The sequence below is a fragment of the Melanostigma gelatinosum genome (genome assembly GCF_949748355.1).
Source record: "Melanostigma gelatinosum genome assembly, chromosome: 19".
Lineage (NCBI taxonomy): Eukaryota > Metazoa > Chordata > Actinopteri > Perciformes > Zoarcidae > Melanostigma > Melanostigma gelatinosum.
This window is the reverse complement of record NC_136652.1, coordinates 10727499-11304214: the sequence shown is the minus strand read 5'-3', so window position 1 is coordinate 11304214 and position 576716 is coordinate 10727499. Positions and strand designations below refer to the sequence as shown.

At 42.0% G+C, this 576716-nt stretch overlaps 26 protein-coding genes and 1 pseudogene across 44 annotated transcripts; 16 read left to right on the top strand and 11 right to left on the bottom strand.

The window, feature by feature from the left end:
- Window positions 1-48774: 48774 nt before the first annotated feature.
- Window positions 48775-49713, top strand: tmem121ab (transmembrane protein 121Ab; the record flags this gene model as incomplete). Its single annotated transcript, XM_079291333.1, has 1 exon — window positions 48775-49713. One exon carries the CDS (start codon window positions 48775-48777, stop codon window positions 49711-49713), a length of 939 nt encoding a protein of 312 aa, XP_079147459.1.
- Window positions 49714-60406: 10693 nt separating this feature from the next.
- On the bottom strand, window positions 60407-88047 carry slc24a4b (solute carrier family 24 member 4b; the record flags this gene model as incomplete). Of its 3 annotated transcripts, none has more annotated exons than XM_079290307.1 (17): window positions 60407-61173; window positions 62010-62075; window positions 62238-62350; window positions 62876-62990; window positions 63367-63533; window positions 63978-64119; window positions 64382-64551; window positions 67312-67406; window positions 69418-69471; window positions 70334-70359; window positions 70434-70508; window positions 70899-71002; window positions 71098-71182; window positions 71276-71350; window positions 73572-73648; window positions 81309-81413; window positions 87966-88047. In XM_079290307.1, the coding sequence occupies 17 exons, from the start codon at window positions 87997-87999 to the stop codon at window positions 61024-61026; spliced, it is 1653 nt and encodes a 550-aa protein (XP_079146433.1). In that variant the 3' UTR covers window positions 60407-61023. The 3 variants fall into 3 exon arrangements, with proteins under 3 accessions (XP_079146433.1, XP_079146431.1, XP_079146432.1); XM_079290305.1 differs by lacking the exon at window positions 87966-88047 and adding an exon at window positions 87292-87454; XM_079290306.1 differs by lacking the exon at window positions 87966-88047 and adding an exon at window positions 87292-87454 and having other exon boundaries at window positions 63978-64113.
- An 11023-nt stretch (window positions 88048-99070) lies between these two features.
- Window positions 99071-105872, bottom strand: cpsf2 (cleavage and polyadenylation specific factor 2). Its single transcript, XM_079291250.1, has 15 exons — window positions 105731-105872; window positions 105188-105354; window positions 104927-105086; window positions 104717-104822; window positions 104506-104635; window positions 104296-104411; window positions 103700-103887; window positions 103259-103549; window positions 103005-103105; window positions 102468-102668; window positions 102226-102378; window positions 101850-102072; window positions 101259-101573; window positions 100562-100696; window positions 99071-99316 (listed from the first exon to the last, which is right to left on the bottom strand). Exons 2-15 carry the CDS (start codon window positions 105334-105336, stop codon window positions 99224-99226), a joined length of 2361 nt encoding a protein of 786 aa, XP_079147376.1. The 5' UTR covers window positions 105337-105354; window positions 105731-105872; the 3' UTR covers window positions 99071-99223.
- A 201-nt stretch (window positions 105873-106073) lies between these two features.
- Window positions 106074-107815, top strand: ndufb1 (NADH:ubiquinone oxidoreductase subunit B1). The gene is made up of 3 exons (XM_079291058.1): window positions 106074-106157; window positions 107033-107177; window positions 107644-107815. Exons 2-3 carry the CDS (start codon window positions 107038-107040, stop codon window positions 107678-107680), a joined length of 177 nt encoding a protein of 58 aa, XP_079147184.1. The 5' UTR covers window positions 106074-106157; window positions 107033-107037; the 3' UTR covers window positions 107681-107815.
- Window positions 107816-107904: 89 nt separating this feature from the next.
- On the bottom strand, window positions 107905-112404 carry riox1 (ribosomal oxygenase 1). Its single transcript, XM_079291345.1, has 15 exons — window positions 112310-112404; window positions 111950-112096; window positions 111639-111778; window positions 111375-111474; window positions 110727-110840; window positions 110305-110411; window positions 110112-110219; window positions 109938-109972; window positions 109588-109766; window positions 109355-109459; window positions 109097-109238; window positions 108816-108936; window positions 108552-108651; window positions 108389-108475; window positions 107905-108118 (listed from the first exon to the last, which is right to left on the bottom strand). Exons 1-15 carry the CDS (start codon window positions 112391-112393, stop codon window positions 108059-108061), a joined length of 1629 nt encoding a protein of 542 aa, XP_079147471.1. The 5' UTR covers window positions 112394-112404; the 3' UTR covers window positions 107905-108058.
- Window positions 112405-113322: 918 nt separating this feature from the next.
- Window positions 113323-135606, top strand: extl3 (exostosin-like glycosyltransferase 3). 4 transcript variants are annotated; one of them, XM_079291373.1, is made up of 6 exons: window positions 113323-113471; window positions 127234-129842; window positions 130505-130632; window positions 131401-131545; window positions 131657-131785; window positions 132863-135606. In XM_079291373.1, the coding sequence occupies exons 2-6, from the start codon at window positions 127707-127709 to the stop codon at window positions 133070-133072; spliced, it is 2748 nt and encodes a 915-aa protein (XP_079147499.1). In that variant the 5' UTR covers window positions 113323-113471; window positions 127234-127706; the 3' UTR covers window positions 133073-135606. The 4 variants fall into 4 exon arrangements, with proteins under 4 accessions (XP_079147499.1, XP_079147501.1, XP_079147502.1 ...); XM_079291375.1 differs by lacking the exon at window positions 113323-113471 and adding an exon at window positions 113610-113705; XM_079291376.1 differs by lacking the exon at window positions 113323-113471 and adding an exon at window positions 115877-116008.
- A 1972-nt stretch (window positions 135607-137578) lies between these two features.
- LOC306792964 (synaptotagmin-14-like) lies at window positions 137579-143075 on the bottom strand (annotated as a pseudogene). The gene is made up of 7 exons: window positions 142221-143075; window positions 141865-142002; window positions 140792-141033; window positions 140200-140637; window positions 139273-139453; window positions 138865-138921; window positions 137579-138130 (listed from the first exon to the last, which is right to left on the bottom strand). The product of its transcript is annotated as a synaptotagmin-14-like (transcript).
- A 7916-nt stretch (window positions 143076-150991) lies between these two features.
- Window positions 150992-156238, top strand: LOC306793582 (cytosolic 5'-nucleotidase 1A-like). Its single transcript, XM_079291244.1, has 6 exons — window positions 150992-151181; window positions 151315-151482; window positions 153288-153417; window positions 153551-153673; window positions 153900-154084; window positions 154824-156238. The coding sequence occupies exons 1-6, from the start codon at window positions 151068-151070 to the stop codon at window positions 155187-155189; spliced, it is 1086 nt and encodes a 361-aa protein (XP_079147370.1). The 5' UTR covers window positions 150992-151067; the 3' UTR covers window positions 155190-156238.
- Window positions 156239-176298: 20060 nt separating this feature from the next.
- On the top strand, window positions 176299-186177 carry LOC306793221 (brain-enriched guanylate kinase-associated protein; the record flags this gene model as incomplete). Its single annotated transcript, XM_079290733.1, has 6 exons — window positions 176299-176396; window positions 178034-178195; window positions 179394-179460; window positions 180517-180624; window positions 181000-181080; window positions 184765-186177. 6 exons carry the CDS (start codon window positions 176299-176301, stop codon window positions 186175-186177), a joined length of 1929 nt encoding a protein of 642 aa, XP_079146859.1.
- Window positions 186178-189387: 3210 nt separating this feature from the next.
- On the bottom strand, window positions 189388-191666 carry rdh14b (retinol dehydrogenase 14b). The gene is made up of 2 exons (XM_079291005.1): window positions 191291-191666; window positions 189388-190215 (listed from the first exon to the last, which is right to left on the bottom strand). The coding sequence occupies exons 1-2, from the start codon at window positions 191642-191644 to the stop codon at window positions 189598-189600; spliced, it is 972 nt and encodes a 323-aa protein (XP_079147131.1). The 5' UTR covers window positions 191645-191666; the 3' UTR covers window positions 189388-189597.
- Window positions 191667-193970: 2304 nt separating this feature from the next.
- Window positions 193971-203351, top strand: LOC306793697 (interleukin-6 receptor subunit beta-like). The gene is made up of 16 exons (XM_079291419.1): window positions 193971-194088; window positions 194877-195146; window positions 195255-195384; window positions 195485-195654; window positions 195742-195854; window positions 196833-196859; window positions 196992-197148; window positions 197916-197998; window positions 198129-198351; window positions 198446-198610; window positions 199697-199792; window positions 199878-200018; window positions 200111-200251; window positions 201061-201145; window positions 201357-201438; window positions 201917-203351. Exons 1-16 carry the CDS (start codon window positions 194034-194036, stop codon window positions 202304-202306), a joined length of 2328 nt encoding a protein of 775 aa, XP_079147545.1. The 5' UTR covers window positions 193971-194033; the 3' UTR covers window positions 202307-203351.
- Window positions 203352-204015: 664 nt separating this feature from the next.
- Window positions 204016-276939, top strand: rngtt (RNA guanylyltransferase and 5'-phosphatase). Its single transcript, XM_079290803.1, has 16 exons — window positions 204016-204400; window positions 205553-205662; window positions 205759-205862; window positions 205971-206059; window positions 208560-208635; window positions 209796-210042; window positions 211774-211883; window positions 213470-213571; window positions 226246-226381; window positions 228752-228823; window positions 236941-237105; window positions 248053-248121; window positions 257760-257860; window positions 266481-266547; window positions 273396-273519; window positions 275326-276939. The coding sequence occupies exons 1-16, from the start codon at window positions 204337-204339 to the stop codon at window positions 275490-275492; spliced, it is 1803 nt and encodes a 600-aa protein (XP_079146929.1). The 5' UTR covers window positions 204016-204336; the 3' UTR covers window positions 275493-276939.
- ptprk (protein tyrosine phosphatase receptor type K) lies at window positions 272864-574170 on the bottom strand. 8 transcript variants are annotated; one of them, XR_013772872.1, is made up of 39 exons: window positions 573881-574170; window positions 533170-533292; window positions 526704-526864; window positions 525486-525537; window positions 525329-525387; window positions 521937-522018; window positions 520330-520445; window positions 519832-520006; window positions 513055-513167; window positions 512052-512232; window positions 505312-505494; window positions 504888-505007; window positions 504094-504203; window positions 503790-503988; window positions 503594-503699; window positions 502914-502986; window positions 502533-502655; window positions 501795-501869; window positions 501426-501462; window positions 496420-496555; window positions 493321-493350; window positions 490296-490456; window positions 487080-487267; window positions 486463-486562; window positions 486183-486259; window positions 484815-484832; window positions 484195-484231; window positions 484008-484105; window positions 483466-483582; window positions 483071-483225; window positions 482779-482914; window positions 481738-481887; window positions 481082-481255; window positions 479451-479582; window positions 478647-478772; window positions 478328-478491; window positions 477769-477904; window positions 474786-477661; window positions 272864-272897 (listed from the first exon to the last, which is right to left on the bottom strand). XR_013772872.1 is itself a non-coding variant. In XM_079290794.1 (38 exons), exons 1-38 carry the CDS (start codon window positions 573960-573962, stop codon window positions 477608-477610), a joined length of 4359 nt encoding a protein of 1452 aa, XP_079146920.1. In that variant the 5' UTR covers window positions 573963-574170; the 3' UTR covers window positions 474774-477607. The 8 variants fall into 8 exon arrangements, 7 of the variants coding, with proteins under 7 accessions (XP_079146920.1, XP_079146921.1, XP_079146922.1 ...); XM_079290794.1 differs by lacking the exon at window positions 272864-272897 and having other exon boundaries at window positions 474774-477661; XM_079290795.1 differs by lacking the exon at window positions 272864-272897 and having other exon boundaries at window positions 474774-477661; window positions 486463-486550.
- Window positions 305478-308879, top strand: cnr1 (cannabinoid receptor 1). 2 transcript variants are annotated; one of them, XM_079290472.1, is made up of 3 exons: window positions 305478-305578; window positions 305672-305753; window positions 306555-308879. In XM_079290472.1, the coding sequence occupies exon 3, from the start codon at window positions 306600-306602 to the stop codon at window positions 308007-308009; it is 1410 nt and encodes a 469-aa protein (XP_079146598.1). In that variant the 5' UTR covers window positions 305478-305578; window positions 305672-305753; window positions 306555-306599; the 3' UTR covers window positions 308010-308879. The 2 variants fall into 2 exon arrangements, with proteins under 2 accessions (XP_079146598.1, XP_079146597.1); XM_079290471.1 differs by having other exon boundaries at window positions 305479-305758.
- On the top strand, window positions 311276-314309 carry akirin2 (akirin 2). The gene is made up of 5 exons (XM_079290828.1): window positions 311276-311772; window positions 312140-312277; window positions 312853-313002; window positions 313106-313177; window positions 313695-314309. The coding sequence occupies exons 1-5, from the start codon at window positions 311601-311603 to the stop codon at window positions 313703-313705; spliced, it is 543 nt and encodes a 180-aa protein (XP_079146954.1). The 5' UTR covers window positions 311276-311600; the 3' UTR covers window positions 313706-314309.
- On the top strand, window positions 315150-322925 carry rars2 (arginyl-tRNA synthetase 2, mitochondrial). Its single transcript, XM_079290571.1, has 20 exons — window positions 315150-315280; window positions 315460-315533; window positions 315641-315743; window positions 316115-316198; window positions 316289-316389; window positions 316485-316540; window positions 316768-316851; window positions 316958-317034; window positions 317126-317284; window positions 317428-317534; window positions 318321-318416; window positions 318535-318595; window positions 319233-319309; window positions 320260-320384; window positions 320981-321048; window positions 321165-321274; window positions 321453-321548; window positions 321675-321749; window positions 321886-321949; window positions 322564-322925. Exons 1-20 carry the CDS (start codon window positions 315245-315247, stop codon window positions 322648-322650), a joined length of 1740 nt encoding a protein of 579 aa, XP_079146697.1. The 5' UTR covers window positions 315150-315244; the 3' UTR covers window positions 322651-322925.
- slc35a1 (solute carrier family 35 member A1) lies at window positions 323076-326937 on the bottom strand. The gene is made up of 8 exons (XM_079291039.1): window positions 326766-326937; window positions 326360-326537; window positions 325717-325876; window positions 324702-324854; window positions 324471-324537; window positions 324046-324222; window positions 323820-323954; window positions 323076-323688 (listed from the first exon to the last, which is right to left on the bottom strand). The coding sequence occupies exons 1-8, from the start codon at window positions 326773-326775 to the stop codon at window positions 323555-323557; spliced, it is 1014 nt and encodes a 337-aa protein (XP_079147165.1). The 5' UTR covers window positions 326776-326937; the 3' UTR covers window positions 323076-323554.
- LOC306793230 (protein yippee-like 5) lies at window positions 327278-333030 on the bottom strand. 2 transcript variants are annotated; one of them, XM_079290744.1, is made up of 3 exons: window positions 332868-333030; window positions 328582-328734; window positions 327278-328172 (listed from the first exon to the last, which is right to left on the bottom strand). In XM_079290744.1, the coding sequence occupies exons 2-3, from the start codon at window positions 328720-328722 to the stop codon at window positions 327951-327953; spliced, it is 363 nt and encodes a 120-aa protein (XP_079146870.1). In that variant the 5' UTR covers window positions 328723-328734; window positions 332868-333030; the 3' UTR covers window positions 327278-327950. The 2 variants fall into 2 exon arrangements, with proteins under 2 accessions (XP_079146870.1, XP_079146869.1); XM_079290743.1 differs by lacking the exon at window positions 332868-333030 and having other exon boundaries at window positions 328582-329161.
- On the top strand, window positions 329212-332288 carry LOC306793519 (uncharacterized protein). The gene is made up of 5 exons (XM_079291163.1): window positions 329212-329240; window positions 329387-330031; window positions 330090-331200; window positions 331329-331394; window positions 331507-332288. Exons 2-5 carry the CDS (start codon window positions 329387-329389, stop codon window positions 331584-331586), a joined length of 1902 nt encoding a protein of 633 aa, XP_079147289.1. The 5' UTR covers window positions 329212-329240; the 3' UTR covers window positions 331587-332288.
- On the top strand, window positions 337425-353156 carry LOC306793518 (phospholipase B1, membrane-associated-like; the record flags this gene model as incomplete). Its single annotated transcript, XM_079291162.1, has 42 exons — window positions 337425-337479; window positions 338005-338058; window positions 338418-338478; window positions 338590-338624; window positions 339945-340029; window positions 340118-340169; window positions 340274-340354; window positions 340576-340641; window positions 340732-340793; window positions 340941-341016; window positions 341112-341219; window positions 341760-341834; window positions 343499-343570; window positions 343707-343781; window positions 343881-343941; window positions 344520-344578; window positions 344860-344933; window positions 345089-345132; window positions 345217-345325; window positions 345499-345550; window positions 345673-345753; window positions 345843-345908; window positions 345999-346099; window positions 346206-346287; window positions 346377-346481; window positions 346865-346960; window positions 347171-347242; window positions 347441-347518; window positions 347889-347949; window positions 348921-348979; window positions 349338-349405; window positions 349492-349535; window positions 349950-350049; window positions 350155-350206; window positions 350293-350373; window positions 350476-350541; window positions 350631-350725; window positions 351383-351464; window positions 351554-351658; window positions 351751-351846; window positions 351945-352019; window positions 352893-353156. The coding sequence occupies 42 exons, from the start codon at window positions 337425-337427 to the stop codon at window positions 353154-353156; spliced, it is 3285 nt and encodes a 1094-aa protein (XP_079147288.1).
- Window positions 356704-363336, top strand: LOC306793196 (serine/threonine-protein phosphatase PP1-beta catalytic subunit-like). Its single transcript, XM_079290691.1, has 8 exons — window positions 356704-356790; window positions 358027-358158; window positions 358399-358629; window positions 358805-358909; window positions 359377-359448; window positions 360369-360520; window positions 361288-361422; window positions 361514-363336. Exons 1-8 carry the CDS (start codon window positions 356739-356741, stop codon window positions 361616-361618), a joined length of 984 nt encoding a protein of 327 aa, XP_079146817.1. The 5' UTR covers window positions 356704-356738; the 3' UTR covers window positions 361619-363336.
- Window positions 364944-369415, bottom strand: bpnt1 (bisphosphate nucleotidase 1). 3 transcript variants are annotated; one of them, XM_079290856.1, is made up of 10 exons: window positions 369287-369415; window positions 368589-368710; window positions 368337-368441; window positions 368102-368209; window positions 367888-367936; window positions 367421-367504; window positions 367119-367210; window positions 366844-367041; window positions 365896-366001; window positions 364944-365690 (listed from the first exon to the last, which is right to left on the bottom strand). In XM_079290856.1, the coding sequence occupies exons 1-10, from the start codon at window positions 369336-369338 to the stop codon at window positions 365539-365541; spliced, it is 1068 nt and encodes a 355-aa protein (XP_079146982.1). In that variant the 5' UTR covers window positions 369339-369415; the 3' UTR covers window positions 364944-365538. The 3 variants fall into 3 exon arrangements, with proteins under 3 accessions (XP_079146982.1, XP_079146983.1, XP_079146984.1); XM_079290857.1 differs by having other exon boundaries at window positions 369188-369348; XM_079290858.1 differs by lacking the exon at window positions 367421-367504.
- Window positions 370314-372353, bottom strand: LOC306793084 (SAYSvFN domain-containing protein 1-like). Its single transcript, XM_079290535.1, has 2 exons — window positions 371945-372353; window positions 370314-371086 (listed from the first exon to the last, which is right to left on the bottom strand). Exons 1-2 carry the CDS (start codon window positions 372146-372148, stop codon window positions 370763-370765), a joined length of 528 nt encoding a protein of 175 aa, XP_079146661.1. The 5' UTR covers window positions 372149-372353; the 3' UTR covers window positions 370314-370762.
- LOC306793085 (SAYSvFN domain-containing protein 1-like) lies at window positions 372564-374304 on the bottom strand. Its single transcript, XM_079290536.1, has 2 exons — window positions 374066-374304; window positions 372564-373272 (listed from the first exon to the last, which is right to left on the bottom strand). The coding sequence occupies exons 1-2, from the start codon at window positions 374120-374122 to the stop codon at window positions 372940-372942; spliced, it is 390 nt and encodes a 129-aa protein (XP_079146662.1). The 5' UTR covers window positions 374123-374304; the 3' UTR covers window positions 372564-372939.
- On the top strand, window positions 374368-376641 carry grcc10 (gene rich cluster, C10 gene). 2 transcript variants are annotated; one of them, XM_079290609.1, is made up of 4 exons: window positions 374368-374475; window positions 375153-375206; window positions 375571-375747; window positions 376130-376641. In XM_079290609.1, exons 2-4 carry the CDS (start codon window positions 375155-375157, stop codon window positions 376267-376269), a joined length of 369 nt encoding a protein of 122 aa, XP_079146735.1. In that variant the 5' UTR covers window positions 374368-374475; window positions 375153-375154; the 3' UTR covers window positions 376270-376641. The 2 variants fall into 2 exon arrangements, with proteins under 2 accessions (XP_079146735.1, XP_079146736.1); XM_079290610.1 differs by having other exon boundaries at window positions 374390-374413.
- On the top strand, window positions 429639-445918 carry dlgap2b (discs, large homolog-associated protein 2b; the record flags this gene model as incomplete). The annotated part of the gene is made up of 5 exons (XM_079291338.1): window positions 429639-430718; window positions 437430-437647; window positions 440032-440185; window positions 441477-441696; window positions 445107-445918. The coding sequence occupies 5 exons, from the start codon at window positions 429639-429641 to the stop codon at window positions 445916-445918; spliced, it is 2484 nt and encodes an 827-aa protein (XP_079147464.1).
- On the top strand, window positions 453304-465752 carry LOC306793516 (disks large-associated protein 2; the record flags this gene model as incomplete). The annotated part of the gene is made up of 8 exons (XM_079291157.1): window positions 453304-453328; window positions 455126-455182; window positions 458767-459134; window positions 460668-460753; window positions 460855-461261; window positions 461981-462072; window positions 463596-463754; window positions 465540-465752. 8 exons carry the CDS (start codon window positions 453304-453306, stop codon window positions 465750-465752), a joined length of 1407 nt encoding a protein of 468 aa, XP_079147283.1.
- Window positions 574171-576716: the final 2546 nt, after the last annotated feature.

Sequence of the window (576716 nt, the reverse complement as noted above, 5' to 3'; positions counted from 1 at the left end):
ATGATTATGTCGATTGAACAACCGTCAGGTAATTTGATTCATTTCATGTATAGCGCTATAATACAACGAAGAGAGTGTTCTCCTTTAAAGATAATTGAGAGTAATGTCGTTATTTTTTCATTAATATTACCACAAGAAGAGGGCTGAAATCGGTTTTTACAGAAACTGTAATAGATCGCAGTTACCAGCTTTCTTGTGAACAGATAAACAAAACCCTTTTCCATGCAGCCCTACCTGCCAACACCTATTTTGAACCGGATTGTTTTTTTCCCCCACAGCAGTGGCTAATTTCAGCAAACGAATGGTTGCACGCTGCCTTCATGACGCCTGGCCCCCTTCATCAAATTCTGGTGACAGGACTGTGAAAAGCCCAGACAGGATTATACAAAGAGTGGAGGTGTGACGAGGTGTCAGAGCAAAAATTAATAATGTGTCAGACGCCCACCAGCAATGATGCAACTACGAGTGTGCAGATACAAATGCATGTACACTAAATTCATACATATGACTGCTTTATTGTTGTGTAGGTCTGGTTTTGAGAGCATTTGAGGGCATCCGTGCATATGGGGTTATGTGAATGCCTCTTAGCCTGTGTATGTATCTGTGTGTGTGTGTGTGTGTGTGTGTGTGAGAGAGACAGTGATACATTTGGCGAGAGGGAGATGGCAGAGGAGAGTGATGGATCGTCTGTGTGCTGCAGGCGGAGTCTCTAGGGAGAGACACAGCTACATCCTACCAGGGAGGGACAACTTAGAGTAATTGGGTCACTGGTACCGGGATGAAAGTTTCCATCCAGCCTCGCTTTTAAGTGAGAGAGTGGCACAGAAGGTAAGGAGAAAGGAGAAGAGAACGAGGCTAAGCAGAGAGGTAGGTGATAGGGGCAGTGATAAATAATGAGAATATGGTCTACGTGAAAGAGAAAAGCAGAGGCAGAGGAAAGCAGAAATATCGAAGCAGAAAAATGGGAGCAATAAAAAACAGGAAGCAGAAGCACAGTTGGCAAGAAACACGCTGCTATTTTGTTTGTGATACCTCGTAGAAAAGCTGCCGTGATTACAGGCAGCCATGAATTTCAGCCTGCATGGCCTCCTACCAGGAAGTATGCAATATACCAAAAAAAAAAAAAAGTGGCTGAGCTGACTCTTACATGCATCCTCTTCTTCTGTACTTCTTCCAGTGGAGCTCAGCGGTTAAATGAGATCAAACTCTCCTTTAATGAAAGGAAGGAAGGAGTCTTCAAGCCGCTTATGGGTTCTGAAAGGAGACTCAAGAGGATGAGAAGAGAAAGGTCTGAGATTGAGTATTGTACAAATCTATCACTACAACGCCTGAAGGCAAATACAGGAGAGCTGGCTGCCAACCCGCCGCTACTGGCCCTGTCTCCTACTCTAGCTTAACCAGGTCAACTGTCTCTTTTTTATGTTTGTGACGATATACTGTAAATGTAAACCTCCCCATTTTGTTGAATTTGCATCTTTTGTCCAGATTTGCACATTTCATCTTCTGCTGCATCAGCCTCTTTTCAAGGTCCAAAACTTTACGTTTATGCTCGCCGTGTGTGAAGCCGGCTTGAGGCATGAGCGCCAGAAAATGACGTAATCACGGCCTGTGCGTTGTGCACGGAGGGTCTTGCGAGTGGTCGCGGCTTCTCGGTCGTGCACCACTGAAGTTTTGTAACTTGGCGCACACGGCCGTGACTCATACTGTACATATCTAGGGACTATACAACGGAGGCCAATTTGTCTTTAGAAATAAAAAGTCTTCATTTTGAGTATATATTTTCAGTCAAATCAAATAGTTTGCTGGACAGTCAACCTTTGTTTCTTTATAATAAACAAAGCTTGAGGGTCAGATGAATTTGTATCTCTAAATTGCAAAAAGGCGTGAATGCGTTTGGTTAAATGTGAAGCCTCAGTGCAGGATGGGAGAGGGTAAAGTTGCGTATGTCCAAGAATAGGAATTATTAAACCCAGTGATTGATATTTAGTGGAATATACTAGTTCGATTTTTCAATAAACACATAACACAAACAGACATTTTGGAAGGAGTCCCTCACATTATTCTTTACAGGGTTGTCCCTGCAGTACTGTACAGACTGAGTGGAACATTTTTCAGCTGAGTCATAAACTTGTCAAGTCTCTTGTGACACTTAATTACCGTACACACATTTTGGCATCTCTGTCTCGTTACTTCTCAGTTGACATACAATGATACCAACATGTCGGATCTCGAATAATAAGTTAATGTTGGCTGATGTATCGGCCCAGAGTATTTATCTGTCAGACATTTAGCCGGCGGCCCATTTTCCCCAGTTGTAGAGCAATGAAAGAGCCCGGTGGTGTAATTTAATCATTTTAAGTGCTCCTATTATTCATGTTGTAAATGCAAACAAACATTAGCTACATTTGAACCAAAATACCAATTGAAGAAAAATGATATGCATCATTGAATTCTGAGTTCATCATTCAATATGGGGCTGCAACTAATTAGGCATTTTCATTATTGATTGGTTGGTTTATGAAATATCCAATACAAATTTGAAAAATGTCCATCATAATTTCCCAAAACCCCAAGGTTGCTGAAATTGTCAAAAAACAACTTAAACAATTAATTGCTGATTAAAATAGTTGTCAATTAAAACAAACGTTAAATCTTTTTATGAAAGCAAGTTATTTGTTATGGTTAGTTCTTCTCTGCCAAAAAAAATGCATTTCATTTTTCCAGCAGGTACTTCATGTTGCAGTTATAGCCATCTTGGATAAACAGACTCAAGTAAACAGCACCGCCTATAGAAAATACAACTCCATCAATAGAAAAAGAGAAAAAAAGACAACTTCTGAGAGAAGCAGTGGAAAAATACCACTGCAGCAGAGATGGGACTAAATGCTTTAGACATTTTCTGCATCCCAACTTTTACAAATGGTGGATATATAATTGAAACAAAGTTACCCAGAGTGAGTGTGTGAAATTTAAAAGAGAGGAGAGACATGACATAAAGGTCAGAATCTTGAAACCACACGATGAAGCAAGTATGACCAGGAACTCTACACTCTTTTACTTCCACATCAACGTTCCCCATCTGCCATTTGCAGCTTATCTTGCACTGCTGTCCTTTATCTAGCCCTCACATCTTTGCTCCCATTCTTTATTGTCTTATAATGATTTCACCTGCAACACCTTCCATCATCTGTTCAACCAGCCCATTGGACCTTTGACACTATTTTAACTGCATCGATGCTCTTATAGGTGGAATTAATTCAGCAGCAACTTGTCTGAGCTCCTGTTCCGTGACTGGATTTGCATAATGAATGAAAAAAAAATGTTGAGAAGCAAAAAAACATATTGCTCTGATTAGCTGTTGTGGTTTACACATGCAATTAAATGAATTTTACACCACAAATTAGATGAAGCACAACAATTCATAAAGCGGGCAAGTTTAATTTAATTGGGCTGAGAACCATGACTTCTAAAGATTTCATTATTCCAAATAGCCCTTATTATAAGATGTCTTGGAAAAAAGGCTTTGGTGCAAGAACAAGGTTTTATTATCCTGGGTGTTAACATTACTTTAAGTTTCATGGGCAAATAAAATAAGAGACATTTAGGTAATTTTGCTGCTATCAAACTGTATGATTTATGATGAGCCAAGCAAATGTGAGCTGCAGAGTCAATACAATTCATTAATTCATGACTTCTGGACATGAATTGACTTTGCGTCTAAAATCAAAAGCTGCTGTCAAACTTAAGAGGCCCTGAGTTTATAAAACTCACAAATGAAGGGAGGAATCCAATGAAACAGACATTTATTAGGGTGTAATTCCTCTCGAATATGCAATAAGTCTCTGTTGATTTGCCTTCCTGATTTATGGGTTTGCAAGATCATAACATTAACTTTTTAGTATGCGAACATACTAACTTTGCTGTTGTTACTGCGAGCATGTTCGCATGCTGGTGTTAGGATTAAACTCAAAGCGATGCTGCAGTGCAGCCACACAGAGCTGCTGGCACTGCACACAGCAACATTCATTGCCACTGTCAGACTGAACGATGCACAGGATCGCTCCTCCTTCTCAGTATCATAGTTTGTTGTATAGTTGTTGATGGGACAGAGGATTGGGAGATGGCGGAGGTAGAGGGTGTTCTCCTGTTCGACAGTTTGCTCGTGCTCTTTCACTTTGGGCTTCAGCAGATCCGCTTCCACAGCAGGAAGACGCTCGCTTATCCATGATGCCATTTAAAGAGCAACGCGCCCTGTGAAGGCATGGCGGATGACAATCAGATTGGTTTAATTCATGTTACACCCAAAACACACCTTTGGTTAATTAGGAGAATAAATACTACCCCTTTGCCCTTTAAACCTCACTCTGTGCCCATTATGCACTGTTAAACTAGCAAAAGTGGAGTTGGACCTGAATGCCTTTGCGCCATGTGCAATAGCGTGTTTAAAGAGAGCCCAAAGACCGGTTACAAACGTTACTTGAATTCCAACTAACAACAAATGAAAGGCTGAATGACTTCACATTTATGTCCATGAATTAAGCATTAAGCCTAGCGAGTCACCACTTGTACATGTTAAACAACTCGGAGTTCAGTGCTGTGCTCAAGAGCCCCTCAGCAGTAATAAAAGAGACACACGAATTACATCTCGAGGCAAATTATTAATCAGCCTTTCTACCTCCAGGCGAACCTGCAATCTGAGTGTCAATCTAAAGAAACAGCATCAATCCAAGAGATGAAAGCCTGTTGCAAAAGCCACGAATTGGCTTTTGCAACAGGCTTTCATCTCTTGGATTGATGTTAGTAATGACAAGGGGACTGTGCGTTTGAGCTGTCTTACACAATGTTTCATCACTGCAAAGATATCATGGTCCGCTAAGAATGGGACAATCATATCAGCACGCTGCCTGCCTTTTGCTCGGGTCAGGTTTTTAGCCGGCTGCATCTTCACGCCACTGGAGGCTGATCGAACAAGTTGTCTGGGACTGTGTGTGTGAAGCTCCAGAGAATGTGAAGCAAAGGAATCCCATTAAAGAGAGAGAGAGAGAGAGAGAGAGAGAGAGAGAGAGAGAGAGAGAGAGACCAAAACCTCCAGACGGCTCTCGGTATGCAGCTTGCATTTATATGTGCGTTATATCCGTAAGTCCCTTTTTTTTGTCTACTAGCATAATACAAAAGCTTAAATTGAATTGATTACATATTTCAACCGTTGAGACTTGCTCTATGCCGATAGAAAACAAATAAGGGGCTTTGTGAGACACTTCTGTTGTAAACACAGGGCGGTCAGCACTCCTTTCAGCTCGCAAAGCTCTCCTAACCTCACATTTTCTGAGTAGAACTACTCTAGTCCTCCATCTGTTGTGCTAGAACGTACAGCTACAACAAATAACGCCTAACCCTTCTCTTTTCATGTACCTCCCTCCCAACCACACCCATGAAACCCGTTCCACACCATTCCATCAACATCCATCAACATCCCTGCAATCGGCTGCCCACCTCTCTCCTCAGCAACTTGTTTCAGAACTTGCTGATCCAAGTACAGGTAATGAGGCACAAGCTGACAATGGGTCACTGTAGTGATCGAGCTGTGGGAGGTGAAAAGCCTCACAGTCTCTAACAACCTGTCCCACTGATTGAACTGTGACCGGCCTGTTATAATCTCTGAAGGCTTCGGCTCACCTGGCAGAGCAATACTCTGCCCTCCACTAATCCCTCTCTCTTTCCCCCTACATTCACTTGCTCTAATCTCACTCCCTCAGTCTCACTCTCATCCCACACGTCCATTCAATTGCATCCCTGCAATTCAATTTCATTTTCTTTCTTAGCACAGTACAATAAATGCTTATCTTGCCCAAAAGCATGTATATAAGAAATAAATGGAAAAAAGCACAAAACAACAGGCCATAAATATGAATAAGGATTAACGTTGGTAAGCCGTCAAAGTTACTCGCAGCCAAAGCAGGTTTTGCAACAAAGGATTCATATTCATGAAGCCATATGTGCGAGAACAGCTAGATATTAGTCACTTGACAGTAATGAACAATGCTGCTTTTTACATTGAGCTTTATTACAATCAATATGCTAATTATATTTCAGGAAGCTAATTCTGCCAAAAACTCAACATGCTGATCGAAGTCTAGTTTTATCTTGGAACAGGCCCCCTGGCTCTCTGCAGAGTGTGACAGGCAGGCTTTTAATGCACTACCCCACACACACACACACACACACACACATCATTGTGCACACAAACACACACAATATGCTTCAAAGCCCTCAAGCTGGCTTCCAAATGCCAAATGCCTGCCGAGTAAATGCAAACACAAATGCAAACACACATAATGACATGCTGCCACATCCACGCATATTTCACTGAAATCCTCCCACATTTACGTTGACTACAAACAAGCCAAAGATACGACATGTCGGGCCGTGCGCTTGCTTAAACCCACCTCACTGTTTACCTGATGTACTGTATGGAGGATAATCCTTTATAGCAGCGGCCCCCACAACCACCGGGTCACAGAAAGAACAAATAACTTATATTATTTCCGAGTCTGAAAGATGTTTTATTTTGAAAAATGACCTGATTCTCTCCCAATTTCATCCACCTGTGCCTCTTGACACATGTCAAGACGCTTGTCTCGGTCACGTGATACATTACCTCAAAAGTTAAGCCCACAAACTAGCGAAAATGAGTAAAAAACTTTTGGAGAGCTTCTTTGCAAAGGGGAAAAGGCCACTAAAGAGACAGAAAAATAGCCTACAAATAAAAGAAAGCTTCATTTAATAGAAAATATCAGGATTCTAATTAAATATCAGAAGTAATTCCCATCGCGCCATGCCCGCTCTGCAGAATATGTGGCCACAGAGGAAGATCAGCTGCTGGAGATTGCAAATGACGGCAGCCTTAAAAGTGTGTTTGAGACAACAACTCTGCTGGTGTGTTGGATTAAAATCAAGGCTGAGTATCCTGAGATTACCACAAAAGCACTGAAAACCCTGCTTCCATTTCCAATATCCTATCTTTGTGAAGCGGGATGTTCTGCAGTGACGGCAATAAAAACAAAAGGAAGTGGAGTGGATATAAGGAACACACTTTGGGTGTCATTGTCTCCAATTACCCCCAGATGGGACAGTCTCGTTGCAGAGAAACAAGCTCAGGGCTCCCACTGATTCAGCGTTATTGTGAGTCGTATCATTTTATTTCGTCGTGTTTATCCGCCACACCTTGAATGCCGGTCCGTGAAAATATTGTGTTACATGAAACCGGTCCGTGGCGCAAAAAAGGGTTGGGGACCGCTTTATACGCTACGTCTAATTCTCTTTTACTTTGAATGTCGCTGTGCTTTCACTCTCGGTGCTTTATCATCCTTCATCCACTCCACACCCCGGGCCAAATCCCACCACCTGTGCGCTCAGGTCCAGTCCCACTGGCCTGACGCCGCTGCAGATGGGAGGCGAGAGAGGAGACGAAACAGGTATGAGCATTGAAATGGTAAGAAGCTCTGTTTATAGTGCAGGCCGAGGGGGAGGCGGGGGTGGCAGGAGGAGGTGTATATGGAAGGGGAAGGGAGGCAGCCTCGCCACTTTTACCTGGAATGATTTACCGTGTTTGCCACCTTCCTCTTATCTCTCGTCCTCTATCACTCATTTGATAAAAAAGACAATTAAAAAAAATAAAAAAAGACATGAAAGAAGTTCACACGGAGGTGAAGATGAGCGGTACAAAATGCATGGACATCCAAACAGGAATCTGTAAATGTCTATCTTCAGCACGCAGCTATATTCTCAACATTGTATACCTCCGTGATCATGATGCATGAGAGGGTGTACTTTGTGCATTGTGTTGCAAGAAGTGAGAAGCACAGCGCTGAAGCCTTCCTTCCACCGCATTGCCCAAAATCCCCATGGGGGTCATTAAAGTTCCAACTGTACCTTATTAGGTATCCTAAATAACAAGAGTGCTGTAGAAACATCAATCCGTGGTGATGTTGGTGTGCATATTGATTATAATGAGCCAAAAAGTAAAGCACCAGGACACTTTGAAGGGGGATTTCAAGGTTTTGTTTCTTTGTTTTATTAAATAGTTATTTGACTCTATTCTGATTTGGTTCAAATGTTCCCATGCGCAACACAAATAATTTAAGTTGTATATGTATTCAGAGTATTGGCTGTGAAAAGCATTCAAGTTCAACTGAATTCTTCAAAGGGTTATTAAGAATAAATCCCAACTCACCTGGTCCAGACAGCTGGGCTGGGCCGGCACCATGACATCAAAGCACTGCTCAGAGCAAACAGAGAAGGGAAGCTCCGGGAAAATAAAAGATTAACATGAGAAAAAGCCCGAAAGCGAGAAAAGGCAAGTTGTGTGTGTAGAAAACAGGAATAATGGAAAGCAAGTAGAAATCATGCAGATGAGAACAAATAGCAGATTCACACTAAGAGCTGCATGAAAACAGATACACAGAAGTGAAGAAGATGTTTGTGAATGTGGTGGCGCGCACACATACACGCGCATGAATGTGCACCAAACGGAGGAACCATCTCCTGATGTGTTTGACAGTAATGAGGCAGAGTGCCGGATTGCAGAGCCTGACAGGCAAGCAGAGCATGTCAAATCACCCTCATGTGGGACAAAATCATTATGTCACCGCAGACTAATCTGGCGGCCACGAACAAAATTGGTCTTTTGGCAAAACGAGGGTCAGTGGCAGATGGGTATAGAGGCTGGAATTGCTGTCCACACAAACACACTGACTGAAACACTAACCTTCTATTGACCTGTTTCTGTTGGGCTCCTGGGGGCTTGACCCAAGTTCTAAACCCAAGTAAATTTAGGCCAGGCCAGGGGAGACCATGGCTTCAATGCCTCTGGTCACTGGGAGGGGAGGGGGGGGGGGGGGGGGGGTCGCTTGCAGCTGTCAGTGTGTGCGTCAGGAGTAAAAATGTGCTGCAGCACTCAAGAATATTTAAAGCACGCCAGTGCAAGAAAAGCAGAGCCTACAGCTTCTTCACCGCTTTTTGTGTTGCAGAGACAGAAATGGAGGCAAAGAAAACAACCCGAAGGGAGAACTCGTGTTGGAAGCAGACTTGTGTTGTCCAACTGAAGTTATCATACGTCAGTAGAGAGCCAATAAACTTAATTCTTTAAGCAGTAAAATATCACCTCTTTCGGAATAAATGACGACTACTGTGAACAGACAAAAACGTTTTGGCGTTTTCAGAAGAAGGAAAAGTTTTGTAAACAGTGAAGATGTTTGACTAAACTGACTTTGGTTCCATGAAAATTACACATTTGCTGCCAAAAAAAAGACCAGTTCCGTTTCATTTCGTTAACGTTAAATCATTTTGTGTGCCAGTTAAAATGAATGAAGGACCATTTTAGCAGCAACATAAATGGATAAGTGAAATCAATAGATGTGTTAAGAAGTGGTTCCGCGTGACTGCGCTCAATTTTCAGTCTCGCAATCTAGAATTATAGTAAAGACGAAATTGATTTTGAGGAGTAAACTACTTTTTCAAACTAAGAGCTATGGATGACTTGTGTTTGAATTATTGAAATCAGACTGAATATTACTTGTATATGAATACTATCTCAGCTTGTTCACTCTGTAGTTCATCACTACATAACACTTAATGTGGCAAAAGGCTTGCATGTCTTCTAATTAATTGACGTTTTAAACTGCACGGTAAGGGAGCGAAAATCTAAATAAACTACTCAACTATAGTTGAGTAGCATCACTATAGTGATACTACTCAACTATAGTTGAGGATCACTATAGTGATCCTCAACTATAGTTGAGGATCACTATAGTGATACTTTGACTTTGAGACACAGAGACAGTAAATGTTTGCTGTTGCACAACTTAATGGGACTGTGGACAACCTTCTACAGTAAACTGAAATACATTATTATTGTCATTTAGTCGAACACTGCAATCATTTCTGATGATAAATGATGAAGACATTTCGCAATTATGTTTTCCTCTCAACATCATGGTGTGAATATTTTTTGTTTTGGTGGAATGTAGCACAGTGTAATTGGCCATTTATGTGCTTGAGTACAATTACGAGGCACTTTTCCTTCATTCAAGTGTTTCAGTTTGGTAGAAATGTGCTCTTTACTCAACAGCCAGAGTCCCAAGTTCACACAGCTAATCACTGGGCTACAAACATCGCATAGATGTAATCTGAAGACCAAACCCTTTTTTATGTACGCAGGTCCACAGACATTAGCCGCTGTGTCACTGTAAATTAAGGCAATATGTGCTAAATGTATCCACAGCTTTTGACTTTGTCTTTGCATGTGCTGATCCACTTGTATTTCTGTTCCACAAAGTCTGGACCCTAGATCCGGCGTTAACGTGGTTTCACAGTAATCTTAATCATGATTGTGAAATTGATGTGTTGTGTAGTCTGTAGCTAATCTCACTCTAGCTCTTACTTTATTGGCTATACTTGCATATTTGTTGTAAAACATTCCAGATAATGTTTTAGAAGGATAAAATAAATGTATTCTGGTGTACAGTAAATGGCCATAATAACTCTGTATCAGTCCATGCTGCCTAATTGAGACCAATGAGGAACCCAGAGATAAGTTCCCTCATAGGATCTTCCACCACGTGATACAGTAAATTAGTTAGCACACGGGAAGGTGTTGGAATTGTGTGAATACAAAGATTGATTTGGTAAGACGGTAAGTAAGATTTGTACTGTTGTACAACTGCTGCTTCCCTTTATTGAATGCTCAGTTAAGAACATGAACAATTTGTACTATTTTTAGTGGTTAATACAGTGCAACAGAAAAAAAGGTTACAGTGTTAACGTTGTGCCAAAGACGACAGAGATATTTTCTGAAATGAGAATGCTCAATGACCCGTCCATCAACCCCTCCCACCCAGCATGAGCAGGTTCTCTCTCTCTGGGCACTGACCAGGCGGCGGTATTTAGCAAGTTGGGAGTGAGACACAGGTCGGTCCAACATGAGAAGATGAAAGATAGGGCTTGTCAATCACGTTAAAAAGGTACAGGGTCTGTGTCTATTTCGATGGTTTGCTCATGAGATTAAATCCTAAACGACAGAAACGAAAGAATGACTTGCCCTTGCCGAATCAGCAAACCGGCACTGGGGTTTGTGCCGGCTGAATTTGGGTCCATCTCCCAGAGCCGGCACTTCTCCTGGCGGGTAGGTCTCCTGGCTCTCCCCGCGGCCATAGAGGAGACCCAAAATTGATCCAATAAAACTGACTATCAAAGCATACAAGGATGGCCAACGTAAACTGTAGGCTGACGCCAGAAGATTATAAGAAAGCAGTGTTATTGTGACTGGCTCTCTAAGTTTCATCAGCTTGGTTGAATTTTGTGTATTCTGTTGGTAGTTGACTTTTTTATTTGTATAACTGATGTCTATAAATCTAAACAATATGGACCCAGTAGTAGAGGTGACACGTTGCTCCGTATTTCTTTGGAGCAGGAGGCGTGATCTTAGTTCTCCTTTAAAACCTGCTTGAGTCACACAGGTAGCCTCAGTGGACTGTAGGGCCTCACCCCTGTATGATGAAAGCATGAATCACGTTGCCAACCTTCCCTCCTTGGCTGCCCGAGGACAATCTTTATCACACACACCCAAAAAAGGAGAAAACAAATCATTACATCACGTTCAAGCTGGAGCTAGAGATCTAACAGAGGGGGGTGATCCTCAATATTTAACACCTCTCATCATACATTCACTTTGACTCAGACAGAGAGGACTTACCTTCTGATCTCCCCCATCAAAGCTCACTCCGACAGTCACCTCACATCTCCCTCCATCTCCGAGTCTAATCGGCACTGATTGGCTTATGAAAACCCTAATCATTGAAAATTGCATTTAATGTGATACCATGTGTGGGTTCTGAATTGCTTTAAACTGACGAGCGAGTGCAGAAGGGTTTTTCTGTGCCTACTTGATTTGAAGTAGCTGGGCGCAGTCACTATAGATGTGGTTTTGAAAGCTAATGAGACAGAGCAGACTCCTCGCCTCCATGGGGAAGGGGGCTGCCAAATCCCTGATGCAAAACGTATTATAACCCAACAGAGTATATATATACATATATATATATATGTTACTTTGACCGGGACTCTACAGTTGGCTTGAGTGGGTTTTATTCACCTTCTTTGGCATCATATGTAGTAATCCCATACATATTTATACTGTGTCGATGTCAAGTGACCTTTTCCTTTTTAATTTTCATCCATTATTCCTATAATATTGCTATAAAATAGCCACTTATAATGCGTCCTTGCACTCAACCGTGAACTTATGTCCTTATCTTAGTTGATGGTATTTGGATGTTTTATGGTAGAATGTAATATAGATAATATATTTCAGCTATTCAACAGCGGGTTTCCTGAATCATGCATATGTTTAGGCACCCTATGCATGGCCCTATGGATGGCAAAGTCGGTCGGACAGTTGGCCCACCACTGTGGTCCAGACTGAAATATCTCAACAACTATTGGATGGATTACCACGAACCTTTTTACAGACATGCATGATCCCCAGAGGATGAAGCCTAATAACTTTGCTGATCCCCTGACTTTTGATCAAGCGCCACCATCAGGTCAATTTGTAAATACTTTTGTTGTAAGCCGATATAAGGGCATTATTAACTGTTTATTGATGTACAGTATTTGTCAACAGTTATTACTTCTCCTATGAGGACATCATTTATATCCCTTTATACACCAACCTTTACTCATACATGTCCAAAGTAGTTATAGTTATTAAGAAATAACATACAATCATATCTGTTTACAACTACAGTACGCTTTGTCGTGTTTCCACTTTCATCTCCTATTTCTGGAATACTGCTGTAGGACAGCCACTTCCTGTATAATGTGCCCATGATACTCCATTTTGATCTTATGACCTTTGTTTGCATGGGGGCAGATTCATAGTGACCTGACCCTATTAAAGGTGTTTTCTCCTATAACAGCACTAATTCCTCCAATGGTGTTATCCGGGCTATCCGGCTGTGATAAATTTTCAAATGAATTATGACATCGTTTTTGCGAGCAATCCCTGTTATTGACGATAACTTACCACTGAATATTATGTGGAAAACTGTTGCTCTGTTAAAAACAATTGACAAACTGAGGGCAAGGAGGAGCCCGAAACAGATGGCTGTTCCTTCTACATAAGCAAATTGCCCATAAATTCAATTCCGGTGTGTGTGTGCGTGTGTGTTTGGGGGGGGGGGGGCGTCGTGCCAGTAAGAGAGAGAGAGAAAATGTACATCTGCATTCATCTTATAATATGCAGCAGGGACACAAATTTTTTTTGGCACAGTGCAATTGCATTCATTTAGATTGAATGTTTCTTTATCACATCAATGCCAATAAAGCTAATTCGAAATGATTTCTGTTTAACTATTGGCAGTCATTTGCTGGTGTCTATTGTAGCTTACAGGACACTGGGCTATTGGTTTCCCTCTTGTCACTCCAAAATATTTGAATTGAATAGTGATTGATAGAGCCAGGAGAATATGGGCGGGAGAGAGGAAGGGGGGGAGGGAGAGAGAGCGAAAGAGAGAGAGAGAGAGAGAGAGAGAGAGAGAGAGAGAGAGAGAGAGAGAGAGAGAGAGAGAGAGAGAGAGAGAGAGAGAGAGAGAGAGAGAGAGAGAGAGAGAGAGAGAGAGAGAGAGAGAGAGAGCGAAAGAGAGAGAGCAACTAGCGAAGAAGGCTCAGTAACACTTGCCAAAGCGGCTCAGCCAGCGAGCTGCCCTTTTAAGATCCACCGTTTACATTTGAAGTCATAATTTTGAGCACGGTCGATCTATATCTCGCGCTGTCTGTGCTGTGTCGGACACGCGGCACCGGCATTTTCGACGCCTCTTCGCAGCGGATTTACAAAGCGTCTCCGGAGCCAGCAATGATAATCAGCACCCTGGACGCAGACTAAGCGTTTCAGCACCAGGGACAGCGACTAACCGGAGGTAAACCAGCTGAGTTTAACAGCAGCTTTTGTACCCCCCTTCATCTTCATGTTAGTCGGAAACAGCAGGCTAAGAAAAAAACACTCTTCCACAATTTGTTTAACGCGCTGCGACTTGTCTCGACGCTGCTTTGGAGCGAGGCAGGATAGATCTAGAAGGTAGACTTTAAAAATAGGAATAAGTGTAGGACGGATTCCCCAAAAAATAAACCAATTCAGCCTTTCTTAGCCTGTAAGTTTAAAGCAAACATGTCATCAATGCTGCCACTTAACGGTCTAGTTTGTGACTCTTCCCGCCGCTCATCTCCGTGTTAAACCACCACATGTTGGCATTTTGTCACCTACTATTCCACGTAGTTTGACGTGGCAAAGGAGCTAAAGTAATCACTTAACATTGTGATTAATGCCATTATCATCATCATTAGTTGTCTAGCCTATAAAGCCAGCTTCCGTTCACTCTCGTCAGTTTTATTTAAAGCAGCTGTTTATTTCGGAGGAGTCAGCGCGTGCCCAGGCAGCAGCGGCTCGTGCCTCCAGTCTGCGCGGAAAAAGCAGCCAATCCATGTCCTGAGGCCCACACCATACACACACACACACACACACACACACACACACACACACACACACACACACACACACACACACACACACGATCACACCACTCCCAGCGCAGGCAGCAGCTCGGAGTCACTCAGAAAATATAGCACCCTCACGACCCCCGCGTGCTTCCTCACCACACCAGTATTTCAGGCTGAATGTTTGATAATGAGCTCGAGACAGGCGCTCCTCCCCTTTAACCCATACATTTACATTGCATCGAATTTTTTTTTGCTATTAATCCAGCGTGATTTCCTGTGATGGGTATAGCCTGCACGGTTAAGTGTTTTTGCGCAAAGGCACTTCAACAGGAAACATGGCTGCTGCATGGATCCTCTTTATGACTTTTTGTGGCACCTTTGATGCGTTTAACCAAGTGAGTCCAAAAGATGATCCTGTAGGTTCATCCAGTATGTATGGAAGCATGGGTGTTACAAATATGTATTTGACAAGATATTTGATTGACCATCTTGGCAGTCATAAGGAGAGCTCAGGTGATTAGTCAGTTAATCGTTCCTTTTATCTTAAATTAATAGGCAACTATTTTGCAAATTGAATCATTGAGTAATTTTTCAAGCACAAATGCCATAGCTCCATATTATGAACTTTAAATATTTGCTGCCTTTCTTTGTATCATGTGATCGTTGCAGGACTAGAAATTGTAAAAGGCATTTTTCATAATTTTCTGATATTAAACACAGATACATAATCGATTAATCAAGAAAATAATCAGCATATTAGTCGATAATGAAAATAATAATAAGGCACATCAGTCATAACCCTGTGTTGGCAAAATACTGTCATGTTCAAGGATTGATCTGTTCGACACCCTTTTAATCCGAGCTGCGCATGAGCCGTTGCTGGGATTAAACATGTGACCGGACGGGACGATTGATGTGCCCTGCAGCTTCTGTTTCCTCGCTCGCTCCATGCATCCCTTGAACTGTCCGCTGCAGCTCTTTTGCACGAAGAAAAATCACTCTCGGAATGTAAAGGCATAAAAAAACGCCAGAGTCAGGCCTGCTTTGAATAAGAGGTGACCCCCATGCTTTTTGCCTGCGGCGCATTAACAGGCTCTGATAGCCCTTAACGCACACTCACACACGCACACACGCACACACGCTGACTGTGTAAACCCACAGAGATGTAAGCCTCGGCTTTTAAAGCCTTGATTTTAATGATGTTCATTAGGATTTTTGATTACACTGAATGTGTGATAACTCTCAGCATGGCGTTAACTGTGTCTGATATGTCAGCTCAGGCTGTGAGTGACAAGTATTTAGGCGGGAGGAAGCGAGACGTGTGAATCAGCGGAGATGTTGCCACAGGGCTCGACTCCAGTGTTCCCAGAAGAAAGGAAGCACTTTTTAATACGCCAGTTTTGCCTCTGAGTTATTAAGCTCTTGACGCTATAGAAATTGCTGCTCTATATCATGGGGATGATGAACTAAATGCTAATTCATCTTCCATGCTCAAATTATTATCCAATAAACAGACCGTGGATTTGAATTTGAAAAGTGACCCCACAGAGGGCAGGCCACACAATTGCTTGTTGCCTCTCTCTTTGTTACAAATGAAACTCCCAGGGTAAGACACTGCATTCATGGCATTTATCTGAAGTCACTTCTCATACAATTAAAAAAAAAGCCATTTGCCACCCAGAGGGTTATCTGATATATTTGATTGACCATCTTGGCCAACGTGTGCACTGTCAAACTGTGCCACATTGAAAAGCATGGCACAGCATACAACCTCGGCGGTTACAAGCCCTCATTGCCATCCAGGACACAGCAGGTTGAGCTCTGCTTTAGATTTTTACACGACACACATTGCAGACTTGTTTTTCATGAGGGTGCACTTTACATGTTCGTGGCACAGTGTTTCATGTTCTGCCATTTATGGGTCTCTTAAAAAAGCCAGGCCCCATGCTAGAAACGCAATTAAATTCAAGATTGCTATAAATACATGATGGGCTGGTCTGAAAGCCAGTGTGAGCTGGGCCGAGGCAGCGAACGCCTACTCACCCTTCTCACTCCCCAACCCCCCTCTCCCAATCATCCCAGGCCTCTGACCCCCCCCCCCCCTCATCCCACATCCCACCACATAGTGAATTGTGGTCAATTTCGATGATCAACCAAAGACAATCTGGGAGGCAACGGCTGTCATAGAAAATATTGGGCCGCAATGAGCCGAATCAATAAAAAAAATAAAAAAAACATGTGTGTCCGGAATAGTCAATGTGATTTTTCACTGTGTGTTTCTATAGCTCCCTTTTGGCACAGATATAAATGAGAGAAACGAGAGTGCTCTGCCTCTGCTGCGCTAGGCTCTACTCCGGGCAAGGTTGTGCCATGCTACGCTAAGCTGTATGCTTCTGTGCTGTGCATGTCCTCGATGTCATTAGCTGAAACACAGCTGCTCGTGTACCTGATGCAGTGAGCACTCAGCTCATCTCCTCGGGTCCTCGGTCACTGGTTTTCCACTTCAGAATCCCTGCGCTTCAGAGGGCTATAATCTCGCTGACATAATGGCGTCCACTACAATCAATGGCCAAATGGCAGAGCAAATCGATAGCTGCCGTACTGTACAATGATGTGGCCTGGGAGTGGCAGATGGGGAAAGCAGCCTGCAGCAATCATATGTTTAACTCTGGAAACTCTTTGAAAATATAGTCCTTGATTATGGATCAAAAATTCCAACCTTGTTAACGAGCCATGTATTATGCATTGCTGCATGATCTATGCAGCAATCTGCAGAAATGTTCTCCCCGCTGCCTTGTGACAAAGGAAATGTTTTTTCTTAGAGGTCGACTTGGATAAAAGCTTGATTAACGCTTACAAATACAATCTGTTTTCTGGCTTCCTCAAGGGAATCTTACAAACTGTTAATTGAATGGGTTAGATTTTTTAACACTATTTTCTTGCCTGGTTTAAAAAACCTCTGCTTTGTGCAGAAGTACATCAAGGAGAAGTCACGGAGGAGTATTTAAACAACTGTTTAAAATGTATACATGCTGTTCTCACCTAGAACGATTGTAACTGTTCTTGGACCAATCATCATCATGTACTGGCTTTATACTGTTAAGTATGTAAAGTTGTACATCTCAAGTTAGGCTTTATTCTGGAGCTTCTGGGTGCACACACACTGTGTCTGTGTTTGTATTTGCATGTGTAGTGATTAGAGAGAGAGGCCAGCAAAGTGGTGCCAGTTTTTTTTCTCTCCCCCAACTGCTGTGCCTACATGTGCCTGCATAGATCATGCAGCAATCCATAATACATGGCTTGTTAAATTATCGAGCTGATTGAAATGTCTGCAGCATCCTAACGTAATAGTATGCACAGCTAAAGCATAATGGCTTTGGCAAGAATACAAATTTGGAAAGGTAACTATAAGCAAGGGTCACAGCTCGAGCTCAGTCACTGCTGATATTCCTACTGAGACGCATATTGCTCTGAGTGGAAGATAAGACGCTTATCTTCCTGTCAGTACCAGACTCTTAACACAGTGCGAACCAATGTATGATTAGATCCGGCTTTAAAAAAAAAAATCACTACCACCTTAAATGGCAGTTTCTCTGCTCAGCACTGGACACACTGGACGTTTAGAAATCAGAAAAGTGTTGCGAGAGGAGAAAACTCATTCGTCCGCGTGGATTTTTGACCAATCGCTGCGAGTGTTGAGTTAGACGAGTAGGTGTTACAGTATTGTAACATTCTGCACCATCTGCAAGGTAGAGTTTTCCTCACCACTGTTTTGGCTTTGGGCGTGCTCTTGCTACTAGCTCAGTTTATCTGCTTCTGTGGTGGATTGTTGGAGACGTCTTGTCCTCGATACATGCAGAAATGTTTGGCATATCATTACCACGCATCATGCTGGTGCTGTTCCTCACACACACACACACACACACACACACACCTATCCTCACGTACACCTACATAGTTCCATTCACTCATATACCCACGCACCTACTTCCACACATCGGGAACGGTGCTTTGAACAGAGCGTGGCTGTGCGGGTATATAGCGGTGAAATATTGGAACCATTGCAGTCCTCCAGACATGCAGTTATCAGGGACACAGAACTGATGGGAAATCAATCAGCTCAAGTGGAGTGGCCTGGTCTGTGGTGAAGAGAGGAATCTCGTCTTTTCCAGATGCATGCCCTGATGTCTGCAGCTCGCTGTTCTAAACCACTGAACCCAAACAAATGTGCATTTACTGTGTGCATATTTGTATGCATGTATGCATGTAGGCATGCATGAATGTATGCACTCTCTGTTCCCACTTTTTACAATATCGACGCATTGCAATGATATAGCTCACATGAATCCACAAAATGAATTGTCTGTGACGTTCCTCACCTGAAAAAAAAGACTGCATTGGACGTTTGCTCAAATGCTTAATATGACACATGTGCATGTTTTCCTGAGAAGTAATCTCGAGAATGTCTGTCCTCTCTTGTGACAGAGGGGCTTGCAATGCAAGAACCAGAAAATGCAATTTGCATCCCATCGCCGACCAAGAGTCCTCGTTGGTTTGTTTTTTAACCGTGATCACAATATTTTTCTAACTTTAACCAATTATTGTTTTTTAACTATGGACTGGAGTGCAAAGGTTGCTGAACCAAAGACATGACCTCAGTGTCCTCATTGGGGGGCTACTGCCCAGTTTTAGCTGCGTAATCTTAACTTTTGAAGCTGAAGATCATAAAACAGTCAAAATAATTGCTTTCATAAAGGTCACATGGGAAGGGTATCTATCTATATATCTATCTATATGTCTATCTATTTGTGTGGTTGCTCAGCTCAGTGTGAAGCGGGCAGTGCAGCGTGAAGGCAAATAGAAATCAGATGTGTTACATCTCCTGTTGATCTCATATCTTATTCATGCATTTTATTGTTGCTCTGCCGCTGTGTATGTGCTACGGGGTTCGGTGGTAGCGGCTTTGGCCAACACCAAAATCACATTCAAGATTGAACAGGGCAACGTTATGTACTGTAGCTGGAGGCTCCAGGGGATTTAAGTGTCCATAAACATTAGATTGCCATATTATCCCACAGAGACGGTTTCCTTTATAATGATTTTAATTAGGAATGTAAACCGATTTCCATGCAGACTTCTCAATGGCTTCATGTTGGCGAGAGGCAGGGACAGGAAGCGTGTGCTCCGTTCACATTTTCACATTTTACAGGAAACTGCTTACAACAAGCGTAACCGTATACCGGCTTAAACGCCTGCTGTCAGCATGACAAGCATCCACAGTGTATCCACATGTGCGTTGGCCTGTGAATTCATATATGCGCATACATGCTTCCATGCATGAGGAAGGTGTCACAGTAGGCTATAGTGGTCATGTTTCTGGTCGTACTATTACAGAGGGAATAAATCATATGTGTTTCTCCCGGTTGCATGTGTTCACTTCTCATTTCCATCCTCTGGGCTCGTTAGTGCATGTGCACCTGTGCCAGATGGTAAGTGTGTGTCTTGTCTCTGTACGAGTGCATTTCTTCCTGTTTGTGAGGTTACAGTACATGAGCATATGTGTGTGTGTGTGTGTGTGTTTGCGCTTGGGTTTAACAGTGGGTGTTTGCAAGTGAGTGAGAAGCAACGTACCAGTGACAACGAGGTGTCATTTAACAGTCTCAGACTCTGAGAACCCTCAATCACTTAATGCATCAAATCTAGTCTAATTTGACATTATTATGGTGAGGAAAGTAATCTGAGCATTTCAGAGTGAAATCCACTTATTTGGCTCTGGAGTTCTGTTGGTCCACTTGTGAGAGATACAGATGGGTGACGAAGTAAAAGGTAAAACCGGAATAATGCAGATGCCTCCGTACACGGCTCAAGGGGTCACTGAATGGGTTTGTTTTCAGCTCTGTGACAATGCATTCCTCAGATAAGGGAACACTCAATCCTTCAATTCATCTGAAAACGTAAAAAGCATTAAAACTGGAGATGCATAAAGCAAAACCTGAGCGCCATTTTAAAAAGGCAGCCAACTCGAGCCTGCCGCTACACTCACAGGGCATTCTCCTCTCACTGCCGCATGGATCCAATGCAGCCTTTCAACCTCTGCGTTAAGCTGACAGCGCTCTGCTCACTCTTTGCTGCCATGCCTGCTGCCACACGGCTCACCTGAAAGCTATGCTATCACTTGCTGCTATTGTTGATGGCACTACTTCTGTTCATCTTAGGTTTCAAAAGCCCCATCGTGGAGAGCGAACAAGCACCTGTGCTCAGCTTGGCAGGGAGCGACAAGTTGAAAGCATACATTGTACATATTCTACATTAATTGATCATCTACTCCACATGACTTGACAAACTGAAATGTGTTGCATTGGACAGCGATGATAAGCGATAGACTGTTGCGGTCGTAAGATGTCAACCCCATTGAACAGATTTTGGAATAAGCGGTTAAACAGTACTTTCTTTTACTGTCATTAAAAATAAGTGAGGGGATATATTTTGAGGAGTGGTGTTCATCCCTCCATAAAGCTCCAATGACTTGTGGAAATTATGACAAAGCGCGTTAGACATGTACTGCAGGCTCACGGTCGACCAACAGTTTCGTAAGATCCTTGATGTGGCTTTTTCCTGTGATTTTTTTCACCGATCTGTAGTTTCAAACCTTTTGGTCACAATTCAGGGGATAAATCGCATTCCCAAAAGATGGGAGACGTCATAATTCACATTAAGACTTGTGACACGTTCCACATTTTATTTTTCTGTTCTGTTGCATGTAAGTGACAGCTAAATTCAGACCAGGGTCCTAGAGGGACAAGAGGGCCTCTGGGGGCCCCGAAGCAAGACGAGCCAGATTACGGTCCAGAAAGTTGGATAACAGTCTACATATGTGGCAAATTTCACCCAGCTAGAGGACATCACCATATGATTATGATGGCCACAACACATTGTGCTGACAGTATCCTGCTGCCCTGTTTATCTATTTACTAATGGACAAAAACAGCCAGAGCGAAGGTTGTATCAGCTGAAGCACTGTCCGATGCAGGCAGTAGATAATAAGGGCGCGTCATTGGGTCGTCCTCTAAGCATGCTTATTAGAGCAAGTTGAAACTGTTCCTGTAAAAAATACAGTTTGAACAACCTTTGTCCGAGCTGACTGTGCGATGCAGGTGTGGTTGTGTGTAATTACAGTATGTCTGTTTGCTTGTAATTAAACCAGGCCCACAGAGTCAGCAACCAAGCTCGTCTAAGCTCCGTGTGCAGTTTTCCAAAAACAGAGGTTCTCGTGATTTAATTACCACAAAAACATACAGACACATGCGCACACAGAGGGGGGGGGGGGGGGGGGGCTCTATCGATACAGGGCTCTTCCTCCCTCTTCTATTACTCCTTTCCTCTATCTCGCCTCCCTGTCTGTCTACCCTGCCTCTCTCCCTTCTTTCTCAGAAGCACTTAAACACCAGCACCAACAGGCAGAAGATAATGCAGGGACACACACACACACACACACACACACACACACACACACACAGCTTCATTTTCTGTGTGTGGGCTCCAATACAAAAGGCTAGTCCTTATCTTTGCCTGTTTTCTCTGTGCCCTTGTGTGTGTGTGTGTATGTTGATACACACCAGCATGCGTACGCTGAGAAGGAACGTACAAGAGAATTCTCATGGCTTGTGTTTTTTTTTTCTTGTTTTCAGCGATGAGCAGTTTTTTTTTTTTCCTCCCACCGGCCTGTCTCTCAACTCAGCACGGCACTAATAGGCATTCTGCAAGCCACTCTGCTCCGCAATTAGCCAAAACACCATGGGAAAAACATTGATAAACAAAGATAAAACAATTCACGCCTTACCCACCGCAAAGCCCTCAATCGAAGTCAAGCGCTATTATCATCCCGGCGATGCATTTCGGCAGGTGGACGCCCGCTCTGCCAAACAGACACTACTATGCCCTTGAATGGCATCAAACAAAAGCAGATGCAAGTGCCTGTTTGTTCAAACGCATATTAAAAGCCTATATAGGCCATTTATGTGGGTGTTGTTATTTGAACCGGAGCTAAAGCGACGGCGGGTGCTTCATCCTTGTCCACACAGTGCTCTGGCAGTGTGGGCCGGGGGGCTGCTGCCCACAGTTTCATGTCAGAGCCAAAGACAGGGACTGCAGCCCCCGCCGAGGCTGAAGAGCTCCATCATCCAGCAAATGTGCTCGTCTATCCTGAGCTGGCAGCAGAGCAAAAGAGACGGTTCGAGGAATTAAAAAACAAACAAACAAAACAAAACAGGAATTGTTCTCCCTTTCTTTTCTCGCTGGCTTTTTGTTTCTCTCCCTCATCTCCCATTCCCTAGATTTCTCTCATTTCAAGCTATTTCTTTCCTTGAAATGTTTACACTTAATGAAACCCGAGCAGCCTACTGCCTGAAGCCCGATGCCTTTGAACGTTACTCTTAGCCTCAACAGATCAATATCAACCACTTCCCCTGTCCGTCTGTTTGGAACTGCCTAAACTTTGTAATGAATGACTTTTTTTATCTAAACCTCATAAACTCTTGAGTTTTCTGACAAAACCGGCAGCATCTGGGTCCTCCAGTTGTTTTTTTCCTCTGAATGCCCAAAAATAAATCTCATATAGCTCTTAATCTCTCCCCAATAATTGAAGTGTAACACAAATCAAATGCTCACATTCCCATCACGGCAGTCGCTCACAGTGATGCAAGTTGACGGAAATCCAAAGTGCAGCCTGGGTATTGGACGAGGGGCCGAGTTGCATCGCAGCCCAAGACAGACAGCATATTGTATTGGTCAAACAAGTGCTGTGCTCTGGCACTCTGTTGACATCAGAGCCGGTCAACAGGAGCAGAGGAGGTGAATCGGAGGTTGACCGGTGCCTTGCTTCACTGGACTCACTGAGTTTTACAAGGTCTCTGTAAAATAGCCGTGACAAGCTACTAGCGACATGTCCGCCCTCTTGACAGCACCGGGGAACCTGTGAGTCTGTATGCTGAAGCTCAATGGGTAGAGCATAACACTAACAGTTCCTAGAAGGCCCCCGAGGGACTTCAGCTTACTGTATGTATTTGTTGAGGATGAAACTCACCCCAATGTGGAGGAGGCCAGACCACACGCGTGTCCAGCTGCTTCGTGCAGTTCACACGCTGCAATAATAACGCTACCAAAACTGGTTTACAGTTAAAAGGATTTAACCCCACTGATGCAAGCACGATTACAGTTAAACATTGGAGTACATACTCCTATGAAATATTACAATATCAACCCACTTTGGAAAAAACTACCTCTGGTCCCAGGACACAGCGGTCGCTGGGGCCCACACGCTAGAGAGAGGCAGAAAAACACTTTCTAACTCGCCCACATATTCGTTCGCGACTCCTCCCCTTCCGTCTATCTCAATTTCTATTGGCTAACTTCTCTATGCACTTCTGTAAACGCCTGTCTCCATGACTCTCTTTCCCTGAGTTTGTAACACATTCAATGACGGTCAGTTATTGTTTAATCCCTTCTATGATAGTCCTTCAGTATGAAAGTTAAACTTCTGCAACTTGGCAGAAGCTTCATGTCTTTTAGCTACTAATCCTAAAACACTTTATGTTCATCTTAATTATGCATTTCCAAAACCCTTATGTTTATGACTAATTATGAATTATGAATTATTAAACACTTATTATATCTACTAAACACACAGTTCTATGTTCAAATGTCTTACAATTGGCACAGTGACAAAGTACATCAGTGAAAAAGGTAATAAAGTGCAGGTAGAAGAGAAAATGCATGAATAAGGATTAATAACAAGGATTAAAATAGGCAAACTAGAAACGTCAGGGCATAACAAAAATGAAGAAAACATGAATCAAATAGGATTCTTATGTCACCTGAAGCGCACACAATACGATTCACCATTGCTACATTCATACTGGAGAGAAAAAGCAGTATTTCCTGAAAATGTCCAGAGATTGTTGGTGCTTTGTGCATCAAGACTTGTTGAAGAAAATGTAATTATGAAAAAAAATCACGATGCACTTAAGAGTCGAAACGATTCGTCAATTTTGCAGTTCGTCAGTCAACAGAATAACAATGATAAACAGTTTGTTTTATACTCAATCGTAAAGTCCTCTGATAAGCAAAGATCTCAAACGTTCCCTGGTTTGTGGATGTATGTGAAGATGGATCCCATTCATGTTCTATGGAGAGCAGGAGATGCGGCCGAGCGTTGCATGATGGATACAGCTCGGCGAGTTGACTGACTATTCGCCGGATCTGAATAATCACAATTCAACTTTATACAAATGATCTCAATTAATCGCAACGAACGGGGCTTGCTAACTTGCTAACTCAGATCAAACTGTCAGTGTTGATTAAGGATGACTCAACACCCAGCCACCATTTTGAAAACAGTCAAGCAAAAGCCAAGCACCCCCCCGATCGGCCTGAGCAAACCGGGAATAATTACAGCTTCTCGGCTGTGAGGATTTTCTGCTTTTGCTGCACTTTACTTGATAGTATTCAGACACATTTTTGCTTTGGTTGGAAAAATCGAGACGTCAGTTTAGGTTTTAAGAAGTTGGGATGGTCAATCTTCACAATGTGCAGACAGTTGGACAACACAGTGCTGGGTAACTGCCCCCCTTTCATGTGTTTTATTCTCATTTAAATGTTTAATAACTTAATGAGCCACACCACCTTGTTTTGGATCTTTTTTTCGTAATAAAAAGGTGACAGAAATGGAGGAAATGGGGTGGAGACAACATTCGAAACACCTCTCAATATAAAGCAGCGCAGTTCAGCACCACTTTATTATCTCGGTAAAACACCTATTGTATTGTATTGTATAACATTTACAGGTGTACCTGTTAAAATGGCACCAAGTGTATATTTTGTGTAAAAGTTTGTGCTTGAAGTTTAAACGGAATTCAATCAATTGAAATTCTGTAATTATGTCGAGAGAGAGTTCTCTCTTCCAGCGGCCTTGGAGTCCTTTGCGTCTGTATTAAAAAACTAGTTTGCACAGATAGCCACCTGATTCTTCATTCCAGAGCAGACTAACATGACTCATGGTTATTGTCCGACGGTTATTGTCCGACAACAACACTGCATCATGTTCCTCTCCCTCCTTATAACCCTGTCTCCACAGCCGTGGTTTCTGCCTTATCAATGTGTGTTCTTAGCCACTCCATCTCTTTCTAATTAAGATATTTCACTGTGTTCTCCTCGAGCATCTCACAGGAAAAGGTCAAGCTGACAATTCTGCAATTTAAGTCTCGGGAGTGTTCAAAAAAAAGGTCTTGTTCGCAACGACCATCCGGCCCCTGTATTTCCATGTGGTAACAAATGTCAGCAAATGATGACATTACAGGTTTCGGGAAGTGTGAGATGCTGACCCGGTGCCTCGCGCCAACCGGCTCCAACTCCATCTGCGCTCGCTGGCGTAATCACCTCGTGTTTCATCCGAGCTTATAAAACAAAAGGAAACTAATTAACCACCGGTGTCAAGATTTTAATGCTTTCAATTAGTCAACACTTTGGGGAATGTGCATTATTAAGAAAGATAGCGTGTCACTTCCAATCTGTAAATTCCACTTAGTTTGCAGCAGTCAAAACCAAATGTGTCCAACAGTTTTTCTTACAGCCCCAACTAGTACGGACTGTGACTAGTGTTGACTGAGTACACTGTATGAGAGCAGGGCATTCAGTCAGACTGACACCGTCACCCTACACCCACACACTCATCTCCACATGCCGCATCACCAAGGCTGATCCTGTTTTCATGCCAAAAAACAAAAAGGACGGCAGCTGAATATCCAGACAAATCTTTATTTTAGGCAAACATATTTTCTCTGTCTGCAAATTGGTTGTTTTCCTCTTAAGCGTTGCCCAATGCAACTCGCCGAAATTATGCCAACTGCGATTTAAACCGCGAATATTTCACCCTTAAACTTCGTATTACTTTTGGTTTCCCCCAACTTGCTATCAGAACTGAGGGTTGTGATTTAAATACACGTCTGCCAGCTGTTCCTGATTCGTTCCCAGATTGCATCCTTTGTTGTTTGTTTGGCACGTCTCCCTTTTCTGCGATGTTCTGACTCCAGACAGAGACAGTAACCAATCAGTTAGTAGCTTTTCCAGAGGTTGTGGAGGAAGCCAGAGCTGCTTTTCATAAATCCAATCATTTATTGTTACCTTTAAAAACATAGAGTACTCAACTGCAAGTGTAATAACACTCTGCATTCCATACAAGAGTCCACAGTCCTGCTAGCAGCTCGGTGAAGCTGCTGTGCTCATTGTAAGGACAATCATATAAACCAATGAATTGGACACATTCAGATTGTTCCCTTTTGATGACCCGATGAAAAGATGAGGGATCACCAAAAGTTAATAGAAAACATGAATTGCATGCAAATCCACCACACAGTTGTCAACACATTTTCCTCTGAACCACAAATGTTGACCTCGTAGCTGTGCAGAAAGAAAAGTAATGGGATCACCCAAGATATTAAGATCCCAGCTCTGGGGAGCATGAATGGCTATATCACAGTGTTTTCCAATCCATCTTGCAACTGTTAAGATATTGTGATAAATGAAAATGTTGCCTCGGTGATGGAATTAAATGAAAATACAGAGGATCACTAAAGTCAGTCGGATTTGTCATCTGGGGAACATGAACGTCTGTACAAAATGTATCCAAATCCATCAAATAATTGTTCAGCAGTAAACATAACAATAAAACAAACATACAATACAACACAAAGATCACATTGAGTTATTTAAAAGACCAACGGCAGCAGGGAGAAATGAGGTTTGAAGTCTATTGGTCCTGCATCTTGGCCGATTGTATCAGCAGCCAGAAAGCATCTTCAACTCCACAGACAAGATCAGCCGGGATTGACTGGGCCTTCTTCACACCTGGTCGTGGTGACCAATCAACCAACAGTCAATACCAATACTAATTCCACGAGTCTCGATACTCAATTCGATACCATGGTAAAAAAAACAACAAACACACACTTTGAGCTGGTGTTAGGAAGTTAAACAGGACAGAATTTCTCCATTTATATTGATAAACACCCTTTATGAACAAAGAGAGTCAGTTGGCCTCTGAGATCTGGGAATAGCCGGAGTATAGAGGATGCGATTGAGCCTTAATATCGATTGTCATGAAATATGTTCGCATATATCTGGTCTTAAAGGCTATAGGCCCCAGTTAGGACCCACACCTGGTGTACTTCTAACCAGTCCCCCCCCCCTTCTCTCTCACTGTGGCTTGTTTGAGCTTTACACTGCAGACAAGAGAGGTCAGATGAGGGCTCTGCCTCCCCCGCCCCCCAGCATGTCTACTTCAACTCGTATTCATGGTGAGGCGTGCCAACCTTCTGTGTCACGTAGGGATATTAAAGGTCGAGGTGCTGCTCCGACAACCTCACCGCCCATCCCAAAACCCTCCTGCCCCACCTACTTCTGCCTCCTCAACTAAAATGCCCTGAGGGAATAGAGGAAGGGCAGAGGAGACAGTGAGCGAGTGTGTGTGTGTGTGTGCGCAGATGATATGGTGAATGTGAGTGCATGTGTGAGACATATTCCCCGCCTGAGCCTGTGTGTAAGAACTTGTGTTTGTGTCTCCAAAGTGCTGACATGTTAGCATGCGAGCGGGAGACATGGCATGTCAGACTCAAGTAAAAACCGTCGAGAGATTTAAAAGCAGGCTGCCGCCGAAGAAGGTGTGCAGCTGCGTGTGAATGATAGAACGCTTGTGTCGCTCATCGTCTTTCTGCTCACGGCCGCGGTTAATTATTCACCGGGGTTGTGCTGCAGAGATGAACTAAGGGGCTCTGGGATAAAGGCACTGGAGGAGGAAGATGAAATTATAAAATCCTAATGACGGAACTCTGGCTGAATGGTAATTTCTTAAATTGATTTTGAAAGGGTGCCCAGACAGAACCTGCATGGAGAGACATTGAGATGGGGATAGGGAGAGGATTCCTCTCTACTCTCTCGCTCTCTCTCTTGACATGTTCAAGCCCTTTTTCACCTCTGGCCTCCGTCCTTCTTATCCCACACTTAAGCTTCATCGCCACGCATCTGTCCTTTTGTTTCAATACTCTTCTACTTAACCTCGACTCCTCACCTTCATCTGCTCGTGTTTTCTGTTCACATGCCTCTGCAATGTGCTTATCTCATGAATCTAATTAAGCATACAGGTGATACAACTTCAATTCTCAATCTTTGTTCAGGTTATAGGAACTGAAAATGTAATCAATGGAAATAAGTGCAGAAAATGAGCATGCGTTATAAGGAAATGGAGGTTGACGTCTGATGGCCGATGGATGAAAACAGAGGACGAAACTGTGGTGAGATTTTTATGATTAAAATATTTACTGAAGCAGTGTAAAAATACTTTGTGACAAGTAAAACCTATTCATTCAAAAGGTTCTCAGTAAAAGTAAAAAAAAGTATTCGCATTCAAATACACTGTGCAGAATGGCATGGTTAGGTCTAGATCACTGGATGCATTAATGTGTTCATCACTTTAATGCTGCAACTTGTAAAGGTGAAGCTAATTTAAAACTACTTTATATAATTAGGCTATATAATAACACATAATAGTGTGATTATAACTTTGTAAGGAGAATCTGAACCCACAAAGTAGCCGCACTATTAATATCCTTAAGTAAACGTAATGAATTTAAAAGTGCAATATTTCCCTCTGAGATGTAGTTGTAGTTGAGTCCACCAATGCTAGAGGACAAAATAGTTGCCAATAGAACCAGATTGATGCATTTTAAAAAAATCCACTAGTCTCCCAAAATCCTGAAGGGAAACACTATTGAATGGCAGAGTGCAGAGAAGTCCATCATGTACTGTATTATAAGTAGAATACCATTGTTTTTTTTTTTTAGATGAATGAATTCATTCATGTGGCTCAGTGGATAGAGCAGAGGATCGGAAGATCAGCAGTTTGATTCCCACTACCTCCAGTCTGCATGTTGAAGTGTCCTTCGACGAGATTCTGAACCGAAAATTGCTTCCGAAGACTGTGCCATCGGTGCGTGAATGAATATTTAGATTAAAGCCTGATGGGCATGTTGGCACCTTGTATGGCAGCCTCTGCCATCAGTGTATGAATGTGTGTGTGAATACGGGAATGTTGACACGTAACGTGCTTCGAGTGGTCGGAAAACTAGAAAGGCGCTTTATAAATGCAAGTGTATACTCCCCCACACCTTTTCTATTGGGGTTGGTAGATGCAGTACATCACGCACTATTGATAAATAGCTGCTTTATTGTAAATAATTACATTTATGAAGAGCCAGGTTAGCTGTTGCCCTTGCCCCCAGTCTGTATGCTTAGCCAAGATAACCACATCCATTGAGCAAAAAGCACTTTACCTCCAACTGCTCCAGTGGAGGAGCTTAGCGAATCTATGGATGGATCAGAAGAAGACATGTTCTCTTACACTCCACTTTGACACAACCTGCACAAGCACAGTGCATTCAAACTTCAGCACCAAGCAGAGGCATACAAACACACACCTCTTTCATCCCCCCCCTCCCAAATCTCCCCTCTGTCTTCTCCCTTTAGCGTTTCTCCCCGTCGATCTCAGTTTGTCGTCCTCTGTGACCACCGCGCCATCACCGGCCAGTCCCGTCGCCCCGTTATCCACGCGACGGGCCGCAGAGGAGAGCGAAAGGCACAGTGATTGACGGAGATAAGGCCTCTAATTAGAAGCAGTGATTGGGGGCTCTGGAGGGGGCTTAGCTTCCTGGCAGGCGGAGAGAGAGAGAGAGGAGACAGAGACGTATCCAGGGCGCCCAACCCCTCTGCAATTAGACACACATCTGCTATCAGCGATCAGCTCAGTGTCCCTGGAACGGGGAGACATTCTACAGCACGTTGCCCGTCAATGTCATTCATTGTGCCTTTTCCCTTCCCTTGTACAACCCGCCGCCACCCCACCCAGTGGATTGGGGGGGGGGGGGGGGGGGGGGATGCTGACACAGGCGCACATACAGTGCGAGTGAGCACGCATGTAGGACAGAGAGGCAAAATACACAGGCATGCAAATAGTCTATAGTGCACACACACACGTGTTCAATCATGGCCGAATGCACTCATCTCGTTAGCTGTCGTAAATGGTGCATGTGTAAATTAATGCACACGTGCAGATGTCACCAGAGGATGTGTTTAAGTTTATGGGATGAATGCATTGAGGCGAGAACAGACACACCCTCCTCCTACTGTATACGCAGACCTTGAACACATCATTAGCATGCACGAGCCTGACTCGGTACTCTTACTCCAGGCTTTGAATTTTCAGTGTGACAATTCAGGCTGCAGAGATTTTACAGCCCGGGCAAAATGTCACATCATCTCTGCACCAAGTTTTATGACTCTAATCTGGGTGGAAGACACAGGCGCAGCAGCCACTAGCATGTTCAAAATGGAATAATAGTACATTACGGCACACATCACGGGAGCTTTTTGCAGCTGCAGTGTGTTGTCGGATCGAGCTAATTTATGAGCAGATATGTCTACAGCCTAATTCCAAATATGAGGGAGCCGTCAATTGAATAATCTACACCGAAGGAGCGGAAGGCTAAGGGATATTTAATGTGATGAATAGGCCAGAGCCATACGTCTTGTGCTTTCTGCTAAGGCCTTAAATCTACAGTCCTCGGTTGAGAAAGTGCATGGAATAAGTCCATGTTGGTCCAAGGCTTTTAGAAAGAGAGAAAAGCCAGAAAGTCCAGTAGTGAGACACAGGGGGCCAGTCACACATAGTCTCCGACTAAAGAGATTTCTCAACAGACATCCGCTGAAAAGGCCAATTAGTCTCGGACCAGTGTGAAGGTTTTAAGTTTTATTTCATGCATTCAGTGTCTGTGAGATGGGGTTTGAGGAATGTGCTGGAGTGGGGGTGGTGTGAAAGTGGCAGGGAGAGGTGTGGAGTTTAGGACAATGGGGCATAGGCCCAGGTGGGGCTTGTTGGACTTCAGCCAATCAGTGAGCTGATCGATGAGCTGAGGAATGCAACTTTGAGGGGACAAAGGGTTTGAAACTCTGGGGGGGGGGGGGGGGGGTTTCAGATCTTCTGCTGGCCACCGAGGAGGCAGACCAGCCTTCTGGGTGGCTCGGATTGGATCTCACATTTGATTTTATATATAAGTTTGTTTTGTTAATAATTGTGTGAGTCGGTTTGTAACTGTTTGTATCTGTTTTTATGCTTCTTGGATAATAAATCCATTTGATTTGTACTTTAACCTGCTGTTGTGTTTTGGAGGCTCTGTTAAACACGCCATGGTGGTCAGCTCCTCGGTGGCCTTTGTGCATTGCCGTTTCAGGTCATTAAAAAAAAAGAAAAAAAGAATTGGATGTTGCGGAGGTTCAATTTTGATCTTCCTCCCTTGCTTTGTACACCTGGACATTGAATGAATGGACCTTGAGCGACTGCTCGGCAGAATAGAGAGCGGGAGAATGTTGTTCGCTCTGTGTGGGGTGAGGAGGGCAGAGTTGTATCCTCTTAGCGCAGGTCAAACAGACTGTGGCAGAAGGGACCAATCAACAAAGACATGGAGGCAGAGACGGAAGGATGGAGGGGGGGGGATCTGTGAGCTCACTCAAGGAGAGAAATGAGAGAATTGGAGCATTAACCCCTCGTGGACACACAACATTTATGACCAGACAGAGATAGGAAAAAAAAATAAAGAGAAGGAAGGAAAAATGTTTGTGTATTTTTTGTTTTTGTCACTCACATTACACTTTGCAGCTTTAGAGTTAGGCAGCAACCTTTCTTTCGCACTTCAGGCAAAATCTTTTCTCTCCAACTCTGTCCTGACACATGAGTCATCTTAGTCCAGGCGAGGGATAACACCACCACCGCGCATCCAAACCAACCATCTGGGAACGTACAAATACAGCTCGCAATTAATGCAAGCAGACTTTTTTTTTTATACCCGTTTGAATTTTCATAAGCAGCCAAAACACAATATAACTTTTCAAAACTGTGAAGTATAATACTGGCGGTATTTGTCAACAAGGTAAATACTTCCAACCCTATTGCAAAACAAGAAAGAAACATTTGTAATCATTCAGCCCCTTGAAGACGACATAATGAATACATGTGTTACATGTTCTAAACATAATTATGTCTATTCAGCCAATTGTAAATGATAGTGTATGCAGCAGGCTGCTATATGGACACTCAGCCTTGGAATTCAAATGCTGTTCTGCCGCATGTCAACTGAATATAGCAGCTGTGTGAATGTCTCATTATTATGATTGGAAAACTGGCATGTTCTGCTGTTAGTGGGCTACTTTTGGGCGGCCTCTTTCTGACTCCTACTCTTCCTCTCTTGTCAACATGCATTTCACGTTTTCATCTTTTGCCGATAAGTCCAATCGTTGCTTGTGTTATGCCGAGGCACTGGAGTCTCATGAAATCTGAGATTCTGTGAGGCAGAGTGAAGGCTCGAGTATTTATGAATGGCTTTAAACAGCGGGGGGAGAGATGAACTCCTGGATTTTCCCTGCTCGCATTTCTTCGCCTGCTCTCCCCTCCTCGCTTTTCTCTCAGCTGTTCAGCCCCCAAGTCCGCGTTTGGCATCCCATTGTGTGCGACGTTCAGCCTCAGTGTGAACAATCAGCAGATGGGTAAAGTTTGTGGTTCGTGTGCGTTTCTGCCTGTGTATGACGGAAGAGAGGGGGTGTTGTAGAGCTAAAGAGCAGGGAATAATTTATGACCACCGTGCCCTATAATTAGCAAAAAATTAATTGCATGTCATGTAGGAGGCAGTTAAATAGGGCTCCTCCTCTGTCAAAGGACATTATAAACCCCAAAAAAGAACTAAGTAGAAAGTGTGTTTCCACCGACTCCCTCTCTGAGCTGAAGGACAGGATTGCTGAAATAGGAGCCCATAGCCTGGATCATTTGGTGAGACCAAACCGCCAATCATTTTTTGATGAATTGCTAATTCTCAATTAATATTTGACTTTTAATCTGTTCATAAAGGCCTCGGCGGAGCCCGAAGGCAGAATCACATTTGAAAACAAAGACATTCGAAAAAAAAAAAAAAAAAAAAAAAGACAGCAAAGTGCATCTTTAATTCTTCCTTTATACACTCTGCTGCCTCTGAAGGGGCAGGCTAGCCTGAGGTACGTTAGTGTGCGCGTGCTAAACAACAAAGCACTTCCACAGACGGAGGCTGTTCTCATTCAAACAAGCGGTTTTACTGAATGATCAAATTGACTTTTTAGCGCTCAACGACCCCTCGAGATTCTTCTGAGACCTCGAGTAGGAATTGGACGGTTTTTTGCACTGTTCAAACATGCGACACATGAACCATTAGATGTAACATAAGATACAATTCAAACATACTTGACAAAACACAAAGCAGAGGCAAACAGGAAAAGGGGCAACAGCGGGAACGTACCAAGAATGTGCATATACCCCGGGCCGAACAGAGCACAGCAGATCAGGTAACGAGACAAGGGACACACAGGGTTTAAATACACTGGAAGGTGCAGGTGCAGGTGCAGGTGATGAGACACAGCAGGGTTCAATTAAGGGCGGGGCAGACAATCACAGAGGCGGGAAACAGACATGGGCAGGAAGTGAAGTGCACACAGGACACAAGAGGCAGGGAAAGTCAAAATAAAACGGAAGAACACCCAAACCTGTGACAATTATAGTTGATTTAAAATATTCCAACTTCCGATATAAATATCGTTAATATCCATTAAGAAAGCATAAAATACAACATCCAATCAGCACATCTCTTCAAAGACAATCAGATCCGGTTTGTGTCGAACTACTACTGTCACTCATGATAGTTATCCGCCAGTTATGCCTTCTTTTGTTTGCATCCTGCATGTTACATCCTTTTGGCTGGCATATCTGGAATGTGGCTGTTTTTCGACAGCTCTTCCTGCAAATTGTCATTCTTTTGTTTTGAGATTCACCCACTCAAGGCAACTTAAAAACGTGTCGAACTTGCAACTGAAAGGGGTATGCTGTTTGTTGATGTACCACATGCAACACTCCATATAAGCTTGTATCTATGATACATAATAAACACTCCATATCCAAGCTTTTATAAAGAGAAGGCCAATTCAATGCTTTAGAAACAGGTGGTCTGAAAAATCTTCATTTGAGTTTATATTTTGCCAGGCAAATCAAATTGTTTACATGAAATGCAAGCTTTGTTTCCTCATAATGCATGTGATACTTGACTTTTTACTGTACAGGGCTTGTACAAAGGCAATAAAGTAAGCCATGAATATGAGATATGAGTTTATAGATAATTACAATTCTTCCACGGCAGTGTGGAGGTTGGTTTATGGCTTTTTGCTGGTTACACCTACAGTCTCAATACCTATGGGTTACACTCGTTGTCTTTTTGATTCCTCACAGTTCATTTTGTTTGTACACCCTCTGGCGTTTTGGAAAATAATGCAGCGCATATTAACGCCTCCGCCTGCGGAGTCTCGCGCTACAAACAAAGCTTAAGTGTCCGATTATTAACATTTTTTTATATTCCCCTCGTTAACACACATCTCTGCATATCACACATCAAACAACTATTTCTTTTGAATTTTTGTGCAGCTGAGGAGTCTTTCAGCTGGCTAGCAGTAAAATAACAGTAACTTGACAGTAATGTAAACTAGGAGGTAGATGTATTCATGATTTAGATAAATAGCCTGTTGAATGCTCTCTGTGCAAACTGTGTCAAGAGTGGTGGAAGTGTAGGTAAACTACAGTTAATGATTATTTGACCATAAACTTTACGGTGTAATAAGCGACACATAAGTACTGCAGTGTGTTATTCCAGCCCCTTGATGCTCATAATCAAGCAACATATTCCGATAAAATGTTGACAACTGACATGTAACATACATCTTAAAAACAGGCTGCATTTCACCGTTAAAGTGTCCGCAGTCACATAATTAATACCTCAGATTTGCATTGCTTCTCCTAATGGCTCCTCTCCATTGCTGTTTGTAAATGACTGCATGGCATTGTTCGAAGAGCACGACATAGCAGAGGTTTATTAGTGTGCCCCATCTGCTTGGGGGCCTCTTTAGAGCTGTTTACATCAGACAACCTGGTGTTCACGTCATTTGAAGACGCGTGGCTTCAGATCTTCCAAATTGATAAGAAGAGGCCTGCATTAATAACACCAGAATAATGCTATTATCTTAAAGTGGATGTCAATGATGCTTGGTGTAATTGACAGAGCCCACTGGGTACACAGGTCTGAGGAGCACACTGGTTCTTGCGCACAACGGTACAGATTGTTATATTAATTAATTGCCCTACGGTAATGAATTCACGGTGCACGTAAATTATTTTATTGATTCTATAAAGTGGCACATTCCATAATCACCCATGTGACATGATTATCTTCTTTAATGTGCACATAATGTAATAAGTGACCTATAATTGAAAAAAAAGATCAATATCTTATAACACTGGCACCCTGAACGTGCTAAATACGAGACTGGGAGCATTTTGAGTCTCGTTTCTCAACATGGCGACGGCTCAGCTGGCGGCTCGCGGCAAACTGTGCTAACAGCGCAAACTACGACAAAAGTGCTGACAGAGCGAAAAGTGTTTACTTGAGAGGCTACCGAAGGGGGGTTTAAATACAGCTTCCTTTAAAGGCTCCGCACTCCCACACAGGTGTTTTTTTAAAGTTACTCCGGTAATTAGACCTCTACTCGGGTTGATGTTGGGTGGAGTGTGGATATATCACTTCAAGTCACGGGACTATTTCCCTTTACCCCCTGTACGACGCACTCTCAAGAGTTGACTCCAGTGAGCAGTGAATTCAGATTTAAAATGCGTAGTAACCATCATCACTTCATGTCGTCGCTCCAGTAGCGAGTGCTGCATCACTGTCATTTTTGCATCTATAAAATGTGACGCATTTTATTTTGGGAGCGTTTCTTTGTCCTGTTGTGGGAGGTTTTGAGTTCACTATATGTCGCATAAATGTCCCACTTAGAACGTGGACATCCAAATAACGGTAGTGTACAGGAAATATAGTGCACTGTCGTGAATAGGAAGTGATTTATGACACAACCCTTATTATAATAAACTGTACATGTTGTCCCTCCCTCACAGCAGCTGCAACAACACTGGAGATGTCAATCACACAGTTTCCACTTGCCCACACAGTCTTGAGAAGAGGTCGAGCAGGCAACATGAGTGAGAACACCTGTGTGGGTGTTAGTAAGGCTTTAAGCCTTACTAACCCATATGTCATGTTTGCACGTGCCCTATAGATCAGTGTTGGGCAGTAACGCTGTGCTTCTCAATATGTAAAATTAATGTAACCACTTTTTTTTCATGTTAATTTACAAATTATATTACAGATTCAAACCCCAGCCACTGCAGCAAGGACTCACACACAGTGGACTTTAGGAGTGCAGTCTCTGTGCGGTCATTAGGGAGGAATCAGTATTTCAATACATTTTCCAAGTAACTCGCCCAACACTGCGATAACTGCGTGTGTGAGAGCAGAACGGCTACTGCCTCACACTTGCATCATACAGACAAATCAACATGAATCAGCCATCAAAACCGCAGATTCACAACAACATGCCAAAAGCTACCAAAGTCTGTTCACCATGGCACGGCCCATGAATGCTTGTAAAACCTTAGTACAACACTCATTCTAAGGCCTGAGGGAAACGACTGGTCGTATGGAGAACATCAGCCATGGCCACTTAACAACATTTGTAAAATTACCACAGTTGTACAATTATTTCTGTTTTAGTTCCACTGAGTAAATGTAAATTGCATGACATTTGTCTTTTAGAGTTGCACAGCACTTCTGAACTTGAGGATCACAGCCAAACACACCTCAGTGGAAGCACTTGCCAGGAAATTTGACACTCCTCAGCGAGGCGAAACAATTGTTTAAACCTGAGAATAATATCGTTTTCCATTTCATTATCATACAAAGCAGGCGTCGCCTTCAGCAAACACCCTGCCTGTGTGAGACACATTCAAAGTTTTGCAAACATTTAGTCAAACACCTGCTTTCACTTCACAGATGTAAAATGCATGTCATCCTCTCTCTCTCTCTCTCTCTCTCTCTCTCTCGCTTTCTCGCTCTCTCTCCTGCCTTTCCTATCTGCCTCTCTTATAATCAAACACAGTAGAAATGCCCCAAACACCTCAACTTAAGGTAAATGATCTTGCCATCAGTCTTTAAAACCTATCATCCTTAAAATGGGAAACATTTCTCTCACCATCATTCGATTTTCTACACTTGCTTCATGGAAAATAAGTTTTTTATATGACTGAACGCAAGACTGAATAACTTGTTGAAAGGGATTTTTTATTTTTTTTTTTTGCTTCTTTCTGCCTGGTTTTCACTCCCATCCCTGAGTCCCTGACTGGTTACCGGTATATTTAAATCAGTTTCCTCTGCAAAGCTATCCGTTTTAACTCCCAGCTCATTAGCAGCACTTCAAAGTCTCCCTGTATCGCATCTCTTTTGCCTTTTATTCAATCATGTGGAGCAGCAAACCCTTGCTCTCTTGCATACTTCCCTCTCTCCCTCTCTCTCCATCTCATCTCCTTCCTCTGTTTACTTTCGCCATCTGAGGACAGTCATGAAGGTGACTGATGTCACCCTTTTACCTGCCAGTGCACCCATATGCTTTCTGGCAAACTGGCTGGAGCAGCGGAGTGAGTGGGTGTTTAATGGAGACGGAAGACAAAGTGAGCTTTAATGGTTATAGGCTAAACACCACCTGATAGAACCATAGAGGATTCTTTTGTGCAACTCTGCATTTTCAGCCACTGTTTGCTGCAGTAAAGCCAATACGGAGATGATAACACTGAAAGGACCTGTGAGGTTTTGATGTCTTTGGGAAGTAATTTTACCCTCAAGTGGAATGGAAAGCAAACAGAAAAGGAAGCGTGACTGGAATGAGGTATGGATGCCTCCTCCCTCAGGGTGGGCCAGATTAGAAATGGCGACAGTGAACACAGGAGGAGGAATTGCAAAGCATGGCAAAAAGAGGAGGGGAGAAAGGAAGACTGGGCAGGGAGGGGGAGGGGGGGCGGTTATTGACACAAAGATCAAATAGATCTCCCTGTAATACCGCTGGATAAAAATCACTTCTGTCCCTGGGTGATCACACACATCCAAAATATCATTAGAGAAATTAATATGAGAGCTGGGATTGCATGGGTGAATCGATATGCTTGTTAAACTCTTGCATGGGTGAATTAAAAGCTAGAGGAGTGCGTAATAGTGTTACAGCTTCAAGGCCATGCCAGAGATATTTGTCTGTGTGTGTGTGTGTGTGTGTGTGTGTGTGTGTGTGTGTGTGTGTGTGTGTGTGTGTGTGTGTGTGTGTGTGTGTGTGTGTGTGTGCGTGCGTGTGTGTAAAGATGAGGGTAATGGTAATCACTGCGGCACTTTATGCTCTTTTGTGGCCAACAATTTGAAAAATTTAAAGTGGCGTCTAAAAATCACTTGAAGGGCTAATCCAATTATCAGTGTGAGGGGTAGTTACAGTGTGGGCTTGAAGGTGTGTTTTATTTCCAACAGAAGGGATTAAAAGGAAGCCAGACTTAATTATTCAGTCAATTCCTAATTGTTGTTACTCGAGTTTAAGTCACAAAACCAAAAGGCAGAAACAATGCAGCTGGGATTTATATGTGTGGAACTTTTTTATGTCGAGAAAAGTGACTGAATATTTATAAAAGAAAGTGTATTTGATAAACACAGACAAACTCATTTAATATGCTGAGTCACTTCATCCAAATGGAGTAACTTCACTGGCTTTTTTTCCACTCCCACCAGTCACCTTCACCTTGTTTGCTGCCTCAGCAGGCAGATGTTGTGAGCAACAAACAGAGAAAGCTCCAACATACCCAATGTACGCTACTTGTGCAACGCAAAATAGCACACAGACACATTGAGCAGTTTGCTGGTGACCATAGTGGAGGTCGACTCGAGCAATTCGTCGAAGTAGACTACGTGTTAAAAAATACCTGGAATCGCATAAAGTGCATTGGCGTGTCACAAGAAGTGTCAAAGCGAGTCCCCTGGAGAACAAGCTGAAGCTAAAAAGATATTTCCCACAATCCTCTAGTCTAAAGTGTGGTAGTATTTTAGACAGCGACCCAACAAGGGTGCTCTGTAAACTCTGCAGATTGGAAATGGATTTTCCCAGCAATACTGCACTTGCACCTTCCTTTGTCAAGACGGCGGATGCTCCAATCCGACTTTGGGCTTTCAGTTGATACCAGCTGCCGATCCAATACCAGTGTTAAGTAATAACCTGTGAGCCTCACTGTGTGGAGGAGACTGGGATCCTTCTTTCATGTGTACACCATGCGTCATCCACCTTTGTTATTCAGACGTTTCATATTTTCTGTTTACTTTAACGGCCGTGAAAGAGTGAGAAAATGGCTTAGACTAACGTTAAAGACTTTTGTTATCAGCTGCTTTTTTATTTCCCTTATCTCACACTGGTGCAAAAACATATTTGCGTGTGATTATCTTAACTGCATTTGACTCCCGTAGTGAAACCATTTTAAAAGTAAAATTAAAGATTTTTCAGATCAAGGAAAGGGTTGCTGTGACATAAGAGATTAAATGAATCCATGTACCACATCAATCCTTGTGAATTAGAGGTAATATAATATAAAAATGTTAATCAGACAAGTTTTTGATATTTATTTCGGGTATATTATATGTTAAATGAGAGCGATTAAAGGTCTTACATTCTTAAGGTGGCCAGAAACAAAATAGCATCAATTTTAAATGAATGCTAATGTTGCTCACTGTCTGCTGGATGTGGGAAACACTTTTGTCATATCAACTCTATGAGGTCATAATATATCAAGCTCTAAGCAGCTTCAAATATATAATTAAAACTACTAATGCTCAGAAGATTTTTTTTTTAAATACAATAACTATTTTCAGATTTTTGTTTTGTTTTATGCAAATAACCACTAAAGATGAGAATGAAGTAAAAAAAAATAACAGTTTACATCGACTTTGGGATGATTAAAAATCTTTTTCAGGACAGTTCCAGAAAAAAAGTTAGACTGGAGCCTTGCTGCCATTTATAGTTTAATAATAATCATTGTTGAAATTGTTGTATTTCTAGTTTTATTCTTTTTTTTCATGGCTAACTTCTTTTTTTTTGGCCCTTTATGTTTGTTTCATAATAACTTCAAGTTTTGATTCATGCTTTCAACTGATGACTCATCTTTGCAGACACAGTGCTGTACAGAGGAGCCGAGGTGAAACCACTCTCAGATTGAGTGAAAACATATTCAAAGTCGCATTGACAGTTGTAATAACACAAATCACCCAAAATCCAGCCCTGGAGTAGAAGTCAGATAAAATCGAATGGGGACGATAGTTTTTATTGTTTACGTTTCAAGGGAGGCTCAGTGAATTAAGTGAAAAAATATCACATTTTGTGTCAAAAGAAGATCAGATAGAATAGCCTAAATGTGTGTGATTTGGTTAAAGAGATAGTTCAGAGATACCGTTTGTGGAATGTTACTGTCCCACTTCCCCAGAGTCGGAAACTAATACATGCCTTAGGACAGACCTTTTTCCATGTATTTGTTGTATATGTCACAGTAATATTAGGCTATCTTGGCATTTGTGTCTATGGGATCAAATACCAATCACTATCCCATAGGCATCCAGGCACTGAGCAAAACTAAACTAAGGGGGTTGAGGGGGCATCTTTTAACCAAGTTCTCTCTGAGGTTCGGCCCACAGTCTCAGACTTTGAGAACCAATGAGAAGCGTAACATGGTGGAAGCCAGGGTTCAATGAGAGATTGCATTGAGTTACAGAAGCTACTGGTGGAGTGGTAAGGGGCTCTCAGTGGTGTCAGGACTCTCTGTACAGTACAGTAACTCAATCTATTAACTTGATGATATCAGCCTTTTCCAAACTGCCTGTTGCGCAAAAAAAATGCAAACGATACGCTTTTTAAATTCACCATCTGGACAATTTTCTCTTGTCTGTTAAGTCCCTCTCTATCGCTGAATGAGGAAGCACAATGGTGACTGAGCCTATGGCGCACTGATAAAAGCCTTTGAATTTGCAGTGTTACGAACGAGGTGTCTGTGGCGACATTCCCGGGACAAAAGCGGCGCTCTCTGGGAAGTGAGATCCAAAAACACACCTGCAATTAACGCTCATCGTTTAGGAGAGCGAAACAGAGATCTTCCAGATGTTAACTTCAAACGAAAAAAGGTTCAACTTTTCACAGCCGTAGCCACATCAACAGCATCCTCTCTGGACAGTACTTCAAGGGTGGCTCGTCTCTTGTGTATGCGTTGGGCCACTACTAATCTAGATACTAAACTAAATACAGACAGACTCCTGCAACGAGTCCTTCTACTGCATCTGGTGCTATATCAATGTAAAAGTAGAAATCAAGTCAGTGACTAACTGCCGGGCTGGGATGTCAGAGGGCCGCTCTTCACATTGAAGATGACTCACTGTGTCATGGTGCCTTTGATCCTCTCCCCAGCTTTGTGAATAAAGAATACACTTTGATTGACGCTGCGCGCATTATGGCCGTTTGAGAGTTGGCAGGGGAGAAAAAGACACTGTCTGTCATGTTGAAAGGCCCCCGTCTCTGCCGCTGAGGACACAAGTTGCAGGAAAGCGCTCTGGAGCTGCTTTCTATAACTAACCCTATACAATGGCCATTATAGGAGCCCACCCTGCACAGCAGCTATCCATCCTTTGTCATGTGCAGCGCGTTTGATTTCGGCAGCGTTTGATCAACACCCACGGCTATTTAAAAGCACCGACAGCCCGAATACAGATTGGGTTAGTTACAGTTATGTGCTGAAACGAACCTTCAGTGCTTATCACACACACACACACACACACACAATGTGACATGGCAAAGTAGAGCGAGGATCAGCCTTAACCAACAATAATAGGTGCTAAAATGAGCTTAACCAATGCTACAAAACACGGCCCTCTTCTTGGTTTCAGATCCCCGTCAGCATTCTAACCCAGTGCAACCTCGTGAGCAATTACGCAGCGATAACAAGAAAACAAGAGAACGGGAATCTAAGAGCAGCATGTAACACACAGCCTGCGCGTTGTGTTTCGACTAATTGAGGGGTGTGTACAAAATAGGTGACCTGCCAAAAAATATTGCATAATAATAATGCATCACAGGCAAGGCTAAGCCCTGTTAGGGCAGCTGACGTTGGTGGTTTTAACATGTTAAGGAAATGTGCTGAGCGCCTGGGAGATGTCACACGCATTGGTCGGTGCAGCCGGGAGGGGATCAAGCTGACATCTTCAAAACACAGCCAGGTTGGTGATCGTAGACATGTGTTAACATGTATTCCAGGATTTGGGGATGTGATACCGTGCTGTGTTGTAATCCGTACAAGATGTACGAGATCAGTGTGTGGCTGTAGAACGTTATCGGGACGTGAAAGATGGGATAAAGACATGACCTGCAGATCGCACTCCTGTAATTAACCTTAAAGGCAAGGAAATTGTGTGTGTGTGTGTGTGTGTGTCAGAGCTTTCACACATGTGAGTGCATGTGTGTGTACACCGTTTCTGTATGTATACAAGCGTTTGCTCAGCCGAGCTGTGCTGAGCTGCACTCTGTGTGTTGGGTGAATTCAAAGCAATCTGCCAGCTATCCCAACAGCTAGCCGAGTGCCGACTGTAACACAAAGGACGGCGCAGAACAAATGCCGAGATGATGAAGATGGCTCGCAGCCAAGACGACATATGGGTCTCGTTCTGGTCCCTAATGAAGACAACCTGACATAAATATCGAACAAAACGGACCACTCTGGAGGCCTGCGCCGTCTCTCCTCAGCGTTGCCGACATTGACTCAAACATTTGATCATCCTCGGGGGTGTTGAGGCATTAGAAAGTGAGAGCAGAAGCGTGGAGCGAAAGCTGAGTTCGGGAGGTAATGAGATACATTTAATGCAGAACAGCAGCGGCTTCCCAAAAGCACTAGAATCCCAGTCTTCTTTGAAGCCGACAGGTAAAAGAGCATACCGTCCACATGTTGCAGGATGAAAAAGCCTGTGCCGCTGTAAACAAGTGCGAGCTCGCAGCCCTCGCAAGGTGTATGAAGTGTCAGAACACCTCAGGATTAAAAGAAAGGCTCCTTGAAGCTTGTAAGACTTTACTATCCTTAAGCTCTGAGCCCGAGTCAAAAAAGACAAACATCAAGAGCAAGAACACGGGCAATTAAGATAAGTCAGTGCTTGAAAGGAAACAGTTTTCGTGCAAAAGCAGCACTTTAACAACCTATACGCGTTTGATTGATTTTCTTTTCCACATTGTAGAGAATGAAAGGATTCTGTGCCAAAATACTGTTCTTCCTGTTGTTCTTGTTCTTTGACCCAAACAGACCTTTTGTAGGTTTTTGTTTTTTAAAACAACTGTAAAAACAACCCTCTCCGCTCCAGCCTTCGTCCTTGTTGCGATCCATGTGATAGCCTGGGGCCAGTACGGGAGGCTAACAGTTAATGCAACTGCCTGACAAGGAAACTCGGGCTGCTCGGAGAGATAACGGCCTTGACCTCAGCTATACAGCAATAGCCTTCCCCCTGCAAAGACATGTTGCGCTGCCGGTTCACAGCCCTCCATGTTGCCGTTTTAATGGTACACCATAAAGGAATATGCTGCAACAGAAGCTGGGGGGGGGGGGGGGGGACTCAAGGAAAGATGTGAAATGATCGACGTCACAGCTGTCAAGTCACAAATCAATGGCAATTTCTTTTCTTTCTTTTTTTCCTCCTATTTCTACGAGGCTAATCTTCAGCCTGGATTCATACATTTCAAATGCAGAGCACTTCTGTCGTCATGTCACACAGACAAAGGCCCTGTTCAATATGACAGAAAGGATTAGTGAACGTCTGTTACTGCCAAACTTCATCAGGCTCTTGTTTCGTGGGGCGCCCATTTAGCGCCAAATCATGCCGATGACATCTTGGGATCAATGTTTCGCAACATGTAGTCGTAATTCCTGGGAGGCTCAAACCATCCAATTTAGCACTCATATTATCACGCCGGCTGTAATCCGTTAATTAAGGAAACAATCTCAACGTCTTTTTTTAATGTAATTAATGGTATTTAAATAATGATGTGATGTACTGTATACGTGGGATCAGCCTTCCTCATAGCATGTTAATGATCCACAGCATTCGGCTAATCAGTCAATTAATCACCATCCTATGAATTTAATCTCTTACTAAGGCACTGTTGTACATAATGGGTTTTAAACATTCAAATCCATGCTCGGATTACAAATGAGGCTCGTGTCATGCTCTTCTTAATCTGGGTTTCCATTGACAGCCTTTGATTTGTGACGTTGTTCGCTGTAGCATGTTATTTTTGTTCTTCAACGCACATGGTTATGTCACAATGACACAGCACAATGCATCCATTCCAGCTCTGTGCTTTTTGTTTCCTGTGTATTCTTTCTGGGGGTACATACAGCTCGTGCTCTTCGAGGCTGGTGTTTTCTGATGAAAAAAATAACCTCGCCGCAATCTCTGGATCTCATTCAGAAACCACAAAAGCCCATTTTGCTTCGGTGATTCAGCCCAGCTGAAAACAAACTCATGTTTATTCATCACATGCTTACAACTCTCATATCAAGAGCTCGGTTCGTCAAAATGAGAGTGAAATAGAAGCCTTTGGTTTAAAAATGTAAACTCAGTGGGGGGGGGGGGGGGGGGGGGGGACCACTTGTAATGCATTTCTGGATTCACTTTTGAAAATGGATCCAATCAATATCACTAAAAGGTTAGAAAATATTGCTCTGAACTGATCTGTAAATGGCAAGAGCACAAATGTAAGCCGTGGCCTTCTGTTAATGTCAGAAACACCGTTGATCCGAAACATTAGCATTGCGGTTGATGGCGGTGGGGCACTCCCTGTTGCTCCGTCTCATGTGGGTCACATGTCTTTATGGGAGAGCAATAATAAGTCACTGGAGTACCCCATTGCAGATCAATATTTTATGGTTATACACACCGAAGGCTTTTGAAGTTGTCAGGTCATTTTTATCAAAGTGAGATAAGTTGAGAAACACTGAAATAAGCTGTGGCAAGCAAACAAGGCAGGTACAACCTGTGCAGAGAGTTAGACGAAACATGATTAATATCAGAGTCTGTAGGTCAACTATAATTCCCCTCATTGCACTTTTTGTGAAAATGGTGGAATATTTTGGAACATTTGAATGCTGGGTAGCTTCTTTTTTCTTTATATTCGCATGTTTATTTATTGTGTTTGAACCCAGTGTTTAGGAAGATTAAGCTCCACTTATATTATTATTATTATATTATTTGTATAATTGGATTCCGGTGGTGGCTGCGTAGGATTGTTTACGACTGGTGTGATCCAAACATTTCCAATAATTGTGTTGTAAAGACCAAAAGTCGACATTTATTGAAAAAAGATCAAATTTCAAAAATTATACCAAATATTCCGCTTCAATCCATATTTGTTGGTGTTTAGCCTTTCTAAAACAAAAGTTTCACTGCGCTCAAAGAACTGCCACTCAAAGGACTCCCACTTGCCGGACACACCTGTATTTTTTCCTTTTTTTTGGGGTGATGACCTCATAAAAGGACAGACGTTCAATGATTCATTTGAAAACCTCAGCAGAAGTAAGACTGAACCACTTGCTTCAAAGCTCTGAGCCTTGCCATGGTAATAAATGTCCAAATCAATGATCAAACGGATCAGGGTTTTTTGCTTTGTTTCCTATATATGTATTACCCCGAAAAAACCCAGAATAAATAGTGATTCCACAATATTCATTGTGCATCGACGTGGATTATGATGAGGTATTCTCAGATGGGCAGCCCTCGTTGTGTATAGAGGGGGAGTGACTGAAACACAGCGGCAGGGATCGATAAACTGACAAAGAGTCTCAACAAAGCCATGCATGTTATTTCGGGACTATATGTTGGCATAGACTATAGTATATTTACTTATTTATTTGTATCTGACTAACATGTTTCTCTCACTGACTGACAGAATGAAGGGTGAGAGGTGACTGATGCTCCTAAAGGAGGAGGATGCGTTGCGTTGCCTTCCAATATCGTCGAATACTTGCCACAGAAGCTACGAAGCCCAACGAATGTACATTCGGTACAGCCCTTATAGACAGTAGTTGCATGCTCCCATTTCTTTTAGCACAACAAGTTTGGTTATAGGATTCATATCTTGATTGGAAACGTACCTCAGCTGACAGAAACACAAATGTGATTTATTTGTGTTCTGCCTGAAGGATCCAGTGACAGGAGGAGCGGACAGAAATGAAATTTGAGTTTCTCCCGAAGCTCGTCAAACTCAAGGGAGATGGGTCTGCTCAATTAACGCACTTCACTTTCCAGTCGTGTTCGCCATCTATGCTCATAACTTAGACATGCTGGGTTATTTATGGACGAGGCCAGAGCGCACAAGGTGGGCTCCTGCTGGCGAGCTAAGTGCTCGGCATCGGCACAGTTTTCTTTTTTTAAAAGAGCCGTAAACGTCCGACTGGACTGTTGATGAGAGCCCCCCCCCCCTCCTCCCCCCTCCTCCCCCCTCCCTGACCCAACCCGTCACACAGGGAACACCTTGAAACATCATCCAGCCAAAATAGACTTGAATTGAAGGCCAAATAAAGCATGAGGAATGTCATTATCAATCTAGTTTGACATGTTTTAGACAGCTGAAATGTGGTCTCCATGGATACTCCATGAAAAACACTCCCTAATAATCCTCTGGGGAAATATCTACTGCATACATACTGCAATCGCAATATCCTAGTTTCAGTTTAGAAGTGTGTTCAGAGTGACTCAAAATGTGCCGTAAATGAACTCTTTGTCATCGTTTTCCCCATTTAATCAGAAGAAAATGTTTTGGCAAGTAATGCAGTAAAAAGAAAAAGAGGTGCCGAGCAGTTAGCTACAATATGAGACTACAAGTACTTGTAATAAATCCTCTATTCATCCAACTCCCAAAATTAAACTATGGTATTATGGTCCCAGATATGCTGACTATAATAACCATCGAAGCATATCAGCTCTGCATCCAGATGTCTTGCGACACATCACAGACAATAGAGAGGTAATGACAACCTGAAGCTGTCTTAGTCTCATACATGTGCAGTATACTCTGCCCTGTCGATAGTGAAACAGGCTACATTTAAGCCAAGCTGACACATTGCTTGGCTCCTCATATGTGGTGGCCCGTTGGCAATGAAAACCGTGTTATATGGCCCAGTAGTGCTGACAGGTTTCTTTCTACCTTTTCCTCTGCCCTCTTCTCCTCTTTATTTCTCCCCTCTTCTAGGCTGTGGAGAGGCTGGCACGTGGCAAGAGGAGGAGGGAAGGATGGATCTTCAAACCGATGTAAGAGCCTCCCGCCAGGGAAGCTGGCGTCGGACGCAAGGCCTCATGGGCCGTTGACCTACTGTCTCCGTGATTTATGGCGGCTGGGGGCCTGCGGCCACTGCAGACTCCTTTCCTCTCTCTCCTCCACTTCCCTTCACACACACTGCAGGATTGCAAGGAGCCACACACACTGCACCACCGTCTGCAGGAGTATCCGAAGAGGAATTCCTCGCACATGCTGAGCTGCAGCACGGGCGCGCATACAACTCCTGCTTCCTGCGCCGTCTCGTGCAGAAATAAAGCCCTCCATAAACATTTCTACACTGCGGCGCCGTGTCCCGCAATCCCATCGCATGTGCATTAGACCGAGCCGGCTCGAAAGAGTATTCTCCGTTTGACTGTGTGTGGATGACTATCAGTCATGGCGTGTCAGCCGCAGAGCCGTTGGTTCTAGCTGCGTGCTCGGGGGGGCCGAGGCGGATCAATGGAAGTGCGTTGAGTAACGAGGCGATGTTCCTGTTTTCACATGGTCTGAGAGCAATCAGCAGCCAGCATCTCTCCACTGACTCCACACACTGCTCTGCTTCTACATTGCAATAAGCGTCCTCCTCTATGGACTATTAGTGCAGCGACTTGTAGTGCTGTTCTAATATTAGACACACGAGTCAGACATTTGCTCCTCTGCACACCAGAGCTGTCAGACCACCTTCAATACGTTTCTTTTTTTCCTCCAGCCGTAAAGGTTTGGAGAGGACACGGTGCCGTGTTTACCTTCTGGACTATTTTTTTTTTGTTGCTTTTAAAAGCTGGGAACTGAGAGTGAGAGCCAGCAGGTGCCCTCACCATGGTGTTGCCACCCCCAGACAAACGCCACGTGTGCCTGACCACCATCGTCATCATGACCAGCATGGCCTTCATGGACGCCTACCTGGTGGAGCAGAACCAGGGTCCCAGAAAGATCGGTGTGTGTATTATAGTGCTGGTAGGGGACGTATGCTTCCTCATAGTGCTGCGATACGTGGCAGTGTGGGTCGGCGCCGAGGTGCGCACCGCCCGGCGAGGATACGCCATGATCCTCTGGTTTCTGTACATCTTTGTCCTGGAGATCAAGCTCTACTTTGTCTTCCAGAATTGCAAGGCAGACAGGAAGAGTTTGGAGACGGTGGCCCGGAAGGCTTTGACGTTGTTACTATCTGTATGTGTGCCAGGCTTATACTTGGTTCTCGTGGCTCTGGATAGTATGGAATACGTGAGAACTTTCCGGAAGAAGGAGGACATGAGGAGCCGTCTATTCTGGGTGGCTCTGGACCTGCTGGACCTGCTGGACATCCAAGCCAACCTGTGGGAGCCCCAGCGGACAGGCCTGCCCATCTGGGCCGAGGGCCTGATGTTCTTCTACTGCTACATCCTGCTGCTCATCCTGCCCTGCGTGTCGCTCAGCGAGATCAGCATGCAAGGGGAGCACATGTCGCCCCAGAAGATGATGCTGTACCCGGTTCTGAGCTTGGTCACCATAAACGTGGTGACCATCCTCATACGAGGCGTGAACATGGTGCTGTTTCAGGACAGCCGCGTCTCCACCATCTTCGTCGGAAAGAACGTGGTCGCGATCGCCACCAAGGCGTCCACCTTCCTGGAGTACCGCAGGCAGGTGAAGGAGTTCCCCCACCCGCAGAACGCCATGGCACTCGAGCTGCAGCAGAACAGCCACACGCAGCCGCTGCCCAACGCCACTAGTTTGCCACACGAACCTTCGCCGGTACAGGATGTCATTGACACATGACCAGCCAGCGGTGGACTGAGCGCCATTAGAGACCGACTGCTTTTTATGAAAGCTCCAGCAGCGAAGGTAGATGGAGAAATCAGCTGCATGACAGGATGCTGTTCGGCACTTGTCAAGCCCACATGAACTGCTGTGAAACCATATAAGAGATTTTCAGCATCACCTGCCTGTCAGAACATATACTGTAAACCTACGCTTGACTCCGAGTGCAGCGTGCAGACTTTGAAATCGAGTCAAAAAGGTTTTTATCGTGCCATTGTGTTTTTAATTGTTTCAGAAGTTTTAAAAGTTCAAACTTTTATGAGAGACAATCTCCACAGTGCAAAGCCCGGTGACATTATGTTGTGTAAAACGGACAGTTGGTCCCGCCTCGGTGAGCATCTTGTATTTTTTAAAGAGGTCACTTTTTTGTTTTTATTTCAACAGTGCATCTGTGGCATTTCCTTTCAATTCCAGCACCAAAGGACGGACCACTCAGCGTGAAGCTCTGATGGAGAGGAGATGCGGAGAGTGACGCGGGTCAGTCATGGGCGGCTTATCTGTGCTGCGCTAGAGCAAGGTCGGTGGCAGACGAACGCTTTCTCCTCCTGTGTTTGGTTCCGCTGAGAAAAGAGCTCTGTGGAAGCCGGTCAGTGTGACACTTTACGGCCAAAGGTCTGATTAAAGCACCAGAGCTCAGCACTATACCTCCCACTGCAGGCATCCGAGCGTGGGCACACGCACACCGGTCTACAGAGTATGTGTGCCCGGCAAGCGTACATGTCCATCTTCACCACAGGAGGTGCGGGTTATTTGAAATCGTTTTGGAACAGATGTGAGTGGTTGATGTGTGTGATGAATAGCAAATGAGACAAAATATGTAGTGATGTCAGAGAAAAAAAAGAAGTTATAATATGATGGGGGTAAGATATGTTTTGTTTTCCTGTACTGTACATTCCTCTAAAACTAGCTGAAGCCTTGAAGTCAGAGAATGCAGAGAGTCTACAGGGAGCGCCTCACTGAAGAATTGACAAAAGATAAAGCATAAATACTATAACATACAAACAGAAAAATACTTTTCTGATGTTGTTCAGTTACTTATTATTATTATTATGATTATTATGTACATTCTTTCCCTGTTGGAGGCCAATGATGTTTTAATAAAAGTATGTATAAAAGAATAATGATGAGAGCTTGGTTTCTTTTTCCAAATTGTTTCCAAACTCAATGTCTCCTTCAGTAGAGCAGGAAGTTACTTTCCTCTGCTTTGTTGAAAGCCACCCAAATGTGATAAAAAAATGTATAAACCTTTTTCTTTTCATAATTTCTCCCCACCACTCTTTATTGTTTCCATAGAGAGTTTCATCGACTGAAGTGTTGTGGTGGGAGATGGAGAAGGCAGCCACACGAGGCCAGCCTGTCACTTTACTGACGTGAGGTTAACTGCTGATCTCAGCTTACAGAGACACACTCCATCAGCGTTAACCGTCGGCTGCAGGGTGTTTTTGTTTTTTTTACTTTTCCAGCAAAATATCGGGCATTTTTTTAAAAGGTCATTCTGATTTCATTCATGGGTGTCAAGATAGTTCAAAGCTGTCTATTTGAACAATTTGGAGCAAAATCAGACTGACTGGACTGCAAAGACCAGAGCAAACGTCAGTCAAAATATGATTCACAAAGGTACAGGATATTACATGACTGCATGGCATTTTTACCATTAAAGCTGTTATTAATTTAAGCTCTCCTAATTTGCAGGGGTAACGCCACACTACAGACAGAGTAATGACATAAGTGCGTTTGCTCACTTCACCACCAATTATTCACAGCAAAGCAAAGACAGCTATTCCAACAGCTTAATATTATTGTAATTAAGCTCCTCAAACAAGCGGTCGTTTAAACTGACTGAGCAGGATCAGTTTGGGGCTTACAGTATCTGCACAAACTGCCAGTCTCCTCTCTTGGAATCTATATTGTAAAGAGATATAAAATGTTCTTGCTGGTGGTGCAGTGTCAAGTATTTCTGAGGCATGTCTCTCCGGGCTCACCATGAGGCCTAATAACTGACATATGAAATAACTAACAACAGCTGAGAGTGACACAACACAATAAATAGATTATTACTTCTCGATAATTCCTGAATTCGGGCGATTCAGGATCATTCCGGTTCACAGTTTTTGGCCGTGATTCCTGTCGGTAATCATACACATTGTACTCACCAAGTGATTTTTTTTGAGATCTGGCAACATCACTAAAAAGAGATCACAGCAAAAGAAAACATGTGGTCAGACGATCATGCAGCTTTCAAACTAAAGCCAAGAAAACGACGGCGAACGGTAAAAATATGTCTTTTAACGTCAGAAGTGCAACACTGAGCAATTTACATTGTTTCCAAGCTTGTACTGGTCTGATTTTATGCCAGGTTTTGTGGCAAAAGTTCAATTTAATTAAACTTTGACCCCAAATGTGCTGATCCGCATGTCCAGTGAAATTCTGGCGTGGACTTTATGACAAGAGATAATTCTACTGTTGAGAAGAATTAATTCTGTACATCTCTGAATTCCTGGAGAAGTTGAACTTTTCTCCGATCCTACCGGGACGTGAGGAAAAAGGAGGACGGGGATACCGGGAGAGAAATTTAACAAAGGGATTAATATTTACATACAGATGTAGTCCGTAGCATCCTATCTAGCTGCTGTGTAGGATTATGTGCTGCACTTCATTCTTCGCACTAGCTCATGTGAACTGTTCCCACTCTTACCCAGACAGTCCATTGTGTTAAACATCCATCACAGTCTACAGACCACTGGTTCAACCACACTAACCGTAGCACAAGCGCATGTTGTTTCCTGTGCAATGAAAGATTATTCCTGACATTTTGGTTGCAATCACTTTCAGTTTTTACCTCCAAATAAAGTGGTTCAGACTTTGTTTTTTGGCTTGTTTGCAACCAGCGTGATCGCCTGAAGACATTTGTTTCTTTTGTTGTGTTAATGTTGCCGTATTATCAGATATCAGCAATTACTTAAATGAGTATTTCTCATAACCAATAGAAACAATGGACAAAACTGCAACATAATCCTTGATTTGACAGAAGTGTATGGTCAGTCTCAAACCCATCACTGTTGCATCATTACATAATATGCTGTTGGAATACACATTGATATTGCATCACACTGTTTGCTGTCAATCATCCGCCACCCACCGGAAGTGATGTCATCAACTGTCCCCCATTAAATAATCCTTCAAAATCTTGTCACCTTGGCTTGCACACTTTGTTGTCATGTCCAGGTCTCTATATTTAGAGTAGACTTGTTCGCTAGGACAGCTGAAGTTAATGACACGTGCAACATAAACAAGTCGATTGTTTTTTAAAAAATCGAATTAGTTGACTGCAGCATTGCGAGGTGACAAAACGTCTGAGATAGTGGAGTTTAAGTATGGCCTGGTTGGCTCTCTGCTGCAACTCACATTATTAAATCTGTCGAAACAGTAGACTCAGCAAAATGTATATTTATAAAGAATGGGAATGGAGAACCAGTTTAATTTAAACTATTTCCCCAGTATGAATAAGAGCCACAGAACCAGACCGTGGTGCTGTTTAGAGCCTTTGTGTCCGTGACTCAGACCTAATCTTTGCTGTGGTCATTGCTAGGCTTTGAGCATAATGCCACCATTGTTTGAATAAATCTCGTCGGCGCAAGTGGTTGAAGGGGAGAAAGTAAATGGCAAACTTGGGACTAGAATAAATGACCTGAGGCTGCCTCTGGAACAGATCACCTTTCCAGAGACCCTCTGAGAGAGAGAGTCATCTATAAATCACCACGTGCATCAGGAATGTAATTGTGCTCTCTCCAGATGTAATAACTCGGTAAAGGCGGCTTTTTCTCTCCCGGCCTCTGATTTACTGTGTATCTATGACTTCCTGAAGCACTTAGTCTCTGCTAAATTAAATCAGAAGCAATCAGATGAGGGAGCCGTTTCCAGATTTAAAGACTCTCTCTTGACCACCTTTGGATTTGCTCACTTGTAGGCTTTTGTCCATTTAGCTGCTCTCTTTGCTTCACACAAGTTGGTTCTCACGCCTTAACAGTTTTATTGGCTACACACACAGCTTCAACCCGCACTACCCCCTGCTCACTGTAATCTATGTGAAAATAATGTTCTGACTGTGCCTCTATCATCAAACCGCAACACATTTATTGCCCAATGAAAGCTTGGTCAACGAACAACAAACGTCTTGCCGAAAGTTAGTAATGATGACATTTCTGCAGCCATCAATAGTCGCATATTCTAAGCTCTCCGTGACAATTGTGTGCAGTCTTACTCCAGGTCAGGGGTTTTAAAGTCTGACACTGTGGGTCAGCGTCTTTTTTCTGATTTGTAATCTGATTTATAGACTTTAATATTGATATGTATGTGTGTAACACTATTAATCACACCTAGTTCTTACTTAAAGCTAAAGTATATGCAAACAAAAACACAAGAAAAAAATTATAGTAGTATTCAAATGAGTGAAATATAATTAAATGAATACTGATTATGTTTGCCATACAGAAACATTTCCAAACGCGATCAACAATTTATCTGTCAAGAAAGAAAACGACATTGCAAAACACACCCACGATTAGGCCCAGGAAATAGTAATGATTTCATTTGAATCATCCTTTGACAGCTTTAGCTTTAAAATGTTATTCACTAATTGAGGAAACTTCCCATTTTAATTATGGATAACAATACAATGAATTATAATCCTGCTTTCCCCTGAATACCAAGCAATCTATCGGAGTCAGTTTAACTGTTTTAATTTAAAATTAGATTTGATTCTGAGTGTGAATCTATATTTCATGCTACAATAAATGCAAACCCTGGACTCTCTCCGACACACATTTGCTCTCGTAATGATGGATGTCTGTGGATTAGCCGAACAAAAGTCCACAGCACTCAGTGATCTGTGGCGCACACTATCCTAACGATAACCTTGATGAAAGGACTCGTTGCATGACTCACCATTACTTGAGTTTTCCAGATGGTCTTATCAAAACTATCAGTCTCCATTGCACACCGTTACCTTCAACGGGGCTGACTAGTACTTAATATTCATACATACCTAAGAAGGTATTGTGTTATCTTCATGAAGTGTACAGCGTGTGCAGAATGGATTAATCACTGAGCCACAATGCACACGGGAACAGGCTGTGGGGGGACTGCCATAAACAGATAAGCAGAAATGAAAGCTGAGCGGGCATCCTGGTCCAGCGTCCTGCTGTTAGATGTGAAAAAAAGCTGACTGTCCTCTGAGTTTATGACTTGATTTCTGTGCTATTTAAAAAAGTGGCTTCCTTATTGGCTGAAGAAAAAGAAAAAGGCCTACAACAGCCAGCGACCACGGGTTACAGCTCTGATAATGTCACTGTCCTCATCATTCAGTTTATTATAATTCTATCTTGTTATAAAGTTGGTTTAAATACCAGGGAAAGGTCACATGGTGGTAAATGGAGAAAGATGTGTGCCACTTACGGAGTATGGACTGTTAGCTTACGGATTTTAAATCGACTCAGCCAGTGGATTTTGAACTGAAAGAAGACAGGTGAGACACAGATTTGAAAAGAGTACCTGGGTGTCAAAAGAAATCCAATATAAAGAAGCAGCTTCACGAGATCATTACGGTTCACAAAATTGCCTTTAAAATGTTATTGATGTGCTGCGTCCGCCTGAATGCTGCACTTTGAAAAGCATCATGAACTAAATGCATTGCAACAATCTAAAAAGAAAGAGTAATTCTAGTTGTGGGTTCTGCTCCAGAGGAACTATCGAATTCAAAATCCCATTGACACTTGTAATAAAATGAATTCCTAAAAGTCCAGCCCAACAACATACCATCCACGGTTCTTCAAATTTGAATGTGAATCACTCATTTAGTCTTAAGAATTTTGACATTTCTGGAATCAGCGTTTTTTGATCATTAACTATTCGGTCAATTTACTTCTTAAATCACTCGGTGGTTGAACTGACCACCTTATACCGACAATTGCAATCTGTGATAAGAGTTGGCAAGGAGACGTTGCTTCATTTTTAAGGGGCTACAAGTCAAACAGGTTTGGGAACGTCTGCTTTTACAAACACTATTTCTCAGACCTTCGAGGCTTAGACGTCAGAAAGGGAGATAAAAAACTTTTTTAGGCGAGAGATTAGAGCCAGTCTAAAAAAAAAATCCAAAATACTTTCTGTCAACAGTTGTTAAGATTTTTTTTAAGTAAAAAATATTCACGTCGAGGTCTGTGGATTATCTTCAGCAACCGGGATATTGTTTCTGGGAAGAGATTTTTTTAAATGTTGTTTTTTTCATTCCTGTGAGGCCCACAATAAAATTCAATTTACTTCCATTGAATTTGTATGAGGCAGAATATATATGAGACAATATCTCAAAACGCAAACTGTCCCCATGGATAAACAAATAAACATAGTAAATGTTTGTCTTGTCGTTTGAACTAACTCGTTAAAACAAAAACAAAAAAGCACAGTCAGCGCTCACCATAGAAAGCCAAACAAACCAGTAGTTAAGAAAACAGGGGCGACCCACAGCACCTTGTGGTCCAGCAGCACAGGAAGCCTTCACGTGGGACTGCAGCAAGCAGCAGCAACCCAGTTTGTTCACCATCCATCATTGCAGCCCAGCAATTTACCCAAACTGCAGAGTGGAGTCAGAAAAATACTGGCAAGCACATCAGTGCACAAGATCACGGCTGACAGGGATGCTGGGTAACTGCAGCACGGTAGTCAAGGCGGTGGGTCATTAGGGAGACTTTGCCACGTTTCGATATTTGAAACTTCATCACAGACTGCCAGAGTCTTATTGACTTGGGTAAAGGAGCTCCATTTTTCATTTCATACTGAGCCAGTTACAAAGTTTCTCTGTGACATTGAATCCTGTTGCAACACTGCCCCCTGCTGGTGCTGAAAATACAAAAAAAACAAGATTGATGGAGACAAGATGCAATCAAAACATGAATTTTCCCATCACTCGCCTCTCAACGGACTCTTCACATGTTGCCTGCCGTCACCATAAATAACAAATTGTTTGCAATCACCCTGTCAGTGCTCTTCAACTTGATTATCACACGAGACAAGTTTTCAGTAAGGACCAATAAATTATTATTCATCATTCAGGGGAGAAATACAAGCTGTTGCAGGAGGACTCATTCATTCAGATATTCTTTTCAGGGGCGCTTCAACCAAACCGCCGGTGATTTATTTGCTATCTAATCTCACACATATCCCACAAATTAAAAGTATTGTTGCAATGTATTACTTCAAGCATTGACAGTGTGTGACTATTTGAGTGTGATTGGAAGATGTTGGAGTTTTAATTAAAAATCAGTGAGTTTTTGTACAGAACAGCCAGCAGCATGAAAAAAAAGAAAGGACGCAATCAAACCAGAGTGATATGTGGACAGAATATATATTAGAGTTTCTGAGGGGACATAAACTACTTTTCTTGGACTTCAATCTCTGCTGGTGCAACGGAGTAGCCGTAAGGAGTACATGGAACTCATTAACTTTACCTTAAGGGTCATTTTACCATGAAATATTACACATTACAAACTGCTCAGATCAAAACTGTGAAAGCTGCACCGTGTAATTTGGCGCCGAGTCAGCATATCTGAAGTTTTCCTCCAGTGTTGTGACTTTTAGTCAATTACAATAGATTACAGAAAAGACTGGTTTTTTAGTACATGTGTATTGTTGGGAGACAGTTCTAAAGGGAGGCTCCACCTTACATATTAAATTCAGTTTATACATCATGTGGAACACTTGACAGCTTATCCAAACAGTTGTATGAGGTATTCTGTGAATCTGGAAGGAGATTTCTAAAGTTGCATTATGGGAAATGTAGGATGGGTTGTTTTTGGACACAAAAACTAAAAGTCAGGGCATAAATTACACTTAAAGTACTCTAGTGTACTCACAGACCTCATGTTTTTTTAATTAAAAATCTGAGAAGTATCTGCTAACTTCAGCTGTGAAATACATTTAGGAGGGTAGACCATGTAGTGTACAAGTATCAAATATAAATACTCACAGTACTTCCTCTTTTGTCATCTAAAATATGGCGTAAAAATAGTCAGTGCCCTTCTAAACCTAAAACCTCAGTGCATGCTGGGAAAAACTGCAGATATGTACAAATGGCTTAATTTAATTTACGTATTTCACAAACAATCCAAGAACTTATGAGACAACCTTACATGAATTATTTTTGCCATTTTATTTTTTTTCGTCACATTATTGCTTTACAGTAAAATGCATTTGTTGGATATGTCCAGTATAGCAAGACAATACATTCATATAAGTTACACAGATGTCCTCAGTAATGTTTTACAGTAACTAACTTTACATTAAATATATTTTTTTAAATCATGTATTATTCTTGACAAACAAACTCCCACATCACATTGAGCTCACAGTGCATCAGGTCGCATTCAATCAAGAAATACATACCGGTCCTCTCTTGTGTTCAATTGCCATTTCTAAAGTGTGTGTTCTAAAGTGTGTGTTCTAAAGTATGCGCGCTTATTTTGTACACATGATTTCCATACAATCTGTATTCATGAAGAGTAATGACAAGTATGGCATTGGCATTTGATGTCAACACTCCCCCTCCTTCAAAGAGAACGACTTGTTAACAAAGATGCGGTGAGAACGCATGTCACGATGCTGTGTGTTACCGCTCAAATCTGGCAACCAGGACGTGACCACACAGAGCAACAAAAATACACAAACAAAAGAAAAACTAAAAAACCTCACCACTGCACATTCTGAATCAACTCGAGTACAGTACAGACGTGCCTTCCCCACAAAAAGCATCCAAAAAATTAGGCCCTGTATGTACAGAAGACTCACTGAAAGGATTTAGGGGGTAGGAAAGGAGGCGTACAAGGACGTCAGTGGGCCGTGTGGAGGAGTCTGTAGTGTGGTCACCTCCTGACCTTAAAGTCCTCCTTAAAGTCTGCTCCCATCCATGCTCTTTGAAAAGAGACCCCAGGGCGGTGGAGGCAAATCATCCATTCCCTGCTGCCCCTCAGCTCGGGTTGGTGGAGAGTTAATGCCTTTGTGCAAGTAGGAACAAGAGTGGAAAGAAAGGAGCGCATGTAGGACATCCCTCAAAGCCACCGTTCCAGAAAAGGTCCACCCTTCGGGCTCAGTTCTTCAGTCGTCAAACATACACAGACAAACACCTGTGAGCTCACACATCAAGTACTACGAGACAAACCACCATCAACATCTCCACGGGATCCCCGTCTTTATATGGCAGCCTTGCAGGGGCCTTCTGTCACATAGAATTCTTTAAATTGAGATTGCATATACAAGTGCCTGCTGCCAAAGCAGAGGAATATTTCTCCACACTTAAAAACACTCACCCCCCCCGCCCCCATGCACTTTTGTAAGTCTCTGCACCTCACTTGCGGCCTCCTCGCGGGCATTTTTGCACGATGTCAAAATGTCTGGATTGCAGTGTAGCTCGTAGCTGCCGATTTTTGTAAAGTGGGTCGGGCGGTTTTCCATGGAGACGCCCAGAAGCCCTCAGCCTTTCGCTGTGGAGTAGCTGCATTTAATGTCCTAGCATGCACTGCAGACAGAGGCGGGTGTGCTCATGATGTTAACGAGGTTCCAATCAAACTGTCGGAGAGTTGAGAGCCCAGTGTCGGAAACATAGCGTGGGCCCATACTGAGCGCACACACACACAAATTGTTCTCTCATACACACACAAATTGTTCTCTCTCACACACACACACTGAAAACACACGCGCACAGAAGGAAGCACTAGTTGATTCAGAATGAGAGGACTGCTGTTAAAGTGCAATATCTACATGTAACTCAAAATCAAGAGACCATCATCATCGCCATCTGCTGGAGTTGTCCATCTCCGAGTTTCCCTGATAACTGTCGGCTGTGGTTGGCACCCCCACCCTGGGTAGAGGGGCTGCGGTACCCCCTACTGGCCAGGGGGGTGTTATAGCAGACAGTCAGTGTTGAGAACCGTCTGGTTTCTTTGCATTTTCTTTAAAACAACCATCTCCATGCTGCTGCTGCCGCCGCCGCCGCCGCCGTCTAAAGACGACAACAAGTCACCTGACGATGACTAGAGCCAGTTTTTTTTCTAAAGTTGTGCAGAGGGAAAAGTGGACTGACCATCGCTGAAAGAAAAAGAACGCTGGAGTGGAGTCGCAACCACCAGCCAGATACCCCTCCGAGTGGCAAAATCTCCTTACAGCACAAAGAACGAACAGCATTTCCATGTGCAATTTGTTTCAGTGAAAAACAAAAAAAACAGGCAATGTCCTACATTTGCAACAAGCTCTCCTCTGTATTTCATACTCGACAAAACCTTAGCTTGAAAAAATGAGTAGAACAAAAAAAAATAGAAGAAAAAAAAAAAAAAAAAAAAAGTGTTGACATGTTTACATTGTGCAGTGCTGCATATGCAGAACACCCACGGTCATCTGATCTGGACCGTGGTACAACTCGACACACAAGTGTCCTGACAAAAACGTCTTTTTAGTTTAGTTTAGTTTTTTAAGAAAAACACAGCAGAATTGATCAAGCAGGTGAGGGTGGCGGAGGGTGAGTTCAGTGAAGAGCTAACAGTATCTGCTCCCTGATGCCAAAGGCCATGCTAGGGGAGTGGGGGGGGGGGGGGGGGGGGGGGGGGGGGGTCCAGGCTGGAGGAGGGGAGCTGCCAAGGACAAAGCCCTCCTCCATGGGGTTGAGGGAAAGGAGTGTATTTCTTTCTTTGGGTGCTGGAGGAACTGTAATTATTTTCAGGCGCGAGTTCACGGAGAGTTCTGTGTGTGGGGGTTTTGGTTGGAATCTATTTTTTATTTTTTCTCCCCCCCCCCCCCCCCCCCTTTTGGTTTGTGGAAAGGCTTTGGAAACGGAGCGGAAATCTATATGTGAAAACAGTGAAAACACACACCAACAATCAACGGGGGGCACTTATGATTCTGGGGGTCCCCAACATCTAAAGGCATGCTAAACGGGTGGAAAGTTAACAGGCACACAGAATAACTAAAGACTCTCCTGCAATAACAGGCAATGCCTGAAATAATTTGAATTAAGGACCGGCACCGTGTGACAAGAGGACACATTAGAGACATAGAATGTCGTCCACTCTTACAGCGTGTACTGCCTCTTGAGGAAATGAGATTCCTATTTGGGACGAAAAGGATCGTAAGAAAGAGCGCAAGAGAGGAGAAAAAGAGTCTGCAGAAAAAAGGTTTTGGGGTTGCAATGGGAGCGTTGAGGTTTTGGTATCGGAGGCATGCTGCTGCGCTCTAGTCCTCCATGCACATGGGCAGGTTGACAAAGGTGAAGACGTTGTACTCGATCATCACGGAGATGCAGACGAAGACGGCGTACAACACCAGGACGTAAATGCCCAGCTTCACGTCCAGCCTCCATTTATTCAGGTGGATCCCCAGCACCTGCACACATAACACGAACACATCAGAGCGGCATGCGCTGGACCTCGCATGTTCCACATGACATCTGAATGCGCAGTAGTTTGTAAGCGGGTGGTAGTTTAATGCACCCTGATCCGACTCAATAGCACGCAACTGGGCAGCATAAACGCATATTATGCAAATCTCATCCTAAAACTGTGGTCCACATGAGGCATTTTTGCTACAGCAGTGTGTCCATCGTGCTGTTGAAGCGAACAGATTTTATGTAGCTGGCTCATTACTCATTAGTGTGTTTGAGATGCTAAGGTTGAAAAAGCATGGATGAACTAAAATGACTGCAGAAATTGATACAAATTAAAAAAAAAAAAAAAATAGATCAAACGAAAATGTTTTTTTTTTATAGAAGTAACATTTGTTTACAAACTGTGTTGAAACTCATCTTTGTTTGACGTCGCATTGTGAAGTAAGAGTTGATTGCAATTCAGAGTTCTGGTCTGAAAGTCAGACATTTTTTGTTGGGTAATTTTGGTTTATTTATTTTTTCAGTAAGAGTTTCACATTCCACTTAATTATTGAATGCAGCGTGAACATCCACACCTCTGGTGCAAAGGAGGTAATTAATTAATTTATTATTAATTTATACAGAGGCTCTTTCATAGGAAGGACAACACTGAATGTTTTACATTTTGATGAACCAATTGCATAACTTGGTTCAGTCGCTATTTCATAACAGTGTTTGGCGACTATGTGAAAGCAGTGTGGATTTTTTACTTCATACACTTCAAAAAAACAAGTCGTCTTCCAGGGAGTGGTGAACATCTGGGACCACTGCAGCATAAACGTTAACTATTGCTCACCGTGAGGAACACGGAGCCCAGCAAAAGCACCACCGAGTACACCAGGCCACGACTGTTGATCATCACCTGCAACGCACAAGAGGGTGACAACAACGCCCCTGCAGCGCCTCAATCTTTCTCAAGTCGACATCAAAGAGGAGGAGGAACAGAATTTTGGTCTTTTCTTACGCCAACACGCAGAGTGATACGGACACGACAAGTTCGGGGAAGGTAAACAAAGCTCCTTACCACTGATCCATAGCTGACGCACATGGTCTGTATCGCCCAGGGAACCCCAAGTCCCACGAGAATATCAAACACATTACTGCCAATAGTGTTCGACACGGCCATGTCTCCCAAACCTGCAACAAAACCAAAGAGAAGCAATTTTATGACGGAAACTAACTTGAAGAAAGATTTTCATTGAGACTTTAAGGTTGAATAAACCGTTTTTATCAAATGTTTTTGCTGTTCTGTACTCCGATATTCTTCTCATTCAGCTGACGCAGGGCTACACTGAACCATTTCCTCTCGTTTATGTGCTTAGTTCCAACTTGTTCAACTCTTTTATTTGTATGTAGCAGACAGTATTCTAGGATTTGAAAATACCAACAAAGTTTGATCAATTATGCTAAAATGCATGATAATGCCATCTGCACTCAGTTTACAATAAATACTGAGATTTTAATATCTAGATACAGTTCTCTAGCCATGTTCTACTGCCTTAAGAAAAGGAACATCCCAGAAAGCAGAAGGTCCTGGAGGACTAGTGGTATAAAACATGTATCAACGTCTGGCTCTCCACCATGTTATTTATAGTAACGATACCAATAATAAAGAACAGAGGAAATTGCAATCTAAAACCGTTTCAGAAGGGAGCGGTCTACCTTGCCGAGCCACAATGAGGCTGGCTATGCAGTCTGGGACGCTGGTGCCTGCTGCCAGGAAAGTGATGCCCATGATGACATCGGGAATTCCCAGAGTGTAGCCAATTACAGTCACCTGAGAGGGATGTACAGCGTCAGAGCTCAAAAATACCATTTTCCGTTTGTGAACCAAATACCAAAGTTCAACGCTTCCCTACTTAGCTGCAAATGTGTAACGGTCCAATAACAGTTACGCCAACACTGTTGCATCCACCAGTGGATAATGTGTATTGCAATCATCTCGAGCCCTTGATGAAGTTTTTCCCCCTTTTTCTTTTACAACCAAAACGCCAAAGATATTCAATTTCCAATGATAGTTTTCAGAGAGTTGGAAAAAGAAAAACATCTGGATTAACAATTTCAGCACTACGCGACTCAAGTAAAAGTGGTGTCCTGGCAAATGCCTCACTCTGAAAACAGTTCTTGCTGTAAGTTCTTGCTGTCGCACTCACCATCCAGACCATGAAGTAGGAGAAGATGGCAATCCAGACGGTGGACAGGATGAAGGACAACATGAAGTATTTCTCCCAGCGAGGCTTTGCACAGTTCGGGACGGTGAAGAAGAGCAGCAAGAGCAGAGGCCACGAGATCAGCCACTTCAACTTGCTGCCAAGACCCCCTGCAGCAAGGACACACATTGGCACAAGCGATTAGCCTCTCGCTCTTTAGTAATGTGGTGGAAGTAAAGTTTATTGCCCACAAGAAAAGTACAATTTAAAACGCCATACCGTCAAATTTCATCATGATAACCTGTCGACCACATTTCCCACTTTATAATCTAATTTCCCCTCTTCGATTATGTGAATCTCTCTTTTACAGCAACTGGATCGCTAAAGTCATTGGAAGAAGATATTGTCCACCATCTGTTTAAGTGCCAACAACATGTGCATTTTTCTTTCACATTTGAGTTCCGTTTTGCTTTATTCAAGCGAGCAATACAAGACATGAAATAGTTTCATACGTCTGAAATGTCTAAGACGTTACAACATTGTTACCCAGTAAAGAATGCATCCATGTCTGCTCAACTGCACACATGCATCGTGTAAATACACAAATCACATACTTGGAATATGAAACGGCGAGATGGTTTCGTTTTCCGGCTCTTCGCTGGGTTTGTCCTCTGGCACGTTTCCATTCTCGATTTCAACCTTCCCGGCAATCACTTGCGTCTCCACTCCATTAGCTGCTTGGACCAACTTCTGGCGCTTTCAGAAAAAAAAAAAAACTAAGTCAAAGAGCACATGAGACAGACAGACATGCTGCTACTTTTGACTGCTGCGTCACTGCCATATCTTTTGTGCATTTTGTTTGAAATGAAAAACACAAATAAATGTAAACTGTCCCAGTGAGATAAGGACACACTTTGGGGCTTAAATTTGAAACTGAACTCAGAAACGCAAAGCTGCAAATAGAATACACTAGACACATCTAAATCCTCTTTTTTGGGGCAACGACGCCAGGCTGTACCTCCGTAATGATGAGGCGACTGGCCATGCGCAGACGGGTCTTGGGTCCAAAATGGCTGGTGACCATGACACGGAGGCCGGCTTCTGGGAACCTGTACTTTGAAGGGCTGGCGTTCATGATCTCGTCCACCATCACCACCGATCCACGGCTGTAAGCCTTGGTGGGCTTGACTGCGGTTTGGAGGAATATGATGCAAATATACAACAAAAAATAAAAATAAATCACAACTTAATGAATGAATTACCTGTGTATCAATCTAGCACACAAACACAGAGCACTGTTTTCATTCATTTATTTATACTCTATTTTATTGGTTTCATTTAAGTGCATCGTACTTCCCGACGGAACCGTTTTGGAAAAAGAGTCCCCGGTGGAGCATCTTTAAGACCAATTAAAACTTATGAGCCATCAAGAGACATGTACTGTACTATAAACATCTGTAGTGTCACTTTGTAGTCTGACGCACTACAGTGTCCCGGGATACTGAGGAATATTAATGAGCACTCAACCAGGGCTACTTTGTCACCATGTCGGAGCTTAAGCTGCACCAGGCAAGATTTTTATGTCAACACGCACCATTTACCATTACCCTATATCACAACGTGGACAGTTTTATACAGACAGAAATCAAAACTTCAGAGCAACAACGTCCCCTAAAAAAAAATGCAAATGTCTTGTCTGGACAAGTTTGGGTGTTTTCCAAAGCTCTGGAAATCACTCCTGTCACACAACTCCCTCATCTTTTACAAAGTGACCTGGGAATGGATGTTGGCACCTTTATGTTGCAAGTGGTCTCAGCAATAATTAGGGACGCGAGATGACGCCATGAACGAACACTTAATCATTCAGTCGACATGAAATATTGAGTGGCGACGTGGAAAAGATTCACACGTTAAGACTGCATAAACACACATATTTGCAGGCTGTAGCACGAGTATGCATGTAAACGTGAATAAGACTCACACAGAGCGGCAGAAAAACTTCTTTGCTGAAATACTAGGGGCTTTAGCCAATTCAGTTATGATTGGGCTACCTCAGTTATGATGGGGCTACCTAATGGAAAAAAAAAATCATCTAGTCTTGACGGAGTAGCAGATAACGGTCCCAAATGAGTTCTTCCTTCTCGATCCTCATATCATGGAGGTAAAAGGAGTTTAAAATCTTTGGCATCCCCCCCCCCTCACATCCATCTGGTATACACACACACACACACACACACACGCTGAGTAAACATGATTTCTGGGTACTGAACATCAAATAGCTTTCCCAAATTGCCTGGCGCAGCTTTGAAGTTGCCCAACAGTTGTGAATATTTATGATGGCATGAAAGACCAGTAACCTCTGGCATCTTTGATCAAACTCTCAAGTTGTTGCACAGGCATCAGACAAACACGTCAGTCCACATCAGTCAATTTGTGCTCCGACAATACTACACATCTTTAAATGTTTTATTGGGATCCTATAACTCCTCATTTTGCCCTGTGCGCACAATAAGACGCAGTGCATGGGGAATAAAAAAAAAAGGTTCTAAAGTAGACTTATTAGTTTAAGTCGGACTTATTATGCACGCAAGGATGCACATAAATTAAGTGTGTAAACAAACATTTCCTCTTGTGGAATTCATTACCACTTCAGGAGTGAGTGGGTCTACGCCCCAGAGACCGGCGGAAGAAAGTAGTACGCAAGCAGAAAGAAGTGGCACACAGCAGCACAACACTGTTGACAGTAAGCAAGAATAAGTTTAGTAAGGCTAAACAGACAGGCATGTTAAGACTACTGCAGCCAAAAGGGAAGGGTTAAATCTCTCAGAGGGGTTAAAAGTCACTGATTAGACACTTCTGAAAAAGGTCAAAATCAGGAAAGCAATTAGACGAAATCTCGCCCAAATGTGACATTAAAGATGGCATCTCGAATTTTGTCGAGAAGTTTTTTTAATAAGTTTGGAACCCAAGACAACAAAGTCCACTGACATTAAACTGCATTACCGAAGGAAGATAAAGAATATCTTCATTGTGCTGTTCCCATTTTAAACAAGAGCGTTTCATGCCCCCTGTATGCTCAGATAACCTTCAGTTGCTTACCACTCAGAAGAGGACTTAGCGGGCAGAGAAAATGAATGGCGGAACAAAGAGAACTTTAAAAATTACCACAGGGAAAAAGAAAAAAGGAAGCGGGAGACATTTGACGAACCGTCTCTCTTCAGGTAGTGCAGTTTGTGAGGTCAAAGGACTGAAGTTTTCTTGACCTTTCGGAAAGGGATTCTGCAGAATCACGTTTAAAAGGAATAGTTTGACGGTTTGGGAGATGCGTTCATTTGCAGTCCTGCAGAGAGTTGAGAAGTTTAATACCACTCATGTCTGTCTGCTAAATATAAAGCTACAGCCAGCAGCCGGTTAGCTTAGCACACTGTTGCACGAGAACAAACTGGTGTGAACAGGAAAACCTGCCGGTGACAAAATATGCCTACAAAGCTCAATATTAACATGAAATATCTTGTTTGTTAAATTCATGAAAAAACTGAAGCGTAAACAATAACTTGAGCTCCACAGCTGATAAGTGGCAGACTATTTCTTCCGTTACCTTTGGACAGAGCCAGGTGAGCTATCCGGTTCCAGTCTGTAGGCTAAACTATCAATCTCCTCATCCAACTGTTGGCAAGGAAGCAAATTAGCATATTTCCCAAAATGTTGAACTATTTTTATGTAAATTTCAGCAGAATGCCATAGAAGGTGAAAAAACTCAAGTTAGTTCAGCAGATTGGTTCAAGCCAGTCTTCCAGAAGTCAAATCGTCGATAGATCTCCATTTAAACATCCGATTCATGTTCTGACAGAATAACGTTGGGTTCCCAGCCTGTCTGATTAACCTTACCTGGTGAGATTAAAGGCAATGACGGGTTGTCATCCCAAACATAGTCATAACTAGTATTACCGTCCTCCATCTCACTGCTGGCTGCAGCGTTACCATTTGCCACATTCTTGTTCGACTTCGACCCCATGAACAATCTCTGCATGCTGGTGTTGAACCTAGTAACCAGATGGAACATAATCCCTGAATTAGAGATACTGAAAAAATTCAGCCCAGAGTCCAAAAGGGAAAGAAATAAACAAGATTGAGTGTCAATGTTCACATTTGCAGACAGTGTTTATGAGCTTCAGATGAAAGGCTCCAACAAATATATATTATGCATCATTACCCAAAATAACCTGTTTACTAGCCGTACCTGTATAGAGTGAATTTACAGTTAACGTGGCCTAATTTCTGAAAAACTGCATCAGCATAAATGGTGTGAAAAATGGCTGAAATATGCTGTTCTGCATAAGAATAGAAGGAAAAAAGTGTTCCCAGAGGCAAATCGCAGGGCTTTCATATGCAACAAGGGCCTTCAATAAGACCATTTGAGTGCCATTAAATAAAAAGGGATTACAAATTCACTTCTGCTGCCTTTGAACAAAATGTGTGCAAAGTAACAGTGACAACATCTAAGGAACAGCTCTATCCTTTCACAGGTTACACCTTCAAAAGCCAACATGAAACCTAATGTGTATTTTACAGTTTGCAGCACATTCTAATTCAACGTCGTCATCTTAATTCCACTTTAGTTTATGCCAAGTTTCTCCTCTGAATTGAGGATTTTTTAACTAGTGATTCTTTGTAGAGTTTCATGAAGCCCAGCACCGGCAAAAGGCTGTAAAAGATAAATACTATTTTACACTCTATACACAAACTGAGTTTACATTTTAAAAAGCGAAAAGGCTAGCTCTCAAGCTAGCTAGCTAGCTAGCTTGACTGAAAATGTCAGCTAAACACACAGAGAACCACAAACTATGAAGAATGAAGCAGGCTGGTTGTTTCTAATTACACTAGCTTTGTCCCAATTCAGTGGTCACAACCTTTGAAGGCTGCATTTGAAGACCATCACAGCAGCTCAGGTTTGGGCCCAAGTATTCTTGCCTAATGAGATCCAAAAACAAATGCGCATCTTTTTTTTACTCTTGGATTTTGTGTTACTCGTTTTCACAATTGGCAGCGTGTATGCCATTTGAGGAGCAAAAAAAGAATCACAGCAAAGCCCTGGAAGGTCACCTCGGCGCTCCGATCGAGCTATATAAAACCCACTTTACACCGTTTGGACTGGAACAGCCCAAAGTGGTCAGCGGATATTTTTGGGAGAGGGCAGACATATGACAGCACATACAGTAAGCACTTCTTTCCTCCAAATGAGAAAGGAGTGATCCGGTTAAGCCCGTGCTCTTAGCCACTGCAGAGGGAGAAAGATTAAAGTCTCATGGCAGGGAGAGAGCAGGCTGCTCCAGACTAACACAGATTACCAGCTGGACACAGACACAGGACGGCATTACGCAGTTTGGACTATGAAAGACACAAATGCGTCGCGATAGATGGAGTCTGTATTTTGCGCAAACAGTTTGCTCATACAAGCAGAACGGTAACAGATTAAATGACGGGGGACGAGATGTTTTTCGGGGGCGATTGTAACCGAATTATGTGAATGGATGCACACGCCCCAGACAATCGACGAAAAATAACCCCTACTCTGATTCCAATAATCAAAAGGTTCAGTGTCATGAGTCATAGTTTTATAAAATGCATAGGAAACTATTAAAGTTAATTATCTGGAGGATTCTATGTGCCGCATTTTTTTTCAATCAATTATATGAAATGAATACAAATTCTGACATCTAGCATACTTGTCAAAGATCATTAATAAGAAAATGTAAAATTGTGTCCTTACTGCGTGAAATTGTATTATAAAATAGTTTATACCAGAAGGCACCTGAGCTTAATCTTTCTCTAACATCTGGGATAAGGGGGCATGAATGAGACCCTCCCCTCCAGCTGGAAACACTCTTCTCCTCATGCTCCTTTTCAAAAATAATAACTAAATAAAAAAGTATTAGAGCGCAGAATTATAGCAACTCTCCCCACGTTTACACTCAGGTTGTTACAGTGGGGATGTGTTATCAGTCAGCTCGAACAACAACTGAAAAAAATATATATAAAACGTGCAGAACTCACTTCATGATCAGGATATATCCAACATACATGACCACCAGTATCAAACTCTCCCACCTGGTGAGGATAAAAATACAGGGTTAATTATGAAACGAAATTAATTCAGGTTCCCACACACTTGAAATGAATCGGTGTTTGATTTAGTAGCATTTAGCGGTGAGGTTGCAGATTGCAACCAACAGAATACCCCTCCGCTCACGCCGGCCTTACCGAGACTGCTTTAACGTGAGCCACAGAGTACAAAACCGTGGTAACGCCATGGTGTCTTTCAGACTACTTCGCCTACTTTCAGAGCAACGTAATTCAGAAGGTGGGCGGCAGTTGCACGCTTTGGACTCAGCAGCTCATGTTACCACAGGTATACAACTGAGGACTACGGTGGCCTTCAGGTAAAAATACAATAGGCTCTCTCTAGAGCCAGTGTTTGGTTTGTCTGTTCTACTGTAGAAACATGGCCGTGAAACATGGTGGACTCCATGAAGAGGACCTGCTCCATATGTAGATATGAAGGGCTCATTCCAATGGAAACATGAATATTCTTTGTTTCAGGTGATGAGACACTTATGAAAACAGTCAATATTTTTATTCAATTTCTGCGAAGAGATGCCCCGAAATCCTACACACGTGTCTTTTAAAGTCCGACTGTGTAACCTTTGCTGAACAATGACTTCTGTCACCACAAGTAACAATTACAGGACAACCGTAAACTGTAGTGTAACATTAAGTCTGAAGGTACTGTGAGGTGCAGCAATGTCCTAAAGTTCAACATAATCGAAGTAATCGAGTGTGAAGAAGTGATTCAGGGTGTTTTCTTGCTTATGAATTTAGCGTTCCAATCATAATGTTTTTCTTTTAAAAGTTACAGAGTCCCGTTCTAAAACATGGACACATTTAAAGCACAACTGGATGAATAACTTACCACTCTATCTTCCCATCGTAGATGAACTGAAAAAGAAAAACGTAGCTGTATCAAACTTGGGCGGATTTAAATTTTACAAAATGCACGGGGTCCAACTTACTGCAATTAAAGCCAAAACAGACAGGGTGTAGTAGAAGGAATCCCTGAAAACTGCCCACCATGTCAAAATCACCACCTGATTTAAAAAGGGAAACGTGCACAGTCATATTTTAGATCATTGTGTATTAGGGTTCTGTGAAGCATTTTGGTTCATACATATGGCGTGAACCAACAAACTTAATATGTGAATTTCACTTGGCAGAAAGAGACATTGATTTATGATTAATTTATGCCTCCAGAGTTTAGTTCTCCATTTCTACTAAAACCATTTTTGAGAAAGCCAACTAAAGCAGATGGCTTTGTTTCCCCTCAGCAAAAAAATAAATAAAAAAATAAATAATTACTTCTGCTCCACATGTGCTGCTCTGTCAGCTCTCAGCTCTCAGTCTATAAATAAATAGAAAGATGCAGCCGGAGCAGTAAGCCACTCCCTCTAGCGCATGCACACACACACACACACACACACCTGTCCAGCAAAGATCCCGCAGACACCAATGATGCAGAGGATGTTGAAGACCGCCGAGCCAACGATGGTCCCCACCCCCACATCACCGTGGGTGATGAAGACACCTGCACACATGGAGAGGCAGCCAATCAGAGCCAGTGGTGACACCAACCATCTGGGAATGTATACTGTAGGGGTGTGTGTGTGTGTGTGTCACTACCAATAACTGAAGCAAAAAGCTCTGGCGCAGAGCTGCCAGCTGCCATGAAGGTGGCTCCTGCAACATCTTCACTCAGATCAAGTTTCTGCAGAAATTAAGCAAAGATGTCTGGTTTACACAAACAACGGCATCGTGTGAGGTTAACGCTGACAAATCAAAGACTGCAACTCCCAAGTACCTCACAGATCTTCTCCAGCGCCGTCACAAAGTATTCGTCGCACGTTATGGCGAGGGCCAGAAACATGTAGAGTGCCTATAGACAGAAACGGTAGAGTTACACTTTGTGTGTGTGTGTGTCAAGGGCAAGACAGCGCGTGTCTGTGTCCCTGTGTAGATACATCCTTAATCAGCAGAAATCAGCAAACTTAATGGCGCCTTGGCAGAGCAAGATGTTCTCCAGCTAAAGGACGGGTGAAGGGGAATCTCAAAGCACAGCATCAAATTATAATCATGCCCGCATTAAATTCAAATGTCAATTCAGCAACAAGCAGTCCTCTCTTGCAATTTGAAAAATCTACAGGATCCGTCAGGATAGATGTGAGAGAGGAGGGGGGGGGGGGCAGCATATTTCAGTAGCTGAGGAGAGATCTCTAAATTATAGATCAGCCGTGACATCATCATGGCCCGGCAGCCCGAGCAGCGGTGCTCTATGCTATCCACAGGGGGCAGTGCAGGACTGCAGTCTGATCAGACCCCCCCCCCCCCCCCACACACACACACTGTATTTTACTCCTCTCAGCAGTAACAATAAGAAGTAACATTTCAGTGTGGAGCATCCAGTTTGAGACACTTTAGTGTCAGAGCAGCATACTTAACTGCTCAAATCATACAAGACTTTATGTCCCGGTCATGAACGTCTCTAACCTTAGAAGGGAAACCAAACGTGGGCACACAAACCAGTGATCATGATAATGTTTTCATTAAGAACGCGCGAGAAGATGAGCACTCTCTAAAGTACCCTCGTAGGCGGGGATCTCCGCGCTAATGTAATCTGTGTGGTGAGAAGTGCTTAACCATGCCGTGAAGGCAAAGTACGACAGTTCTCACACCTCTGTTCTAACTGGCATCGATTAGTAGTCAGAGTTCGACAAATCCAGTAGGTATCTTCACATCGTCAGAGTCCTTTTCGTATACAATTCCCTGTGTTCCCTTGCCGAACTGCAGCGGAGGAATCGTAACAAAAAACGGGAATTTTCGACTATCATGTGACACACTTGTTCACACAGTGACCCTGTCCTTTAATCAAACAAAACAATACATGATTTAAAGTCTCAGCATTTCTACCCGTGTGGAGAAGGCTTTCATGCTGAGATATCAAATTTCCAGTCATGTCCAATTCATTCTGGTTTCTGGTCAACATTTTCTGAGTGGGATGGGGAATGTGTTACGAGGGGAGCCTCATGACCTCTGAAATGTCTCTAATCCTACAGCCCTGACTTGTGCATTTGACTAAAATACACTTTTTAAAGCCAGCATGAAGAGCATTACCTCCTGCTGAACAATACCCAAGAACTCCACAGGTCAAGTCAGTTGGAGCTTAGCGTGACTAAACAGTCAAGAATGGTTTTTCACGTGGAGAAGCAGCTCATTCAAGATAAACACATGTCCTGGAGAGGCAAATGTACATTATGTATAAAGACCTCAGCATTGTTTTAATGAATGTAATCAGTCTTAAAATTAAACTGACTAAAAATACTTCCAACGTCAGAGTTACACTATCATATTTATGAAGCCATCTACACACCCTCCTGAGTTGAAGCTCTCCTTTGAGAGACATCGCTTTACGACACTGTAAAATGAAGTCTTGTAGTTTTGCAGCTGTTCCGATGTGCATTCAATACATTCGAAAAACGACATTTGTTATATCCGCTGATTTTAAATCTAGTTCTACATTCCCGTACAGATTAGCTCCCCGTCCTTTTTTGTTTACTATATTATACACCCTGTCAAATGTGGTTGTGCTTTGGCTTTAATAATTTAAGATAAATGTCATGAAATATTGAAAGTGCAAATACTTGGCTATTCCCAGAGCTTTTTGTTTGTATCCCACGGCCTGTCTCAGAAAAGATCTGCATTACAGAGGACATGACTCTCCACACTCAAAGTGCTACTGAACTGTTCTACCCATTTGTCTTTCTTCTATATCTTCCTCTCATCTGTGTGCGAGTTTACATCTAGGAGTTTGATTTGCACAAAACAGGTAATGACTGTGTGTAAAATCATTTCACCATTAAAAAGCTCCTACGTGGCATCCGGACATTCAGGCTAAGCAAAAACTGCTACTATGCAACGACGCCAAACTTCCCTTTCTGGCTTTAAAAAGATAAAAACAAGCAATTAGTCTGCTGTGTAAAAAGTTTCTAAATCCACCTGAAACCAGCTGAGCTCTACTAAAAGTGTTGATTGGGGACAGATGTGATGGGAGATGCAGCAGCTTCTAAAAAATAAAATAAAAAAAATGAAAGTCCTCTTACCGCCGCGATGTGGAGCACAACGCCCCCGCTCTTACGTTCATCATTGGTGAAAATGTCATTGGGGAACTCGTGTATTGCTGAGGAGAGAGGAAATGTCACGGTCACCACACAGGAGCGGCATATCAGAGAGGTACATGTCCCCGACCCACCCAGAGGACCACATAACTGGCCTGGTGTGCCCCGTTGGTTCAGCTTGCTTACACTGAATTAGTTTGGTCATGGTATCGACTCTTCTTGTTCCATCTCGTCACACTTTATCATCGAATACAGCAATAAACTCTTGTATACTTAAAAACAGGGCACTGCAGCCTGAAAGGTTCAATTGCAAATTAAATAGCAGCCTGTGATCGTCAGCCAAAAAAATAAAAATAAAACGCAAACATCAAGGGCTTTGAATTTCCAGAGGACTGAAAACCAGCCTGCAGTGTGCCACACCCCTCGGCAACCAATGACTTCATACCTATTCATGGAAGGAAAAAACAAAAAACCTGATGTAAAAGCCTGGGTTATATTAGACGCTTGCAGTTATACAGAATTAAAGCAAGCGTAGGCAGCAAAAAAGAAAGAAAGAAAAAAAAAAAACACATCCATGCTGAGGTGATCAGGGTGCCACCATACGCCTACATCTCTGAGAGCTCAACCGCTCCTAGGGGTGTAACGGATCACAAACCTCACGGTTCGGTTCACGAGTCACGGTTCGGATAATTTTTCAGAGCAACAAAGAAAAGGGGGAGGAGACAAATATAACTTTGCTTTAACTGTTCTTGAAGTTCTTCAATTAATAAATGGAAAGCAAAGAACTTTGGGCTTTAGTCTCACATGAAAACAAAAATATTGAAGATGTCCAATTTGAAACAAAATTAAATAAATAATACATTCAAGAATTCTGTTACGTTTAAGTGCAACATGAGGTATGTTGATACCCTCGTCCTTTCATCAATACTGAAAGAAAGAAACAGCCAGTGCGCTAGCTTCCACTGTTTACACTGAACTGAACAGCTCTGCAACAACTTGGGTCTATGTTTACTTCCTGTCAGGTTATGCCATTCAAATACACAATAATGTTACATTGCTGTGACATTATTTTCAAAAAGATGAGAATATCTCCATTGTCTGGGGAGAGGGTCGACCTTTCTGTGGTGACTGGAATATTATTGGGCCTGTCTAGCTTCACTCTGATACTTCTGTCAGCACCTGCCCCAGGTGTGTGTCTGTGTGACTGTCAGAGGGGGCGTGTCTACAGCAAATGTCTTGTTGAGATATTTCAGTCTGGGTCAAAGTGGTGGACCTTGCTATCCCAACATTAAAATAATAAAGTAGATGGGACTGCTTTGCTGTGGCACTACTCTTCGAAAAATACAAATACCCAAGTGATGCAACAAACTGCTGTAGTCTGAGCCAGCAGAATAACGCTGTTTATAATTGACTTTGGGCCCTTGTCGCATATGGACTCGTGAAGTGGAACAGTGCTCACCTGAGACTTCTCACTGCATCTGTCCCATCCCCACCGTTGCCTGCATTTATGACATTCGGCGGAGTGTGCACACATGACTGAATCAGCACAGCATTTGGAACACTGCACATCAGACAATCCACAGTATGTGTTCCAAGCCCACTCAAACCAACCGATGCATTTCACTCATTTACGTCACATACATGGACATTATGTCATCTCAGACAGTCTTTGTGTCATGGCTCTCTGATCCGGCCTTGATTTGAGGTAAATGCAACAGATTAGAGGACAAAATAATAATCGTACGAGTAATGTCTTTATGAACGCAAATATGACAATCTGGAGAACACCACGCTGACACGGGGATCTGACAGCAACATTGACTATTGCAGGCGGCTTTAGATCATTTCACTTCTGACAGGTTTATGTGCCGAGTGAAACATGTCGCAAAGCCGCCGGCCTCGAGCACAGGCGCAATCAATTACAGGATTTGTCAGCTGTGCCCTCAGGTGACTGAAAACAAACTGATACAGTAGGCTAAAGTCCTGATACCGTAGGGACAAACACCCTCAATCAAACATTATTCTACCAGCTGAAGGTTGCTCGAATACTTCTGAACAACATAAAACCATGGGGACTGCATCAAGTTTGAACTTCCTGCCGTCACCTCCTGCTTCCATGTTCAGCCGCCAAACCTGCAGGTCCACCATTAATCAATAATTAAATGCCATTGCCAGCCATGTTCTTTGGTTACATGTTCAGCCCCCTGCCGCTGTGCACAATCAGGTCTGGCTGAGAGCGAGTTAAAAATAGGTGATCACAAAAGGTGTTTAAAGGGCGCCGGCACAGCAGAGCGAGGGCAGGCAGGGGTCACCTCCCCGTCTCTGTAACCACCCGGGCAGACAGCGTCTACAGGGTTCGTCTGTCTCCTCACTGCAGAGGCCAAACCAGACGCGAACATGCCTCCACAGCCATTTCCCCACACAAGGACAGGCCGTACACACAGGAGCAGGAAAACAGACGGCTTACTTAAGTCATGCATCTCAAATGAGGCCCATAAATAATATGGAGCTCAGTTGAATTGGGTATCATTTTTAATTTGAGTGTTAGCACACAAATAAGAAAGTTTTCAACTTTGTCTGACGGTGAATCGTTCAATCAATTACTTCAGCTCTAAAAAGAGTTTGCTTGCTGTTCACCATTTTTTGTAATCATTGCATGAACTGTTGCTTTAGACATATGCACAAGTTGTAGCCCACATCTATCATGAAATACGGCATTAAGGTACAGATTTGTAAAATGAATATCTGGCATTGCGAGCTAAACGGCATGTGCCAATTTGTTATTCATCACACTAGAAATTCAAAATCTTTCGGTAGATATCTTTAAGACGGCGCAGAGGAAGCTGCTATCAGAATGGAGCGTGTATTGCTGAACAAAAGGTTGTGCGATTATACAAATCGGAAACTAAAACTTGTATCTATGCTGCTGTTCTTGCATTTGCGTGGGGCTAAAAAAAGAATAAAAAATTTAAAAAAAAAAAAAAAAAAAGCCTATAAATAAACCTGGATTCTCTGTTTGGACACCAGAGTGTGCCACTTATGCAAGAAATGATTGGCAACAAGTGTTGAGAGGATTTGATGAGATGCAGCGCTACCATCTCTTTCTTAAGTGTGGACAGTTGGGACAGTATGAAGATGATTAGGGGTCAAAAAAGAGATCAGACGCCTTTTGGGGGGCAAGTAATTCAATCATTTTAGTTCAGCTCGACATGTTGGGCCCAGTTCACGCCGGTTGGTGGTAGTAATCTATTATTGTATCAGTTTATTGATTAAAAAAAAGTGACAATATTCACCCATTTGTAATATTTGCTACTAATTTGGCAAAAAGAGTGGCATGTTTGATTGGCAGTGGCGTTATTCCATTAAAACATTATAGTTTAAACTTTGTGCTTTGCCACTTTAGTTAGGATTGTAACAATAATATCAGTTAACCCAATTCAATATGCGAGATATTTGGGAAACTGTGTAACCATATACGGGGTTCAATAGAAAATAGTTGCATGCACTATAAACAAGAGTATACTTCCCTGGATTTGTTGTGGCACTGCTTTACTGCGAGTAAAGTTCAGTTATTTAAAGCACTGAATAAATTTTAAAATGTCAAGTCATACAAATATGGTCTCCACACAGGTCACAAGTCTCTCTGCATATACACAAATCTGCTCAGAGAACCTTCATTTATTGGCGTATTAAAGCCAGAGCCACTTGTTAAAAACAGCCGAATAAAACTATTATGATGCGAGCATGATGTTTTGGCGGAGGGCCCGGTGCTACCTTCTGTCACAACCCACAGCCCAGCCATTAACAGAATACAGTTGACACTCTAGTACAGCAGTCAAGAGACTCTTCAGAGGAGAACGATTCCTCGGGGGTCATTATTAGTCCATTCGATAATTCGCTTACTCCAGCAGACATCAGTGACGAGCATGAATCAACGGTAACCGACAGCCAGTCTTGTACACATGACAACATCACGAGCAGCCTGTCTGGCAAATCTGTCACACAGAAACAATAACTTCTTAAGAGCGCAGGGGCCGACACACGATTAGCCAGTCGTTAGGTCGATACTTTCACATGCTCAAACACCACATGTACAACTGCTCAAACACACGCAATTTCACCTGCATGAACACACTTGCATACCAATTGCACTTCCGCGTTTAGCATGAATTCCCCTCAGCCCTTAATGTGACCGCGTTCATGTAAGAGTGAGCGGTCGGGGTGCTGAAAAAGGGCCAAGCTGGTGGACCCAGAAGACACCTGGTCCAATAACCTCAAGGTGTGAGACGTGCGCATTCAGCAGTGTACAGGAGAAACAGGTACAGAGCTCGCTCAGGGGTGAGGTATGGATCTGCAACAATACAAGAGTAGAGCTGCCGCTCCTTTAAACCTAATGGCCCTTTTCTCGGTTTGCATCAGCCAAAAGCAGAACGGGATGGAAATTTATAAGGTCGCAAATCTGAAGCAGAACAGAATGTGACAGAGTGAAAGCATAAAAGAGGTCAGGCGCGTTTGAACTGGGCAGCGCGGAAAGTGCTCTGTGCAGGCGCTCGCGGCTGCGAGCCCCCTCTCCTCTGCATTGTTCCACCGTTGGCATGCGTGCGATGAGCAAAGAGAGGTCAGTTTCCATTTTGCACAGCAGCATAATCCCCGCTTGTGTAATTCCCTTTTAAAAAGCCTCCTTCTGGTGTTTCCCTGGAGTGGACGAACCTGCATTCCAACGGCAGACTGGCTGCCTCCCTGCTGGCAGAGTCACCCCTCGTGTTGCCACCACAGTTCCCGCCTACCCAAACCCAACCAATCGCACCCCAAGAAATGAAACTCAGGATTTTAGGCAAACAAGTGGCTGTTGTATGCTCCCTTTTGTTTTCGCCAGCAGCAGAACTCACTCCACTCGCCAGCAGACATTTACACCATAACACAGGAGGCTTTTTACAGGACGACAATTCCACTTTGGGCCACAGTCACCCAGTTCCTCCTCACCCACGCCACTTTTCATGTGCATCCCCTTGCCCGTGGGAGGATTAGAGCCATATCTAAAACCACTACAAATCAAATCCCGTCGGATTATTTCATCGTACAAACCCAGCCAGACTAAAACCATTGCTTTGTTGTTCAAGTCTACTTCTCGCGCCGCTGTCGTCGACTTCCACCAGGCCAATTAGGCCGCTCAAGGGGAGTTTTAAATGCATGGTATTAGCAGCATCTTCATTAAAAGCAAATTATTCCTCCCACAGAAACTTAGCCACGGTGCTCTGCCCCCCCTCCCCAATTTACTTTGCTCTACAGTTGGCATCAACAAATGGGGAATAGAATCTAATATTCTCTGTCCCCAAGTAAACCTCAAGTCAAACAGCAAAACACACAAATCACACTTCCTGTGCAGCCTTGAGGAAATCATAAAACATTTTGATTTGGACATAAAACTGCCAGTACTTTCAATCCACAGAGTTACTTGTTAAATTTAGGTGATACAAGGGAAAAATGCATCTAAAGTTCTGCACGTGACTGTTAAATAAGGTTGCATCAGCCCCTTCAAGCAGGAGCGCAACAAAAACAGTTTGGACAGCACCTTGTGCTTTCCAGGAGTTATTACTAAAAGACCAATAAAAAAATAAATAAAAATAGGCACTTATGATGAATGGCTGCCATAGCGGCACACGTTTCAGGACAAGGAAAACAACATTAGCACCCCGTGAACCCTGAGAAGGGCTCCCTCACTGATCACAGAAATAACGATGAGGGAAAGGCAGAGAGACCAAAGCTGGCCCAGTGTAATCTATGCAGCCCACAAACAGCGGCTTAATTAAACTGAGCTTCAGATGTTGCACACACACACTCAGCATAAAACGAAAAGCCTCCAATAATAATTCTCATCCAATCGAGCAGGGGCTCCAGCCACGGTTAGTGCTTGGCACGCCAGTGCCATCGTCCACTGCTGGATCATCAGGTCTGGACGAACGACTGCAGAGGGAATCGGGACAAACGCAACGATTTTTTATCACCAAACAATCAAAAAACAAACATTTTTCTCAGTTATTGTGAGAGTTGGAAACCAAGAACTCGATTCAGTTCTTGGCAAATGTGTTGATGGTAAACACGTTTGTCACACTAGAAAGACCATGAACAGCCATTTATATTCATGTTCTGTCCAGCTGATGATGGGAGACATGAGCAATAAATAGTCTTGACAAGTGCAACATGAACAATAACGTGACTGTCGGTCAGACTGAGCGAAAAGCATTTCAAGCGATCAATGTTGGATTACTTTAGAAATATTGCGTCGCGTTTCCTGAATCTCTACATAAGGAGTTTGAGTAAAAATAAAAAGAGCCGAGTAAATAAGAAGAAAAATATTTTGTACAATTGGCCTTATGTCATATTATTTTCCCCCAATTTAAGAGGATTTGGTCTAGAAGTCTGAATGACTTGGTAAAGTGCAGTGTAATATATCGTGAAGGTCAAATCAATGTAGTGAAAAAATGTGCATCTATATTGAAGCCTTGCCCGGTTACAGTCGGAGACATTCATACTGCAGTTACTGGTCATCCGAACTGCCTGAAGTTTATGACTGGATTCACAAAACCGTGACCCAAGACCAAAGAGTCACATGATCGCTCACAGTGATTGGGCAGAGCAGGATCAGAGGAAGGAGGACTAGAGCCGGTGAAAAATGTGTAGAATGTGAAGTACAGTGGTGCTGCCGTCGCGAAAAAAAAAAAAAAATCTAAAAAAAAAAAAAAAAAGTAATCCTTAAGGATTAGGAGGAAAATTTAAAGCACATAATCTTGTCATTTAGTGCTCATTTCAACAGGACCCCACTGATATTCAAAGGTCTCAATACTGAATAGTTCAAATCCAGCGGCGTAAAAAGGGATGTTTGTTTTTCCTCAATGGTGAGAGCAGGTAGTCCCTAAATCCTGTCTGCCAATAAATATCACCTCAAACCCAGCTGCTCGAATGCAGAGCTTTTCTTACTGAGTCATTGGAGGGGAAAAAAAATAAGATAAAAATCACAGGAAGATGTAATGAAACGATGTAGTAAAAACACAAGGCAATTCAATTGGCATCTTGCCATTGCTGCTGGTACATTTCAAGTCAATAATATCATGAACAACATAGCTTTAACCTTTTTCGTTGCCTGATGCAGATGTCAGCAGTGTCAGTGGAAGTGTCAGCATAGAGTCCGGGATAACTAATTATAGGAGAATGCTGCTTCCTTTAAGTGTACCAAAGAGTGTGCTGTAACATAATCAATACCCGACTAGCCCTTTCAGTGCTTATTGCAGCGCAAGTATTCTAAACAGAGTCAGAACAATAGAGGCCAAATAAAGTAGCATAGCAAACTCAAAAACTCAACTACTGGGTGCAATTTCATTGATGGTCCAGGAATAATGCATACCTATAGTCGTCAAGACTAGTGCATCTATGACCTTAGTCATGCCGCGTACATTCACTGGTGCATAAAGATAATCAAACCTTATCAAATATATCCAGAGAGAAACATCTGTCTCTTTAGCTTCTAAATGCTCCACTACGTTCACAAGATAGTCGCCAACTTTGTTTGTTTGCCATTTAGTGCCGAGCAGGAAGGGTGTAGCAGGCTGTTTTGCTGAAGAAAGAATTTTTTTTAAAGTTGCGGGCAGTGAAAACAAAACCGTGCACGAAAAGAGTCGAGTGACAATTCTCTGTTGGCGGATTAGTGGATCTTTAACAGCATACCTGGCGCTGAGCAGTTCTTCTCCGTTTGGTTGTCTGGTACTGAAGCCATTAGCCGCCTTCCCCAGTATTCAACGTCCGCATTTCCCTCCACGATCATCCCATGGCCTGCAGGACACAAAAACAGCTTTGCTTATCATCCAGTCAACATGAATTAAAACCATCTAAAAATTGCAGAAAGCAAGTTTGCTGAATGTGTTTGAGGTTAATACTTAAGATCTGCTGGAACGATTTAAAAGCCTTTTCTTTTGCCGCAGGGAAACCTTGAAATTCCATTTTGCACATTGTTAAAACAGCAAGGAAAACTAACATGGCTGCTCTTACACAAAAGTATGTTTTATGACCCAAAACATCCATGATCATGACCACGGTCATTAATCCAAAGAAGGTGGCTTTTCTTTAATCAGTTAAAAGTTCTCATTCGTGTAGAAATTGCATTTTCTTCCGGCAGCTGCTGTGCCATTATGTTTTTGGGGCGGGAGGAGGAGCGTACAACTTTCATTTTTCATTAAAATGCTCTTAAGCCTCCGTAATGAGGACATTAAAAAAAAAAAAAAACTGCCGTCCTAAATCTATTATGTAAAAATCGCCAACGACCTGAGCGCCATTTCAAAACTCACAAATTTTCATAACATGTGACCACACAAGCGCAATGTTGATTTGACACAGCGGTGACTTGCTGCAGGACGATTTCACAGTATTGCTGAATTCGGTTCGAAAACGGTTGTGTTGGTGAATCTGAGCAGCCAATTTACACGTCAAGCAGGAGTCGTGTTTCCGCCCACCGGATTAAAAAAACAAAAACGGTTGAGGCACCGGTTATCACTTTCTACTCTCCAACCTTTCACTTAATCTTTGTATAAAGTCATCTACCTGGACTGCATGGTATTGTTTGGGTGTACCAACACCAAAATGGGGTCATTAAATGGCTTTTATTCCGGTACAGTTCGACAGCCTGGCGATCAGCAGGCACTGGACAAAGACTGCACACAAGGCGAGTGCAGCTGCTGCCCACAGCTCTACAATACAAAAAACACCAAACCATCCAATCATCACTGCACACTGTTCCCCTTCACTAACCGGCTCAGTTTCACTCCCCCTTGTTGATGACCGGTATCCGCTCAAAATGCACACCAATGTAAGGCTAGGGGAGGGACTGAAGCATGTAGACACTGTGCCAAGAGATGATCACTTTGTCATTCTTGACAATAAGAGTCATGTGTAAAGCGCATGGGCTGTTTGATGTTTGGAAACAGTGGACCATTTACATGTTTTGGGAAAGTTTGCATGACAGTCCATCCAAATGCAATTTCTCCAGGCGGTTATGTGTAGAACCACTTGAACTAAACTATGAAATCTTGTGTTCTTAAAAGAATGAGTGTGTCGTTTCGTGGAAAACTACTGCATACATCTGTGTCCCTGTGCTTCCTGCCGAGCATCTGAAAATGAAAAACGATAAAGACTGATTTCTGTCGGGACTTCTAGGCAGGCTGGGGGTAGGATGAGGACTGCAGTATGTTGTGGGCATGACTCGCGTTGATTAATTGTCTTAGTCTCCATGTTGAATGGCCGCAGTGCTGGTGTAGTGAAGAGCTTGGAGGTTTTGATTGCCCCCGATTAACCCTCGTTAGTTTGTCAGCAGGAACTCTCAAAAACTTTGGACTTTCAGTGGAATTTGGTGGACAGGGAACTCGATCCAAGAATCTATTTTGTTGTAAATAAAGTAAAAAGTTACAGAACATTTTCTGACACCGGTGGTTGGCACACATGCTGCCAATTTCACAACTCGGCAACTGTGATTTAAAGAGTCTCTGGGGTAATCTAGTCCGGATTTGACCAGTCTAAGTATAGTGGTTATAGCCTAAAATGTCAAACATGCATCGGTCGCTCAGCAATAGAAGGTAAGTTTCCCTTAACTTCCGGATCGGCTGCTGCAATTAGGGCGCCAACTTCAGCGCCATCCTCATTTCTCTGCAATGCCCACTTTCAGGAGCATAGTTGACAAACTACGAGTCATCACACAAATACGTGGAAATGCTGCAAAGGCAGCCATCTTAGTTGGGGACTGTGTGCAATGACAATTGCAATGCATTTACGCAATGTGTGGACTGAGACTCGCTGCAACAGAATACTCAATAAACATTAAACTTACGTATCCGAGGCCTCGCCCCCAATAGCCAACTCTGATCATAATGTGCATTTAATTGAACCCCACAAGGCCTTAGTCAAAAGCAGTAAACTAGAAGTAAAAAAATAAATAAAAGCTGTCTGGGATAATGATGGCATTGAAAGTTGTACCAACTTTCACAGCTTCATCTTTGAGGACTATATTAAATTCTGCAGCGATAATGTCCTAACTCAGAAGATGACAACTATGGACCCAAACAAACTCTATTCCCAAAACCATTTAAAAAAAATAAATAAAAAATGCATAGTTTAAAAATTAATAGCATTTAGGAGCAGGGACCTTGTGGAATTTAAGGAATGGGGAGGCGACTAAAATGGTCCCAGCTTAACTAGGATGAGAAGGCCAATGAACTAAGTGACTTATGCAGCGCATGCTGTAAGGAAAACTGACTAGACTTGCTTTGACTTCTGTAGTTATGAAATAGTTTTAGAAAATCACCATCAATGTATTGAAACTAGAGGTCAGCTGTTCACTACGGCCGTTCAGTGTGCTTACAGGTGCAGTGAAAAAGGGACAGACGATGCTTCGGTCCCTGTGCAACTCAAGTCCAACTCGTGCAGACTTCATTGAAGTAAAAAGGTTCAGGACAGCTTCCATCCCTGCAGTCGACCTACCAAAAGGCTGTTCTAAAGGCAAGCCAAGAAAATAATAACCGACCCATCCCATGTGCGACACACAGAGCACCAGCTACCAGGTTTACAACATTGCAGACTGAATAGATTAAAAAAATAAAAGTCTTATCCCTCCTTCAATACAAAATCTAAACAGCAGCAGATTAAAAAAATAAAGATGAAATTGAGATGGAACCCAACAGTGCTTTGTTTCTGTTTATTTATTGATGAATTTGGAAGGTTTTTGTGGATGCCGCATTGGTGAAAGCCAGATCCAAATGTCCTACAATGTGGGACAACAAAGTTAATCTGGAGCTTAAGAATATAAATTCAAAGCCACCGCATCGTCATCTTCAAACATTGAACATTTTGGCTCATACTAAGAAATGTCAACAATTGGAAGTCACTTTGAGGTCTAAGAAGTTGGGATATACATTAGTTATTCATTTTGACATGTTGGTTTAAATTCAAACTATCATTATGACAATAAGGCGTCAGTAAACTAACATTTTTAGATTTTTGCTGGGGTCAAGAAGTGGCTGATGAGGTGCAACTGCAGAGGTGCACTATTTCAAAGTTGATTCATAGTTACCCCCCCCCCCCCCCCCTCCCTCCCTCCCTCCCTCCCTCCCTCAATCTAAAATGCCACATATTGTCTTGTCCCAGTGTCTTAAATGTGACTGTTATTAGTCCTCCATCTTTGAGTTTGGAACTGTTGGTCCAAAAACACAAAATAAAAAAAACATTTGAAGAAGTCGCCAGCAGATATTGGTGAAGGTTAACATGCTGTGTGCCTTAAAGTTGGGCTAATCTATAGATGAGCACATCTTAAATGTGGCAATAAGGCCAACCTGAAATCCTGACAACTGCAGTACATTAAAAGATACTAAAACTACTTGCTATTTTGGCACAGAACAAAGAACTGAGCCCAAATGGGATAAAAAGAAAACAATCTGAGCACATTTTGATTAAGACGAGCGAGGGACAGCAGTTGTTGTCCTCCAGCTCTTTCCAGTCAGCTCAGCAGGGCGATGGACCAAGAACAAGCATCCATTAATCTACCGTGCGATGAAGATGCTCACCTTCCTGTTGGACCCCCCCCCCCCCCCACACACCATCTGCAGAGTCGAGCCCCGCTTCTCATAAACACCTGTTCTAGTCCTCCCCATGCGCAGCTTCATCGCACGCAGCCCCATCAGCATGCACGACAGCATGTTGCGCACCACCCCTCTTTCACGGCGATACAACCCAGGAGTAGTACATCAAATCCCATCCATCTGGACCAGTCAGCACAGAAACACTCCTCCACACTACCATCAATCAAACGGGCAAACACATGGCACAGGTTTCACTGTGACATGAATGTGTGCATGACCCTGTTGTGATTGATGAAAGATGAGAAGGCCACGGCTGTTCAATTACACAGATCTGATCATGGCGAGCTCTGGGCCTCGTGGGTGCAGAGGGGATTTCTAGTCATCTCTTATCAAACACTTCTCTTGCACGTTACCTTGAAATCCCACCACCGCGTGGTCAAACGGGATGAGAGTCACAATAAACGCCTTCTGTCAAATACCCCCACATGACAATCATCGTGTGGGTCAGGAGAACTTGATTAAATGACGTAAAAAAATAAAATGGCAAGCCATTAGTGGCAGAGGGTGGCTTACTGTGGCTCCCAGTGTCTGCCTTTGGAGATAAGAGATTTGCACTTGCCTGCACGATATCATTCAGAATAATCTTTTAAGCCTCTTGTTGTTTTTAAATGTAATTAATAAAACTCCTGATACATCAGTTCAAGATCTACAGTCAGGCAGTAGTTTTGGGTAATTTACAGCCGCTTTCAGCTCCGGGGGCCTAAGTGGTTGCAGATGGACAGATCCCATGACAGGGCTTGTGCCTCAAGTTCAGGGTTAAGCACTTTGAGAAAAAGACAGACAAACACCAAACCCTCTTCTCTCCCATGCTCATATTGCAATAACTGTGAATTTAAAATAAAAAAGAAGCAGCAAGACTGCGAAATTCATGTTGGCACATTTGTATTGTTCCCTTCATATGAACTACACTGTGCTGGAGGGGGGGGGGTGTCTAGTTACCTCTGATCAAAGTAGCGTGTGTCAGATATCATTCACCTGCAAAATGGCAAGGTTGCTCGTTAGATTACATACCCTCATGTGAGACTGTGTGGGATGCTCTGCGTGGCAGCGTTGGCACTGGCCTGAGGTAAGAGTTTCGACGTGTGTGTGTGTCAGTGACTGCATAACATCACACGCATGATCAGCCATCTGACTTGTCTGCTCGGGGCACACGTCGAGAGTCAAGCTACAAACATTAAGCAAGTCACCGCATATCTTTAGATGAGCTACAGCGGTCTCTGCGTAAAATCAGGATCCCCTCGATGGCCATGCGGAACCTGGAAGCGTGATGACGCTCGAGCGTGATTGGTGTGTGTGTGTGTGGCCCCGGGGCAGACGCGATGATTCCAGCGCTAACCACCATCCTGAGCTCCAGTGTAGTGTGACCGAGGATATGCCTGGCACCAAACCAAAAAAAGAAGAAAAAAAAAGGCAGATTTGGGAGAAATAAGAAAGAGAAAAAAAAAGCAAACCGCAGACGAATCAAATTGTGCGCGTTCTGGGATCAGTTACTTGATCGCCGTGTGCATGTAGAGCGCGTGTGCCGTGATTATGAGCCATCCTATTTCAAATTAAAAAACGTGCCGCTGCCACCGCGCGCACACTGCGGCACATACGGGCAAACAGACGCATGTATCAAACACCGAGATAAAAGAAAAAGACAGTAACCTGACGATAACCTGTGAGTGGACTTTGTTTTTTGTGCTGGGCCAACAAAAAAAAACACCGACCGCATCCTGGGATATTTACAGCACAGTAATATAAACTACACACACTTCATCTAAACGGGTAGAAAACCACAATCGGAGCCATCGCGCACATATTTTATGGACCTGCGCCGATTTTAACAAGCCGGCGAACACAACGCTGTGATCCCCTGCCCTTGACATGAGAGCGTGTAGGCCTGTGTTGGGCTCGATGCGCTGAGATTACAATGAGCCGAACTATTAATGCGCGTGGGTACATGGTTTCACTGCAGATCCGCTCCGTCCAGAGCTCCCTCTGCCCCCCGTGCAGCTCAGCAGTCTCTCTCCCCCCCACCACCACCTCACCTGTCTTGGTCAACAACGCCGACATGCCCCACGCTGCTAAGAAGATACTGCAGACGAAGCACACCTGGACGAAAAGCATCTCCCTCCTCCTGCGAACTTTGAATAGCGTCGCAATTATAGTCTTTTTGGACGCGCTCCCGGTGTCGGTGTCGTCCCGCTCCATGCTTCCGGAGCCCGGCCGGCGTTCACTTCTTTGCGTCCTTGAGAGCCGAAGAAACTGCCGTCCCCCGCTTGCCTCTTCACACGGAACACTGTCGGGTTGTGATCCTCATGTCAAGCCGTTCAGGGTCGCAGATGGAGAGTAGTGAAGCGGACAGTTTGTTGTTGTTGTTTTTTTTATCTTCCCCCGCTCTTCTATTCCCCGCCGTTGAGAAGATGCCTCTAAGCTGCCGGGACCGTGACTGCTGTCCAATGACACGGCGGTCAAATTCCGGGTCTCCAAATCAAATCACTTCAGTAAAGCTCCTGAATTCGGCTTCTTGGATGGATATCGGACGGCTCCCTTTGCAACATGTATCCTGTCCCGTGACAACAACAAAAACCAACAACAACAACAAAAAAGAAACCATCAGCTGCAATATCCTTTCTCCGTGTGGTTTCAGTCTTAAATGCGTCAGCGTACGGCACATTAACGTGAACTCGCTCAGCTGCGCGGCATCGGGAACTCCACGCACCTGCGCCTGCTAAGTGAAAGCAATCTGTGTTCATCAAGGTTAATTGTCGAATCCAGCCCAGCAGTCGTGCAGCTCTCCTCGCTCGGGGCGCCTCCCCTTCACGTGGATCCCTCCTCAGTGCAGAAAAGCAGCGCTGACGCGAGAGAGCGGACCATCAGCTCCCTGTGCTCACAGCTGCTGCCCCTGCCACCTCCAGTGAGACCGGGCCCCTTTAACTTTCCCGAGGACTGCGTGTGCGAACGGCCAGTAAAAACATGCTTTCGCTGTCCACCTTCAAATTTTTCGATCACACCTCTGGACCCTTGCGGGGTGCGGAAACCTTTTCACGTTATTTGCGCGTCTCCGTGAAATCAAACACACAGGTTGGATGTGTGCGCGACGAGGCATGCCCTATCGCGCTGCTCCAAAACAACACGAGTCACGCGTATCCCACCACTGCTGTTATGAAACCAAAGCCAATATCTGTTTCTGGGTCCCGAACACAGTCCTCATTTCTTAATAACTCCAAAGTCACCTGCTATCCTCATTTTGATATCATGCAGAATAATTGAGGTTATAGATCTCCAGGCTCACGGGCATCTGCGTCTGCCCCCCCCCCCCCTTTTCAAATCTACAACCATGTAATAATTTCTCATTGCCTAAAGGTTTTTCTTTGTCCAACATTATAATGGTTCATACGTTTTTCCCTTCAGAATTGCTTCACACAAACAGAGCTGTTAGACCTGTGCATACTATAAATGAGTGTAATGGGGACCTTTATGTCTGTGGCAGTGGTGAATTAAATGTGGGTAAATATGTCCTGCAGTCAGTGATCTTAAGTCAAACAATTACCATTATAAGGGAGGAAAAAAAAAATCAATTCTGCTGTGTGTTGAGAAAAGCATTAATATCAACGAGTCTCACTTCACTTGTATGTGCCGTGAATGTTCCACAAGCGTATATGTCGCGTGAGTGGAATGCTGAGTGGAACTGGATTGAGCCTCCACTACACCCATAATTAGTGTTTGATAGTTGGCAGTCCTACAAATGTGTCACCCAAACAGGCCAAGGGAGGACTCTGTGCAGTCCTGGAGGCTCCAGGTGATTGGTGAAGCTCAGGTGTCGTTGCTCACCTATTATTTGGTGTTAGCTGTCACCTGGAGCTGGAACTTCATGTTACAGGAAATAATTGGACAGTTATGTTCCCTGGACGCCAAAAAAGTGGACGTTCTTTGGAGAGACTTGGATGCGAATGGGCGCTATACTTTGATACAAGTAGCCAGTTATTGATGATGGTGCTATTCGATGTTGTGGTTAGGAAAATGCACCACAAGCAGAAGGGATATTCCCAAGATATTATCTGTTTTATCCGTCGCTCTTGTATCGTGTCCTGCCTGAACAACACATAGGCGAGAGAGTCACACTTGTTTGAAAAGCACATTTGGCAGAAGTGTTCATAAGAAAAGCCCTGCTGTTTGCTCTAATGCAGAGCTCCTCTGTTATTACCAGCTGTATTTTTAGACTGCTACTGGAACAATTAACTTCCCACTGCTGCGCTTTTAATAGTTTAATAGATTGAAAGAAGTGGAAGCATCCACTTACAAGAACTTTAAAGAAATTGTTCCACATGTTGGGAAATACACTTCTTCGCTTTCGTTAGAGAGAGTTAGATGAGAAGATTGATACCACTCTCGTGTCTGTCGCTTTAAGTAGAAAACTACTTTCAGGAGTTAGCTTAGCTCAGCATAAAGACTGGAAATAGGGGGAAACAGCTAGCTTAGCTCTGTTTGAAGCTGACAAAATCTGCCTGCCAACACATCCAAATCGTATTTGTTTAATCCTTAGAAGGCGCAAGTATAAGAATTACATGTGCCGGACTATTTCTAGGTGTTTTTATAATATAACGTGTTTATTAGAGGTGCTTTTCAGAGACATGAGAGTGGTATCGATCATTTCATCTAATCCTCAGCAAGAGAGAAAATAAATATATATTTCCCAAAAGTGTCTCACTATTTCTTTAACACTCGAGTGCAGTGCTGTCTTAAGAATTACAAACAGCACACGCATGTGTTGGGGGAATTGTGAGGCTGCAGTGCAGAAGCTGGCTGCAGGCCTGCTGCGAGTCACCTTAACTGTCCATCTCCACACAACAGATTGAAGCAGCGTCTCAGCTGTTACATGCCCAACTTCAACTAAAAAAATGAGCAGCATGTAAGGGTCAAAGGGCTCACACTCCATTGCAATCTCCCGCGCTACCGAGGTTATGCAAGACCAGGGCTGTCCCTGTCGGTACAGTACGAGGCAGACCTCCAACAAACATTGGCCCTCATCTCTGAGGAGCATCCAAGACTTTGTGTGAAGGCTGCTCGTCAAGCATGGAAGGGGTTGCAGGTTATTCGACAGGGCTTTCTGAATCTGGCACCAGGTCTCATCTTCATCCTGCAGCTTGGGTCTTCTGCATGCACACACACACACACACACAGAGACATACACATCAACATGTGTGACCGATGGCCCTGCCAAGGGATTAGTCCCCTCCAGGCCCACACAGCAGGCAGGCAATTGGGGAGCAGAGCGAGGGCCTGCTTACAGAGATTTAGCTGGCCCGGTCAAACATACATACATGGCCTCCTTTGCCTCCTGCAGGACCCGGTGAACGGCCGCCGGTCTGCAGCGGAGACGATAACGTGTGTGAAAGGTGGTTTCAGCTGCCCGGGGAGACGGTGAGAGAATGGCTTTGTAGGAGTGTTTTAATGTGGGCAGATGTCGAAAGGAGCAGTCAGTGTAATGCGAATGTGTTGTTTCATATAAATGCCAAGCATGTGTCATGTCCTTGTACTGCGGATCACTAATGACTTGATGTCAAGGGTGTTAACAATGAACTGTGTGAGTGTTGCACAACGATTGAGTCAGCGCTGCTCATGTCAGCTTCCAACTCCATTCCTGCTGCGATGATTCATGTGGTTTGTTCACTGGTTTAATGCATTAGCATCCAGCAGGACCAGGGCACAGTTTACATTGTGTTTTGCATTGTCGGCTTTTGAATCAAGTGCTGACAGTATGTCCCACTTCAACAATGCACTGTGGATGGATTTTCAGAGGTTCAATGCTTATGCACCGACTGAAGATGAGTCTATGGCACCAGATAGTGAATGATTGTCAACCGCTATTTGCAAGAATAACACAAAGCTACAGCATGGTGGTGAGGTATACAATTTGAAATGCTGACTAAAAGACAGGAAAAAAACTCAAATTGTCCCATTTGGTTATTTCAGCAAGCTGATGCCGCAATTATTTAAATCCTGCGGTTGAGAAAACAGTCGCACCACATGGTCCATTTAGTCGTGGTAAATCTTGATATTTTGATCAGCTGATCTTCCATCAGCAAATAGATTTTTCCAAATATTTCCATTTTTTTCATGAGCATTTCAAAGGACTATGTGACATTTGACACCGCCTTCCTCGTACAAATGAGAAGTAAATATTTTATGCAATAAAATGCACTTTTTACGTCGGTGCACCGCAATCTTTTGCTACTCTAGCTTTACCTTAGCCTTTGGTCGCTAATGTTAGCGATGGCAAACTTTATGTCTTTATGACTCTTCTCAACTGTGTGACTGTTCCACATTATTTTAACGGTTCTATTTCAAAAGATAAACAGGAAGTTGTTGTCCCGTCGCTCTCATCTAGGTTGCCTGAAGATGATGTGTGACTCTTGAGTATCTTGGGGAAAGACAGCTGACGCAGACAAGTGAAGTCGTCGTATGCATTTTTGTTTGATTTTGAAGGACTAATTGGACCTGGTAATGAAATTGTTTTCTCAAGTCCTGTTTTTGTCTCTTTAACGTTCTGATAAAGATATTTTAAATCCAAGTTAAAGCCTTCAAATAATAACATACGTGATTAAAATAACATTGTGAAAACTCTGACATAACTCTGAATATAGCTTTACACTGTCTTTGTTTCTGTTCGTATGATACAAAGGGAGAAAAGGGCAACTGCAATACAGCATGTCCTTTCGTGGCGACACAATGCTGGGATATCCCACGTATAAGTGGGACTGATTCTGCTGAGTAGTGTTTGCGGTGGATAGAGGTGACACTCAGCCAAAAAAAAGAAAGCGTGACACCTTCAATTATTGCACTGCTGGCACTGTAACTAATATTTTACCATTTATCTGAAGCAAGTAAACAGATGGAGAAAGAAAGACCCCTATGAACCTCTTGTTTTTTTCTCTCAACCTGCCAACTATAGCAGAGCTCACTTCAGCCAATGGCTGGTACTAATAGTACAGTACAAGCTCCTCAGTCAGCTGCAGGGAAAAATGAAATATTAATCGTGAGTGTTGAGCATTCTGTGGCAGCACTGCAGGTTTATTTGTCTGCCTGCTCAGGTGTGAAGAGTAAACAGGGCCGAGAGGAGCAACAGAGAGTCTAATCTGTGTGTTCTAGAGGCAGCAGCCATCTCCTGCACTGCCCGCTTCATCTTCCAGGACATGAAAACTCACCCACACAGCTGTCGCCAACATGAGGCGGCTCAGCCAACCCAAGACGGCCGGCATCTGTACCAAACATTGTGATTCAGTGCCGTTTACGTGCAGGTGTGTATGGGCCAGAAAACAGCACATTTCTCATTTATGTGTGTGTGTTTCATGCCTTCTGGCTGTGATCTATCTCTCAAAAAAAAATCCTCAGTTTCATAACACGATGAGCATGGTAAGTGCCAGAGAGGTTCACAGTAGGTGCTTCAGTAGCTACACGAGGCGGACAAAATGGGACACTTGTTGTATGTTATGCAATCCAGTACAGTAGCCATGCGATATGCCACCTCATCTTCTTTTTTTGTTTTTCTTGTTGAGATGGTGTCAGAAATTGATCATTCACCTCTGTGGCTGCTTGTATCCGCTCAGGGTGAGTGTGAAATGTTGTCGAAAGCGCCAGAAAAAGCAAGTAAGTGGACCTTGATTCAACATTTTGCTGTCAAACTACTGATTCAAAGGCAAGAATGCTCTTTCACGTTCAATTTCAGGCTGTAGTTTGCGGTGTTTGCACGGACACTACAGGGTGTTCGTGTCATTTTGTCCACCCTCTTTTAATGACAAATGCTGAAATCGATATCTCCTCAACGCGCCTGATGAAATATCTCAACATGTCAGTCATTATTTTACCTTTATGTTCAGCTCTTTCTTATTTTTTTCATTATTCTGGTGACACACTCTATTAACAGTTTGTCCAAACCTGCTTACTTTCCATTGTTCTTATACTTCCCTCCACATCACCCTCATCCCCTGGACCTAAGACATCTATTTGACTTTTTAGAGTAGTTTTAATCATTTGAGCATGAGCATCACGACCGTGTGATTGGCTACATCGGAGCGCCTCAGCCGTCTGTAATTGAGCTGCACATAAATAACTTCATTATTCTTTTGTCTGCAGAGCAGAAAAGAAAGGTGTGACAGCCCGGCTCAGAGACTGGAACAAAATAGGGAGACAAAGAGCTTGCGGCCAAAAGTAGGGGTTTATTTGTCTCGCCATGAACACAATGTTAACAACATTTTCACAAATCACAGCAACAACTGAGGTGAGCCCATCGACAAAGGACGAAAGGAGGAGGGTCGTCACAAAGGGTACAGGCAGGCAAAGAGCCGCCTTTTCCCCTTGCAAGGAACAGTGGAGAGTCCCATTCATCCTGGGAAGATTGTGTCAGAGTTAGATGCGCAGGCTGCAAAGTCTACACAATGCGGCAAGCAGCAGTCTCCAAAAACAGAGGGCAAGTGAGGGTGCGTTCCTTCATTCACTTGGAGCCGGGGTGGAAGGGTGTGCAATAAAGTCAGTGAGCCAGTAGATTTCCCTGCTGTGTGATTTCCTCACCCTGCACACCTCCATGCTGGACACACAAGTTATAGGCACTGCGTAGCAGGAGGATGAGTAGGAGTTGTTAATGTCATCGTCGCATTATTCATAAGGAGGCACGGAGACTGCTACGTGCTTTTTGATAGAAGTTATCAAAAATGTTATTTAATAAAGTGCCATCGCGCCATTTTTACACATGAAGATGAGCTAGCCTTGTCATGAAGAGTACCGCTCAGGCTGTAAAAACAGCTGGATCCTCTCTGCTGTGGCTCTGAAGGGAGCTGACATCCAATTTTTTAAGTTGTATAATTCACTTCCTCTTTGACTCAGTTTTCACATCCCTCCACCCCAAACCCCTATTTGGCTTTTCTCACTTATCTCATTTGAATACTGGGAATTGAATAATTGCAAAAAGTTGTTTGGTAATACAGTATGCGGCACAAAAAGCACGACGCAAATCCATTAGGGTTGCGGTGACATCTGCATTGTTACATAATCTAGAGGCATCTCTTGCAGAGGGGATACTCATTTGAAATGTAGTTTTAAAGCCTTTATTAATCAGCTTATCTCATTTCCTTAATCAAATAACCACAAACTAACACGCACATGAGGGGTCAGTCGGGGCCCATAGCCCATTTTTGAGTGGAGCCTTGGTCTATGGGAGGGGAAGATCATATAGTCTTGGTTCTCAATTTTGCTGATGACTAAGAGGTGTATTCAAAGAAAGCTAATGGGTCGATCACTTTATCACACATACACTGGTCAAAATGGGATTTCCAGGCTCACGTGTTGACCGTGGCTTTACGTATTTGAGTTCTTCAAACCCATATGCCGAATGATAACATATTCATGGTCTTTTCCTTTTTCTTTTTACTGATTTTACCAGGTAAAAACTTGAGAGCTTTAATGTTTTTGCTCTCAGGTCTCAAGTCATGTTAAGTCTTTAGGCGATTAAGTCTCAAGTAACTCTCCCACCGGTCAGCCAAGTCAAGTTTTAAGTCACCGTTTTCTTGTGACTTAAACCGAGCTCAAGTCTCAAGTCTACAGCTCTGGCCCTTACTGTATCCGGCATGAGACGGCTAGAATTGGCCTCAAAAGAGAATGTGAGTGACAGAAAAGCATTAAATTCAGTTTGACTGAGGTCTGCTGGCCACGGCTCAGAGTGCTGGCATGACCACCGAACAGCACGAAGATAAAACAGTTGTAGTGCTGAGTCACTTCTCTGGATTCTCACTCCTCGGTCTCGGGCCTCTTCTCATTTTCACGTCGGCATCATTGACTGCAGATGATTCAGCCGTATTACGCTGCGTCGCGTGTCATGCCAGAGACTCATGCTGAGTTTAGGAGAGACGTCTGCAGGCGTGAACACAGGGAGCGAATCCTCGTCGTCTTCTCCAGAGCTTGAATTAATCATCGGCAGGGTCTCCTCATCGCTCTCAAGGTGGCGTCAGCGATGTCACATTGGATGAGGCCGGATCCCTCTGATGTGCTGAGCGGGAAGAGCAGGCCAGCCAGGTTGCATTCTGCTGACTGGCTGGAACCACATGTCAGCCTGAATGCAGTTTGCTCAGTGGCGGATGCTGCCCTCATCCAAGAACGTGTGTTCCTGATCCCATTGCCTGCGTGGCCTCAAGTTACAGACAACCACACTGGTCAGGTTTGTTTTTCTCTGGGGGGGGAGAAGAATGCGCTGTTTGTACACAAGCCAAGTAAAACAATCTCATGTGATCTGTCCTAAATATCCACACACACATGATCGCTAAGTCACCCAAATGCCTGTGCCAGGGGGAGCCAGCCGGGATGAGTCCCAAACCATGGATGCACCCAACAAAAAACCGCATTGTTTCATCAAAAAGGAATCATGGCAGCTGCAGTATTGTGGGCTGTGAATAATCTGGCAGCAAGAGCCTTCGTGGATTTGTGCTCGTGAGCTTCGCCGCTTTGTGGATGGGTGTGAAGAGCAGGTTGCATAAGAGGATCACCTCCGTAATGGTGTAATTCAGGATTCCTGCTCAACACAGCCTTTCTATGCGAGTCTTAAGGAGAGGGTGGGCAGGAGCGGTTCCTTTTACTGAAGGACGATTACCGAGAGGAAGATGCTGGCACATGAGGATTAGCCACAGAGGCAGGAATTATGGAAGAGATAGACGGGAAAAGCATGCGAGTGCCTCGAAGGGAATTATGATGTGTGGAGTGGGGAAGACAATGAATCGGCTGAAAACAGGAAAGGCAACTCCACCCAAACTGATTTTTAGAGAAATATCTGCCAGTTACAATTTAGATGCAGCTGTCAGCGATGGGGGCTTTGCAATCATTTACAGTTGTCAGTTCTGTAGTTTTTCACCAAGTGAGATATATTAGCTCTCAGAAATGACCGATACATCTCAGCCTCGAAATTCTAACGAAGGGACTTCACATGAATGTGGAAAATTTGAGCGTTAAAATATTGCACGGTGTTTTAATTTCATTATTTTGATATTATTATTTTCCGATGGTGAGATAAAAGCATAACAATGTGTGGAGGCAAGAGATGCAACACGTTTATTAAATATCGAGCAATTCTGTCAAAGGACTGCTTCGTATTCATTCACAACCTTTGCTTGTAAAACAACCAAAACAACGCTCCAGAGATTTCAACGTGATGTCCATTTGGGCAAATGACAAATTCCATTCTTTGGCGCTGGGTATCATGAGATTTTCGTGCCTTATGCTACGTTTGAATATTGTGAGGTTTCATAGAAATCCGTCCCCTTTTCACATTATTGCATTGATGTCATTGGCATTAAGTGGTCTGCTTATTGAGTTGACCGGTAATTTAAAAAGGGATTAAATCCATTCATCCTCCAGTCGACACCAGATGAATGGAAACACACACAACCAAGATTCTCCTTTCTGAGCGCCGCTTCGTGCCAATGAGTACGGTGTGAAGAGCAGAGGGGTCAATACGGAGCCAGGTTATGGATTTATGGATTGGACGTGGGCTGACAGATAGGCAGGGGGCACTTGTTGAGTTGAGAGCAGATCTCTCGCTGGCCTCCAGGGGGCAGAGCCTCAGTGCCCCAGGGAGACTCTGCCCTGTGCTCTGGGCTTAGCTGCTCGTTACATTAAAACAGGGGCTTCTGTGACAGAGTCAGCATGATGAAAGCTAAGAGGATTAGCTGATGGACATTTCTGGCGTTGCTGGTCAATTATCAAAATGAAAAGCAGTGACTGGGCAGGGCTGGCATGCTCTGTGGTAGAAAAGCTCCTCTCTCTCCTCCACTCGAGCTCTCTATCTCTCACTCAGCTTCTGCCTGTCACAGGTTGAGGTTTGGGGTGGGATGGGGAATAAAAGGCATCGTTGAAGCGTTTCTGCCTTTCTGAACATGAACGATTGTGTGTGTGTGTGTGTGTGTGTGTGTGTGTGTGTGTGTGTGTGTGTGTGTGTGTGTGTCTGTCTGTCTGTGAGCCACGGATTAAAAAAAAGAGCATTTCAATTTTAATGTTTCTAAAGTGCAAAACTGTATGCTGTGCAACTGTGTAAGAACAGGCCTGCACAGCCAGTGCTCAAGTGTAACTCCTCCAACCATGTGCATGATCACCCCCCACGCGCACACACACACACACTGCTTTCACTGCCCTACTAACGTGCGTGTGCCCCACAGTGATTGCTTAACAGGCTATCAGTGTAGGAGGAGTCTCCACCAATATGCTGCACATGTGATGTTGGGAGAGTTCTGGATGATGAAGAGTTGTTGGAGGATGATGGGGGGGGGGGTGGAGGTATATCCGTAAATGTGGCGTTCAACAGCTGCCCGTATTAAGGATCTTCCCCCGGGATTCACACAGCGCTGCAAACGTAATCGACCATGTCAATGTGCCAGCGCGGCTGCAGCGGACACATCTCTCCGGCAGTGACACCCTGCCTTCCCCTCCATCCTCAACGGCAGCAACATCCCTTCTTATCGCCCCGACTTTCTAATACGCTGGTTAGACCTCACTGGAGCACAGCAGAGGTGAGGCTGTATATCCATGTGTGTCTGAGAAAGATAAGAAAACAAACTGCTCAACCATTTCATTATTTTTTTTTTTTTTTACCCTGTCATGAACAGCCAGGGAGTTTTATTTATTTATTGGTAGTAGGCTGAATTATATTCAATCCCAGTTATCTCTTCAGGGACCATGTCATCTCTCCACTGTGTTACAGATGGTCCTGCCGCATGGGCAGGTTTGATATGGGTATTCAGGGGCCTGTTAGATGCAGCTGAAAAATGTCTCCATCTGGTGTTGCAGCGCTAACCAGTGGAACTAGTAGGCAGGAAATGTTGTGTGTTGATAGTTGCAGCTCAGGCAAAAAAAATTATCGAATAAGGACGGAGCAGGGGATCATTTGGGTACAGTTTCTGCATCGAAAATGATACATTTCAATTGATTAGTTTGAGGAATATTCATTTTTAATTGAGCAAATTCCGCCAATTTTACACATGAACATCAGTTTACTTGTCAGAGGAAATTTGTCAATTTTGAGGAAATTTAGTTAGTTTGGTTTGGTCGTGAGACATCAAATCAGAGAAAGTATCCTGCGTTACAAGCTGGAGGTTTGGGCTTTTATCAGACAGTAGTAGCTGAAACTCAGGATACCCGGGCCTCTGCTTCTCTCACTGGGCCCTTCATTTTATGGAAGTGCAACAACAAAAACACAGGAGCACCCTCTTCATGTGGCACGACCGGCCACACAAGAACGTATTTTCGATAAATTCTGTCTAAAATGACTAAAAATTCCTGTTAACCTGAATATATGATCAAAGTACTACAGAGTACTACACTAAGGCTTTACTGTTGGAGTGGAATAGTCGACCTATAGTATGTCTATCCTGTGATATTTGATCTGGAATCAAGTGTGAAATATATCCGCTACATAGTCTCAAGAATGAGTGAAGAGGACAGAGCTCAAGAATTGTGCCAAGAATTTGATGCTTTCCCATTTTACTCAAAAAGTAATGAGGTTCATTACCCAGCCCTAACTGTTGACATCTGAGACAAAGCATTTTGGAAAAAAAGAATTTAATGACAGAATAAGAGGGGAAACACATCCTTTAGTCCATCCAGTGCATCAGGATGTTACTGTACAGAGGGAGGAGTTGTATCTGTTCACACACACACACAGAGAGGTCAGTCCAGGGAAAGCATCTGCCTCTCGCTTTGTGGAGGTAAACTAACAATCATAAAAAAAAATTCATTATCTGGAAAAAAACAACTATAAAAAGGGAAAATGTACAACTGGGTTTGCAGGGAAACAGCTGGAGCTGCCCATGAGGCAGAGTGTGGTACACCGCTGTCCTCTGGGTAAAGTCCTCGTGAAGGATCATCTCTGTATTGCCGCTGTATGCTCTTCTGCAGTGTGTCGTCCTCCTCCTCCTCCTCCTCCTGCTGCTGCTGCTGCTGCTGCTATACCACGGCGTACTGCTGATACAGCAGCTCCCGGATCTTATAGTAGTCGTCACACAGGCAGCCTTCCAGGCCGATGCGCCCGGCCTCCGTCTGGACAAAGAAGCACAGGTCACATGGGTCCATTCATGAACACTTTGTACGACATGGTTCCCCCTTTTAAAACAGTGAAGTACACGCACTGCCGACCTCCAAAATAAATATCGGTCCAATTCATTCCCACAGACGTTCACAGACTTTCTAATGAAGCCATCCGCTCCAACTTTTCCCTCTTAAAAAGCACACGCGCCTTTAAGAGTCTCAGTTCTCTTTGATCTCATTTTCTGGGTTGTGTCTACTTTAAGTTCTTGTCAATTATGCATTTTGTTGTTGGTATCCTGGCTCACTCTCAACTTTTCTTTCAGTGACTTATTTTTTTGCGGGTTTCTTCTGAGGTGAGATGTATTCATATGCAACTAAATTGGAATCCTCCGTTAACAGGCTGCATTTGTTTCTCTTGTGTTTAATGTTCCACTTTTGGTTAGACACCGGTAATTTATCTCATCGGGTGGAAGTAGACAAACCTTAACCTCACATTTGATAGATACATCTGCTAGTGTTTATCTAGACTAGGTTGCTGTATTTACTGTACTATATCACTGTATAGACTGGGCTGCTGTATTTACTGTACTATATCACTGTATAGACTAAGCTGCTGTATTTACTGTACTATATCACTGTATAGACTAGGCTGCTGTATTTACTGTACTATATCACTGTATAGACTGGGCTGCTGTATTTACGCCATCTAAAACAACTTGCCCGACAGTCCATCAATGTGTCACAATGCAATTTTAGTGTATTTTTCAGCCGTACGGCTCTAAGACAATAAATACCCACAGCATTGGTAATGTATTTAATCTGTGCCTATTTGCTGCAGTCGTAAATAATGGTTGTGTGTTTCTGGGGCTTTGACGGGTACAATAAAAGTTGCTGAAGGTTACAGAGGAGATGTGAGAGGATATATTTTTTGTGACAAGCGAAAGGCCTTTTAGGGTCTTTAAATTTGTTGGGCAATTAATTATTTTAAGAGTTTTGTACAGGTCCTTTAATTCACATGCTTTTAATTTCATTACAACTGGCTATATATCAGCTATGCAACTTCTTTGCACAGAGACCTGAATATGAATACATTTGGAATTTTGGCTCAACATTTTTATTGCTTGGTTTTGGCAGTACAACAAGCCTACGTCTATGTCTGTGCGTGCAACTTTCCCTGTAGGGGGGGATAGTGGTGACGAGTGTGGCAGGGAGCTGACGGATAGCACACTCGCTGAGCCAGTGGGAAGGACAACTCACCCTGCGGACGGCCACCATGTTGTTGCATACCAGCACGCCTCCCACAAACTCGGCCTGGATGCCCTCTCTCAGCAGGACCTGCTTAAAGTCGGAGAGGCGAGGCTCGTTGATGAACACCGACTGATGTCCAGAAATCTGGAGGGAGAACAAGAAAAAAAAAAAAGAAGCGTCGGTTAGACTGAGGGCTGTCTGAATTGCTTATGTGTCCTTGTGAACGCATAACAGTGGAACTGCATTATAATGCCTTCTCAATCAGAGCCCAATGGGTGTCTGTTGACAGCTCACCTTGGGCTAACTGTCTCCCAACCTCTTTGCTGACAACATGGAATCTTTTTTTACATAGAGATTCAGTAGAATGACGTCTATCGAGAAGGCTGTTTGCACATTCATGTGCTGAAGGGGGAAAGTTTCTCCGTGCTCACCTTCTGAGTTTAATAGGCGTCTGTACGAGCATGATTTGTGACGGCACAACTAGTGAGGAAGATAATCATGGTCAAATAACACCAGTTTGTCATTCAAGTGAAGTGGGAGATTTATTATGACCGGCACTTAAACCTTTGCATATTCATATATTCTGGATTTGTTGATCAGGGAAAAGGAGATGATGTCATTCTAAGCATTTAGAAAAAATTGACATTTAATTGTCACACATTTCGCTAAACCCCATAACTCATATTCAGAAATAATGATGCCTCACCTCCTGTGGAGGCAGTGGCTCCAGCGTGGGAATGACGTCGCTCTCCTCAGACACCTCCTTCTCGTCCTCCCCAAACAGGTTCTTAATGGCTCGCTGTGCTGCCACCGCCGTGGCGTTTTGGTCGATGTCGAGCTCGGGGGCGACATCCATGGCCAGCTCGCCATCCTCCGTCTCCTCCTTCACACCCTCCTCCAGCATCACTCCCGTGTCCACCTTCACCACGCGCATGTCCAGCACGCCATCGATCCAGGCCAGCTCCGTGTCTTTGGCCTTGCAGAACTGCAGGGAGCTCACCAGGGAGTCTTTCAACCGCACCTTTACCGCGAGAAGATGAGACAAGATGAAGATGTTCGCCTGCCATGGAAGCTCTCGTCTGTGCTTTGCTAAAGAAATCAACCTCGTAGCAGTTCACTTTTTGCCTCACTTGTCAACCGACACCGTTTTATCAGGTTTTACTGTTTCACAGCAGAATATTTTAGCTGCATGAATCTATTAAACACATTTAAGGATACATGATAGACCTACGTACAACAATCCTGGATATCAAATCATCACAAAAATGGAACCCTGCAGGCTTTTACTGCGGCTGACCTGGTAGATGTGCGTTTCACTGGTGGCGTCGATGGTCTCCTGCAGTTTGGGCGTGTAGACCTTGATGTCCTTGGTGAAAGCCTTGCAGGACTCAGCCAGGTCCAGACTGGCTTCCGCCGGCCCACGAACGATCACCAGCTGTCTGGGCTTCATCTGATTAATGATCTTCTTGATGGAGTCGCCATCAGAGCGACCTTCGTAGTCTATGTACATTATCCTCGCTCTGGAAGAAGAGTGAAGTTAGCACAGAGCTTGTTAATTCAGCTGAATTATCAAACATTGTTGAGTATCCTCACAGATGACATTTCTTAAAAGACTTGAGACGACACATATTGGGAACTAAAACCTGCAGAGTTCTTGTTAAAGGATCACTGACCTGATTTCAAGATTTTCTACACTGGAGATGCATTTGGTGGGAACCACAGAGAGATCCTGGTCCATGGGCTCATCGCCGTTGGTCAACCCGGATTCCAGTTTGCTTTTCTCCTCCTCTGTGGCTTGCAGCTCAGGAACCAGGAAGTCTTCTAGCCTGCGAAAGAACAATAATGGCTTATTGACGATGTGTAAATTCTCTGTATGCATCTTTATGTAATCTGCCGCGTATTAAAGGTTTTGCACCTGATGATTTCCCCATACTCGTCCCATTTGATTCTCTCCTCGTGAGTGGGGAACATCGGATAAGACTTTTTGGCCTGTTTGAAGAAGCCTTTGCGGCTCCCCTCGCTCTTCATCATCAGGTCGTGGTGTTTTGTTTTCACTGGAACGGGCTGATCCAGGTCATCGTCCATATCGCTCTCGTCACTCGAGTCAACATCCACCCTGCAAGTGCATGAAATACACATTAACTGTACGCATACATGTTACATTTTCCCACAGACAGGCAACTGATTTTTCCTCAGTTGCAGAGTGGAAATGTTGCCTTAAAGTGTCATGACTCATCTCCCATTTACAGATTTCCATTTCAATAGACTTTTCAATTTGCAATCTGGAGCAGTATTTGCATTTCTGCTGGCTTTTTACATAATTTCCTGTTTGAGCTGTTAAAAGACAGTAAAATAAATGACAGGTTTTGTTACACCACCAGGCATGAAGCATCATGAAAAAGAGACATCCAACCCTCGAGCACCCAGTCGACCCACGTCTATTTCTACTTACTCTTTTTCTTGTTCCAGTTTTTTAGCTGCTTCTTTCTTCACTCTGTCCTTTTCAAGGTATTCCTCCAGCTCCTTGCCCTCGAGCTTCACTCTTTTCCTCACCTGTCATAACGAGAAGAGTGAAAGATGGATATGGAGCAAATGATGAGTCGGAATGTGAGATAACAGAGCTTCTCGTGGGGGAAAACGCAGCGTAGAGAGACAATCTGAAAACCCTCCGTCATGACAAATCAGCATTGTGACCGCCGGTCTCACCTCCAGATCCAACATCTTCTCTCCAGGATTGTCAATGAGGTAGCGGGCCAGAGTTCCAGGTGTAGTCCGGTACGTCAGGATGACAGAGTTCTTGGCGTCTTGGCACCACTGGATGAAGAGTTCCCTGGAAAAGCCAGACTCGAGGTCTGGCTGGCTGCAAAGCACCACTTTGGGACTGGGCACCCGCGCCAGGTCTGCCAGACTGTGGCACAGGGTCAAGTGGCGGAACTGGAAGGGGTTGTTCCTCTTGTCTTCAAAGCACCTCATGAGCTTGTCACTCATCCACTCCACCTTCAGAAACAAAGCGGATTAAGTTCATGTAATTGTGTACATTTGTTGTATGTGGCAAACAAAGTGATTCTGAATCTGAAGTATCCTGGTAAAGTCACAAGGAAGGAGTAGCACAATATCCTCTAAAGTGTAAAGATCGGTGATCGATACCTGGGACTTTGAGAACTCCACCACGTTATAGCTGACATTGTTCAGCAGAGCGAGTGGGTAGGCTCCCAGTCCAGCGTCTTTTGTCCTCCAAATCTGGTCCAAGAGCTGAGCCAGCTCCAACACGCGCCCAGCTGTGTCCACGGCAATAAGAACATTTCCGTCACCACGAAGGGTCTCCATTACATTGGCTGTGAGTGAAAAAAAAAAAAAATCATGAAAATATAATTGAAAACAAACAACATTGTTCTCCCATTGTATTCAATGAGTAGTTAGAGGAGGGCTGAGAAAAATCTGCAGTTTGCAAAATTCTGTTTCATCCCTGTTCAACAGAATTGCCACTACTTTGAGATGCAAAACACCAAACATCTGATATTTTTTACACAACATTAGACAAAACTAATACTGGACAGAAAGAGAGAACTTAAATGATAACTTGCTCATTTGAATTACATGCAGGATTACATGGTTGTTTTCTTACACCACAAGACATGTTATAATGTGATTGCAATACATCTTAAAATATAAGTAATCCAACTGAATAAATATGTTGTTAAATACAGACATTATTACTTTAAAGTATTGTGAAGATTACTTACTAAGGAGTAGCTCATCCCTCTGTTTGCGACGTGGCTGCACGTATGTGGCGTTGAAGGAGTCTGTGATAAGTAAAGACGGACGACTAATGCTCTCCAACGTGCAGCCGTTGAGGTGTCTAGAATAGAGGAACAGAGTTAAAACGGGCATGAGCTAACACGAGATTAAAAACTAAACAAATCCAATTTCATGTCAATGTTTTGTGCGCTCACATTTCTCTCTTGTGGTTGAAGTCAACGGCATAAACAATCTCCTCCTCGCCATCCTTCACAATTTTCCAAATAGTGCCTCCAATCATGTGACCGGCTGGAAGTGGAGTGATGGAAAGCCCATGTCCTTTCCCTGTCAGGTAAAAAGAAAGATGTGAACACTTAACTTAAGGTGACTCCTGTCCTGACCTAAACGGGTCTGCAACTAACTCACCTTTCAGATTGACAATCTGAGAGTATTTCAGCTGCTGGATTTTATCAAAAGCACAGTCCACATCATCGAGGGTGAACAGTGTGAAGTCTTCACTGTTGTTTCGAGACTAAGCGGAGAGAATGAAATGATTAAGAAATCATCGGTAAATATGCGATCAAGCTCTAATAAATAGCTTTACATGCAGTACTTTCCCCCACACCCCCTTCCTACCTGATATAGATCATACATGAACATCTGACCCATCTTGTAGACAGGGATTGTAGCATAGATGGTGCAGTTTAGACCCAGTTTCCCCACAGCGTATGGCAGGGCTCCCAGATGTATGGGGTCAGGGTGGGAGAGGAGCACGGCATCGACCTGATGAACATATCTGGAGGGAAAAGAGGACATCACACTTGTTTGAATTTGCAAAACAGACGGGGGGGGGGGGGGGGGGGAGTGATGGATTTCGAAGATTGATAGCACAAGTACCGTTTCATAGCATCGATGATGTCCATTGAGAAGCTTTCATCCCAGCCACAGTCCAGGAGGAAGCGGAATTCATCCACCTGCAGCAGGTAACAGAGGGCCGACTCCTCCTGCACCCCTGATATGGCTGTCAGTTTGATAATGGAGGTCATGTTTCCTCAGTTGTCACGCTGAAAGTAAAATTAAGTTAGCAGGAGGTTATGCTTACCACACAACAATTAAACAAAACTAAATCACCTAAGTTAAGTGGTGTGGCTCTGTGCAACTTTGATGACGACTGAGCACTCATTCAGTTCTATTAATGTAATCTACAAACATAGACACTTAACTGGTTGTTAAATATGTAGCGGGCTAATTAAGCTGTCAGTTAATTACAAGTAAGTAAGAAAAGTAAAGCAGTTTGATTGCTAGCCACAGCTAGTTCGCACTAGCAACGTTAACAAAGTAACCGTTAGCCGGCAGCCTGTCTATTTAGCATGCTAGCTACACTTAGCTGGTGGATGCAACGTTAAGTGACTTGGGTCGGCAATGGAAGGTGCATCTTACCACTAAATAGGAGATACTATAATTTATTCCCGTTGATATAGAAACACAATTGGTAAATCTTCTATAATTCCAACATTAAGACATTTTGGCTGGCGTTTACAGTGCACACTTGACTGGCAGACATGTTTACCGCTGCGTCATGTGTGAAAGGGCAAAAGAGCGTACCAAGTATGGCGGTGTTAATAAAAAACAATTTCCCGACTTAACACCAAATGCTCATTTTATCGTAGTACATTTTAATAACTGTGCTTAAATATCTTTAATTAATATGTTGTAACTGATATTATCACCCATGATAAGAGACATTACGGTAATACATTTTTGTTCTTGTTCAAATGACACCGTGGTATTGTCGTAGTTGGTAGAGTCCAATGTCCTCTGCCTACTGAGTGAAGCGCTAAAGGCCACTGCTTGGTGTAAACAGAAGGTAATATTTTACATATTAGTTGTGCGTCTTTGATATTTGAGTCATTGAACTGTAACATGTTGATTTTGCAAAACACATAATAATTGCTTTAACTGAGAAACCATTCTCAACGAAAACCTGACACACATTGCTAATATTAGCTAACTAGCCGATTAGCTAGCTAACCAGTAGCTGTGGTCCGCGTTGTTTGGTTATTAAATTACAATGTGCAATATTAAACGGTATTACATGACGTTTAGCGATTACCTTCACCTCACACTAATTATCTATAAGAGAGATCTGTCTGACAAACGTTAGCAACAATGAAATTACTCAATAACACGCTCCATTATGTTCTCAGTCCGAATAGTGTCCACGCAAATGAGGTAGTCCAAAGGCTAAAAACAATGTTTTAGAAGTTGTCATCACCTATCACGATTTGTCACATATAGTTTTAGTTGTGCAATCCAATCACTCCCCAATCAGAAATATATATGACCAGAATATCGGTCAGCTTTATTTTTGCAGTAGCTTTAGTGTAACACGTCTTGTTGAGCTCGTCTAAATATATGGCCTTCCTAAAACAATTGGTAGTTCCTCAGATGTGATGGGGGTTACCTATTAATTATTTCAACTAGATAGTGTGATGCCACTTTTTTCCAAAGAAGTATAGGCCATTTCCACTGACGACAGTAACTCTGGGCAAAGTCCTTTCGAAATGCATGGCATTTCATTTAGTGACTATTGGATATTGCATTGGGTTTTCATTAATGTGATAGCACATTTTGTAATAATGTTATGTCAAATGCAAATATTAGTATATCCGTTTTTGGATCAGGTTTTAAAATGTGCCACGGAATTTAGGTTACAATGTGTTTTTCTGCTTACTTCTGTAGGAACCATGGTCAACTTTGTAGCACTTGCCCGGGAGCATTGGGTGAACATACTGGTGCCCATGGGCTTTGTGATCGGATGGTACCTCGACAAACAACAGGACCAGAAGCTGACAGCTTTCAGGAACAAAAGTGTTTTGTATAGCAGGTAAGAATAAAATGTCCCGCTCTGTCTTAAAGCTAAACAGGTCCCCCTTTGGTTTTCAGTGGATTAAGGATCCAGTGACATTCATTTCAAAGTTGTGTGATGATGATTCTTGCTACTGCAAACCCACTCACCTCCACTTTGAACGCATTACTGGGAATATAAGTAAGCAGAATGCTCGGTGATTAAAGGAAAACATGTAGTTGGTGTTGCAACACTCAACTAACAGCTATCCAATATTCAGTTACTCGACCCAAATAAACATTGGAGATGGAACCCAAAAGCCTCTACCGGTAGTTGTGTTTTACCATGTATATTTACCAGTGCACTTATAACATGAAACGTGAGTACAATTAGCTTTTTAAATGTTTTGATAAGAAGCATTTCGAAAACTTGCCTGATATTAAGCCTGTCATCTAACAGCAGTGTTGCGCAGGGTAAAGGCATATCCAACTTTTGTTCTCTTTAGGGAGCTGAAGCCTGGTGAGGAGGTGACCTGGAAGTAGACTGCCCCTACCTGGATAATGTGTCCCGTCATCTGTGGTGTGAATGACTGATGGGTGTCCCTCAAATCAGAGTATTTAAGAAGACTAGCTATGTATTTCAGTTGTATCAACAGACAATAAACATGCCCTTTCTCATCAAAATAATGTGGTACTTGCTGGTGATTGATTGCATAACACATTACACCATTTCATTATTTTCAAAAACTGATTTATTTGATGCTAAACAGAGAGCAAAGTCATGAATGGGTTGTTCAGCGTGACTAGTTCAGTAGAGCTAATTAAGACAACTGGGGGGGGGGGGGAGAGAAGTGGTTTCGCATTAAATTGTACGGAGGCCATCTATTCCTACAGTCGGCATGACTGAAGAATCTGTGGCCACTACAGAGGTTCTGCAGTGTGGATAATCCCCCTCTCAAAGAGCAAGTCAGCCAAAGTGATCTGGGGATAAAAAAAAAGTATGAGGAACAACTCAAACAGCTGATTTCACAAAAACGGAGGCTTAAATAATAATAATTTATAATACATATCTATCTAAAATGGGACTTTTAATCAGTCTATTGATATTTAAGGAAGGGGTAGGAATGACAGACCTATTACCAGAAGTAATCAATTGTTAAATGCAAGACCCCCTCCTTCTAAATCCCGGCTGTACAGACATGCCCGAATGTGCAGTAGCTGCACAGACCGAATGCACTTAAAACAACATACCCTGTCCTCTGCAGAACCGCATGGGAAATTTCCTACGGTCACAAATTTGGGATACGAATGGATCAGAAACTCAATGGCATCTGTGTGCTGAAAAGGAAAACAATTGTTAATCAGTGAAGACATTAAATACGAAACAATGATCTACAAACATCTTCCTATCTACCTCTGCTTTTATTTCGAAACTCTTGAGCTCCTCTTTGTGGTAAACTCTGGCGTTTTCTGTTGTGTAGTAAAGATTAACAGCTTCTCCATCACTGCATAACCTGGGGAAAAAAAGTGACATTTACATTTCTGCTTTTAATGGATCATTGAATCAGGTGTTCTTGACAACATACAGTCAAAGACAATATCCTCGACATTTTGAATAGCCCATTCCAAACCTGCCTGGTGTGAACATTATCTGAAATGCAATAAAGTGTTGTATTACCTGGCACATCCAGCACGGACAACTCTGACTTTGGTCTGGGTAGTGATTTTTGCACCTACATCCATGACCTGCCCACACTCCCACCGAGCAGATGCTCCTTGCACACTGCTGGACAATTCCTCTGCGGGAGAAGGCATGAAACCGTTAGAATCAGAAGCATTACTGAACGCGTCTCAGGCTGTCCAACTCGATTTACAATCATTAACACTTACTACAATTTGTTCTGAATTAAGTGAACTGAAAGAGAGTTTCTTCCCAGAACTGACGTATGCATTACATACCCGGTGTGAGCATGGGAGGAAGGCAGTCATGGAGGAAGGCTCTGGCTTTCTGATCCACGGCAGCATCGACCGGGGAGTAAGTTGCTAGCTTCTTCATCAGACACTCAATTCGGGAAAAGAATTTTGTCCTGCGTGGGTCATCCTACAAACAAATGTGCATGAGGAGGACTTGGGTCATTAGTGGGTAGTTGGTAAAAAGCAAATTATGGTGACGGTGACAGGAAGTGGCAAAATAAGACGCAATAACTGATGAACTACCTTGTCAGAGTTCTGTACTCCCATGTACGTCAGGTAATCCAAAGGTAAGCCCTGTCTAAACTCCACATCCTCCTCCATTGCTATTTCCAATGCTGCTGGAGCCACCTGAAAAAAAAGTGTATTTTGATGAATTGTTGCTGTTGGTTATTGCACTATACCTGTGATGCGTAATCAGTAAAAGTGCCAATGTACGCTTGCACTGATGCTGCCCTTTGTAAAGATGTGAGTTTTACCTTCTGTAGCAGATCCCCCCAGCTGTTCTTCTGGTAGGAGGAGATGGTAACGTGGAGCGAGTGAGTATCCGGGAGGCAGTCGCCCTGGTGGATGAATCCCCGAGGAAAGTAAAGGAGATCTCCGGCTTCCAGCACCACTTCCAGGATCGGCTTCCCGATGTCTTTCTGATTGAGGTTTCCTGAAGTGAAACGCAAAGCAGTCCCGTCTGAGAAATGACAGCTGTCCGCTATATGGTTTATCAGCGCTGAAGAGATCGTGGGAGGGCAGCCTTCAGTACGACAACTTCATTCACCTTTGTGCAATTAGCTACCTTTCTGTGTGTAACCAATAACATACAGTTTTTACTCACCACTTGAAAGTGCAGGTAAGACCTCATCTTCTGTCCTATAAAAAAAAGTCAGAAAAAACAACTTCAGTGTTTGGTGGAATCATTCCGTCACTTATTTACTAACTTCATGTCTCAAAATGTTGAAATGATCCACCAGCTTCTGCTCTTTTAAAAAGGTTCCTTGCTGTATCTCACCTGGGGTTGTACACTCTCCAGTGTTTCTTCCCCTCCAGCTGAACCACAAACGCCTCGATGTCGTCGTAATGTGGAGCAAAGCCTTGTGTTCCAGGTGGTGTCAGGTATCTGGTTTAAAGAAAAAAAAAAAAACAGTTACTGATATAGCATCCAAAGTGAATATCCAAGACAATTACTGTCCAAAAATACTTACACGTTGGCTCCTGCCATGCTGCCAAACTGCTCTTGGAGGATGGACAGCACATTCCACACGGTGGAGGAGAAAGCCTGGGGATTCAGCATGCGGAGGGAGCAGCCGTTCTGGGAAATGGGCGATACGATGACATGCTGATGATGCAATGATACTTGAAATGCACTTAACGCAAAATCACTTTTAGCTTGCAGAATAGAAAACAATGTAATCAATATCATGCTGAATGCATAAACGTACATCCAATTGCTTTTTAATGAAGGTGGTCCTTGAAAATGTCAAAGTGAGAAGAAACTATAATGATCCCCCATAGAGACAGCCAACACGCTGCAAAGGGTCCAATTATGAGGAATGTAAAAATACAGAATCCTAGTAATAATCACATGCTGTATGCAAATCCGGTGCCTGCATCAGCGTGGCCTTACCCCATAGAAGTCCCACACAGTGAACGGCAGAGCTCTCCCCGCAGGATTGTGTGTCTCCCTTCTGCCATTACTGTAGCTCGTGACGTCCAGGTTCACTCCATACTGAACATCCTCCTTAAATCAGACAACGCAGACATTCAGTGAGACAGATCTTCATTATATATATATATCAAAGAGCATAATGCAACACTAAAGGTGCAAATAAAAAAAACATAATATACAACAAATGAGGCGGCTCATTTTCACATTGATAAGAATATATATTTCCGACTATGTCTCTTTCATTGTATGAATAAAAAAATGAGACCAAGTATATTACAACTCCCCATGATAATCTTTAGTCCGTGGGATTACAGAGTCATAAGAGCCAATGTCCCACATTAATGTTAAACATTCAGCAAAATATGTTTAAAGTTTTCCAAAAAAAAAAACATTCCCACAATAAATGAAGAGCAATACCTTCTTCATTTTTACAATAATAATAATAATAATAATAATAATAATAATAATAATAATAATAATAACTGTACAATTTTGTGGTGTGTCAAAAGGCGAGTCTTGATGATAACATAACCAACAAATTCCAACACCAGGTCTGGAAACTATGAATAAAGTAAGCATGGATGAGGTAATGTTTCAGATCCTTACCTGTCTTAATATGCGATCAAACTCTGCTGTGGAGAACAGTCCCTTGTAATAATCTGAATTCTTACGTTGAACAAGAATGGGCTTCTTTTCCCATGTTTCTCTTTGGAAAGAGGAAAAACATTGGTCGGCGAATTCTCCAAGACAAAGATGACACCTTGTGTTATGCAAAATGTCTGCTTTGTTGTAATATTGGGTTAAATATAGATATAAATCTATCTATAGTATGTGCATTGAGAGAGCCCCTGCCAAAACAATGATCCATACCTGAAGAAGGCCTTGACAGGAATGGGGTTGATGAGCCACTGGAACAGCTTGCTCGCTCTCTCCCTGCTGTTGTTGAGTTTTCCCAGGTCGGCCAGCAAAGCATCCAGAGCCTCACCATCTCCATTTACGCTCTCCTCGTCCTGCATCAGAAGCATAAAGACTCGATCAACCATAACTGAACAAAATAAATAATAATAACACTATAATAAACAATTAAGAATTGGAAAAAAAGAACGTTAACAGTCAGATTAACTTCTTGGATGTGAAAATAGCCCCCATGGCATCCATCTTTGCAGCACGTACAAACTTACTTTTTTAATTCCCTTAAGGCTCTCCTCTCTTTGTGGAGACTTAAGGAGCTTCTTTCGCATTTTCTTCCTTTCAGGCTTTAATTGAGCTTTTACTGTGTGGACCTTATTGGCCCCATTCTCCTTTTTCCTTTTCTTCTTATCTGCCACCTAGAACATCATACAAGTGACCATAAGGCTAAACACAGTGAACATAGATGCATGGTTAGCCTGGAGCAATGAAGAGCAGATAGCATGGTTTCAATAGCTCACTATCAGAGGGACTGTGCTAGTGTCAGCACTGCCCCTGCTGCAGCTGGGAGTCTATCACAGAGCACAGCACCAAGCACTGCGCCACAGTATTTCAATAATGTCCAACATTACCTGCCGAGAAGGCGTCGTAGCAGCAGGCACGTCTGTTGACAGCGTTTGATACAAAGCAAAGGCTGACATGTGTTTTCTCTCCATTTTACAGAAGCGCGTCATCAGCGTGCGACTGCTTGCGAGTCTTCTTTTACGGCTATTTGTGTACATTTGCTGTCTGACGGACTCACTACTGACGCCTACAGTGTTGCACTACAAGTTACAGCTCACTCGGGACCGAAAGGAGCTTTTTGGACGTTCTGTCATCAGAAATATTGTGTGCATTGAATGTTTGAAAGTAGTTCATCCAATACACACACACACACACACACAAGCGAGCAGCCAGAGAATAAGAACACATGGACACAGTAGGGTGAACATGACTGAAGTAAAAAGAAGAAACAATGATAATAATAATAATTTGCAAAAAGCAAACAAAGCACAAAAAATACATTTGGACATCAGTAAATATAGTCGAGTATTTTTCCTTATTTGTCCTTAAGACATTGCAAGATGAAGATGGTCTGTCAAGCTAGAGTTGTGGACTAATAACACATTTCTAACAGATAATAACTAAGTTATGTTTTGCTTAATATTAACAAACAGAAGATTGTTGTTTCTGTACTCTTACATTTGGACATTAGCACCTATTAGCAGATCCTGTATCTCACTTGGTCATTTATATTTTTCGATATATTCTGAGTGAGAATTACAAAATGTTCTGCCATTTAAAAAATAAAGGCTCCATTAGTTTCATACCACATGCCTTATGTTAAGTTCAAGTGCATTTCTTCAATATGATATTTCTGAGTTTCAGCAAGCTCTTCTGATACAATTTCCCACACACCTCATAATGATAAATACATCTATTTGTTTTTCACGTTGACCACTTGGTGGAGCATTTCCCCCAATAATTCATGTAATTGAGCGACACGTTTATTAAACACCGTTTCCCACAAGTCTTTGCGGCGCGCTGTCGGCGCTGTTTGTGCAGCCGTCGCTCCAACAATGCAGCTTTTAATGGTGCTGTGAGCGGTGCGAACCGAAAAACGCAGCAACACCGCAGGCTTGTCCGGTGACTGTAGTCGTTTAGATTCAGCACAGCAGGGTTTTTGACGGTTTGACAAACGTGCCACGCGGCTGTGACTCAGTTTTTTAGGGCGTCCTCGACTCTCCTGATGGGGTGAGTAGCGACCGAAGCTAACGCTGGTCTGCCAGTGTAGTTGAGAGCAAATGCATTTTGTGATGTTCGTGTGCTCGCTAGCAGGCTAGCTAATTGGCCAGATGAGACATATGGCCCCTTGTGTCTTTCCCCCTGCAACTCCCCGCCGGACCATAACCAACACAATAGTCGTGGTGTCCACTGTCCTCGTTGTGTTTTAAATGCGGGATATTCTAACAGGTGTGAATATAAAAGGTTGGTAGTTTGTATCAAGACTTTCGTGCAGTTGTGTCGTTCTCCCGGAGCCGCTGCAAGTCGTGAGTCTGTTTTGCTTTGATCACGGGCTGAGGCACACGTCAACCAAAGCGATGTTAACTTGCATGACACAGACCGACGTTATTTGTAGTCTGCATGTGACTGCCATACATGTTGGGAATCTAAACATATTCTTTAATGTGGGCCCCCCCCCCCACAACCCCCGTAACGTGCCGCTCTTTTATACCGAGTAAAATGTCACGCCTAACTCCATTCATAAAATTAAATGTCGACTTGATTATTGGCAAGCATAAATACTGGCATGATGATGTTAAACAATTAAGAAAACCACGATGAGCATCTTGTTGAGTCAACATGCTTCTTTTTTTTTTTATACACAGGCGATTGTTTTCTGTGACACATGGTGATACACGATCACTGTTAATACTGCGATTAATAATGACGACTCCATTATAAGGCTAAGAATTTGGAAATGGATGTTCTGTTTGCTGTGGTCGGACAAAGGTTAAGGTCTCTGAGAATGTGGAGAACACGTTTGACATTCTGCTCTGTCAGTCATGTTGTACCTTTGCCATTGAGCAAGGTAGCAATAACTGTAATAATGTATTTGATCTACTCTGCATAGAGGAGATCATCAGGTATTCCTGCTCTCTTTGACTTTGCTCATTCATACTGTGTTGATTCCGTATAATATAGTTTAAAATGTAAAAAGAATAAGTTGTATTTTGTCTTTTTTGTCCCTAATATAAATGAGAGTTGACTAAATATCAGAAACACCCAAAATTGGACCATTACAACCTACCTGAAGATATGATTTATTGCACGGCTGCGTCACAGCAATCCAGAGAATAAGAGATTAATGGCATGAGCCAGCCTCTTGTAGTTTTGGGAAATGCACCCCAGTAGCCTCTATTATGGCTTAATGCTTAGGCTCTTAGTGGGGACACTGAGGTTCCCTGTCAGGGGCATTGCTTTTATGACACGTTTCAGTAACCAGTAAATCACTACGATTTCTGAGCCCAAAGTCAATCACTTCACGGCGGTCACACCACAGCTGTGTGTTTGTGGCTGTGTGCGTCATCGGAGCATGATTTGTGCTTTTTTTTACTTGACAGGAGGATGCTTTTGTCAAATCACACAATAAATCACAGATAATGAGTTCAATATACGAGTCAATTTCATTGTATGTATTTATTATCTGCAACTTGGTGGGAACATAAAGTCGCTGAGCATGAACATATGTCCTGAATCTGATGATGTAGAGAAAACTAAGAAGGAACACAAAATATTCATCTGATGTCAAAGATGTCGAGATGAATCACTGTCTGGATCGCATGTTCTTTCCTCACTCCCGTTCTAACATTCATCATTTCTTTTAGTTCTCTTGTCAGCTATATTTCTCGTGCACTATTAGATCAGTGTCTGTGTTACCTCAGACAGTGGTGTGGATTGTAGTTTTTGTCGTAAAGTCAGTGCTGCGGTCTGTGAACGTATCGCAGCAGATGCTAGCCGTGGTTTGGTTTCAGATGGGTGTTTGTCGTTGGTGTATGTAATGCAGTTTGTAAACAGTGAACTAAGCAAAGGGGTTTTTTTTTTAGAGATATGATTTAACACAAACTCAGTTGATGTAGCTCTATCCAAAAGCCGTCGTATGTTTTTATAATTATCACCTTGTTAATACATAAACAAATGTATGATTTGAACCCCCCTGTTATGTTGGACCACAGCATGCATTAATATGACTTTATGAGTACAGTCAGTTAGTGCAGGTGTAAATGAAGTGCATCCATTATTAATGTCAGTAGTTGCACCTGAGACAGTGAGATATAAGGCCTCATCTGATAACGGTCCACAACAGGTGTGGGCGTGGCCTAAGATTCATCAATGAATCCTTCTACTCTTAATGGACATGGAACACATGTAGAATTGTCAAAGCACGAACAGCAGGGGTGTCAGGGATGGAGTATGCTTCTTTATTGCAGCCCTGATTTGTGATGTTATTCCGATAAAAGTTTCACTGTCCAGAGTGAGAAGAATTTGTCTGTGCTGTTGAACTTTGAGGCTCGGCCATTAATTGCCACGTCCTTGTAACGAGGGTCTGGATGAATCATCAACTCGAGCTGCCCGACTCTCGACTTGCATTCTGTCAAACGGTCCGACAGAGTGGTGAGGTTTAATTCCACTCGAACAGCCGAGTGTCCCCGAAGCTCCTCTTCTCTAATGAACATCTGCTTTGAGAGCCAGGAGGAGTTGGGCTGCATCAACCTCGGACAGATCGCTCTGTACGCTTATTGAATGACGGCAAGATGTTGTTTTTGTGATTGCGATACGCAGGAGAGAACTGAATGGCGTGAATGAACAGATGCGGCAGCGCAGAGCAGTCGGAGCAGAGAAACGCTGGGAAGAAGAGAGATGGCAGGACTAGTTTTACTTTTTGCACAGTAAGCAAACAGCAGCTCTGTCTGCCATGACTGCTAGTCGAGCAGTAGGATTTCTCAGCTAATTCATTTTCCAAGCAGCGATATATATTTCCTCAAATAGAAGCACCATTTGCCTCCCTCCAGTGGGCTTTAGTCAGTGCATGTCACTGTCAAGTTGAAGGTAAGTGACGGTAAAAATAAACTTAGCTGCAGGGCGAAGTGGATATTTAGATTGTCAGTACTTTCTTTTAAACAAATCACACACTTGCCACTTGTTGTTTGACACGTCGATTTCAAGCTCAGTGAATTTGTACGGTCGAATGGCCGCTAACAACACGACTGGAAGCCCTGCGCTGACTCTCAGGTGCAATGTCTTTTGGGGTGGTACATTGCAAATAATTCTCTGGTGTCAGGGGGGGCTAATCACCCTGGCTCCCCTCCCACAATCCATCAGTGTCTGGGGGACGACGCTCGTGGGGTTCTGGCAGCTGTTGTCGGGCTGAGTCGACGCCAGCATGCACTGGAGGGGGAGGAAGAGCTCTCAGAAGGACACGGCGAGCGAGGCTGCTGCCGCTGCTATGGAGAGATAACAAGAGGATTTATTTGTTAGGACGGCAGGATTTCAGCGTTTGTGTTAATTTAGCGGTTTTCTCTGGAAAGTGTGTGCAGGGGGAAGCCAGGTTGAAGGAGGAAGGATTTTATAACTACAATGTTTCAATGAAGCTTATGATCGTGGAGCCAAAACAATTTGCCGATAGATTAAAAAAAACACAGATCACCAACAATTTTGGTGATCGTCGATGAGCTTTTTAAGAATAGTTTGTCATCTTTTAAGGAAAAACTGAGGATTAGCTGGTTCTACCTGTGTTATGTTGTTTTAATATATTGTTATATAATTGAATAATAAAACTTTTTAAGACGTTTCACCTCTGATGGACATTTCTTCTCTGACATTTCATAGACTAAATATTAGAACGATTAATTGTGAAGCTAATCAGAGATTAATAAGATAATAAAAACCATAAAAAAATGAAATGGCAGAAACTATACTATTTAGTGCAATCTGCCAAAAATATCTAGAGCGTGTACTTCTCCATATGCCTCGCTCATGATGTCAATGTACTGTAAGTTATTCAGTTGTCATGTGTCAGCTGTGTCACTACTTTTCTTTTTTTAAACTCAAATAGTTCATCCTTTCAAAACAGTTTCGACAAAATAATTGCCCCTGACTTTTCAGATATTTATGCAAGCAGCATCAAAGTGAAATGTTTAAATCGGCCTTATTACCGAATGAGGACAGTCCTCGATGGATTTACTTACTTCTCAGAGTTACTCAGACGTAGGCTATTTTTTGATTATCGTGGATTACAAACTAGCCGTGTTGGATTAAACCAAATGGCTGATGTTGCGGGGCCGTAACAGAGCGGTTGTTAATGCTGGGAGAGGGGATTGGCAGAGACCTCCAGATTTAGAGTCAGTCGTCAAGGCAAATATTCGGAGTCTTTCTTCCATTTGCAGGCTGCTGAGAGCGCTCGGCGGACGTTTTTGAGGGCAGATGGAGGAGAAACGGCTCAGTAACTTATTTTTTGACATTTGTAGATGTAATACCACACTGAGAAAAAATAAGTGAGGGAGCGTTGCTGCCTGCAAACCAGCAGGTGTACTTGAGGACAAACTGGAGGGTGGGTGGGGGGGGAGGTCTGTTCTGAATAGGCTTTTTTCACAGTCGACTTTTGGACGAATTAGAGCAGGAAAAACACAAGTGTATGTCATAACACTAACGATGTCTCTCTTCCATTCACCTGTGCCTGTAAGCCATGTAAACGCTCAATGCCGGGGCCCTGAGATGTTATTTTTACATGTTCGTTTAATGTGGCAGACTTTTATCTGTGAGACAAGATGTTGAGTGAAGATGATAACAGGTGACAACAGCTGTTGGCCTCTCTCATATGTAGACGGTTGTTCACCACCACATAGTGATCCCGAGGTTGACGTTTGTTTTATTTGTCCCCAGTCTCCCCAATGTGCTCAGTCACATTAAGCCGGTTCATGGATGTACTGGGTATGTTACCCTTTAAAGTATGGTGTCTGTCGAGTTGTAATAATCAGGTAATCGTTAATGTTTAACCACTGTCATGATGACATATGTTCAATGCAAAATCAGAGACGGTTACATTAGGAGTCATGAGAACAGGAGGTAAACACCAAGTTGCTTGAATGATAAACTAAAAAACTCAAAATAATGACGATTGTGTTCTTCAGTGTTACTCAGCAAACGGAAACTTCAAGCTTTATTGGAGGATATTAATTAGATCAGACTAGATGTGTTGGACGTATTTAACAATTAACATTCAATCAAAATTGCTGTAGCCTTCAACAGTAAATACCTGTAATGTTATCAAATAAATGTAAACCAGGTTACCCCAGTCTGACTAGTTTTACTGTAGCTAACGTTAGCCTAGCTTCTGTACAGATGTTCCAGGGACAAACGATGACGTCGCTTTATGTGTCCATTTACTGCCACGGCTCAAATGCATTCATACCCAGCAGGAGTGTGTCGCTCACACAGTTGATCACTTTTGTTGTTTGTTGTTGTTGGAAGCGTGTGTAATATAGTCCTGCTATCTCAGACTCAGCCCGAGTTAAACGAGCAGCTGCTTCTGTTCAAGATGCTAGTTTAGCGTTAGCCTCGGATAGCTAAACTGTGCAGCCACCAAACAACAACAACTCTGTGGAATTTTCTCAACTGTGTGCCACGGAGTTCATCAACGGGAGGAACCTCAGTGAGCAGGGCGAGGCACGCTGCCACTCATTTCTTCTGCGGAGGGCATGGAGGTGCGTTTGATTTGTGAATCTTTACAAATCACAAAACAAAAAACTCAATCATTAAAGGGTAAGAAGCTCCACCTTGTGGCGCAACTGCACGCCACAGCAAATCTACACTTCATTTTCTGGCAGTCACACCTCCCGTCCCTCGTCTTCACGCCTCGTCTACATTATCAGTAAATATATCTTGAATCGGTTAAATTGTTAACGCAATTAACTGCTAATCGATTGTTCAACGACGTCCCTAGTGAGAGATTTTGCCACATAATTTATACCGTGGTATCCAAACCATTAACATCTCTCCTTGTTGGGCCACGGCAGGACTGCTTTGTGGCAGTATTGGATTCCTATCAGATTTTCACATCATTGTGGTGCACCTTGACTTCTCAGACATTCATTGCTGGTTATTTTACCCATGAACTGGTTCTCAAATGTGTATAAAACGCATTGAAGTAGTGACAACAATCCTTTCCTCTAAATCTCCACCTGAGAATTTAGTGCCAGTTTTATACTGGATCTTAACCACAGAGCTAATGCTCATTGAGTTTGCTTCAGGAAATAAAGAAAATAGAGATGAGGAGGTTCAGTTGCGTCTCTGATTTCCCATCCTCCGTGTGCTCTTCTAAACAGTTTGTGTATCCTACTTATACATAGAAAGACAGGATGTGGTGGATAGTGTGCCTTTTATTTGAATTTACCTTCGGTGTTGCTTCACCGAGAGAGAGGGAGAGAGAGAGAGGTTTCTTCAGATTCTCCGCTGCAGTGAACTTGATGTATTCAATCACCGACGCAGCTTAAAAAAGATACATGTACAACCAGACTGTGCAGGAATTGGAGATGCAAAGAAATGCTCGTCAAACGCTGCCTTTCCCACCGCGTTAGGAAGACTTAGTGGTGAATGTTTCCTGGAGTCCGCTCACTGAACTCATTGACATCTGCAGCTTCAGTCTGTAACTGAAACACATTCACGTCTCTTTATTTCCCTCTTCTGTGGACGAGCAGACTGCCATCCTGGGGCAAATGTAATTGTTTTTTTTAAACATTGAAATCTACAATTTTTTACTGCACTTTGGTTAAAATAGATTCGGTGCAACATTTTATTTGACTTTAAAAAAAAGAGGTAAAGCCATAATTAAATGAAAGAGCTTCAAGCTAACCCTGTCCTTTGTTTATAGGGAGGAGCAAAGTAACAACGCTAACGAACCAGTTTTGGGAAATCAAAAATAATAATTAAATTTTTGCCTATTGTGAGTTTCTGGCAAAGGACAAAGCAAGCAAGAATTAAAAATGTATCCCATTTAGAGGTTGTTTTTTTCAGCAGTTGGCGCTCATTGGCAAAGTGCGAGCTGTTGTGTGCTGAAAACGGAGGGAGTCCTGTGTGTCTGTACGTCTGCTCTGACTCTAATTGGCTGTCACACTCAGCTTTTCACCAACGCAGTGAGTCTCTGCTCGCCTCACCCCTGTGGCGGTGGGGGGGGCAGCTTGTTCCACAGCAGAGGCTTCAGTGACCCTCCCAGCTCTTACGAACACGGAGCCTCGTCTCTGAAGATGCTGACAGATCGGTCGACAGTTGTGATAAAGTTGCCCGAAGAATTATCCGGGTACATTTTGTTTCTCTTTTACCTTGGACTGGCTTTTAAAAGTCGAACCACCCCCCCCCCCCCCCCCCCCCCCGCAAGGACATGGACACCTTTTCTTTTTTTTTTTGTTGAATTGCTCTCCTGTGTAATCTTTGTCATATTGCAGGAGCTTTGGAGGTTGGGAGGCACCCAGGCCCATCTGTCATTATGAACTCATTCCTTCTCGCTCTCTCTCTTTATCTGGCTACCTCTCTTTGTCTCTGCCCTGCAAAATGGTATTCAGAAAAGTTCTAAATACACGGACGCGTCGTGTGATGTTTGTTTCCAGTGAAGGGTGCGTTCCCCGTCTGCCTCCGTGTGTCTTTGTCTTCTCTGAGAGATGAAGGTGAACACGCTCATATTTTTGCACCGAGCAGGAAGTGGTCCACGCGGACGGCGACTTTAATTGCTTTAATCGTGCGCCGTGTCATCACCGTACCAAATACTCCCGATGATCATAACCTCGCTGTCCTCTCTTCAGCCATATTGGATCATTAGAGGAGCAGCAGGAAGCAGCACCCTCCAGCATCACTGGGAAGCTTTCAGTGCTGATACAGGTTCAAGTTTAATGCCGTTATTTAAACTGTAATGAACTAAATCTCTTTAATTTGGCCTGTATGGCAAAGTGTTCAGTTCTCAAGAAAGCACATAAGGACAAATCTAAAACGTAATAAAAAGAATGAAGAATGCACACTGGTGAAACTGGTAACATTAACGATGGCTGAGTTCCATTAAGTGTCCCAACGAGCTAGTCAGTGAGCCGGCATGCACAATACCAGGGCCTCCTCTTGGTGGAATGTCGAGAAAATGTCATCATGAGGTTGCCATTGCAGACATCGATCATAAACCTGGTGGAGGTGTGTTTCAATCCGAGTATCAGTCATCGTGTTCAGGTTTCTCAACACTGGAATATCCATCTGCGGACCCTATGAACTCTAAAATGCAAGGGAATTGTTAAAAATGTGCAATCCCAATCTCCATAAACATCTGGCTCCCTCACTGCACCTGTTATCAATATAAGTGACAGAAGAAATAAATAAGTAAATCATCATAATGGTTGTAGATTTATTTGCATTCCAACTAATTGTTTCAGCACCAACTATCACATGTTTCGCTCTCTTAGATTCTTAGATCTAAAAAAAAAGACCCACATTCCCTGACTTTCCATTAACTCTTTGAGAACGACTCCACGGCCCTACAGGCACTTCTGTTACTCGTGAAATAAAATAATAAAGTCCTTGAGATGGCTCAGTCAGCCGTCTGCAGATAAGCTGTGATACGTGGCTGAAACAGCTGCTCCACTCACACAAACCCTATGACTCTGCTTCCCCCTGCAGCTGCTTCCACCCCCCCCTCCCCATCACCTCCATGGGGAGTGCCCTACCTCGATCCTCTCCATGAAATCACAATTAATTATTTGAAGGGTTGTCTGCGAAGCGCGATGAGCCAGAAGCCCCTGAAGGGGGGAAATGCATCAGGATAGCCTGGAGTCCCAGCAGCCGTGATGAGTTTCTGGAGTGCAGCAGCATCACCTCCAGAGGCCCGTGTGATCACTGCTGCAGTCAGCTACAGCGGTGTATGTTGTGGATTTAAAACATTCACATGCTTCGTTTATTTGTTACTGGTGTCTCTGTTCTACTTGGAGTAGAGCACAGGGCTGCAACTAATGAATATGTAAAAGGAAACGTCTGAGCCTGAAGCACAAGGTGAAGACGTCCTGTTTCTTGTTTTGTCCAAAGTTATTCAACTAACGCGGCACAGAGAGACCTTTTGTCTTTGGCAGCGTTCTTTTAGACCATGTGGTTCGGATGTACTGGTACTCGTGGCACATATGGGCTCAGCCATGTTGTGTCTCAGATCCATGAATGGAATGAGAGAACGTTAGCAGCAGTGTTCTGGATCGATGGCAATCGCTGTCATTCGGTCAGTCCACCACTTTGGTCCAGGCTGAAATATCTCAGCAACTGTTCAGTAAATTGCCATAATATATTGTTCATACATTCATGGTCCCCAGAGGATGAGTCCTGCTGAGCTCTAGTGGCATCACAAAGGTTCAAGTATTTGTTTTTCATTGAAATATCCAAATGTCCAAACACTTTTTGGGGATTTGTGCTTCCCAAAGACTCGATGAAGAGACAATTTGGGCTCAAAATGTTGCACTTTTTTGAAAACTTGAAGAGTAAAAACAGGATATTTAAACCTACAAAGTACAACATCATCAGGTCAAACTATCAGTTTGTCCAGTACTTAAATAAGATGTTAGCTTTGTCATTGTTAGCATGAGGAAACTAAGAAAAAGATTCAGTGTTTGCACTTAGGACGCCCAAACAGACTAATTGATTATGAAGGAGGCCGTCTAACAAATTACAGATTGCTTTATGACGGTTTGTCTTTGTTTGTTGTTCATTTTTCAGATTGATACAGCAGCGAGTCGTACGTTAAGCAGTGGAAGAGAGCATTCAGTGTGGGAAATCACTCTTAGAGCCAGTCTTATCATTAGAGGAAGATATTTCTTCTTGAGACATTAAAAGAAAATTTAAAGCTCCATCTTCTTAATATTTCATTCCTTGCGGTACCTTCCATCTTTGAGCCATGCTAGCCGGGGCCTTATTAAAAATACAAGCTGTGTGATCTCGCCGTCAGCCTTTTTAAATCCCTCACTTCATCTTACTATCTGTCAAAAGCTCAGTCAGATGCCTCACAGACACGTGGAAAAAAAACACCAAACGCCATCACTCTGTTTTGTGGCAAGATATGTCAGAAACTTTAATATTCACAAGCTGCTGCAGCCTTTCCCCGTCTTCCCCACACGAGATGCGACCCCTGGAATTGCGTTGATTGTTGTAAAAGCTCGTTTTATAGTTTGATGTCATTTCCGTTCTCGTTTCTTCAGCGAGGAATTTCAAGACTGCCCCAGAAAAGCCGGTGTGCAGAGAGACTGTTCAAACATTCATACAAGCGCTTGCCCTCAAATGTCTGGGAACTGGAACTTGGCGTCTCACTGCTTCATTCGGGGCTCTGAGCTCGGCACCTGCGACACGTTGTTCTTTTGACTTCGGGTGAAGATATTCTGCCCAAATCTTCTTGGTATTAATCCCAACACGATGCATCTCTGAGTGCCTGCAAACCGAACATTCTCTCACGCTCTCTGACTGAAGAACTTTATCTTTATTGAGACTAAAACCTGCGTTAAATGCAACTCGTCAGTTTCCATACCTCCTAAATCAAAGTAACAGGCCGCTGGACTAATACAGGCCGCTGGACTAATACAGGCCGCGTTATTCATAGGCCTCACCGGTAATTTGCTGACTAAGTCATTGCTTGCTCAGTGCTGCTGGGTCATCGGTGGTGCGGCTGTGCTTTAGCTTCGCCTACGGATCCCTTGATTTGAAGGTGTTGCAGGATTTAGCCGTGTGAAAAGGGGATTGATCGTACATCGTATGTGTATTCATTTTCAGTGTGAGCAATGGAATATTTACAGTGTGATAAACAGAGATTAGTCATCGTATGCAAGGATGTAATTCAATTTGGCAAAAACATTTACCAAGAACAATATAAAATGTGTTAATTGTTCCCTGCAGCCATACTAGAGTTGCTCTGGTACCAGTTGGAGCTTTTTGATACGTCCAGCACCTTCAATTAAGATGAAGCGCCTCATTTATGATATCAGAAATGCCTCCGACACAGCTGAAAATGCTGGATCGGGGTAAGCAGTTTTTTGTTTTTGATGCACTGGTATCCGATTGGTACTACCGGTACACTGAAGAAAATTTGGCATTGGAACATCTGTTTTTCCCCTGTGGCTTCATTTTAATATCGTTAATGCAGACTGTGTTGTGAAAGGTTAACAGCAAGGACGAGCGGGTCGCTCTCTCACTCTCTCACTCTCACTCTCACTCTCTCAGAGAGCATGGCGGCATCATCATTGATCCCTCACAAAGTAAATCCAGAGCGATCAATGCTTCCCTGTGTGTTTTCCATGCAGACAGCAGTCCGATTAAGCCGGCTGCAGCGGAGAGGAGACATTCTGCAGATTAGAAAGCTACAACCGAAGAGATTGAGATTTAGTTTCTATCAGTGTGTGTGTTGCGCCGTTTCCCAGAAGCAGAACTTTATAAACCAGCGTGTTGTTTGCTCCGGATTAGGCCCAGCAACAGCGTTTGCCAACATCTCTGTCTGCCATTACTCCTGTGACACTGCCAGTCATGCAGCAATTAATCAGACTGTTGCGATAGCCGCCACTCGGTCACTCTGCACCTCGGGCACATCACGAAGCAGCAGGACGAGGGTCAGCGTTCAGAGGGTCGCGTGTCCTGGGAGCTGTGACTACATGTTCCTGTCTAGCTCCACTAAAGACCCTCTGGCCTGTAGGTACTGTTCAGGGCCAGAGCATCTTATCTAATGTTAACCCGGGTCACTGTTTCTGGCAAAGCTGGCCTCTAGTCAGTAGCTTGTTAATGGTGTGGTAGTGTCTTTAAATTGCAGATGTATCCCGATAATCCAGAAGTATTCATGCTTAGTGCTGCTGGAAACACAACTGTAAAATGATTGAAGTTTCAGTTGTTGTTGTGTGGCGCTGAATCTGTGACCTTTTTAAATCAAACGTATACACTCGGGCTGAAATGATTAGTCGACGGCGAGGAAATCAATCAACAATTCATCAGCTGTAATAGATTCATCGTTAACGTCATTTGTCAAAGGAAAATGCCTCGCCCATGTGAGGATTTGCTGCTTTTTCTTTTTTTTACATCATGGTAAATTGAACATCTTTGGGTTTTGGACATTTGAAGACGGGACTTTGGGCTCTTGGAAATAGCGATGAGCATTCATATTTTTAAGACTGAAGGATTCACCATAAAAACTGAAAAATAATTTGATATTCGACTGTTCGTTTCTGTCAAGAAGAACATTATCAGATCTCAGCTTCTCAAATGTTTTATATCATTGGTTTTGTATTATTGTTTGAACAAAATAAAGAAGGTGACGACCTTGGGGGGGTCTGGTGAATTAATGTTTTTATTATTAACCGTCAAAATAGCGACTCCGTTAATTGAGAAAATAATCAGGAAATTCATGGAATGATGAAAAAAAAATAGTTTGTTTCAATCCTACTGCGAAAAAGAAACTGTAGGCAGAGGTGTGTTTTGAAAATGTTGCAAGTCATAAAAAGACACTGCGTTGTATTCGTGAGGTTTAACATCATGCAGCCGGATAGTATGGAAGGTTTAAGGTGCATTCAGACATGCAGCTACAAGGAGACAAGTAGCAGCAGGATGGCGGTCATTTTAGGCAAGAGGAAATCACGTGCCTGCCATGTGATTGGCCAGTACCTTTCCACATTCCTCTGCTTGACAGGCGTACACACACACACACACACACACACACACACACACACACACACACACACACACACACACGCCAGCTGTGTAGCAAGATGCTGTTTTTCAGGAGTCGGGGGAGAGAAAATAATCTCTAAACATCAGAAGTGCCCGTTCCCTGGAGGCAGCGTGGATAAATTATTACTTGACTGAGACAGAATGAGAGATGGCTTTTTTTCCCCCGCTACGTTTGTTTTAAAGATGGCATCTGTCTACATTTTGATCTAACCCGGCAGTAATGAAAACGTTACAACCGCAGAGGGTTTGAATCCACCAGTCGTGGGAATAAAATCCTTATCAAGAGGAGCTGTTATGTCTGCAAAAAGGTAAACACCACCTGCGTCCCTTTTTCGCCTCTGCGACCGTGTCGCTGAACGGCGCTGCTGCATCAAGGCTCACGCTCGGCGTTGTGGGGATAGCGCGGTGTTTGATAAGGGTTGTTTGGCACTTGGCCTGTCGAACATCCTCCGGGCTCTGATAAAGCTGTGGAGCTCAGAATGCAGGCTCCCTGCTGCTCGTGGAAAGGAACGATCTGTGCGGAAATTTTAATTATGCTCCCCGACGTAAGACTCTTTCTGTGACGTTCACGCCTGTTTAAGGGGACCTACGCCATGATATCATGAAAGCTCACCTCCGTTGGCCTTTTGGAGCATCTTGAAAACTTTGTAATGAAACTGGCAGCAGTGAAGTAGTCTGCATCAGAAGTTGTGGGTGGTTTCTTTTGTAAAAGCCTGAGCCACATCACTTTGTAAGATGGACAGTTATTGGGGATGCTCAGTAATTTGAAGCCTTTTAATGAGATTTGCTGGAGGTGATGGTGGTGTTTGCTCGCCTGCTGTGTGTGTAGAAAGAAAAAGATTCACCCTCTGGTATTCTGCAGCATACTGAGGATTTTTCCTAGACTAAGCAATCGTGCACATAATGCAGTGGATGAGCTGCAGAGCTTGTTTTACAAAGAAACATGTACGGTGGCTGACTATGGAAAGCCTGAGTATAAATAAACGCTGCTGTGGACCTCATCTCAGGGCCGTGTCGCATTTCAGAAGACGGTCCAACATCCAGGCCGTATCACAGGTTTGCTTCACTGAAAGTAGCTTGAAGGTTTGAGAGATGTTTTAGGACAAGAAATAAGACTGCTTTGTGGGTTCCACCTATTAAATCCAGCTCTTTCTTTCCTGTAGTTAATTAGCAGTCACTTTGATGTACAGATAATAATTTGCAAATTTTCTCTTTTTTTCCTGTTATTGTCTCCTATGTTTCCTAGATTTCAGAAGCCCCACCTCCAGAGGGATTCCTGACAAGGGGCCAGAAAAATGAGCACAACCCAAATAGAAGCAACTGTCCCAACCGGCTATCTCACTGCGCTGTGAGCAGCCATGCCCTCCCTTCATCAACCATCGAGGGGAACCCCTCTCGAGACGCGGGACTGTTTGCTGACATAGATTTGGAAGAATTGGAACCGTCGCAACAGAAATGGCATTGGTTTGTGTGGGCAGTAACGCATCAGAGTACATATTAGAATACAGGTGAGGCTGAACCTCTTGCCGATACCCACAGGACTCTTAACAGGAGGTAAAGAGCCTCGGATGACTTTCACGCAAGGACGGAGCCACAGCCCAGCTTTGATGATTTAGTATCCATTCCAGTACCTTGCTGACGAGGTGGTATCATGGCTGCTGCTGATCCCCATTGCAACGGTTCCTTGGCTGGGCGAGGAGCAGACTGAGAGAGTCAACAATGCAGCGTAACGGCGGTGGGGGGGGTGCCGGCGGCCAGCCGTGGGTGCTGCGGCGCGTGCGTCTCACCTGGCTCAGTTTCATGCTCTTCTTCATCCTGGTTTTCTTCCCGCTCATCGCCCACTACTACCTCACCACCATCGACGAAGCCGGGGGTCCGGACAAGCGCATCTTCGGGCCGCGGCCCGGCCGCGAGCTGTGCGAGGCCAAACACGTGCAGGACCTGTGCCGGATTCGCGAGTCCGTCAGCGAGGAGCTGCTGCAGCTGGAGGCCAAGAGGCAGGAGCTCAACGGGGAGATCGCCCGGCTCAACCTGCGCATCGAGGCCTGCAAGCGGAGCATCGACAGCGCCAAGCAGGATCTGCTGCAGCTGAAGAATGTTATCAGCCAGACGGAGCATTCCTATAAAGAACTGATGGCCCAGAACCAGCCCAAGTTATCACTACCGGTCAGGCTGCTGCCAGACAAGGAAGACCCGGGACTGCCGCCACCCAAGTCGTCCCGCTCCTGCCGCCTGCGCTCCTGCTTCGACTATGCGCGCTGCCCTCTTACTTCTGGGTTTCCCGTGTACGTCTATGACACAAGCTCCTATCCATGGGCGGATTATCTCGACCCGCTGGTGAAGCAGGCCTTTGCGGCATCGGTTAAGACCAACATTTATATAACCGATAACCCCAGCGTTGCGTGTCTGTATTTGGTGCTGGTAGGAGAGCTGCAAGAGTCCTCCGCCCCACCGCCGTCTCCTTCAGAGCTGGAGAAGCAGCTAAAAGCTCTCCCTCACTGGAGGTCCGATGGACACAATCATGTACTGGTGCATTTCTCTAGGAAGTCCATGACGCAGAACTTCCTGTACAATGTGAGCACAGGCCGGGCGGCGGTCGCTCAGTCCACCTTCCTGGAGCAGCAGTACCGCGAGGGCTTTGACTTGGTCGTCTCCCCGCTGGTTCACGCCCTCTCGGAGCCCAATTTTTTGGAAGTGCCCCCTCAAGTTCCCGTAAAGAGGAAGTACCTCTTCACCTTCCAGGGGGAGAGGGTGGAGTCACTGAGGAGCAGCTTACAGGAGGCGCCGCCTCAGTCTTTCGAGGAGGAAATGGAAGGAGACCCACCGGCCGACTACGACGATCGCATCGTCGGCACCTTAAAGGCGGTGCAGGACAGCCACTTGGATCAGGTGCTGGTGGAGTTCACCTGCAAGAACCCACAGCCGTGTTTGCCGACCGAGTGGGCTCTTTGTGGAGAGAGGGAGGACAGGCTTGAGGTCCTCAAGGCTTCCACTTTTGGCTTGGTTATTGCTCCAGGGGACGGACAGCTGGTGGCCTCAGCGGGCTGCGGGATGAGGCTCTTCGAGGCCCTTGAGGTAGGGACCATTCCGGTTGTGCTGGGGGACCACTCCAGACTACCATACCACCAGTTTATCCGCTGGAGTGAAGCAGCCATTATAGTCCCCAAGCCTCGCGTCACAGAGCTGCACTTCCTGCTCCGCAGCCTATCAGACAACGACATGTTGGCGATGAGACGTCAGGGCCGCTTTCTGTGGGAGACCTACTTCTCCACCACGGAGAATGTTCTGAACACCCTCCTGGCCAGCATCCGAACCAGCATCCAGGTTCCTGCTGCGCCCATCAAAGAAGAGCCCGCCCACGAGATCCCCCACAAAGCGGGGAAGATGGCAGGAACAGACGCCAACCTGGCCGACAATGGGGATCTGGATTTGGGTCCTGTCGAGACAGAGCCCCCCTACGCCTCTCCACGCTTCCTCCGCAACTTCACATACACGGCGGCAGAGACTTACAGAACGTGGAACCGGGCCCCGGGGCCTTTCCATCTGTTCCCTCACACTCCTCTGGACCCCGTGCTGCCCTCCGAAGCCAAATTCCTCGGCTCAGGTACTGGTTTTAGGCCTATCGGTGGAGGTACGGGAGGCTCGGGGAAGGAGTTTCAGGCAGCTCTCGGAGGAAATGTGCCCCGAGAACAATTCACCGTGGTGATGCTGACGTACGAGAGGGAGGAGGTTCTGATGAACTCTCTGGAGAGACTGAACGGCCTGCCGTACCTCAACAAGGTAGTGGTGGTGTGGAACTCGCCCAAGCCTCCGTCGGACGACCTGCTGTGGCCAGACATCGGCCTGCCGATTGTGGTGAGTTCAACAAATGTACACGCATTCATCGAAACGCTGTTTGTTTATTTTATAAGGGATGCATCTCTGTCACATCCCGTCTCTCTGAAGTGCTAAAAGAAAAAGTAACCTGAAGCGCATCACATCGGTGCCTCTTTGAAACTCTGCAGGAGTCCGCACCAATTACCAGCAGCTTTACTAAAAAGACGTGAAGGAGTCTGACACCCATGAATAATACAATTCGTGCTTTTTGAATTAAGCCCTGCAAAATAAAATATTCATGTGGTTCATATTCACACCATTAGTTTGTGATGGGGACATGTGGTGCGCTGTGAAAGAGGAGCTGAAGAAATGGATCCCGTGGAGAGTCTTTGGTGTTACCCGGCACTGAGCTTCTACAGCATATTAGCTGTTTCTGTAGGGCACGTGTAAACCTAGATTATATGACACCCTCAGAACACCTGTGTGCTAAGATGAGTCTTACTGAAGTCTCAGTTTAATTATGAGCAGTCACAAACAAGTTTAAAGCAGAGATCTGTTAGTGCAGTTGTGTAGATCATGTAGAAGTACAACTTGTGTGTCGTGTTTATCGAAATGTACTCAACTGCACTTGTATTTTTATTAAAGTCTCACTACTCACAAAAAATGTCTGACAGAAATGTTGTTGTGTTCTACGCCCGCAGGTCGTTCGCACAGAAAAGAACAGCCTCAACAACCGCTTCCTGCCCTGGGACGCCGTGGAGACCGAGGCCATCCTGTCGATTGACGACGACGCTCATCTCCGCCACGATGAGATCATGTTCGGGTTCAGGTCAGTGATGGTGACCGAATGCACGCGGCCCAAAGGATTCATATATATTCATATACAGTAAAATATAAGAGAACGCTTCGTCTCTCGTGAGACATCGAAACTAAACTAGATGAGTGACCCAACCGATTGAGACCGAACCACAGAAAATAAAAGGGAACCGTGTTTCCTTGTAGTCATGATTAATTTGCTTATGCTGTAGCTCGATAAGCTGAATGTTAAGGCCGTGTTCAAACCAATTAAAAGTGTGTGTGTGTGTGTCATTTGACATCAATTGTCTCAAACGCTCCCAGAATTCCTCGCCCAAAGAGGAAGCATTACGCAGCAGCTGACTCTCAGACTTTTCAGTGGTCTCACATTTGAGACGTTAGATTGCTTTTTGAAGTTTCATGCGTCGTCGGTGTCTGTTGAAGGAACTCCAAGTATCTAATTAACTGAAACACAGTGTTTCCTGCAGTTACTGGGCTCCATTATGTGTAAATATGAGCCAAGAGAGACCATTTGGTTTTAAATATACTCGTAGAAGACAACAGAATGGTTACTTAATTGCTCCCAAGAGGCAAATAGTTGTCACATTGCTTGTATACAGTAGATTACAAGTTTAAACAGATGGATGTGAACAGACAGACACTTGGAAACCAAACTAATCACCATTAAAGAAAAAAGGGACAAATACCAATAAAAGACTGATTAATTCTGCCCAGTCACGTCTTGATTACTGTGTTTGAAATCAGGCATTCTGCTGACTTTGTGTTCCGCGGTGTCTCGCAGAGTGTGGCGTGAGGCCAGAGATCGCATCGTGGGTTTCCCCGGGAGGTACCACGCATGGGACGTGAACCACCAGTCCTGGCTGTACAACTCCAACTACTCCTGTGAGCTCTCCATGGTGCTGACAGGAGCTGCTTTCTTTCATAAGGTCAGATCTTATACTCCTCACCACTCCAAAAACAAAAAAAGACATACAGCATTCACCTGAATTGATCTTTTGGGCCGTCTCATTCACTCGTTACCCCTACTGGTTTTGTAGTACTACGCCTACCTGTACTCCTACGTGATGCCCCAGGCCATCAGGGACATGGTGGACGACTACATAAACTGCGAGGACATCGCCATGAACTTCCTGGTCTCTCACATCACCCGCAAACCACCCATCAAGGTCAGTGACGGAGCCCACGCAGCCCCCCTCAGGGGCCTGTGTGTTTATGTTTTTGCCCACTTAGCCTTGCCATTACTCAAACTGACATATCTAATATTCCACACGAATGATAAATCAAAAACACAAGATCGAATCGGTGCTTTATGCCTGATTTGTCCACTGGATTTTTATCGGAAGGACATTTGTTCAGCTGAGCGTATTGGCTAGACAAATAATTATAGCAATCCAGCCATGGAAGCTGTTGGAGCAAGAAATGTTATTGCAGCCCTCAGTTTAAGTTATTTTTGATTTAGTTTAAGTATTCAGGGGTGTTTCAGAGGGGAATTAAGGTCTGCTTTGATGGAGTGTTGCATGACGGCAATTCGCTGTTAGGAATCAGCCTTGTGAATAATGAATTTGGGGCAAGTTTGAATGTGGAGGCCTGAATGCAGAGAGGGACTGTATTTCTCTTTTAGCCCAAATAAAACAGAAAATACATTGATTTTTATGCATCACTGGTGATGAATTACCAACAATCGAACTCTGCTTTTAGGGATATTTGTCTTTCTTCAACATTTATGTAGTTTTAAATGTTAACTTCAGTATTCTCCAACACTACAATTTATCAGCTGTGGCTGGAGAGCTTGGTGTTCAGCCAGAGTTGATTGTATCATGGAATAGACTGCACATCTTTTATATCACACTCTCACAGAGAGGACAGTATTAGTGTATGGCGTAGATCCTTGTCTGTCATACCAACAAGATCATCACGGGGTATGTCCTGGAAAATAACCTCTAGAAAAGAGTGGGAATTCTGAAACGGCATTGTTTTATTGTAGTGTAGAGCTAGTTATTGGTACGAGTAAAATAGAAGATCAGACTTTTTCACAGTATGTTCTCACTTTAACCATCGCAAGAAAAAAAAGCCTTTTAGGATGAGGACTAGACAACGTGTTTGGCAACCGTAACGCTATCTCTGATGACGAGTTTGGCAAAGGTTACTAATACTGCCAATAACCGACCAACTCTCTCTCTCTCTCTCTGTCTCTGTCTCTGTCTCTGTGTCTCTCTGTCTCTCTCTGTCTCTGGCCATGTTAGGTAACGTCGCGCTGGACTTTCCGCTGCCCCGGCTGCCCTCAGGCCCTGTCGCACGACGACTCTCATTTCCACGAACGCCACAAGTGCATCAACTTCTTCGTCAAGGTGTACGGCTACATGCCACTGCTGTACACACAGTTTCGCGTGGACTCTGTGCTGTTCAAGACTCGCTTGCCCCACGACAAGACCAAGTGCTTCAAGTTCATCTAGCAGCGGGCTGAGTGGCCCAGCAAAGAGCCAAAAAGCAGGTTGAAGGACTGGAAGTATTTATAAGACCAGCAGCTCCCACTGCGAGCAGTGATGAGAACGGATGGATAAACGCACCGAAGGAAAGTTTGGGGTGAGAAACAAGTTCATCTTTAAAAGCTGTTGGCTTGGTCGTCTAATCCACAACTCAACTGAAAAGTTGAGGAGTAGAAGCTGAAAGGAACTACTGCCTTTCCAGTGGATGTCCCTCCTCCGTTTTCATGTTCTTCAATCACGCTCGATCAGTAACCACTACAGATGTCATTTGCACCTCAACGGCCTGCGATAAACTCCACCTGACTGGAGCTATCAGTTACCCAATCACCGACAGACTGGTGTCAGGCAGCTTGTTGACGGTTTCAGTAAGTAGAGCAAACGTGGCAGCAGCACACGGTTGCTGCTGCTTCTTCTTTTTTCTCCGTTTTACAGTTACAAACTGTACTTCTTGTACGTGGACGTGATAGAAGCACTGATGGTCAGAAGTATTTTATTGAACAATCTTTTTCTTTAAAAAAAAAAATAATGTCTAAATGTATCAATCTCTGTCGAACGAACATTTTCCGGAACGTCTGTAAACGAGACGGGACCTTAAACTGAAGAGTCGGCCCAATCATGTTTAGGAGTGTTGCGTTCTCAAGAAGGAATTCTCTTCAGCGGTCACCATAATGCCTCAAATTTGTCATGAAAACCAGCCACCATCTTGTCATTTTGTTCTGCCGACAGGGTGCACTGTTCGAGGCCTGTTTTTGATGCTATGTCATGTTTCAATGTGATAATATTAACCAATCAACGGTTACAATGTCCCCTTACTGAAGTGCAACAAAGTCAACAATCACAGCTGCCAAAATCTGTTGTAATTATGAGGAAGATTAAATGTACTATTAGGAATATGGAGTTTAAAAAAAAAAAGTTGAAAGGGAATAGTTTGACATATTAGGAAATGTTGGCTTTCAGGCAGAGAGTTGGATGAGATTGTCTTCGCCTTCTCTGAAATCTGTCGTAAGTTTAATGTACAGACCGTGAAACAGGAACTAACAGCAACATCAGAACCGCTGAAGCTCACTAACATACATCCTGTTTGTGTTTCCAGATATTCTCCTCTAACTCTCCACCAGAGACCAAATAAGCTTGAACTATTGTCTTAAAAGAAGATTTGTCCCGCCATGGTTATGTCTCCTGTATAGACTTTTTTTTCCCAGCTCAGACAGAAACGTCACTTTACGGTGTCGCCGTGTTTGTTTCACTTTGGTTTGTTTTGTACCATTGCTTGATGAATGTTTTCTTTGCCAAATAGGTACGATGTCTGCTGCTTTACATTAGTCTGCAGGGTGCAGTCTGGTACATCCTCATCCACTCTGCATGGTACTTTTTTTAGGAGTCGAGCCTTTTCCCATCATGTTATACATCCGAAGTCTTTCATTTGACCGGACTTAATTCCTGTAATCTGAACAAAAAGATCGACCGAAAGAGTTCCCGTTAGAAAGAGATATTTGGATACGTTTCGTATTTTTATTGTTCTCCCGCCTCCAAAAAGGTTCCAACTGTGAGGATGCTTTTATGACACGGAAACTCCCATAAGTCCATGGTTCCTGTATATTTATTGAATATATTATTAAAAAAAAGATTTTTTTAAAAACTGATGACACATTCAATAAAATGACAAGACGTAGTTTATTCCTTATCGCAAAGAGGTTCCGACCCGACTGAGCTTATTTCTTCGCCAAGGAAAACTCGCTCGTGCCACTGAATGCTTGAGGAGGAACTTAACTGACCTGAGAGCGGCGCTCCAGCAGACCGATGTGTTTTATAGACGTCAAGATGACCCGATTGTTAGGAAGGTCGACCTGAAACAGAATATCGTTAACTGAGCTTCTGCAACAGTCAGTTGGCAAGCAGCGAAGTGTCTTTGAAGCCAAATGTCTACCTGCTCCAGGTGGCTGCTGCTGCTGCTCTCGGGCCTCTCCAGTGAAATATAACAATATTTGATTCGGCTTGTTTAGCTAAACAGGATGTATGAAGAGCAAAATTCCTAATTACACTGATGACAAATGGCCGTACAGCTCAAACTAATCCAGATTGACACTTCTGCTGCACCAGAGATGGAAAAAGAAACCCGGCCTGTTTCCAAAACCTCGTTACACCTGAAAACTTTTACTGAAGCGCTGGGGACCTCATAATTACCTGGCTGACTAAACCTGTCCTGGGGCGTAAATGGGGTCAGCTGGTATGTTGGAAGGCAAAGTCCTCCAGTCCTTGGTCCCCCCCCCCCCCCTCCAGGATCTGTGGCACAGCTGGTTTTCCGTGGCCCAGAGCAGGATCAAATCCCCTGGAAGGCCACAGTGGCCCTGCTCGGTGTTAGGAGCTGTGAAACGATGTGCTCCTGGGTCTGATCCACGACTGTGGGCGAGGCTCCAGCCACCTGCAACGCTGTGCCAGACTGATGTTGACTGATGATAGCGTCAAACATACCGTTGAAGGCCAGATTAATGGAAATAAAAACTCAACATTGTTAAAACTTTGACTTATGGCCTCATTCTTTTCTCCGACTTTGCAAAACACATTCCTGCCTTGTTCCTTTGTTTGTTTGTTTTCCTGTCGAGTTAACGCTGGTTGCTTGATAAGCTCGACACCACTTTCTGTGAGGCGAAGATGAAGCTACAGCTAGCAGCTTAGCATGAAGAATTGAAACGGCTAACTTAGTCTGCTTCCGTCTGAAGGAAATAAGATCGCCCACCAGCACCTCTAAAACCTATTAAGAAACCTGTTTATTCGATCCATATTGGGTCAGAAAAGCATGATCGCTTGCCTCATGCACAATGTGACCAGATGCAGTGGCACACCCTGGTATTTTTGGCATATTGTATGTGACACTGTATATTGGGACACACTTAATTCCATACCAACATACTAGTAAGAATGCTGAAACAGTAGGCCCATGTGAGATTTATATCTAGTCCGAAACCATAATAGTACAGAAATTGCATACTATTTATTTTAAAATATTACAATATGCAAACACTGGACACTACCCCTGCATAAATATCCCACAATGCAATGTGGTAGTGACGACAACATTCATAACAGACAATGGTGTACAGCTTTGTAACGTCAATCACGCCTCAGTTTAATGGTACGTATAAGATTCTTAGTAGTTCAGACTTCGTGATTCTTAGTTTACCAACCGGCAAAAGCCAATTGTTTATCTGGCAGCAATGCCAGACATCTGGTTTGTGTTCTTTTTTTTTTTTTTACAAGGAATACAACTTGACTTTGAAGAAATGTGTCCCTGACTGAGCGAGGTGTGGTTTGCAGCGCCCCAAACCCAGAGGAGGGGGTTCAGATGTGACATCACTGGGACGAGGAGAAGAAGAATGCATCCCACGCCCTCGAGCTCCAGCCAGCAGAGAGATGAGGGAGGTATTCGTACTTTGCACTGGGACATGGGGTGTGGCTGTGTAGCCTTCAGAAGTCTTTGGGGGGATTTTCTGACTCATTTTAATTTGCCTGATGACGGTTAAAGACTGGCTTAGTTCCAGATGATAACAGAAAACCAGAGTCCTCATACGTCTGGATAACGTTTTCATTATTATAACCTTTATTCAATAATCCATATTTTTTGCCACTCCAGCTCAATTCCCGGCCCTAGCGCCGCTGTTATCGGCGCTGCCTCGGTCCTCAGAGAGACGGCCAGGTTTATCGGAGGAGGAATTGGCTTCTGCATATTCCTCCTCAGCGGGAAGCACCGTGTTTCTACATGAATGAACATGGCTGAGTTGTCAGAAGGCTGAACGGTGAAACAGGCTCAATCCGTATTACACAAGCAAAGGAAGCTGCTCTTTGATACCGGTGGCGTGCGGCGCTGTGTCCAATTCTGTCAGAGACTCTCGGCGAGCACAAGACAGAATTTCATTCCTCTCGCTGAAAGTGGCGCCAGATGCATAGTGTACCGGGTTATGCAATACCACAACAACAAAAAGAAAGCTGTCTTTGTGCAGCACATACCCCAAAGAGACGCCCACAAATCCGGTAAACCATTTGACTGACAATTGAAAAAACACAAAAGGGGAAACCGATGAAAGGATCTTGCATAATGGCATGTGCATGTAAACAAACTGTACAAAGCATTGCTTGTAAGCATAGTTGCAGCATCTTATAGGCCCTTTAGTAACAGTCTTTTTTTTCCATTGCCTCTTCTGTCAATGGCTATGACTGATAGAGAAATGTCTGGTATGCTGGTGGCAGCTGAAGTCCAGAGAAGCCCAGCAGAGAAGGGGAGGAGTCTTGCTCGTCACGGACCGAGCTCTTTGGTCCAAGATTCAGAGACGGGAAATGTTTGGAAGTGTCTTCGCATTGTCCTGTAAACAGTTGGTGTACATGCAGATCTCGCTGTAGGCAGAATTACTGGGAAAAAACACCTCCTGTTCTTGGTATGTTAAGTAATTATAACGCAATTCATTTTCAGTCTGCCTCTGTGTGTCAAAAAAAAAAAAAAAAGGCTGGCGCTGGTGTTTACACCTCCACCAATAAAGTCAGTCGGATTAATGCATGACGGCCCTGGCAGTGAAGACCGGGGAACCCATGCCCGCTCTCACACCTGTATGCAGCACACGCACACACACACACATCTCACAAGACGCTTCCTGCTCCCCACAGACTCCGACCGTCCAGGGAATGTTGTCAATGTCAGTCTTCCTAAATCTTCCCCCTATGTGTCGGTAAGGCTGTGCCAGTGGCAGACCTGCTGTCCCTCCCCCGCTTTCATCTCTGTCCAGTGGCTCTGCTGCTCCTCGCCGGTGCTGTTGAGGCCCAGGGAGACCCAGCCCAGCCTCTCCCTGGGCCTCATGCTGCTTCGGCGGCAGAACACCGACAGCACCAGAGACACCTCGGACAGCTGGAAGAGCGCCACCTGGAACAAGAAGGTCTCCTTGTAGGTGGGGTTGGGCTGGCCGCGGCACACGGCCGTCTTGCACTTGGACATCTGTTTCCCCTTCGAGTCCAGCATGGTCAGCTTCACGTAGGTGTCTGCAAGGCGGTGTGGGAGAGAGCGATGAGAGAGTGCCATCAAGTGGTGGGATATCAGAGCTGCAACAAACTGTGCCGCAGAGGTTTTATTCAGGCGCACAGCGTTGATAATGACATTTTAGGGGTGACCTGGTGGATCAACGGGTAGAGCGAGCTACGTGTCATTAAGTGGCTCGGGTTCGGTTCCGGCCGAAAGGCCCTGTGCTGCATCTCATCCCCTCTCTCCCTCGCCTTTCATGTCGGTCTCTCAAATTCAAATATGCCGGACTGGCACGACTGTTCCATTTTTAAGTTTCACTTTTGCCAAAGCTGAATTATATATTATTAAATAATTACATTTAAGTTACACAAATATGAACATATATAGAGATGGGTTGGACTACAATGACAAAATAATACACACATAAGATGCAACTGAAACCTAAAATATATCTGTAAAGGGTGAATTGTTAAAAGACTAGTTCCGCATTTTGGAAAATGTCTTCTTGCCGAGATTCGATTTCAAAATCGATAAAACTCATTTGAGTAGAAGTAGCAAAAAAAAAAAAAGTGTTGCTCTGAAATTTGGATAAACTACCCAAATATTTTGAGGTTTCATCATGTATTGATATGCACATTACCAGAACTTAATCCAACGGAGCAAATACGTGATGTTTGGGGTCAAAACCTTCTAATCTACACGTGATTCAAAGATGAACACTGATTCGATGACTAATAATTCACTGCTGACTTACCTCTCATGACATAAAGCTGCCCCCCTACGAAGTGTTTTATACAACAGAACAGGCCGTCTGTGGCACACACACACACACCACGGCACACAAAGGTGGAAAGAAGAAAAACAGGAAGCAGTTTAAAGATTGTGAGACACACCAGGAGGTCAGCTTTCACGGGAACTCTGATAAGCAGCATTATGGCTTTAAATCGCTTCGGTTACTAAAAAGCTGTTGCCAATTCATATTTAACTGTCAGCTGCTGGGAGTGTTGCCCATCTGTTTTGCCAAGTCAATTGCTGAGTGTATATCAGCCCACTTTCCACAAAGGAAAAGAAAAGTTACATCGCCACTCAGCACCTCAAACCAAGCTGGACACAAACCCCAAGAATGAAAACGATTCAACATGGGTAGTACTTTTGTACGTACCGACGGGTTGGTCGGACGCCGTGGTTTTGAAGTGGCTTCCCTGGATGACCTCAGCTGATAACTGACCCGTGGCGGAGTTGTAGAGGAGACCCAGGAGGATCTCTGGCAGGGAAGAGTCTTCAGTAGAGCGACAGGACAGAGCTCCTGCACTGCGGGAAACGCTCACCACAGAGCCGCAACCCTGGCCAGAGGGAACACACAGGGAGTGAGTCAAACAAGTGCTGGATGGGCCATGAAATATAGCACAGACTTTTATTTCCCCGTCAGGATGAATAAGACATCTAGCTGTACTTTGACTGCATTTCTGTGCAAATCAGCAAATGTTTAGATGCTAAACTTTTAACCTGCTAAAGATTAGCATGTTAGCATTCAGTTCAAGTAGAGCCTCACAAAGTGTTTGACGAAGAGATTTCTTGGCTTCTTGTAATTTGATGTTCTAATCTGCCTGACGACCTGGCACTACTGTCTTTAATGCAACTATATATTAAGTACTGAAAGTAGAAGGTGCTGTGCTACGGTTGGTTTTTATACTTTATTCCGTCCGTCTACTGATCGATATCTTTTGACATTCTGTGTGAAGGTCTCACTGAAAAAGTGCATCTAATGATGCAGTGAAACTTCTTCCTTTAGCTCAATAATTGAATCTTGTTTGAACGCCAGCTAATTCGTCAATCATCAATCAACAGGAAATTAGCTATTTTGATAATCCCCACAAAAAAAGGACGAACGTTTGTGGTTCCAGCTCCTCAAATGTGATTTCTGTCTTTCATTGTGGTAAATTGAATATCATTTGGATTTGAAATTTCAAATTGAATAGAGGAAGTGGAGGTTTAATAGACCTAGAGAGGATTAATATATTTTGAAAAGTGTCCTGCTTCAGATATAACGATGCACAGTGCGAGACAGAAATTCACAAAGTGTTCTCACTGTGGGTTCAGAGCCCGGCTCCAGGGTGACAGGTAGAGCGATCTTTCCCTGCAGGTTGAGCTTAGTCAGGTAGAACACCTTCTCTCCCAGGACCTTCTCCTTTTTCATCCGCCTGATGCTGTACAGGCGGAAGCGAACAGCGTAGCCCCCCAGGGCCTCCTGTTCCACTCTGGAAAACTTAAATGTTTCCGTGAACACGGGACACGGACCCTTCTGCACGCCGGTCTTGGCCCGTTGCTTCTTGGTGGGCAGCAGGACCAGGTGGACCTGCCATGCAATGTTGCCCGTCTGCTTGAGAGCGGGGATGTCTGTCGCCGCAGTGACAGTCACTGCCAACCACTGCTCGCCGGAGTCGTACTCGAAGGCGACGTCCAGCGTGCCGTATTTGGCCAGTGGCTCTGGCTCGTAGGCAGTAGGGAGCTGAGGACCGGAGCCGTCCTGAGCGGAGGAAAGAGAGAATCAGAGTATGAAAGAGGAGGGAATCTGAAGTGTTAGAGGGACCTTCGTCAACTTACTCTTGTCACAACTAAATATAAATACATTTCGACTGTAAACTAAGAAATTAAAGAACATACAGCAGCTTTGATCTCACCTCAGGTCCCAGCACAGCGGTGCTGTCACTGGGTATGTCCTCCTCACAGCCTTTGTTGAGGTAGCTCTCGGTGTCCTGGTCTACACTGGGCTCGCTGGCCTCACTGGCACAGCGGGACGACCCCCTCCTGACCCCGCGGGAACGAGAGGACACGCGCGCCGCCGGGCCCTCGTCCTGGTACGGAGGAGGCTGGGGCTCGCTGACGGAGGCATTTTTCTTTATTCTCTGGATCCTGTTTGCTGCTTTCACGACAGCGACAGAGCGGGAATGTGATACGAAGAGGTGTGTTACTGGAGACTCGGCAGAAATATTCATTAAGCATGCAGCATACAGTCGACCGCGGAGTCAGGTTAACCTCTTAACCTGTAGCCGGACCCACAGGGGAGTCCATCCTGGTAAACTGAAAACAGCAGAGAGGTGTTCAAACTCTGTGTGATCAGCATGTATACAATGACAACGACAACTAAAGGAACACCCCGGCATTTTGGAAAATATGCTTGTATCAATCGTTTCAAATTTTAAGTTACTTCACTTAAATTGTGTTCATATGTATGTATTCTATTATATATTATTTTCATTGCTGCTACTTTTTAATTCTACTTCACTAAAATTCAGAGGGCAGCTTTAGTTACTTTGCAGATTCAGATTAACAAGCCAAAATAGAATCAACAAATAAATGATGTTTTATTGTGGATGAAGACTTGACTGCTTCCCAGCAGTTTCTATTCTAAAAGTAGCCCCACGTTTACCAGCTTCAACATCAAAGCAATTGAGGAATGATGTATATTTTGATGCGAACACATTTGTACTTTAACTTAAGTACGATTTTTCGTGCCTGACTTTTACTTGTATAAAGTATGTCTTTGCTGTAGTATTACTCCTTTCGCTAAAGTAGAATATCTGACGACTTCATCCACCACTGATTATTGTGATCAATCTCACGCTATCATTTCATGTTATGTGCTTTAATTATTTCCCTCACATTTGATCTCATTCATGAAAAAGTGCGTCTTGTATTTTGTAACCTTTGGTTTCTACCGTGCATGTGTTGCTCTCCTGGTGCACACTCTCACCCCGTTCGCTGGAGGCGTCGCTGCTGTAGCCTCCCTGCTCAGTGGACTGCTTGCATTGGTTGCTCCATGCAGAAGTTGCGTTCTGCTGGGCCACAGCCTCGGGGCCTTTGTCCTCCTCGCTGTCTGATAAAACTCCCCCTGGAGAGAACACACAGAGACTCTTGTTCAAACATTTCATTTATCTTATACAAAAAAAACATGTGTGCAGTGAGGCAAGAACAGAAGATGCAGATGCTGAAACTGGCACACAGCACTCTGGAGAGCTGAGTTTTTAGGGTAAGAACTTCAGGTTGTGATTCCAAAGAGTGAAGAGGAAGAGACCCAGAAGGTGAAATAAAAGCAGCACACCATCTAACCTTGTTTTCCTTTTTTCTTCTTCTTGCTTTTCTTCCCTTTCTTCTTCTTCTCCTCCTCCACATTTGAGGCCTCTTCCGATTTCTTCAAACTCTCCTTTGCTCCTTTCCTCTTCTTCTTGTCAGACTTTTTCTTTTTCACTGCTGAGGAGACCGCTCGGCCTCTTCCTCGTCGTCTCCCTCTCTCTCACGGCTGTCCGCCGCCTCTACCTTTTCTTCATCTTCCGGCCTTTTCTGCTTTGACAACCCGCTTTCAGTCTCAGGACCAGGTGATGGAGGTGGTTGAGCGGTGGAGCTGTCTCCGCTGACAACGTTGTCTTTTTTCTCTAAAGCGTCGTCTTCCTCCTCTTGCTCTCCATCTTGGGATTCCTCTTTGTTTTTCTGTGCCATGGCTTCTTTCTCCAGCTGCTTTTCCCTCCTTTCTTTTCTCCTTTGCTCCCTCTTCTCCTGCAGCTCCCTCTCCTCCTTCTTCTTCTTCTCTTCCTCTGCTAACTCGGCTTCTGTCCTTTTCACTCGCCAGCATCCGTCCCTCCATTCCCACTCCAGCTGGCTCGGATTGCTCTCGGCCTCGTGAGCGTCACCGGACCGCTTGGTCTTCGAGGCTGTGTTGCCGGCCTTTCTTCCTCCTTCCTGTGTCGTGGAAATCTGACCCGACTCCTGGCCACTGTTTTCGCCATCTTCCTCGTCTTGCACCTTGCCGATGATAGTGGTGACCTGCTCCGTCAGCTGGTCGCTGACAGCGTAGGTGACGTCGCTGACGGCGTTGGCCAGGTCATCCACGCGGCTGGTGACAGAGTCCAAGAGGGAGGAAATGTTGACAGATGGGAGGTTCTGCTGGAAGCTCTTGAAGAAGGCCATCTCTCAGCCGGGGATCCCGTCACCACGCTGGCCGCTAGATTACCTCATCAGAGGCGCTGACACGGACATGTGGTCGTTAGAAGGGTGTGGCGCGAGCATCACAGTGTGTGCTGAGATCAACACGTGCATAGAAACCAACATGGGCTTTGTAAAGATTATAATACATGTTTGGTAACAAGAGCTTTCTCACAGTGTCTGTAATAGTATAACAGTATAATAATAATAATAATAATAATAATAACAACAACATGTACATGAATCAATGCTGCACTGCAAAAAGAAAAGACAATATCAATTCTATGGTCTCAGTTTTGTCAGTAGTGAAGCCTCCACTCAACTCTGATTTTACACATTCATGACACATTCAGTGGTTTCCACAGTTCTCTGTTCACATTTCCGACTCCGGCTGCTTTGATTATGCTTCCTCCGCTCCTCGCTCCTCCGTCCTCATCAAGGTCAGCCATCATTGAGGAAGGAGGAGCGAGGAAGCACTCCTTTTGATTGTAGCGTTTATTAATTGGTGAGCTAATCTGACGGGACAGTGAAAGTAGCGACTGCTCTGTTATGGAAGCAGCTTGTAATATTAATAACATTGCATGACTGAGACTGGTGGCTGTAAAGTTATTGTTGTTTGTTCATAAAAACTGAGCTGAATTATGAATGATTCATACAAACATGTGCACTTTGGCTTATTCTGGAGACAATACACAGTCAGATACAGCTGCACAGTTGAGCATACAAACATACAATGAGCCCACTTATGGTGGAACAAATTGTGTATATTGTTGCGAGATATTATTTTGCGTTTGGGAACACTGCTGTCCCAGTTCAAGTGCGTAAATGCAGCCACTGTGGTAGATCGATATGTGTGTCGAGTACCTGGCTTGTTGTTCTTATAGCCACTGAGATGTGACAGATCTGCCGGACTCTCCACTGACAGCTTGTTGCTGAGGTAAAGAAAAAACAGAGCCATCAACGCCATGAAGGCTGCAATGGAAGACAGGACACCCAGAAGCTCAGGAGAGACTGAGGAGGAGGAGAAGAACAGGAATACAGACGGAGGGAAGGAGAGAGTTGCGGGGGGGGGGGGGGGGACAGACAGAAGACAAGAGAAAACAAAAAAACATAATACTGATTATTGAAGTCTTTTATTCTTAAGAAAAGACCATGCTATGAATAAAAACAAACACAGATGGCTGCACGCTGAAACAAAATGTTTTTAAGGCTGTAAACAACTTTACTTTGACGCCACAAATAAATCCATCTGATGATGCGCATTCTATTTGGTCATCAAACTCCTAAAATGTCGCCTCTTCTCTCTTATACGATTATAATGTCGCCTCTTCAGTTCTGAGGTCTTTGCACTGGCTTCCTGTCCAACAAAGAATTGACCTTAAAATCCTGCTGTTGGTTTACAAAGCACTGAATGGTTTCGGGCCAAACGTCAGCATTAGCTATTGTGCTTTTAAACAGTCAGAGCTTGTTCCACTTCAAAGGCATAACAGATACAATCTACAGCAGTGTATGTAGGCCAACCACACTTCATGTAACCATGCAGGCCCGCGCTGCTGATGTGCTATTTTTATGAGAGCCTCAAAGGGGCTGTATCTAACCGACACGTAGAACTCGGTATACCAGCCAAACCGCACTGGGCCTGCACTTAATACGCTACGACACAGTTTAGCTGGAGAAAACGGCAGGCATGAGCTGTCCTTCTTGAGCCACATAACAGTTTTTTGATCTGATAATTATGTGGACATATTCAACAATGAATCCCTCAGTGTTTCACGGGAGACACACGACACAGGTGTTTTATATTAACTGTTCGCTAAACCCCTCCCATGAGCGGCGATTGTCCAATCATAGCTTAGCAACCGTCGGCAAGCTGGGGACTTCTCCACATGTTGAGGTGGTGCGCACGGTGCTGTAGAGCAACACTTTGCATTTAAAGACATTGGAGTCTCCTTCCTTTCATAACCACAACAACCAAATTGTAAGGAATCGATTAAAGTGTGTGTTTGACTGATTCAATTGGTCAACAGTGTGAAAACATGGTGTTGGTACTGCAGAGCACGAATGCGAGAGGAGGAGAGAATAAAAGAGAGACATAGTTTCTCAACCCTCCTGACTACAGGCTGAACTTATGGATGGACTTGTTTCACCATGGCAACAGGCAGAGACCACTGCAGCCTGACAACTATGTGCTGCTGCCGACTGGCAAAGTAATCAATGCTAAATTCCCAAGAATGGCAAGAGAAGTGGGAGAGAGAGATAAGAGCTCCGACATGGCGGCAGAGGCTTACCTTCTCCAAACGGATGTCCTCTTTAAAGCCAGCTGTTCCCAAATAAAGCACTATCAGTATTTCTGCCGCTATAGATAGTAAACGATCTAAGAGAGGAAGAAACAAAGTTGACTCTGCTCTGAAGTAATCCGACATGTAATAAATCCCAGTCCCGGGCCAGCACTTGCCAGGCTTACGTATCAACTCTCACTGCAGGCAAGTTGCGTGTGTCGATTGTCCCAGAATGCACCTCTGCAGCCGGAATATACACAGCTCGTGGCCCTGTGCCCCGGGTGTGATAACGCTTCATACATGGCCCCCGCTCTGTAAATGTCAACGACGGCTGAATAATTTAGGCACCTGAGGTAACCGGAGGCCTCCGTCAATGTACACTGGAAAGTGGAGCGGCAGCAAGCCTTAGCAACAGCTCACCGTCGGTTGTTTTTTTTATATAACACCATCATTCTCAGGGAAAGCCTGATGTTCATCTTAACAGATTAAAGTGGATCCTCCGCAGCCTCTTCCCTTTCTCGTCGAGTGTGTGCATGTACGACTTGTGTGTCTGAAAAGAACACACAAGAAAATTAATCTGTATTTTTTTTTTTTACGGCGTATGAGCTGAGGCCGAACCCAGGACTCTGAAATGAGCCTCGGGATTCAATCAGCTTCTTTTTTTTTCTTCCTCGAGGTAATGACTCCAGTAAGCTGACTAATAAACATGACAACACAGCCACTGAACCATTCAATGTGCAAACAGCAAATTAATAACAACCTCGGAGGAAACGTGAGCTCATTTAGATCAAATGTTTTTGTGACATAAAAACCAGGGAAACAAATCCTTCTGTTGTGTTTCTACGTCGCCGTGATACAAAACATGTCAAACGTTCTCGTTGTGGACGTGAGCCGTCACTAATTCATTAATGTAATAACTTATCCCACTTTAAGTGGTTAGACCGGTGCATACCTAACCTGGCTCTACTTTGTCGGGCAATGCTTGTTTAAAAAGTAAGCAGGCGATGTGGAAATGTTGCTTACACATGGACTTCTGATACGAAACAAAACCTCCGCGCTGAATAAATCATGAACACGCAGCTGCCTTCTTTTGCTGAAGTACACCAAAACTTGATATGCCATGCATAATTCACACGCAGGCATTATGCTTTGTGAAGTCCATATTGAGACACTTTCTTTTCACCAAACTTCAGTGAAAATTCACAGGAATAGAGCTAAATCTTTGTGCTTTTAAAGCGATGTCGCGGCATACGGCCGAGCACGAACGCCATTATGCTCCAAATGAAAACAAACACAAAGAAAAATATGCTCTTTTGCAAAGTGAAACATGGCCTTACCTCGTCTGGCACAGATGAGCTCATGAACACCACAGTTCCTCCCCCCTCCTGAGAGAGAGAGAGAGAGAGAGAGAGAGAGAGAGAGAGAGAGAGAGAGAGAGAGAGAGAGAGAGAGAGAGAGAGAGAGAGAGAGAGGAGAGAGAGAGAGAAGAGAGAGAGAGAGAGAGAGAGAGAGAGAGAGAGAGAGAGAGAGAGAGAGAGAGAGAGAGAGAGAGAGAGAGAGAGAGAGAGAGAGAGAGAGAGAGAGAGAGAGAGAGAGAGAGAGAGAGAGAGATAGATAGATAGATAGATAGATAGATAGATAGATAGATAGATAGATAGATAGATAGATAGATAGATAGGAGTCAGAAGTTATAAATATGATTCCATGTAGGCTACGGTAGAAACATATGTTCATAGCCTCAGGTTTGGGAGGCTGGCAGATGGGTATGCCAACAACTATAAAACTGATGAGCTGGAACCAACAGAGAAAAAAAAGGTTCAATCTAATTAAATGGTTGATTCTGAACATCAAGTTGGGAGGTATTTGGAAAAAACCACTGTCAACCTGGAGCCGGTTAGCTTAGCTTATCTTTGCTCGAAGACTGGAAGAAAAGGAAACAGCTCACCACATACAGAAGCCAAAGTGTAAAAATCCCAAGTGTTTGTTTCATGGAGCGTTATGTTCAGGGCTTCTTTTTTTGGCTGTGTTAATTATTGAGCTTTAGAGATGCCCATAGGCATTTTTTTCACCTTTGGTAAGAGCCATAGCTGTTTCCTACTACTTCCAGTCTTTATGCTAAGCTAAGCTAACAGTCTCCTGGTTCCAGCTTCATACAGTATTTAATGGACAGATATGAACGTGGCATCAATCTTCTGATCGAACTCTCGGTGGGAAAGAGGGAGAAATAAGTGCTATTTTGAAAATGTCTCGGTATTCCTTTAAAATGTTGTGGACATTCAATACTAAAAACAAATGACATTTCTTTGTTTTTTAAAGTAGACTACACTGTCAGCTTATCTGTAACCATCTTACAGAACTCATGTTTCAATGGAATAAATCTCTCGGAATGGGTCATAACTGTGATGAAGGCCATTGATGTTACACATTATTCATATTAAATGCAGTGATCATTACGTCAATGCATATTTCATAAGAAGTAATAATTCAGGAATAATTGTGTTTCCTAACATGAAGGTCGAAATGTTCTCTGAATACTGAATTATTTATGTCTGTATTTATTAGTCTACAAGTAGCCAAATATAGTTATGAAAAGTCTAAAAATGGTGAAATCATTCTTTAAAATATTCTCAATGTGTTAAATTCCCAGATTGAAATAAAGTCATGACCTCCGAACTCAATGTCCCAAACGGTTTGGATATCATCAGTTAAAGTTATGTTTTATCACCAACTAATATGATCTCATTGCATTATCTGGAAATATATTACATTTTTACTATTATCACTCCATTATTTCCTTCACAATCCCACTGAGGCTTAACTTAATGAGGGACACTGACACTTGATTCACACACTATCTCTCTTGGCTCATCACCTCAGTATTTAATGATTCAGGTACCTACAGAGGCAGAGAAAGGCCGACTTGTGTTATGTCACACAGCAGACAGACACTCTCTGGACACTAAATGTTAGAGAATCTCTCTGTCGGCTATTCTTTCACAGACAAAAAGCTTGCCAAAATGTAGCAATCAGTGGTCACCGATATCCCTAAAATGCTTACAAGAGGGCTTTTACAGTATTAGATTTATTTTTGTTGAGTAGGCCAACTCTACTTGTATGAGTTTCAAATATCAAAGCATTGAACTGCTTGTTTGTGGTGACGGTGTTGTAATTGGTTAAACTAAAACCGCAAGCTTCAAGCTGCAAAAATAGCTCGGCCTGTTTTTTGAAGCCATCAAACTAATAAAATGAGTTCAGAGAGAAATCTATTCTCAGGTGATTCTTCCAACAAAGATTTCTGACACGTGAAGTCCAAGAAAGTGCAACATCAAAGTGCCATCTAGGTTAACTGTATTCACATTTAACCTTCATCCTACCAACACAATTACATACAAACCTAAACATTTTACGAAAGTTACAGTTTGCATATTGTGTAAAAGGAAAATATAAAGAGCCCATGAGGAAATCTGCGTCTGTCTCCTTTAAAATGACTAACACAGTGCTCTATCCCCTTGATATGTGTGATACATACTTTGAATTAGGACTCACAGAAAACATGTTATCTACCTATAAACTGCATAGGCTGCAATTAGGTGCTTTTGTACAATATTTTTTTTAAGCACTAACTAAGACAGAAACAATGATATGAAGTAATCAGGAGCAAATTGATTGATAAAGTCTTGAAAAATTGGAATGATAGAATGAAGCACCTGAGGGCTCTGGGGTCTATGAGCCCAGTGGATGATGGTTAAATACCTTTGAAGACATAGTCTGATTTGAATATTTTAAATGATAATATATATTCTAACTTTCAAGAATAAACCATTGCTGTGTGAATATATGGGCTAATTCAAGATTGAGTATTTATAGCAGATATATGTATTCCTTTACCACTGGTGAGTCACCGATATGTCTTTATAAAGCCCCCCCCCCCCCTCTCTTTCTCAGGTGACGTGTATCAACAAACACTGCTGCACGTATGGCTGCACGTGACATAATAAAGAACAGTGCCCATGACGGGACAGGGCAAGGCACGCGCCTATACTCTTCACACTGACTGCATCATTTTGTTTTCATCGCTGCTCGGTGTCATGTGTGTTCCGGTCACTTTCACTAAAACCTTGAGGAGATTGTAGCCTATACACATTACCCATGCAGCTTAGCGAGAATGTCAACAGCACGTGCATCCACGAAAAATAACGGTTATTTGACAACAGCGATTGCTTTTCTAACTCAAGCCGTGATTTTATTATCGATAACAATCCACCATATTCATCCGCCAGGTGATGTAGTTATTTTACAGTGGTAAAACAAAGTTGTCATGTGATGCTTAGTAGCAGCCTGCTGTGATTTTTCGGTTGAAGCCCAAAATAAATATTCATATTATTTAATATTTAATCTCTGTCACAGGCGTGTCTCAATCGAATATTTTTGCACACACGTGACTGGGTCAATCAAACGCTCCGGGACCGTCTTCATCCGTGTCCACTTTAGCATCACTTCACGCGGCTGAGAGAGCACGCGCGCATCCCACGAAGGGATCACAACATTCCTGCATCAGCGCGGGTGTCCGCACTTCACAGCATCAGCCTCGTGCCGCTAGCTGTCCCAGCTCCGGAGCACTGCGGCACGGCGTCATTTAAAGCAGAAACTGCTCTCAGCATAACAGACATTCTGAATAAAACATGATTGTTATTTATTTTTTTCCAAACATCATTCTCATTCCGTCCCGAGCAAAGTTTCACACGAGTCCCGCAGGACACCTGAGACCGAGTACTTACCGTCAATCGCCATGATGCACCGTCCCGGACTCTACCAAGTGTTGGGGGTGTGATATAGGAGGGAGGAGGAGGGAGATCATTCATGTGCCAGTGGACGGTGTGCGTGTGTGTGCATTTACTATTTCAATATCAGGGGCACATTATCAGGGGCACATTTTTCATATAGTGGATAAAAAGCATGAAATTAGCCTCTACTGATCCCCAGAGGCCAAAATTGAGTTGTTATTCTGCTACAATGCATCAGGATTAACAATTTAATGTGATATGTGATAATATATCATTTTACTGCACAATACTTTTAGTTTGATACTTTAACTACGTTTTACTGATACTATTTCTGCACTTTTTATCTAAGAATGATTATGAATAGAACTTTGACTTAAAACAGAGTGTTCTTTAGAACTTTAATTTAAGGATCTGAGAACCTGTTCCACCACTGGTTATAGTGTTGATTATATATTCTTATTTAGAGTTGTTTTGTTTGTTGTTACTTGATTACTATTATTTATGTCAGAAGAAAGAAGGGGAGACAAAACAGAGTATTTATTAGATATTTAGTTTTCTTACAATTAGAGAATATTTTTAAATCTGGGAATAAGGGAAGCGCACTAATTGCCAGATATAATAGTATGCTGTTGCATTGATTTGTGTTAATTGAAACCAAGGGGCAAACAAAATAAAAATAAAAAACAGCATCAAAACAAAAGTAACCTGAACCGTGTAGACAGGGGAGGTCCTGTTATCCCGTCTCCCCCTCACCAGCCAACCAAATGCCAGGGATCTGTCGACGTCACTACTCGTGTACACACCACCGTTTTTTTTTTCTAAACACATTTCCGCAAAGTTTACAAGCATCAGCTGCCTCACATTTAATCGGGTTTTTTTTTAATTAAGTTTTAAGACTTACAAAGTTTATAAAAATGAGTGAAATCAAACCAAACGATTCGGCTCCAACTGAAGACGGCGGAGAGGAGAAAGACTGGGCCGCGGCCAAAGCTGTCTTTGACAACCTCAAAACGAACAAACCGAGACCTGTGAGTATTTTTGCTGAAACGTTTTATTACCATGATCTTGTGTGTTAGCTGCACATACTTTCTTGCACGCAATTCTGTGACTTTATAAGTGCATACAAGGCTGCAATAGCACTTTTATTTTTGCGACTCGCAGCCCAAACCCCGGTATGCTGTCACCGTCGCAGTCTCGTCTCGCACCCTCTTCAACATGGTGGCAGAGAGGAAGATCTACGAGGACGAAGGATTGGAGAAGTACGTGGCTTATCAGGTGGAGCATGAAGAAGAGCCGCTGAAGCCAGGAGCTGCTTTCCCCTTCGTCAAGGTAGGTCTGGACCCCCCCCCCCACAGTAGTGTTAACCTGCGGTAAGGTCTCCGTTTGCAGGGCGTGGTGCCTGGATTGTAACGTTATTGCGTCACCTGAATGCACGTTGTTGCCTCAGGCCACACCAGGAAAAACTGGCTTTGTAAGAAAACTGCAGTGTTTCTTGTTCAGGGACAACATGAGTCAGTTTGAACCCCTGCATCCAGAAATAGAGTGGTTTGAAAGCCATGTTACACATCAGGCCACACCTCAATAAGTCAAGTAAAGGCATGCATTTGAATTTTGGCCACGTCAGATCCAGTACAATCATAAAACTGTAAAGTGTAAGCGAAAAATGTCTATTTAAGAAGGAAATGCGCAGTGCCAGGATAAAATCCCAATCAAAAACGATTTGCCTTCAAATCTGCTTAATTCTCCTTCAGTCATACAAGTCATTAATTCACACCATTCTTCAGCCAGACAATACAAACATTTTTAGGATCGAAGGAGACGAAAAACGACTGTACAACTTCCTGTAAAGGTTGATTGATGTTCACTTCCTGTGATTGTGCACTCTTGAACTTGTTCAGCAACTTTTTCACGGACGTGATCACCCTGGAATAGAAGAACATCAGGAGAGTGATTGTAAAATCAACTTGTGTTCCTACTCCAGTGACATACTTTCCTGCTACCACAGCTGGCAGCAGACACTGTGGGTTTAGTGCATCGTTTGGCTTTCTCCAAAACTAATCCTGCCTGTATGTTGGATATAAAGTGATCAATGAGTAATGCAGCAGTCCAGTTATGAATCCTATCTTCATGAAGGTTAGAATGTTCAGTTGATTCAATATGTTGGCCATTGTAGAGGCTTTTGAACTATATTGGGTTATAATGAAAGCTGTTTTCAATAATTAGCATACACTCATTGACATGATCATGGTGGACATGATTTATCAGAAGCCATCCTCAGTAAAATGGAATATTACACTCCAGCTTCCAAAATGAGCATGACATTTAAAGTTAAATCTCTTCAAAACAGTATTAAAAACTGAGCATTATAACCTTCGTGGAGGTATTCAAAGGTCTGGACCCAATAATAACCAACCGTTATGATTTAACGTTTATGATGTACTACATGCTTTGTCCTTTTTTAACAAGTATCTTGCGCGAGAGCTGTGTGTGTTTTCTATTTTTAGACGCCATGCGTTCGATGTGTCGATTCATATGTGATGTCAACAGTAAAGTCCGACCAATTATAACATTTGTAAGGCAGATAATTGATGGGTAAATATACAGTGAAATCTGATCATCTGAATCTGGCACATTTTTTACAAACATTTTGATTAAAGATCCTTCAAATCTTTTTTTTTTTTTTTAATAAGAGTGATGACAGGATATGTACAGATAACAGTTGGAAACATGAACTTTTCATTGCTCTCTGTGGACAAACTGTGTCAAGTCATCACAGCTTCCAAATATCCTCAAACATATGACTTTGTAACTGAACTGCAGACTGGTACCAGTTTATCTGTGGTGAGCTAACATGTGATTTGTCAGCCCGGACATTCAAGTCTGTCTGTATCCAGCTGTGTCGTGCATGTCCATACAAAGATGCACAAAACGCCCCGATGGAGGCGGTAATGCTTTGTAAAGCACATTTCTCTGTTGCAGTGCCGTTTTAATGGCGTTGACGTTCCTTTTTAAAAAGCTTAATTGAAAGAAAGCTGTGGCACAATCTTGTAATGTTGGTGTCGTAACCTCATGTTGAACGCTCTTGAAGCAACATCCTGGCTGTTTGATGCAAAGCGGTGCGCCCTCTCACGCAGGCGCTGATGGACGTCAACTGTCGACTGAGGAAGCTCTACCCGGACAGCGAGGAGCTGTTCGATATCATCTTAATGACCAACAACCACGCGCAGGTCGGAGTACGCCTCATAAACAGCATTAATCACTACGGTACGCTGCTCCTTAAGCCAGACATTGTTGATTGGTTAGCACGCTGCAGCAACAGGCACAGTCATTACTCAGTCTAGAACTTACCCACTATTTTTCTTTTTCACATATCTCCAACTTGCTTTTATACTTACAGATCTGACCATAGAGAGATTCTGTATGACCGGAGGGAAAAGTCCTATAGGCTACCTAAAGGCCTACATGACCAACCTCTACCTCTCCAAGGACTCGGATAATGTCGGACGGGCCATAGAGGAAGGTAAGTGATGCTGTTGGATTATATAACACTGATTTCTATCTCACGCAACCTTGTTTTGATGCATGAGTTGCTTTCAGCAGCCTCGAGATATGTTTGTACTTCACTGACAAGAAGGAGCTGGTTGGAGACGGCCGAGTGATTCACGGCTCTAAACTTTCTCCATCAAACATAGCGATGGATGCGCATCCCGAAGCATATTTCTGACCAACCCCCTCCCCTCCTTCAGGCATCGCTGCAGCCACGATGTTCACTCAAGATATGGATAGTGAGTTGAGCACCACCGAGCTGAGGGTGGCGTTCGATGGCGACGCCGTCCTCTTCTCCGACGAGTCCGAGATCATCGTGAAGCAACACGGCCTGGACTCCTTCTTTGAGCACGAGAAGGAGTTTGAGAACAAACCCCTCGCACAGGTAACTGATGCCTGTTTCTATGTACGTTAAGATCACTGGCACCTCATGGAGGGCCTGCACATCCAGAATATACTGATGCAAACACAGCCTCATACTGATCTTCACAATGAGCTTCCTTTAAATCATACAGATTTTTATTCTTTGTAGTTAATTCTTCGTGAATACTGTAGATTCAGTGTTTTACTCGGCCATTCACCTTCTTAAACAAATTCAAAAGAAGTTTCATTGGGCTGTGATGGCCGAATAATGTTTCAGAAGCTTTTCAGCATTGACAAGAATATACTCAAAATGCACAGACCACCATCATCGCTTTCCATCCAGATGTATCTGCCTTCAGTGGATAGAGTCCTAATAGAGTGCTCAGGGGGACTCGTCCAATGTAAACAGTTTAGTTTTTTAGTTTCGGATTATTTATTCACATTTATACATAAGCATAAAACCAGGAAACAGAAGTGACAGGAGAGATAAATAACATAATTCAGCAAAATACAAAGAAAGTAATGACAATAAGATGCAAACAAACTGAACAGATGAGTTATAAAATGTAATATCTGTGAGAACAGCAGCTGTATGGGGTGAAACAAGGCTCTGGAGAATGTCTGCAGGCTATGAATGAGTTTTAAAATCCTTTTTGCCCTCTTGTGTGTGCATTTAGTTTCTCTCCTCTTTTGTTCATCTGTCCCTGTGTTCCTTATTTTCCGAACATTTAAAATGAACTTGATTATTTGGTCTCTTTCAGGGTCCCTTAAAGTGCTTCCTGGAGGCTCTGGGGAAGCTGCAGAGAAAGTTTTACGCCAAGAACGAGCGCATGAACTGTCCCATCCGAACCTTCCTGGTGACGGCCCGCAGCGCGGCCAGCTCCGGGGCCCGCGTCCTGAAGACGCTCCGCAGCTGGGGCCTGGAGATCGACGAGGCTCTCTTCCTGGCCGGGGCTCCCAAAGGGCCCCTGCTGCAGAAAATCAAACCGCACATCTACTTCGACGACCAGATGTTCCACATTGAGGGGGCCAAAGAAATGGGAACTATATCGGCACACGTCCCGTACGGGATCGGACAGAAGTACCACAAGGGGAAACTCATTGAGCAGCCTGCGAAGAAACAGTAATAACCTGAAACTGGTTGAAATATTGAATATCCACTGCGCTCCAAAATACAATCTTGCATGTGTGAAAATTATCTGTGAGAAGAATACCAGCAATTTTAAAGGATTGAGGTAATTCATTGTTGATGCCGTCTACAAAGTTTCCTATTTTTTTTTTAAATTTTTATAAAATATCTTTAGGATAAGTTTTTATTGATGAGTGGGCAAATGTATTTTCAAATCATGAGTTACACCAGCTGCCACAAACTATTTCACTGAATATTGTTGTGGAGGAGAAACACCAGGTTTGAGATCACCTATCGAGGCCTTTTACCTGCACTTACTGTGTACCTGCTCACCTTTTCAGAGAGCTTTTGTTCTCATTTACGTTTGTCATTTTCTTTACAGTTTCATACAAATGTAATTTTATGTATCTTGGTTTTAGCTATTGGTCCTTTGCCTAATGAATACTACCAGGGTGGGAGAATATGTACGTATCTGCTGTAGTAGTTGTTTGCTCATTGATTGACTTAAAGATCATGAGCCAGGTAAAAACAGCCAATTTCAACTCAAAATATCTAACATTCTGCTATTAATTTTTCTCATTTGTTGGGGCATATCAGTGTCAACTGTTATTGTTAAAGGAGCTCTTATACGGGTAGAATGTCTTTGGCTTACAGGGAACACTGACGCTGTTTTTCTTTGCTACTGTCTTTGTTGTTGATGCACACAAACCATATAAAACTTAGACTTTACATTTAACACGTGTGCACTGTACCTCATTATCAGGTAGCACACTATAACTACACCTTTCTGTCACGTTATAGTGCTTTTATATAGAACATGTTTGCAAATTGAATTTGATGTATTTTGATATTGCAAAAATGTGTAAGTGTTTTCATAACTACATCATTGTGGCGCTCTACAGTTACACTTGTTTGTAAATGTCTGTATCGTGTGTGGTAATGTCGACAGATCATGTGGTGTTTTGAACTGATTGTAATCGTGTCCACGATAACATGATGTTTGTACAATTACACTTTAGTGCAGAGCAATAAAGGAATGTGGAGGAACCCCAATGGCTGTTTTTTGTCAATAGTGGAAAGTAATTAAGTACATTTACTCAAGTACTGAGCTACAATTTTGAGGCGCTTCTACTTTAATTGACTTTGTCCTTTTTATGACACTTTATACTTCTACTCCACCACATGTCACAGGGAAATATTGTGCTTTTAAACTCTACTACATTCATGTGAGTCTTGTTGGGGCTCCTTGTTATGTTTTAGGCTCTAAAAGGTAAAATGATCCAATATTTCCCCAAAAAAAAGCAAAGACTAGAGAAAAAGTCTCCCGCTTGGAAATCGCTGGACGAGATTACCAAACTGTAAATAAAGTAGTTAAAACGAGCTCCACCTCAACCAGCTACAATAATAAAACTCTACATGCATATTGAGGCATCAGCAAACAATTTAATAATGTAAGATATGATAATATATCAGTGACAACAGGCATTTATTGAAGAACAAGTACTTTTATTTTAATACATAATACATGTTTGCTGCTAATAGGCTACTCCTCTACATTTTAAATTTGAATGTTGGACTTTTACATTGTTGTTTTGATACTTTAACTTACATAAAGAATCTGAGTCGCCTTTTTCCACCAGTGTTCTTTGTACATCTCAGCAGTAGATGGTGCTGTTTAGCTGTCATTGATGCTTTAAAACACTGCTCGTTTGTGGCAAGTAAAGCAGCTGAGGTCAAACTTCAACAGCTCATCTTCGTCCATCTTCTCTCTCGTCATTAAACCTCAATGTTCCTCAGTGTCTGTTTAACCGCAGCAGACGGAGGTCGACTCTCATCTCACATGTCGGTGATCAATGAAGCCACAAGAGAGAGCTCCTGTAAGAGGAGCAACAACCAAAGAAACCCCACTTTTTGTGTAAACTTCTTTTGTGTGAAGCATTCAAATATTTCAAGAAAAATAAAAACTGACAAAAACAATGTTATAACTTGCACAATGTACAATACTTTGAGGTATATTTCCCCTTTTTTTTAAATAACTGAGCTCCCACTCGACCCACTTTTTTCCAGGAACCAACATATTACTGCAAAGCACAGCAAGAATAAAATGCAGATCACTCTGCTCTCTCTGTACTAACATCAGGCCTAATTGGAAGTTGATGAGCTGTCCTGAGTGTGGTCCCAGATATATTAATAATATCTGATGTTTATCCTTCTTGGACTGAAGAAACAGCAAATTGCATCAGGTATTTACAGCAAGTTAAGTAAGTAAGTATGTTGACTGTCAGATCCTTTGCTTAAAACTGGAGTCAGCTATTCTGAAAAAAGATTATTGATATTTGAACTCAACACCCAAACAAATAATAATAGATTTAACGCTCCCACTGCATTTCTCTTTATTTCTTTGTTCTTGCTTTGCCATTATATTTATTTATACATCCGCGGCTTTTCCCCCGTGTTGCGCACGAACTGTTGCTGATTGGCTGAAGTAGTATTGTGTGGCTTTGTTTGTTTCCCATTTACAGAGCCAGGGCTGTGTATAAACCATAGACTGTAGATAAACACCCAGGACTTAGAACTTGTCAAAACTTGGCACCTACATTACCCAGAATGCAACTCGACTTCCAACCGTTGGCTCGGGGATTCGGGTGTGTCTAAGCCTGTGGTCTAAACTAATAGCAGCTAGTTTAGCCTGGTAAACAATGCACTCATTGGTAACGTCAGTTTGATCTGTCACAATGTAACATATTTTATAAAATCTTTGAATATTTTTTAGTATTAATAAAATCCCAATCCTTTCAAGCAACTATTGTTAAGCAACTATACTTAAATGTAGCTTAATAGTGTCAAACATAAACTCTGAAATGTGGTGAAGGTACTTTTCTTGGGTACTTACGTTGTGCTACTTCAACACCACTACATGCTCGAGGAGAATATTGTAATTTTTTAGAATGTGGCATTTAGTATATTTTACATTGAAAGACTTATAATGAGCTTTTAAAATACTTTTAAGTCATGTTAAAAATGAAACAAGTGGTTCCCAAACTCAATGGCTTGTGACCTCGCACAAAATGCGTGTGTTGGAGTTCTTTGATAAGTTTAAAGTAACTACCGGTAAGTCATATATGATGTGGTGTCAAAAGTACAATATATGTGGTGGATTTGAAATATAAAATGATAAAATACCTCAAATTTGTATTTTAAGTATGGAGTTAAAACCAACCACGGCATTCTGGGTATCCAGGAAGAAGATATATTTTATTCATCATCTTTCTTTCTTTCACGAGGTGCAATGTTTGGATTCAGCAACAGGCATCTTTATTAATTCGGTCACCATGGTAATGGCAGCGGATATTGTTTCCTGCCTAGAGACTGTGAGGAGGAGAAGGTTGTGAGGCGCATGCTTTATTTTATTTGTATTATATTTCACTACAGTTGAGTTATTCATCTTGTCAGTGGAGCATTTTTGCAGCGAGGCATCGTGGTTTTATCAGGCAGCAGAGTGTGTGTGTGTGTGTGTGTGTGTGTGTGTGAGAGAGCCGGGACCAACCAGCTGTTGCCATGGATACTCGGTGCTGACACCACAAGAACTGTGTAGGCTTGTTCAAGATATAATTAATAACAAAGAATTAGAGGCAAAGGTAGCATGGGCCTCACTATGAGAAACGTCATCACACAGTTACTATAATTAGCACCCTTTCTTTGTGTGTGTGTGTGTGTGTGTGTGTGCGTGCGTGCTTGCGTGCGTGTGAGGACACCACAAGAAAAGTTACCAGAAAATAAGCGTGGAAACAGTACTCTCATACTCTGCTCCGACATTCGTCTTCTTGACAAGCAATTTGCTCTAAAAATGTTTTCTTGGTCGGTGGCCAGAAACATGTAGGTAGATCTTTTTTAAGTCATTTATTTGGGCCGACCTCACCTTGGTGGGTGCTTTGATGCCGGCTTAAAGTACATCTTGGGAATATGTATTGAACATAATTCGATTATTGATATCTATTTGATATACTGTAGCTTTTTACATTGATGTACAGAAGCTTTGTCGATTCAAGTTGTCAGCAATGCTATTGACTGTGTGGCGCTTTGATCCACTCAGACTAAAATATCTCACCAACTTGGTTGTGTCATCATAAAATGTTATAGGTACATTCGTGGTCCTCTGAGGATGAAGCCTGGTGACTTTTGTGATCTGCTGACTCTTTCTCTATCGCCTCCATAACATTTAGTTTTTAGTGAAATGTCTCAACAACTGAAATACAACAGATAGCCTATACATGGTCTCCAGAGGAGGATATGCTGTTCACATTTAATGGTTAGCCATGAAATTTGCTGCTGACATGCATGTTCTCCTCACGATGAATTCTAATACTTGTTATTTGTCCAATACTTTAGTTAATGACCTGCAAGTCTAATGGCATTCCCATCAACCTCGACTGTTCTTATGTTTAGTTCCAATCAGCAAATGTTTCATTTCTAACATGCTAACTTAGATGGTGAACATGGTAAACATACCAGCCAAACATCAGCGTGGTCATTCTGAGCATCATGGCAAGCTGACCTTAGCCCTTCAGGACAGTTGTATTAGACTGCATTAGTCTTAGCTAGGTGTACCAAATAAACTGGCAACTGAGTGCACGTTAGAAATGATTTCTTTATCGGTTCAACCATGAAGTCTGTCAACACACTCGTGATAACGACTCAGTGAATCTGCGGCACAATGCAACGATTGACAGGAAATCCATCTCTACGCCTCCACAATAAGGTGGTCCTTACACAATGCTACAGTGACCATTTGTTGTGTGACTGAGTTGGTGGAACACACACACACACACAGTGATATGACAGGCTCTGTTGACAGAAAACTGTGGTATGATAATGACATGTATTGAGGTCAGCTGGTCCCCCTCCCCATTAGCACGTCCTGATAGAAATATTATCCACAGTCGACTCCGAACCCACAAGAGTTAAAGCTATATTAAGACGTCCATGGTGTAGCAGAGGGGTTGGTTGATGCTTTGTAATGCTTAAACTGGTTCTGCCTGTGTTAACAGGCTTCCAGTTTGAAACAGATGCTCATCGCCCTTGCGGTATATGCATTATGTGCGATTGTAATTGCTGTCTGACTGATTTTATTGCACACCTTACTGTGTGTTCTGCAACGATTGCCAGGAAACCCATCTCTATGCCTCCACAATGAGGTGGTCCTGATTCAATTTAGTCCAATCTCATTTGATTGCACAGTGTGGTTCTCTGAAAGCGACCGCGCAGGTCCGGAGGCATTGACAAGCGTCTCTGCATGAGATGGATTACTGATGCTGCATCTGACGACACGCTGTTTCCTCATCTTGGCTTTTCGTATAAGTGCGCCTGTTAGCCACTATTGACAGGCTCGGCTATGGTACAAGACACAGCGAGTAAGCTTCATACACGAGCATCCAATATGCAGACCTAAAGATGGGAACAGGTTTAGTGATTCCCTGGAAATGATTCCAACAATCTGAAATCAAACGCTGCTTCGCGTGTTGCTTTGAAGGACGAGCAGGAGAGAGAGAGAGGCAGTGATTCTGTTGATAGCACATTGCTTTCTGGTCCTCTCATACAAGCTATTAATTCACTGACACATTTTATCACTTTGTAGGGCGAAAACATTAAATGATGCAGAGTGGAAATAGAAAATTACTTTTTCTTCCGGCGTTTTAGATGAATCTGCTCTGTGTGGAAGGTATTGGCCTGCTCTATGTCATTGCCATCTTTAATACATGTTCAATGCTGTTTTTTTGGTTATTGCTGTAATTTAGCCACAAGTAAAACTGACTTCTAAGAAGCATAAAACGGACCCCCTGTCCAGCCGGTGTTTAGCATGAGGCTGTGTGGACAGATGAGACAGATGATCTGCAGCCCGAGCAGAGTCAAAACACATTGCCATAGAAACAGCTGAGTGGCACGAGGCCATACTTCTTCTTCATGGCCAGAGCTGATCAGACGTGGCATTTAGTCTGGTCTGCAGGCTTAGTAAGGGACGCAGGAACTGTGGCCCCTGCAGAGGCTCAGCCCAGCCAGGCGGGCACACAACTAGCCGGCGAGGGAAAGCGCAGTACAACCACCGAGCAAGCAAGCAAGCGAGCATCGCCAATTATCTCCACCTCTGCGCTTGGAGCAAGAATCCATTTCAGCACCATTACCTTCCGGAAGCCATGGGCTGACTGTCTCTCCCGTCAGGGCGATAGTTCTAAATTGGCTCCCACCCCTCTCCTCCTCCTGAGATTGAAAAGAGATTATTACAGACATTCATCATAGAAGAGGCCCGAGCCTGCCTGGAAAGTCTGAAAATGGTGAGAAATGGCGCAGCACAATGGAGAGAGGGGCCTGAAGGAAGAGGGAAACAGGGTTGGACCGGAGAGAAAATGATATAGAGATATGTCCGTGAGCTGAAGGCTTGGAGCTTCTCCCTGGTACCAGACAGGGTGGTCCCCTGGGTGTCCTGTGAGCCGGCTGGGCTGTAGCAGCAGGCAGGTTGTGGGGCCCAAGTCATGGCTCAAACCCTACATATCAGATGCGGCGCTAATGATACCTCCGGGGACCGAAACAGTCTGGCTCCTGCATGACAAGATACACTGTACAGTATGTTATCCCGGTTGAAATGCTGGATGCTGCACTTGGTGGTTTCTCCTGTTGCATATTCTCGAAGACTAACGAGCCTTCGTTTCCAGTCCAGATTTCGTACACGCATTCATTTTTAACTTGTGCTTTAGTTTAGGGGCTTACATTAAGGATATATATCTCTGCCCTGCCCGGCTTGATATGTGACATTTCATGTCTGTCAAACTGCTGCCACTCACTCGCCAATCCCAATCGCTTTCACTCCTCCCATGTGCAGACTAACAGAGGTGTTATGGATGCAGTTATGTAACCACCTGAATACTGACGAACATTAGAGCTACGGGATGCCCATATGAATACATGCTTCAGTGCGTGTCTTCATAATACAGATCGCATGCATATCAGAAGATTGTTAAATTAAGAATGAGGAGAAGATCACGAAGCATAACAAAACGTGAAGCTGTGCATTTTACAGCAGCTATGGCCAATTAGGTTACACGTTTTGTAGTCCCGGATAAAAAGTGCGTGCATGACTGTGTGTTAATGCACAGATCTATGTACTCCATCATATGTGTACAGGAGGAATCAAAATATCGATTCTGTATGAAAGCAAATTCCATGTAAGTCTGTCATTCAAAAGAATAGTTTGCAATTTACACTGCAATGTACACTTTCTCATTGAGCGTTAGATCGAGAGGATCAACACCAAGAATGATTATTTGCTAGTATCGAACATGTAAACCGTTAGCTTAGCATAAGGACTGGAGACAGGGTGTCAGAGCTGTAGCTATTATTTTACAGAAGAATTATTTTCCATTTCAGACATACACCATGTCTTTTAATGCTTGCATGAGCACCACTGCTCTGTTAACGAGAGGTATTGATAAGATTATCGTATTCCATTACTCAACGAGCCTGTCCATTAGTCCGTGTGTCTGTGTGTCAGCTGTCGTGTGCTCTGTTGGATCAATGCTTTTCTACGACCACTGACCTGGAAAAAAGCTGCAAAAGCTTTGCTGCTCTGCTCTCAATAGACGGGCTAATTAAGAACAGCACCCTCGGAGTAAGCTCTGCCCGACTAGCAAAGACGCTTGCTGGGATTGTGTTAAAACTCCCTCTCATTATATCCAAACCTGAAGCTTCTGCAGAGTAACTGCAGAGGAGCTGTGAAATTCTCTGTCTTTGACTTTGGCCTCAGAATGAAGATAAGAGGATAATATGCTGTTTGTGGGTAAAATAAACAAAAAAACTTAAGTTCGTTAGACTGACCTAATAACATGTCTCCATAATTGTCTGCATTCAATTTCAAGTCAAGGATGTCCTCGCCTGACATAGCAGGGGGTGATTCTGGCACCAAAGGAAGCCATCTGTTCAGCCTAGAGTGAAATGTATTGGATCTCTTCTAGGTCAGGCTTGCACAATAATGAGACTGGGGTAGAACTCTTTAAATTTGGGTCTGTCTACTGGACCATGGATCATCTGCCAGCTGCAACAATTAGAGAAAGAACACATCCATGCAGTCAGGACTCATGACGATGGACGGGACAAGCAGCACAGCCTGCATCCTCTCCCAGAGAGGCAGAGCAAAGCCGGGCCAGCCATCGCTAAAATCTTGGGCGCCCTCCGGATCTCTCAGCGATCTCCTCCAGGTCTGGCTGGAGGAGGTGATAGGCCCCTTATATCACCAGTCCTCCCCCAGCCAGCCACGCTGCCCCAGTGCCCCCAGCAGCAGCCCAGGATGCAGCAGGGCACTGGCAGCCTGTACAGCTTGAGCTCAGGGGTCACCTACCTCCTGCACCGCTCTATCAAGAGGCAAAGCCAGGAAGCGTTTCAAACTCGACTGAGAGAGGAGAGAAGGTGGAGGAAGCTTGCTGGATGTCTCTTCAGAGGGCCTCATGGCAGAGCTCATCCACAGGCGGGGCAGGTCAGAGGCAGCAACCACAACAACATCCGCGCATCGCCAGCGAGGGGTGGGCTATGTCAGGGGAGGGGCAGTGTAAAATTACAATGTCTGCCGGAGGAAACGATCGTAGCCAAAGTGAAGTTTTCACAGTTCTTGGATGAGGTGACATCCAACGTGATTGCTCCAAACAGCCTGCAGGCATTTGGGAAACAAGTCTCTCCCTCCGGCTTCACCGCCACCAGTCCACCTGAGCCCGAAGACGAGATTCAAGCGGCGACACGGTGGTCCCCCAGGCCACCCTGCTCAATGGCCCAACAGCAGGACTCTTCACTCGAGCGGAAGCAGACTCCCCTTGACCCGGCAGAGAAAACCTATCTGGAGACGAACATTGACACAGTGGACCTGGAGGTAAAAGCCGAGATCCAGCTGGAGATAGGCGAGAACAACGTGATTCCACCTCCTCCACAGTTCTGTGAAAGGTTTAAGATGACGAGTCCCTTTCCGGAGTTTCATCCCGACTTCCCCACGTACCCCTACAGATCTGCCTCTCTGCCCAAGGGCATCAACATGGTGAGTGAAGAAAGTCATCCCAGACTTTAATCAAAGCCAGGCCTCGGAACATACCGGTATGTTATGATTGGAGCCGAAATTGTTTCTCACAGAGTGTGAAGGGATGCCTGAATAAATCAAGTGTTTGGAGGATTTGAGTGATTTTTCTAGGGCTTTTCTGTTTCATTATTCAGAGCGTAAAGAGGTACAGGAAGAAATGGGAAAGTCATAATGTTACAAGTGCTTTGTCTAATCCGGTCTATGGGGTTTTGTTTAATTCAAGATTTTAACAAAAGCATACAGGAAAGATCCACACAATAACATAGAATATTTCAAAACGTTTTAAAAGGAAGATATGTTCATCGAAGAACATATGAAAGAAACTCAGCCTTTATTGTCAATTTGTTTTCACAATCTGTTCATGTTCACGTCTCGCAAGACAAACGAATGCACGAAACAAATACGGTAAACACATTCAAGCCCTTACCCCCACATGTACACACTGTAAGAAAAGAAAAGAATATTTACTGTTTGAGTTTACCCTCTCTGATCTCAGTCGCAGCAGGGAGCTGTTTTTAGTGAAAACACTCTCAGAAACCCACTGTACACTACCTGCTCGTGAAGCATGTTCACTAAAACAGAGCTAGGAGAGAGAATATTGGACTTGTATTTGTCAGGTGGCTGGAAAAAACACTCCAAATGAATGCTTTTGTTGCTCCGTATCTGCTGGATGTGTAAACAGGCAACTGTTTGCTAATGGCTTCATCAAAGGGTGATAATATGTCAGTGTTATGATCACAGCTTGTTGCTTGTTTGCACTGCCGCTAAACGGCCAAAAAAAATCAGCAATTGCGGCGTTTAGGAAAAGTCTCGAGTTATTTTCGAAGAGAAAAAACAACGACTTTGGCGTAACATCATGAGGAGTATGAGTAATACCTGGTGGCAATCGGGGCCCCCCCCCCCTACCTAGTGTGCTATGCTGAGGTCTAACACAGGCTCAAAACCCAGATTTCATGGATGCAAGCCAAGGCTGTTAGCTAGGCTGTAGCCTACACACATCACCAAGGCTAACGTTAACAATAAGGCCAGTCACACAACAACTACACCCTGCAACAGAATGCACACAGCACACTCACCTCTCTCTCTCTCTCTCGTTCCCTCTCTAACCCAACACACAGACGTACGGCCTTATTCTTCATCCTGGCATCCAAGAACAAGAGACACGATGTTCTGCTTTGATCCAGGTTCTCACCAACGCTACTCCATCAAATTTGTCCAAAGGGAAGACGGGCTCTTTTTGTGCAAACCTTTGTCTGAAATCCTTTCTTGCGCTCACTACTAACATTTGTGAATAAATGTATTAAATTGTAATAATGAATACTGCTGGACATAGTAGCCTATTCATTTAAAATACATTTGAAGTGACAATTGCAAATGAGAAATATTGTTCAGGGGGTCAAGTTGTAACGGCTTATCAGCATTCTACCAATCAGCAGCTCCTCCACATAATCCAAACTGAACAATGCAGTCATTTACTGACTCAGGCCCCTCACCAGCATTTGTTGTGTGACATCCTTCATTTTCTCAGCTGGAGACACAACCTTGCTAAAATGGCTGTGGATGCAAAGAACCTGTTTCAACAACTGTTTGTCTTCAGGAATAGCAACCGGTGGTTTCCCCATATTTACCGCAACGCTGTGTATGTGTGTGTCACAGGAAGACATCCCTGGAGGCTCAATGAGCAATGACTGCATCAAAAGTGAGTGTATTTCTAGTCTCAGCATGACATTCACTTCAGTGGTAGATGATGATCCATCCGGCTATCCTGCTCTTATTTCAACATGTATTATTTCAGTGACTAAAAAGCATACAATTTCATTATTAAGCTCAAACATCACTGTCCTTCGCAACCCCTGGACGATCTCGGCAAGTCACGAAGAGTTTTAATTTGTCAGTCTGTAAGTATTTCTCTCTGAACCCTAAACATACTTAACAGATCTTCGAAAGTAGCACCAACGCTGCCATTCAACAATAAAGGAGAAGATCACATTGCCTTAATTTATTGTCTGATTAAAATTCAGCCTTTGCCGTCACCTTAGCAACTGCTTGAAAAAAAGGTGGGTGGCGTGGGTGCTGAGAGAGGCAGGCATGTGAGCCTGTTAGTGTTCATCTCGGTGTAGTATGTGTGTGTGTGTGTGTGTCGTTGCAAAGTTTCATCCCCTCACACGAGTCCTTGTGCACGTGCGAGCGCAATAACGTAACATTCTTCACAGGCACACGGCCTTCAGCTGTGCTCTCGCTGAAGATGCAAACTCGATTTGTTAAGCGTCCCCCCGGCTTAAAAGCGTGTTTCTGTTGGTACTCTGACTCAGTTATGTTTCCCACTAACCCTGGAGATCAAACAATGTCCTTCCAACGGTTGCTTCATTGACGACACTACTGGATATGCACGACTCCCTCCCCTCACTGAGGTAAACCTATTTCCCAGACTTCCCCAAATCATGAACCGTGATAACACGGCAGCGTGGACGCCACATCTGAATGAAGATGACAATCCTTGGGAATGATGCATAATTCATCGCCTTCAGGAAAAGGGCCAGCAGCAGACTTATACAAAACGTATTCTCCCTAACAGCCTGGGAATTGAGATGTAAGATTCAACAGATTGCACCACCTGTTCCCCCTCACCTTCCCCATTTCTCTCCCTCCATTCTGCATCTCTCTCCACACCTCCTCCTCTTCTCTCGCTCTCGCTCTCGCTCTGTCTCTGCTCTCGCTTTCTCCGATTCAGCACCTAGACGAGGACATTGAGTTGCTGCCAGTATCCCTCGTGGGGGGGCTTGCCATGTATCTGCAGTCTGGCTGCGATGGAGGTTTCCGCTCTCCCGCCGCACTCCCTCCCCTCCTCTCCTTTCTTCCTACCCCATCACTCTTTCTCACGCTCTCCTCTCACACTCTTGCGATATGATTGTTCTCTTCTCACCTCAAGTAAGCGCAGATGTAGACAGCCTGATGAGGGCTTCCTCACGAGCAGAGATGGAGTGGAGGGAGAGGAGCAAATGAGGGGGCAGGAAAGATGAGAGAGAGAGAGAGAGCGAGAGAGAGCGAGAGAGAGGGGACGAAATAAACAAAAACAGAGGGGGAAATGGAGAGCGTGCCTCCTGAATATGTATGATTTGGTTCTGGTCGCGATGCTCTACTTGGCAGCTCCATGGCCAGTTTCATGGGTCCCCTCCACTAACATGCTGTCATTTCCTTTAGGTGCCTGACGAAGAGATGATCAACATAGACGCTATCAGGTGAGCTTCAGGCTCTCCATCTCTTTCTCTTTCTCTCTCTGCACATATCTTTCAGCGCTACACCATCACGCCCCCGCGTTCCCCCTGTTGTCTTCCTTTAAGCTCCTTCCCTCCCACTCTTCTTCTCTGTCTTTCCACTCTCGCACAGTCTCTCTCTCTCCCTCACTCCCTCTGCCCCCCCCCCTCCCTGGCTCAGCTGCTGCTGCTGCTGCTGCTGCTGCTGTTGGACTGGTGTGGTGGTGGCGGCAGTGGTGGTGGGCTGGTGTGCATGTGGTGGGGTTTCTCTGAAGGGAGAGCTGGGTAAACCAATCCAGATAGCATAGAGAGAGGGGAGGGGGGGTTTTCTCCGTTTCCCCGGCGAGGCTCAGGCGGCAGGATTTTTATCTCTCGGTCTCCAGGATGAAGCTCTGCGTGAGCGGAAGGTACTGCTTCACTGTTCGCATCTTTGATTTGGATTACAATGCTGGCTTGGTTGTGTCTGTGTGAGTGTGTTTGAATGTGTGTGTGTGTGTGTGTATGTGTGTGTGTATACGTGCTCATCTGTATGTGATGTGGCTGCACTCACACTGTCAGTTCGTGCTCTCTGTGTATTGATGCAGTGCTGTTTGGCATTATCTGCTTTTCTGATAGTTTGTCAAAGATAACGGGGTGTTGTTTTTTTGCAGAACAAGGCTGGTGGTTGTATGCAGAGAATCTCTTGGCTTGAAAATTCACTGCACCGTATGTGGCGTTACTGTAAAAGCTTTTTTCTCTCAGGAATCAATCAAGAGTGTTGTTTAAAATGAGTCTTGAATGTGTAATGGTTGTAGAAATGTCCATCCTTGACTGTTGTACATTTGCTTCTGCATGATTTCAGTCAGTCACCTGTCGGAATGCACCTATAGCCACTGATTAATTACTCTGCATGGCAGCGCGGCTTTACCACCATGAACAACTGAGCAATTGTAGCTCTGATCAATGTTTTTTTTATGTTTTGAAGACAGTCTCAAATGTTCACCAAGGCCGAGGTAATAACTGAACTAATGCCTTCACATGCCGGCATAAACAGATTTTAATTAGCTCATTACAAAATTACAAGTGCTCACCCAATTTTCTGATTAAAGTTGCATTACAGGGGGAATTAAGGCAGCAAAGCAAACATGACGACGTGCCGGAAAGGATCTGCTTCTTTTTGCTTTGTCTCCCTCCTCTCCGTCTCTCTCCTTTTCACCTCACCGTCCTACAGTAGACGCGTTGTAATTGATACTATTACAAATGAACCATTATTAATCCGGCACAGATGGAAATAGATCCCGAGCTTTCCCTTTTGTGTTCGATTACCGATGGTGTTATTACTATTTCAGGCAGATTACAGTTTAAAAGCCGTTTACCCAGCCGATGAGGGGGTAATTAATCTGACAGGGTGTTTCTCCAATATCAGGCATCAGTTGTCCTCACCATTGTGTCACAGCTTTAATTGAATTTAAGCAGCTCTGCTGCGATAAGAGTCCTGTGTCTTTTCTCCTCGCGCTCTGCTGATTAGGAAACAAGGTCACCTGCGGCCTCTGAAGACGCTGTGATGAGTTTTAACAGGTTGCTCGATCTACTTGAGAGTCTGACACTACATCTACATCCCACCCAAACCTACCTCCACCTCCACCTCCACCCATTCATCTCATCTCCAAGACACCTTCCTCTCTAAGTGATGAAATGTCCTGAAATGTCCTATCCCTCTCTTGCTCTCTCTCTCTCTCTCTCTCTCTCTCTCTCTCTCTCTCTCTCTCCTTCTTAATTTCTGTCCCTCCTGTGGTGGAAGATGTACATTTTACATGGAGATACAGCACAGCAGGGAGCTCCAGAGCAGAGCCGAGGAGACCCTGGTTGGATGAACAGATTTTAAGCTGTTAAGAGTTTTTAAAAATGTTGTCAGTATATTCAAGCAAATGTCACAAAACAATCTTCTGCTGAAGTGTTTTATTTTAGAAATGAGATAGACACTACTTGGGGGAAAAGAAAAATGACAGCTCCTCTCCCTGACTGACAGCCCACAATTGAATGCAGCTTACGGAAAGAGTGATGATGAAATTACATCCTTCAGTGGCAAGAGAACAAAAGTTTGACATGGTATTAGGGATTTAAGAACCCGAATGAAAAGATTCAGGTAACGTAGCTGTACATTGAGAATGATAAAGTCAGTTTATCATTTAAACGACTCATTATACGGAGAGGAAGAGCAAAAAGTGTTTGTAGAGTATATCAGCAACATCTACGACTAAGCGCAGTGTCAAATGGCTTTGCCAGTAAATGTTTATAAAAGTGCAAATTGTTGAATATCACCAGTCATTGAGATCAGATTTGGATGGGGCGAAACAAGCATTCACTGAATTTGACAACCTCACGTCAAGATCAATTAAGCAGCTATTCTGGAGCTTTAGATCATGTCACATTCATTTCAGTTGATTTGAGATTTGGCGACGGAAGCCAAAGCACAGGATTCACATCATTTTTCATTGAACCATTCAGTGACCTTCTGCCTTGTATGGAAGCATCTGCATTTGTTGTCTCCCCATGCACTTATTCAAGTTTTTCCATTCTCATAAATTGTTTGGAATTTTTTGACATGTTGCCTATCCTTGCTGAGAGTAAGTTTAGACCATCAATACCGGCCAGGAGACGGTTAGCTTAGCATAACGATTGGAAATGTAGAAAATGCTGGCTGTGTCTGCGAAGAAAGAAATCTAGCCTCACCCTCATAATGTACACGTTATATCCGCTTTGTTTAATCCATGTGAAAAACTAAATGTAAAAACAACACGTTGCGCTGACTCCCTTGACTTTTGTTGTCCAGACAATGAGCTGAGACCCGAGGAAGTCCCCGGGAAATAAAACGGTAAAAAATCAAACAAACGATATCCATGTTAATTAGTGAGCTTTAGACATGCTGGCAGGCACATTTGTTACCTTTAAACTGAGCCAGGCTCGCTGCTACCTACCGTTTTCAGTCATTATGCTAAGCTATCTGGCTTAAGCTATCTGGCTGCCAGTTGAAGTCTTGACTGCTGATGCTTAACTCCGTAAACCAATTGTTGATTAATATCAATACCAGAAAGCTTAAACACTTTAGCAACTATATCATCCCATGATGAATTCGGCATCCATTGATTCACTTTTATTACAGATGAAGTGATGACACAGAGGAGCCATAGCAGACATTTGTGTAAAAGTGGTGTGGGAGAGAGGCTGGTCTGAAGAGAGGTGAGTTTTCATCTGCTTAAGTGGACATTGCTGGTCTAACAGACTAATGCTCTCCTCGATCCTCTGTGGTCTGAACCGTCCGCCTCTCTCTCCCACTCTGTGTCTATGGTCTCTCTCTCCTTCTGTGGCGGAGCACTGACAGCTCATCTGGGGTTATTAAGTGTCTCTTATCATCTTGACCCTATTATTCTTCCTCCCCTTTGCCCTCTTCAGCACCAGCGGTCAGATCGTACAGGTCCGATTTATTCCTCGTGACGGTGAAGCAGTCGGCCATGTTAAATGGCTTCACTGCATATAGCAGCTGCCCTATAGCTTTGCCAAGTCTTGGACTTGAATTGAACATTTACATCGTAATCTACAGTATGTGTTAAGTCCACTCCTTCCCGAATTCAGAGAACGTGACACTCAGTTAATGAGCAATTGTTGCAGCAGCAGACAATGATGCGAAATGCACTCAGCTAAAAAAATGCACGAATGTAATAGTGGCACAAGTGAAGAGTCAAAAAGTCATGCTGTGTATTTTGTGTTGTTGCTTATGAATTCCAGATAGCAAAATCAGTCTATCACATTATATCGTGTTTGTTTAATCCAGACAAACACTACGAACAAAAAATGTTCGTTCATGTCACTTGATTGAAGGAATAGTTTGTCATTGACAGAATTATGCTTTCCTGCAGAGAGAGCGATGAAAAGCTGCTCGTGTCTGCAAATATAAAGCGTTCACACATCGTTTCCTTTTCTGTTGCTTGTTTTTGCCTGTAATGATCCCAAACTCGAGGTCACAGATTTCATGTCTTTCTTTATATGCCACTTAATTATTGCCGTCGTGCTGGAAAGCTGTTAGCACTTTATTGCTTTCTCTATTCTCCCAGTATAGTCTCCCTTTTTGTTGTTGTAACAGCTCCATTCATGCATCCCCGAGTTGAAGCTTTTTAGGCCGCCTTTTAAGAGTTATGGATGGACGTGTAAGTACATCTGAGCCGCCCGCTATACAGTTGTGATGTATAAGAGGCAAATGCTCATGTACGCACACACACACACACACACACACACACACACACACATTCAGACTGACATACATGGCAACACAGAACACAGAGCGGTACACTGCAGGCTAGCAGATTCGCAGAGGTGGTTCCTTTGTTGTGTCTAATCACTACCTGTCCATTCGAGCGCCACTCGTAAACAATATGTTGTGATCGTGGGCGGTGTGTCTTGTAAGTGTGCGTGCGTGTGCACATGTGTGTGTTTGTGTCTGTTCTATTTTTAATGAGCTGAAGCCTTTTGAAAAGCTGCTTGTGCTTCTTCGTCCCATCTCCTCTTTGTTGGGGCTGAAAAAGATGGCAAACGCTGGCCTTATTTGTGTGTATGCCGCATTACATCTTAGTAACGTCTTTCATTACAGAAATGACTGTTCAACCACAAATTTGGAAGCCAAAGAAATGAATGAAACGGAGTGGATAGAATTGTGATTTCTTTACCATTTACATGATGGAAAAAATTGAAATGCTGAAGCAATTCAGACTCAGTGGTTTGGAACACACAATAATCACGAGGAAACTTGAGTCTCAAAGTGAGTGTGTGGAACGGAAGAAGACCAGGTCTCAGTGGCTTCGCTAGGACAGCTCTCAGTAGGATTTACTGGCACTGTAACATGATTTTCTTGTATCGAGGCAGACGCTGTTTTTTGTAGAACAGCATGTGCTTGTGTGTGTTAGTGCCCTTATAGCTTGGGGGTTTTCTTGCCTCTACTCTACTCCAACTTGTGTTTATTTTGACTTAAATTTCTTTTTTTAACTATTCCTTCAAAACAAACTCATTCCTGTGTACTAAAACTGACACATTTGCGTTTTCGGACCAAACCTTCATACCTCCAAAGGCTTTTTTTCTGATTGCATTTGCCACATAAGCCGACCGGCTCGCACACACATACATGCCACAATCATATAAGAGAATCAAAACAGCCATCACAATAAGTCTTTGTCTCAGTGGGTTAGCGTTCGTGCTACTGGGTTAGCTCGCCGAGCAGCAGCTCTCACTCGTTCTTTGGCTCATTGGGTGTGCTCTCATGAACGAGTTCACTAGGACTTCACTGTTAGTTTCCTTCCATTTTTTACCAGCAGTTGTTTGTGCTTTGCTTTGTCTGTTGTTTCCACGGCTAACAGGTTTTTGAAAATGGTGGTTGCTGGTGCTGCTTTGATAAATGATCGTTCCTAAATAATGGGGGCTCTTAGAACTATGTTCCTAAAACTATTCCGAAACTATAACGGAAAAGTTATTCCGTCCCGAAAACACCTAATTTACGATCTTATTCCTTTTTGGTACCTGTTGCAAAACCCATTTCGATTTTTTTAATGCAGAGCCATTTTCAGTCTAAACTACTACTTGCTCTGGTGTTGGACTCAATGGGTTCTCTGTGTTGACTTTTTGGGGGTTTCAGAAGAGCTACAGAGCTGTGTATATTTTTGTATTTGCATTTGGAGCTCAGCTGGCCTCCATCACCTCTTCCGCTCATCCTAAAATCCCCTCGGGATGGTGGTTGTGATTACACACTCCCCTTTGCCGGGTGCCATCAGCGGCACATGAAATCTGTTCAGCAGGTCATTATCCCCTGCTGCTGCTAATGATGTTGGTAGTTGGTGTGTAACTACTTAGTTTTCTGCTCCCGAGTTAATCAATGCTGGACAGAGAAACAGCAGAGACATAAACCCACACATTCCCAAAGAGCAGAACATATACTCTTAGTGCCCTAAGTTGAGAGTTGATTTTCTTTATTTTATTAGGTGGTTGAGTCATACTGTACATGTTGTTATTCTGAAGGGAGACGGGGCAGAAAGAGCGTCTTCTTTGCCTTCTTCCTCTGCTGCTACTGGATGAGTCAGCCGCACGGGTTCCCCCCACTCTAATGCTGAGGTCTGGGCCTCTTATCAGGGCTTTTCCTGAGATTCTATCTGCAAGGTGGATGCGATCAGCAAGGCAGGAAGGAAGAAACAGAACTGGCGGAGGAAAGGAGAGGAAGGAGAAAGACAAATTATGATTTCCAGCGGAGACTTCATACCCACTCTGTTTGCTTTTCCTCTCTAAATTAGTGATGGCTTCTCTCTCTTTCCTGTCTTTGACTAAATTGCGACTACGCTAGCTGCCCCCCCCCCCAAAAAAGGCTTCCTGCTTCTCCCTCTTCCCCATTCCTCAACTTTAATGTCCTCCTCCTCCTCCTCTACAGCCTCCCCTTCCTCTTCTTTTCAATGCTCTGAGTTCCTCTCAAATGTCAGCATGGCACGAGTGGGTGGCAGGCAGCGCCATCTGAACGAGCCCCATCTATGGTTTTGCTGCAGTGTGAGGATCGGGCTAAAGGAAGAAAAAGCCAGAGCGAGTGAATGAGCGAGGGAGGGAGAGTTGTTGCGTGCTGGTGGTTTGACAGCGGACACCTGACGTGGCCTGAGATATGTCGTCAACAGCTGTCATTTGTTTTGGCTTTCATGACAGCGAGTGTTGGTTTATTTCACTCCTTGAAATAGGGGATTGGATTTGGCTCAGCTGATGCCGCAGCACACAAACACACACCTACACGAAAACACATACAGATGCACAATTGGAGACGTATAGACGCATGCTTACTGCAGGTATATGCGCTTACATGAACACAAACCGACAGCCTCATGCATGCACAAAAACAAGCTCACACCCACCACATCTTACACACACACACACACACACACACACACACACACACACACACACACACACACACACACACACACCCATATCCAGAGCCGGTATGCTATGACTCAGAGGGGAGCAGCTGGAATGAAGGCTCCAGTGGCGGCGTTGAGCTTTCACCATCTGGAGGAGTACACGGCTCCCTGGCTGCCTCCTCAGCCAGCAGCATAAATCACCTACCAACAACTGGGTGTCAGTGGATCAACATGTTTCTCGACTGTATGTCATCAGGCTTTTGCTCATGCGTATGTACAGTATCCACGGATGCAACATCCCAAACGTGAGGCTTTCCTCGTCTGTACCCCCACTGCAGTCACGTGGACGGCACAGCGCTCGGATCAGAGCAGCTTTGATCGAGCTTTGACGCGCCGTCTCATCTAATAATCCGCACCTATTTGTCTGCAGGCTGACAGCCGCACCTGTGCTGTGGACGCCATGGAGACACACGGGATTGCGGGGACTGTAGAAATATTTGGAAAAGAAGCTTCGGTGCATAGGCCTTGTCAAACTCTTTTCATTCAAGACAGGGTGGATGTGTCAGTTCATGTCCCTTTTTGTTTGGATGTATAAGAGATGAAGTCTGCGAAAAGAGAAGAGAGGGGTGTTTGTTTTTACTGATATAAGTCTGCTTGTCACAAAGGCCTTTCATCAAGCACTAGTGATATGAAGCAGGGCTGTGTCCAGCAGTTTTGGTCATTTGCATGAGAGATTTCTGTCTCTGTGCTCTGGTTTAAAATAAGAAACATTTAAATGGATATGTGATGACAGGTATGGGGGTTGTTTCTGTTTGTTGCCAGAACATTGTTCAAATGTAATCAATAATGTTGACAGATTTTTTTTTTCCTGAACCGTTAACTTCTATCAAATCTGTGTAACAAATAGTATCATCCCAAAAAGTTGCTGCAGCAACTTACGGGACATAAGAATGGCCATCTTATACTTCCATCGTAATGCTCTCAGCCCTTCGACACTCGAAACTTTAAACATTTGAATTGGCGCTTAAACAAAAGACAATGTTGATTTCAGATGAACTAGAAAGACTTGACACATAGTGCTGCATCTCAAATTAATCTTCCCAGCTTTCAGATGATGTTCACCACTTTTATGGGGCGTATTTAGTTGAGCTGCTATCTCCCCTTGAAGAGGAGTAGAAGAGGTTAATACAAACCATCTCCCTCAAATGGGCCACATGGAGTTGAAAACATGGATATGAGGGAAAAAACTACAAATAAGTTGTAATATTTCATTTTAACCAACATGAATTGCGCAAACTGTGGCACACATACATCCTGCGTCTCCCTCTGCAGAGTTCTCCTCATTTGATTGTTGAACTTTGTTGCAAAACAGAAAGAAGCCGTTGCTCTTTATGTCTCAGGGACTGAGACCAAAGCTTGACATTTACCACTGATGTCTGAGATACTTTCATTTTCACAACATAGTGTGACACGTAAAAAAACACTAAAATCAGCCCAACAGCTACAACACCCTGCAGATTTTTACCTTTCAAGATTAAGAGCTGTTACTCTGAATTTAGTACAGTTTAAGGCTATTTGCGCATTCCTGTCAAGGACAAAACTGTGGGTAATTTTGCCATTAAACGACTATCACTGCAAAATATACATCAACTTTGTCCTTCAAACAGGATCCCTCGTTGATCTACTAATATTTGCAAATCTGTGTGTTTACTTTGTTTGGCAGGATCAACGCAGGTAGAGCACTCAGTAACTCTGCAGGCCACACTTAGCGGGTCTCCTTTGGGAAACTAACACATATGACGGCTCCCTGTGGTCAACCCCTATAAACACATGAGAGGGAAGGAACACAGACAAACCATGAAAAAGATATACATTGGCAAAACTGCCTTAAAAGTCCCCCGAAATGGCGGCAAACATCCGAAAAAGAGGTAAGAGAGTAACTCTCAGACGCCACCTTTCCATCAGTGCTCGTTTTTATCTGTTTGTCCGATCATCCGCCCACGAGGTGTCTTATCGTCGCCCGGTGATGCGAAAGCGGCCTCATCCCACCTCTCCAAGCCCAGGAGTCACCCTGCCTCGTCATCTCATCTCACCGGAATGAAAGCACTCATTATGTCTGACTCAGCTCCCGTTCACAGAGGAGGTCACCAATGGGGGATTTTTCATCCCCGGAGCTACTACACGTAAACTCATCCTCTATCAAACAACAAACACCTGTATTCCCCTGCTAATGCCTGCCAATCAAAGACAAGCAGGAGATGGGGGGCTGCACTGAAATGCCCTCCAGACAGTTGAGACACTCATTGAATCCCTTTGTAGGCAGGTATTGTTTTACTCACCGACCTCGTTGTAGATGCTGCAGCTTTCAGCGTAAACCGTGGCAACCACCTGAAAAATATACAACGTTCCAGATTGCGTGTGAAATTATCAATTCTAATTCACGTCTTTTATTCATCATGTAGCCTAGTATTTTATTTGTAGTGGTAAGAGGAGCTTTATTTGTACAAATATTTCGATATATTAACTTTAAAGGACAGAAAGTAAGAAAGAAAGAAACACAAGTTGGTTCCTCATGAAGCATCTTAGGGAGGAAGGGGGTGCCTTCAAAACCTGTGTCATTGATGCTGAAAGGCAAATGGTTTATAAGACAAAAAAATGTGACTAGAATTAAACAAGCCAAAATTACAACGAAATGGCTGAGATATTTAGTCTTATCAACTGTAGATCTTATCATGCATATCAATAAGATGGAAACTGGATGGTACCTCTACTTAGTGGCCTGAAAACATTGAAAAGAACCTGTCCCTGATATTTGCTCAATCTTCCTCAGCTCCCACCTCGTGTATCCATGATCTCGTTAAAAGAGAGACAAAGAGAGGAAGTGAAAAGAGCGCCCCACATCTCCAGCCACTCTCTGCTATCTGTTATCCGGCTGCAGATAGAGTCATTACCCTCCTCCCTCCATCTGTCCGTCAATACAGGGTCCATTAAGCCCAGCCGTGCACACTCATATCCATCACGGCAGCAGACGTTTCCTCTTTTCGCACTCACACTTGCCCTTTTATGAGATGAAGTCCAGGTAATGGGGGGGTTATCGCTGCTCTGTAAATCTGAGCCTTCACAGTCTATTTGTGTGATATATTCCAGTTCATTGGCTCATATTTCATCACAGATTACACCCTCTCTTTGTTTTTTCTCAGTGATGATTGGGTTTCTGTGATGATCTTTAATGCTGAGAAAAAGATCTGATGCCCAAAAGACATAAAAAAAAAATGCTCTGTGTCCTTTCTTACCCCTGCCTGGATTCTTAATTAGAGATCTGTGTTTTAGTCATGTTTTTCCTCACACAAAGCACTTTCTCACACAACTTGTCTGCTTTTATCACCCTCTCATGATGTTCTCATCACCGCTGCATGGCCGCTCAGGGGTGCATTAAAAAGATACATCGACCCTTATAAGTCCATTTAGATAAGCATATACCCAAGTTACAAGCTTGTTTCCTGCAACATATGCCCTGAGCACAATCATCTGCCGTGTGTGTGTGTGTGTGTGTGTGTCTGTGCAGCTCACTGCAGGAGCAGAAGGAGGACTTACGGAAGAGGCTTTCCTACACGACACACAAGCTGGAGCTGCTGCAGAGCGAGTTCGACTCCACGCGGCAGTACCTGGAGACGGAGCTGCGTCGAGCACAGGAGGAGCTGGACAAGTTTACTGACAAACTGCGCAGGTATAGGCGCGTACATACTGGACAACATGGTGGTAGAAGAAATGTGCAGATCCCCAACACATACAACATGCGCATGCACAAGGGCCTAAAAATGAGGAACTTTAATTTCGTGTTGATTTTGGCGATACCAGAGTCCCTTTAGAAAACCTCTCATTTCACTGCTGCAGGCTCTGACAATCTGCCCTTCTCAGTCCTGGTTCTGGTTTTAAGATTTGCGTTGTGAAAAGATTTTTTTATTCATAATTAGTAAAACTCATGAAATCGCAATAGTAAGAGGAATCTTAGTAGGCACAGAGGGAAACCATGGATAGACAGGGAACATGACAACAAAGATAGCCCAGTCACACATGTGAATACAAACAGGATCCAAAACAATCCTATCCAAAAATGCCCACAGTTAAAAGGTTACATTGATCCAGTGAGATGAGACATTAAAGCATACATCCTTTGTTTTTCACTAGTTATATACCATGAAGCGATGCAAACAAACAGTCAGATACAGTAGAATATTGTATTAACAAAGTACCTTTGACCCTATAGTCAAGTACTATTTACTGTTAGTTTATGCGTACAAGTAAGAGTAAGTATTGTTTCTTGGTTTTTGTGAATGAAACAAATGTCTTACCAGCATTTGGCACATGTCCAGGAGCCGTTTCTGAAAAATGTCAAAAGCAGATTGTAATCTTGACAATGCTTGAATTGTTGAATCTGTTTTTATTAATGTGCACTGTCCCGTTCAAATAAACCAATAAAAAAATAAAAAAATAATTGGAGCAGAGCCAAAATGCATTTAAGGCCATGTCTTCTGCTTGGAAATAGGCACAGCAAAAACAACAACAATAGCACTTGTAAAAAATCTAAATAATTATGGACCAAGAATTGCACCTTGCGGTACACCGTAAAAGCCTCCCACCCCAGGTTGAGATCCACTGGGCATAAGGAGTGAGTAATTCACCTCATTATCTTGCCTTAAACAGTATGCCCCTGCCTTCTGGGTCACATATAACAGAATAAAACATTCATTTAATCATCACATCAGCAGAGGGAGGTCAGTGAGTTTACTTCCAAGTAAACTGAAACCGTGGCATGCAATTTAGCTCTGACTTGTGTACTGCTGAGGATGCCGATTTGGAGTCTCCGGCTGATATGTACAAACTATTGTCTGCAAGTGAGCTATGTCGTTTATTGTGTCGTTTAGAATACAAAGCAGCTACTCGGCACTGCAGAGGATCAACCAGGATCTGGAGGAAAAGATCCAAAGGAATGTAAGTGTGTAAGCCTCCGTGTGTGTGTGTGTGTGTGTGTGTGTGTGTGATGCATCCAGTCACATGAATTCCCACGCTAATGCTAAAGTACCTGTAGAAGAAATAGAAGTCCCTCTGCAAGTCATGGGGTTCAGACATGGTGTAGTAGAACATTTGGAGCCACTTTGAATATGAATATGCCGTGCTGTTGGTACCGCTGGAGTTAATTATGGCCTATTACGATTGTCTGTCCTCCCAACGGCAGAGTGATAGCAAAGCCATTGTTCCTCAGTGCATCGCACCTGACTTCACTTGTCAGACGCTGCTTTTGCCGGTGGAAAGATACAATTAACGAGCCCGCCTGAGAACACCGTATGACAATCAGGCGTCTTTGCTGTTGGACAGCTGAAAACGCTCGGCGACGAGGTTTGTTACAGCACAAGATAATATTCATCGCTGCCCTTGGCGTGATTACAACGCTACAGCGGGTAGATACCACGTCAGTGAGGAGCTGAGGGTCACCCGGCTTTCTACGACAAGACAAATGGTCTTTTTTTTTTTTTTTTTTAAGGAAACGCCAACAGCTTTTTTCATTCTCTTGAAGCGTCCTCATCAGCTGCTATTCATTCATCGCACGTATTCCATTCTCAAGGGTGAGAGAGGTGCTGAGTAAGTCTCTCTGTAATTGTGAAACTTGTTTACTCCACAGGTGCCACAAACCCATCTGACCCCATGGCTCTGCACAACTAGAGGATGTAATTACAAGGCAGATAAACACAGTGATGTGCTTTGTGTGCGCTTGTATTCGCACAGCTACACGGTTCAAGAGAGAAAAGGCCTGAAGAGAGACAAAACCTTTGCAGACAAGGCCACTCTTTGTTATTGCAGCTCTCATGTCACACTTACCTCAAACACTGGTGGAGAATTAGCATGCAATGAATGAAGACTTCACACAAACCTGGACTCTGTCTTCGTCGGCCAGTTTACCGACGTCATGCTTTCTTGGTTACCCTAGTAACCCCGAAAATCAGCTACACAGTATATCTTGCTGCCGCTTATATACTCTCTCGTCATCAGTCTCAGCACCACGACGATGAGAAGCGAGCGCTGAGCAGAGAGATCATCGTCCTCAACAACCACCTGATGGAGGCAAAGCTCACCATCGAGAAGCTACAAGAAGACAACGTAAGAGCCTCGTGGTTTTTTCATCTTTAGTCGAATAAAATAAAGCATATTGATAGCGCCATCTTGTTTACCTGCCTTGAACAAAAAACGGCAAAACAAGATACTTTCACAACCTTTTTTTTTTGTCATGCTAAACGGCAAAACTGATCACACACGAGCATCGAGAGACGCTTTTGCTTCTATGAACCTTCATAATTCTGCATAAAAGCAAAGAGAATGTGATATTTGCAGCTATCGACAGTCAGACTTTCAGTTTTCGAGGCAAAGAAAGGTTCGGGGGTAGAATAATCAGTTGCTATGATGAAAATACTCGCCAACACTCGTGCATATTCATCCTTGAATGTTATTTCTCGTCTTCTGATTGTGTCTCCGTAGGACATGTACAGGAAGGACTGTAACCTGGCTGCTCAGCTTCTCCATTGCAACAAGTCTCTTTACAGGGCGCAGCTCTCCGAGGTGAGATCTACACTGACTGTTACGCGTCATTCAGGATTGTATCTTGTTTTTTTTGTCTTCTAAATATATGTTTTCACATGTTTCATCAATGTTATCAAGATCTTAGTCACGTCTAATCCCTAGAAGGTTCAGTCAATGAAACTCACAAGCAATTAGAGTTCAATTTCTGCCCTGAAATTTGCACAATTCAATTTGCACTGAATTTTTTAATAATACGGTAGCCAGGTAAAAGGAAAAGATTTTTCGAGAAACAGCTGTGATTTGTGAAGGAAGGAGGAGATGTGAGTGAGGGGTTTCTTGAGCAGCACTGAGACGAATTTTCAGCTCATGACATAAAGATGGACAAAAAAAAAAGTGCTGTCTTGACTATAGCGGAAGGTCATCTCGCCCTTTTGTGAGGCAGAGGAGATAAGAGACAAGACATGGTGGAGCGATGAGTGCTGCCTGTCACTGCAGGAAGGCCAGAGATCAGAGAAGTAAAGCTGGTCTTTGGCTAAAAAACCTTCAACTGAGGTTTGAAGCTAATTTAACACAGCTGAACATGATACTGGAGAATCTAGACACATAATCATTTACTTTAGAAACAGTACCGGTAATTATGCCGTGAAAGCCATGATTTATTTTGGTCATGGCTGAATGAAAAATCATAGTATTGTGATATTATGTTTACCATTCAAGTGTGAAAATGGTTTTGTTTATTTCTTTTCACTTAAACTGTTGAAGTTGTTAAAACGATATAACATGCAAATTGATCGAAATATTATCATACTAATAATTATCATTACATTTCCATTTCAATATATTGCAGAGACAAATCCAACAGTCACTTTACCTTTTTACCTCTTATACATTTGTCTATTTATTATATCAAACGATAAAAAATGTAGAAGTTGCAGATTTTTTTTTTTACAATGAGTACGATGAAATGAGTACATTTACTCAAGTACTGTACTTACATACAATTTTGAGGTACTTTGCTTCTATTTATGTGACTTTGTCCACTACATGTCTAAGGGAAACATATATTTTACTCTACTACATTTATTTGGCAAATTATTAATACGAAATATTATTAACATTTTAACTATGAATTATTATAGATTAAGCAACCCACCTTTACCAGCTGCAACATGACAGTGATGCTTAGACATGAATGCATCAATAATTCAAATACAATTATATAACATATATAACTCTGAAACGGTCCATTTTGCAGTAATGAGCACTTTTACTTTTTGTAACTTAAGTATATTTAGATGCTTTTGAAATGCATGACTTTTACTTGCAACAACGTATTTCTTCACTGTTCTACCTCTCCTTTCATTCTCATTAAAATGAACCCATATTACTGACAGGCTTTGATATGAAAAGCAACAGCAGCACAAATCGTGTGTTTGCACCGATCAGTGAAACAGGCGTCCTCTCAGGTCATTCTCCTCCTGTCACTCAACATGCAGCTAAGCCGGAGTGTAATTATACTGCACTGGGTTTAGTAATCATGTCATTTTATGACAATGATTAAGTCTGAAGCACAACTGAAACTACTCCAAGGCAATTTGTGCACACATGCGAGGGACAGTTAACTGTTCAAGGAGCTAAAACTGCAGCGCAGCCTCATCATGCTTATACCCCCGCTGCTGCTTGTGAAAAGATGCGTGTGGATATCGATGAGTGTTTTAACGCCGGGCCAGCTTGGTGCCACTTTCCGCTGCATCAGCCCCGTCCTTGTGCCTATGTGACAGGGGTGGCTTTTAAAGTTTCCAAGTTTCCATGCGGTTAAAGAATTCCTCCGCACGTTTTTTTGCCCATATGGCAAACTGCATTTGGTTGCGTATGGCTGATATGGCTGAGGTCAGAGGCGGTACATGCACGCTCTGTATGTCCACCTGTCTCCTGTGGGTGGGAGCTAATCGGAAGCATGTTGATGAATTGTGCTGCAGCAGTTTGAGGCGTGCAGTGGCTCTTCGGCGCCTACTGAAGTGCTCCAGCCGTTTGTTTTTTTTGCTGCAAAACAACCACAGCGAGGGTGTGAAACGATTAGGCTCGGATTTATGAAATGCCACATAGAAGCTAATTGTGATCCTGTTCAAAACAAGCCCAAGTGAAAAATGTGTGGTCGGGCTTTTAGTTTGGTTCAAGTTGTAGTAAAACTGTTTTGATACAAATGTCTTTTCGTGTTCGTCTTTCCTCTGTCTACAAAGTTAACATTAGCTCGCCTCGCATTGCTTATTAGGAACAACTGACTAGATTCCTGTTGCTGATGTGCTGCAGTTTGCTTCATGCTTGTTGCTATGGAGAGGCACATATAGTAGATGGAGGCTTTTTATTTTTTTCATTGAGAAATGCTCAGAATAGAACAACTTCTAGAGACTCAGTTCACCTTCGTTCTCACTTCTCTTTCTTACGGCTCTTGTCTCTTGAAAATGACAAGACAAAAAAAGACACAAACATATTTATTCCTGACAAATCAGGTAAATGCAGAGGTGTATGTGGTGGTGGCATACTCCCACCACTGTACTATGTGGCATACTGACACGCACACTGCACTGCACAGGGACGAGAAACTGCAATATGTTTAGTTAAGAAAGTAAACTGGAGTATGAGTTAGATATCTTACTACATGCAATGAGTATTCATGCAATAGAGCTCTGGCCCCTTTACAATGTGATATTTGGATTAATCCTAAAAGGTGGTCTTAGACCACATGGACTCTCGTCCACTGACCAAAGACAACCTTCTGCAAATTGCTGACATTGTCGGAAATTTAGGAACCATATTCTCACAATCTGACTGTTGCTACAACCAACATCTTCAAACCAACCAATCAGAATTCAACACAAAATGAAGGACAATACACATTTTTAAGCACCATTTTTAATACATTTTGGAAGAAAAAAACACTCCCAATGATGGGGGCGAAACTGAAAAACACTTTTTTTGCTCCAGCTTTTATTAATCAATGCAAGAAACAAACACAGAACAAAGGGAACAATAAAGAAACCAGGCACAAGACATAGACATACCGTTGAAATACGAGCAAGCCAAAAGTAAATAGGAATATCAGTATTCAAATATTTCGTTGTCTGTTCATCTTAGACATAAATTTGAGACTTTAAAAATAAATCTATCAACTAGAATGAAATAGAAAGAGGGATGTCTGTTGCACCACTCGCATATGTGAATTTGATATTTCCCCAGTAAAATAAGAAAATAAGATCCAGCAAGTGAGTAATGAAAAGGTTTGTGGGACTCCGGCAAAGACGAAAAGCTTGCAGCGATGCATTCTCACTATTTCCTATTTACATTGCAGTGCTTACAATTCGCCATGCATTCATAGCACAATCTGACACAGATTGGGAGCGAGCTTTCATTAGACCTGTCGCTCAGTGTGACATACAACAAACGTACACAATTGTCACACAGTCTGACGCACCTTTATATGTAACAGCCTGGTCGACCGTCTGATTATAGTAAATGTCCAAGGAGTCTTTTCAAGTCTTCAAAGTGTCCAAGAAACCATTTACACTGAAGAGAATTTCAAAGCCTGGAAATGTTGCTGTCTGCAAAACCCCCCACAAACAATCATCAGTAGAGAAAGTATGACAGTGCATCTCCATATGTTGGTACAGCAACACTTATGTCACATGTATTTTCCTTCCCTCCTCTTTTCTCTGACACTTGTAGCTGCCGGCTGATTTTCAGGAGCGACTGACCATGCACATGGAGGAGCCTCCTCTCTGCCACACTTACTCCGACTCCGTCCCGGCCTCTCTCATCGGCAAAGTGCTGGAGAAGCCAGACGAGGCCTGCAGCAGCTGCCAGGCCTCCCGCTCCCCCAGCCCCCAAACCCAGGACCATGCTTTTGTCTTGGAGAGCTTGGGACCAGGAGAGCGGCTGGGGCTCCGCGCAGCCTACAAATCTGACCTGTATAGCAGCGACACGGCGCTGTACTGCCCCGATGACCGGCACCGTGAGCGGAGGCCCAGCATGGATCTCCACGGTCAGAGGAAGCTTCTATACGGGCCCCAAATCTCTACCGACAGCAACCCAGAGGAGGGCTCTGTGGGCTTGAGGGTTGGCTTCTCCCAGGAGCACTTTGCTAAGTTCCCTGCCACACTGGGTGCAGGCTCCAGCTCCTACTCCAGTTTCAGTGGAGGGGGGTCCGAAGACAAAGGCAACGGTCCGCCCAGCAGTGCAGCTTCCTCCCCGCACCACCATTCCCTCTACATGGAGTGGAGAGATGCAGGGGACTATGAGAGAAAGAGTGACTCATCCTGGGAGAGGGACAGTCCAAGAGGCTTTGCCAACGCACATCCCTTCCAGCAGACGGAGCTGAGCCACCACCAGAACGGCAGCTCGCCTGTCTACAGCCGCACCATGTCCTCCTGTTTCAGCGAGCCGTATGAGCCGCTCCCTCCCTCTTCATCCCCGAGCGTCGCCTACGGAGACAGCCGTCGAGGCAGCACATTTGCCCCCGAGGAGGAGGAGCTGATTGGTCGATGGAGACAACTGAGCGTGGAGGACTTGAGTGCCCACACCTACCGCAGCCCGGGCCGGGCCTCCCCTTACAGCTTCTCAGAGCAGCACTTCTCCGTCCGGCCTTCCAAGATCCGACTCGGCCCGCTCTACAGCAGCTTCCAGGAGGGGGCTGACTGTTACCATCACGGAGGGGGTGTGGCGGACCCGGCGTGGGTAGCCACCAGCCCAAGCCCCGACTGCAGCCCAGGGCTGCGGCAGGCTCATAGCCCAGCCCACCTGTACCGAGCCGAGGACAGCCAGGGGTCGGAGCACAGCCTCTACCACTCAGGGAGCTCCAAAGACAGGGAGGGCAACGTGGCAGCTGGCGGCCAGAGCACGGATTATGTAGACCCCAGCCCCAACAGCTCTACCGAGTCTCTGAACCAGAGGTCCCTGGAGATGGCCGCAGAACTGCAGCACTACCAAGTGGAGATGCACAGCCTGCCTGCACAGGAGAGCCAGTCGCCACCACCGCCCCCACCCCCCCTTCCTCCGTACAACCAAACATTTGGCGCTTTGGGACTTTCCAGGAAGGACAGTCTGACCAAGGCCCAGCTCTATGGGACACTTCTGAACTGAAGACGCAAGGCCCCTGCTACGTCCGGCTCCACCTTCTGTTGAACATGTAACTATTGCTGAGTATTTAAAAAGCTTTGATCGTATTGCCAATGGATGGCAACAGTTTACACTACAATTGTCCTGAGCAAGTACTGTGAGTGACGTTAAAAGAGTTGGATGGTGAGAAGCTCAAGCAGCACGTACAATTTGTAAGAATGTGTATGTATTTAAATTACACATGTATAAATATATACTTATAACTAAAAATTGAGTGATATATTTTGTATGTAGCTGTTAGCAAGATATACATCCAAATCAATCCAACGAAATGCAAATCCTCTTGATAAACCTGGAACTTGTATATAGATTTAAAAACTGCCAATCCTAAATTCGAAAACTCAGAGAGGTAATTTAATTGATGCACATCGATTCAGTCCTTATTTTGAATGGACTGAATCAGTGCTGGCCTTGTGAGGCTTTAAGTGTTGATGTTGAACATATGAGGACAACAAAATCAATGAATCCCTTAAATGAGAAACATACGTTTAGTTTTTCTTCTGTTGATTGAATTTGACGGTATCGGTGGGTGTGTTGTGTTGTTATTGATGGAACATTTTGAGATCTGTCTTTGCGGTCAGTATTATTTTATCTTTGCTCTTATATATCCCCTGGAGAGGTTTTCCTGGCCCCCCATTCTACCTCAGATTCGGATGCCCACACCCCATCAAGCCACTGTAAACCTGTTTCTTTGACGACGATGCATGTTTATATATATTTTGGTTGTTTTGTTCGCCTAATAAAGCACAAGTTATACATATGCGCTCCCACGCCTTCCTTTTAATGTTGAAATGTTGCTTTGGGGGGGATTTGCACATATACATGTGATCGGTTGTTGTTTCAAGATAGTTACATGGCTGCTGATCCAAGTTGAGTGATTGAACCAAGAGGGAGACCCTTTGTTATTCAAACTCACATTGCTGCAGCCATGTGGTGCCTGCCTGCTGAGTCACTACCCAGCCCTGCTCTATCACTGTTGTGAATGTAAAATTAGGTTTGTAGAGGCGGATTGTTGTCAAGATCAGCAAGCTAAAAACAGAAAGAGGTTTATTTGTTTACTACATTACTACAAGGAAATGTTTGTTATGGTGTGAGTTATTGTCATATCAAACGCATTAAATAACACGTAATACTCAACATACAGAAGCAATTGCTCTTCTGCTGCATGGTACAAGTGTCATGATGGCACTAAATATACAGAGTGTGGACAAAATAAATAGAATACCTCACAATATATATCTAAAAATGATCCCTTCAGTTTGTGAAGTTTCAGACAGTATTGCTGAAACTGTGCTGTGATTGGTTTGCTGATTAAAGGAATACTTGACCCACAAAATAACTGTATGTCCATTAATCACCCCGTGTTACCTTGAATTCTCGCATGTCTCCAAGGTGAATGGAGAATGAAAAAACATGCAGTACAATCCTCCCGAAAGTCTCATCTATCCAGTCGTATACTCACTACTTCCCAAACATGCACCTTCGCCAGAACCTTACTGTTGAAAACACTTCTGCATCAACAGCCTCACGCTTGCACGGGCACTCTACTCGTCCGTGTGAGTCCGGACGAGTCCCAAGTGTTTAAAATAGTGAGGTTTTTGCGAAGATGCATGTGTTTCTTTGTTCACCGTGGATTCATGCGAGAAAAGCAGAATTTAGACGGGTGTGTAATTGACATACAAACGGTTATTTTGTGGGTGAAGTATTCCTTTAAACTCTTTTTAGATCGATACATTGCAATGAGGTGTCGAGCCAAAACAGTTAGTCATACATCTATTAGTGCGGACTGTTGGTTAATTAAACAAAGCAACACATCACCTCCCCTCGGAAGGATGATTAATCAATGAACAAAGAATTAAAGCAACTATTTTTCAAGAAAAAATGACAACATTTCTTAAGTTCCAGCTTCTCTGATGTAATAATTAGCTGCTCTTCTGTATCCTCTGTAATAGTAAACGGCATATATTTGGGTTTTGAAATATTTGTCAGACAGAACAAGACATTTTAAGACTTCCCATTAGTCTTTCGGTAATTGTGATTGTGGTTTTTCTGTTATCTATCAGACCAAATGACAACAATAATTGGCCGATTATTATTGTTGGGAGACATGAGGAAAATAATAGCTAATAGCAGGCGTAAATTTTGTCCAACCTCTAAATCCAGCATTCTCAGCAAACAGTTGTTTTATTATCCTGTATGCGACAGTGATTTCAGCAATCGTCTTGTATTCATACTTATGCATCTGAATATCACACTGTATGTCTTGCTGTACCTCTTTCCTGAGGTGAAAGAGGACTTACATGTGAGATTGAATCCTTCCACAGGAGGGAGTCATGGTGCAGCGGCGTCTCACTGATTTACATTGTCAACCCCCCCACCTCCTCTTTGTTTTTACACTGCATAATGCATAAAGCATGCACAAATGTAGCATTCAAGTACAATAACTGAAGTAGGAATGGATCTGCTCTTCTGAGGATTTGCACAGCATGACACATAATGTGACCTCACAATGGAGGTGACAACTCAGCTCGGACTTTGATGGATACCACGAGGAGATGAGCTTGATCTCGATGCGTGTGTGAATCTTGGTCACTGCTGCCATAAAGAAAGATCAAGGTTTTGTATTCATAAAACAGGACTGACCAGGTTTGCTGGACACAGCGAATGATTTCGTTTTAGTTCTTATTTCCACATCTGTTTGCACTGAAATGTTTCTGAATTTCCTTCACTGTGTGAAAGTAGTTTTGACAGTAAAATACTGTTCAGCATGTGTCCTCTTAGCATGTTCCCCGAGTGTCTTTCCAGGAAGCCAAACAGTCACAACTTCATGTGGATGCTCTTGTCGTCTTAACTAGCTGGGTTACATGTTTCTACAGAAAGCTGATTTCTTGAATGTCAAGTAATTAAACAAGAAACCCTTTTTCCATAAACAGGTTACAGGAAGATTTCCCCAGCTAAATAAATGTCTGCAGGAGAACACGGACTTCTTGTGCATGTATACAGGTACCGAGGTGTTTTTATTGGCTTTGTACATATATTCATGTTCATGATGAAGACTTTTTAAAGGGTTAGATATTGTGGTGCAGGTCAATAAAAAGCAGAAATCATTTCACACAGCGATGCATCTCTGATTGAACCATCTTTATTTACATTTTTTTTTTTATTCAAAGCTTTCTACATTTTGTGCTCAACACACTGCAACGCACACTTTTGCTCACAAATTCACACACTTCATTGGCACAATATGTCATTCAATTAATGATTTTATCCCCATGGTGGCAATCAGTCTTTTCAAAAGCCATCTCCTGCAGAGCAGTGTCTGTGGGGTTGCTTTTTATTAATTTTTTTTATAGAATACATACCATCCACATTACAGTACTCTGCTCAGTTAGGGAGTCCAACCATCCTGCTGCTTAAGTCCCACAGTTTCTTGGCTGCCTGCTCATCTGTAGCTTTGGCCATCAGCTCCTCCTCCTTACAGTTCGCGAAACACTTCCCCGACACTCCCTCCACCTCAGGGGAGCAGGCCAGATAGAGAGGAGTCTGGGCCCCCTCCAATGGACTCTTAAAAAAGACCTGCGAGGCGAGGTAGAACAGCGGCTTCGCCAGGAGAGGGATTTGAACATGCCTGCCCAGTCTGGTCCTCACGATGCCTGGGGTGAGAGCGTTGACCGTGACCCCCGTGCCCTCCAGCTCGCGAGCCAGTTCGAGCGTGAACAGCAAGTTGGCCAACTTGCTCTGACTGTAGCAGAAGGCCTTATCGTATTGGCTTTCGCTATTCAGGTCATCGAAGTTGATGTGGCCGCTCTTGTAAAGCTTCGAGGAAACCACGACGATGCGGCTGGGAGCCGAGGTCTTCAAGAGGTCCAGCAGGAGGCGGGTGAGGAGGAAGTGACCCAGGTGATTCACACCCAGCTGCATTTCAAAACCATCTTCTGTCTTTGTGTAGGGACACTGGTAGACTCCTGCGTTGTTGATGAGCACGTCAATCCTGGATTCCTCCTTAAGGGTCAGAGAAATTGAAATCATTTAAAACTGCTAAATTCAAACTTGATGACATCAACGACTAAAACACCTTTGCATATAAATGAAAGGAAATGTAAATATTTCTTCATTAATAAAGAATATGCTATAACAGTAACATAGAGCTGGATATAACTGGTTTGATAATTGATAAATAGTTTCAGTAATGTTTAATCAAATATTCGATGGTTCTAGGTTTTCAAATGTCACAACTTCCTGTTTTTCTTTGTTTTACAATATAGTAAATTGATTGGTTGGACAAAACAAGACATTTGAAGATGTTACATTGGGCTTTAGAGAATTGTGACGGACACTTTTTTGTGTGTTTTATTCACAAAAATTATCAATCGCTGGTTGCAGCCCTTATTTTTGTAATCTGACTTGTACTGAATGAAGAATCAAAAGGATGTTTGGCTCAGCTTAAGTGACTGTTGTCAGACTCTCATTATAGGTGATCACACTGACATCTATAATATTTATTAATTGTTTCTATTTCAACATAATTTTCACTCATTTATTGGCTTTGTATGTGTTGTTTGAGCCTCTGTGTTGCACGTCCTGTTAGTACTTGACAATGTAGTATAAGAGTGTCCTGAATGATGTTTCTACTTATCGTAATACTCCCTCTTCTTGCATTGTTTCTGCATGCTTTGTAAAGGGTAAATATTGCATAACTTTGTCAATTTAATGTTATATTCCGTTTTTAAGGTGACTTTGTAACAACTGCCCTGGGACTACAGATGACAAATAGCCTCTTGGTTAACTCTGGCGCATTTACAGGAATGTTTTATTAATGTGCACTGTCCCTTATCAAATAAATAAACAGTGGTAAGGATCAATACTGAAGTTCAGCACCATGGACAGTCCCCGTTGCAGCTAAAGTGCATGTAACGCTCTCCTTAGTATAGGACATGACAATGGCTGGAATGAACTAGACAGTCGGTCATTTAAAAAGCTAAACTGATTGGTATCTAGCAGCTAAACAAACTGTCAACTCAGCTGGAAAAAAAGCTAACTTATCCATCTATTCTAGTAGCCTATCATCTCATTTTACCTCTTGGATTTCCTCACAAAATTTCCGGACTGATGTAAGAGAAGCGAGGTCCAGGTGTTTGATGACCACCTCCCCCTGCTCTGGTCCCGCTTGTTTCTTGATGTCCTCCGCCGCCTCCTCGGCGCTCTGCTGGTCCCGACAGGCCATGATGACCCGGGCATGGAGCTTCAGCAGCTCCCCGGCCAGGGCCTTCCCGATCCCGCAGTTAGCCCCGGTCACGATGACCGTCTTTCCTCGCATCGTGTCGGCTGGATACCGGAGGAGCTGTGCAGCTTTCTGTCGTGGGAACAAACGGCGCAGGAAGAGCAGTATGCCACCACCGACAACAGCGGCTACTATCACCGCAGTGGACATGAACGCTGGGGCCGGGGGACAGGTCAGCGGGGAGTGTGACACAATCTCTCGGTGGCACGGTGTATCATGTGTTCAAAAGTTATAAAATCACCCCGGAAATGCTCCACACGCAAATATGTCAAGTTAACGAGCAGTGTTTCACTATATATTGTAGGTATTGTATTGTAAAAAAAATCGTTTACACAACCAACATTATGTTAAACAAGTGGGCTGAAATCAAACGGATCGACTAAAATTCTAACGGTAGCAAACCAGCAATGTAGCTAATGCTAGCATGCTAAATAAGCTACCAATGATAGCTACCGAAGCTAGGTGTTTCAGTTTATCAAGCAACCCTGTTAACTGGTGACTTTCAGACGAATGCGTCTGTTGGCATAGTTACGACTGCTGTTGAAAATAGGAAGAGAATATGTAGTTGTCCTCGTGAATGCCGTAATATATATATATATATATATAATATATATATATATAACTTTATTATTTCAAAGAAAGGGCAACTTTCTCCTTACTGTTTCAACACACACAAACAACAAGTGACGAATGAGAAAGTTCTGACACTAATGAAAAACTAAACAATGCGGCATTCACGAGGACAGCTACGTGTTCCCTTAAAGTCGCCAGTTAACAGCGTCGCTTGATAAACCGAAACACCGGATTCTACTTCCGGGGTATTTTGGTTACCGAACTATGTTGCACGTTATACAAAATACAGTTGTTTCAAAACGCTAAATAAGCTACCAATGATAGCTACCGAAGCTAGGTGTTTCAGTTTATCAAGCAACCCTGTTAACTGGTGACTTTCAGACGAATGCGTCTGTTGGCATAGTTACGACTGCTGTTGAAAATAGGAAGAGAATATGTAGTTGTCCTCGTGAATGCCGTAATATATATATATATATATATATAATATATATATATATATATATATATATATATATATATATATATATATATATATAACTTTATTATTTCAAAGAAAGGGCAACTTTCTCCTTACTGTTTCAACACACACAAACAACAAGTGACGAATGAGAAAGTTCTGACACTAATGAAAAACTAAACAATGCGGCATTCACGAGGACAGCTACGTGTTCCCTTAAAGTCGCCAGTTAACAGCGTCGCTTGATAAACCGAAACACCGGATTCTACTTCCGGGGTATTTTGGTTACCGAACTATGTTGCACGTTATACAAAATACAGTTGTTTCAAAACGCTCTGCTAATATCAATAACACTTAAATTATTATCGATCTCTCCAGAATGGTTTTAGTCTAATTTACCCATTACTACATCCAGTACGTTACAGTCTGCATTATGTACATTGAACACTAGGTGGAGCCCTGGTCATATGAGATTGTAGACTTGGACTGGAAGTGGCTGAGGCACCAGCTGATGGGGGTCATAATTACTAAATAAGGGGCTACAAATACAAGCCCTTGTGTTGTTACTCAGGTGAACTGCCCTGTCGACTTCTTCTCTGAACTGGTGACTCCATGGTTGAGGGGCTCTTGGCATGCGAGAGTGTCTGACATTCTCTTCCTCTTTTTACTGGCTTTGTATGCATTGCATCTATCGTGGTTTTGAGTCAATTGATCCACTTTGTATTGTGTGACAGCACATTAGTGATACAACGTGGGACCGAACTCCTGTCCTTGTAGAGTTGCTGGGGGTGGATTTCTGCTGCATATAACTTATGTGATGTAGCATATCAAATATCATATATATATATATATATATATATATATATATATATATATATATATATATATATATATATATATATATATATATATATATATATATATATATGTAGTCAACATCAATAAATTAAGTGTTTGCCTTTCGTCTTACATTAAATGTCTTGAATTGCTTTCGGTTTTTGTTTTTTTTCTTCATCTTCATCTAATCTCTCTTCTGAGAATCCATTAGTGCAGGATATGGTGCAGCCAAATATGCGCCAGGCCATTAAGGGGTTATTGTTTATCGGTAGCGTGTAATTCATAACTGAGTCATAGCAGTGTATTTCGGAGAGATGTATTGTCTTGACAAGTTACTCTCACGTGTCTCCGGGAACAGAAAGACATGATCGAAGTCTGAGAGGCTCTCGACCAGTTAGTTCACTTCCTCTTAGCTCGCGGTGTTTCCAGTTGGGTAACACCTCCCGTTTATTTCAGGGTTTGCTTCAGTTCCTGTTACTTGAAGGCTATACAATACAGAGTATTGAGGGGAAAAATGCGTTGCTGGTGGTACAGTCGGTGTTATCAGACATAATAAAGGCGATTTAAATTATTTCATCTCGCGCAACTGGACATCTCACTGCTCAAAAAGTGGTTTTGTCTTTTTTCTTCTTCTTTCTGGTAGTGGGATGAAATAAATAAAAGATAAAAGAAATGTTTTTATTTCTAGCCCTATTCATCCTGGCTGCAACCCGCTCCATGTGTAAAGGTAAGTAAACCTCTTATATTTGATATTTGACTTGCCAGAGACTGTACTTTCTGGGAAATGCTTGTTTTGGTTTCATAACATAATGTTGACTGAGGTATGGGTTTATCAGCACAAGTGTCGGACTGTAGCTCGAAACATGTTTCTAAAGTCACATAATGTAATTCCTTTCATCCAATCAGCATTTTATTATTATTATTTACAGTTACAGAATGGCCCTGAAGTCTGAGTCTGAGACTAAAAACTTAATTTACATCATAAGCTGAATTCAAATCTATATTATTTGATATACTGTTTGACCTTTTATGTACTATGTATGATTCTTATTTAAGACTATATTATTTAGAATAATCACAAATCTAACTTGGGATTGAGAAATATTTGTATGACATTTAAATATACAATAACAATGTATAATTTGTCCCTTGGTCCAAAACAACTGTGAAGTCAAATGACATGCTGTCTGTTGCCTGATAAAGCAGATCTTTTTAACCTGCATGGGAGTTTCTTTGCTTTTGGGGCTGTAATTAAGTAGCTTGCAATGTGCCAATGTTTGCACTCTGCATCTGAAAGCTTTGCACCAGCGTCTCTAAAACAAACGAACCTTGCTGTTTCCACCTGATTCCAGTCTTTGTGCTAAGCTAAGCTAACCTGTCAACAGACTTTAAAGTGGTATCAATCTTCTCATCTTACTCTCAGCAAGACAACAACCAAGTGTATTTCCTAAAGTGTCAAACTAGAATACATTTCCATTTTTTAAATATGAACATCAACATTCCCGTTTCCTGAAGGCCAGCATGACAACAACTGCAAAGTTGTCCCCGAAGATCCATACATTGAAGTGGGATCCGACACTGAGATAGTGTGCCAGACTTCATGCGTCTCTGGCAAAATCTTCTGGACACTGAACGGCAAACGCACCGATGAAAGCCAGTCAAGCGCTGTCAACTCCTCACACACCGTCCTCACGCTCAGGAACTTCACCCGTCAAAGAGCGACGCTGGAGTGCCGCAGTGCAAATACTCACCTCGTCCTTGGAGGCACCACGATCCAAACGTACTGTAAGAATTGTATTTTCGGTTCTTACATACACTTGATATGAATGACGCTTGCAATAACTTTAAATGCAATGCAGTAATGTTGCTGATGTGCTTTTTTTTTCTCCACAGTAAAACCCAGCAATATATCATGTGTCTTGGATCGTGAAGATCAGTCACGGGAATCTTCCCCAGACTGGTTCACATGCAACTGGCAGCATGAGATTGATCCTCCACAGAAGATCAACTACACTGTATTGTAGTGAGTGTCGTGTTTTCCTCATTTTTTTGGAAGTACTATTGTGGGACCAATTCTTTGTCTCGTTGATTTGTGTACTTAATATCAAACGTGTTCCTTTCAGTAACTCGCCACGCACGCACCCTGCTGAGATCTGCAAATCACAAATAACAAACTGTACCACCCCAGCTGGTAAAATACGGTGTTTTAGTAACATCACTATTACTGTGAGAGCTGAAGCTGACACTTGGAAAGCTGACTCTGACCCTCGTGAATTTCACCCATTTCACATATGTAAGTAACTTGTAAATTATATTTCTTTGTGTTTCAACATAGCACGTTTTTGCATTTGAATGAGCCGTCGTATCCATTTTCCCTCAGTGAAAATGATCCGTCCGCAGTTACTTGTAACTCCCTCCTCTGATCACGTGCTTGTTAAGTGGAACCGATCATCGCTTTCAAGAAAGTGTGGTTGTGAAGTCAAATACAGCAAGGTACGTCCCTCTTTGATCACCTGAATGCAGCATTTGACGTATTTCCCAGAAATAAAACACAACATTCAATGACGGCGATCACAAATCAGAACACGATGAACCAGTTGGACCAAAGATATAGAAATGAATCAGCTGCACCAGCTGAATTGAACTGGATTGAGAGTATCGACTAACCGTCATCCGTACGTTCTCCCTCATGCCAGGAAAACACCAAAGTGTGTGTTATTTCACACAATAAAACCGTAATCGATCGAGTAAACATACAGCCTACAGTTCATGTCTAAAAAGAGTCATCGACACGTGCGTAATATGTGCCGTGTGCAATCGATTCTCATGTTTGCGACATGCAAACGTTCATGTCATTTGACATTTCCAGGCGGTTGTAGGAATGCAGAGTTTATAGTAGGACGGTTAAAAAGCACTGACATTATAACGCTGTATCCTGTACGTTTGGATCAATGGACTGAAGTGAATCCATGTTTGTTTGGTTTTCAGGGATGAATATATCCGACCTTTCAGAAAAAATCTGAGGTTCTCTGAGGTTCTCTCGATGGTTTACTCAATGGAGAGCGGTGCATTGAGATTTCTGACGCCTATCATCATTTTGCGTCATCGCTGACATCTGTAGATTAGTGCAACTGTAATTCTCTTATCTATAAAATGCTATGCATAGTGGGATTGTTAGCAGAAGGTAAACAAGCCTGACATGGACACTCCCTTATGCGTTCAATTGGGGAATTTGTAGTTCAATTTGGTTATTTAGTGGTTAAATGTACACAATCAGAATCCTCCAATAAAATGGTGGAAATGGTGGAATCGCCATGTGTCACATAATGAGAGAAGAAGAAATAAAATAAAACAAATTCTACAATCTTATACGAGGCACATAAGATGCATACGAAGAAGGGTCAAGGTTGCAGGAAGCTGATTTTGATTCTGATGTTTTTTCATGACTAATTGATGCCGTTTCTTTTCCAGGCTGTTGATAAAGGAGCTCCTTCAGTGGTAAGAGAAACGGACGTTTTCGTTGCAGATCTGTCTTGGTGGTCTAATAATGCACTCAGCATTGGACCTTCTGGGACTTCTCAAGTATTTGAAAGTATGTTTCCAACAGAAATCTTTCTCCTTTTTTCCCAGTTGAGGCGCAAAAACCTTTCAGAGAACAGCAACGGGGAGGATACCATTGAAAAGTGGGATTCCTGCAGTAACTACACATTTTCAGTTCGCTGTGCTCTCGACAAAGCCCCCTGGAGCGACTGGAGCGAGAACAAGACCGTTCTCACCAAACTCAACAGTAAGAGCAATGTCCAAACAGCTTCCCTCCTGATAAAAGCAGTCGACTCAATCACCTTTGCACAAATAACGTGAAAACATCTTCCATTGATTTTGAGCTTTTGGATTTTATTTTCAGTAATAGTGAAAGGCCTGTAGAATATTAGTCCATTTTGGATTGATCACGTTAGTAGTATGTCTGTCGTAAAGGAAATCGAGCTGCCACTAAGGTACCAGGGCTTGAATAACTACAGTCAGATAGTTTCCTGCCACACAACAAGCTCCGTGGCTCTAAATGTTCCTGCGATTCTCATTGTTTTGTTGATATACGTGCAAATAAACGAAAGACACAGACCATGTCAGGAATATCGCAAATGAGATCCATTTTTTGAAGTATAGAAGTGTAGAAATGGTGTAAGGTTGACATTCAGTGAGTGAAAATAGATCTGACACATTTGGGTTGCAGGTTGGGACTTGATTGGGAATATTTAAAGAAACGACTCATATTTTAACACCATGTGTTGAAATGACAGCCTGGTGACACAGACGCAGGCGTTCACAGAGTTGAGGATTAATAGTTCACAAGTACAGATCTGCTTTGCATAGCGTGGCGCTATAATTATTGGTTGAAACCGAAAACACCCCACTGTTGTTTCCAGCGGTTACCATGAGCTCAAGTGTAAACACTGGTCCTGTTTTCTCTCGTTCAGACCAAAACGGTTCAATGCACTTTGTTATCGTGTTGCTGTGTCATCATATTTCTGTATGTGTGATTGTTTTGAACTACAGAGAGAGATTTCAAGCTGCGCCTGTGGCGAAAGGTGGCTGAACCAGAGGGGAATGGAGTTAGAAAAGTGCATGCCATGTGGACAGTAAGGAAGCCTTTAAAAATACACGTCCATCATTTCCAAACTCATAATTCAGCTTTACAACCTACATTTGCTAAGAGACACGCTCCTTGCGTTAGTTATTGATCTAAAGTGCTTCAAACTGTCCACGCAGGAGATTCCTTCAACGTGCCAAGACACATTTACCTACACGATCAAAGTGACTCCCTACACGGAAGCCATGGCGGGAGTAAACTACACGGATACTTCATGTGACAGCTCAACTTGTGATGTTTACGTGAACCAAGATGCACACAGGATGCGACTCGCAGTCCTCCGTAATGAAAGCCTGCTTGTGGAGGACTCTGTCTGTGTTCCGGCCGTTGGAGAGAGTGAGAGTGAGGCTAACCCACAACTGATGGATCAAATTGCTTCGTTTTAATGGGCTTTGCCCTGATGCATGGTTGTGATTTGCTTCATTTCACTTGGCAGGCCTCACTCAAGTTACCGACATCCAGACCTCAACACGCGAAGGCGTTCTTCTGGTGAGCTGGAAAGCTTCAACTGAGCCCGTCACTGGTTACATGATCGACTGGACACACGATGGAAATCAATACTATTGGAAGGAGAGCAACTGCACTAATACAACGCTGCCTGGTGGGTTAGAGAACGGACACTTTATGGTTGTAATATCAGTATCGGTACGATTACAGTGATCCACGGCGTGAGTCATCATCAAACCCATGCTGATTAATGGGCTGTGACTCCACCTGTTTCACCATCAGATCAATTTGTGTCTTATCTTTCATCGTCTGGGTGTGGCAAATAATGGTTTTGACTTTTGAAAGCTGGTCTGTAATGCATTTTACATTTTAAAATGTGGAGTTTCCAATAACTGTGACTCACCGCTCACAGAGATGGGTATACGCTACGGTCTTCTCCGTTGCTTTCCTGCTTCATTCTCTGAAATCGAACAGGACTAAAGCTACCACGAAGCGCTGGCAGAACTGCCCGTTGAACAGCTTCAGAAACCCTCGGCACCTTTGCGTCGTCGGATTTATAGACCAGCGGTGTGGAAGTGAGAGAGGAGCCAGGGCTTGAACTTCTCTCTCTCTCAAACTCTATTTTATAACAGCCATGTATGTACCATGTTGATGTTTAACAGGTATAATGTTGACCAAGCGTACCATTTTAGTTTAGCGTGTTAGCGGTTAGTTAGCGGTTAACACAAAATACATTTGCTGCTGATGGGGATGTCATACAAAACATTGGGACAAATCAACACTTTGACCAGATGATGATGCTAAATTCAAAGCATATATGGGTATCACCAGTTATTACAACACAGGATTGTATGATATTACATGTGTATTGCCTAGCACCTGCTTCCAAGAGATAGGGGTCAGCATTTCATCTCCATACGATCTAGATTTACAGGCATCAGTCTAACCCGTGTAACAGCAGCTGCTGAAGGCTCTGCTGCCGGTGAAACAGCCTCATTACAGACATTGCACCTTCAACGTCACACCAGTTTTATTCGAATGTTGTCGAGTGGTGGCACTACGGGGAAATCTTGGGGATCCTCAAAGCCAGTTGACATCCTCTGAGGACCATGAATGTCATTACAAAATGTCATGATATTACATGTCTTATTTCAGTCTGGTCCAAAGTGGTGGACCACCTGACCGGCCGGCACTTTAATGTGTTTTAACAATCACCTGCCGCTTTTCCCCTTCCTTACAGACCACAAGCAGCCATACAATATCACAGTCACTCCCCTCTTTGATGACGAGACAGGTCACGGCACACAAGCCCTTCAGATCTGCTCCAGAGTAGGAGGTGCGTCATTCCGATATCTTTTTAATGATTCTGAAAAGGTTTCTGTATTTTCATGACTGATTTTTAAAAAACGTGGTCCCCACAGATCCGGGAGATGTCACCATCCAGGTTCATCCAGACGCCAAAAGTGCCCTTGTGAGCTGGAATGTGAAATCCCAGGAGGCATGCAGTGGTGTTGTTGTCAACTACACCGTCTTCTATGGAATACAGAACGGACCACAGCTCAGTAAGTCCACCTCAGACTTGTTTTTAACTTTCCAAATGAGTTGAAGATTTCCTCTTGCTGTTCCTCCCTATGACATTTCGGGTTTCTTCTAGATGTTCCCGTAGATGGCACAGAGCAGTTCATTTCTTTGAAAAATCTGAATCCAGACACCTATTACAGCGTCCAAGTCAATGCCACAGCTCTTACTGGAACTGCCACAAGCCGTGAGACGCTCTTTCAAACCAAAAGGTTTGGTGAGTACTCCGTAAGGGCTAAGACAAACATTTTACACACATTTGAGCCCTCGTTCTATGAGCGCAGCTGCTGGATGTCCTAAGGAATTGCACTTAGGGGAGCTACAGTGTGGACCTTTAACCCTTCATTATCATGAGCCCAAGACTAGAACGTTGAGAGGCCTGCACTCGTAGAACTATAGGGGTACGATGTGCAACAATTGCACACAGTCGTCTCCCTCTGTTGGGTTATAGGTTGAGAGCAGCTCGGGCCAACACTGGCACCAACACAACATAGCAGTGCAAATGTCGTGAAGGCTCCACCACCTGACAGAACTGTCATGTTTAGAGGAATGGGCCCTCAGAAATTGATAAATTCTGCCGCGATGGCATCACTTCTGCGTATTATGAAGCGATTGGCAATTCTGGGGAAGTGTTTAAATGTGTTCACCTTCAGGAGTGGATTGTTCTTGCAAGTCTGGAAGAGCCTGGAGGTATTTGGTGGTTACCTTGGTTACCTTGGTGTTTTAACGCAAACAGATTCACCCTCGTGTTGCATGCAGGCTTTGGCACGTCGGTTGGAAGGGACAGCCTGCTGAGATTCTCACAGCAGCTGCCTTCCTTTGAAGAGATATATGTCCTGTACTGTCACCTGTGGCTACAGTAGCTGCTGTCCTGGAAAAGTTTCATCGTCTTTGCTTTAATCCAGCCCAGATCTGGCTCAGATGCAGTAATGCACCCACCGCAGGCATTATAGAGTTCTAGAGCAGTGAGTCATTTTTTCAGTTCAACAAACGAATATGTAAGATAATTTATTCTTTCTTCCGTAGATCCGCAGCTCATCACAGCAGTCGGTGTCTCCGGAAGCATCGTTATACTTCTTGTGTTATCCTTTGGAGTCTGCTGCGCTGTTCGGTGAGTTTCAATCTTTTATTGTCACTAATGATGTAATATGGATTGATTTCATAAGATTAAGCTGAACCAAGAACATTTCCATGTCAGCGGTAATAAAAGAGATATTGTACTGCATTTTGTGGTCATACAGGGAGTAAGCATCACATTTTGTCCAGAAAATCTTGAAAAATTGTGTCCTAATGCTGCTTTTAATCTTCCTTTTTTTTTTTAGATGGCATAAATTCAGGGAGAAGCCAGTGCCGAACCCGGCTTTCAGTTCATTGGCGCTGTGGCCAGCACCGAGTCATCAAGAGGTGAACTCAGCGAGGAGGGAATTACATCCGTTTTAAAGTGGCTGAGGGAGTGAGACGATCCAGTTCTAGCTCATTTGTGGTCCGGGAGGAAAATATGAACAGGTGGTCGTCATGAAAACGGATAGATGAATCCCAGTGGAGATTTTGACCAGACACCAAAAAAGTCTGCTCAAGATTCTATTGTCTCTAAATTAAGATTATACATTGATTCATTCAAAAAGTTATGTGGTGAATTATAATGGACATACAGTATTCCACTATTTTGTGTAATTGTTTATTTGAGAAAACAATGAAAATTATTGTTAGTTGCAGCTCTACTTCAAATTGTGATTCTCAACATGAAGATCCAAATCTAAATATATTGAGTCTGTAAATACTGGAATCAGCCTTTGTGTACATACAAATATGATTCTGTAACCAGGGTATTATCTCCTGAATAATCCACTTTCTGTGTGTTTTTGTGTGGATGTGTCCACAGGGAACGTGTCCCTTCCAGCCATTCAGCAATCCTACAGAAAGCGTCTGTGACAAGGTTTACACAGGGGAAACGCAGCGAACGCCCACCTCTCCACTCGCCACAGGCTGTGACGGTATCCCAGCCTGTGACCAGACAGGGGAATACGTCGACCCAGCCACGGGCCCTGCGCTAGTAGACCCAGTCGAACCTGTAGAAACACAGCATCTAGCTTCTCCTGATGACTCCACAGCCCTGCTTCCTTCAGAGAACAGCCCGTATCGAAGTCAGTCTTCTGCAGAAAACTCTGCCTCCAAGTTCAATAAACAATGTAAGCGTGTTCCAGTGAAACAGACAGAAAAGATAGCACCCGTGACGGTTTACGTCACTTTGGACATGTTACAACAAGGCTAGGCAAGGTGAGGGGAGTGAAAGCCAAACAATATCAACATTCCGAAAGCAAAGACAAGTCAATAAGCTCCAAATAAAGCAGATGTGGTTTAATCTTGCCAAAGGCTTCCATGATTGAGTGTGGCATCTTCCTGCCTGGCAACGTGTCCACTGTGGAGTGAGAGGAAAGAAGAATGATTGTACTCTTGTGTCAGACTTCATAAGCCAGGTCATAAATGCTGTTTTCTGTAAATAGAATTGTGCTACTGTGTATCCTTTATCGATACCAATATATAATATTTATAACTAAACAACGTGTGTAGCTGCTTTATTAAGTCAACTTAATGTCTTTTGCTGAGATAATTATGTAGACATAACTGTACCGGTATATCCCTTTGGCAACTTTTTTTGAGCTGAATTCATTCAAAGTTGATAAAAAGGATTAATTTTTGTCTTCATCTACGACATAATGTGGACCATTCCGAACTCTTGATGTGGATAACATTCATTTGATAGAGCAATTGGGGCACACATTATGCGGTGGAAATGATGAAACAAATATGTAGCCTACATGTACAGACTGTATAATATTATATGACAAAGCACAAGTTTGTCCTAGCAGGCTGAGGATTTATGTAAATGGTGAGAATATCGTTTTGTAAAAGTCATAATTTTGCCGATAATAATAATTCATTTTCATATGTTTCCTGTTTGTTATCAGTGATGACTGCGCTTGTTAAAACAGTAGTAAACTGCTTGCTTGACACTGGAAAGATGTCACTCATTGCAATTGTTCCTGTACAACTTGGCATTGAATCTTAACAATGACATGAATAAGCTGCTTAATTGTAGAGCATTTATTGTTTCACAGCTCATTTTAAATATGCATGAGATAGTATCGTGTCTTTTAGGTAGAAAATGGGGCACAAAATGCTTCAGGACTGCACTCAAGCTGTTTACAGAAATTATCTAATGCATCATCATATATTTAAATGAATGTTTATATATTACGTTTGTTTAATGGGTCAAACTGTATAAATGACCAATGGACACTGCAACATGTAATGTATATTCATAAAGTAAATGAGTTTGAAAACTGGCATGGGTTTTTATGATTTATTTTTATTGAACATGCAACAACAACAACACATATAACCAGGGTTTATCAAGACATTAAGATCAGCAAATAAATAACTAAAGTACATGCATTTTGTGTTTTACAAGCTGTCTTGTTATTGAAGTACAAATGGTTTTAATGCGCTGCTTGTAATCAATTTGAAAGATAAAGGATGATGTCTTGATATAATATACATTTATCAATGGGCTGACAATAAAATTAATTCGTAATACAGTCCTACTAGGTTTTAACAGAGTGGTAATTGGCATAAAAACAGTAGCCTACATGTTAAGGATGAGGGATATTTGTGTCAATATGTTGATTTATAGATGTAGGCCTAATTTGTTAAGGTTACACACCCGTGCACGTATTTTTTCTATCTATTTAGATTGGGGACGGGTGGAAAAATAAAAACATACATCAATCTTCTTGTTATGTATTTATTTTTTTGTAGAAAAGACTACGGACGATCGATAAAGTTAAACAATCCTAAAAGGTGCTATATGATTTTTTTTCGTACGTTAATGTAATTCCTCGTATAGGCCAGCAGGTGGCAGTATGACGCGGGATGTCTCTCTGAACTACAGACATTAACCAGTAGTAGAAGGCTCTTTGGGTGACTGGAGTGACGTTATGCTAGCTAATTGCTAACTATCTGGATTTCAGGAAAACAGACTAAAAAGATGACATCATTTTGGGGATGCTAATCATCCGCGAGGTGCAGTAACCTATGTTTCGTGTAATTACCTGCCGGCCCGTCATAAAGTTGACTGCAGGCGTGAACTTGTCGGATGATTCTCCTGAATTAGTAGCTGAAGGGCCCTTAGTCCGCGGTGCTTGGGTGAACGACAACCCGGGGATCACCGCCTTTTGAGCGAGGGAGCATTGAGGTTTTAGTTATTATCAGCGACTTACTGCGCTAAAGCCTCTTCTGAACATGTCACACAGCGGACCCCCTCCTCGATGGCGGAATTGTCCCAGAAGAGGACAACCTGTGGCAGGTGAGAAGAGACAACACAACGTTAGATTAAGCACTTTAATCTACGCAGTGCTAGTGCTACAAGCTACGCAATTTAGTGCAACTTCGTCGCACAAAACATGCTGGTTTAACATCGCTATGCCTTTTCTAATGCTTTTTAAATGTCCAAACGTCATGATATAACAAGCAGCACTAAACCATTATTTCTGTGTAGTTCCAGTCATTCATACATGGCGAGGCTACTAGCATCACAACATAGTGACGCTGTGCGAGCAATGTAGTCCACATGAATCCTCCTTTTATTTAAATTCAGCGATAGTTTGTATGAACTGGGATGCCGACCTCACTGGATGACATCAATGCACTACAGAAGCTGAGACATTATTTAAATGATAGGTACATTGTCCTGTTGTAGCGAGACAGACTTGGTTAGTTACATTTTTAAACGGAGTTTGGTTTGGCGCTTTGTTTAGCTAACTTGGCTCCAGTGGCTAACGGGGGGAGGGGGTGGAGCAATGCCCAACTCCTTGCGAACATGCATGGACAAATTTACTTTTTATTACTTAATAATTGTGATTTAATTCTGAACAAAATGTGTGTGTTTGTCCTTCGTCCGTTTATTTACCGCTGGAAACAGTGCATCAGAAAAGTGCTACTGAGTTGGCTAGCATCACTGTCGAAGCATCACGTGTCAAAACAAACAGTGGCTCCTGTAGCATGGTTGTGCATGATGCTGCGTTGTGGTCGCTATCCATTAAAGCCATGTGTGTAACAACATGTGTAACAACATGCCTGTGCTATATATATATATATACAGTCTGGACAGAAGTGACAGTACAAGGCACATCTCTACCGTTTTGTTGGATATTAACCACCTTAGCTATGACAACAAATATCACGTGTGTGCTATTTCAGGGTTGATGTAACACCACCACAGCTCTTAACCTGCTCTTTATTTTGATTGTGGTAATCTTGGTAATTGTTGACAATATTTCACAGTTTATTTGACTGAGCTTTGCATAATTCAGCAATTTGATTGAGGATAATGTCATCCTGTAAAGAACAATTAAGCTTTGGCTGAGCCAGCTGATCAAGGCTATCGTATTATGTATTATAGATATTATTGTGTAATACTGAGGACCACCGGTTCATAACTTGTGTTTTCCCCTCATAGGTAAATTCCTGCCGATGAAAACGATGTTGGGTCCCAGATATGACGACCAGGTTCTAGAGGCGAACAGGTTTCACCCGAGCATGCTGTTCAACTATTTAAAAAGTCTGAAAGTAAGTAACATCTGTGTCGACTGAAGTTCAGAGTGACATTTTGAAGTGGAAAAACCCACATCTCACAATGTCTTTATTTGTGTGGTCTTTCTTCAGGTGAAAATGGGTTTGCTGGTGGATTTGACGAACACGACGCGTTTTTATGACTGCAATGACATTGAAAAAGAGGGCATAAAATATGTGAAGGTTCAGTGTAAAGGGTACGAGTAAATTCCGTCATAATAATACTAATAATTGTTTATCCAGACCCACAGTGCCATGAGTTAAACTAATTGTGAGTAAAACCAGTGTCATTGTGATTGTTTTAGCCACGGAGAATGCCCTTCAATAGACACGACGGCAATGTTCATCAGGCACTGTGAAAACTTCATCGAGAAGAATCCTGAAGAATTAATAGGTAAGAAAACCACCGCTCAACAGCCGGAGCCAATCCATAACTGATTTTGTGCTTCTTTGTATTTTCTTCAATCGTCAGCGATGTTTATCTGACTGTGAAATAGTTTTCATCTCGAAGGCTTCAATGATCTGGAGTCTTCTAGAGATATTCAACAGAAGCATCGTGTTGTTGGCACTATGTTTGCACCTCTTTGATGGTTTGATTGCATTTTGTTTTACCTTTTGTTTATGTAACTGTCAGTTTTAGAATATTTTCAAATTATGAAATGCTTTGATAATTTACACTGGACCAGGTTGTTTAATTTTTTTCTCATATATATATATATATTATATAAGGGACGTGAGCGTGATGTCAGAAAGTGAATGTAAAAACAGTTATTTTCAGTTCTTTTAATCTTTGAATTAAAAGTTGATTTTATAATAAATATGAAGTAATATTTAGTTTAGTAGAAGATAATACATTTGATATCCTCACAGACTCAAATAGTGACATTTTGTGTTAATTTACAGACAGATTTAAGGATTGCATTAGTGTTCCAAGTAGTTACATTAAAAAAAGTTAAACATTCTCTCTGTTTTCAACTTATAAAGATTAAATCAATGTGACTGAATTTCAGGAAGCTTAATTTGTATCACGTCTGCTCACAGAAGAATATGAAGATCTATGAAAGCAGTAGTTGGCATTGGAAATTAATTTGCAAATTGAATAATTTACTGAGACTGTTGGAACAGCTTTGAGATTTAGATTTAATTTAGATATTCGTTTCTGCACCAATTCAAGCTCAATGCCTGAGCAACGTCTCGAAAACCTTGAATCTTAAGAAGGAGCGCCGCCGCTTTATTTAATAAAAACATTACTTTGGCACTCTTGTGCTTGCATACTCGGCGCCTAAGTTCACAGTAACAATAGTTTTACTGTGGTGACTGTGTAGTTCTCTATATCTATTTTTTAAAACATTATTCAGTCTGTCCTTTACAAATAAGGCAAGTTCCTAAATGCTTAATAACTGAAAACTGACACCGAACAGGAAGGTAATAATAGTTTATAAATAGGATTCATTTTAATTTAGTAATACTACATGTTTATTGTAATGTTTGTCCATAGAGTGCAGGACTTAACTGTGCCGTCAGTTGCATCCACCTATGTGTCCAGCAGAGAGCAGCCTCACTCTGTTATAAATGAAGAGGTGCTTGTTTTACATTCATATAGTCACACTCTTAAACATCACACAGCTTCCCAGCACAACCAGTCTCCTGCTGACGGCCACACAGTCGCTCCATGTAGCAGCTGGACGTTAACTTGCTGCCCCAAAGTTTGCTCAATCATCACATGGCGTTTGCACATTTCCAAAAGGGCCATGGCTCTCTAACCAACATTCATTAAAAACAAAGACGGTGTCGTGCAAATCAATATGTTAGTTTTTTTTAAGTGTGGGAGGTTCACCTGAGAAACCGTACTGCTCTCCCAGTGAACACTGTGTAGGTGATGTTGAGGTGAAAGGACACCAGTAGGCACCAAACCTTGACTAAATACATTTGGTTCAAAAGGCAAAATTGTGTTGATGTCTGTGTGTGGGCGGGTTTTTGCACTGTTGTTTCAACTGTATTGAATTTTCAACTTCATGGCGACACACCAGTAACATCACTCACTTTAGTCATATTTATAAGCACGTTAATATGAGTTGGGTCACAAAAATCAAATCTAAAGGATCAACCGAGTCATTTCTCCTCATTTGTCCACGTTAGTTTGGTTTGGAACAATATTCTGCTGCGACACGGTGCCTGAAGGCATCCTGGGAGATTCTTATCATTGGAAGTTGCACTTTCACAGTATTGACAGCAGGGCGCTCTCCTGTACCTCGCTCCGGCATCCTTTAACCCCGTAGAGATCTGTTCTTGCCGACTGACTGCTGCCTGGCTGGTAAATCAAATTGCTCGAACATCAGAGAAGAATGTGTGAATGTCATCTCTGCAATGTCCTGTGTTCAGCCAGCTGGTGATTAGGCGTTGTTGTCTCTGTGGTAGACAAAGTCCAAATTATTAGTTGGGCTGGTGAATGTGACCCCCGTCCTCCTGACGTCGGTTCATTTCATCTTCATTAGCATTGCCAGGCCTTTGCTCGGGAAATATGAGAGTCGGATTGTTTGATTTTGTGTAGTTTGAACCCTGCTGTGCACCTGCTTGTTTGTCAGAGGGTCACTTTGTTTGGTTTTTGGCCGGACATTTTCTTTTCATCCACTCTTTACCTCCCTGCATGGTAAACCAAATCAATCCCTGGGTCTCTACGGAAAGAGGGATTTGCTTGTGAGTCTTTTTGCGTTAATGACTTGATGCACATGCCCCGTGAGAGGGGAACACATTGGATACGATTGTGCAGATAGTGGAAACGATGTCGCGATTCCAGCAGTCTACCATGAAAGTGTTTGCTTAATTCTACAAGATTAAATATAAAGTAGGATTCTTAGTTTTTGACCTCTGTGCTGCCTCTTTTTCCCTTGAAGGAGTTCACTGCACGCATGGCTTCAACCGGACGGGCTTTCTGATGTGTGCTTACCTGGTGGAGAAGATGGACTGGAGGTAAGAGATGGACCCCCTTTTAATCACTCGTTTCCCAGTTGTCTTGAACGACAACACAAACCACACAACACGTAGCCCCCCCCCCCCTCCCCCCACACTAGCTTGCACCATTACTATAGACTAATATAGAGTCTTCTCCCGGTAGTTTCTGTAAGTGTGACGGCACAAGAAATTTCTCTGTCAGTTCAAATCAACGCGGGCTGGTTAGCAGTGACCGGGATGTTGAATAATTTACAGCAGCTGATCGGGGGGGGGGGATGATATGTCTTTAGTCAGAGGTGGAGCAGCAGTCTGAGGAGGCTGAAGCTGTCGACATGTGGGCTGAATAAAACCCTCCCACCGCCCACTACATCCTGTGTAATGAATATTCTCAGAGCATCTACAGCCCTCGTCCAGTGTCATGTGTTGCAACATCCTTTTACAATCAAATGATCGTCACTGTTACAATGTGTTTTTAAGATATGGCTAGTCATGCAGTTGTGCTTCGGGCTGCTACTAAAGATTATTTTCATCATTCAAAATGGTGAAAAATGTCCGTCAGTATTTCCTAGAGCCCAAGGGGAAGTCTTAAAGGTTCTTTTTTGTCTTACCCACCTTCTAAAACACAAAAAAATCCATTTAAAGCTGAAAGAATTAGTCGCTTTAGATAAACGGCAACCACATTGATCAATCAATTAACTTTTAAAGTCATTTTTCAAGCGAAAATGCTCAATGATGATGTGAGGATTTGCTGCTTTTCTCAAAATAAACCCCAAAACATTTAATGGCTTTACCCCAGGCTTCGGGAAAACTGTGATGGGGATTTCTCACTATTTTAACTATTGTAAAGACCAAACAAGATCACGAAAATAACTGTCTGGTTAGTGTATAAAGAAAAGCTCAGCTTCAGCCACTATTAAATTAACGCCAATGTAAGTTGGTTGCACTGCAACAGTCGCAAATGATCACATTTGAGACCCTGAAATTGTCAAATGTTTTGAAAGATTATCCCAATAGTTGTTGATTAATATTTGCTCTTGCTCCTCATAATGAAATCCGGTCAAATGATAAATTCAGTAAAGACAGAACATTTAAAAAACTACATAAAAAAACTGCACGTACAATAAAAGAAATGCAGCTTTTTGAAAGCAATCCCGTCTGTGTCTGCTGCCTCTTATCAGCGTCGAGGCAGCTGTGGCCGCCTTCTCCCAGGCCCGGGCCCCGGGGATCTACAAGGGAGAGTACCTCAAAGAGCTCTTCCGACGCTATGGAGACGAGGAGGACGCGCCCCCTGCCCCCCAGCTCCCAGAGTGGTGCTTTGACGATTCCGGGGAAGTGGACGACGACGGTAACTCCGTTGGCCAGGAGTCGGGCCCCAGTTCCTCCGGGTCGGTGCCTGGCAAACGAAAGAAGGAGAAGCTAAAGCTGGTAAGACACCCGGGGGAGCTCCAGGAAATGGACCGCTAAGTACCGCCGGTCCCGCTCCGCACTACGTGGGCCTCATGCAGGGGGGATGGAGGGTCTGTAGGGAGACGTCTCAGTGGTGAAGCTCTTTCATATTAAGTGTAGAGCCAATTCAAAGGCAACATTGTTTAATTGACTAATCGTTACAGTGCTTCACGCCTCCTGTATAAACACGCTGTTCCACAGGTTGGTTTCAAGTAAAGCTTCACAGTAGAACACAGGTATCAGTATCTAAAATCATATATAGATATATACAGCGTCGGAAATACACGAGGGCAAAACTGCCCCTAAGAAATATCATTTTGCCCCTGATATCACTATGAGAGGGGCAAAAAATGCCCCCGAACTTTCGAAACGAATAAATAAATGGAGCGCTTCTTAATCAGACCTGTGACTGCGAGACTGCGGTCAACTCAGCAGACACTTAAATGTTAGTGCACCTATATCCTGAAATTCACGGTAAACGCATTCAAACGGCGCAGATCGGGAGCGAGCGAAGGACTTTGAAAGTTAACGGAAAGATTAACGTGAGACAACATCCGGTTTCTTCAGACGAACATCCGGTTTTCAGAATAAGATGCCAACAAAGTATACATATTGCATAATGGAAATGAGATTACCGGTAAATGAATTATATTCACATTAAGTATAAAACATGCTACCTGCATCTCGTGAGTTAAAGGTAAAATACACCTAAAAGTGTCTTTGTTCTTTGATTTGAGGGTTGCTGGAAATGAATAATACCTGCCTGACAGTCAGTTAAGATATTTTACTCAGTAAAAACTCTGAACTGAATTTGTACCTTCAAATGGCACATTGTTTAAAATTTTTAAGGCGCTATAAAAAAAAGATTCTCAAAAATTCCACACAAATATTGCCCCCCAAAAAATATGTAAATTTCCTACCCTGGATATATATTAATATCACAATATCAGCCATGCCGCCCAGCCTCATCTTTACCAAGGTTTTCCAAATTTAATTAATTTGGTGCATTTTCACACGTTATGACTCGAGACTTAAACCTCCTAAATAGAAAGGTGGAGAATAAGATGTATATGACCATGATGGGCCTTTCTCTTCTCACTGCAGCCGTCATACTAAAAACACGTGCACCGTTAACACTTGAGGTGAGATATATTATCATACCATCTGTTTCTGTTATAATTGGCCTCTATTATCATATTATACCAGTTAGCAAGTCTCACCTAGTCAGATTTAGGGGGGGGGGGTCATGTCAAAAGAGACATGGGTGGGATTAGGAAGGGAGGTTAACGAGCAAGAATCACTCTCGGTGGAGAAAGGAGTGCTACAGATGTCGTCAGTGTCTCGCTCAAAGCAGAAAGGAGATGATGTCTGCATAAACGGGAGTGTAGGGGTGAAGGTGGAGAGAGGAGAGAGGCGAGAGGCGGCAGTCTAGTTTCCAGGGAGATGAAGCAGAGGTACAGGGTTTATGAGGCGGATTCATAAAATAAATAAATAAATCGAGGATAAAAGCGTAGAGGTCAAAAGAAAAGCTGCGTGTATAATATTTCCACCTGTTGTCTCTGCACACAGAGATTCATAAAGCAAAGAAGCAGCTGTTTGTGAAGCATCACAGGGCTTTTGAATGTTTTTCTTTTATGTGTAGGAGGGTATGAGTGTCTTTCTATTCAATCCAAGTTCAACCTTCTGTTTTTCTTTTTTTTTATCTCCCAGGGTGCAGTATTCCTGGAAGGCATCACAGTGAAAGGCGTCACACAGGTCACCACACAACCCAAACTAGGAGAGGTCCAAAGAATGTGTCAGGGGATGGCCGAGTGGGACAGGTAACAACCTCCTCGTGCTCTTCCCTGGCTCTGTGTACACATGCTGTACACGTGGGCGTACTGCTCTGTGTTGTAGGCGACTCATTCGTCGTTAATCACCCAGGGGTGACCCTTAATAGTAAACTGTTCAGTCTGAGGAGGCTGATTCGACTGCTAATCTCCCAGTCGAAGCAACGCAGTGGCGGAGAATGTGGTTATAAAAACAAAGGGTCATTCGGGCGGGTATGGAGGTGATGAATGTCTGATTTTATTGCTTGATTTCCCCCGATAAATCATGATTATATAGCTTATTTTGATGAAGCAAGCAGGTTACGAGACCTTGTCTGTCTGTCGAAATACGCTCTGTTTCAGTACCATGGAGAGTGACTCACCTCCTGTACACCTACGCACAACAAACAGTGTTGTCCTTTATCCTTAAACAACAGATAAGCGATAGTCGCATGCATCAAGGCAAATCATTTAGTTCTTACTAAATTTCGACAGATAAATAAAGCTCGAACAGACGGGGTTCAATGAGCAAACCTCCGCATACCCCAAGACTTCCCCAATCAGATTCATATCTGTAAATCCTTCGTGTGGGATCTTAGTTAGATCTTGACACTCTCAGACAGGCGGCAGAGTTAGGAATAGATGTAGTCTTTTCTGGAGGAAAATGCCGCTGGAGCTTTTTTTTTTAAAAGAAAGTGCAGGGAGTCATCTTGTCACAGCAGAATTCCACGCTGCCATTTCCAAAGTCACTGACTTTCTGGTTCTACCTGTGAGGGCAATTATCTGTTAATATAATGAGATCCACATTTGTTTACTGCTGTCAAAATATTGGCACAAAATCACAACTTCAGCGAAGTGTAAGCGCCACTCAGACTGCAGAACTTGGAGTGCACTCAGACACCAGGCGGGCACCGTGCGGCTTTGTTTTGGTTGGTCTCGGGGTTTTCACGCCGGCACACGTGCAACTTCATGCTGATCTAAATTGACGACTGTGCGCCAGATAACGTCTCGTTGAACCCGAGCGGAGCAGGAACTGCAGAGTCTCTGCCACCACTTGAAAAGATGAAATGGAAACATATCGCAGCACCTGCTTCTTCACCACCTGCTGTTTGATTATTAGCTGATAGAGATTCAGCATCTCGTACCTGTCACTTCACATGCCGCCTGGTCTCCATTTAACCAAAATTATCCCCGGTTCTAGCTGCTTCATAAAAGGGATATCCAGTTGTTGTTGCCTTGGCAACAACTGCTGTACCTGGGGTGTTGAAACATGAAAGAACAAAGCTGATGTAAGAGATTTCTTCCTACAATTATGTCGACTATCACATTAACTCATTTGATTTATATTACCGGCTTAACTCATTAAATGTTAAAATATTTAATGAGTTAAAGAGGAAATAACCAAGTTAAACTATTTTATAAAGGTGTGTTTGGATAACTTATCGTCATACATGTGTCGAGTGTGTAGCTGCTGCCTCGGCTGGTCACTTCTCACTCACTGAGGAGACTCTTTGTAATAATTGTGAAGTCAAGACTACAATTGAATCCCGTTAGAAACACAGTTGTAAGACGTGTGTACGTGTTCATTGTTGTTGCAGGTCTGGTTTTCCTGGTGCTCAGCCCGTGTCCATGGACAGAGAAAACCTTCGTTTCCTGGAACACAATCCATACAAAGTCAGCTGGAAAGCCGACGGCACACGGTAGGTCTATTGTTGGTGGTTTTTCTTCACGACAAAGGTCTCCTCGTCCACACATGTCAATACGGGCATCGCTCTTTGTGTCTCTGACTGGACTGATTGGCTTCTTTCTCTTCCCGTTCATTAGGCTGCTTTTTGAGGGTCAGCATGGGGGGTTGGTCCAGCAGCTCTGTACGTCAGAGGCGTTAACTTACCTTTCTGTATCGTTGGTGAAGACTGAGAGGAATGCTGACGTGACGTCTTGTTTCTCATTAGATTTGAATCGCAGTAGCTTCATATAGCTAATCAATCCGACCGCTCATTAAGCGGTAGAGATGTGAACTGTGGATTTGTAAAATGGCTTCACTGATGGAGCCACAGACTGAACAAGAGGCGCAATAACGCGTCGTGTCTTTCATTTCATCTTTCAGGTTTTAATTTGTCGTTTTCTCCTGTTTATGTCTCTTTTGCCAAAATCGAGTGTTGAGCAGGCAAATATGATTCATTTTAGTATTCCACTAGTCTGCTGTGAAGCACCGGGTCTCTCGCTGTGCTGCGCTGGTGAATATTTAATGACTTCAGTCAATTTCAGAATGTTATTACATATCGGTGCTTTAATTTCCTGTAAGAGTGAGACCAGCAGAGTGCCGAATTGGCCCCTGACCAAGCTGCTGTAGATGTGTGTGTATACGACTACCATCATCTGCAAATGCTTTGAGTGTTTTTCGAAAGTTTTGCTCTTCAGTGTGTACAGAGAGTGATGCTGAGCCCTCCCTCTCCTGCACGGAGCGCTTGTGCTTCACCCTCAATTTCCCTCCAGCTATTTGCAGAGTCTCGCTGAGCAGCGACGCCGTATTGCTTTCGTCGTAGGAAACGGAGAGAGACACGGTGTGAATAATGCTGTAGGTGTGATTCATTCCTCAACTGCAGGGTATGTACTTTGATGAGAAGATGATCTATGTTCTCTTGGAGTTGGAACATTCAAGCAGTAAAATATAAAGTTGAAGTTATTACTGTGGACTTACCCTACAACATATTGAATAAAGTCACATTTATTTAAAGCCCTAAATTAACAATGGATGTGCCCTGCTACCAATTTTTGAGTGTTCTGTGTTGTACATATTGGTAATCCCTCTAAATTTCATTAGAACATTTCTGTCAATTTAAATCACTGCCACTGTAGCCAGAACCTGATACATCGTATTTCTGTGTGCCGAAGACCTGAATTGTTTCCAACACCTATTAAAAACACATCAGTGAGTCACACTGTGGCACTGGATTACATGTTCCCTCATTAGCATTAACGTGGGCACCGTAGTTTATTTTAAGTCAATGCTCAAAATAGTCTTTGTAGCTCCAACTACGTATTAATCCACGACTGAAAATAGTCCCCAACAAGTGCAGTTACAACTGGTTTTGATATCTGCTTTTAAAGAATTGCGTCTTTGATAGAAACGCACAGGCTTTGGCACTGCTGGGTGCCACAGAGGGAAGTCAGAAGGGAGACTAATGCTGCCTTCACATGGGGTCGTAGTGGACATTCTCTGAAAGCTCAGAGTTCACGAGTCGTGACGTATTTGTTGACGTTTTCAGTTATATTGGAGGCAGTGGAAGTTCATTTATTGGTTGATGGTAAGTTAAAGTATTGGGATTTTAGAGTTTTTCTTTGTAACTGTATACGTCTGAGGAAAATGTTGATATTCCCAAAGGCCTCATCTTTTTGCTGTTATTATTCCTGCCTTGCTTTACTTGCTCACCAGCTCGTATAATAGAGTTTTGTAGTCCAGCTGCTGAAGTTATCATCACACTGATACCCTCGTCAAAAAGCCAATGAGATTTTTTCCATTGGATTCTTTTGATTGGATTTTTTTGCTCTGTGGCAAACCCAAGATCATGATACTTAAACGTTTTGTTCAGCCAGGTCGTGTGAGCGTGTGTTGCGTTAGAGATGAGAGGGTCTTTGTAAACTCAGTTTTTTCATACCTCCTCCTGCTTGGACCCCCTCTCTTGTATCGTTGAAAGGCTACAGTCATTACCGTACATAATGTTAGTGCTGCCCTAACACATGCAGTACACCATGTAAGTGAGGGAACTTGGAGATAAACTGTGAGTAAAACTTAACCAAAGTAACGTAGAACAACATAGAAAGTGGCGTCCCATCCATGATTTTCTCACAATGCAGTAATGTGTTGTTTTTTTTTGGAGCTGCATCCTATCTTCTCATGAATAAATATGTTTTCTAGCTCATGTATAGAGGATTCGCAAGTTCTTGAAATTTATTTAGTTACACAGACTGTACAGTATGTCTGACAAAGGCTATAGGACTCTGCAGAAAGGATTGCTGCAGTGTTGTCAGATGGATATTCACACAACTCGAGCTTGCTGCCATCCACTTTGAGCGGTGAGTCTGTTCTGGTGCTGCTGGTCTGATATTACTTCATTCTGTATCGCAGCTTTTTTTAAAGCTTGCTACCTTATCAGTGCCTCACCGGAACCACGATGGTGTTTGATTCATTTAAATACGCCTCTTTCTTACAGGTTTCTTACACATTTGAAATTTTATTAGCACAAAAGCAGTAATGATCAGTTTGGTAAAAAAACTGTCAAAAATCCATGTGGTTATTCAAATTTTTTTGATTACACTTACACAGGTCTTCCAGTTGTTGGTCTTCATTAAAGCTGCTCAATAACTCAGACTAATGGACAACAAACAGCAGCGTGAAGGCCGAGTCACAAGGATGTGGGCTCTGATTGATTCCATTCTTAATCACCAGTTCCTTGTCGCTCTATTAATCCTAAACTCTCTCTAATGATGGAATGATGAAATTTCAAATTTGTAAGAAAGAGGCGTATTTAAATGAATCAAACACCATCGTGGTTCCGGTGAGGCACTGATAAGGTAGCAAGCTTTAAAAAAAGTATGAATTCTGAAAAATGTGCTGTAGCACGTGGGGGACTCCAAAGGGCATCAGATAATATTAATGAGTTTTGAGGTGAGAGTTATTCGGCGCAGTACTGCGGGCGTAATTTGTCATTCTCGGCATGCGTTGTATAGATTTGCAGAGAATTGTCCCCACTTTCTCACCAGTGCATTTCTTAAGAACTGAAATGGATTTTTAATCGGAAATTTGCCTCTTCAAGGTGGTCCGGAAAGACTTCTCTCTTTGCATATTACCAGAGGTCCTCACTTATGGGTTAAGCATTTTAAACCCCCCCTCGTCTCACCTATTGTTACTTGGGTGATGATAAAAAAAAAGGAGTCCCGTGTGGATGATTACGTGCACATCTGCATCCTCTTCTTATGGCCCCGGGGTAATGCACAATATGGAGACAAGAGTACTGAACCAACCCCTCTTGCCTAAGCCAGAGATTATGCAGCTCTCCTAGAGACTCCCGATCACATAGTTCTACTGAATATTGGCCGACAACAATAAATTGGACCATTTCTGAGCCCTAGTGCACAGACCAGTCATACGGGGGGTGGGAGCTGTCAGTGTCTGCCAAGGAGGTGGCTTCTAATGGGCTTTGGAAAGGACAGCAACATCAGTGGAGTTTGCCAAGACGAGAAAAATAGGCAGAGTTGGATTTTTAATCAACTTCTGGTCGAAGCCTTCTGTCAGGGCTAGATTGGTTTGAGGACGAGGGGAAGGGAGACGGACCAATTATGTCTTTGGGAATTAAAACAAACACCGCTGCTCAACTTGGACTTTATTAGCGTAAAATTGGACTTTCTTTTCAACCTCCTCCTATCAACACCACATCAGTCACTCCTTTAAAAACGAGGCGTCAATAATCCAATGTTTTCTTTTAATTGAGAGAGAGAGTTTCAGCTCATTTCTGTTCATTGGCTGGTTGTTTTCAGAGCATTATTACTTCTGTAGTTCTGTTGGTTAGTTTATTATGTCAATAACGCTTCTTAGTGGACGCCTTGTCCACCAGACTGCACCAAAACTCTGCTTCTCTCTCAGGTTAATAATGGGACTCAAACTTTGGGCTGCTTATTTTACAGAAGTACAAAGTGTCTCGTATACAGGGAATTTGGAAACTGCATTAGTGCACATTTATATTCATGTTCTGTTCTGTTCACCTGTTCTGTCATGCTTTATAATAAAGGAACCACTGGGACACAAGTTGCAAAAGTAATGATGTGGGTTTGTTGAGCTTTGTGAAGCACATACTCGGCTGCTGCTCAGGAGACGGTTTGTTCCTTTCTACATCCCTTGCTTTTTTGTTTGTCACACAGAGTGGTGCAGCGGATCATAAAACTCAAGGTTCAGATCGCATCGCGGATCAGATTCACGGATCGGATCAGCACAAAAGAAGATAGGGAGCAGATATAACCTTTAGAGATCTTGTCATGTTGTTTTTGCCGCTGATACTAACTTCAGATCGTTGATGATCCATTTTGGCAGATACAGATGCCTTTGTTGTTTGATTACAGCAGCTGGTCTACAAAGCTCCAGGCTTTTTTTGTTACCGTCCCAAAAATCACTTCAACCGCTCTGAAGTCAGTAAACCATCAAATTCAACATTATCCTTTTACCCTAAACTCATTTCTAGAGTTTTCAAATGACAAGGAAATAAAAGATTGTATTTTCATTGACTAAAACAAAACTTATCAGTAGTTTTAATGATGTATGATAAGCGACTTAGAGCTTAGTGTAAACAGGTCATAATTCATCTCTAATATCTGTTTTTGTTGCTGTGAAAACATCTCCTTCAAACAACTGGATTTAATCAAGTTTCTCACCAACACTACATTTTACGAGATTACTTGAAACGCATCATGAAAACATTATAATTTACCTTCGTCCAATACTCATTTTCACCGAACAGAGCCTGAAAGCATCATAATGTACCCGAACAGCTCGTTGTCCATTAGCCACTTAACCAGCTCTCCTCCGGTCAACACTGATTGGTTGTTTACTACGTAACATTATCAGAGATCGGTGAACAGAAAGGCGTAAATGCCGATGTCCTGATCGCATATTTTACTGAATATTGGCGGATAAAGATGTCGGAAAAACGTAGAGTAGCTCTGCTTTCCAACAAGGCGGACCCAAATCTTCTTTGATCTTTTATGTATTTATGATTCATGCATTAACCAAAAAAATCCCAAGGAATAGTAATCCCACATGATTCATGATGCATGAGCATTAATTATGATGAGTTATTCTCAAACTGATAGCTCTGTTAGTTGTGTGTAAAGGTGCGTGTGTAGGTGCGGCTCTGTCCTAGGTACTGAAATCAAGTGGAGCTCAAAAGACAGGCAGTTTAAACAAAGCCAGGTCTTTTATTTCATATGTTGGCATAGGCTGCAGTGTATGTATGTATTTATTTATTTATTTATTTATTTATTTATTTATTCATCCTTCGGCTTACATATGAGCAAATATGTTTTATTGCTGTAATTTAATTAATGTAATTATTGCTCATTTTGTAGCCGTTTTAATTTGAATAAAAATGATTATCCTTGTCCTCATCTCTCGTGAGACACTATAGCAAAGTAAAGTACAATATAGATAAATGATGACAGCAAGTTTGAGGAAAGGTTGACTTTTTTTTCTGTCATTATCGTCATCGGCCCTTCAAAGCTTCGAATACCCTCGAATAGTTCACACTGAAGCTGCGAAGCACCAACAATGTTATTTGCGACCGCCCCGTTAAGGAAGCCGCTTTTCCTCATTGGCGATAGGGAAGTAAACCATGAATGCATTTGCAAAAACGGTTTTCAAACGGTTATACGCAGAAACACTTCATTGATGACGACTAATTGGTTGTTTTGGTAAATGTACGTCTAGTTAAGCTTCTTATCTCCGATTAAGCCCACAGCTGTTTCGCTGAGCTTTTCTATCGGAAGCATCGGGACCCCAAACATGCTGTCAACAGAGCTGCATTTGGGTGACACCCCTGATGGTGGGAATGGGACATTTGTGATGATCAGTTATTCACACAATTATCAAATGTGATATGAAATAATTTTCTTAATGAACAACTAAATTCCTGTATCGGTTAATTAGACTTTGAGACAATTTTTTGCACTTTCTTCTGCATGTAACTTACTCAAAAAAACACCAGAACAGCACCACATCGAACATAAGAATATAGTATCTGTCATCTTATTGTTTCCACTCTTAACTCTTATTATCTAAATGAGAAATCAACCTGGCCTCTTTGGGTATGAAAGAGAAGTCCTGCACCACTAATGATGTGCAAAGCTGCAGGATCTGATCTCAGGCCTCCCCTGGAGCTCAGCTGCTGTCAGTCATGCCGCGGGGACTAGACTGGCAAAGCCGACACAATAGAGGCCTGTGCCTCATTAGGGCTAAAGCGCTCCGGGGGGGAGGGGGTGAAATCTGAGGCTGACAGCCCCCATCAGAAGACCGGAGCGGTAAGGAGAGAGAGCAAGGCCATAAGGGAATAAAGGAGCACATTGGATTGCATATTGTGTGATGGGTCCTGAAAAGAAAATAGGGTGTATTTCAGGGAGAGATGAAGAAAAGGACCACTGGGTTTGACGCCGCACTAATGGTCTCTCTGATGTCTTCTGAACATACTTGACGGCGTTAGCCGCGGCTAACTGGCCAATTCGACAGCAGGGGAACCACTTGAGCTCAGACCTGTTGTGTCCTCACTGGTTGACAGATTCTGTCTGATGCGACGCACTGTTTGATCTTCTGAGACACCGGCCCCTTTGCTGGGATAAAAGATATCTTCCCCTTTTCACACAATAGGGCCTTCTTGACTGCGGCAATTTGCATAAACTGAGCCATGCAGGCATTTCCTGTTTCCTGCTTTTATGTCTTTTTAATACTTTCCTTGTGTCCACTCCCAACCCGGAAATATCAGTCCAGCTATATCTGGCCCACTCACTATTCTGTCCTTTTCCACAAGACTTTTGAACGAGTCAGATTTATATCTCAATGCTTGTGTTTTTTTGGACCGGGGACGGGGTCAAAGTCATCGCTCTGAGCTTTCCACCAATCTCTTTTATCTGAACAGTGTGTTGAGGGTTATGATACCACTTTCTTTGGCGAGTCTGCTTGAGGAGCGTTCGAGCGGGATGGAAATAATTAGGTTACACGTCAAGCCTCTCATTCCACTACCCCCCCCCGAAAAACAAAAGCCCTTATTGAAATGATCGCACACTTTCCTCACAGGGAGTGGCATCTACCTACGCATTTATTCCCAAAGGGCACAAAAAGCAGAGCGTTTAATGAAAGGCGAGCTATTTCTAAAGCTGATGGTTTTCTTCTGCTCTCATCCCCGCCCAGCTTCACTTGTACGAGAACAACATTCACTGCTGTCAAGTTCGACAGTAATCGTGCGACACATGGTGCCTCAAATATAATGGACGCAGTGATAAAGGGCTGCCCTCTCAAGAGAATGCACCGTCTTGTGTTTGGCTTTATGCTGTCAATTGTCTTTTGTACAAAAAAACACACTGATTAGTTATTCATAGGTTTTTCGTGTCATCTCTGCGGTGTAATTCTGTGCAGATTTGGAAGCCATTTGAAATATGTTTTCATGTGTGAACTGATATTAAAGTCGCACTTTTTCCAATATTTTTTTATTTATTCTCAACCAGGATTTTGGTCAACAGCCCTCAGTTACCGTCAGTTATTCAGCCATTTGAATTAAGTTGAACAGGAATGGCAGAAATGGCAACTACTCTGATAATTGATTCATTTTTTAGATGTTTTCTTTTAGCAAACATATAAAAACCAGGTCATTGATTCCACTTAGCAAACACACCAAACATTCTTTGGTCCCAGCTTCTCCTGTCTGAGCATTTATTTCATATAATATTGTAAATTGAATAACTGAGGTTCACTGTCGGTCAAACAAAACAATTTGAACATCTGCATGGCTTTCTGAGGTATTTTGATGGGCATTTAAAAACTAAACAACACATTTCTATTAAGTACGAAACATAAATTGCAGCTCTAAACTATGAATTTGGAAAACAAAATTACCTTTAAGTAGGATCTTAGTACCATTCTGATTTCAGATCTGACTTTTGTCCGCTGGTATGTTATTCTACTCGCACACTGTTTCCTGGCAGCTTGTCAGGTTTCTCACTTTGAACCAGCTGGTATCGATGGCATATTTATTACATCTAATCCCTTTGTGATTATGATTGAGAGTCACAGCAGGTATGAGAAATGCAAAGCTTTGTCAGCTCACTGGGGAAGTCATTCATCTCAAGTCTGTCATCAGACTTTGTTTTCCCTCGAAGGTGTGCGTCCCTACAGCTTGTGTTAATATCTGAGTTTGTGCACCAAGCTTCCTACTCTTTTTTTATTTTTGTTTTTTATTTTTTGGCATACATTACGTTACAAGATAATTAGCCTCCGTTTCCAGTCGCATTGGTTGTAATATTTAACTTTTGGAAACAGAGCGGGACTGCGGTTGCTCATTAGGACATTTGTTCCTCCTGCTTATTACCACTTTGGTATTTTGTGTTCAGGCAGCCCACCAAGTGTAATTGGGTTCATACGAGGTGTGTAATGAAGCCATCAGATAGCAAATAGATGTTCTTAATTTGTACTTTTTTACACTCAAGTCATTTACAATGTGACTGAGCTCACAGCAGCATGCATCACCAGATAAGCCCAACCCAACCCGTCAACCAGAAAACAAAATAATGCAATAAACAGTCAGTCAATCAATCAAATGGTCATTTAGAAAATGTATTCGGTGCAATTAAGGTAATCGGGTAATTATTCAAGTTGTTTCTCCAGAAGAAAGCCACGCATTCGCTGCGTTTCTATGTTGTTGTAAACTAATTGTCTTTGGGTTATGGGCTGTTTTTCAATTCAATTCAATTTATTTTTGTATAGCCCAAAATCACAAATTTGCCTCAGAGGGCTTTACAATATGTACACGTTTGACATCCTCTTGTCCCGGGACCCTCACATCGGAACAGGAAAAACTCCCCAAAAACCCCTTTAACGGGGAGGAAAGAGGAAGAAACCTGTGGGAGAGCAATAGAGGAGGGATCCCTCTCCCAGGATGGACAGACGTGCAATGATGTCATGTGTAGAACAGGATAGTGAATTACAACACATTCAATGTAATTACAGCACATTCAATGTATGACACAACCACGACAGGAGGCAACACCTGGTCCAGGTAAACCCGGATACACAGGAACCTGTGAGGCGAGAAAGCACAGAGACTCTGGTGAAGAAGCAGGTCAATAATGTGCATTAATGGTATCGGTAATATGAAATAGTAATGTGAGTAATAATAAAAGTGATATTAGCAGTTGGAGTCAGCAGGGCCATGGTAGGAGGAAGGACCAGGGTCCAGATGAAACCATGCTCCATGGAAACCTGTGAGGAGAGGAAGCACAAGGACTCCGGGGAAGAGACAAAATCAGTACTGTGCATTAATGGTATCGGTAATCGGATTAATAATGTTAATAATGAAGATCGTAGTAGGTGTCAGCAGGGCCATGGCTGGTTGAAGAACCAGTGTCCAGATAAAACTGCGGTCATCCTGTGAGGCGAGAAAGCACAAATACTCCGGGGAAGAAGTAAAGTTAGTAATGAGCATTAATGGGACATCAATGCATACAGACGGAGGTGAAGAAGAGGAGGAGAGAGGTGCTCAGTGTAGGAAGTCCCCCTGTAGTTTTTGCTTATACCAGTTTGTCCACGGGCCGGTCCAAGGCAAGCCAGAGCCAGCCCTAACTATAAGCACTATCAAAGAGGAAAGTCTTAAGCCTACTCTTAAATGTGGTGAGTGTGTCTGCCCCCCGGACTGAAACGGGAAGCTGGTTCCACAGAAGAGGAGCTTGATAACTGAAGGCTCTGGCTCCCGTCCTACTTTTTAAGACTCTAGGAACCACAAGTAACCCTGAATCACTGGATCGCAGCTCTCTAGTAGGGCAGTATGGTACTATAAGCTCTTTAAGATATGAAGGAGCCTGACCAGTTCGGGCTTTGTAGGTAAGTAAAAGGATTTTAAATTCTATTCTAGATTTTACAGGGAGCCAGTGCAGAGAAGCTAATACAGGAGTAATATGATCTCTCCTCGTAGTTCTTGTTAGTACACGAGCTGCAGCATTCTGGATCAGCATTCAGAAGATATATGAAGATGTCTCGTTGGGCTTCAAAGACATTTTACATTAATATAGCAACAAACGACTTTGTTTGAATTAGCAAATCACAAAACTCGCTGTCCAGATCGTATCATGGTTTAGAGTCACGAAACTCGTCGGCTTGGAAAAAAAGGAGTAAATATAACATTTAGAGATCCCAGATATTTTTCCGCTGACACGGATTGCTGAGCGACAAGCCATGCTTGCTGATGCAGCTCTTACTTACCCATTTCTACGATATAGAACTACTTCAAAGTTGGGATCGTTTTCCTCTCACAAGTCTTTAATCTAAAAGATGAACGTCATTCACCACGCGATGCGTTTCCTCACACGCTTGCCTTATTTAAGTTGCTGCACACATATGGACTTGGAAAGACCTGTCAGAAGACATTTCCATAAAGCGGAACCTTTCTTGACTGCTCACCGCCTTTTGGAGTCGTGAATTGAACAGGCTGTCACACACCTTTTAAAAGTTTGATTCCATATGTGTGAAGGATTTTTAATATTGTAAAATGACCCTGCCATGTTTATTGGCCTACTGCTCTGGGCTAATATTACACACTGACGCTCATTATACCAAATACATTTCTATGGAAATAAAGATTGTGCTTTTTGAGTGTCAGAAATGACATGTGACTAAATAGAAATCCCAGTAAATGACCGTGTCAACAAAGCAGTTGGATAAAGATCCTTCAGCAGTGGATGCTCACTGTTGCTACAGTTGAAGACTATTCTGGAGAATAACACAAAGGCAACAATGGTGCCTGTGTTTTTTTGGGTGTGGCTCATCTTTTCAGCTCGTTTCTGGGAACTAAACAGAACGGAGGATGAAGGATTTTGTCAGTCCTCTGTCCCTCATTTGAAATTGCCTGGTCAATTCTGCCAACTCGGTGATTCTCAGACTCTATTGATCAAACAAAAAACATCTGGTACAGACACTTTGCTTGCTTTTCGTGCCTTTCCGGATTATTAAATCTTTGTTACCAAGCCTGTATATAATCTGTTGTTAGACCCTTATTTATATAAAGGAAACTTTTTGAGATGTAACTAATCAACAAACTGACGTCCTACAAATAACTGTTCCAATCAGACACAACCTCATATTCCGCATATTAGCCTCGTCTTTCTAAACTGGCCAGCGCATGCCCAGAAGGAGCATTCCTTGAAATTGGAATTGGGTTTCAAATGATCTGTATGTCTTCATAATGTAATTCATCAGATGGGATTAGAGCTGTGAACAGACAACCTTTACCATTTACGCCTCCAGAGATAATTACATCTGAAAGTAAAAGTGTGCCCTTGTTATTTGAGGAATATTCTGTGGCCACTGTAGTATTTCTGAGAGTGAAGCTGGAGGTGTAAGGCTGATAGAAGTCTTAATGCCCGTGCTTCATGCTTTAGCAACCTGGCACACCTGTGAGCTTAGTGAAGAGGAAGAGCGGAGACAAATTAATACCAGCCAAATGCCCATATCATAACCCCACGCTGGCAACTGGCCTATTTTGACAGCTATTTTTTTTTTTTTTTTTTTTTTTGCAGTCACTGCTCTCAGGTTTTAGAATCTTCCAATTGAGTTCACTCGTGGGTGAAAAAGTAATTTTCCAGCAGTCCTTGGAGTTTCTCCCGTTGGTTTTACTTATTTTTACTGAAGCCAAAACAGGGAAATGTTCAGAATAAGATGGGAAAAAATAGCAGTAAACCGCCTTGCAGTGTAATGCAATCTAATCCAATAATACCAACAATATATAAGTTGTAGATCTAATGCAATGGATTGCATTTGTTTAGCCAAAGGGAGTTTGAAGTTGCTAATTATTGTTACGGAGTCCTCTCTCGCTGTCCTGAATACCATTTCTGAGGCCTTGAAGCTTCACTGACAATGACTGCAACAAGATTACTGTGTCTTCACATTGCATACAAGTGAAGGCTGTTGTGTTGATGCAAGGCAACCAGGGACGACTGTAATAGAGAAACATCATTTGTTTGCAATTTTCATTGTTCACGACTTTTTTTTTTTAGTATAGTACTGATGCCGTACTGATGAGAGGTTAAAGTGTGTATATTTGTTGCCAAGCAGTCAAAACAGTAAAACCAAAAAAAAAACAAGGTTTTACTGTTTGCAAAGATTGTTCCCACAAAGCACGGCTGGATAAAAGGAAAAGTGTTTGCTTGGGTAGATGCCATTAGCAGGTATCCGTTTGGTTATCTTACTTATCTTCTCAGACATGATAAAAGCTCTTAACAGCTTTGTCTTTTGTTATTATTTGAATTATACACTACCAATTTGCACATTAGAGATGTGTGCAGTTTTTGTTGTTGCTGAGTGGAACCAAAAGCTTAAGTGTTGTTTCTCTCCGCTGACAGCAATTCAGCCTTTAAGTGTGATTGCCATATTAAGTCCTCCAAATAAATGACATCAAGAGAATTGTCTGGAGGAATGCACTGTCAGCAGAACGTATTCATAAAGTGTCATAATGAAAATCAATCCGACACACTGACTGAAATTGAAAACATCTGCGCGTTCTATCAATTCAATCAACCACTAATGAAACAAATGATTGATAGCGTGTAATGTATCCGTCTTCTGCTGCAGGTACATGATGTTGATCAACGGGAAAAATGAAGTATTCATGGTCGACAGAGACAACACCATCTTCCACATGGCGAACCTCGAGTTTCCCTTCCGGAAGGACCCACGCGTCCACCTATCAAGTACTCTGCTGGATGGGGTGAGTCATTGTCCTTCCTAATTCTTGTCTTCCTATTGGATTGCTATATATTGTGCCACGTTGGCGTCTCTAGTTGCTTCCTAAAAAAAGATCCCATAGCTGTCTCTCCCTTGACTGAAAGCGCATGTCTCCTCCATCTCCAACCTTGCCACACTGCCGCCCCGCCGCACAGTCTTGCAGATAATTGACATCACTTGCCAAACCTTAGGTGAAAGAAAATCATGTTTCAGTGTGCAGCAGCGCCTGTGAAAGACCCGTGTCCCGAAGAAACGGCTAGTGAAATGTTTTACGGTTCCCTGTTACTCTTCCACGCTGTGCTGTTTTGTGATGCTCAGCGGGGAGACGACGGGGGGTCGCTGACTTCTCCTCACCTGTAATACTCTGCTCAGACTTGTATTGGCACACTTGTGCTGTTGAGGTCGCATAGCTCGCCGGCAGCAGCAGGTGCACACGTGTGAGTTATTATCACACTAACTGGAAACACAGGAAAAGGAAATCTCAGCCGAGATTTGATTATCGATGTCTGGCAGTGTTTAGTGTTTGATACTCCGGTACGGGGAGATGACGGATACATCGCCGGTGATTGTTTTTTGTTTTGCTCCTGGCCTTGTTTTTCGTCAGAGTTTAGCAGTTTTATGTAAAACAGCTAAGTGCTTCCTCTTGGCTTAACAGTTGCTGATTGATGCGGCGCACTTTTAGTTTCCTCATCAGGCAGGACATCTAATTGCAGCGCGTTACTGTTACTTTGAAGGAGCGGTGCAGCCGTGTGTTTAGATTGCTACAAGGTTTGTTTTGGCTTCGTTTATTCATCAGTTGACGCTTCTGGCTCTCGGTTCAGAGAGGCTGTGTGGCGAGCCCTGAAGAAGCCCAGCTGTGTTGTCTGATATGTTTCATCTTTAGCCCAAAGGCACTGGTCTGTGTCTTGACGCGTTGTTTTCATTGTACAGCATTTAATGAACTTTACATCAACGTGAGTTCCAATATTGGATGAGTGCGCAGTGTAGATGGAATTCCTGGCGGTTTCTTTTGGCCACGTTGATGTATCCATCTGCCGCTCTCGGTTCAGTGCACCAGATGCATGGTGATGGCAGCCGCCACTCCGGTCTGGCTTTTGGAAATGTACTGTTTGGTCTTTTAAAGTGATGTCAGCCAGTATAATGCTACAATATTTTTCTTTGATTGATGATTGTTCATTCTTCCACACTACGAATAGTCTGTGAGCTAAATTCCAAAAGTTTGAAGAGTCAAGTGAAGCTAATGCCAAAGTCCCAGCACCTGTAGCTAAATATAAATGTTTTGCCATCTGCCCAAAATGTGGGACTGTGCAGACCGTACGCACGAGCTTCAGCTGCATGACGTCTGAAGCCGATGAGTGACGATACTATCACTACGTTGATGGTTTACTACAAGTTATTGTCTTGACTCCAGATTGCAAAGCAGCTTTTCCTCCACATTCAAAACACATCTGATTCATTTTTGTATATTCTTGTCAATAGAGATGCACCGAGACCCAGTGTTAGAACGTTAAACAGTTGATAAGTCACGTTTACTCTGAGCAGCATGCATGGGAGTGAATATAATAACTGAGTGGTAAAGTAAGTTGTTTACTGCTGATCCTCCACGGCTTATTTTGGACTTGTAGTTGTTACAAATTGTGAGCTTTGTGTCTTCTTCGCTCAAGCTGAAGAACTTCTAAACAACCACCCAAAACAAATATGAGAAATATGAGACTGACTGTCCAGTGAGCTGAAAAATGGCCTGTCCGATCGGTTGGTGCTTATCTACCCGTCATCCAACCTCAAGGCTGCCTTGTTTGTTCATTTGTCGAAGTGTTTCTGTAATGGCCAAGCCTCTCTGCGACTTCTAACCTGCTAACCCTCTGCACATTAGTTACAGCAGCAGAGCACCTTTAGTCACCTGAAAGTTTCATGAGGGGATGGGGAATAACTGTCGTGCGCTAAATGTATACTGCTTCGCTTTTATATTCCTACCAGGTGAAGCACCCTACTTTCACTTGCACTACTTTACCGGCGGTGACGTCTGCATCTGTGCCGTCACCACATCGCCTGGTTGTGTAACGGTTCTTTGGATGCTTCCTATGTGTCTGTTGGACACACACCCACCTCCCTAATTCCTTTCTATCCCCTTCATCGCTGCATGCATCTCCCTCTCTGACTCATGCGTCCTCTTGAGAGCGCTCACCCCCTGGTGTCCCACTGTTTTCATTCTCCATAACTACTTTTACAGAGGAACCACGTGTGATGTTACGACTGCCCAGATCTTTCTGTACATTTTGTACATCTTCTCCTCTCAATCGTGTATACTTACCTCAATGACAACAATACATTTCTCTTGCCTTTATCTCTGCAGGAGATGATCATCGACAAGGTGAACGGGCAGCCCGTCCCCCGCTATTTGATATACGACATCATCAAATTCAATGTGAGTAGCCCCCGGCCGCTTAAGAGTGTGTTGTCTTTCCTTTGACCCATGGCTCCTGAGAAAAACCTGAGCGTCATCAGACATCATAAACAAACAGAACATTGGAAGCAATACGTGGTCTATCAGCAGCTTCTTCTGCCCCCTCCTTTTAATTTACTCTTAACAAGGGTCTAGTTCAGCAGAGGAAGTTGTTGCTTTTTTTGCGGTGGTGATCTATCATACGTAACCAGTGCAAGGTGCGAGCTGTTCGTCAGAAGAAAGCTTTGATGGGGTTTGCTCATCCTGAAGTCTGAATAATGGATTTCCCCGTTGGGTTCCTTCAAGGCTCTATAGCAGGCAGCAGAGCCCTGTTGGAGGGAAGCACATGACTCTGCTTGACCCCCCCCCCCCCCCCCCCCACACCTTGACACGCACTAAGCTTTACTAAAGCCTTCCCCGAGGCACCACACTGGGGCCGAACACGTCTCACCCACACTCGATATTTATTTATAAGCGAGGTCTTTGTGCTTCTACCACTATCATTGGTTTTGCTGAGCTCCATTGAAATGTTGTTCAATATTAATCCAAACCTTTACCATTGTCAGTCACTGTATTGGGTTCAAGTGAACCGGATCCTCAGTCCATTACATGCATTATAGCTGAGCAGCAGTAATTCTCCTGCTGCGTCTGTACATAATTGGCTTTTATGTGTAATAGGATGTTTTTCCTGTTGCAGTGTAAAGTGCTTATACTGATTACGGTTAGGAACTGCTTGTATTTATCAAAAAACCGGGCACAGAATCAGTCCTATACAAATGCTGTTCAAATATTTTTACACACAGAATGTACATTTTCTTTCTCAATGAAAAACAAGCCAATGCGCTGCAGCAGCAACATGGTTCCACAGCTACCTTCATATAGTCATATTATTCAGTAAATAGTGAAGCTCTCGCTTTAAATACTTTATGTTAATGTCAAAAATATACAAATTTCGATTTGATGGTAATCTGCATGAGAAATAGATAAACACATGTATATCTTTTTAATAATAATCATGTGCATGAAAGTAATCAATTGGAGCCGGACAGATGTAATAACTACAAGATGTTTCCACTGTATACATTATTGTGACTTGGCCATTTTTCTTGAGGGCCGCCTCAGGATAACATTAATAGGCTGTTAATTGCCAACACTTTTCCAAACAGTAAATTAATTCGTCCCTTCAACCGATCCTGACAAATGAGCCACCGGTTTGCTCTTAGCAAGCCTCAGCTGTCTGACTTCTAAAAACTTGATGAATACCTCCGGAGGAGGGGGAGGAGGGGGTTACTCCTGCCATCATGTTTGGCTGGTGCCTCCTTTTTTTTCTCCATTGATCAGACAAGCAAGTGGCTCAATAAAGGCTCCAGCGGCGAGGGGAACGTAAGATGGTGCAGAGGTTAGCAGCTCCACATGGCTGCCACCCCCCCCCCCCCCCTCCCTCCCTCCCCGAGCCATCAATACAGCACTGTTTTATTGATCCCAGCCGACCACTATTAGCCTTCTCCATTGTCTGCGGTGGGCTGCTCCTTGGCACCGAGGCTCCATCCTAAGACCGAGGATGGAAATGCAGCAGGAGCAAAGTATAAAAAAGGCTCTTTTTCTCTCTTTCTGGAAAGTTGTTGCAGCTCGTCAGTCCCTGTCAGCTCCCCCACTGTGGGCGAACTGACAAGATGTGATGAAAGCACAACAACAATTACATATTATGCCATTAATTTTGACATGACTGTAGAAAAGCTATTATCTAGAAATAAAACTGTGTGGGGATTTCACTCGACGTCACCGTCAATGTGCCGACACTTTGATTGACCTCGTTGTTGTTTTATGTCGCCAAAAATAAATCTCACCTTAGGTGCAGAGTTCGACAAGAGAATTGTGTCAATCACGTCAACAGCCGAGCAGAAACGCTTGTGAAAAATCCCCAAAGGAACCTTACCTTTGGAGGTATGGAGTGCTTTACTGACTCCAGCCCCAATTACTTCCACTTGAGAAGTTTGTCTGCAGGTGCAGTCTAGCTCTGCGGGTCTTTTCCACTCTAAGAATAGTCTCTGGGCTGCATCATTCCCTTTGACAACAGACAGCTCTTATGACACACTCCAGATAAGAAAAGGTACGAGTTGACAGGTCAACACTGGTGCGACGGTATTGTTGCTCTCTAGCCAGTGAACACCACCAGTGTCTAACGATGGCTTTACAGGAAACGTAAAGGTCGTTTTTTTAATTTGCTCATAAATTGCAACACATCCTTGTTACTCTGCGGGGATTTCATCCACATTTTACCTGTGATTATCTACACCAGTCTTTCATGTTGAGCATGTGGTGGGACAAGTGAAGATTGATTACGGAAAGAAGGCGGTTATTGTAGGGCTGGGCGATAAATCGATTTAATCGATTAATTCGAATGTGTGCTTTAAGGCGATGTGTTTTATTGAAAATCGAGAAAATCGCCCCCACCCCTCCCCCCGTTGTGTTCCCGTAGTTGAGTGCGCGCGCATTGTTTACAAACGAAAACAATGGCGGCCAGCAGTGAAGCTCTCGTTCTTAAGAGAGGGAAGAATGTGTCTTCGGTGGTCTGGAAATGGTTCGGGTTCGTGTCATCTGACACAGAACAAACAGCCTCAAACAAAGAGGCATGCCGCCGAGTGGGAGAAGGAGGGAGCAGGACCGCGGGAGCACAAGCGACGCTGTCTTCCTGGCAAAAAATATTTAGAAAAAACATGCACTACTGTTTAATACTGTTGGTTATGTTGTGAATGCACTTGATTTTGTTTACATGCACTTATTTACTGTGCACAATATGTTATGTTGATGTTAGATCAGATGTTGGACTTTTGAAAATGTGAATGGTAAAGGGTCACATACATTTTATTTCATGCTGTGTTTGTATCAGTGTATTCAGTTAGAAAAGCTTACTGTCAAAAGTTACATTTGCACAGTTGTTTACAATGGAAGGCTACTATTTAATGCCATTTAATGTTATCTTTAATTTAATTTTATATTTAAATGATTCAGGCAAACAAAAGAGTGACCAAATACTTTTTGTATACTACAGGCACCTTTCTACAATGTTCAGGTTTTGTTTGCACTTTATTTTTATCAACCTACGAGGGAAAATCATCACAAAATAAAATAAAAAATTGTTTTCAACAGCTTCTGTCATCTGCAAAAATTTGTGGGGGAAAAAATCGATTTAAATCGTGAATCGGATTTTTTGTAAAAAAATCGGAGATTTTATTTTTAGGCCATATCGCCCAGCCCTAGGTTATTGTGGGGATAATTGTACAAAAATGTAGCTGAGTGGGCAGTAATGCTACCTTGATTGCCTGAAAATACAACACTGTTAGTGGTGTGCACTGCATTATCTATAGATTACTAATGTGCCTCCTTATCAACCCCTATCACAGTATCTAAAATTGTGTTCTGAAAAGAAGTGCTTCTTTTTTTTCTGTAAATTATCTTTCAACTACCGGTATGTTCAAACACAGTGATCTGACAGCGCATTGCTGTGTGTAAAATGCATTTCATTCTGAGACTGAGAGGTAAGCCCAGCTACCTAATTTAAGTAAGTGACACGTAAAGGAGCAGAAAAAGTAGGCTACATGGACTGTCGATATAAATTACCAGTCTACATTTGTACACAAGTCAAGTCTGATGAGAAAGATGGAGGCTCTCCTGTGAGCAACGTCTGATCAACCTGCTCACGTTAGTTGAGATTTAGATCTAAAAAAGGCTGCTGTGTTCAGACTGCTCAACACCAAGAACAAGGAAACATAGAGGATAGACATGCATAAGAGAGGAAGTCATAGTAATAACAAAGAAATATAATATGATGATATATATATATATGTATATATATATCTGTCGAAAGATACTCCATGTGCATTAGCTTGGACGCTATGATGCAAATAGATGCATTATGTGGTTATAAACAGTTTCAGGCCAAAACAGCCTGAAAGCCTTTTTGAAAAGAAAATAATAATAATATCCCAAAGGAAGCTGCACATTAAGCTTCTGTTGAGTGGTCCCAGCGCTGATTTCGTCAGCGCCGTATAATGTAATTTCTTCCAAATCATCCCAGACAGTCGCACAGCTTTTAACGCTTATTCCCAACACTGTCAGATTTCTCTTTTTAACAAGTTATTTTGCCGTATTCTTGAGGGCATCCATCAGTCTCTAGAGCCTCACACTGACTAATGCTTTATTCCACATTCTGCTGCTCTCTGGTTTTTAACATTGAATGACTATAGTATCTATATATTGATTCTTTATTCATACAGTTCAATTGACCCATTATAGGGGTTATGTAGGTCATGCACTGAATCGTTCCTTGTTGGACTTGAATACAATTTTTTGACTCTTTCCATTTATGATGAATGCATCTGTTGAGTCATGTTCCATGATATAATACTCAGTATTTTTAGAATCTTTAAAATGGAATTTGGAAATGTGAGCTTTGCAGTGCATGTGTAGTAATTGGAGGCAATCTAGGCGGCGGTGTCCTCGGGCGAGCTGCACTATCAGCATCGGAGCAGATCAAGGCATTTCTTTCGAGATTAGTATCGGTTCCTGTATCCAAAGCCTTTGCTGTTGCTTGTCAAAAATGGTGCAGTGTGCTCCGTTGAAACTCTGTCTCTGGCGTAGCTCAAACCCACAGTGATGACATTAAGTCAAAGTGTAGCAGCACAAACGAGTAAATGGCAACTATCGAGACATATTACCTTCTGAGGTGATTTCACTGATACGATCGGTCTTTATTCACGGAAAAGTTGGATGAACAAGATTCTTATCGTCTGCATTTTTACTGTTGAACAGGCGTGGACAGCACATGCCTTGAATCATCCACACGTACATCTTGTTCTGTCCCGATGACACGGCTGACAGACGGTGCAGAATGTGTGGGACATGATACCAGCTGTTGCTCCAGTAGAATATAACGTGATTCGGTTTTTTCTGTGTTTTTTTGCAGTCACACTGAAAAAGAAAAACAAGTCCTCAAAGTGATGCCGAATTGAGACTTTCTCAAACTTCGTTATAGAGTTATGACTGCATTGAGGGAGTCGGATTGACTCTGAAACAGAGACACAATCATGGCATACTGCTCGATTATCATGTCGTTATGGCTAATGCGTTAGCAACGTGGGCATCCCAAAGGAGTCATATCAGGCCACCTGATGATTGCTAGTCCAATACCTTTTCTATCTTTAACTGTTTTGGACCATAAACTCCTTAAGTGGATGCATATTTGGCATTTTAATTTTTCTAAATTTTACCACAGTCAAATAGATCAAGATGCAGGATTAATGGGCTGAAATGTAACAGACAATTCAGCCAGCCATGGCCTCACCCCTACAGGGTGCTGTCTGCATTCTGTAACTATCAGGGTAGTTGGAGTTAACTCCCAAACTAAACAATGTGTGAGTGAATCTTCTTATTTTACAATTTAGATTTGTATGCAATTCTCTTGCTACATTTCTTTAGTTGTGTCTGTATTCTAAAGACATAATTAGTGTAATTCAAAATTTTGTAAAATCTTTTCATGAGCAACTAAATTCCACACAGGTGGCACATTTATTGGTTGTATATGAAAAGTAGCTGGTTGAAGATGTTTTGTCATTTTTAAGGCTCAACATTGTACTTGCTTACATAAGACTGCTCTGATTTTTTTTATTTTTTTTTACTGCTTTGTGTAATATCTGTGTGACTCACGAGACAGTACAGTCTATTAATTGTATCTTATCTTAACTAATCATTGTCCGTCCACCTCCTCATCCCCGTTGAAAATGAATGGTTTTCCTCCCTCTGTGGTCCAATAATCCCACAGAAGGCTCTCGAGAAAAGAAGTGGCATTTACCAAACTGTAACCGAGCAGAATACAAATTCCCCCAAGTCACACCTTCTTGCTCGGTGCCGCTCGATATAGATCAGGAAATATTGATCCGTAACCCACTTGTGTAGGCACAATAAAGGTGTAAATGTTTCACACTCTATTTTTTTTTATGTTTTGGAAGAGGGTAAAAACAACACACAAAAATGCTAAATGTAAACTTAGCAAAAGAAGCCAAATGTTTGTCTGGTATCCCTCCCAGTGTTGAACACACAGCTTTGAAGAAAGGTTTACAATAGAGCTGCAACAGGTCGTCGTTGGTCCATTTTCATAATTATTTCTATTGTAATGTTTCAACAAAATCCAAATAATTTGCTGGTTCGAGCTTCTCATATGTGATGCTTTGTCTGTCTGATTAAAAGAATACTTGGGAGATAAATCTGGAATGAAAATAATTCATTGTAACCACATCTTACAGTGACTATTACATGTAAAAGCATGCATACAGCAAGTAAAACATGTAGGGGTAAATAAATATGAGGAGAAGGAATCTGATGTGTTGACATTTTTGTTAATAATTACCTGTCAAAAATGTATAAATACAAAATCTAAATAGTTGATTACGGTAAGTCAATATAATTTACATAGATGAGAATGAGAAATGAAGGGGCTTAAGATTGATCCCTGAGGAACTCCAAAGGAAAGCGTCCTATACCCTGAAGAAACATTTTCCCATAAATGTTTCCATTCTGTTTTCACATTCACGATTATAATGCTTCCTTTTGTAATCACAGATTATACTTAACTGTGTAAAATACCTTTTTAATAATGTCGTTTTTAATCAAGGTCTTTATTCAAAGGGGCAAAGAGTTACCTTTTTAAAGTCATCAAGAAAACATCCAGTTTGGGAGAATGATTTGAAGATACACGGAAAGCATTTTAAAATAGGCTTCTCTGTTCATCATGGCCACGGTGACGTAGAGTGCGTTTGCCTCTCATCAGTTTGTCAGCCTCTTGGCAGCAAAATAAATGGCAGCTTGGTTGTTGAGTTTGAGCTCCTTCTTTTCCTTTCCGATAACTTGTGACAAAATATTAAATGTCAGATTGTTGTCATACATTTAGTCTGTGTCCATCTGGCAATATTCATAAAAATATTGTTTCTTCTACTTTTAGGTTTCTTTTTTTGTGCTGATAAAAGTGAGTCAATGTGTTTCAATCCCTTTGTCGATTGAACAACAGAGATATGTGGCGGTGACCGTCAGTTGACTGGGTTCACAAGTCCTCTGCCCCCATTGAACACTTAAAACTGCTCATACAGTTATGCTTGTAGCTGGCTGGCTGAGGTCGCTGTTCTTATCTTTTGAGAACAACTGTGTGTGGCTGGCCAATGATGGGAGGAAAAGAATATTTCACTGCACTGTGTACTTTCGGTGGTAACAGTCCCATGAGCTCAACTGATGTCACGGTCTTGTTAGTTTACTGTAGGCACCTGCATTCTGCTCACCTATGATGTAGCTATAAATCACTAACACACTTGAACACTTTAATCACTTAATCACTTTAATTCATTCACCTGGTGCAATATCCAATACGTTTAAGTATTCTCTTATATTTTTTATTCCGTCTGTATATTCTGTATATACTGGTATATTTTATTTTTTATATTTAATACTCTTATTTACTGTCCTATTTTATTAGTTTCACTGTTTAGTTTAGTTATTACTTGATTTTTATCTTTTATTTTTATTTGCTGTGAGCAATGCTGCTGTAATCCTGCAATTTCCCCACTGAGGGACTAATAAAGGATTATCTTATCTTATCTTATCTTATCTCTTAAATACGAGCTGTATGAAGAGACTTACAGTTTTATATGCAATAAAAAGGATTCCAACAAAAAGCTGCATTAAATATAACTTAGAGTTGGTGTTGAGGTCTAGTTGTCCACTTTTTTAAAATATCTGTCTTATGACTCACTAAAGTTTTTTATTTTAGATAAACAATGTTGCCATGGCAGTGAATTGACTGCTCATTATTTTGTAAAAAAATTTCCAGAAGTGATTTAGTATGTAGTATGTTAGAGGTCTGCTGTTAATGTAATACTGGAGGCAGTGCACAGTGCAGTCTAAATAAAGACTATACTGTATTTTATTGATTGTATTTATATTGAAATGACATGTCTTTATAGCAAAGACTACACATAGTTTTCATGCACGCGTGTCTAAATGAGTTCCCAGGTTGCATTAAGTGATGACTGAGTTTGTTTTTTGTGTTTCAGGGACAGCCTGTCGGACAGTGTGATTTCAATATCCGGCTGTTATGCATAGCAAAGGAGATAATTTCACCCCGGATGGAAAAGATGAAGACTGGACAGATTGACAAAACCAAGGAGCCCTTCAGTGTCCGAAACAAACCTTTCTTTGACATTCATGCAGCACGGAAGGTAACGTGAACAAAGGCATCCTTTTCACTTTCTTACCTATTTTTCTCCCCATTTATTTCACAGATGTGACCAAGTTAAAACACACAAAGATATTAAAATACACATAACTCACTATCTCATCTACAAATGAAATTTGTGATTCGATAATGTCTCCGTTGAGGAGCCAGAGAGAGAGCAATTGAAAGACTTTTATGAACCAGCGCCTTGGTGTAGGCACAATCCCTCCGCCTAGAGCCAGGCCTACGGTTCTTTACCCTAAAAGATGCTGCAGAGGACATTGAGGTTTGTATACCTGGAGTGAGAGCTCAGTCTTCGTAGACTTTGAGCTCTACCAAGATATAGTCACAGGTTCTTCCTTTAGGAACAAGCTGGAGGACCCAGTTTCTAAATGTTGTGTTCTTGGCCGTCAACAAGTCGCTGTTTTGTAGCTAATACCTCTAACAGCCCATCAACTGTCATGGTGCGGTTTGCTGTATTAGGTATCTGTTACTGGTCAAACACATTTCTTGAGCCAATTGTCAGTGATTGGCTCCTCCTATATCTTTGTTTATATCTGTGTGAATACAGCATGAGGTATTAATAAGTTAATGTGAAAAAAACGTCATAGGAATAAAGCATTTTTTATGTTAATCCACTTACTTTCTCTGGACTTTTTTGCTTCAGATCGTATTTTTGTTGCATTTTCCATCTAGTAAAAAATAAATGACCACGGCTCATGTTGTCGTACTGTGCTGGTCACAGGCTGAGGACAGCAGCGCTTTTATCCTCTGAACAGCCGTTAAGCCTTCCTCAAAGGCCTGCACTTGTGCCCTAACACCAGGCCTGTGGGCGGTCGGAGCAGGATTAATTAGATGTTTTGGTCGAGCCAAGATCAGTTGGGGAATCTTGGCACTGCACACTCGCAAAAGATCAAAGTATATGAAGAGGGGGTGACGCGTTAGACATTTCTTGTGTTGTGGTCGCATGTCTTCCTCTGCCAACACCGATATCCTGGTGTTTTTGTACGTTGTTAAATTCTTAGTATGAATAGTGGGGTTACCTCTGGGCTGACCCTGGGCTGCCCGCTCCTCCCAAGAACTTGTATAAAAGACTCAGATGGGGATGTTGATGAAGATACTCTCGGAATTAAGTCACCGGAACTATGTCTGGTTTCTGACTGCTCTATTGTGTTGTACAGCTGCCATCTGCTCCCCATACAGTCATATCTCTGTTGTATGGGACATTAGAAGAGGGGGAAACTGGAATCTGGCATAGCAGCACAGCCCACCACTTCATGGCATATCAACCAGAAAGTCCTTTTCAGGAATATTTCAGTCACAGACTGGCGTTGTATGATGGCTTTTGTCTTTGGCTAGGCTGCTGTTTTTCAGCTCAGACACTTACACATGCATGTCGCCATTTCCCACCAATTGTGACCATTTATTCTTTATGCTTCCTCCACTTGTCCAATTATCTAACAAAGACCCCTTTTTGTCCCACAGAAATTCTACATTGGGTCAACCAGATAACACATTTTGGAATTTCCCCTTTGTCTAGGTTGAATGGAGCTGGCTGGCAAAATGCATTTTGTGGATATAATAATTCTGCAATTGATGGCACTTGGTACTCAGTTGGTGCTGTCTGTTCCACAGTTAATATCTTTTTGCATATTTAGTTTTGTACCTATGTTTCAATCATGGATGCGTTGTCTTTGAGAGATGGGTGTTTTTTATCTGATGTGACCCTGACTTACAGTACGTACTCTCAATGCGTACTCCTTTTTATTTGTGTCATCATTAAATGAAAAAAAATATGTATGCAGATTAGTAAATGACATACAATTGTATTTGCATTTGCTTTTATTCAATAACTGGATGAATTGTTCTGCTCAGAGAATTGGTCCTCTTGGCAATTTCTTTTAAAATTCAAATACGATCTACTTTAATTCCAGGTTGTATTGTAACAACATATGAAACGCATTAAGGGGGGGAATGCTCTCTGTATATGTAACATCTTAAATTGGATTACCGGTACTTACTGTTCACTTCTGGAAAATGAAACCTTCGTCAAAGCGTACCATGTTTGAATAAGCCGAACCTTTGCAGAGAGCATACAGTCATTAAATGTAACTCATATTTAATGGTCACAATTGATCATTTAAAAATTACACAAGGAAATTAGATGGTATTAATTTATCCTTGCTTTTTACAGAATATCTAATATCCCTCGCTCGTTTATCATATTTCTATAGAAAATGAAGCCGGTATCTGGAGTTGAGCCGAGGCCATAGCACCCCTCCTCCCCGGATGACTTCAGGTGACAGACTGAGAGTAGATCTCATCTTGAAATACCCTTTTGAACTGAGGTTGAAAACTGAGACTTTTGTAAGACTGCAGTGTTTTCATGGAGCTTGAACCTAATCACGGCGGGTGAGATAAAGGTTTAGAGAGTATGTACTGAATGCAAAATAATGAAATCTCGCTGATGTGCGTTATTGCTGAGTGCCTATTTTGTTTGGTAAACTGTTGTAAAATCTTGTGCTGAGAGCTACTTTGCTGCTGTCGTTTCATCAAAAGAATATTTTCTTGGAGAAGTGGGACAAAGTAGTGAAAAAACTATCTGGACTGCAGCCTATGGACTTGACAGGCACTTTGTCTAGAATGTGTTTGAGTGACTACCGTCGTTAAGGATGCCAAGATGCTCCACAGAGCAGTTCAGCAAGTCTTTTGTTGGGAAACTTTTGAATGACATTTAATACTACCCTTTCGTTTCTGTTAAATTGTATTTTTCTTTTACTTCATATATATTGACTTTCTTAGTCGTCCTCTTTTTTTAGTGTGTCTCTTGTGGTTGGCTTTTATTCAATAATTGATTGATTGTATTAAGATATTGTTGTTCAATTTAGTGGCTGAGCAGTAATATCCTCGTGGCATATGTTTTTGTGTTTGTTATAGTATGTCTGATATATGTTGTGAGCCGTGACCTGTCTGACATGAGCCTCTTTTGTTATTTGTCACAGTGCATCGGTGACCAAACTGGTTTCCCCCTCTAGAGGTGAATAGTTTGTCTAATATAATTGAATTGCGACCTACCTTTAGGTTCTTTGCTAATCATTTCCAGACTATCCGGACATTTAACGATTTCAATTTTCTGATTGTGTGTTCCCTGATAGAGTCCTAATCATTCCGTGCCAAGCTTGTGGTTTGGTTGAAGCTTATCGTTATCTACATCAAGGTCTCAGGCTTATCGCTCATATGATAGTCGTGTGTTCTGTGTCACGTGTGGCCCTATACGACAGGGTGGTAGAATTAGAGCAGAGAGTGGAATCCAAAATCGACAGAATTACATTTTGAGTGTGTAACTTCAATAACAAGACTCCATACCTGACTCCCCTTGCTCTCCAGTGGGCTCAGTCGTTATTAACGTACCTTGAATCCCTGTAAATGTCCCCTCATAGTCCTTCTCTTGTTGCTACAGCCAGATCTCGAGAGTCTTGAGATATGTATAGTCCAGATAAAACCAGCGTGTCTCATTAGCGGAGCGCTGTAATGACCTCGGGTCTCCAAAGCCTCCTTTATGTGTCAGGCTTTGGCATTGTGCTGAATCTAAGCTCGATACCTGATCTAGTTTGTGGCGAATCCACGCCTTGTTCTTTATCAGCTCAAATACAAATGAAGATGTGAGTTTCTATTGCTTCACAATCTTCTCATACACCTTTCACTAGAGAATGACACAATCTGCCTTATTGACCTGTAAATCTACAGCGTCTTATTTGTTATAATTAACAGCAGAATGTGGGAAACCGCTTCGGCGGGGAAAGATAAACATCTCATGTAGCACAACTGCTGTCCTACTCAGTTTGAGAAATACACTGCAAGTAAAGCATCCCTCTGCCTTGGTGGTACACCAGTCCTCCACTGTAAGGTTCAAAAACACGCTGCTCTTCATCACCTGCATCCTCTCTCTGCTGCTGCACCCACTCACAGAGGGAAACATGTTGCCGGTTGTATAAGGGCTTGGGATGCTTGGGAAACACAACATGGGCTCGATGACTACCGGTAATGTTTGTGTACCTCGGTTTGCTTTTTTTGTTTTCTTCTTTTTTTTTTTTTTTAAAGCCTCCAAGACATTATGCAACATCTGATGATGCGCAGCACATCCATACAGTAACGGTCTGATTCACTGGAGAGGAAGCGGGTGGAGATGTGGCAGGCACCGAGTGGAGAGGCTCATTCTATTTGTTCTGCTTGCCGGCTCTTGTCGGGCCCTCCAAGGAAGGGAACAAACATCCTGTGTTTCAGGTCAACAGGTGTTTTTCATCAGATGTTCTTTGGACTTTATTCTGCTTTTGTCCACTCACTCTGTCTTTAGTCTGCTGTATGTCTGTTCTGTTTGTCCCATTTTGGGGATGACATGACATCCTTGCTCTCCTGTTTTGGAATAAACAGCGCTGCTGCCACAATAATACAAATCCACATACTTTTTTACTGGAATGCTTATTTTTCAAGAAATGTCATTTTAATCATTTCTGAGTTGTGCTTATTTTATAGTCAAGCTTCTTCTCGTTTTTTTATGTAAGGATATATAAAATACTATTATGCTATTTTCAGTGGTTAGTACATTTATGCAAAAACTGTACTTGATTACAACTTAAAGGAATTTGTACTTTAGTAGTCGTGCTTTTGTTCAGTCATCACACACAATGCAATGAGTATAAACAGTGTAGCCGGTATGAGCAAAGTAATTATAAGAGAGTGAAGTAATGGATGAAAAGGAGCATCCCACAATCTTATCACCTTACATTTTGGTGAATTTGTATGCGTCAATTTACGGTGGAAATGTTTTTATTTAGCCTATAATTACGAAATCACAGAATTCTCTGTCACCACTGTATGTGTGATGAGTCAACGCTTTCTGTTTTTGTGCCTTGTGTGGTCGGTGCACACGAGGTGTAAAAACCGACGAGGCTGCTGAATAGGCAACTATTTATTGTCATTATGCAACACGGGGATGCACAACAAAATGCAGTTGTAGCCCATTCAGTGCACAATTAAACATTATGGAGCCCGGTCTCTGTAAGATGTGGGCACAACAGTCCCGTACATCCTGCTGCTGGGTGATCCTGAGTCTCCATGCGACCGGACGTTACCCAGGAACAGATTGGGAGGTGGAATAGCCTTAGCTCGTGTGATACAGGTGTTGTGATACAACACAGTTTCACATTTAATGACAGTTTATCTCAATAACTATCTTAATCTTGCTTGGTCTCCCTACTTTAACAAGTGAAGCAAATCCTTCGTAGGCCTTGCCTTGAAAAACCAAAACCAAGGCCGATGAGGTGTCTCACTGGCAGTGGTATCACTGCAGCACAGAGTCCCATCGCTGAAACATGAGGAATTAATCATTATCCTTAAAAGCTTATTTGTTTGGCATTGCACACATTATAAATGTCTCTATTCTGTCCCTCCAACTTGTGCACCCTCAACTGTCCTGATGGGCATCAACGTTTTTATAGTCACAACACGTTATTTAAAACCCCGTAACAAACTCAATTCAAGTCATATTTTTCAGCAAGACATTTCTGGCTCCAGCTTCGTAAATGTGTATAACCGCTGCTTTATTATTCTTCCACAGTAATAAATAGAATATGTTCGGGCTTTGGACCGTTAGTTGGACAAAAAAATAAATTTTAAGGCGTCGCCGTGAGCTCTGGAGACTTGTGATATAAATTCTACAGAGCAATCGATTAACTGATGAATCAAGAAATAGTCTGTAGATTCCTCTCATGAGCATAATAATTACTTGCAGCTCTATTTTCAACATTTCCTATTGTTATTTCAGGCAGAATTCTGATGACTGATGTTTTATTAATGAAATGTTGTGGTGTGGGGAATGTAGTTCAAACCCTTCTCCCTCTGAGCACTGATAACTAAAGCCTATTCATTTTGATGGCTATTTATGGCGATAAAAAGGAAGCCGAAAATAAAACCTATTTTTGCCTGAAGCTCTGCCTCGGCTCCGTTTATCAATTTCAGGGCAACGACTTCTTGGTTCCTCAGGTCTTTTTTGTAATTTCACGGTAGGGGGTGTTGAGTGCTAATCACTCATCAGGACACTTGTCCAGTTCGTTGCAGGTTTCCTTTTTCATATCACAATTCAATTTCATGCTGTGCCCTGATACTTCTCGTCATCCTCGCCTGTCTTACACTATCCCCTTATTAGTTTAATTCTTCAAATTGCGACGCCTCGGTTCGTCTTTTCCCCGTTTTCACAAACGAATGTGTAAAATGTAATCCTCTTTTCTTGAAATTTCATGTATCCAATCAAACGTTAAGCTGTCAGAAGACATTGCACTTCTTCAGACTGTAACCAGAGGTTTAGCAGCCCTGCCCGTCCCCTCTGCAGTGTGCCTTTTTCCCTTAATAGGGAACTGCATCCTGGCTTCAGAGCGCCATTCACATTAGGTTAGGAATGAGCCTCCAGCAAACAGCCCTGTGGTCTGACTGCAATATCAATCCATCCTTTGCGCCTTTGATTCAGCCCCCGCACCTCAACCTCCTCAGAGTTACGAGGTTGACAAACACAAAAGGCTTCAGGACTGGAAAGTGCATATCGCATCCGTTCAGGTGTGCTGAGGAGAAGCTGCCGATTTATCACACAGAAAATGAGCCACGGCATTGTTTTCTAAATGAGATAATTGCATCATGCATATTAATAAACCATAAGGTGTAGAACTATTTAACATACAGATGTGGACTCTTAGCAGCGTAGTTCTCAGACCTTTACTCATGCATGTAAGTTCCTCAGTTAATCATCTTAAAAGCTTAAACTGGTTAAAATGAGCTGTTATTGATCACATCTGTCCTAAAAAAAAAAAAAAAAAGAAAACCTGTTCAGCATTCCGCTCACTTCTGCTTATTTTATATTCCAGTGGAACACTTGTACACCAGCCCAATACGATCTGTTATTCACGCCAGGATATTGCTATTCAAAGTCTAGGTCACAACTGTAATGTGCCCACCTGGGAGGCTTTGCTGCAGCTAAACGTGACAAAAACAGCACACAGAAAACCAGTTAAATGATCTTAAAAGGAAAAAACAAGAGATAGCCATTTTTTTATATTTTTGGGGTTTCTGTGTGCAATTTTATTAAATGCTTATTTTATGACATTTAACTTGCACATCTTTCTGTTACTATTTCTGGTTATTATTAATATTCATTAAGGTAAAATTAAGAGTCAACTAGCATTGATTGCAAATGAAGGTGAATGGCATATTTCATGTCACTTTGGCTCTATCCGGAGAACACCAAGCCAGATATCATTCATCATTGTGTCCTTTTGTGAAATGAGCCCGAACATAAAACACCAGAGAAGAAAATCGTCTTGACTTCCATCCCCCTGACATCCAGTGTCTCCAGGGGAAAGACATTGCATAGCATGTTAGTGCTTGATTTGTGTCCCCGAGCTCTCTTGTTGTCCCGTCTCTGTCCTGGAGTCTGCAGTGAAAGCTTGATCTCTTAATGGGGCTTTGCTGTTCGCCTCTACCCACACACCGCTGCCGCACAACTTTGTGTTTCCTTCCTCGAGGGGTTTACCATGAAAGCAGGGTCGCTGCCCCCTCTCTGCATTATTGCTCCAAGGAACTTCCTTACGGTAGGAGGATGTGTGAGTGGAAGCCTTCTTCCTGCTCATCTATCCATGCAGGGTTCACTGTGCTTGATGGAGGTTTTTGTGGGTGGGTGTGCTAAGATTGCAAGAGAGCTGAAATGGAACTCCCAGATCTTCCCGCCTACACGCCGTTCCATCATAAAGGCACCAGCTTTTTTTCGTCTGGCTATCTGCCATCTCCATGTCAGCGTGATCATCAGGCTTTCTGTAATCTGCCGTGACTCATTCATCATTCTGGAGAGCACTGATGTTGGTCTGCTGTCTCTGCAGACAGACCGGGGACCGACCATTTCTCTGTGGCTGTGCCGTGGATGAATGTGTGCTCGCTGCTCTTGAGGGCTGATGACTTAATTTACTTCCCTGCGACACATATTTTGAGAAATAGTTTTGTTTTGCATCAAAGTATTCTGTGGAAAGCTGAAATCACCCCCGCGGTATAAATATAACAGACGCAAGAAAATGTTCTCGCCATCAAAAGCAATGCTCTGCAGCGGCAGATCTGTGGTTAGTAAGGGTTTTACCGAACCCTTTATGGGCTAATTGCTGCTACAACGAGCTGGAGTGAGACCAGGACGTCCGAGTTCTGTTTGAGAAGTAAGATAATCATTTACAATTACATGGTAGTGTGCGTTTCCATCCACAGTTCATGGGGTAAACACGCAAAGACGTTGTTGTTCCAACAAAGGCAGCGAAGAAGACTGCAAGCTAGTGAACATGCAATGACAGAACAATGCACCGTTCAAAATGGGTTTTTTGGTAATTAAAGAAAAATCTGCTTTATACATGTGTTATTAGAAAGGAAATTCTTTCCGCATGTTTTGTTGAGAAACACTGCATGTTAACATAACTTTTGTTTACTTCACAAAGCACCTTTAACTCTGCACTTTAACAATGGAAAGTAAGCTTGAAGAAAATGCTCAATGAGAGCTTGAGTTTCAAATGCTTGTGGAGCGGTAGCTAACCCGGATTTCAACTAATAAATCAGACATTGGTGCGTTCATACCGGTACTTTGTATCTTCATTCGTCTCAAAATATGCATAGATATCCTACTTTGCAGCAGATATTATCATAGCATACACAGCGGTATCTGCTCACTTTAAAAGGATTTGTAATGCAGACTTAATGTGTCATCATACAGGAGATGGTTATCACTGAGCAGCTGAGATGGACCAGTTTCCTCTTCTTCTTTCACAAAGAGAGCCTGCTGCTGTGTATGGCGTTGTTTACCAGTCTCGAATGAAGCGCCGATGTACTGATGTTCTATTCGACACTCTCTTGTCTTTGTGATTGAGGTCATCATTTGGTTTGTCTGCGGGCAGCACCTGGGCAGATGATGACTGCGTTATGAATGCGTCCCCGCTCTCATGAATGTTTGATGAACAGTCTCCGTATCGACTCTGCTGTCTCCTAGTCAACAGGCACCTACATTGTTGATTAAAATTTCATGATTTCATTTTATTGTCTCCCATCATTCCGACAGGAGATGACTTTCAGTACGTTATAAAAGGCCTCTCAATGCACATTGTTGTTGTTCCACCTTTCAATACCTCCCTGGTCTTGATGGCTTGGATATGATACCTGATATCCGCTGCACTGCACTAATGCATAAGCTTTCTGTGTTATTGACCGAGGCCGTTTCCTGTCTGCCTGAATATATTCACCATCTTCATGCACATACCGAATATCAAAGAGTACTCGACAGGCTTTCGCACAATTGATCGCAATATAATCCATATCTGTGCAATACTTACACTGACAATTGATGGTCAACGGTGATTCTTCAGTCTCTGTTATTGTCTTCCCTTTAAAAAGAGCTCACAGATTCAGTTTTGTGTGCAAGTCATATATTAGATATGGCATTTGGTATTACATTACAGCCCAACGTTTTCCAAGGCATACGATAGGCTTTTAGATTGATTTCCTACCTTCCAAGCAGCAGCAGCAGCAGGTCTCCCTTCATGCCAGTGCAGTATGGAAATAAACTCCGTTCAGATTGCTCATCCATCATGAATAGCACGACGACATACAAAACGTTTTGCACAGTTTTGTTTTTGTGAAGGCGACGTGGTTGAATTGATGGTGCCGTTTCAGTTTAATCTCAAATATCTTGTGTTTCAGTTCTTTGTGTTTTCAAATATCTCTAAAGATGGAGCACTCAGCTGACCTTACCAAGCGCACAAAAGCCTGCAAGTCTTCATATTCATACTTGACTGCACATCACTATTGAGAGTGCACTAGTTTGCGTCTCTGCTTTGACTCTGTGTTTGGAATTTAACCCCTACACTGATGCGACCGTATCCATTTCTTATATTCAGCCTTGTCTTTATACATTTCATTGAAGGTCTGTTAGAGAGGCAACGATACAGCGGCTGACAAAATGTTCACTCCTCGTTGGAGTTTTAACTCTTAAAAAAAAAAAAAGTCTGTACATCCAGTGGTACACTGCAACCTGGAACTGCTAATAGCTCATTCAGCTTTTAATGGTGACATATTTGCAGCAGGCATCTATAAATACTGCAGTGGCATCAAAGGGTCTCTATTCTCCTCTTTTCCACATCTGTTGAAGACAAAAACTCAGTGTTTTTTTTTTTTTTTGTATTTTGCCTTGAGTGTAGTTGCTGGAATGTTAAATGTGTGTACTTCAGTTTCGGGGGGAAGAGAGGAGCTGTATGAAAGAGGAGTCAAAAAAGGATAGCACTTTTAAATTGGTGGGGATCTCTTAATCTGTTTCTATATGCAGATTGGATATTCGGCTTTATTTCAGTGCCTCCAATGTGCCTGGCAGTAGTTGCCATGTCTGCTGATGTGCTTCATGAAGTAGAAAATGTGCTTTCGTTGTATCGTAGCTCTGCCACGTCTCCTGGGCGTCTCCTGTCTGAGGTTTCTTTTCTCTGCAACAGCTGTGGTAGTTTGTGTTAATGGAAGAGATGAAATCCGCTCTTTCCAAGTCATCAGGAACTTAATGATTTTTTTTTATGCTATTCTGGTCCTCAACCTGGGCTGTCAAGTTTCAGATATTGATCTCTCCTTCACGCCTTACCAGTCAAAGAGATCAGTGCTTCGTTTCAGGGCGAGATGAATGCAAACAAAGCATCAGACTTAGAACTCTGCAGTATAAACTTTCCAGTTATGTTGAAACTTTGCCTACTTTTAAAGGGTTATGTATTGTTGGCAGACTCTATAGCTGCGGTTGACTTTATAAAGCAATGCCATTTCATGTGTTCCCAGCTGAAGCTTTCAGCTACCTTTCTTTGTTTTGCTTGGCTGAGACCGTGTCCTCCTTTTCTCTATTTTCCAGCTCCTGGAAGGCAGCTTCACGTCCCAGGTCAGCCACGAAGTCGACGGACTTGTCTTCCAGCCGTGCGGGGTAAGCCTCCCTCTTATGTATGACGATCTGTCATGCTTCAAAGCCGTAGCCCCGTCGCCACAGGTTGCTTGTCAGGCGAAGCGTTTTCTTCCGCCGAGCTCCTACATAAAAGTCAGACAGCTTGTCACTACCACCTGCCGTTTGTCACTCTCTATATCCGTATCGCCCTCTGTGGTAAAGGAAGCCTCACTCCTACATGAATTCACATAAACACAGTGCCCTCTGTAAGAGGCTGCACAGTAAAACGCATGGCAGTTGGTGTTACGACGGAAACAGCTTTTTTTTTGTTTACTAGGCTGTTCGAACAGCAGAAGATCACCTGTGACTGTCGTACCATTCCTCTTCTCCTGTGATGGACTCACGAGCCAATCATCCACGGTGTAATATGTGAAATATTGTGTCGCACAGAACAGTAGCGCAGGCGTAGTACGAGTAGGAATCTCAATGTGAGCAGAAAGTAGTATCAAAGTGAACATATTATGTGTGCGCTTACCAACCCACAAACGGAGACAACCAAGCTGGTTGTTTGTGGGCCATCTCGATCATAAAACGTGTGATTAAACAAGCCATTCAGATTTGGCTACCCTTCATAATTTCATAATGGCAACAACAGCAGCAAAATGTTTTTGGCTTGATCGACTCCAGCAGATTTGCATGACAAAGAACTGGGCAGCGCTCGCGTCCATCGACAACACAGAAACAACATTTTCTGTGTGCTCACCTGCTTCTCGTTTGTTCTTTTTTTTTTTTTACCCCAGAAATGTTGAACGTCTATCAGTCGAAGGTATATAATCAACCGAGAGTTTAACAACAATACAACGATATGCTGCCATGGTGCACTGAAAGCTGATTTTTTCTTTCTTTGGCCGCAGTCCAATCAGAGATGTTTATTCAGGTATTTGGCATTTTCTCTTGGTTAAAAGTGCGATTTTAAGCCCCAAATGCATTTTTAGTGTAGAGATGTTCTGCCATATGTAACTGTGGCGGGGATACCTTTTAAATTGTTTCCTTGCCTATTATTTTCTCCCAGTAGCAATGATGATTCCCAACATTGCATAAAACGTTTTTTAATGTAGCTCATTTCCATAGGAGGAAATGAGCAGGTGAATTTGTAGTAATGAAGATTTCCCTTTAAGGAATACAACATGGAGGTTTTTTTTCTGTCAGCATAGCTGTATAAAACTCATGATTGTGTAGATTTATATCAGAATTACAGCAGTAAAGACCTAGTTCGCCATGCCTTAGATCCATATAGGGAGATAAAACATGTATGGGGTCAACCAAACAGGGTAAGATAACATGTCTCTGGATGGGACAGATATAATAAAATACATAAGCCTAGCGTCACTGGCCTTGAGAAATGTATCTGTTCATATTAATATTTTAGAGTGACTCCATATTTATTGGATTGAACAGTTTTTTCTCTCCTCTGTGATTTGTGAAGTAATTAGTGTGTAACTGTCAAGTAGCAACAGTTCTCAGGAGACGTGGGAATCAGATTTGGAGGAGACAAGTTGACACAGCTGCGTTTTCTCTCTGCGCAACATGAGCAGAGATGATGTGCGTCTCCGAGCAGCAGACGTCTCTCCGAGGCTGTTTAATTATTGCATCACTGTCCTGATTAATAGGGCATGAATATCTATTTTGTTTTTTTTTGCAGGTGCTTTCATTTCTTGCCACTCGGCTTTGTTTCTTGTAGAATATAATCTTTCCACTGGATGTTTTATGGCCCGTAAACAATTATCTTGTTTCCACAGTTGATATCTCATTTCTAAAACTGTAGAGAAAAAGAATGAAGTGTATGTTTCCTAGAAGAGAAATCAATAATGTTAGAATAGGTTTTGATCATTGGGGTTTATGAACAATAGGGCTGGAGAAAGGAAAAGAGAAGCACCGTGGCCTTATGGGCGCAGAGATGTGTTTGGCATTTATCACACCGGCTGAGGAAGCTGCGACAGCATCATCCCCCTCCGAGTCATGGATTAGGAATTATCTTTTATCCACGGTTTGTGATTTGGTTTGGCAGGTGCTTTTGAAATGATTGCTGTTCAACAGGTAGGAATAGAATCAGTCGGGGACAGTGTGCAAATGTTCTGCCAATAATAAAACGGATTTCGTGGACAGGTCCATTCTGTTGGCAGGTGCTTTGTTTTAGTTTTTTCACCCCTCTTAATTCAATTCTCGCCGTTGAATTAGAGGAGAGTCCTTTCATTGGCCCTGCAAGGCCGTGTATGAGACACAGATCATTTTAGAAACGACTGCCAAAGACCCAGATGTGTCCCATTAAAGCGGTCTGCCATCTGACGTGACATTACAAAAAAAGTTATTATGCAATACTGTCTGGCCTTATGTTTTTCATTTTAGCATCTACATTAAGCAATTAAACATTCTGTTTATGAGGGTTTTGGCACTTTAGACAACAACAATAACCAGACTCGGCTAATGGGTGCAGTGTGACGGGTCTGTCATTATGACATTATGCACTTAAATACAGCACCAGAGACTCATTTAAATGCCATTCAACCCTTAACAACCTCAAGCCTGGTGATGACAAGCTGACAGACTGCACTTGCTGTTTTGTAAGACTACTTTAAAATAGTCTGTGGTCATGTCATAGCAGTCACTATCGCCAAATAATTCGCCAAAAGACTGCATCCTTGACATTTCCTGTTCACACTATTTGTTTGCATTTTCAACACAAATGCAAAGAAAGAGCCGTCCATGTTGCGGTGTTCAGATTGTGTCCTGATGCTGTCGCAATGGAAAACAGTGAACATGGATGGCAGCAATCTGCTAGTGCAGCCACGCAGTCAGTAGTAGGAAACCTAACTTAATATCGAAGGAGAGAGTGTGATGTGATGACCTACACAAAAAAACAGCCTGTACAGCACGAATGAACTGCACTGAAATACTGGAGAAGAGTTTTTCCAGGAGGCTACTAAACATTAACGGGGGAGAGCCGTGCATCGTCGGTGTGCATCGGCGGTGTGTTTCTTCTCATTGTGTGGTTTACTGAATTAATGCCCTTTTTTAAAATCGATTTGCTTTTCTCACCTTTGGCTAGTGTCATTGGATTATTGATTGACACTGTGACTGTTTGAGATTGCCTTGACAACCGATGTAATTAAGCCACTATTTGTGACGGATGCTGTGCAGTGAGAGAGAACATGTTGAGGTTGTGCAAGCAAATTATTCTTTGGAGCAGTTCCATGCGTTTCCCTCTTCAGTGAGAAATCGTGTTTAATTGTTTTAATTTACCCAAGTTCATTAAGTATCAAAGAACAGAGAGACTAAGGGGGGGGGCGGGTGCTGGTTGCAATAGCATCTGGTTCGTAAGTAGTTTAGCTGACTGAAGGCTGTGTTCGGCATTCGCTTTAAAACCCTTTTCGCCAAGAAGTTGTTTTTAAAGACTTAACAGCTTTAAAGAATTAGCCACCTTTTATGTGGACGTCGAATGAATACTGATGGTAAATGTGGTCCACGGAATAATTACATTTCCCAGTGAGTGCTGTATTGACGAAGAAAGCGGATCGCTCTGAGGAGCCATTTCAGTTGTGCCTACATGTACCAGAATGCATTGCGCGAAAGTGCCGATTTCACTACGTCTGACAAATAAGCTAAATAAACTCACAAAACATCAATGAAGGAAGTATTCTTACACCTTTTTAAAAGAAAAATACTCCTGTATTCCTTCTGAATTCAAGTTTCTCTCTTACACCAAACTAGACTTACTAACTCATCGTAAAACACTTCATTCAAACTGGACAGAAACCAAATTAAACTCACCAAACACGTCTTGGTTCGTCTTTCCACTGCTCACAACAAGCAGATACTCTGGTTTGAAATGAATCCTTAATTCAAAAAGAGTAAGATGTGAAAATATGCCGCCTCTATGCAGTTTGCTTTCGCACAATAATCTTTGGTCAATTACAGCCGACAACTGAATATTTAATAAGATTTAAGTTTACGAGCATCATTTAAGTTTACGAGCATCATTTATTTTAAAGGCCTATTCACATCGGTTTACAGCAACAGAGGGTTGATCTTAAATTCTTTAACCACCAACACCACTACCAACCTTTAATGCTTGCATGGGGCCATTAACACTGCCTCACGTTGTGATTGTTTTCCAAAGTCATTGATTTTGTCGTTCTCTACACCAACCAGTGCAATCTTCATCTCTTCTTCTGTGAATGGGATTGTCTCAGGGTTAATCTCAGCAGGATCTTGCTGCTGGGAACGTCCATTAATATTAGCACAAAGGTCGCCACTGTGGCGTCACTGGGTGTGTTATCTCACCCAACACACGCCGTCCTTGGAGTATGTTTTCTTTTGTTCGGCGAAAGATTTAGAATTTATAATGGAACCATTGGCACAGATGGCAGAATTGCTTATGGGAGAGCTCTCCAGATGGTGATCTCTGTACAAAGAATACAAAAAAAACTGAAATCATTTCAGCATCACTTACAAAAATCCAAGTCAACAGCGTGGTTCACATCAATTTTGGACCCAGTAAAGCTTTTGACTTCCTCAACCTTGTTTATTCCAAGACAAATCTTTAACGTCACTGCACCATTTTTATTTTTTAACATTCACACCAAAAAGCCAACAAAAACACAGACTCATACATACAGTGTCAATGTTGCCTCAAGGAATGGGCCTTTGTGTCTGAGCTGTAACAGAAGGAGCTTTTCTCTGGGGAGCAGATTTATTGGACCTTTGTCTGTAATCTGCAGCACACTTGAACAACAAGTCTGCCTCAGAGCAAAACGCTGTTATTGAAATGAGACTCGACTAATAAAAGGACTTCTCTTGAAGCATACCCGCAAGCAGCTTTTTTCTTCAATCAAATGACCCGTCAAATATGTATTAAGCTTTTGTTTATTGTGGATACTAACTGCCGTCACACCACTCCAGTATTTGTAAATAATTATTATATATTACTTTGGTTTGTTGTTTGTCTCTTATCATTTCCGAGGAATTCATTCAAAGCTAAAACAGCTCTTAAACTGCGTGCGTGCAATAGTTGATTTATTTTTTACGCAAGTCAAATCAGTGGTGAGAGGGAGGTACAATGTTTATATCCACATAAAGATATATCTTATCGTAGAAACCTCAAAGCAAATTGTATTCATGGAAACTTCAGCTACAGTACGGTATAATTTCCCAGTGGAAAATCAGGAGCAAAAATGAGACATTTGACCATTTATTTTTCCAGTTGGAGTATATACACTACTGTAAAAGAGCAGTGGTTCCACATTTTAGTGTTCTGGTTCAGTGTTTCCTTTATGGCAAAGTTAAAAGGATAGAGTCTGTGGACATATGGATTGTACTAAATCAAATACAACCTGGCTGTGTTTGGGCTTCAAAAGGGTAACAAATCTCTGAGCTGCAGCTCAATAGCTTGCCACATTGTCGGTTTGCTGGACTCCAGTAGTTTCATCTCCCTCCCATCAAGGAACGGCTGCGGTTTGGTCCCACCGATCACAAATTTACTGAGTCTAACTGATGTCGATTGAAGTCTCATCGCAATAGCATGTCTAAAGCTGCTGTCTGATAAGCTGCCAGTACCTTATACAAGTAATATATGTTGTTTTGATGAACCACTGCCCGTCTTTTCACTTGTGAGCTCCGCGTGTCATGAGGAGCTTTAATGTTCACTTCATGCCCGGACTAGCACGTGTACTTTCTATCTTTTCGTTTTCTTGCCATTTCGGACCACTTTGAAAATGCAGTCGCGTGTGGAAGTTATAAAGTCTTAGGTGGCAGTTTCGTGGACTACTTTACATTTTTATCTTTGTCACCAAAAAAATATTTCGTTGAAGTGGAACTGCAAAGTCAGCCGAGCAGTGCAGCTGATGATGCCTGCAGTCACGTCATGCTGGTTTATTTTGAAAGCTGGCACAATTTATGCGACTTTGTTGTATTCACAATTTTTGAACAAGAGATAAGAAGATGGAGTCCAGGAAACATAAGTAAAGGAGCATCAAATATGAGCTACTAGAAGAGAACTGAATAGAGAAGAGTAACCGACCGTCAGTAAATCCTCTAAATTACATACTTATTCATATTTATTAAAGGATCCGTCAACCCTTTTTACAAAAATATATTTTTTTACTCACGTATTTAACAACTCTCGCTTGAACAGCTTTCTACACAAGACATCCCAATAAACACTGATGTGAACAATGTAGGGTGTCAAATATTTAAAAATCAGTTTTGCAAATATTCTATGAGGAAGGAAATGTGAGGAAATGTATTCAACACCAGTTAAAACCTCAAGAATACACCGTTTGCTTTTGGTGAGAAACTCTGAATGTAAACATAACTTTCTATTGTAAACGGCACAAGGCACCTTTAAATCAACCTTTAACTATGTAAAGACAGGAGCTGGTGTATTTACATAGTTCCGTACTGTAATGTATTACATGTAGACTGCAGAGCATAGTTTGTGAATACAAGTATAAGTAAGGACAACAAAGGTCGAACATTTAAAATCACGGTTCAGTTCAACTTCGGGCTGTACGTGTTGTTCGACCTTTCACTCACGTGGTTCGTTGTCTTCTCCAGAAAGATGTTTTTCTTGCATTTTTCCAAAGACGGTTCAAGTGATTCATTTGTTATGTAGTAATTACACTAAATTGTTGTGGCATTTGTACTCTACTCTTCTTCTTTTTTTTTTTTTTTTCTTTTTTTTTTTAAAAGAAGCAGCCACACTTACTTTCACACTTTGCATCGCCCTCATTTTTTGTCTCCCTCGGTCTGACAGTTGCTGCCTCTGAACTTCTCACCTGAAACAGCCGGCAATTTACATGCAACGGAACGTCATTACATGAAAATGATTTTGATAGATGGGGAGATGTGTTCTTGAATGCAGACCGGGTTTGAAGGTCTTGTTTTGCACTTCAATAATAAAGCTCTCTTTTGTATGTGCAGTCACTTATTGACTCGGCTAACAATAGCAATGAAAGCATGAGTGCAACCGGCAGCACCTTTCCATTTAAGAATGCTTTTAAAGGTATGCTATTTATTGACACGGCAGTGTGAGGGTTTTCTTTGGGGAGTTGCTTTGGTTCTGCTGGCTTGGATAAAGACAATTTCACTGGGGTTGAAAATGTGGCACCCACAGTTGATCAAGCCTCAACAGATCATCAGGGCAGTGGATATTAATCTCCTACATGTGCTGTTATTGTTTTACCACAGTCAAGATAACCATGGAAGCTAGTGTTTAGCTCTCCAGAAGTTGGTACTATATTTCTTTCTCTTTTATTCTGCTCATTTATAAAGTAATTTGATTGTCGGCTGTGGAGGACTTCATCACCACTCGCCTGTATACGTTTAATTTGGCATTAGAGCTACATAAGAGGTTATTTTGATGCCTGTGCAGCAGAGCATAACTAACGACATTGAAGACTGTTCCTTTCTACACCCACGTTTCCAGTAGAAAAGATGTGCTCAGGTTCAGGTTCTTCAAAAGAGACGTGCACTCTTTTCCTGCTCTCTAGCTTAACTGCGTTGAATAGGCTTTTTGGAGTGTGCCGGTTTCAAAGGCACATGAAGGCCGCCTCCCACACGGAGAGCTCCACCACGGACAAAGCAAAAAGGACCCCATACATCTCGTGTTCCCTTCACTTCACACCTAAGTCGACAAAGTCAGTCTGCCATCGATTTAACCATGTTATTAAAGTATAATTTCACGACTTTGACTTTGGTTTTATTTTGGTTATGTTAAAGTTCAACTGAAGTCACATCATCCCTTTTTTGTAGTCAACAATAATGTCGATTTATTTGATTGTACTTCCGTCACTTCCTGTGTGCTCAACGAAGTGCAACACCACAAATTCCTTCGAGGAGAGACTGTCCACACGTAAGCGCCATTATCCCCATTAATGTGCATCGCTGTGTTGAGACGACGAAGATGTTCAAATGAAACATTTTGGGGAGGCAGCCTGGAGGAAGGCTCTAATGGCGTTTTGCTCCATTTGAGGAGGATCATTTGGAGCAGGTATAAACGCTCCTACAACATCGTATTAAGTTGTAATTTGTTGGCTGTATCATTGTGCAACATGAGTGTAATTTGTAGGGTTTCCGGGCTTGACCCTGAAATGATTGAAAACCATTCATTAGTAAAGCCACAAGATTTTAATGCTAATCGGCAAAATGCTTGCCAAACTTCGACACCAGTGTAGTTGTGGAGGAGTAGGGTAGTTTTATTTTTGACATGTACTTGTATATTTTGTTCTTCCCATGATGATTTAACGTTCCTCTTCACCTTAAAGTGGTGAAAATACACTGTGAAAATACTCCACTGCAAGTAAAAGTCTTATTCAAAACCTTACTTCAGTCAAAGTATGAAAGTATTATCAGCAAAATGTACAGTATGAAGAGTCTTGATTGTGCAGTAAAATGTTCCCCGTCCGTGTTTACTATTACATATGATATTTTTGGTACAATAGTACTGCTGCATTAACATGTACGTTGCATTTTACCGCTGTAGTTGTTTCAGGTTGTGATCATTTTATCACTTTTTATATACCGGTGGGGTTGTTTAATCTTCAGCAATGCGTCGTATTCTGTAAGATCATATGTTTGCTGTCCTGTGAGAACCGTTTGTCTCTTAAATTATCTCTTAAATATTTCATGAGCGCAGAAAAAAAGTATTCAGCTTTGTGCATTTTCCAGCTGATCAAGGTGTTCTCAGTCCATCAAGCGACCCCTCGTACTTCAGTTTATCACAGACATTAAAATTCAGACTCATCAAATGCGTTGTTTGCGTTGTACCGGAATCTGTAAAGTATCCGAAGCAGCCAAATAAATGCAGTTGAGTAATGTGCAATATTTGCATCCAATAAGGATAAAGTTGCGTAAAGTGTGAATACCGTAGTAAAGTACAAGTACCTTGATTTAAGTGAGTAAACTTGGTTAGAGTCCATCACTATTCATTCGTGGGTGAAGCCCGGAAGCCCTTATTTGTTCCTGTGCCGTTACAACACAGGTTCTCCAGAGGAATCCTGTCCGTTTTCCACACATTTCCCTGGAGTAGACTTCTGTTACCGGGCAACCTGACAGTGACGGAGTCTGTTCATCTGTTTCCGCCTCCACCAGTCATGACTTTACATTCCTCATGTTCCACCGCACTCGTTTCATGTCCTCCTCAAATGTCAGCCGAGCATAGTTAATCAAAGCGTGTTGTTCGGTTATGTGTGGTGTGTTGAAACGCAGTAGTGATGTGAGTAATGCCATCACGTTGAATCAACATTTGTCAGCCTGTAATGTATTTACACATCTATTATTGTGCTCTTTTCTACTTGTATTCATTTTCATGTAATATGTGGAGTACTTGTTTTTGATACCAAGAGGCTAAATATTACCCTGAGGTCAATTCAGTTCCACTAGTCTAGATAGTTAGATACAAGCAGTGTATCATAATGGAGCCTAATTTGTTTCAGCTCATTAACTGTGACTTAACTGCTCACACATTTCTTTACAGTAATTAAGTCATTATGGTTTGACTTCTACTCGTAAAACCACAGGGTCACACCCGTTCCATGACAGCAGCTTTAATACGTACTCATCCGCAACAAATCTTCCATATTTATACATTTTTTGGGGGGGGGGCATTGGGTTTGTACTTGCAGAGATACAAGGCCGGGAGGTGTGATGAGATCCTCAAGTGGAAGCCGCCCAATCTCAACTCTGTGGACTTTCGCCTGAAGATCACCAAAGTCGGAGGAGAAGGGTGAGTCACTGTTGCCAGGGAAACACACTGCCTGATGAGTCTAATAGCACCTATCGTTTTGTAACACACTGGAGCCCTTCACACAAACACACACACAAGTACCATTTCTTTGTGTGTCTGTGTCAAAGGCAATGCTTTAATCTTTATTTATTTCCTCTTTGCCTTGGAGATCAATTCCCGTGACAAACGTTCATTCCTTTCACCGTCATCGCCTACATGAGCTTTTGTCTCCAGCCCCAGAAATGTTGTATTTTTGCTATATGTGCAAAGATAAAAACCTCACTGCCTTTCCCTTTTTTTTCCTCATTTTCTATGTTTATCATCCTCTGCAACATAAATTATTCAGATCCACTGGTGCTCGTCTCAGCCCTTATCCTGTTAAACATTAGAGCTCTGCCGAAAAACAATTCTGTAACTAGAAACGACAATCGGTTTCTGGAGGTCATTACAGCCGTTGGTACACAGTCGTATCAAATAGAAGCTAGCTGTAACATTGGTAGTTTGTATTGGATGTATTGATTGTAACGACACCAAGCAGGTTGACATTTTTATATATACTTTATTGATGAGAATGCATCATATGACATAAAAATCAAAGAGCAAGTATTTTCATTTTTTGTGCACGTGTTACTCAGTTTACAGTAGTAAAGGAGAAAATAATAGAAAGAAAAGCGAAAAACAGAAAACAAACAAAACAGAAAACAAAGAGCTACTTAAATCAAAACACCCACCCACAAACCCACCCACAGACAAGGCCTTCACATTTGTTTACGTCATGTTTATGTAGTATAGTATTGTAAAACTATAGTTCAGTAGTTAGGTTGAATTGCAATTAATCAGACAGATAAGGGAAGGACAGAGGACCAGATAAATCAGTACAAATTACCAGAAAATATCTCATTCGGTGGGCAACACTAATAGATTCTGAAAATATGAAATGAAAGGTTGCCATTTCTTAGCGAAATTGTCATTGCATCCTAATTTTTTCAAGACTTAAGAAAAACATCACATCCTTAAGCCAGACAGACTGAGATGGTGAACTTGGAGATTTCCAAGCAAGAAGTGTGGTAAAGGCAATAATGTTCTGCTCTTTGGTACTGTATAGCAGCGGTTCCCAAACTTTTTAGGCCGCGCACCCCCTTCTACATCCCGACCGGGTTCACGCACCCCCAATCCCCCACACCTTAAAAAAAAAAAAGAAGCAGCAGAGCAACATTTATAGCGCATAGAAATCGGACCAATGAGAGAACAGTTTGCTCGCGCGTGGCGTTTGTTTACAATATTTAGTCCGCTGTTAAATGTTGCAGTGTGAACACAAACTGAACAAAGGGGAAACTGCAACATTGTATCATATTAATTCCTGAATCAGAACAAAGCAAACGAACTGAAGGTGTGAAAACGCCCTGAAACACTGCAACAAAGTTTCAATAACTTTCAGTTACACAAGGCGTCACTTTTAAAGAGCAATGAGGATGGCGAGGACACACGCACAGGCTCAGAGGCAGATTATCACATTTCATTTACAATCAACCACACATAGAATGAGACTGCAGTTGTTTTGGGCTGTTTTGTTACTCCAATTTCGACATAAACAAATGTAAGGGGCTTTTGACTTGCACTGGCATGCTTGGTGTTCAGGTGGCGACGTAAATAAGAGGGTTTCAGACTGTTAGCCAGAACCTCACTGCACACCACGCACTGTGGCTTTGGGCAATCTGCATTGCCAATCCAAGTGAAGCCCAGACACAGATCATTTTCATCATATTTCCTCTTTTTTTCTCAGTCTGATGCTCTCTCTCGTTTCCTTTTTTTAACCTTGACTCCGCGATGGGCCTATGTGCTCCCGATTTGTCTGTGCTATCCCTTCCTCCTTCCTCCGTCTCATCTTCCTCTGACTCCCGTTCGATTTCTTCTCCCGGTCTCTCCCCAACGCATCTCTCCGTTCCTCTCGCCTCTGATTCCTCTCTCTCTCTGTCCCTCTCCTCTTTTATGACTGATAGCTTCAGATGTCCCACCTGACAGTTTCCCCGATTTTCTGACTGTAAAAGACAGTCTGGCGGCAGGAGCAGAAGTGCATTTATTTGTTAAATTGTACGTCTTTAATTTTAAAGGGGAATTTTTATAATTCATGGAACCGAGCGTCTTGGGTTCGTGTATAAGGGCACTTATCATACAGTAGTAACTGGAGTCGGGAGATTAGACATCTTGTATCAGCCCACGGCTACCGGTACTCTTTATTATTGATTTCTCCTTTGGCCAGAGGCAGGGGTTGCGCCTTCGCTATGGCAACCCTCAAGGGACATATCATCGTCAACACCAGAACGACAAACATGGGACAGTCTGTTACATTCATGTTTTTACTTTGTGAAAATGATATTTAATATTAATTATTACACCATTAGACCACCATTACATTTTTCCTCTCGCACACCCCCTAGAAGCAGCTCGCGCACACTTTGGGAATCCCTGCTGTATAGGATGGATTTGGCTGGGATTCCAAAGACGGTACGGTTGTACATTGATCCCTAAAACTTTAGTTAAAATATCAAAAACATAGTACCAGAAGTGTTCAAGTTTAGGACACGCCCAAAACATGTGTAGTAACATGTGTAGTAAACCTGCTTGAGGATGATCACAACGGTTACATCCTGGGTCGTGACCTGGGAATATTTTAGCTAGTTTGATGTTACTAAAGTGCATCCTATGGACCACTTTAAACTGAATGAGACCAAGTCTGGCACAAGACGAGATGTATTCACCCTATTCAGTGCATCCACCCACCAATTCTCTGTCAGGTTCATGTTCAACTCACTTTCATTTGGTTTTGATTATAGAAGAGGTAGCTATTGTAGTTATGATCTGGTTGTAAACTTTAGAGATCAGTCCCTTCTGAGTTGGATGTGTGTCCAGTAGGCTTTCCCAAAGTACAACAAGTACCCAAGTACTACAAAGTGACGGACCTGAAAGTATCTGTAGAAATTTGAACGGTCCAGGCCACATCTCTTACAAAGAGAGTCGAAGCTAGATAAGTGGTCATCGTCAAAAATATCCCTGAAACACTTCAGTCCACTTTTTCCCCACTGTGAGAAGGTTTTGTCCACTACAGCCAGGCCACCCAAGTCCCTTGGGCGTTGGAGGAAGACCGTGCTCACTCGTGGTGACTTGCCTGCCCAGATAAAGTTAAAAATAATCTTATCAATAGACTTGAGAAAAGATTTTGGCAAGAATATTGGTCAGCATCTAAACAAGTACAGAAATTTGGGGAATACATTCATTTTTATACACTGCACCCTGCCAGGTAGTGACAGGGGCAGGTTGATCCATCTAAGAAGATAATTTTTCATATTTTCAACCAAGGGGTTAAAGTTGGCTGTATGAAGAGAGGCAAGACTGCGGCTTATGTTCACACCTAGGTATTTGGAACCCAAACTGGCTAAACGAAAAGGTACTGAAGACTGTTGAATTTGGCAAGCCAAAACGTTTATTGGTTACAATTCACTCTTTTTGAAGTTTAGTTTATATCCTGAGAATGAACCAAATTCCGTCAATCGATTTAATTATAGGAGAAGATGCCACTGGGTCATTCACATACAACAAAAGGTCATCTGCGTACAGTGACACACGATGTTCTATCCCACCCCGCCGCAAAAGTGGTGATGATTTCAATGCAATGGATAGTGGTTCTATTGCAATTGCAAAAAGCAAGGGGGAAAGTGGGCATCCTTGGCGTGTCGCTCTCGTTAAAGTGAAATATAGGGAACGTAATGAGTTGGTGCTGACACACGCTTGCGGAGATGAATATAAGAGTCTAATCCAGGAGCCGAAAACATCACCAAAACCGAATTTGTTGAACAGGCACTCTCACTCGATTCGGTCAAAACCCTTTTCGGCATCTAATGAAACAACTGCTTCCGGGACCAGTGCAGAGTGGGAAGTATGAATTGTATTAACACACTGCTTATCAATGTTGTGAATGGATTCCGTTAAATTTTGTAGTTGTTGCCTCCCCATTTTATTCGAGTATGACGTAAAGGAAATGATTTTGCCTCGTAGAAATGCTTTAAGCGTTTCCCACAGAAGGGAAAAGGAGACTGTAGGATCCGTATTAATTTCAATAAAAGTATCTATGGATTTTGCGATTTTATTGCAAAAATCTTTGTCAGAGAGCAACAAGGGGTGTAGCCTCCATAGTGGACGGCCTTTCTGATTTAAGGTAAGGAGATATCTAATTGTAGAGGAGCATGGTCCGAGATAATAATGGGTAAATATTCTACAGATTTAATGTGTGGTATGAAAGCGCTGTCTAAAAAGAAGTACCGTAGTCAATTCGTGAGAAGGAGTGAACATGTGAAAAGAAGGAAAAAACCTTAGAAGTTGGGCTGGAAAGCCTCCAAGGACGTGGTACTTTCTAAACATCCGCATAAAAGCATTGTAATTCTGAGCACGTTTGCATGCTGATATTAGCTTTTATCTCAAAGCAGCACATTGTGCCTAAGTGCAATCTCTCAGAGCTTCAAGCACGTCTTGTAGACTCTTGTTCTTTTTCCGTCAGTACAATGCGTATCTCTTTGCTCTGTGTGCTTTTTCCTCCGGTGAGTCCGAGTATTGTCTGAGTGCCACTGAGCTTTCTTGTCACGCTGCCTCTTTCCTCTGAGAGCCAGGTGACCTTAGCGACTGTCCCAGCTTTGTAGCCGTGAGCCTGCCACCATTCACCAACAACAGACTGAGAGGATCACAGCCAGCCTCTTAACTCCTCCCTGTGAGTGGGAGAACACAGACGATCATTGTTGCCATTGGAGAACGTTCTGATATTTCCCCCGAAAGATGAATTTTGCTGGCAGAGGGAGCAATCGGCAGACCTCACTCAGCCTCGGTGTAGGGTTTCAAAGTCTCTCCTTAGTTACTGTCAGAGGGAGAGAGATGGACAGATATTTCGGCGGTAACAACTGTATATTCATCAGTCCTTCAGCACGTCTTTGGGTACCACGGAGGCATATACAGCCTTGCAAGTTTTATTACCTTCTCTGAAAGCAGGCACAGAGGCAGACAGTGATTACTGAGCGGCAGGAAGAGTGGAGAGTTGGAAAATAACAAAATGGAAAGATGACGCAATCCCAGAAAGCCTGCCAGTGCCCCTCCCAAGTGTGGATCTGAACAGTCTTTAGTATTGTACAGATAGCTTGACTGAGGGTTACGTCATCATTCGTTAGTGTTTTTGAAGGACCCGGAGAAGGAGAATGGTACCTTTTGATTGGCTTGGATTGGCTCTCTAGAGGCCCGAGTCCAGGCTTCATGTTACCGCCCTGTCTACTCTGTGGACTCAAGTGTCATTACAGCATCCCGATCCATATTTATGTGAAAAGGAACCCATTCAGGTACTTTCAACTCTGACTGATGATGTAATAGCGTCAAAGTGAAGTTAACGACATATGATCAGTGCTATTATTCTCGACTGTATTGCCGTGAGGATTCTAAAATTCAAACTATTATAGAGACTCTGCATGGTGTCAGAATGCCAGATCTTTAGATGCATTATTTCTGCAGGATCAGTTGTAAGAGGCAAACAATCCGACCATTTTTAGAAGCTGCAGAAAAGGATTTGGGTGAGAGAAACATTCACTGCAAGTATAGTGTAATTCAGAGCAAGTCAGAACCCGTCCAAAGAGCTCGTGCTTGCAGCTTCTCAGTCCTCAGGACAAACGTAAAGTATGCTGCAGAACAAACATGGTGCCTTTCTTTGGACTCTGAACCTTGAAGGGATTTCTCTGTGTGGACACACAGATTTGTGGAGTTGGCGCCGCAATGGCCCGGTTGCCTCCAATTTGCACTTCATCACAGGGAGTGTGTTGGTTGAACTCCAGCATACACATTTTGTGGAATTTAATATTCCACTGTTGAACAGAATTGTTGCATCTTTTTGGGGCATGTGTTCCCAGTATTTATCAATCGTTATTGATAAAAGCGTTATCATAAGGGCTACTCTAAACACTAAGACCCTCAAAGTCGTCACATCGCTGAACCGTTCACACTACAAAAGCATTGGTCCTTGTTGCAAATGCAACACATGCAATAAAGTTCCGATCGTTATAGACGACCCCTCCCACAGCTTTTCCCCTCAGCTCGTGTCCTGCCCTCTCATTGGCTGTAGCTCCACGACAGGTTCAGATATTTATCATGCTGGATATCCGGAATGCGTCTGCGATGCATCGCGAGCGTCTCGGTTTCCGTCTTTGAAGAGTTCACACATATCGCTCGAGCGCCGAGCACCGAGTCGACACCAAATCACCAATTTGCTTCTGATCTGGGACTTACAAAAACTCGTGGAGTGTGAACTAGTCATTAGTCAGCATATTTTAAGGATAATGTTGGCAATATTAGATTTTTTTTTTGTTATCGTCCACGAGTCAATTAAAAGACCAAAAACAACAAGGCATTCGTCCATCCCTTAATATTTGTTTATTTATTTAATGTTTGTTTAGGCACAGATATATAGCATGGAGTAATGACACATACCACAGCATCTATAGCCTGAGTTAGTTTAAAACTCTTACTTCTAAATGGGTCTAAATACAGAAACACTAAACTCAACAACAAAATATACAAAACAGGGGTTGCACAGTAAAACTCAATGACGAGCTCCAGATCATTCAGGACTGTGTGACTGGAGCTTCTTTAAATGGTGTCTCAACTTGAGTTTAAAATGATTCACTTTGTGATCTGTTTTAAGGAGCTCTACATATTGATTCCCCCAACAGAGATATGAAACCCTGAGGCAGAAACCCATTTGCGTACCTCTATGCTCTCCGACTTCCTGGCCCTGTCTGAGGCATTCAGCCATCCTGAAGACGAATATATCGTGTACTTTGTTTTGTTTCTATAAAATAAGGTCCGAAAGCAGCTGGGCTCCGTGGTTTTTAGCAAACTTAAATCACAAAGGCGAAATTAGTGCATTTGTTTCGGGACTATTTTCAGAACTAATTAATTAATCAAGTGCACTACTGAGAAATAGTGTGTACGATTTGGGATTGAATCAAAATGAACTGCAGTGTTCATGGTGATGAAGGAACTCCCCCCCCCCCCCCCCCCCCAGTGGAATGCTGTGACGCTTTAATTTGACAAACTTGGAGGTCTTTGTCGTGCAGGAATAGGCTTTATCAGGTTTGGCTACGCTTGTTAGTAGGATCAATTCATGGATAGTTTAAGACTTTTCGTTGGATTCGTTGACACCGACAAAGATTTAGAGTACCACCCACCTCATCTTTACACATAGAGAAGTAAACAGAGTGCAGAAAAGAAAGCTCTCAGAAGTTGTTTTGATACGATGTCACTTGAGACGCAGCACCCGGGGCACATTTTCCAAGTTTCTTTTTTGCTTTCATGCTTTATAAATCATTTGACCTATTGTTCCAGCTGTTCGGTACTACAAGTCTGATTGCACTACCGTGACATTTAACAGCATCTTGATTTTTTTAATGAAAACCCAATCCTGGCGCTGGAGTCTTTCATCGGTGTTGTGTGTTGTTGTCGGTCTTTAATTTTAACATAATTCATCCGACCCTTACTTAAAGAAAATGTAGTTCCAGTGTAATTTAAGACAGCAGGACTTCCAGGACCTCAAACATTTAGCTTGTGAGAGGAGCAGAAACTTAGCATCGTGAAACAGCTGGTTAACGACAACTAAAGAGTCTGTTCTTCTGAGACGCTCGAGTATATACGCTCATCTGTTTCCCGGTTGAATCGCTTTGATATCTTAGTGTCGCTTTAGACAAACCGACAAAATCAATACGACAAGTTTAGGAAAGCGGCATTTGACAAACAACACGCTAGTCCGAGGTATTAATAGAACAAATGACGGGAATGGACTTTGTCCTGCGAGGTCTTGGCATGTGACAGTGTCCATCACTGCATGGCAATTTAGCTCTCTTAATGTTCACTGCTGCCTCCTTCCTGCTTGTGCTAGCTATCATTACACAGCAGGGGGGCTGGGGTGGATGGGGAGATGGTCTCCGATTACAGCTCCAATTGAAATCTCTGAATAAAGTGCATCAGACTACGTTGCCGCACAGCTGTTTCGCTGTCCGTTTCGCTCAATTGCCCCCCTTTTATTTCTGTCCAAAGAAAGTGGTGAACCGATATAAAACCAGTGCTCGTAGACGCAGTCCGCAACGGAAGACAGTGTCTGGAAATAACAACGGGCCCATGGGTGGGGGGGGGTTTGATGGGGGGAGGTAAGGAGCAGTGTGTGATTCAGACATATGCTGGGGCGTGATCTCTGGGATGAGACATAAATACTGCACACATGATCAGGGTACTGAGAGATGCACACACGCACAAGATCACTGTACATATAAACAATATAGTCTGAATTAACCGTGCTGAGAGATGCAGTACTGTACAATGACCTTCTGTTCAATCTATATAAACGTAATCAAGCTGTAAGTTCAGGAACGTGAAGCTGTGCAGAGAGACAGACGGGCTCAGAGAGGTGTAATCTCACGTCTCTGCCGTTCTGTTACTAGCTGGAAAAAGGAAGCGGCGTAGTGATTTCTTTGCGCCGTCGTCAACCACTCGGATACTCTCTGTGTTGAGGGTGTTAACCATGATCTTTTTGTCTCTTTAGGCTGCTCCCACAGACTGTCGGCTTGCTCTACGTCGGCAGCTATGACAGGCCCTTTGCAAAGATGAAGGTGAGAAAATATATGTGTTGCTTTGTTGGATTCATCACTGTGGCAAGAAGCCAAAGCCCCCCTGTCCTCTTCCAGCTCCCCTTTAGAATGGCACAAGATTTTTGAATTGACAGTATTTCGCGGAGTTCACACTGCCAAGAATAAAGGGAATGCATTAGGTTTTTCTTCTTCATGTGTTGCTTTGTGACATGAGGAATGGTACCAGTTTAATTGCTGTACTTTTATTTAGGGACAAATCTTTATTATTTAACATTTCATAGACTAAATTATTAATCGGTAAAACATTAAAATAATCGTAGCAGATTATTGATAAAGAAAATAATCTGTCTGTGATCGGCTCTGCTGTAGAGAGGCATTCATCAGCTGTACTCAACATAGTGACTGTTGCATATATTTGACGAAATGACTCGTATGTGTAGGCCTTTTAATAGTCACAGTCATGCTTTTTCCACTCTGGTACCTTTTGTTCCAGATTCCCATGTATCAGCCCCGGGTTCTAAAACTAAACGTGGTAGAGGCTCTATTCTCCCTCAGCTCCTCTCAGGGAGGCAGAGCTGCAGCCCCGGGCTCATCTTCTGTCGGCTTTCGTGTTGCCAGTTTTGTTGTGAAAATGTGTTTTTACCATCTGTGTGAATTTGCTGAGAAATGGTAATTACTTGCCAGAACAGGACACCGCGATTTGTGGTGCGTTTTGTTTGCAGCCTGCGGTGCACCACCGCAAAGTAGTTTTCAAAATTCATTGCCTTGCTCGGGGGCATGTTACTAATGTCGATGTGTCGATTGAGATGTTTTTTTCGGGCACATCTATTTTACGGCTCATTCAAAAGAAATCAAACCAACTTTTTCTGTAGTTTGAAAAAATGTCGTAATCTTCATGAAAACCTGTTTTATTCGCTCAATATTCTCCGGTTTGTACCTACAGAGAACAACGAAAGTTAATATATATAGATACAGTTGTACACACGTGTCGATGCACGTTTTACAGATTACATTTCTATTTATTGTACCTTTTTTTTTTTAATGGGAAAAGAAGCCTTTGTTTGCTTGTTTATCACTGTTAGTAATGTTGTAACTGAAGCCCATTCCACCGCTGCATATACATTTCATAGATAAGTTAAGTTAGCTGTAGTCTTTACAATGACTATGGTGTATTAAAAGTTTTATTTTTGTCACTCCCTCTGTTGGTTCAAAAGGTTATGACTATTTGACCTCCTGTACGTTCCCTAGTCACGCTAGTCTGTCCAGTGATTATGTTGCTGAAACCAGCAGCTGATTAGCTTAGCTTAGCATCAAGACTGAAAACAGTCCAATGGTAGCAACACCATCACAGCTTCAGGCCCGTGTCCGATCACTCATGCTTGTTGCCTCATTGGATCTATTATTAGCCATGTCCTCCCCTTTCCAGATCTCAGTGACTACTTAGTTAAATATAATGTCATCATATCATCGGAGCCGATGGTTGAAAATACAAAAGTAGAAATTGAGAATTTGAGATAGCCCACTAAAGCCTACTCTTCAGTTCTCCTCGGTATCGTTATTTACATTTCTGGCTTCTAGAAGAGGTGGATTTTGCTGAAGCCTGGTAGAAGTAATGGCTATTGATTCTCCATGTAGGTTAAGTTTCACCACTTCATGGAGTCGGCTCTCTGTGCAGAGCTATACGTGGCCTGCTGAGAGTGCAGCTCATCAATCATAAATTAGTTGAATGGCGCCTGGACAGATTTAGACACCAGAGACGGAGATAAGAGCAGCTCTCTGTCAAAGACCAGCAGCCCCTTCAGTGAAGCTGTGTGCGCTTCACCTGCAGAGTACTGTCATTTTTTAGATTCTATATACGTCAAGGGAGTGAGCACTAGTATATTGTTATGTTTAATCAACAGTAACACCTCTCGTTGAACCGAAATGAAAGTGTTTTAATTTTCTGTTATTTTTTAGCTTTTTGTAAATTACATGAAATGTGGGATTTAGAACCATCAATACCGTCAAAGTAATTAAAAGCCGTTTGCATAGAAAACCCTCCATCATGCTGAGCAACAAAACAAACTAATCAACTAAACGTTTGGGAGGTAAAAACACACAAATCTCTTTGTATTTCTTGTCTTTTTTGACTGCCAAACCTGACGGTGTGCATCTGCTTTCCACTCGTTTGTCCTCAGATCGGATGCGACAGTCGATCGAAATGTGTGGGACAATTATTGGTTTTTATATATATTCTCCAGAGACCCGTTACATTGTTGCTGATAGAACATGTGAGGTGATATTAATGGACAGAAGATGTCGAATGTGTTCTGTTTGCAAGTATATTAAAGATTGAACATTAGTTCAATACCGTATATCAGCTAGGTTGTTCCCTCTGAGCAGAGTGTTCGTTCACGTTCCTACTTTTGCATCGTATATTCTCTCGCCACATATATATTCTTTCTTGTTATTAAAATGGACCCGAGTGCTGCCGTGTCGCAGACCTGCGTGCCGGTTCTGATTAAGTCTCGAATGAAACAAAGGCCCGGTCAGTCGGAGAGCAATGTGGGGCAAAACAGAGCAGCTATGCAAGGAAATTACAAACTTAAAATCTTTTCTCATCCACGTCGCTATATCTCAAGAAAATCCCTGTAATAAACGGTAGCACAATGTACAGCTGTCCCCACAGATCCCAGTGTTTGATGAAAAGGGAGGTTACCTGTGCGCATATGTTGTGCACTGACTAGTAAAAGATCATATACTTCCAGTTCTAGTTGTAGTTGTTTGCTTTCTCTGCCAGTTTTTGCTTTACTTCATGATACAGAACTAATGTTTAGTGTTTCCCAGACATGAAAACTCCCGGTCCTGTTGTCCCTGACTTCGTACTGATGGTTAATGTGGTGGAACAGCATTTATAATTAATATGTTGATTCCTGGAAGTGACTGAACGGTTTTAAGAACATAAGCTTGTGCCTAAAGGAAATAGCTAGTCGTTTAAAGATATACGCTTACTTGCTTTCTCTCTGAGACTTAGGTGAGAAGATCAATACCACCCTCATGTACGCTAACAATGGCTCTTTAGACCCGGAGGCGTAGTTTAGCTTAGCTTAGCATAGAATATAATAAGGACTCTCTCCCCTGGAAATAACAACAATAAAAGTATACAAATAATCAGTCAGAGAGTGAATTTTGTAACGATAATGTGTGTCTCGCCTGCATACCATAAATTGTGTACATTAATGTTGGTGGACAAATGAAACAAACATTAGTGAGCATAAGAGACATTTATTTGCCTTTTTTAGTTCTGGAGAAAGCCAGGCAGGCTCTTTCCCCCTTCTTCTTGTGTTGATGCTAAGCTAAGCTAATCACCGCCTGGATCCATCTCTGCACTGTGGTATGGATCTTCTTCACTAACGCTCAGAAAAAAAGCGATTAAGTGCAGAATATTAGCACACGTGTGCTGCCATAATGAGATGGATTTGGACAGATTAAACACAGAGTGGCGAAGAAAAAAATGGCAGCCAGCATGTCAACGTTCACCAGCAGGCAGAGATCCCAGCCTGCAGCAGAGCGTCCTGCCCTTCTCAGTTCTCTGGCAGCTTGCTGTGTCGAGCTTCAGGAAAGCTTTGAGAGTCTGTCGCTCCCTTTAGATCGTCTGTTCTTCTCCAAACACAGAGCTGTTTGATTTACAGTTTGTCTTATTCATGTGCTGTTTGTCTTCAAACTGAGGTCGGAGGAAATGTTGCGGAGATGAATCAGAATTTTGAGACGATGACTAATTAGGCATTCTCGTGAGTTATGATTCAAGGTTGTTTTTCTGAAATCCAACAACTAGCATCTCTGTCTTTCTAACTCACACATTTTCTCTGCTTCCTGTGTGATTTTGCACCCCCCACTGTGGGCCCAGATGCCCCACACTCCAGGATCACACAAGCTCTTACTCGGTAGTTGAGCGTCTTGCCAAACACTGGCAGTGATGGTCACCGTGTGACACTGAACCCTGGAGGGCAGCCTTCTTTGTGTCTCGAGTCTCCACACAACCTTTCAGCAGACTCACCGAGCACTGATACAAACCATATTGTTTCTGTCAACCGTTGCATCTGATTGTTGCAGCTGCACGTTCCGCTTCCCGGCGTGTCTTTGGGATTTTTGCATTTTCCAAGTCTTGAGAATCCTTTCAGTGAGACTCAGCGATGCACACACTCTGTGTGACTATCTGTCTGTATTCATGTAAGAATCCTAAAACAGTCATTTAGGTTATATCAATTGTGAATTGAATATCTTCGGGTTTTGAGATCTTGGTCTTACTTACTGTACTTATTATTGTCTGACATTTTATCAACTAAACGATGACTCGTTCATTAAAATGACTGCGCTGTGGTCCTAATATTGCTCAGTTTAGTCACCACATGACATCATTTTTGATTCCTTAAAGGGTAATGGGTTTCAAAACGGTGACTGCTCCCTTCCATTTGTAGCCTCCAGAATGCAATTTGTTTATTGCCAATTTAAATAATACCACATTCTTTTGTCCCTCTCGCTATTAATAAGAGAGGTGAAACCAGCAAATGTTTTTGCTGCAGGCGAATGCTACTGCTGCCTGAATCAACACATTTCATCATGAGCTGAAAATGTACTTTTTCCTAACTTCATTTTTAACACCACAGCCATTGTGTGTGCAGCTAAATGTCGTCCAACGCTGCCTGAAGCTTTACTCTCCCTCTTAACGGCGACTGAAAGTCTCCACTGGTCAGTAGTAACGGCAAAAGTGAAGATAATAATAATTTGCCGCATATTCATGCCGTGTTAGGAATAAAACAGCAGTTACTTGTGCCAATCATTGTGAGCTGCTGGCATTCATCGATGCAGCAGCACGTCTCTGAAAGTGTCTCTTGAAATACATTAGAGGGTTTATATTTGTCACCGGCAATGGTGGCAGCAAGAAGAAAACAAAATGACACTGGTCTCAGCAGACCTGCACACTTTTTCAAAAATATTTCAAACTGCATGACCACTGATCTTTTACAAATTGTAAACACATCCCTTCTCTCAGGTGTCTTCCCACAAGCCCCAAAAACTGCAGTTATTAAACCGCTCCTAAAGAAGGTTAGTTTAGACTCCGCAATGATGAAAAATTATAGGCCAATATCAAACCTCCCATTTTTAAGTAAAATAATTGAAAAGGCGGTTTTCCAACAGCTGACCAACTTCTTGGCCGTAAATAACTGCTTTGATGTTTTCCAGTCAGGCTTTCGACAGCACCACAGCACTGAAACTGCTCTTGTTAAGGTTTTCAACGACATCCACTTAAACACAGACAATGGCAGAAGTTCAGTCTTAGTGTTACTGGATCTCAGTGCTGCAGTCGACACGGTCGACCATGCCATACTCCTAGAAAGACTAAACATCTGGGTGGGACTCTCTGGCACAGCACTTAACTGGCTTGAATCCTACTTGAAGGACCGAGAATACTTTGTGTCTGTGGCTGATTACACATCAGAGCTGACTAAAATGACATGTGGTGTTCCCCAAGGTTCAATACTGGGGCCTCCTCTGTTCAACATCTACATGCTTCCACTAGCTCAGATTATGGAAAACAACAAAGTGTGTTATCATAATTATGCAGACGACACACAAATCTACATAACTTTGTCACCAGGGGACTATAATCCCATACAAGGGCTGGGTAACTGCATTGAACAAACCAACAACTGGATGTGCCAGAATTTTCTTCAATTAAACAAAGATAAAACAGAAGTAATTGTTTTTGGTACCAAGGACGAACAATTGAAAATCACCGCTCAGCTTCAATCACTGATGTTAAAACCCACAAACCAAGCCAGAAATCTAGGTGTAGTTATGGATTCAGACCTCAACCTGAACAGCCATATCAAGACAATTACAAAATCAGCCTACTATCACCTGAAGAATATATCAAGGATTAGAAGATTTATGTCTCAACAGGATTTGGAAAAACTTGTCCACGCATTTATCTTCAGCAGACTGGACTACTGTAACGGTGTGTTTACTGGTCTCTGTAAAAAGTCCGTCAGAAAGCTGCAGCTGATTCAGAACGCTGCAGCTCGAGTCCTCACTAAGACCAGGAGGGTGGATCACATCACTCCAGTTCTGAGGTCTTTGCACTGGCTTCCTGTCCAACAAAGAATTGACTTTAAAATCCTGCTGTTGGTTTACAAAGCACTGAATGGTTTAGGGCCAAAATACATCTCTGATCTGCTGCTACCTTATGAACCATCCCGACCCCTTAGGTCGTCTGGGACCGGTCTACTTTCTGTTCCCAGAGTCAGAACTAATAATAATAATAATAATGTATTTTATTTGTAACGCACTTTTCATTTTTTTTTTTTTTTTTTTTTTTTTTTTTTTTTAATCTCAGATTGCCACAGAGCCAGTACATAGTAAAAACATAGTAAAAACAAACTATAATAAAATAAAAACCAGTGAATGAACAGAAACACAAAAGAAATAACTGACATTGACTTAGGTCAGAAAGGCTTTCCTGAATAAAAAGGTTTTTAGGCCAGTCTTAAAAGAGACCAGTGTCTGTGTTGCCCTTAGATGGTCAGGGAGACTGTTCCATAGGCGTGGAGCTGCCGAGCCAAAGGCCCGGTCGCCAATGGTGCGGAGCTTGGTGCTAGGGACCCGGAAAAGTGAGCCGTTTGATGATCTGAGGGTGCGGGTGGAGATTTGGGGAGTTTAAATGTCCTTTACTTTTGCCTTTATGCTTTTAATGGTTTCATGTGAAGCACTTTGAATTACCTTGTTGTTGAAATGTGCTATACAAGTAAACTTGCCTTGCCTTGGTGTCTCTTTCACTCTGTGTTGTGAAGTACAAACCATCTTTGTCCTTTTTGTCTTTGTCGTCACAGGCCACTAAGGAGCTGAAGCAGTACGACAACAAGATCATCGAGTGCACCTTCGCCAATAACAGCTGGGTGTTCATGAGGCAACGGGTGGACAAGAGCTACCCAAACGCCTACGAGACAGCAATGGGTAAGACTGTGTCCTCCTCTGGCCGACAGTCAAGATGGAATAACAACCGGTCAGCCTGCAGTGAACGCTCCTGTCCACATCATTTCATATCTATACGAGGTCGCGCTGTTTTAAAGCTGCACTCGGCCGTATTTTTGTGCGTTTGTAAAACGGGGTCACTTGCAGTAACGAACCCAAAGATAATTATCACCTGACTCTGCAGTTCTTCTTAGCTCTACTGAGCGCTTTAGCATCTTTCAGCCCATTGTTTATTACCTCTGATCAACAAACGGCAGACTGCATGCTCGGCACCAAACGGCAGATAGACAAAGATGGTGAACTCGGGTTGTGACGTCATACTGGTATCACAGTATAACCGGTATACGATGTTAGTATTAGACATCGCTTATCTACGGTAATGAAATAAGATCGTGTGTGTGTGTGTGTGTGTGCGTTAGTTAAAGGTGCAGACAGGAGCAGTTTGGCTGTTATCATAATAGAGCTAAAACGAGAGTGAATATTGGACTTTCATTTGTCAGGTAGCTCGAAACACAACTTCAAATGAATTCTATCTGCTATCTGAGTAAATAAGCAACTGTTTACTGACCTGACTACGCTTCAGAATTTCAGATTCAGCTCAGATTGTAAAAGTAATTTAGTTTCACAGTTCAATAAAAGAAAATCGGAGTGAATAGTTCTGATTTCAATTCTGAACAAACCTTTTTTTCCTTCACGTGTAAATGACGCAGCACAGCTACAACAGCTTCTTAAAACACAGACGGAGGAAAAACAAAGAGAGAGCAAGACTGAGAAAGAATGTAACGATAATGGTTTGCCCCAGTAATAAACCGTATTGTGTACAGCACTTATCTAAATGCTGACTTTACAGTGCTGTTCAAGGTGGCACATAGAAGTACAAATTGAAGCAATGAAAACACAAGCGAGAGAAAATGCATTTAAAGAATGAATTGAAGTGATAGAAGAAGATATAAAAGATTATTCTGAATTATTGAGCTTTAGATCCTCAGGCAGGCGAGCCCGGATGGCAAAAAGCACATTTTATCTAAAAACCCAGACGGATAGTATTGAATTCCTCCTCAAGCCGATAAGAACACTGAAACAAGTACACACTGGTGTACAACACTTATCACTTGTTGAAGTCATGGCTTGACTTCAACATCACGAATGATCCACCGTTAGCTCGGTTAATGCTGCCATGCCTGTCGAACTGAACATTCTAGAATATCACATAATAGTTTACAGTGGTCTTTGTGGCAGATCGGTCAGTCAACATTAGCAGAACGTTTTTCTCAAATTAGAGGTAAAAGGTACAAAAGTTGGAACAAACTAAACTAAGTTAGGCCTTTCAGATCGACTGCGAGTGAACGTTCGGCCTCAAATTAGATTGTGTTGGATTTGCTGAGGTGAATTAACTGAAAGTTATTTTCCTCGTTTCCAAATCGGAGCTCTGAGTCTGAGCGAAGGACTCGGTAGGATTCATTGTAACAGTCTTTCAGCACGATCCAATGACTAAGCGTCCTCGAAATGTAGCCGTTGAAGAATCCTTCTCAAAGTTGTATTTCTGTTTCTGTTGTATTTATTTATTTCATTTTTAAAAGGCAAAAATAAAGAAACCACCTTTCAAAGAATCTCTTACTAAAGCTCCGACGTGTAGAAAAGTCCTTAGTTTGACAGAGCTGTATTTGGGGTTTAGTAAACGCTTAATTATGTGTTTTTTTTTGAAAATCACTGTTCCAGGATGCTGCAGGAGCTTGTTACCGTCTCTGTAGTAACTTCCTCCCGTGTTTGTCGTTTTGTTCTCCCCAGCTGTGTGTAAAAGCATCCAGGAGCCCGTCACGAAGGAAATCCTCTTGGAGTACGTGGACCGCTGTGCTCAAGGAGTCCAAGCACAGAACCGGAAACACCCACCAGACCCAGACGCTGAGCTAATGCCCCCTCCTCCTCCAAAGAGACCCAACCGGGCCGTCCCGTAGCCCACCGCTGGGCTTTCCGGACTGCTCTACAGTCAGTGTGCATCTACATCACCAGCCACGTTGAACCCCCCCCCCCCCCCAACAGAAAACAGACATTTCAAGGCTTTCTTACCCTCAGCACATTTGCTTTCTCGGCCTGTACATGCAAGGACTTCAGAAACCTTTGATTGACTGCCTCAACGTCATTAATTTACCTTGTAGACTTGTTTGTAGCTTTAATTGCTGGTGTTCTTATTAAAATGAAAAACATGACGCTTAGTTTATTTATTTTAAAAGTGCGAGCTATTTATCTACAGGGACATTGTTATTTGTATTGAAGGAAGAGTAAACATCATTAACACCCTGTCTGCTGTTTGAATGCATTGAAATTGGGGAAACAATCCTTCAAATGATCATTTGCAGCATCAGAGATCTCATTAAGACAAAGCTGCATGTGTTTTGACTTCAATTAACAGAAAAATGTTCAGCCCGTAATGCTAAGTCGGGGGTTTCCAACTGTTTTCATATCTAAGCAGCTGTGTGTTTCATAAGCTTGTGTCCGATGGAAGCCCATCTGTGTGGACTGTTTGTTTTAAAGGCCACGCGGGTGGGCGGATAGATGATTACATAGTCTCAACAAACTTACTACAAAGGATCAGATACTGTGAAATCAAGCTACAGATGGGTGACAAATACACATTAACCCAACATAAAGTTTATTTATAAGGTGAATAGTTTGTGTTCTTTGAGTCAATTGTTGTTTTGAAGATAGCGATAGAGAGCGCTATCAAACAAGTGTGTAATTTGGGTTGAGCTCTGGTGTGGAAGTTCTGTTTAAGCACTGATTGAACCTTTCACTGCTTTTCATGGATGTAGCGAGATAGCTGGCTACGTAGGAAGGTGATGCCCCCCCCCCCCCCCCCCCCCCTCTTCCCCTCTTTACAAAGGCTATGAAAGGCTGGGACCCGGTCCTGAGCTACGTTTCAGGAGCTGCAATGTAGGAAGGTTACTGCAGACAGCGCTTGAAATGAAAGGGGTGATGTGTCCGCTCTGGAGCTCTTTGGTTGTGCCCGACGAACCTTTTTGGTTGGAAAGCGAGATGATTTCCCGATCAGATTTTTAAGCACGCTCATCATCGCTCCTTCATTTTTATATCACAGGAAAACCTTGTTGCCAGGGAACAATTCAATTTATTTTTCTTACCCTGCTGCCTGTTGCTAGGAGTGTCGCCCATCTGCACTGTTTATCGCCCGCTGTAGTGTTTGTAGAAATGATTTGCTCGGCAGATCTCACATGCCGACTGGTTTATTGACATGATTTGGTTTGGTTTTTAATCAGAGGGAAATAATGTCACGTTTTATTTATTATTTATGTATGTGTTTTTTTCAGGTTTTTTTTAATGAGGGACAATCTCTCTTCTTAGGTGGATGATGCTACAGAAATGATTCAACATTGAGGGATATTTATATTTCTGTCTGACAAAAAAAAAGTGTGCATTTCAGAACCAGTGTGTTGTGGAAGTTTGTTTGAAATCCGTGTTTCTGTGCTTATTTTGGGATTAGGGTGGAGGCAGCAGTGACTCATGCAGCGTGGAGAATTTAGATCAGAAGTTACGGAGTAAATGTAAGTCTGTGTGTGCGGGTGTGTGCGTATGCGCGCGTGTGTGTGCGTGTGCGTGCGTGTGCGCGCGCGTGTGTGTGTGGAGTTCCTGTCTGTTGGTGCCTGAGGCGACTGTTCTCCTTATAGCAGAGATTCAATTCAATTTATTTTTGTATCGCCCAAAATTACAAACTTGCCTCAGAGGGCTTTACAATATGTACACATTTGACATCCTCTTGTCCCGGGACCCTCACATCAGAACAGGAAAAACTCCCCAAAAACCCCTTTAACGGGGAGGAAAGAGGAAGAAACCTGTGGGAGAGCAATAGAGGAGGGATCCGTCTCCCAGGATGGACAGAAGTGCAATGATGTCATGTGTAGAACAGGATAGTGAATTACAACACATTCAATGTAATTACAGCACATGCAATGTATGACACAACCACGACAGGAGGCAACACCTGGTCCAGGTAAACCCGGATACACAGGAACCTGTGAGGCGAGAAAGCACAGAGACTCTGGTGAAGAAGCAGGTCAATAATGTGCATTAATGGTATCGGTAGTATGAAATAGTAATGTGAGTAATAATAAAAGTGATATTAGCAGTTGGAGTCAGCAGGGCCATGGTAGGAGGAAGGACCAGGGTCCAGATGAAACCATGCTCCATGGAAACCTGTGAGGAGAGGAAGCACAAGGACTCCGGGGAAGAGACAAAATCAGTACTGTGCATTAATGGTATCGGTAATAGGATTAATAATGTTAATAATGAAGATCGTAGTAGGTGTCAGCAGGGCCATGGCTGGTTGAAGAACCAGTGTCCAGATAAAACTGCGGTCATCCTGTGAGGCGAGAAAGCACAAATACTCCGGGGAAGAAGTAAAGTTAGTAATGAGCATTAATGGGACATCAATGCATACAGACGGAGGTGAAGAAGAGGAGGAGAGAGGTGCTCAGTGTAGGAAGTCCCCCTGTAGTTTTTGCTTATACCAGTTTGTCCATGGGCCGGTCCAAGGCAAGCCAGAGCCAGCCCTAACTATAAGCACTATCAAAGAGGAAAGCCTTAAGCCTACTCTTAAATGTGGTGAGTGTGTCTGCCCCCCGGACTGAAACGGGAAGCTGGTTCCACAGAAGAGGAGCTTGATAACTGAAGGCTCTGGCTCCCGTCCTACTTTTTAAGACTCTAGGAACCACAAGTAACCCTGAATCACTGGATCGCAGCTCTCTAGTAGGGCAGGATTGATGCCAATATAATGTTCCAGTCTCTGCAACAGGATGTAGTGGTCTATAGTGTCGAACGCAGCACTAAGGTCTAACAGGACAAGAACAGAGACGAGTCCTTTGTCTGATGCGATTAGAAGGTCATCAGTTATTTTTACCAGAGCTGTCTCTGTGCTATGATGCTTTCTAAATCCTGACTGAAAATCCTCAAATAAACTATTGTTACACAGAAAGTCACACAACTGATTTGCAACTGCTTTCTCAAGGATCTTAGAGAGGAAGGGAAGGTTAGAGATCGGTCTATAGTTGGCCAACACCTCTGGATCCAGAGTGGGCTTCTTAAGAAGAGGTTTAATCACAGCTACTTTGAAGGACTGTGGTACATGACCTGTTACTAAAGACAGGTTGATGATATCTAATAAAGTTGTGCTAATTAATGGTAGCACTTCTTTAAGCAGCCTAGTCGGTATAGGGTCTAAGAGACAGGTGGAAGGTTTAGACGTAAAAATTGTTGAAGTCAGTTTGTCAAGGTCAATGGGAGTAAAGCCATCTAAACATATATCAGCGTTTACAGCTGTTTCTAAGGTTACTCTATTTGTGGAAAGAGCGGTCGAGGGCAGGAGATTATTAATGTTCTCTCTAATAATTATAATCTTATCATTAAAGAAGTTCATGAAGTCATTGCTACTGAGGTCTATAGGGATACTCGGCACAACAGAGCTGTGACTCTCTGTCAGCCTGGCTACAGTGCTGAAGAGGAACCTGGGGTTGTTCTTATTTTTCTCTATTAACAATGAGTAATAAGCTGCTCTGGCATTACGGAGGGCCTTCTTATATGTCTTAAGACTGTCTCGCCAGAGTAACCGAGATTCTTCCAAGTTAGTGGAACGCCATGTTCTTTCAAGGTTTCGCGATGTTTGCTTTAATTTGCGGGTTTCAGGGTTATACCATGGAGCGAATCTCCTTTGTTTTACCAACTTCTTTTTTAAAGGAGCAATAGAGTCTAGTGTCCTTCTCAGTGAGCTTGTAGCACTGTCGACAAGATGATCAATCTGGGTCGGACTAAAGTTAGCACAGGAGTCCTCCGTCAGATCGAAGCATGGTATTGAGTTAAATACAGACGGAATCACTTCTTTAAATTGAGCTACGGCACCATCAGACAGACATCTAGTGTAGTAACTCTTGCTTAACGGTGTACACTCCGTGAGTAAGAATTCAAAGGTTATTAGATAATGGTCCGATAGAAGAGGGTTCTGTGGATAGACTATTAAATCTTCTATGTTAATGCCATAAGTCAGAACCAGGTCGAGAGTGTGGTTAAAACAGTGAGTGGGTTTCTGTACATTCTGACAGAAACCAATCGAATCTAATAATGAGATGAATGCAGTACTGAGGCTATTGTTCTCGACATCCACATGAATATTAAAGTCACCTACAATAATTACTTTATCTGTTTTAAGGACTAGACTTGATACAAACTGAAAAGATTCCGAATACGGACCTGGGGCCCGGTACACTACAACAAATATAACTGGCTGTATTGTTTTCCAGGTTGGGTGTGAAAGACTAAGAACCAAGCTTTCAAATGAGTTGTAGTCGAGTTTAGGTTTAGGGGTTCATAATAGGCTGGAGTCAAAGATGGCTGCTACTCCACCTCCTCGGCCGGCGCCTCGAGGAATGTGAGTATTGATGTGACTTGGAGGAGTTGATTCATTTAGGCTGACATATTCATCATTACTCAGCCAGGTTTCAGTAAGACAAAATAAATCAATATGATGATCTGATATTAGCTCATTTACTAGTAGAGCTTTAGATGACAAAGATCTGATATTTAAGAGTCCACATTTAATTATCCTATTTTGTTGTACTGTTGCGGTAGTTTTAACTTGGATTAAGTTATTTTGTTTCACTCCTCGATCGTTTATTTTTGATTTAATTAATTTCAGTGGCCGTGGGGCAGACACAGTCTCTATGTGGTTTTGCGTGAGTAACTGCTCGAATGGAAGCTCAGAGGAGTGTGTAAGACTGCAACTCTGCTTCCTGGTCTGATCTCTGGGTTGTCATGTACCAGGTCCATACAGAAACTGGGTCAGATTTGCAGAGATGAGATCTTCTCCATCCAAAGTAGGATGAATGCCGTCCCTCCTAAGCAAACCAGGTTTTCCCCAGAAAGTGTCCCAGTTATCTACGAAGCCCACATTGTTTGCTGGGCACCACCAAGACAGCCAGCGGTGAAACGATGACATAGGACTCAATGTCGCCTGCTCTGGCCCCGGGTATACATGTAACTGTAGCCTCTGGTTTAGCTAACTTCACTTTTCTCAGAATAGAGCTACCTATGACCAGAACCTACGTATGACCTTACCGCCGTCTGCGCCAACGAGTAGGGGTGAAGGGTAGAGGAAGGCCGGGAGGGAGTATTCTCCGTCAGGACTGCACAATGGTTGGAGGTGGTTAACGGAAACTCCCCAGTTGGTTTTCTCAGGACGCCGCGGCGTACCACCTCCGTCCAGGATGGTTTCGGAGTGGAGCTATGGGTCGGTATATAGCAGGTCCTCTCAGCTCGTGGTCGGAGGACCGACTACACTCCCCGTCCGCAGGGCCGGGTAGCCAGGGAATAGTGTCCGCAGTATCCGAGACCAGTTGAGATTGCGTAGAGATATGCTTTGCCTGGGCCGCTGCTACGGATACGAATCCGTCGATCAGCTGTTCTCTTTTCCGGACTTAAGACTCCAGGCGGAGAAAATCGTCCCTTAACTGTGAGTATGCGAGTTTGCAGTCTCCACACAGACGTGGCCATGTTGGAAGTTCCTGCTTCCGGTTTATCTGAAATGAGAGGGAAAAGGTGATAGCTCTGCTCAGAAGTTCTCACAAAAAACAAACAAATGTATGTAGGTAGGCGAGTGAAAGGCGTGGATGTGTGTGTGATCCGATGGCCTCCACGCTGTCTCAGCTGCAGTTCACACCACACTACAGGCTGGTGATGTGCTGCTCTGTCGCTGCTGCTCTGTGCTCTGTCATCACAGATAGATGCGTCGTGTACTCCCATGCAATGTTCCCTCTAATTTTTCATGTGTCTGGGCATACACACAAGCTCCCTGAGCACACTGAGGACCACTGTGAGCAACATCAGATGTGCACGCTGTGGCCACACACCAGTATCACACCTGTTCAAAACCTTGGATCATAGCAAGTTACATGGCTTATTAAAAGAATCAAATTACAGCAGCAATTTTCACTAGTTTACTTTTAATATAAGTGATTTGACAAACTTTAAAGGAAAAAGACAAAAATCTTGTTGTTCATGAGATGTGTAGTATGTTTTATGTGAGAGTCCTGCTTGGCCATGGGAAGAGTCCTGCTTTGGCCTGTGTGAGGTCCTGTTGTGGCCTGTGTGAGGGTCCTGTTCTGGAAGAAATTATACATATACACCTTTCAGACATAACATTTTGTTCACATTAAAACATTCACATTTTGCACAATGACGTGTGCTGTAGCTTGTGATACAGTGTAAATTCCTGTAACTCTGTCTGTGAAATATGTAATTACTCAGTTTTTTATTATCATTTCTACTACCCATAAATTATCTAGTAGTAACATCATTTAATGATTAATATCCATAAGTAAAAAATCTTAATAAATGTCACTAGAATATGCACAAATCTGACTTAAATTTTACCTTATTTTTCACGTCTGTCCTTCTCACTTCTCCAATGGTTGTACACTTTGTCCAGGTTGATGGCTTCGTCTGCTTCTTGCTTTGACTTTATGTCGCTGCCCGTTCGTTTCGCCATGATAAGGGGTTAGCATTTGCGTCTCGTAACTCCGCCGCACTGTTGTTAGCTAGCTAACCTGCACGGCGCGAATGGGCAGGGCAATAGTGTCAATGCTATGATTGGCTGTGTAGCGTAAGTGAACCGAATCGTATCATTGGCTGGACACCTGTCACTCACTGAGTTACGTTGCAAAATAGTACAGAAAACAAAATTATTATTATTATTATTATTATTGGTTTAATTGATTAGATAAGATTAGGACTAATATTAGATATTAATTAATACGTTTATGTTGAATTTTATTTTATGCGCTGCATAGATTTTCTTGTGCGCTGAGAATGTGCGAGCAGTGCGCGATTGCTCAAGCGCGCAGCTTAGAGGGAACATTGCTCCCATGGCTCTCCTCCCCTCTGGCTGCACATGAAAGCTGACTGATCCTCATCAAAGCCTCGATGACCTTTTTGTCGTCAGGTTGCTGCCCGCTGAGACGTTGCCGCGGTCCTGCAGCAGGTGCAGACACATTGATACCCGTTTTTCTTCTCTTCTTGAATTCCATTCACTTAAATTCATTCTGCATCCTCTCAAAGCGAGCCGCTGCTGTAGTTGCCTGATCTAACATAACCTGTTTTATTCCAAACCCCTTTTTGGCAAAGTGGTTCTCTCTTTGCAGGGGTTTCTGCATCTTTCTCCACGTGAAAACATTGCCCAGGTGGAAGCACGAGAAAATGCACACAAAAAGAGAGAATTGGGATTATCAATAAATGTGTTTTCTCTGGGGGGGGGGGGGTGCAATCGAGTGCAGGAGGCACGAAGGGGAGCAAACTGTATGGATGTAAATACACACTTTCCATGAGCACAGGCGCTGCAGCGACGATCATGAGGCTCCCTCTGTCTTAGCGCAGGTGTTTAGAGGCTGGAAGCTGCTGATCTCCACAGCGATATTAAATCAGCACAAACGACTTGCAGGCCATTATCGTATCAATATCATCTGCATTTTGAATAATGCATTTATGTGGTTCTCTGTGATCTGAGCCGCAAAGCCTTCTGCTGAGCTCGAACCAGCTTGCGCGCTGACTTATTGTTTGATTTTGCCGTCTTAAACCATACTTTACCTTTTTATGTCATCTTGAAAACAATGCAAAAAGACCAACAGACAAGATAATCTGTTCTAATCTTCCTTCACATACTGGTAACATCCCTCTTAGCCTAAATGTATGATCTCTGTAAACATGATTTAGTTATTGGTTTCAAAGCAGAAATACAAAAAAATGATGAGTAAATATATTGACTGGACACCTGAACTTATACCTGGCCGGGGTCATCCGTGACTACGTTGATATAAAGACTCGACCTGCGTGTACCCGAGACGGGAGATACTCAGTGTTACGCGCTGCCTCTGGCCGTCCAGCATTCATAGAACCCTGGTTACATCCGTAACTTTCGTTTTTATTTTTCAGGCCACCAGCATGAGTTTCTCTAACTTGAAGTCGAATCAAATGAAGTTTCAAAGAAACATAATCATCATATTAGCAGAACTCCCAGCATGCATTGATTGTTATGTTTGATAGTATTCCTCTTCAAATTAACATCTTACATTTATTGAAGTTATTGCAAGTTCAGTGAACTGAACGAGTTGGTTTTGACTGTGAATATAGTTCATATATTTTTACTTGTTTTCATTGATTAACTGTTCCAACATATTTAAATTATCGATTGAACCATTTAGTTGCATTTTCACCCAAAAGTTCTAGAAGACAGCTGACTTTCCACTGCACTAATCTTAGAATCACGAATCATCCGATTGATTTGAAAAACGAGCTTTGCTCTTGATAATGAAGTCGGACAGCTCTGACCTGATTACCCTGCTGAAATTAGAAATGTAATCACAAATGTTTCATCCGCTGGAGTCGGGGAGGCATGGCGCCACAAATCTATTGTAGCAGATTCTCCTCATAAGTGCTTCTGAGGCGTGATGCCAACAAATAACTCTTATTTGGAGGGGAGACTGCAATGAAGCGGAAGCTCCATCAGAAGTGTAGCAATCAGGAGGTGGTTGTTTGTGACGGCACATTCTGCTGCCACCGTTTGCAACGGGAGCACAGCGAGGCTGCCATCGTCGTGTTGTTTGATCTCTCTGCTCATGTCTCGTTTTTAAATGAACATGACACAAAGGTGAGCCTGAGGAGGGAGGAACTGCAGTTGTGCCTGCTGTTGCATTTCTGGACACTCCTCAAGCCGCTGAAATAACTTAATGAAGTCACAGCGAAGTGTCAGTTAGAGCATCTTTAGCAACATGAGATTATTAGCGACATTCCGAGTGCGTTCACTTTTGGTTTTACCTCCAAATAAAGTGTTTTCAACCTGTATGATTGTCTGACTGCCTGTTTGTTTGGTACTGTTGCAACATTACAAGATCTTCAGAAGTCCAGTAGAATTAATGGTCAGAGTTATAAAAAAACAAAAAATCATTTGATGAAGTTTAGTTTTCAATTAATGCATTTTCAATATTGCTTTTTTGCGCTTTGTTGTTGAAAAACCTCCAACAAGCTTTGGTTCAGGTCAGAGCAGACCAGGCTATTCGAAGATTCTGCTATGTTGTGTTTAAAGCATCAACTTCAAAGCTTTGAGGTCAAACTGCAGTCACGCTTAATGACTCTAAAAGATTTAGAAAATGTCGCTCACAAAAAGAAAATGACACCTCCTGGGTGACTGTATCCCTCCACCTCCTGCTGATATTCTCACATGCACCAAAGTTAATGGAGCAAAGAAAAAACATGAATCATGTCGCATTCTTTAATTTTCTGGGGTTTTACTCCTCGGTAGCCAGCAGGCAGAAAAAAAAAATCATTGACTGTATACAAACTTGGTGGAACTGCAGAAAACGTATCGGTAAAGTGATTTCATGTTGATTGCAGCAAATGTTGGTGCGCTGAAGGAGGAGTGCGGTGTATTCGCTGGAGACACCAAGATAAAATGGGGAAATTCAATGGAAAATGTCCTGACCTTTCCAGTGTAAATGTTGGCAATCGTTGCCACTTATTTCCCTGCCACTCTGCCTCCAGTCACTGGGGCTTCAATAGAGCAGGCGCTGAATAACTGATTCAAAACAGGGAGAAGTGGTGATTAACACGCTTCAGAACTTCACTGATTTTTACAAAAGAAATGTGGAACAGATGTCACAAACTGGAGGTGCAACAGATGTGGCATTTTTCAGACCGAGCGTTCACACCGGAAACGGACGCAACACTGCAGCTATCTCAAGGTAGACTGTAGAAATTTGAAGTGTGTACTTGGAAATATTTTAATTGGCCAAATATTTTAGCTAAATGGCATTGCACTGCTTTACGTAAAAATCAAGCCAAGTTCAGCTTTTTGTTTTTTACTTTTTGAATGGGTTTTTTTTCCCGGTCTTTTCCCGGAGCATTGTCTCGTTGAAATAGATGAAGTGAACTTAATGTCACGATACATCTCGGCCTCTGCTGCATCAAATTTGAGCTTTTCTTTTTACATTTCACGGAAGTGCAGTGAAGGACTTCTAATGTTTTTTCTAGAAATGGAAATAAGGTGATTTGCCTGTTGGCTGCACACTCCCCTGCGTTCCAGGGACATGAGATGAATCCACCTCTGCTGTGAGAGTACTCGACAGCAGCAATAAGTTGGACATACTTCAGTGCACTGAGAGCATGCTCCATCGCAGAAGTACTCAACTAGCCTCACGCTCTTATAGTTTCAAAAATCCAATAGTTCAAAGTTGAAAACCGTTCAAATAAATAATTCAGACCTATGCAGAGAACAGATCTGATTGGTGTTGCAGCACTGAAGCCCATATAGCTCTCCATTTATGATCAATAGCAGATTTCAGCTTTGAGTCTGCAGGATATTTGATGCCTGCAGTAACCAATATGCCGTTGATGCTCCTCCTGGGTCTCATTGCAGACAATAATGTTAAATTGGTTTGTGTTTGTTGTCAATATGTACTCATTTTCTTTCATTTTTACAACTTGCGTTTCTGTTTTATTGACGGTTTTCACAACACGGCGACCTGAGATGGCACTCACCTGTCACTCAAAACAGCCACGCCCTTAATTATGCCTAATTGAAGCCTCAACGTGATTTAAATGTGTGAGTTATATAAAACGTCACACCCCCATACAGTTGTACCCCCATATTTTTGTACCAGACTGTAGACAGGTTTATTTCTGCTGTAAAGTTTGGCATTTTAACTTTGGGGGTCTATGGACTCTCTTTTCAAGAGGTCATTTAATCAACTGCAGTTTTTGGCACTTCTGCAACACTTAATCTCTTGGGTGGGTGAGTGAGTGTGTGCCACTGTGTCTGCCCAAGGCTAATCTGCACATTATTCTGCAGCAAACTGCATAGTATTTTGGGTGGCCAGTCATAACACAGATGAGTGCACTCACTTTTAGTGTTTTGGAAGGTGTGTTTTGCTAACTTCACTTTTGGATTCAGCCAAACGATGGCAGTTTCAACATCCAGTAAATGGGTTTGAGAGGCTCCATGAATTCCTTTCCCTTATTATACGCATGCTGTCATCTGATACAATATATGTGTGTGTGTTGTAACTTTCCTTATTTCCTAGATGATGTGCTCATGTTTTCCTCTGGATAAAACTCTACTTTCCCCTGCAGATTTGCTGTTGCCTAAAAAAAACATTTGTACATTTGTCACGAACTGAGCTTTTTGTTTTCTTGTTGGTGCAATTTACTAAAACATGATCTGCACCATCTCTTCTTGACTCTTGGCCTCGCAGAGCTACAGATGATCATAGTCAAAGAGGCGGCGGAGTGCTTTGGAGACGAGTAAATTAGATTTGGTGGAAAGCCAGTGAGGGGGAAGATTTTGTCACTTTTCATTTTTCATGTGGCACAGCTGCAGGACTGTGGCTGCTGCTGCTGTGGATGCAAATGATGGGAGGGGGGGGGGGAGAACAAAACCCTTGCTCACTGGGCATATACATATACTTGACTTTCTCCTTGACAAAGTTTCATTGTAAAAGTGCCAGAAGGCACAGTCTCATCTTGCCACACGTCATTATGTTTGGGGGAAACGGCAACAGTGAGGGGTGGGGAAGGGTTGATGTGCATCCGGTGAGGAGCTGTAAAGGAAGCAGGAGTTGACGCAGGACAAAAGACTTTGCTGTCTATCGAGAATCTGTCAACTCATTTTGGGCTGCAGTGCTCCCTGTAAAGCAACTCTCTCTGCCAACCAGATACGACACACAGATAAAATGTCTTTATGTTATTGATGTGTCTCCGCTGCTCTCGACACTCATTTCACCTCTTCGATCTCCGTCTCTGAAGCTCCCTTTATATTCCCTTTCATGAACACAGCCCCATTTGAAACCACAGTCCACCCACCAACTGGCTGATGCAGATCCGTCCGAACCATTACACGGCTGCACAATAAAAAGGCAGAACAGACGTAATAAAACTCATGTCGAGCTCTGCGTGACTAATTGTATTAATCCATTCCTGCGGTGCTTCAGATACAGAAAGGAATAGACATAGATTACCTGTGCCCCGTCACAGAGTCACCTAAATGGCCAATATTTCCATAAAACTCTTTGTGGTGAGATTTAAGATGTGAAAGTGCTAAAGCAATGATCCTGGCTGAGGAATTTAATAGTGTGAGTGTGAGTCAAAAAGATTTGTCGAGCTGAGTGTTGTATTATAATCTCTATAAACAGATTCTGCTACTTGGTTCGGTTAAGTAAGTGATTGTGGTTTGGTTTGAAATAATTACAGCAGTGGCGTTACTTAAGAAAGCCAAAGTGATATCCTAAAACAGCTGGGCAGAGTAGTTCAGAAAACCTTACCCAAACAGAAATAAGTAGTGTATTTGTAAGTGTATGCTGGATCGGCTGAAAACAAACCACAGTGCCCATGTTCATCAGAATAACAGAACATTGAGCTCCGCCTCTGCTCAGCTTCCAGCTACACTCGTGACAGTAGGTATTGCGAGGTATTTGATTGCTGAGGATAAGACACTTGGAGTGCAGGGAAACTCCAAGCTTTTTTTTTTTTTTTTTTAGCCAACTGACTGCAGTAGCTGGTGTGGTTTTCAACCTCCCGCTTACAGACTCTGACACTTCCCTAAAGGCCTAACACGGAGCGATTGACACGTGAATGACAACATGTAACGGAGTCTTTTGTTCTGCGATTCCTCCAGCTAGAGAACAGACCAATAATGTGTCCTTTTTCACACTGTTGGATATTGTAAATCATGATTCACAAGCACACACAAAAACAAACCCACACATAGTATATTACAAATTGCTTTTCAGAATTGTATGCCTCAAAAAGAAAGAAAAATAAATTAGACTTGCCGCCTATTTGGCTGTGAGGCTGAAGAGAAAGAAAGATGTTGGAAATTGCTGCCATTTGTAACTATGCATTTTTGAAATCCAAAAACTGAAAATTGAGTCAGTATTTGAATGTGAGGGGGTGTTTGCAATTGATGCATTGGAGCTAGGGGAAAATGTTTGAAATTAGATCTTAAGCAAGGAGTGCAAAGAAAAGGCTTTGTGCAACTGCTACACCGGCTCTTTGTCTATCTGAGCAGAGGCAACTCAAAGCTGAGTTTTACAGCGTTATTTTTAAGGATTTGCGGCTGGATCCCTCCATTATGTTGGCACCCAGTTGCCCTCTTACTCGGCTCTGTGTTGTTCAGCAGCCGTGGTGGTTTAGTAGGCGACAGCATTAATGAATGTCTCCTTGTAGCAGAACATTTTGGTGTTACTACCTTCCTGAAACAACAACTTAATCCTAAAGATGAAGGACCGTATATTATACAGTCAGCGGGCTGTGTTTCCAGCTAAGCGATACTCTCACATCTCAAGCTGCTGTGTCACACTTTCAGATAGCAGCGGCTGCATGCTGTTTGATGGTGGATCAATGATTTGATTCCATCTGAGGCAAAAACTTAAAGTGCACTTGAGCACAATGGCTGCATGATAAAAAGGATAAGAATAAAGAATATATATTGCAGTTACAAGAAAATATATATTGTTTTCTGACTTTTCTATGATTTTTCATAGATACTTCAACTTGTCACAGCACTGGTGCTGGTAAAGTGATTTGCGGTTAGGTCTATGGAATTTAATGACCACTACTGTACCAGCTTCTAACCGTCAACATGCACTCAACGCCTTTGGTTGTCAACAACAACCTTCTTCTCTTCTTCTCTGTTTCCTGAGCTTCTGCCCTCTGACAGGCTGATATTCGATAAGAACCCCTCTCCTTAATGTTCGGCAACCATGACAAATGACTGTGACCGTAATAAACCACCAAAAAAAGAAAAACAAGACGACATTGTTTAAGGTCCAAGTGCGAAAAATAAATAAATACATTTTTTATTTACGCTTTCTACAATATCTGCACATGGCAACTGTATGGGTAAGATATGTATAAGATCATACTGTAAATTGAAAAATGCAAATGTTGGTTGTAGGGATGTAGCAGAATGTGAACTTTGGCATCCTGCAGGAATGTTTGACACCCAGCACACCCGTACTTTCAGCACATACTTCTGGCATTGTCACTGAATGTTGGTAATGACATTGTACCTAAATCATGATATGAAGAATTGTCCAATATGACATGATTCCTGGGGACACTGCGCTGGGTTATCACTTATCTCTAACTGAATAACGTCCCCAGCGCCCATAAAGAGCAGCGATTCCATGAGCTGTTCTATGTGAAGCATCATTGGATGAGACAGTTTAATAGGACCAGGTTACAGTAAAGCTCAGACCTGTGATCAGCGGTGACATGCCAAAAAGGTTGGGAAGCACTGCAGTGGTGACACGCCCAGAATAATAATAATACATTTTATTTATACAGCATTAAAATCATCATATATAAAAACAATACACGAAAAACAAAGTACACAATAATGGTCACACATTAAAAGCAGTTTTGAACAGGTGAGTCTTGATTTGTGATTTGAATAGGGAAAGGTCATTGCAATCTCGGATGTTTTTGGGGAGAGAGTTCCAGAGGGAGGGGGCAGATATGGAGAAGGCTCTGTCGCCCCATGTCCGGTGCTTGGTCCTGAGTGGAAGGGACAGGAGGTTGGCATCAGAGGAGCGGAGCCGGCGGGATGGAGTGTGGTGGTGAAGCAGGTCGGTGAGGTAGGAGGGGGCCTGATTGTGGAGGGCTTTGTGAGTGAGGAGAAGGATTTTGTATTGGATCCGTTGTGGGACGGGGAGCCAGTGGAGGTTCTGGAGAACAGGGGTGATGTGGTCACGGGAGCGGGTGTGGGTGAGCAGGCGAGCAGCAGAGTTCTGGATGTGCTGGAGTTTATTTAGGATTTTGGATGATGTGCCGTAAAGAATACTGTTGCAATAGTCAATTCTGGAGGTGATGAAGGCGTGGATCAGAGTTTCAGCAGCAGATGAGGAGAGTGATGGGCGGAGACGGGCGATGTTTTTTAAGTGGGAAAAGGCAGTTCTGTGATTTGTTTGATGTGGTGTTCAAAGGAGAGGTTGCTGTCAAACATGACTCCGAGGTTTCGGATGTGTGGGGAGGGAGACAGAGTGGAGTTGTCGATGGTGAGGCAGAAGTTGTGACAGGTTTTAGTGATCATGTCAGATTTATCACAGTTCAGTTTGAGGAAGTTGGTTTGCATCCATGATTTAATGTCAGTGAGGCAGTTGGTGAGAGTGGAGTGAGTAGCAGTGGTGAAAGGGGTGGAGGGGGGGGGGGGGCAGGTGGAGAGATGATAAAGGCGGGGGAGGTGTTCAGGTTGCTGTAGATGGTGTCAATTTTTGTTTGGAAAAATGAAAGAAAAGAGTTGCATTTGTTCACTGTGAAGGATGTGGAGGTGTTGTCCTTGGCCATCGGGAGAATACCTGGTGGCCGGCCAGCTGATCGTCCTGGAGTAAACGGTATACATGCTCAGTTGTACATGTGTGTAGCTTGGCTGTTTATGTTATTTAATTAACAAGCTAAAGTAAAAACAATCTGCAAGTATGGAGCCGCTAGCTAGAGCCTGTATTGACTGGTTTATTGGGACAAAGGGATCAAAGAAGGTCTAGACAGAGTAGGGTTACACATGAGGGGATTGGCGGACGATGTTTGTATCGAGAACAGATGAAAGTCAAGTCGATGAAGCCAGCGGGTTGAGGCTCAACATGCCGTTGATGAGGCGTGTCACGGCTGCACCCCCGAGGTTTACTAGTGGGAGAGAGAAGACTAAAAGCGTAAATGATTAAAGAGGGAAGGATGTACGACGACAAATAAGAGAATAAATGGGGTTACAAATACTGCAGGTAGAGACAGGAAATGAAAGACGAGGGTTGTTTTTTGTTCCTGAAGTTAGTTTATAACCATTTAGCTTGTATTTATCTTGTGTCGATAAGACTCGGAACAGACCACAGAGTAGAGAATAATAAAGTATTCACAGCACTGTGCTTTATCCCCGAAGTTGGACAGTGTTTTAGATAACAAATACTTCAGCGCTGCCGTCTCGTCTAACTTAAAGCCCCAACTCTGTAAATAAAGTGCGGTGCCGTTAGAACACAGTCTCCTCACTTCTGGCTTTGTTTGGGTTTGTTCGTCTGCAGACATTTTTTAAAGGTCACTTGAGCTTTGATCTTTTCAAACAACAGCAGCATAAAATTGTGTGAAAAGTTGGCCTCCCCCCTTTAATAAATCCATTTCCACACATGTACAAATAATCAAATTGAGAAGTAAACATAAGCATCTGGATGGGTTTTTTTCTCTACATACTGAAATGACTGTGTAAATCATTCACCAATACGGATTCTCAACATTATTTCTGTCATAGTTTTTAATTCTTAATTTTACATTAAGATAAAGATGGAAAGCTCTTTTACTCACAGTGAGAGAGGATTACTGTATTACCATATTTCATAATGCAAGAAAACTAAATCAAACTTCACTGGAATGATTTTTATTTGCAGAATTAAGTGCTGCCCCATGGTCTGTTACCAGTAGCATAGTAAAACAAGCCACCATATACAGCAAATAGAAAAAAGGAAGGCATAGAAAAGGTTCTTGAAATGAACGAAATGCTGCTTTATTTATAATCAAGCAAACTACTAAAACATTGTTTTCTCTTTTGGTAGCCCGAGTTTACTTTTTTTTAAATAACATAATTGCTTCAAAATTAACCTGAAGTCCTCAACATCAACACAAATTAAGTTTGAAGATGAAATATTGTCCCGAGTGGACGAAACCGTGTGCTCTGCTATTCGTTTAGATAGAATAAATAGTCTGTTAAACTACTAATTAGGCCAGCAGTAATAGTTTACTTTCATTTCCAGACTTTTTGAGCACCCTCCCTGGAATCATTAAATTAGAAAGGCAGCATATTCCTTTGTAGGAAAAATTGATAAGGAGAAACTGTGGTGCTTGAAAAGCTAAAATTTAGAATATATGCCTTAATAACTTCCCTTTTCTTGAGTCCTGACAAATGAGCACCCTTGAGTTCACTCCTTGTCAGCGCTCTTTAAATGTCAAACGTCCTCTTCTAATTAAAAAAAAATAAGAAAAAGAGTATTGTGACAACATTCTGTAAAAGATGTAACCATCACAAGGGGGAGATGACAGTCGTCCCTCACCTCCTCCAGCTTGTCCGTCAGTCAACATCCTCAGTCTTCTTCCCACAGCGGCTTCACTCAACATAAACTCCATCTTAAATAACACCTCCCACCCTCCGAAGCTGCATCATGTTTCCTCCTGCGCACATACACACACACACACACACACACACACACACACAGTCACAGTTCAGTGTTCTGAGTTCATCTGTAAACCAAGTTTCTGATCTGATGAGTTTGTATTGATATGTATATGTGGACGTAACATTTATTCATTGCATTATTGACTCATTTTTTTATATTTCTGTGTGTTGTCCAACGTCTCCTTATACAACGGTTTGTATTTTATCTTGCAAACAGTTACTCCTCATTTTTTGTGTGTTCTCCTACAAAAGCCAGCCACACACTGGTTAATGGTGTTTTCAAAATAACCTTCCAGTTTAGGCAAAAAAAAAATTATATTTTGGATAGGTTTAGAAAAAGGTCGTAATTTCGGTTAAAATAACAACGGAAGTGCTGTTACTGAATGAAACGAGTTACTTGACAAATGCTTAGCTGTTGTTTCTGAATCATGAAAAGTGCTGTTGTGTGTAGCTGCGGCGCTGTCCATAGTACTGAAACGCAGCAGAGGGGATCCATACACAGAGTACATGTTGTATGTTCCATAACAGCTGCAGCATTGCAGGCCAGACGCGACACCCTCGAGGTGTGAGGCCCTGTCCGGTCTCACACCTCGTACAGCCCCTGCCACAATTCTGACTGAACATACTGTGCAGCATTTCCCATTGGGGCGTTAAAATGATGACAGACACAGATCTGTACATTTTGTACAATCTGAATCTGTGACGTAAACATCCTTGCCAAGGTGTCTGCTAATGTATACAAGCACGGACACTTATAAATATATATGGAAGGCCCTTATATATATATCTCAATATGATGCATGATGATTTTTTCATACCTGCAAATATATGCTGTCATTTCTCATCACATTTTTCTTCATATATCTCTCTAAACTTTATGTGAAGCAGAATTTAACTGAAGGTAATAGATGTGTTAACACGCGTGTTCAGGTACTAGCAGCTATAGAAAGAAGACACTTTTAAAGGGGAAGTCCACCAATTCTACACATCAAAGTTTGCTTCCAGGTGTTGAGGAGTATTGGCAGGTTTTGACAAGGAAGAACACATGGATTTAAAAAGATGATATCTCTGTTTCTGCTCAAGCCCCCAGTTACAGCGCTTGGCTTTTAAAGCAAATTTGACATTGTGGCCAAACAACTTCTGTGTAAGTCATGATACCATTAGGCCCAAAAAGACTTTTTGCCATTTGCTTACATTGAGAAAGAGATGTCTGTAACTCATTGGATCATTTTTGTTTGAGGGAAATCAACTTCCCTCTACGAATACTTAAATAGCCCTTATTTAAATCATTAGGTCCTAAAAGTTGTTAAATGCACTGATAGCCAAATCCATATTTATCGATGTAAAATTTGCTTCAAAACCTGGAACTCTTCCTTGGGGCTTGTGTCCAACACGGTCTTTTTTCTAAACCGAACGAAGTGGTTTTGGTGCCTAAACCTAACTTCTCGTGAAGATGGAAGTTTATTATGAAAAGACACTACGCATGTAAAAAGCGTATACTGACACGCTGTCCCGATACATCCAAATCTCACGCTAGAAGGGTATGTGGAGTGCCATCGTTTGAAGCTCGAGCACTGATCAAGTTGCATTATTTGATACATTTGGGGTGACAATGTGTGTTCATTTTTTCTTTCTCTTCCAGAGCTGAGGTTTTACTGCAATAATCCAGCTCCAAGACCCATTTTCATTCTTATTTAGATTGTCCTTGATTTGGGACATTTTATTGCGATAGCTGTAGCATCCCAGTTCCACCTGAAGAGTAATTCAAGTTTCTTCCTATCTTATCTTCATGTGCATTTTAGCACAGGGAACTCTAACATCAATGTGGATGTGATGTCACAGTGTGGACGCAACGTGAATAATAATCACAGCTGAGAAATGAGCCTTTGTGTCACTGAAGTCTAAATTTGCACTTTAAAGCTTGATAGTTTTTTTTATCATCACAGAGAAGCATTAATGAAGATCCAGCCTATAGAGCATTCATATGTCAAAATATTGACATTCAAGGGATGGTTTGACATTTGGGAAATACACTTATTGACTTTCTTGCAGAGAGTTAGATGAGAATATTGATACCACATTGATATTTCTATGGTAAATATGAATCAAAAGCCAGCAGCCAGTTAACTTCGCTTAGTGTGGAGACTAAAGTGGCAAAACAGCTAGCATGACTCTTTTCAAAGGTAAAACAAATCGGACGTTCACCTTTTCAGCCCATTAAGCCGAGCTGATTAACTGCTAAAATGTGCTGCTGGCGATAGAAAGTGATCATCCTAAATGTCAAACAATTGTGTTAAAGGGTAATGTATTTTAGAAACAGCCATAAATAAATTGAATGCTCTGGTATCTCTTTCTCACGAGATTTAGTGACAATTGCAGCTAGTGCTGCTAGCTACGTGTATTGGAAAAGAGCTGACAACACTGGGCTGGGTCTTTCGGTTGGATACTTGTTCAAATGTAGCTTACTCGTGCTGCTTTCTCTCCTACCCGAGCTCTAAGAGTAAAAGCTGCACTCGGCAAACTTCAAAGTGATGCTGCAACAGAGAGCAGCATCCCATCCCATATGCTGACATATTAAACATTCGCTCTCTTTTCCCTAATCTATTTCTGGAGCTGGATTAAAACAGCTGGCAAACTGACACTGAAACACAAAATGTCTCCCCACAGCAGTGACTGAGAGCTCTGTCCAGAGAAACCTGGTAAACATCAGCAGGCTGTGTGCATTTTTTGGGGGTACTGAACTCTGAAAATGACCCTCTCTTGACCGTTTTGCAGTTGCTAAAGTGCAAAGAATTACCATGTTCAGATGATCACAGTCTGGTAATCACTGTGTTCACACTGTTGTGTTGTGTTCACACTGGGAGGCGGTCATAGTGGGGAAGAGGCTCAGCTAATTAGTTTGCTCCATGACATTTGTCAGCAACGGAGAAGCATTTTCATGTGTAAATAGCAGCTTCAAATGTGATAGCTGCTGTTTTTCATTGGATTTGAACACCGGTTAACCAATAAAACAAGCAATTCAAATGTTCTATTTTATTTTATTTTTACATTTTATGAAACAAAGGATTGCTCGAGTTACAGCTCGTAGTCAAACATTTGTTCTTTACGTGGGTGAGGTTGTGCTGGGAAATGTTCAAGCTAAATATTTCCATGATCCTGGCTAAGGCCTTAATAGTTTTGATAGGTTTTCATACACAGGCGTGACCTCCAGTCAGATTTACTACAGCAGAACTTCAAGGACTTTTCCTAAAATGAATTCTCTCTGTATAGTGAATGGATAGAACATCTTTTTCATGTTTGAACAAAAGCTAAATCCACTCATTTCTACTATCAGCCTGGATATGTACCCGATGAACGTACTGAAGGTACAGTCACAGTATAGAGAGTGTCACACTTTTTATCGAGTGAAGATCTCATTCTGTCTTAGTAACGGTTCTGCTGAAGTCTCAGGGGACACTAGTGCGAATGACTGCAGCCCTTCATGAGCACGATGGCCAGTGCTGCCATTCAACCACATGACGCAGCAACACCGACAGCTCATTCGAGGGGAGATTTGAGGGACACGGTTACCATGCCTCCCAAGATGAGCCTCGGTTCAGAGAGCAGATGTTTACCGTTTTCTACTCGCTCTTCTTTTGTTCTTCATCGCGCCGCTTTTTCCTCAAAGGAGCTGTAACGCACCATTTGTGCGCAGCTCGGTCACACTTGTCGGCTCAGGGTGTGCTTGGCTGGAATAGAGGAGGAGGATGTTGCACCTACTGGATGTCTTCGTCTGGGATAATTGGCACAGAACATCTCGTTATTGGCCTTTCCCCCCCCCCCCCTTTTCTTATTTTGATGCAACGCTGTCTGTTGTGAAGTCTCTCCCTGTGGAAAACATTATGATGTTCTCTTCCTTTGTCTGTGCGCAACCTTGGCTGTGTCATGTGACGAGTCATTTCAGTCCTCACTGGTTGTCATGCCAACGGTACATCTAAGGCAGTCGTGCCGGTTTAGTCGTGGAGGGACGGGGAGTGAACACAAATCACAGACAGGCAGGTACGCACACATAGAGTGGGTCAGAGTTTACACTTCTGGTTTGGCTGGTACACTCTTAAAGTACATTTACAAGGAAGCCCTTGAATATCTGACTGAAATATTTAAAGTTTGTATTGCATTTTCATTTTCTAATTTGAATTAACAGGTTAATATGTCCACTGTACAGGAGCTTGCTGCTCCACCTTTTTGAAGCTGTAGGATGTTTACATATTTTTGCGAGTACAAACATTGTTTGTTTTGCTATAAAGTGCCACAAACTTAAAAGGTTAGGAACCAGTATTTTCAGATAATGATGCATTTTAGATTTTTATTTATGTACTTTTCATTTTTGTTTTCTGCTTTGTGATAATTTTGAACATTTTGCAAAGACACATTTATAACAAATTGAAAGAAAGTAAAGGTTATTCTTGCTATTATTATTCCGGTACAAAAGGTTTCATATGGTGATATAATGTCATATTAGCAAAAGTTAGTCGATATACTTTGGCACTATTAATATTGTTGTTCATAAACTTGGATTTACATGCAGATAATGTTGTGAGTACTAAGATTTAGTGAAGCCTCAGGCATTCCCAGTCCAGATGGGACACATATACGACCCAGTGTGTGGGTCGGCTTGAGGTCTCCTCCCAGTCGGTCTTGTCCAGAGCACCTCCACACAGGAGGCGCCCAGCGGCCATCCTCACCTGCTACCCTGTTCGTATCTGTTGCCTGCAGCAGGCTGACACAAAGCCTGCATGACAGCCGGTTAGTCTCTTAACTCTCTGAAGACGGCAAGATGGCTGTTGCCCCCTCACCTGGATGGGAAAAGCCTTTTTGTTCTGGGAGGATTGGGAACTCCGACTCAGAGGTGGTGAACCTCGTTTGAACTGTGGCAAGCTGAAAAGCAAACTGCTTTCGTGCACTTTAAGGATTAAGGCCCAATGAAGCCAGGAGGACAACATATCTGCAAACAGCAGAGAAGCCGCCTACATGTCATTAAACCTGTACATCCGTACTTAATGATCTTTCATTTATAGGCTATCATAATGTCTCATATAACACACAAATGAAGACAAACCAGATGGGATGTAAACACACAACGACAAACTAATGAATCAGATGCATAACAGAATAAGGAATCAGAAAAATCAAACCACAAAAAAACAATCTGCAGACTTGAATCTCCAAAGGTCTATTATTATCAGTAATGTGTGATCATGATAAACAATTATCAACATGTGAGCATTCAGTGCAAAGTTCTGATCAAACAACATTTACAAAGTTCAGTTTCAAAGTTATTCTTGACCTTGGAAAAAAAATCTTATCTTGTCTTATTTAGAAGCTGTTCTGGAGCTTTCGATCACATTCAATGATCTTCATCAGCAGGTGAAGTTTGCCCAGCTGTCATGAAAGCATAATTAGTGTGAAACCAGTCTTACATTCCACCTGTGTTCAGCTGTGTTGCATCCACATCGTTCTACTTTTAAAGGAAATTATATTATGTTTATTCGCATTATTGCTGATAGAAGATGAAAATATGTCTGTACAATAAATATGCTACAACCAGCAGCTGGTTAGCTTAGCTTAGAATAAAAACTAGAAACAGGAAGACACAATTATAGCCAAGAAATAATTGCACCCCGACACCCCTGCAACCTCAGTAAAATGAAAAACCGTCCTGTAAATAATCTTTCTGTACTTTTACTTTTCATTAGTTGCACACATGCTTCTTTCATTAGGATTATAGGATTTACGTGCAGTCAATGGAGGCCTACACCTGATAAGGTAAAGTATGAACCTTTTTCATGGCGCCTGATATTCAGCTTAGAGTGCAGCATGTTCACACAAATTCGTCGTTTTGACTTAAGACTCATAAAATGTGTATGAGGAAGCTTGCAAAGGCGGCACCATTAGTCCACGTACAGCAGCAGAGTGCTGCGGTGTTGATCCATGTGAGACGTCCCAACTTTATTGCATTTCATATCAGTTTAGTTGAAACAAGGAGACAAACAAATGCTGCTTGGTCTGTTTTTTCATGCTTGCTGTGCATTTTGTTTCCTATTTTACCTATTTTACAACCAAAAAGTGTCTCTTCCAACATCCACTTTGACTTATGACAAATGAAACAACGTACGTATATTTACAGACAAATATTGTATGTTGACAAATTTAACATAATGAATATCAGCACGTTAACATGTGTACAATGAGATGTTAACATGATGATGTTTTAAGATGTAATTTTGACCCTTTTCACCATCTTTGTCTAGAGTGTTAGTATGCTAAGATTTATTAATCATAGATGGACTGTCATTAGTTTTGCACGTTATTGTTCAGCAACTAAAGTGTTGGAGAAATACAAGTTTTGACTTGATGATGATAAATGAAAAGTCAGGGGATCACCAAAGTTATTACAATTTGTCAACACCAAATGTCTAGAAATACATTGAAGAATGAGACATTTCACTCAAAGGCACAAATGTCAACCGAATGGTGTCCCTAAAGGAAAAGTCAGAGAATCACCAAAGTCATAAGAATATGTTTTCTGGGGATTTTCACTGTCTGGACGAAATGATCTGCCAATCCGGCTTGTAGACGGAGAGATATTTTTCAAGAGAAGTGAAAAAATATGTCCTGCTGGTGGCACTCGAGGAAAGGTCAGGGGATAATTAAAGTCAGAAGGATACATCCTCTGGGGAATTAGAATTTTATAGCGATCAATAAAATAATTATTGAGATATTTCTGAAGCAGTGGGACCGGCTGTCAGACAGTTACACCAACATTGCCATCCATCCCTAGATCGGCTCGCGTGGCTAAAAATACAACAGTTGTAACGAAAAGTATATGAAAATGTTTCGTTTACACTGTAAACATACTTTATACAGGATATGGAGATTTCTATTTCAAATATGTCAGTGGCAAGTTGTGATATCTACACCAAGAGAAATATGTGTCCGAGCTTCCCCTTTAAAAAACCCTTTCACTCTTTATTTGGGTCATTAAATGCTGTTCCGTCAACCTGTATTTGTTTTGTTGTTTTTTATAATTGAGAACAAGGTTGTTTGACTTGTTCATGAAAAAGAGTGCTCAAACACAGAATACCAAATCAATAAAAGCATAATCAAACCCAGTATTTGGCTGACACGATTTCAATATGGGGTGACCTTCTGAAATCACAGAGGCTTTCAAGGGGGGGAAGGACTAACAATGGCAACATCCATCTACCAATAATGTAATATACAACGTGGTGACGCCTCTTCTCACAGCCTCAATAAACACAATTGACCCCGAACTACTGTTTTGAAACCAATCAAGTATATTCATCACAATCGCTGATGATCAAGTTGTGGTTTAGCATAATGAGCAAAAGTGCAGTATGATTGCAGTTCAGTACAAACTGTAATTTGTTATGAACCGATGGTGCAGCTGGAGCTCTGCAACGTAAACACGCAAACTTTCTAGCTGTATAAGGGGCGCTCTTTAGTTTTCACCCTGAATTATGAGCAAGAGCCACATGTGAAAAATGAGCTCTTAGTTGCTAGAACTGCTGACTGGCAAAAAGACAAAAGTATCTGCTTATAGTACACGCGGCCTATTTTCAGATTGAGTTGACTCCTGCACAGGCCATGTGATACACTTAATCACTGGTTTAGCCTATTTAGTAAAAGCATGAGCTGAACTCTTGTGTTCCTCAAGGAGAGCAACGATTTGAAGATTCAGATCAGGGGAGTACCGGCGGGAAACAAAGCTGAGCTGAATGCGGGAATTCATGACAGATTTTGATGATTCAACCCTCGCTGGCCTCTCATATTGATGCTGATATTGATATTACTGATGCATTAGCGAAGTATCTGGAAAATTCTGGCTCGGATTCAGGAGTTCCCTCCTGAAAAAGCCTTGAATATGGAACAACCTGCGGGAGAGAAGCTAGTGCGAAATGCATTACGAGTCCAGAGTCAAGTCCTCTCTGCTTCTCATCCAACATCACCGCAATCATGTGAACCATGTGAGGCAAGGCAGCACTTCATTCACTAAGTCTGTGCACTAAGTCCTTTCCAAGAACAAGCAATCAACTGCAGCAACACGCTTTAACAAAACTTCCAAAAATAACAGTTTATGAGGCCATACGAACCATATATATTAAATGTATCTACCAATCCATTAACTTTGCTTGATGCACATTATGGAGAAATCTGTCCGGTTCAAAGTTAATTGGTTGAAGTCAGTTGTAGCCTATTCAAGCAGTTTGGAATGAGTAGGAAATATACAAATACGCAAACAACTGACCAACATAATTTGATCATTACGTCTAACATTATTATTAGCTTTTTGTAATTTGAGGTATATTTAGTTTTAGTTTTTTAGAAATGTAAATTAAAGTATTTTTAGTAGACATCAAGTGTCAGGTCAGAGAGGACACAACCATATTCCCAACTAACGCGTCAATTCACCACTTCTTATCGCGAAATAATGTGAATTTTGCTAGTGTGGAAAAACTATTCAACAGTATACGAGTGAGTCCTATAACACTGAAATAAGGACGCCTGCAGAAAAACAAAACCCTTCAAAGTATTTATTCTCTGCGCAGAGAAGACTCAAGCATCACACAGAGCCCCTGTGTTGTCTGTGGGATGGAGAGAGTGATCTCCCATTTCGGTACACTTTTAAAGGGTCAGAGCATCAAAGAGAGAAGGGGGGAAGGTGTGTTTCTCCAAGACGTAATAAACCATTTGCTACAGATCCTTTCCTGTACCTCCTGTGGTTTACCATCTCCATGCTAAACACTCATTGATTACTATCTGCACCCCCTACATCAAAGGTCTATCACTGATCTAGAAACCCACGAATACACATATTGAAACATGCTCGCATCACACAGCTCTCTTCCTTAGAAGGGAGCTGTCTTACTACAGTACAATAGTAAGTAAAACGGATGATAAAGCGTATAATCAAGTCAAAGTCGAAACATTATACAGCACAATAAAATGTCCTATCGCACCAGTTAGCTAGTTCAGTTAGCGACGCAGCTGTTACATTTTCCAATTTAAAGATGCATATATCTTCACTTAGCTATCACTTAATTGTATAATAGGCTGTGTTTGAACTTAGAAACAGCTGGTGTTGATGACATATTCAGGAATGAATTGTTTATTTATGGAGGTACTTTTCTCTCTATGCTTAATAATGTGCTCAAATGGCAATAAAGTGGACCAAACAGACCTAAACTGGGAGTCTGACATTTGGAATAGAGACTTCCTTCCTCCGACTGCAGTTTTTCTTTCCCTCCCTGAGCTCTTTCCTCTGATCCCCGGACTCAAAGTGAGTAACTGGAGGACAAAATGTTGTGCGCCACAACTAAAACGCAGATGGCCGTGAGCTTTGCTTGAGCCATCGCTCATTGCTCACTCACAGGTTAGCGTGCCAACAAAGTCAGAGAAAACTGTCACAGTACACCAGTCAGTTTGACAAACCCTGCTGCCTAAATTCTAACTGCTCCATGTGGTGGATATTACAAAAGTCTCAGTAACTGTGATCAGAATAATAAGCTGATGAAATTCAAATGACGCTCAAACGGTTTTTGCAGGAATATTTTATATTTGCTATCAGGTGTTGTTATGTTTGGAGGGAGACTGCATCGGGCTTGATTCTACACCATTCTTGCAGTTGTTTTATGGCACATGTGTGACTATTTATATGTGCTGCATGTCTAAACAGACATAAAAGGCAATCACTCACTTTGCACACGGGTGACAGGGAGGATTGTCGGTTGCAGGCCCCAGAGATATATCAGTCTCACAGAAACACATTTAGCTGTTGCCGGTTGTCAATCAAATGAGTGTGAATACTTTATTGAGCATTGTGTAAAAAATGACATGTAGATGTAAGAATAACCTGCACATTTCAGCATGCTGTCAAATAATACAAATCAAGCTTAAGTCAAATCCACCATTTCAAATGTATAAGAACTGCTGCTGCTGATGCGCTCTCCATTTCCTGTTTGGAGATGGTCAGTTGGTTCGTGCTCTACTTTGGAACATACTGAAAGATCTCAACAACTGGATGGATTGGCATTCATTTATTATACAGACATTCAACTTCCCCAGATGATGATTCTTAGTAACTATGATGACCCCTGACTTATATCAACCCCTACTTGATGAATTGGCAAAAGGATGTCATACACTCATGTCAGGATGAATTGTATTATAGGTCAACATTTCAACATGTCCAATACTTTGATTTACAGTATGACCAAATACCTGCAAAACTAATTGCATTCCCATCAGCCTTTGTATTTAGTTCTAAATAGCTCATTGTAGCATGCTAACGTGCTGAACTGTGGTGGTGAACATCCTATCTGCTGAACACCAACATTTTGCATGGTCACTGTGAGCATGTTAGCATTTTCATTTGGTAGCACTAGCATGTTATGGCATGATGGTGGTATAACAAGCCAAATGTCATACAGGGAATGAAACATAGTATATTTTTGAGTGAACTGTAACTGCAATGATAAACAACACATAGTTAGTTTCAGTCCTTCTGTGAAAAGTTGTTTTATTCAATAATTCTGCAATTTTACAAAGACAGTGAAATCAATCACGGAGTGGGGCAGCAATATGGATTTCTTCATAAAAGATACTCTCAATAAAAGTAGAACGCAATCATAGAAGCACTGTTATTTGACTTACTGCCTAGACTACACGTATACGTGCCTAAAAAGTCAATTGCATGAAATGACTTCATCACCCTCCTGCCGACATTTCCAGAAACGCAGGAAACAGAAGTCGACACGAAACCTAAAAGGTACAAATGATGAAAATGTGAACTACAACACATGATCAAAACATTTCTCCCATGCACTGAAGCATCACAGCTCTCTGATCGTGAAAGGGGTGTCTGAGGGTGATGTTTCCCCTCCAGGGCTGAAAAGGCAAAACTGGAGACCGGAACATCATTACTGCAGGCTTCTGTACAATCTGAGAAGACATGAAGAGAGGAGGTGAACCGGTGTTTCTCTCATCCCAGTCCTTTAATGCTTGGAACAAGGCATTTATCTGCCAGTTACTCTGATAGAGAAAATCAGTTATCAGCCAGGAAGAGGGCCGCTCTCCGATTTGAATCAGTACGTGAGCTCAGCTTCTATCTGTACAGCCCAGCAGATCACGACTCTAAATAATGTGTTCGTTCTCAGTTTGTCTAAAGATTGATGAGAATCAGCTTGGAGACGATTTACGAGAAGCCTAACTCAGCTGCCTACACTGACAATCTGCCAGCAGACAATTTTGCCAAAAATGGGAAATTAATTCAGAGAACTATGAGCCTGAAACTCCTCAAGATGTATGTTTTTTTAAGACATTTATCTCATTTCCTGACTGCAAATGTCTCCTCATTTTGTGAAGTAGAACATTTTGTTCATTTCAGACAGACATGGCAGCCACAGCTGAGCGATATTAATAATTACACCTGTGGTGGTGATGATGGTGATGCTGGTGGTGGTGATGATTGAGCCATAGCCTCATTTCAGTCCCGACGGGGCACGAGGTTTTCATGTTCTGTTCAGCCGAGGCAATCTGTGGCCGTGAAATGTCTATTCAGATTTTATCTACGACATTGAACCCACTCAACTCCTGCCTCCTTGGCCTGCACCCTTTATTCTGCCATTGTGTGAGGAAATAAAAAAAACGTTGCTAAAATGATTACATGGATATTAACTGATGAAAATATGTAAATATGACCATTCGTAATCAGTGAATTCAATCTGTTTTGATAAAGGCCAAGCAAAGGCCATATCTTTGTTGTTGTGATTCATAGCAGGATCCGACTCGTTCATTTGGTGATGTGTAATCTGATTGAATGTGCTGAAAATGAACTGCAAAAAAAACCGAAATGTGTCTGAATCATCTTGTGTTGTCATTGCACTGCTCAGCTCCTCTGCGTTTCATTTGTAGGCGTAAATGACATATTCGGCTCCTAAAAATCTACTTTCCTTTTGCATTTGTATCCAAATACAAACACAGACTAACTTGTACTCCAAATAACTGGTTTGGTTCAGAAAATCACAATATCAGGAAAGTGAGCAACTTAATAGCTAAAAAGAGGATGATTCCTCACATGAGTTCCGCAAACATCACAATGATGAAGACTGCTTTCTGTTCTTTGAGATTCTCAAATTGAGTCAATTATTCACACAATAAACAGGCATGCACTGACTAGCAATGAAGTCTGCAACCTCCATCTGCCTTACGTGCACACAAAGGGAATGGAAAGCCTACATGAAAAGTTGCCTTCATGTGGAGATTGTATGGGACCAATGCAGCTTTTCGTTCCTGCAAAATGTAGAAATTGAGTTCATAATTATGAATTAGGACGATAAAAAGGCTATTCGAAGCTATTCGTAGTGTAGTTTTTTGTGTGCTTTGTGCTGTGGTGATGCCGGTTCTTTGTCCGTGGCGCACATCGTCTGATAGGAGGAGCTTTGGAAATTCAAATCAGATCCTTTTTATCAGCCTCCACCACTGTCCTTTCCCTTGTTCCCATATGCAGCGCGCTTGACAGCCTCATGGGTTGGGCAGATAGAGCTATATGGAAACACGTGACGGGGCTTGTCGAAGCGACGCTTCATAAGTGTGAAGACACAGAGAAAAAGACGGAGAGAGGCGATGGAGCCAGCAGCAGCAGCAGCAACAGCAACAACCTGTATCCACCAAACAGGAGCGCACTCCAAGAGCGACAAGACGCACACCGACATCTGATCAACTTTTGTTAGTATTTCAAAACGAAACTAATCATTATGATGATAATAGTGCTTTCGCATTTAAACACATGCACGCTGGTTGTATCTCCTTTCATGTAAGATCCGTGTTGGTTGGATAATGCGCGTCTGACTTGGATTAACGCGCGGTGGTTAAGGGCGATTCTGCGCACTTGGAAAATTATGTAAGGTAAGGAACCACTTTTCCTCTTTAAAATGTTTAGTTTCGGCTTTTGATGTTGTTTTCTTTCATACAGTTAGACTTTATATGATTTGCGTTGTTTGTCCAAGCATACACGTATCTTTTCTAGTTGTTTTTTATATTCCTGAACTAATTTTTGCTTTTTGCACCCAACACAATAACAATAAATATACTCTCCTGCATTGATAACTTTATTTCTAAAAAGCCTGATATTAGGATAACTTTTTGAATTCTGCCGATCTTAATTATGTAATAGCAATTATGCTGTTAAATACCTATTTACTCTTACAGGAAATTGCATTGCCAACATTTGAGCATGCATATGTACATTGTTTTACACGGAGGTAATTAGCTGGTTTTCCAATTGTGCTCCAGTCAGGTACAAAGGACTTGCATTGCTTTGTCTGATTCGGGTTTTTTCTCAGCCTCATGTTTCCAGTTTTAAATGTAGGTTTTGAATGTAGGTTTGGTCTTGAAAAGAAAATCACTCGGTGATTTATAATTGTATGTGTATTGATAAGTACAGGGTGCATGATACGGTATGTATAAGTACATCAGCTTTCAAAGACCAGGTGTGGTTTTTGCCCAATTCAGGAATTCTATCAAATAATTAAAAACAAACATCTACAGTTGTGCAAAAGTATCAAAGATTTCCAAATACTTGCATAATTTGAAGGTTATCTCATGTTAAATAGCATTTTTTTTTTATATCAAAGTTAAATGCTAAAATGCTTTTTTTGTTTTTTTCAAACATGTCTGAAATATTTGTCATCAATTTTTTTAGGTTGTCCAGGCGTCTTAGACTGCAGTATTTCTCTCAGACGCAGCCATGAAATCTGTGCTGGATGGTGTGGCGGACACCACCTTCCGGACTATTACATCTGGTTTACAGTATCTGGGCTCCAATGACGCTAACTATGAAGACCCCCTCAATGATGTAGACTTCAAGGCGGGTTTCTCTCTGCAGAAGTCCTTATCTGCATTCCGCAGCAACTCCTTCCCGAACAAAGTACCTTCAGACGAGGAGCTCATCCTCAAGGGCATCCCCTTCTACCCCACAAATGGCACAGACTTGTTTGGCAACAGGAGCACGTTCAGAGATGAGACGAACAACATACAGTGTGGGGAGAACTTTATGGACATGGAGTGTTTCATGATCCTGACCCCCAGCCAGCAGCTGGCTGTGGCTGTGATGTCTCTGACTCTGGGTACCTTCACAGTGCTGGAGAACCTGGTGGTGCTCTGCGTCATCTTCCAGTCCCGCACCCTCCGCTGCCGGCCGTCCTACCACTTCATAGGCAGTCTGGCTGTGGCTGACCTGCTGGGAAGTGTCATATTTGTCTACAGCTTTCTGGACTTCCATGTTTTCCACAGGAAGGACAGCCCCAATGTTTTTCTCTTCAAGCTGGGTGGAGTCACGGCGTCGTTCACTGCATCGGTGGGCAGCCTTTTCCTCACTGCTATTGACCGCTACATCTCCATACACCGGCCTCTCGCCTATAGGCGCATCGTGACGCGGACGAAGGCTGTCATCGCCTTTTGTGTGATGTGGACCATCTCCATCGTCATTGCAGTGCTACCTCTGCTGGGCTGGAACTGTAAACGTCTCAATTCTGTTTGCTCAGACATATTCCCTTTAATAGATGAGAACTACCTATTGTTCTGGATCGGTGTAACCAGCGCGCTGGTTCTTTTCATCATCTACGCCTACATGTACATCCTGTGGAAAGCACACCATCACGCTGTGCGCATGCTCAGCCGCACCTCCCAGAAGAGCCTTGTTGTTTACTCAGCAGACGGGACTAAAGTGCAGACCACACGCCCTGAGCAGACACGCATGGACATCCGTCTGGCCAAGACCCTAGTGCTCATCCTGGCGGTGCTGGTCATCTGCTGGGGCCCAGTGCTGGCCATCATGGTCTATGACCTCTTCTGGAGGATGGACAATGACATCAAGACAGTATTCGCATTCTGCAGCATGCTCTGTCTGCTCAACTCCACTGTCAATCCGATCATCTACGCCTTGAGGAGCAAGGACATGCGGCACGCCTTACTCAGCTCCTGCCATGCCTGCAGGGGCAGTGCCCAGCCGTTGGACAATAGCCTCGAGTCAGACTGCCAGAACAGAAATGCCAACATTTCTGCCAACAGGGCTGCAGAGAGCTGCGTGAAGACCACTGTGAAAATAGCCAAAGTAACAATGTCCGTGTCAACTGAAACTTCAGCAGAGGCTGTCTAATGGGCCGTCACGGGGTAAACTGTACATGTCATCCTCCCCAAACAATACCAGTTAACGCAAGAAAGCAAAGGTTCGATATCCCAGAGAAGTAAATCCTCGACTTACATCCTCACATAGTCGCGTTAGTGGCTGCATTACTTTACGTTGGTCTGAGAGTATATGGTGTGCCAAAGTGCCAAACCGTATTGCAAGTTCATAGGAAGGACTCGCAATTTGAAAGGATTATCAAAGACTATCATAAATCTGCTGTTAACCATAGACTTAATTATGTCCAGTTATTTAAGGTATATTATATTTTTGTACTGTGAATTCAGGTTTTGAAAACAATATATCTTCATTTATGGGATAAGGGGCTACTGACATGTTTAATTCGAGGTGTTTTACTGTGTCGTTTAGACTTTACCATGTATCTTGCATCATAAACATAACAAATCTTCTTGTCTTGACTGTCTACAGGATTCATGTACACGTTGGATAATAGACATTTCTTTGAGGGAATGATAAAAATAAAGTTCAAATGACTGTTGTTTATTTCCAAAATGAACATTAAACGTGTAATTTTAGTACTTCTTCTGACAACACTCAGTGAGTGGCAAACTGCGTGAAGACATTTTGAGAAATGACAGCTGATTCATGCTCAAGATAAAAAAAAATTAAAACAACATCTGTATCCAAATGAGATGGAGGAAAATGGATTCACAGCTTTTAAGTGTTTCAAATCTGAAATGGCATTTTCTGTGGCAGAGTGACGATCGTCCCTGTTGTCCATTTCTTTAACCGCTCGCTGTTAGACCTATAGAGTAACGTGTCTTTGTTCAAATGTGTAACAACTGTACGGTCTTTTCTTGCAAAATAAAGTGTTCAAATCGACTCCTTCAGCTTTACAGACAACACGACAACAACCACAACAAGCTTTTGACCAAAGCTTGAACGCATCCAAACTGAATTTGGACACAGTATGCTGGTCACTACTGTAACAAAACTGAAGTAGTTTCTGAGCTGCTTTCATCAAATGTACGATTTTATTGCCTTGTATGTGTGTGATACCTTGTGACTTGATGATATATTTCCAATCTCGAGCCTTGTGATCATTGCAGTGATTTGTTTTAGTGCTACTGTTGCAGGAGGGGGCATCATTTCGGAAAATAAAAGCAACCCGTGCACAGGCCTGGTGAAGTACTTATGGCGTAACACTGAATAAAAATATGTCTGCTGTTAATTTTACTTATCTTAACAAAGAAACAAGGGTCTTTTCAACAGCTGGTAACTTGGACGGAAATGTGTGTGTATGGTATACATTGTGTGGAGACTCGACAACTGACCTTACAAAATAATCTGATAAAATGTGAGTTTTCTAATTGATGATGTAGAACTTTTAATCTCGAAATCTCACAGCACAATTGTTCTGTAGACATTTATCTTGGTGTACAGTTATCCAGACCGCTGTTTATCAGTGTGCTTTGCTGCCTCTTGTATTATTGAGCATTGAAGATCAAAATGTCAACTGTCAAGTGGCTTCTGTACAGTGGTGGCATAGCGAGGAATCTATGACTTAAAAAAAACAGTCAGTCAAGTGTATTTAGTGTTGCTGTTTTCAAACGTTTGAATAAAGTTGCAACTGGTTGTCATTTTGCTTGTAGTTATTTGATTGGGTATTTGATGGTGGGAAATAGGAGGTTGCAGCAAATGTCGCTTAGTTCATCCAACAATCCCTGATTCAAGAGGAACAGACTGAGAGGAAGCCAAGCCTTGGACCGACAGCAAGCTGAAGGCATCAGTGATGTTTCAGTGCCCCCTTCTGGAAGATTTGTCATTGCCAATAGCGCCAGCCTTTCCCCAGGAAAGTCGAATAACTGTTGTTACTTCTTGTAACCGCAGTATTGACAAATTGCAAAAGAAGAGCTACCACAGCATCCTCTGACACCAACATCTGCTCTGCCATTTTCATCTCTTGGCTCAGAGGGAATAGGGAAATTACAACATATGTTCACACAGATGTCAAAAAGGATTTTGTTCATTTATTTACCAAATACTCCAATCTGCAAAAAAGCCATGAGGCGGGTTTACTCTACCATGTGCGAAAGTCTCAATACGATCTTTTCTTTATCTACCAAACAAATAACTGAGAGAACAGATGTCAGATTAATTGACAATGAAAGTAATATTTTGTTGCAGTCCTAGGACCAAGCTGCAGTCTTCAATGGCGTATAATACCATTACTTAAATTAAGAGTTCATATCATATATTGTCATATTGTTCATATTGTCCACTGTAAACTTTACAGCTTGACTGTGCCAAATAATGACACAAAAAGTAAAGTTTAGTAAAGACCTATATTATAATAGATATCAAATGTTATGCCTTTTTGGCTGCAGAACAAGTGTTGAAATACCGCACATCCATTTTGTACAGTTCCAATATGTTTGTGTATAAGGGTGGTTGAGGAAGTGGTAATGATAGAAGGGAAATGTCTCAAACTTTTGGCCGTGTGAGTGCAAGGGAAGGGGTGTTGTTTCAAATTCAAATGTACAAGCCAGACAGGGAGTTTTGCAGCCAGAGTCAGTTTGAAAAGTCCAAGTGCATTAGGCTACCACCAGGATACTATTAGGACAAGTCATTTCTTTTGATCAATACTTATTCATCATACTAAATCATACCCCCCTGCAGAAATATTTATCTTTTGTAAAACTTAATTCATTCTATCCTGATCCACAGACAATTCGTTGGCTAATTTTACTTTTTTTATTTTTTATTTCAAATGTTTTCATTCTGAGGCAGCATTATTATTATTTCTTCTGAAACAGAAATTTGCTCTTCGTTCAAGACCATGGGTTCACATTTAATGTTTGATCTGTACTAATAAATACTTCTGAGGAATAACATTAAATATCTACACATACTTCTTCTTCTTTGTAGGTTTATTTTAATCCTTAAATCCTCATATTAAGTAATGCTGTGTACATTTGAATGCTCATATAGTGTGATAGAGTATTTTCTAAACCGTAAGGAATAAATAAAGTTTTTTGAACGCCTTTACAAATGCCTTTACTGCTTTTATTTAAACGTTTTAAGTGAAACTGAAAGTCTGACGTGGTTTGGGGGGTTTCTGAGCAAACGACACATTTGAAAAAAAGGACAATTTCAACGTCTTCGGGAAATGTAGTATTTAAGTTTGTAAAACAATGGACCTGATAGGGAACAAAAACTACAAGTACCAGTGTAAGCCATTTATTTGCGCTTGCGCACACCCGATGAATTCGGTCGGAACAAGGTAAAGTATTCTGAGCCGTTTATGGGTGCAACTCGGTACAAGTCCTGCTAAATCTGCAATCATCCGATAGTATTGAACGTTTACTGTAGAATATTCTACCCAGATCATCTTAAAATATATCTGGTAACGTAATCTGTATGAGATTTATCAGCAGAAGGCAACAAGAGACGAAAATAGTGCGAATTTATCGGCTGACCGGAATCGCTTCTGCCGTTTGACCGAGCTAACGCTAGCGGCACAGATCGGGGCCCAGGTTAGCAACAGATAACAAGGGATTTTAGCCTTTCTGTCTTAGTTTGTTTTACACACAACTCAGCGTGATGGCTTGTGGGGCTACCCTGAAAAGGACTATGGACTTCGATCCACTAATGAGCCAGGCTTCACCCAAAAGAAGGAGATGCGCCCCGATCGCGTCTCCAGTCTCTTCGCCACAGAAATATTTGCGAATGGAGCCCTCTCCTTTCGGGGAAGTGTCGTCCAGACTCACCACAGGTAAACATTTCAACCTACATTTTCATATTTCAAATGGTATCTAAATTCAGTATGTTAAAACCAGGATTCATTGGACACTGAACAAAGTTAGCATCCCCCATTAGCATGTTTGGTAATAGCAGGTAAACTTAAGGTTTGTGATGATTGTGAGTAATTAACAGATGATGCACACTGATGTGGAGAATGATTTACAACGTCTCCTAAAATGACTAAAGTCATGCTGTGCCTCAATATATCAGCAAGGCCACGTGAAGGTATCAAAGGTGTGTGCATTCCGCAGCGGCTTTGTGTCCACACAATTGAAGCCCCTCTGTGCAAAGATGCCTCTTTATATAATGCCGCAAATGTTTTTTCTTCCTGTTTTCAGAGGAAATTTTACACAACATCAAACAGGAGTATAAGCGGCTGCAGAAACGGCGACACCTGGACAGCAGTGCGTTCCAGCAGGCGGACAGCTGCTGTCCTCTGGACCTGCAGAATGCTCACAGTGGACCCGCCCTACCAGGTAGCTACCATCTGTATGAGGCTATTGATCAGTTTTCACAAATGCATCGATTATACGCCAATCATTTTACTGATCAGCTTGAACATAAGTTTATCAAGATCTGGTTGGTTTAGTTCCTGGTTATGATGACAACATTTATGCTGTTAGCTGAATAATGCACATGGTTACATGCCTTCTTCGTAGCAATGTTCTCCCGGAGGGTAATTTGATTTGGCACACCCAGTTACTCATGACTAACCCATCCATCCTCTTTGGCGTCAACAAGTTAGGATGTTTTACTTTTGATTTGCCAACAATCATGGGAAATCCCTTGTCCTTCAACAACTCAGAGTGAAAATAGTAGCGATGGAAAGCCCCTTATCCTTTCACTTTTTAACAACCTCCCTCTGTGGGAAAAGTCAAATGGACCAATGCTCCACCGGGCAGATTAATGAGGAGCATAACTATGTTGCCGTACCTGCTTGGCATTATAATTGGACAATTTGTGTGTACCGTCTATAGCAAGTTGCAGTGTTGTTACTGTGTTAAATGGCATGTGTCTAGTATACATTGTATGATCTTAACTCTCCTAACAGGGACGTCCTCCGGTGCCTCATCTCCCACCAGAAAAGAGCAGCCTTTATTTTCCCTCAGACAGGTCGGGATGATTTGTGAAAGACTGCTGAAAGAGCGAGAGGACAAAATCCGTGAGGAGTACGATGAGATACTGACTACAAAGCTTGCAGGTATGGCTATTATTATTATTGTTATTATTATTTAAAGGGATAGAAAACTATCAGGAGAGATTAATCCATACCGTGTGCCAATGAATGTTTATTCTTCCAACAGAGCAATATGATGCGTTTGTCAAGTTCACCCATGATCAACTGATGCGAAGGTTCGGCGAGCAGCCGGCCAGCTGTGAGTATATTTATTATTTTAAAATCACGCTTGTAGCTCATTAATGGGTCTCTATGAAATTTGCCTCTGCCCATTTAGGAATAGAGTTGGGTGTTTTTAAATTGCTGGTTCGGACTTGGAAGCCGATTCCAAATTTGTAAAAACTGGACATTTGTTAAACATTGATTCCTGAAAGCAAAGTTTGGTCCAGCTGTTCTTCTGTCTACATCAGCTGTTACACAAGACTCATGAGTCAGTCACTGCAAGTGTTTACATTTTGCACAGCAGATGCTATCTTGCTGTCAAAGTCGTGGCTTAGCTTCATAATTAACAGTAGGGGTACAGCCGAATGTAATCGTGCTGGGGGGACGACTTGACTCTATTAATGAAACAGTCATTTCTGCTTCGTGCTGTAAAGAATGCTGCGTTTTCAATAGCGTACACTCGCAAGTCACAGTGCTGAGCTCTCTCCTGATATGATATGAAATGTTCTAATATTGAAGCGTCCTCATTCTTTTGTCTTATTTGTCCTCCACAGATGTTTCCTGAGTGTCGGCGTCTGATATCGAGGAATGCAATTTTCTGCAGGCTACTCCAGGGACTCGGCCTGGTTGGACTTTTCTCCTAGCTATGCCATATCGCCTCCATGTGGACTCAGGTTGTGGTATCCACATTTGCTGTGTCTACCAGAGTTAGGAGGGCTACCTGCTGCCAACTTGTTTAAGGACTCTCTGCGACTCTACCAGTGGCCTCTTAACTGCCTCTTAATCATATTTATTTGGCTTTGTTCTGATGCCTTCGTAAAAGGCTGACTGCCACCACACACTTGGCCTTTTTGATTTCTTTTGTTAAATTTTGTTATTTCACAGAGAGGATGTTAGTTGTGCAGCTTCTCTGTATGTACATTTGGAAAAAGGGATTGAACATTGACGAGTGGATAAACCAAGACCGCCTTTAGACTGGGCTCCAGGAACAGATATCTTGGCTTTTTCAGCATTGTTTTTAAACTGTACTGGCAATTACTGTTATTACATTTGTATACACTGTATTTTTTTGCGTGACTTTTGTTTATTGTACCAATATTTCTTGATTTTATTTGCTGTAGGTATAAAGGGGCTTTGATTCAAGAAAAGTAAATAAAGTGTTTACACAAGTATTTGGCCTTGTCTTAGTTGTTCTATTCATGACTGTAAGAAAGGATCAGACTAATCGTACAAGCTTACTGTTTTCTACATGCTTCCACCATACTGTTCTGAATTCTGTTTGTCTTTATCTTAAATGTCCAAAAAACTAAGTCTCATTACACAAACTGTCCCTGTTACATAGAATAAGTTGACACTCCGGTCAATTATTTGTTCTGTAGAGAATTGTAACTACAAATTAGCCTGAAGTGTTCAATGATTGGAAATCTTACATTTTTTTAGGAATAAAAACAATTTAAAGTAGCTCCGCTGACAATAGGTGGGCTTTTGGAGTATGAGCTGATGGGGGAAACGAGTGTTACTCCAATAACGGGGAGGGATTGGTTGTTTCAGTTTCAAGCATTTGGTTTTATTTGAAAATTTAGGAGCTAAACTTTTGACACGACCTACAAGAGAAAGTATCTTCTTAAACAGGAGGTGGAAGCTAGAAGTCTTTGAAAAGTATAAAAAGCACTCTGCTCAAAATTGCATTAATGATGAACAGGATACAACTTTATTTTTACGCCAAATTGCAGCAATCCTCACCCAACAGTCTTGATGAATTAAACTGAGTTTGAGTTGTTAAACCCCTAATAAATCATTACAAGGATGCTTTTCAGACTTAAACTTTTACGGTAACTTATTTAGTCATGAATTGTAATGTTATAAGACAACATTTCGGTATGAAACCGAAATTAAGCGACCGAATAGGCGATATTCACCGTCGGGAGCAACGGAGAATATAATCAAACGAACCCATTCTGTTAGCGCACGAAGCCTGTGATTGGACGAGCTCAAAGGAAGTAGTGTCGCTAAGGCGGAAGTAAAGAAGATATGTCAATGTGAATGGATCACACACATTTTGCAACACGTTTATGATTATATTGTTTTTTCACGTTTAACAAACATGGCTTGTTTCTTCAGAAGAACAATAGCAGCAAAGGTAACGAAGCAGCACGATTACACTGTATGCTAATGCTAACTTAGCAGCATGCCTTGACCCTGGAGCAAGTAAAAACAAAGAGGATTGCAAGACTGTCTGTTGATCCTTGCATATGCTCTATAAACTCATCACATGCTATTTATTTAAATGTTATACCTCTTCGTGTGTCTCGTGTGTAGCTGGGTCGCACGCTGCAGCAGTCTGAGGATGCCTTCATACCAGCTCTGTCAGCAGTTCCAGTTTTTAAGAAACAGTTAAGTTCGTTTAACTAACTCCATTAATCCTCTGATGTGCAAGAATGAGACTAAGTCATCTGCTCTATGTATGTGTGTTAAAGCTCCCTGAACGTGTTCTCCTCAGGCAGACTGCTGACTTCAAACTATCAATCAGCACATTACGGATCAGAGGGATTTTACCATCCAGTGGTGACATACAGCTGCAGACTGAAGGCTTGGCCTCTCGGGTAAGATTCATCTTGGAGGAAGCATGGGTCAAGGATACAACTTGTTTTTGACACCACACTCACAAATAGCCTGCATTTCATTATGCTATAAATAGAAGACATACAAGTGGATGAGGACAAAGGTTTGTTTGGTGCCAAGGCAAAGAAGCAACAAATGAAGTGTTGTGTCTCATAACGTAACGTGTGTTTGAAACGTGTAATGTAAAGTGTTCCTTGCTCTTTCACCTGGAACCAAAATCATAAAGTTAACTGAATAGTTCCTACTTCATGTTTGTAGATGCACTCTAAGTCTATTCTGCTTGATATAATCCTGAACTAATTGAAAACAAAAGGGCTTTTATCTTCCTTAAAATCTCCTCTGTATCTTTCAGTTGCAGCAGGACAGTGTGGTGGAGAACATATCTGCTGGGCGTGGAGTGATCAACTTTAAAGTGGATCGCAAACTTCTTGTCCAGGTTTGTATATTTTCTTTTCCGCGCTGGTGAAGACGGTCGTCCTGTCTGCTTCTGTTGTGATTATAATCCGATTGACTCCCTCTGGTTTAGAAAATGTTGGAGCCGTTTGGAAAGGACGAGGATGAGAAGTTTGCGTTAAATAGTGAACTTTTCAACACTCTCAAGAGAGGAACAACATTAGTTGAGTACAGGTATGTCAGTGTTTGTATATCTTCCTTCAGTACATGCAACGTCTTCACTTGTATATTGCCCCGTCAGTCAGAACGAATGAGTTTTTATGTTGCAGCTCTCCAAATATAGCCAAAAAATTCCATGCTGGACACTTAAGATCCACAATTATTGGTGAGTTTTGGATTCAATTTGATTTGTTCAGTAACTAAAACCAGAATAGTGATGAAGATTAATATGCAAGTGAGTTGTACTGTGAACTAGATAACAGTTAATTGCAGATATATCTGAAATGACAAGAAATAGAAGTGTATAGAATTGCCAAAGAAATATGTTTTGAAATTGTATTTTACCCACCAGAGAGTAGTGAAGTTCAAAAAATAAAATGTCTCCATCTCCAGGTAACTTTATCGCTAACCTAAAGCAGTGTCTTGGAAACGACGTTATTCGAATGAACTACCTCGGAGACTGGGGTATGCAGTTTGGTGAGTAAATAATGTGCAACATATTCAACAGGTGTCCTCTGGGGTCATACATGCTTCTCTTTGAGTGAATTTTATTGACAAAACTGTTTTGCATCTTTGACTTCAGGTCTGCTGGGAGCTGGGTTTAGTAAATTTGGATGTCAGGAGAAGCTGAAACAGAATCCCTTACAGCATTTGTTTGAGGTGACTTTGCATGTTCGGATGAAGACACACACATCCTTCATCAAAGAGACATGTTAAATGAGTATGTGTGTTTGTTGTTTTTGCCTTGCAGGTCTATGTTCAAGTGAACAAGGAGGCAGAGCACAATGAGGATATGATGCAGGCTGCCAGAGACTTCTTTAGACAGCTGGAACAGCATGAGAGCGAGGCCCTGTCCCTATGGCAACAGTTCAGAGAGATCACAGTGGACGAGTATCAACATGTTTACAAGGTACGACTAGCTGGAATAACAAGCATCACCAACCGACACCACAGTCACAAAAACCGAAACTTTGAAATGTAAACTCAAGAAAATATCAGAAGAATGAATATAATCAACTGTAAGATTTGACATTGGTTTTTGAATCTTTCCAGCGGTTCGGGGTCCACTTTGATATTTACTCCGGGGAGTCCTTTCACCACCATCAAGCCCAGGAGGTGGTGCAGCAGCTTCACAGTCAAGGCCTGTTGAAAACCTCAGAGTATGTGACTGTGTGTGATGGCATTCAATCAGTAGCTGGCACAACACACTCTTTAAGTAAAATAGATCAAATGATCGGGTGGCTTATTACAACCCCTACGACAGCCACAGACGCAAAGGTGTTTCTAGAATACATGACCGCTCCTAGCTTTAATGAGTCATGCTCAGTTGGCTGTCACTGGTTTTGTATGTGTAGGGTGTTGAAAGTTTTGGCAGATGTATTTATTTTGAAACATGGATATTTGCTGTTCCGGATGCTTTTAGATGGTGAAATTATAACTTGAGTTGGAAGCTGATTTCATCTTATCTCAGAAATATCCTCATTGGAACGTGTGTTCCAGGAAGTTCAGAAACATTCTTCATTACTCAGTTTGTCCACCAGAGAGCACCGGTTTATTTTTACCCTGTAACGGCTCAGTACATATCTTTAGATTCGATTAGAATCAACTCAACCGTCACTCTGAGACAACGAAACGCAGCATCTGTCATATACTTCAAATACTACTTAATTAATATTATTAGCATCTATTAGACAAGGTGGAGACAGATTTCAGTCATTTCTAATACCTGTGATTTCCTTTTGTATAGTTTTTCATGTGTAACAATAATTAAATGAAAGCTCTTTCATTGTAGTAATCATTGATATATATATATTTATATATATATATATATATATATATATATATATATATATATATATATATATATATATATATATATATTAAAAAAAAAATAATATGGTTAAATTAATGACCAAGCCTGAGGTTACCAGGACTTGTGTTTACAGGAAAGGAACCGGCGTCGTGGATCTCTCCTCTACTGGAGACATGAGCAGCGTCTGCACGGTGCTCCGCAGTGACGGCACAACTCTCTACATCACCAGGTCAGCACTAGTACAAATGGTCAATTTAGTTAAAATGACAGATCAAAGCTGAGTTATCAGATGAACAATGCATAAGAAAGTGGCAATAATGTCTTATTTTCCACTTTCTGCATTGAAGAGATCTTGCTGCAGCGATTGACCGGCAAGACAAGTACCATTTTGATGAGATGATTTATGTGGTAAGGAAACTGATACACTGTCTCTCTACCTTTACATTGTTAAATCACTGTCCTTTTTAAAGACATGATGGAACAGTTAGGAATAACTTTACAAGGCAAATGTATCTACAACATGATGTACAGTACTAATAGAATTTAATTGCAGTCATTATTATTTTTTTAACTGTGATGGTCGTTTTTCACCATTTTCTGGTCACTTTATAGATAAAGGAACTGATCGATTTGAATAAAATAATTGGCAAATGAATAATGATGAAAATAATTGTTAGTCGGAGCCCCACTCATTTATTTCAATGGTGTTACGATGACCAAGTAGGATATCCATTATGCTCTGATGAAGACTTGGGCCAAAAAAGAGGGGGCATTTTACATTTCTTTTTGTGCTGCCTTTTCCCCTAATATTGTCATTTTTATCTTCTTTGTTGGCAGCAGAAACAAATGTGAAAAACATGCTAAACGCAACAATACAAAATGGATGTTTGGATATTTAGTCTGACAATCATTGATTAGTGTGTCCTGTACGCCTGGTTCTCTGTTTATAAGCAGAGCCACTTGTTACTACTACTGTTGTTTCCTTGAACCTTTATGGATGCATATTTCTCAGTTTGCTGCAGCTGTGTTTGTTTTTCTTTTTAAGACGGATAAAAGTCAAGCGAATCACTTCCACCAGTTGTTCCACATCCTGCTCTCTATGGGACATTCTTGGGCTGACAGGTAAACAGTAAGGCAAGGCAAGTTTATTTGTATGGCACATTTCAACAACAAGGTAATTCAAAGTGCTTCACATGAAACCATTAAAAGCATCAAAACATAAGGCAAAAGAAAAGGAGATTTAAAAACAATTAAGAACATTCATTAAAACATTAAAAAACAGTCGTAAAATGCAGAAATGCAGGAAATTGATTAATATATGAATTGAATGTGGTTCAATTAACGGCAGCAGCAAACAGAAAAGTCTTCAATCTTGATTTAAATGAGCTGAGGGTCTCAGCAGACCTGCAGCTTTCTGGGACTTTGTTCCAGATATGTGGAGCAGAAAAACTGAACACACCAGTAACACACCTCAACACAACTACACATGACACAGAGCAGGTTATGGAAGATGCTAGCTGATGTTAGCTCATGCTAGTTGTTAATTGGCTCAAAGAATGGTTTTGTGAAATGGTTTTTAAAACTTTTCACACTGATGGAAAGGCACATTATGTTTAAAATGGGGTTTGAATCGTGAAAGTGGTCTCACCTGGAATAACAGGGAAACTGACAGTTGTTGATGTCGATCAAGTTGGATTTCTCAACACTTTACGTAATCGGCACCCCACCCACCACAGACATCTGTTTATTACAAACATTGGTCTTCGAAGATGCCTTTTGTCCCATGTGAAATGTTTTTGCATAACTTGAGTCATTAGTCTACTTTTTATCCCACCTTATACCTCTGCTCCATTACATTTCACTACAATATTATACTTTTTACTCCACTTCTACCATCTGACGGTTAAAGTTGAACATTTTCTATCAGAATGTATAATAAAGTTATAAAATATGATTTAAAAAAAAAACATTTTGCTGATGATACTTCTGCATTTTTAACGCAGGATCTTTACTTGAGAGTATAGTACTGCTTGTTTGTAGTGAAGTAATGCATATTCCACCACGGGCTGCAGGTGTGAGCATGTGCCCTTTGGCCTGGTGCTGGGTATGAACACCCGGAGGGGTGAGGTGGTGTTTCTGGAGGACGTGCTGGACGAAGCTCAGGCCAGGATGCTCCACAACATGAACCAGTCAAAAAGTAAGACCTGCCTCACCGTACAGCTCTCTGCCAAAGGTATATTTCCACGTGTCCTCGTATTTCACATGCAGCTGACACTTCAAGTAATTGCTCATACAACTGTTTTTTGCAGTACTACCATTGTGGTGTTTAATAGCAGACATTTGCTGCACATGTGGTGCATTTTACAGTGTCTCTCTGTCAGTGGGCTTCGTGGATGGTGGTGATACAACAGTTACATTTTTGTATTGTTATCCTAAAGTTAGTTTGATGTAATTGAGGATAATTTCCTGTTCCTTTACAAGTATGTTGACTTCACGTACACTAACTGCAAAAAAAGATTTGTTAATATTACATGTAGAGTTCAGTCCGGCTCAACGTGGATGCTCCCAGTTGTCTCAACCACAGTGTAATTTAGGACATTTGTTTCCATTATAGTGGGATTGTTTTGATTATAGTACATGAGAAACTCCTTCAGCCAGAATATTGAGTAACAAGACTAAACTACTGCGGCTGTCACAAGGGACGCACATGTCTCTCAATCTCTTTAAAATGACAAATGCTAAGAAAACCCGCCAATGTGAGAACAAGGAGCCTGTATTTGCTTTTTCCCACAGCAACAAAGGAAGTGGATAACCCAGAGGACACAGCAGAGAAAGTGGGAATCAGTGCGCTGATCGTGCAGGTGAGTTGTTAGTTCTAAACCTTACCTCTACGATCAAGTCACATATTCAACTCTTTCATTTCCTTATCGGCACAATGCGAGTAGAGAGATTCTATTTTCCATTGACTCTGTTTCAGGACTTCAGAGGTGCGCTGCAGTCAGACTATAAGTTTGACTGGGACAGGATGCTGCAGGCTCAGGGAGACACGGGAGTTCTCCTCCAGTACACGCATGCTCGACTCCGCAGGTCTGTGTTCACCGCCTGCTGAAAATAATGAAAGTTTAGGTATTTTAGCTTTACAGTCACTCTTAGGGATTTAGTCTGTGTCAAGGATTAAAAAAAGCATTACAACATATTTATCTATAAATGTACATCATTTGTATGACATTGGCTCATTCACGTGTTTATCATGGTGTTGCTGCAGTTTAATACAGAGGAATGAAGGTGTCGAGGCAGTTATATTTGATCCATCCCTCCTGCTTGAGCAGACGAGTATCACGATACTGCAGCACCTCCTTCGGTAAGCAAACCACTTTTTATCCCCCAAGTCTTCTGCATATCGTCAAACAATGACACTGATGTCACAGTATGTCAGTGTTTTATCAATATTTGCTCCATATCTAATAAAACGATGTACTCTGTGTAGCTATGATGAAGTGTTGTACCAGTCGGCCCAGGATCTGCAGCCCAAACACCTCGTCAACTTTTTATTGAAGCTCTGGTAAGAAGGATGTTTAGTCTGGAGGGTGTGCCAGGAGCTTTTGCTGCTCAACGTTCAACTGCTCCGTACCGTCCGTGTAGCCACAGTGCTTTTTGTGTACACGGGTGTATTGATATTCCTCTTCAATCTCTTGCAGCCACCTGATCGCCGCAGCACACAGAGAGCTGCCGGTGAAAGGAAGCTCTCAGGATGTTGCACAGGTAGGAAGAGAACATACATATCTGTGGGTTTTTTCTTTATAAATGCACAGTCATGCAATATTATTCAGTCAGTAAATCGTAATAAATATAAAAAAATAAGCACATTGGTTGCCCCGATCAGCTTCTGCAATGAATTAAACATGTCTAGTCACAGGTTACGTTTGCGTTATTACGACACAAATATTTCTGACTCAAATTGACTATTGTATTAAACTAATGTCTTGGTGGTCTGCGTAGTATTAAAGCAAGACATTCTCACTGAATAGTCAAAACAAATGTAGTTTTGTATGTTTATTTTCTGCAGCTATATAAATTTGCAGGAAACATTTATATTTACAGATGGTCGCAGGTTATGTTTTTACAGTACAAGACATTGCTAATATTACCATTGCTCGTCTTGCAATTTGAAAATAGCACTTTTTGAGATCCTGATTAATCATCTGCATCATGTCACAGAAAGATCTGCCTGTTAAATGCATTAATGAGGAAAAAGCCCGAACACAGACAGTAAACTCCATCCTGGTTCAGCTAAACTCAGTGATAAACAAATGAATGCTCTTAATTGCAAAAAGTAAACCTATATTTAACAAAATGAAGCGTTCTTATGTCAACAGGCAAGGTTACGACTGTTCAGCGGGGCCTGCTCTGTCCTGGCCAATGGGATGCGGATCCTGGGCATCACACCAGTTGATAAAATGTGAAACTCAACTGTATTACATCAGTTATTTTAACTGCTTTAGTTCATCTTTACTATAAATACATGCCTTTTACATTTTCAAAATAAAATACCATCGTCCTCAATTCACAGGAGCGTTTTCTTTTCCTTCTATTGTCTCGGGTAGTTTCCACTCACACACACACCTTCATCAAAGCCAGTTGCTCGTCAGTTGACAGCTGGAGACGAGTCGAACACAAAGGGATGAAACTCGACTCCTATACATATGGCAGTCCCAGGTAAGTAACTAGATATAAATAGCATCCATGGTTAGCCGAGTCCAGCTTGAGGAACAATGTCGTACATGTTAACGGCTCGTGTTGAGCAAAAATAGTTACCGTTGCTTTTTCCATTAGGTTTCAATGAAGGCTTTCAAAGTGACTTTCAAAACAGAATGCAAGACACTAAAGAGACGATGTTATAAACTTATAATCACATATGCAGTATTTCGTTCTCCAGAATCAGCACTATATGATATGGACATAAGACTAACATTGCACAGTGTAAAACATTAATTACCCCCCCAAAAAAAACCTACATGATAACAAGTTGTGATATATATGGAGGCATTCAAATAAGAGTAACAAAGTCCTGTTACTGCTTATTGCTCCCGCATGGCCGAAAGTTAATTACAAGACTTCACTGATTGCTTCAAAACATTTACGAACTTTAAACGGCTAGCTATAAAGGCCAGTTTAAGATCAAACATGGTTATTTTTTTTTTTCTTCGTATCAACTGAAAGATTGCTTGTGGATCAAAAGCTGTCGTTTATGTGGTGACCTGAACACTGACGACTCAACCGAGTGTTCATTTGGCTCCCAAGAGCAGGAGCTCTTTATAACACAGACCAGGTCCACCAGCGAGAGAGAGACTCTCGGAGGTCGGCGGCTCACACAGTGATCAGTCTCTGTTTGGATTCCTCGTCTTTGTCTTTCGGGCTCAGCTTTAATGCGTCTTGCTTCGGAATGCCATATAAGTAGATGGAAACACACACCAGGAGTGCTCCAGAGGCAAATGGGATCGCTGCGCAATAGGGAAAGAACAGCAAAATGAGGCATTTATTTAATTTGAAAATCATAAGCCATAAACACCACGCCTCAGCCGATGAGCCAGAATGACTCAGCATACCAGCAATGTGGTCTTGAGAAACGTACTTATCTTTAGTCCGAACATGACGACAGACGCCACTGTTGAGAGAACGATGGCGGCTGCAGCAGAGAAGCCTTTCATGATGTTGTCTGTGTACTTCACGACCACCGACGTGTAGAGACCACCCACACTGGCCAAGACTGGAAGCACAAAGAGCAGTGTCAGCTAAAATACTGTGAAGATAAGTGAAATTTAAAAAAAGAAACCATCCTCAGGTTTAGTCGTACTTACATACTACAAAGCACACCAAGTGCGTGTAACCGAAGAAGAAACCTTTCTCCTGGATCTTCTCACCATCGTTTATGTAAACGCCAAACAGTGTGACCACAATACCGGACAGGTACATCTGGATGTTTCTCACCCACAGAGACGTGTCTGAGCTCTTCAACACCTTCTCAAAGTACACACCTTAATCAGAAAGTAGACACAACACTGTTAGTGCACGAATATTTTGCGCCAGGTATCTCAAATAACGTTAAAAACATGACAGATCAGCAATACCAATATAAAATAATTCACTTCAAGCAACTCAATGAGAAAAAACATCATCCGTTGACTTGGCTGGTCGGGCATTTGTTTTTGGCAGCTAAACCAATATTTGACAGAAAGGTGGATCCACCATCAGTCATTTTCACTGAATCCTTTGCCAAAATTACCTGCAAACCCTGAACAAAGGACAGCAATAGCGATGGCGATGAACCCAAACAAAGGATTTTGCTCAACCTGGAAGACAAAAAAAAAAAAAGACATGGCATGAGCCACCAGAGGCTGTTACCCGGTAATACCATTTGCAATTTTATCCACGATAGTGTGAGTCACAGGACATATATTTAAGTGGATAGTCGGGATGTTTATAACATTTAAATTTAAATATATGCCACCCCCACCTGAACCTTAGTGGACTCTCCAGGCTTCCATTGGACGAGTGTTACGCCCACGCAGAGCATGAAGACAGAGAACCACTGCATCCGGCCAAGAGAGCGGTTCAGCATGAAGACTGTGCACAAGGCTGTGCACGGGATCTTCAGCTGATAGGTCACCTACACAAAAGAAACACAAGTTAGCTCTGACAACTATTGGTTTTTTAAAAACCTATTCATAAAAGTTAGGTGGACACACATACTGTGGATATTATGGGAACTGCTGAGAATAACCACTGCTACACTCCTTTCACCATGAACGTCACGCATTTAAGAGATCAATGTTTCTAGATTGGAAGTTTAGTTTAATAAACAGTAATTCTGCTAACTGATCAGTTGGTTGAGTCATTCATCAAGCAAAAATGCCAAATATTTAATTTGTTCATTTTTTTTTTAAAGTCAGGATTTGCTGCTTTTTTCAGTTTTAATTAGAACGTCTTTGGTTTTTAGACTATTGGTTGAACAAGTAGAGAAGTTTAAAGATGTTACCATAGGATCTGGAAATGTGTAATAGACTTCATTACCATATTTATTTTACATTTGGAAGACCTAAACGAGCTATTCATAAACAAATGAGTCAATAATGAATATACAAGATTGTATTTGATTAGACTAACTGCTAACTAAGTGACACTTGGTCAAATATGCAGCCAGTGGCAAGCAAGCGGCACTCGTTCGACACCAGTCAAGAAGCTGCCGAGCGGGCGGAGCCACATTTCCTGAGAACACCCATTGTTGTTAAGATATGATTTTGATTAAACTACAGTACGAACTGTATTGCATGAAACCATCCACAGATGAATCGAAAGCTTGATTCTTGCTGTGTACATGCCTTGCTGTGTATTTGACAGAACGAGTCATACCAGTTATTTCTACATTGTTTAGTGGGTGCAGCACAGACACATTAGATTCACCAACAATGAACACCCAGGCCTTTTATTACGAGTGCATTCATTAGAACCTAACAATCTTCAGGTCATACCTGATAAACCGCTGCATCAAGGTTACTCAAGGCAACAAAGGCCATGTTGTTCTGAATTGCATACACTAGAGAGGGCACGCTCAGCTTCAGCAGTTCTTTGGGGCTGCAGAATATATGTTCCACTAAAGCATTCTTCAGTCTGGTGGGGCTTCCTGTTTCTCTAGAAGAACGGGCACAAAACACACTCATGAAGATCGTAAATACTTTAGATGATCCATTTAAATAGACACCAATTCCACTTTAAATAATTTTTCTTGAATTTGCTTCTATAATCTATGTTTAAGCAGAGTGGACTTAACAGTGTCTGATATGCTGACCAGGAAGTGACCAGGAAGGCAGCTCAGAACCTCTGACAGTTTCATTGTTCGGCCAAAGTTGACAAATACATGCAGTGAGGCTGCTTTAAATGTGCAGTAGACTACAACTATCTTACTATTAACTCCAGTCACCGGTAAAGTACTTTAGAGTGTGCTGAATGTATGTGTATGAATGGTGCTACACAAACAAAGTTTGCTAGGTTTCTTATTCATAATTATTGTATCCTCTTGGGAATTGTAGAAACACTTTTTTCCCCATGTATTTTTTTAAGTATACTCCTGTGGTGAAAGGTGTAACTGACCATGTTACAGTTACTAACACTTACTTTGACAGCATCCCCAGACTCAGTATTAATTTAACGACCTCAGCGATGCACACTGCAGTTGTGGAGAAGTACAGATCTGTTGAGATGGTCCTCGTGTACCGCAGTGTCACTATGTATGTAGCCGCCACCAGTGTCATCACTGTCAGGCAGTACACCTTGAAGACCACGCTCACATTTTCTGTGGAGGGACGGAGTGAACATGTCGTTACGATGTTATTTTAATGTAGCTAACAGCCATTCCCGTGACACAAGTCACAACGAGTGTTATCGCTTCCGTTAACGGAGAACTATAAGCGGCACATAACTAGTACTAGCATTTAGCTCAGTGTCTTAGTGTTACCGTTGGTCCACTAAGGGGTAGCATTAAGCTATCATAGCTAGCTTGTATTAAATCGTAAAAACTCACCGACAGCCATATTTTCTGTGATCTGTGTCCGTCCCAGAGGAAAGGGAAAGGAAGTCGATCTGCCAGCTCACTTTACATCGCATCAAAACCGACACGTAGCCAGTCTGGAATGACGATATTTGCTGGACCGGCTACACAGCAATGTTTATGTACCCGGCTGCTTCGGTTTTTCCTGCCTAGTGGCCATAGCCCACTTTACCCAGAAAACAGCGCGAGTCCACTTTAAGAAGAGTGCGTTTGTTTTCTGTACCCCGAAAAGTCTGCAAGTTAAGTGTCCTCTGCGGTCACTCAGTACCATTGATGCTCTTTACGTTACATTACAGGGAAAACCAAACTGTTAATGTTACCCTCAAACATATTCAATGTAATGTCTTTACAGGTATCTACTGTTACGGATACGTAAAACAATGAATTCCCCAAAGTGCTCTTGTTTTAGTTCAGGCAGGACAATATTAAAATCCGCATTTCGACAGGCATGTAAGAAAACACAGATTCGATGAATATATTTTTGACTGTATTTATTTTTGACAATGAAAACAAGTAATAATTGCTACCAGATATTTTATATATGCAAGAAATCAGGTTTGCAGCGAGTGTATTGAAATGCAATTTTCCATCACTGTAAAAAACTGGTTTGACTCTATCATCTTTTATATAACATAAAAGAAAGTGGGGATATATGAACTCTACAGGTCATAAATGGATAACAATATAATCACAATTATGAACGTTTTTAGAGATACAGCTAATTAAAATAAAGGACTTCTGACAGTGTCACTGAACACAAGAAATATATTGCAGCATTCTGCTAAGTGACAAGATTTTCTGTTAAGAACATAGTTCATGTTCTACATCACAATCTCTCTGACCTTCTTCAGGGCAGGAGGAGCAAATCTTCTCCCTCTGACTGCAGCCAAAATACCACAACACAGCATGTTGGGAACACATTGAAACTGCAGGTTGAGAAGCAATGGTATTACCCATCATAGAAGATATTCTTAGATGTTAAAAATCATGGGAAAATATCCACAACTTGTTGTTTAAACTTCCCACAAAGACACTGGGATATTGTTTTGGTGTAGCTCTACTCACAAATGACAGTGTCCATCAAATCCATGCCCTGCTGCTGGAGGGAAAAGATGCAGGGTGCACTGATTGAGCATTTTAACTGCACCAAAAGTGAACTCAGGAGTTGTCAGAGGGAACATGCTCGAGGCCTTCGCTCTCCCTCACCAGCGCCCTCTCCAGAATGACACGGCCCTCCTTATAGCGCTGGCTTTCCTCGTTGGCGAACTCGTACGTCCAGCCCAGCTTGCTGTTGCAATTCTTGCAGGTGACGTCCCTCACCATGTGTCTTCCTGTTAGCATGACTCTGTCTTGCACCTCGCTGTGCTGCAGATTCACAACCTGGAGAGCAGCAGCCAGATATCAGTCCCTGTGACAGTTAATTGCTATAGTTTCTGACCAACACCCAAACCCAAATATATTAAATTTAGAATGATAAAACAGTGATGAGCTTGAAATCCTCACATTTGAGAAGCTGGAACCATCACATGTTTGGCATTTTGCTCAGAAATTTTCTTCATCAATTAATTGACTAATTGTCCAGTCATACCATCTTACTCTCCTCCGAACTTAATGAGGAACTGGTCATTATATAGATAACACACTGTTAATATTAACTGAGCTATTAACTTATATCACAGTCCTAACGTGTTAAACTACAGTGGTGATCCTTTATCATTTCACCATCAAACTAAGAAGTGCAACACTACTGTTGTCCACGATCCAAGTGACGGAGGTGATGTGCAGGTACCTTGTTGAACAGCAAAGCTCGCCCGGTGGCCCCAGTGAAGCGCGTGGAGATCAGCTCAGCTCGGTTGGTCAGAATGGTGTCACAGTTTGCACAAGAGAAGAGGCGAGTCCCACCAATGTGAGCCAAGAAGATACGTCCCATTTTGTCCACCACCACAACGTAAAAACAAACACATGTAAAGATAGTTACCTTGTTCCATCACCTTTTTATGCATTACCAATATGATTTATACTTTGAGACATCAAGTATTTTTCTATATTGTTAACGTCGGTAATATCTCTTGAATTAGGCCATTTTTGGCATCGTTGCAAACCAATTACCAGTTTTTCCTTGAAGTACATTTGTGAGGTATTTTATTAGCTGGATTTGCCAAAGATATTCCAGTCTGATCATTTTTTTCATTAACAAATCTCAATTGTTTTTTATTACATTTCAAAAATATTTGGATGACATAACATTAAGTTACATATACTGTGACAGAAGACTTTACACAGTTATTTTTTGCTAAGCCATCCGTTGTAACAGGTGTGACGTATGAAGAAAACGCATTTTATCGTGATTTCTTTTTGGCATTCATCGTCTCACTAATGTTAGGTGTTTATAGAACAAAAAATAATTAGCTGTTGGATATAGAAATTGTAAATCTACAATGGTTTAAGGTAAATATATGTATGTCTATGCATGTGTTAAATATGCATGAGTCTATACATGGTAATTTATAAAACTATTCAATTCATTGAGACATGTACTGTGGCTTTAAAACAAATTTTGTATTTAATTTCTTACTGTAAATGTGTATTTGCAGATGCCAAACATGCGGCAAGTCAGGAAGAGGGAGAGGAAGACGAGGAAGTGGACCCAGGAGGCCATGACACAGGCCCTACTGGAGGTGAAAGCAGGCAGGCTTTCTCTACGGCAGGCAGCCCAGCAGTTTGGGGTCCCTAAGTCCAGCCTGAGTGACCGAGTCAGTGGAAGGGTGTCCTCTGACTGTGTCTATGGTCAGAGGACACTCCTCACCCCTGAAGATGAGGATTCCCTGGTGGAGTACTGTTTGTATTCTGCCAGTCACGGGTTTCCACTGACGAAGCCTCAGGTCCTGGCCCACGCTCTGGCCATCTATAACCTCCGCCACCGGGACGCACAAAGAACCGTGCTTGGCCAGACGTGGTGGATAAACTTCCGGGAGCGGCAACACCATCGCCTTACTGCCCGGACCCCAGACATCATTGACCGTGGGAGGGCATCCTGCGCCAAGAGGGGGCCAATTGAGGAGTATTTCGGGCTCCTCACCACCACCCTGGAGGAGCACGGGTTGAGGGAGAAACCTCGTCAGATATACAACTGCGACGAGACGGGGTTTCACCTGGACTCTACAAGAAGGAAGGTCATCGTGCCCCGGGGGACTAAACATGCTTACAGGCAGGCCCAGGGAACCAGAGACCACATCACCGTCCTGGCCTGCCTCAACGCGGCTGGGGAGGATGTCCCCCCCATTCATCATCTACAAGGGGGGATATCCTGGGGGCCCCTATAACAAGGAAGGGGTTCCCGATGCCCTCTACGGGAAGTCGCCAGCAGGGTACATTGACAGTGAGCTGTTTAGGAAGTGGTTTGTCGGGCATTTCCTGAAGTTCGCCGTGCAGGAGTGCCCGCTGCTGCTCATCATGGACGGACATCAATCCCACCTGGATCCAGAGCTGGTCCGGGCGGCACAGAGGGAGGGGGTCATTCTCTTGTGCCTGCCACCACATACGTCTCACATCCTTCAACCTCTGGATATGAGTTTCTTCGGACCCTTGAAGGCAGATTTCTCTGGTGTTACAGGAGATCTGTCGGCAGTGAGCCACTCCTTCTTGGTTTCTAAGAAGGAGTTTTCAAGGGTCCTAAGAGACTCCTACCAGAGGGTGAAGGATCGGAGACTGGTGGTGGCTGGGTTCAGGAGGTGTGGCCTCTACCCTCTGGACCCAATGGCTATCGACTGGTCACGGGTCATGCCGTCCGGGCCGCGGCGCGGGGCCTCCTCACCACCTCCGCCAACCTCATCGGCATCTTCCTGGGCTGCGCCTGATGTTGCCCTCCCCTCCCAGCATCCCCTTTCTCCAGCCCCTATCCCCAATCCCCAGAACCAACCCCCACCTGCCCCTCCTCCCAATCCCTACATGACCCATCCCCTGGTAACATCAGGCCGGATAACAGTAGACCTGGCCCACCTCCTGGCCGAAATAAACTACAACCGCAACACCGGCAAGGTCAGGAGGAACATCACCAAGGCCAGGTTACTGACAGCTCAGGAGATGTCCGACGTCATCGTGGAGGCAGAGGACCGTGCTGCAAGACGGGAGGCCCAAGCTCTGGCCAGAAGAGACAGAGAGCAGCAGCGGGCCGGAGACACCGGCCCGGCAGCCACTTCCTCTACCCTGTCTGGCGGCTCTCGCCCCAGCCGCAGAAGACCAGTGTCCCTCGGGGCTACTACAGCCACCAGCTCCGGACTTTCCATCGCCGGTCCCTCATCCCGCTCTGCCCCCTCTTGTGCCTCCCACGGTCCCCAGCTGCCTGCCAGCAGCACATCACCACTGAGCCTGCCTGCTGAGGAACACCGCCACCTTCCCCCGTCTCCTGGTCAGCGCATCCCTATTTTGCATTTGAATTCACGTATAAATCAGAATTTATTAACTATTGTTACGCATAAACATTATTATAAGTATGTATTTTAGAGTTGTAATAATAAAATATGATTATTATTTCAGAGCCTTCAACATCGGCTGCGGGACGTGGCCTCTATGGGTCCCAAACTCCTTCCTCTCCCTTCCACTGTAAATCCTTTAAATAATCTAAAAAAAACCACAATATTATAACACGATGGTGACATTAGCCATGATGAAGAGTAAACAAAGCATGGTTATGCTTTTTCTGTTATTTATACAGCCTCCCAACCTGCAGAGACCCGACCTTCATCCAGCTCCTCGTCTGCTGGACCTACGACATCCACCGGTACTTCATGTTAACTTGCATTGTATGCCAACCCATGAAAATCTGATCATTGTCTTTAATTCAAAGTAATTTTTTAATAGGTCACACTCCTGAAGAGATGGAGCAGACAGTTTGGGAGTGCGGCCGGTGCCAGGAACCTGACCCTCCAGAGAGCTCGGAGGGATTGGTGTCGTGGGTCCAGTGTGACAGCTGCCACACATGGTATCACACCATGTGTGTGGGCTGGGACGAGGAGCTGGATGATGAAGACGATTATTTCAAATGCCATGTGTGTCCTGATTTTTAATTTAATTTTTGATTGGTTTGTTTTTCAATAAATGTTTGCACAGAACTTTTCAATCATTTGCACAAGTTATTTGTCTTTCACTTTAACAATGTAGCTTTTTAATCATGAATACTCATGTTTTTAGTTGTAATATAACTCTTACTCTGCACTGTGTGTTATGATAATAATTGTTATATACAATATGTGTACATAATTGTTAAATTCCAGACATCAGCTGGTGTTTTGCCAGTGATTGACATGAGAAGAGTTTAACAAAACATCCAGCAGGTGGTGGTATACGCTCAAACGGAAATTAAGGAGCTTTTATTGCATCATTTGGAGTTGTTGAAGCGTGATATCTTATTGTGAAGGACAGAACTACGGTCCCGGATGTGTTGACAGCATTGATGGTCATTTTTGCGACCCTGGAACAAGCGAATATCCCCGAAAAACCAGCAGCAGCCAGTGTTTACAACGAGGATAGAAATCTGTACGGATTAGGCCACGAGCAGTGCACGGCTAATTCACCCGTGTTAGCATCGTTTTAACGACTCTGGTAAAGGCAAAGCTAACTGTAATAATTACAACAATATTTCGTTTGAAAGGTACGAAGTTTAACTTCAGTTTAACACCATTAAATCAACTGAAAACATTACACGATCATTTTTATCAACATTGTAAGTGAATTGTATTGAAACATTAGCTAAAAACTGTCCGGTTTGGGGTACAATTCCGTTATATCCTCAGTTGAGAAATGTATGCATGATATAAATGATAACTATGATCGTCTCTGCAACACAAACTAAACCATAAAGTTTGGTTTATTTACAAGATACGTTTAGTGGTTACTCGCTGGGATAAAAACAGTACCATTTGTGGGTTATGAGATTCAATTGAAGGCTACATGTGGCCTGGTATGTCAACAACAAAAACATTTCACTGTGGATTTAATTAAGAGAACAAATGCATCCAGATAACATGAATAGGCCAAGCACCGGGTTAACGCTGAATCCACGCCACAATTCTCACCTCGCAAAAGTTAGCTGACGTTAGCTGAATAGCAGTTGCCAAGAAACGTAGATTTTTGTCGTCGAAGTGTCTCTAAATTAACGCTAATCGCCGACTTGTCTTGAGTCCTCACCGGTCCCCGTCTCCTCTGTTGTTACTCTGGTTAATCTCTGATGACGCTAGCCGTGCTAGTGGCGTTAGCTTCATCACGTTAGTGATAACGAGAACGAGAGCTTCCGCTCAGGACTTTCAAAATAAATCCCCTCTAAAAACATGTATCGAGTCAAGGCCATTTTATCTTGTAGAAATTGTGAACTACTGCTTATGGACTTATATATTAGTCATACTAAAGACTAGAGTCCACAACACCATACGTGTAATAAACTATTTTTTTCCAATTACAAAGTCTATGCTTTTATTTTGAAAGCAAATTCTCCCCAGTATTTCAGTGTTTCTCTGGTAGCTTAATGTAGCTCCAGTTGATGACCACAAGGGGGCAGCAGAAAACACCTGTACAAACATCAAGGAATGTGATTGACCCATAGCATTGGATGTTGCAGTATTTGTGCAACTTTTCTTTTTTTTTTTTAAACATTGGCGTTTTAACCCACAAATAGTGGATTGGATGGTTGAATCTCATACAATTTTATTTTGTTGCACTCATGACTGCAGGACAGCAGTATTGAGTGGATTTCCCTGATTAAATGAGTGAATTGAATTGTATTGAATTCCCCTGTTGACAGAGAGCTATGGATTCAAAGAACACAAGAGAACGTTTTGGATCTTGGAAGAGTTTCTACTCTTCAGTGTGTCATACATTAAGCTTGTTAAAAGTCTGGCGATATTATATGTTTTTCTTACTGTCAACAAATCTAGATCAAAACCAAGAATGAATTAGAACAAGTATTGTCTGTGTAGTTAAAGACTGATGTAACTTATTCCACAGTGCTTCATTGTTGTCCCAAACTGTTAAAGTTCATTTTTCTGCTGACCGTGTCTAAAACAGAGGACTTCAGAGAGTATCGAGAGACCGGCTAACACTTTTGGGATTTGTTGATAGGAAAATACAGAACATAGTCAGCCTTATCCTTTAAGATCAGTCAATGGTTTGTTAGGTGTTGAATATTAGTTTGTGTTCATTTCATGTGTCATAAAAGTTAATACATGGGCTACCACAGGCTGCACCTTCCTGTGTGCTACCCACATGAATATACAGCCAAATACATGTCGTCATGTTCTACAACAAAATCCTGCAATCAAGTAACCAATTAACTTTACAGCTATGATAAAGAAGATCAAGACAATCTGATTTAACTGGTGATACATGGCATGCATTCAAATAAAAAGATAGGTGTAGTATAAACTCTTACTTACAATCACATGTTGTCTTGCTCCCCCTCTACCGCCTCTACCAGCTCAGTAAGCTTTTTTGCTTTCATTCTGTGTGCTTTAGCCTCCATCTCCTGTGTTCACCAGAGTGTTCATGAAACCCCAAAGCCTCTCATCTGAAGTTACATGACAGTGAGCCAAAGCCATTCGTGATGTCCCAAAACACCACACAGAGATCGTAGCAGCCAGAGAAGCAGCAATTGGTAACATCCATCCAGTGGTCTGTCGCTGCTGTTGGTGGGATATGAAAGCAGAACTTTCTCCCTACACTCTGTTGTTTCTTATATTCCCTACTTTGATGTTTCTTTTTTAATAAACTAAAAAGACTGACTGAGGAAAGAATCGTCAAGATTTGTCTTTCAAAAACATGTCTCAGAAGCTGGATTCTCACCTCTGTTTTACTGAAGTTGTCAAGGACAAAGTTAAGAAACCTCTGCAGCTTTCTTCAATTTGTGACCATTTTTAAGTTGGAAGACATTTGATAAATAGCTTTGATTCTTAAGTTCAGGAGAAGACACAAAAGCGACGGATTTTTACTTTTATCTTTCACTTTAAATCCAGAATTTTACTTCTGCCATGCGTCTTCTCCTCTCTTGATTCATCTCTTTGTCCCCAGCTACAGAGCTAACGTCCAACAGCTTTTTCTTTGTCTCAGGCTACCAGCCTTGTTTGTGATCAGATCTTTTAAGCTCTGCAATGAAATCCTGTCTGTTGCACCTTTTCTTGAGACAGAGAAGGAAGTGATTTACGTCCAGTTCCCGTCATTTTTTAATTGTTTGTACAAGACGGGACAGGGGTAGGATTGTAAATCTAGCACAAACTGTTCAGCCCATCTAAGCCTGTTCAAAGATTAGTGTCGATCGCGGAGATAAAAGCCATGCTTCAGCAGGCTGTTCATGCAGAGTTGCTGTCCTTGAGGGAAGATAAAATACTTTAAAGGCAGCACAACCTCTTATCTGTTTTACAGTAATCATGATTGGAGTCGAGTCTTCGGTTAGAGACAGCGGTCATACTTCTGCAGCATGTAAGATCAGCTGAGACCATCAAGGGCACTATTACCTCCATTTGCACTGTCACTTCAATTCCATTGTCATTGTTGTTGTATAGTTTTATGTTCATATATATATATATATATATACTTTTGGATATATATTTATATTGTACATAGTCGTTCAATGTTTATACTTTTTTTGTTGTCCGTGTTTTATTTTTAATATTTGTTTTATTTGTATATTCTGTAGCAAAGTGAAAACCGGAGTCAAATTCCTTGTATGCGTACGCATACATGGCCAGTAAAGCTGATTCTGATTCTGATGAAGACATCATAACTGCACATGTTTCAGTACAAAGTGAACTTCAGCTTGTAGACTTGTACAGCTGTCCAAAACAATTAACACAGTACTAATGCTGGCAGGATTAGAGGCGGTGTTAATGTCTGTACTTCATGACACAAAAACAGTAGTAGTTGTAGGAAAAAAAGTTGTTTTCTTCACTTCTTGGCCACCTCTCTGATCAGAGAAGAGATAGTTGAACTTTACGACACTGGAAATCACTGTTGTCTAAAAAAGAGCAAGTTTTGCTGCATGAATATATTAAGTAAGTACAACATCTTCATGCAGAGTGTGGTTTAAATGAACATCTCCACTGTATCCAAATAATTACCGGTTAGTGGCTGTAGATACCGATTTTTCATTGAATCATATAAAAACCCACATCTGGTTCAGTAGGGAGTTAGTGTCACACAAGCAACTCATTGGACATCTTTCCACCCAATTCTGAAATATACTGTACTCATGAAGTTAAAACCAAATTTTCAAAACCCTTTTTCTTTAATAATCTTAGTGCGAGTAGACATTCCACTCCATTTATACCAAATGTAGGTAACTCATTCTGACATGAAGCTCAACAAGGACCATGGTTGGGGGGAAATGTATTGTTTTCCGCCACTGAAGTCATAAATCCTTCTAAAAAAAAAAGAGATAGCCACAACTGTGTCTGGTAGAAAAACGCAGCCCCACCTGCCCCCATCACCCTGTTGCCGCCGTGGAGTCCTTCAGCTTCCCGGGCTCCACCCCGAAGCTCCATCACCAAGACGGCTCAGCAGAGGATGTACTTCCTGAGGCAGCAGAAGAAGTTCAACCTGCCAAAGACAATGATGGTGCACTTCTACACTGTCATCATTGAGTCTATCCTCTGCTCCTCCATCGCGGTCTGGTAAGCGCATCATTCGCTCTGCTGAGAGAGTAATTGGCTGCAATCTGCCCTCCCTCCATGACTTGTTCGCCTCCAGGACCCTGAGGCGGACAAGAACGACTGTAGCCGACACCTCTCACCCTGGACACAAGCTGTTCGAGTCCCTTGCCTCTGGCAGGAGGACCAAAACCTCACACAAACAGTTTCTTCCCTTCTGCAGTCGGGCTCATCAATGAAGCCCAGGACCCCCACTGACTCAGACACTTACAACCCCAGCACAATTTATTTCAGTTGCATACCCCTGCTCAACTCTTCTCTGTTGATATACACTTGACACTAACTTGTTTTGATGTACTTTTATTTGTTTACCATATTTTATTGCAAATTTTCATATTTTCTAGTTTATTTTGCACTGTGTTTATTGTTATGCACCAATCATCTCGTCAAATTCCTTGTATGTGTAACGCACTTGGCAATAAACCGTTTCTGATTCTGATATAAAACATTCTTTGATCAGACATTATCCCAAAAATATCTCTGGTTATTGGCGGATTCTGTGACCGTTGGACAAAGCCAAGCTGCTTCCCCGAGTCTTTATGCTAAGCTAACTGGCTGCTGGCTCCAGCTACATATTCACTGTACAGATGTGGGAGTGGATGTGAGCAATGTGTGTCGAGACTATATTAGCAGAAGTAATCTGGTTGGAATTTGCATGACATTTTGAAGAGAACTGTATGTCTTCACCACTGTGGGACGTTTCTTTATCAGTGTCATTGTTTCATTGTAAAACCGTATGGCTGTGTCCTTTGGACAAGGAGGCCAGCCCCTCCCCTCTGTGCACATTTATGATTTGTCAATATCAGTTATGCTCAGTTGATGATCAGTTATGCTATAACTGATCATCAGAAAGACAACTGACCACCAAACAGAGAGAGCAGAGAGGAAGGAAAAGCTGCAGAAAAGATCCACGAGGACAAAATCTGGGAAAAAAAGAGAGATGATTCTTCCTCAGCTGGTTCTGATCACAGTCCTGGGGCTCACATGGACTAAAGGTCTCTACTGTTTACTTGATTTAGTGCTCATGTCGCTCTACTGTAGTTTTTAAAATCTGACAGTTAATAGTTAAATACTACTATCGAGGATCTAAACATTAAAAATGATGCTGTAAAAACTTGTTATTAAGGATCATTTGAGGGTTTAACTAGATTTGATGGTTCTGTCGTTCATTGCCAAATGAATGACAACAAAATGGTGTTAAAAATCATCAGTGATCAGAGTAACATTTGATAATGTAGCTTGCACTAGTATCTTAGTGTAATATATATTTGTGTGTCTCTAAAGCACTTTTGAGCTGAGTTCATGGAGACATGTTTTTATGTGTTTGACATGTTTTGTGGGGCAAAAAATGGGAAGGTCAAGTTGGAAGAAGAAGAATATTTATACAGAATATCAATACATGTGCCTTGCACAACAGGCACATTGCTGTTCCGCTGTTGAAAGTTATATTGAATCCACTATGATATATATTATATATATATATATGTATGTTCATAATGGTGTACTCTTTCTCATTTCAGTAACTGGACTGCCTTGCACTCAGATGTTTCCCTCTCAGCCGCCCCCTTCAAATGGTAAATCAGATTAAAACATTAAACTTCATAGGCGGGAAATATTGTTTTTTATTGTTGTTGTTTTAATTGAATTTACATACTTACCTACATGACTAAAATACACTTAATTACATTTTGCTGATAAAACATACATACAAGTAATATTTTCACTGCAGGACTTTTACTTGTCATGGAGTATATCTATAGTGAAGCATTCTTTCTTTTACGGAAGTAAATCATCTGAATACTAATAATCACAAACAGATTATCAGCTCTTTTTCTGTTCACTAAAAACTAATTTCACTTCTGATTTACAAAATAGCAAATTGCCACGTGCCTCAGATCTGTGATTCAATTTAAAACAGTTTCTTTCCCTCAAGTTAACAGCGTTAAGCCCTCAGACGTGGCGGTGCTTTCCTCCATTGGACTTCACATGCAGAGGTGAGCACAGGTCACCAGTCACTTTCAGCCATGAAGTGATATTTGCCCCAGGAAGTTAAAATTCAACAATGTAGACTCAGACTCAGCCCGTGGTCTTTTCTTTTCCTGCAGCACTGAGCTGACTACGGTGGTATCAAGACTCAGAGGTAACGTTTAAAGTTGTATTTTGTTGTTTGTGGTGTTCACAGGATTTCAAGCCAAATGTTTCTTGGATAGTTTACTTAATTCTGTTAAAAAGTTAATTCATTCTTTACGCTGCCATCAAACAGGACCGATTGGGAAGCTTTAATAACTCGGCTAGTGATAAAATCGAAATGTCGCTTTCCCTTTAATTGACGAATAGTGTAAATGCACGGTGTACGTCATCTGAAGAGGTTGATATGGACTTCTATTACATTACTGTGCAGTATCTTTGATATCTACACTGATCGGGATCATCTGAAACAATGGACTCCGACACACTTGCCTCACACCACCAGGCCTCTGTTATCTTTGTTGAAAGCCATTCATGAAATATAATGTTCTGTGCTTGATAGAGATAAAATGCTGTCTGACACAAAGCAGGAAATTCACAGTTGTTAATCAAAGTGTGATTCAACATTTCTGAAACACTGCAATTTCTTCAGCAATATATTGTTTTATTATAATTAATATATGTATTTTATTGTTAAATTAGTGTTTCATTTATAGATTAAATATGTGGTGGCATGTAATCAATTGTTACATATGTAAGGGTGTAAAAATGTCTGCATGTTACTAATGTTGCTATTGTTTGAAAGCTTGAAAGTATTATCTTCATGGTCACGTCAACTTACCTGTCTGTTTTTCATGATCAATTTATCTGCTGAGTATCGTCTCGATTCATTCAATAATTGTTTGATCAATGAAATATCGTAAAACAAAGTGTCTGAACAACTTCTTTTGCTCAGCTAACAGTTCAAAGTATAAAACCAGCAAATATTTATTTGTTGAAAGTTATAACCAGTAAATGTTCGTCTTTTTTACTATAAATGGTTTAAAGGTACAGTGTACACCATTTATCTATTAGCAGAAATGCAATATAATATTAATAAGTATGTTTTCTTCAGTGTATAATCAGCTGAAATTAAGAACCCTATCTATATAGGGAGCGGGTCCTCTTCATGCCGCCAGACAGCATGTTTCTACGGTAGCCCAGAAAGGACAAACCAAACGTTGGCACTAGATAGGCCCCTTAGCATTTTAATGTTTTTGCGTCGGTTTCAGTTGGTTGCAATCTGCATCTTCACCGCTGGATGCCGACAAGTCCGATACTGTGGTTTCTTAAAACGATTGCTAAAATATCATTATTGTTGCAGATACATTTTTCTGTAATTTGACTACTTTGATAATGTAGCAATTGATTGAGCTCTGCTGTGGTTTCAAGCCATGTGGGAAAAGAAGCTCTGGGTGTTGGAGTTAAACTTGTGTTGTTGTCTCTCCATCAGAGCTGATGACACTGTTCAATCCTGCACTCATCACTACTATTTCAGATGAAACAAACTTGTATGCACCTCAGTTTGTCCAACACAGGTACGGACAGCAACTTCTGGAACATGAGAAATATCGTACCAATGACTCTTGCTGCTTCCAATGATTTGTTGTTTTCTCCTTGTTGTAGCACGCTGGTGGAGCAGGCAAAGGAAGTGTCCCTCTCCCTCCAAAACAGTCAGGTATAGGTGCTCCAGTGTCTGCACTCCCATCTTAAAGGATAGAAAAACGATTGGATAATCAAAAAGGAAAATAATTCCCTGATATTTTATTTTTACTCCTACAGGTCATTGATTTGGATCGAGATTGGAAGCTGGTTCTTCTCTTTGCTCAAGTGGATCAACTCTGTGCCTGTGAGCAGCAGCAGGTAAACAGCAAAATACTTTAATATTGATGTCACAAAACTATTGTTAAGGAAAAATACATATATTTTCAGAGCAGATCAAACACTGGAGTCCAACTTATAACTTCAATGATGAACTTGATGTTTATCACATATCACACAAAGCTACAATAGAACAAAAGGCAGGGAAATAATCGATTGATATAAAGGCTACTGAAGTCACAAACTGTTGTGTTTGTGTGAAGTTTCAGTCTGTTATCAAAGCCGTGCTTGAAGAGGTGGATGATGCTCTGCAGCTGCTGCACTCTCAGGTATATTTCAGATCGTGTGCAGTCTTTTTCATTCAGTAGCTACAACTGCATTGCTGATATTTACACAATTAATTGACATGTTTCACGCAGCTGAAACGAGCCATCGTCAGTGTTGCATTGTGGGATGGAGAGCGTGACAATTTCCACAACAAGTGAGTTCATTTGTAAAATGACTCATTTCTGGCCTAATGAAAAGAGCGTTTGGCCAAACAGACTTAATCACACACTGAAAAGAGAATCTTTCACTGAATAGTAATAGACATGTTAGGTTTTGACGAGCAAATCTGTTATCCTGACAGGATGTGTCGATGCATGGAGACAAATAATGAAGGAGAAGCCAGACTTCAGAGGGCCATGCTGAGTCATGCTCTGCAGGTTTGTCGATTATTCACATCAGAATATCTGATGGCTTCATTTAGCTTTTTTTAGCTGCTGTGAAATGTTCTTCTCAACTCCTTTTCACTGAGCAGGAGTCTTTGGACGAGCTCATGATAAAGAGGCGTTGGTACGGTGACAGAGAGGACTTTACTGTCATTGTGCAGGACACACCTTCCATCACAGGCCCTTCTTCTGTCGCTGTGAGTTCACGTGCACCATTTTGCATCCCATTTTGCATCCCTTGTTAATCGTTTGATACGTTTAGACTCTTCATATCAGCAACACAACACTGTTGCAATCAGGCTGTCTAAACACCATTTATTGTTTAGAAGCAGATGAGTGGGTTTCAAAAACATCAGTAAATAGATACAAAACGACACAATTTAGAAAATTGCATCTGTATCGAAGTAATAAATACAATCCAATTAACTTCCTATCAACGCAGGATCACAGGCATACAACTACCATGCTGGCTGATCAAAACTAAAATGAAAACAAAACCCACAAACTTCACCTGTTAAAACAAAACACAAAGGAGGCGACCACCTCCAGTGTGTTAACAACTTACAGTCGCTATACGTGTTCTGGTGCTCTGTATGTTTGTAAAAAATAAATAATCCAAGAATCTTGCATGCAGTTTGTGACAGGAACATATACAGAGTCTTGGTTATCTTACTGAAAATGTACTTTCTGTATCTAATGTACAGTACAATGTTGTTTTCTGACTTTTGTTTTAACAGAGTGGGGAGCCTCTCTCTGAGCCACAAGCTGCACAACAAGCTGATAAACTGATGGTGCAGATGTGGACAAACTTGGTGAGGCCTACAGCAATCGAATCAACCTCCCGCACTCTCTTTCTTTCTCATACAGACACACACACACAGCGGCCCTTTCCTTGAGGAAAGGTACTAATACCACATTGTGAAAATACTCCACCACAATCAAAAGCCCTGCATTGAAACTCTTTTAAAGTAAAAAATATGTCAGTACAACGACTTTTAATCAAAGTATCAAAAGTAAAAGATACTCAAATGCAGAACAATGTTCCCTGTCAGTGTTTAAGTATGATTTTAATCCTCCTGTTATGTTCGTTTCTTACAGCAATGATGTTCCCGGGTCAATGTGACCCGGTGCATGTTTAATCATCCAAAAGATGCCAGAAACCAAAAGATCCTAATCAATATAGTTCGTACCTCATCACCATTTCAACAATTCAATCAGTATTTCGTGGAATGGAGTTATTCACTCCTCCATAGATCATAGTGCAATTTGGAGAACTCACTTGTTATCATGAAAAATACATGTTCAAACTATGTTTTAGGTACATTGGAAAAACCTAGATATAAATTTCATTCGTCTACCATAACATGTATTTGTTTCAAAATTTTTTTTACATTTTGAAACTTTTTTACGTGGAGTGATGTAGATAAATAGAGATGAGACACATCTGCTGTTCAGGGTCATGTTGCCCGCTCACTCAAAATCAAGCCAAAGAGTGTGTGTGTGTGTGTGTGTGTGTGTGTGTGTGTGTGTGTGTGTGTGTGTGTGTGTGTGTGTGTGTGTGTGTGTGTGTGTGTGTGTGTGTGTGTTTGTGTGTGTGTGTGTGTGCGTGTGTGTGTGTGTGTGTGTGTGTGTGTGTGTGTGTGTGTGTGTGAAATGGGGTGAAACATGGTAGGAGGAGTAAGAAATACTTTGTCTCACATTTTCAAAGAACGAAATGGTCTAAACTTGACCCTCCACTTTCACTGCCGAGTCAAATTGACCCGAACATCATCTCTGTAATAATACATTTTTAACGTTGATTACACTAATTAAGGCAAGCAGAAGAAGTTTCATACAGAAAAAGTACTTTCAAATATTTTTTCTAGATTTTCAAACTTCGAAATGGGTCAATTTGACCCGCAACATAACATGAGGGTTAAATAATATTACTGCTACATTAATGTACATGTTGTATTTTACAGATGCAGATATGTATGGATGTGCTAATTTTCACTGTTGGGTAGTTTAATCTACAGCAATGCATTGCATTCTATAAGATCGTGATATGTTTGTATCGTATCACTTTTGGAATAGTTGATCAAGCTAAAGAAGTAGGAGAATGTTCTCAATCCATAAAGGCAGACTTAATCATTCAGTTTATCAGACAAAATCTGATTCATAATCACCAATTTAGGAGATACATGGTTTTTACTGGGCAGCAAAGGGGATACAAATGTGTAATGGGAGAAGTAACTAAAGCTGTCAGACAAATTTAGTGCAGTAAAAAGTACAATATTTGTTGTGGAGTAGTAGTAGTATAAAGTTGTATAAAATGTGAAGAGTCAAGTAAAATCTAAGTGCCTTGAATTTGTATATAAGTACAGTACTTGAGTATAATGTTCTTACATTCCACCACTACACGCACATAATCACAAACATTCAGAGTCATTGTTCTCTCTGTCATAAACATGAAGACAATGAGTTTCCTGTCTTTCAGCTGCAGCCCATAAGTGGCCAACATAACACAGAAGACAATGGAAATATCATTGCATTGCTATGTCCAACTGAGGTTCGTAACTGTGACACAATCTCACACACACATGCAGTTAGATGTACTGTACTTGAAAATAGGTTTACACTTTCTCAACCTTCCTCTCTTCCATTCATTCCCTCCTCCTCTCTCCGGCTATGTGCCTCCCTCATAGGACCGACCCTTCCTGAGGACGGAGGGAAACTCTCCTTCATATCACCACAGTGATGTCTCTCCTCTCCTCCTCCCAGTGAGTATAGTGTGGTATTGAGCCCAAATGGAGGCGGTGGCAGCGTTGTACGCTTCCTGGTTAGTTCTGACTGTGGATCTGCTTCGTGTGTGCGGTCAGTTCACAGGCACAGTGATGCCCTGTGAAGACCTCAGTCCCTCACCCTCCACACCCAGCTCAGGTACAGTAAGATGGTTTACACTTACATGTTAGGCATTTATCAGGCATCACGGTGACTCTCACTTTTCGTGGGTGATTTTATTCATAATGTGTCATTTTTCATGGATAGCAAGACACACTTAATGAAGTTGCTAAGATTTTGTCTTTCTTTTTTACTTAAAATATTTATGTACGTGACACATGAACAGTTGAAAATACAAAACAAAGGTATCACATTGACATACAAAATATACAACACACTATATATTTTATTTTCCTTTCATCTGTCAATCATCTGTATATTTATCACTTCTATTATTTATTTTATTCATTCTAGTCTTTTGCCGATCTCTGTTTAAATAACCTTTAAAATCATTTTTATATTATGTGATATTGCTTTTGATAATCGACTATTTATTTTCAAATACTACTGTATCTTTGTCCTACGATACAGCAATTCCAGCTAGTTTAACTGCTATATTGTTATAATTACACATATTATATCAGTAGTACATTACAGTCTCTCTGAAAGTCTTGTGTTGTCCAGCTTGTTAAGTTTAGAACCTTTCCTGTCCTGACTTGTCTCCTTTATTTTCCCAGTCCATGAACTCAGGCCTGCAGATATCAAAGTGGTGGCTGCTGTGGGAGACTCTCTGACAGTGAGTCACTTTGTCATTCTTTTAAGTGGATAGAAAGGTTATAGTAAAGTACAAGCCTTATAATCTGAAGTACCAAGTAGAATTAAATATGTAAAATAAAAACTGAGAATAGATCCTAGACGTAGGACCATAATCTTTAGCTGTAACATATTATTTATGCAGTTTAAAATGACAAGTAAAATACTGCATATTAGTAGCTCAAACTAGTTTAATGTAAAATATGGAGAACTTTTGTCTTGTTTCATCATCTTACTGAAACACTGTCCTGGTCTATCCGTCAGGCAGGGAACGGTATCGTATCCAGCCCCAATAACGTCCTGGATGTCCTGAATCAGTACAGAGGTTTATCCTGGAGGTAACTCCCCAATTATCACAACACATTGCAACATAATGCTTATGTTATAAGTGTTGCAGTGTTGGTATGAATGTGGTTCGATGACCATCCATTTCTTTCGTTGGAAAGTAATCTTAAATCATAATTTCAACATTATATGATGTGTTTTTTTGCAGTATTGGTGGAGATGAAAACCTCACAACTGTAACCACGCTGCCCAGTGAGTCTTCTTAATGGTTCAAATAACATAAAGTCAGGCTTTGTTGTTGTGGGATTTTTATTGTTATTTACTTTGTCATAACAGACATCTTAAAACATTTTAACCACAACCTGACGGGCTATTCTGTTGGCATGGGCAAGCAGCACACTCCGCAGGCTTTCCTCAACCAGGCTGTAGCAGGAGCTAAGAGCAAGTGAGTCCCGTCAGAGCAGCAGGGCTGTGAACAAAGTTATTTTTATAAAAAGTTATAAGAAAGTAGAAGTTAAATAAATATACAGTATATTTGTTGAAATAAATGTGATTTTAATTGTCTGATGAAAATATTTGCCATTTCATTGTGATGTTTTCTTTTGTTTGTGTTTGAAGGGCCATACTACCACAGGTGCGAGCCCTGGTGGCAAAGATGAAGAATGACTCTGTAAGTTTACAAGTTTATATTTATTCTTTACCGATTTTAAATTTTCCAACTCCACTATTAAAAAACATCTCTTTTAACAACACTACATACTACAGCCCCTCACATTCTTGTTTCTTGTACAGAGAATCAATTTTGAATCCGATTGGAAGGTGATCACCGTTTTTATTGGTGGAAATGACATCTGTGACCACTGCTACAACTCTGTAAGTACTCATGTGGAGCGATCAGTCACCAGTTGTTTCATGGAGGGGCCAAAAGACACGACGTGAAAATGTTTTCCTTTCATTGACAGCTGCTTCACTCTGAAGATAATTTCATTCGTAATGTTCGAGACGGCCTGGATTATCTGCACAAAGAGGTAAAGATGAACAGACACGCAGCTACGTTTTCAGATGTATGTTGGTCTGGTTGATTGTTTATGACCATTAACTGAGCTTGTCTCTGTCAGGTGCCCCGAGCTCTGGTGAATTTGATAGAGCCTCTCCATATAACCCCTCTGAGAGAAATGCACATTGACTCTTCACTTAAATGTCCAACTTGGCTGGTAAAGTGAGTATCACTTTCATCTGCCTTTTCAAATTCTCACTGATATTGAAAATCGAATAAATGATCATGAACAGTGGTATAAACGACTTGTTTGTCCCTCCTTCGCCAGTATTCTGTGTCCTTGTGTTATCTTGCCAAAGCCCGACTCTAAAGCTCTGCAAATGGTGGAGGACATCAATAGAGGCTATCAGGTAGGAAAGACTCCCCCAAAAACATACGAAGAAGATTAAACTGTCCAGTTTACCTTGAGGCATTGAGAGCTTCTCTTTCTTTCTTGAAGCGTTTACTGCATGAGCTTGTGGAGTCAAACCGCTACGACACTCGCTCAGACTTCACTGTGGTCGTCCAGCCTTTCTTCAGAAACATCATCGTCCCCAAACTGCCGGTCAGTAACAAAGCTCTGTTTCTTATATGTGGACTGCACAGACTTAATGGGAGTCTAGTCCCATCACTATATCCAATACATAACCACAGGCTTAGCCCCAGAATCATGACAGCATATGTTATCACAAAGACGGGAAACTGGGGGAAACAGCTGGCATGGCTGGGAAATTAATAGAAGTTAAATTTGAGAACCTGGCTGTCAATAACAAAAAGTACAGTAAGCTACTATTTGGGGGTCAGCTATTATATCTACCACGAAAAACTGGATTTAAGGACACAAGCTTCAAAGTGATAAAGTCAACTACAGTCTTTTTCCTTTTCCCCACTTTGAAATAATAGTCAGTAATCCTTAAAGTTCATACATATGGTGTCATTTTTCCACAGGATGGCCGTGCTGATCGCTCCTTCTTCAGCGCTGACTGCTTCCATCTCAGCCAGAAGGCCCAGACGCTGATGGCTCGCTCCCTCTGGAACAACATGGTAAGTATTTATATATATATATATATATATATATATATATATATATATATATATATATATATATATATATATATATATATATATATATATATATATATATATATATATATATACAGGATAATCTCTGATTCCCTTCTTATGCTAGAGTTTTAAGTAAAAGCGTTTTTACTGAATGATACTCAGCGTTTACTCTAACTCATGTTTTCCTAGCTGGAACCTCTGGGCAATAAGACTACATTACAGGATTTTTCTGCAGACATTGACCTGAAGTGTCCAACCAAGGTGGGAATTTTTTATTAAATAGAGAGTCAGTGCTTTATATGCTGGTGAATGTGTTTTTTGTAAACCCAGTGAGGAAAATGCTATAAATGCATCTCCAATGCTTTTGTTATTAAAAGTATATACTATTTCTGAACGTATACTTCAGTTCTCTATATTTTGAGGCCATCGTGTAACGTAAGTCCTCTCCTTTGTCTGCAGACTTCACCATACATCCGGACCTATAACAACAGCAATTACATGTATGCTGGTCCTCCTCCAACACCAGGACCTATCACAGTAAGCATTTTCTCTCCGAGAGGCTGGGAAGTGACCTCGAGTACAAATCGAATATGATTGATTTACTAAAGGCCTGAATGAAGCTAACATTTCACAGAATCTCATATAGTCTTGAAACAGGTAGTTGATTAATCAATAGAACATAAATCATCAGCTAATATCAATAAATCATTTTCAAGACTTTCATCAAGGAACAATCCCAAACAGTATCTGGTTCCAGCTACTTAAATGTCTTAAATGTATCATCTGTTTTATATGATTTTAAATTGATCATCTTTGAGTTTGTGATTTTTGGATGCACAAATAAAGCAGTGTAAAAACTTGGCCTCTGACTCTGGGGACTTCCTTTGGGCATTCTTCTCTATTTTAGAACTGGGGGAGAGATTTCTCCTGTGTGGACGTTGCTCCATCTGACACTGTGCCAACTTCAGGTGACACAGACTCTGCATTATCAGGAGACAGTCGATATGAGATTCAATGTCCTCTTTCATCTGAAAGCTGAAACAAAGATAGCTAAGCACACACACACACATCAATGAAAGGGCTGATATCAACTGCACCAATTGTCACCTGGATTGTGTCAATGGCCCAATCCCAATGTTTCCCACAAGGCCTCAAACCCTGAACCCTCAGGGACTTACTGAGGTCACGAGGTAAATGGTTGAGTGTGAGAGGCTGTGAGGGATTGAAATGGTGTAAATACAAATGGGACATCACTTTGCTGCAACATATCACGTCACCATGAAAACGTCAAAAAATATTATGCTCAATTGTGGGTATTTATTTTATGCTTTTTACGAATAATCTATTTACTAGTTTTTGTCAAAATAGCTTCATTGACACAATTAAATGTTTGATGAATAAGTCCTCTGATTTCATGTGTTTTTATGTTTCATGTTTCATCCGAAATGTTTCAGAGTGAATGTAATCTGCATGTGCCCGTCCTCTTTGTTTACCTTATTTTACATCTCCATGCTTCCACTGGTAACCCCGTGTTTAATGTCACATTGCTATGAATTGTGGGTAATTCCCTTGCCCTTAATGAAAGGGTTCATAAAGGGCTCAAAATGTCTGCGAGAGAGCCCTCAAACACTCGACGATTTGACAGTGGGACAGCCCTAAGCCCTCACGGACATTGCAGGAATGCGCCTCAAAGTTTGTGAGTCCGTTAGTGGAGATTGGGATTGGGCCAATGTCTCATCAAGATCATTTAACAGATGCTCTACTAATTAACAATTTATACACGTAATGATTTTAATCTGAGGGGGAAATGGCTGCAGAAAAGAGGAGATACTCATAATAGGAGATGGTTAAATGCTAAATATTACATTGTATCGGGATGAGCTTTGTGGTTTATCTTGATGTCAGTAGGTTTAAACTCTTTTTTTGTCTTTAACTCTAGTTCACAAGCTGAGACCAGCAGACATCAAGGTGGTGGCAGCACTGGGAGATTCTTCCACGGTTAGTGCCGTAACACAATATCCAATTTATAACCACAGTAGACTTAATGTAAACATGTTTGAAGATCACAACTCTTTTACCTAACTTAATCAGCACAGGCCATGAATACTTGACGGATTTGAGATTTTTTGCATAATATAATACATGTGTCTGTGTGTGTGTGTTTAACACCAACCTGATGTTATCAGCTACTTAGTGCCATTGAACTATGAACTCTCTAATCAATTTGTTATCAGCCACATAGCTTGCACCGGTGATGATCATCTCTTTTATGTGTCTATGGTGTAAAACTTATCTTTGTCATCTGCAGCATATTATTTCGATTTTATTTTCCGATTATTTGGCTCTCTGTTCACAGGCAGGCACAGGCGCTAAGGCAAAGAACCTGTTTACCCTCAATATAGACTACAGAGGAGTATCATGGAGGTTCGATATGCATGTTGCATTGATGAAGTTTACTTTAACCATCATATTTTACAAACCATGCTGATGTTTGTTGGGTTTTCTTGCAGCATTGGAGGGGATAATACTCTGGAGACGGTCTCAACACTCCCAAGTGAGTTTATGTCACTTGTTTGGGGAAAATATTCTGTTTCTGTGAGTCACTATATGTGACAGGAATATCAATACCTCCGGCATTATGTTGCAGATGAGCATTCTTTGTAGTATTGGAAATGTATCAGACATTTTTAACCTGTTGGCAGTTTCTAAACAATTTTATTTTCGGTCCAGATCTGTCCTACAAGTCATAGAAAGATAGTCTTCTGTTCTTACATGAGGCCCAATGTCTGCTGTTTCCAAGGCATAGATACCTAAATGGGAGCCACTATAACCACAGGCTTCACTTGTAGTCTGGGTACCAGTTGACTAGATGGAGAAAAAACCTTTACTCAGTTGCGAGAGCGACAGGAACCAGCTGTGCACTACCTCTCAGCTGGTACTCAAACCTTTTTCCTCTTTACCTTCTCAGACATCTTGAAGAAGTTCAACCCTTCCTTAACGGGCTTCTCCAACGGCCAGGGCTCTAGACAGAAGGCCTTTAACGTTGCTGTACCTGGAGCTAAGACCTCGTATGTGCATACTCTTTTATTTCTCCCACCTGGGTTAAAGACTTTTGAACAACCCATCGTCACCTGTCCAACGTCTATTTACTTTTCCTTTTTGTTGTGTTACAGAGAGATCCCAGTACAAGTCCAAGCTCTCATTAAGTCCATGAGAGAACATAAGGTAAGATTTTCCCAAAGATAAATAATTACATCAGATTGCTTCAATAGTTTCTGCCTCTTCTCATGTCCTATACACATGATACACAGGGTGTGAATTTTGAAAAGGACTGGAAACTTGTGACAATATTTATTGGAGGAAACGATCTTTGCAATTACTGCAGAGACCAAGTAAGTGTTCTTTAAAATGTTTGAATTGTACATAAATAACCACACTCTCCTGTACGTTTCTGAGCTGCAGTACAAAAACAAATAATTCCCATTTTTTTACAGAATAATCTGTTGCCCAAGAACTACAGCCACAATATTATGCTCAGTTTGGACATGTTTTACAAAGAGGTGAGATATTAAACACTATACGTTATTGTCATCTCTTGTCCTCACGAGTACATGTCATGTTTTCTTCTTCTCTCTCACTTTATCTTTAGGTACCGAGGCTGTTGGTTAATCTTGTGGCAATCTTGCAGATAGATCCATTGAAATCAGTTCAGAGGAACACGCTAGGCTGTTCCCTCTTGCAGAGGTTTGTTTAGCCTGCTTTCTCTCTGTTTCAGTTAGAAATCTAGACTTCTTGGTCTTACTGGAGACCAAAACAGAGCTAAAGTGAATGTTCGCTTTACATTTAAATCATACTGTTGCTTTATGTCTGCTGGATGTGAGATGTTTGCAATATCAATTTCTGGTGTCATGTCATCGCTGTGTTTAAAGCATGTTTCTGCTGCCTCCAAGTGGTACCAAAAATAAATCCTGTTCAACCTTCCAATAGATAGTTTCCCCTAAATTATTTAAATCTAGTCAAAATAGTGTTTATTCACTACGCATCTTATGACGATCAAGACGTTCTCTGCTTTTCCAAATTGTAAAAGCAGACATTTGTTATGTGGATTAGATTGTTAAGCAATGTTTTTGTTGATTTTGTTTGTCATTTCCGACTAAAGCAAATATTACGAGGAACATTTGAGGTGTTGCAAATACCTCTGGTTCAGTTGTTTTGCTGCATACACAGTAATTACTATACTGTTAACCTAGAACCATCTATTTCCAATTGATCAGTCAAGAATTATGATTTGGATTTCAAGAATCCTGGCATACAAAGGTCTTTATTGTGATTCTTTGTTTTGGGATCAGCTCCTTCCTCATCTCAGCAAAAACATAATGAACAGGAATCTCTTCTTCACAGGGCCAGCTGTCCCTGCGTTATCAACCCTGATGAAAACTCCCCGGAGTTTCAAGAGATGAAACGAATCAATCGCGAGTATCAGGTAAAAACAGAGATCTCTTTTAATCGTTTAAATTTCTTTTCTAAATTAGGTTCTCTCAGTCATTCCTCCAATTCTCTTTTTTCCTCAAGGCTGAGATCCAACATCTTATTTCTGGAAATCGCTATGATGGAAAAGAAGATTTTGCTGTTGTCCTTCAACCCTTTTTACACAATTCCTTCATTCCTCATATTGGAGTGAGTTACAGAGACATACAAATGTATCCAAACAAGCATCCAGATATAAATAATGAAATATACCCATGTTAATAATCAACTCCATTCCCCAGGAGGGTGAGGTTGACACAAGTTTCTTCTCTGTGGACTGTTTCCACATAAGTGAGCGCGCTCATGCTGAGATGGCCGTTGCCTTGTGGAATAACATGGTGAGCATGGAGCAGTAATGTACCAAACTGCATCAGAACGACCAATGTTTCCAAGTGTTTTTTTGGTGGTTTTACAGAATGTTTCTTTCTGTCTTCAGTTGGAGCCCATAGACAGAAAGCAGACCTACAACAACTTCACATATGACCGCTCCAAGATTCATTGTCCCTCTGAGGTATGGGTGGAGCCCACAACTCAAATTATTATTCTATCACCAAACTAGATCTATTTGTTTATTAATTAGAGTTTTAAGTATCGTTTAGTCTCAGTTTTATAGAAAAGAAACCTGTTGAATATAAAATAAATAAGACAATACAGACAAAACTATAACATAACAGTTAACTTGTAGAATAAACCAGTCCATTTTTAAAACACAGCTAAATAAGTTATTTGAACTTTTATTGTATCCCGTACCATGCTGCACTTTTATGGACACCGCTTTATATGATATGCTGTTATAGTTTGTTGCATTTAGTTTGTTTTGTGTTTCTGTGTGTCCATGTTTTACATTGGATTGAATCTATATGCTTCTGTTACCAAACTGAAATATAATGATTACTTTCATTCTGGATCTTTTTTCAATAACAGAGTTTATAGAAGGTCTTTTTTTTTTATTTGAACAGTTCCTAAAGTTTTGACCAAGTAATGACCAAAGTAAATTAAACATTCAATTGGGAAAATAGCTTGAAATGAAAAAGACTTAAGTGACATAAGAGCAATTCAACTCTGAGCTTGATTTTAAATGTGTATTATATTATCCCACAATTTTACATTTCATAATTTGTCTGTATTTATTTATTTATTTGGATAATTATTTCATCATGTCTCATCTATTTAATATAGAACACTTTGGGTCTCCATATTACTCATCAAGTCAGAATCCTTAAACTGAAATGTGGGTCTTTGTGGTGTTGACTTTTCAATATAGTTAGACACAATTTCTCAAAGATTCTTCCATATATATATATATATATATATATATATATATATATTTTAAAGTTCTTAATTTTTGATATATCTGCACTGAGCCATGGTATGTTTCCTACAGGCCAATCCCTTCATCTTCACTAAGATCAACAGCCTACCAAGTCCACCAGTAACCACCACAACAGCTTCCACAGTCACCACTACTACCACCAGCTCCAGTCATGTACCAAAGTGTCCTTCCTCTATGCCCGTGTGGGTGCCAGTGATTGTGGGAATTGTCAGTTTACTGGCTGGCATATGTATTGCTTGGTTCATTCTCGCCAACTGTCAGCGTCGTAAAAGTAAAGTGGAGAAAGCAGAAGAAATGAAAGGAACTCTTTTTTGATACAGTTGTTGTTGTCAAGCTGCATTTAAGCCTTAAAGCTGCATCAAGCACTTTTTTTTACCACTAGAGGCCAGAGAGTAGACTCCTACACTTACCTTGAATAGTTCTTTACTATTAACATCGGGAGATGCTGATGTGCCACAGGGAGAACATGCAAACTCCACTCAGAAGGGCCGTCCAGACCGGGAATCTAAGCCTTGTCCATCCTGCTAGTCGACAGTGGTAGCCACCAAACCACCGTTCAACAGAAATTGTGACATATCCCATATGTAATAGACTGACCTTGTTGAATCCAGATGTTTTGTACATTTCCGTTCTCATTTGTATTTATTGATAGAATAAAATCTCTCCAATTTTGGAGACATGGTTGGTTGCCTTTTTAAACAACAGCATCTTACCTATGTTTTGTTATCGCTGTCGTCTCTTGATTGATTGATTTTGTTTAGGCATAGCTGCATGCTTTAAGGGATTTGGTCCAGACTAAAATGACACTTGTGGTATCCCAATTGTTTTGGTGATCCCACCATAAGGTTGACATTTGTTGTTTTTGAGTTTTTAAGTTTGAATCATGCATGCCAGGTCTGCCTCTTTTCTGGGCTTGTGTTCCTGACCCGTCGACTACAGCCATCCTGTGCCGTCTAATGTGCCATGCAGTCTCAACCAGCGATGCCGAAGATTTGTTGTTGTTGTTGGAGAGAGAGAGAGAGAGAGAGAGAGAGAGAGGAGCAACTACGGTTCAAGCTGGACCTCCACCAAGAAGGCTGCCATGTCCAAAGATTAACAGAGAAAGCCGAACCAACTGCCCCAGAGGGAGAGATGTTAAAATGCAATTCACGACCTACTATCATCCTCCAAGATGTAGAGATGCCCGAAGAGAAACTGCGGCCACTTCATACAGCTTAACCTCTGCCCATCAGAACTGTCAGGTGAAAACATTATATTGATGTGAATGAGTTTGATGTTTCTAGGCCACATACATTTGAAGTAAGTTAATAAGTTAACCTCAGATAGATAAATAGCTAATATAACTAAAAACTAATAATAGAACTATGAAATTGCTCCACATTCTTCCCTGGTGCTTCTCAAACTCTCAACTGCTGAATGGTGCATACATCTTTTGAACTAAATTATTATATAAACATCAAACAACAAATTTAATTGATAGACATTAATCAATGATATGAGTCACTTGATCCTACCGGGTCACATGGAATCCTTTTCATTTATTGGTTTATTGTTATTCATTGTTGGAATGCTGTTAAGCATTCCAACTATTGTTCTTCGAATCTTTATTGTTGGAATGCTGTTAAGCATTGTTCTTCTATTGTTCTTCTATTTCTTCCGTCCCACCTCTTCTTCTCCTTTATATTTTAAGCTACAGAAACCGTTCAACTATTAAAATGTTCAGCTCTTTCACCAGAGGGCTGCTATGACTTTTTATATTTCTAACCTTTAAACTTTTTGAATTAAGCTTTTTATTTTCAATGGGATGTCTATGGAGAAGATTTTCAAATCCTCTTAAACTTCTTCAACTTTCAAATCCTTCAACTTCCTCATACTTTCAGCTACAGACACCATTTCAACTTTCAAATGTTGAGAAAACCCTGAACTATTTTTCAGCCCTTTTTTGACTTTATAATGGGTGTGTATTGGGCAGCTTAGATTGCTTAGAGTCACCGCTAGAGTGAAGAGCAGCTTGAGATTCTTGTGAAAAAAACATTTGTGTTTTTCCACTGTGTACACAATCTTAGTCTTTGGGATCTTTAGAGGTCTAAATACTAATACTTATACTACAACTATGACTTCTACTACTACTATTACAAATATCACTACTGCTACTACTTATTCTAATGCTACTAATACTTCTACTACTAATAATACTTCTACTTCAACTACAACTTCTACTGCTATTACTACAAATATCACCACTTCTGAAATTTGTTTAAGCTACAGAAATTGTTCAAATATCAAAATGTTCAGCTCTTTCAGGAGAGGGGTGCTTTGACTTTTCATATTTGTAATCTTTAAACTTTTTGAATTAAGCTTTTTGCAATTTTCTTTTGAATGGAATCTCTATGGAGAAAATCTTCAAATCCTGTTATACTTCTTCAACTTTCAAAGCCTTCTTCTTCCTCATACTTTCAGCTACAGACACCACATAGTTAGACATTTCAACTAGAAGGTTTTTCAGCAGTGCAGTTTAAATGCTTTCGGGCTTCAACATTTTTCAGACAGATAGTCTCCCATTTCTTAATTTTCAGCAATTTTTTGTATATATATTGTATATATATATATATATATGTTACAAATAAGGTGTATATATATATATACACAACTTCACGTTCATTTATTTTGTTGTTCAGCAGAAGGTTAATTTCCCTCAGAGGCCCGTCTGCCCGGCAGACCTCGAGCACTGACACACAGATCCAGCTGGTCCTGAGGGTCTGCGTCCTGGAGGACTCTCGGACCGTCGTGCTCTCGAACACCGGTTTGTTTTATAAGCCAGCAGAGCGTCTTATTTTTACAGCCGTGGTGATAAAAGTTTAAAAAATATCTTTTCATATCTTCTTCAGTTTTTAAGAAGTCCCGGTTCAGGAGGTGTCCTGTGTTAAACGGACTACACACGCCGTCAAGCTGCCAGCCCTCCGGTGTCGAGCCACGGGACTCACACCGTCGATCTGCCTACTCTCTGGTGTCAGACCACGGGCGCCACACCTTCCTGTCCTCTTTATTCACGCTAAATAAAACCTGTTTATGTCAACTCCTGTCTCCTGTGGTCTTGCGTTTGTCGGCTAAATCAAACTTAAACAAATAATAATCAAACGCGACTGATGCACCGTGGTCGGTATTCTTACGCAGCCAGAAGAGAGTGAAATGTCCAAGCAGGATTCCATTTTTGTGTATTTATTAAATACTATTTATTAAATAAAACAAGCAAACAAACTAACCAACAAAACTCCTGTCGCGCTGTCTCTCCTGTCCTGTGCAGTGCAATGCTGCTGTGCAGCTGGTAAAAACTATACGCCCACCCCGGTGCATGCTGGTCCTATCTTTCTACTCGTTAAATAGCAACAGGTGCCCACAGTAATTACCCAAACAATTATATAACTAAACAAATTACTATTAAAGAGAAAAATTATCTTAATATATGAAACATCAACAACAATGCGACTTATAAATGAAATAACAAAATGCAATATCAAATAAATAGCTCCAACAAGTATATTAAATGGAAAACTGACTATGATTCAATATTACAACACAACAGTCTTTTTAAAAGCCACTGTATATTTTAGTGTCATTTAATTTGTTTGCTTTTTCACTTTTTTTCTGTATATTAAACAAACTCAAATACCTCGAGAGTGTACTTAAGTGCAGTACTTGAGTAAGTTTACTTCGTGTTTGCCAACCGCCAATAAACCTCAAACAAGAAGAAGAAGAAGAAGTTTACTTAGTTATAACACCACTGCTTGAAACGTGTGGTCTGTGTGCATGCCTGGATAGGCTAAAGCTCTCTTGAGCCTACAAGTCAGCATTCAGGGCTAATTTGCCCGCTGTCCTGCCTCTGTGAGTATCAGAAACATGGCGGAAAGCGAATTGAACGTTGACAGCCTCATATCTCGACTACTGGAAGGTACTGTAGCGACGTGATAATCTTTCTTCACGTATTTTTTATCGAAAAAATGACTGAATTGTACGTTCTTGTTTGTAACTAGTAACTTCACAACATGTTATAAACACGTTAGCATCTCGCGTTCTCTGCTATCGTTCAGCAGCTAACGTTAACCTTTGCGTTAAAAGCTCTCTGCTGCTGGAGAAACGTAAACTTTAGTAAACGTTAGCATGGTGTCACAGTCCCCTGTAGCTATATATTCGCTAATGTTGGATTGTTAATCAACGTTAGTCGTGGCACTGTGCTTAAAAAAGGGAGAGTGGCGTAACAATTAACGTTAGCCAGCTAGAGCGCTAACTAGCTATCTATGCTAGTGCTATAACTTAACAGGTAAACTAGCTGACTAACGTTAGCAGAGTTATGGCAGGTGACTGTTTTATCGTCACGGACGGGACGTAATGGGAAGAGAGAGAGAACCGTGGGATTCTGTGATTGCTAAGCTACATTACTAACTGTTCTGCTTGGCTAGGCATGTTGCTAGCACGTCGGCTACCACCCAGGACACGCCCCCTTACGAAGGAAACCTAAATCTGCATAACTAGCTACTGTTTTACATTCATCAACTATATCCGGCGAGTTTCGTTCGTTTCTAAAGTTTGTTCCTAAACCACATATTGAAACGACGAAACATGCCTTTTCTTTTTGTGGGATGCAAATGAAACAAAGTCGCATTCTGCATGTTTGGTCTGGAAATAAAGATGTGCTGTTGAACACTATTACGATCACAGCAAATGTATAATTTAATCAAACCAAATTTATGAAAACTCCACTCTAGACTTTTCTTCCTGCTTGGACCACACCACCCTTATTCACTCACTTCATATCTATACTTGCCAGTTCATAACTTGTGTTGACTGGAATATGGTATCACTCTCAAAATACTAATGGACTATCAGTAGATAACAACTAAATCTAAGTCTTTGTTCGTTTAAAAAAATGCTGGTAATTTATCAGATTTTATAGCTATAAAGTGGTCTTGAATTTCATTTGAATGCACTGATGTTTTTTTGTGGTCACAATACTGATTTAGCCTACAATTTGAAAATGTAGTTACCTGTCCCCTTGCCATGATGTTGAATATGATGTATATTAGTTCTGATCGCTGTGGCAGGTTGCTTCATGTGTTAACGGCTAGTGTCAAATACTTACTCACTCCTGTTAGAGAATCCTCCGATGTTGAACTCTTTTGTCTTGCAGTGCGAGGATGCCGTCCAGGGAAGGTGGTACAGATGACAGAGGCTGAGGTGAGGGGGCTCTGCATCAAGTCCAGAGAGATTTTCCTCAGTCAGCCGATCCTGCTAGAACTGGAGGCTCCACTCAAAATCTGCGGTGAGAACCTATCACCTTTTTAAAAATGTACCTATATTCCAGCGCAGGGTGACGAGAAAACATGTTGATAGTTAGAGGCAACCTTGACAACTCCACATGGTTCCTTCAGCCCTGATATTTCACCAGGATAAGTTTAAAACGCACAGTTATTTGAAAACTTTATTTAATCTGTTCATTCATTTCACATAATTGATTGGGATTGTAATGTTACTTGCAATATTAATGAATATATCCTTCCAGGTGATATCCATGGACAGTACACAGACTTACTGAGGCTATTCGAGTATGGAGGTTTCCCACCTGAGGCCAACTATCTGTTCTTGGGGGACTACGTGGACAGGGGGAAGCAGTCACTGGAGACCATCTGCCTGCTGCTCGCCTACAAGATCAAATACCCAGAAAACTTTTTCTTGCTCAGGGGGAACCACGAGTGTGCCTCCATCAATCGCATCTACGGCTTCTATGATGAGTGTAAGTTGGAAAACACACCTGTTTGTTATGCTACATGTGCATACTGTTCACAGTCCTAATTGTGAGTTGGACTACTGCAAAAACTCAGAAGAAGAAATATCAAATCTGAATGTAGTAACCCAGTATTATTAGTAAAGTCTTTCTTTTCTGCCACTTTTCTTAATTTTGTCCTCAGGCAAGCGCAGGTTCAACATAAAGCTCTGGAAGACCTTCACAGACTGTTTTAATTGTCTGCCCATTGCTGCGATTATTGATGAGAAGATTTTCTGCTGCCATGGAGGTTTGTGAAGCGCGTGTGTTGTGTAGCAGCCACTGAATAATGTGGATAATCCACTTCTCCCTGAAATCAAAGTGTACCTGTACATGGGTTTAAAATATAGGCTTGTATCGTTATTTAATTATTTGTCTGCGTTCAGTATTCAATGAGGGGTGTATTATTTTTTGTAACAGCAATATTAAATGGTAGTATTTTTAGGATAATTTTTCTATATTTCTATTACATACTTCGAAATATATGTAATGTAACCACAGGTTTTAATTTTGATGAATCATTTATTGCATTATGGTGCTATTGAGAATGTAATTCTTTTAATGACTTTTTTAAATCCCATTTTTGTCACATCAGTACAATACCTGTAAGTCATATTTCCATTTTGCTGAAGGATGAAAAAAAAGTCATCTTTTCACTGATTCACAGGATGTTCTGTAGTGTGTGTTGTTTATATTACAATTCTCTGTTGTCCTCAGGGCTCTCACCTGATCTACAGTCCATGGAACAAATTCGGCGCATTATGAGACCCACCGATGTCCCAGACACAGGTCAGTTGTGTTGCTGAACTATAAGAGGACAATATCTTGTTGAGTTGATTGCAACTTTCACAAGCCGCAGATGTTTCTATATATGTCTGCACTGCTCTATTATTATAGATTGCTGATTGTGTTCATTAACTGCTTATAATTTGTGTTAAAAATGTAATGCTGATGTGCCACTTTAGATTAATTAATTATGCTATTAGTTTTGGCTAAAATAATGCGGACCTGTTTCTAGCCCTCAACTGTTACAGCTGGTAATTCAGAGACAGAATTATTTGTTTTGTATATATCTATATAGTCATAAAAAGGCTCAGTATAGTACGTCATTAAATAATAAATCAAAGCATAGTATGTCATACAAAATATTAATATGAATACAGTTTAATAATATTAAATTATTATAGTATAGTATGCCATCAGCAAGTTTTAACCACAGGTGCTTGCACATTTGTTTTTTACTGAGAGAAAATAATGTTGTTCCTCATCATAATTTCAATGTGCACGCAGCACCAGCCTCAGGTAGCCAACCGGAAAGCAGGCAAGCAAAGTATCAAGGGCCAAAACAAAAATTTTATAAACATTAGCCTACCATAGTTTTACAATGTTTTTCCATATGTTGTCGTGTATGAAAAGGCCCAAAATGAACACTAAAAGTGGACGAGTAGATAATTATAGGTAAATTGGAAGAAGTTGATCACTATAAGCAGTTTGCAATGTATGAAACATACATTTTATAATACGTCATATAAAAGTCTGTATAGTATGTCATAAAAAAGTATTCCTATCATTTGAGAATCTAAACATTAATTAGCATCGTGTGTCATAAAGAAAATGATGTATTGATGTAGTTGCTCAAATGAAAATGTAATATGCGAGTGACTGATGACTCGCAGTGATTGACTGCTTGACTTTGCTGTTTGTGTCAGGGTTGCTGTGTGACCTGCTGTGGTCGGATCCAGACAAAGACGTCCAGGGCTGGGGGGAGAACGATCGGGGAGTTTCCTTCACTTTCGGGGCCGATGTGGTCAGCAAGTTTCTCAACCGTCACGACCTGGACCTCATCTGCCGAGCACATCAAGTAACTCTTGTGCTTCTTTCTTATTAAGATTAAGAGAATTTTGCAGATTTTCAACTGGTTGTGTGTTGTTGCCGTGTGGGTGGTATGCAAAGATGAACAATGGACCCTCAGCTCTTGTTTTAGCAGTGTTGGAATGTAACGGAGTACATTTAGGCTACTTAAAGACTGTACTTTGTACACTTTTGAGTGACTTGTACTTTGATGTAATTTATTTAGCTTTATACTTCTCGTCCACTACATTTCAGGGGGAAATATTGTTTTGTTTTTACTCAACATTTATCTAGAGTTTGGTGGGCAACCACAGTTTAGGTAATCAATGGGGAACAGTTAGTTTTCTGATAAAATACACTGTAAAAAATTTATGAATATTGATGATACAATAACCAGATGGTCACATACAGAAGGTATTTCATCTCTTATATTGCCATGAAGCAGATTGGCTGTTGAATTGCATGTAGTTCAACCCTAATTGTCAGGCAATTTTGCTTAAAACATATCTTCAGTGCTGGATAATATTCAGCTATAATTCTGCTATTATTGCTATTATTCATCAATTATTGTTTTAATGTATGTTTTAAATCTCCTTTACTTTTTACGACTGAATTTTATTTCTTACACTGTTTCTTTAATTGTTTTGAAATCTCCTTTTCTTTTGCCTTATGTTTTGATGCTTTTAATGGTTTTATGTGAAGCACTTTGAATTACCTTGTTGTTGAAATGTGCTATACAAATAAACTTGCCTTGCCTTGCCTTGCCTTACCTTACAGGTTGTTGAAGACGGTTATGAGTTCTTTGCCAAGCGACAGCTGGTAACGCTGTTCTCTGCCCCCAACTACTGCGGGGAGTTTGACAACGCAGGTGGGATGATGAGTGTGGACGAGTCCCTTATGTGCTCCTTTCAGGTAGAGAACCCTTCGTTTGTTATACCGTAACATAAACGCTGATTTGTGGACTTTAAAATGTATTCATCAGGACCATCGGCCTTTCTTTCAGATCCTGAAGCCGTCAGAAAAAAAAGCGAAATACCAGTATGGAGGGGTTAATACAGGACGCCCTGTCACCCCGCCTCGCACCGCTCAGCCACCAAAAAAGAGGTGAGCGGCTGGCCCTGACTCTCCTGCTTCTCCCCCGGTCGATCACTGGCAAACGTCCCTGCAGGCTGCCTCAAACACTCCAGCCTTCTCTCAGTCAGCTTGTTCATGTGTAAAAGAAAAAAAAGGAAGACAAAAGCTCCAGGAGTGTCTTTTGCTTGTTCTGTGGGTATTTTTATGAACGTGTGTTTTTCAATTTCTTATTTGATGCCATGGTCTGCATTAACGCAGCCCTGCTACTCACTCCATTCAGCAATATTTAAACCAAACTCTTGTGGAATGGGCAAGATGTTAAGAAACGATGCTTCTCTTCCTTCACATTAACGATTTCCATAGTGATTTTGTGAATGCATGCACGCTTGTGAGGTTGAGATGGGTTCTTTGCTCTAGCCAATGTACAACCATAAATTCTCACTGACAACAGGGCTAATTGTTTCTAGTCCTACTGCCATCGCCCACTTCTATGCTGGATGAGGTGCTACACTGCTTAATGGAATAGATTTACATTTTGGGAAATATGCTGATATGCTTCTTCTAAAAAGTTAGATAAGGAAGTTTACACCGCTCTCCTTTCTGTCAAATATGAAACTGACATCAGCTGCTGGCTAACTTAGCTTAGCCCAAAGACTAGAAACAGGAGAAAACAGTTATTCTGGCTCCGTTAACTGAAACAACCTCCACCTACCAGCAGCACGGTGTTTGTTTCATCCATCTTTTTGGTATGGAGTAAACAAACTTGAAGAACAAAGATGAAGCATTGATCTTCTCATCTACATTAACTTTCGGCAAGGACACAATTGAACATAATTTCCCAAATGTAAATTTTTCCTGAAGAATTGCAAGTTGGAGATTGCTATGACTTTCCCTTTTACTTAATGTTTTTTTTCTTCAAAGAGATACCAATAATATCCAAATATCTTGATGATAAAAAGTACATTATTGTGAAAATCGAGACGAATGAAAACCACAGCAGAAACTGAGTACAGGATTCAGAAGTAGGTGTCAGTACATTCATCTTAACAGCATAGATGTTGACCTCTCGATCGCTGAACATTGTTGTACTTCTAGTTAGGCCTGTCACGATAATTTAAGTTGGACGATGTATTTCCCCAGAAATAATTGAGTTTCCCTATTATATCAATATTACTGTATTTTTATTACAAGATACTTTGATGCCATTGATATGATAATTTAACAGCATAATAATGCGAGTACACCCTTTCTAAGCGCAATGATTCACACAATGTACAAGTGTTGTAATGGAAAACCCTGCTGTTTATTCTGCCATCATGTTGGCTAAAATGCTGATCACATTCTTCTGTAAACAAACATGTACGTAACATAAATATCGAGGTCAGCAGAAATGATTGAGGCCATGTCAATTAATCATACGATAAGTTGACACCGTAAAGATTATTGAGGTTATGTCCATCTGTTGTATACGTCGTTAATGTAATTATCGTGACAGGCCTACGTCATTGCATGACATTGTAAAGAGGTCAAACTCATCAAGGCAAGACGATGGTTTTTTGATTATTGTTGGCTAGTTATATATTTCCAACTCCTTAATGAACACTGAACCAACGTATTTTTTATTTATTTAAATCTTGCCTTTTGCTTTGTAAATTTATTGGTCTTCAAGTTAGAAACAGTACCGTATGTTAAGACGTTTTGAGATTTGTACGAGTTTGTTTGAAACGAGTGAAATAAAAGGTGTTGAGCCTGCTCTCCGTTTCTCTTTGAGTTCTGAGTAACACAAACAATGGTAGTTAACGATGTCCAATGAAGGCAGATGTATATCACAAAAATACCAGTTTAGTATGTCATAAAAAAATGTCAGTATTGTTTGACGAAAGAAGCCAGTGTATTATTTTTTTAAATGGCTTTAAAAGTCAAAATAGACGAGTAACAAGTCATAGTGTAGTATGTCAAAAAATGGCATAAAAAGTCAGTGTACAATGGAATAGTCCTTGTATAACACGCCTAACAAAACATTTAAAAAGTAACAGAATTGTGTCAAAGAAATTATCGAAAAGTCTGCCAAAAATCTTTAGCAAAAGGTCAGTACATTATGACAAAAAAGTCATTGAATAGTGGTTGAAATGTCATTAAGTCTGTTTATTGTCAAAAAATGTCCCAGTATAGTATGTCAAACAAATGTACGTTGGAGAATTGTCAAAAAAAAGTCATAGTATTTTCAGTATGTTCGGAAAAGTAATATAGTATGTAGAAAAACCTCATAAAAAGTCAAAGTAAAAAGTCTTAGCATAGTATAACTAATAATTGTTGAAAAAGAATCTATAGTATTGCCAAATAGTCAATGTTAACTGTCACAAAAAAGTGTATAGTATGTCCAAAAAATGGCATTAATAAAGTCGTATGAAAGTAAGTTGAAAAATAGTGGTAGTATAATATATTTGTAGTTTGTTGAAAAAAAGTAAAAGTAGAGGAAAATAATCAAAGTTGAATTTGTCAAAAAAAATGTTATAGTATAGGTCATAGAACAATATTTCAAGAAAAATCATAGTATGTCAAACATTTATGAAAGTCATATGTAGTATGTCGAAAAAAGTCATTAAACTGTGAAACCAGATAAAAGTAAGATATTTATTTACAAAGCAACCAAAAAGAACAGACATTGAATGTCAGTAATCAGTAACGTCAACTGTTGTGTATATGCAAAAGTGTCTGAATCGAAAATGAAAAAAACCAGCAGCCAATTTAGCCGAGGAAGTGAGAGCTCCTTGATAAAGCTGTGATCTTTCATAGCCTGAACCACACCTGGCCGATAAGTGGCTCATCCTCTGACGAACCAGATCCTGCAAGACAAAGAAGAGGCAGGACAAAGGACACAGACCCCTAGTGGATTGGAGTGGTATTAACGTAGGTCATGAAAATGTCATAAATGTCATAAAAGTATAGTATATACATTTTCTTTTGTAAATAGTCATATTGTGGTATAGTGTAGTATAGTCATAGTATAGCATGTCAAAAATAGTCTAAAAGCAGTCATAGTATAGCATGTCGAAAAAAGTCAAAAACAATCATAGTAAGCATGTCGAAAAAATATAATTGTATAGTGTGTATCGTATAATTATTAATAAAGTAAGTCATAAAAGAAGTCATATAAAAAGTCACAGTATGTATGACGAAAAAACTATCACGTCAGAGTGTCCTTCACTTTTGGGACCAGTGAGGTCAGCAAGTTTCTCAAACTTTGGTGATTTTCAACTGATTTGTATCGACTTTGTATCGTTGCAATGTGATGAGCAGGGAGCTCCGGGCCGCAACAAGTTTCCCTTTAAGGACTACATTGAAAAGTATTACGGAGCATTTCAATGTATTTATTAAGGCAAATTAATTGGAACAATTACATTTTACAAATTCACATGACTGTGCAAAATAAATTGTGAATCAGTTCAGTTTAACATTCATAGAAGTCCCACTGATTACATGTGAAGAAAGACTCAGTTATTTACAGCATCATCTGTTAAAATCAAGGCAGGTTTCTGTTAAAATACACAATTTGTAAAGATGAATGAATATTGATCTTCAAGATTCAAGATGTGAATGTGTTTTGACTAAACCAGTAAAATAAATACTTGGCTATTCAAGGCATTTCATCATCAATATTGCCATGAAGCAGACCTGCTGATGAATCGCATGTAGTCCAACCCTATTTGTAAGTTCCAGCCATAATAATACAGCTCTACTAAATGGAAGTCCTATTAAGTCTGCTCTGTTTCTGGTTAATGAAGTGCTGCATGTCACTAAAACATAGTATTCCATGATTGACTTGATGATAGTTTCACATATAGAAGAAGGTTCTTGCATGTGTGGATAGATTGTTAGTGTTAAATCTCTGAATGATTGTGTGCATTGTGAATATCGTCTTGCTATTAGTGTGATTTCTGATGACGACAGACATCATTCTGACTTGAGGGCCTGCAGCACTGACTGTGGTACTCTGCTAACATAGTACTCGTGGTTTCGTAGTGTTGCAAGAACGCCGGCCGAATTCATGTGCTTGACGTTAGCATCGTAGCAGTATGCATTGCCATGCATGTCAGTCAGTTTACCTGCACAAGGAAAAGGAATAGAAAAGGGGAAATAAACATTCAAGCAGTAATTTAAAGACTAGTAAACTATGCATTTTGTAAAATGTAATGCTTGAATTGTACGCTAAAAGGTGCATGCCTACAAACTATACTGCTAGTTTGGTTTAAAAACTAGATTTTTGTATTTTAAAACATCCTCTGCTGCTACAGAATTGATGGTTTTTACCTCCAACAGCATGCAGAATGGCCTCAGGAGCGCAGGTGTCCCACTTCTTGCACCCTGGACTGGCGAAGACATAAGCAGAAGCCTTTCCTTCAACAAGCTGGATTATCTGCAGAGAGATTATTTGATAAACAGACACTCTTTAAACATCACCAGGCTCTTTTACATGTGTACTAGTGTAATAGCTATAAAACATCTTTGGCTAACTGTTTGGGGTTAATAACAAAACTAAGGCCTCTAGCTACAGTAAGCATTTAACATTTGCAGCAAAGTTCTTGGTCAGCGAGAAGAACAGATGTTCTATCAATGGATAGGTCATGTCAAAAAGACCAAGTTGGATGGCTTACATGCTTTGTGTTCGTCTAATTTAGATATTGACAGCATATTTATCAATGTTGCTGTCACCGAGGGAATAACAATGATGCGCAGGAAGAGCCGTTTTCTTTTCAAATGCCTAAAAGTGTAATTTCACACCATCAACAGATCGATTTTGAAGCATAAAGACGCTATGGTTACTATAAGTAGCATTAGCTCGAAACGTCACTTTGTGGCTTTGCTAGTAAATTGCACTTAAAGAAGCTACAGCGTGCAGACCATTATATTTTCATGGCCGTCTAGTTTTGTTCAAGCGCCTGCCTACAATGATTTTTGGATGTGCGCAACCACTCTACAATATTTGTAGTTACTAAAAAACACAAAGGAGGAGAAGATTGGCAGTATCTGCCAGCCATTTTATTTTGTGTGCGTCTCATTTGGGAGCAATTATGCCGCACTGATTAATGTCACAAGATGATGCTTAATGTTACAAAACACAGGACCCTGCCTTTTACTGGCACATACTGATCTTAAAAAGACATTCCTTTGATGGCAGATGTTAGGAACAGTAAAGGCTTGAAATGATTTCAGATCAGGGTCAGAAACATGACTCGGCTTGCTCTACATCCACCTCACCTTGTTCCCAGCACCACCAACTCGGACAACCTCATGAGGCTCCATGGCGTCTACACAGTCCGTTACCAGCTTGTTGCTGTGCGAACGTGTGGTGGTGACAATGCGTCTGTCACCTGGAACTTCCCGCAGCTGAAATCCAAAGGCACCCAGTCCCGGCATTCCCCACATGGTTCTTCCTAAAGCTGCTCCTGTTCCAAGCTGACGAGGAAACTTTGAATTAACCAGAGTTACAACTGTTAGGACACGGCTACATGATCGCGTAGTTTGGTCTGTACCTCGTAGTTGTAGAAAGGCTGGTTGATGACACCTGCAATTGCTCTGCCTCCATATGCAATACCAATAAGCACCGTCACATTATCCAGGAGCCCTTCAATCAGAAAATAGCAGGATGTTATTCATGCATTTTAAATCATAAGCATATATTTGGGATGTGGTCAGTTACATATAGGTGTCATTATGAAAATTGCATGCTGGACAGAAAGGAAAGGATAGTAAGTTATCGTGAAGCGTCCTTGTTTGTGCAAAACAATGTATATTATACACTGCCAGGGTTAATCTTCCTATCAGTTTTCCATACAAAGAGCTGTGCTGTAAGGCTGAGAGGTGTCCGACCCTTTGCTTGGTATCTGGGCCTCAGTTTGGTGATGGAGACACCTTGACGCTGGGGTCAGCAGAGAGAGAGAAAGAGAGAAAGAGAAACGGGTAGACAGCAGAAGCAGGGATACACACACAGCTGTGCTTTTAATATCTAACATGTTATTGCTACTGCTGACTTTAAAATATACATGATTAATAGACAAGGTTGCACAGGGTGCAGTGTTTGGTTGATTAGAGTGGCAACACACTGCAAAGCCAGAATGTGGTACATGTAGCGACTGCATGTGTCCTCGAATGCCTTCCATACAAGCTGGTGGAGTCATTTTAGTGCTAAAAGTATTTGTTCAGTGGGTTTCTGGACCAGGAACTGGATAACTCACTGCCCACATCGCAGAATTTGCAATTTACACACACACTTTGTTTAAGAAGTACATTTGGAGAGCCTACCTTCAGTATATTCCTTTGTGCCATCGAGAGGATCAACCCACACAACTAGCTGAGATTAAGAAAGAAACACTCAGAATTTCATGTATGTAATAATACAACTGCACCTCTTTTTTTAACAATTATGATACATAGAAAATACAATCTTATTCTATTTCTTAACCGAATAACTTAGATTGAAAATATTGTTTTTATGACTGATTTTATTGGCGGTTACCTCCTCCTCCTTGAGACCGCTATATTCTTCTGGACATGTCTTCTGAAGGATTTCCTCTGAGAAGCCGCTCTCAATGAGATCTTCCTTTATCTCCTCAGCTGGGAGGTCCTAATAAACAAGTCATACACGATCATCCGTTTTTCACTCTCCTATAAAGCTTAAATACTGAAATACCCTTGCATGGTTCATGGACCTCATACAACCAATACACTAAACAAATATGCCATCTCCTCACCTCCTCTCCAATGATGGTGATTTTAGGGAAATGTCTGGACAGTGATGCACAAATGCTCTGCTGTGCTAGTCTGTCTGCCAGTGTCTGCAGATCATTAGCTCCAGTCTGTGCACGGATACAGGAATCAAAAAAGGTTAAAACAATTCATCTCAGTCCGTGCCCTGCATTATAAATGCAAATGTGTCCATCTGGGACACGCTATATGCACTTTAACTTGCTTTGATTTAAATACCAAAAATATGTTGATCCCACCTTTTCCACAATGCCAAGTTCTCCACTGTGAAGGACCTTCCTCACAATGGCTCCGGCCTTTTCAGCCACAGTGTGGGCAGAGGCCACCAGCCGCATGAGCACAGTAGGACTTACAGACATTGCTGATAGACAGAGCAGACACATTCAAAATCATGAACATCTACAGCCTTTATGACTAATAATACAATTGAGATTATGACCATACACTATGTCCAAAATGATCAGGACATCCTCAAAAAACAAAACTGCAATTTGTCATAAAATGTAAAAATCTTCCTTTTGAGTGAATATCTTACAAAGAGTGGACAATTGTTTGCATGTGGAAACGACTGTATTCACCTGATCACGCAACAAAATTACATTTATTATGAGCTAGTATTATTTGCTTTATATACAACGTCTGTGTTTGATTTATAGCTGTTATCAGCGAACTAAAATGAGCTCGTAAACTAGTCAGAATAAGCAGCAAACCTCTGCACTTCTGGCTATTTAGCTAACATGCTAGTGTTGATAGCTAGTAAAATCCGAGACATGAATCCAACAATATCAATACGTATCCAGTAGAAAAGTGGTGGGGGTGATGTTGGGTTAATACTTACTGATAACACCGAGAAGAAGCCACTAAATAGTTTTCACTGATACAGGAAGAGCAATACCTTTGAACCAAAGAGCCAAAAATGATGTGCCAAGATAGTTACCATAACACTCAGGAGACAAATGGTGAGCTATCGCAGCTAGCAAGCTTGTCATTACATTCAATAACAGACACGCTAACTAATTATGCTCTTGACACGCACAATGAAGTCAACTTCTTTTGAACTATTACCCTTACAAAAACGTGTGACTCTCTATTTGGTCCTCGCTAAACAGAGAAACGATCAAATCTACCTTCGAATGGTCTAACGGCTTTTCAGCAAATGCGGAAGTAGATGGGAGTGAAGCCTCTAGCTTTGTCCGTAAAAGTTGTTCTCTCTGTACAAATAGTCATATGCTGCGTTCACGAGAACTCGGAACTGACAGTCTCCGACATCCTGCCACACCTGCTAGAAATAAGTATACCACTCAACTCCCTTTGTAAACTTGGTGCAAATCCCTCTACCTCGACTTAACGAAGAAGCAGTTATCACACAACAATAGAAGCGCACATTGTTAATGGTAAATACAACCATTGTGGTAAACCATCAACTAAGAGGCAAGTAGTTGCCTGCTTTTAGAACCTGTTCTGCATGCAAATTGCATAAGATTCCCTCATTTTATTAGTAGCTGGTTATGGTAAACAATCACTGAACGTTATCTTATCTGGACAAGTATTATTCAGAGTTCAATTGTGTGTACACTAGCCAAAGAAAAATCTGTTTGTCATGAACAGCCATGGTTTTGTTTACGTTTTGCGTCGTGCACCCGTCTACGAGTGTACCAGCCACTTGCTTGGAGGCAATAATATGGTCCCTTCAAGTGTCCACCGAGTTGTTTCATTCAAGGGAAAAAGAGGACAGATATTTGCTTTAGATTTTTATGTAATATGATTTTCGTTTAAGCTCAACTCATTACTTTTATCAATAAGTTCATTGCAAGTTTTGAATGAACATTTCTTCAATATTTTATCAAACATGACTTTTTTTTAATCGCAGATTTTGTTTAATAACACCGACAAAAGATAATGTGCGATCGACAGTGTGTTTGTAATTTGTGACATCAAGGCCTAGAGACAACATGCAACACAGATTGATACATCAGAATATTTTATTAAACTTGAAAAGCTATTTATTTGAAGTAAGCAACATTTGCCATTTCCATATAAATTTCAAAGCAGCTTGCCCTTTAGTCTTTTGGCACATATGACTTAGGATGAGCTACTGCTTCTCCCCAGTTCACTCACTACCATTCTCACATTTCTATAAATTAAAACATTAAAACTTGTGCACCAAGTGTTAGTTATTTGATGTGGCATAGCCCTCTTTCACAACCTGAAGTGAAGCCACTATTAAACTGCTTTTAGGAACAGAAACACAAATAAACCTGGAAGCAGACCAATCTTAATTGAATTAGTAATACAGAAATATTAATTAACATCATCACTGTAAGTCCCTGTATATTCCTGAAAAACAAATAACATTTTTGTAAGGACAGAAAAAATGTGATTATTTAATATAAATGTGCAAATCACAAGTGCTTCATCTGTTAGCCAGAGGTCTGTAACCCATCTCTCCCTCCAGCTGCTCTGCAGTGAGAGCGCCCAGCAGAGGCTGACAGTCTGGGTTGAAGACAGAATAAGCGCTCATTTCTCCAGGCTCGCGGGCAGCTGGGCTACGGAGTCCCTCATAGAGCCAGTAGAAGAGGGAGATGACAAAGAAGGGCAGGCCAAACTCTAGTTCAACAAACAGGCCGAGCAGCACCAGCCACAGCAGCACTTTCAGCAAAGTGAGGTTTGAGAAGACAAATTGTTTTGAAGCCAGCCATCTTCCCACAGCGCTGTCCAGCAGCCAGTCACTACGGTCCTGTAGAGAAGACACAACAGGAGGTTCAATATGTTCACAGTATTTCAACATCACAGGTATACTGCTTACAGTGGGTCTGGGCACAAAACAGGCCTCTCTCTGCTGGAGGTGTTAGGAGGCTGTAGGCATGTTCAGATAAGCGGGGAGGACTTGTTACTTGCTGGTCTGCTGTAGTTTGATTCACTTCAAACTCGTTCGAACTACAACCATTATCGACAGATACGAGGGAAGGTCAGGCCAGGAGTATCATGGAGTGGTGTGTTTGGATATTGATTATAATTTACCATTATATGTTATTTTACATTTTTCATAATGTATTTGTTAGTTCTAGTGAGTACTTGTATACATTAGCATTTAAATAGGTTCTTGTGAAATATTATGTAGGGCTGAAACAGTAAATTACTGAATTGATTTCACATTCACAGCTTCTCAAATGTGGGGATTTTCAGCTTTTCTATGAGTTTGTATTACTTTAAAGTTAATACGTTTGGGTTTCGGAGTGTTGGTCAGACAAAACAAGGAATTTGGGCTTGAGTAATTTTAAGGGCAATTTTCAATATTTTCTTACATTTTATAGAAATAAATCACTTAACAAATATAGTAATGGACTGATTAATCAATTACGAAATGATTGTTTAATTAGTTGTAGCCTTAGTTACATGTGTCTGTTTAACTTTGAAAGGATATTTGCTTCACTAGTGTCGATCCAAAAATACAGATTTATCTTAAATTATTATTCCAGCTGCAGTGAACACTAGCAACAAAATATTCATAATAATTCAGAACACAGTTAATCAGAAAGTTAATAAAGTTGTGACTTGATTCAGTCAGTCGCATCATAAACAAGTGACGTCTCACCTTTATTGGCGCGGTCTGACTCGAAGCTCTGATGTTTTCTGTCTCTTGAGTCCGTTGACTGTCGGTTGTTGTTGTTTTTGCATCAATCTGATCAGCTGTGTCCGCTGCTGTCTGTGCTACGCACTGCGGACCTGCACTGTCAACCTTTTTCACCGTATGTTCAGCCTGTCGTCTGGCTCTGAACTCTGCCAGCTTCTGCTCCATCGACACGGACGTTACTATGTGTACGTGGCAAAAGAGACGCTGGCACCACTGACTCAAAACCTCTGGATTTCACCGTTGCTTCAATAAAGCTTAATGTCAAATACAATCACGTCCACTGTCACTCACTTCCTCTTCGTTTTTAACATCATGTTGGCGAGATTTCATCATGCTACGAGCTTAGCGAGGCATTTGTTTACATTTTTACTTCCGCGCCTGCCAAAAAGAAGGACGTGATCTCGCAAAGAGCTGTCAATTGTCGTAAAAGGCTTCGTTGTCCAGCTACTTTTCACAGGTATGCTACAAGCTAGGTTGTTATTAGTTTTAACACTGCTAAAACAGAATGGGATTGGTGTGTTTGTGATATCAAGGCCTAGAGACAACATGCAATACAGCTTGATACATCAGAATCTTTTATTAAACTTGAAAAGCCATTTATTTGAAGTAAGAAACATTTGTTTCCATATACATTTCAAAGCAGCTTGCCCTTTAGTCTTTTAGCACATATGACTTAGGATGAGCCACTGTTTCTCCCCAGTTCACTCACGACCATTCCCACATTTCTACAAAATCAAAACAATTAAAACTTGTGCACCGAGTGTTAGTTATTTGATGTGGCATAGCCCTCTTTCACAACCTCAAGTGAAGCCACTATTAAACTGCTTTAAGGAACAGAAACACGAATACACCTGGAAGCAGACCAATCTTAATTTAATTAGTAATACAGAAATATTAGTCCCTGTATATTCCTGAGAAAAATTACATTTTTGTAAGGACAAAATAAATGTGATTATTTAATATAAATGTGCAAATAACAAGTGTCTGTAACCCATCTCGCTGTCCAGCTGCTCTGGAGTGAGAGCGCCCAGCAGAGGCTGACAGTCTGGATTGAAGACAGAATAAGCGCTCAGTTCTCCAGGCTCGCGGGCAGCTGGGCTACGGAGTCCCTGATAGAGCCAGTAGAAGAGGGAGATGACAAAGAAGGGCAGGCCAAACTCTAGTTCAACAAACAGGCCGATTAGCACCAGCCACAGCAGCACTTTCAGCAAAGTGAGGTTTGAGAAGACAAATTGCTTTGAAGCCAGCCATCTTCCCACAGCGCTGTCCAGCATCCAGTTACTACGGTCCTGTAGAGAAGACGCAACAGGAGGTTCAATGTGTTCAAAGTATTTCAACATCACAGGTATACTGCTTACAGTGGGTCTGGGCACAAAACAGGCCTCTCTCTGCTGGAGGTGTTATGAGACTGTAGGCATGTTCAGTTAAGACGGGAGGACTTGTTACTTGCTGGCCAGGTCAGGCCAGGAGTATTATGGAGTGGCATGTTTTGATATTGATTATAATTTACCTTTATATATTTTACATTTTTCATAATTTATTTGTTAGTTCTAGTGAGTACTTGTATACATTCGCATTTAAAGAGGTTCTTGTGAAATATTATGTTACAAGTAGGGCTGAAACAGTAAATTACTGACTTGATTTCACATTCACAGCTTCTCAAATGCGAGGATTTTCTGCTTTTCTATGTGTTTATATTACTTTAATGTTAATGCGTTTGGGTTTTGGTCAGACAAAACAAGGAATTTGGGTAATTTTAAGGGCAATTTTCAATATTTTCTTACATTTTAAAGAACAAATTATACATCACTTAACAAATATAGTAATGGACTGATTAATCAAGATGCAATTATTGGTTGATTAGTTGTAACCTTAGTTACATGTGTCTGTGTTTAACTTTGCAAGGATATGTGTTTCACTGTTGTAGAGCCATAAATAAAATACAGATGGATCTTACATTTGTAAAATCCAGCTGCATTGAACACCAGCAACAAGTGATTCATAATAATTCAGAAAATATTCAATCAGAAAGTTAATGTGAGCTGATTCAGTCAGTCACATCATGAACAAGTGACATCTCACCTTTATTGGAGACGTCTGACTCTGCTCCACCGACACGGACGTTATGTCGGTGGACATAACGTTACGTGGCAAAAGAGACGCTGGCGCCACTGACTCAAAACCTCTGGATTTCACCGTTGCTTCAATAAAGCTTAATGTCAAATACAGTCACGTCCACTGTCACTCACTTCCTCTTCGACTTCAACGACATGTTGGTGAGATTTCATCATGCTACTAGCTTAGCGAGGCATTAGTTTACGTTTTACTTCCGCGCCTGCCAAAAGGAAGGACGTGATGTCGCAAAGAGCTGTCAATTGTCGTAAAATGCTTCGTTTTCCAGCTACTTTTCACAGGCATGCTACAAGCTAGGTCTGTTCATTTGTGGTGAGATCCCAAATCTCTACATTTCATTGATCACTGGATTAGTTCAGGTATGTGTGTTTCAGCTGTCGGTAACCTCAGCTAAGATAATGTTGTCTTGTATTACATTTAAAGATATCGATAGGGAGAAAGTTAACGGACGAAGAAGCAATGTCCAAACTGTTCTTTATGTTGTTATTGTGGAAGACTAGTGAACGCTAGTTAGCTCTGCTAACTTCAGTGAAGATAATCATCTTACAGCAGGTTCACTTCTTGCATTTTCAAGGATGCTTTGTGTCATCTCGTTTTCAATCTCGTATACAAAACAACTAAGTAGGGCTGCGAAAAGGCATTTCTATTATTATTAATTGTTCAACGGATCAGAACATTGTGCAAAATGTTTATTAATAGTTATTAGAGCCTATGAGGGCATCTTCAGGTGGCATATTATGTGTCCAATACCCAAAAAATATTCAGTTCACAATGATGTATAGCAGAGAAAAGCAGAAAAAAATCACCACAGTGGAAGAGCAGGTTTTGCTTGAAAAATGAATGAATAATCAACATAGTTACAGATGAATTTTCTGTTATTTTCTTTTCTTTAACTGACACAGGAGGTATTGCTGCGTCGTGATTACTTCAGTATTGAATTGAGTCAAAAACAGTAAAACCGTCCTCTTTTAAACCATCTCGTATCTTCTCTGTTCATACGTATGTACATATTTTTCTCTCATCTTTCTCTCTCCAGACATGGCCTCAGCTCCAGCACAGCAGCCTACCCTCACCGTTGAGCAGACCAGAGGTGAGAAGAACCAGTTATGATCTTATAAGTGTACATTTTCTAGCTGTTATGGTCTGTCTTATGTGCCCCACATCATTATTGCTGACACTTTCAGCATGTCAAACTGCCGGATGACCCGAGATCTGTCTCCTCTACATTGAAACAGAAGCTGACATCTTTACTCAGGCTTATCATTTGTGTCTATTACTGTCTTGGGATGGGTGGGATGTTTGCCCTTGTACTTTAATGAAAAGCACATTCAGTTTACTTGTATTTCCAAGATCCTGTCTTTATCTGCTTCATACAAAAATCACTTGCATCGCAGTTGCATATACATGCTGTAGAAGCAGATCAACTACTGATCTTTTGTTTGTTTCTCCAACAGTGGTACTGAGCGAGGTGATCCAGGCCTTCTCGGCACCAGAAAACACTGCGAGGATGGAGGAGGCTCGAGAAAGTGCCTGCAATGACATGGGCAAGATGTTGCAGCTCGTGCTCCCTGTGGCCACCCAGATTCAACAAGAGGTTATCAAAGCGTATGGCTTCAACAATGAGGGAGAGGGTAAGCGTAAGGCAGCATTTTCTATTTAGATATACACACCATACAGATGTACCCCATGCATTGGACCAAGCAACATAGTAAACGCTGAACACAAAGATAATTCTTAAATTTAGAGCCAAAGCATCATTCTGTAAAAGGAAATGTTGTACAACCGGATTGAACTTCCAGGAACTCTACAGAGCAGAATGCATCATGTTATTCACTCGAGCTCTGCCATACATTGATGGCATTATTTGGAACTTTTGTTGTTGATACTCATTTACCAACTCCAGAATACGTTCCTATTATATGAATATATATGCAGATATTTACTGTACTCATAGACCTTATGTACCACAGGGTAGATGACACATTTTATCACATCGATCTGCTCCACTTACAGGTGTCCTAAAATTTGCCAGATTGGTGAAGATGTATGAAACCCAGGACCCTGAAATTGCAGCCATGTCAGTTAAGCTGAAGTCTCTCCTCCTGCCACCACTGTCAACACCACCTATAGGAGGTGCCATTCCAGCTTCATAGGACTGCTTTACATTCATTGGTCAACTGCAAGGTTACTTTCATCTAGTTTGTTCAACATGAACATTGTCGATCATATACTCTTCCTGAGAAATATTGGGACAAAATATAGTTTCAAACTCAATACACTAAAACGTTCCAACAAAGCTGAAACTTGCCTAATCTGCATTAAGGTTTAATTTAAAACATCCTTGCAACATTTTGTTAAATTATTGCCTTTAAAATGTTTCAGTATTTATTTGTTGCATTATAATTTTCTCATGTCGTTGAACCTTAAACATTTCCTTTAATGCCATCTTGTTTCAAATTTGAATTATACCATTTTTATATGCTGTCAAATGTCATTCTGTTATGTATTAAAAGGTTTTCTGTGAATCTCTGGTATTTATAGAGAAAATGTGTGGGGGAAACAACTTTCATATACATAACTTTATTACTGCAATAAGGCATTTGGCAACAACATAGTCATGATTACCATGTTTTTGAAAAACACTGAAGCGCTTACATACATTTGCATATACATTTCCTGACGGATACTGTAGTGTTTAAGGTTAAAACATCACCATTCCAACATAAAATCTGAGTACATGTCTGCCCCCGTTCTGTTTTAGTTTGGGTGCGTGCAGACATGATACTGTATAACAGCAGGAGAGGTTCATGATAAAACTATTAGTCAAGATAAATAAAACTTAAGTGCTCCAGGTTCTGAAATCAACCACATAAAAATACAGCGCAAGTTTACATTAATCATAGTGCTCATTAATTTCTAAAAGGCAAAACCAGTGCACCCAGCACCGGAAACAAATGACTGATTGTTGAACATGTTTATAATCTGACAAATCCTTTAGTTGTGCATCATCACCCAGCAACTGTTTGGATCTGAATAAATGGTATGTAAAAAAATAGAAATACTCCAAGGTTTAGTTTGTATTAAGTATGTTGTATAGCTGCATAAAAACAAAGTTTAATATTGCTGACGTTTAAAATCCTGGCTGCTCCAATATATTATGAGTAGAACTCCCTCGTGTGGTGAACAGTCCTTGAGTCACGATGATGGAAAAGAACCAGGATGACGAGCGACGCAAGAGAAAATGACTTCACATCTCAAAGTGACGGAAAATGCTTTCGACATAACCCAGGACCTGCTGCCAGTCCGGTCCATCCGCCTTCAGCATCTCCTCCGATGTCTGTCACACAAGTTAACATGTAAAGATAAGATCATACAGCCAGTGGACACAGCTGGTTTAAGTTGCATAATTTGTAATCTTACAAATGTCTTATGCATTGACTGAAATGTCTCACCAGTGTGGTGATGATTCCCACTCTCTCTCCTGTCTTAAAAGCAAGGTGCAGATTTTCCTTCTGTAAAAACATTTGCGTCAGAAGCAGCTTTTACATTATCAGCTGCATATTTTTACAGACTTTATTAATGATGTTCTGCTCCTTAGAACTGTGTTGTCGTTGATAACGTGAGTACAAGTGCTTTTTTTTTTGTTCTTCCACAGTCAGAGTTAATGATCCAACACACCTGGACTGACTTTCTGGAGTACAATCATTTTGACTTGATCAATAACCTGTATGGCTGTTTTTGAGTTGAGAGATTATCAGTATTTGTTCCTGGATACCTAATAACAGCAACAGTTTACCTTGTCTGCTGGGTTGAGGGTGTCGTACGGGATGTGAGTTGGCAAATATGTGTGATAAATGGCGCAGAACGCCAAACCGTCATCCCAGCTGCTGCTGAAGTTCGTGATCTCAATATTCTGCCAGAAAACATACTTGATCAAGACATGATACAACTGGTAAAAATGTATTTTTGTTGCCCACCCTGAATTCCTCTTAATTTAAAAGATTTAACAGAATTTCTAAATATTTCAAAAATAGTGACATCCTCCTTTCTAACCTTATAACCTTGGGTACGACTCTGGCACCAGCGCAGCAGAGAGTTTCTTCTGGAGCCGCCATGACGCCTCAGCAGAGCACTGAAACCATCTTGAGGTCTGGGAGGGCAAGAAAAGCTTTCAAAGAATAACTTCATTTGTTACTTACCTTTCACAGTGAGAAATAAAAATCACACAGAATGAGATCAAGGAGAAAACAAGCTTTTCCTACAGATTCAAGTGTGCAAAAGGGTAAACCGGAAATTGTGATTGAATGTGACTCGTTTGATTTGACTCATTCAAGCAAACATGCATCAGCCTTTCCGTTTCCTTTACACAGAGACTTCAGTGTCTGTTGAGGTGTCAGTATTAACAAAGAAAAGGACCCTAATAGTTAGTTACTTGATGGAATCCGAGCTTTGGTCCTCATCCTGTTTTCCTGCAAGACAAAAATGCAGTCAGTCATACAACTGTACACTCACTAAGCTGTCTAAAAGAACATACAGTGTTGTTTGGTGGGTTTAAAGCTCACCTGTGTAAAAGCTGGACCAGCTGTCCTGCCGCTGTAAAATGCGGTCCATCCTTCTCGGTTTTGGTGGCTCTTCTTTCTGGAAAGTTTAGAAACAGATTCTTCATATGCCTAGTGTGATCCAACAGTGATGCAAGTGTTTTACACCTCCCTAACCACTCAAATATCCATCTCTATAAATATAGGTTAAAGAACATTAAATACCAATTCAGCGCGTGTGGTACCTTGCATAGTGGCAGGGTTGTGCTCGTGTTTTTTGAGGTCCCATTTTCACTGGAGGAGTCAGTTGGGAGTGGGAGACGAGAGAGACTCCTAAAAGACAGTTTTTGCATGTTTTATAACACCGGCTTCTGTTAACAGGGGTGAATGTGTTGTGAGAGTTCATGTCGACTTACCAAGATCTTTCAGATAGCATCACAATCCTCCTTGGATCTTTCTTCTTGTCCAGTATAGCCAAACTACGAAGGTATCCCTCCGCCACCCCTTTCCCTGTCAGCTGCATGCTCCCTGATCCATTTGCCTCCTCGAGATCATGACCCACAACATGAGCATCCACCTCTTGATTTGTTTCATTCTCCTTCTTTTCAAAATGTTGAACTTCAGTGTTGGTTTCAACTTGCCCGGGTTTTTCCTCCACAACTTCCTGTATTTCCTCCCCATGCGCATCCTCAGAGTCCCGTCGCTCTGCCTGCTCATCACATTCTGTTGTGTCTTTCACCTCGCAGGCGTCCCTCACAGCGTCCAGCTCGGCTCGCTCCAGCTGCCGCTGCAGAGCGAGTTCAGTAAGTTTGCAGCAGACATCTCTGTGCTCGGCCCTCAGACTCTCCAGCTCTCCCACCTTCTCCTGCTCTCTGCTGAGGGCACGAGCCAACTGCTCCTTCACGGCCCAGTGGCTCTTCTGGAGCAAACCCAGAGCCTGTTCCGACTCGACCCGCAGCCGGTCGGCCACAGACACCGCGACCTGCAGGTCACGCTGGAACTGATGCCACTCCAACCTCTCCGTCTGTCATGTAGGACAAAATAAAGAGAAAAAAAAATGGAAAAGAAACCGCGAAATCGGAATTTAAAAGCTGCTTGTTCTAGATATGTCTCTTAAGTGTCCGCTAAAGAATAAAGCATCATAAAACTGGTGAGTTTTAGGACATTTTTAGTGCCTACGGTTGTCATGGGACTTGCAGCTCCAACTCACCCTCAGTGTCTCCCTAAGTGTGTCCACCTCCTCAACCAGCTCATCTCTCTCTGTTATCAAGCACCTGAGCAGCTCTGCAAAACAAGTTGAACAAAGAAAAGCACATACAGTTGAGTGAGAGTCAATTTAAAAGTCTGTTCATTCATTATTTACTCAAGAGCCCTGAGAACAGCCTTGACTCTACAGTGAATTAAAAGTAAGTGAAAGTTATATTGATAGCCAGTGAAATTAATTAGCTTTTTCTTTATTTTTGCCTAAAAGGGGCACTCCATCGATTTTGCACAAGAAGTTTAGTTCAGTTTTCATGGTTCTACTCTCACCCTGTAAAATCAGTGGCATGCTTTCTTCAGTGGCTCTGGACGAGCTTTCTACAGTCTGGTGAAGCCTGATGATGTCATTGGATGTCATCAGGGTTATCTTGGTTTGGACTAAAACAATTTGAACAAAACCTTGGATTTCCAAGGGAGGCATAGGGTTGAAAAGACGGTCAAGCAAAAGATACTATTGTTGAGTTGTATTCTAGGAAATTGTGTTTTTTTTAGCTTGACCCTCACTAGTGACTAAAAGTCAGGATCTCGACCTCTGACGTTTCCAATTTGGCCAAGCAAATTCTACATCACAGAATAATCTTTTTAAGTTGTGTCCTCCTACCTTGTCTGCTTACTTAGTGCATATTCTAAATTAATTCAGTGATGAAAAACTACCTGAAAAAGCATCGTGTTGGTCGGTAGAAACTAGTCAAAATTGGTATTACAACAAGGTACTTGTGATTCTTTTTATTTACATTAAGTAAAGGCAGAGACATATTTTGTAATTTTTCCCCCTGATCCAGACAGTTTTCTTAAAAGGTTCTCTGTTAAACATTTAGAGCTTTAATATCACAGCTAACAACTATTTGCTAAGTAAAGAGACAGTGGAGTAATGTCTACCTGAGCAGAGAATGAAGTCACTCTCCCTCTGTGTGTTGTAATCCGAGCTTCTCCGTGCTTCGTTGATATAGTTGGGCCAGCCGCGTGCCTTTTAGTGCATGTGAGCGTGCCCAACTGGTTAGCTCACGACCGCTGCTATGCGCTGCTCTCATACAGCTGGTACAGCCGATATTGCCGTCCTGACCAATGACTGTGACACCCACCCTCTGGTTTCCCCTCAGTTAAACGCTGTTAGCTCTGCCAGCACTGTAAGATGCGAGCCAGCTCAGTTGTCACCATGTTGAGAACCGTTGAGAGGCAACAGAAATGCTCTCACTCCCGCGTTTAGCACCTTTAAAGCTCGGGTTGGTAATGCTATTCAGAACTCTTTTTTTCTTAAATTTGTTGAAATTCTGGTTTTCGTCCCGACAGCAATCAATGAATCAAATGCTCTGACAAAAAAAAGAAAAGAATCCGGTTTCTGTGGCTGTTGCAGGACTGTAATAAGCCTGTTTCAATCGGATGCAATGACTGGACGGGCTACCTGCTTGTCTACCGACACGTATTCTGTACTCGCTGCTCGTCAACAGAGTATGCCACAAGCTTCTAGCTTGACAGCTGTGAGTTCTAACAATGGTCATGTTTGTTGTTTACGTTCATGATGATAATTTGGGGGCAGTGGCTTTGAAGAGAGACCTGAAGGGACGGGCTGTCGGTGTTCTTGCTACAACTTTTGAAGCTACTGCTGCTAGCTAATTGCATTAGAAAATAATAGGCACCACTGAGCTGAGTTTATCTTTTGATACTTGTTTTAAAATCTAGCTTACTCTTTCTAGTTTCTCAACATTATCAACCCTAGCTTTAAAGTATCTACAAAAAAACTAAAAAACAGTGAAGGTGGAGGACCTACCTACTGCTCCTGTGGTTACATCAGTGTTGGGGGTCAGGCCTAGTGAGGCGCTGTAGTGCTCCATCAGACTGAGTAAAACCAGGGTCATCTCCTCTCCGGCTCTCTCTGCTGCAGCCTGCGGCTCCAGTCCACACTCCCGCTCCTGCCAACTCTGCTCTGAAGATGATCCACTGGATGGAGGCAGGAACGCCAGGCTGACCGGGCTGCCCGCTGCCTTTCCATGCATCACTGCTGCGTCGCTCACATTTGTCTCCGAGGGGAAACCGTCTACGCTCATCACAGCCCATTCTGAGGGAGCAGACAGTTTCTGTGTCCAGTCTGCAAGTGGAGAGGAGATGGAGGGGGTGGTGGTGCCGGTTGGTGATGGCGTCTGTGCCTTACTGGAGGAAGCTGCAGAGGATAAGGTCATGGCAGTCAGCTCTGCCTCCGAGGGCGTGGTAGGAGGCGTGTGGAAGAAATCTAAAGGAGAACCTATGAGGGGGAAATGTAAAACTGAGCACAAACAAAATGAGCATCGGAGAGAGAAAAAAAGAGGATAATATGACGTCCTGAGCTTTAAAATGCTGAATGCAAAGCCCCCCTTTTCGTTTCGTCGAAGATTTAAGCACTGCTCCCTTATTTACTGTCCTGGGCTGACCGATGCAGCAAAAAGCCTCTGCTGCCAATGTCTTGGCAGGCAAACACTCACACTGTTCCCCCATGTGGCAAGATCCAGGAGGAGAGGAGATTGTACCCTGCTCTACAATCTAACAGCTGCTCTCACTGCCACCACGAGGCGATTACATCAATCATCAGTGCTGCCAGTATTCTGCATGAACTATGCACAACATGTTTTCAAGGAGAGTGATTTTTATTGATTTCTGGCTTTTTTGTGTCATGAAGTCTCTAAAATGTGACCTGTCACAGAAAAATAATTTCTGAACTTTGTGATTTCTCTTTGATGCTGACAGTATGCCGTTTATGGTGTGCATTGGTTATAAAGGATTGCGGCAGGCTACAGGGATCTCCACCTCCTTTCCCTCCTTGCCCTTGTGTTGTGCTGCAGGATTCTGCAGACTCATAATTTCCTTGGCAGCAGCATGATGTAGTCTGCTCGGCTACAGCAGGGGAGCTATTCTCATCCTCCAGCCTGAGCCTGCTTCCTGCATACCGACAGCCATGAGAGGGAAACAAGGAGCAGCATTTTAAACAGCTGTAAGTGAGAATTAAACTGAGCGAGCTGCAGACTGAATGTCTTCAGGTGGTAAACAGTGCAGGACTGCACAGGGCAATTGCACACATTTCCCTGCATAGTTCTGATTCATTACTTCCTGCCGAAAGATGTTTCTGTGTTTCATGCAGTACTCATCAGAATTTCATTTAGACATATCGGGTACATCTCCAGTGTTCATCAGTGGAAATGTGATGCAAACCCATGTTGTGATTTAGCCTTAAATACAGTGCATGTATACTTTCTCATATCAGTATTATTATTCCTGTGTTAGTGGCATACTTAAGTTCAGAACATGATTTTTGCTGCCATTGCTATAATTGCTACAAGAGTGTGCTTTTGGTAAACAAATATTAGGATATGATGGATTAGGGGGATGTAATGAAACATCACTGCGCTCACCCTTGTTTTGTGCTAAAGCCAGGAAAATGTGCAGTTCCAACTGAAATAAACTGTTTCACGCAATAGTGTTTCGAACTTTTCCTGAGTAAGTATGTATGTTTTCTGCATTTCTATTGTTTTGCATTGCAGAAGATGAACAAATACAAACGTTTCAGCTGATACCTTACTCCGTGTAAAGGCTCTTGCTAGCAACACAAAAGAATAGAAACTTGAGAAGACAATGTTATTTTGTTCCCATTGCAAACAAGTTTATTTTCACTTGTTGTCTTGGAATCAGGAAGAAAGTATTCTAAAAATAGTCCGTCTTACAGTATAATGACCAGAAGAAAGAAAAAAACGTGTCAGAAAACTGGCCAGGGGCAAAAACATCAGCATTCTCAATCACCTCTGAAAATATAGATATTTTCAATTTAGAAATAAAAATCAGCCACTGCTTGTGTTGATTGCCTCTGTCTTCATGTACCTGTAGTGCCATGGCTGTCTCTGTCAGTCTGGTTACCCATGATCCAGCAGAGGTGGGTATCTGGATAGGCTACTTCAGTGTCCTTCACTGCCTCCTCTGTTCTGTGAGGCACACTGCTGTCTGGACGGGAGGGAATCAATATAAATCTTTCAGGAGAATGAATCACGGCTGATCTCGTAATTAGCAGAACGAAATAAGAGCAACATGTCAAGAAAATAACCTTACAAGGACTTTGTTCGGGAAATGTTTCCTGCAGAATCTTCTTAGCTTGGAGCTTGGAGCCCAAACATTTTCCCTAACATGACATGTTTCTATACGATTATTGTCTTTCACAAAACACACCAATGTCTTTTAGATAATACATCAGTCACTGTTTTGACCATCTCCCAATAGCTAAGAATGAAAATTACACAGCTTTTACATACATTTGACACAAAAGCAAGTTGTGTTGTTCAACAAAGAACCACAGCTGCGTTAAATTAATAACATTCTTTCTAACAACGACTCGATACTTGTGGTCGATACTTAACGAATAATTAATCGAACTATTTGATAATCTGGCGATTATTTGGTTGTTGCGGTTATTGAAAAGAAGGCTATACATTAAATGGCACAACTAACCTCAGATGTTGTTGTTAACCTCAGGGGAATTTGACATGCGCATGATTTACTATGAGGCACAAATGAGTCACACTGCTGACTACTGGCCTCCGCAGATCACTTTACTGAGTATTGTGGGATTAAGCTCTAAACGCAGGGAGTTTGTTATCAAATCAAACGTGTCGATAAGTGAATTGTGCGCCGTATTAACGAGTCGTTTCTATCAATTTGTAAAATGTATTAAAAATGTTATGTGTGACATACGGCCGCTTCTAAGGAGCCACGCAACATTAAACTGTCCGGTTGGTGAATGAAGTTTGGAGTCAGCACCCCCCCAAAAAAACAAAATCCGTATCGGACAGATGATTTCATTGTGTTAAACTCTTTTTGCTGTGGCATACGTTGCATCCAACCAATGACACTGCACACACAGTTACCCTCAGTTTCATTCATCCTACCTGCGTCCAGTTCGGTCCCCGGCTGTCCGGCGGGTTTCTTCTCGGGGTGTCTCGACTTCTCTGTCGGCGTTTTCTGCGTCCCGTTTCCCAAAACTACCGAAGGACACTGTTCGAGTTACTTGCAATCATGTTTTCCCGATATCCCATGTTCACACACAGCTACAGAGCGGCAGCCACCATCTATAACTTGGGTCCAATTCCCTACAATATCCAACTCCGCTTCGCCTTTAAATCCAATGCGACAAAAAGAGAAGGAGGCAGAAACAAACTGGTTGCGCAGCAGCTGCACGTTGGATCGACGACATGAGTGTTGTTAATGGCATCATTTAAAGCAATGTTAGAAGACGTTTTATCACAAAGTAACGATTCAAAACACTAAATAATGTGAATTAAGCCGAGTCTATATTTCATCAAATGTTGTTCTGCTGTGAAAACAAGCGGTGGGGAAGCAGCGCAGGGAGGTAGTTACACCTGCTGGCGGCTAATTGCCATTAAATGCAGGTGTGGTGGCATGCAGGCGATAGGCTGCAGCTTCACCTGGTCTGAAGCTGTGTTACGCCTCATAGCAGCCGTCATATAGCTCACAAGATGAGAATGGAAAACAGCCAAACAGCTGAAGTTGTATATCATAGAAATACAAAAAATATGAAAACATTAAAATGATTCAGTGAAAACGACTTTCTCAAAGACTATAATGTGTGTTTGTTTCAGCAACATGAAGAGACGATCGAGTTAGTCATTTCAGCATAACGGAGAGGGATGGAGTGAGTCTCTCGACTATTATCATGCAGTTCTTAATTATAATCTGGATTACCTTTGAACATTTCAGGACCATGGACAGAGCACAGTGAAGAAGATTGGCTCTGGCGCCCTCCAGTGACAAAACGCGGTACTGACAGGTATAATAAAAGAGGCAATAACATCTGGATTTATACTTAAATGTTTAATAAATAAATAAATACAAGAAACACGAAGTCATTAACAAAATCTGAATTGTGTATTATATTTCAATTGCGTTGCCCAAATTGATATCAAACAGTTGGTTTAATACCAGTAACTTGTTGGAAGGCTGAATGACGTTACTTTGTACGCATTGTGAGGCTTCACAAATGTTTCGTTTTTCCTTCCTCTGACAGGTTTCCCTATGGGTCTATGGGGAGTGTCACAATGTTTTTTTCTGGATAAGAAATAACACTTGATCAAACTAAATTGAGTTTTGTTGTTCCATGTACAATAGCAGTGTTTTCCTATTTTTGTTTATACTACATTCCAGACATCAATCCTTTTCCTTCAATATAACTAAAATCTACTTGCAGGGATTTTTGACTGAGCAATGAACACTTTATATGTGTTGTCTTGTTCCCAATAAGGGCAGATTGATGTGCACTGTGTAAAATGTATTTGTCTCAGCGGTGTGAGCAAAGGTTAAGAGATGCAGGCAGTGTTTTGCTTGTGGCTGTTTTCTGCACTTTACCCACGATTGCTCAGTGACCTCTTGCTCCTGTACACCACGCTGAAGTTCCTTAGCATCAATCTCACACTAATGAACTCACTTTACCATAAATATGATATCCAAGTTTAAGGCACTTTAAAACAAAACTATCAAGCAAGATTAGGGTGTGTAGGAGGAGGAACCTTTGTTTACTTTTTATTCCTTGTTTTGTTGTAAAGTACTTTCTATAGGTAATGAAAAGTACAACGTAAGTTATTATGTTCAATATTGAGTAATTATAAAATAAAATGTGTTTTTCAAGTTTAGCTCATATGTGTAGGCTTGAAGTAAATATGTGCAATAATGTAATATTTACTACATTTGATTTATAGCCGTCACGAAGTAGATAATGCATTGTTTGCACTCTTATTCACCGGCAATTCAACCACGATTCACTTTGAATTACGTACGTCACGTTTAGCCTAATGTAAACTTGAATTGATTAAATTGAATGTTTTTTTACATTTTTTCAGTTTAATTTTGTACGTTAGGTTGTTGAGAAGGTACGTGTTACATTATGTCTTTTATGATAATCACTTATCATAATACTAATAAAAACAATAGTAATATGTATTATGAGCACTATCATAATTATTACAAATACAAGTACGCAACTGTACTGTATGGGCAGACTTTGCAAAAATGGCGTCTGATATTGGCTGCCTTCAGAAGCGAAGCTGTGCTATCAGTGACCACGACAACATCAGTGCATTATAATCCATCTCCAGAGAATGAAGTCTGCAGCTGCATCAGGACTTGCGTCGGACAAGAAAACACATACAAGCCGCCGTCATCATGGGAAACGACGGCCGCTCTGTCGCAGATGTTTCTAACGAACAAGACCATGAACATTTTCACGGATACCAGGAGACATGATCGCCTTTCACTTATTTACCGCCCGTGTACCATCGAAGAAGAAGTGACCTTCTCCGAGGAGGAAGATGTCAGCGCTGAAAAAGGTAGGAGACGCACCGTGTCGTGTTTGTGCGTGAACCGAGCCTGCAGCGAAGCCTGTTGTTCTTCTTGACGGGTTTTTCTCAAGAAGCGCACCTACATGAGGTCTGATGGAGGTTTGGGGCTTTTGGCCAGGTGAAGCCAGCACCTTGTTACAATGCAAGTGTAAAATGTCAGAAAGTTACGCAGCGCATGAATGAGTCACTCACCCAATGATTCTTTGCACTTGTCAGGGTGTCTCCTGAAGTGATGAATCAATACCACTGAATGATGCATGGCGTGTGGGTGAGAGTTAGAGAAGGGCCTACATGTGTTTGGAGGTGGAGGGAGGGTGTAGGTGCCATTGAAGAGATTGTGAATGGAGGCGACCCACAGCTTCTCCCTCAAGTTTCTTCTGTCTGTCCATTCCCACACGTTCCCATTGTGCCGCTCCCCTCCATTCAGTCAATGTGTGTCTGGAGTGACTCAGCTGTATTGTACTATATCTGTCATCCATCTTTTCATCTGTCACAGGTGTTACCATGGCTACTACAGACTCACTGCTGTCTTTTCTTTGAGAAGGACTGAGGTAAGAGGTGGGAGGGGCAATTGAGTCTTACATAATGAGGAGATGCCAATCACTTTTATAAAAGGCTTCATTTCTCCATGTTGTATAATGGCTTCATAGTAGCAGCGATCTGAAGGAATGAGTGTTACGATGGCGGCTTCTTTGTTCTTTGCAAGCGATGAGTTTTCACAGTTAGGATGAGACCATCGTGGCCTGTTGTAGTTGGTGTGGTGATATTCTATATTTTCCTTATTGTCAAATAATCCCCCCAAAAAGACCAGATTGATCATGCTAAGATTTGCCTCTTTAGCCAAAGCCTGATAAGTGTCATAGACCTCGATTTTTGTCCAAAAAAACCATCAATGAGCCACATCGTTGCACTGAATGGCATATTCCTTCATTACAATAAACACAGGCACTGTATCATATCTCAGGTTGGAAAACCACTTAATCTACATCTGTTTTCTGAATTGAACCAGTGTACTCGTAAGCCTCGGAGGCAGAGCAAATGCTGAATGAGGATTTGTTTGAAGATCTACATCACAGCATCAGTGCAGGTGAATCTATCCAAACATGTAGTTGTATCTCAATCTGGTCCTTTACCAACTTGACGTGCTATTGTTTATTACACGTATTTAAAGCAAGATCCATACTTCTCCACATCCTATGTCTTTCTGATACTTCCCAGAAGTCAGAAAGTATAAAGAAACGGATTGACACATTTTTGGTTTTGGCCCCTTCTTCATTTTACTTGTCAACAATAAGAAGAATATAGAATAATGCCAAAATTATACATAAGATGTGTTTAAAACTGTTACTTAAACTTGCATTTAGTTTTTGTTTTTTTTGGGGGGGGGGGGGGGGCGGCTTGTGGGCAACACAACAAGCTGTAAACACGAAATTGACATTTTATGAAGCTATAAAGTTGATAAGGCAAACATGTCAGCAGACGGTTGCCTGTTTACACATCCAACAGACATGGAGAAACGTCCGCATTGTGTTTGTGTCCACCTGATGAATGTAATATGTACTCTACTTGTAGTTCTCCCCATCGGCGACTGAGATAATTACTTGTCTCTTTAGTTGCTAAATTCTCCACTGTGTTTATCAGCTATAGGTGCTAACTTTGTCTGCCGTTTGGTGCTGAGCAAGAAGTGTGCAGCAGGCCTCTCAGAGTTTTCTTCACCGTAATAAGAGCAGCGAGTCGGAACCAAAACAAAACAAGTTGCGGGCTGTAAACAATGAGGAGCAAGATGTTAAAATGCTCCAAATGAGCAGCAACGTTCACATACACACAGTCATTCCACCCATTGATGATATCAAAATATTGATTGGTACAGCTTTATACGACAACTCAACAATCCTTTGGATAAGCCCGATTGTTATCACCGTGCTTTTACAATGACAAAGATCGCTTCCTGCTTTCCTTTCGGTGTAAGTTACATGTGATCTGACAGATGAAATGTTTCTCTGTATATACAGACAGTTTAACAAATCAACTGTATATCGTGAGGTGCAGGTGCAGCTGTTTGGGCATGGAGCATAAAGGAGATAGTGGTTAATTAGGTAAACTCTGCACGACTCCTTTTCTCAGCAGAGGTCAGAGCTCTGAGAACCATCCAAGGAAAAAGCACCGCAGGGGTCCGCCGCCTTTCTCTTGGCATTTATTTTGGGCATCCTAGATGATCAAATGCTGGCTCACATCAGCACAAACATCAAATACTATCACTTTCACTGTGATGCTTTTGAAGCCAAAGGCCAAGACGAAATCATGAAACAGTAATGTTGAATTTGGTAATTATTTTAATTTTCTTCGTTATAGATACCACAAACGGACACAAACATATAAAGTATTCTCAAGATTCTCGGGAGAAGAGAATATAACTTGGTCATTGAGCATGTTGGTGGATATAATTCACCAAAGAACAAACATTTTTAGCTTACGTTCGGCTATTTTTACACTGAAGCGTTACCTTTTTTGTTGTGCTCATCAATATCTCAGGGACAATTTGCACATTTAGCCCCAACACTGATCGTTACCTTGTGTCTCTAGTGCAGCAGCGTCATCCTAAATCATACCACCATAGATGAAGACGGTAGAATCTCGACATTGACAGCATTTGCTCAAACAATGATCATACAGTATGATGTGTTAATCGCATTCTGAAAGTGTCTTTTTTAAGCATTACAAATAGGCTGACGTTGGAGTTTCAGTACACATCAGAGATTATCTGCGAGTTAATGGTGTGTAGGGTCCTTCTGTGCTGTTACAAGCTTTGTCAGCACAAAGTTCCCAGATGAAGTGAACGTGGACGAGGGAACATCTCTGCTTGTTTGATGTGCACAACCTAAAGAATTGTTCTGAGTTTTTTCTTCTTCTTTATCAGCCATCCGGAGAACTTGCTCTTGATCACACCTTGCTCATCATTTTCTCAAGGTTGAGGCAGAATGTTAATGAGTGTGTGGACCGGATGATTTTAAGGGATATTTTAAGCAAGCAGGAGCAGTGATGCTGTTCATGGCTTTTTGTGCATGAGTTTAAACAATGAGCATGATGAGCATTTATAATTTGTGTTGCTTCGATCGGTTTCAATCTAGAACTGAATTGTAGCAGAAATGTGCAAATCTTTAAATTTCTGAAAGCACTTCAGGTGAGTTTTACACCACTAGGTGGGACTGTTCACTTGGTTTCATTTCAAAACGCTGCGATGACATACCTACTGGTGTATTTCAAAAACTGACCATTTCAAAAACATATTTACTTAGTGGGCTCTCTTATGCTGCTCACTAAGTTGTGTCAGCAGCAGTGCAAGGGTAAATGTGTTAGGACTAAAAGCAAAATAATCACCAGAGCACAGATTGTGCATTGGGTCTCTCTGCTGTTACCGTAGCAGCTCTCGTGTTGTCCCGACATATATATACACATACACATGTACATAAATCGTTTTGGTTTTATTTTAGACTGTGCGGTTTAGAGAATGGGAGCAGGTCTTGTAAAGAAAGCAGCTTATTTTAAAATGTAGCATCGTACCCATTAAGATCTGGAGCGGGTCGACAAAATAACAATGGGACGTCTAACAATATATCCTGTAATTCATTTCCTAATGAGGACCAGTATCAGTCCACTTTGATTTGCTCTCCGTCTGCATGCACAACTGTACGTAGTAGAATGATAGAAAACCACCAGTTCTTTAAGGTGTAGATCTGCTGGTTGGCGAGTCTATGCTGGTGACGATCCATCACAACCGTTTAACAGCAGTCATGAGACGGTAGTAGGTTGAAAAGCTTTTTCTCTTTCCAAACATTCACCTGCACAGAAGAGGTGTAGAAAACAGGACGAGAAAACATCAAGGCATCCAGGTTTGAGCTCTGACATCGACAAGGTTTTACATTGTTCTGCGTTCGATTTGTGTTTCAGCCCCTTTCTTTTCCATCTGCATCAGCTATTGCTGATGAGTCTTTTTCATCGAGTGAAGGAGCGCTAATATGTCTCTTGAGTAGCACATCTACTCATTCAGAATACCAATAAGTCTTACATTGGGCCTAAAATCAATATGATCCTTTCCAAATCTGTATTTATTCCTCTCTCAGATTGTGTCTTCACCTTAGAAGCTGTGCTGTGCTGTAGGACAGAGAAGAGGCTGGGGAAGGCGGGGGGACGTGAGAGGAATGTGAGGGCAAGTGTTGTTCTAGTGGTTGGTGAAATCTGCAGTTCTAGTTTGGATAAGAGGTTGCAATGGGACTTTGAAAGACAGTAAAGTGTTCAAGTCTCGTACTGTAATTTGCTTTTATCTGGTGCGGACGAAGTGGAACAATGCGTTTTGGCTTGCCTCCTGTTGTTCAGTTCTGTGTAACTTTCTGCATGGATTGTATGCCATTTAAACACCTGCACATGGCCTAAAAAACGTGTCCGATCTCGGTGACGTCAGCAGGGACAAGACCAGGAAACGACTCCCACCCTTTCAGACGGAGGAGTGATGTCATCGCAGGGAGAGCGTGAGGTTGGCTGAGGCTTTATTGAGCTTGACATTTTATCACCAAGAGCACCAGACGCATGACCACATGCACCAGTCCAGTACGAGGACACACGGGCAACAACAAGTGAGAGCCAAATAACATGGCAACACGTCTGTGACACGCTATAAACCCCCTCGAGAGGGAAAAGGGGTGTGAGGCGAAGGCACGTAGAGAGACAGAGATGCTTAAACCCAGAGGGGAAGAGGGACAGCATGAGTGTGCATGCTGATGGGGATAGGAGCGTGTTGAGCAACAGAGCTGCAGAATCCTGAATCCAGCAGATGGAGACTCCGTGTCCTTGTTTTGCGGTGATCTTTGGGAGCAACATGCAGCTCGCGCCGCTGCCTCGCACTGCTGCAGTGGAGGAGTAAATGCGGAGCCCAACACTGCTCCAGGTGATCCACAGAAGCCCAGCCTGGCAGACTGCTCCCTCCTTAGCCTTCCCTCTCCTCCTCCTTCTCCTCCTCCTCCACCTCCTCCTCCACCTCCTCTTCCTCCTCCTCCTCCTCTTCCTCCTCTGTCAGTGCTCCATTCTTTTGAGGGCTTTGGAAAAAATAACAAGAAAGGAACAGAAAAACAGAGGATCCTGCTTTCCCCCTCCGTTCTCAGATGTGAAACACCTCTGCATGACTGTCCGCCGCTTCCCTCTCATCGTGTGAAGACGCACCGCATATGTGCTCCAATGTCTCCGGAACATAGACTTGCTGCAAGGTAAGAAGACTTAGACTTGTGAAAAAAAACCCTGCATCTAGTCTTTGCTCTTTTTTAATTTTTGCTTTCCTCTTGAGACATTTTCTACAGAACTGTTACAGGCTTGTGTGTGTTAGAATTTAACAGGTAGATGAGAAGTTGGCACAGCAGATAAGGTAATTGGTATTCCATGCAATGGATAGAAATACGCTCCCAGAGATAGATCTTTGTCAGATATGGCAAAATACATGTCTTCAGTTTTGGAGAAAAGGCACCTCTTCTCCCTTTCAATCACAGCGATCCATGCAAGTGTGTGTTCATGTGTGTGTGTGTGTGTAACAGAATCCAGCAGGGTGGGAGGGATTGCTCCTCAAAAAGCCTTTCTCGATGGGCAACAAGGGGATTTTCACAATGTGGCCAAACAGCTTTCCATCGATCTTCTTACGGCCAATAACGTCGGCACAATCTCTGGCTTCAAAATGACAGACAAGACTGTCTTCCTTAATGGTACCAGTACGGTAGTTTATCATGATATAATCGTTTTTAGCGGTTCTGTTTGGTTGTAAAGTGAGGAGAAATGCTCTTCCTGTCAATTTACGTTTGTCTTCATGCCTCATCAGTCATAGATGGAGGGAATTCAAGATGAAATTAGGATACGAAAGGGGAGATAAGGATAACAGTAGCAGGAAGATGAGGACAGAGGAATGAGGGGGTGTTGCAGGACAACTTACTCCATCACTGTGATTCCTGAAACCTGCTACAGCTGAACAGTGTGATCTCTCCCAAATCCTTAAATCTCCTGATCACACGTTGGGTGTGAAGCCTCAAAGCCTTAACCTGTACGTGACCTCATGAAGGTTTACCGCCTTCACCTTACACACACGAAGACCCCTCCTAATGCCATACTAAGAAATGGAGACGAGCTGGTGCTGCAACGATATCCAAATCATGCATTCTGCTCTTTCACAGGGCTTCATGTCTGTGTGCTGAAACCTTTGACAGTGTCTTGCTCTCTGTTTAGCTTCTGGATTTGTTGCCCCCCCCCCCCCCCCCCCCAACATACAGATCAGATAGCATGCCAGTTTTCTTTATAACTGTACTGTGATATGCAGCAGAGGACTGACAGATGCTCTTCATCACTGGAAGCACTAATCCCGTAGCCTGACACATGCAGGCACCCATAGAAACTGTACATACAGCATTCACCCTTGCAACATGCTCCATCTCCCAATACACTGTACAAACAGTGAGCTGAAGGCTCACCTAGTATATGCATGCATACAGGCACACTCAGACAGCTGTGTGGACTGAATCAAGCTGCTTTCATGTTTTAAGGTGTCTGAGGTGGTCATTTGTCATGTATGACATTAGGATGCAGAGGAGGATCTCAGAGGTGCAGAGTCTCAGCTCCCAGGCGGCTTCTTCCTGCTCTGATGTTCCAGCGGATACACTGGCATCCTGAAACGCCTCATTTAGCCAGTTTACAGCAAAAAGCATGAAGCTCCCAACAAGACTAAAGTGTGGAAAGCCACTCCAGCAGCCCCTAGAGGCTGCAGTGTGTATTACACAATTTTAAGCAATGACATGTTGGTCGAAATGGACAACATATTGACTGACTCATTTTGCTAGAAGCTTACTGCTCCGATGGTTCAATGAACACCTCAATATTTCAAGAAATAGATGAGAAGATATACATATGTAGCTGTAAATGGCTGCTAGTTAGCTTAGCTTAGCATAAAGGCTGGAACAGAAATGTAGAGACGACAACTTGAAATTTTACGGGGGTTATGTGCCGGACTATTTCTGGGCTGGGACCAGTAACTTCCAGCTGTTTTAAAAACGATATAAAGTGTGAATCAGTGGGCTTTACTGGTGCTGATTTTGTTACCTTAGGACAGAGCCAAGCTAGCTGTGTTCCCCCATTCCAGCCTTAATGCTAAGCTAAGCTAATTTCCCTAAAATGTCAAAAGGGGTTTTATCAAATTTCATGGTACAATGTTGAGCGAGTCATCCTCTGAGGACCATTAATATCTAAACCAAACTTGGCAATCTGGCCAGTAGTTGTTGAGATCTGGACCAAGTAGCTGACAGGGGGACAAACGGTGGTTGGACCAACAGAACGGACTGATTGAATCTCGTTTGAGCTCTTTTTTACAACCTCCTTCATTGCAGACACTTGGTCGTGGTTTTGACGATGGCTCAGTTTGGTTAGAGCGATGAAACATCCTCCGCATGGCTTTTTGTGTCCTATTTTGGGAATGGGAGTTTAGTCATTTCACACAGATTACAAAATGAATCATTTGTTTGTATACCCTCTGCGTTATGCTCACAGAGAGAGTGTGTGTTTGTTTTTAGGATTAAAGCTGCAGTACATCTGGCTGTTGATGGCATCTCTTCTCTCTGTTTTGCTGCAGGCGTTTTGAGGTCAGGATGGAATGATTAACCAGCTATTAACTGACAAGCTGATTCACTGCTGGGTGCAAAGCAGGACAATACAAATACCAGTGAGTCCCATGAAATTGAAAGTGATAATTCACATTTTCTGAATAAAAATGATGAAGCTTTTATGTTGTCTAATCCATGGTGTTAAACATGATCAAAACATCACCTGGAAGTCAAACTGGCACTGCTGTAATGCCTTCTAACTGACATTTGTTGTTGAAGAAGCATCATTTTCTGTTGTGATGACTGTGCATATTAACGACAGAACATAGTAATATTTCAAACTTCAAACAAAACATTTCAAATTTGGCAGTACATCATGTCAGTCTGTCTACTGAGCTGCACAACAGTACCGGTACTCTTTCCCCTCAGACTTGCTTGAAACAATGGAAATAAATGAACAGTTTTTTCTATAACCATGAGAAGCTAAAGTGTTGATGACAACCACTTCAGGGAGTGACACTTTCCTGATTAACTTACATTTCAATTGACTTACATTTGAATGAATCAGGATTTGGTTTCTTTTAGCAGCTTAGATATTTGGATCTGATGCTGTTACAACTTCACAGGTTGACACCTTGGTGTCTCTCCTGCCTCATGTCAATGTCTACACTGTAGACTATTGTAACCAGCGTGTTTCAGATAGATATCATCCCAACTGTCTCTGTAGTTACTGGTTCCAGTGTTTGAAAAGCAGTACATTAAATTGCACACTTGCATATCTTCTCTGTATCGCCAGTATTTGCACATCACACACACACACGTGCAGTTATTTCCTGTATGTATTTCCTGTATGTGTGGAGTCGGGCCGCAACTGATTGCTTTTTTCCCCATTTGGTTTCAATTGTCATTATGTTTACCACCTTCTCGATCCATGACTAATCATTTGGTCCATAGAATGTCAGTATATTGTGAAAAATGTTTTTATGTCCAGTTTAGTCCAGATGGTCCAAACCTCAAGAATATTCTATTTACAGAGATATAAAGCAGATAAAAGCAGCAGATTCTCACATTTGAGAAGCTGGAACCAAACGAATATTTGGCATTTTTGCTTGAAGAGTGACTTTATTCTATATCTTAACTCAGCAATATGTTCCTTCTGCTGTATTCTTATCTACAGTTGGATTATTTCTTTGCTGCTGCAGTGACCCATCTTAATGCTTCCTGGCTCATGTTTTGTGGCAAAACCCGAGAGAAGCTGGATGGAAATAAGCAGCATCCTGGTTTCCAGTTTAATCCCTCCAAGAGGTGCTTGATACAACACCATGTTAGGTAGCGAGAGAAGCTGTGTGGGTGTATGAGTGAGTGGATGAGTGAAGATGAGATGAAAAGAGAGCATTGAGAGGAGTGAGCTGGATATTGGCAGCAGAAAGCACAATTGATACAATTTGTTGTTTTGTACTAAGAACATGTGGAAGCACGTACTCTCCTCACATTTGACCCGAGTAGATAACTGTGAATTGCATAAATTTCAAGAGATGTGGTTGAATATTTTGGAAGATTTAAGACTCGGAAATGGTTTGCGTAAAACATGTGTGTTGACCATATGATGTTGGTATGTCAGACAAGCAGTGATCGCATGAATGCCTCAAATCACAGACCGTTTTGTAAGTGAATTTCTCTCTGCAAAATGTATTTCATGGCAAATGCAAGCTAATTCCTTGTTACTTAAATATCAGTTTAACACAACCTCAGTGAAAGGCTACTCTGCAGTACACTACATTTTGTAGCGCATGACCTCCTACGATCAAACTTTTAGCTCTGGGGGATTTTGAGGCATCATCAACAGCAAATTCTTAGAAAATCAGGGGGGGGGGGGGGTTATTTAACTTGAATACCTGGTTTTGGACTTGAGAATGACTCCATGTCAGCGATTAGTTAATGTACAAAATCGAGGTAAAATGGTAACTGAGGCGTTTGAAGACAAATTGCAGACGAGCAAGGATGAGACGAACTGAAATAATCTGCAGAGACGGACCTCAGAAGGGAATCTCTTGTCGAAGTCCAATAATCTAATTGGATTGTATTGACGACTGTGAGCATGAGGAAACCCCTCATCAAGGTGTGTGTGTGTGTGTTTTTCACTTTCGTTGCAATAAATAACGGAATCAACCGCCCGGTGTGTGGTGTGGTTTGGCTTATCCTAATGAGGACTGGATTCATCCTCAGCCTCTGACAGTAGTGGGATATGCTGCTCTCCAGCCTGTTTCCATGGAGATACTCTGCTGTAGCATCCCCCCCCCTCCCCTCTCATCTTCTGTACATTTCTACCAAACAGTGCTGCTTTATGAGAGGGATCTGGGCCAGGGGGTGTGTGTGGGCTACAATGGTGTGAAAACAGGCACACAAACATGTATGGCGCCATTGATGGATATGCTTTTGCTGTTGTGGTAGTATTAAGCTCTACCGCAGTTTATGTGCAGTGTGTGTGTGTGTGTACGTGTACGTGTGTGCTGCAGCTCAGTATCTCAAGTAGTGTGATTATATGTGTAAGTGTGTGTTGTACTCTTTCTCTCCCGGTGTGACGTGCTAGTAGTGGCTGCTAATCTTGGAGCTTGGAGTGCGGTCCAAGTGTGAACGTTTGTGTATGTCATGCTGGGTTACGACAGGGCTGAATGGTGAGTGGGCATGGACGGAGTATGTGAGAGTGTGCATGGTGGGTACGTGAGATAGTGAGTCAGAGTGACGGAAAGAGTGAGATCACGAGAGTGCGAGGTTGAGAAGAGAGAGACGGAGAAACAGAGGGTGAAAAGACATGACGATCTATCGATGGTCGACTGTAAACCGTGAACGATGTTAATCTCACTGAAAGAAATCCTGCGGCATTATGTGAGCCACATGTGTGACATTAAATGTGTGTAGTTACTGTATGTATCCCCCCCCGAGGGATGTAAAGGCCAACAACTCTGGTTCTTGGTTACAATGGGACAAGTGATTCCTGGCCAGACAAAGAGGCCACCACCGGGACGGAGCGTGTCGAAAATAGCTGCGAAAAGGATCTTTCTGTCTCTGTAGAATGATGCAGTGCAGACCTGAACAGAGAGTCCCTGCTGTATGAAGGCCAGGGCAATCCCTGCAACACGATTTCTAATCCTCAAGCTCTGCCCTGTCAATATGCAGCCTGTATGCGTTTGAAGGCTACATCCTCTCGTTGATTCAACGGACATATCTGGTCGTTTAATGGGGCGTTGCTGCCTGCTTTTGTCACAACCCCATGGTAATTAAGACATGGGCTGTGTAAACTTTTCAAATGGACCTTAAAGTGATTCAAATAGCTGCTAAGAGCCAAAGATATTCAGTTTACTCTCACAGAGGACTAAGAAAACCTGAAATATTGACACAGTGAAAGCCGGAGCCTTAAAGCTTTGGCATTTTTGCTGGAAAAAAAAATGAAATGTGTTGCTGATTAATTTTCTGTCCCTTGACTACCGGTAATTGATTCACAGACAGACAAACAGTTGCTTATTTACACATCCAGCAGTTAATAGAGCAACATTAACATTCACGTGGAGTCGTGTTTGTGGACACCTGATGAATGTAAGTCCAATATTCACTCTCTTTTAGTTCTGTTGTTTGGTCTCTACCAGCTCCTGAGGGAAATATCTGTCTCTTTAGCTGCTAAATGCTCCACTATGTCCACCAGCTAGTCTTTAACTGTGTCTGTTTGATGTGTGTTTGGAGCATCAGGTGCCTGCTGTTAAAACAATGCGGTGACAGCATTAAGAGTGAACCAAAAACACTAAAGTTTTGGGTCGGACAACTAAACAATGGAGACGCTATAAAGCTCTGTAAAACCGAGGGGAGCAGCAGATCCAAGTGAAGGTTTTCTGTAAGTTCATCACTAAGAATGAGCCCTTTGACATTTTTTGACATTTGACGAAAGCACCTTTATTTGGATTTAATTAAAAATGGCATGTTTTTGTTTCTATTTAAATACAATTAAATCTGACTTACAAATAGCTTTAGGTTGCTGGTTGAATCTTTTTCAAATCCTGGCTGCGGCCCTGCCTACACTTCAAAAACATCCCCAACCAAAGCAGTTATTAGATAGAAACAGATAATGGATACATAAAGCAAATGTGTTTTTTCCAATTTGGTCTTTGATTTTACATTTTAAATTCATACTAGGAAAAAGAAGAAAGAGATCAGAATCAGCTTTATCGCCCTATGTAGTCTTCATCGGGATGCCATCAAGCGTGAAATTGATATGAGAGTGTGTGTGTGTTCTCTCCGGCAGCATCCATAGTGAACATCTCCATAGCAGGATATACTGTGTGCAGGGTTAGCCTGTAGAGAAGCTGGGTGGTAGCAGTCATCTCAGTCTAGGGCACTCTGGGGAGCGCTTATAGGATCAGTAAGAGTCAGGCAAGAGAGAAGCTGTGTGTGTGTGTGTGTGTGTTGTATGTGTGTGTATCCACACTAAGGTTGCCACATGAGCTCGATCCTTCGCCAGTGCCATGGTACCTGGCGTGCGTTAATGGCCAGAGTGTTCTGACTCATGCAGGGCGACGATGCCTGCCAGGTGGTACACGTCCACACAGGGAATTCAGAGTGCTAATACTAATGTGCTCAACCAGCATCCAGTCAGGCAAGGGGGGGGGGGAAGCCAGAGCGCCACGGACAAGATAAAACACCGGCAGGGCATGGCAGCGTGCACCGCTTAGCTGGTTTACTCAGCTGAAAGCCCTGACGCTCTCCGTTTCTATATCATGTACGTAAACATGTGAGCACACATGCACAGCGACAGACAGGAAGTCGTCTATAGAAAAGCACTTTGCAGGCGTTCAGTCATAACACCTGAAAAGCAGGTGTTTGCTCAGAAGAAACAAATCCAAATCTGTATTTAGTTGTCAAAACGTCATCACTTCAGTGATAAAGTGGAGCTTTATTCTAGGCTGCTGTCCTGCGTTCACAGTCAGACCACGACAGCCTCGAATACTGGTTTCAACTTCTTTTATATTTTATTTCAAACAAAAAACTCTTCAGCCATTCTTTTAACTTTCAAATCACTTTGGCAAATCCCTAACTAGCCTGTAATCAGACGGCTCTGCCCACTTGGAAGCGGCCTATGTAAGATGTTTTTACTTCCAGCAGGCTGCTGGCACACAGCACCCTCAGCCTGGCCCGAACAGCAAACCCGTGGCTCATCAGCACAATTTCAAGTGGAATACCAACAATGTTGGATATTCCACTCATTCAATCAAGACCCTCATGGACGGTCTTGAGTTCATAGTGAACTGAGACAATTTAGCAGTTCATTTTCAAACTGTGATTATTAAGATGTTAATTCTTTTAAGAGAAAATAATTTGAATATACGGAGACTGCTTTTCCTGGGTAATTTCTGCTGCTCTGATGAGGTTTGGTAAAATTGACTTTCCAGCAATGTAAATAATATATGTATCTATAGTTTCTAAAAAAAAGTCCAAACTAAGAGTACAGAGCCTTCCCAAATGTGGGCTGGCACACAAAATGAAATCCAACCGTTGAGTTTGAGGCCTTTTTTCGCAGCGTCAGCATTCACTCATCGTTTTAATTGCGTGGGATTTGATAGATGTGTTCGTCCCCAGAAACACAAGAGGCTTAAAGATTGTGGCCCGCACTCTGATGTGTCACAACACATGAAGGTGACAACTAAGTTCATCACCCCGCTGGTGGTGACAGTTTAATTCAAAACTAATTATGGAAAATTCTGGAGCTTGTGATGGTTTCCTCAGAGGAGTCCACATGGGGTGAAAAGTGTTGACATACACCTTTCAGTGGCTGCGATCATACTGTAGAACAACTTTCGTTCGTATTGCCACTGACCAGATCTTACTAATGCAAGCTACAGAGGCAGTAGAGATTGTCAATGTTTAGCTGACCACCAGAGGGCAACTCCACCACTTTTCATGTCAAATCTTACAAAAATAAATCCTGAGGAAAGAGCATATAGATTAAGTCATACAGGGTTTTCCTGGGTTAGATTGACCACTTTAGAGACCGAGCATGTGTGTGCTGTGTGTCATGCTGTGTGCTGAGTGGAAAGAGAGGCGTTTAAAAGCACACACACACACACACACACACACACACACACACACACACACACACACCTCCTCTGCAAGCCGCTATTCAGTCAGCCCTTTAAAACCAAAAATCAAAGCTCTTTCTGCTCACTTGAATCAGCACACGATACATGTTTCAGTGCTGAATACCAATATCCCACGATGCCATTCAGGATTCTCAAGTGTTACATGTCGAGTCACTAAGTGTCACACACAGCCAGCCAGTTTGAGTGCATCCGGTTTATTAGCCTCCATGCTATGTTTTGTCTGTCTCTTCGTCACAAGAGTATCTCTAAAACTGCTCAATTTGATTGAAAGTTATGTCATGCACAAAGCCACCATGTGCCCTTCTATTATCCCTGCTCTGATATGGCGGATTGATTATGGTGCTGGTACTGATGGATCAGGTATCGTCGATGAGGCGACCAATTTAAATATAGTAGATGTGTAACTGTCAAGGCAAGCCATGGCCTTATATTATCTTATTGTGCATCAACGATGATTCAAGTGAGATGGACAGATTTTTACATTTGGGAGAGAGAACACTGATATCCGATGTCAGAATCGGTATCGGGAGATGAAAAGTAGGAAGAAAAGTACATCCATACAATTTAAGAAGCACTCCAAGTTCAAACACATTTCGTCTGAACAAAGAGGAACGGAAGCAAATATGAAATAAAATCTGCCATTTAAGTGTTTGAAATAAATATTTACACCACTACTCCAGTAGATTCCATGTTGTGATGAACCTGAAAATAAAAAATGAAATGTCTAGCTGGTTGCAAAAATGTGGAATCGTCTTTTTGAGATGCTTCCATAACCCTTTAATGCGCTTTGCAACTGCAAACTAATTTAGACAAAGCGAGTCTGACTCACCTAAATCTTAAACAATCCCTCGTTTAACAACGTTAGTAGACATAATCTGGGTATGGTCAAAAGATCACGGCTCTCGTCAACCAATCAGCACGACGTCTGGAGTTTTGCTTGGTCGTGGCGAAAAAAAAGTTGGTCTCTGAGTGCTTTCTAGTAATGAATTGCTCTCGGAACACATTTACCGTACAGTATGTGTAGACATACTGTATCAGTGATAGATTCTCTTACTGTCTCATAAAATCCCAATAAAATCGTATCTGTCATGTGAGCTGCTGTTGAGCTTTGAATTACATAAAAAAAGGAACCAGCCCTGTGGAATTACCTTGCGTGCCTTTACTGAATAAGCTTTTACCAGATAGTTTGTATCCTGTACTTGCAAAGAAAAATGATTTTGATGAATCACTTAATGCCCAGGAGGGTGCTGATTTGATTTTAGTTCTATTGTATTTGCCTCTGGACCGGCACAACCCTTCACAACAGCAAAGCTACCACCCAAGGCCCTCTGAAACCAGGACAAAGGCTCGCTATTATGACTGCAGATGGGCATAAGAAGAAATATTGCTGTGTGAAGTACTCAGTTAGTGCTTGTGTAATCTCCATCAGCAGCGTCTTTATTCAAATATTCCGTCACTGCAGTGTGCTCTTGGTGTCTTAAAAAGAAACAGCTTCTGTTGAATGTCAGACTGCTTCGACAAATCGCACTCCAGTGCGAGAGAAACACTTCTACTTGTGTGCAGCAAATACAGCTGAAGGAAACACCTCAGCAGGATATCAGTATGGTCACAATCAACGAACAAAGTGGTTCAAGCCACTGAAATATTGAAACTAAATGGAAACAGGTAAAATTATATTCAAAATCAATAAATTATTATACATACTATTCATATTACAAACAAACAATCAGTGAAATAAAAGGAAATTGAATTGAATTAACTGACCAGTGAAGACCCCACAAGCAGGGCATTTTGAAACTCAACGCCCTGAATGACAAAACGCGTTCAATTGTAGTTACAGGTTCCTACCTGGGCATGTGTGCAGTGTTTGAAATACTGAGGTGTAGATATAGCACCCTACCAAGCACAAAACGAAACAGGTAACAGTCTGTCAGTCCCCCGGCTGCACAATGACGTCTGTGCAGTCTGGAGTCCAACAAATAATTCCTCATTCATACTTCTGCTGCTGGGCGAGTATGCGTTCTGGTGTGGGCCCCGCTCGAACGTACCAGGCATAGCACTTGTGCCATGCACTTCAGACGATATGCTTTATGGATTGTTTGAATAGAGCCCTGAGTGTCCATATGGCATTTCATATTTCTGACCGTCAATGTCTTTTTTTCAATTGTTCCCAATGAGAAAAATAGCGCTGAACCCAGCAAATTCACCTTTTTTTTGAGAGCGCTCCAACTTTTTTGTGCGGCTGCTCAGAGCACTTCTACATAGAAACTCTCTGCCAGAGAAAAACACAATATGGAAACTCAACTGTAGTTTCAACTTTAACATAGAGTTGAGTTTTTGTTTCTCATTTTCCAACTAATACAGCAATAGGGCACTTTGTTATGCCTGATAATTATCATGGTTATTGATTCTGTTCTGCACAAATATAACTGCAGAGCCCCATTTGGGCTTAAACAATACCCAGACATGCATGTACGAGCTGCACTGATGGGCTGCAGAATGGAGACATCTGGTTACATCGAGAGGCCAAGGGTGGCTGAAAAAAACATCTTGTACACGTGAAAAGACACTTGTTTTCTGGAAAATAATTCAGAAGTGAGTAAACAGCGCTAATTGCCATTAAATGTATTATTCATACAGTGTGGTTAGCAGCTGCACGTAGACGGAGGAGAGAGTATGGGATCCCATTTGTTTGTACACAATTAAACACGAAACAGATTACGAATATAAAATTTCATGAAAAAAAAGCTAAGTTATTCCCTTTACCAACGACTGCAGTTTTAAGCTTATTTGGGGACTATTTTCAGCTGCGGCACATTTGGGTTTGTCGTGAGTATTTAAGGCTTCAGGATTGCATCAGAGGGATTGAGTCAAAATAAACTAAGTTCAGGGTTATGAGGCAACAGAACACCAACGTTGTGGCTTATTGAGGTGCTCTTAATTTTTTTTTGGGCAACAATAAAGTCTTTGGTCCAAAAGAAAGAGCTTTATTATAATTGTGCTACTAACTCAACTGCAACACTCCGTACTGATAGTGACGGACACAATGCTGTGTCCGTCACTACTCTGCAGAAACATGTGAAGTATAATATACAAACTCCCTCGTGCTACATTGTCAAATGCTTCAGATGACCACACACACACACACACACACACACATAAAGCATCCCCATGCCACAACCCTCTGCCCTGTTCTCCATCCTCTCCTCTGTACATGTGAAGCACCCTTTGCTCTCGCTTGCCGCTCGCTAAGCTCAGCTAAGTGTTGCTTTGAGATGAATACATGGGAGGCCCATTCTGCCAGATGATGTAATAATCGTGGCGGTTTGCTGTTGCCTAGATACAGGGAGACAGTAGGGAAAACACTCCAGCCAGGTCTTGCTGCCTCTGTCCCCAAGACCCCCAGGACCATTTGAGTCAATGAGGAAAGGGAGCTGTTCACTTTTGGATCCAGAATGACCACAAAAATGAAATGGAAAAGAAAGAAATCTTTTTTTAAATGTTGTTCCCTGTAAGCGTCTGCCTTAAACACATTACATAACAGCTTCAAACGTTTAAAAACCCCATTAACATTCCCCGTCTGCTCTGATAAAAAAAACAAGATTTTCTCATGATATCATTTTCTAGAACGCACCCTTAGGTGTTGTTGCCCAATCTTGTTATGCCTCATCTTTGTTCATAACATTAGTGCGTTGAGGATACAAAATCTCCATTAGCAACAAACTCACTAAACCTTCACACACCTCCTCTTCTCTATTCCTCTCGCTCTCCTTCTGCCCTTCGCTCGCACAGACGTCCCACAGCTAGAGAGGGAACTCCAATATCCTGCTGAGATGCGCTTCACTATGTTTGTCTCAGTACTGTATGTGTGTGCGCTTTGGAGGGAGGTGGTGACTAAGCCTCTGCTTCAGTAACAGTGTTGCATTAAGTGCATCTCTATTCTGTTTTTAGCCCACAAAACACAGCCAAACTTCCAATCTACCTGTTGCTATAGCAATAAAGTCTCCAACACGGAAACTTTTAGTGCCTTTAAACTGCATGAAGACGGTCGGATGGCCTTGTTTATTAGCATGAAGATGGAGTCTTGAAATATAAGATGGATCCCAACCGGGCCTTGTACTCTGAGGGTTGACATAATAATAATAATAATAATAATGTATTTTATTTGTAACGCACTTTTCATTTTTTTTATTTTTTATCTCAGAGTGCCACAGAGCCAGTACATAGTAAAAACCTCGTAAAAAGCATAGTTAAAACATAAAAAAAATCTATAATAAAATAAAAAACATGTATCCGAGCATGCATTTCACATTAACCAGCAATGATGGCGGATGTTATCACACTCACAACTGATAAAATATTGTTCTACAAGCTGTGTTACTGTGGCTCGAAACTGAGATTTATTTTTTAGGCTGGGAATTTTCAAAGATTTGCTCGTCAGCCAAGACCTGCCAGTCAAGGCGTCAGAGTCCATGATCATCCTGGGGAGTACAGGAACTGATGTCTCATCAGCATGGCCTTTTAAACAAAAGATAGACTTACTTCTTAGAGAAACACTTTGGTCTCAGAGTTGGACATCTAATATTCGGTTTGCCAAAAGGTAAAAGACAAGTTTTAGTTTTAAAATACTCACATTTGATGTTTCTCCCTTTAGGTTTTGGACTTTGGGCATTTAAATACGTCTATGATGGACAGTTTCCAATATTTTCTGATGGTTTAGAAAAGTTGTAGATGAGAGTTAATAAAAACAAAAGTTACAGCCCTATTTTTGACCCCCGAGTTCAACTTGCCAAGTTTAACAACAACAGACATGATTTAAATGTCATACACTGTCTTGTGAAAGGCCTTGATTTTTGGACAGCTTTTACCAAAAGTCCATCCTCACACGAACTTAGGGAAATGAAAACATTTTTGTGAAATAACTTAAGTGTAGCAGCAAATACCAGAATCCTCACCAGCCTTTCCTGACAAAGGACAGCCATGTTCTCTGCTGGATGAGTAATGAAAGGCCATCATCTCGCCACCATCTGCTGCTTTGGTGTCAGTGCTTTGCGAGAGACTGGCTGTGGCCTTGGGGGGAGGCCGGGCTGGCTGGGCCTGTGTGCATGACATGGACTCTTGCTGCCAGCTGTCCGTTAGTTCTGGTGAAACACTGTGTGATGAGTCAGTGACGCCTTGCCTGTGTTGCATCTACTATAGATTGTCATGTTGCATTTTCGTTGCTAAAAAAGGATTTGAAGTGTTTCTGCTTCATCAAGCCGTGTGCGGCACAGAGAACAAGAGATGGAGCAGATTAGCAATGCATGGTTGACGACTCGGTCCTCCGAGTCTCCTCCAAGTAGTAAAATGTAGCAATTTTTAATGTGACAGCAGTAAAGTCTGACATTTTTGACACTGTCACGTTGTGGTGGTTTTCAAACTATCAGCCTGTCATAGATCCCTTTTTCATTTTCCTCACACAGATGGGTGGTATGAGGAGCTCCATGTCTCATTGCTGCGTTTACAAATCATGAAGCATGATCCCACCTGCCTCCACGACAGCTCTTAACATGCCACATAATATTGCACCGATTGATTGATTCACGTCACATCGTGTTCACACAGGTTTAGTTGACACAAGGATTGCATTCTGCCTTGACACAGTGGAGGGGCAAATTAAGTCTTGAACATTTTTCAAAGATGGACAGTCTAGAGGGACATTAAGTACCCTAGCTCTCTGGATTAAACCAATGGGAATTGTGACCGCACTGGCAGCTCATTACTCCACCTGGACTAGTATCTGCAAAGGCCTCTCTCTCCAACCCTACTCCCACTCTCTTCCTGTGCTTGACACGTACAATAAAGTCAAGACACATTTGCACAATCGAGGCGAGTAAGGTTGCTAATTACAGCAGGGATCCGACAGAAACAACCACTGAAAAGGTAATATATCACCGGGAACAATAAAACTGCTTCGACAGTCGCTTTTGCTTGAATTATTAGCCCCTTTAGCAGTGTTGCAATGGTGGTCACTTAGTCATGGTTGAGCAGTTAAAAGGCCACTATAGACAGGGGAATTGGGGGTAAAGGGCTCCGATTTTTTTTTTAGCTTCCCTCTCAAATGGTAGAAATGGTGTCATGAGACGGCTGAATGTCACCACGAAAGATGATATTTGATTCTGATCCTATACACGTGTGGTTTTGTGTTCTCCCATTTTTGAGTGAGCGTACCGGCCTATGCCTGTCCGCCCGGTCTGTATGTGTGACTATGTGTGTGACTATGTGTGTGGCTGTGTGTGTGTGTTTTGATTTATTTACTGCCTGGGATAAAAGTCTCAATTACACAGGACCCGAATGCACATTTTATGCCGTCGAAGCAGAGACAATTCAGGTTTATTTCAGGCAGTCGCACACACATTGCTGTATTGTTACTCCAAGCCCACACAAACAGTTACACGTCATCCCTTTCCACTTCTCCCCCTCTATCTTTGTTCTACTCACTGCACTGTCTAATATAGCAGAAACACCATAAGAACAATTGGTATCACCTTAGCAAACAGCTGCAGTACATCAACGGTGTTTTGATAGCGCAGTGTGTAATCCCAGTGTCAATGGCTGCTGTCGGTGAGCTTCCACTGTGTCTATTTTTCCCTTCTCGGGGAGAGAGGATGGCTGCTCAGCTGACAGCCGAGGTCATCACACTTGTTTTTATCTGGGCTGGCGCTGTGACAGGCTCGTACTTTCAAAATCCTGAAGACAAGGCTGGGTTGGCCTTTGAAGTACCGGCAAATCCCAAACTTTAAATCCAAAGGAGATGCCGTTTGATGTTTGGGGGAAAATATGTAATGCTTATTTCCTCTGACAAATGCTAATAGCAGGATGGAGATCATGCATGAAATGTGGATGTCCAAATTTAAAGGCAGTTGTAAGAATAAATGAGGATGTGATGCACAGTGAGGTGTGTTTGATCATAAAAGTCTGTGTCACCCTTTATGGCGCATTTAGCATGTTCGTATGGCTCATTAATGTGCCAAACAGCTCAGTGAACACCGCAGCAGCATGTGGTTTAATCAACAGGAAGAACAGGAAAATCTGTCAAGATGACTGATGTGGACGTGTGTGTGTCCTCTTGCTGGATATATTTGGTGTTTGCAAGCTGCGAAGTTTACAGTTTATGTATTGCTCTAATACGCTCTGAGTTGTATTTATCTCTTTCACTCTCCTCTTAATTTATGGCTGCTTTTTCCTCCTCTTCAGATAAGTGCAAAGTTGTAAGTGAGCCCTACCTTGCAAATCCTCTCCCACTGATAAATCTGGTGTTGCCTGGCAACCGCTTAGCATTTTTTTGTGAAGAATACCCTCATACCCGTATTCAAAAAAAGGCACGGTGAAGGCTAAGTTCCTTGAACTCATACTGTGGGTGTTTGAATACTGAATGTTTCTCACCAAACACCAGGAAGAATATCTCAGTCCTGTTCTTAAGTCAACTTCCGTTCCCCGACGTTTCCAAGAAGGCTGCAAACTTTTCCTCTCATTGGCTGCAGAGAAAGTACAGCAAGACATGACATACAGTTAGAGTTATAGATACACTCTTCATGTGAGATCAATAGGCCGCAATGCCTTGAGGATGGTTTGAGAATGGAGTGTTTAGTTAGATGGAATTAAATGGATGCTGTGTAACTGAAAAGCCTGTTGGAATCGCTGCAGGTTAAAACACACCATTCATGCATGTATGCAAAAAGCAAAGACCACAACTATGCTTTACTCTATCTAATTAGTACATACAGACATGGGGGGGGGGGGTAATATTCAGAGAGAAAAAATCTGAATTTTGGAGATTAACTTTGTAAATTTACTAGAAAAAAAGGATTATGAAATCAGAGATTTGTCGGAAAAAAATGAAGAAATTCTCTGAGAATAAACTCTTTAAACATTACGAGGAAAGAATATACAATTTTTTATTTTTTTGTCAAGGAACCACAACGCTTGACTTTGCAAACTTTAATTAACTTCATCATACCACAGACTGTTCATTCATCCATTCATTCATTCTCATCATCAGGTCATTTGGTCCGGGTTGCGGCTAAGCATTCCAGACGTCTCTCCCCAGAAAACTCTTTGTTGTGGTCCAATGCAAGCAGTTATGTTATGTGTTGTTTTCTGACAACTCGGCACGGCCCCCTTGAAAGCGTCAGTGCGTACAATGCATATTGATGTCAGCAGGGACGGACTTGGCCGTTGGGGAAGTTTGCAAAGATAGTCGATCCATTCCAGGCTGGTGGTCATAGAATGTTATTTTCAATTTGTGATGGCACGAGCCGTATGGTCCTTGGCCGTGGCATGGGAACAGGCTGACCCTTGCAGTCGCAGACAACACAGAGCTGAAGGCTGCCTTTCAGAGTGGCCCAATCTGATAGTTTCAATATTGAAGGGGGATACGAGCGGCCAACAAACTGAGGATGGCGGTATCGCCAAGACATCCGAAAGTGTCTTGTAGGTCTTCAGCATCATCAGATTCTCTTTACACTCCAAAAAACATTTAGTGTCAAACTTTCTGACAAAATTGTGAATATTACCCATCCCCCATGATTATTCTTTTAAACAAAGTAGCATATTAAGCCCTCTTAAATCTTAAATTCTATGAAGGGTTTTATTATATTCAGCTGGATTTTTATTTCACTGAAAGTGAGAACACCAACAGCCTCTTCACTGTGGATAACATATGGCTGCCATATTGATAACTTCATTATTTGTCATGAGGAAAATTTGCAAGAAGTCACCATCACAGCCAAATGACATGGTAATGGATTCAGAACAGCAGCTGATCAGCCTGTAACTGTAATTATCTCCACATCCTGCTTTTACTTTCATTAGGAGCCCGTCTCCATAGTGCGCTAACTGTGAGACGCAGCCAATGTGAACAAATTAATAAGACTATGGAACTGCCCCAACTCTCTTGGAGAGAAAACAGTGCGGCTGTGTTGTGTGGCTCTCCTCTGGAGGAGAATATTGAAAGACAAAATATGGGAATCCTTTAATCTGAGGTTGTTGGTAGAATCACATACTGTGTGTTGCTACATCCAGTCGCAGTCAAGAGAAAATATATGTCACTTAATACTGCTTGTTTAATTGAATTTGTGTCTTGGCTTGGGAACATGAAGACCATTGTGAATCATTATATTGGCTTTAAAACATTGTGTGCAACATCCCACTCAGTTAGCAGCTTAATTGAAAGCGCATGAAAGAAAACGTGGACTAAAGTCAAAGCGGTTCCATTTTTGCAACGTGTGAAAGAATTTGTAAATTTCCCAGTATAGCTCCTTACATGTCTTGCTTGACCTGTAAAGCTCACCATTTCCAGGGGCATTGTTTATCTAATGATGTAATTATGGAGGAGACGTTTACATTGTTTTAGGCTTGAACCAAGAGACCCAGGTTTGCCACTGCAGAAAACAAATGTGTCTTAAATATTTATGGGTTTGTTTAAAGGCTGAAAGAAACTGAAAAGAACCACGTTTATTCGTCATTGTCTGGAGTTTTCAGCTGTCTATTGTGCTTTTCTTTTTTCATACTGCGATATCTTTCCATGTTTAGTTTCCTGTGAGGATGATTTGCATATTGTATAGTATCAGTCATTTTCAGCCATCTCATTCCTCTCTACATTATGTCCATTTTTTTATCGTTATTAGTCTTTATCAAACAAGGGCCGCACAAACAAAATAATATTTTAATTCATTTGAAAAGAGGGGATTTATGCCAAATTCAGCTATTAGCTAATTCCCATTTGCAGTCCCTGGGCTGGTACACACCTTTTCCATCACAAACGCATCGTAGCAAATCCACTCATCCCGAGAGCAGAAGTGCGTTCTTGTATGTGCAGGCTATGTGTGAGTGAGGAGATCTACCCAATTAAATGAGGGCTGCTCTGCCTTATTATTTATGCACACGGTGTGCAGCATCCTTGAGCAATTCTGACAAATCACTTTCCCTGCGGTAAAATCAATATGTGTGGTGCACACAACGCTTCAGCCCAAAACAAACTCAGAAAATGCCCCAGATATGGAAGCTGTGTTTTCCCTCTCAAAGCCCGATATGAACAGTATCAATACTGTAGATTAGGTTACAGGTTGTTTGTTTATTTCTACAATTAAATAAGTTCTAACCTAACACTATGATGTCAATTAATCCTTAAACACAACATGAGAGTCTAGCTATTAGGTAACTTCAGGAGATTTCAAACGTTTTTTCAGTTGTAATAGAACAAGAAAATGCCATGGCACCTGAGAAGTAGTATGAAGATGCACTGGATAAGATTTTAATGGCAAAATACATGTTATGAGCCTGCAGTGTAAATCAACAGTGGGACCTAAACAGAACAGATGAACTGATGAATGAACAGAGACTTGACAGTGTTGGATCTACTGCCACTCTATTGTGTCGTTGGCAGTCTTTGGTTATCCGTTTTTAAAACATTTATAATTACACAGCTGCAGGCATGACCTTTATGAGGACAGGCAACATTCTGCTTCAGATACATTTTTGGAATCTATTTCATCTGTAAAAAGTAAAGCTGTAAGTTGTCCTCGGGAAGCTGAGTTATTTATTCTTTGATCACCGCAAATTTGCAAATCTCTAAAACCGGGAATCAAACTAAAAAAAGGGAAATCAACTGCCCCTGAGGACATATATGTGGTGCCTTTTATTTGGAGTGTGTTTTATCAGTGCCTTTCAACTTTAACTTTGACAACATTGATTCCTCTTATAGTGCCTTAACATGCAATGACATCAATACAAGTTCATTGCATGTAACACATGATGGGGTGCGAGATGGGTCGAATAAAGTCAGTGTGAGACTGCATGATATCGATTTTTGAAAAATGTGAGATGCATAGCATTATGAGGCTAATACGTACACAGAAAAGAGGCAAAACTACAGTGGCCCTGAAAGCTCAACGCACTGCAAAGTTAAGAAAACACATGCAACTAGACACAACACAAGCAGATGAAGAAACATCTTCACCAACTTGACGACACACGAAAACATCTAGCTGGCGACACACGTGCACCATTTGAGAAAAGCTCTGCAAGAAGCCAACAGCACAACGGAAAATGTTTCCGTCAGCGGTTTTAAAATGACCAAACATGTAAGGGGCTTTGTTTCGCTCATTTTAACATTGTGATGGTATGATTCAGACAGTATTACAGATATCTGCTGTAACTTAGCATTTGCCTTCTGCTGATTCAAATAACAACTGAATCATGCAATCACAATGACAGATAGCCGACTTCAGTAACACAAACAAGCATGTCCCATGAATGTAGAAAACATCTTGCAATGCAAGAAGATCGTAACAGTGCATTACTGCTGCGCAATGCATTACTGTGCATCGTCATCGTTGGTGAAAATGTTTCAGATCAGATACAACAGTTAATAACCAAAGTTCTTTCATTTAAAATATCATAGTGATTAAGTACCAACTCTTCTGTTGTTGGATAGCACAGTGCAGAATATCAGAAGGCAAGAAGAGACAGTCTAACATTACAAGTACCGGTACATGCCACACACAGTAGTCTGCCGATAAAATAAGGATCTGCTCTTGTTGACTCCGCCGCACCACAGTGGGGAAACTGTTATCCAGGGATTCCCCGTCATCACACTCTAAGAGTTTTGCTGCAGCGTCGCACTGTCACTTCTAATGCAACATGAAGAGATGTTTCAAACCCCCGCCCCTGCAAAACTCACGACACCCCCTCCCACACACAAACACAACATTTTTCTTTTTTCAAGTCTCTTGCGTCAAAGCCTTGAAAAGCCGACAAGGACAAAAAAAAAAACTGTGATCAAAGGAACTGAGCTCTTCTTTGAATTTGTCACATCTGCGGTATTCCTGTGTCATAGTTGAGCGGAAAGTCTATACACCCTTTTGATTAATTAGAGGTAACTGAACCTAATCAGCAGAGGAGCTCAAAGGCTTCCTTCCTGGCTGGAGGGTCCTAAAATACAAAGGCACCATACAAGGAAAGCAAGCAAAATCCTTCACATTTTAGCAGATATCAGCACTCTGGAGTCCTGCAGTATAAGCAGCCTTACACAGGGTAATCTTTTTAAATAAGTCTCATGTTACTGTGTAGCTAATGACCTATTTGCACAGGACCAATATAAATCTGTGACCTGAGGCATTTGTGACAAAGTTTACTCGTATTCACATACCGGTACTAACTTGTGAATCATATTTTTAGTATTGGTGGCCCTTATTATGCAATTTCTTTCTCCTCTTCTTCATTCTTATGTATGTCATGTAAAATAAAGGCAGCAATGTATTTTATTCTTGAGTGCACTTTTAAGCACATGTTTAAATTTGTGGTTCGATTGACCAAAAGGTGATGAATGGTGTAATTTTGACCCTTTTTCTTATTTCATTACCTTATGTGAATGCCTGTGAGGGCTGAAACTAAAAAAATGTTTCTGTAATTGATTGATCTGCTGATTATTTTCATAATTCACAGATTGATCATTTATATCAATGAAATGTAAAAAAGTGAGAAAAAAAGACCCTGTAGTTGACATTTTTAAAATTATAAATTGTATCTGACCAACAGTCCACAAACAAAGATACTTACTTACTTAACAGCCACACACTGGAGACGCTGGAACCAGAACTTAAACAAGATTACTTTTGTCAAATGACTAATTGATTAATCAACTAATCATTTCAGCTCCAACGCTCTAACGGGCGTTGAGGGAAAATTCTTCACTTATATGAACACTATTTCCATGTGAAAATCATTTCAGATCTATTACTTACTTTACGTGTCTGGCACAAGAACGACATCTTTATTAAAACCGGTATGACAAAGCACTTAATAGTTACAGCCTGGCCCATTTACCATAGTCTTTTATGCGAGGGTGGTAATTGTCTTATGCAGTAAGCCTCACAAGGGACCTCTCAGAGTTGTTAACAGCTGTCGGCTCCTTCAAGTGGAATGGACAACCCTGAAGATCCAAAGACACCATGCTGACAGGTGTTGCTGCAGTCAATGGAAAAAGATCCAGAGGGGATTTACAGTACTTCAGTGTTTATTCTCAGGTCAGGTTGAGACTTTAGGTATAAAAAACAAAACAAAAAACAGTTACTTGATAACGAGAGAGATTGGCACTGGGGCTTGCAACTTGTAGTCATAATTAAAGTTCTTCTAAACCCTCATTAACCCTCATTAATTATTAAATAGGGTGTAATTAATCTGCAGTACAATGTTCTAGAAATATTGTCAAGTCTGAGGAAATGTGGATATCTTTGGGTTGCAGGTGGAGCATCTTCTTTTCTTTTTTAGGTTTGGACTTTTACATTTTTGTGTTGGTCTCACACAGACAACTAAGCAAGTTTCACAACTCTTAAATACCGACTAATATTACACAATACTGATTCAAAGTCACTGTTGTAATGAATTAGTCTGAATAGTGAAATAGAAACCTAAAGTAGCATAAGTAATGGCAGGACTGAATTGAAAAAAATAAGTGACTCCACATCAAAAATCACTCAGCATCATCAATGGACGGGAACTCAGTTAGCTCTTTGGAGTGGGCTCTGGACTGTAGCCTGTATTCGCATTTAGATCCCTGGTAAATTCAATCAGTGCATGAGCTCTGCCTCATACAGGCCTGTCTAAGGAAGACACTGCCAATCAATAAATGAGATTCTCTACTGGCAGACTGTGCACAATGATGCTAAGGGCTGCAGAAACGGACATTAGCAGAGTTGTTTGGCTTGCTGGGCGTACGGTATGATGTGATGTAACCTTAAAAAAAAGATAAGCTTGTGAAATAGGTAAGATTTGACCCAGTTGTAGCTATTTTCAGGATTGTCTGAGGGGCCGCATCATCCAAGCCTGTCAAAGGATGATTTTTTTTGTTTGCTTCAAAAGAATATGGCATGTTTTACATGAAACTCAGGTGACCTTTGGCTTCCTCACCTCATCTGTCAATATAAACTGAACAAATGTGAGCGGCCTATTAAAGTGTTTGTGCGTTTATGTCTGTGCACATGCGTGTTCATGTACATCAAGGTACGTCCACCTGTAAGGTCACAGCATAGCATGAGTAATGAATCCTGAGACGTGGTGGTCGCAGGTTCCCCTCAGTCAGCTCTCTGACAGACTTGGTTCTGTTCCGTCACTCAAAGCAGTCCTGAGATACCATTTTAATTTCTGTTCTGTGAAATCCTCATTACAATTGCTAGAATATCAATGAGTCAGAATACGAACTGAAACATAAAACGAATTCATTTAAGTTGGAAATTACGACATTTGTCTGAAATGACAACTTATTTTCTAACTGGTTAAAAATGTAAACAAACACAAATACAAATATTCTTTGTCATTCCATGCATAAGTTGAATGTTCGCTGTATGACACTTTGTTTAAATTCAATGCACTCGTATTAGCTGGTTTTGAAGCAGAGCAGACATCAATGCTGCAGGCAGGGCTTGACTGCCATGTTGCAAACACTAGACACTCGTGACTCGTGTGCACAGAAATCAGAATCAAGGAACAGATCCATTTCCACTTCAACAACCAAGTAAATCTTCATAGTATTTGGTGCAACAAACACGTGTCACACATCAGTACATGACCTGCTCCATGTTTCAACATTCAACTCCTTTTTTCTCGAACTCTACAAATATTGAAAACTTTAGCCAACAATGTAAGGTGAAAATAAGACAACTCTTCTGACACAACTGACAACAGTTATTCCTACAGTGATAAAAAAAACAACTGTTGCCTAATAATATGCATCATCCCCAAAAGCTGTCAAAATCTCACAGTCATGTTTTTACAGATGAAACGCAGCCTGCCTTCTTCTTGACAGATTTCTCTGTTTATTAGTTGGCATCGTATTAATAAAATGGAATATTCTACAATTTGTTATGTTAACACATTTCCATTATTTTTGCCATTCTGTTTGGCTTCGCAAAGCAACCTCTCTTCCCTGCATCACTCAAGAGATAGGTGGTTGCCACAGTAACACGCCTTTATCCTATTATCTCTTGAGTGTTGGACAAATGGCGTGACCCGGCCTCTACGCAACACCCTGCCGTGGTATCAAGGACCTGTCTGTAATTCTATATTTTGAGTAATTAACACTAGTCAGTACAAAATATCTAACACAATTAAGCCTGATTGTAAGGGCACACAGGGCACACAGTATACATACATACACCTGTGAATGAACGCACTACCAGCCCAGTATTCTTCTACCAACAGTCCCCTCTATGTTTGCTTGTTTAGCCGCAGGAAGTTATGGTGATATAGTAAGTAAGGAATTCAATTTGGATTTCAGCAGCCCCCTTTAATGTTGTTTACCTTCGTTCAGATTTTTTGTAAGTGGTTTGGCATAGTCAGCGTATTATTACAGTATAGATGGGGGTCTGCATGCCCCTAGTTTGGACAAACAGACAGAAGTACAGGCACGGGAACTGAAGCAGTCGTATCCATCTTTGCTGTCATCAAAGTCACGAGACTCCATTGACAAAAACAGTAATTTTACCTCGCAGAACTTTACAAACTAACCGATTAAGGCATTGATTCCCCAGTTCCCCACAACACCCCGCCCTACATCCTTTCTCCGTCTCTCTTCCTCACTGTCTCTCACTCTGCTGCAGTCGGCTCAAGACAGATGGAGCGGTACATGACAAAACAGCCTAATTAAGAGAGTGGTGCACCTTTGAATTCCCACACGTGGAAATCCTCTCCAGAACCGTGACAGAACATGTTGGCAGCGAGGAAAGAAGAAAAACATTTTTCAGTTTGCATGATCCATCTTTGTCCTCGAAGTGCTCGTCTTTTACTACTACCACCCGGAAAGCCTCGCGAAAGAGGATGTCACAAATAAGCCATTCAAATGTGCAGTTTGTATGGCACATCACCTGCAGTCAACACAGAATGACAATATGAACATCCTAACGAGCTCCACGGCTGAATACATTTACAAGGTGGGGATCAAAAATGGCAAATTGTTAGACCTGCACACCATGAGAGGTTGTAGTTTTTGTTTGTGGGCAGCTTGGCATAGTTAATTCTTAAAAACACGTACCGGCTGTTCTGCTGTGGCAGGTTTGTATCACTCACACTTTAAACCAAATAACCTAATATTATCTCCAGTGTTCATTTTTAAGGGTTGGCTGTTTCCAGTTAGAATAGAACACCAAATTGTAGTCTCGACACAGCAGCTGTTTTATTACTCTCGCAGCACTAACACCTCAGATGTTGTAAGGAAGAACTTCAAGCAATGCTGCATGAAACTTACATTTAAATACCCCTTTGAGTACCGGTATTATGCCCAGTAATGTATGAATTAGCCACAAATGCCTGTGTCCAAATATAATGAAGACGTTTCATACAAACAACTACTAAGCATGCTGAACGCTGTCTATCAGTATCAGTGATGTTGTTGCTGCTAGAATAAACGTGAAAGGGTTACAGGGATTATTTGACTTTTGTCCTTGCATGCGGCGATTAAAGCTAATGTGTGACACAGAGGGGGCGGTGTGTTTTTGTAGGGCGGGCATCGCTGCAGGCCTGGGCCAGCTGCACCTGATGCTTTTCCACATACTGTATATCACTTAAACAGAAGCTGCTTAGCCAAGGTGTATGTATGAAATATACATTGCAACAGCATTCCTTTTCATTGCTGTAATGAAGTCTGGCAAATGATCTGGTCAAAGCAAGCATTCTGAATGAAACGTGTAAAAACAGGATGAAGAAGGAGGCCCGGCTTGTGCTTGAATATTGCAGTTGGTACAGATATCAGGACATTTTTCACAAGAAGCTTATTCTTCATTCTGTTTCCTCATAATAAGGAAATCATCAAATAGCACAATGAATTTGAGATGAGTTTTGGTTTTGATTTCTTTTTTCTATTTGTACTCTGTCTGTGCACAAAAATATATTACAATAACTTTAATGAAATAACCAGAGATCAATGACATATTGCATTATCATAAAAACAATATTACAGTCAACCTGACCAAATAGTATTCGTCAATAGTATTAACTACAGGTTTACAGGCTTTCTGCACATTTAGAAAGACCTTGTATCACATCGACACTGAATGTCACCTTAAATTACACCAGTTTCTTTGTGTTTTACTGTATGTTTCTACAGGTCATTAAGTAAAATTATTTAACTCAATTAAGAACCAAGGGTGCTAACAACAATGGCTGACCACCAATGTTAAATCTTTGCAGCCATTGTTTGCCATCAGTTTTTGTTTAGCATTAGCAAGACTTTTACATGTGAGACGACAGATGTGTTACGTTATACGGCCAATAGCGTTTAATGCAACAAGCAATGCTGCTTCCTAACGTCTGTGTTTAATGCATCTTGTCTGGCACACATCTACCTTGACTGTTTGTGCTTTTGTTGCTGCTTTCTGTCAGTGTTGTCGTTGCCACAGTGTGACTTCCCTGCACTTGATAACCACGTCGTAGCTATTCAGTGTCTCTAGCCACAACAGATGGTATATTTGTCAAAATGCCCTGGGGGCCAACATAGTTTTATGCATGCTGGGGAATTTAGGTATTTACACACAGACTGATAATGCAGAAATAGGCCTTGTTTAGACCTGGCATTAACATGGGTCTTATGCTGCGTTCACACCGGTCGCGTTGATTTTTTGACGCACTGCAAAATCGCGTCCAACGCACTGCACAATCGCGTCCAACGCGCCGCCGGTCGTGTTCACACCAAACGCCGCAAAATCTCGTAGCGCCGGAGAGGGGGTGTGGTTTATCGTCCTGGAAGCCGTTCACCTGGCCGCCATTTCTTTCCGCTGTCAACCGTGAAAGGAATAAGGACAATTGCTGCTTTGTACGTGTTGTGGAAGTCCCTCAAACATCGGAATGACAAACGCCGTCATGTCTGGTTCATAATATTGTTCAGAGGAGCTCCGTGGATTGTATCGAGCTGTATTCACTGTCTAGCAAGCCACCGGTTGCTGTTTACTACAGCTGTAGGAACACAACATAAACTGATTTGGCTGTGATTCAACGGCAATAAACCGACAAAAAGGGACTCCGAAATAACTACGTAATGATGCCGATTTGTACTTGTCTTCTCCGACAAAAAGGGACTCCGAAATAACTACGTAATGATGCCGATTTGTAGGTTACTGGTCTTCTCAATGGAGCTCTGATGGATCGGTGCTAGGCTATGCTAACATCGTAGCAGCTCCACCAGCACTCAATAACGTTGAGTACGAAGTTGAAAAATTTCAACTCGCGCGTTGGCGATTTTGCGGCGTCCAACGTGTCCACCGCGTCCACCGCACTGCAATAACGCGTCCAACGCGCCGCGCCATCGCAAAATCGCGGCGCGCCAGTCTCATCGCGTCTGTGCATAGACTTTGTATGTAATCTCGACGCGCGTCAAAAAATCAACGCGACCGGTGTGAACGCAGCATAACGATCGCTGAGATCGTAGGGGTTGTGTAGAAGTAGCGTGTATTCCATGCTACTGTGATTTATGGTGCCGCCTAGTGAGGTCGAAGCTGCTTCTCATCAGTTCAGGAGGTCAGAACCGCTGGCTGAGACAAAGAGTCGCTGTTCTCTCCCCTGGCTGAGAGAGAAATCTTCCGTACTCCCGCGCGGCGCAGAGGATCGTAGTCGCTTGTTTTATTTAATTTTGTTTTGTTCCTTTCCCTTCTCTTTTACTAACACACACACATATAGCTTTGAGCTAATCTAGCTACGTGCTAAACAGCTACCGGCACATGTAGACACCGGGTCTCCTGTTGGCTATCCGCCATTTTGGGTCTCGCGCATGAGAGACGTCACCACGTCCCAACTACGTCACACATCACTGAGCTGTTCCCTCGCTCTCCCCCCCTTTGCACACACACACACACACACACACACACACACACCCCTCTTTTCAATAGTCTGTTGATTTTAGATAGCGTGCTCATGAATGTATAGTTGTTGTTAGTTTAGATATTAGTTGACTAGATCATTAGTATTTGAACTTAATAAACTCTGTTATATTTCAAAGAGCAGCTGTCTGTGATTACTTTGTGCATGCGTATTGTGATAATAACTGTATATGTGGTCTGTGCTCGAACTTAAACCTTCACTTTCACTCTGAATGTGTAATAGTACTCAGACTACTGACATTGTGAGTGAACACAAATTATGAGACTTAGTGTTGTCATTTGGTTATTGGTCCCTGTTCGCAGGGTGGTGCCCCGTTATTATTAATGATCATTAATAATTGTTACTTACATCAATAACTCTATTGATGTCAATAATTTAGTTTCTTCGATGCTGATAACCCAAACACGCTCCTTTACGTTCCCAACAACAGTTTAATACTTCGAACAGCAAACAAGCACCTGCATCAGCACAGCAGTTATATTGTCTGTTAATATTAATGGCAGCCATGGTATAAACACGCATAACACAACATGTGTAGAATAAAGCAGTATTTTCCACATGGCCTTGTATTTCAGAGCAATATGTTGAGGTAAACGTTTCGTAGTAAGAGGCTTAAACATCCTACTCAGCTAAGAAGACTTAAGTGTTCCAGACGTCTCAATGTTCAAACTCACACAAGGTTGCACACAGTGAGACTTCTGCGATGAGTACATACCGTAAGCAGTTTCAATGGAAACATATATCGCCGGAAACTTAGGACTAGTGCTTGATGATAAGGGAGAGACTGAATGTCAACGGGATTATACCATTCATGGTCATCTCACATTCCCTTGATGTGTTGCACTTCGTTAGATTTATACTGGAACTGATGGACTCAAAATGTAGACAATGTCAGTGCCGCTGACCTCAGATCATTTGGCCATTATGACTTATTTCAGACCCTTTCGGATTACATGTACAACTAGAGAAGTGCACTCAGTGGAGTGCAGATCTTCACCAGGTGTGTCTGCAACCACCACTGCTGTAATGTTTGATTGAATGAATGAATACAAACCACAATCAACCCCCTATCTAGACTGCAAGCAACGTCCGCCACGTTTTTCACTTGCACGTCTCACGCAATAGATAAGCTCTCTGAACAGAAACAGTCAGTCCTGCTGTGTGTTTACTTCCGTTAGCTGTTAGCTCTGTTAGCAATGTAGGACTCTGACATGAGGAGACATGCGCCTTTGTAGAAAAAAAACTCAGTTCAGTTTGTCATTTGCTCAGTGATAGTTATACATATAAACGTGCAATTGTCTTACATAGGCATGCAAATTCAAGAGAGGAACAATTCATGATCCGTATGTGGAAAGAGGAGTCCAAACTAAAGCAGTTGTTGATCATTTGGGGCCCCTACCGGCTGGTTAAGAGTAGTGAGGAGTCAGCAACCATTGACGGTATAAAACTGTCAATAAAATAGGTTTTCAAAAAGTATGAATCACTGCAACCAAGAGAAGTGTCAGGATCCAGGATCCCTGTCTGACCCGACACCTCCCAGGGCCGCACCCTTAATCGTGCACGGCTGAGGACACTCACGCTGATCACCTCCTGCAGCCTGACACACCAGACTCAGGGCCCCTTAATGAGTAGCCTGCCACTATATAAGCTCTGGCCCTGCAGTCTGGGAGTGTCAGGTCGTACCGTCTTCTCCCGCTGAAACCCCGTGGCTCCTCTGCCCGCCTTGTGTCTGTGGATTACACTCCGCTCCTCTGCCCTCCTTGTGTCTGTGGATGACACTCCGCCGCTCTGCCCTCCTTGTGTTTGTGGATGCGCTCCGCCGCTCTGCTCTCGTTGTGGTCTACGGATTACACTCTGTCGACTCCAGTATCGAGCCACGGGACTTCACGCCGTCAACTCACCAGCCCTCCGGTGTCGAGCCACGGGACTCACACCGTCGATCTGCCACTCGGGTGTCGGACCACGGGCTCCACACCTGCACCCACCTGTCTATCAATAAAAGCTGATTAACATTCACTTCTGTCTCCTGTGGTCTTGCTTTTGGGTCCTATCTGTGCACTCCCGTGACAAGAAGTCCTTGAGAAAATAGTCATAAATGAGCCAATATTAGGTTGATGGGTCCAGCAGAGTAGCCGTAGACAGACACACACACACACACACAACCTCCTGGTGGAGATAATAAGTATACAGATCTATAAAAGTAATGAGAGGTACACATAAACCCTGTGGGGATTGTATGATAGAGCTCCTCAGTATATAGGACCTTATCTTTTGTGAGGGAGGCTTTACAGCTGGCTTCACAGTGAGCAGTGACGGACTATAAGCTCCCTATTTGGCGTTTTCTTCCACTGAAGGGCGTAGAGAAGAGACGGAGGCTGTGTCCTGGGTGTGTGGCATCACTACAACATCATCCAGAGTCTGCCTGCCAAGGAGAGAGCAGCATCAGTGGGAGGGAGTGGGCGGATATATCAAAAGGTGAAATGCAGCCTCTGCTGCAAAGCTACATCCAATTGAATATGATTTTGTCTAACACTATTTCTAACACTGTTTCCACTGATATAATGTTCACTGCTGTCCCTGTGTGTGTATGAGCAAACACACATTATCATTTACAACTGTCTCCCTTCTGCAGTATCTGCAGAGTGATAGTATATTAACAGTAAGGTGCTTTGGTTATTTCATAAATATTCATTTTGCTACTTGCTGTTACCACATGTGTCTTACTTTCACACATCTGTTTCATTACGGTGTTTACAGTAAATGCCAAACGTTTATATCGGAGTACCACAGCTAGCATTTCCAGGTTTCTTTAGGGCGACCGTGGCTTACTGGGTAGAGAGGGTTGTCCCCCAACCGAAAGGTCACCGGTTCGATCCTTGGCTGCAGCGTGTCCTGTGTCGAAGTGTCCCTGAGCAAGACACTTTACCCCTAACTGCCCCCCGGGCTCCTGTCATTGGCAGCCACCTGCTCCCTATATACACAGGGATGGGTCAAATGCAGAGAATAATTTCCCCACTGGGACTAATAAAGGAATGATTCTTCTTCTTCCTCAAAAGCAGGTAAAAGGTGATTACATGAATATGATATTCCAAAAGACAGACCAAATCACAGGCTATGGAAAGTAGATGTATATACAGCTTACCGGTAACTTGAATAAGACCTTAAATGGGCCAACAGCTGTGGTTGTAAAGGTAGCCAACTATGTTAACACTGTATCTGTGTTTCACTTTTCTTTCCTCTATCAAGGTGTTTGGCTCCTTTGTTTGTTTTGATTCTTTGCATGTCAAACTTTTACACGTATTCAATACAAAATGCTTGGTTCTACTATCCAAGACTGTGAGGGATTGAGGTTGATCAAAGCTGACAGTCCCTGCTCATGATAGTGATATCAGCTCTTTGCCCTCCAGCATCACTGTAAACCTTGATAGATTTAGCGTAAATCATGACATGATTTGTTTCCTCGTAGAGTAATAACGACTGATTAAGAATGGATGTTTTTGCTCAACGGTGATCAATAAATTATCTGTGAAGGATGTTTTCAAAAGTGTGATTCTTACTCCAGTTTGGCTGCCTGTTGCTCTGTTCTTCCCTGTGACATTAGCTAGCCGTGCATTGGTGTGGAGGAGGAAGGCCACATTTATTCCAAGTTATGCAACCATCTTGGGAAATGCTGGCCAGGCGCTGACTGTAGCAGAGCGGCAGAGCTTTAACTTTAGCAGCGAGCATCACACTGGTTTCCCAGAGAGCCGAGCAAGCAGCGAGGCTTTCCACGCTCTCTCTTTTTTGTTCTCAAGCCCTAATGTCTCCCCCCCCCCCTCAATACGTGGCATCTTTGTCAGTGAGAAAAATGTTTTACATGCTGCATCCGGTGCTGACTGAAGCACATTTAAGGAATGGAGGAAACGGCCTGTTGATCATGCACCACAATAGCTGTTGCATAAGCTGTGACACAGGAAAGCTCTCGTCAATATTTCACGGATTTGCAATGCGAGGTCTTATTAAAGAGTCAGGAGGGAGTATTTACATTTAGATATCTTATTGTCCTATTGGAACAAAAAAGGAAAAACCAACTATGACACCTAAAAGCATGTTCATCCAGTATGTTAACCACAGCATTGATTGTCATCCTATAAAAAATGTTTTGTAAAATCTTTCACTTTTCCATAAAGCATATCAACTTAAACTGTTTGATTTATGTTCATACCGCATAATCTTCTGAACTGTAAATGTCATTTTCTGAAATGTTCCCTTCACCCTAAAATGGAAACAAGCTTACTTGCTTTTCTCAAAGCTTAATTCTCCCCCCTCTGAAGTCCATCAATCTCTCGCACCTTACATGTCCTCTTGTTCCCCCTTCGCTCTGCTTTAAGCTCTCTTCTCATACTGTCAGATTATTGTCAGTTGATGCACATGTGCACACAGATGTGCATTCTTTTTAACTGATATTCACCCAAGCGCAAATGCTCTTTTCCACAAATGGCCTGCTTTGCATTCACACGCTCACACCTGGAAGCTGCCATGTACAACAATCTGTTGGACACTGAGTAGTTCGAGTTTAGGCGATTGTTCAAAGGCTACCACTGCAGCCCGCTTTACAGATAGAATTGGTGCAGAAATGTTTAAAACAATAAATACAGAATACAGATTACGCCAAGCAGACTAGTCCAGTCACATTAATGGATATTTGCTTGTAAACAGGCTGCAGCGCTCTCTTAGTGGCTGACACTGGTGCTATTGTAGAGTCAGAAATAAGAGCTGTGTGGCCAAACGGAAGTCTGTTCAAATAACACAGCACTTGAAACACTCCATGGTTCACCTCAGGCGGTTTAGCTGTAGGCTAAAGGTGCACCATAGTTGCATCAGCTCATCTCGGGGAGAGTGGGCGGTTTTGTCCAAGATAGAGCTGAGTAAGTCATCCTCCCCTCTGCTTTATGCCTTCAGGGTATCCAGACTCAGCCCTGTGACACAGCTAGTATTCTGTTTTACCTGCCGGCGCCCCCTGCCTTGATGTCGCCTCCGCACACAGAGAATAGTTGACTGGCTACTATGTGTTAGTAGAAGTTGCAGAGCAGTCTGCTGCAAATATTGGATGACACAAGCCTCCTCGGGCAGACAGTCAGCGTGTGCTTGTGATGTCACACTGGACCAAGTCGTTATATGATATGAACTCCCATAACTTGACTGCACCACCATCACATCCTCACTATGGATTGATGGTAAGTGCCACTGGCTTCCTGCTCTGTCAGGACATCTGCCACAGGCTACTTCATTTCACTAACATTCAATGTGAAGAGTAGAATCCAACATAGTTGATATGAATATTGAATTTAAGGACAACGGTGAACATTTTGTTCTACAATGCAGAGGTTCAAAGCGCAACTCTTTCACCTCAGGGAAGAAATAGGTCACGGAGGATGAAGTTCTCCATAAATGTTGCCAGACAGAATGCTCTCAGGTAAAACGGATCAATCAATTTGCCAAGTCTTGACAAAGCCTGAAGGAGATGACGAGATGTTGCAATACATTTATTGGGAGCGATTAGTACAGCGTATGGATCCTTTGTCCGGGTTGTGCCTTTAGTTTAAGTTTTTGATTCAGCACCTGTCAACATATTTTGGATTTTGTAGTTTCACCTCCCCTTTTTATTCACCATGTGAAAACACGGAGACAAGATGAGTTATTTTAATTAGTTTGTTTATTTGGGTTCATTAATTGTTACAAAATCACTGATTTAACTCCTAACTAATATTAGCTAATATATGCGATACAAAAGATAAAAAATAAAGTTACATTGTATATAATTGTAACTACAATCCTGGAGTGGCTGGATATATCTGAGGACTGAAGGAGGGTTGATGTTAAAGTAAACTTATATAATTACACTGCAGCCCCGATCTACATCTGCTTCATGATTCATTTATCACTGAAAACATTTTAGTATCTTCTTGGCAGTTTATTTTCTTCCTTCTGTCTCTCTGGAAAATGATTGATGTCAAATTGACTCTTCTTGAAATGAATTGTTTGACAGCTAAAGAGACCAATCTGGGTTGAAAGATTAGTCTCTAAACAGCTGATTATGGGGTAATCAAACCACCTCAAGAGAGTTTATGTAATCACAATCCCGGGGTGAATGTCAAGAGAAAATGCAGATCAGGCTGACAGTGATGCAGATGCTACTCTGTGGGAACAAACATGTTCTCTGGCTTCTACTTCATTATTTCATAGTCGTCATGCTGCCATGTAGTGGTATATGATTGCTGAATGTTTCCCACTGGTGTAAATAGGGGACTGACCCGATAACATGAGCATCTTTACAATATAGTGCAAGCTAAAAGATGAGCCGATAAAGCCCACTCAGAGTGGGTGGTCGCAGGACGTGTACAGAGGAGGCCGCTGTTCCTGTCCCGTGTGAAACCAATATTCAACATCAACTTTACACTTGTTACGTAATATTACGTAAGAACGTCTGCTCAGGCTGGTTGTTTTTTTATTAAACCTATGTTGACGCTAGTTACGCTGTTGTTAAATATATTTTTGGTTCGACAAACGTCATCATTCAACATATCCGTGGTTTGCAGAAAATACAATTCTTTTTCTGCCGACTGTTGAAAATTGCACAGCTTGATCCAACCAGATGATGCAAAATGCTGAACATGAAATGTTTTGGTTGGCAATTTGAATGGGTTCCTTCCTTACTGTATCAGTGAAACTGCATTTGAACAATATGCGGATGGATGTTTAGCTGCTCTGCTGAATGCAGTTTATATTGTATGTTTCCACAGTCATACTGGCACATTGTCTGATTATGATATATGTTTTTGCATGAACACACACACACACACACACATTATCTTTGTGTGCATTCATTACTGTTGTTAGTTTTACTTTGACACATTTTGTTGCCTCAGCAGCCGATAGATGTCATCTACTTTAATGCGGTGAATTTGAGAGAAAGTGAGAGCGGACGTCAGAGAGCATTGATGGTGGAAATGAGAAAGAGAGAGCAACACAGAAGGATGGTGGCATATTCACAGTACAGTAATTATTACACTGACGCTCTACAACACTATGTCTACTGCTTCCCATAGTTACACACAATGTTTTAATGTCAACCAGTAATGTACAACCTCTGCTGAAATAGAGGCAGAAATGAAACGTGAAAATGATTCACATGTGTGGCTGATTACACCCTCTAACGAATACTCGTGGGTTTTAATGTATTCTAGTGCAGCTGAACCAAAATAGACAGCTAGGCAAGGATATCAATCAAATGAAAACAATAATAATATCTCAGTGATGTTGTAAAAACCTGCAGCACAACAAATCCCACTGATGGTGGATTTTAAGAGTTAGTTTCCCAACTTGTATTCATTTCAAAGGGATGTAATGTAAGTCTGGGTGAGAGACATTTCAATTGTGAAAGCCAATATGATAAGACGTGTTCAAATGTGCAGCTAAATCTGGGTTGATTATGCGCCTCCAGGTTGGTGCGTAAATTCATTGTTTATTTGAACTCTATCACAGTATGTATCACAATACATACTGTACGTGTCTTTTTTCTCCCTTTTTCGGAGACCGGGATCCATCCCAAACAACCTTGACAAATTCCCTATTACAGTTCCTGGGTTTTTTTTCAGCAGTGGTTGCCATGACAACTGTGCATTTTATTTCTGGCTCTCACGAAATGGTGTGTGAGATCACGGATCCCGAATGTTATGTAAGACGACGTGCACTGTTCCAGACTTGGGGTTTCCTGCTGTAGAGAACTCAAAAAGTAATTCATCACGGGGGAATGGCTAAACACTGTTTACCTGATATCTTTTATTACATCCTGGTGAGACGTAAGCTGTAATTGATATGCAGGAAGCTCGGCATGGTGACGGATGCTTTTAATAACGCTGCTCCCTTTTTATTGAAAAGTTGTATCTAGATAGGCCACAGATGAACAGAAATGATGATCAAGATTTGTGCATCAGTCAGAGAGGAAGGAAATGGAGAATAATAATAGACATTAAAAGACCCTTAGACGATGGTACGCTTGTAATAAAGAGGCGTGGGAACAATTAATTAACTTGAATGGGATTACAGGACAAACTGGGGCATCAAGTTAGGATTTAAGTAAGTAGCTAATCACTTGTTGGATATCGGCATTTTATTATTCAAGTAGTCAAACATATTTTACACTTCATTATACAATTTCAGTGTCATCTCATTTCGCAGATACTTTTCTTCTTTAAATTGGAAACCTGGAAAATGAATGTCAGTAAAGCCAAGAGAGGGTTTTCTGTGGTTAATGTCACAATGTGACATTTTGCTTCAAAGATAAAACTCCATGGAGCTGACTTTTTCATGAGCGGTTTCTGTTTTACAACATTGCCAATGAGGTGTCACCAGCTGCAGACCCACAGAACCAATGCTATTGACTCACAGTATCTCTCAGATACTAATCATAGAACTCCTGTGTTGCATGCAGCCACTGTGTCCTCAAAGCTTCGTGACCACACGTGCAGGTCGGTTGTTCATTTACCACAGACTACAGTGCGCACTATATTAATCAGAGAAATTGCAGACGTGTTTACCAGTTATGTCGAACGAAACAATCTTCATGTTTAGAGGCAACACAATCGTAAATGATGCATGATATCATAGCGAGAGCCTTGATAGAATTGCAGGTATTTATCACATTTTTAACGTTGAGTACAATAACTGTTGGATATAATAATAAACTGTGTTTTTTAAGATAATATAGAAAAACTTATGGTGGTTGGTGAGCATTCATCATTAAGCGCCTTGCAGAGATAAGAGCAAAAGGATTTAGGAGGTTATGCTGCACTTTTTAACCCTTCATATAAAAAAGCTACTTAATTCTCAAATTGCAAAGTGTAAAAAAAGTTGTTCAAAATGTGTTGCTCTTTGTGATCACTGCCCAGTGATGTGCACAGCTCCTCTCACTATAATGCGGCATATAGCTAATAACCACTGGTTCACCACTCGAGGCTTGAGGAAATAATAACTTTAGCACAGATTCCAGAGGAGATTTATTGAGAGAGTGAGTTCCCTTCTGCTTACGAGAATGCGATATGCATACACAAAAAAACATACATGCACCGTTCCCCATACGCAAACTGGTATTTATAAAAGAAAAATGTGTGGTGACAAACCTACGGTGGCGTACTTCAAATCAAGTGTATACACTGTTTTAAAAAAAGATAGCTGCAAGTGATATGTGATACAGTACATAACATAAATTATAAAATTTTGCCAATTTCACTGACTGTGGTATTGTTTTTGCATGAGATAAATGAGAAATATATTTGTGCCTTCATAAAAGCAGTATATTGATTCTTGTCTTGTTTGTCTCTTTTAGTGCAGGTTAACAGCTTGTTAACGTGCTCTAATTAATAATAACTACACTTCCATGTGTATTTTAATTCTGCAACAACTTCTCATTTGGTCTCTCCATTGCAAGAGTGTTCAGTCGCATTACAGGTCCCTTGGTATACTGTGTTGGAAACAGCATAAAGTGGGAGGACGAGAGATTTACAGAGCGCAATCAGTCTCGCTCCAACCTGCTTGTATCTTATTTCCCTCTTTCTTTCCCCTTCTCTGAAACAGACCAGACGTTTTCACCTTGGTCCCCGTCTCGAAAGTTCAATGAAGACAGACGCCTCCCTCCAGCCAGGAACATGAAGGGCTTATCGGGCAGCCGTTCCCAGCACCAGATCCCTTTACCCTATGGCTTGGACTATGACCCCCACGTCCATGACCTCCATGCTCACCATGGCTCCGAGTCCCGCCACTCATCCTACCTGCTCAGCCCCACAGAGAGCTGCCCCATGGACTTCCACCACCGCTACTCGCCACGCAGCTCCATCCACTCGGACTGCATGATGATGACCCCCGTCATGATGCCTCCAGCTGCTGTTCCTGACCACATCTCCAGCAGCACCTTTCCCAGAATGCACTACAGCTCTCAGTATTATGACTCAGCCACGCGGGACGACTGTGCCGCCATCACAGCCTCTGCCACCTCCCCAGCGGTCGCGGCCGCCGCGGCCGCCGCGGCCGCCTCCTCCCATCTCGCCGGCACCAAGAGCAACCGCCTTCCTGCTAACCTACTGGACCAGTTTGAGAAACAAATGCCGCTACACCGCGATGGCTTCCACACGCTACAGTACCAGCGCACCTCCACCACCACTGAGCAACGCAGCGAGAGCCCTGGCCGCATCAGACACCTTGTTCATTCTGTCCAGAAGCTCTTCACCAAGTCCCACTCACTGGAGGGATCGTCCAAGATGAATGGCACAAAGGGTGATATTATGGGAGGTGGAGGCGGATATCACCATCATGGCCACCACTCCACCAAACATGGTAGCAAGAGGAGCAAGAGCAAAGAACGCAAGCACCGCTCTGGCGGCTGGTGGAGCTCCGACGACAACCTGGATAGTGACAGCACCTACCGCACACCCAGTGTCATGTCGAGGCACCATGGGGAACATGTCAGCCACTGCTACCCAGATTCCATGCAGAGTCATCACTTTGGAGACCTGTCACTCAAGACCTCTAAGAGTCACAATGATGTCAAGTGCTCAACCTGTGAAAGCATGGCCATGGCGCCCGAGGGCAAATTCATGAAGAGGAGCTCCTGGTCGACACTGACAGTCAGCCAGGCCAAGGAGGCCTACAGGAAGTCATCGCTTAATCTAGAGAAACCCATGATGCACATGGACCACAAGCCTTCATCGCGAACATGTCACTACCTGCAGGTAAGTTGTCCTTTACTTGATTTATGTTTAAGAAATGGACAGAATTCAAACAAAGTTCATGTACAATAAGTGGTTCAATGTATGGCTCGACTTTGGAAATTTGAATGTATATTCCAGGCACTATATATACACACATATACAAGGACTGGTTGAAATAAACCATCACAACATCTCATTATTATTTATTAAATATTTTCCATTCTTATTTGGAAGAAATCTATGATTGAAAATGTAATTAAAAATGCTTCCACAGCTACACATGCAGGGCAGGCAAAACAAATGGTGGTGGTGGTGGGCACAAGAGGATGGTCTCCTGCTGTCCTCCCTCAGGGCTGGACCTCTATCAATTTAATTTATTACATTTTTTCATGCTAATATATGATTGGCCAAAATACGTGAAATGATGTCCTCCCTTGGGGCCGTTTCCAATCAACAACCAAAACACAATAATAGCACTGCGGTCCAAAGATTTCCACACGTCATCCTTAATTCTCTCCCACTGTATTGGGACAAGCTCGCAGTTAAGTGATTCTGTACATTATACAGTAGCAGATTAGCAAATATGTTATGAGCTACTTTTAAACACATCACTTTAAAAAACAAAAATCCATTTTAATTAGGCCTTTACGACAGAGTCCAATTTACCTGTGCAGCAGTCCGTCGCCATGTACCAGGATTCAGTCCCACGTGAGTGGAGTGCAGCAGCATGTATGGGCAACGGGCTGCAGTTTACTGACGGGCTTAGAGTGACACAATATACACACAAGGCCCATTCCCATCCAGAGCCTGCAGTGATCGTTTTTAAGAAATCTTTCAAGCCATTGTTTTACTGATTCATTTTCTGTTGCAGATAAGAAAGTAGAGATAAGTAACTCGTGTAGTAATGATAATAATTGTATTCATATAGAACTTTTCAAGCTTAAGCAGGAAGTGCTTTCCAAATTCAAAGATATGCAGAATACAATTTAAAAAGATGAATCGGAACGCCATGTAATCCCCTGATATACATTTAAACCTTGACACAAAGTAATGGTGCTATTCTTTGTTTAAAAGATCAAATATATCGCCCTCGTCCGATGCAATATGATTCTTGTCATTGTTGAATATCTATCTAAATGCATAGAAAGCTTGAACATCACCTGTCTGAAAATATAACAAACAATAATTGAGATCAATATCCACCCATCCCCATAGAGCACCTTCTGAGTAAAAAGCAGTAATTGATGTATTGATTACAAATCCTGCCAGGGAGGCCTTTCAGGTTCCACCTTTCTGTCTGTTGCTCTCCTGAGGGCAATTACAGTGTCCAGAGTGAGAAGCCAATATATTTAACCAGGATTCACTTTTGTGTCGTCACCTCGGGGAGCTATTGTCGATTAAGATGTAGGGATCGATTGATGGAATCAATGTCATGGTGGAAGAGGACACGAGGCTATACCTGAGCGAGACTTTGATGTGGAAAACACACAGGTTAGGTGTCCGAACAAAAAAGATATACTGTTAAGCCAGAGCTGATGTAGGTTGCAAACTAAACTAGAAATACATTGTGTAACACACAGTTTCCAGGCCTTCGTCTTTGCCATTCCATCTGACATATTAACAGGACAGGACGAGTTTAGCCACAGGTACTGGCTTCAAAAGACAGTCAAAAGTTTTTCAGGTAACGGCTATGTCTGATTCAATTTCTTTTCATTTTCAATTTTCAGCATTTAGCAAAGGCTCTCGTCCAGAGTGACTCACAGTCAGTGCAGCATTAGAATACCGTAAGCTTAAATTCACGTTTCAATCAGCTTCACATGAAGGTGATTTAAGATATACAAATAATGAAAACATTGTTTTCAACCACAAAAGGGGCATCATCAGACCTTAACAACATATTTAGGGGATAGCTGTGCTTTGAAACTCTGCACCTCCGAAGAACACTTCTCTATCAGTAGAAGTTGGCCTGGACACGCCATTATGAAATGGTCTACTTCTTGTAATGGGGATGAAAAGAGCTGAAGTGGTTGGCCATTATTAAAGTTTACCCCCAACTCCCCCTCAAGATGACGTATGCCTTCTACTGACATTCATCCCGCTTTAGCCCTTTTTTCACATTGTGCCAGTCCTCACGCAATCACGGAAAACGCTAAATTTGTTGGCCACACTTGCATTTGGACCCAATTTCAGAAACATTTGCAAGACTGACCTATATGCATGCACTAGGATTGAATTTTACTGACCCTAATTTTACTAATGACAGTGAACGGTGCTGCTCTTACATAAAGCTATTCGATGCATTTCTGTTCATACTTGGAGAAGGAGAAGAGGTTGAATCTTTGCCCAGTGCGTGCGCTTCGATGTGTAGTGCACCATTACGCACAGATACACAAACTGCAGTTGTTTGTGTGCCATGGGGACAGGAAGACTCTGTCAATACAGAGGCTCTCTAACTGGCATTTGACAAGCTTATGTGTCAGCGGGCAGAAACCCTGCAGCCGCCACATGGGCACATTCTGCACCGAGCGTTACACACTGAGAGCCTTATTCAGTGGAATAGGAGAGGGGGGGGGGGATCTGTACTCAGGCGGTGTGGTCATTGCTTTGTGTGCTCATCGGATTTTATCTGTTTGGTTTGTCTGGGTCCTTTAGGTCCGTGTTCACTTGTGATGAGGAGGAAAGGTCTGCATTGGGCAAGCTGTTGACATAATCTTATTTCAGTCAAGTGTCGAGTCTTCAGGCTTGCCTCCAAACCAAACAACCTCAGTTGTAGTGTAGGGTGACGCTTAGGTCAAAACAAAATGACGATTACACGAAAATATATATTATTGTGGAAATCTTAAAGATCATCATGGAACTTCAACAGACAGACACAGGAAGTCGACAGGAATTAGCCTTCCAGTAAAGAATAATACATCTGTAATAATTTACAGCTATGAATCTGAACTTTTATGATCTAAATGAGGCTCAATGTAGAGATATTGTGCAATGTGACAATGTTGATTTTACAAATAACTTAAAGAGCCTGCAATAAATCACTTTAGGTCCTAAAAACAAACATTTTTCCATTTTTGAATTTGTATTGCTTGCTTTAATAATGACATTGTTTATGGCTTACTTAGTCTCCTGTGTATGAGAAATACTTCATTTTAATGGGGTAAAGCTGAGTAAACAAAGTGTAAACATTAAATGCTTTGGCCATGGTCCAAAGGCCTTGAAGCATGTTTTGAATGTGAGAAACAGTATAATGTGTGCAGTTAAGGCAAACTGTGCACATCTTTTACAGTAGTCCATAAATCATCTAGCTTCACTCAATCATATCTTCTTGCCCTTGCTTGTCAGAAATGTAGCCAGTGCAGTGCTTTCCCTCTTAGAGTAATCATGAAATCTCTCAAATGATTGGCAGGAAACTTGAAAAGATTATCTGGGGAGGAGCTTTGTCTCCTCTTGATGTCTCTAGTAGAGTATCAACTGCAACATCCCTAAAGGTTGAGCTGGTCTCCCCCCCTATAAACAGTGGCCATTGCAATAAATGATGTATCTTGGAGCACTCTGCATTTAGACACTGGAACTGTATGCCTGATGAACCAACAGAGCATTTACCTAGCAATACATGCCACAGTTACAGGGACAGATTTGGGTTATAATCTGGACTTCTGTCAAAAGGTGTTCAACATCTTGCTTGCAGTTACAACAAGAAGGTAACCAAGCTTTCAAAACCTACGACTGACTTAAGTAGACTGAATTCAGTGTCACAAATTACATATTTCATCACTTCAACAACCAGCAACGTAACAGCACACTCTGGGAAGAAATGACAGGACTCACTTATGAACAACAAACTGTTCGGCCAGTTCTTACAGGTCAGTGTTCATTAGCGTTTGCTACACGGTCTTACGAAATGAACCCTCTGCAGTGAAAAGATGCTTCAAATTCTCAGTGTTTAGTAACTAATGATGGTGTCAAACAGCAGAAAATAGGTAATGCTAATAAGCTAGCGCGACGCGTCCATGAGTGATGGCTGCCTTGTTAACCACAGCCCCAGACGATCAATGGTCGTGCATTCGGAGGAAAATGATTCTTTTACTTTATTGCTGTCTTTAAGCTGTAATTAATTTAGTTTCCAGACAATTGCTTCATTTCATTCCACTCATGTGGGAGAGGATAAATGTATGCAGAGCAAATTAGTGTGTGTGTGATGGTTTTACTGATAGGTCTTTGAAGGAAGACAGAAGCAGGTCAGCTAATTTTCATGTTACCTTTCCAAGCTGGAAAGCACAACCTTATTTTCTTTTTAAACAGGATGGCAAACAAAGATGATAACCTAATATTGCAACATTAGCAAACCGAAGGATCGTCATTCATTTCCCTACTCTGCTGTTGTATACTTGCAACATGGCAGAGAGTCATGCTGCCCAAGAAGATTCAAAGGAGAGTTCTCGTAGCATGTGGTCTAAAATGCTTCCCAACCCTTTTCATTTTGACGACAAAAACATCCGAGTAAAATAAGCTCGATTAATGATGGTGGAAAGCAATGGGTGCTATTATTAGCAGATCTTTTCTCTCTGAATTCTCCCACTTGCCACCTCCCATGTGCCCAATGCTGTCTTGTCTTTAACCTGTCTGCCCTGCTGAAGCGGAACATCGAGTCAGAAAAGGAAAGACTGAGCGGGGGGAGAGGTGGCGGGAGCAGATAGTGACAACAGATGTGATCGAGAAACCATCAGCCGCTCTGCTCTCTGTGAGAACAGTTCAGCGACTGTGGCAGAGAAACAGCAAAGCTCTGTGATCGGGCAAAGTGAGGAAGTCGCGGAGCATTGGGGGACAGCCCTTCGCCTGAGGCTGTCGTTTCAAGAGCTAAGGCTGCCCTGTCCACTGGGACGCCCGCTACAGCTGCACCACACACACTGACACAGTTGTCGTACTTAAGTACACGACTCAATCAATATTGTGCCTGTAGTGTGTGACGCATTGCCATCGTAAATCATCATCTTCGGGAGCACAAAAACCTCACTGTGTTTGTGAGGGGCATTGATTTACATCTCATGAATAATTTGTCAATGTTAAAATCACAGTTCAGTCTCAGTCAAATCAGGTGAGCTGAAATGTAAACGGTATATTCAATATGGCAATCAAAAATCTAGATCATCTGGATACGATTTTAGATTTCTGTGACATTAAAATCGAATTAAAACTGGTTTTCAGTACATGAGCACTTGGTTATGTGTAGACGTTAGTAGCAGAACACCACACAGTGTACAGTAATTAGCTCACAATCACTTAATCACTATGTTAATCCTGATGCCATAATGTTAAGAACAGTCACACGTATGAGTGTATTTAACACAACATGCTATTTATGCTACCTTATGTCATGGCCGTGGTTACAAACCTATTTGAATGTTAATCATTTGTCGTTTTTGATCACATTCAGGTACTGCATGTCAAAAACATATGCTGCCCTCCTTTGGCTGTCATTCAAAGCTAATCTAAGCAGCGATGCTGTGCCATTAACCACAGTGTGCTGATTTATAAGTTGCAGCCGTAGCCTCAGCACTATGATTGGCAGCATTAGCTGTGCAAGCATAAAAACACACAAACTGCATCACCGCCAAACGTGGGAGGCAAATTCCATTAATCTTTTTCTACAAATCCTTGAATTAAGTATGCCCATGTTTTGATTTGCAATGTGAGCGCTATTCTCAAAGGTTGTTTTAGCCTTCCCATTCAACTGGTTTGATGATCCTGCAGAAGTAAGGTAGTCTTTGAGCTCCTCTAGAGACATGCTGATGAATCTACTTCATGTTGATTTACTTCCAAACCACAAACATGGACTCCATTAAAATGACTGAAAGGAAGGTTTGTGGATATTATTAAAGTTATATAGTTGTTCAAATGCTGACATGCTGCGAAACTGGAAAACTTGATATTGATTAAAATATATTTAAAGTTCTACGGCTTAGAAAAATACTACAACTCCTTTAGATGATGGATTCTGCCGTGGGTGTTTGTCATGTCTCAAAATATTAAGATCGAAGAAAGAGGTATTTGTTTTTAGACCACTAAAATTGCTAGCGTGTTTCACTACTGCATTACAGGAAAAAGCGATATAAATACAGTATCCTGTTACTTTGTAACATTTTACTTCCAACACTTGAGGTACAAACGAGTAGTGTATCCTGTTGACATCAGCTACTCCTTTAGTTGTCAAGTTTAGCTGAGTTGGTTTGTGCCATTTCACCAATTTCAGTGGTTCATGTTTTTCACAAGAATGACACAAAGTGCCCGTTTGTGGTTGCAGTCAGGAACTGAGCTTAGAGAAACCCATTGGATCTGATTATCATGGGTGGAGTAAGGTTGAGCATTGAGTTTAATTTGAGATCCCAGGCTCAGAGGGGAATGAAATAGAGGTGGAGCTTGAAACCAGGGATGTGAATCGGCTTACCGGTAATTTTCTGTTTAGGGAAAATCCAGCCAGAGCTTGTCTAACCACTTGTCTGATACAGTTCTCACACACTCTTTGGCTAATTGGACCCCATTGTACTTGCAAATAATATCTCTGATGTAGCGCAATCTACAAGCCTGATTTTTTTTTTTGTCTCTGAGCAGGACGACCCACTGTCACATGGCTAAACAAGTCACCACAGATACCTGCTGAAGTACTCAAGTAATATAACCTCACGATTATGAATGTGCATGTCGTATTTAATACAGGTGTGTTATCTCCCACAGGTACCCCAAGATGAGTGGGGTGGATACCCAGGTGAGAACGACGACGAGATCCCGTGTCGACGGATGCGCAGTAGCAGTTATGTCAAAGCTATGGGAGAGGTGGATGATGAGAGTGGTGACTCTGACACCAGCCCTAAGACCTCCCCACAGAAGGCCATTCGGCCTGATGCTCTCGTCCTCAAATCAGCCATGCAGAGACCCCATTTAGATTCCCAAAGGTAGGCTTGGCTGCCGAGCTTAATATGTCCGCGCCAAAGCTATGTGTTGATTTCAATTTATTCCAATTGTTTTCATGAAACCATTAAAAGGATTAATGGATGCTCGGAAGGTATGCTGAAAACTAGGCAACGCTTTAGAAATGTACCTTTTCAAATTGTACAATCATTTATGGGAATAGCTCAGGAATTTGGTGGTTGTCTTTAGGGTCACCGAAATTAACTGCTTTTTCATGAATTATTAATTATCACATGCAAGGGCATAGATTTTGTGTCTTGAGTGAATCTGAGGAGTCAGGAATTGGACTGTCAGTTCCAGTGACTGATAAAAGATAGTGGTACGACTTTAATATGAGGTCAGTAGAAATGGTTAAAGGGTTAAGCTTCACAGTGTTGCACACAAACACTCACACAATCATGGTGGTGACGCTAACATGCAGCGTGTTTAATGCAAACTACTCCACACACTTCTTTAGCTGTAGTATGTTAAGGAATAATGAACAATGTTCCGGGAATGACCAGAAACGTTTCATGCACAACTGACATGCACTTCAACTCCTCTAACTACACGCTGCTGCGTCTGTATGTAAAACATATTCAGTGTTTTTAAGGATCGGTTACAAGGGAGCGCATTCAAATAGGTTTGTCTAAAATCTAGACCAATCATTATTTCCTTCTCAACCTATACGTGAAATTTGAATTCAGATCTTCTGCCCTTTGAACCGCCGAACCCCAACTCACTGTCCAAGTAAAGCTGTTGTTTGCTGATCCTGCTGAGCTGTCCCTGAGAGATTTTGAAGAGGTTTCACATGATTTGGTGATTCCAAGTGAAGTTGCTTGGCACCAAAAAGAGAGTTTTGGTTGCCGTTCCTTACATCATTGTACGCACGCCTGGATAACTGTATCAAGCTGCTATTTTTAAGCCGGGCTGTATGACTTGTTGGCTTGTTTTATAACCACATCACCTACTTGCTCTTAAGCATTGTGGGCTAAGTATTCGATTGACAACTCTTTCATGAGAACAAGAGTAGTGCTCTGCTGTAATGCCAATTGGGTTTTTGTGTGTGTGACCTTTTTCATATGCTAGTTTCAATATTTGCTCAACATCTTACACTGGCAACGTTCCTCATCTCATCACAGTGTTGTTGACAAGTCTGTAGCAAAACTGTCACATTTACAGAATGTCAGCCTCTAGAGAGCAGGCTGAAATGTACCGGGGCTTACTGGATGAGGGAATCATTGTCCCACAGGAGGGCAGACATCAAAGTTACTGACTATTGTGTTGAGAAGTGTGGAGCACAGTTCTTATTGCCATGGAAAAATAAAATGAGATATATATATATATATATATATATATATATATATATATATATATATGTATGTCAAGAAGAGTGGGAAATATTATAGATTAATTATTAACAGGCCTTAAAAAACAGTGTCAATAATAGTAATTATTATTATAATTACAATAATGGTTATTAAATCATTATAATAATAATAAGACAGCCAGCCAGAGGATCCTTGCTGCCCTCTCCGGCCGACAGTCTCAGCTCTGTTCCACCTCTGACTGGGTTGTGGAGTTCACCTGTACTTCTTTGCCACAAGGTGAAAAGTTAAACCACTGCAGGTCAAATACTTTCAGGGGGTGTCGAGATACTCTTTAATCATTTCCTAATCATTTATCTGTGGTGAACTCATATCCCATTAAGTGCATTTGTGACCCAGATGATGCTTTTCTGTCACTTTCACATTCACACTAAGCTTGTCGCCGCGCAGCTTGTTTTTACTCGGCTTATTGGTGTCTGTGACTGGTTTTTTTTTCCAGGCAGTGGGGCTTTCAGATGTAGCCAAATTCTGTGAACCTGGGGAGGTGTCATGCATCCGTCATCCCCTATTGCCACTCAGTGCTCTGTGCTATTTGTGTTACCATCATCTCAGCTGGGTTCTGATCACTTTGGCTTTTGTCCACAAACAAATCCGCCCTCTTGTTTTCTAGCCTGGTGGAGAATGTAATAATATCTCATAATTGCAGCTTGCAGCTCTCATTATTTTTCTCATATAAGAACCAGAGACAAGCCGAACACATGCTCTCTATACTTTTGGGATGGAAGAATGTTTTCTCACAGGACACTTGAAGCTAAACTAGAAGCGAAGTCACGCAAAAATAGTTCCATGTGGATATCAGCAGTTCAGAAATGGTCACGAGTCACTCAGGTGGCTGATGTTCATTTGAGATCCTCAAACATGACCCACACCAAACAGAAGACACGCCATTCCCATTGATGCTAACCAGTAGATTTGTTCGGTACATTATTATCCAGTGATGTTCCATGTGTGGCTTTTGAATTGTGCAATCGTATCTATCCCTACCCCCTGTCCTCGTTCAGCCAGGGCTACCACTTGCAAACCACAAGAGAAATGCGACCCCACCCTAGTGTCACGCTGGACCCTGCCGCCTTTCACCCTCCGCCCTTCCGCTCTCGCAACCAGAGCTACATGCGCGCCGTCAGCACCCTCAGTCAGGCTAGCTGCGTCAGCCAGGTGAGTTTTAAACACATACATCGCACAGAGGCAACACCTGGAGACATTAATAAGAGCTTATGTTAAGTTGTTTTGCATGTGGTAGCTTTGTGCGGAGGGCTTCACGGAGACATAAAACATCCACCGGTGTCCATATTGGAGGTCCACAGCTGATTGTTTAGAAGACATAGCCATGGCTGTCTCAACAGGCATAACTAATTTGTGCTGTTTTGGACTGGAAATTGATGATTTAAAGATTTTGAAGTGTTTTGTTTGAATAAGAATCATGTTATTGTACATAATTAAGAAACTAACATATCAGTTTCACATTAGTCTGTATCCTGATTTGGCCCACGGATATCTGGAGACGACCGCTCACAAACGATGTATCCCTCTCCTGCTGTTGTGGCATGCCAGCTAACTAGCTAGCAAACAACACCAAAAGCAGCAGTTTTGTTTTTGTCAGCCGAGAGTATTTTTCTACGACTTATGTTTAGAATTAGAGACTAGGGCCAAAAGACACATTGACGTCATGTCTTACCTCACACCAACCTTTTCAGCGATCTCCCTTTTGCATACCCTGCTATGAATCTTTACAGTTGGATCAATTGTGCAAGTCTGTTTTGGACCTCCATGGTGGAACAAGACGTGGTAGCTATGAAGATTTGTGACACAGCTACAGACCCTCCATAAGGAGAAGGAGTAACAAAAGGAGGAGAGATTTTGTCCAAAAGAAGGGTTGATTAATAGGTAATCGAAGGGTAATTAATAATTAAAATGAAAAAGGTCTGAAATAATAGTGAAACATTTCTCTTCTGTAATTTAATTTTGTATGTTAAACACTTTAACATACACTTTAAACACATTTTAAGAAAAAACTATGTGGACAGAGGACAGAAGAGGACATGACAGGAGAGAACAGAATTGGATAGATAGATAGCTCCTTTTATAGCGGCATGATTTAGTTGCATGTTCTTGACAATAAGTGAATTCATCTTGTGTAAGCTAGAATAATTCAGAATGTTTGTAAGAGCTACATGAAGAATTGAGACTGCAGCGTACATCTTAGTTTTGGGGTAGGAGGTGAATGGAATGTTTTAACACAATATGAATATTTTTCTGATTGTTTCCTGTTGTCATCTGCCTTTTTTCATTTGATCTTGACATTTATTCAGTTTAAGGTCGGAATGACAGTGGCATTTCCTTACGCTAACACTCCTTCATATTTGCTGTGCAAAGGGGAAGAATCAAAGTGAGAAAGAGAAAGGACGAGGAAAAATTAAGGACTGCTATTCCTGTTTTTGTCTCTCAGGTGAGTGAGACTGAGATCAATGGCCAGTTTGAGTCAGTTTGCGAGTCCGTTTTTAGTGAAGTAGAATCCCAGGCCATGGAAGCCTTGGACCTGCCCGGTTCGTTCCGCACTCGAAGCCACAGTTACCTCCGTGCAATTCAGGCCGGTTATTCCCAAGATGACGACTGCTTGCCTTCAATGACATCCTCCACTGTCACTTCAACTCTCAGATCCACAACAGGTAAAACAATCCCCCCCCCTAAATGAGAGAGGGCTTAGACTACATATCCTCATACATCCTATACATGCGCACAAACTGGACATACCTGCATATGTACAGTGGGGAACCCTTGAGCGTCAGCGATGCCGGGCTGAATGATCACCAGTTCTTTTTTCTTTGGAAGCTTTGGTGTGCGTGTGTTTTGTTTTTGCCTCTGCATACTCCAAATGGTTGAGATGGATTTGCTTGTGTGTTACTTTGCACGATTCACGCATCATTAGCCAAGCTTCTGGTTGGTCACTTGTGGTGCTGCCAAGCTGTAGACTAATGAAGGGTGGGAGGGTCGCATAAACACTGAGATGCCTCACGGTACACAATATTACAACACAGCACAGCGACACACCATGGCATGCCTAGGAGGAGCAGGCCTTACCCCTAAGCATGTTAAACTGTGGTGTTATATATGTGTTGTGCCAAGCGTGTGAGTTACTCAGGGAGGGCTGAGGACACTAGCCTTCCGCCTGTCCTCCCCCTGCTCTGTTGCACCGATACATTAGCATATGCTTTGTACCTGATCTGGTCATTGACCTCGTAAAATAAATAAAAAAGCACAATCTTGTAACCAATTTAAGGTAAGTCAACAACCTCTATTGACTAGAACACATACTGGTTGCACAAAGGAACCATCTACTGATTCTGGTACATTCGAGTTTGAGTACTACAACCTTCAATCACTTGCAGTATTGTTGTATTGTGTTGTATGAGATGCAAGTCTCAGTCAAAATAACGAATGAATTATATGCAAAGTTTATTAGAGGACTTCCTCTAAGTTTAAGAATCACTGTCGTCATCAACTGAAAGTTTCCAATTCAACAGATTCATATTAAAAAAAAATATTTCGCCACAATTTCAATGTGACAGTGGAAACAGACTCAAAATGTTCTGAAAACTGCACATTCTGTTTATGGACTCGCATATTTACACGTCCTATGTGCTGCTTTTTTAATACAACATGCAAGAATGTCAAGGTTTTGTGCGACACAGTGCAAGCAATATAAAATTAGCACTTCAGGTTCTTTGTGCAAGCAGTCTTCGCAGTAACTCCCTCACAAAGTGCATTTGATGTTTACCTGCAAGAGTAAAGCTATGAACCCTATTGAAACATTTTTCTTTAAATATGTGCATTTTTAAATATTGTGACCTGGATTTCTATTGTTTTTGTACACTTTTCTGTCAATTAAATATTGGAGACAATTGCACTTTTACTCATTTTGTGGATTTTGTTTTCTTCTGCAATCTGGACTTTTCTTTTTTTGGAATCCTTTCATATTCAATTGGGTTTCCATCTACGATTTCTTCGATGTGACAAGTACTGAGGATAAAAGGAGTGTTCTCCAATCCCACTGTCTTATTTGCTGAACTCTATTCATTGAACTCTCTGCTCCAAACCTGTCAGCTCTATGTGGACTAAAAACAAGCAGTTGACTGTACAATATGTTTTGAAGTTGTATTTTGAAGATTGGCATGATGCATCAATTATTATATGTCAGATAAGGTTATAGCAACCCAGAGGAAGGGTTCCCTGGATGGTGATTAATTGTATACAGCACCGTCACCTCCCAGTCAAGCCACACTCTAAATTATATTTCTCCTTTGGTGTACTCTTTGCACTGTAAATAACTATTTAAGTAACTTATCCTTGGCTAAGATAAACATTGATTCCTGGAATCATGTTTTTTACGTTAGCATTCAGTTCCAGTTTATAATTGAATTGTAAGCGGCTTATGAACCAAACCCCCGTGTGAGGCTAGTGGGCCCTTGAGTGGGGAAGGGATCCCATCCTGCTCCATAGGGCAGACGAGCAGCAAACCCCTCTCCATTTGACCATCCATCTCTTGAAGGATAACCAGGTGGAATGAACAACTGGAGGCATCAGTGATGATTGTTGCAGGTATTTTAATGTCGACACACATACATATATCTATGTATATGTGTGTTTTTGCACTGCCTTCTCAATAAAAACAATAGATACATAGAGTTTACATATATATTTATATATATATAGTTGGTAGAAATATCTCATTATGTTATCCTAAGTAGCAAACACGGTTCCAAACAACTCACAAAACCTCAGACTTTTAAAGTTTCTTCTTTAAACCTTGACACCTCTGAATATTGATGACAGTGATGAATGTGATGCTGGCTTTTGTGAGTTGTTTACCATGTCTCTATTTGAAGTGTGCTTAGACCACATTGTACGTGTAAATGTATGAGAGATGTACTTCCCAAACTTTTCAGAATGTTTTCATATGGCAACCATAAAATAGCACTGAATGTTATCGCATTGCCACTGTCTCCAATCATTTGTGAGAGCAGCATGCGTCTGCTGTAAATGTGTGAACGTTACTTTTTTCTTTCCATGGAAATTTGACTTCTTTTTAAAAAAGGCCACATGTGGCAGTCTAACCCTTGGCATTGAGTCTGTCAGCTGTCTTTGACTGTGGGATTGCAGCCTCTCCCTGGTTCAGCCCCGAAGGGGGGAGAGACCCCTCCCCTCCCCGGGTTACTTACTCCACATGGTCTAATCAGCCACCTTGGACCTGATATGTTCAATAGGGTTCATATCTGCTTCTTGACCCAGTGGGTTGTGATTCTTTTACTCCCTTTGCATCTTTTCTTTTGCACAAAATGGCACAAAATAATCACTTTAGATATGTTTTGAGAAAAGGGTTCTCAGAAAATGGATTCATGATTTGATGATTGATGTATTTCATGTTTAATTCCACTCTTTGCTGTGCTGTGCAGTGAAAAGATGGAAAGAAGCCTTGAGATGACTGAGAAGGCAGTGTAAAAACATTGGGAAAAGCCTACAGTATGTGAGTTTAATGACAATAATTGTTGTCTTTAAGTTAAGGCAATAACCTATTTAAAAAAAAGGTGCTGTATATTCTGTACTGGCTCTGGCAGGAAGTAGCTCTATTACTTGGAGCTGACCCATTTTGGATTTTCCGTAAAATGCTACACCACAGAAAGTTCATCCAAATATTTTCCTGATAATAAGCAACTTCCCAAAACACAAACAATACACTTAGATATTGATCACAAATGGACAGAGAGTTTCTTTGCATTTGTCATTTTTGTGATTTTATGACACTACTCAGTTACCTCTCGCTTTTGTACTGCTCTGGTGCAGACATATTTGAACAGCACACCAGTCAATGGTGAGTGTTCATCCCCGATTTAATCGCTTAAATCTTAAAACCGAACATTGGGTCTGATCTTGTATGTCTTCGGATTTACTTGCCACTCGCATACTGTATGTTTTCCATAGATATGTGTTTATTTTCTAGTTCAGAATCCAAATCAAATCTCACTCCAGCTGTTCCTTTCACTTTGAATGTCCTTTCTATATATTCAAATTTGTCTTCCAGAGGGATATGATGTTGTGGATGGGATCTCTTTACTAAATGACGACATGATAGAGGATGATGACGGTGCTAGCTCCTCTGCCTATGTGGAGCTGGAGAGGCTGGAGAGAGAGACTGCTGCTGCTCGCAGCCACCACAGTACTAGCTCCACCGTAACAGCCATCTCCGTCCCACCGGCATCCCCGCCTTCATACAGGGTCCCCTCTGACTCACCCATAGCCTCTGAGCCGCTGGTCCCTCAGGCCCTTCAGGCCTTTAAAGAGTCTGCTAACATGGTTGCTGCCTTCAACATGCAGTGGAAGGACGAAATCTCAGCAATGCGCTATGAACTGGCGGAGCTGCGTAGAGATGTCTGCGGGGAATTGAAGACTTTCAACAGTAACTTCTTCAACTTTACTCAGTGCTACAACATGTGGACTTTCTGCCGGGAGCCTTGCAGCGACAGCACCACACAAACGGACGACAGAGTGTCCATAGGAATTCAAGCAGGCTCAAGTTGGTCCATTCGACAGACTAAAGAGGACAAGTCAGTGATGTGCCAGCCAGAGCCAGCACCCTTCAGCATTATGGATTTGATAGACCCCCCCCGAATTGAGATCATAGAGGGAACCCCCGAGAGCACGCCAGAGGGGTCAGGCAGCCCTGCCAGCCCACTTCCAATAGAGGATTTCCCATGGGAGATCAACAAAAAGCAAACGGCCCAGAAGCAGTCAGACACAGGTGGCCACACAGGTGGTCACAGGAGCGCCAGTCTAGAACTGTGGAGCAGGAAGTACACCAGTGGGCCCATGTCATATCTGTCTATGTCATTCTAATCATTCCCATTCTACGCATCCTGTAAAATGAGATGAGGAAGCCACGGTAAAAACCTGACATTTCCCAAGAAAGGCAGGGCAGAGCTGTTGTTAGATGTCCCTTTACTCTATGCAGACACAGAGTCTGTCATCTCTTGAACAGGTCACAATGTTGGTCAAGCAATCTTTGAACAAGTGTCTTGGTTAGCCATGGATTAAAAGAGGATGACTTTGTTTTACACCAGAATGAGGTGACATAAGAATGTGAGAGAGAATGTGGCTTATGCTCAGATCCTCAAGTGCCAACGAGTGCAGCATCATCATCCCTCCGCTGTCTTAAATACCCAGCCTTCAGAGGAAAAGTCAATTCAAGTAAATATGATCGGCAATCTGAGGGTCACTTAATGATAAAACTCAATAATCAGCCATTGTGAGGTGATACATAAGTGGGTCCGTTTCCTCAAATAAATAGCTCATGTTCATTCCAGTTTCTCTTCCTGTAGAAACATTCTCTTAAGCACCTGAGTATACTGAAAAAATACTGTGAATAACTTTATAAACCCTAGTTTTCTAATGAATACATTAAAGATGAATACATTATTTATGAATATATTGATATATAATTTACTTTTTAGTTATTCTAATCAAAGCATTCCTTTTTCATTGCTTTCCGTCGTCCATTGTGTAGCCAGGTCCAGTTAAAAATGGGAATTTTGAAAATTTCCAATTTGCAAAAGTTTTCTCAATGGAGAACTGGTGAACCACACCGAATAAAGAAGTAACTGTAATAATTTGATAATAAATTTAAAAAAAATGAGAGTGCTGACAGCAACTTATTCTAACATTTGTGAAAGCCTAATCCTGGAATACTGATGGATGACACTGTGTGGACGTAGTCCCTGGCTAAAATTGTTTACGATGAATCAATTGTGACCGACTAGACTAAGTCTAACAGCACGTGGAGAGGAAACAGTGAGGGAGATTGCCAGTGATCGAGAAGTGTGAATGTATTGGCTTCAGTTCATTCTTGCACAAACTGCATTCATTTTCAAACATGTGTATATGTATATAAATGTACCATTTTGTAAATAGAGAAACTTATATTCAATACTTGTACTGTTGCAGTTATTAACACCCATTTCTGCCAGCGTTGAGAGGGGTTCAAACAGTAATTGTGGTTCTAAACCAAACAGCACTTTCTCCAGTCTTCAAGGTCTGTCTTCATTTATTTCATCATACTCGTCATCTGGCTGTTTGTGCACCTTAAAAGGGAAGTTGGTAGTTCACACCAGTGTTTCGACTATTGTTTTTCTTGCAGTGGGGACTGGAGGTTCTTAAATGTTTGGTACCGATCTGTTCATTTTTAGTCGAGATGAAAAGGAGAATTAGTGTTTTGGAAAATGATGTGAAGAGATTTGGACTAAATTCTACCATATTCACCTTTTTTAAATGCCACGTTTCTCTAGTAACGGTGCAATTTTTCATGCTGGGGTGGTTCATCACTGCTGAAAGATAACAGAGAAACATTGGTCCCTATAAGTAGACAATCAGAGCCACTGAGGGCCTCTACCTCTCCGACATGTTCCCAGAGGTGCAGTATAGTACCGCTGAATGTACGAACACCGCCTCACTAGTGAAGGCTTAGCTGGGCTCCTGTCAAACCATAATGACAGGGAGCCCTCAAGCATCTGCTGTATTTGGCCAACTGCTCATTTTGTCTGTTATTCATAGTATAATAGTTGCTCATGAGCCACTGGCATTCCCCTCAACCACTCATCTAGTCCACTGTCCCATTGCACCAACACGGCGTACCAAAGTTACTGTAATACTGAGGCCAACAACAAACATCTCCAAGCTCGACAGCACTTATCTCTGGACGATCACTGCAGCACAGGACCATGGGAAGCCTGTATGTATCAGACCCCTGACTGAAATGTGAACCCTTCAGAAGGACCTTTAATGAAGGAGAGGCATCATCTCTCACTTTATAAAGAGAGTGGATCTTCTTCCCCCTTTGCACGGCCAAACGACAATACTTGCAGAAAAAGTGGCATTTTGAAAAAGATGATATTCATGCGAAAGGTTGTACTCGAGGTAAGATCGGAATTAAAGCGGAAGCCACGGAAGAAAGAGAGGCAGACATTTATTTATTAATGTCGTTATTGTAGTAGCGCCGCCCCGCACACACGTTGCAGGAACTCATTAAACCTGAGCTTAAATGCCTACATAACTGATTAATTTGCCTTGATAATCTAATACATGTGTTACAGAGCAACACTATGTTTAGGCATGTTTTGCTCGGAACGGGGAACTTGAGGTTTTGGTACAACGAATAATAGGTAAGGAATAAGTTCCAATGCATTATTGCCATTCGCCATCATTTGCAATACAGAATAAGAATTTAAAAAAAAGATTATAATCTATTTATTGTTGTTATAAACCCAAACAAACTCAATTTTGAGTTTTTCATCATTGACCGGCCAAAGGTTCGGTTAGTATAAATCATAAATGATTTTAGGGAAAGGCATATAACTGTGAGAACATTTAGCAGATCACCATTTGAATAGAATATATATAAAGTATATATGAATTTTTTTTTAGGAAAGGCTTGTATTCATTTTTTTTTGTTTTTTGAGGATCGCAGTGGCATTCCTTACTTACATCTGTTCCCATTGTTTGGGGAATGCAAACTTATTTAAAAGGTGCTGAAGACTGGTAAACCATGATGTCACCAATTTACATCCATTCATTCTATGCAAGTCTTTGTTCTTTGTTGTAATTTTACATCATCTAAATATTTGCGGTTATTGATATTAGGTATTTATTTATGTTAAGCCTCCATTCGAGTCATCAATGCCGGGAATGGAATGATGTTTACAGAAAATATCGGTGGCTCTCTTTTATTTTCTTTCAAAGAATATTCATTTAATTTTATTATTTCTGCATAAGCTAGGGGGGCCACACTTAAGGTTGTTTTGGTGTTTCCTGGCAGACAGTTGTTTCATTTAATTTTTTCCCATTTTAGCTTATATGTAAACTAGCATCAAAGAGTTTGTTGGTGAGATTCTTGAGATTCCTGCATTGTGGTAGCATCCGTGTGCTTTCATCATACACAAAAGAAAAACAATCATAAGTGTTTCATTGTCAATTAATTTACTGACAACTGTACAGCAACATTAGAAAACAAAGCCTATGATAAAATAATTGGAAATGCTGTACAAATGCTTAAAATGTTTCTAAATTTATATCTAATTGAACAGCAAACTGGCGATTGATTGATCCCAGGGAACTCACCCATGCTTTAAAAAAAGATTAACCCAGTGTGTTATTACCATTTCATCATTCAGCCCAAAGATTTACCCTTCCCTTAAAACAAGTTGAAATGTAGCAAAATACAGATATTGAAGTATTATTTTAAAAAGATATACCTAAAAGATGTACATTTAACAAAGACTGAAGAGGAAATAGACAATTATTTTCGAACCATGCAACCATATTTTCTGGAATGAAATATATAATTATTTGTCAGAAAGAAATCTGAATTGTCTCCCTTATATGTGACAGTATGTAGTCAATTGCCCCATGAGTTTTTGTTTACATTTTGTTGTCATCCAGAGATCTGATGCAACAACTGTGCCGACTCTGACGTCCAGCTATTAGGACAAAGGTTTTTTGGATGGAATCTGATCTCACCTGCACCTGTAACACTGCTTGAATATAAATCCTTTTCTACCCCTATGTTCTCTTCCTGCATTTATTCAAGGTTTCTTGGAGGAAACATGCTACTATGTTTCGCATCAATCATGTTGCAATTTTCAGGGATCTCAGACTGAATTGTTCAGTGAATCAGACTTTGTCAAAATCATGAGGCACCTTTTGAAAACCATAGCTTAGCCTACATTTGTTAGCTTATGCTCATTTTGTTAAAAAGAATGAAACCAGTATGTGATGCTTTTGCTCTTCTTCTTTTTTTTTTTGCTTAATGTGGTGTTTCTTGTGAATTTTCATTTCCAACTTTTATTGGCCTTATGTATTTTTCATATATTGATATAAAACGATGGATTAAAATGTTTATGATGTTTATGTTTATGGCAATTTAAATGGCAAAATGGGGGTCATAGCTTTACAATGGCATCAAAAGATGAAAATGACTCATCGCATCAATAATATCCTTTGTGTCCATAGGGAGGACGACACGCTTTAACACACCGCAAATACACCGCATGGGCCAGGCACAGTGTCTTTTACTTTGACCCTCTTAATATGCATTGCTTTTCGACTAAGCTATCACCTTTTTGTTTGTTTGTTTCATTTTTCTTTTTTTTCCCCCATTTTAGGCGTCCGTAGCTTAGCTGGGGGGCGTAGAGAGTACGGTAGGTCTGGTAGGGAACCGCTTTATTCTCTTTTTTTATATATGTTGTTAATACACTTTTTCATACATTTTGTCTGACTCATCAACATTTTTCACAAAAAAATAAGATCTATCATTACTTGAAAATGCTGTCATACTCACTAAGTATGTATAATTTATTTAAATGTTTTCATCCGTTTCCACATTGAATTCAGTGGAATTTTCAAGAAAACCAGAACATCTGTTGACTACTGTCCCACATGTTGGCCTTGTGTTAGCACACTGGCATTTATTGTACAATGTCGACTGCGTTTAAACAGTGAGACACAAGAATAACTGTTCCGTTTAAAATCTCTTCTGCACAACTGGTAGCCTATGTACTTTAACTGAGACGTGCATGAAGCATTTTACAAAATCCATGGAAATATTTAGTTGGTTTGTTTTTATTTATTATGATTTATATTACTGTTCTGTTCAAATCCATTGGTATAAGAAGTGATTCACCCTCTTGCTTTAACCATTGTATACATTTTCTTTAAGCGAACAGAGGGGAATAAAATCAGCACACAGTAGTGTGTCTTTATCTTAAATATCCTGGCATGCAGCAAGGCCGGTTATGACCAACATAACGGCTTTGTTCTACAAACCAGCACAAACCAATGCCACTTTTAGACGATATCAATCAGGTTTTCATACTCAAATTGTACAGTTGTTGATGTATAAAAACACTTTTTTTGGTTCTGTATTCATGTTAGTGGCTTTCAGTACTTGTGATTTTGACAGAGATGGCATTTTATATTCAGCATATTCTTCTAACGTTAAAAGGGAGGGATAGCTACTACTACCAATACTCAAGCTTTATTTTAAAGGTGGTGGGTGATGTATTTGTACTAAAATGTATCAGATGGTTGCAGATTCTGGCATACTAAAGTAATTCAAACATGGACCATTTTTATGCAGTCTACACACAATCCTACGTATAGTATTATACTTGTAGGTAGAGTATCACATGTCTATGAATGGTCTAAAACATGCAATTCTATCACAAACTACGCACAATGTGTGCGCCAAAATTCTATTTATAAAGATCTGTTCGTAATACAATGTTAATATTTATTAGCAAAATTTATATTCAGCTGAAATTGCTGTAATGAAGCAAATCCACACTAATTGCCCAACTAGCAGCAGAATCAATGAATGGTGCTATGCCATATAGTCTGTCAGCTGTTTCATCTGTCCAACACGTCAGTTCAAAGCAACTTAATAAAGAAGATATTAAAGATCTGTTGAGATTCAGATCTCCAAAGGATGAATCCTAAAGTTCTGGGTGAACCCATGACCTCTCCTATAGTGCCACCACCAGGCCAAAGTTCCCATGTGTACTATGACGTGTACACACTTTCTGAGCACATGCACACTCCAATTGGATGTTTACGTTTTGGAGTGTAATTCTAGTGCCACTCTCAGACCAATATGTTATCCTTGCATCACATATTTTAACCTAACAGGCAGCTTACAATGAAATGTACCCAGAAGATTCAGTTCTTGAAGACGGTGAATCCATGTTTATTGACTCTTTAGCTTTTCTTCTACTCCACCATTCTAGACATACATATCATTTTAACTCTTGGTAATGCTCAAACAATAGCATTATGGTCAATATGTTCTTGGTTTAGTCCAACACTTATGATCATAGGGTACAATGAACTTTACAGCGACTAGGGGCTTTTTGTTTAAGTTACTTTTCCCTTTTTTCAGAGAAAGTTAGCTGTTTTGGTGGATTTCTTTGAAAGTTTGTTGAAATAATACTTTCGGGCCATTGATTTGTATTGGTTTGTTGTGATATTTCATACATAAATGGTAAATCCACCTTGCATCCATGGGGGCATCACCACTGTATGTATATATGTATGTGGCTATGAGCAACATGCTTGTTTTGTTGTGCGACTCTTGAAAAAGGGGCTACACAAACCTCCTTTCGAAATTTGGTAAATCCAGCAGAATCAGCTGGAATCACTGACCTATACACACCCTCACGTCCTGCTAGCTGTCCAATGTCAAACCATCCATCCATCCATCCCCCCATTTTTAGATCCATCCAGTCATCCAACTTTGCTAACCATCAGTCGCATACTCAAGCTCAATCCTAGGCCTGAGGAAAGACCTTCAGAATGGTTGGGTCAGGAATGGTAACATTGATCAGATCAAATAATAAATTCAATCTTCTTTTAGCTAAGCACAGCAATTTATTTTGCCTGTGGCGATATGCATCTTTTATGCAAACCAAAGAAATGCCATTAAGGTGAGCAGGAATACACAAGCAAGATGTAAGGTAATCCTGGAGCGTATCGCTGAATCGACATTTTAATGATACAATGTAAGATCTACAGCAATCACTGAATGCATGTTTTTTTAAAGTTATTTTTACATTAAGGATGCTGTGATGCCTAACGATAAACAAGCTCCATTGGCTCCATGAAGAAAACAAAAGTTAGAGTAGGCTACGTGCCACACTTATGCAATTATGTAAAATAGAATCAGAGCTTTCAACTTGTTTGTCCTTACACAGCACGCACCCACTGCTCATTGCTCTAATGTGACCAGATAAAGCTGTAGGCCATGATTCTTAGGCTGTAGACTACAATGATTTTGCAATATAAGTACTAGAATATAGATAAAAGGAAGATAAAAAGACGCTTGCTAAAATGGAGTGAAGCTAGAGAGTCACTCAGTCATCACTAATACAGTCTGAAGTGAAACAAAATAGTGTTACATTAAATCCTGAGAGACATTCACTTTGTTACATCTTCAGCCCCCATGCTCATGTATGCAGCTCGTCAGACATTGCACGCCATTAAGCCACAACCCATCCTGCGCCGAGTAAGAACCGCATCTCACCAGCCTCTCTGCCAGTCTGAGTCCACAACTATGGCAAGAACAGCCTCTGGCACAAATGGAGGGAGTCGGACGGGGAGGAGACGCAGTCAGAACTTTTGCAACGCTTTTTTCTGAAATTTATGTCTTGGCCACAAAGGAGAAAAAGGTTTGAGGGGCCATGTTGAAAAAGCACGAGAGGGAAGGTCTGTTTCTTATTTTCTGCACCAAATCTTTTATGATATTAGGTCACACTTTACATAAAGTCAATGTAAGTACCATCGTTTTCATAGCACCTACATCATCAAACTTGAATGTCACCTGCACTTCTCATGTTCACATGGTAACGTGTGAGCATGACCAGTGATTATAATTCCATTTCCAGGAATTAGCTCTGATCATAATTACATGTATTTAAAGTGCAGCAAGGTACTTGCCTTTCATGTAAAGTATGGCTTACGTTCATGCAGCCAAATACAAAGTAAGTCAACTGTAAATATAAGTGGTGTGGTCATACCTATTTGGTATAATATTTAAAAAATGTGAATGTGAAAAGTGGAACTCCACATGCTGTAGTACAGCATGCAACACTTTTCAATATATTACTTTTTTGCATCACCAGTGGCAGTCAAGAGTTAAAAAGAAAAAAATAGACGGATAGGCTGTCTTGCTTTTACGTTTAAAAACATGTTCTATGTCTGGGTCTCTCAGCACATTTTGTCTGATTGTCTTTGTCTGCCTTCTATCTAAGCCTTAGTTACGTTAGATCTACAAAAAAGGCCACTTGCCAGAGACTGAAATTGTCCTGTTCTAGTTCATGTCTGTGTCATTTTCCCACAGTTGTGGAGTGGCTAATTAAGTAGTTAATTATAACGACTGTCTGTGTGTCTCCTATTCTAAGTCTTTGTCTGTACATGACATTTTCTTGGCCTTATACTCCAAAAATTGCAATGTTCTGTGCATCTCTCAGGAGACACACTGTACTGATAATAAACCAAGTTTAATACTTGCATTTTGAACATTTCTTAATATAATATCCAAAGAGTTAAAACCTTTAAATGGAACAATTTAAATTGTTTTTGTTCAATCCTAAATTTTCCAATTTGAGTTGAGTTTCATATTTATATTTCGATAATGTCTGCTATGTCTTCTATGTGTAATAAGATCATGTGTAGCTGTCTGTTTTCAGATTGAGATGATGCATGTTAGCTAGTGCCTGATTTGTAAGGATTGATCTTCAGATAGTGATACATGAGGGCAATGCAGATGGGCATTCTTAACAACCTTGGTATACATCGATTCTTCAAAAGGCTTTCGCATTTATTTTTGTTAAAGACAATAAAGCTGATTTACATTTTCTTTCCCAATTTGGTCCATTTTGGATCATCTTTTGCCACTTCTTTAATTTAATTGTGATTCTATCGTTGGTTATATAATGCCGAAAGACATTTATGGACAACATTGTATCTACAGCAAAAGCAAAAGGGAAGAAGTACAAAGTCTAGACAAATGCATACAAATTCCCCTGCCAATAAGTTTCCCTAGAATTGATGCCCATGAGCATTGCCCAAGTTGCAAGTTTTGTCTGCATTGTGAGACAGAAACACAGCAAATGCATGATAACGGCTGTTGCCCAGAAATCAGCATTTCTCATTTTGTTCTACATGTGGTGAATCAGTGACCAAGAGTTTGTTACTGTAAAAGTAACTCACTCATATGACATCATTATAGGCCAAATGTACATTCAACGTTTAGGAAAAACACATTGATGTGACCCATTTCTAACACTGTAAATTGAGCATATCTGTGTTTCTCTCTCTCTCCCTGCCTGTTACTGACGTACTGTTACTACTGGATAGGCCTAAAGAAAGCTTTCTGTAAATATGTTTCAATGAGCGTTAGACCTCTTGGAGTTAGTTATGGTAGGTATAGAAGTATTCACTGTAGGTGTGCGTTGGCACCTGCGTGTTTCCTCTCTAACTGGTGTTGCTTGCTCCTTGCAGGGATTCAGTTTCGTCTCCCTACTTCCTGCAGTGTGGACCGCGCTCAGCCACCTCCAGGTACCCGCCCGTCTCCATCGCCTCTCTCTTCCTCCATGCTAGCAGCAAACTACATTTCAGTTGCCGTCATACATCCATGGGTGTAGTGACGGGGGTCCCACTACGTTTGCTTCCGATGAAGTAAAGAAGGAGGGTAAATCGAATGTAATATCTTCCGGTTTAAAACACGGCTCGTTCGAGATGAGCCAAGCCCGCGCGCATCGGAAACCGGTTAAAGTTCTGTGCCGAGTTGATCCCAACTTCTCCAACATCGTGCACGCGTGGGCGACGATAACGGTGTTTAAAGGCAGGCACGGCGGTTGCTCCCGACCGACTGCAAGAACCAGGGCATGATGAAACCCCCGGCTGTCACCTGATCAAACAGCTGATTGGCTCTTAGTTTTGACAACAAAGAGAAGCGACAGAAAAACCTTCTTTTCTGTGTAATTGTAATATTTATTGCTGATGGTGTGCAATGAACGTTTAATCTGTTAACAAACTTATCCTGTCTGGTTGATAACAATGATGAGAAGAAGAAGAATGTATTATTTGTTAATACATATTATCAAAACAATTACATTTGTGCTTTACAGGGGAGAATAATAAAGGACAGAATGCAACGCTGATACAGTTCCAAATATGTATATTTATTAGGGGTGTAACGGTTCACAAAATTCACGGTTGGGTTCGGTGCGATACAGTGGAGCCACGGTTCGGTACGTTTCGGTACAGTAGAAAACTATAAATGCCAGAGAAACGTACTTGATTTTAAAATATATTTATTCATCACAACTAACATCATAAAGTTATTCTTTGACTTTGAACAATGATGGAACTATACCTGAGTGACCCATCTTCTGGGGTGTCTTCTCAGCAACACATAAGCATAAAAAACAAAAACTGCTCCTTAATGTTATGTAGTATTGTTACTTACATCTTGCAAAAGAGATTTTTAATCTCAATGGGACTACCTGGTTAAATAAAGTTTTTTTTTTTTTTTTCGTTTTTTTTTATTCAAACGTATTCGGTTCGTCATGCGTACCGAACCGTGGGCCTCGTACCGAACGGTTCAATACGAATACGCGTGTCGTTACACCCCTAATATTTATACATTTTCCGTGAGTACAGGGAGCAGATTACAGGAGGATAAACCGTAGGTAGGTGGGTTCATTTGTGTTTTGATGCAGAAGCATGTCCCTGCAGATTATACGTCAAAATGCCTGTTTTGGGTACCAGGGTCTTCACTGCAAAAGCTTTTAAGCAGAGCAGCAACACAATATTACAGCATGACATTCAGGTGCACTTAGTCTGGCTGCACGTCCAGTGTGTGGGTCTGTTTACTGGACTGCCGAGTGCAGCAGTGCTAAACCAAACAATCAGATTCAAACACAGCGAGTTCTGACTGACTACACAAAGGACAGGGTATATCAGCCAAACTTTAAATTAAAGCCGTAGCATTTGAAAGGGAAACCGCTGTACAGCAGCCATACAAATGTACTTTGTTGCCCTTTCCATCTTTTCTTGTTGAAAATGAACTTAAGTATGCTCGTTGAGTAAATGTACAGAGAGACCGCTGCTCAAATCAACTTCAATAAATGTACCTTTGACACTTTGGCAGTTTACAATTCAGCTCTTCTGGCAGTGACTGTGCACAGTCTACAGGAGGACATCTGGTGTCCAGTCAACATTATTGCAAGACATTGTGATTTAGTTTTCTTTTGGTCAGTTTGAGTCGAGCAGTGATAAGCAAAATGTTATCATTTGACAGCCTAGGAGGAGTCAGCACATTAGGTATCTTCACTAAACAACATTAGCATTATTGAGTACTTATGCCCAGCACATATACAAATGTTTTTGCAAATGTCAATCCATTTCGGCAAGCATAACATTTACGAATGAACTGCAGAGGAACTACTGCAGACTCAACTTCCAGTCTGATGATGAGGCTAGTTGAGAGTCTTATCATTACCTCACCGTTTGTTTGTTACCGCTCTCACAGCACAACTCCACTGTAGTCTAATGCTGGAGACCCTCTGGCCTTTCATGTAGCACCACCATGAGGTCAAACATTGTGTTTTACATGTCTTTAAAAGGAGTATGAGTTGATTGTAATGTTCATATCATTTCATTTCCTACTACAGTTTTTAATCAGATGTCTCTGATGCAAATTTTGTAAAAAAATAATTGAAAAGTCAGAAAGTTTTAGAAAAGCCACGGACATGGAAATAAACTATTATTTTAACATCCTGATGGTTCTTCTATACACATGATAATCGTGACAAAAATCCCCTGAGTGACCTGACTTTAATATGTTGCATTGTCCAATGAATGCAATGTACCCAGGACACACAGATAGTGGAGGTACAGGAGGTATAGCTTCATGTCACTGACTCTGTATCTGGTACCAACAAGCAATCTGTAACATTTTCAGTTTTGAAAGCAAGTCAAATTGGTAGAATGTGTAAGAATAGAACGTGTGCAGTTGAGTGCTGCCTGAGTCACTGTGCTCTTTTCATTTTGGTATCCACCCACTGTGTCTTGCAGAGCTGCAGCCCCTTCAGGTTGGAAGGAAGTCAAGTCTGTGACTGGATTTAGCTTAACAGAGTTCCCTGTGGTTTCTTATTTCTTATTGCACTTAATTACCTGTAATCCAAAGTGATTTGTGTGCGTGTGTGAGTGTGTGTGTGTATGCGCGTGTGTGTGTGGGGCTCTGCCTGCACCTGTTGACGCCAGTATACAGCATGTGTTTGAATAGGTAAAGCACAACAATCTTATTGTATTTAGTAATGCAATGTTTAGTGTGAAGAATATTATATTTTGCTATAGAAATGTATATATGTAATAAATGAAGAAAATAATAGGAGACTGGACAAGATAATGACTTAGGGGTGAGTAGCTGAATGCTCATTATATATATTATATAGGGCCATTATAATACAGTCTTGACTCTTGACACAGTTTATACTTGTTAAGAATGTTTGCATACTTCATGCCGATTTAAGGTTGACATTTGAAAATAACTCACGAATGGAGATTGTGGATAACATCCACTGTGCTCCGACTTGAACGAACGGATGCTATTTTCTTTAGATTAATGGAGCAAACTTACTTTACATGTATTGCAATCTCTTAAAAGAGACATCTTCATTTACCAGGACTTTCAAAATGTGGATGCTGAGCAACTACATGTTAATTCGGTCTTAGAACTAAAAAGACATCGAGCCAGTGAAGTTGGTTCTTTTCCAACTCTGCTGTGAGGTCCATCTGGATGGATTACCGTCAGATTCTCATTTGCACTTAAAAGAGCAAATCTTCCCCATAATCCTTCATTGCTCCTCCCCAGTAAACACAGTCATATAGCAAAGCTGCTGTTGCTTTTCACCTTAAACCTACATTTCCCTTGCTTTAAGTGCTTAAGTGCCCCGATGCCTAATCTCCCATCATGCTATGACGCTCTTCCATCACACACACTGTGTGACCCAGGTGAACTGCAGCACTTGGCCCTTGTCAGCTTCTGGCCACATTTTTCATTCTCATGTTTTATTTTATCCTCTACCCTTGTCTTGCCTTGTCCTCGTCCCTCTCATCCTGCTTGTGCTATCCAGCGGTATCATATCCTCCCAGTTACAAGAAGACTCCACCTCCTGTGCCCCCGCGCACCACCACCACCACCACCAAGCCTCTTATCTCTGTGACAGCCCAGAGCAGTACAGAGTCCACCCAAGATGCCTACCAGGAGGGCAGGCATCCACGGGGCGGTCTGTGGACCACGGATAGCCTTGGTCGTCCCATCTACAGCTCCGTGGACAGCCTGGACAGCACCAAGGCTGTCACCATGGCCATGGAGTCGGCAGCAGGCAAGAGGCATGCATCTCTGGGCAGCCACACCTCCGTCCAGACGTGTGACAAAGCGGTGCTGGTGTCCAAGGCCGAGGAGTACCTCAAAACCCCACGCTCCTCTATTGGGATACAGGTAACAATGCCACTCAATTTGCTGCTCTCTTTGCATTCACCACACTCACAGCCCAGCCTCCATGCTAATGACAGCAATCTCATCTGTCTCCTTCTATCTAGTCCTGGCTGAGAGGATATATTAATATGTATGAGAGGTGCCCTGTAAAATCCAGCCACAGTAAAAACCATCTCTCGGAGTTCTCAGTAACTTCAATCAACCCAAAGCCAATGTTATTGGAACTCAACAGGCACATCTTTATGTACTGTAGGTAGTTGTTTCAATTGCATTGCACCATTGGATTATGATCTGACAAGAGGATTAGGGTTCTTTATTGAAGACTTATTTTGTTTCCGCATCCCCAGACTTCACAATGTTGAACTAGCAGCATAACTACACGTGCAAATGAGTTAATCCTGTCATTTTCTTTTTATGGGGGGCGGTATTACAAATTCCCAAATGTACCAATCTGTGTGAAGTACTTTACAAGGCTTTGGAGGCTTGTTGACCTTTACAAGTGTCAGGCTGTATTGCATGGACAGGGCTTATTCAAAAGCAGCAGTGATGAAGAGCCACACGGGGATCTCTCTTACTCTTGTTGTTCTAGTTTGTGATCTGGCTGCTGAACCTGTTCTTCTTGAGATTGCTGGTAGCTTTGGCCGGATCGTATCAGAGCCAGAACCTGAACAAGTAGTTCCACCACAAGATAGGGATTCTGCCTTGTGCGCTAACTGTCCCACCAACTTAGGTATAGCTCCTGCATCCTCAAATGTCCTCAGCCGTCAGCTCTGACTTTGGATGGCTGTCTGTGTGGACCATGTTGTACCTGCATGTCGCCCACAGACGTCTCTTGTGGACAATGCTGAGCATGGTGTCGAAAATAATTGACGCTCCTTTTGCAAATGTTGCTGTTTGGAGAGGACACTGACCAGCTGGAAGCCGGCCAGTTGATGATTCTATTTTAAGTTTCCTTTGTACCAGAATTCAGGATAAGGTTGAACTTGACATCGATGCAACTACCCACACAGCAGCTGGCATCAGTCACACCAGGTTTAGGCAATCAATTAAGCTGTAGCTGGATTGTCAGAACCTTGGAAAGCACTGAATTGCATCCTCCAGACTATATATCATTGTGTATAATTACAGAGTGGTCTTGTTTGGGACTCAAACACCGGCTTTTTGCACTGGCTTTAGGTTGAACAAAGGACTGGTGAGGAGCGGCAATTCATTCCTGACTGTGAACCTCTCGTGTTCTTGTGAGGCACTTAAAAGACACCTGTAACAGCATCATTACAGGCCTATATCATAGACTACGTCACGTCGTCATAAGAAGTTGACGTAGTCACCATGACGCCATCCATTGGTTTGTGAACTGCAGCTTTGAAGTCTCAAGTTCGGCATTTTGGCCGTTGCAAAAAATCAAATCTTCTGTAATAAATAAGAAATCTAGTCAACATATCAACAACATTTGATGTGCATCTACTTGGGCGTGGCTGTTCATTTCAGTTGTTCATGATGATGACTTGGCGGTGTTCTGTTTTCTGTATTCACCAGGTGGAAACTGTGACAGACTCTGAGACTGAAAGTAAAGGCCTTCCTCAGTTCCACTCTATAGGGATCCAGGTGGAGGATCACAAACGGTATGTTGCTCAGACAGAAGAAACACAGTGTCCATAGTCAAAGTACAGTGCATTTAAAGTTGCATTTGTTAAGCGTTGTCTGTGTAACTTGTGCATTTTAGGCATGGGAGGTTCAAGCGCTCCAACAGTGTGACCACTGCAGTGCAGGCAGACATGGAGTTGGAGGGCTTCCCCTCCATGGAGGACAAGGGCCTGCAGTTTGGTGGCGGCTTCGGCCGCCACTCTGAGCCCAGCACGCCCACGCAGTATGGGGCCATCCGTACGGTGCGCACACAAGGCCTGTTCAGTTACAGGGAGGACTACCGGCCCTCCAGTGGGCCCACCAGCCCACAGCCTGAAACCTGGCTGGTTGAGCCCAGTCTGGAAGGCACCGAAACGGGCCGAGTGTCCCCACTCCGCAGGGACGGCAGCTGGTTCATGCAGCTCCTTCACAATGAAACCAAGCGGCTGGAGGGATGGTGCAAAGAGATGGAGAGAGAAGCAGAGGAGCATGACCTGACAGAGGAGAGTGAGTGTCCTGAAGGAAACTACATACTTGTCAAAACGGGAGCTGCTTTTGTTGTCTCAGGTCAATGCTTTCATGATATATGCTCTATAATATCTATATATCTCTGTAATGACATATGCTCTATCATTTCTATATATCTCTAATGACATATGCTCTATCATTTCTATATATCTCTGTAATGACATATGCTCTATCATTTCTATATATCTCTGTAATGTGCAGTATGTATAACAGTAGCCAAAGTGAACATTCATAGTTTTAGCCAACATGTTGATTTTGAAAACACAGAATCGTGATAGGTGTTTTGTGAGCAGATTGGATGTGAATGTCTTGAAGACATTGCTCAACATGTTAGCTTTCGCCAAGCTGTCGTGCATAAAACCAGAATCTCTCTCTCTCTCTCTCTCTCTCTCGCTCTCTCTCTCTCTCTCTCTCTCTCTCTGTCTCTCTCTCTCGCTCTCTCTCTCTCTCTCTCTCTCTCTCTCTCTCTCTCTCTCTCTCTCTCTCTCTCTCTCTCTCTCTCTCTCTCTCTCTCTCTCTCTCTCTCTTTCTCTGTCTCCCTCTGTCTCTCTCTCTCTCTCTCTGTCTCTCTCTCGCTCTATCTCTCTATCTCTCTCTCTCTCTCTCTCTCTCTCTCTCTCTCTCTCTCTCTCTCTCTCTCTCTCTCTCTCTCTCTCTCTCTCTCTCTCTCTCCCTCTGTGTGTGTGTGTGTCCACCAGTCCTAGGAAAAATCCGGAGTGCAGTGGGAAGTGCTCAGCTACTGATGTCTCAAAAGTTTCAGCAGTTTTACTGGCTATGTCAGCAGAATCTGGTGAGTATTGACCGACATGCTGTCAATATGTTGCATGGAAAACCCCAAAGATCAGGGTTCAACTTGTTGATGGGCTTGTCTTGTGTCAGAGCTCGAAGGTGCTCGGCCTGGCGCTGCACTTGTGACACATAGATCAATAGTGAAGCGGCCCCTCTGCCGCTGTTGACCCCGCGGTAAACGAAAGGGGAATTCCAATAGGTTGCAGCACCTGCGTTGAGGCGAGCCATTAGTGGAGGCAGCAGTTTGAGCAGGATCTCAGAGTTTGAATAATGGCCTGCCACGCCTTCTCACTGTTTAGCCCTCACTCGAAACTCAGACCCTTTCAAATGCAAACTAAATGCGTCAGCATATATATCAGACTATGATCGTGTCATAAGTGGGAATGTTTCTGCAGATACAGTAGAGGTGAAAGTATGGTGAAAAGAGAGACAGGCAGGCACTTAATCACACCTCACTAAAGCGTAGCTAACTGTTTGAATGAAATGCAGAACCTTGTGGAGGTGGGTGAAATCTACACTGCCTTGTGTGTTTTTTCGTGTGTGTGTGTGTGTGCCTTAACTCTGTGCATTGCTCTCTCTTGGATGGTTTCAGGCCGCACTCTCTCTCCCCCATCGATAATAAGATGATGAATTAAGTCCAACATTGGTTGTGACAAGCCTGAGATTGCCCTGAGCTTTCAGACGTGTCTGAATGAGAGAATGACTCTGTTTCTCTTCTGGACCGTGGAGGGACTGCACGATGTGTCTGTAAAAAGCTCCAAACGTGCTCTGAAGTTTGACTTGACAGACCTTGTCTTGGTCGAAGATCACACGAGTTCTGTGTTTACTGCCTGTGGTAATGAGCACATGTCTGTGTGTGGCTGCATGATGAGATGAGCGTGACCTGTGCTTTGCAGTTGACAGCAGGGGACAGCGCTGCGTCACATGAATGCGGCAACATTGAGCACCGCATTTTCCGTCATTTAAATTGTAAAGATAACACAGATCATTTTGCAAAATGATAGTCGAATGAAATAACAAAAACATGTAATGACAGTAATTTGTGCACAAACAGCATTTCCCTCCCCCATGCATTCTGTCCTCACTGCATGGGACCATAAATATGACCTTTAATAATTATTAATCATAGTTTTTGCTCCAATTGACCAACTCAGCTGTTAAAAAAGAAGACGCAATGAAAGGCCGTAAAGGGAGTAAGGTTGAGTTCATGAACTAATGTTGGTGCTGTGCTGCCACACAGTGGTGGGAATGGTGAGGTGGCAGTGAGTAGCAAAATGTCCTGAAAATGAAGGCTGTAGTAACATAGATTTAGTATTTTCTGTTGCTTTTTAATTTAAGTATGATGCATGTGGTAGAATGCTGGTTGAGAACAGAACAGGTAGTACAAGGCTACGGTTCTTTATTGTAGTTTGTTTCGTTTTGTTCGTGTTCTGCAATCCTGCACGTACCAAAGAAGGACAGTACTTGAGTATTGTCTTGAGTACAAAACAACCCACTACATTGTGTACTCCACTGTCTCTTCAGGACCCCAGTGCCATGCCCAGACCCACATCTCAGGACCTGGCTGGATTCTGGGACCTCTTGCAGCTTTCCATTGATGACGTCACTGCCAAGTTTGATGAGCTGCAGCAGATCAAGAGCAACCAGTGGCAGCTGTTGGAGAGCCCAGATAAGAAGGTAAAAGTGGATCCATACACTCATTACAATTAGTCTTAATGGGTTCCAGACGAACTCGCTCAGCTTTTGAGGAAACTACACTAACAACATCTGCCTTCCTTTTATAGGCTTGTGACCAGTAGGAGGTTAAGCATTCTTGTCTCAACACTGCAGGGACAACTATTAGGAGGCAACACCAGTTCAGCCTAGACGGCTATAGCATCTTCTAAAATGTTTCCCTTTCGAAAAAAGAAAAAAAGAACTTCAGTTGAGTCTATTTGTGAACAATTTGGGACGAATTCTATCTGTCGGATCTGTATTCTCCGTATTTATCTGTAAGTAAAATAGTGAACAATGGCCCTCAAGCCTGTTCATCACCAGCATCTTCAAACCAATTGTACTTAATGGAAATTCATACAGACAGTATGATTTGGAGATTTCCTGTCAACAGACTAACTAATGGGTGAAGAAAAAAATAATAATTGGGACATGACCCACAGCGGTGACTATTGGTGCTATTTGCCCCGAACACTGATTATAATACTATATTAATATACCATTATTTACACAGAATTTGATACGTTCAAAATGCACACGTAGTGTTTTCAACACTGCTTTAAGAACCAGTGTGTGTGGAATAATGACACGTGCTGAAATGAGTAAATAGTGAGCGACATTAAAACAAGAAAACAAATATCAAAGTGACTCATGACCGCAAGACTGAAGACTGAATTGAAGCAATGCGTTCAAAAAGGCAGTTATATATTAAAGTCCAGTAACGTTTGACACTTTTGACAAACTTTGAATCTTTATCAGTCTACATACACACTACATATTCTCCATGAAATAAACGCACATTTGTAAGAGTGGTTCTTGTAGATGAGGGTCTTTAGAGATCCTTCAGGGCACTCGGATAATTATCTCCACGCTACAGTTGTAGTTGTAAGAGAGTTATTTACCTCCAGCAGTTAATAGGCACATTGCAAGCTCCGTGAAGCCGAGCCCGCAAACAGTGACACAGATGCTCGGTATTGGGCTTCTCTCCTTCAAGGCAAGTACAGTTTTACACCAACGCCAGTTTGCCTTGCAAGGCAAGGCAAGGCAAGTTTATTTGTATAGCACATTTCAACAACAAGGTAATTCAAAGTGCTTCACATAAAACACTTTGCACAAAACACATTGCACTCGGAAGCTTTTCACATGAATGCCTTTCCTGGTAAATAAATATACGGGGCCTTCAGCAATGGGGGAGAATTCTAATGATGAATTGTCACTATTGAGGCAAAGTGGCCTCGGTCTGCCCACGACACACATGTGCCCAAGATACCAAGAGTTCATATGTTCAAGGCTCATAGCCACATTTATCCAAGGCTGTGCACAACTCCGAGCCTTTAATTGACCTGCCCTGATTCAACATGTATCATGCTCTCCCCGGTCAATCTGCTGGTTAATATTGAGCTGAATAAATAGTCTCTCTTGTTTTTCTACAATGAGAAAATATACAATGACCAAACAATATAAAAATGACCTCACTAGAATGAAAACAATATTGCTTCTGTGAGTTTCACTTCTACTTTATAGCAGAACAGTTATCGAAGAGGATGGCTAGATAGTGCTCTTTATTTAAATGTATTTCTAATCTATAATATCTGGCACACATCGTCACGCCTAACAATTGTTGCTGTACACCATTGATTGAGATGCATTGTTTGGTTTGATTCCTCCCCTGTGAGTCGTCCTGTTCTGTCAGATACATTGCAATAACAATAAGCCTTTGCTTTGTTTAACCACCTCGTTCTGTGTCCTAAGGAGCGAAAGTGGCCACCGCCTTTGCTAAAGCGGCCATCCAAGGGGCGTGGTGGTATGATGCGAGAGCGCTCTCTGGACCTTCAGGACCGCCAGCGGCAGGAAGCCCGCAGACGCCTCATGGCTGCCAAACGAGCAGCTTCTTTCAGACAGAACTCAGTCACAGAGAGGGCAGACAGCATCGAGATCTACATCCCTGAAGCCCAGACACGGCTTTGAGGTCCACGGATGCATCCTGAGCTCCTCTTGTTCACCTCCACCCAAAAATCAGCCCGCTGTCGTCATCTGCCATCGCTCCACCACTTTTTCATGATTTGTCGCCGTTCTCTGGGCTGTCCCTGCTGAAGCTACACTAGGCAAGATTGCAGTTGTAAATGCATCCTTTTGTTTAACAGTTTAAACGACAAAGTGGCACGGCCATGGGGAAGAACGCCCAATCTCTCCCTGAGTAACATGTCCCATAATTCAGGTCGTTTTCCCACAGAAAGTCACAGATGAAGCTCAAAACTGAGAAAATGGGACACACCAGCATTTGACTTACTTCCTCTTTCCCTTTTGGTAAAACATGTATCACAGGCCAGCTGGGTTGTTAAACATGAGCCACTAACAGTTGAACAGTGAAGTTGCCTAGTGTAGCTACAATGAGAATGAGCTGCCATTTCTGCCATTTCTGCCATTAATAAACATTTCACCACTTTTTTTTTTAAATTTCATTTCAGCAACATGATGTCAAGTCAGTCATTGATTTGGTCACAACCATTACTGTTGAACCTCCAGTCTTCATCTCCACTGTGAGTAAGGGTGATGCTATACGTGCCACGTTCAAAGGGAAACACAAAGTGCCAGTTTTCTAGACTTTCTCACCAGCAACAATGGTCTTGGGCTGGAGCTCCCTGTGCGAAGGAACAGCGGCAGCAGAGATTGATGTTTCCCACAGTGACGTATCTTAGCAAGGCAAAAAAAAAAAAAAAAAAAGCCTTTGCTATACGTTGAATATTGCCTAACTGCTGAAGGTTCTAACTCTACACACAGCCTTTTCTATGGAGGTGGCTAAAAACCTGGTGCCGTGGTCGATCAATTTTCCTGCCAGTCTGCGGTAGAACGGGATTCAAAATGTTTGACAGCGTGTCTGAGGTGCTGCACAACTTATATCATCCATCCATCTTTAAACCAGGCATGCTGCAGCTGCTGACCAGTGTTGCTGAATGAGATCAGAAAATAAGGCTAAAAATCCTCGACCACATTTATTGATTTTCATTCATTTAACACCATCCCCCCCCCCCTTCTTAGGAGTATACATTTTAAAGCTATGTGCGTTATTTGCTGCTGGATACATTTCCATTGCAGAACAAATATGAATTATTAACAAAAAAGAAAACAGTTTTGCGCAGCCCGGAAGAGGTGACTGTATCAAACAATGCATTTTGCACCTTATAATATTCATGTTTGTATTTCCAAGGGAAATGTAGTTTATGAAGCTCATGTGATATTGTTGCAGTTGAATTGCAAGGACAGAATTTCATGTTACTCTATCGGTCATAGAAACCTGCACCTCGTGTTGTTTTGTTTACATTTCCTTCTGATGGCATTCGGGCCGCTCGTAATTACAATATTGTGATTCTAACACTTTTAATTCCTACAGTGTCTATCATATGACCAGCATCACGATCTACGGTATGCGTTTGGTGTTTAAAGTTGAAACAGTTGTGGGTTCATTTGACGGTGCGTTTGTCTTGCTAACAGAAACCATATCTCATAACACACAAGTGGTGCATAATGAAAACACTTCAGTTCTTTGATCTGCTCATGTAGTCTAGGAAAGACAGGTGCAAATGACACTTTAACAATATTCAGTTACTATAGTAAATGGTGCTGCTTTTTACTCTGAAACTGTTGTCCTTTACCCAGTCCTATGTGCACACACACACACACACACTCACACACACACACACTCAAGGACTTTTTAAACAGAGATTTATTAACATGGTGCCCGTTGTCTCTCCGATGACTTGTGGTAGATTGTGACTTTAGAAAAGATCATCTTTGCAATGCTCTTGCCCTCAGTGATTCAAATGAGAAGCTTTTCACGGTTTCACTTCCTTTCTATAACATGCAAAGAGGTCCGTGACATTCGCTGATCAGACGGGAGAGATTACAGGCTTTGACATTCCACCAACCTTCAAGTAAAATCGAAGATGCCCACCCTGAGCCAAGGGCATACTGCTAGCTGAACAGACTGCACTGTACCTGTCCATGTGTCATACCACAGCAACAATGTTTCCCCAACATTTTGCGGTACATGCGTACATTCATCCTCATTTGCCAATCTAATAGTTTATTAAAACAAACGTGGACACAGGGCCAATAGAATTATGCTGCATACAGTGTTTAATGTTTCCCATTTTGTTGTAGTCAGAATAGCACTCAGTCGGGGGAGGGGCAGTGTGTACGTACATGTGTGAGGCAGTGAGTCGTACCTGTTGGGATTATGATGTTTTGGGGGTTGTTTTTGCTTGCGTTGAGGCTTGTATTGACCAATAGCTTTTACTTTGTGACATGTCTTCATCAGCGCGAGATCTGAAACCCTTACCTTACCAGATGGCCTTAACCAAAACACTCATGAATGTCGAGCCCCGAACGATGCAAAAAAAAACAACAACTTCCCAGGAGATGAGCAGCTGCTGAAAATCTATTTCCCAAATTCCATTTAAATTGGACAAACTCTTACTTTTTAGTTTGATTTAAACTCAATTCAGTCTTTCTGATTCATTCGGTTGATTTTCAGATGAAATATTAAAGGGCACAAAAAAAACCCACATAGTTACAACATGCCAGGTCACTGAAGGCAGCACGTCCTTTCACACTGATTTCAGGTTTCCCAAAGGATGTACAGACGTGTGCGCCATTACTGAAACGAAACACGTAGCTCTCACAATAGATTGTCTTGTTTCAGTGCATGTACAAAGTTGACTCCTAGTAGGATCAATTCAATCAGGTTCCAATAATGAATCGATTATAAGTATTACATTCACCAGTCCTTGTAGTACACGATTAAAATACAGATACAGAATTATTTATGTGAACAATATTTCCTAACACTTTTACACAGAGTTCTATATGTAGACTGTACGAATTAGCACCACTTTTCTGTGGAGTTCAGATTTATACGCACCAATAGTTATATTTACAAGACTGGATGTCTTCACCTTCTTCCAGCCAAATTCTAGTTTAGTAGTTTCATTTGTATCGCTTTACTGTACATATACGGTGCCCCAATTCCACACTGAAGGACTAGTAATTGAAGGGAAGAATACTTTGCCTCAAAAAATCATGTGCATTATATAATTACAGAGACTGATAAAATGGCAAGGGCTTACTCTTAACTTCAATGATTTCACAAATTCTCTTGAAAAATACAGTATCTTTTTCCACGAAGGGGCTTTACCTCCAGCAGTGCGACGCCATTCATATTGTATTTCAGAGAAGAAGGATCCAACTGAGTGTGGCTGATTCCATTTAATTACCCTCCTTAGACAGGAAGCGAAATGATTTGAAGTCATCTCAGCTCATTAAACCGTTTCCTCTTCATTCGATCTGAAGAATAGATTGGCAATTCATCTTCGACAAATGACAGTGCTTGAATGTCTTGTGTTTCACTTCTGCACTTTCAGAATTTGTCAAGAGAGGGCCCACTTCTCCCATTACAATTGAATCTGCAGTGTCACACGTTACGGTGTTTCTCATGTGACATGTTTACACTTTACAGTCGATTCAGTTTCTCTTCTTCTGTTTCATTGCCACTGCTATCTTCTATCTCCCCTGTACGTTTATAAGTATCACCATCTTCACTCATCGTTTGGGTAGAACACTGTTGGAAATATGAAAGTCCTCGTTTGTTTACTGGTTCCTTTCTAAGTCGTAACCCCGGAGGAACTAACAACAGCTTCTCTCAACTCTGACAACAGTCGATGGGCTACTTTTAACGGTTCTACTGCTCTTCCACCTGACTGAAAGTCATGCAAATCAAGTCTACTTCCCACAGACTGCATATACTGTGATTCCATCATGTTTACTACTCGATGATCTGGTACTCATCATCATCAATCCAGGCTCTCCTTTGTGTACTTTCTAGTTTGTGCTTGTGTTGTGAGAATTTTCCTTGAGGGCTGTTTCAATCATTTTCACTTTCCAACCATAGGCATGAGTCAAATCTATAGAGTGTTGGTAGCTGGTAATGAGGTTGGTTTAGCACATCAAAAAGGACCTTTTCTGCTTGGTCAACTTGGTCTCGCGCCAATATTAAAGCCTGGCGGAAACCAAGTGGGAGAGGGATCGACAGGAACCAGGCTCACAAGCTCTCCGTCACTGGCTTAAATGAAAAATGATGTCACTTTGGCAGTTTTTTGCACCAATCACCTGTCGCTAAGACTGATATCAGACGCAAAGATGTCCTCAAAAGTCACAGGGACACCAGGTGCAGCGAGTGCGAGTGTACACTATTACCATATACGTGACGTGAAACACACAATATAATGTGTGTTTGTGGTATCAAGCAGGGCTATTCTATAATCATAGTACCATTTTCCTGTTGTTTTATACTTTAGGATGACAAAATGCTAAATATTTTTTCTTTTGCGTCTGTGTTTCATATCTGACCCACCATGCTATGTGAGCGGCTTAGGAGTTTGGCAATTATGTACATGACAAATCCTCAGGTGCCTTACAGTTTAATTATCACATGACTCTGTGAGTGAATGTTTTGGGGTTGAGATACATGTGAAAGGATTTCAACACCTCTTTGAGTGCAGGTTTGTCCGTGATACCGTTACAAAGGGCTGGAAACTGGGCTGGGTCGGCTGCAGAAAACAAATTTACATTTATATTTGACAAATCAAACGTCCTACTGTAATAAACCACAGCACAATACAGTCTCGAGGATATCAAAGGAGGATTTGCTAACTTTTATGTTTTTGGTTCAGATTATGCAGATGTTCTGCTACCATTCACCATGATACAGTTACATTTTTTTAAATTGGATTTATGTGTTATGACAGCGGATACAGCTCCATTTAAAAACAAAAGAGAATTGTAGAATATCAGAATATCCCAGAATATTTCTGGGAGCGGAGATGACATCTCAGAGTGCACATTTATTTCAGCAAATCATTTCTTTAAAAGGTCTTTATCTATTTTTCCTCCCAGCTGTGATATTGTAATCTTGGGATGTTTATTTTTTTTTGTTGCCTTTTTGGCACCGACATCTACAGAATCTGGAGACTGACAAAACTTGACCAGCCAAAAAGTGCAATAGTGTCTTCATACAATGACGGGCAGGCGATCACCTACAGCTATTTACCTCACGGTTAAGTGTTCGAGCAAACATGGTCTAGTAGGAGTAGTTGTAATCTCCACAGGAACACTTTGTCATGCCTGTGTACTATGCAGTGGTACTTCTGTGGGGCGGCAGAGCTTGCAGGCCCCGGTGCAGATCACCTTTCATTTACAGAGCACTGAAAGCACGCCGTCCATCGTGCTTTTACACTACAGGAGCAAAAAGGTGTGCTGCCATTGCCATCCAGTACTCAATCCTATATACGTCCACGATCACTTAGTTACTTTATGCCGATTTAAAGTATCTAGTGTGAAGAAAGGGTCAGCTAACTTTCAGTAATACTCTCAAAGGATTCACATGGATGTGATGAGTTAAGGGTCACTTTTCCTCGTTAAGACAACTGTTCATGCTTTGTACAACACAGCTTGCAGCACCATATTTTAGACTAACATCCTTTAATAGTTGTCCGAAAGATAAACCTCAGAGAAGTTTGTTAAGGTGCTGAATCAACCAACTTCTCTCCTTGTACTTTTCCTAAATTTGCTTTATTTTTGTTTATTTATTCTGACAATCAGCACACACCAAAACTATCAAATGCACACACACACACACACACACACACACACACACACACACACACACACACACACACACACATACACACTACAACAGCATGTCATATTCTATCCTCAAGATAAAAGTCCTGAGTTTCCTTTATACGCATCTTGAGGACGTCTTTACAGACTCCATCCAATTTTCATCGAACGCTTTTCTCCTCGTTTTAGATACAGTTGCACTGCAAAGATGTCTTTCTACTGCTTGCTCTCTCTTCTCATAAATCATGTGACTTTTGATGACATGGATCAGAGTTTTGCTTGTTGTCACAAGCCAAACAGACAAATTGATGTCATGCAAGTAACACTGGGCTATGTATCTGCTCCTCAAGCAATAAGCCTAATTTAGATATTTAGGTTAGCTTTAGACTCCTGATTAACCTAAATCTGAGGGCTGTTACAATATCGTTTAGGTGGTTGTCGCTGCTTAACTGTTTGACATTTTGGGAAATATGCATATTCGCTGTCTAGGCCAGAGTTAGATAAGTCACTTGATACCACTGTCATATGTTTCCGTTAAATATGAATCTAAAGCTAGCTTAGTTTGGTATAAAGCCTGGAAACAGGGAGACGGCTTTTGGCTTCTGTCCAAAAGCAACCAAATCGCCCTAAAATCAGCTCTAAAGCTCACTATTTAACTTGATTTGTCTTGTTTGTTTCATCCATATCTTTACAGCTAAGCTAACGTATTGTGGTAAAACAGTCTGCCTGTGGCTGCCCAGAGGTATCAAAATCCACCTAAAAACACCTCAATAATTACCAAGTTATATATGTTTCTTCAATCTACACGTAAAAAGTGGAAAAAAGACACAGTGTGGTTTGATGGGAGTTGTATTGGTTTATTTCTTGGCTAACTAGGCACAGTGACGAGCTGTTTCCCCCGCCATGAGACGGTTAGCGTAGCTTAGCCATAAAGGCTGAGAACGGTAAACAGCTAGTCCGCCACATACCCAAATCGATCAGCATAAAAACCACAAATTGTCATCAATCAACACAGATTTTTGTAAGAAATGAACACGCAAGATATATTGTATCTGTTAATTAGGGAGCTTTGGGGACGCTGGTAGGCCTATTGTGTTACCAGGCTAGCCGTTTCCAGTCTTTCAGCTGAGCTAACTTGTCCTGGTGGCTGTAGCTTCGTACAGGTTCAATCTTGTCATCTATCTAAGAAAGCAAATAAGCATATTTACCAAAATGTTTAAATTATTCCTTTGAACAGGTGAATGTTTTGCTTCGGTCACGTTAAATCAGAACTTTTTAAGGCAATGTAGATGCTTGCATGTCACATTTTGTCATACTTAACATCTGTAAGTCCTCTTATGTTTATTAGTTTAATTTCACAAGTTATTTGTTTTACTTGTGACCTCAGTGCCCATCTGCAGAGTTAAGGGCCTGAGTCAGTGTGAATCCGTCTACATTGCCTCTGAAGGACAGTTATACTAGTTTACACCGCTGCTCGTCTCTGCACCAATTATTCATGATCACAGCCAGAATCGACATATGTTGTCCACATTTGCATCTTTTTTGGGGGGGAATTGCTTGTGACGGTATAACTGGGAGGAAAAAATGTTTCTGAATCTGTGCTGTTCTTTTTTTGTTTCAGCGTTTTATGAGGGGAGAGAGAAGTCACTATTCTGTTTGCCTTTGGTGGAGAAATGTCTTGTGTCGTGGCTGTGGGTAGAAGTAACAGAAGGCCTTTGCAATGGTTTTGCAATGTGACATGAGAAAAAAATGTACAGCATAAAAGGTTTGTGGTTAGCTTACAACTATTTTGAATTGTTAGATATATCAATAATGAGGATAAATATAATGCCAAATATTCAGTATTTGTACAGAAATATACATATATAAATATATAATATATACCTAATTTAAATGGAACTATTTTCCGCTCTTGACCATGTTTCTGTTGTTTAACGTTCCTTTGTCAACATTATTTTATAAGATCTTCAGATAGCATGCAGGATAGTGAAAATGAATGTATTATTTAGTGTTTCATTGCTGTTCAGTATTACAGCATTCTACAGATCAGTTTGTGTTTGTAAGAATAATTTAAGCTGAATATTTCATTTCTAGATTTGTTTACTGATAAATGAATTGTAAACTTTCTTTTTTTTTTTAAATTCAAGGTTCTGAAATGGTTTCAACAGTTTATATCATTTCATTATTTTTCTGCTTTATCAACGTGGCTCAGTATATTTTGCCTCTTCTAAGTACTGCTATCAACCATCTGTTGTAAATAATTATGCAAATTAAACTTTTTGAAGAAAACAGCATGGCTGTGAGAGAGCGCTTTCTTCTTTCCGCTATAAGAACCGGCAGTTTGGAGAGGCTTCGGTGATGCAGCTGTACCAGGAAGTAGACAAGCCATGTGGGATTTCAGCTCAAAGGCAAGGTCACATGGGGAATTACTAAAACCCAGATAAAGTGTTCATTCTCTGGAATAACTCCCCGAGGATTAATAGAATAAGAAATGGAAAGACGCTCGCTGAGCGGTAATCCAAGTGAAGTGTCTTATTACAATGTCTAGCTCTTAGTTACAACAGTGATGATTTAAAGAAATCAAGTGATCTTATTAGTGAATGACAGACAGTAAACTACCGTATATGATATCCCTCTGGCCTGCTTGGTGTCCCTGCAAAGTCTTAAGGTCTACTGTGCATGCCGGTTTACTGTCATGGGTTACTGGGACACTTAATGTTATTAGTAACACCTGTGCTTTTCCTGCTATGACTAAGCTCCTCGTGTGGAAAGGCCTGGGAATTGGTGGGCTGGACTGTAAAATCAGTCCAACTAGGAGCACCTGGTCCCCGAGGTTCCACCTGAGAGTGCAGAGGCACAAAACGTACATTCACATTGTCAACTGTTTCATCCCATAAACATAAAACCTCTCTGAGATGTCTGAAGCAGATCCTCTTTTAGCACTGGAACAGGTGTTTCCAGTGGTACTGATGAGGGAAGCCCTGCCCACTAGTGACATTGTGTCACAGCAGGAAGAGCACAGCATTGAATGATGTTCGCCTACGATTCAATTTGGCAGTTTCAAGGCACTTTCTTGAGACACTTCAGTGGAACTTTATCATTCCTGCAATGACAAGTCAAAATGTCTACGGTGAAAAAGTTCTGTTGGACCGATAAGTATAGGCAGCAGACCGGAGAGGGCCGTCACTGCTACACAGATTCACATGTTTGATATGACAAATACTGACTTCATCTTAGCTTCTGCTGTATTTCACAGAGGTGTCTTCCATTCTAATTCGAATCAGCATGAGAGAAAACAGAGCTCCACACAGGTTGTAATTAAACAAGTGGTCTTTATTACAGCAAAGAAGCCAAACATTACAGACAAGAATAATTATGAACCATGAATATCTATACTCAAGACTGGCCTCTCATCCAGACACCTGCTTCATTCACTACTCTTGAGGGCCATTACTTCAGATATATTACGGAGGAATTATTGGCATCTTAGCATGATTAGCGCCTTCGTTTTTCCCTTAAGCGTGTAGTTAAGAAGGTTGATTTACTGCATTCGTTTTCTGTTGACGCTCGCCATTCTTTTCAGCCTCTCTGCATGCTCTAGAGATGGCACTCCGTTTACTCCAACTGGCAAACTCTATTACCATCGGGAGTTTTCTCTCCCTCCTTTGGGTGGGACACAAATCTGCAGAAATAAACAGAAATTTGATGTTCCACCAAAAGAATAAAGTTTTGTAATCAGAGGACACTTTTATGCTTTTTTTTTTAAAAACAATATCTGTTCAAATCTGAAGTTGCGCCCTACAGGAGTACAATCTCTGACTTTTTTTTGTATCTACAACAGAAACTAATGTTCTGACATTGTGTCCGTCATCTCTACTGTTCATCCAACAACAGAGCCTTTTTAGAGTTCTCATGATAGCCTATTTACAATAACACCCTGAACAGTAGACCCGGCGCTACTCTTGTTCCAACCAAGTGGAACCTCTTGACATTTTATTTACAATAAAGTGTGTTATTTAGATTTTTTTTGAGCTCAACAGAAACACATCTGATATTTGGTAAGACCGCAAAGCCTCACAAAGAATTCATGAAGCATTGTGATTCATAAAACACACTGAGTCATGGTCCAAACGGTCTTTCAACATTGATCGTCCATGAGAAACGCATTCAACAAAGCCCTGGTTTGCGATCTAAGATACTGTTAATTAAAATGCTTGTATCAAACAAGGAAATTCAAATGATTAGGCACAATACGTTTTTGTTTCACATTCCTGCACGTTTCACTCACTAAGCCTGTTTTCATCACCGAGTCCGTGTGTATTCAGGGGTAATGGCGAGCAGGATATGATGAGGATAAACAGCTTATCCCGATGAGGACATTGGAGCTATTATCCAAAAATACTCTGTGCATGTAAATGCACTGATGTTCTACTGACCACAAACAAGAGCAATGGGCTTTTACACAAATACACCACGGTAACATCACAGAGTTTCATTAAGTGAAAACAAGACAATACTACTGAATTCCACCTAGATACTGAAAAACTACTTCTAATGCTTTAATATACAGCTTCAGTCAGGGGTTCTTAAACTCCTCTTCGCGAAACCCAAATTGAGCCGATGTAGCCTTTTACCTCAGGAACCCTCTGTGGGCTGGTTTGATCATACTTAACGCTCTCACCGCTCCGGAGGAAACAGACTGGCAGCCCATTGTGCGTCCCGACTCGCAGTTTAAGAAGCGCTGGTGGCGGAGTAAACATGGGATGAAGAATGATTGTTCTTACAAGCAATGCAAGTAAACAAACAATAAATACAAACAATGTGCTTTATCCATATAGACATATTTACACAAAGTCTTTGGCTTATGAATAAACATCAGCGACAAAATAATAACAAAAAGTGTTGGCAACCAGTGCACTAAACGAGGCCTGGGGTCAGTTCACTTCCGAGTCCATTCAAAGCTAAAATGGGATGGCACTTGAGCTGATTTCTTCGGACCCGAAATCTCTCCATTCTCGTTTTTTTTTCAAATGAAACATCCCATTTTTGAATTGGCTGAATTGAAAGTGCATTGGGCCCGGCCCTGAAACAAACATGATTATGCTAATGTCACACGGTTGACCAAAAATCTTAAGTGTTCCAATTTTTACAATTTAGGGTACAAAGAAGACTTCAACACTTCTCTCCAGTCGATCGATAGAAGATGCAACAAATCAGCGCTGCAGTGACTGCGGGGAAACATAAACAACGACACATATCACACTTTTTTTGAACGTATACATTTTAGTGAAAATCCTACACTATTTTTTCAAGTTGCCACTTCATATCGTAAAAAAAAAAAATACAATGGAAAGCCTTCTACACCTCATGTAAACTTCCCGTTTTAGTTCCACTGTCAGTCTAATTCTTACATTGACTTTTAGGGTGTTTTCTATGTGTTCTGTTATCTGACAACCTACTGTGTGTGTAACCAATGAAAATGGGTTCAGAGTGGCTTTCATGTACTTAAATACATAATGTTCTGACTCAGGAAAATAACAGGAAGATGCTGCTGATGCATGGAGTAGAAAAAGAAGCATTCACAGAGTTTGGCCAGGCTAACATTACGTTTCTTGTTCTTATACAAAAGTACTTGCTGCAAATATTCAAACATCACCATGATGAGACGCCCAACACTGTCTAGTTACTCACAAATGATGAGCATGAGAGCAGGAATGCGGGGCCACTGAAAACTTGCAGTTATTCAAAAGCTGTGGTTGCAGTTGGGGGGGGGGGGGGACATCTACAGTGCACATTGGGTACTGCAGCTGAAACAACACGATGCATCAAATCCATGGGAGGGGGGAGGGGCTAAACATTTAAATGAGGCCCAAAACATACTGGGCCCCGCTGGCACTCAAAAATCTGTACAATAAGGATAAAGGAGTAAGAGGAGTAACACCTCCTTCTCTGTTGCACTCCCAGCAGCTCCTTCTGTTAAAAGTCTGTTTCCCTTTGTTTGGATAAAAGGAGCTGATTTCCACTTGTAGGGACGCAAAATGGGTGCTGCAGAACGGCCGCCACAGAGGGGAGTCGGGACCAAGTGAAAGCAAAGGATCCAACACGCGGGAAGTGAAAAGATCTTCTGCTCTTCTTCTCTCCTCTGTTTAGGAGGACTCGATGAACTCCAGGGACAGGTCGTAGCAGAAGCGGTACTGTTCCTGGAGCAGAACACAGACAGACAAACTGACCTTAATATCTGGGCGGTCACATGTTCATATTTTTGGGTCAATCTTTGACAAAGTCTGATATGTTTGTATTTTCTCACCGGAGTATCCACCATGTTGGGTTTGCTGTTCCTCAAGGTCTTCACGGCGTGGAAGACGTCGACCACACTCTGTCTCTTGGCCATCTCACACACAATGCTGCTGGCACAGAAAACGCCACTACGCCCGCCTCCATTCCTGCAAACACACAGAGAGTAATACAGAGATATGTGACAAAATGCACAGTATAACATTTCATATGCAGTGTTGCCACCTCTCCCAGTGCTCATGGCACTGATGTTTGGCACACAGGTAACAAATCATCCTGCTCATCAGTAAAAGCTTGTACATCATCAGACAAAGAGACATTCTGTTTAAAGAGAGGTGTCACTCTGAGTGAGTTTCATGCGTCATTAACACTTTCTATACTAATCACTAAATGGTGCCACGATAACTGGTACTAACTACCATTCCTCAAGTGGATAGAAGTCCTTGTCGGCCACTGCTAGATCATTTTTCCACTTCTTTTGAAGTAAAAAAAAGTCAACAGACTTCTCTTTTGTTCCTTACAGTGCTACAACAAAAAGTACATGGGATTTTGTACGTTCGGCGTGAACTCACAGGCAATGCACGATGGTTCTTCCCTCTCCCTCCTCTCCCTCACGCTGCCACTGGTCGACCTGCAAGATCAGTTTGAGGAAGGAGCGTTTGGAGGCGGGGACTTCCCTGTGTCCCGCCCACCCCAGGTACTGAAACTGACGGACCATCAGGTAGCCTTCCTGTGGCTGAAAAGATCAAACAACACACACATTCATTGGAATGGATTATATATATATATATATCTATATATATATAGATATATATATAGATATATAGATATGTATAGATATATTTAGGAGACTGATGAGTTACCACATAAACACAATATTAATCTACTAACCCTGGTGAGGTTGCAGACTCTGAAGAGTCTGCTGATCACGTCGCAGTCCATTGAGCAGGACATACATTCCACCTGGACCGGACCATAACGCAGCGTGCCCTCCTCCGGCCAGTACTGAGGGCAACCCTGCTTAGAAACAGTGACAGCATTTAGAGACAGTACAATGCAAAAAACAACAATAGACTTGATCAAAAACAGAGAGAAACAGCAAGAAATAGCAGTGGAAAAATGAAATATTGTAAGTAAACTATTATTTTCCTATATGTTGTTTGGTTTATGGCTATTTGAGGCCTTGGTGAGCAAAGGACCACTTTCTACCCTTGTAGACCGTAACAGTCTGTTAATATATGCTGACCTCTGGGATGTTGACTTTGAGGACAGACATTTTAAGCCAATATAAGCATTTTAATACAAATTTGCAATAACAGCAAGACAGGGTTATCTCCTCCAGTATTATAAAGGTTTCTCTCTGGTCAGACTGGAGTTTAATTTGATTTTGATTTGACACAGCTGACCCCAGTAATTGTTCCAGAGCAGTCTGCAAGAGCTTTCACTTCCCGGATGATTATTCTTGGTTCTGACTGTTGGATCTATCAGATATCATTGTTTGTTTTCCTGCTTGTAATATCATGTCGGTGGTATTTTAGTTAATTGTGCCCGTGTATACGATTATTTATAGAAGTATGTTTACAGTATTATAAAGTGATCAAAGGTTATACTATATTATTGTTATTAAGAGTTGTATTTCACATGATATAATGTTTTAGTCATGACACTAACTAAGCCAAGACTAAAGTGAATTACCTGAGCCAGGTCGATCTCATTCAGCATCACCAAACTGGTACATCCGTAGTCGTAAACCAGACGCCAAAAGTCTTTGACAGTGTTAGGCAAAGGATGCTGGGTAACGATGAATGCAGCAGGCTGTCTGTAGCTCTGCAGGAAACAAGACAACAGAAATAATGTCAGGCCTTTCACACAGACAGACGTGTCATTTCACAATGTGAAGCAATAAGTTATGCTTATCATACACATCCTGTTTTGTTCTCTGTTTTTTACATCTTTCTATCTCTCGCATTCATACTGTACACACACACATCAAAACACAAACAGCAGAGCATTGTGGGACAATTTGTGGGACAGCAAGCAACACGGGTGATGTTTGGTCACATGATCATGCAGTGGGCCTATTAAATGTGAAGGTGGGAGCATGCTTTACATTTACAAATACACTGTGCGTACCGTACATCTACATCTATATTTAATAGGGCCAGTTTACTTTATGTTCAGTTAAAAATGTCTCCAATGGCAAAGTTGTCAGACACAAAATGAAATCAACCAAAAGACTAAAGTTTCTGTTGACATAACAAACTGACTGAACTGAAAGTGAACTGAGCCCGACTCATCCTGAATGAAAATGTGCAGCCAAATGTGAGACATGGGAGTGGATGATGTCGGTGACTTGAGGGGTCGGGGGTCATGTTTCGGATTGAGGGTGTGAATGGCTTTGCTAAACATGAACCTGGTGGCAGAATGATACTGAAGCCATGAAACAAATCCAGTGTTGGAGATTTGAAGTGAAATCCCGTTACCTGGAACTCCTCTGAGAGCTTGGTTAGAGACAGGCCAAAGGTAAGTGACTTAACTTTAAATATAAACTTTTGAAAATTGGAAAGTTTTACAGCAATTACAGTATTTTTGTCCTCAAACAGCTTTGTTGGAGAGAAGCCAGGTTTCTTTCCACACCATGCATATATTACACTTTGTGTTTCGCCCATTATCATACTGTATCTACAGCCCGCCCCTTACTATCTTCCCCACTGCCTGTTCTAGCAGACCTGCTAATCAACATTAAACTGTAAGTCAGACAATGACCAGATATTGCCATCTTACCTTAAATTTCAACCTACTTAATGACTTCATTGTTCAAGTCATGGGACACAGGCAACGTGTTGTCAACAGTTGCCAATGCAAACAATGTCCTGCAACAACGAGGCTGTTACTGATCGGGTGGTGGCCAGAGAAGCTAGTGGTCTTTTCAGAACCTGGATTTGTCTCTAGCCTTCTGCTGCTAAAACCACAAACACAGCATCACACAAACAGGGAGGGGAGTCTGCGTGTGTTGTCTGCATCAGCATATATGCATAAATATCTGCATGTACACGCGTTTCTCTTGATCATCATTTGTGTCTAACTTGTTAAACAGCGTGTATCATTTTCAACATCGATTTGATTGCAGTTTGGGACATCATACACAGTTTTTTTGAAATACTTTTTCACATTGCATACATTTAAATTGTGTTCAAGCAACACATCTGTCTAAAATGTCCTCGTCAAAAAAAAAACACACACGGTGTGAAATATCCCAAACCGCTCTCGCTGGATGTGTTGAAAATAACACAACCTTAATGTATGTGCGTGTGTTCTACACTTACATCCATCAGAGCAGCATTAATGTAGTTGCTGCTTTCTCCGTCTATCGTAATAAGGAAGGGAAGGCATCTGTCAGGAGGAAGGCCGTCCATAAAGCGGTTCTTGTCTTGGTTTCTAGGCAACAATGCGATGCTGCAGTCTTCAGGCTGAGGCTGAGGAGTCACCGAGTTTAACGTCTGAACAAAGAGAGACAGATACACAATATGAAAGTTAGCGCACAAGCAGAGATATTCGATTAATTCTCGTACTTATCCACTTATTTTGTCTCGCTATATTTGGACGCTGTGTCTGACATTTTCATAGCTTCCTCTTGGATGCGTGGTTACAATCTGCCGCCTGGTTGCTATGTTTTAACAGAGAGTGACTCACACAACATTACATTGCTGCGCAATTACCCCTGCAAGCTGCAGCTTCCTCCCTCCATACTGGACCAATTTCAAAAATGATTGTCCCAATTAGTTAGTCGGACACAAAAACATGGGAAAATAGGTATTTTCCAGCTTCAAAAAATGTTAAAGTTATTCTTTACGTTCAGTTGCACAGCTTTATTGTAAATGTAAAAAATGCAATAATACAGTTGTTTTGCTTTGTTTCTGACCATTCAGAAGATAGGAGTGTCACTTTTCGGGTGGAAGACACAGATTGTATTTAGGTTTACCTGGAACTCATCCTTCAGATGGGACGAGTTGGTCTGCGAGTCGATGCGGATCAGCTCATAAAAAGCAGCTTTGAACTCGCAGACTGGTATAGCTGTTTCTCCACATAGACACGCCTCCAGAATGGCATCGTGGATGAATATATACTGCTCCTGAAGACATCAAATTCAAGACGTTTATGTTATTATATTTCACTCCGAGATAAAAACATTGGCAAACAATTAAACACACAGAAGGTGTCACGTGGGGAACACGAGCAGCGGTGATGCCGAATGAAAGTGAGCATGCCGACACTTTGAGTGGGTGACGACCGATGGGACGTGGAGCTATGAACGAGATGACGTGATGACTGTCGAGCTTTGGTTGACTTCACTCAGTCCACACAGGAAATTGAATGTGAATTGAATGCTGCGTTGGTGAATGGCTGTGAGTTTCTTTGTTATGATAGATGACATGAACTGTTGTTACACTGCTACAGACTCAAATTCTGTACATTTTGCAGTGTTCGCTGATGGTATGAAAAACATCATGATGATTTCATGAAAGATGATTTCATGCATGGAGCATGTGGTCCCTATGTAATCAAAATAATATGTTTTGCCTCGTTGTCTCCAGATAACCAATGTGTAGTAAATTTATTTAGTTTGCAATGTCATGATTAAGATAAATATGCATATTTAAGTGTTTACTGGGGATCACATCAGCTCCGGTAAAACATTATGGGATGGAGTTGCTTCGTTGACATGCCCTGCTGCCTGTCACAGTGTAATTCTTCATCCTAACACTGGATAGTGCCAAAGTAAGATATTTACAAATCCTTAAAAAAGGGCTTTAAATAAATATAAAGATGACTTTAACCTCTGTCCAGGTCACGATAATATTTGTGCAGATACATATATATTACATTAAATCGTATGTTTTCTGTGTTTATATGGGTGGCAGATAGATGCCGTCACCTCAGCCTGCAAAGATGCTGACGGCTGAGTCTTACGCTTTTATTGTCTAAGATGTGGATGCAGATGGAGGATGGGTAATGCAGTCACCTCAGTCTGTACCATGTTGATCCTCCTAGAGCGAAGAGCCTTCACACAGTTGTAGATGTCGACCACACCTTCTCTCTCCGCCATGTCCAACATGATGTCGATTACTATGAAGCAGCCTGTCCGCCCTGCTCCAGCACTGCAGAGACACACACCCACAGAGAAATCATTCTTCAAGGCGATACTTGAGAGAGATAAGCTGATTTATTTGTTACTATGGTATGTATATTTAAGATATAAGGGTGTATATTAATCGTGTAGTGGAGTATGTAAACGTCTTTATGTATTTATATACCTGCAGTGGACCACAATTGGACCAGCAGACGGTGGATTTGAGATTTTAACTCTGCGGATGAAGGAAAGTAGTCCTGTGGCGTGATATGGAACTCCGTGATCAGGCCAGCCTGTGAAGTGGAACTGCTTGACTTCCCGCACCTCGTTGAAACCACGCTGAGATAGAGACAAAAGACATCTTTAGATTACATTTAATGGAGCCTGTCATTATGTATTCAGCCATTGAATATGACTGAAACCTGTGCTGAACTCACACACAAGAGATAAACACTCAACTAGACAAGTTCCACATGGTTTAGGTACAAGCATTTGAGTATTTAACAATAATGTTAATTATGCTGAGCTCAAAATTAAAACAAAATGATGCAAAATGTAAGCTAAACATATTGTACTCACCCTCTCCAGCGTAAATGTGCGGACCACATATTCAGCAAGAGGTTCAACCTCCACGAACGTCACCTTGAAGTCTCCGTACACCTCTGCATCGTCTGGCCAATACTTATAGCACTTAACCTGTCAAAAACAGCATTTCACATTTGATCAAATACACGATAGTGATTATAATTCAAAGACCTGGGTCAAGTGGCAGATACAGCTTCTTACGTAATACAAAAATATAATTTGAAAAATATAATCTGCAATAAATATTGCAGATTCACCAATAAAACCGCAGCACAGCAGAGACAAATTTCTTTGCACCAGTCATGTACAGTTTTTATTCAATTATCACCAATTCAAATTACATCAACACTATCAAAAATACTTCAAAAGAATATGTTTCAGTGTTTTTCTGGTGTATGTGCTAAAGCTACTTCAAAATCTCACATGATTCTGATTCGTGATGCCTGAATATTATCTGGCTATGCAAATTGTCAAAAGGGCCCGAATAAACTATGGGGCGCCGGGAAAGAGTCCACCGCACGAGAAGAGGAACTTACCCGTCCAACCTCCACCAGATTGGTTACCATGACGATGCAGGCCGACTGTTCCTGCCACACCATCCTCCAGAAGTCGTACACGGTCTCATGAACAGGACCTTCACACAGACACAGAGACACACGGTCAGCACTTTGTCTGGCTACTATAGTGTGAAGAAAACTGAAGTTATAAAGAAATGTTTCTTACCCTGAGTAGCAATGTAGTGACTTGGTCTCTGGTAGCCCTGAAAACAAAACACCATCGATCTATTACCACAGTTCAAGACGTCCAGAGTGCAGCGTTATAACTGTCCAAACTCATCGGGAAGCTTCTCACCCGTGGAGATAGAAAGATTATGGAGCTGAAGGTAACAGAAATGTAGTTGTAGTAGTAACAGAATGTAGTTGTCATCTTTGGGATACATGTACACTGTGTATTCTAAGTCTTGAGGTACGTCGAAGAACGTTTACTCTCATTACTTCTACCTGTCATTTCTGAATGATCAAAAATGGCAAAATTAGGCTCAAAGTGAGGCCCTGCCAAAATCTACAGACAGGTGCAAAAAGCTTTGACAGCCACTGATTGGGATTTCCTGATGGCAATAACACAAAAAGGTACCGCGCATAAGTAAAATGAACGGCACATAGTGGGATGTAAGCAAGACTGGTGGGAGGGCAAGATGGTGTGAAGTCTTTCATGCGGCAGAGGCCCCAGCAACTCAAAGTGTGCGGACAACGTGACCCGATGCACGTAGCGACGAGTGAAAGAACGGATGTGCATTGTAACGGTTGAGGGGCGTGAATGAAGGAATCCACAGTGATACTTACATCCCTGTACAGCCAAATCTACAGCCCAAGCCACAGGCAGAAAGAACAAGTGGAAGAAAGAAAGGCAGAAAGAAAGAAAGCACAACAATGTCAGTGAGTGTCAATCAGAAAAAGAAAAGTTGCTCTGATATGATGGAAGTTTGAACAAGACATGCAGAAAAAAAAAAGATTGTGAATTAGACTGAATAGAGAGGACACTTCCTGATGCCGTTTGAGATTCTTACAGCAAAAAGCAGCCCAAAGCAAGCTGGTTGTTTACAATCCAAATGGCATGACAGCCATAACCTGTACCGACAAAGATAAGCTGGATACACCAGGGAGTGTCCACTCCATTCATCCTCGTTCTCGTTTAATGTAGGTGGTAGCGTGCATGTGATCGTTTCAATGGAAAGTAGTGATATTATGGAAAAGCATGCCAGAAGCAGTATTAGCATTTTAAATGTGAGAGACTAACATGCAGATGATTGTTGTAAAGGTGACAGCAGAGTGGAGAGGTGGAGATGGGAAAGGATGGAGTGATGTAGTGATACGGTGAATGGACGGAGAAACGATAGATAAAATGGATAAAAAAAGGATGGATGGACCTGAAGTGTATAAACTGTCTTTTCAGTTTCTCTCGTAGAAGAACAGACGCTACATAAAAAGGAAAAAACTAAGGCTCTGTAGAGCTTAAAGTTGATTTTTCATGCTATACTGTTATCAGTGGATGAACCAGTAAAAAGATAAATGGACTGAAGGCCGAATGCAGTGGCTTAAAGATAATACTCTCATCCCCTTTCTTGTGCAGAGTAAGATGAGAAGATTGATACCACTCTCATGTCTGTGCAATATGAAGCTAGCAACAGCAGCTGTTTAGCTGAGCTTAGATCAAAGACTGAAAACAGGTGGAAGCAGCGCGGCGAGCTCGAACACATGCCGTTATGTACTTGACTGTTTCTTAGCTCACGGCTTCCTGGAGTCACACGTTGTGTCAACTCTCTCAACAACTCTCTTTGTTCAGCTGTAAAGGTTAAATGGTTGTCCCACTGTAAAAATGAGTCCAACTAAATCCAAATGTCGACTAAAATCTACAGTTTCATCCGATGTAACTCATACAGACTGAACTGTCATTTAAATTAGCTGCATCAGGATGCTATGATAACTTTAGAATGCACATGCATGGAGAGACAGCAGACAGAACGGACATCTGGGAAAGACACACGTAGTGTATGTATGATGTGTTTTCGGGGTGGCGGGATGCGTAAAAATGGCACGATGGATGACTAGTAGACGCAATAAAGGTATAGAGGCCTGACATACGAGCGAGGGAGTGTGGTTTCGTTGGTTTCGTTGGGAGCCAATAGTAGCATTCGATGCGTTTCCACTTACATCGATGTAGTTGGCGTTGATGTAGTCGGAGGAGGGGTCGTCTTCTATGGGCTGGAGAATAACCCTTGAATGGTCATCTAAAGAGAGACGCAAGAGGACAAGGGTTGGAGAGAGCGATCACAAAGAGATGAAAAACAAAGAGAGTGAGATAAAGAGGAAGGCACATAGAAATGAAATGTTTATTTCAGGACATATGGCTATTTTATCCCCCCTCCTTTCCCTTTTCTTCTTCTTGTGAAGCACATTGTGTTGTGAACATACATGACTAAAGCTTGCTTACATGCTATAATGTTCCCATAGCGGTTCTTGGTGCGGTTCTGCTCCTTCTTAGCCACGTCCCAGGAGGCCGACTGGCCCTCGAAGAAGCTCTGTATCACCAACAACGGACAAAAATATACAAAAGGAAATTACACGTCATGGATCCAAGCATATCATTCCCGCTGGAGGACTCCGAGCAGCAAGAAGTACTTGAGTGACTATTCCATGGGTACACGAATGGTGACATAATGCTTATTAGACACACAAAAAGAGGAAATAAAACACGGTTTGTAGCACTTTGACTGTTTCGTCGATAATACTCTCAAATAAAGAGTAATAGCTCAACCGTAATAGTCATTTCATCATTTGAATGTAAAGCCAAAGCATCATTGACTTTCTTTATAAGCTTTGTGTTTTTCTCTACATTAAAAATGTACATTTCACATGTAATGTATGAACTGTCTCGTCCTCCGATATAGAATCTGAAATACCCCTATCTGGGTTATACTTAAGGTCATAACAGTACTTCTAAAAACAACATGAACATGACTGCTTTACATGAACAGTTGTTGCCACTTTAACCAGTCAGGCAGCTTATACAACAGTTGTTGCTACTAGTACTGTTTATTATAATCTTACTTCATACTCCTCCTTAAAGCCGTAGCTGTCAGAGGTTTTCATGAGGTTGATGTGCTGCAGGAGGTCGGCCACTCTGATGGCGGGGTGGAGCTGTCCCGTCTGATAAGGAGACTCGGTTCCTTCACAGTGATACCGAGGAACGTCCAGGAGCCGGCTGTTCTCCGCTCCAGAGGCACTGTGGTTTTCATCTACAACAAGAGGGGGAATTACTGGTCACTTACATTGCAAACCTACCAAAATTTGAGCTGCATTTATCAGCACTTCCGCTGTTTTGTACCGTATAGTGTACAAAACACGTATCACACAGATCCAGTGTATTTAATCAGGTCTGTGGGGTGAATCGTGCAGTAAAAAGCTTTGTAAGTTAAGGTAGGTTGGATTGATATTGAACACATTACTTGTATCTACATAAAAGCAACAAAACGATGACTTTTACATCTTTCCAAAACTAGAAAAGACAATACTGCATGTTCCACGAACCAAACCAAAAGTCACTTTTCTCTGTCTAAACTCACCTGTGATTGGAACTACGTGTTAAAGCAGCAGTAAAAGAGAAGAGCAAAAGGTTCAGTCAGACGGCTGAATGGAAGGATTCGTTTGTTAGTATTTGTTAGTAAGACTCTAAAACATGAAGTACAGGTTACTGTGGAACCTTTGATCGGTGTACATGGACCCCAAAGGGCCATAAATAATGGGTGATGAAAAACATTGATGATCTCACAAAACAATGGAGCGTGGTGCTGCATTGTGACACTTGACTAAAACACACTTTTAGCAACATGAAAGACACTAAGAAACAGGACACAACAACTTAAAATGAGCTGTTAAGTCTACTGCAACGTCCTATTTACAGTTTCATTCAGTAACTTCAAACATACTGTATATTTCACTATGCTATCCAAAGCTCTACACCTTCCATACCCATTATAATTGTAGAAGTAGGTGGTTTTATTCAATATTAAGACGTTTCAGCATCTGTTGTATTAGGAATGAAACAATACATTGAAACAGAGCAAGCGTCTGCTCTGTAGTGTGGAACTGTTGCCGGTTTAATTATCACTCGTGAGTATGGCATGATATAATTAACTTTGCATTTTGGGAGCTCGGAAGTTGAAAAAGCAGTATCCAGGCAGGTAATTATGGGGTCAAATTGTTGCAGAACTTCCAGGTGAGCGGGGGATAACGCGAGTTGACGGCAGCCCGCACTGACTGACAGCTCGTATAATGGAGTAGCTCGGGGCTGCAGAACAACCGAGTGATTTCATCTCCACCGCTGTTTGCTGACACTGTTTATTTCGTCCAGCGGACGCTTGCTTGTGCTCTGAGGACATGTTAGCTCATTACTGATTGTTAAAGGTTTGCTGAGCCCTCGTCAGGCCAATTAACAGTAAACTTGACCCGACACTGCCTGTTCATTTGCTACTCCTTCCCAGTCTGTGATGTGATTGGCCAAGACAGCTAATAACTGCAGCCTTCGCTCTCAATCAAAGGCTATGGATCAGTTCGTTAACACAGTTTGGTGGCAGCGTGGATTGTGGAGCCCTGAAGGGTTTGTTAGAACTCTGCATCATGATGCAGCATCAAAACTAGACTAAACTAAAGATAAGCACATTGCAGTGCAACACTGGCGCTGGAGGAGCATCCAACTTGGCAAAAGCCAGAGCTTTCACACTTCAGCCGCGGGAATAGCACCAGATGGTAGATACTCAAGCAGACTTTGAGATCCAGTTTGTAGAAAAAGCTCTGCCAAGCACACGGGCCTGTAGGCACTAAGTTATTCACTGTCACTTGATGTCGCAGATTTAATCTGCGGACGCTTTGAGCTGGCAATGTGACAAATTGTCGTCCTCCTTTTAAGCATCGGTTTCTGTCGTTTTTCTGGGACAGGAAATGGCACGCCTCAAAACAACTCCAAACTGTGGAAATAATGAGGTCTCTGAGGGAGAATGATGGTAATTACTGTGAATATCAATAACTCTCAGTAGGAAACAGAAACCGTGGCTTGGATTGGGAGTGATTGAACCTGGGGATAACACGGTACGACAGATGAAGTGCTTGGCTGTTGGGAGTTTTTAGTACCGGCAGTGTTTTACACAGAGTGTTGGCACTAGGTGGCAAAATAAAAGATAAAATATGAACACACGGTTTTTCCATCCGCATGTATTCTAATCCATTACAAATCATTCAATTGCCTTTGAACCAAATCAAACGTCTATTTTGTAATTTTGTTGTGTTTCCGTTTAATTTCAGTTCATGTCTGTGTCAATACTAGAGATCTGTGTTAGCACTTCTAAAATGTGGATAAGAGACAGAATTGTGGTACTGAAACTTCAGTCAAGCCAAACTATTCACCCACACAAACGTACTTGACAGAGATCGAAGTACATAACACAGGATGCAGGATGTAATGGAGGCTTTGACGACGTCTGAGGACACTAAATTGGGACCTATGTAGTGATGAACAACGAGGGGGCTACAAGGCTTTAAGATGAGGATGGGTGATCACTAAAGGGAGCTGGTGGTAAATGGGACATATCCATCCATGCCAGGAGTCTCACCTAGCACAGCTGTTGGAACCAGGGGATCGTTGGGCACTGTGGGAGGAAACGGTGAGGAAATTTCCTAAATTTCAGTGTTACTCAAACGTACATGAGGACCTTAAAGTGAGCATTCAAAGAGGATATCTTTGTGTGGCTACTGATGGACTACACGTGACGTTCTCCAGCCATGACTTAAATATGAGGATCATTTATCTACGACAGAACCATCCCATAAGTTGTGCTTTGCCATGAATTAGACAGAAATGATATATCAGCAATTCTTTCGTTCACACATCAGACATAAACATACGTAAACTTTCTACACTGTCAATGGGTTTTTTTAAATTGTAAAACTGATACGGTTGAATCGATTCTTGAGTTGTTTCAACAGATGAAATTATTAGGCGATTAGGACACTGATTGGCAACTATTAATCATCATCGATGCATCCTTTCAGGCATTTCCTAGGCAAAATCAGATCCAAACCAAAGTCTCATCAGTGAGAATAGAAGAGAGGAAAGATGAAAATAAGTCGACGTGTTAGAATGTAAAAGGATAAAACTGAATATTAGATTCCATGCGCACTTGTTGAGTTGTGTTTCGACGGTAGTCCACGGTTAATACCAATGTCTATGCTAAATAATAACAATAATAACGGTCTTGTTCGTGAACCTACATCTGTTGTTGTAGTTGTGAGAGTCCATGAATGTCACGGCCATGGGATCTTCTCCATGCAGAGCACTCTGGTCAGCATAGCTGCGATCCATGGCATTCACCATGTGAGTCATTTCCTGCCGCGTCGTTCCGATGGCGTCTTTGCGCTTTTTTGCCAGTTTCCTGTCAGGGGCAGAGACAGACACAGTCAGGCATTCTATAAACAAATACACAAACATCAGCTAGCCTGCAGACCACCGCCATGTCAGGAATAGTCTCAAATTATCAAGTATACTCTGATTTTGTATGACGTAGGTGGTGTCATGTCATTTTTTGGTAACAAAAAACACGGCTATGGGCTGCAGGCTGCTGATTCAAGATGCCGAGTTTAGATCCAACAAGGAAGTGAAAGAAGAAAGGGGGGGGGGGAGGCTTGTTTCTAAATGGCAGCATGTAACAGGCTCAGCTAAAGGAGCGGAGGGGAAATAACATCTAATACATCCCAGGGGAAAAGGCCTGTGGCCTACAAGCAGCAAAGTAAAAACCTGTTATCAACCGCTGTGCCATAGATGAGCTGTCAGATGAATAATGTTCTATTCTCAAATATATTTTATTGTATGAAACTCAATTTTTTGTAATTTCAAAGATCATTATCCAAAGGAAGGCTTTCAATAAAGGGGAAAAAAACACAAAAGGAAAAATGACATTAGTATTAAATATTTGGGTTTCATCTGACAGCAAAGAGGAAAATCCCATTAAAACAGCAGTAAGGGAATGACTTCTGATCTACAGAAGCTCAGGGGAAACCACTAACCAGCCATCATTATATGAGTAGCAGGACTCGAGGACACATCATAAATAGTCAGTCCAGAATTATAAGAGAAAGGTACACCGTCTTTCTCGGAAAGATATCTTTGGAAATACCAGATTTTTCTAATTTAATCTCCTATTTTTCTTCACAGGCTTTTATTAAATTGAGGAATTATATGCTTTTTTTGTCTTTGTAAGCAACAGAAAACGGTACCTGGTGAAGAAAAATAACAGTTTAAAATCGAATCATGAAGGTATCTTTTTCAGGTTTAATGTGTGCAATCCATAACATCCCAGCACGAATAACTGTCGAGGGTTCAGTACTTCGAGCATGACAGAGCATGCAGGAACACTGTGTACCCAGAGCCATAGATGTACATCAGTTAGGACAACATCTGTACAGGAGAGCAAACATTTATCATGTGTTCACGTGACCTGCTTATGAGTTAGTTCCTCACTTATACAACATAAATGTAAAAAAACAATCTCTCAAGAGGTTTGATGAAGAAATAAAAGTTTGATTGTTGCATAACTGATACAATGTACAGCTCTGACTTCTTCCCCGTAAACAGACAGAAAGCATGCTTTGTTTGGTTTATTTTACCTCGTCACCCCAAAAATATACCAACGCCACCTCTAAGACCACACGCACACGCACACGCACACGCACACGCACACGCACACACACTCTGGAACATTGCTTTAGCTGCTGACCAGGTGTAGCTGTTTGTGTGCGTGTTTGTGAATGTGTTGTTCAACAGAAAACAGAAAAATAGGAAAGAAAGCGATGCATATATTATAAACCACCATATGCTGTGTAATGGTACAGTATATACGTAAATATATATATATATATATATATATATATATACACATATATATATATATATACATATATATATATATATACACATATATATATACACATATATATATATATATATATACATATATATATTGTATATAAGGGAGAGCAAAGTAGGAGGGGTAGCTGTGACCACAACTAAAGTTATCCTCTATTTACGTTTTTTATGTTTTATTTATTTCTAAGGTCTTATTTGTAGTCTGGAGAAGAGCATTAGCTCAAAACTGCCTACAACCTTTTGGATGTGCGTGACCACTTTACATAGTTTGTAAGGTCTGAATTGTAATATTAAATTGTAAACTGATTTTGAGCACAATAAGTAAAATCGACTGAACATGCCTGATCATTAAAATGGTAAATAAATGCCAAGACACACTGCAAATCTCTTGATAACAAATAAGAAAACTAAAAACATGGCAATATGGTCCTCTACTGCAAAAAAAGGGATATTTTGAGTATTTTGCTATAAATATGGAAAATGATTACTTAAAGATGACCTGTATGAGGACAATAAGAGACATTATAGACAGTAAATAGCATAGTAGCTGGTGATGAATAAATGTCCATATGCATCTGGTTTTGTTACTGTTAAACGGTGCACTAAACTCTGTTTAACAGGAAGCAAACAGGTGATCGGGGATCTATTTTGGTCACAGCCGGTGAGAGACAATAAGAAACAGAGTAGAGAAGTAGAGAGTACCCAAAACATGAGAAAACCCACCAACAACTACCAAAATCAGACCCATGTACTCCACACAGTAAAGCTGACTGAGACACTGAGCATGTGCAGCAGAGGAACCATGATACCTGTGACTTGATGGGCGGATGGATGATCACATGACTACATGCACACAAAGAGCTACAAGTCACAAGTGCAGCATTCTTTTTTCAAATAACACGCTTATGGCCTGCTTAGTTCTGGTTTGTGGCCCACTTTGGCCTTTATAAGCCTGCTTCAGAGCAACTTTGGAGCATGTAGAGGACGCCAGGGCTGAGGTCAGTTCGGTTCACTTGTCAGTTTAGTCCCTTGAAAGTGTGAATGGATTATGATTTAGCATTTATTGTTAGTTTAAGACATGAAACGATCAACATTCTCTTGCGGAGAAAAAAAACGTTTTAATAATTATAATTTGAATACTTAAATATAAATGATGGAGAATCCTGACCTGACTGACATGAACGTGAACTCACCCCCACCCTGGCACGGCGTCAATGAGGATGGCTTGGGCTGGTTGGTCAGAGCTGAAAATGTGTTTTGTCTTGAAAAAAGTATACTGCATCTTTAAAAATAACAACAACTAGCCACTAATAATTCGCCCCAATAAGATAACAGCAGCTGGGTGAGCTGATTGTTGATTGGTTGTTTACTTACAGGTAATAAGAGTATGAATAGTAGGTCCTCCTGGGGTTGTGAGCCAATCAGAAAGCAAAGAATGAGACACAAAGGTCATGAATGTGCAAATTAGGACACTACTGTCCTGTCCCAACCAGCAACAACAGAAACAGAAGAAAACACCGTTTGATTGCTACAACTTAAGGGTCATGCAAGGGTTTGTTATAGTAACTACGGGCACTATTTATTTAAAAAGAAACTACTCAAAACTCAAGTTTAATGCGAAATAAATACTACAAAACAAGCTTTCTTTCAGCCAATAACCATTTCCTTCCTAAATTATTTGACTGACACAAAGCTCTGTGATCTGTAACACCACGCAGCTTGCTTCCTAAAGCAAGCATGATGTCATTGCAATGTCATCATGTCCCACCATTTTAAAGATGCAGTATTGTTAAAAGTTGTAAACGGTTTTATGACAATGAAGATTGATCTCCCCAGAAACCTTCATGGAAAAACTACTAAATGCTGTCAACATAGCTTCACTCTCATAAGGCTCGCAAATCCTCTGATCATATTAAATCCATTTTCCAAATACACTTGTAAGTCAATTAAAACAGTTTAGTTCACACAGCAATCGAAACATGTCTAAACATTGTTTTCATATCTCAACACAAACGATGTCACAGCTCAAAACAAAGATGCTTTTTCACTGAATCCAAACTTTTGGGACTCACTTTTAGCAGCTCGAGGGCACGTTTCTACCCCATGCAGAGATATGCAAATACGTTTCCTCAACCAGCAACTGCTGTCACGAGTTGATCAATGTCGCTCGCTACACAGTCGCATATGTTCCCATGAATTAAACAAAAAATGTAACTTAAAAAAAAGTAATGTAAAAACACCACACAAAGCATTAACCTAGAAACACAATTATACATAATACTTGAAAATATTCTATTTCCAGAAATAGCATTGATCTTCAGTTGTTGATGCTGGTGATTTATAGCTTCAACCTGTCAGAAATACACTGAAATATAATATGTTAACATGATACTTCACACAAGCGCTGTCGTCCTGTGGCCGTCCTCGAATGCCTTGTGATCTGGTGTTTATTTGAAGTCTCCTGTAACGCAGCTAGAGCTGGTTAGAGTTCAAAACAACAACAGACTCCTCCCAGCTGTGCGTGCAATTACACAACAGTTGACCTGATCAGTTTGGACCAATTTCTTATTATCAAAAGGCTTGAAACCCTCAGAGGGACAGGTGAAGCCCAGTAATGCGTGCTACGGTCCTTAGGCCACTTAGTGCAAACTGCGGATCAAACACAGTCAAGATTTTGGGTGTATTTTTAAAATTGTATTCATCTTAAATGTCTTGTGATGTGTACAAGATACATGGTGGTGAGAAAATCAAGCTATTTATGCCGACACTTTTTTTTAGATGTGATATAAGGCACTCAACACCTGAATATGCAAATGAGGTTCCTAATTATTCTCTTTTTAAATGAGCCACTCAGGTTCCCTGAACACCAGCTTTTAATTGAAAGGTCACAGGAAGCACGGCGTGTTTAGTAATAGTTAATTATTACACGTGTACACTTGTGTTCATGACTTGCATGCGCGCATATGAACACAGGCGCCCTGAAGAGTACAAAGACATAATTCAGCCTCGTGTAACTTCACAGTTACTCAGGTTTGATGAATAGCGAGCAGGTCATATGCAAAACTAAAAATCGTCTAGACGTAGGGAGGGGAGGGGGCTGCCTTTAAAGCATGACGATAACTCTCCTTACAGCTCCAGACTTTTGACGTGATAATATTCAACAATAAGTCACTGTGAACTCAAATAGGACGACAGTATAGACGGAACAGGTTTCTAAAGGAAATGGTACAGAAATATACAAGTTATACACATAACATGAGTTATATGTAGCACTTTCTGTGACCATAAACACATGTACGCGTTATAATCTGGTTATAGGACTGTATAACTCTAGTTAAAAGCATTCATAAGTAATAATGCTTTATAATAATAATCACAACAAATTAAATTGTCATTGTTTGCAATGACATTGTTTACAGTGCTATGAGGAGATTATAAGACATTAAAAGTATGTTTGTAATGCATTATAGACATGGGCGTTATCTTCTCACTGCTGTCTGTGTGATCGACTGATTCAGCTGCTGTTGAGCTCTGCGGCTGCACTCACACGTTGCATTTGTGTTCGGCCACCACATGGTGGAGCCCTGCACCAAACTAACACATCACAGGCCAAAACGCTGACACCAGGACCAACTGGGAGTCTTCTCCATGCTATCCTAGATGAAAGTAAAGTTTGTTTGTGTGTGTGTGTGTGTGTGTGTTAACCTAAACGAATAAAGTGCGTGGCGCAACGTGTGTGCTTTAGTGGACATAAAAAATGTATTTCTTTGTCAGCATCTTTATGCCCTTTTTCCTCGATCAACTTTTCCAAAATGTTCGTTTTCTCTGCACAATGTTTTCTTCATCTATGTCTCCTTTCACGTCTGAAATACCACATTCTAGGTTTGTGGGATGTCTCATGTCTCTGATGTGTTTATATAATCCACGCATTGGAACTTTCTAATTTTAATCTTGAATAGTTACTTGACATCGTCTGCTTGAGGACCTCTTTCACTGTGTTTCTCTGTATTACTCTCAGTGAGTGGTTGTTGTTCCATCTACTTTGATTCAACAGCTGCACGGCACAAGAAGAAGAAAAAGAAAAAAAACCCAACACAGCCTCAGATCTCTCCTGCACTAAATCACACAACTGTGAGGCAGGAGTTTCTAATTTTGGAAACACCATATTTTCGCTTCGGATCTGAGGAAATCAAGACATCAGCTATTTAGTGCCCTATAAACAGAACAACCTTCAGGAATGTATAACGCTGGTTCTATAGGGAGATCAACGTTTATGGTAGATGGATGGAAGATGGTGTTACTACAGCAAATACCGGACCAACACACAACAAGAGAATGGGTTTAGGTGCACATTTGTATGTGTGTTCTTGCATCCGCATGTGTGTTGGAGTAGTACTGTTGTCCATGTAGTATATGCACTCTTCCTGATATTCTCCACTAAAGCTGAATTAGCGGGCGTGGTCTGTCACTCACCTCTTCTTGACCAATAGGATGGCTACCAGCACCAGCAGTACAAAGACGAGGACCCCAGCACTGATCCCAGCGATCTTCACCACCCGATCCGTCTGCTTAGCGGGGTCAGGAATGACTTCTGGCTCCTCTGTAGCACCTAGAACATTTATAAATGCCAATAAAACAACGTCAATACTGTGGATCCAACAGAATATCGGCTCAAACTACCAGAATAGTACAGTAATGATTGGTTCTTTTGTAGTGTTAGCAGAAGTTGAAATAAACAAACTTCTCTAACACTGTAGCCTCTGAGATATCCCTCAGCTAAGTACTAAAAAGCTTCGTGAGCTTTATTGTACCGTTATCGTGGTGGCCGTTGGAAATGTGCTCGCCATCTGGTGAATATACGTGTATAAAACATCCAGTCTGTGCTATATTTCTTTTAATTGACAAGCTGCATTTGTTTAGCTTTCAATACTGATCTACTGTAGCACAGTGAAATTCGCCTGTTAAAACAAATAATGGATTCTTGCCGCTGAGTATTTACGCAACCCAAAGGCTGGAACCGTATTTCACCGAACAGCCTCAGGAATGATGTTTGTTTTTTCTCTCAAGATGTCTTTACAAAACGCCCTGACATCAGGAAAGTGCTGAGTGCGATCGGGAAACAAATCCCACGGAGCCGTTTAAACAGGAAGGTTTAATCACTCCTCTGCTAAAGATCAGGTAAATATCAAGACTCGGAATATTCCTTGTAAAGCAAAAGTCAGACAACTGCAAACACGAATGCCATGGCAACTGTCATTAAGGATCCAAATTTACCAAAAGGTTTTGTTTGAGGAGCTTACTTGGCTCGGAGGTCATAATTAACAATAGATTCTCACGCAGCAGTCGCTTCTTACGGTTCATATCTGCACATGTTAGTGTTTGACAGCAGGCATCGAACAGGTTTAAAGCAGTTTTAGTTTTAGCAACGCAACAAAGACACAAGATCTTTACAGACTCAGAGTCCCGGCTGCAAACACGCTAGAAATTAAATACACACACGCAAATAACGAAATGTTCATTTGACTGTGCACGTCAGGGCATCAGTAGAGTTATGATCTCATTGGGAAATGCTTTTGAAATGCAATTTGACTTTCGCCGTCCAATGCTTCTGCACCAATGTCACAGTGTATTACTTGTGCTCAACTCATTTCTGTTCCTGATGACTTCAGAGGATTGTCTGAACTCCCCGATTCCGTCCGCCTGGAATATATATATAATTCACAAATGATGTTTCGCACGGAGTGCATGCTGCTGGCGGGGATTTAACCGTGTTGATCGTGCACAGGAAGTCAACAGCAAGAGAGCCAGCATCTGTTTTCATGACCCGAAGTTTAGTGATCTGATCCCATAACGCCAGAGTAGTTTGTCCCGCAACGTAAGGACATTATCATGCATTACGATAATCCAAATAATCCAACACAAAGACATATGCACGGAACTCAATATAATGCAATACATCTATCAAACTATAATCCACTTCCAATGCTAAATATCAACAAGATCAACATAATCTCTCTCTCTCTATCTCCCTCTGTGTGTTTGACCCGAACGTATTCATTTGTTTCTGCTGCTGAAATCCTTGAAAGGTCCCCATCCAGCCCGGTGTCATTACGTAATGATGTCGCACTAAACCATGGAGCTCAGGTTGATAGATGAAGCAGTGGTGTGTCAGCCCAAATGCTGTGAAAGGGTGAGGTGGACATTGTTCTTTATTTTTCTTATTGCCAGGGAAGTCCACGAAAAAAAAAAAAGACCAAAACCGACAATCAGTTCTGTCCAACTTCCTTCCCCGTCTGTAGCACTCAGCGCTAAGACGTACAGTACATCTATACAACCCAAAGCACAAATATACACGGATTCATTTTTTAAAAAGCTAAATAATGTTCAAAAGCAGCAGGGCACTGTAGTCCATGGAAAACGCCACTCAAAGGGGACTAAACTGTGCATTTGTTGGGGACTATTTTCAGCTGCGGATTAATACTCATTTAGTACTCTAGTCTGGAGAATACTTACGGCAGCAGAACAATGCATGTGGGGTAAAACACAGTGCCCACATGAAAAAAACATGTCAACCACTGCAGCGGTGCGGCTCACGGATGCTTTCTTAATAGTTTTTTGACAACAATGGGGCTCCATAGTACAGAGGAATAAGATGTATCAGGCTGTGGCTACACATGCAAATAATGAGTACCGGTACGTACTTATATCATTGCTGGTTTTGGTATTTTCATGGTATTTGCTGGTTGATATTGAGAAATCTATAGAATGTCATCAGTCGTATTCTTTGAGGTTTCTTTTTTTTTACCACAAGACGAGCTTCATGAAATTGGGAAATACTTTATATGAATCAAAGATTATCACCAAAACGTACGATGTGAACAACGTTGCTAAACATGGACACAAATAAATAACATTTCCACGTTTCTTTCTTAAGGAATAGGTCCTAGCACAAGTATATAACAGTTACAAGTGATATTATTTGGATGCAAGTCACAGCAGAACCTCGGCATAAATGCCAAATGTTGAATATGCGTCCTAATGTTACTTACAGAGCTAGACCAATATATTGGCCAATATCAGAATGATTGGGTTATATGTGGTTCACTCAGGAAATGAAGGTAAAAAAATACCAACAATGTATTGTTTTGTGGTAAACAAGGGTGGCTTAAACTCCAAATCATTTAGCATTTATGACTACCTACTAACTGGTTTCACCTACTTTAATTGTAATAACTGTCGGATCAGTCAATGGGTAAAGGGCATCCAAACACGACATGACAACAAAGAAAAAAACAATCTTTAAAAGGCTCTGAGTCCCAAGACCTGACCTCATAACATCGACGGTAGCCCTTAATGTCTGTAAAAATTATCCAGGTCAGTACACTAATATTCACAACTCACCCACAGAGTTACAAACACACACACACGCAAAACACCCTGAGGCAGCAATGACAACACACAATACCCCAGATGACCAAATAGGACCACCATCGCTTAATCCTCCCTCCCGGATGCACGGTTGAGTGCACACACATGCAGAAGGAAGGAGAGAGAAAGGAGGCGACGCTCGTCTGACCTCTCTGTCCATTAGTCTGTCTTTCTACCTTATTAAGGGAAAAAAAAACTAAAATAAGTTGAGCTTCACTAACACCTCCTAAGGCTGGTGTCATCTCTTTCTCGCAGCCTTTGGGGAAGTAACCGACCTGTTCTAGTAACTACATTCTTGAAATAGGATGACACTGGAAACACAGTAACTTTCCACATTTTCTCTTCTTTGGGAACGGAAACATGACACCTTGCAGGCACTGGGGGGGGGGGGGGGATTGAACCACTCCTTTGATCTATCCCATGGGCTGCATTTCATAAGAGCCTACAGGCTAACACGTCTTGGTCACATTGAACTCTGCGGCCCAAAGAGAAAAAAAGGTGAACAATGCCAGTTCTATTCAGCCTGGTTCCTTTTCTCTTATAACTGAGCTGTTTCACTTTATAGGGACAAGGAGATAGGGTGGAACAATGCCACACACCACACCATTCATCCTCTAAGCTACCTCACAGTGTCTTTATAAAAGATACACAAATCAATCAGCCAGGATGATTCATTCTGCAATGATTACGGCTGATTGCGCTGCAAATTATGTCACTTTTACTGTCTGGTTTTATGCTCCTTTGGCACTAGAAGGTCAAAGCAATGACATCAGCTGAGTACAGAAAGTGATTGCAACCCCCCCCCCACACACACACACAATAACACCCATAATGCAGTAGGACTACGTTAACATTCAAGTATCATGACGACTACTGTAAATATGACATCAACCTTTATTATGGCCTTTTTATCTGCCTCATATTGTCTTCAATTGCGTTTAAGTGTCGACACAATAGAATACAGGCTGAGTCTGAGAGGTATTTGTACAACAATGAAACGCTTACATTGACATTAATGCAATCAGTCTCCTCTGAGCTCACTCATCATTGCTATCTGTTCACTACTGGTGACCATAGAGCTGAAAGGACGAGTTTACAATCAATGGACTTGTTATATTTTCGTTTTGCCTTTTCATCTCCGTTTGCTTTCTAGTTCTGCGTTACTTAATAAAATAAACACATAGATGACCTCACTGGTCCTTGAAGCTCAACACCACCAGGATTGCCATTTTCATTGAAAACATGATAATGTAGTTTTCTGTTTATCCTTGATCTTACTCTAATCCATCAGCCGCATTTCTAAAGCTCATTCCTGAAAACAGTGTGTGTGTGTGTGTGTGTGTGTGTGTGTGTGTGTGTGTGTGTGTGTGTGTGTGTGTGTGTGTGTGTGTGTGTGTGTGTGTGTGTGTGTGTGTGTGTGTGTGTGTGTGTGTGTGTGTGTGTGTGTGTGTGTGTGTGTGTGTGTGTGTGTGTGTGTGTGTGTGTGTGTGTGTGTGTGTGTGTGTGTGTGTGTGTGTGTGTGTGTGTGTGTGTGTGTGTGTGTGTGTGTGTGTGTGTGTGTGTGTGTGTGTGTGTGTGTGTGTGTGTGTGTGTGTGTGTGTGTGTGTGTGTGTGTTTGCCCGGGGATTAAACCAGACTGATAATCCATCAACATATGGCCGCTGGTAAAAACAGGACATCTAGACTGCGTGCACATACAGGAGCTGAACGTGCACACAAATACGTAACATGTTTTTTTTTTTCTCTCTAGCATGCAAAACATTATGTTGTGTTAAGTTACTATCAACACAATCACTGCATCAGTCATAATAATAAATATCAGATTATGAACAACCATTAAGGGACGATAAGCACCATAACGAGATAAGATAAGCATAGTGGACCAGACATAAAGATGCATTAAATGAGTTTAATAGTATCAGTGATATCCACAAATGTATTCTCTAATTTCTCCCAGCAGCCAAATTCAAAACATTTGTGCCAACTGACTTTTTTACACTGATCTGGGGTCTTTTTTGACATAGAGTGGTATTAAGAGAGACGGTTCTTACCTTTAGTAGCAAGCCTCAGACACTGTGTCTTAGTTTCCTAAAGAAAAACAAGACACATGAAGTCCACACAAAACACACTACAGCATTAACTAAAAGAACGTGACTTTGTATGTTAACTACTGTACATGTGTATTTACAGTACAAGCAAAAGCAAGTGGGGCATGTTCAGTTGTCTGCAGTTGTTTTATGTGTTTAGGTCCTCCTAGAAGTGATAACTGCTTGCAGGTAGAAGCTGCGATGGAGTTAAAGTGTAATTAGTGTCTCTCTGAATGTGTACATACAGTATGTTCATTCATAGCAGCAAGCAGGTGAGCATTATGAGTTCACTGTGTGTTTAGTGCTTCTTCCCAGGAACCAATATTTACATACCCTCTCCGTGCTGCTAACAGCTTGAAAATAGATGTTGTAGTTCTTTCTCGGGGCCAGAGGAGGATTCAAGAAACCCTGGGGATTAAAAGAAATAAACTTTATAAGAGCCTCAACATACGTAGACTGTCAGCTACTAATTTCACTTATTAGCTCTGCTGAAGAGGACATGTTTGTTTGGTTTGTCTCTTTGTTACAGGATATCTTAACGATCTCATTTTTGAGAAATATGCTTGTTTGCTTTTCTCCAATCAGTTTAAGATTGATGCCAATCTCATGTCTGTATGCTCAATATGAACATTCAATTGCAAAACTGTTTCTTGTCTAACTCTCTGCCAGAAAACATAAGCGCGTTTCCCAAAATGTTGAACTGTTCCTTTAACAAATTTAAATTCAATCTAATGGAAAGATGTTGTTGCAGCTGATCCAGGAACTTTTTGCAAAAGCATTCATCTTTATTTTTTCGACTGCACTTGCTTAAATGAGGAAATGATGGCACATGCATATGGTATGGTTAAGAATAAACCCCCTTGCATTAAGGTATATTATAAAAACTCAAGGTAGCTCCAACATAACTCCCCCCTTGCCTGTTACCTTTTCTTTCCTGCGAGTGTATTCCACACCCCTATTCTTCTGCATTTTAAGCTCCAAGTTTACTATGATTTCCACTTGAGTTATCCTTTCACCTGACATATGTGCTGCACTCCGCACTGAGTTTGTTGCTCAGATAAAAAGGCTTGCCTGATACGTCTTGTTGTCTCCAACAGTGAAGGGGAGCGGCTCCGGCAGGTGGCTGGGGGACAGCTGGGCCGCATAATAGTACGGAGATCCACCGCTAGACGCACTGTGGTAGGAAACCGGGACCTGAGAAAGAAGATATGTTTACATTCAAATAATGTCTATGAATCTGCCTTACGAAGACAATGTCAGTTCGCTAAACTGCGAACATAAAGCCTGCTTTCTATGAGGTGGGATCTAAACGTCCAATGGTCTACCGAACAACATGGTGGCTATCTACTCCGAGATGTATTTGTTTGAATGTGTAAGACAGCAAATAAATACAGACATAGATTAGATATATTAGGCTGTAAATGCATGTGTGTAGAAGAGATTGATAGTCACCTCATAACAGTCAGAGGAAGCTTGACGACGTGTCCGGTGAGGATTCACTTCCTCAACTACAATTTGATAGGCACTGTAGACGAGGAAAAGATGTGAATACATTGTTAAATTATTATTGGTTGATACAGTAATACATGATGAATACAATATCATAACTAGAATCACAACTGGTTGTATGTCCCTGCCAGTCATGTTGCAGTCTTAATCCTATTGGACGTTTGCGTGAAATTGTCACAATTAGCAAATGACTTGGTAAGTGATGGTACACAATGTGTATTGCGTGGTCACAGTGACATTTGACCACCAAATTCTAATCAGTTCAACCTTAAGAGCAGGTGGACAGACAACCCCAAAATATAATGCCTCCACCCACTGTTGTCGGCGGTGTTCAATGTTACTCCTTAAAAATAACATGGTTGCCATTATTATTATTATTATAATCACTGATTGTACTGTAATGCACAAGCATGTCCAATGCCTCGTTCACAAACATGTTTACAAAAAAATAACTACTTGATGTTGACTATATTTAGGTCTTACTAGTTGCTTTACATTAAGGAGGAACTATCTATGCACAAAATATACAGCGATCACATGCTGGACGCTGTGGACTCTCGCCAAATACAGGCTGTTTTGACAGAAGCCGGGGTCTGGCTATGTACTGTATATGCAAGCAGTACCTTATAGGGGCCCCCTTGGCCTGGGCAGGTTTGAGCAGGATAGTGATGGTTGTTGCAGTTTCATTCAGAAAGGCCTCTGACCCATCGTACTCATCTATTGTCGGGGCTGAAGGAAGAGCATGAGTCTGTATTAGTGTCCACGAATCACTGACTATCTAAATATGATACCAGAAAGAATGTGTGAATTATTTTCTACCTGAAATATTAGTAGTCACGTTGAGTGTGGCTGCGGGGCCGAACCCTTTGGAGGTGGATGCGCGTATAGAGAGCTGGTACGTGACGCCTGGGTGGAGCTGGGAAAAGAGGTGATGTGTGGCGTTGGAGGGCAGGACCGTGAGTCCCGGCCGCTGGAGAGGCACCGAAGGGTCAAACGAACGCACGCCGCTGTAGCTGATCTGAGGTGGGGCAGAGACAGAATCACGGTTTATACGTGTTCCCAGGCTGAGTGATAGTTTGGCTCCTGCAACAATTACTGCTCCAAATGCTTTTGCTCATAGTACCTCATATTGTATGATGACTCCGTTGGGCTCAGATGGTTCCTTCCAGTAAAGAAGAATTCGGTCTTCAAATGGAGTGGCTCGTAGTGACTGACTGGGAACTGAGCCTGGAACTGTTAACACACACACAGACACAAAATGAATAAAATGCTCATCAAAATAACAGTAAAAGTCGGTCCTCCAAATGAAGGAGTCCCTTGTAAATGCATAGCAACAACAGGAATACACACAGCACAGCAATGGCTTTCCTCAAACATGTTGATGTGTATCCCAAGCTATAGTTCAAGAGGTTTCTTAATTTCAATGTGGCTTTCCCAGAAAATAACATCAACAAAAGGTACATCCGAGCGTTTTAATTTGTTCTACTTGCCAGCAGAGCCTGTTGCGTCGCCTAAATTTAAAAGTACCAGTAAATGTAAGCGTCACAGCATTAGATGCCGTTACTTTCCCCCCTAAAGGCCTTTGCACACCAAGTCTGTATTTTTTAAATATGCGTTTAATACTCCATTCAATAATAAACGTTACGCACAGAACCTTTGCAAGTTTGATGCATTTTATCATTCGATTTGTTGCAAAAAAATTGCAATACAAGACAAAATTGCATGGGTGCAAAGGATAGCGATAGTCCCAAACCTGGCTGATTGTTGAATGACTTATGTTAGCAAGAAGCTAATGTTTAGCTGCCTAGAGCACATTCACTACTGCCTAATGTTTCATACAACCTTTGTTTTGTGACCATCCCCGATCCCAAGCTGTTCTCAATCATACAACACATAAATATAGATACACCATCGCACCATCTTCATCAGTTTGTATGACGGTCTCGTCGCTCTCTTTCCTTCCCTCTGGATTGGTCAGAATCATCCTCAGACTGACGTTGGTGTAGGGTGGCAGGTTCCCCACCAGGTGGCGTGGTGCTGAGAAGAAAGATAACATAAAAACATAATTTTGTAATGCATTTAGGCCTGCAGCTAACGACTATTGTTCTTCATATTAATTAGTTATTGATCTATAAAATGTCTTGTTTCGTCCGAACCACGTCTAGAAACCAAAGACAACGATATAAAACAGAAAATTTGCAGCAAATCCTTTACATTGGAGACGCTGGAGCGATGGTTGACATTTTATTTAGTTGTGTAAAAACGATTTACTTTAAGAAACCTACTCATAAGGCAGCCTTTATGAATGAAATGCAACAACAAAGCCTAAAGTGAGTATTACCTTTCGGGTCCATGTCCAAGCAGGCAGCTTTGCTGCGGTTGCTGGCAGTCATATAGTGGTAGCAGATGGTGACGTTAAAGGTGTGACAGCGAGTGATGTTGTAACCCAACGACTCCCAGTCCACTGCTATCAGACGAGACCTGGTCTCTGCAATCTTGAGCCTCTTCGGAGTCCGCATAGGCTCTTCAGAGGAACAGAGGAGAACACAGGGAGACAAGATCAGGAGTTTCCTCAGTAACCCAACAGATCGTTGCCATATGCTCATAAATCATCATCATCATTCTTTGATGACTCACAGTGATGTGAAAGTACACTTTCGTGAACTTCCAAATATTTACTTTAATTATTCTGCACTGTCGGTGTAAAAGGCAATTGTACTTTGCGTTGCCAAAAAAAGAGCAAGAGTGCCGAGTCAACATTTCCCCCAAGATAAAACAAGAGGTTTTTTTTTTTTCTACTTCTACTTCTGCTCCTCGCTGCCATTCAACCGTTTCTCAAATGCAATAACTTCTAAGAGGCACGTCTTTGGTTTCCATCTTTTATGTTTAACAGTTATTGTCAATATAATCTACCTTCTCTCCAGCCTGCCCAGGGCTTTAATTACCTTAACTGGCTCATTTAACTGGATCAATAGGCCCCCGCAACCCACCCACACACACACACACACACACACACACTCAAAGGCAACACAGCAAACACAAAACCAAACCTTTCCTCATCTGCTTCCTGCCAGCTCATATCCACCCACTGTATTCCGAGCACTACATTCTCATTAGGTTTCAACAGTACGGGTGGAGATCGACTTAGAAGAGCTGCTGTTTTCTGTAGAAAAGCTAAAAGCTTTAAACATGTTATAAGCCGGTCATAAGTCTTGATCTGCAACAGTAACTACTTACTATAGCTATCAGATACACGTAGTTAAGTAAAAAGTGCAACATTTCCCTCTGAGATCAGGTGGGGTAGAAGTATAAAGCGACTTGTTGTCTTCCACCACTGTAGTGAAGACAACACAAGCGTTGTTGAAAAGAGGTTTCGTGGTGTTTGTTTTTGATTTGATATTCTTTACAGCTGAGAGGGCAATAGGTTTCATCAGCCTCAGCCAATGAACAATATGCCTTCATTAACTCTAATACTGATCCTGCAGATTGGCTCTGGACATCCCCAGACAAAAGTGGAATCAATTACTGGGCAACCAGAACAAATTTAATTAAAAGTTTAGTTTATCGTTGCTTGTCATGAAGTGACTTCCTTCACGGTGATAGTCCTTCTGTCACCTGTTGATGATCCTTGCTCCTCACTCTCTCTGTAACTCACCTGCTTCCTTAAGTCCTCCCAGGATTCTTTTAATAAAAACAGCTCATCTTAAATAGAGAGGCAAGTCTCTCCCCAACCCCTCCTTGTCTCGCTCTCTGTTTTTCTCTGGGTCTTCCTCTCTCAGAGGAGACAACACAAGGACACAAACCTGTCGCTTCTTCTGACAACCCATTATCTGCCTGTCACTCTCGCGCACACACACACACACACACACACACGCAGGGACAATCTCACACTCCATTATTACCCAAATACACACACGGGCGCGTGCGCTGCAGGATGTGACAGAATCGAGATTAAATCTGGGCAGAGCACGTATAGGTGTGTGTGTGTGTGTGTGCGTGTGTGTGTGTGTGTGTGTGTGTGTGTGCTCGCCTCAATAAAACTTGCATAATAACAATGCATCGTCAAGGACAAACGCCCTCACACACACACAGACACGTGTAAGCGAAATACAAACATGTTGACGTTTGCTAAATCATTTCGATGTAAATAGCTCACTAATAAAGAGACATACAGACATGAGAGAAAATGAGAAAAAAAGAAAAAAAGAAAGGTTGTGAAGACACCCAGGCAGGTAATTGTCTGCTGAGCAAATATTATTGCTCAATTGTGTGTGTGTGTGTGTCTGTGTGTCAGATAATAGCTGAAGGGTCAGAGCATTTCATTTTTTCTTCAACCTGTTATTGGATGGTTGACATTTAAATAGAGCGAGAGGGAGACCTATTGCGTTCTCTACCTGTCTCTCTCTCTCACCTGTCTTGGTCTCTTCCTTTCTGCCTGTCTTCCCGGTTTCAATCAATACTTGTGATCCTCACCATAAACTTTTCTATTAGGGGACACACACACACACACACACTTAGGGCAGTGTAATAAATTGTATTGATTTCAGGGTGTCTTGATTCTAACACTGCTTCACAGTGAGACATGGAATTAAAACAAAATATATGACTAGCTGCCTGTCACAAACACACACACACACTTGCATTTCAAAACTCCATTCCCTTCCTGACCCACAATGCATTGCTGCTTATCTGTGTCTATTTACTGTAGGGAGTGAAAGGTAGTAGAGAGTAAGGTGGGAGGAGAGACAATGAGAGAATATGAACAAATACAGGAAAGAAAGGGAAAAAAAGCAACAGGAGGGCAAAGAGAGTATAGCACAGAAAATGAGTGAAGAAGAGTGGAAAGACAAAAGCAATGCGTGGAAACATGAAACCGGGGCTGGAGGGAGCGAGGGACCGATAAAAAAAAGAGCAGAGAGAGAAATAGAAGAGAAAGATGAGAGAGGGAAAGAAAGAGGCCGAGAGGAGGAGCGGGGAGAGAGACGATAACTAGTTTGGAACGCGGCCAGAGTCGAGTGGGACCAGGTCCAACGGTAAACCACAGAGGCTGCTTTGTCCCTTTCCCCTCCTCCGGTAGACACACAAACGGCTGGATTCATGTTGGAACTAAAAGGCTTTGTTCTCCACAGATGGAGCTTTGAAAACAACAACAATACCAACAAACACCAACAATAACACCGAGGACGGCAAGCTTCATATCGGCCAAATCCAGAGGTTGGAATTAAAGAACGGCAAAACAAAAGGAAAGGAAATGAAACTAAATGAAATAGAACTGTTCGTCAAATAAAAAATGAAAATAAACTGTTCGTCAATATGAAGAGCAGGAGAAAGAAGAGAGGATAGGAGGGGAAGAGGATTGGAGGGGGGGGGGAACGGAAAAGGTTGACAGGCGATGCCGCTAAATCCAAGTTAATCTGTCCAATTAGTTCCTGGTAATCCTTCCACTGTCATGAGGAAGACAAATGAATATCTCTCTCTCTCTCTCTCTCTCTCTCTCTCTCTCTCTCTCTCTCTCTCTCTCTCTCTCTCTCTCTCTCTCTCTCTCTCTCTCTCTCTCTCTCTCTCTCTCTCTCTCTCTCTCTCTCTCTCTCTCTCTCTCTCTCTCTCTGATTTAAGGTTCAGATTTGTGCCGCAACATTCATTCAATTTGCACTCGTAGGCTGCGTGGAATCGATTGTGATTTGCGGAGGCTAATTTCAATAATGATTATGAAATCAACAACCTGGACAACACATCTTCTGGAGTTTAAATGGTGGGATTATCATTCGGTGGCCAGAGATCAACAAGCTCAGAACAAGAAATGAAGGAAGTAGCGACATTCAAACAAAAAAAAAAGCAACTTCTGATGATATGAGAAGGAATTTTAATTAGCGGAGGTGTGACGCCTCAAAAATGACTCAAAGGAGTCCCGTTAACCCTTTGAGTCAACTGTAAACCAGGCTTAAGAGTGCAATCACACCGACGCCTACAATATTACTCCGATTCAGGTTATTATATCTCATCTATTGTGTTAGTCTGCACAGTGTATGAAGTGCAAGCAGCTCAGTTTAGCTCTCCATCCCCATGGTTATTTTTCATGTATTTCTCTAGGTTAAAATATTGTTCTCATGTTTTATTAATGGCCTATTTCTCCTTCTGTCTTATCTATCTATTTCTAACAAACTTTAAGTCAAAATATATCGTTCCAGCTTGTTGTGCACACTGTTTTTGAGATTCATACACAATCCGGTTTAATAGTGTTTTCTCCCCGGATCTACACGTGCCTCTTAAAAGCACAACGTGATTCATGCAAAACCATCAAAGTTTGCCATAAACCACCACATGTACACGCAGAATATCAATGTAAAACACTGTTTATAAGTCTCTTGGCTGCTATTTGAAGGGGCCTGACCCTTAAAGCGTCATACTGCTGACAGTGTGTGTGCGTCTTCACATGTATAAAGAAGTGCATGTGGTATATTATGTGTGTGTTTCCTACAACAGCTGTGCTTTGTGTGTCTGGAAATGTGTGTTTTGTGATTCCATTCTTCCATTAATCCAAGTGATGCTGAGTTTGTGCAACATACGGGAAACACTCTGAACTGTGTGTGTGTGTCTGTACTACATCTCGATACTGCTTAGTGTGTCTCTTTTCTGTGTGTGCTCATGCCTCTCAGTGTGTCCGTGTGTGTGTGTAACCTGCCATGACCAAGAGGTTTTCAGCAGAAAATTCAGGATTTGGATTAAAAGATACTTTATCATCTTCTTCTGTCACACACACACACACACACGCACACACACACACACGCACAAACTCTTCACTTCAAGTTGATTATTTTTCACCCTTCTGACAAGCGCAATGAATCACCACAGAAGAAAAATCGCGAGGAGTGGGAGTGAAGGAAAGACTGAGGGAGCATGGGAATGAAGTAGAAAGGGAAGAGAAAAAAAGTGAAGAAGAGATGAAAAGAGGAAAGGAAGGAAGGAGACTAGGAGATGAAATCCTTCCTCTTATCATATTGTTTGCTCTGCCGTGTGTTTGACTTCTTCTCTGTATCTTATTAACTTTATTGTTTTTTAATTAAACAGTGTTTTGTGTGGTGGCATGCTTGGGTTTATGCCTGGTGTTTGTGCACACATTTCCCTGTGCGAGTGTGTGCGTGCATGTCTTCATTGTTTTGCATTGAACTAAATATTCAGTAAACTACAGGTGGTGGGATGAGACAAACCTAACTAAACAGAAAAAGCAAAGGAATCACTGGAAACAAAAAGAGAAAGACAGGAAGGAATTTTTCAATCCAATAATTAAAAAAGTCAGAAAGTAGTATCAGGATTTGTGTCCAATTTGTATCGTATTGAATTTAGCATTGGGATTTCATGTACTCTCAATTGTGCAAATGAGACTTACCTGACTAAAGATTTGGTTGAACATTGTTTCTTGAAGGAATAGTTCAACATTTTTGGAGACATGCACACTCGCTTTGTTGCCGATGGTTATATGAGGTGTGAAGCTACAGCCAGTTAGCTTAGCCGAGCATGAAGACTGGAAAACAGGGGCACAGCTATATAATACAGCTATATATAAATATAATAAAATCTGCATACTAGCAACTGTAAAGCTCACTTATTGTGTTGTATTTTGTTTCAAAGTGTAACAACGTTATAATTGTGGATTCACGGGCTGTTCTGTTACTTCACTCGGTCCAGCGCTGCGCCGTGAGGTAATTCTGATGAAGTGGCCTCAATTGGTTCGGCAACGTCCAACAATATCACGTGAAGTACACTGGCCCAAAAAGCAGAGTGAGATTGTACATGTAGGGAGGTCTTTATTTTTCTGCATTGCTTTCAGAAATGAACCTGTTTCTATATAAATGATGTGGAATAGCCGTGCCCTATTAGCAGACATGAAGATCTTTTTTTGAAGTTGAACATAAAACTAGATAACTTCTTCATTGGGACATTTGCTGAAGCGCTAGAGTGAAGATTTGTTCTCTTTACTTTAAATAGGTAGAAAAAAAAAGTGATTCAGATGCAGAGGATTGTTTGTTGTAATCCACTACTTTGGTCTGATATCAACACATTATGTGGCTCACAATAAGCTATCGCATTTAACTCAAACGTGTCCCTGCGTGAGTGAGGAGAGGAAGATTCATTTCCTCTTCCTGTCAAACAGGAAACTGTTCAATACATGAGTCGCCTAAACAAGTCGATGACTTCCTCTCTGTCAATAAACACACATACGGGATCTTTCTCACACACACACACACAGGTTGGCAGACCCCGTGGTTATGAGTTTTCATCTCTCTTTCATTTTCCAGTTTCATCATTCTCTCTCTCTCTCCCTCCCCCCGCCGCTTCTATTCTCTCCTCTCTTTCTTTTCCAGCCTTATTGTTTTTCATTGTCTCTCCATCACTCCTTGATTCTGTTTCTCATTCAAGCTCACTGCTTTCTGCCTCTTTCTCTCGCACATCAACCCCTCCCTCCATCGCTCAGTCTCTCCCTCAGGCTAACTGTGTTTATATTTCAGTCGTTTATTTCTACAAATGTCAGACAGTGTTTCTGCCTGCCGTCTATTGATCCACACACACACACAGAGACAGAGAGACAGAGAGACAGAGAGAGAGAGAGAGAGAGAGAGAGAGAGAGAGACAGAGAGACAGAGAGACAGAGAGAGAGAGAGAAAGAGAGAGAGAGATAATCAGAACGAGGGCAGGCAGCGAAGGGGAACAAAGTAGAAAAAGAGATATATGGAAGGAAGAATGGAAGCTATGGGAGAAAAGGAGAGGCAGTGCGAAATCAGGAAAAAAGCGGGAGAAAGCGGGAGAAAAACGGGAGAAAGGGGGAGAGAGCCTCCAGTATTGTAATCACTCTGTCTCTCAGATCACTGAGCAACCACGGATTGACTAACTCTCGCCTCCTTTCTTCTCTCCGCCCCTCATAGTGTAAATATCACTCTACGAACTCAAATATAGATAGCAAGACTGAAAAAAGAGCACAAGTAGACAGACGGATCAATAGATAATCAGACAGAAAGAAAAAAGCGGCGTGCACAAGCCGACCCGGGTAAAGTCTAGGTGCGCATGTATGCGTCTACATCCTACCTGCACATTTGGTCCGGGTGATGAGCGGTGGTCCAGCTTTGCCCGTCCCTCCCTCCCCCGGTCGGGTGAGCAGCACTCTGATCTCGTACTCTGTGTCCGGGTCAAGATGCCACAACTTATAGTTGGGAGAGGTCACGGCGTGGGTCTCCGTCCAGCTGCCTGTTGTCATGCGGTACTCAACCTAAATGTGATAAATACACACACAGGATCATGAATATTTACACTAAAATATGAACTCATTCGTCCAACATTAACACTTAAACCACCGATTGAAGAAATTGTTGGAGAGTTTGGTAAATTTCCTTCTTAGTGCAAGAAGAGAGGATCAATTTCGCTCTGTCTGAGCACTAAAAATACAACCGCCACCTGGAGACAGTTAGCTTAGCATAAAGACTGGAAACAGGGAGTATGGGCTAGCTTGGCTCTGTTCAATACTTTAATAATCCAACTCCTACCAGTGCCTCTAAATTTGACGAATTAATATCCATAGACTCTATTGAACAAGTGGACGTAATCATCGTGACATCACCCGTTGGTTTGTGGACTGCTGTTTTAAAGCCTCGAGTTCGGTGATTTTTTTCGTAACCAAGCGGAGGAGTCGCCCCCTGCAGGCCAGAGAGAATGAGCTTCACTCACCAGAACCGGAGGTTGCCGCCTGGTTATGTGTAATTTGTTTACTCTGTACATACATTAACTTTGGAGGGAGCCAAGCATGCCGTTTCCCTCTACGTTGAGTGTTTATGCTAAGCTAACCACCCACCTGCTAGTTGTAGCATAATATTTAGCGTACAGACACAAGAGTGGCATCAAAGTTCTCCTCTAACTCTCAACAAGAACGAGAATAAGCATAATTTCCAAAATGCTGAACTATTCCATAGACATACAGTATGTCACTCAGAAGTCATTCTACTTTCCGGATTATCTCTGAAAGGATAAATTGTGATTTTTATGCTCTTTATTTGCATAAAAAAACAAACCAAACAGGGTCTCATACTGAACATACCTCTTTCAATATAATAGGTCCATCTCCAAATATGGAGTTAGCATTCAGCTGAATCAGCAGATATGTAGGGCCGACACCTAGCAGCTGGGGTGGGGCGATGGGGTGCGGCGGCTCTGTGGAGAGAAAACAAGATCATAAAAGAAAGGGTTTCAAGGAGCCTCGCGGGACCAATGAAACACACTTAAACAAGGTCACAGCAGAACAGAAGGGGCCGGGACACGAGCAGCAACATCCTGTGGTCACTGTGACACAAAGCCTCGCTAGAGCAACAGCTGACACGGGATATTTGTGGGATTAAATTAGTTACTTTCATCTACAACACAAGTAGCCATGTTGCTTCCACGCGTTGACTCTCCTTTGCAGCGCTGTCAGAGTTATAATGAAGTTAATGTTAATGCAAACACGCCCGTTGGAGCTGCTTCGCATCAAAAGCCTTCCACCTTCAAAACAAGAAGCTGGAGGCTTCTATTGGGAAGCAGCTTCAGATATCGTCTACCGTACTGGCCGATACTTTGAGCCCCGTTCACACATGGAATATATAAACATTCCGGCTTTGTCTATCTGTAAAAAGTGATGTCTTCTTTGTCTACAGGCATGGGTGTCTGCTATGTAAATGTTCACTTCAGCTTATTTCAGACATGACAGGATACTTCCAGAACAAGCCACAATGCTAGCGTGATATATTTTTTGCATCTGGTGCGGGGGATGTCAAAGAACTTTAATCAGTTTAAAAATAAATGATATGAAGGGAAAAGAGTGTTTTCTCTCACAGGCTGTATGAGTGATACATTTTAAAACTTATTTTGCCGTCGAAGGGAATCCTACGATACCCTTTCTTATCAGTTACTTCTTTAATTGTTATTAAAGAGTGATTTCTGCTGCCTGTTTCATGAAGTCCATCAGTGCACAAGCAGCGACTGAGAACATGCAAAGTTAACATATTTTGCTGCAAGTCATGCAGAGAAATGCATTAGAATGATCTGATATGAACAGATAAAAATTGGCTCTCCAACAACCTCGTCAGACTGCCGTTGTGATTTATAGGACTAATGCTAAACAGGCTGCAACGCAACTTTTCCGGGCAATTGCATACCGCCAATTCTTTTTTAGTCCACTGACAGGCTCAGATTGTTATCATAACCATCTGGAGACATTATGGAGAGGACCCTACAGAGCAATAACCTTTTGCTTGATCTGGTGTGTCTAACCAAGTCTCACTCAAGGAGGAGTCTCATTCTGAAGTCCACACTTTCAAAATCAGCAAATTATTCAGCCATGACATTGAAAATCTACTTGGATATGATCATATTTCATAAAGGGTGATGTTAAAACGTTGTATATGTGTAACCCAAACTATAAATCATCTGAATGATGTTTTTTTATAATCATAAAATTGAATCATCATTGTATTATATATTCATATACTGTAGATTTCATCCGACGTACGTCTTGTGATTCCACCGTGTACTGTGTCCCGTGATGCTCACAGTCAATAAAAACTGCGTGTTTGTACTTCCATGTTAATGTGACGGATGTGTGATGGTTCAGGGCCAGTCAGTCAGATCAGAGCTCACTGTCACGCATCTGTGATTGACACGCCCAAAGCACAACACACACACACACACACGACCATAAAACACACCGCAACGAAGATGTATCTACTTGACACATACACACACACACACACACACAGATCAACACATGAATTAATCACCGCCTCTCCACACACACACACACACACACACACACAGTAAATCATATGGATTTTATCTCTCCCAGCCACATTCTCAAACACACCACCAGGCTATCAGTATGAAGATGGGGGGGAAAATGTGATTATTTTTGCGATCCAGCTTCAATCATATATCATAGTAAGTTTTATCTTAACTTACATGCGTGTTACTGTGCATGTTGTTCCTTTAATATCTATATTTTGCATTGCTGTCACCTCTTTTTCTCTTTGTGTGTGTTTGTGTGTGTGTGTGTGGAATATGGCTGTCAGAGAGGTGCAGGCTGGGAAGTGTCTTTTTAGCAACAGATGAAACACTGCAGTTTGACAGCACATGCAAGTGAAGACACACACACACATGCACACACACACACACGCATATGCAGACAGAGTTGAATCCAGATAATGAATGTTCAAGCGACTTTAGAAAACCGACAACGTCAACAACATGTCATCTTGCACCGCCGTCAAATAAACAAAGTCAACATCTTGATGATTAACAAAGAAAGAAATGAAGTAAAAATCAGAGATAAATGTATTCGAGCATCCAAAACAGTAGGTCTATCTGTGTGTTAACTTGAATACATGTTTGTGTGTTGCTCCAAAAGCTATTGAGTATCTAAAAGATAAATAATACACATAAAAAGAAACAGTAAGGAATGTAAGTGGGTCATTATGCGACTCCAGAGAAAACAAAAGCTGGAACGGGTTCATGCTTTTGATTTTTCTTTTTTTTCTGTTCCGTCACTTGTCATTTGTACAGTTGACCTAAAAAAAAAATCGAACAAATCATCAATGGTGTTGTTTTGCGATGGAATTGCATCTTTTTTAGTATTAATCACATGTGTGAACCCTCTCATCATTCCTCATTTTTATGGGTCAAATGTAAATGTTAACAACAAAACAAATCAACATTGGGAAAACATTTGTTTTCACTGTCACTCACTCGCTTTACTGATCTTAAAAATAACTGCAGAGGGTTTGGTAGATTCTCTGATTTAAGATTGATGATGTTGTGAACAAACAACAACAAGAGAGAGAGAGAGACAGAAAGAAAGGAAGAGGATAGACTGATATTTTGTTGGTGACTGGCGCCCACTAGGCATGTTCTTCTTTGTTGTCCATTGTCAGCAACCTTGTCAATAAAGTTTACGATACACAAACTGCTGCTGACATCACCGTGGAGCTCACTGGAGGACATCTGAGAGGAGTGTGCATACGAGTGTGTGTGTGTGTTTCAGCCGTATCGACAGCCAACAGTGGTCGTAGGTTTTCTATAGTTCCATAGCACCTGAAGCTTCACCTGTCACTATTACTTAGAGTGAGCATGTGTGTGTGCGATAGGTTAAAAAGGAGAAACGGGCATTTTAGAAGTGGACAATTACAGATTTAAGACAGTTGTACGTATTCAAGTCAGTTGTGTGTCCTCTTAAGTCTGATACATGTTTGTGTGCATGTGTGTGACAATAATATTGCAGGAGCTTTTTAGGCCACGGGTTGTGTGTAATGCAAGCTGGCATGGTGTGTGTGTGTGTGTGTGTGTGTGTGTGTGACTGCGTGCGTGTGTGTGTGTGTGTGTGAGTGTGATACGAGCTGGCGTGATGATGCGCACTGGCACCGTAGGAACCAGAGGGCAAGGCTTTATTAGAGTTCAGCTCTGACCAAACTACTAGTGACACACACACACACACACACACACAGTCAGACTCTCACATACTTCTTTGCCTGTCTCACACACACACAACGATTAACTGTACATGAACTGTACATCAACAGTAAAACTTTTTTCATCAAACAGGACATGTTTGAAAGGTTTGGGGACCAGTTACTGCTTTTGTGAAATGTGTGGATGCATCACATGATGAAGAGGAGGAGCGAGTACTCCTGAGGGAAACCTCACAATGTGGTTAATCTAAACTCCATTTCATGAAGTTAATGAAATCCTAAAAGCATGTGAAAATTAGAAATGATGTCTAACATGCTTTTAGGATTTATGTATGTACAAATTATGTATTTACATCTGTGAAACTGTTGAATAACAAGATATGGCATTGCATGTCTTCTCTAATTCATAATCTTCATCAATTTGGCGATATTTCATAATTGAGAATTTCCTTTATTTTGTTAGAATAAAAAAGGAATTTAGCAGAAAAACTATTTTATACTTAGCAAAATACGAGACTGAGAAAGTCACAAAATTGTTTTGGTATCTGCACTAAAACACGGGTATCAATTCAGAACTAGTATTGAAAAACGTCATTAGTTAAGGAAACATCTACATGCCAAATGTGAGAGTTGTCCTTTTTACTAAAGCGAACTGAATAGCTTTGATCGTTGGAGAAATTATCTGCAGTTTAATAACAAAAAAACTGTCATATTTCTGCTCAAGGAAGAACGAAAAACAAGTGAGTATAAGAATAATCTGGGAATCCCCATGTCACACCTCTCGTGCTCCCATGATGCACCTCTGCGTCAACAAAATGTGCTTCTTTTCTCTGATCTTGACAGCTCCAGCACACACAGAGGGAGACCACAATGGCACATCTCTGTCATCTACATATTATAAATATCAATAGACTAGGCCTGTGCATTCTTGCAGCGAGGCATTCCTACGTCAGCAGACCACTTTCAGCCTTTGAAAATCAAACCTGGGTTACTGTCAAACATTTTGAATACATAAAGGTCATATTTGGGCACTTTCTTATGTTTCTTTCTTCCATTTTCTGTTGATCAGATTTGTAACAGATACACAATTCCTCTGGTAATCATCCCTCATCTTCTTCCTCTTTTCAATTTCACAATAAATAAATATTTAAGCAGAATATTCAGAGCTAAAACATTAATAATGCAGCTTAACTCTGTCCATATTCATGGTCGTCAATGTCCTGCAGGAACCGCAAATTTCCAACACGCGTACTTTTCAGGGAGGGAAATAAACATATTCCCTGTTCCTTTGATTTTTCTCTGGCTCTCATCTCCGATCTGATATCTCTAATAAATAAACATGAGGCTCCTCTCCTTCCACATTCATACGCGCAGTCCTCCTTCTTTAATTGTGATATCTTTCTAACAACCAAGAGTCTGGATCAATATTCATAATCTGCAATATCCCTCAGAGCTCCAAAAGCATCTTTTAGCTTTTTCTCATCCAAAGAGAACACCATCCCAGTGGGGGGGGGGGATGTAACCCACAACCTCGGCGGTGTTGCTGCCTTGCCCAAGCGACACGGAGAGTCGAATCCCTAAACTCGACAGTGTAAGAGCTCCAATATCTGAGCCACACCGGCGAAAAAATTATATTCATGGTGCTCGTTTCTGCTTTGACTTCTTATTTCTTTCTCGTCTGCGGAATAACAAACATAACCCGGCTCGGCTGTTTATATATTCAGACGTATTCCTGATTCTGATATGGATATTCTTGAGATAATGAACAGACTATTTACATTTAACTTTTCCTCACCATCACCACTTCTCTCTTTGCCCCCCCCCCCCCCCCTTCTGTCACCCCCTTATCATTCTTTGTGAATCTCGTTCGCCTTCACCCTCTCTCGGCCCTCCTCCCCCGTCTTCTCTCTCTGTGGGAGATGAATTGAATATGTAAGCTATTGGATGTGAATGAATAAAGCATCCCGTCTCAAACACACATTGGTGACACCTTATTAACCACATGTCAGCTGCACATGACAGCTGTAGCACACAGTTTCCTTTCACACACACACACACACACACACACACGCACAACCACAAGGCTGGCATACACACATCTAAATATACTCACACAGCAACTCTCCTCATTAGTCTGTATTGTGGTAGTAACTTACATTTTATCAGTCAGACACAGTGAATGCACATTTGATTGGAAAGACATTTGACATTTCATAATATAAGCACAATAAAAAGTTACCCATAACACTATGTGTGTCTGTATATATGAGTCAACTTTATAATTGACCGTACGCTAAACCAATCTGCCTTACAGCGATTGCCAATGTTAGCTTAGCATCTGTAACTACTGCGGACACAAAGGCTCTGTCTGGCTTTAGATTTATCAAAATGGTGAAGCACTGTTCTTTTTTTTGCCTTTCCAAAGAGATCAACAGAGGAGCGAAACCGTAAGAAATGGATTAAACAATGTGTTTGTCTGCTTTAACGTGAGCTGCAAACGTTAGCATGCCTACTAGCTCAGGAGCTTACAGCTGACAGTGGCATGACACATACATGACTCCTTTCTTTGGTCATGTTGTGGGGGTTTTCTCTCATTTATTTTGGGATGGTGGTCCTTGGAAATTACTAACAATCAAAAGTGGGCCTTAAGTTACCAAAGGTTGTGAATCGCTGGCCTAGTGTTTACCTCCAAGGTTAAGAGTAGGCATCATTGAGTAACTACTAGTTGTTGGGGTAAAAGGGTTCTATACGCGATAGCGCATCATTAACCACTGTGTGGTAGCCGGTCCTGGGCGCAGTCAGAATTTTATTTGCTCTTTATTGGAATTGGGGGAGATAACCGTTCAGTAAACAATTATTTGAGATAGCGTTACATGCGCCAAACACATCGGTATGTGTGAATAAGTTACGTACAGTAAGCTGTGTCTTCGTTGTTCTAATTTAAGCTAAGAAGTCAAACAGTGTTGAAATGAAATAAGACTCATCTTACATTTGACCATATACTTATAACCCTACTAGCTCTGCAGTGCAATGCACGAGCAATGCAGCTGCTTTAGCCTGCTGTCGCCTACCTCAAGGGCCCATCGCTTCATAAACTAGTACTAAGACAGGCTGAGAGGTAAATGTGCCACCATTACCATTGACAACTGCAGTACGTTCAAGGCGAGATCGGAAAGCTTGACAGACGAAGCAACAGGAACTAAATGTGTGTATGGGGGGGGGGGGGGGGCTCCAATCATACTGAGGCCCCGTACTTTCCGCTGAAAGATATCTACTAAAGCCGAGGTATCAAATATTATATTCGAGAAAACAAAAGAAACCACAGGTATTAAAGGAATAACAAAACAATCCAATAACCCTGAAAACTGTTTTGAAATCCTCACCTCTGACGATAAGACCCGCAAAGTTTGACACCCCGGAGCCGCGCTCTGATTGAGTGACGCAGCGGTACAGATCTTGGTCCTGATTGGTGACTTGTTTGAGGTGGAAGGAGGCGGCGAAGCGTCTGTGGTTGATGTTTTTTGTCAGAGCCACGGGAATGTCTTCTCCGTTCCTCCTCTGGAGCGCAGACAAAACACACACGGGCAGAAATCAGGTGCTGCAGAGGCTGGTGAAGGGTTAACTGCCTTGCTCAGGGTCACAAGGTAGCACTGGACCACACATGCCCAAGTGCAAACACACACACACACACACACGCAGTACTCACATTGATAGCAGCTTTGAAGGTCATGGCTACAATAGAGCCATAATGAAATCAGCAGCTATTAAACTCTTAATCATGTTAGCTGCTACTGCCTGGGGCCGCTCTGTGTGTGTGTGTGTGTGTGTGTGTGTGTGTATGTGTGTATGTGTGTGTGCACATGCATGTTTTATAGCTGTACCTGTAGCCAGAGTTTATTTTTCGATGTGTCTCGTCCTGTAGCGATGCACTGAAATGTGGCGTTTTGTCCGGCGTTCACCTCCACGTCCCCGAGACGCAGGAAATGAGGGGATTTATCTACAGGGCAAATGAGATCAAACAAATTATATGGAGTCCACACACCAAGGTTATACAGTTTGTGTTCGTGTATTCAAAAATGTTTTTGGTTTGACGTTATTTGTCTGGAGACGAGGTGACAGAGCCAGAGGGAGTTACAGACACAAACGGGTCAGGTTATCACAAACACGCTGTACACATTTCAGGATCTGTTCCAACCCGAAGGAATGTGTTCGTGATTACTGCGATTAGGTTTTACTGGAGTCAAATGAAAAACAGTGCTTGGAGGCAACATCAATGTCACATCCGCTATATATAATTCGTATCGCTCCCGATTCTTAACGACCACGCTAAGATGTGAAATAAACCTTCTTTTAGAGCCTGGAGATGCAGTTCAGCCATGATATTCTTATTCTGGGGAGGTGATTGCAATCCTAGACAGCATGGGGAATGAAAACACACTCACACTAGCTTGCACGCACGCTTTCATGCAAGCGCACACACACACACGCACACACACACTCAAACCTGTGTCCAGAAATGCAGCTGTGAGAATGAATGCTTCCACTGTGGAGACTAAGTACTAATTGCTCCTTCCCGTTAGGAGTCCTGCTCCTCTGCCTTTAAAAGACTGGGGCTCTTCTTTTTACACGTTTCTCATATTCCAGGTCACTTAATTGACGAAATCAACGTCCGGGAACTTCTGTCAGAAAAACATATTGCCGACTTCTGACAGGTACATGGACAACGGTGCTACCGGGACCTCACAAACGGAGCGAGACAGTTCATCTTTGTGACTTTTAATCAGTAGAATCTATTAAGAAACAAAACTGCCCTGAGAGATTTCAGTGGCGCTACAAGACGGATGACCAAAAAGGAGTCGTAATTGTTTCCTTTCCAAACACCCTCCAGGAACCTGCCTGTGGCTCTCGATTAACAGACCCTTCTGTTAACAGTCGCAGTTTGTCGTCGCGTCTCTTTTCTGGCCTCTTGAAGTAAGGAAACACTCAAGCGAAGGAGAGAAGACGACTTGAGACGGAGCGAGAATTTAAAATGGATTGTAGCCCTCATCTCTTTCCTGTCGGTGTGAGACAAGACAGCTACTGTTCCCTGTGTGTGTGTGTGTGTGTGTGTGTGTGTGTGTGTGTGTGTGTGTGTGTGTGTGTGTGTGTGTGTGTGTGTGTGTGTGTGTGTGTGTGTGTGTACATGTGGGTTAACGAGAGAGAAAGTGCTGAGTGGTCAGAATCTTCTCTCCCTATGATTGCCCTAAAACTGTCTCATTTCCTGCTTCACTCACTCCTTTTCTCTCGCTCTCCCTTTTTATTTCTCTCATTTTTCTCCGCCACTCGTCTTTCTCCTCTCCCCGCATCCCACCTCTCCAGTGTCACCTTCCCACTTATCTGCCCACTCGAGTGCAACAGAAACCATCCCAGGTACAGTCTAATTAGTGGCCAAAGCTATCAGCGTCTATTCAGCGAACTAGGACTAATTGCTGGCATGCTAATGACTCACCGCACGGGTAGCTGAGCACCTGAATGTCGTCGATGGCAATGAAGCCGGTTTTGCCGTCCGAAACCTCTGCTTCAAATATGACCTGAGAAAAGAGAGAGAGAGAGATTTAGCTATTACTGTCTATATATAACATTCAAAGGAAATGAGAGCATGAAATGATGTTCTGTTTTTAGTTCACCCTTTTAAGTTTTTCATTGTTGTATTCGTGTATTTTTGAAAATAAGGTTTATTAAATTAAAACTCAGAAGAGAATATTAGAATATCGAGTCATTCGGAGCCTCCATTAGCCCGTAAATAGAACAGCTCGGAGCACATACAGAAAGTACAAATAAACAAAATACAACCACAGCAAAGACATTGGAAATGCCGTGAGGAGAAAACTGAAGCTTACATAACCAACAAATGCTCTGCTTGCATATCACAAGCTTAATCAACCATCAAATATATTGTTACCAAGTCAGAAGCTGTGCCTCTGAAGTTCTAGATGCGTTCTGGCTACATAGAGAGACTATCGCCGCTTAAATCTGCAGTGGAAGTGAAGGATCCAATGTAGGCTTTCACAGGACGGACAGAAAGTCAGTGACAGCTGCCGGTGTGATGTGCACGAAAGTGGATAAATACAAAGCTGCCATCCTGACTGCTGCTGGATTTATACATTCAGGCCACCAAGTCAGGAAGGATAGATGAGATACTTCCTGTCGGATCATAATAATCACATATACCGGTAATGGCTGCCACAAAAAAAAAAGTAATGAAAGTTAAGGTAGAGAATGAAAGGAGGGAGCCGATCTATTGCTTTTTCGTACCCATCCATTATCTGTATTCCAACACACAAAAACACGAGAGGGAAAAGCGAGTCAAACTAATGAAAGAAAACAAGAGAAAAGCCGCTGAATGTGGAAAGTGATGGTCTACTTCCTGGTTGTTGTGTCTCAATGCTAACCTCCTTCTCTAGGTTCTATAATTCAAGTAGAGTGTTGCAATAACGCTGCATTCAACAGGAGCTTCCATTTACCATCTCATTTCATCACCTCATGGTCTGATAACTTCTCTCCTCATCCTCACTTATCTCTTCCTCCCTCCCTCCTTGTCCATACATTAGCCCTCCAGCACCATCTCTCTTTCAAAAACAAAAACCCCTTCCTCCCCCCTACCTCACCGCTTGCCGTCCCTGTTTTCTAACAGTGTTTGCTCGGAGGGGTGCGCTGTAACGAACAGAGGCGAGGTCGCCATCAAAAAGTGAGGCGGAGGGAGAAAGAGAGTGAGCAGTTGTTGTCATTCATCACCTGTAAAAGGAAATCGGCCGTGAACTGTTTACCCATAGCTTATCACCCCCCTGCTTGTCATACTCTCCCCCCCTCTCCGTCTCCCTCCCCTACCAATCCATCTTGTCTCTCTACCCTATCATCTTTCACTCATAGCTCACTGCGGAGCAAAGCAGAGAGACATCCGTTGACTTTTAATACCTTCATCTCCGACTGTCTGAAAACTGACTTTCCTGCCCGCCATGCTGCCCCCAGTCTGCTGTCGAGCAGTCGCTTGTTATTATAACCACGTTTGTCTTGGTAGCCGGAACATGACCTCGTGACTTCTCCTTTGCGTGCACATATATAAATTCAAGCGTTTGAGTCTGAAAAGTTTTACGTTCCATTATTAAAAACCAGAGATCTTTTTTTTGTCTCTGAATCGTGTTCACAGCCGTCAAGTCCAAGATTTAAGTCTCATTTTTGTGACTTAGTCTCAAGTCCATTGCCCTGTTAATGATCATCAGCCGTGAGACCCTTTGCATTCTGTGACTCACCGGCGCACGGTCAACTCTGAGGAGATCGTGCAGGTGTCGAGGACTCGCTGCCTGACCGGTCGCATCAGCGTGTGGAAGGATTACTGATAACTCGGGTTTACAAGTTCTCAGACGGGGTAAACAACTCAGATACGCTGTGAAGGCTGAGGACTGACAGACGGGACGACAGCGAACATCCTCTTATCGACTAATGGCATATGTCACTTTGATGCATGCATATATGGGCACTGAATCAACTGTTTGAATCAGCAGACAAGAAGTGTTTTTTCCACTTCATGTTAATAGTTTTGAATCCTCTCAGTCACGAGTCACTGCTGGGTTTAGGGCAACTTCTTTTTCTAGACACAATGTTATTACTTCATCGTCATGTTTGTATCCATTTGAGAAAGTTGTACTTAAATGACCCAAAGCTTAAGGTAAGGGAGGGAAAAAAGAGCAGTGATGGGAAAAGTCTTGTATTGTCTGACCAACAGTCCAAACCCAAGACATTCTAGCGGATTGCTTGGCCTCCGGTATTGCTGGATGCAGCTTTCTCAAAAAACACTAATTTAAACAACTTTAAACTAGACACTGCACTTCCTTGGGTCAAAAAACCGATTAAACGAGTATCAAAATAGTTGTCAATTAGTTTACTGTCGATCAACTGATCAATTAATCAACTCAAAGGTTGTATTGCAGTCGAGCGACAGTCAAGGAACACAAGCATCACCTGAAAGCCAGTTTTTATACGAAATAAACTTGAAATAAAGACAAAACTGCAATTACAAGGTCTGCGTGGGTGTGCCTTTTTGTGTGCACATTAATTCCTTGTGTGCATGTGTGTGCGTTCCGACATGCGCCTGCATGTGCCGACGCTTCCCCTGGTGGAACCAGTCTCATTACAGCTCAAGCTAAAGCGCTAACACAGGAACATGTTCCAACATGAACAAATAGCTTCATAACCTCAAATCCAATAACCTGTTTCATAGCCTGAAAAACATACATAAGCCTCAGCAAACCGGGACGATTATGTTCAATTAAAATATGTTGACACACGAGTTTCATGCTGGTGATCTCCTTCCGTCGTCACTGAGGGGGCCTGGGCTCCAGATGGGCCATTTGGAGGATGCTTTCACACTTCGCCTTGCAGTAATGTTACAGGGTCCCCAGGCTGTGTGTGTTAACATGATCAGTGTGTGTGTGTGTGTGTGTGTGTGTGTGTGTGTATGCCTGCGAGGACATTCGGAGACAAGCTACCCCACAACGTGCTCACATCTGTCGGCACCAGCCAACACACACACACACACACACAGAGACCCACCTAGTGTCTTTCAGTGTCTTTCTAGCCTAATCGTCACCTCCTGAGCCTCAATCAACACAAATAAATCAGCTGCCTACCCCCCAGCATGTGTACGTGTATGTCTTTGTGTGTGTGTGTGTGTGTGTGTGTGTGTGTGTGTGTGTGTGTGTGTGTGTGTGTGTGTGTGTGTATGTCTTTGTGTGTATGTGTGGTGTTTTTGTATTCACATGAACACAAGTGGAAATAAAGAAACAGTCACATAATAAAGGAGTCCTGCATTAACACAGCCATTGATTGCGATCGATGAGTTACCTGATATTGATTGGGCCAAAAGGTGGAGACGGCGAGTTCGGCCCTCAGCCAGTCTTTACCTGAGAGACAATATCACAGTCAACACACGGGGACACAATCAACACTGTCACAATAAGTCTTGAAGTGAGAGTTTGAGTGGCTCTGAGCCGGTCTTTACCAGTGTGGGACGTCACGTTCCATATCGGGTTGGCCAGAGGACCCTTGTTTACCTAGCAACAGACACAGAGCACAATATACGGTGTTTGTAGTCATAGTAGTAGTGGGTTTGACTTTGTGTCATCAGATTGGAGGGCAGTGCTCCAGCTCATAATACTCCCCTGCTGCTCAGAACCAGGAAGAGACAGAACCAGTAAAATGGCAATCTTCAGTTTAAGCGTTTTCTAACCTCTTCCACAAATTGTAATAAAAAAGTTAAGGAGGAGGAGAGAGGAAAGAGAAGATAGGAATGTTGGAAAAAGTTTGGATTATTGCATCATAAAATGTGTGTGCACCACTGCACGGCTCTACTCTACATTTCATATCCATCACACTTTGATAAATGTCCAACAAACTAACACCTTCATCTCAACACAAAGACGCTCAGTGTGTTTAAAGTGCACGTTTGCTGATTTTAAAAGTCGGTATTTTATTGTCCGATTAATTATTAAAGCTTAATTAGGCAACCTTTACACAAGCTCACGGTGAAGGCAAGGCAGTCAGCCGCCTCTATCGCATGCTAGCTGCGTTACTTGGTGGTTGTATTTCCCAAACGCGAGACCACATTTCCCCATGAATTCTGTTTTGTTTTGTTTTAAGCTGAGAGGCTCTGTTCACCATATGCCATTGTGACAAACAGAAAGATTTAACTCTGCACTTGATCTCATCCGGGCTTGTTTTCCGGAGTAAAAGGAACCATATGTTTTCCGTCTGTGTCTCATGAAATCATTCCTTTCCTCACACAGTGTGAACGACTATGTAGAGGCATTCAGATGATCGTGTCTACTTAGAGCTTCAATGCTAATGTCTGGAAAGTAAAAAGGAACGGGCAGGTTGTTTACTGGACAGGTGACTGAACCAGTACAACCGGTCTCAGTCAGTTAAGACAAATAAACTACTGGATCTCTTTTATATGTGAATATGTGGTATAGTTGTTTGTTATTGCAATTCCTTATCATCAGACTGCTCCCTCAAGACTCTCCAGTTGATCCAGAGTGCTGACAACAACTAGAAAAAGAGATATTATTTTCCCATATTAGCTTCTCTGCATTGGCCCCCTGAAACATCCAGAATCCTAGCCCGCTGGGGGACTTCCTGGGATCCATTGAGCTCCTCTCTCCTCCTCTCCCTCTCCATCTCTATGCATGCATGTCACCATTTACGCATTGATTGTCATTACCTTCACCAGGACGTTGAGGGTGCCGGGGCTGGAGCCGTCGGGGCTGGTGAGGAGATAGTTGAAGTCGATACAGTGAGTGTCGTTCTCCTTCATGACCGGCAGCTGAAACCTGGCCTTCTCCCCGACGTCATACTGCGAGGAGTCCACAAACATGTAAGAACCTGTTCACAGAGACAAGGAGACAAAGAGAGGGTCAAAAAACAAGAAAGAAAGAAACGCATGCGTTGGATCGGGTTCAAGACCGGTGAATCGGTTCTTTCGTGTTTGCGCTTGTACTCCACATACCTGAGCTTGAACAGACGGGCAGCGATGCCCTCTGATGTGTTCGTTAGTGTGTGTGACTGGACTTGCTAAATGCCCTCTGCCTGTGTTACATGTAGCTACATGAGTGAACTGCTACCGTGTAGCTTGAAAACAAGCCGTGTTGAAGACATGAAGAGCTAAGACAGACAGCTGTGTCAGTTCTGTGAATTAAGGAAGCAATTTCAAAGCTTATTCGTGTATTTTTTAACTCCTCCCCTTGTATGGTATTTAAGTCAGTTCAGTGCATCTATTGTATACTGCTCATTCTGGTTCTGTTGTCTTAATAAGTGAATATTACGGTGTTTTATCTTTATCGCACATTGGTTTTGTTGTCTTTTGTGATGATTGTCACTTTAAATTTCACGGTGTGCATGTGATGAATACAATCTTTAATCTTCATCATCCTATACCTCTTCCTGTATCTCTCTGATAGTTAGTATGCTATGTATGCATGTCTGCGTGTGTGTGTACGCTGTGGTATGTTACAGCACTAAACTCATCATCTAGGACACAGACAGACACCAACGTAAACTTTCCCCATTTTGAAGCAGTGACTTTCTGTTCATTAAAACCCCAAAAGACTTTTTATTCTTTCCCTTTATGTCTGCATGCTTCTACTCACTTGTTTCTCTCTCCTCTCATTCCTTTAGAGCTCACAGTACAAGACAAAGCAACCCCTGTAACTAAGACGGTGTCATTTGTTTCTCCTTTGTGATTCTCAGGCTGTTTCTCATCAAGCAGACAACAAATAAACTGGGAATTGGAAAGAGAAGAGAAGAGCAGAAAAAAAGCTCCTTCTTACTTTTCTTCTTTCTTGTATATTCTTTGTTTGATGTTCTGATGAAATCTCTTCATTCCCTGTCTCCCATTTAATTTCTCTATAAGAACTGTGCTGCCTTCAGGTAACAATAATTGTAAATGTGTGAGCGTTTAAGCAGAGATAACGTGTCAACAAAATCTAAATTGACCACACTAGTCACATTTTACACATCCTACGAGATACAATTTACCTGCAACAACCCAGCGGTGTCACATGATTAATTGCATTTTTCATAGCTGTCCTCTGGGTTGTATTTTTCTGGCTTACTTGTTTTGTTTGCAGAATGTTGCTCCTCTCTCTGCTGATTTCAAATATAAATCCATTGCTTTTGTTATTATTAATATGATGGGGCTCTGGAGAAAGTTTTCAGTCACTGGAGTGAGTCAATAACAAACGTACTTCGGGTAATTTGTTATGTCTGCTGTCACTACTCAGTACTTTACCTTGTACCGATAGCAGTCGACTGCCCGAAATGCAGCTGAAAAATAATTCATAATCTGGGAGTGCTGACAGGGCGGTCAGTCAGCCCATCCAGATGTTCCAGTAATCAGCTCAGACCTCCACCAGATGTTGCTCCGGTGAAATATGAGCCTTTCCTGCCTGATGTCTAATCTCACAATCTCACATGAGCTCATCCCAGACTGAGGGACGGTAGCCATGATGGTGTTTAATTATGTTGGCAGGATAGAATAGAGATGAATAGAATATAACCAGTGCAGAAACAATACATTGAGTAATTGGGTAAGTCAATCTTTGATAATTAATTATGAGTCATGTCTCAAGCAAAAGGGATAAACATGTGCTGGTTTATAAATGTGAGGATTGTTTGTTGTAAATGTAACATCTGGAATATATTTGGACTCTTGGTCTGAACAAACAGGCTGGATGAAGAGATCACTGTAGCCTCTTGGAGACTGTGATGGGTATTTCTTCACTATGTTCTGACACTTTACAGGCTAGGGAATTTGTCCAGTCATTGAAATAATAATTGATAGATTAATCATGATAAATGAAAACAATTACATTGTTGGTTGTATCCCGTAAGTATAACACAATACATCTACTTGAGCAGAATAAAACAACGAAGCAGACCGTAACAGAACGGAATAGAACAGAACTGAATAGGATATAATAACACAGAATAGATCTCAATAGAATAGAACAGAGTATAAAACAACACAATATCTGTGCTCCAGTTAAACACGCGAGGCACTCCATCCTAAATGGTTACATCTATTTGCATATTAAATCATACACAATGTGCTCTACAGTACATACAATAAACTGTAGAACAATAGTGATCATCACTTATTGTTCAGCTCATCTACTGTGAGAAAACACTTTTCAGCAGAACATAACAGGCTTTCAACTGGTGCACACACACATGGGCCTGCATGGACGGATGGACGGACACACACACACACACATACACACACACACACACACACACACACACCATCATCAGCTTTCCAAAACCAAACACTGTATCCTAGGTCTTAGATTGGCTCTTCCTCTCTCTCTCTCTTGATTGATTTATTTTACCCACCATCGCCTCTGAGCGCACACACACACACACACACACACACACACACACACACTTCTATTGTAGCCATAGCAGAATTAAAATAATCCTACTTCCTGGTTCTGAATGAAGTAGGCCAGCACCATTCCCCCTCTCAAACTATCACGCAAAATGAACACAAGACGGTTGTCACTCCATTGCTTTATTTTTGGCCCCGATTCTAAGATGGTGACGTGAGAAAAGTGCCTTCAAGATGGTGCAACTGAAATACAGAAAAACAAAAAACAACACCTAACCGGGGACAAAAATAGCGTTAAATATGAGTTATGAACCTGACACAAGTTACGTACACTACAAAAGTAGACCCTTGTGATGCCGAGAACATCTGAAAAATGGCCGATGTCTTAGAACTGCCAAAGTCTAAAATGGACGCTAATAGAATGACGACACAATATAACGATGAGGCTAAAAATACCCCCGAGACCTAGATATGTCACACAACAACAACAGTAGCGGCAGCATGGTAAGGCAAGGCAAGGCAAGTTTATTTGTATAGCACATTTCAACAACAAGGTAATTCAAAGTGCTTCACATAAAACCATTAAAAGCATCAAAACATAAGGCAAAAGAAAAGGAGATTTAAAAACAATTAAAGAAACAGTGTAAGAAATAAAATTCAGTAGTAAAATGCAGAAATGGTAGATAGAAGGAAGTATTCTTCAGCTAAACAGTAACGGCCTGCTGATGGGATGGCGGCTAATGGGAGCATCGCATGGTAACAACGTTCCACAGTAAAGCAGGAATACAACAAAACATGCAGCTCGTCCACAACACAGACACAAGACTCTCCGTGTACGTCAATGTCCAATAAGGAACTGATTTTAAGATCGTTGCAGTTGTTCTGAAAGCACTGCATGGACCAAAACTGCTTGTTTTTTGCTCAGATCATATTTATGTTCACTTCATCACATGTTCCCTGTTAAAAATCCACAGTGGATCAAATGTTTTCCATCATTGCTTCCAGGCTGTGGAATCATTTTCCTCTCAACATACAAGCTTTCAATTCCACTGGTGTGTCTATAAACCTGTCTTTAAGATCGGTTTTTAACATTATTAAGAATTCATTTCTCATAACAGCATGTGTATTTGTTGCTTTAAAGTGGGCTTTTGTCATTATCAGTCAACCTGCAGAGCCTTCTCTTTATTAATTGATTATTTGTTTGGCCTATCAAATGTCCAAAGTGAAGTCTTCAGATGTCTTGTTTTATCTGGCCAACAGCCCCAGAGCCAACGATTTTCAATTCACTTCCATAAAAGACAAAGAAAAACGCAGTAGCTTCACATTTGAGGAGTTGTAATCAGGGAATTTCTGGCATTTTTGCTTGAAAAATAGATTATCAAAATTAATTTTGAATCTTGAGTCAATCGGCTACTTGATCGTTTCAGCACTGCGATGTGCAGCTTTAAAATCCAATGCCATCCGATGCAACACATACTACTTTTGTGGAGCTCAATGTCAGAACGGTTTGATGGTACGGTGATTTTTAGGCTGTATAGGTTGAGCCGATGTATCCATCAGTATTCACTCATTATTAAAACAATCCAGTGGACGAGAAACGAGCTCTGCTGCACTTTAAATGCCTTTTTTTCGACGACCTTATTAAACAGTACACAGTGGAAAACAAGAGGAGAGCGAGAGAGAGGGACGGGGAGAGAATGGCCTGCCAGAGTATCTGCTTTAGTCCACTGCGCCACAGAGCCCCGGCCCGTGAACGTTTGCTGCCAGCGTAGCATCGAGACGCTGCCACGGTGGCTAGTGACAACGTCAGCCCTCAAAGAGATTACACAGAATAGTTTTAGCTCTATTACAAAAACTGCCAAACCGTCCCTCCGCAGTCAATGATGCCATAAGCACAAACGGTGATTAACAACTGGGACAAACCGGCGTGGCTTATAAAAGGAACAAAAGTAGAATTGTTGGCGGAGATATCCGATGACGCTCAAACGATTCTGCGTAGAGATGACTGCTTTTCTCTGCCAATACCTTTGACTATATATAACCCACCGAACTACTAATCAGCACAATAAATTCACTCCCAATGGTCTTTGAGGTGCCAAATACTCTTAACAACCTCCTCCCTAAACAAAGGGACGAGGTATCCCTTTGTTTTAACGGGTCAAAAGCCCAAAAGGCTGACCGGCTGTGCTCTAAATCATGCCATGCCCTCAGGTAGACTCCAGCCGGACCAGAGTACCTCTAAATTACTGGTGGCTGGTGGATTGCCTGACAAAAAAACAACAATTTTAATAATAGGCATTACCAATGTGTCCCTGGGGAAGTGCATTTAAGCTACCAAACCCAACCCCTCACCCATTCCCTGCTACTTCTTCCAAATACAAAAACACCGCAGCCAAGTGCTGCATCTGTAATCCCCTCCAGCAACCTGGTTCACCATCCACACCATCCCTCGCCCTGCCGGCATGATTAACACATCAAATGTCAGGTCGTGCTCCCGTACCTTTAGGCAACACTCTGGAACCTCTGGAAAAGTTAATGATATGCAAACTCCAGGCCTTACTTTCGCACTCTTGTGCAAAGTATTCTGCATTTTCAAACTGCCATCTTTGCCCTCTCTGCATAGTGACACCACTTGGTATTAATACCACTAAATGCTAGACTTTGGCACTGTACCATTGGGCAAGGCACCCCACCCTTTCGTCATGGCATAAATATATGCAGGTAGTAGGTACACACACATTTTAAGAGGAAACGTGTGTGTGTGTGTGTGTGTGTGTGTGTGTGTGTGTGTGTGTGTGTGTGTGTGTGTGTGTGTGTAAATCATAAAGAGCCGGTGTTGAACCGAACCTTTCTCTAAATGTCAGCGACGCTGGGTTGTCATGATGATAAGCACGAGAGATAAATAACAGTGTTACATTGTCATGGTAACAAAGTCATAATCTCTCACAACAGAGAAGGAGAGGAGAGGAGAGGAGACAAAAGAAGAATGTAGGACAGGAAAGGAGATGGGACAAGATTATAGGAAAGTAAAGGGGAGAAAAGCAGAGAGGAGATGAAAGGAGACTACAGGACAGGAAAGGAGAGGAGACAAGAGACGAAGGGAGGGGAGGAAAGAAGGTGAAAGGAGACAATAAGAGAGGAGAGGAGATAAGTGGACAGAAGAGGGAAGGAGACGAGAGTAAAGGAAAAAAGAAGAGACGAGAGAGGCCGACATTAAGGATACGAAAAACTCAAGCATGTTTGTGGTTGATACATTTCAACATGGCTTCCTCGCTGTGGTTAACGCCATTGTTCATACACCAGTCAACATTCTTACTCTGTGGATTTCATTGTGTAATGACAGTCAATATCTCAACATTGCATAGCCGGCTATTGTTATAACATTTAGCTTTTTTAAGATTGTAAAGTAGGCAACCTTCCCTGTTCCCTGCCGTTGATTAATGACCTCATATTCTGTTAATTAGACACTCAGCCCTGAGGCAGAAAGATTTAATTTCCCCTTCATCATCACCACGGAGAAGAAAAAAAACCTACTGATTAAAGAGGAGAGGAGAAGAGAGGATGTCTCAGAAAAGAGGAGAGAGGATGCAATGCATACAAATACTTCATTACAAGTAAAAGTCCTGTGTTAACACTCCATACAAAGTACTGGTTCTGCAAAGAAATGGCCTCCATGACCGATATGTCAAATAAAATAACTGTACTTAACGACAGTACTTCAGTAAATGCACTTAATTACTTCCCCCCCACTTGGAGGAGTCGAACAAGTGGATGACAGGGACGGGGGAAAAGGAAGTCTTACCTTGTGGCAGTTCTGGTGAGACGTACGGCACTTCCTGGGTGTTGATGTACGTCCAGTCGAAGTCATCGTAGGGATCTTGCTGGTAATCACACTGAGTGAAGCCCTCATCAAACATACAGCTCCCTGCGAACACAAACACAATCACATTTAGTTCACCTCACAGTATCAGTAATTATCGACTGAATCTAATTAGTTGTGATGCAACGTGATTTCTCCTTTTGGGTTTATCCTGTAAAACTTTTTGTTTTCCTTCCTGTACGTTGGTTTTTTTTTTCTGTGCGTGTCTGCGTCTCCGCTCATTAACCAAACCACCAGGAGTCTGAGCTCCAACGGCCGTCACTCAGGATCACCTCTGACTCAACTGCCAGGGGCCTTCAGCTGACCATCTGTGCCCATCACCGCAGGCCTCGGGGGCCCACCAATGCGTGAGCTGGCCCGCCGGTGGCCCAGCCCGAAAACAGGAAGTGGCTCTAACACAGAGAGACGCCGCTTGTCCCCGGCGGCTGGCTGAAAACAATCAACTTTAAGTGATACGTGGCTTGTACTGGCGACGTTGCTGATAGAAATAGCACGCGGGTCACTGCTAGCCATCTGATTCATTGAGCTAAGAGCAACGCACGGCTTGTGTTTAATAAAATGGCTCGGAGAGATGCGGCTAAGAAAAGCCACAATACCACCTGAGTCAAGTCACTGGTAGTTAGTGGTCACTGATATGTGTCCTCTGTTCCCTTTACCAAAAGCGGGAGAAGATAAAATCTTCCATATGTCATTTTATGGTCGTGATATAATGAAAAGGTACACTTGCATATACACAGCTGTAATTAACAAATCGTTTCAGCTGTTATGAAACTAACCAAACCCAAGACGATAATGAAACGTTGGAACCGAAAGAGCGGCAAACCCCAACGCCGAGATACACAAGAGGCCGCGTTAGAAGCTACACAGGAGCGAGCCACCATGAAGCACTATCAGCAACCAGCAGCGCCAGCAGCAGAAATCTCCTTCGCATTCAGTGGCTTCTCTCTACCTGTGTCCCAGAGCGGGCTGCTGCGGCAGCTGTGATGGAGAGCAGAGCGACAGGCCCTCAGATGATCTGAGCTGATCTGAGCTCCCCGCTAGGAGAAACAAGTTAACATCAAACTAAGCGACTGTCTTCTGCTGCCGGCTGCATGGTTGGCTGTGACTCAAAAGCCTCAAGAGATTGCACCGGGATCACATTCCTCTTGGCGTCATTCTCTCAAACCAGCCTCTCTTCGTGCAACTCCCATTCAATTCAATTACGTCTTTTGTCACAGAGAGTCACCTCCAGTCATAATGCGGAAAAAACGCTGGGACACATAGAGGGCACGAAGTACGGCACACTCCAAACTATTCTGTCATGAACTCGGCTTGGATGTACACAATGTAGTTCAACTGATGTGTAACACATGCTGCTGTGTGCGTTTGTTAGACGCCATGGCTTCCTGTCTCCCACAGTGTGTGTGTGTGTGTGTCAGTTTACATCTTGCCGTCAGGTAGCTCTCTCTGCATGGGTTAAAAGAGCAGAATGTGTGTGACTCTAGGGTGTATGTTTGCATGTGTGCAACAATACACCGCATCAGAAGCGAGGACAAGTGAACGTATGGTTTCTGTTAATAACTGCCTGCATGTGGAAAGGCGTGTTATGCAGCTATGGGGGAAAATATCATCCTTTGTTTAGCAACAGGATCGTGTATTTTCCACTTAGCATAGAAACGGACCTAGAGTAGAGAGTAGAGATTTGTCATTCAGACCCTCAGTAAACATGTTGTTCAAGTTAGCAAGGTGGGTGCATGACCATTGCTGTTTACTGTGAAGCTGGTCCTGAATGCGCGACGAGCGCTTTACAGTAAAGTGTCCAACTAAAAGGAAGGCCAATGTCACCGCAACATTAACAAAAAGTCCCGTTAATGTAAGTCGTGCATACGTCACTTCTAATAAAAGGTAAGAGACGACACGTAATTCATTCAGTGTTGTGCTAAGTGCTGCTAATGCTTCGCAGAGACAAACGCGTGTGTATTAGTTCAGTTTAAAGCCTTTTAGACGTTTGGTGTTTGCTTTAAGTGACGAATTGTTCGGCTGTATTTTTGGGATTGCAGAAGCACTTAGCCTTTGGTTTGTATGCTAAAACGTTGGTTTGGCCCCGCCGACCTACAGAGAACATACAGAACCTCTATTCACTTTCAAATCTTTTCCTCTGGATCCTCTGCTGCTGAAAGCAGGATACAGTGTACAGTGAAATTGGATTTAAAACCCACTGCTTTTTAAAATCACGCTGTGCAGACACACACACACACACACACACATAGAGTAGCACTCAGCATACATCATACAGTGCCGTGGTAGAGAAGGTATTACCGTGTTTTACATTTCCGCTCCACTGACTGGTTTAAAAAGAACATTTCTGTCAATCGTAAAGCATTCCTCTTTTCTCGTCTGCGCACCTCTGATAGACATTCTTGCTGCTTTCAGCCTCAAACATACTGAACAGAATAGCCATGTGTCCTTGTGTGTGTGTGTGTGTGTGTGTGTGTGGCTGCTGAAAAGGATTCTGCAGAAACCAAATATGTATGAAACTGTCTCCACACACACACAAAACCTCACACTAGCTCGCCCACATTCTTAGTTAACACTTCTCCCTTTCCTCAGTGTCCTGCCAACGTAAGCAAACACACACACACAGACACACACACACACACACACACACACACACACCACCAGACACATGCATCCGACAGTTGATAGTTCTTGCAAACAATGAGCAGAGCAGACCTTGAACTCTTACCTCTTGTGGAAAAAAAGACGCACGCTTTCCCAAACAAAGTTCAAACCTATCCATCTATCTATTAAAACTGTTCCTGCAACAATTAAACATAAATAATCAAATTCTAACAACCACTCTATTGGCAGTAAACAGCGACACATTATTGCTTTTTTAAGTTTATATGAAAACTGTGAGTTTTTAGCAAACAGCTGCCTGTTTACACATCCAGCAGACAGGCAGCAACACTCATTCATTTGGTGTTTAAGGTGACCTTATGAATACACGTACAGTATTCCCTCTCATTGTAGCTCCTTTTTAGCGCTGGGAAATAGCTTTAGCCAGTGCTTTGTATTTGTGTATTCGTACCGGGTCTGCCCACATGTGTTAACTGTATTGTATTGGAGAACAAATCCCTACAACATTTTCCAACTACATGCACGAGTGTGTGTCCAGATGGGATATTATTGCCCCCCTCATCTCCATTCACAAGGACACCGAGAGAGAGAGAGAGAGAGAGAGAGAGCGAGAGAGAGAGAGAGAGCGAGAGAGCGAGAGAGCGAGAGAGAGAGAGGAGCCGACTGCATGCTAATCACTTCCTAATCAGCTTCTGTGATTGGCTGCCTTGCTAATGAAATAATGGCAACTCATTTGCATTATAAAATAATTAGAAGGACTTGATAAAGGCTCAAGGGCAGAGAGAGGAGTGCCCCAGACACATACACACACACACACACACACACACACACACACACACAGAAACAGTACAGCCGCAGTCTTTCCTAAAAGATTGTTGAATGGCATCAGACACAACATCTGCCACCGTCACTCAGACTCATTTTGTGGTGATTTACATTGACCTCTACCTCCAGGAGGCAAGTCAAAGAAAAGTGCTTTGACTCAAACTGTTTGGAAACATGGGTGGAGACAGACAGCCCCCCCCCCCCACCCCCAGGGGGGAATAAAAAACAACACGTACATTCCTCGGTTATTAGCCTAAATCAAGATTATTAGTTGGCAACACCGCAATACTGCGTAACAATAGCTAGTTTGATTAGCTTTCCGCTCCGCCGATGGGATCTGACCGATCTGCAGAATAGGCAGTATTAAATCCCATCTAACGGCTATAGTCTGCACAGATAGGAGTCCCTGGGACACGCTTAAATCAAATGAAGGTCTCAGGTGCTTTTTTCTTTCTCTAGACTATTCCAGAAAATCTATTGTGATAAAGGAACTCCATTATAATGAAGAGATACAAATCTAAGAATGCTAAGTCAATACTTGTGCCCTTGTTCAAGAGAACACTCCTCTTAGGCTGGACCAGGGTACAAAAAAGCAACGTGACATCACCTCGGTGAACTACACATTGCCTCGGCGGTTACAACTGGCTTTATACTACAAAGTGGCAGTTTGTGCATGCTTTGACATCACATGTGCACGGAAATATCTTTAATGCCACTGAATATTAGGCTATATTACTATTAGATGTAAATTGCATAATTTACTACATTTATTCTGTGAATGCTGGAAATTAAGTCTTAGAAATGTAAGTTAACCAATCTTGGTTTGAATAATACAAAAATGTCTCGTGAGTTTTAAAATAAGAGACGTTTTGGAGACATCATTGTTTCTACAGATTACTCCACTTCATCTTTACTGAGCAAATAGTTGTTTGCTGTTATATGAATACTCCGAATCCCACGCATTAGTAAGTTCTGAAGTGGTCCGGAAATAAAAAACAAGATATATTAGGCTAAATTAACTTGAAATCAATAAAATTCATAGTTTACATTAGCGAGGACATTTTCTGTGCTTCCACTAACTTCCTATATGTGACAGTTTACACTTTATGCTATAGAGCTCATCAGAGGAGCGTTACATCATCCCTTCTTTGGCCAGGAGCTCCCGCTGAGGCCGAACAGCTGAAATCTGCTCAGGAATCGAATGTACTTACAGTGCTTACCCTCGCTCTTTCTGACTGGGACTAGTATTTATCAGCAGAGCTCAGTTGCAGTCTGCGGGCAGAGATGTTATCACCAGAGAGCAGATAAGATAGGCTGAGTGAAAGAGGGTGAAACGGGAGGAAAGAGTGCGAAGAAATGGAGAGGGAGAGAAGGGAGGGGAAACAGGGAGGCAGAACAATGTAATTATTTTTATTGGGGGGAGATGAATATAAGCCTATTGATTTACTATTTTCTTTTGTTTCCGTTGTCTTTTGTTTCTATCCCTGTCTTTCCTGCAATAATAAATCGTTCAATGAGGATCAAAATCTAGGGGGCATCACAATCATACCACAGGAAGAGGAGAGAAGAGGAGATGAGAGAGGAGAGAGGAGAGAGAGAGGAGATGACAGAGGAGAGAGGAGATGAGAGGAGAGAAGCTCCAACGGTAATTTCCAAGGACAATAATTACATTTACATCATTAAAATCCAATTCCAACCACCAGTAATACTGTTTCCCTCCAAATCCTAAAGAAATAGTCAGAGTTCAGTTAATAATTACGTTTGCTGACTCAAATTTATAATTATATATGGATTTGTGGGACATTTCATTCCAGTGACGGCTCAAACGCATGAAGACGGCTTAAAAAAAGGAAAGGAGACGGAAAGGAGGAGAGGAGTTCAGGCAGAAGGGATGATGCAGTATCACTTTACTGGATCTGTGTTATATTATTGTACACTGGCCTTTCCTAATGCCCTGTTAACATTGCTTTTTACTGTAAGTGTGTTACACTCTGTACTCTCTGTTGTTTTGAATGTGTGTGTGTGAGAGAGAGAGAGAATCACTGAGTGGCCCTGACCACCTCAAGGACACCAATAAAGTTGTACCTTATAATTTACTTTCTGTGTTGTCTCTACTTTTTTTGTTCTCTCTCTTTCTCTCTGCCTCTTGTTCTCTCTTTTCCTCTCTGAGAATAGGTGAAATTAGCCTGAAATGATACAAGGTGACATCAGAGAGGCTCACACACACACACACACACACACACACTCTCTCTCTCTCACTCGTCACGCTTCAGTGGTCCTTGCAGCGCAGCGCGACGCCATCAAAGCCAAGACCCATATACACACACACACCTCGCCTGTTAAACATACACACGGGCACGCGCAATCACACACCCAAATACACACGACTTACACAGCAACACACACACACACACACACACACACACACACACAAGCACACAGTGACACTCATGCGTGCGCGCACACACACTCAGAGCGGTAGTTTAATTGGAAGTGCTGAAGGCTGAAGAATTTCTCCTTCATCTCACAACGCTGTAATTGAATCTGAGACGTGTGTGTGCACGCGTGTGTGTGTGTGTGCGTGTGTCAGTGTCTGTCTGTTCAGCTGATTCAGGAGTTTTCATTGACAGCAACAGTAAAACAGAAATGTGTGTTTTTCCTTCTGTGAGGAGGCTTTCTGTCCTTCCATCCCTGACTATCTCCTCCCCTCACCCTGCTCTTCCCTTGGGGTTAATGCCGCTTTTCAATTCAAATTCAAACTCAAGCACTTTTTTCGCGCATCACGTTATTTTTCCACAAACTTGAGATTTGGTGGTAGAGGCTCTGCTGTGACCTCCGTCGCTGCGTGTTGGCGTTTCATTGGCCGGCATGTCTCGATAACGTTACTGACCGACTGATTCTTTCAAAAATGCTGTTGCCAACAAATAGCCTGCATAGCACAATGTACATTTTGAGAGCTTTCTTTGTAAAATTGTTGACTTTTGCTGTTGAATGAGGCTCTCATTTCTATGTTGTAAGTAGGGATAATCCCTGAAATCAATTACAGTCGTAAAAACCCAGAGCATCGATAAGTCCGATCTCAGCGGAAAAAAGCAGCGTTGCAAACCTCCTCTCTCCATCTCTGTGCCTTTCTTTGCATGAGGGGCGGAGTCTTGCTTTACTCTGACACACACACACACACACACTAACACACACATACCTACTCCAGCTCAAAACACACACACATCATGGCAGAGAGAATAATTTCACGAAACCCAACGTAGTGTCTTAAAAGTGCTCGAAGACCCCAAAAGATTTGCAGTTTCTAATAATATAAAGTAGTGGGAAAAGCTGCAAATCCTCACAAACTCAAATAAAAAATGTTAATGTCAATTAAGTTGCTGCTGGTTAATTAAGATATCCGTATCAGCAACCGATACAACCGCATCAGCATTAAACCTGTATGTAGCTCTAAATTCCTGATGGCACTGCCATAAGTAAACAACCGGAAATTACTTTTTGACAGTCAACATGACACCTAAACCCGAAACACACCAAGACGCTCCTGGTTAGTTTCAGTCGCGGGATGACTTTGTAGTCTGCGTTTACATAGCGATCTAAAAAAAACTTCCAAAGATTTGGCAAATTAGTTGAAAGAGCAACGTGAACAGAGACCAGCTGCTGAATACAAACCCAGGTTTTGTCTCACTGCGACAACATTTACTGCTGCGTTTGATTATTATGCACGTTGTAATGAGTGGAACACAGAGAAGGAAAATTAAAGTAATGCTGCGTTCACACCAAACGCGGAGCGAATTATTCGCGCGAGTAGATTACATACAAAGTCTATGCACAGATGCGATGAGACTGGCGCGGCGCGAATTTGAGTGCTGGTGGAGCTGCTACAATGTTAGCATAGCCTAGCACCGATCCATCAGAGCTCCATTGAGAAGACAAGTAGCCTACAAATCAGCATCATTACGTAGTTATGTCGGAGTCCCTTTTTGGCGGTTTATTGCCGTTAAATCACAGCCAAACCAGTTTATTTTGTGTTCATACAGCTGTAGTAAACAGCAACCTGTGGCTTGCTAGACACAGTGAATACAGCTCGATAAAATCCACGGAGCTCCTCTGAACAATATTATGAACCCAGACATGACGGCGTTTAGTTTCCCGGGATATCTGTGACTTCCACAACACGTACTAAGCAGAAATTAGGGCTGGGCGATATGGCCTAAAAAAAAAATCTCCGATTTTTTTACAAAAAATCCGATTCACGATTTAAATCGATTTTTTTCCCCCAAAATTTTTTGCAGATGACAGAAGCTGTTGAAAACAATTTTTTCTTTTATTTTGTGATGATTTTCCCAAGTAGGTTGATAAAAATAAAGTGCAAACAAAACCTGAACATTGTAGAAAGGTGCCTGTAGTATACAAAAAGTATTTGGTCACTCTTTTGTTTGCCTGAATCATTTAAATATAAAATTAAATTAAACATAACATTAAATGGCATTAAATAGTAGCCTTCCATTGTAAACAACTGTGCAAATGTAACTTTTTACAGTAAGCTTTTCTAACTGAATACACTGATACAAACACAGCATGAAATAAAATGTATATGACCCTTTAACATTCACATTTTCAAAAGTGCAACATCTGATCTAACATCAACATAACATATTTTGCACAGTAAATAAGTGCATGTAAACAAAATCAAGTGCATTCACAACATAACCAACAGTATTAAACAGTAGTGCATGTTTTTTCTAAATATTTTTTGCCAGGAAGACAAGCCTGTCTACTACCTCTGGCTTCAGGCATGCACGGTGGCATGTAACAATGCCCCCCCCCACACACTGAAAAGCCTCTCAGAGGGGGCACTTGTAGCTGGCACAGAGAGGTATTTCTTTGCTAAAGTACTTAGCCTTGGAAAGTTAAGTTGGTGACGCTTCCACCAGTCAAGTGGATCGGTGTCTGGGTCAACCTGCTGGACCACAGGTCAGTTGTTGCGGAGTAGAATGACATCCCCTCCAGCTCCGCAGAGATCCTTTGGCGTGTACTATTGTACAGCCGAGGCAAGGCAACGTCAGAAAAATGTTTACGGCTTGGTAGCACGTACCTGGGGTCCAAAGCTTTGAGACGGTGAATAAACCCCGGCTTTTCCACGGTGTATATGGGCACCATATCTTTTGCGATATACATCGCGACTGCATCCGTGATGGCTTTCAGCATCAGCAGTGAAGCTGCTGGCCGCCATTGTTTTAGTTTGTAAACAATGCGCGCGCACTCTACTACGGGAAAAAGGGGTGGGGGCGATTTTCTCGATTTTCAATAAAACACATCGCCTTAAAGCACACATTCGAATTAATCGATTAAATCGATTTATCGCCCAGCCCTAGCAGAAATATAGGTTATTTTCTCCATGGTTAATGGCGGACAGTTGAACGGCTTTCAGGGCGATAAGCCCCGCCCCCTCTCCGGAGCGATTCACGGCAAAATGGTCCCCGGCGAGACCAGCGGCGCGTTGAATTCGCGCCGCGTTTGGTGTGAACACGGCATAAGAGCGCCACTCTCCACATTAAATCATCCTCTGGGTGTTTGACGGTTATTTATTTATGTTTTAGAACGTAACCACCTTTTTTTATCTTCTCTCATTCCTAGCACCTCTTTTTCTTCATTAAAAAAAAAAGAAATATCACAACATTTTTCTTTTACCAAATACCTCAATATCAATATAGCAACAATATTGTAGGGGTGGCCATTTTAGTTTTTTTTACAAAATATGAAAAAAATCTAATATTTGAAAAACAATCATCAATAACAGTATATATTAAGTGCTAAAGGCAAATAAAAGAACAGCTAGAATGTAATGTAGACCCTAGTCCCTGCAGTCGAAACGCATTGAGTTCTTCAAAAGGCTGCTAGCTTCTCTGGAAAGTTCCTGCGGTCGAGAAGGGGCTTTTGGGAATATCTCTTTTCACCATATCTTTCCTGATTTCTATCTTCGTCTAAACACTATAGTCAGTATACTGTGTGTGTGTGTGTGTGTGTCCAGAGATAGCTGTTAGCTCTGTTAGCAGGGTTTGAAACCTTTCACAGACACTATCTTTATGACATTCACCTCTCTCTCTCCTGTGCGTTTCCTCTCCCGCTCTGCGTCTCTATCTCTCCATCGTTAATCTCTATTACTATTCAAATGCTGACATTTAAAGCAACTTCACATGCAGACAGACTCGCTGGCTGGCTGGCAGATAAGGCCGGGAGAAGAGAGGACGGGAGAGGACGGGGACGATGGAGAGACTCAGGGGGCGAACTTGTCGTTCACTGAGAAACATTTGGGAAATCCTCCTCACCTCTGCTTTACCTCCCCCCCTCCCTCCCTCCCTCCCCGCTGTCTGAATGAGTTCACCCATAAATCCCGGGGGGAGTCGGATTTCACTCGTTCTCAGGAGAGCGGAACACTCCCCTCTTTCTGTGTGTTTGTCTCCCCACACCCAACACTCTGTTTACCGGTCCCTGTCCACCCTTTCTTTCTGTCTCTGTGAGTGTGGGTTACAATACAGTGTGGCACCCGAGGTTCCACTATAAAACATAGTGGTGTGTGAACGCTGACACACTCCCGGCGTTTTTGTCTTAACATGACGGGTCAACTTGCCTTTTGCTTTTCTGCAGTAACAAGAGCGCAACGGAAACGTTTTATGGCCCGCAATTAAGTATTAAGATGACTCTCGACATTGGTAACTTAAGACGTCACCGAAAGACCGACCCATAAACCATCCCGGCGATCAGATCCCGTGGCAGTGCGTGTCAGTCTCGATGAGTCAGGGGGGAGTGATTATTGAGCCCTTAGACGGCACTCAGCCCAGCTCAGAACTGAGAGCACAGCTGGTATTTCCTTTTAAGTAAAGAAAATCTCCAAACAACAAGTCTCAACTGGCCGCTTCTCTCCCACCCTTCATCGCACACTTGACCTCAAACATGCCGACTGGCTGACTCACTACAGCCTGTACAACCTTTAACTAAAGGAGTCGAAGTGGGGGGAAAAAAATCGAGGAGACGATCAACATTTTATCAGCATCTAAACATCGTGCAGGTGATCTGAAAGTCAGAAGATGAAAAACACACATCCAGGTTTTTATGCACATCCAGGTCGTACACACACACACATACACACAATGGGAATGTCCCATTGAGTTGTACAAAAGAGGCCTGGACAGTAAAGGGATCAATGCTGGACAGAGCGGGGGGTCACAATGATTGCTAGCAGGTGGTGGTCTGCATTTTGGGCACACACACCTGTATGGACCCACATGCGAGCTTCTTTACACTGTGGCACCGAGCCGTTCCTCATGTGGTCCTGATAACTAACTGATAAATTACCGGGAGAATACAATCGAGTCATGATTTATCCATTTGGAGAGGATTTGAATGGGCCAATCGCAGAGCAGACAGGAGGCCGTTTGTTTCTGAGCCAATCGGGGCACAGCTGAGGTTTTGGAATGAAAAACAGGTCTGGTGTGGACGAGATAAGAGCAGAACAAACACACTGAACACCAACCCCCACAGACACACACACACACACACACACACACACACACACACACACACACACAGACACACACGGTAAGTAAGGCCAGACGGAGAAGGAAAAGAGGAAAACATACAGAAAACAAAAGGGAAGGAAGGAAGAAAGAAAGACTCGAGAAAGGGAAGAATCTGAAAAGTGAGAAGAGGAGGAGACTTGAGCGTGAGTTTAGAGAAAAAACTCCACCCAAGGTCTATAAGCAGGTTAAATCTGAAGCAGCTAGCTTAGCAAGTCAGCACAGAGGATGGTGACACACTGAACGGCCCCGGCTGACTTCTCCAATTGTCCAGTGACCGGGTTCAAAGGCTGGCTGGCTGATTTACCGACTGACCGACCGGCAGCTCGGATTTATTCTATCCTCGTATTTGTGCAGCAGAAGCACTTCTGTTGTTCAGTCTGTCGGACAAAAAAAATCAGTTCTCCACACGGACACACAAAGAACAACCTGAAACAGCACTTATACCGGAGAGGCCGACAGAGACGAAGAGAGAGAGAAAAGGACGAGACACAAACAAATAAACACACACTAAAAAAAAAACTCGAAAACATCCAGCTTCAAAGAGGGGGGAAAAAGCACCTAAAATAACGTTTCTGGGACTTCTGAAACCAATAAAAATCAAATATGAAAAAAAGAAGATGTCAAAGAAGCTCTTTTATCTGTGGTTGTGACACAGTTCTGTCGAACAACAAAAGATACCTAACGATAGTATTTACAGTCCTGGAGGAAGTTTACTTTCCACTGCCGGCGCAGAAAAAGAGAGAGAGAGAGAGAGAGAGAGAGAGAGAGAGCACATTACACAGCGGTGGAAACCACAGAGACCCAAACAAAGGGAATAACACACAAGTGGGAATAACACGCTGGCGGACCAGCCGACTACCAAAGCATCTTCTTCTGAGACCGTCTGCAGGGCTCAACATACATCACACGTTGCTGTTGGCCCGTGACGATAGCTGTGCGGAGGGTAAACACTGTGTCTGAACTGATAACAAGCAAGAAGTAAGTCTGGAGCTGGAACTTCTGAAAGCAGGTGTATATAATTAAAGGGTTTCTAGACCAACTTAAAGGCCTCCTCTATAAAACCAAGCCTCGTCATGAGGAACACTTGGACTTCCTGTTTCAACTTTGACCTGCTGACTAAATACGTATAGTATTTAGTCAAGGGGTGGTTAGTTAAGAGATATGTATTCAGCCTCTCATTAAGTCTCATTAACATGACCTCTTTTGCATGAAAGACAAAAAGTCACATGCTGTATTTATAAAGATCATTGTAGATCATTATCAAGATGGGTCAGTGTCAGTCAAACTAAATAATCATCACACACCCAGACACACTGCAACAATCACAAATATCAAGTACAACTTTGAAGCCGCCCAGTAATGAGTCTCTAACTTTTTTCATTTCTTTTTTGGAGTTCACTCCGGCAGTGAGAGGCACATTACCATAAACCAGTCTCTCAGTTGACGCCAGTTGTAATTAAACTGAATTTTTTCTTTAACCGCAGGCTATAATAATGTGAAGCATCTCGTGATTTAATAACGAAATCCATTCTTTAAAGCGCAGCGAAAGAGAAAGCGCAGCGAAAGAGAAAGCGCAGGAATGTGAACACACTCCTACTCCGGCCACAATCACACAATCACACACACCGGCGTTGAGGCTGCAGGGAGCACATACTGCAGAGTGTGCATGAACGTGACTGTGTACGCTGTCACCTTCAGCTGTACAATGTGGTCAAACATCACTTACTGGCTGAAACAAGAGAGACAAGAGACAGAAACAGAGAGAGAGACAGAGAAAGAGAGACAGAGAGAGAGACAGAGAGGGCAAAATAAGTGAGACCTCCACTCCTCCCGCTGTGTGCATGTGTGTGTGCATGTATGTGTGTGTGCATGTATGTGTGTGTGCATGTGTGTGTGCATGTATGTGTGTGTGCATGAATGTGTGTGTGTGCATGTATGTGTGTGTGGGTTAAATGAGTTTTGGGAGTTGTCGTCTCTTTACGATAGCTGTAACTGGCCTGAGGACAGCTGTTATTACCCGTTACAACAGGGAAATACTGTATGTCAGAGTGTGTGTCTGAGCATGGTTCTCGGAGACACATTGCGGTCGTGTACTTGGTGCTGGCGTGAGTTTAACGATGAGGAAAATCAAAGATGGTTTTGGATGGGGCTCATTTGGAAAACGTGCCATTTAAGCAAATTATATTGATTCAACCTTGATTCAATAATTCACCGAAGTCTAGTTATACAAACTCTAATGTTTGAACTTGTGTGTGTGCTTCTGTGTGCCTTGAAGCCCTAGGAGTGGCTCGTGGGAGAGAGAAAGAGGCAGGCTACCTACTGGGGAGTGGTCTTTTAATAGTCTGTCTGTGTGAGTGTGTGTGTGTGTCTCTCTATGTGTGTGTGTGTGTGTGTGTGTGTGTGTGTGTGTGTGTGTGTGTCCATTGTTGAATGACAAAGCTCTGAGCAGGAAATGAGTGGAACAGGTTTGTGACTCACATTCAGGTTGCAGAGCGCTGCCCCAGGCCTACACACGATGAGACACCAGACACCATTGTTAAATGTGTCCCTTCTCTTTGTTTCTCTATCGGCACATATTGAGGTCAATGGAGGAATATGTGGGCTAGTTTGAGGCTTGATAGTTAGACAGACATGACTGGAGGGTTGCTGGTTAGAATCCCTGCACACACACACACACACACACACACACACACACACACACACACACACGCACAGCACCAGACAATAACCAGTGGCCTGTCTTTGAGTTGTTGAGTGCCGAGCACTTGTCAGTGGTGTTGCGTGCACCAAGAACTCTGGGTCACTGTAACCCTGTCAGCCTTTTCTTTAGGAAAAACTACTAAGCTTTGGATGTTAGAGACTGACTTTTTTTGGAGTTGACAAAATAGAAAATTCTTGCGCAACCCAACTTAGAAGTGGAAATCGTCATTACATCTATGAAAAAGAAGACTGAGTTGTCGCATTAGTTGTGCATTGGAAATAAATAAATACACGTTATTCCTTCCGGGTTTGCTGGTGTTGTTTTTCTACCTATCCAGCCTATCGTCTTTATCTTCAGGCTCGCTGTAGACAAAGAACCACCATCTAATGCTCGTGTAAAAAAATAGGCAGCAACTAGGTCATTTTCATGATCCGTTAATCTGCTGGTAATGGTCAATAAAATGTCAGAAAATAGAGAAATAAATCCAGCACAAGCACCTATAGTCCAAGGTGACGTCTTTAAATGTTTTGTTTTGGCTAACCAAAAGTCCAACGATATAAAACAGAGAAAAGCAGACAATCCTCCGATTAGAGAATCTGCAACAAGAACAGTTTATGCTCGGAAATGTCTGTCAAAATCCTTCAGAAAATGTACAGCACTCAACTTCCTGTGTGGAGAAAAAAGCCAGAATCCTGCACAGTTAGTTGATGTACTTGTCAGTGCTGTACTGATATCCCCGTCACTTTTACTCCGGCTGACAGGAAACACTGTCTCCTGTAAGCACAAAATGTTTCCCGACCTTGACAGAAAGCCTGACCATTCATTTTGGAACAACATTGCACGGATGGTTCTCTGGAAATGGTATTAAAAAATGTCAAAAATACAAAGACTGAAGTGTTTTTACTTTTCAAAAACACTACAGTGGTCCAAGGATTCTGCCCGGCCTTGACAACAACAATAAATGCAATGTAACAACATTTTATGTGTGATAGAAACTTTGAGCATCCGTGAACTGTATGCATGCAAAACTCAATTTAAGCATCCCTTTGATTGTCAATGCAGAACTTTCTTTAAATAGATCGTATAGTGAAATTATAAGAAACAACATGAAGGCAATATTTCCTCAAGGATGTCGGCCATGTGGCTGACCATCAGATGTCGACTTCATGGGGAGTGTGCGTGTGTGTGTGTGTGTGTGTGTGTATATTTTGAGGGGCCGTGTAGCCTATTGCTCTGGGGCATCAGACCCTGTTTCATCGGGCATGGACTCGCACGGAGACGCCTTTAATGTCCGCGTCATGGGACGAGATGTAGGCGAGGGAATCGCTGAAGCACACACATGACCTGAGACCCAGACACGAAGACTGCACGGGCTGCACTGAGCGAGCGCTACAAGTCAGCTCACCACGTTCTTTTCACACTAGCATAGATTACGTCTAATTTATGTCTATAAATTAAGTCTATGGCGCTCATACAACGACTCCTGTTGCTATAGTTGTGAGCCTTTTATTCTTGTAAACATGATCTTTAATTGAGATTTGGTGACGAGGAAGAAACAATTTAACGTGGTACTTTATCTATTCACCCCAGTGGGTGAAACATATTTTGCATGACTCTAAACTACAATTGAAATTCAAACAGCAAAGCTGGTGTGTTGGTGGATTGGTTACCAATAAAAAGCTCTGGATTGGCATACTGGGCTTTGATCACCACTAATTGCACAAACACCAGTCTGTATTTTTGGCTAAGTATTGTACGTTGCCTGTAATTGGTTGACATCGTGTTTCATTCATGTTCACTTCCCAATTGGTTTGGAAGAGTAATCGGAAAAAACAATCAGAGTCTGATGACTCACATCACCTGAGCGGTGCCAAAGGACTTTGATGTGGGGGAACATTTTCCATCTTCTGTGGTGCATCTGTAACATTTCTGTATGGACTTTTGTTCTACGAACTAAATATTGTGACTGATAAAATGATAGATGATCAATAAAGACTATGTTTGGACCACCCGTGTGTTGCCCCCACAGCTTTCAAACTTCCCCACAGTATTGTCCTTTCTATCCTTGTCCTTCTTTCCTTTTGTTTTATATATACGTGCACATGCATTCACGTGCACATGCATTCACAGGCCCCGTACTCCCATTTGTCGCACGTACACCGCAGTGTGTGCCAAGTAATTAACGCTGTTTGTGTTTGTTCTGTGAACGGTTCGGAACCTTGACAATGGAAAACAAGTACAGACTAGCCGCGTTTTCATTTATCCCATCTATCTATCTCTGACCATCTTTCTCTATCCTTTCCTCCCTCCCTCCCTCCCGCCTCTTGATCACTCATCCCTCCCTCCATGACCACCAAACACACACACAAACACACTCCCTCGCTTTCCTTCACCTCCCTCCCTCCATGTCAGCGCCATCGCTCACGGCAGCCGGGCAGAAAATGCTGGTTCCTCTCTGGTTTGTCGCACAAGGAGACCATTGGTCGTTACACAACAGCCCAAACAATCACGGCTCTGTTTAGTTGTTGACTTGTGTCTGGGCCGAACACACACACACACACACACACAGATAACCCCGTCACTCTCTCCGTCTCTGAAGCGCACACAGGAATATCCAGGGCGCAGTCTTTTTCTTGCTCACGTTAATGTAAGTAATCAAAGTGGACAAGGGGCTTTGTAATGCTGAGAGAGCGCGAGGGAGAGGGAGACGAGAGCGAGGGATCATCTCCTTTAACTGTCCACTCGTCTCTGCCTGCTGCCCTGCGGGCGAGGGGGGAAGGGGAAGGGAGGAAGAGAGGAAGGGAGAAGAAAAGGAGACAGGGAACTGATAGTGACCCAGCAGGAGTAAAGAGAGGGGAATACAGACGTGATGAAAGAGGAGATCAGACCAGTTTCCCCACTTTACCAGCATTAGCAGCCCATTCTGTCAGCAAACTGGGATTTTGTGATCACAACGTTTTTGTTTCCTTTTCAGACTAAACTAATCCCCTTGGCGTTGCACAATGTGGACCATTTACTGAACATTTACTCCAAAACACCCCTGAGATGGACTGTAATTTTACCCGAAATTTTACCCGAAAGTGCGATATTCCTGCAAAAAGCATCAACTAGCAGTCTGTTGCAGCTCCATCCTTTGATTTACAACGCATCTACATCCATCAGCAAAACATACAGAAGACAAAAACTTCTGCCATAACAGCAGATGCAATTTGAGAAAACACACACACACAAACACACACACACATTGCACGGAGCAATAATTGGACTGCATAGTGTTTCTGGCAGGTGAGCTCGGCTGATCTGGCTGCTGGTTTTGGACAGCACCTCTTCCCATGGCTGCCGCTTCCATAGGAAAAGATGCACCCAGAAAATGTATGTGTGTGTGAGGGTGCGTGTGTGTGTGTGTGTGATATTATGCCATGCCCACAGGAGTAGAAGTCCATACAATCAGGCCTAGAAATGTGCATGTGGTTTCGCATTGCTCTCTGAACGCATGCATGCATTCATGTGTGTGTGTGTGTGTTTGAATGTGTGTGTGTGTGATCTTATGCCAAGGGCGTTGTGTAAAATCCACTCAAACAAGCAACTTGACGAGTAAAGAACAGCTTCCTTGGACTGAATTTGTAGCTATGGGAAATGTGGAGTGTGTATTTGTGTGTGTCTGCTGTGTCTGTGTATGTGTGTGTGTGTGTGTTGGCCTGAGGCAGTGTGTGTGAGGAGTGGATTGCTTCATGCCTGGACGGATATGAAAGGTGGAAAGAGAGAGAGCATGCCCACACACACACACACACACACACACACACACGCACACACACGCACACACACACGGACGGATTCTGCAAACAGAAAAAAGCCTTTTGCCATCTTACTCATGTACGGATGCGCAAACAAACGGACCATCAGCACCCATCTCCTTTAAGTATGAACCCAGAACACACATGATCTTTGTGAAATATGATGCGTATGAAGAGCTCTTCAATAGTCGAGGGAGGTGAGAGGAGAGGATTATTCATATTTCACCTCTTTGGGTTAAGATTCTTGTATTTATGGGACATTTTAACCACAAATAGAATAGTTTTATTTGCGTTATCATCTGTTCGCTGTGTATTAGTTACAACAGTAACAATGGCCCCTTTTTTTTGCAATGCCAAACTATATTTAAATAATGTGAGATGTCTACTTTAAACAGTAAATCTGCAAATAATAATTATTTTCACTGTCAATTAATCTGAATAATGTTTTTGAAATGAATACTTTAGCCAATAAAATGTGAGAATGTTGTATTTAAAAGTCGTTAACAAGTTCCCGATGCCCACAGAGACATTTTAAGATTTTGACTTTTCTCTTGTTTGGGTGAATTTGGATGAGAACGTCTCCTTGTTGAGATAAAGGGAGCGACATCGTCGGCTAACTACATCTAAACTCTTGTGTGTATTTGTGATGAGCTGTAATAATGGTATCTGCGCTGACTTGTATGCAGCCGAGTCTAAAGAGTTAACTTTTGCATTCAAAGTAGGAGTCGCCAGTCAGAAGCTGCACCTTCTGAGCACCCGGATGTTCCACAGGCGTCTCCTCACTCTGATCTTTAGAATATTAAATGGGTGAATCTGTCTGTAACAGCAGAATGACTGAATGGAGCACATTCCTCCTCACAGACTGAAGCAGATTTCATTATAGATAAATCAGATTCATCTATTAAATCTCTCTCTTCCTTTCTATCCTTCGGCCCCTCTCCATTTCTCTCCCTTTCTTCCTCTCCATGCATCCCCCCCCCCCCAATTTAAAGCATCCCCTTTACTTTTTTAACTCCATCTGTCTATCTCCATTTCTGTCCTTCCCTGTATTGGTCTCGTTATCGGCGTAATATAATAAGCATGCACACAGATGAGTCGGGGGAAAGAGAGAAGAGAAGACGAGAGTGGAGGAATAAAAAAGAAGCAGCGGATGGTGGAAAGAAACCAAAGGGAGGAAAGGGAAAACAGAAAAAAAGAAGTGCTGTGTTAAAAAGCTGAGTCCACCGGAGCAGTCACAACAAATTCATATCTCTCTCTCTCTCTCTCTCTCTCTCTCTCTCTCTCGAATCTCTCTCTCGAATACAATAAAGAACTTGGCTCAGCTCTGTTCGCTGGTACACTTGAATGTGTGAGTGTGTGTGTGTGTGTGTATATATATATATATATATATATATATACATACATACACATACATATATACACACATATATACACACACACATATATATATATATATATGGTAGACGACACCTCTTACTCCCTACTCTCTGTCTCATCATTGCAGCTGTTCCACAGAGGTGTGTTTCAATATATCAACCTGTCTCACACACACACACACACACACACACACACACGGTCCCTGCTTAATAAGCAGTATTCAGAGCTCCTGGGTTTATAGAAGCTGAAACTGCACTCCTGCACAAAACTAGTCTCTTTCTTTCCTTTGGTCCTTCTTCATTTCTTTTTCTTTATTCCCTCCCTTCTGCCTCTCTGTCGTCTTTCTTTTGCTAATATTTCTTTCTCCCTTGAATATTTCTTTTTATTTATTTTACCTGAACTGCAGTACTGTTCTTATTAATTCCTTCTCTTTCCTTATTCCCCAATTCATTTCTTTACTTGACCCTCAATCTGTCCCTCATCCTTTCGACAAAGCTATGATACTCAACCAGAAAAACAAAGAGCAGAAACATGCTTGAACGTAATCTGGTTAAACTAGTAGGTTTGCAGGCTCCCAAAATGTTTTAATGCCACCGATTGTTAAAATCAGTTGATTTCTGCCTAAAATACACAAGCAATTAAAACCAATCACCCAGATACATTATTCTAATATTTAAAGAACAAAATTTGACATTTTAGGAAATACCGGTATTTACTTTCTTGCCGAGAAATAAATGAAAATATTCTACCACTCGCAAATGTGGATCTCCTTGGAACTTGTTGGTTTAACACTCATACGGTTTCTGTACTGATTACACATTTTAATGAGCGACTTTTAGGAGGTGCTAGTAGGTGGATTTTGCCAACTTTGGCCCGAGCCGCGCTACCTTTTTCTCCTGAAGTTAATAGGCTGCTGGCTGTAGCTACATCTTTAGCGTAAAGACATGAGAGAAACAGCAAAAAAATGCTATTTATTTTAGGGAAATTATATAAAAATGAACAGTTACCATGAGATTTATCAAAATTATCCACATAAGAGAGTAAACACTGCCGGGACTCTTCACATCTTGGTGATTATATTCTTTCCTAAGCTTTGCTTTACTACTCTCTGCCCGGACTACATATTACCGTACACTGAATGTGTTTTTGCCCGATGATTTCAAAGAAAACAGAAAAGAGAGGAAGGAGGAGGAAAGTGGACACCTGGATGAGTCCTGAGGCTCTACGGGGAGGAGGGGAGGAATCAAGGAGGGTAGGACGAGGGGAGAAGGGAGGGCCGTTTCTTTCAGCTGCTGTGTGTGTGTGTGTGTGCTGTTAAGTGTGTGTGTGTGTGTGTGTGTGTGTGTGTGTGTACGGTCCATATGTGCATTAGTGCTGGAGGAGTTGGACAGGGGGTCATACCAGATGGACACACACAAACGACAGATTCCACCCACTAGCCTCATGTGACCACAATTCAGCAGCTCCCCTGATTGCACGCTATTCCACATCCACTATTCTCACGTTAAAAGCTGCAACATATGAGCAGGGGATGCTTTTAGCGGGCGGGAAATGAAGTAACGTTTTCTCCAATTCTCCAAAACTCATCTAAATACTAGTGATCACGCCTCTTTCATTTAAATGCTTCAAAATTGTTCTGTGGCGACGATTTCTACAGTTATCGACTCGTTTACATTACACATGCCGTCGCTATCTACCTGTACATCAAAGCAGGTGTTCCTACTTTGATTGCAGATGGAATACACCTGCTGTACCAGCACTGCCAGGGACTGGGCCAGCAGTGCAACATGTCTGAAAGTTTCAGCTCGCAGAGAGCAGTGCAGCATTTTAGTTAAAGATTTAATATAAGTGGAGCCTGAAAAGCTCTCAGAGAGAAATTGCATCTATTGACCCCGATCAACCTCTCGCTCACTCTCAATACACACGCACACCTACACACACTCTTAATATCCTCTGCACTCCACTCAGCACTCCATTCCTCACCCAGTAAACTAGCTCTTTGTGTGTGTGTGTGTGTGTGTTGAGGTAAAAGGTTAAATGATGACCATTAAGATTCATCTCTGAGTTCGCTACTGGCCAACCAAACGCCCGCACACACACACACACACACACACACACACACACACACGAGGGTGGCCTCTGTCAGAGTGCAGCAATTGTCTCTCCTCTTCTCTTTGTCTCTCGCCCATCATTGAGGCCAACTCAAATCACTGAATGCATAATGAATGCAGTAATTGCGCCACTAAAGCAGTGGTTACAAAAAAACCTGAGATCACAACAAGCTACTCATTTTGCTGTTTCTCCATTTTCGGTTTCAAACTCATGTTTGGTTAAGTGATTCTAGAGAGGCGGGCGTTTTCGTGTTTTATAATTCCTGCATATATTACATTTTTATACAGCCGACGATGTCTTTGTGGATCTGCTGCTACATGCCATCGACACATTTCACAGTATTCACTCTCTCTGCCCTCCTGCTGCCTCCCGGGATGAATAAAGGAAGAGAGGGAGGAGGGTGAGAGGGTTACGGAGAGAGGTGACCAAGAGATGGAAGAATAAAGTGGTGACTGAAGTCATTCCGTCTTCACAACTACAGATTAGAAATCACAGAGCAATTTCCTTGTTTCACTTTGTTTACCACACAAAAAGTGTGTGTGTGAGAGTGTGTGTGTGTGTGTGTGTGTGTGTGTGCGCATCTCAGTTAATCCCTTCCTCACTGACTAATTGACTGACTGACTAACAAGGAAGTAACTGACTGACTGACAAACTGTCTTGTTTTCTCCAATCTGAAGTTTTATATATACACACACACACACACACACACACACACACACACACACACACAGCATGATGACTGAGTGGACCCTGTGTCAATCCCAGCATGCATCTCTGCTCCGAGGCAGGAGATTCTGTCATCACCACAGTTTCTGTCACGATGCATCACCGGTAGCCGTGGCAACTAATTAAGACCTGCCTGTCAGGCCTGTGGTCAGTGTGCGCGTGTGGCAACATATATGAACAGACAAACACACATTCGTATAATTAACTATCTGTCACAAACACACACACACGCACACACACTCTTCTGCGGCTACAGCTACTGATTCTGCCAGAATGCATCAGCATACCCGGTGTGTTACTCACCACGACTCAGCAGTCATTAGTCCCACCCACACCCACTTCACACAGACTTAAATCCTTGTGGAGACAGTGTACGTGCCGTTTTTTCCTTTAAAAGTACTGGTAGGTTGTGTGAAGTTTGGTTTTGTTGTACCTGTGAGAGCTGATCACGGTACTCTGTAGTGTGACGCGTGATGAAGTCAGATATTCTAAAAGTAAAAGTGGCAATACTTAAATGTGAAAGTACTCGTTTGCAAGTGAAAGAATTGTTAGCTAAATGTCCTTAAAGTATCCAAAGTAAAAGTATTCATATATCTTCTTATTATTTGATTATTACTGACATATTAAAGTGTGGAAACCTTTTAATGTTGTTGTCATTTTCACTGTTTCATAAACTGAAACGACTAATGATAACAAATAAAGCTGGAGCCTCGATAACGATTCATCAGGAATCAAGAATCGGATCAATAGTTGAAAATAGAATCTGTATCCATAAAATCTTATCAATTCCCATCCCTCATACAGAATGAGTAAAGTACTTAGCTGTGGGTATTTGTCTATCGTTTTTATTTGAACACTTTTTGTCCGTCACTATAGATCAGTCTCAACTCTCAAACAAGCAACTAATATACAGCGACCAGTTAGCGTCACAACATTAAATCATGTTTAAGCCAGTTGCTCTCTCTCACACACAAACTACTAGTGAGCGTCCGCATCCGTCCACGCAGTTAAGCAGTGATGCGGCTTCACTGACTGAGAACTGTGCACGTGTGTGTGTGTGTGTACGGTCAGTAATGAGGTGTGACTGGTGTGTGTCAGTGAAAGTTGAGTGATCGGCGTAATGAGCAACAGAACATGGAGGAGGAGAGAGACAGGAGATGGACAGAGGAGGAGGATGTATTAATACCTTCTTCATAGCCATTGATTACACATCGAAAGGCCGTCTTTGTCTCTGCGAGTTGTTCTCGATGCAGCTGGATGTTTGATGGGACGGATCAAACTATGGCTGCTTATAAGGAAAAGTCCTTTTTTCGGACTTAGGGAAAATCACACCAGTGTTGTCAGGCTGAAATGAGGTTATTTAACTTTATTTATTTCAGGTAATCCGTCCATTTCTGGTAAATTCTTGTGTGATCGTATCTTTTCCACTGACTCTAAACAGTCTGAAACACACATTTTTTCCATGTATGCTTATATAAATAACACAAAGTCAAACCTAAATATTATTGAGTTTAATATATATATTTATTTTTGGAAGTTATGTCAGCACTTGTAATGCTACCCTGACTTCTTGTTTATATTATCGATTGCTTTTCATTAGAAGCCGCCACAGATGTTTCCTCGCTACTGATTTACATATAAATAAAACTATACTCGCTATAATATTTCTGAAGTTTTAATGCTGCAACTTTTAGAAAAGGACGAGTTTGAAACTAGCTGGTAGTTAAGAAGAACGTAGACCTTTACAAAGACACTTGGTAACGGATTCATGAACAGCTGGTGCAACCTAATCTAGATCTCATGTAATATCAGTTAGGCTTGTACATCTTCATGTATGTAGATAGGGATTCATGTCACATGTGGAAAAGTCATTTTATCCTCCACTACATCTCCTTGATTAGATCTAAACAGCTCCAGCCGAAAGCTGAAGAATGTGGGAAAAGAAACAGGCCCCTACAAGACAAACAGACGGATTTCACAGCAGAAACCAATCAGTCTCTGCACAGCCAGTTAGCAATGTAAACACACACACACACACACACACACACACACACGGGAACAAGGAACAAAGTCCTGCTCTCAACTCTCTGCCTGTGTGAATATGGGTTAACAACTCGTATTTATCTTTCTTTCTGCTGGTCAAAGGGACGAGAAGCTTCTGAGGAGACGAGACAAAGGAAACCCAAGACCTGTCTTCTATCAAACCAGCAGAACTTTCACTCCCTCCCTCCCTCCCTCCCCCCGTCTGTCTCGCTGCTCCGTGGTTATCAGCAGATATGGAGGAGGTGAGGAATGAGACGGTGCAGCTGCGAGTTTGTTGTGTCAGTCTGCTCTGATCAGCTCTGTTCTTGCGTAGTTTCTTATCGCACTTCAAACAGATCTGTCTCCTTCACTTCCCCACAGACTTTTATCTGCCTGTATAATTCATTCGCCTCCACTTTGTGACGGATTATAGTCCATGTGGTTAGGGCCTGTAACGTACATTAAATAGCTTATTATCGTGGTTATGACTTCAACCTTCCAACTTTCCATTTACAGGGTTCATGAATGGAAGGCGATTGGATTCAGTACGTGGCCACTAGAAATGCTGCCACTGGTCACGGTCCAAACCTAGAAATCAATTAATTTCACTCCAGTTACCCTCATATTGTACATTATTCAAAATAGACAACAGCGCTGCTTTAATCTGCAAATCCTCCTTGAACACACGTATAAAAAGCAGAGAAAGCTTTCTCAAGGATCTTATTGAAAAAGCCAAAAAAAGAATCACAGTCACAGTCCCAAGATATAGTAGCATTAAGTTTGTTAAAACATTCTTCATTATACTCCAATAACACACTAAATTGATATCACAGCAGCCAAGAAAAATGATTTACAATGATTGTTCACAGTGTCGTTTAGAAGAAGCGTGGCATCCTAATTCCATGTTGAGTAGGTGGCGGTTTCTCACTTTTCTAGGATGCGTTGGTTGCCAGCAACAGGCTGTTGATTTTTTTCTTCTGATTCCAAGAAGAAACTCGCGATCAGAGGATTCCCAGAAGAGAGAGCGACGCGTTGAGCAGCTTTCTATGGTACAAACTCATCATCCAAACATTAAATATAGAACAAACTATTTGTTTTACACGTGCAGTGACGGGGTTAACAGGTTAAAAGTCTCTCTTTGTGTTTCCCTCGAGTAGATTTGGGTCCTAAAGTGGAGAGAACTATTCAAACCCATTTAATTTTCACCACATCGAGCCTGACACATTCGGGAAGAGAGCGTTTGAACAACGTTCATCTGAGCAACATGTGTTTGTAGTGACCGACCCAATGACATTTAAGAGGTTAAGATTATTTGCTATAAACCCACATGACATAAAATCCCTGCCATGTCCATGGCCTGCTTTATAGTCCACATTGATACGCCTCAACATCACCAGCTCAGCTATTTAATGATGAAATAGTTATGTTTTGGTCATACACACAGCTAGAAAAAAAAGAAACTGCAGTCGCTCTCCTTCTCCTCTTTCACTCCCTCTCCCACTTCTGCTGCCTCGATTAAAGCCCCCCCCTCCTCCCTCCTTCAATCTCTCTTTCTCTCTTTGGACCACTAACCTTGATTCACTGTTCTACTCGACTCTGCCTCGGGCTGGGACATGCATTCACACACACACACACACACACACACGTACGGACTTACAAAGATTTACAAGCGACAACACAGTGGCAAATGCTGAACACTGAACGTGAGACACACACATGTACTTGACCATGGTATTGTGGTTAGTTTGGGGCCAGTGTGAGGGAAACGTGTGGCTAACCGAAACCACATGTGGCTGACTTTCTCTCGCTCCATCCAGAGGTGTGTGTGTGTGTATGTGTGTGTGTGTGGAGGGGGAGGTGTGATAGCAGACTGCAGAAAGGGAGGCGAAAGTTAGCCCATGGCTAGACTTTAACCTTTATCTACCCAGGGACCAGTTGTGCTTGTAGCCACGCTGCTCGACACTCACAAGGTTACACACTCGGGAGCTGTCCCACTGTAACTACAGCGTTCTGCTGGGGGCCACTGCGGCAGTGCCACCGTATCAGTCGCAGGTTAAGTGCTTCGCTAAAGGGCCAAAGTTATAACGAGTACAAAGCAGTGCTCGCTAAAGACAAGGCAGACATCAGAATCACCGTTTGTGTGTCAGAGAGGACACCGACCACAGTAGTTCTTCAAAATGGGTCAAATCTAAATGTTTGCATCAAAGGGAATACAAAAAGGATTTTTTTTTTCTCGTAATTGTGGCCATTCTGAAAATGGGTCATAACTTGAGACTCGCCACCTTTCCTCTGCCGCGCTAGCGCCCCAATGCGTGATCATCTGAGAGCCCTGTGGGACTTTTAAATGTATCTGGAATATGCTGGCTAATCGCTTTTGTGAAACAGGCCCCTGGGTAACATGACTGCGACAAAACCAGATTAAAACTCGATTAGCTATCTTTGCACGGTGATGTACTTTTGAGGGCTAGGGGTCATACAGAAATTGAAATGTGACAACAGGTCGTATTTCTAACTTGTCTACTAAACAGTGTTTCCTATCGTGTCTGTCAGAGACTGGTTCCAGACGTTTTAAATGTAGCGACTCTGGAGAGATTTAATAAAAGCTCTGTAGATACGACAATGGATGAAGAACAATAGACATAGCTTTCAATATTGTAATATTTGTGTACATAACGAACAAGAGCATTAGATAAATTCTAAGTATTCTACAGATTGTCACTGGAGGTTTTCATCTCAAACATCCCCTCTGAGCGCTCAGCACACAGACTGCAGTGGTTCGCTTTCAAACCCGCACTTAACTTCATGCAGCTCACTTTGTAGTGAGTGACTAACCCTACGAGACAGAGCGACGCTGTGTGTTAAGGTGGTATTGTATGCATGTGTTTGTGTGTGTGTGTGTGAGGATGAGTGTAAGAGACAGTGTGTGTCAAGGGGAGGTAGAGCTGTATCTGCTAACCGTTACTCCGACGAGACAGCTCGCTTGGCTCACACACACACACACGCACGCACATGAGATGCACACACAAACACACACAGACACTTGTATTTACCTTTGGCCCAATAGAGACATAGTGACAGTTAACCTTGCCACTTAATACAAAGAGACGGTTTCTTCTACAAAGACTTATATTCAGTGTGTGTGTGAGTCAAAGTAAATCTGGCTAAACTGAAGACAGAGCAGAGAGAAAACACGAACAAAAGCATTCCGGAACATGGCCGAGAGATAGCGAGACAGAGAAAGAGAAAGAGAAAAGGAGAAAGAGACCTTGACGTGATACAGGAGGGTGTGAGTCAGAGACGAAGGGGTGAGATTGTTGTGTGCCAGCATGACACTGTAGAGAGGAATTTGTTCTTTCGTTTTTGAGCGATCAGATAAAACATATACGGAAACTTTGTTTCGTTTGGCAGCTCAATTGACTTCAACTGGTTGTAAATTGACTTCCCTACTCTTGTAGTTATATTTGAGTTAATGTATTTGTTTAAGAGTTTTCATTAACATGTTGTAACAAGCTGAATACATGAGTTGATTAATTGAGTCATCAGTCGACAAATTCTCTCTCAGACTATTTTTATAACTGATTATTGTCCAGCCCATAATAAGCAACTCACTTCACTTACTTTAAATTTGTTCTAAAAGTACTGTATTGGTCTCATTCTCCTTTCGGTCCCGTGCTACGCCTGTGTTGCCATGTGTATAGCTCCCTTAATAATTTCCACCTTAAAGAGAATCGACGCACCTAATCCCTGTAATACAACACTATTCTGTCTGGATTTAGGAACACAAAATCCCACCCTTGGTTTTTGTTGTGGGTCTTTGGAAGGGGGAAACACTGAAACTGGAGAAATGGGGGGGGGGAGAAAGAGGGGGAACTGGAGGTGGGAAGATGGAGGAGGAGGCCAAGAAGGGAGAGATGAGAACATGAGAAGGGGGGGAGGGTTTGATAAACGTTGTGTTGCTTTGTTTAGGCTAGTGGGCCATAAATTCCAAGGAAAAGGAGGGAAGAGGGGAATGAGGTAAAATAACAGTTAGGAGAAGCTTGGATGGGGAGAAAAGGAGGGAGTCCTACTTGGATGTGTTCAACAAAAAAAGGGAGGCGAGGAGAGAAGAACTTTGCTCGACTCCACCAGACACGGTGGAGTCTGCACAGTATCAACATCACTTGTGTGTGTGTGTGTGTGTGTGTGTGTGTGTGTGTGTGTGTGTGTGTGTTGCACTGGGGAGTATCAACATAAAAAAAAGAAATGCTTTCACAATAAGACTACCTCCCAATGAAAACCTCACGTGTCCTATTTTGGTGTTTTTCTTGCTTCCCATGTTTGCTTTGTGTCCGTTGGTAATTCCACTGCACTGCCTTCTTATCACTTCCAGTGGAAAGGACGCACTGTCTGCACCATTCAAAAGCAACATGTATTGAACTTGTACTTCAGTAAATACGGCCTCGGTAGGTATCCTAACCCTAAAAAGCCATAATAACCGTGGAAAAACTATTGTTTTAGTTCCATGAAAGCATGGAAATAAATCTGAACTGCGGAATGTTTGGAGGTACGAAGCTGCCCTGTTCCCTCTGTCAGCTGAAGCTGTTGGTGGTGCTGTATATTTAAACTTTAGTACCATACTAAGATGTTTACACATTATGTGTGACCCCCCTGAGAAGCATGCATTTCAGTTGCAAAGGCCCATTCAAGACTACCAGGAAGTAATACTTATTAATTCTAACGCCATTTTAAGTCAACACTGCTGCATCGCCACTGCTTTGTAAAAGTGGAGCAGAGCGAAGTAAAAAACGAAATAGCAACGCCCTCATTTCATGTCACCATTCCAGAGAAATGGGTCACCTGGAACACGTTGGAGTGGGCGGAGTCAAAGGTCTGGACCCGGGTCTGTTCTGGCTAAGACGATATGCACTCCAATGCGAGTGTTGGAGTACCCAATCTACTGTCCCTGCTCTGTGCAAAAATACATTTGAGTGAGCTGAAGATAAAATTAAGCTTCAAACATTTTACTTTGTGTCCAAAACCCCAAAGATATTAAATTTGCAATGCCATAAAACTCTGGAAGCAGCAAATATTTGGAAATATGATTTGATAAATAACTTCCACGGCTGCTGTATAATCTAATTTGTTGTCAAATAATTTTCTATTGATCACTTGGTTAATCAAATATTGCATCGCTTTTATTTCATTGAGTGTGTGAGTCCTTGGGCTCAGCTCTCTGTAAAATACATTTACCAGTAAAGTGGAAAATTAAACATGAGTGAGGGGGATACTGATTTATGATCGCAGAAATCAAAGGTTGATGAGCTTCATATATTAATTATATTTACAATCTCCATTGTATTCATACAAATAAGGCTCGTTTTGGAGACAATTAAGACATCATTAATCAATACACACCGTAAGCTGTACTCTAATGTGTTCCTGTTAAATATGTGGGACTAAGCTATTGATACGACTTCATCACACACAGTGTTTCAGTAGAGGCTGCAGAGGACCAACCAGGAAAGTGACAGACAGATGTTCAACATTTAAATGCCTGTCCCGCACACACACACACACACACACACACACACGTCTGTCTGCTGGAGTGATTGACTGTCTGCGTATACATGCAGGCAAAGGCTGTCAGGCTGACCATGTGTCTGCAGTCATCTGCAGACAGGACGGACACACACACAAAAAAAAAACACACACACACACACGCTGGCAGACAGACAGACCAAATGACAGATTAGGATAGCAGACAGACAGATAAAATGTGTAACGTCATTTAGAGGGGAAAAAGATAGCTGTGGAATATCTGCTAGAAGATTTAAATCTCCGCTTAGAGGACCAGCATCACGGTGATGTGAAGATACATGGTCTGGGATGGAGACGCTAATCTTAATGGACTGGTCATCCGCCTGTGAGCTCCTGATTCTCTCACACACACACACACACACACACCTACACACACCTACACACACACACACACAGAGTGGGTTTATATATCTCGAAAGCTTTCTACTGCTCTTGAACTGGAATCAGCTTAAAGGGCAGAAGAGAGGGTTATTGGAAAAGAGTGTAAGAACAGTAAAAAGAGTGTATTTTTGAGATACCAGGATGTACACGCTGTGGCTGAAAGTGACTGTAGCAGAATGTCCTCTGGGATTTTATCATTGGACGACACACAGAGATCAGGAATGAGACTCGATGTGGTATACTGCACAGAGATAGCTTATGGCTACTTGTGTGTGTGTGTGCGTGTCTGTGTGTAAAGCTTCATGACAGATGTCGTCTTAACTGGACTAATGGAAACCACTTCAGCCACTGCCTTTAGCGCACGCACACACACACACACACACACACACACACACACACACACACACACACACCCACACACACACGAGCCCTACGGTCATGTCTATAAAGCCAGTCCACCTGAAGGTTAACATGAAGAGGCTCATTCCTTCATACACACACACACACACACACACGGCTTTGTTGTCACATTTAATAAACGTAGAGACAAAGAAAATGCTGCCTAAACTAAAGCGAAACAAAACAAAGAGCGTCTTCTTGAACACATTCTGATGTTTCCTGCCACTTTAGAGGCATATTCTTATCTTAATTTGTCTAAAGTGTCTCTTTAAGAGCTTTGAGGGTGACAAAAATAGCCACAGCAAGGACACTTTAAAGGCACATGCCTCTAAAAAGTCATGCTTCCCATTGAAATACTCCACAAAGATTATTTTGGGGCATCTTGTCACGTGTTGTGTATTTCATAGCCGAGGAAGACAAGAGAGGGTATGAAACAGATTCAAGCGAGGACGCCTGGTTACACTTTAACCAACTGAGTCACAAGAATGTCCCGACCATAGCATCATCAAACATTTGCAGAACATGTGGGACACAGTTCAGTTACAACAGGAAAACTGGAGATTTACTGCAGATGGGAAATTGAAAGCTTGACTGGATGCGGAGGATGTTAAGTCTTTGGAGTCGTGAGTTATTCACAATAGGAAAATAAAACAACAGAACTTGATTTAAATTAGATTTTGAATGAATAGAGATATGTAGCAAGTACACCAATCAACCAAATCAACTTCAAATGACTAAACCGGTACACCTATTCTTTAAAACACTACAGCTTTATTCATTTCTACCTCATCTACAAACTATCAGGTAAGAACTCTCAGTCAAGTGTGATCTAGTGAGATTCGTGAGAGCGGATGTAGAACCTGCCAAATCCCCTTTTCAAGAACCTGTCCTGCTTAATATGAACCGACAGCATTTCTGCCTCGCTGGGCTTTCATTCGGTCTCTATTATTTTTGTATTAAATCATTTGGGTTTTGGAGCATAGTGCTCCAAATCCTGTGTTTGGCTCCCACACTCATACAAGAAATCAAAGCTTATTTCTCCGTTTTTGAGAATTAACCAGAATGTGACCTTCACTGTGGATTTATTTGCCTTTGAATTTTTTTGTAAATATACACGTAAACAACATATTTGCTTTGATTCTGTCACACAGCAAGGCTTTGTGGGATACCAAAACTCCACAGTGATGTCTCTGTGAGACCCTGCAGTGTGAAGTGACTGCGGAGTATTTTACCAACCTGTCACTTTCACGACCAAAAAACAACTCCCTCATTAACAACCGTCCGCTGTGAGTGTTTATGTGGGAAAGTGAGAAAGACAAGAGGGGGGGGGGGGGGGGGGTAGGGGAAGATAGAGGATACGTGTGAGACAGAATGAGCGGGTATGTCGTTGCCGCAGTGGACAGTTAGAAGAAGAAGAGTGTGGTCGGATGCTGCAGGAACAAAGTTACTCAGAGCTCCCTTTTTATTAAAGACCAGGCTCGACTGAACAAACAGCACCTGGAAGCTTCAAACCTCCCGGCAGCTGTCTGACTACACAAAGACAGAGAGAGACAGACGAACACAGCAGGGGACACCCACCGACAAATGGCACGTAGATTACCAGACAGACAGGTCGGCAGGCTCACAAAGACAGACAACTGCAAACCGGTGCACGAGCGCTTCAAAGGTTTCATCGATTAGAAGCAACTTGGTCAAAATGACTCCCAGGGAGCGAATAGCTGCAGACAAACGTCTGAGAGGCACTGAAACCATTTTGACATTTCATCAAATGGTTCCAGCAAGAACCAAATACTTCATGGTCCTACAGTCTAAAAATCTCTGCACACTGCACTTTAATACTGGATTATAAAGGTGTTAGTAATATTCTAAAAGACGGTGTACAATAAGCATGAAGTCTAAGTGGGCTGGTCGGTGAAAGACGGGATGATTGTGGATGAGGAAACAATGTCTACACATCGAAAAGGGAACTTCAGGTGACAGTTAAAGTGAAGACTGTGGGTTTACGATGACAACACTAATGACGATGATGGTGACGATGACGGATGAAGCTCAGCTCTTGGCCGGCCACTCGTAACTCACCCTTCTCAGCGCGCCCCATGTGAGCTGGGTCCAACCGAAGCGAAGCAGAGGATAATAAGACAGAGTTAGATCGGAAAGCATGCACAGGTGTATAGACACATACAGAAGGACAAAAACAGCTGTGTTGTTTTAGTTTCAGCATATATTTGAAGAAGGACTACCACTTCCCTTTGGTACCAGCTTAATTATGTTCATAGCAACAAGTATCAAAAACTGTCCCATATCAAAACATCTGACACCAAGCACTTTCTTTTATACGTATATGTCTTAAAATATTCTGAACAGTTTCTGATCTCAATTCCAATTTTGGATTGTGTTTTTATTCAGGCAGTTACAGAGTGGCGCAGGGATCACGTTTTTTTGCAGCATCGCACCGGCTCCCTCGACAAAGGTCCATCGGGATATTTCCATTGGATTATTGCAGAAAATAAAAGGTCTAAAAGGTAGCGAACGCATATTGTGGAAAATATCTTGCCTGAATGGCATTGCCTTAAGTTTGATATAGTTGTATGTTAAGGGGTATCGTTGTGAAGGCAACAACAACGAAGTTGAAGAAAGACTCAAAAGTAGAGCAAAACCTATGACGTACCTTTAGCCACCAGATGCCTAACCTCAACCCTTCACCTCACAGTGACCCTAAAAATAAGCATTTTCCCAAGACGGTCGTCACCTGGCGCCACTTCTCTCAAACCCTTTCTCCCTCACACACACACACACACCAGCCAAGACGATATTTTAAATATCATTATCACCACACAAGACGACACAACTGGTACTGATGCAGCTCACATCTGTGTGTGTGTGGGAAAGAGAGACTGTGTGTGTCTGTGTGTGTGCACTCTAATGTAATTAATCAACTGAGAGTGTTGATTACTTAATCTGTCATTAGCCAGCCATGTGTGTAAGTGTGTGTGTGTGTGTGTGTGTGTGTGTGTGTGTGTGTGTGTGTGTGTGTGTGTGTGTGTGTGTGTGTCTGCGAGGCAGCGGGGTGTTTCTAGGCCCCCTTGTACCGATAGCTGTGACCAGAGCCAAACAGGGCAGAGCGGAGATTGATGATACTGGACTAATACCATCATTCATCAGGGATGTGATATTTTGGGGATGGGGATTTGTTTTGGACGCACTGCCAACCTTCATTTCCAATGAGACTTTCACACTTTCTTGCGTTTCACTTCCTGCTCGCTGACTGAAGATTCACACCAATCACATAACAGTATCTACATTTCCATCAACCTGTTTTTAATGTTCATTTTACAAACTGTGCATAATCTGCCTGAATGGAAACAACAGAATCTAATGAGGAAAAGTTGAACTATTGAGTTATCAGCTCGCCTGAGGTGAGAAAGAAGTGAAGATCTAAAAAAAGGTCGACGGTAACAGATTTTTCTGATACACCTTGATGTTGCAGTACCTGCTTCTTCCACTGAAGACTATGTGTTCATGTCATGCTGCTTCTCACTTGGCCTTGTATCTACTCCACCAGAAAGACTAAAAATAACAGAGTTTTACATGAGCACAACTAGATGGAGGTCCTTGTTCCCCTATTTCTATCAGCATGTTAAACAGCACAGGCTTCATGGGGATCAAAAGGTGCTGCAACAATTTGTTGATTAATCAATTAGTCCGGCTGCAGAGATTTAATCCGCAGATATGTTGATATTTGACTCCGTTATTCAAAGCAACAACTCAAAGATTCTCTGGTTTCAGCTTCTCAAATGTCATGATTTGCTACTTTTCTCTGTTACATCATTTTTAAATAAATCTTTTTTTTTGTTGGACAAAGATTTGACATATTCTCAGAATTTGTAGACAACTTATGATTGTTTTCATTACTGATTGTGCTCATCTTAGTTAACTAATCAACTGAGAGGGGGCCGCCCTACTGATTATATTCTAAAGTCATCATTTAATGTACAAAATGTCAAAAATTGTGAAAAACAATGCCAATCACAGTTTCTCAACGCTCAAGATGATGTCTGAAAAATTGCATGTTTTGTCTTCAATACGGTTCAAAACCTAAAGATATTCAGTTCAAAACCGCAAACCACTGCAATGAAGAGCAAGTGAATGTTTGGCATATTGTTTGAAAAATGGCTACAATCAAGGATGAATCTTCTGTAGATGGAGTAACTGATTAATTAAAGGTCTATGAAGGCAGGTAAACGAAGCAGCGATGTCACACCATGATGTATCAGAGCTCTGGTTCTTCATTAATAATGTATATATACCATTAATCATCATAAACATGGACTAATTCAGATGTCTTAGTTTGCCGTCACAACGTTTCTTCTCATGAGTACCAAAGCGTCCTCTTGTGCACAGCGCGGTGTATGGAATCTGAATCATATGTGTCAATCATGTCATGTTCTCACTCTCCCTCATCCTTAACTAACGGCTAAAGGTTGCACAGTCGCTGTGTGTCGCGAATCCATTTTTCAACACAAACCTCCAAATCCATTCATCCACACACACACAGTCTAATGACGGATTAGCTAATGAATTCTCTCAACAGATTAATTACATTTACACACACTCGCATGCTTGTGTGTGCACAGACATCATCCCCAAACGACTGAAGATATGAGCCAGTACTTTCAAAGAGATGGGGGTTTTTTCTCGTTTTTTCTTTTTAAATCTATCACTAAATTGAGATCTGTAGAAACAGACAGGCTCTTGTGCAAAAGTGGCATTTGATTTGAAGAGAAGACATTAAGATGGATCTGAAAGACAGCGGACTGAAGCATTACTTATAAAAGAGAGAACAAACAAAGCTCTCTTTGATTTGGTGCCATGTTACACGGCACGAGTAGAATGAGAAGGCCGTTTCACATGAATGTGAACGAGAGGCAAACATTCCACATGCTCATCTTTGTACCACTGTACTCCGGAGGGCTTAAAAGCATCGGCCTCCCTCTTTTCTCTTTAAGTGACTGTTATGGGGAAATATGTCATAGTCTTATGCTTTAGGATTAAAGAATGTAAGTCTTTAACAGTGCAGGCACCAAACCTTGTTTCAGTAGATGATTCTAGTAAGTGTCGTCTCCAGGTGTCTTGTTATCGGTTATCCTGTGCATTGTTTCTGTCCTCAAAGACGGAGACACACAGAGGTCTTGATTACGGTATTTCCTTGATGAGAATCAGCTGAAGGGCATGACCCTCTGCAGGCATATGTGATGTGTGATGGTAAAACAGGTTTATTCCGTCTCCGCAATACTGTGACTTAACTCTTTGATCAGGTCACAGTGATATCAAAGGAAGCACCTGGCTGAGTGTATCCATGGTTTATTGTGGGGCAAACTGGGAACAAAGGGATTTGTAAACAGACCAATCAGCGCCTTCAGGTTATCGTGAAGACAGGACACTCTTCTTCTGTCTTCTTTGTTTATTATTTTCTACGAAGCAAGATTACAGCATGCTGGCTGAGTATAAATGTCCATGCATCTGACTGTGTTGTCAGAGCACCTCTTGCAGATGACGGTGATGCATCTGTGAGACTGTGTTCTCTTTGCTTGCAAGCAAATAAAATTGACGATTACAACTTTGATCACTCATCAAAACTCTGTTTCATTCGACATTGATTTGAAAACACTTTGCACTCTTCTCCCGACTATTCATAGAGATTTTCCACAACAATTTGGCGTTGTCGGCAGGATTCGCTGACTGTCTATCAGAGCTCCAGAGGGACTGACCGGAGGAGAGGCCTCTCCCAGGAATCCAAAACTGAAGTTTCCCGTCTTATACCTCATTAGACAAGAGAGAGAGAACCGGCGGAACTGAGGGAGTTTCTGATTGACGGCACGCGAATCCAACGAAAAATAACTAATTTCTACAATATCGGGTAAGAAAGTTAAAATTCCAATTATAAAAGTAATGGTAAAATTATACGAAGGTCATATGATTTAACAGACACAGATGAGTGGTCAAGTAGTCATTATTATTTGGGTAACTCAATTGGTTTTGACGTTCGTGGTTTCGTTTTACGAATGGTTCATGTAAACTCCCTTTTTCGTTTTCTGACGTATCACTGTTACACGCTTTTACGTAGAAAATAGGATTGTGTTATACGGTGATGATTTAACTCAGAATAAAAAACATTTTGAGATCGTAACACAGATCGCTTGACTACAATTGGTTTGTTGTAAAAACCGTGGTTAGAATTATCAAATACGTGAATTCTATACTGATAGACATTGATTTGAAAACACTTTACACTCTTCTCCCGACTATTCATAGAGATTTTCCACAACATGACAGCAACACACATGAGTCGACACACACATTTGTTCAACAAACACACACACACAGGGCATAACAGAGAAACACACTCACACACTCCCTCCCTGCTGCCATTTTTACAGTCTCTTGAGTGGAGAAGATGCCCACGGCCAAAAAACCAATGCTTGCATTTCTTTTTACCCCCTCCCCCTTCTCCTCCTCTTTTCACTATCACTCTCTATTCGCTCGCCTTTCTGGGGGAAAACACAATTTTTCTCCAGCTTCCAAATGGAGCCAAAAAGTAATTATAATCAAAACCAACTTGGTCCTAATGTTCAAAATACTAAAATAATTTACAATTATAATTAAACCAGCTCAGATGTGGTGTTCAGCAGCAGCGACAGCCTTCTAATTCGTCTGGAGACCCTAATGGAAAACAATTTTTTCACTTCATTAAGATTAAAGACGACCGGAATCTGTGTCACAGCTCGATCAGAGAGGAGACAGATTTAGAAAGTTGTCAAATTAACATAAACTCGGCTACATCCGTTCACATTTATTACGCTGGCTTTGCAAGCGATAGGCCAAAACAAACCTGCTGCAAAACAGCGTGATAAGAGACGAGGGAGAGGCAGATTTGAATAAATGCCTTCATTTGTAGTTTGACTTTCTAAATGGGGAAACTAGAAGATAAAGAAGGAAATGAGACAGATTTAGAGGAAAAACCTTCTCAACACAAACTCAAAGTGACTTTGTTCAAATGTGATGGACGGTTTTAAATCGGTGCCACTGATTTCCTCGTCCTTGTCAGTGATTTCAGAGAGCAACGGCTGCTGATGCTGCACCCCAACACACATCTCTCATTATTGGCTTCGGATATAATGATCACCACTTTTTCCTCAGTGACAGTTCACACTGACAGCAGCCTATTACAGTTTTTCTCGATTGCTAAGACACATTTCTTGAAACGGTCACCCATTCTCTCAAAACTGTAAACACAAAACCTCATCTTCAAGCACTATTTACAAAACCTCTGAATCCTCTTGCAAAATGAAACTTTCACCTCAAAACTGTTTTACCTGTGCTCAAAATCAAACACTGCTCTCAAATCATAAACAAAGTGATCAAAATAATATACACCATCAAGCAGTCTGTAAACAATACACCAATAAATAGAAAACACATTGTTCAAAACATATAGTTCTCAGGGAGAAGTAGATTTTTAATCTCAAAACAAATTTCATATGAACGAAAACATGTTCTATTACAGTAGCTCAAAATGGATCAGAAATGACTACTGTGCTTTGCTCTTTGCAATTTATTTTGTTCTTCCTCCTCCTTGTGCCCCTATTTTTACAGTACTGTACCCTGCATCTCACAAACGTGTCCTTTGTCTCTGTGATACTGTAGTTCTTGTTCTTTGTTGATATGAACCTGCAACCAGTCAACATCTATTGAGCAGTCAGTACTGTTACTGTAACAAATAGAAAGCACCATGTCCTCTCACATTGTTTCTTCTATCCATTCTCAGACTTTCTCCTTCCCACCTTCAACCACCTGTTTGCTCTCTGAGCTGGCTAATATTGGTTGTGTCACATCATTTGATACAAGTGAAATCCATTTTGAGTGATTGTGTTTAATCAATGACATGTGTTCTCTATTTGTATTTGATTGTTGCCACTTGTGTTTACCAGTATGGATGACATGTGCATTAGAGTGCAGAATGTGTTTTGAGACTGAGAATGTGTTTGGAGTTTTGCTGAAAAGTCGAAGTGAGATCTGCAAATTGTGTTTTACCATGTGACATAGTTTAAGGTATTGACAACAGACTGCACAATTAGCTAAATGAGTTCAGGCAACTTTGTTCAGCCAATGGGTTTTAGTGTTTTAGCAATTGAGAAAAACTGTAACCCTATCGGTGTCATCCGTTGTGATCAAATGAAAGTGCTGTCAGTGGCGGAAACGGCTGGTAAATCTTGCAGGCATTCTTCCCCCTCTTTGCATCAAATGCAAAGAGAATGTGATGAATCCACGTTGTCTTCGAATTCCTCATAAATTAGGATCCACAGTGTAAACAGAGAATGCGATGGTCATAACCCTTTTACCCCTGGGAATTGGGTCCTCTCATTGCAATCAAACGATCATTTTCCTGCATCTGATTTCCTTAAATTAACGCTGCTGCTTGCTTTTATTCAGAAATGTATACATTTTTTATTTTTTATTCTGCAACACAACAGACTGCAACTTGTCTTTCCCAACCCCCTTCCCACACTAACGACAGCCCACCTCCACCCTCTGTAAGGCTGCATCAAGTCGCTGGTATTTACTTGCAAATTAACAGCACTTAAATTCCCCAAAGAGGCCTCAAAAGAAATTCCACACATTTGCTACCCAGAGGGCCAAATGGCCACAAGGGAGGGAAAGAAGAAGAGGAGGAGGAGGAGGGGGGGGGGGGGGGGGCAATAAAACGTTCACAGATGAAGTGGTAATTAATGAGGAATTTCTATGCAAAGCATTAACAAGCCAAAGCGAATTCTGAAGCAGAAAAGACGTTCTTATACCATTTCTGGTGATTTCCAGCGCTTCAATGGAGCGCGGTGTGTCCGTTATTACGGTCCTGTATAGTTTGAAGTGTGATTTTGGAGGTGAGCTTTCTAACAGCTGTGTGGGTCTCTCTTTCTCTCTGTGTTCGTGTGCGCGCGTGCGTGCGCGCGTGTTGGAGTTCAGAGACGAACAAACTGCTGAATGCGTAAATAAAACCCACAGCAGTGCACGCAGACCGAGACGCAGGTACGAGAGAGAGTTTTGCCTGCGCAAGATGCAGAAAAAATGTATACGGACTTTGTTTTTTTCTCCGCGTGCGATCAGTCCTGCACCAGAACACACGTCTATAGGATGTTCCCTTCTGGAGTTCATTTAGGAGACACTTGCATATTGGCATTGTCCCGGAGCACTGCAGGCAGCAGCTTTTTCCCTCTCTGTCTCTATCTCTGGAGCGCATACGTGTTTCTGCAGAATAGACGGACGAAACGGGAGCAGAGACACTTTGCAAAGCGGGTCACTGTTTCAACTAAAGTCCAAGAGAAAAGAGAAAAGGTCCCGTGCATCCACGGATAATTTTATTGAAGAGTGTTAATGTCATGGTCGTGCACACGGTTGCATGTAGTTCACCTCGGACTATTTTTAAGTTTAGGTGCATGCCCTCCGCATTGCTGGCAGCCCATACAACAAAATCACATCCGACATCATAAATCTTCACAGATTCAGATTGTATAAAATATCGGAATAAACCTACTCCTCTTGATCTCTCCCTTAAGTTAAACAGCGCGGCGCAAAAAAGAAAAATACATGCAATCAAACAGGCGATCGGCGTATAGGCGATATTCCCCCCAATCATTAGGTTTAAGTGCATTCAGCGCAAATAAAGTTGGAGCAGAAGAGGATAATTTGGTTTGCAAAAGAGCGAAAAACGAACCGACCATCGCCTCGTACAGAAGAGCAAACAGTCCTCTCTGAAGACTTTAAACACACCACAGACTACAGAGAACCACACCGACCAGATCACTGTGAAAAACGTGCATAGTATAAGTCATCACCGGGACAGTAACTGTGGATATTGTAGTTATTAGTGGGCGATCTCCGTGCACACCGTAACTTTTTTTTTCTCCATTCACGCGCTGCTCGCGAGGCGGCGGCACGGCACGGAACGGTGTTTCCTATCACTGCACAAGCGCCCCACTCTGCTTCTAATACACGCTGCATTCATATTTGCAAGAAATATTGTTAATTAGTTTGAACCCTTCAAGATAAGAGTTCACAACCGAACTATTGAGTCGCTATGCGCAAGTAGAAACCGACCCACTTGTCAAAACAGGCTGAGTTCAAACAAGAGCCGACCGTCTCACGGAAGCTTTTAAAGAACCTACGACACGCAAGAAAAACCTTTCGCATTATAGCAAGCAGTGACAAAAAAAGAAGCTCCTTCACTCCACGAATCCTGAATGTTTCGCATCAGAGGGTTGTTGTTGTTTTTTGCCACAGAGCGATAAAACCGGCACGAGGGTACATTTTCAACACGGAACATAACTTTTCTCCTGCACCTAAACACACCTGTCCAACAGATTCATGCGCTTACACGGGTGGAGAAAAACGAGAAAAATAGTCCAAACTTTCCAAACAGGAAACACCATTAAGTGTCTTATTTTCCCCGTGTTCGTCCTTACCTGTCGGTATCTGGCCGGAGACGTTACCTACTGCCGAAAACAGAAACAGGAGTCCCAGGAATACGGAGAAAAGTGTATCCATGTTTTAAAACGTGGCCGCGTTTGAGTCTGTAACAGTTTTCTCCCCCCGGAAAAAGTTCTTTCCTGCGAGTTCTCTCCCTCTTCTCCTCCGTCTTCAGTCTTCTTTAATTCTCTATTTTTTTCGTGGGTTACTATTCCTCCTGTTGTTGTGCATTCAGCCGCTCCATTCTCTCCTTTCTCCGGTTTCTCTATTTTCGCTTCCTACGGGCTCTCGCGGACACTACACTTTGTTTCACGCGGAGTGAGGGAGCGCGAGCGAGCGAGAGAGAGAGAGGCACAGCGAACGAGCGCAGCAGAGAAAGTGCCTGACGTCACGAGGCACGAGTTAATTGGAAAAAAACACAAATTAAAAGAAACAATGTAGCAAAACACGTATTTCTTGTAGTGAAGTGGGTATTGTTTCAATGTTGCATTTATTTGTATTATTGTGTCACTTAATTATTATATCATGTTTCACATTAATATGGAATCGCACATAAATGTAATCACAACCACCACTTAACGTTTGACAGCAAATCTAAATTTTATGGGTCAACGAGTATTGTTTGTCATATTTATTTTATCGTTCTCACCATTACAGTTAATTCAATTGTTGAACTATATCTCCTATTTTCATGTACTCTGTGGTTTGAGGTACTTGCTCTATTCACATTTCATGCCAGTCTTTTACTTACATACATCAAACATTTTACTTTTTACTCCCCTACGTTTATTTGTTATTGTTATTGTTACTTTTCAGGCAAAAACATTTTATCGGTTCATATGATGTTTGTTTATTAGATTGTTAGATTTAAATACAAGTAAAATATAAGCTTTACCGTGACAACAATGTTAACGCATCAATAATAAAGATCTACTAATTAAATATACATAATGATAAAACATTCTGAAACAGGCCATTCTACATGATGAGTACTTCTTTGTTACTTTAAGTACATTTTCAGATCATACTTTTGTATTCCTACCAAGGTAAAGTTTTTGAGTACTGGGCTTTCACTTGTAATGGAGTATGTTTTTCTTATGTTGTGTTGTTCAAACATCCCAGTATGATTTAATGCAAAAAAAATGTAAGTATCAAACACGCATTATTACTTGGCAGTTAAATATTTAACATGTATTCCAACACGAAAACAATCAGTAAATAACACTTATATAATATAATATAATATAACATGTTCATTTATTGAGATGCCCCTATGGACCTTGTTATAGGGGCAGGGCACCAAGGCTTGGATCTGCAATGTCATCAAGATGAACAGCCAGCAGGTGCTTCTTTTTGATTTAAACGAGACCTTGTGGACAGTTTGTGGACTGTGAATATAACTGTATTTTTTTTATTCATGCTAAGAACCTTTCTGTCAAAAAGTGATTCAAACTACCTCAGCATTTGGTTGAAGGACGACCTTAACATCCTTGGTTTCAGCCCATAAAACAAGAGCGACGAGGTCAAAAAGTGGCCGATGGTAAGCCACCGTTGTTCAGCGGTATATACCGATCCCTGGAGTGGCATGCCACTACTTTTCCAACGGCATATACCATTTCCTGAAGGCAGGTGTCGCTTCATATCAGTGTTATATGTCATTGATATACATATATATATATATATATATATATATATATATATATATATATATATATATATATATATATATATATATATATATATATATATATATATATATATATATATATATATATATATATATGAGATAGCCTAACATTGTCCATAATATCAGTTACAGGCTTCATCAGCAAATACGAAATTCAACCATCGGCCACTTTTCGATCTTGGAGTCACGCCCATAAAATGCATCACGAGAAACCATGTACACATTTGCGATTCATTATCTGGATATACAATTGCTTATGTGGTGTATTATACTGTTTGCACCAGTGTCTGTATGCTCCAGATAGAACTAAAAACAAATTATTTTCCCACATTTCAACATCTGCACACAGTGGTGACAGCCGTGCGTGTCAAAGTGAGGCTGGATGACATCATGGCATCATGACAGGCGCCTGACAAAAAGACAAAATAGATGTTTTGACACGGCACACAACTGAGCTAAAAATATGTGGCTTGGATGGAAATATACGAGCAGGGTACCACCGTGTATCCTCTCAGCATGTTTTGTCTCTCTTAGTTCCACCTCACCCACATAAAAGGTGTGAACAATCTCTTCTCCCAAGTTTATGACAAGAATATTCACACAGGCAAACTTCGGTCTCAGCAGAGACAATGGCATTGCTGGATGGTTGGCGTGCTGGTATTTACGGGCGTTTTCTGACTGTCCTAGCAGTAAATTGACTGTTTGGTCTGGAATGTTAAGTGTCCTTCAAATAAACACGGGCGCCCCCTCAACCAAAGTGTCACTCTGATGCTCCTACTTTGCTTCAAAATGTGAATTTGCTATTGTTACACGGTGCTGCTGGTATCCTGCCATTATAGACAGCAGTGTATCATGTTTGCTGAAGTTGCAGGTTCCAGGTTCGTATTTGCAGTTATTTTCTCTTACACACTTTCATCACGTCGTACGTTTGTATGCATATGCAGGCATGCTGTTACATTTGTGTACAGTGAGCTGAAATCATCTGAGCATACCTGGCTGTACTTTCAGCTCAAAGATGTATTTTGCGTGGGTATATACAGTGGACACAACTCTATATGCAGACACGAATGTCTTCGTTACCCTGTCCAAATACCAAAGTGTGTTCGACAGCTGTAATATGTATCTGAAGTACAAATTTCAAAGAT

What these genes read in the sequence shown, in the direction of transcription:
- rars2 (XM_079290571.1), top strand. Translation starts at nt 315,245, where the DNA reads ATGGCTTGTTTCTTCAGAAGAACAATAGCAGCAAAG. An exon ending in TTGATGAGATGATTTATGTG is followed by an intron (nt 318,596 to 319,232) that starts GTAAGGAAACTG and finishes TTTCTTTTTAAG; the next exon opens with ACGGATAAAAGTCAAGCGAA. An exon ending in GGACATTCTTGGGCTGACAG is followed by an intron (nt 319,310 to 320,259) that starts GTAAACAGTAAG and finishes CACGGGCTGCAG; the next exon opens with GTGTGAGCATGTGCCCTTTG.
- LOC306793085 (XM_079290536.1), bottom strand. Translation starts at nt 374,122, where the DNA reads ATGTCCACCGACATAACGTCCGTGTCGGTGGAGCAGAGTCAGACGTCT. An exon ending in GTCAGACGTCTCCAATAAAG is followed by an intron (nt 373,273 to 374,065) that starts GTGAGATGTCAC and finishes TCTTCTCTACAG; the next exon opens with GACCGTAGTAACTGGATGCT.
- riox1 (XM_079291345.1), bottom strand. Translation starts at nt 112,393, where the DNA reads ATGGAGAGAAAACACATGTCAGCCTTTGCTTTGTATCAAACGCTGTCA. An exon ending in TGGAGAGTGTACAACCCCAG is followed by an intron (nt 109,973 to 110,111) that starts GTGAGATACAGC and finishes TTTTTTTTATAG; the next exon opens with GACAGAAGATGAGGTCTTAC. An exon ending in GTTTCGAAATAAAAGCAGAG is followed by an intron (nt 108,476 to 108,551) that starts GTAGATAGGAAG and finishes TTTCCTTTTCAG; the next exon opens with CACACAGATGCCATTGAGTT.
- LOC306793196 (XM_079290691.1), top strand. Translation starts at nt 356,739, where the DNA reads ATGGCGGAAAGCGAATTGAACGTTGACAGCCTCATATCTCGACTACTG. An exon ending in CATATCTCGACTACTGGAAG is followed by an intron (nt 356,791 to 358,026) that starts GTACTGTAGCGA and finishes TTTGTCTTGCAG; the next exon opens with TGCGAGGATGCCGTCCAGGG. An exon ending in CCCTTATGTGCTCCTTTCAG is followed by an intron (nt 361,423 to 361,513) that starts GTAGAGAACCCT and finishes CCTTTCTTTCAG; the next exon opens with ATCCTGAAGCCGTCAGAAAA.
- ptprk (XM_079290794.1), bottom strand. Translation starts at nt 573,962, where the DNA reads ATGGATACACTTTTCTCCGTATTCCTGGGACTCCTGTTTCTGTTTTCG. An exon ending in GCACATTTACGCTGGAGAGG is followed by an intron (nt 483,226 to 483,465) that starts GTGAGTACAATA and finishes TCTCTATCTCAG; the next exon opens with CGTGGTTTCAACGAGGTGCG. An exon ending in ATCTGAAGGATGAGTTCCAG is followed by an intron (nt 481,256 to 481,737) that starts GTAAACCTAAAT and finishes CTCTTTGTTCAG; the next exon opens with ACGTTAAACTCGGTGACTCC.
- akirin2 (XM_079290828.1), top strand. Translation starts at nt 311,601, where the DNA reads ATGGCTTGTGGGGCTACCCTGAAAAGGACTATGGACTTCGATCCACTA. An exon ending in GTCGTCCAGACTCACCACAG is followed by an intron (nt 311,773 to 312,139) that starts GTAAACATTTCA and finishes TCCTGTTTTCAG; the next exon opens with AGGAAATTTTACACAACATC. An exon ending in CAGTGGACCCGCCCTACCAG is followed by an intron (nt 312,278 to 312,852) that starts GTAGCTACCATC and finishes CTCTCCTAACAG; the next exon opens with GGACGTCCTCCGGTGCCTCA.
- LOC306793582 (XM_079291244.1), top strand. Translation starts at nt 151,068, where the DNA reads ATGAGTGAAATCAAACCAAACGATTCGGCTCCAACTGAAGACGGCGGA. An exon ending in CTGCTTTCCCCTTCGTCAAG is followed by an intron (nt 151,483 to 153,287) that starts GTAGGTCTGGAC and finishes CCTCTCACGCAG; the next exon opens with GCGCTGATGGACGTCAACTG. An exon ending in AGAACAAACCCCTCGCACAG is followed by an intron (nt 154,085 to 154,823) that starts GTAACTGATGCC and finishes GGTCTCTTTCAG; the next exon opens with GGTCCCTTAAAGTGCTTCCT.
- ndufb1 (XM_079291058.1), top strand. Translation starts at nt 107,038, where the DNA reads ATGGTCAACTTTGTAGCACTTGCCCGGGAGCATTGGGTGAACATACTG. An exon ending in AAAAGTGTTTTGTATAGCAG is followed by an intron (nt 107,178 to 107,643) that starts GTAAGAATAAAA and finishes TGTTCTCTTTAG; the next exon opens with GGAGCTGAAGCCTGGTGAGG.
- rngtt (XM_079290803.1), top strand. Translation starts at nt 204,337, where the DNA reads ATGTCACACAGCGGACCCCCTCCTCGATGGCGGAATTGTCCCAGAAGA. An exon ending in AGAAGGAGAAGCTAAAGCTG is followed by an intron (nt 210,043 to 211,773) that starts GTAAGACACCCG and finishes TTTATCTCCCAG; the next exon opens with GGTGCAGTATTCCTGGAAGG. An exon ending in ACATTCATGCAGCACGGAAG is followed by an intron (nt 237,106 to 248,052) that starts GTAACGTGAACA and finishes TCTATTTTCCAG; the next exon opens with CTCCTGGAAGGCAGCTTCAC.
- cpsf2 (XM_079291250.1), bottom strand. Translation starts at nt 105,336, where the DNA reads ATGACCTCCATTATCAAACTGACAGCCATATCAGGGGTGCAGGAGGAG. An exon ending in TGGAGTTCTCAAAGTCCCAG is followed by an intron (nt 103,550 to 103,699) that starts GTATCGATCACC and finishes TTGTTTCTGAAG; the next exon opens with GTGGAGTGGATGAGTGACAA. An exon ending in GTGAAACGCACATCTACCAG is followed by an intron (nt 101,574 to 101,849) that starts GTCAGCCGCAGT and finishes CTCGCGGTAAAG; the next exon opens with GTGCGGTTGAAAGACTCCCT.
- grcc10 (XM_079290609.1), top strand. Translation starts at nt 375,155, where the DNA reads ATGGCCTCAGCTCCAGCACAGCAGCCTACCCTCACCGTTGAGCAGACC. An exon ending in CACCGTTGAGCAGACCAGAG is followed by an intron (nt 375,207 to 375,570) that starts GTGAGAAGAACC and finishes TTTCTCCAACAG; the next exon opens with TGGTACTGAGCGAGGTGATC. An exon ending in CTTCAACAATGAGGGAGAGG is followed by an intron (nt 375,748 to 376,129) that starts GTAAGCGTAAGG and finishes CTCCACTTACAG; the next exon opens with GTGTCCTAAAATTTGCCAGA.
- LOC306793084 (XM_079290535.1), bottom strand. Translation starts at nt 372,148, where the DNA reads ATGGAGCAGAAGCTGGCAGAGTTCAGAGCCAGACGACAGGCTGAACAT. An exon ending in GTCAGACCGCGCCAATAAAG is followed by an intron (nt 371,087 to 371,944) that starts GTGAGACGTCAC and finishes TCTTCTCTACAG; the next exon opens with GACCGTAGTGACTGGCTGCT.
- rdh14b (XM_079291005.1), bottom strand. Translation starts at nt 191,644, where the DNA reads ATGTCCACTGCGGTGATAGTAGCCGCTGTTGTCGGTGGTGGCATACTG. An exon ending in TTTGTGAGGAAATCCAAGAG is followed by an intron (nt 190,216 to 191,290) that starts GTAAAATGAGAT and finishes CTGACCCTTAAG; the next exon opens with GAGGAATCCAGGATTGACGT.
- LOC306793519 (XM_079291163.1), top strand. Translation starts at nt 329,387, where the DNA reads ATGCCAAACATGCGGCAAGTCAGGAAGAGGGAGAGGAAGACGAGGAAG. An exon ending in GAACCAGAGACCACATCACC is followed by an intron (nt 330,032 to 330,089) that starts GTCCTGGCCTGC and finishes ATCATCTACAAG; the next exon opens with GGGGGATATCCTGGGGGCCC. An exon ending in TCCTTCCTCTCCCTTCCACT is followed by an intron (nt 331,395 to 331,506) that starts GTAAATCCTTTA and finishes TTATTTATACAG; the next exon opens with CCTCCCAACCTGCAGAGACC.
- cnr1 (XM_079290472.1), top strand. Translation starts at nt 306,600, where the DNA reads ATGAAATCTGTGCTGGATGGTGTGGCGGACACCACCTTCCGGACTATT.
- slc35a1 (XM_079291039.1), bottom strand. An exon ending in AGTCTGGGGATGCTGTCAAA is followed by an intron (nt 325,877 to 326,359) that starts GTAAGTGTTAGT and finishes CCGTTCTTCTAG; the next exon opens with AGAAACAGGAAGCCCCACCA. An exon ending in GAGAGTCCACTAAGGTTCAG is followed by an intron (nt 324,538 to 324,701) that starts GTGGGGGTGGCA and finishes TTTGTCTTCCAG; the next exon opens with GTTGAGCAAAATCCTTTGTT.
- bpnt1 (XM_079290856.1), bottom strand. Translation starts at nt 369,338, where the DNA reads ATGACAAGCTTGCTAGCTGCGATAGCTCACCATTTGTCTCCTGAGTGT. An exon ending in AACTTGGCATTGTGGAAAAG is followed by an intron (nt 368,442 to 368,588) that starts GTGGGATCAACA and finishes ATCCGTGCACAG; the next exon opens with ACTGGAGCTAATGATCTGCA. An exon ending in CACAAAGGAATATACTGAAG is followed by an intron (nt 367,505 to 367,887) that starts GTAGGCTCTCCA and finishes TGCTGACCCCAG; the next exon opens with CGTCAAGGTGTCTCCATCAC.
- LOC306793697 (XM_079291419.1), top strand. Translation starts at nt 194,034, where the DNA reads ATGTTTTTATTTCTAGCCCTATTCATCCTGGCTGCAACCCGCTCCATG. An exon ending in CACCACGATCCAAACGTACT is followed by an intron (nt 195,147 to 195,254) that starts GTAAGAATTGTA and finishes TTTTCTCCACAG; the next exon opens with TAAAACCCAGCAATATATCA. An exon ending in ATCAACTACACTGTATTGTA is followed by an intron (nt 195,385 to 195,484) that starts GTGAGTGTCGTG and finishes TGTTCCTTTCAG; the next exon opens with TAACTCGCCACGCACGCACC.
- LOC306793230 (XM_079290744.1), bottom strand. Translation starts at nt 328,722, where the DNA reads ATGGGACGTATCTTCTTGGCTCACATTGGTGGGACTCGCCTCTTCTCT. An exon ending in GAGCTTTGCTGTTCAACAAG is followed by an intron (nt 328,173 to 328,581) that starts GTACCTGCACAT and finishes GCTGCTCTCCAG; the next exon opens with GTTGTGAATCTGCAGCACAG.
- extl3 (XM_079291373.1), top strand. Translation starts at nt 127,707, where the DNA reads ATGCAGCGTAACGGCGGTGGGGGGGGTGCCGGCGGCCAGCCGTGGGTG. An exon ending in GAGATCATGTTCGGGTTCAG is followed by an intron (nt 130,633 to 131,400) that starts GTCAGTGATGGT and finishes GGTGTCTCGCAG; the next exon opens with AGTGTGGCGTGAGGCCAGAG. An exon ending in GAGCTGCTTTCTTTCATAAG is followed by an intron (nt 131,546 to 131,656) that starts GTCAGATCTTAT and finishes CTGGTTTTGTAG; the next exon opens with TACTACGCCTACCTGTACTC.